The sequence below is a fragment of the Dermochelys coriacea genome, chromosome 2, assembly GCF_009764565.3.
Source record: "Dermochelys coriacea isolate rDerCor1 chromosome 2, rDerCor1.pri.v4, whole genome shotgun sequence".
NCBI lineage: Eukaryota > Metazoa > Chordata > Testudines > Dermochelyidae > Dermochelys > Dermochelys coriacea.
Window position 1 is genome coordinate 22,950,847 of NC_050069.1, and position 456,145 is coordinate 23,406,991.

A 456,145-nucleotide genomic window follows, 5' to 3' on the forward strand; every position below is an offset into this window, starting at 1 on the left:
ATATGGATTCCTATTCACTAGGACCAGGACTGAAACTGCTATTTCATCTCACACAAATCAGTGGTTCCCAATGGCCCATGCACTCCCTACTGAGGGTCTGTAGCTTCCAGTTGGTCACTTAACACTGGCTCTCCACCTGATTGCCAGCTGTAGAACTGTTTTAAAAGGAGGCAAAAATACATTAAATACTTTCATATTTAATGTGTTAATATTGTTTTTCCTGACAAGTGTAATCAACTGGTCAGTGTGTTTTTAGTGTCCCCCAATGTGCCCAGTCCACAGAGGATATGAGTCTGTTACAGCTCTCAGAGAGAGCCTAGCTGTTTAGCTCAAGCTGTAAAGACTTATGCTTTTAATTCTGCAGGTGCCTGGTTCAACCCATAGTGTCAACCAAGGTGGTAGAGGCTGCCTAGTGAGGGCTTGTCCAAGATTTAAACCATCATAGAATATCAGGGTTGGAAGGGACCTCAGAAGGTCATCTAGTCCAACCCCCTGCTCAAAGCAGGGCCAATCCCCAACTAAATCATCCCTTCCAGGGCATTGTCAAGCCTGACCTTAAAAACCTCAAAGGAAGGAGATTCCACCACCTCCCTAGGTAATGCATTCCAGTGCTTCACCACCCTCCTAGTCAAAAAGTTTTTCCTAATATCCACCCTAAACCTCCCTCACTGCAACTTGAGACCATAACTCCTTGTTCTGTCACCTGCTACCACTGAGAACAGTCTAGATCCATCCTCTTTGGAACCCCCTTTCAGGTAGTTGAAAGCAATTATCATATCCCCCCTCATTCTTCTCTTCTGCAGACTAAACAATCCCAGTTCCCTTAGCCTCTCCTCATAAGTCATGTGTTCCAGTCCCCTAATCATTTTTGTTGCCCTCCGCTGGACACTTTCCAATTTTTCCACATCCTTCTTGTAGTGTGGGGCCCAAAACTGGATACAGTACTCCAGATGAGGCCTCACCAATGTCGAATAGAGGGGAACCATCACATCCCTCGATCTGCTGGCAAAACCCCTACTTATACAGCCCAAAATGCTATTAGCCTTTTTGGCAACAAGGGCACATTGTTGACTCATATCCAGCTTCTCATCCACTGTAACCCCTATGTCCTTTTCTGCAGAACTGCTGCCTAGCCATTCAGTCCCTAGTCTTAGCAGTGCATGGGATTCTTCCATTCTAAGTGCAGAACTCTGCACTTGTCTTTGTTGAACATCATCAGATTTCTTTTGGCCCAATCCTCTAATTTGTCTAGGTCCCTCTGTATCCTATCCCTATGCTCCAGCATATCTACCACTCCTCCCAGTTTAGTCTCATCTGCAAACTTGCTGAGGGTGGATGAGATTCCTCTACACACAGGAAGCATGTATCCCACTCTATGTATCCCTCACAGTTCCTCTGTGGGTCAGGCACAGAGTCTGTTACAGCTGTCAGCTACAGATCCTGGTTCTTTAACCCTAGAGGTCCCTGGTTCAATCCCTGTTGACCAAGATGGCAACAGCACGTAGTCAACTCTGTACTTACCACAGGGATGTAATTCAATTATCAGTGGAAGTTAGGTGCAGGTGGGAGATGTCCCAGAGAAAATCACTTAGTAGATGTGGTTGACACATTTGAAACTCCAAACATAGGCCTCTGAACAGCCAGCTTCTGGCAATAGCTCTCAGTCACTAACAACAAGAGCCACATTTGAACTGGTGACACAGAGATGAATGAGTCATATTGGATGAAGGTTCACTTACTGAGCAGTTGGGTCTAACAAATATTTATTAAGGCAAAACTCAGCAAATAGTGATCAATTACTCACAAGTGGGAAGCTTATCCAAACAATCTCATCACAGTCGCCTCCAACACTGGACAATACAACTTCAACTCCCTTTGTTAAACAAAATTTATAATTTTGTTATATTTTCTTATACATATGTATTAGTTTCTCATTTTCACGTTAACTCTCCTCCCGCATCAGTACAGGTTCAAACCAATTTGTTCTAGTTTTTTTAGTTACTTGAGTTTTTCTTGTTTTTCCAGCATGAATACTCTGTGGTTTCTTATACATACACAGTTCTACTTATGCTTATGCTGTTACGTGTTATTAGAACAGACTCTTAAAATTCACAGCAGGCTTCTGTCAGGCCTAAATGTGCCTTTGCTCCCAACAGGTCACGGTTCCATTATCAATTCTCTGTGCTAACCTGGCCCACACCAATCAGCGATGTGAATACAACGGCTGGGTCAATTGGATGGCTGTCATCAGATCTATGTAAAACTAGGACTGAATATTTTTCAGAGGGGACCGATTAGCAAATAATATGTGGGGAAATGTTTTCCATTTTTCAGTAGCTCAATGCAATACATAGTTTTCGTGCATGTTAACGAATCAACAAACAAGCAAGTAGTCTTTTCTGTAGATGTGATTGTCTACTGAAATGCTGCATAATTTACATTGTGTATCTTTATGTACTTTTCAGGTTTACCACATATCCAGGAACATGTGGTTTAGAATGGAGACCAGAATGGTGAAGAATGTTTGTGCACCAGCAGTGGTGATTGGAGACCGGATCATCATTGTTGGAGGTAAGCAGTTATACTAGGTCATTCATGTCAGCTGTATAAGACTAACTCCCACGGAATTTGACATACTTACTTACCAGCGGTTTCTTTACATCTTTAATACATTCTGAGGCAACCAACTTGCTGAGGCAATTTCCTTTATGTGAAGGGATAGTAAAATGAGGCAATGTTGTCACTTACCTTTGCGGCCCACATGGGATGAAGGGGGACAAACAACGTCCCCTACTTCCCATGTGCAGGCTACTACATCATTGGTCACAGCAGGCTTGCGAGCTGCTACCATCTCCCCTCCCAGATGGGAGGTCAGCAGGCAGAGAGAGGTAGATAATGTCCAGAGCCTGAACTCTAATTCCCCATGCAACAGAGAAAGCCAGCCTATGTGGGAAGTAATCTCCATCTGGTAAAGGGCTAATGCAGATTAATTCTCTTCTAGAGCCGTGGTTCTCAAAGCCGGTCCGCCACTTGTTCAGGGAAAGCCCCTGCCAGGCCAGGCCGGGCGGGTTTGTTTACCTGCCGCGTCCGCAGGTCCGGCCGATCGCGGCTCCCACTGGCCGCAGTTCGCCGCTCCAGGCCAATGGGGGCTGCGGGAAGCAGCGCAGGCCAAGGGACGTGCTGGCCACCCTTCCAGAAATTGGAAATTGGAACAATTTACCAATGATGGATTCTCTATCACTGACCATTTTAAAATCAAGATTGGATGTTTTTCTAAAAGATCTGCTCTAGGAATTATTTTGGGGACGATCTATGGCCTGTGTTATACAGCTCAGACTAGATATCACACTGTTCCTTTCTGACCTTGGAATCTATGAATAACTATGCCAGCAGAAGTTTGTAGGCTAAGCACGGCCTAACTGACTTGCCCAAGATCAAACAGAAAGTTCGGCATGGAGTAGGGATTTGAACCAAGGACTCCCAAGTCGGCACCCTAACCACTAGACCAGTCTTCCCTTCCTTGAAGCTATTGGGACTATTCACAGAGAAAGCTACTACTCAAAGGAGGGGGGAAGGCTCCTGAGCCTGAGTAAACCCTTCAGGATTAGGTCCCGGGGAAGCAAAGTATTCTGATATCAGACCACAGCAAAGAAGTAGGTGAAAAGGATTTTCAACTCTTACCTTCAAATGTATTTATCTGATACGCTTGTGTGGACCCAAGTATACTGCTGATGAGCTTAAGGCCAAAACTGTGTTTAAAAATTATTTATTTAACAAAACCCACAAAAATCCAAGTTAACGTTAAACATATTCTATTCTTCTTTAAAGCAGAGAGATTTATGGCAGATAAGTTGTCGTTTACCAGCAATTACGCCAAACGATTGGCCCAATTTTTCTGGTTTAGCAACAGCTGAAATTACAAAACAAAATAATGTTTTTTTAAAAGCAGCATTCACCACATTTCAAGGTTTTCTTGAAAAACAACTCAGAATGAAAGAAGGGAGAACATGCTGGCTGAAGAGCAAGAGTCTTGGGGCTTATCTACACGGCGTGTTAGTCCTCACAAGAGGGATGCAAATTTTAGTGCACCCTGTTGTGTTGTGCACTAATTGGCCTTCATGGAACCTGCTGGCATACACTAAAAATCCCCTGCTGCATGTTACTGTAGTGCTGTTTGAAACAGTATTTCTAACTTTTCTGAATCAGTATTTTACAATGCACTGGAGAACTTTTCATGTGTGCCAGCAAAGCCCACAAGGCCCTGGCAGTGTGCAACATGCTAGGCCACACTAGAATTTACACCTCTCTAGCATAGACTAGTGCACCTCATAGACAAGCCCCCTTTTTAGTTAGAAGCCTACATTTTTCCCTTGCCCACCACTTTTAACTTCTATTTGCAGTATCTACTAGTGGGCCCTGGATCAGACTTTGAGACAGAATTAGGGTTAGGCTTCAGGTTCTGATCCGATAGGGCTAAAAGCTCATGAGATCAGCTCCAAATATCTGGAAACTTGTGAGATGAGCTGCTCTCGCAAAATCTGGGCCACATTGAGCTGGAACTGGAAAACAGATTTCTTGCAGTGCTAGATCTGACCCAAAACTGAAGCTGCTAGAGGTGTGATCTGATTGAGGGATCTGAGTTGGAATACAATCCCCACACCTGCCCCTCGAAATTCCAAAATGCTCATACCTGAGCTGCTGGTTTTGGGCTATCTCTAAATTTTGTGTAACACTAAAGGCAATTAGACAAAGCTGTCAGATAAAGATTTTAGGACTTTTCATCACTTCAGGTGCCTGTTCTGGGGAGGCAAACATCTCCCCCTCCTCATACGAGGGAATGATCTTGTGGGAAGTCCCCAAGTGAAAAGTTATGATGTTTCCACTCCTGTATTAATGAATAATTAATACAGGGCACAATATGGCTCTCAGAAGGGGAGACATGGCCTTATTTTGCCATTGATTCCAATGGGAGTTGTCTGTGTATTTCTGAGACCAGCACGGGGGTGAAAGTTCATATGTTCAGCTAGCAAAAATACACTGGGGTTTGAAAAATAGAGGCAGAAAACTGGAAGCACAAACTGTGCTTGACAGAACTTCAGTCTGATCTGGTACAGATCCTACATTCTATCTGCATATATCAGGGTTTTATAGCACTCCCAAGTGCTCAGATACTGTGGTGAAAGGAGAACTTGGATAGCTAGACATACATCATGAATGTGACATATTAGCACTCCCCTGGTAAATTAGATGTGCCTAGGTGTGGCCCATAGTCCTGCAAAATTAACAAACCATATAATTACGAGATTGATAAGGGTCTTGAAGACTAGCAGAAAATATGTTGTTATCCCTTCTGTTGGATTTAGACTTTAACTACCATTCACCTCTTCCATTCCCTGATTTGTGTCTAGGGTACACCCGGAGAATAATCGCCTACGATACTAAAGCCAACAAGTTTGTTAAGTGTGCAGACATGAAGGACAGACGGATGCATCACGGGGCTGCTGTGATAAAAAACAAGCTATATGTTACCGGAGGGCGCTGTCTCACTGCAGACAATACGATCCAAGACTCTGATTCATTGGACTGCTATGATCCTGAGACTGACACATGGACTTTGAAGGGGAAACTCCCACACAAACTCTTTGACCATGGATGCCTTGCTCTTCAGTGTGTCCCCTATTCCAACCTCCTGTAAAGGAATCTTGTGTTACTCTGGCCCAAAGGGCCAAAATTGCTGGGTACGTTGCATATGGAAAGTACTAGCAACTGCCCCAATCATCTGCCAGTGAAGCAACCAAAGGAGGCAGTCATCTCCAGGGTGCTGTGTGCAAAAGGTCCTGAATTCTCAGATATATATGTACATACTGCTGCAAAATGGGATGTAATTTGGTGTGAAATACCAGAGTACATACTATATTGCCCAATGGCCCCACCCTGAGGTCCTTACTCAGATTTTACTCAAGCAATTGGAGTAAAAACTGGGCAAGAGCCTCAGGATTTCGCAGAATACAATGTGTTTTGGAAGACAGATAGAAATGCTGAAGTCTCAGGGGAAACATGTCACAACAAAGTTGCTAATGTATTTATACCACTGCCCTCTACTTGACAGAAATAGGACTTCTCAACAGTGTGTTATAGCCCGGATACTAAGATAATTTCTTTTTTAGTTCAGGTGGCAGGGGCTTTAGGAATAGGAGGATCTGAGTTCTTTCTGACTCACCACGAAGTTCTGAGTAGCCATGTGGTGCTACATAGCCATGGATTTGCTACAATACTCATCTAGTAACAGGGAAAACTTTTCTGCCATCAGTTAATGCTAAAACAAGGGCTTTTAAAAATGAACAGGTATAGGAAGGTAGGGAAGAAATGACTCTACATTTAATGTTCCACATCATAAGCTAGAGAGGAACAAAACCCCAATCCTTGACTTTGAACCCTTTCAAATGTTGGTGAGATGGAGATTTGAATCCCTAGAGCTGATCACTGTCCTGGTGACTGGAGAAAAGTGGGTCAAGGTCTCTCTAAGAATTTTCTCGTCTATCCTCCCTTAAGGAACAAGAGAAGGGTTGCCAACCCTCCAGGATTGGCCTGGAGTCTCCTGAAATTAGTGCTGATCTCCTGGTAACTATTGAAAGCAATCCAGGAGATTTTAATAGGATATTTTTTAAAAATGAGATGATGCCATGTTGGGGAAAAATATCTCCCAGAATAGCTTCAGTCAGAGTTGGCAACCTTAGAAGAGAGGAAGGAAATGAAGAGAGGGGCACAGGAAGCCCAAAATTCATATACTAGTTTCTTCTTTTTGGAGAGGAGAAGGGAAAGCTTCCAGTCCTCTCTCTATATCAGGGATTACAATGAAGTCAGACATAGAGGTTGACTAGGAAGCTGCTAAACCATGGGAATTCCTGTAAAGCTGGAAAAATGGAGGTAACACATGCAGGACAGTGGATCCAGAAGAGAAGATATATTTGCAGGGAGCAAGAAATAAACCACTACTCTCCTCCCCTTGCAAAAACTAAAACAACACAATCCTGCTGGGAAACAGATGACAGAAAACCAGTAACAGAAAAGAAAAGGTAGCTCACGAAAGCTTATGCTCAAATAAATTTGTTAGTCTCTAAGGTGCCACAAGTACTCCTTTTCTTTTTGCGAATACAGACTAACACGGCTGCTACTCAGTAACAGAAAAGAAAACTTTCCAAAAGGAGCAAACTTTCACTCCATCATTTAGTTAAACAGTTCAAGTGCTGGTGGCATCTTGTGGGGATTTGCCACTGAGTTTACATTTTTGAAGGGACAGAATTACCATCTGATAGTGAAGATGTCCTGGACTCTCAGAACAGTCACCACAGACTGTTGAGACAGTGAGGGGTTTTCATGGCAATTGGAGATCAGCATCTAGGGAAAGGATGTCCAAAACGTAACACTGTTCTCATTGTATCAAAGCCTTTACAGGAGTGCAGACAAGTATGAGGAACTGATGGGCTAATGGAAAGTAGTTGAATCAGAGGGGGAAATTACATTTCAAGTGTCTAGTTTTAATCCTACAACAGAAAATTGTTCCCTATAAAGCAAACTGTGATATGATTTTGCTACTTGTGGTTTTTGCCAGCTCTTTCCTTTCGGGAATCTGAGGAAACCTACAAAAGAGGAAATGGAGATGAATACAGGCTCCACCCTTCAGCTCCTAAATTTTCCACCAAGGGCCTGCCAAGTCTGCATTTTCCCCCTGGAATTGGGCTGCTTGTGAATGCCAGTTGCGGTATTTTTTGAGCAGTCAGGGGTTGTGGAATTTCCCAAAATACTGCAACCCACAACTGCTCAAAAATATCACAACTGGCATTCACAACACAAGTAGCCCATGTACCCCCAGTCCTCCCTTCATGTTCGGGACTCCGAGCTCTCTCCATACCCTGATTGGTCCCTCCTCTGCACCTGCAGCTGACGGATCCCACCCGCCCTAGCCTGGCCTGCCAGGTAAGCAGAGCTGCCAAGTGCCTCTCACCCAGATTGCCTGCCCCACTGCTGGGCCTCAGAGCCTGGCCAGGAGGGGTGACAAGCCCAGGCCCTGGCTCCCTGCCCTGGGAAAAGAGAGAGGCCCGGAGGAAGGTGCTGACTGACAGGCTGGCGCTGCATCCCGGGCCCGTGCCACTCACCCTGCCACCGTGACAGAGTGCAACACTGCCCCCACCTCGAGTGTGAGACCACAGGCACCTTTTCCAGCACCCCCCATATACCCCTTCCGGTACATGCACACACCCATCCCTCACCCCCCAAATACTCCCTCCCAGTACACACACACCCTCATCCCACATCCCCCCAAATACCCCTCCCAGTACACCCTCCAGCACCTCCCAATACCCCCATATACCCCTCCCAGTACACACACACCCATCCCACATCCCCCCAAATACCCCTCCCAGTACACCCTCCAGCGCCTCCGAATACCCCCATATACCCCTCCCATTATGCACACACACCCATCCCACACCCTCCAAATACCCCTCCCAGTACACCCTCCAGCACCTCCAAATACCCCCCTCCATTACCCCCATATACCCCTCCCAGTAAACACACACCCCTCCAGCACCTTCCATATACCCCTCCCAGTACACACCCACCACTCCAGCACCCCCCAATACTCCCTCCAGTACACACCCACCCCTCCAGCACCCCCCAATACTCCCTCCAGTACACACCCACTGCTCCAGCACCCCCCAATACTCCCTCCAGTACACACCCACCCCTCCAGCACCCCCCAATACTCCCTCCAGTACACACCCACTCCTCCAGCACCCCCCAATACTCCCTCCCAATACACACACACTCCTCCAGCACCTCCAAATACCCCCTGCAGCATCCCCCAATACTCCCTCCCAGTAAACACATACCCCTCCAGCATCCCGCAATACTCCCCCCCAGTACACACGCACCCGTCCAGCCCCTCCAAATACACTCCCTCTTGCAATACATACACACACCCCCAGCACCTACCAGTATTGGGGATTTGATTTTGAATTTGATTGCCATCTCATAGCTTTGTTGCTGATGTGGACGAACCCCTACTGGGGCTTATAGCTTTTTTTTTTAAATCAAATCTGTACTAGGTAACTAATGAAAGTTTTCACTTGTTATTTGATGTATAGACCATTGTGTTCATTAAAAAAAAATTTGTTTCAATCAATATATTGGGTTACTTTTGGGCTAGTTTTTAAGTGATTTGGGGCTATTAATGCAGTAGAAATCTGGCAACCCTTTTCTCTACTGTCTTACAACATGTGCAGTCATCAACACCAATGCAAAGTAGGGGCCAAACATGGGACTTGCCAAACCAGATCAGACCAGAGATCCATCTAGTTCAGCATCCGGTCTCCTACAACGGCCAGCACCAGACACTTCTCAAGGCGAAAGAATCTCTGTACTGAACAATTATGGAATAATCCTCCTAACCCCCAAACAATTGGTTTATACTTTGAAGCGTGAGGATTTTTTTGAACCTACATAAAGTATCTGTCAATGATCTCATAATCCACATACGGGTCTGGCTGCGCCTAGCTCACATGCAGAGGGCAGGGGCAGAACGCATCAGGCTTAACCTTGTAGTCCACGGAGTGCAGTGAAGCCTGCTTTCTCTAGGATGCACAATGATCCCTCCTTCTCCCCTGTACCGCCAAGTGAGGACAGTGACAATCTAGCCCTTACTGACTGTGGGCCTGCCCTTGTATTCCTTCTGCACACACTCTCCAAATCTGCTACCCGTCACACAAGGAATGCAGGATTGGGCGCTATGTAGGTGCAAAACCAGACACACAACATTTTAATGTTGGGCAATACTCCAGATTCTCTGTCAAGTTAAGTCCTGCAGGGAGAGGGTATGCTCTCTGTCTAACATGGCTTTGAGTCATTCCTGTATCTCACAGTAGGGATGGAAAAAAGAAAAGGAGTACTTTTTTTTTTGTTTGTTTTTTTTTCCACCAAATGCATCCGATGAAGTGAGCTGTAGCTCACGAAAGCTTATGCTCTAATAAATTTGTTAGTCTCTAAGGTGCCACAAGTACTCCTTTTCTTTTTGCGAATACAGACTAACACGGCTGCTACTCTGAAACCTGACAGTAGGGATGGCAATCGAGCAAGAGCGATTTCAACCCAAAGGATACAAACTTTCAAAAAAATGCCTGAAAAAGGCCTACAGAACCAGAACTTGGTTTACACAACCACCCTACTAACAAGGGCCTGATTGTGCAGTCCGTACTCTTGGGTGTCAATGGGAGACTTTCTTGAATAAGGACTGCAAGGCTGGTTTTACTATTATTTACTACTATTTACTATTGGAGTCATTACCTGCATTTCTAAAGCGCCCATCACTGTAGTGTTGGGTCACTCAAACTAATACTCCTCACTTATACCATGTTTTTCATCTGAGGATTTCAAGGTGCTTTATAAATATGAAGGAAGCATCACAGCACTCTGTGGAGGTATTTCATGCTATCACTGTTTAATAGCTATGGAAACTGAGACACAGAGGGGTTAAGAAGACCTTGTGATGGAGTAAGGAGTATTAACCTGGTAATGTTGCATGGGAGTTTTACTAGTTTACTGTTATCTGCTAACACAGGGCATGCCCCATTTCCCTGAGGTACTGCACCAATACTAGATGGTGATGGGAAATAGGGTGTGACTTCACTGAGGGATGATACTTGATGGCCAGCATGTAAACGATGGCAGCTGCCCTTCATAACCTGAGCCCAGGAGGGTGTTAGGACCAGGTGACCCCTTCTGCCCCGAAACTGGACAAAGGCTCAGGAGGGGCCAGGGGTGTGACTGGGTGAGGCAACAGGAAGGGGTGTCAGTTTGGAGCTGGCTGGGGAGACCAGGGGAGGCCCAGAACTTGGGTCTCGGCTCCGCTCTTCACAGGAGGGACGTGACTGAGGGGTCCTGTTTTCTGTACCTACAAGCTCTGTTTTAGACTGTGTTCCTGTCGACTAATAAATTTTCTGTTTTACTGGCTGGCTGAGAGTCACGGTGAATTGCAGGAAGTGGGGGGTGCAGGGCCCTGACTCCCCCACAGTCCGTGACAGACCTACATTTTCAAAAGCATCCATTAATTTAAAGCTTGATTTCTTGCTGTTCCCACTGAAGTCAGTTGGGGTTGTGAGTGCTCCGCATTTCCAATGCTTCATTTTCAGGTGTCCCAAGTTGGTCACCAAATATGCACTCAGCATTCTTACCATTCTTACCAATGTAGGCCTCCATAACTTCCCCAAGGTCATAGGGGAAGTCTGTGGCAGATCCAGAAAAAGAACTCAGATCTCCCAGTCCTATGTCTTAACCACATGACTACCCTTCCTCCTCACGTACCAAGGACCTGACCCAAAGACCACTGAAGTCAATGAGTCTCTCCATAGATTTTAACAATGAGCTTTGGATCAGGCCGCAGCTGCTGAGTACTTTGTGTGGGTTGTCTCTAATCCTGCTGTTTATAATAGCAAATGTTTAGCATTTGAGTCATTTTATGGTAAGGGACAAAAAAAATCCCCTCAAAACTTTCTGTGTATCTCTCTCAAATGAGAAAGGAGATAACGTTTGCTTTTAAACTTTCTGTTCCGATCACTGCATATTTAAAACTGTGTATCGCTGCATGGACAGTGAGTGTTCTAAAGAGGTTTTACTTTGATCTTAAAGGGTTTTGTAGGTTAAGCCTGTATTTTTTCATTGTAGCCATTAATCAAACAATATAATCAGTTCTAAGGGCAGTGTTTTTCTTGTGTAGCAATGTGCTTATAATAATAATGCATTTCCTGCTCCTATTTGATTAAACACACCTGACAAATCAGGAGAGATATCAATGCATAAACTCCAAGTTCATCTTGTTGTCATCTACTTTTTTTCAAACTGCAGTGAGTTCAGTGGAAGGTGACTCCTTTATTTAAGAACTAAACAATGTCTTTTCTTTTTTTTTAGAATAAATATGAATGGCACAGAGCAAAATCTAACTTATCAATGGCATTGTTTCTTATCACCTTTGTATAGTCATTAATCATTAACAGCAGAAGCAAAACAGATTTTTTCATACACCAAAAACTTGAAAGTTCCTAAGCAAAAGTTACATAGCTCTAGCCTCAGCTGGTATAAATCAGCATCACTTCACTGACTGCAAGAGCTATGCCAACTTGTGCCAGCTGAGGATCTGACACAACTTGATTACTGGAGTATTTGTAATGTATCATCAGCTATTTTTCATTAGCAAATCAAGGATACAAATGAAGTACAATTTATGAGAAATACTGCCTCAGGTTCTGTGTAACGCTGTATAAATCCACTGAAGTCAACAGAAAGACTCAGGATTTACACCAGAGTAACTAAGAGTAGAACTGGCCCCTTTTCTTTACTGAAGTTTCCAAAACTAGAGCAAAATGATAGCAAAGAAAACAACTGCTATGTCACACTCTCAAAGTCACACGCACAGTTCAGCTGTCACTTTCCTTTGCGAGGATCTTTTCTATTCGTGGTCCTTTTTCACTGTTGTTTCTTAGTTTCTTAGAAGAACAAGGCACTGGATGTCTCAGGGGATTAGTAACGGGCTACTGAGTCTTTTAACCACTTGATCACCAGTTCAAATCCAAACTAACTCCGCAGAGGCGGGAAATCATTACCATTAGGCTTTGAAATCAGTGGGAACGCTCATGAAGTAAGGTGCTTGGGATAAGTGAAAGCGGCAGAATCTGCTCCACAGTGAATTTTGTTTATTTAAAAGCAAGACATTTGACCCTAAGGTAATAGTTTGTTCTACCTTTTAGGCCTCCCTAGTCTGATTCTCATTTAGGCTATGTCCTTCTGTGATTTGGCAAAGTTCCTACCCCATGTTTTTAACACATGACACGGAGAAGCATCAAAAAAACTCATCTCCTTCCTGGGTCTTGCCTAAATTGTCAACTTAAATGACAACACAATAAGATCAGAACTTAACTTTCTCCTGAACTTGCTTTGTTTCTAGGGTTTCTCCCTGTGGGGTCTCTCTGTTCCTACCCCCTGGTCCCTTTCTCTGCACCGTGTGCAGTCACTTACACATGTGCATAGTGGGTGTGTAATGCTGCCAGTGAGAGCTCTCCACTCACACGAGCAATAGGGTTTAACTCACCTGACCCAGGTGTCAGTGACTACACAAAGTGCAAGGCTGTAGCTGGACAGTCAACCTCTCAAACCTTTTTTAATTAAACTCCTGGGTTGGAGCGAGTATGATTCTCCTAGTCTGGTGAGTCAGCAGAAATAGTTCTACATCACCTCCCCTGTTACAGGAGATGGGGCTGGGAGTGCTAAGGAGAAAGCATGCTCAGCCATGAGGAGCAGAACACACCACACAGATGATATATTACTGCAAGGTGAGACTTAGCAAGAAGATGAGAGTTAAATGCTGTGCATCTACAGTGCCTCATACAGAAACTTCAGCATTAACCTCTATAATCAATATGGTGGACTAATCACTAATACACACAGGGCTGTGGAGAAAAAGTCCCTAGCCCAGAAGGCTTATAGCCTAAATTAGATGGCTAACACAACAAGAAGTAAGGTGTCAGAAGATGCTGGAAGACAATGGGTGACGGGATGGATCACTTGATGATTACCTGTTCTGTTCATTCCCTCTGAAGCACCTGGCATTGGCCACTGTCACAGACAGGATACTGGGCTGCATGGACATTGGTCTGACCCAATAGGGCCATTCTTATGTTCTTAAGAAAGAACTGGAAAACAAAGGGATAAGGAAGGAGACTCTGGGGAGAGCTGTATTACCATGAATTCATTCAGATAAGGTGTCTCACTGCATTAAATAGGCCCGGGCACTGGCCAGAATAAAAGCTGGGGAAATATATCTGCTTTGTGTTATTATGACATATATATTTCCCTGAAAACAACATTAAAGAGTACCACAGGCTGACATGCTGCTCTGTTTATGTGTTCCTCTGATAGGGCTCTCAATCATGAGACAGTGTAAGCACCATGGAATGTGGTCCTTGTCAAGAAAAGTCTGCCTTTATGGAGAGATGAGCTGAGTAAACATGACCCAGGAAACAGGCCCAAATGATCAGTGGATAAGTAACTACTGACCTTCAGCTGCATTGTAGGGGAAGGCCGATGCACTCCTCTGTGATGACATAGGGCCCCTGTGCAGAGGCGTATGTGCAATTCCGCTCTGCAAGGGGTTGTGATGGATGTGGAGGAGTCACACAGAGCATGGCGAACCCATTCTGCATAAGCTACACAGATGGGCTACCGCTGTTTCATGCACCTTGGGCCAGGTAATAACATGAGAGGACTCCATTTTTCTAAAACTAAACTGGCTCCTCATTGAGAGAACTATTTTCAGAGGTGCTGCAACTGCAGCTAGCCTTCCCGCCATGTGCACAGCCAACTTCCCCTGCTGACTCCTCCAAGCTCTTCCCTGTTAGAGCTTGTACTCCTCCCTCCAGGTTCCATGCAATTGGGACCCCTGAGCTGCATCTGCTTCTGTCCAATGCACCCACACCTGCTTCACTTGGGAAGAAAGATTCCTCCCTCTGCTAACTGCACATACTTCCCCTGTGCTCCTTCTATTGGAAAGTCATGCAGAATGTAAACCCTGGTTCAAAGCCTATTGGCCAATGGGAGTCTTTCTATTAAGACTCCTATTGACTTCAGTGGGCGTTAGACTGAATAGGGATTAAATCAATGGGATCTACAGCCATTATCCTAAAATTCTGTAGCACTTGATAGAAAATAATATCATTTAAAAGAAAAAATGTAGGGGGTCAGGAGATTTTGGACCCTCCAGGTTCCCCGTCAAGAGGCTATGTGTAGAGCCTACAATGGGTATCTTTTTATATATTAAAATGGAGCTTTTTCTAGTCCCTATGTGCTCTGGAGGTTTTCTCAGGTGAAATATACTGGTATTCAGTGAAATAAGTGGTGACTCAGCAAACAACACTTTTGCAGGGGGAAAAAAAGCGGAATGGGGGGAGGTACATTTTGGGATCTTTGAATTTCTAGTACACAACCATGAAATGTCATAACAGTCCAGAGTGGCTGAAAGTCCTGTGCATTTCCTTTTGATATGGGCAAGGCTAATTAAGAGATAAAAGTTACGTGTAGCTCCAACAGGCACTCCTGTCCTACACACAGACACCCCAGTTTCTGAGAACCTGTCACCATGAAAATGAGAAGACAATGGACGTGCCTACAGTTATTCTTCCACACTGAGGTTTTGTTATTACAGTAGAACTTTGAACCAAGCAGGCATATTCTTCTCATGGTTTGTGCCTGGATCATGCAAATACATCAAAGTTTATGTAAATTATAATCTACTGAGAGGTTTGGATCAGGAGATGAGACTATACACAAGTTTTAGTGAAGTTCTCCTGGTAGCTGCAGATATACTGGCAAATAAGACATGAAGGCTGCTAGGTGCAGTAGATTGTTGCATTTGCACATAAACAGTGATTCATTCAGCATGGAGTCAGGGGAGAGGTGAATACCTGAAGATTTAAATCAGACTGGTGAATCAGGAGCATCTGGCCTAAGAGTTGCTTGTGAGGTTAAACCTATTTATAGACAAATGGAGGATAATTTTCATGACTAAAGGGAGTGGATTATTTTTTCATAAATGCTTTGGAATAAATCCTGAGAGCTCTATTCAGATAAACTTCCACTTAAGCTAGCAGAAGTTTGTCCCAGTAAAGCACAGACTAAAAAACAGCAAAGACCTGAGGACTTGGGCCTTTCCTCCCCCATTTACTCCTAGGACCAAATTCTGCCCACCAATAAGGAACAAGGAACTCCTGTCAAAACAGATTTTGGTATCAGATAGTCTGGTGTAATTCTGCTAACTTCACCAGGGTTACTCTGGATTTATACCAGTGCAAATGAGATCAAAGTCTGATCCATGGACTTTAATTGGGATTTCAGATGCATACCTGTGAGTACAACATGACCTCTCTTTTTAGTGAGTTTTTTAATCTTCTCCAAATGTCTCTTGACTCCCCTTCTTCTTTGTTCCTCGTTCTGACTTGTAATAGCATTTAGGGTCAGATCCTCTGTTAGTGTAAATAGATGTAACTCTACTGAACTCCACAGAGTTACACAGAATGCCCAGTGGAAGGAGTATGGTCAGGAACTCCTGAGTTCTAATCCTAGCTCTTGCAAAGACTTGCTGGCTGACCATGGCTAAATCACTTTTCCTCTCTGTGTCTCATTTCCTCATCTGAGAAAAAAATCTGTTAAAGTTTGTAAGATTTCTAAGGACTACTATAGTTAGTATTATCTTCCATAAACTGCCATGGTCAGCCATGACAAAATTCCATTACTGCTATTCATTCAAGACACTTGTTTAAAAGAACGTATTTTCTGTTCAGCAAGCAAAAGCATCCACTGAAATACAGGGCAACCCTTTTAAATTAATACCTGATAAATACAAACATTTGTGAATGAATACATTTGCAATATTACAAAAGGTAAAATGCCATACAAATTTAACTTGGTTAAAACTGATTAGTTGGAATAATGCCTTTTCCATGCAGCGGCAGATTAGCCAATGGGTCAATGGGGCCCATGCGCAGGGACCCCGGCCAATTGAGGAGGGCACAAAAATGGGCACCCTGCCCCCAGAGACATCCACCACAGAGCGGGGAAGCCCAGAGCCCTGGCAAAAGGACCAGGTGGGGGGGCAAGGGAAGCCCCCACGCCCTGACCTTGCTCCCCGACAAAAGTGCCGAGTGGGGCAGGGAAAGCCCCCAACCCCAGTCCCTGGCAGAAACGCCAGGCTGGGCAGTGGGGGAAGCCCCAGGGCCCGGACTCCAGCTGCAGCCCTGGGACTGGAGGAGCGCTCACTCCCTGTCTCAGCCTCAGGGCTGGAGCAGCTCTCACTCCCCACTGCGGCCCTGGGGCCCTGGCGGGGGGTACAGAGCTTCTCTGGTCTTGGGGCTGCCGTGCAGGGAGACAGACTGGAGCAATGGGAAGGTTGCAGTGGTGGGGTGGAATGGGGCAGAACAGGATCAGGGCGATGGGAAAAGGGGCAGAATAGTGTGGGGCCATGGGCAGGGCAGCAGGTGGAAGGAACAGAATAGGAATGGGACCGCAAGTGGAAGGTGTGGGAAGGGGGCCCCCCTCTGGCCCGGGGCCCCCCAAACCTTAATCTGCCTCTGTTTCCATGTCCCAAATCAAAGTATTTCACAAAACAGCAAAAGCTCTTTTAAAGAAATACCAGTTAAAAGAAAAGGTCTATTAAAATAATACAATTTGGGTGCAATTAGCTTATATACCTACATGCTTTTGCTGTATTGTGTATCTAAATGATACTTTCCATGTAAAAATGGAATAAATTGATTATATGGTTATAAGTCCTATATAAATAGAATGAAACCCATACATTTAAGTACATAGGCTGCATGTAGTGTTTGCAAATGGAATACGTGCACAAAGCATGCAGCATAAGTATTTTCATTTCAGCAACAGTTCCTCCATCTGGTAGGATATTAAACAATCAACCAAACCAATACAGTTCTATCATATGTTTGGATAGAAATGTACACGAGTTGTAACACTGATGTCAACATAACACTGATGTCACCATGAAACTTAGTTTTTTTAATTAAAATTAATGATGTCGATTTAGAACTCCATACATTCATTTTATTTGTAAGTTAGCAGCTTCAGACCCTACAAAAACAGCACCCAGTATTTACATAACACATGTCAACACATATAAAGGATGCAGGATTAGTCCTATAGTTTGTTCATCACAAGTCAAGAAGCAAGCACGTTTTTTTTTCTGTTTGTTCCATGTTTTTGTGCCAGCTTTTCTGAGAACTCCTTCTCTCACCCTCTTCTTGGCATCTGGTTTATTTTAAAAGGACAAAAATGCATCAGTGTTTTTCTTGTTGCAATCAAGGTTCTCCACTTACATTATTTATGGGAATCCATTCAATTCTTCTCCTCTTGGTAGCTTGAATTTCATATAGAATGTGGTAACTGCAGAGATCTTGTGTCATAGGGTTTTTGTTTTGTTTTGTTTTTGTTTTTAATTTATTCTGTCTGTATTATGATGAAAATTGCTTATGAACTGAGGATTGCAAGGATGTTTGGATAACTGCCATCATTCCCTTAACGTTAAACTGATTCTTGGAACTGGCAGTACTTAACTACTCCATTCCAAAGCACTTGTATGTTGCAGAACTTCTTTAATCTTGTCTTCTAAGCCATTGCTTGGATCACCAGAGATACCACTTGCATTTTCTCTTTTCTTTATTAGGTCTACTAATCTTAAAGCCCATAGTTTAATACACGTTAATTTTGCCAGCCTCTAAATTGCCCGCTGGAGTTTGTTAAGAGTGGCACATAACATACAGTATGGATCAAACCCTGCAGTCCTAGCTCCAGACTGTGATCAAAATTTTGAAGTGTGACTAGTGATTTCAGGGGCCCTAGCTTAAGGCATCTTTAAGGGGCCTGATTGCAAGTTCCACTATAAGGTGTTTCAAATGGAGTACCCTAAAACTGAGGTGTCCCAAATCAACTAATTGATTTTGAAAATCTTGGCCTATGGCAGTTATCAAGTGCAGTTCTCTACTGGAATTAGAGAGCACCTCTAATTAAATACTGAAGGCCCTGAGTTTTAATTCAGTCCATACTCTTGCAAACTCTCATGGACCTTAACCTGGGCCACGTTTCAAAGGGAGTTTGACTGCAAGGAAAACTCTGACCTCAGAATTTCAAGTATCATATATTCTATCTGAGTAATTTTTTCAATCTCAGCTAAATAACATTCCTTAATATTTTAAGATAATGTTTCTCTTCACAGTTCTGTAAGTTGTTTACATAAAATATTTCTGCAGGGCTTTAGAGTTTCCTTTACATTTATGTAAAATAGGCAGGTTGGTTACCTACTGCTGTTTAGCTGAAGTGAACTGTGCTAGATCCAAGCTGGGTAAAAGGTTATCAGAGTCAATAACAATTAAGGCTAACTATGTAATCCACACTTTTTGGAAATAAACTGAGCTGTCTATATTTATAGGGTCAGAGCAATAAGGCTGTGCCACATGTCCTCCCGTGTGACTGTACAAGTTTCTACAGAGCAGAAAACAAGAGGTCACGCAGATGTACTTACAGAAATCCAAAGAGAGCGCAGGGGGCTGGAGGAGATTATGAATCCAGCCAGATTTACAGCAACAGGTGGCTGAATACTCAATCACACCCACAGAGGAATAACAAAGGCTGGGACTAACAGGGCTACTGCTACTGAGGAACCCAGCAACACAAAGTGATAAATTATTGGGTGTTTGGAGGCACTTTGGAAAGTAAAGTTTGAGAGTCAGTACTGGGACCATTAGCCCACCACCTACATTGGCCCTTCAGTAAGCTTTAAGGGAAGGATGGTTGAATGGTTAGGACTTGGGAGACCTGGGTTCAATTCCCTGCTCTGCCATAGGTTCTCTGTATGACCTCGGGAAAGTCACTTAATCTCTCTGTGCTTCAATTCCCCCATCTGTAAAATGGGGTAACAGTACTCCCCTACCTAATAGGGCTGTTGTCAGGTTAATGTAAGGACCTGGAGACTAGAATCTGGACCTCAGAGCCTGGGGTGGCATGTTCCCACAGTGTCACTGGGAGGCCATGCAGAGGCACAACCAGAGAGCACAGTGGAGAGTAGGCACTGCAGAAAGTGCCACCCAAGAGATCCAGAGTAACAGCAGCCCTCTAACTGGCCAAATGCCCCACTTAACCCCAGGGGTTACCCCAGCAAGTTATCTGGGCAACCACAGAGACTTTGGCCTACTGCAGTGCCAGACTTTGCTGTGTCTCCTAATCTCTGGTCCCTGACTCTGACCCTGATTCCTGTCAGTCAATTCTAACCTGCTATTACCTCTGATTTCCAGTCTCTGACCCTGGCCTGACTCTTGTTTACAGGACCTGGCCTTGCGACTCCTCCAACTCCTGCCAACTCCCATTCCTGGTGGGCAGACCTCAGCCCGGCTGTGACCGCTAGGCAAGACCACCTATGCCCCTGTCTCTTACAGTTTAAATACTTTAAACATTGTGAGGGGCTCAATTGCTACAGCGATGGGGCCATATAAGTGTAGTAGATGGTGAGCTGAGTACCCTCAACTCCACTGATGTTAATGGAAGCTGACGGTGTTCACCTCCTCTAAGCAAGCACTCAGCACTTTGCAGACATAGGCCCATCAAACCAACAATAGATAAGCCATTGTCAATTTTTCCATGTCATTGGGTATCATCAGAAAAGTGCATGAAGCTGCCAGATCTTTTCTGCAGTAGGTAATGAGGCAGATAACACATGGTGAGGCTTAAAGCACAAATTCCAAGGACCTACACATCCCTTATCTGCCTGCTGTAAATATAAGTGACTATGTGCAGACAAGACAAGCAAGGCTAGATTTTAGGGAAAACAAAGTAAAATCAAAAAACAAAATAAATCCAACCAAAGAGTTTTGAGCCAATCAATGGCCCCGAGTTAGCAATGTTCAGCTGAGAAGATCTCCAGGGAGCCCTCTATGAAAAGAGCTACTATCCACTGTGTGTGCAGCAATCTCCATAGTACCACAGATGCACAGTGAGCTGTCTCAGATGCCCCAGGTCTGGGCACAGTGAACCGCGCCACATCCAAACCTGTTAAGCTGGCTCCAAAGCCATGGTGTGCCAAAAGCCATGTAGCCATTCATCCAGCCTGGTGATGTCGTGAGAGTTCCTGTTAGTGGCAGCAGCTCTCTCCCATCTGACTGCCACCGTGAGCTGATTACATTATCAGCTGGATGGAAGTGTGCAGCACTGTCCAGGCAGGATTTCTACTATGCAGTCAGTGGTGGGGGTGCATCCTGAACAGTGGCAAGTGTGGTATTTACTATACCTTGATGATCAGTTTATTGGCTGCATTCAAATGCGAGATATAAGGTGAAAGAATATTGGCTAGGACTGATAACCATACAAGTTTTGTTTGCTTGAATCTGCCTGTGATAAATTTTATGGTATGATTAAGCTGTGCAGCTACTAGTCTTGTGTGGACAGGGTTTAACCAAACAGGGACACAGTGTCACCAACTAAGTGGCAGAGAGCCCTGTGAACTTTGCAGGTTGACCCTACAAGTTTGTTCAGGAGGCAGTTTCTGCTCTTGATCTTTTGAGCTACTGTAGTGAGATGGCATTTATATGTGAGTGTATTATCTAGGGTGATATTAAAGATATTAAACACACAATGGCTCTCAGCATGGTATACGTGGAAGCATGGTGATACGGTCTTTGATATGCTTGGTGTCCATCTCCATTTCTTGCATTAGTTACCCATGGCAACCATATTACTGTTCAGGTTCTCATCAATCTTTTGGAAGTCACAGTATTAAAGCCAAGCAAAAGTATAATCAATATACATTAACTCCCTAGAGATGGTGTTCAGTAGGTCATTGGTGAATACATTAAATAAAGTTGGTGCCAGATGGTACCATAAGATGCAGTAAGTCAGAAGAGACAGCTACATTCTCAATATATGTAATGAATGCGAGCAGTTGGTTACAGGTGCTTCAATGTAGTTGAAAGCCTTCCTGATCATCACTCTAAAGTTCTTCTGTCATGGGTCTGATTGTCTGTAAAATCATCTGCTCCAGGAGTTTGTAGCTACAATTTGAGTGATATTGAATGATAGCTAGCTGCTGAAGAGTCATCTTAACCTGGCTTTGGTAAAGCTATCACCTTGGCTTTTCACTATATCTTGGGTATTATGTTTTCCTCTGTAACACAGGACATGAAGATGAACAACCAGTGTTAGCTTTTCTTCCCAATATGTTGAAGTAGGTCTGGTGTTACGTTATCAAAGCAGCAGGCTTTCCCTGTTTTCACTGATTTCAGTGCCTTTTTTATTACTTCCCTAGAGAATGAATGAAAGTTTTCGTCTTGGTTGAGCTGTGGAGATTGCTTGTACTGTTGCTGCTTTGTTTGATTGACAGCTTGAAAATTCTATCTTTATCTGCTTTAGTGATGTTGGTCAGGTATGCAGCGACACTGCTGGAGAGACCTTCAGTTGCCATGTAGCTGGTGGATTTTCTACTGCGCCAAACTTCCTGATGAGTGTCCATGCTTTCCTGCTAGATCCTGACATGCCCATTTCTAAAATTGCTTTCTTCCCAACATAGTCTTCACGCTGCAATAAGGCTCTCTCTGACATGATTAGCTATTTCTGGATCACCAGAATTTTGTACTGTTTAAGGAGGTCTGAACATTTTTTATCCAGACATAGTATGTAGGTTTTTTGGCAGCCACATGGGATGGATTTGAAGGTGGCTATAAAGATTGCTTGGGTAAACCCTGAGTATTCCTCAATGAGCTTAGTGTAATTGTCCCAGTCTGCCTTCCTTTCGTTCCAATGTAGCCTTGGGCTAGTGGTCACGATCGGTATGGTAACCCCTATTTGGATTAGAATAGAGCAATGCTAGCTGTGGGGGAAATTTCCAAGCACCCTGCCGGTGGCTGGTAAAGGGGAGTCTCCAGCAGAAGTGACCCAACTGAGGTCAGAGGAGTAGCCCTGGGTCCAGCAGACTGAGTAATAAGTTAATGGTTGCTCAGTGTCATGAAAAAAGTGTTCATTGAGAAGGCCCAGTTTGCAGAGTCTATCCCACTTAGATCAGATTCTTTATAGCCCCAAGTGTGTGGTGGCTATTAAAGTCTCTGGCATAGTTGGAGGGATGCTGGAGTGATGGCAGAGCAGGATCAGGCCATAACTGATTAGGAGTCTTATAGGCATTAGTCAGTTTAAACTGATTGAACCTTATGATGTAGTCAGATGAAAACAGTCAGCTCTCCATCTCAGCTAAATTTGATCTTACATAATTTGCTCTTACATAAATGCTCTTACATTTTTCCATGTAGGCGATAGTTATGAGGTCAAAACCAGAGATGATGAACTGACTGGAAATAAGGGAATTAACCCGGGTTTCCTAAAGGTAGATGACATTGACCTTTATCAGGAGGCAATGTTTTCAAGAACAGAGCATTTTGCAGCTGATTGGCCCTCAACATTCAACTGTAGCACTTTGAGAGAATAGCCTACATTTATAGTATTTCCTGGTCCCCGTGCACAGTAACAGGGGTCCAACAGGTTCGATTCTCTGGTTGCAGCTTTAGTTTCTCTCAAAGGGTAATCACAGGGTACACAACAAGAATATAGGGTCATTGCATAGAATGGGAATCACAGCCAAAAGGGATGAGTCACATGGACACCATGTATGCTACATACATGGAGTTTGATTTTCCACTGCCATGCTCCCTGTGGAGTCATTGACATGCAAAGTGGTATTAAACACTGCCACTAAAAAGTTAGTAACGTGTTACACCCGCTCTGCACTCTCAAGTATAAATCACTGCACAAGACAATGGAGAATTGGGCCAATGTTCAAGTTTACATATTCAAGTTAAAGAATGGCACTGGGCTATATTTATGTCTGGGTATTTTACAATTTGAAAATTGCATCTAGTTAGAGCCCCACCCAATAGCCTTTCCCTCATTAGTGATTAGCATAAGGCATATACAGGGTACAGTGCAAACAAGTGCACAGTGGCAATTTTTTGGCAGAGACCTAGTCCATCTTTCAATGCCACATTTAATAGCTGTAGATGGCACCTATCAGAATAGATTTTCCAACAAGTGACACGCCAGTGCCTTGACAAAATGAGGACTTATGTCTATCACTTACTCTTTGCCAGTTCAAACACAACGTCCTTCCAGAAAGGGCAAATCAAAGAAGCCTATTGAAACACTTAAGTCAATCTCTCACAGTTAAGGCATGTTTATAGGCCCTTTATTTAAATGGGAGGGGATATTCAGTGAGTGGTCTCCAACTCTGCCCTTCCCACCTTTGGTTCAATGGAACCTGGATTCACATGCTTACAGAGTATGTTGCAAGGCAGCTGTTTTCCCAGCCTTCCATTGAAGTACAGGCTTGATTAGGGTTTGTGGTGGGTTACAAGAAGGGCGGTGCATTTGGAGATTCTTTTTTCGCTATTGTTCCTTTGCAATGTTTGTGTATTTTAAAAGGATTGTAAAGTCCTAAGAATTCCAGATACACTGAATTTATTAATTATAGGTGAAGTTGGGTAGTTACACCTATGGTTAAGGTTCACTAACACTTTCCATTATAAGACCCTGTTTTCAGTTGCTTATAACTATGATCATCTTTAATTGTTCAGACTGAAATTTTCAATGCCAAGTGTCTGCTTGCTGAGTATCTGACTTATGCTGTTTGTTTGTTTGGCTGTTTTTTTTAAGTTTCAGCTAATGCAGTCTAGCCATTTCCAAGAATGAGGTTAGAGGGAAAAACGTGGTTTTCCCCAAGTTAAAAAAATTCTTGCAACCTTTGAACTGAGAAGCTCTACCACCTCCATGCTTTGGAGCAGGGACTTGAAATTTGATAAGGGAGTCTCCACAGTGTCAGGGATGTGCCTTTTGCTGTCCCCACATAAATCCACCCACATTTTGCCAACCTCAGGGGGGAAATCTCAGTTCACACATGTTCAGTAGAGGTTTGTTAGAGTCTGGCAACTAAAGTCTCTGAAGATTCTATCTGCGCTGAGCACGCTCGATCCATGCACAGCTCCTACATGTGACTGTATTCTGTGTCGGTGTGTGTATGTGAGATTCCCAGAGACACACTGAGCTTACTCCAGCCCAGGGCTGCAGGGACTGAACAGGACTTTTCCTGCAATTCCTCTTCTAGGCTAGCTGGGGCTGCTATAGTGTCAGGCACTGGAACTGAGAGCGGGGATACCTCTCCTATGTTTCTCAATGTCCACCTCTAGTGCCCAGGTGGTGAGGAGGAGGAGGAGGAGAAGAAGAGGAAGCAGCTTTGACTAGGACACAGAGGGATGAGGAGCACAGGGGACAAGCACAGGGACAGGAGTTGAGTTAGTGGGAGGAGAACCTGGAATTGAACCCAGAGGGCTTCAGTTTCCTATGTACCTTAATTCACCCCACTTATGTGTAAGCATTATGTTACAATAATGAATTACATGATCACATCCTACTTTTTTCCACAGGTGGTCTCTGTTCCTGTCATTCACAGTGCTCCCTCTTTGTGACTCAGCCCTCCAGCTAGGTCACTATACAGTCCCCCTTTCTGGGGTACCAAAGTCTCTCCAGACCAGCTGTCTGGATTGTACCTCTAATAGTGCTGCACCACTTCCCAGTGGCTGGTAAGGGAACTCAGGCCCTCCCTCTACACTGACTTCCAATCCAGTGATCTTAGAACCAGCAGCCAAGGTCTACACCAGGGATGGCCAAACATGTGGCTCTTTTACCATTAAAGTGCAGCTCACAAGCCCATCCAGTGTCCGCCCCCCCTCCACCCCAATTCTCCACCTACCAGATTGGGGGTGGGGGGAGCTCTGGATCACTGCCTTGCAATGGGATGGTGGGGTAGGGGCATCTGTCCAGCAGGGAGAGGGGTCTCAGGGCTTCAGTCCTGTGGGACATATCTGCCAGGGCTTGGGGCTTCGGCAGGAATGGGGCTGCAGCCCCAAGCCCCAGCTCCCAGCAGGTGTTCCTCAGCTCTCAAACGTCTGAAGATTATCATATGTGGCTTAGAGGGCCAGTAAGTTTGGCCACCCTGGTGTACATAGTCCCCTTCCTTGCTGCTGTTTACCTGGGCTTCTTCCTACCCTACCCTCTCAGGCTTTTTCTACAACTCCTTGGGGGTTGACCCTTCTTCCAGGGCTAGGATCCCAGGGCTTATATTCCCACAAATTTCTTTCTCCCCACCTCTCTGCTCCCAGAAAACGACTGAAGACTCTCCCCTGCTGCTACAAATTTCCTCTCTGTCTATTCCTTAGCCAGCTTCTCCAGATGGGCTTCATCAGCAATTAGTAGTTATAAATCCCTGGGCCTCCCTCCAGGAGCAATCGTAAAGGTTAATTGCTTCTGCTGGGCCACCTTAACCCCTTCAGGGCTGGTATGGGGTGATACCACATCATGGCTGACCACTCACAATTGCCACTAACATCAATAGGAGCTGTGCTTGAACATATAAAGATAAAGGTATAAAATGATATGTACTGGAAAATGAGGGTCTTGTGTCTGAAGCTGAACATCTAAAATTAGTGGACAATTTTGATAATTTTGGCCCTATCACGCTGCCTCACCACCGCAGCTGTAAAATGGGGATAATACCACCTAATCTCATAAGGGTGTTGTGAACATAAATTCATTTATGTTTGTGAATCACTCAAATACTGTGGTGAGGATTCTATAGAAAGATCCATTAGGAAATGTATAACTCTGTATCCAGTATAGGGTTTGGATGGCATGTGGTAAATATGTGTTGGAGGCCATATATTGAATGACTATAAAAAGAAATATTGAATAATTAGCCTCTCAGCGAACACCATCCATGTACACTGTGTTTGGAGTTTGATCCTCTGTGTCCATTGGTCAGCACAGATGATTCCTGAGCCTGTGGCCAGTCGCCACACAATTTTCCCCCAGGGTCAGGCACGTTTTTTAAATCATCACTTTTTGAGGAGGAATCTTTTATGATATTTACTTGCACACTTCTGGCTCCAAAGGAAGGTCCTTCTTTGCAAAATGTTCCCAAGATGACCGTTCATATGGTAGGTCAAAATCACTGCCAGAAGAGACTAGGCAAGACGAGTCAAGGAGAGAGGCATTGGAAATCCAAACTGAGATCCAGAGTCAGGTTTTGCAGATGTCTCCTTGTCTTTATAATGAACTGAACCAAACACCTACATCCCGTGTCCAAATTTTGTGGTGTTTGCAATCCAGATTCTTAGTTTATGGTTTGCAACCATCTTTGCGAATGATGCAAGAAAACACTTCACTCTACCTCCTATGTAAGCATACATTTTCACTAATTTTTAGTCCCTTTTAGTTATTCTCAACATGGGTTAGTCTCATTTGCACCAGTCCCAGATGGCTGCAAAGTTACAAGTTCTGTACTGTTTGTGGACAGCCAGTTTCCCATCCTGGCCTTTTGTTTTTGAATGCAGCTGCAGAACAAAGGAACTTGGTATCGTTACAAGAGGCCTGCTCCTCCTCTTTGGTTTCTGGGTTAGTGCTGTACAGGCTCCAGATTCCCTGTGGGTGGGTGAGTATTGGCCACTGAGCCTAAAGCAGAAAAGAAGAAGAGGTGAGAATGATCATTCAGACTATCAGTCAGTGCAGTTGCAAGGCATAAAGTCAAGACTTACAAAAGCTTGTGATGGGTTCTCCATCACTGGCAACTTTTAAATCAAGATTGGATGTTTTCCTATAAAATATGCTCTAGTTCAAACAAGAATTAATTCAGAGAATTTCTGTGACCTACGCTATACAGGAAGTCAGAGAAGATGATCACCAGAGATCCTAGAAATCTGTTTGCCACAGAAAAACATGGAATTTGCATTTTTACAGAGAATCTTTGTCTTACATTTTGTGAAAAAAAAACCATACAGTAGAAACCCCATTTATCCAAGTCTCCATTACCCAGCTCTCTGTATTAACCAAACTGGGGCTGACAGGCTGAGCCGCACCGCCCGGGGTTGAAGTTCTCCAGATTATCCAAATTTTTGATTATCCGATCTGGCCCCATTCCCAAATTAGATCGGTAAATGGGGTTCCACTGTATTGTGGCTAGGGAAACTAAAGTTCAGCATTTCATTTTAATCATGGATTTTAATGGATTTTTTTATCTGAGATTTTTTTTTTCCACAGAAAACTAGGATCACTGATGATAACAGTATTCCCTTCTGGAATTATAATCTATAAATCCATGAAATCAGGGAAATGATTGTGAAGAGAGATGTGCGTGGCATATAATGGCCATTTCATTGCCATGTGGGATGCTCATCTTACCTCAACTGGTCTATCTTGTTTTTCACTGTGTCTCAAAAGGAAGCCTACTGCTGGTCAGTGCTAATTAATTGTCCTGTCACTCTTTCCAGAGACAGCAGTTATTCAAAACTCTGCAAAGTCATTCCTTTGTCTGGTGTTTGTGGCTTCTCTGAACTTTCATAGTCAGCATGTCTTAAAGAGTGATGCTACTCTGAAAAGTGGCTGTGTAAAATGGACATTGTAAAGGGATCCACATTTATTGCCTCCTAATGATCTGTGTCCAATGTGCTCACAAGCACAAAGATGTTTTTCGAACTGCCAGCCCTGCAAATTCTGCCTGAGATCTGGGAGTCAAGCTACATTCTTGCCTTCACACCTATCACCAATATCAAAGGTTCTGCATTCCCAGCGTTACTTGTAAAAAAAAAATGAGGAGTACTTGTGGCACCTTAGAGACTAACAAATTTATTTGGGCATAAGTTTTCATGGCAAATAAATTTGTTAGTCTCTAAGGTGCCACAAGTACTCTTTTTTTTTGCTGATACAGACTAACACAGCTACCACTCTGAGTGTTAGTTGTGTAACTCCACCGTCTTAAAATCATGCCTTCAGGGACACTTGTGAGCCCATCATCAAGGATCTACAACCTATCCTGAAGGACAATCCCTCACTCTCACAGATCTTGGGAGACAGGCCAGTCCTTGCTTACAGACAGCCCCCACTGTTCCCTCTCAGCTGTGCGCGCGCACACAGATCCTAAACCCCGCGCACATGACGAAACCACGTGCACAAAAATTTGCACAGAAGCACAAAAATTTGCACAGAAGAAATTTTGTGCACACAGCCTGTCAAAAATTAGAGGGAACATTGACAGACCCTCAACTTGAAGCAAATACTCAACAGCAACCACACACCACACAACAAAACACTAACCCAGGAACCTATCCTTGCAACAAAGCCCGTTCCCAACTCTGTCCACATATCTATTCAAAGGACACCATCATAGGACCTAATCACATTAGCTCGTTCACCTGCACATCTACCAACGTGATATGTGCCATCATGTGCCAACAATGCCCCTCTGCCATGTACATTGGCCAAACCAGACAATCTACACAAAAGAATAAATGGACACAAATCAGATATTAAGAATTATAATATCCAAAAACCAGTCTGAGAACATTTCAACCTCCCTGGTCACTCAATTTCGGACCTAAAAGTCGCAATTCTCCAACAAAAAAAACATCAAAAACAGACTCCAATGAGAAACCGCAGAATTGGAATTTATTTGCAAACTGGACACCATTAAATTAGGCTTGAATAAAGACTGGGAGTGGATGGGTCATTACACAAAGTAAAAACTATTTCCACATGCTAATTTTTTTCCCCTACTGTTACTCACATCTTCTTGTGAACTGTTTGAAATGGGCCATCCTGATTATCACTACAAAAGGTTTTTTTTTTCTCCTGCTAATAGCAGCCCAACTTAATTAATTGGTCTTGTTACAGTTGGTATGGCAACACCCATTGTTTCATGTTCTCTGTGTATATTTACCTTCCTACTGTATTTTCCACTGCATGCATCTGATGAAGTGGGTTTTAGCCCACGAAAACTTATGCCCAAATAAATGTGTTAGTCTCTAAGGTGCCACAAGGACTCCTCATTTTTTGTGTGTGATCCCATTATCTCCAAAGGTAGGGTGACCAGACGTCCTGTTTTTAACGGGACAGTGCCGTATTTAAGACCTCCAGCGCTTGTCCTGACTTTTTCTTAAAAATGAGCAAATTTTCCCATATTTTCTGTCTCCCCCCCACAATCAGTACTGGAGGATCGTGGTGCTGGCTGGATCCCTGCTCACTGGCCACCCGCCCGCAGTGAGTGGGGTCAGGGGTCTAGTGGCCAATGATGAGGTGGGTGTGCAAGGCTGGTGGCAGGGCAAAACTACAGCGCACGTGTCACGCAGACAGACCCCAGTTGTCGGTGGGCGGGATCAAACCTGGGATCTCTGGAGCTAAACACATGAGCCTCTACTGCATGAGCTAAAAGCCATGTGGCCCTTACTAGGGCCATCCCTAGCTATTCTGCAGCCCTACGCAGCCCCCTCCCCGCAGAGCAGGAGGCAGGCCTCTATGGGGGGGGCTGGCTTGGGGAACAGGGGGGAACCACCCCCCAGCACTCACCAATGGCATGGCTGGGGCCAGGCTGCTGCACTTCCCGCCCCCAGTGAATGCAGGCCCAGCCCTGCTGCACTCCTCAGGGCAGTGGGGGCAGGGCTGGGGTGGAGCAGGGGTGAGAAGAGGTGGGGCGGGGCAGAGTAGGGACTTGGGGAAGGAGTGGAGTGGGGGTGGGGCGTGGCTGGGACAAAGCAGCAGTGGGGCTGGGGTGGAGCAGGGGCTGGAGCAGCACACAGTTGCAAAGGGCACTAGGAAATTTGGTGCCCCAAATTTCCTCGTATCCTACGCAGCTGCGTACTTTGCTTATGGGTAAGGATGGCCCTGGCCCTTAGCTAAAGCTGTAGAGCAGACTCATTAATCTCTAAGTGGTCTCGGTGTCACTAGATGGGACCGAACACCACACCCAGGAGGTGTGCGGGTTACATGCAGGGCCGGCTACTCCTCCGTCAGTGCAGTGCCTGCTGTGTGCCAGCTCTCAACAAGTAGGGCCCTGCTCCACCCCGTCCTGTTTCCGGCCAGCACTGGCTGTGTGCTGAGGTGGCTGGTGCATGCGGGCAGGTGCCAGGCTGTGGCCGGTTACATGTTGCCTCCGCTGCCCACCCATTGACCCTCTAACATGCTCCCCCTCTTGCTGTCCTCGTCCTGCTTGGCCCCTTTGCCCCCCGCCAGCCCCACTGCTCCTCCATTTCCCCCCCAGCGGGGCATGTCCCATTCAATGCGTTGTGTGGAGAACCAGCCCTTGGTCAGAGCACTTAGCTCACCAGCAGCCTAGCCAGCAGGCTTCTTCCTTCCCCCACTGCCTCTGGCTGGGCCAGCGCCCCAGGAAAGCCCAAGACCCTCCAGCCTGGAGCACTGGCAAGGAGGAGCTAAGCCTGCATGTGCCAAAGCCCCGCACAGCACTGGCATGGGGAAGCCTCTCCGCCCCTCAGCTAAGCTCTGGAGTGGCAGGCAAGAAGCAGTTTCCAGTCTGTGCGTGCCCTGACCCTGCAGGCTCCACAGCAGGCCTGCAGGCAGGGGCTTAGCACCTGCCTCATCGCCCCATCTCCCTGCCCTGGAGGTCCTGCCCTGAGGGAACGTGGGGCTGCTCCATCTCCTAGGCACCCTCCCCTGCTGAGCCACCTTTCTGGCCAGGTTCGCTGAAGCCCCTGCAATCAGGTTCCCTGAGCCCTGGTGCACAATGCACCCTTAGGGCTTAACCCCATCCTGCCCGCACTGTAGCCGGGGGACAGGAGGCGGCTGGGTGATGTTGGTGGCCAGCAGCAACCTGGAAGTGTTAACTGCCTTTCGACACTGCAGGCAAGAAGGGACAAGCTTCTTCCAGCCACAAGGTTGCGGGGAAGGAAGAGATGCATTCTGCAAAGACATAGGCCTGGTCATCCCGCACCCCCTGGACAAGAACCTGCTGTCCCTTCCCTAAAGCCTTAAAGATAAAAAGGTAAATAAAAAGAATCCAACCATGCAGTATTTCTTTTTAACAGGGGCTCAGTCAACTTGATGTTAGTTTGAACGTTTTCTACTGCATAGTTCTGATTGATTGCCACTGAACTCGCTTGAATACAAGTAAGTTACCAGGTGTCCTGTACTCACCATAGGGAAATATGGTCACCCTATCCAAAGGGTCTGCACAACTGTAACCATGGAACTTGATGAACTGTTGACTTACAAAGAAGGAACTGAATCCAGGTCACTTAGCCTCTCAGATCCAACATAACTAACAGGAGTAAAAATAAGTAGAGACTTTTTTGAGAGCAGGTCTTATTCTAAATATACACAGGGAGCAGGTTTCTTGAGTCAGGGCATGTCTACACTTACCTCTGGAGCAATCGATCCAGCGGTGGTCAATTTATCGCATCTAGTGAAGATGTGATAAATCGACCGCCAAGTACTCTCCCGTCGACTCTGGTACTCCACCGGAGCAAGAAGCATAGATGGAGTTGACGGGGGAGTAGCAGCAATCGATCTACCGCAGTGAAGACACCGTGGTAAGTAGATCTAAGTACATTGACTTCAGCTACATAGATTCATAGATACTAAGGTCAGAAGGGACCATTCTGATCATCTAGTCTGACCTCCTGCACAGTGCAGGCCACAGAATCTCACCCACCCACTCCTATGAAAAACCTCACCCATGTCTGAGCTATTGAAGTCCTTAAATCATGGTTTAAAGACTTCAAGGAGCAGAGAAGCCTCCCTCAAGTCAACCATGCCCCATGCTACAGAGGAAGGCGAAAAACCTCCAGGACCTCTCCAATCTGCCCTGGAGGAAAATTCCTTCCCAACCCCAAATATGGCGATCAGCTAAACCCTGAGCATATGGGCAAGATGCATCAGCCACATACTGCAGAAAATTCTTTCCTGGGTAACTCAGATCCCATCCATCTAATATCCCATCTCAGGGTATTTGGCCTATTTACCCTGAATATTTAAAGATCAATTACTTACCAAAATCCCATTATCCCATCATACCATCTCCTCCATAAACTTATCAAGTAGAATCTTAAAACCAGATAGATATTTTGCCCCCTCTGCTTCCCTTGGAAGGCTATTCCAAAACTTCACTCCTCTGATGGTTAAAAATCTTCATCTGATTTCAAGTCTAAACTTCCTGGTGGCCAGTTTATACCCATTTGTTCTTGTGTCCACATTGGTGCTGAGCTGAAATAATTCTTCTCCCTCTCCTGTATTTATCCCTCTGATATATTTAGAGAGACCAATCATATCTCCCCTCAACCTTCTTTTAGTTAGGCTAAACAAGCCAAGCTCCTTAAGTCTCCTTTCATAAGACAAGTTTTCCATTCCTTGAATCATCCTAGTAGCCCTTCTCTGTACCTGCTCCAGCTTGAATTCATCCTTTTTAAACATGGGAGACCAGAAGTGCACACAGTATTCTAGGTGAGGTCTCACCAGTGCCTTGTATAACGGTACTAAAACCTCCTTATCCCTACTGGAAATGCCTCTCCTGATGCATCCCAAAACCGCATTAGCTTTTTTCACAGCCATATCACATTGGCAGCTCATAGTCATCCTATGATCAACCAATACTCCAAGGTCCTTCTCCTCTTCTGTTACTTCTAATTGATGCGTCCCCAATTTATAACTAAAATTCTTATTATTAATCCCTAAATGCATTACCTTATACTTCTCACTATTTAATTTCATCCTATTACTATTACTCCAGTTTACAAGGTCATCCAGATCCTCCTGTATAATATCCCGATCCTTCTCCGAATTGGCAATACCTCCCAGCTTTGTATCATCTGCAAACTTTATTAGCACACTCCCACTTTTTGTGCCAAGGTCAGTAATAAAAAGATTAAATAAGATTGGTCCCAAAACCGATCCCTGAGGAACTCCACTGGTAACCTCCCTCCAACCTGACAGTTCGCCTTTCAGTAGGACCCATTGCAGTCTCCCCTTTAACCAATTCCTTATCCACCTTTTGATGTTCATATGGATCCCCATCTTCTCCAATTTAACTAATAATTCCCCATGTGGCACGATATCAAATGCCTTATTGAAATCTAGGTAAATTAGATCCACTGCATTTCCTTTATCTAAAAAATCTGTTACTTTTTCAAAAAAGGAGATTAGGTTGGTTTGGCACGATCTACCTTTTGTAAAACCATGTTGTATTTTGTCCCATTTACCATTGACTTCAATGTCCTTAACTAATTTCTCCTTCAAAATTTTTTCCAGGACCTTGCATACGACAGATGTCAAACTAACTGGCCTGTAGTTACCCGGATCACTTTTTTTCCTTTCTTAAAAATAGGAACTATATTAGCAATTCTCCAATCATTCGGTACTACTCCTGAGTTTACAGATTCATTAAAAATTCTTTCTAATGGGCTTGCAATTTCAGGTGCCAATTCCTTTAATATTCTTGGATGAAGATTATCTGGGCCCCCCGATTTAGTCCCATTAAGCTGTTTCAGTTTTGCTTCTACCTCAGATATGGTAATATCTACCTCCATATCCTCCTTCCCATTTGTCATGCTACCATTATCCCCAAGATCCTCTTTAGCCTTATTAAAGACTGAGGCAAAGTATTTGTTTAGATATTGGGCCATGCCTAGATTATCTTTAACCTCCACTCCATCCTCAGTGTTAAGCGGCCCCACTTCTTTCTTAGTTTTCTTCTTATTTATATGGCTATAGAACCTTTTACTATTGGTTTTAATTCCCTTTGCAAGGTCCAACTCTACTCGACTTTTAGCCTGTCTCACTTTATCCCTACATGTTCTGACCTCAATTAGGTAGCTTTCCTTGCTGATCCCTCCCATCTTCCACTCCCTGTATGCTTCTGCTTCTTCTTAATCACCTCTCTAAGATGCTTGCTCATCCAGCACTGGTCCTCCAGTCTATATCTGGGAAGTTAAAGTCTCCCATGATCATGCAGTTTCCATTAGTTTTTACTTTATTAAAGACATTAAAAAGGGCTCTATCCATATCCAAATTAGATCCCGGAGGTCTATAGCACACCCCAAGCACTATCGTAGGAGAGGCTTTACTAGTTTTCTTCCCCAATGTAATTTTTGCCCACACGGACTCTGTCTTATCCATTGCATCGCTTCTTATTTCTTTACATTCTACCTCATCATTGATATACAATGCTACTCCACCCCCTTTACCTTTGTTTCTGTCTTTCCTAAAGAGCACATACCCTTCAATACCTGTAGTCCAGTCATGACTACTATTCCACCATGTTTCTGTTATCCCTATAATATCTGGTTTCACTTCCTGCACCAGTAGCTCTAGTTCCTCCATTTTGTTACCTAGGCTCCTTGCATTGGTGTATAAACATCTTAATTTTTGCTGTTTGGCCTCGCTCACATTTTGTACCCTATTAGGCACAGTCATTCTACAGCCAGTATAACCTATTAGACTAGTATCCACACCGCCCTCGCTCCTTATATACATTCTCCTACCCACGGCTGTATCCTTTCTTACTTCATCTTCTTCCCTCTCAATGCTAAAATCTGGCATGGATATTTTCTGGACATCTCCCATCCATCTCCCCCTAATTCCTAGTTTAAAGCTTAAAGCATTTTAAAGCATTTAAAGCTTAAAGCATTATTCACATACCTGAAGTTATGTAACTTAGATCGATCCTCTCCTCCCCCTGCCTCCCCAAGTGTAGACCAGGCCTAAGAAGATGCCATTTGTCACTTATAGGAGTAGACTTGGCACTTTAAGGGCCCAATTCTCCTGTACATTTCAGCCACTTTACATTCTCTAGTAGTGTAAATTATGCTTACACCCGTGTTATGACCTCATTATACTGCTAGAGTGGTGTAAATCAATAAGAGTGCGGCCCACTGGCTCCTGGTACCAGTTTTTGCATTTACAGTTCACTTTGATGAGCACAGTACCATACGTCTTTCTCTAAGATGAGGTCAGGATCCATTCTGAGTCTTTTAAATAACTGTTCCCTTTTACTCTTCTGGTTAATTTTTCAGCATTCTAAGAATATATCTCCTCAAAGAATATATATTCAAAAAATAGATCAACTGCAAAGTAGTCTTCCCAGATGTTTTTGTTTACAGTGTAAAAGTGCATGTTTCTGGTGAAATCGGTTGTTAAATATAGATTTTCAGACTGTTTCTCATAACATGCTTCTCATGACATAAATGAGGGAATTTGGAGCTGTAAGGTTCCCTTAAGAATTTATTCATGCAGAAGAACCATATCCTGACCTCAGATGCACGAGTGTCCTTCCTATTGACAACAGGAGCTGTATGTGCACGTCCGAGGGCATAATTAGGCCCTCAGTGTGTCTGATCTTCATCAAACACTTAGGTCAGGCTCAGGATTACAGGATCAGGGGAGGCATCTGGATGGGAGCCACCGTTGGTGGTTTTCTGCTGTTAGCTCCCTCTTTAAACTTTCAAGAGAAACAAAACAAGTTTGTGATTTCTCATTCTTCTTTCTATTTTGGGAAATCACCTTTGCCAGAATTACAGAGATTTATAGCACAGAGAGCCAAACTCTACCATCAGATCTGCAGGGCTGATCTCAGATAAGCACTTTAGCTGAAGTATTTTTTGGCTGAAACATGTAACTGAGGATCCATGGGATTCCTGCATGTTCCAAACATTGTTTTCCACTGGATCAATGCCATTTATGTGTTTGGGATACTTACTGTGGTTTGGCCAAAAGGGGGCAGTTTTAGCACAGTGCACTACTAAGGCAGACTCCGCGATTGTCGAATTTAGCTCTTAGTCGATACAATAGGATGCCTGATAGCTCAAGAATGAACTAACGTTACAGAGTCAATCATATTTTTATCAGTGAGAGTCATCATTTGTTAAATACTAGTAGGGTGGCCAGCACTGCACAAAACATAAGACATGGTGATGTCCTCAAGGAGCTTACAGTCTAAATAAGATTCCTATTATCCCCTCAACCCCCACCCCCAGAAGAGCATCCCTGTCATCTGCCCAGTAAAAGTAATCTCCTGCTATAATTTCACAATGAAGCAATATCTCACCCAGTGGAATGGCTACAGTATTCAGCCTTTTAGAAGAATTAAACTGTAGTTATAGATGGGCCAGAAGGCATACCTTAGATCCAAACACCCATGAACTTTGGGGAAGTTCAGTTCCAAATCTGAACTTTGATGCCTGGGCCCAGCTCCTATTGTAATGAACTACTCCTAGTCCTCTGCCATGGGAGACTGTGATGGTCTTTGCTCATGGGAAGCGTTGCCCAGTGGTGAGGGGCTTAGGACCTTCAACCTGCAGAGGGGGGATTGGTAGGGGAGCCCAGGCCATCCCACTCCACCAGGCTCTGGACCAGGGGCAACCTGTGAGGGCAACAAAAGGATCTGACAGCCAGGAGCCCCTTAAGGCTGCCCTCCCTGGGTCATTTCCTACCACCCTGCTATTGTCCAAAGTTTGCCATCTGTAACAGGAGGATTGAAGGGGGGTCAGCTCACCCATGGCACCTCTTCGCCGCCAGGCATGGCATGGTAATTCTCTCCCTCCTGCAGCAGCAGCTGCCTCCTCTCATGCCTTGGTCCTCCAACCAGGTCAGTTTCCAATCTTGCCCATTCAGGGGTAGTCCATAAACAAAACACAGGGAATCAACACAAATAAACTTAGTTAGCATGTGGGAGGGAGGGGGCAATGCCTCCCAGCAGGGTCTGTCAGAAGCAGCCCGCCTTTCCCTCAGGAAGGGGCATTCAGACACTTGTTAATGGAAGAGATCCTGCCTCCCCAGGCTCACCCCTTTCCTCAGGAGAGGCAAGATCCTCTCTCTTCCCTGGCCTGCCCTCATGTGAGCTGTTCTGCTCCCTTTTATCTCCTCCCCCAGCCTGTGCATCTCTTGCAGGTGTGGCAGGGTGGGCTGGCTGAGCCCAGAGCAGCTCCTTAACCCCTAGTTGCCCAGTGTGGGGTTGGTATACCCCATCACAGATGTATGTACTGACGCCTTTAAGGGGAGTGTAACTCACAGTTCCTGCACTTGTATCAGGAACACTATGGGAAACTGGATTAAAAGAATGGCAGTTAATGTCTAGCAGCTATAGACAGACACATCCAGGTTTCTTTTTATTGTTACCTGTGTGTTTGGGGCTGCATGATGAAAAGCTTGAGACTGGAAATTCTGAGAGCCAAGAGTTTACTAAAGGATCTTCCACCTACCAGTTAGTATACTTATCCTTTTCATATACTCCAGCAGCTAACAACGGCCTGGTCCAACCAAGTTGCCCTGATTTATCTAAAGGTGTGATGTTGTACTTATGTAGTTAAACTGGTGCAACACTGTATGTGGACACTTTTCCATTGATTTTGTTGATTTTAGCTGATCTTATCCCCTGATCCCATCTGTGCTCTGACTAATACACTGGATTTTTGTGCCCAGAGCAAACACATAGATAACAAGTGTGGGGGGGGTGTCCACTGAAATTTTTGACTTTTCAGCAAAAAATCAAAAACTGGAATATTTTGATTTGGAAATGCTTCCACCATTCCTCATGGGAGCTGTAGCTCAGATGCCTCGTGCTCATATTCCACTCCAAAGACGAGCCTCCTCAGTTAGATTGCACATCCTGTGAAGCAACGCAATCTTCCCTCTTGGTGAGGGGAGAAGGTGCATCCTGGGAGTCCCTGGCTGTGGTGCATCATGGGAGATGTAGTCTGCTGGGGAGCCTGGCCCAGAGAGGAAAATGGGACATGAGGTATTCAAACTATAACTCTGCGAGGCACTGTGGCACTAAATCAAAATATTTGAACTTTTGGGCAAAAAATAAAAAGTGTTCAGTTTTTCAATGAAAATAAAAAAATTCCACAGAAAATAGACACTTTTCGTGAAAAAATTTATTTAGTCAAAAATCCAATTTTCCATTGGAAAAACCAGTTTCAATGGAAAATTTTCAACCTGCCCTATTGTAGACCGATAAAAAAAAATGCATTTTTTAAACCTTTGCCAATCTTAAGGACACTCAAAACAATTCTGGATTACAGCTGGAAGAGGCTTTGCTATAACTAGCTGTGCCTCGCTGTCCTCCCCTGCTCTTTTCCTGCCTGGGAAACAGGAGGATATTTTTGGAAGATTATTTTAAATAGCTCAGGGTATACAGTTTCATTTCATCTGGTGATTCTGACATGCAGTGGGAGCTGAGCTGGCAAAGACTGCTCCTTGTCACACAGTAGCCCACATTTCAAAACGGGAGGCCATGCCAAGAACACAATGCCTTTACTTCTCAGATTCAGGCTGAGCCAGACCAATTTGTGTTTCACCCTCAAGACGGTACTACTGCCATGTGCTATGCCTTGACCTCCCTCTGAAGGCCATTCAGACACTATGGCTGGCCTGCACACCAGCCTACCTGCTGCTAGAGCAGCATATTACACCAATACACTGCACTAGCCTACTTTTTTAAAATCTGAGTGGGAAGGGAGATTTGTTCCTGTTCTTTAAGGGAACTGGCATAATCACAGGTTTCAGAGTAGCAGCCGTGTTAGTCTGTATTCACAAAAAGAAAAGGAGTACTTGTAGCACCTTAGAGACTAACAAATTTATTAGAGCATAAGCTTTCGTGAGCTACAGCTCACTTCATCGGATGCATGAATGCATCCGATGAAGTGAGCTGTAGCTCACGAAAGCTTATGCTCTAATAAATTTGTTAGTCTCTAAGGTGCCACAAGTACTCCTTTTCTTTTTAAGGGAACTGTTATCCTTCTAACTGTATGTAGTGATGCCCAGATTCTCCAGGCATAGGTGACTTAGGTCATGTCTACACTATAGGGACAATTGCAGCATAGCTACAGCACCATAGCTATGCCAGCATAACTCTGTAGTGTAAATGCAGCTTCCAAGAACAGAAGGGGTTTATCCATTGCTGTAGGAACACCAATGGTAGCCGTACTGGCGGAAACGTTCTTCTGTCAACCTACCTGCATCCACATAAGAGGTTAGGTCGGCATAGCTACATGGCTAAAAGGGTTGGATTTATCATACACCTGAGTACCATAGCTAGGTCAACCTATATTTTAAGTGTAGGCCAAATCCTGAAGTCCTTATTCAAGGCTGAGTCATGTTAACCCTGAGAGCCATACATCAGAGGATCCTATGTTGGCATATCTCCCTCTCCCACACAGAAGAAGAGCTCAGACTGCTTTTCAGTAGTACTAATCACTTCCCTCAGATGCCAGAGAGGACTCCCTGTGCTGTGGATGTGTGGAAAGGGAGAAAAGTGGGGAAGGGGAAATGTTCTGGGCACTGAGGGGGATAAGGGTGAAGATGGTGAACAGTGGTTGGACCAGGAGAGGGGAATGTGCATCATCCTCCCACAGACCCATGGAAATTCTGTTGGAAATGTAATCTAGCCTCTGTCTGTGTTACTTTCCCTCCACCACCACTTCCCCACACTTTACAAATCTTGCAACATTTTCACCCTAACTCCTGCTGGTGAAAGTGCTGATTTTCACACCATTTAACTGTGTGATGAACAGAGCCTAGAGACAAGACGGACTGAGAATGCAGTTTTCAGAGTAGCAGCCGTGTTAGTCTGTATTCGCAAAAAGAAAAGGAGTACTTGTGGCACCTTAGAGACTAACAAATTTATTAGAGCATAAGCTTTCGTGAGCTACAAATGCATCCAATGAAGTGAGCTGTAGCTCACGAAAGCTTATGCTCAAATAAATTTGTTAGTCTCTAAGGTGCCACAAGTACTCCTTTTCTTTTTGAGAATGCAGTGTTTACATCCAGCTAAGGTTTGAGCTGGGGGTTGGCTTTGAGGCCACCTCAGGGAAAGGGATTCAATGGTGTTGAAATCATGCTGGCTGGTCTTATGAAACTTTGGCCCAAAATGTCAGAAAACTAACCTTGCACGATTTCCTGGTGTGTCTAATGGGCTCAGCTGTTCTTACAGGGACAGCCATTCTTGCAAGATTTCAGCTGGGCTGAAGCCAGAGACAAAAACTAGGCTTCTCCTGGTTTTGGATGGTATCAAAAGCACAGGGGTGTGTTTGAATCTGGGGATTTCAATTCAAAACCTACCTTCTCTCTGACCCTCAGTCCCACAACCTACATTCAAAGCGATTTCCAATTTTTGCCTTTTCTCTGAGACCAAAGATACTTATTTGTGCATTCAAAAGAATACAATTCAATAAGAATACTCATTCCAGAAATGTTACAAAATTAGTTTTGTGGAGAAAGTGATACATTTACAATCTGGCTTCTGCTAACATAACTGTGGAGTCTGAAGGATGCATATTATTAACATTATTACAGTGATCTAATGTATTAGGAATAGAAGATCTAACATGCATACACCAGGGTTAAAATACAATGGTAAAAGCTGCTTCAGCATAGCCTATACAACTATAGTGGTTACACAAGCTAAGTTACATTGCACAGAAACAGGAGAAAATGTTTGAGTAGAACTGCAGGGTAGGACAGTTCAGTTCATGCTGGTGTTTATGATGCCTCTTTGCTGTTACTAAGGGTTTGGGGGCTTAATAATTCAGCTGTTCAATCAGCTGTGATCTATTCATGGTTTCATAATTCTCATATGTTACAAACAGTAACTTAGGCAAGAGTTATTTTCCACATACACATGTGATAGGACTTCAGTTAGGCCTCATCTGTCTGACACTGTCACCAACATGAAAGCTCAGTGATGACCTTGGCAGAATGGACTTTTTTATTTTCCAGTTATACTAATTCTGAGGTCTATTTTTCTGGCATTAATCTGCCTTGGTTACCAGTCACTTGGTCTACAAACTGCACTGACTGACTAGCTTATGCATTTATACTAGCTAGGCTGCAGGGCAACAGCGGGTCACCAACTTGGGGTTGGAAAGGTTTTCCTTCCCTGTCTTACATATTGCATATTTACAGTGGTCACCATTTAAGAGTCAGCATGTTCTGCACAGGTCTAACTGAAACACCACCATTTCCCCTCCAGGAATTAGAATAGGAAATAATTGTGGTATCTATTGGTAAATGCTGCCTCTTGAATGGCCACCACATCTGCCCACAGGTACTGCAGCACTGTCCACTTCTTGAGACAGATGGACCATTAATCTGTTCCTGTATAAGCCAGTCCCACCACAGTCTGGACTTCAGCAGTAACCCCCCACTGCTGTGGTGCTTCAAGCCACGCTGTCCCCTCTGACCACGCATTGCAAACTAGAGAACTAAGCCTGCTCCCACTGAAGTCAATGGGACTTTTGCTACTGACAGCAATGGAGACAGCACTGAGCCTTTTCAGAGCATGTGAAGGGCTCCACTGAATACTCTCACCTAGTCCACTTACAGCTCCACCAAGGTGTGACTCTGCTTGGCAAACCTCTGATAGATAAAACGGGAAGAACCTTAAAATTCCACAAATACATTTGAAGATTCTATTTCTTTTTGTGCTGAAGATATGGAGCCCTTGATCCATATTGGTTCCACTGTGACAGAATACTTTGCTCTGAAAAAGATGCAAAAGACACAGCTCCTGCCCCAAGGAACTTAGAATCTAAACAGAAAGACAAGTCAAAACACACTGAGAAGCTATGGTAGGGTGTGTGCCCTACACTAACCCTGAAGAGGTAGGCCAGAGGGGCCAATTAATCTGTTAGGCTACAAGATGGGGGAATTAAGGCTAAAAGGAAAGTCCTAATTAGGGGAAGCTCAACTGTGCAAGAATAGGCGTGTCTATAAAGCCAGGGAGCAGATAGCAGAAAAGTGCTGTAGGGGAGAAGTCTGCTTTGCTCTATGGAGGAAGGGAGGAGTGTTGGGGGCTATAGACATTAGTCTGCAGGTATTTGCTGGGAGGAGGAAGTTTGAAGTGGCAAACCCTGTGTGTGGGGAGCCAGGAGAAGTAGAAAAGACTCAGGGAAAAGGCAGTGGGGTTCAGGGTGGTGTAGACGTTAGCTGTTAAGTAGCTGGTCCCTGAGCTGATAGACTGAATAGAGGGTGGGGTTGGTTTCCCTTGGCAGCCACTGGGGAAGTAGTACCATAGGGGTAATGAATGAGAAGACTGCCTAAGACTGCTGGTGAGGAAAGACTTGGAAACCCTAGAAGAGGGGAACACACATAGTGACCTTGCCAGAGGGCCAAGTCACTGAGAGGGAGCACCCTGAGTTGCAGAGAGAGAGAGCAGCAGCAGGATATGCAGCCAGCAGCAGAAGGTGGCCTTGGGCTTGAAAGAGCTAATCCCCAGAGTGGCCAGGAGGAGGTACCATCTGCAGTGAGTGGACTCCCTGACAGAGGCCCAGAGGTTTCAAGCAGGTGTTATGGTTGTTTGGGTAAATTACAGAATGAGTGAATGGCAATATTTTCTCCTGAATGGGCTTGCATTTCACATAAAGGAGCTCACACATCTCCCCTCACACCCCAGACAGCAGGACAGGTACACTTTTCTTTTTTTCTTCATAGGAATGATTCGTGGCAGCTGGCAATTGAGCACCTGGCAACTGTTCAGAGGCTATCTCCAAAAGACAATCTGTTCCAGCCACGCAGGTGGCCTGCTTTTTGTTTCTTCTGAATTAGGATTCCATGGGGCTTGCTGAATTACTCAACTCTCCAGCCTGAAATCTCAGTTATACTAAAGGAGGGATAAGTTACATCTCCACCCACTCAAAGGCCCTTTTGCACTGCCAGAGAAGTGTAAAGGGGCCTTAGTGTAACCAAAAATTTAGGCTGTTATGCCTCAATCTCTAGGAAAGGAACTTTCGACACTGCCCAAAAAAATGTTTCTGTGGCCCAGCCAAACTGTGGGATGAACACTACTAAGTGCAGTGCTGTGTAATTGCAATAGCAGCCCACACAGAGAGACAGCAGCCGGGTACACCAAAAACAACAAAAGCATCAAGTTTTTCTTAACCACTTTAAGCATTTATTTTTAAATATACTTAAATCTTTGTTAGTAAATATATAGCTAGCTCTGGTAGTACCCTACCCTTCTAATATACATGGGGCAGATCACATCCTTGCATGGTAAAATCCCAGTGAGAGGAAACTATAGCCAGGCAGAATTCTGCTATGATCCCCTCAGAGATTCCCCATCTTATTCCATTGCTGAAACATGCTGCCCCCAAATCCTGCAGTTCCCAGCTCTGGGCCTTTGGTGCACATCCTGCCCCAAGCAGCCTCACTCCAGGGACTCTCCAGGCTGCAGCTGCCCTTTACAGGTGGGGCTTGCCAGCATGGAGGAGACCAGAAGAAATGATAATAGGGCTTCAGATCTTTCCATGGTAATCTCTGCAGGGCTGGGGTGAGGACTCCATATACATGTCACCAGCCCGGACCCCTGCAATAAATGTGACACCACAGTAAACTCTTTCCAGTTTCTTTGCAAATCCACTTGCTTCCAGGGAAACTCAGAAGCACTTAAACCACCGCCTTGTTCCTACCCAGAATGAGGGATTCAGGAGGCTTTGTTTGCTTTATGCTTGTATAGTAATTAATTTATGACTGAGACCATGTAACAACAGTACAACACACAGGAATTGGGGCATGGGTCACTTGCTGGAGGGTTCTCTACTCCTTGAAGTTTTTAAACCACGATTTGAGGACTTCAATAGCTCAGACATAGGTGAGAGGTTTTTCGCAGGAGTGGGTGGGTGAAATTCTGTGGCCTGCGTTGTGCAGGAGGTCAGACTAGATGATCATAATGGTCCCTTCTGACCTTAGTATCTATGAATTCTGGGAAGATATTGCTCTTTATTCCTGGCACCAGTCACCTCTCCTGAGTCAGGGCTTCAAAGGATAACACACCTGTGACATGGCAGAGGTCAGTAATCACTGACTCTGGCAGTTCCTACTGCAAACAAGACGGGTTCTGATAGAGGTCTGATTTTCACTGATGTTTCGCTGTAGCGTTTGGAACATTGCACATATGGTAATCATTACAGGGCAGTCAGAAAGACAAGACTGCCCACTGTGATTTTGTCCACACACAGCAAAGTGAAGACACAGAAGGCTGGAGGAAAGCTATCTTCACTGAGCCACATGGTCCTCATTACTGAGGCAAGATCTAGCAGGGCTGAGACAAAGCAAACACCACCCACACATCCGACACATCGGAAATGCATCCGATGAAGTGAGCTGTAGCTCACGAAAGCTTATGCTCTAATAAATTTGTTAGTCTCTAAGGTGCCACAAGTACTCCTTTTCTTTTTACCACCCACACAGGTCTCTATATGACCTACCATAAGAAACAGATTCAAAGTTACCACAATCTTCATCAGGAAAGTACCATTTCATTTGGGATGAAGAGGTGGATTCTCTGGTGTCCAAGACTGCAATCTAGAAGAATGTCTTGAAGATTTTGAGGTCAAGGCTGCATATGGAAAGCCACTTTCAAAGCCACAAGAAGGAACTGGAGTGAGTCTCAAGCATTGGAATGACCATTCTAGAAGAACAGGACTGAAATACTGAACTATCAAATCATTGCTAAAACCTGAAATAGAAAGGGAGGATTTAATAAGTTTTCTGGAGAACTGGATTTCTGGAGAACTGGATTCCTGGAATCCTGAAACTGGAACTTAAAGGAAGTTAAGTCATAAATCTTCCACATATTGCTGGACTCTGAGTGATGCCAACTCCAAGTGTTCAAAAACCATGAGTCAGGTCTTAAAAAATTATAGGATTGACTTAAAAATCGTGAGATATTTTAAAAATAATACATTTGGGGTTCTGGTTTATTTGCCTTCTGGATTTTGAGCCTCTAGGGTGTCCTCAGGTCATGTTTTCTAGGTTTTCTCTGCAACTATGAGGGCTACAAACTTGCACTTTTTTGTATGGGAAAGCTGAGATACCCAAACTCCATAATCCAGGAGCTGGGTTTTTAAGAATCACACCAAATATTAGTAGATTTGTGCTAAAATCACTTGAGTTGGCAACACTTATTCCCACAGAACATTCTTTGTAGCTACAAGCAACCAGCTGAATCTTAAATTTGCAGCATCAGCGTGAGAACCCATTGCCCCTGGCTACACCAAAACAAGCCTCTGCCATGTTAACCCAAGAAGAATGTCCTGTTAGCTTTAGTAGAGCTCATGCCCACAGTGGGCCAACCATTGGAGCGTGAAATAGACAAACAATTTAGCAGATCGGATGTTGCATACCATAGAGGGCATGCATAGTCCATCATATGTGAGTAATTGCTAGTACATTAAATCATGCAGAAAATAAAATGGAAAAACTAGTAATATTTCAAGTAATAGATGTGAGAGATAACGAATAAATGATAGTTGCAAAACAGCCCAGAGACCTGACCTATAACAATGCTAACAGCCCAGGCTTTGTTTCTTTCCTGAAATGAGCCTAGCCTAGCCTCTCCATCCAAATGGACATTTCTGCTCAATTAAAGATGTATTCAGGGTTATATTCCATTTGAAGCCACAATACTATTTCTGGCCAACCTCAGGTGAGCTATGCAAGCAAAGCACGTATGCTTTAGGAATGCAGTTTGGCTGAAAAGCATTCAGGAAAAGTTGAGTGTCCTACCAACAGTGGGAATCAGAATGCTTTAATAATAATGATCCTACATTAATGGTATAGTCCACATACAGCACAATCCCAGAATCATTTACAATCTGATTTACTAACTATATGAACTGCTGTTCACCAGCAAAATGCAGCCACCCAGGGAATTCAGTGGTTGAATAACACACAGCAACCCTGCACAACCCTTCCAGACAGGAAATGATGATTACTGTATCCAACAGAGCACAGGGATAATTTTAAGGTAAGCCAAATATAATGACTCATGTTGGAAATTTCCCCAGATGCCAGATCATGCATAAAAGCCACTTTCAAAGCCACAAGAAGGAATTGGACTGAGTCTCAAGCATTGGAATGACCATTCTAGAAGAACAGGACTGAAATACTGAGCTGCTCTTGTGAAAAAGTACCACGAGAGCTTTACTGGCAAGTGGTCATAGCCTTGGCTTTTATGCATGATCTGAAAGACACCAGTTCCAGCAGGATGCTGCTTCCTTATTCAATGAAAGAATAAGCTCTAATGTAAGAAGGTGGCAATGAGTTGGCTATCACTCTATAAAGCCCTAATATACAAAGAGGATTGTCTAAGCCCTGGTCTACACTAGGAGTTGTGGTCAAATTTAGCAGTGTTAAATCGATTTAACCCTGCACCCGTCCACACCACGAAGCCCTTTTTTCGATTTAAAGGGCTCTTAAAATCGATTTCCTTACTCCACCCCTGACAAGGGGCTTAGTGCTGAAATCGGCCTTGCCGGATCGAATTTGGGGAACTACAATTAGACAGTATTGGCCTCCGGGAGCTATCCCAGAGTGCTCCATTGTGACCACTCTGGACAGCACTCTCAACTCAGATGCACTGGCCAGGTAGACAGAAAAAGGCCCGCAAACTTTTGAATTTCATTTCCTGTTTGGCCAGCGTGGCAAGCTGCAGGTGAGTGCAGAGCTCATCAGCAGAGGTGACCATGATGGAGTCCCAGAATCGCAAAGGAGCTCCAGCATGGACCAAACGGGAGGTACAGGATCTGATCGCTATATGGGGAGAGGAATCCATGCTATCAGAACTATGTTCCAGTTTTCGAAATGCCAAAACATTTGTCAAAATCTCCAAGCGCATGAGGGACAGAGGCCATAACAGGGACCCGAAGCAGTGCTATGTGAAACTTAAGGAGCTGAGGCAAGCCTACCAGAAAACCAGAGAGGCAAACGGCTGCTCCGGGTCAGAGCCCCAAACATGCCGCTTCTATGATGAGCTGCGTGCCATTTTAGGAGGTTCAGCCACTATACCCCAACTGTGTTGTTTGACTCCTTCAATGGAGATGGAGGCAACATAGAAGCAGGTTTTGGGAACGAGGTAGATGATGATGATGAGGTTGTAGATAGCTCACAGCAAGCAAGGGGAGAAACTGGTTTTCCCAACAGCCAGGAACTGTTTCTCACCCTGGACCTGGAGCCAGTACCCCCCGAACCCATCCAAGGCTGCCTCCTGGACCCACCAGGCTCTAGTGAGTGTACCTTTTTAAATAGTATACATGGTTTAAAAGCAAGCATGTTTAATGATTAATTTGCCCTGGCATTCGCAGCTCTCCTGGATGTACTCCCAAAGCCTTTGCAAAAGGTTTCTGGGGAGGGCAGGCTTATTCCATCCACCATGGTAGGACACTTTACCACTCCAGGCCAGTAGCACGTACTCGGGAATCATTGTAGAACAAAGTATTGCAGTGTATGTTTGCTGGCATTCAAACAACATCCCTTCTTTATCTCTCTGTGTTATCCTCAGGAGAGTGATATCATTCATGGTCACCTGGTTGAAATAGGGTACTTTTCTTAAGGGGATATTCAGAGGTGCCCATTCCTGCTGGGCTGTTTGCCTGTGGCGGAACAGAAATGTTCCCCGCTGTTAGCCATGGGGAGGGGGAAGGAGCTAGCCACGCACTGGGGGGAGGCAAAATGCGACCTTGGAATGAAAGCACATGTGCTATGTATGTAATGTTAACAGCAAGGTTTACCATGAAAGAGTGTACCCATTGTTCTATAAAATGTGTCTTTTTAAATACCACTGTCCCTTTTTTTTCTCCACCAGCTGCATGTGTTTCAAGGATCACAGAATCTTCTCCTTCCCAGAGGCTAGTGAAGATTAGAAGGCAAAAAAAACGCACTCGCGATGAAATGTTCTCTGAACTCATGCTGTCCTCCCACACTGACAGAGCACAGATGAATGTGTGGAGGCAGACAATGTCAGAGTGCAGGAGAGGACAAAATGACCAGGAAGAGAGGTGGCGGGCTGAAGAGAGTAAGTGGCGGGCTGAAGAGAGGGCTGAAGCTGAAAGGTGGGAACAGCATGATGAGAAGACGCAGGATTCAATGCTGAGGCTGCTGGAGGATCAAACTAACATGCTCCAGCATATGGTTGAGCGGCAGGAAAGGCAGCAGGAGCACAGACCGCTGCTACAGCCCCTGTGTAACCAACCACCCTCCTCCCCAAGTTCCATAGCCTCCTCACCCAGATACCCAAGAACACGGTGGGGGGGACTCCGGCCACCCAGCCACTCCACCCCAGAGGATTGCCCAAGCAACAGAAGGCTGGCATTCAATAAGTTTTAAAGTTTTAAACTTTTAAAGTGCTGTATGGCCTTGTCCGTCCCTCCTCCACTACCCCTCCCGGTGCTTCCCTCCTCCACCACCCCTCCCTGGCTACCTTGGCAGTTATCCCCCTATTTGTGTGATGAATTAATAAAGAATGCATGAATGTGAAGCAACAATGACTTTATTGCCTCTGCAAGTGGTGATCGAAGGGAGGAGGGAAGGGTGGTTAGTTTACAGGGAAGTAGAGTGAACCCAGGTTGGCGGGGGGGGGGTTCATCAAGGAGAAACAAACAGAACTTTCACACCGTAGCCTGGCCAGTCATGAAACTGGTTTTCAAAGCTTCTCTGATGCGCACCACGCCCTCCTGTGCTCTTCTAACCGCCCTGGTGTCTGGCTGTGTGTAACCAGCAGCCAGGTGATTTGCCTCAACCTCCCACCTCACCATAAATGTCTCCCCCTTACTCTCACAGATATTGTGGAGCGCACAGCAAGCAGTAATAACAGTGGGAATATTGATTTCGCTGAGGTCTAACCGAGTCAGTAAACTGCACCAGCGTGCTTTTAAATGTCCAAATACACATTCTACCACCATTCTGCACTTGCTCAGCCTGTAGTTGAACAGCTCCTGACTACTGTCCAGGCTGCCTGTGTATGGCTTCATAAGCCATGGCATTAAGGGGTAGGCTGGGTCCCCAAGGATAACTATTGGCATTTCAACATCCCCAACAGTTATTTTCTGGTCTGGGAATAAAGTCCCTTCCTGCAGCTTTTGAAACAGACCAGAGTTCCTGAAGATGCAAGGGTCATGTACCTCTCCCGGCCATCCCACGTTGATGTTGGTGAAATGTCCCTTGTGATCCACCAGTGCTTGCAGCACTATTGAAAAGTACCCCTTGCAGTTTATGTACTCGCTGGCTTGGTGCTCCAGTGCCAAGATAGGGATATGGGTTCCGTCTATGGCCCCACCACAGTTAGAGAATCCCATTGCAGCAAAGCCAACCACTATGACCTGCACATTTCCCAGGGTTACTACCCTTGATATCAACAGATCTTTTATTGTGTTGGTTACTTGCATCACAGCAGCCCCCATAGTAGATTTGCCCACTCCAAGTTGATTCCCGACTGACCGGTAGCTGTCTGACGTTGCAAGTTTCCACAGGGCTATTGACACTCACTTCTCAACTGTGAGGGCTGCTCTCATCTTGGTATTCTTGCACCTCAGGGCAGGGGAAAGCAAGTCACAAAGTTCCATGAAAGTACCCTTACGCATGCAAAAGTTTCACAGCCACTGGGAATCGTCCCAGACCTGCAATACTATGCAGTCCCACCAGTCTGTGCTTGTTTCCTCGGCCCAGAATCTGCATTCCACCATATGAACCTGCCCCATTAACACCATGATGCCCACATTTCCAGGTCCCGTGCTTTGAGAGAAGTCTGTGTCCATGTCCTCATCACTCTTGTCACCGTGCTGATGTCGCCTACTCACCCAGTTTCGTTTTGCCTAATTTAGTTCTGGTACTGCATATACTGCTGGATAATGTGCATGGTGTTTAATGTGCTTCTAATTGCCAAAGTGATCTGAGCGGGCTCCATGCTTGCTGTGGTATGGCGTCTGCACAGAAAAAAGGCGCGAAATGATTGTCTGCCGTTGCTCTGCTGGAGGGAATGGCAATTGACAACATGGCTTACAGAGTTGGTTTACAGGGAATTAAAATCAACAAAGAGGGTGGCTTTACATCAATAAAAAAGAAAAACAACTGTCACACAGAATGGCCCCCTCAAGGATTGAACTCAAAACTGTGGGTTTAGTAGGCCAATGCTCAACCCACTGAGCCATCCCTTCCCCTGGTGTTTCAGGCAGGACTGAATTTCCATTAAACTTTTCAAGGTGCCCCGACAGACCTCACTGAAACAATTGTCGGCTGTTGATTTCATCGAGGTAGGGAGCGGGGAAGCAAATGAATACAAAACAAATCTGGTGTATTTCTTGTTTTGATCCACTCCATCTATCTTTTACATCTTTGGCTGGCAGCAGATGGTGCAGTAGGACTGCTAGCCATCCACATCACCTGGCTGCTCAGCAGAAGATGGTGCAATAGGACTACTAGCCATCCTCATCTCCTGCCTGCTCGCCATAAGATGGTACAATAGGACTGCCAGCAGGACTAAAAAGAATGACCTGGCTGAGTCACTCCTAATTTAGTTCCTGCGCCCAAGTCTGCCCAGGCGCTCTTGACTGACCTTACTGAGGCGGCCAGGAGTACCTCGGACATGATGACGATGGTTATCAGGCCTATTGCACTGTCTGCTGCCACAAGGCAATGGTTGCTGCTGCTGTGTAGCAATGCAGTACCGCATCTGCCAGCACCCAGGAGACATAGGGTGACAGTGAGCTGAGTGGGCTCCATGCTTGCTGTGGTATGGCGTCTACACAGGTAACTCGGGGAAAAGGCGCAAAACGATTGTCTGACATTGCTTTCACAGAGGGAGGGAGGGAGGGAGGGCCTGACGACATGTACCCAGAACCACCTGCTACAATGTTTTTTGCCCCATCAGGCATTGGGATCTCAACCCAGAATTCCAATGGGCGGCGGAAACTGCGGGAACTGTGGGATAGCTACCCACAGTTCAACACTCCAGAAGTCGACGCTAGCCTCGGTACTGTGGAAGCACTCTGCTGCGTTAATGCACTTAATGCACTTAGAGCATTTTGTGTGGGGACACACACAATTGACTATATAAAAACGATTTCTTAAAAAACCGACTTCTATAAATTCGACCAAATTTCATAGTGTAGACATACCCTAAGGAAATGTGTTATGAACAAATCAAATCAATAAATTAATTCTAAACCTGCTTCCTTGTAATCTGATATGTTTATAGCATTACTGTGGCTCTACCTTTGATTGACGTGTGTGAGAAGTTATTTTTCCCTGTAGAGACTGTGAAACAGTGGGTAGGTGTTGTACTTGGTTATTGGTGAGCAAGGAGTTAACTTCAATTCATCTTTCCCCCTCCCCTAGCACAGGTGCTCAGAGGAAGACACATTGCTTAGAAGACAGGGGAAGAGAATGTCTTTGGGAATTTTAAGCATGCAAATTCCATAAACCTGAGGGCACCTTCTGCGACCCCACTGGGGATAACAACCTACAGTGTGGGAGACTTCTCTACAAAGTAACAGTTTTTCACCAAATAGCCTGATTTACACAGCTGCTTTCTTCCAGTAGGTGGAGAGTGGGGAGACCTGAAGGTAGAAATTTCACACTCTGCTATCTGAGTCTGTATACTTCATTTCCCACAGGGAAAATGTATTGCAGTTGAATCCATAATATACTCTACTTATTCTATAATAAGTACCTCCTTAGTCTATGGTACCTTTCTTCCATGGACCTCAAAGTGCAACACAAACATTAATGAATGATGCCTCCAACCCCCACCGTGTGAGGAAAGCATGTGTTATACCCATTTTAGAACTAGGAAAATTAAGGCACAGAGAAGTTAAGGGCCAGGCCAGCATTTTCAATTGTGGGATCCTAAAGTTTGGCACCTTCATAAATACTTAGGAAACCCAATGAGTATCTGGATTTTCAAAGTGCTGTGGACCCATAGTTCCCATTGAATTCCATACATTTGGATGCATGGGGGGGTTTTTAGGCATCCTACTTCGACCATTTTGGCCTAAATAGCTTGTCCAATGCCATGTATCAAGTAAACAGCAGAATCAGGAACAGATTAGTTTCCAGTCCCATGCTTCCTGCTCCCATTGAAGTCTGTGGGAGTTTTGCCCTTGATATCAGGGGCAGGAATCTGTCTGCTGAGTTACTTACATCAGCACTAAACTTTTGATCTTACAAATAGTTAAACTGAAAGTGGAATTGCTGGCTGGCTGTTACCATATTTTCCATAATCCTGCACTAAACCCAACAAAAGGGAGGGGGAGATAGCCTTTAACAGTTGCTGACGTAGAAAATGTACACTTTCTATCAAACTAAATCCTTGAGTGAGCCGTCTGCAATGATGTATGAGAATTTAGTATAAACAGCAAACAGTTCCTGGGTTCTCTTCTAATTTCTTCTGCAATATGCACCAGACACGCAGTCTGCACCTCTCCACCTATTTACAATTGGCTCATATTACATTTGTTCCTAGCCTATTTTCTCCTTTAAAGCTGACTACAGCACACACAGGAGGGGTACATGAACCTGTCAGTTCCAAACAGCAGATGCTGAAATGGGCCGAAAGACAAGGTGCTTCTCCAACATCCTTTATACACAGTGGGCTGGCAATATATTAGGAATGTAACTATTTTTCTGTACAACTAAAGCTGTCAGTATTTTTATTTCAACCTGGTTGTTTGTGTTGGGAGGTGTGGTCTGGGGTTCTTTTAGGTATTTATAATGGGGATATGCAGTTGGTTCATTTTTTTTAAAAAAAAAAGTTAATCTTATTTTAACCTTTACACCCAAACTGGTTTGAAAGTGTTTACCCAGGAATATTTAATATTCTACACCAGTGTTTCTCAATATTTTTTATACCAGGGACCAGCTTGCTGCCTTCCTAAACTGTGTCAGAGAGATCTCAGGAACCAGTGCCGGTCCACGGACTGGTCATTGAGAAACATTGTTCTACACTATCTGATTTCCAAAGAGTGCCTACTTTTAACTTCTCTCATTTCACTTCTGCATTGCCTGTAGCAGAAGGAGATCAAGTAACTTGCCCAAGGTCAAAAGGTGAGTGTATGCCTGAGATAGACTTAGAGCCCAATTTCCTGCTGCAGCCTGAATCATTAGTGATTTACTACAATTGAACCCTCAGAGTTATGAGCACCAGAGTTTCAAACTGACTGGTCAACCACATGCCTCATCTGGAACCAGAAGTATACAATCAGGCAGCAGCAAAGATGGGGGCGGGGGAGCAAATACAGTACAGCACTGTGTAAAATGTAAACTACTAAAAAAAAAAAAAGTTTTTTTAAAAAGATTTGACACATTAAGGAAGCTGTTCTGTGTTTGTTCATATAAATTAAGAGAGTTAAAAGTAGCACTTTTCTTCTGCATAGTAGAGTTTCAAAGCTGTATTACGTCAATGTTCAGCTGTAAACCTTTGCAAGAACAACCATAATGTTTTGTTCAGTTATAAACATTTCAGAGTTACAACCTCCATTCCCGAGGTATTTGCAACTCTGAGGTTCTACTGTATTCGTATTTTTACTAACATTTCTATTGCCCCATCACCATAGTATCTTTGTGCCTTACAGGATCTAAATGAGCCATTTAAGAGCTTAGGCTGGGAGTTTCAAAGGAGGCAAAGAGTTAAGTACCCAAATCCTATTGAAATTCACTGGGAGCTAGGGCCAGATTCTCTAACCAATGAAAGTTAGGTGCCTAAATGCCTTTGTGGATCTGAGCCTCAGTGCCTAACGCCCTTAGCCTCCTTTGAAAATACTATCCTTAACTAATTTTCTAATTGAAAGCCTTGAACTGGAGAGAGATTGAGAGCAAGCTGACAGAGGAGGCCCTGGCAACCCACTCCACGGGCACATACTTTAAAAAGTGACTAATATTCCAGCAGTTCCACTCTGCCTGCCTGCTAGCACAAGATCTTCTTTGAAAGATTTCAGCCACTAAGCTGACTGTGACCCTAGGTCACATGAGGATTCTTACCACTTATTTGATGACTACAGGTGGGCACAGGACAGGCAGCCTGCAGCTCCTGTGCTTTAATCCCAGTTCTGACACTGACTCACCCTTGGATTAATCATTTAATCTTTCTATCCGCAGAGTGAGGATAATGATACTTACTCACCGGCCTGGAGTGGGGACTAATTAATGTTTGTGAATGCTTTGAAAATGAAAAGTATAATATGAAGTGCTAAGTGTATTATTGCTATCTGGTATAAAAAAATCCATATTATGAACACTTTATTGACGCATTTGCAGTAAAATAGCTTGGAAGTCTATGATCAGAGATATTATCTAATGACATTTATGTAGCTCCTCTCATGCCATAGGATCCCTAAGAGACTTACCGACTGGGTATATAGAGATCACTACATCCACCAGTAAAATGCAAAAAGAAAAGGAGTACTTGTGGCACCTTAGAGACTAACAAATTTATTAGAGCATAAGCTTTCGTGAGCTACAGCTCACTTCATCGGATGCATAAAGCTTATGCTCTAATAAATTTGTTAGTCTCTAAGGTGCCACAAGTACTCCTTTTCTTTTTGCGAATACAGACTAACACGGCTGCTACTATGAAACCAGTAAAATGCAGTCACTGCTGAGGTAAAAAGCAGCAGCCATTATGTGCCAATGTGAGCAACACTGAGCTAGTGAGGAAGGGGTCACTGGAGATGGAGGTGGTTTGAAGGTGGGGGATTAAAGAACACTAAATAGGGACACATTTCAGGTTGGGTGAATGTAATTGCCCAGGTGCTTATGTAACACCGACAGACCCTGGTTGTCAGCAGGCAGAATCGAACCTGGGGCCTCTGGAGCTTAGTGCATGAGTTAAAAGCCATATGGTCATTAGAGAGAGAGAAGAATTAATGAGTCTATTCTTACAGCCTTAGCTAAGTGGTCTCAGTGCCACTAGAGAGAACATCATACCCAGAAGGTGTGTGGATTATACTTAGGCCTTGTCTGTATGGGAAAGTTTTACCAGTTATTAGGATATAGTTATTCAGGTGTATTTATATCAATATAACCATTTGTGTTGAAATTCTTATTCGGGTATAAGAATAGATATGTTTTTGGTTTGGGTTTTTTGGGGGGTTTTGCTTTAGATTAAATCTCTTCCCAAGCAACATAAACTAAACTGTTTGTTTTTTTTAAAAGGCATCTTAGGCCCTTTCTACATTAGAAAGGGTTTGCCAGTATAGCTATACTTGGAAACCCTCCAAGCGGAGACACAGCTTACACTGGCAAATGAATGTTTTTGCCCGGATAGCTGAAATCAGTTCCCCAAGTGAATCAGATGTACCAGCAAAGGGACTTTTTTGCCATTGTAACTGCATTCACATTGTGGCTCTTGCTGGTACAGCTATGTCAGTTAGGGGAGTGATTTTTTTTAAAACACTCCTAGTCCTAACTGATGTAGCTACAATGGCAAAACTTTCTAGACCAGGTCTAGAATCTAGAATAAGGGGTTTTCCAGTTTAAATTCACACCTTGGAGGGGGGATTTGGTTTTCAGGAGGGATGGTTCCAGGAGACAGTTGATATGTACATGAGAGGGGGCTTGTTCTGCTGTTCAAGTACTGGCCACAACAGCTGTGAGGATCACTAACAGAAACAGCAACTTCTTCTGCGGTGGGAGGGACGGGCCAAGAGAGGTGTCAGGAGCTTCCTCCTCCCTGAGGGAGGGGATGTCAACAGGAGGTAGCCGTTGGTGGCCCCACCTCCCACAGGAGGAGCCAGCAGCTGCAGGAGGAGGGATGATAGTCTCTAGAAAACTGGGGAAAACCAGCCACCAGTAATCATAATTTGCATTTACCCAGCACTAGGCCTTCTCAAAGTGCTTGGCGGACATTAACTCATGAATCAGCACAACACCCCAGGAGGTGAATAAATGGTATTATCCTCATATTTACACATAAGAAAACAAAAATACAACAAAATTCAGTAACTGCCAGGCCACACAGTGAATCGGTGACAGCACCCATGGCAGAACGCAGGACAGGAGCCCCTGGCTCCCAGTCCCATGCTGCTTCACCAGATAGAAACCCTTCTTCGCACACTGCACGTGATCCTGTGTGGATGCGGAAAGGATGGATTTCCCCATGAGCCTCTGCACTGTTGACATAAACTGACTCAGTTGCTCTAATATGGGTGACTGGGGCATGGAGCTTACCTCAGTCTTGTCCTTCTAGGAAGATCTCTCCCAAGTGATAAGTGATTCATTTTCGGGCATGTCCACGTCTAAGGTTCAAGGTAGTGGCACAGCAGATCACACAGTTCCACAAAAGTGCTGTAGGCATTGCAGATCCCTCATAACCCAATGATGGAGCACGTTTGGGATAGCCTAAATTTGTGACATAGAAAGCTTTGTAAAATTAACAACTACCCTCACTTGAGAGGCACCAGTGGATCCAACACGATAGCTAGATGGTGAAGGGACCTACCATTTTTCTCCTGTCAGGTCACTATTCACGTTTATAGTTGCGGGAGGGCTTCTTGCAAAGAGCCCTCTCTCACATTTTGATATGAAAGAGTCAAGATGCACTTGGCATTATACACACACTAGAAATGCATTTTTGACTGAGACATGTACAACATAGCAAGGTATTTATCACTTAAATATCTCTCCATTATTACACTGGGCATTGGGGATACGGATGTGTCATGACTGGCAGCCGCATATAGCATTGCTATAAAGTGGTGTAACCCATTATTATTTGTTAACTAATGCACTGATGTAACACGCATTCTTCACAGGTGATTTTCACTATTAGAGATTTCAGATTTTCATTGCCAGTCAGAAGATATGGATACTGTAGCATAAAACTGTGTTGAGACTTCATGGCCTCTCACATAAACAGGTCAAAATTAACATATCAGTAGAACACATAGTCCTAAACAGTCGTGGTTGTAAAAATCCTGTACTGCTACTGAAGGAAAACAATCTGAGGCCACCTAGCACTTCATGGCTGTCACTATATTGCATTCCATGGTCACTCAGTAATAATGGCAACAGCGGAGCTAGAACTCAGAGCCACCAGTTCCAAAAACATGTGCCCTGACCACAGAAGCTAGAGTAGATCTGTCCTCAGTTGTACAGCTCTCATGGTGTCTGACTGTGGGCAGTGGGACACCCCACACTGACCAGTTCACATGCTCCCTCGTTAGATATAGCTCATCCTTGAGTGCCAGAGATTCATGGAATTCCAGCTTCCTGATTGTCACCATGGATATATGGAATTGATGGCAATAACAGGGCTGAATTCCTCTTTCTCCTGAGGTACAGACCCCTACAAGATGCGCTAAGAGGGAATCAGCTTTGGAAGTTAGCAGTATACAGTTAAGTAGTTCTGAGTCCATCCAGAAGAGGACAATCTACACTATTCTGTTCATTACAATACAGGGAGATGGAATTCCTAGATTTCTCAGTAACATGATATGTGAATACAGGCCCCTCTGATCTCCTCAATTCTAATAATAAGGTCCCCAAATTTACACTCCACTTGAAATCTCAAATTCAGCCATAGCACCTGAGGTGACTTGGCAGCTATGTCATCAGCATTTGCAGAGCACTAACAGGCATGTTAATTTACCCATGCGACAATATGAGGATATCTCACACATTGCACATCTCCATTTGCCCGGCTGAGATCCCGCTGCAGAAAAACTTGTTGCTACATCTCGACATCAAAGCCCCATTACAGCATGATTCACTCCATAATACGTACAGCTCTCAAATACGCACAGTGCAGATGTACGTGTGCATTAAAATCTGAGCCAGTCAGGTCCTTGCTTATGCTCTTTCAACAAGGTACAGGATGCCATTTATTTTATTTAGTTTGATTTGTTTAAAATGCACCCACCAGAGCATTGGGTGCAGGTGTGGTTCGCTGACCTAGTCTATGTGATCACATCGCCTTCTAGCAGATAACCCCAACAAAAATAAAAATCTGGGATGTAAAACTAGCTTAGGCAGTTGCTCATTCAGTTCAAGCAATTGGGCCTTCTTTTGGTGTTGAAGATCCCAGGTTCAATCCCCATTGACAACAGTGGAGCTGCATGCATTACACCTACATAAATTTTGTCACTAAAAACAATATCTTTGCATAGCTCATTTGGTAATCTCTATACTTATCTCCCCTTTGCACAGTTTTTTTTTTAACCTTTGCACATCAACATCCAGATGGAGAAGCAGAGCCCTGCAGTTTCAATAGCTATTGTATTTGAAGGCCAAAGAGTGACAGTGTTTAATAAAAGAAAATATACATTTAGGAACCAATCCTGCAAACACACAAACTTTTTTCCAGCAAATTTCAGCTAGACCAGCATGCAAACTGGCTGGCATGGATCTATACCATTGCCCTGACTTGGATGGAATCAGAGCTTTTCAGCTATGAATAGTTCTTTTTTGGCTTCAGTGGAAGGGATCATGCTTTTGGAGCAAGTGGCTCTGACTTCTATCCACACTGTTGCCACTAAGTTCTGAATGGCCATGGTGTGTAGCACAGTGCAAGCCGTGAGTTCAGTTATGCACATGGATTGAGGGCTTGATTTAACATTTTTTTCTGATCAAAACAATATTATAATAACCTTATGTTTTGAGTTCTGGTGGACCAACTATTCTCAGGGACAGGAACAGTTCTGATAATACAGCAATTCTCTTGGCATGCCTCATCTAGAACTCAGAAGCACTTGGCATACCAGCTTTCTCATTTTAATAAATGTAGTTATAATGGAGTCTTATGCTGATACTATACCTTAAATCAGACAGCATATTATCTGATCACAGCTCACGCACCACAGTTGGAAAACGGAAAACTAGCACACATTTGTTGTTTCCTTTTAATTAATTACAATGTCTTTGTATTTAGCTACTATCCCTGAATATTAAATATATTCAAAGAGTCATTTAAAAATACATTACAGATGAGCCTGAGCTTCAAAATTCAGATCTAAATGCAAAATAATTAACATGAGAATGGAATGGATCTTGTAGTATATATTGTTAGTTTCTGTCCCTATCCCATTCTACAGCACAGATCAGACTTGCATGTAAGAGTTGCCAAATGATTCTCATTAAGAGGATGAACATATTTTCAGTGACATATGTCTGACCGACTTAACTTACTTGGCTGGGCACTGCAGTCAGTGACACCAAAATAACATACAGCTGGCAGTCTTTGTTCAAATATACCTAAATTAAATTTAACACCATAGAAGATGGCCTCACCCTGGAGTAGGTTTAAGGTCATCTCCAAATCATTGCAGTGTTAATCACCCCCTTAGCCCTTACAAGAGTTGTATTCATTGTTACATATGTAGTTCCTCATTCTCCAAAGGCATGTAATTTAAAAACACACAAAGTGGCAGGTCTCCCTAAGGTTGATTTCTGTTGCACTAGATTTATTTGTAACATAGAATGGCTGATAAACATTTTCATGATTAAAAATGTACTTTGCCAACAAATTATGATGAGGGGGCTCAGAGCATCACCTCTCACATATTATCCTGCACGCACACAATCCACACAACATAGAATCATAGAATTGTAGGACTGGAAGGGACCTTGAGAGGTCATCTAGTTAAGTCCCCTGCACTCATGGCAGTACTAATATTATCTAGACCAGGGGTGGCCAAACTTACTTGCTCTCTGAGCCACACACAACAATCTTCAGAAGTTCGAGCCAGAGCACACCTGCCGGGAGCCAGGGCTCAGGGATTCAGCCAGCTCCTGTTGAAGCCCCAAGCCTTTGCACGTGTGCCCCACAGGGCTGAAGCCCCAAGACACACCCCCACCCCATTTCTGGGACACCATGTTGTTATAACTACTATTACAGTACTGCCCCTGCACAAACACATAGCAAAGCAGTCCCAGCCTTGGTGCACTTCCAATCTAAATAGAACAGACTGACAAAGAAAGTACTATTATCCCCAATTTCCAGTTGTGGACAGAGGCAGAAAGATTAAGGGAATCACCCAAGGTCACACAGGAAGTCTGTGGCAGAGCCAGCAATTGACATCCCCCTATTCTCCAAGAGCTACTGCCTTAACAGCAAGACATTCATTCCACCATGTACAACTGAGTCTCTTGCAAGGCCCCAGGATTTATTGTTGGGATGCAGAAGCAAAGCTACAGGCAGGGCCACCAAGAGCAGGGAAAAGGAGGGCTCTGAGCACAGGGTCTGTAATATCTGTGTAAATACAGTGAAATGGGAGAGGGATGGGCCCCAAATCTCTCTTGATGGGCCTGGGTTCAGGGCAGACTTACAGTTGGTGTTTGGGGTTTTAAATGAGTTGCTCAAACTAGCTGGTATTCAAGGCTTGATTTTTTTCTTAACTTCAGCATTCCAGCTTCCTCACTTGCAAACATTTCTTGTGTAACCTCTGCGTGTGTGTGAGAGAGAGAGAACACATAACATCTTCGCCAGCAAGCATCAGTTATTGGAATTCCACAAGTCAGCAGATAGCTCAGCCCCCTCAGGAAAGGTTGACAGTGTGATTTGGATTATGACAGCTAGGCCACTGTGAGGGTGTTTATCTCTCTCGCACACACTTATACAAGCAGCCTAGCTCCTTTATTTATATATTTACCATGGAGCACTGAAGTGGAGTGAAACCATTCATCAGCGAATCAGAATACTTGCCTGCTTGGTACAGTTTAACATACAACAGCAGCTGTTCCCAACCTAGGGAGAAATATGGAACACCTGATAAACAATAATGCAAGGACAGTTATTCACAATTTTTTTTTCAGTTGACACTTCAGATTCTTTTACTGGCAGAATTTCAAAGCAAACACACACAGAACCAAGACTACATCTTTTTGAAGATCAACAAGCAGCAGCTAGAAAATTATTTCAAATCCACTGTTGTTTAATTAAATTCATTCGCTAATGTATTTATTTTCACTGAGTTCAAGGATTCATCCTCCGTTCCGGGTGCTTGTTTTTTAACCAACATTCAAACAAATCATTATCTCTATAAAATAAACTCCCCTGGCAGTTCTTATTTTTTAAGAAAAAATTGTTCAAGTTCTGTCTATGATCATAGAGGTCAAGTTCTAGAGAAACAACCAGGTCAGCCACCAAATCAAAAGTTCACAAATATAGATGACATACCCAAATTACTGGTTTCAGAGTAGCAGCCCTGTTAGTCTGTATTCGCAAAAAGAAAAGCTATTACCGCTCTCCTGCTGGTAATAGCTCACCTTAAGTGATCAGTGTGTATGGTAACACCCATTGTTTCATGTTCTCTGTGTATATAAATCTCCACACTGTATTTTCCACTGAATGAATCTGATGAAGTGAGCTGTAGCTCAGGAAAGCTAATGCTCAAATAAATTTGTTAGTCTCTAAGGTGCCACAAGTACCCAAATTACTGCCATCGTCTGAAAATCCACACCGGAGCATGGGGAAATGTGTTCTAAATTATTATGCCATCCTCCCACCATCTAATATATTATCTAGCTTCCAAATCCATCCAATCTGTTGGTCTCTGTAGCATGGTTCCATAGGTATCTAATCCCCCTAGCTAGCTATCCAATCAATCTATTTAGCTTCCTGGAGCTCCAAATCTAAACAGCGTATCCATCTGTCCCACCAGTTCGTCTCTCGATCTATCTACCCAGCGTAGGAAATGAAGACCGCAAAGCCTTGCAGAAGGAGCAGAAGGGAGAAACGGTGGAATTAGATTAGATGTTTATTGACAGACATTCATTTTCATTCTTAAAAAGAAAAGGAGTACTTGTGGCACCTTAGAGACTAACAAATTTATTAGAGCATAAGCTTTCGTGAGCTACAGCTCACTTCATCGGATGCTGAATTGGAATTAATTTGCAAACTGGATACAATTAATTTAGGCTTGAATAGAGACTGGGAATGGATGAGTCATTACACAAAGTAAAACTATTTCCCCATGTTATTTCTCCCTCCCACCCCACCCCCCACTGTTCCTCAGATATTCTTGTTAACTGCTGGAATTAGCCTACCTTGCTTGTCACCATGAAAGGTTTTCCTCCTTTTCCCCCCCCTGCTGCTGGTGATGGCTTATCTTAAGTGATCACTAGCTCACGAAAGCTTATGCTCTAATAAATTTGTTAGTCTCTAAGGTGCCACAAGTACTCCTTTTCTATTTCCCCATGTTATTTCTCCCTCCCACCCCACCCCCCACTGTTCCTCAGATGTTCTTGTTAACTGCTGGAATTAGCCTACCTTGCTTGTCACCATGAAAGGTTTTCCTCCTTTCCCCCCCCTGCTGCTGGTGATGGCTTATCTTAAGTGATCACTCTCCTTACAGTGTGTATGATAAACCCATTGTTTCATGTTCTCTGTAAAAAGAAAAGGAGTACTTGTGGCACCTTAGAGACTAACAAATTTATTAGAGCATAAGCTTTCGTGAGCTACAGCTCACTTCATCGGATGCATTTTCATCTTAAGTGAGCTGTAGCTCACGAAAGCTTATGCTCTAATAAATTTGTTAGTCTCTAAGGTGCCACAAGTCCTCCTTTTCTTTTTGCGAATACAGACTAACACGGCTGCTACTCTGAAACATGTTCTCTGTGTGTGTATATAAATCTCTCCTCCGTTTTTTCCACCAAATGCATCCGATGAAGTGAGCTGTAGCTCACCAAAGCTTATGCTCTAATAAATTTGTTCGTCTCCACGGTGCCACGAGTCCTCCTTTTCTTTTGGCGGCTACAGACAAACACGGCTGCTGCTCTGCAATTTTCATTCTTGTGATTCACACGGGCTCTCGGCACATGCAGGGGCACCGGGCAGCCCAGCGATCACAGAGGCCCCGCTCTGAAGTGTCCGGCGGCGCTGGATTGTGCAACAAGCGGGAGGAGCCGAAGGCGACCGCCGCGAGCCATAAACAAAGCCACGTGTCTCCCCACGGATCCAGGGGCCGGGCTAAGGCCGCTCTTCCGGCAACAAAGAGCCCTCGGATAAATACCGCCGCGAGGACACGGCCACGGAGCTGGATCCGGAGCGGAGCGACGGTCGCACAAAATCCCCCAGCCCGGGACACCCCCGCCCCCTCCCCGGCGCGCCCCCTTCCAGGCTGCGCAGGGAGCGGGAAGGCTCCGGGGCAGCGCGCTCAGCCTCCCCGCGCCGCGATGCCTTTTCTGGGGCAGGACTGGAGGTCCCCGGGGCAGAACTGGGTGAAGACGGCGGACGGCTGGACCAGGTTCCTGGAGGAGAGACACAGCGGCTATGTCAGCGATCTCAACAGGTGCGGGGCACAAGGGGGGGTTGCACTAGAGGGAGGAGGGAGTTGGAAGCGCGGCCGTTGAGCGGGGGCTCGTTGCATTATGCTGGGGGGCGGGGGGGGGCTTAGCGGGGGCCAGGGGTCGCGGTCGTCGTCGACGTTGCGATGCCCCACAATGCATCCGATGAAGTGAGCTGTAGCCCACGAAAGCTTATGCTCTAATAAATTTGTTAGTCTCTAAGGTGCCACAAGTCCTCCTTTTCTTTCTGCAACGATTGGTGTTTTTTAATAAAAAAGCCTATTTGGCCCTTGGTGCCCCGCTGCGTGCGTGCAGTGCCTTTGTTTATGTTTGTGCGCGTCATTAGGAGAAGGAGGCTCGTTCTCCGAGCTAAAGCCCTGCAACAACATAAAGCAGAGAAGCAGAGAGGAAAGGAGCAGCTGGGCTGCATGGGTAGGGGATGACCCGATGCATCAGAAAGCTTCCTACCTCCAGATGGGGGTTACGCTTACCCGCGTGGTGTGTGAGTTCTGCTTTTTTTTTTAAAAATGGGTTGCCGTTGGAGAGACTAAACCAATACATTCCCAGACGAAGACTCAGCCTTTTGCTTTGTATTTTATCTTCTGCTTGTTAACTGGGAAAAAGAAAAGGAGTACCCGTGGCACCTCAGAGACTAACAAATTTATTAGAGCATAAGCTTTCGTGAGCTACAGCTCACTTCATTTCTTTTTGCGAATACAGACTAACAGGGCTGCTACTCTGAAACTTGTTAACTGGGGTTTCAGTAAAACTTGATTGTGTGTGTTTGATAAGCAGCGCTGTTTTTAGAAAGCTGCTGGAGTCTGTAATACCTTGTCAGGCTTCTTGAGTTCATTGCAACCGTCCCAGTGAGAGCTGGAGACCTTTTTTTTTTTTTTTTTTTTTTTTTTGAAACACCAGACTGAGATGCAAAAAGAAAAGGAGGACTTGTGGCACCTTAGAGACGAACAAATTTATTAGAGCATAAGCGTTCGTGAGCTACAGCTCACTTCATCGGATGCTGTAGCTCACGAAAGCTTAGAGATGAACAAATTTTATTAGAACATAAGCTTTCGTGAGCTACAGCTCACTTCATCGGATGCTGTAGCTTGCGAAAGCTTAGGGACGAACAAATTTATTGGAACATAAGCTTTCGTGAGCTACAGCATCCGATGAAGTGAGCTGTAGCTCACGAAAGCTTATGCTCTAATAAATTTATTAGTGTCTAAGGTGCCACAAGTCCTCCTTTTCTTTTTGCGAATACAGACTAACACGGCTGCTACTCTGAAACCAGACTGAGATGGTTTGGTTTGTTTTTTTGGTGGGTTTAGGCGCAACATCTCCTTTGGCCAGCAGGGGGAGCTCTTCAGAGAGGGGGGGAATCTAAATTATTCCACATTTGGCTGAGGAGCAGGAACTGGGTCTGGCAAAAGCTGGTCTTCCATTATGTCTGGTTAAAGTTGGCAGTGAGCCGTCAGATGTCCTAAGATGGCTTCACTCTGCGAGCCAGTCTTCCACTTTATTAGAGCCTTTGAAATGTTTTTGGATGAGTGTACTATACTAGCCTACAAGGAAAACTAGTGGAAAGTGTGGTTATTTGTGGGGTTTTAACCTCTGGAGCCCTCATCTGCTTATTGTTTGTAAGGCATCACCCCTTTATCTCTGCTTTAAAAAAAAAGGCTAGTTATTTAATCTGAGGATTAGTTATACAATCCTTTATTCTATAGTAGGCACTGTGGCAACTATGAATACAGAGTACAATTTAGAGCACTTGTACCACAGCAATTGAGTTACAAGCAATCTGTACTAATTTGAGTGGCTTCTGTAATTTCAGAACATACCATATTTAAAACCTGAAATTAAACAAAATGTGCAGATTCTAGTTTTAAACACTAGGGGCCTTTGTTTTGTTTTTGTAAGCATAACTGACGTAGGCTTGTTATGGCAGGCTCTCCTGGTTTATTGCTTTGGCATATCCTTGAACATGGGCCATTAAACAGAGATCTGCTTTTTGTTCACTAGATGCTCTGATGCATGAAGATGTCTAGTCACTTTTAACTCTAAAAGTAAAGAAACACGTTTTTATTTTATAGCCATAAATGTAAAGCTATTGAAGGGTTAGGATCTCTACTCCTTCTTAATGATCTGCTTAATGCCTATTTTCCTTCTAAATAGAGGGGAGAACTTTGGGCTCCCCACTTTAATTCTTCAAGATCTTCCTAACCTCTGATGTTTGCAGCCTTTGGCACTAGTGCCTTTTGTGCTCTGTCTGAGTGGGGAAGTTAAACTCCGTTACCACGATAGATAACACCAAGCAAAAGCAAGTAAGGATAGTGAGACACTGAGACATCTGGAGCTTATTTATCCTGGAAGGGTTGTCTCATATACAGCATCTCACTGTTTGTGAGGTCCTCTCCTAGTTGAATAATCAAGGTCCAGTTTTCAGAGTAGCAGCCGTGTTAGTCTGTATTTGCAAAAAGAAAAGGAGTACTTGTGGCACCTTAGAGACTAACAAATTTATTAGAGCATAAGCTTTCGTGAGCTACAGCTCACTTGGTCCAGCGTTATTTATAGGGTCATGTAGTCAGTCAGTGGATCATGCCACTCTAGAACCCAAGATCTGCTTGGGTCTTGGGCCTTTCCTTTAGCTACTAAATCAGGCATCCATGGATTTAAAGGAAAGGTTGATAATCCACAGCCAAATTCACTACTTAAGTAATTCCCATTCACTGGAATTGTACCTGCTCAGGGCTGAAATTGGATCCAGGGTACTTACTGGCTGGAAATTTTATCCCAGGGCTTTAAAGCCTCACCCCCTTTACAGCATAGACCTGGATCTGGAATCGTAAGACCTCTATTGTAATCAATTTTGGATTATGTGGTGCCATTCTGTGGAGCACTAGTGAGTCATCTGGTCTGCTGACGTTTCTGTGTTCCAGTAAAATAAGCATGTAAACAAAGACACAACTTCTGTTGAAAAGAGGGATTAGTAAGAGTCTGACTCTGGCTAAACACAGTGGGCCTAATTCTCTAGCTGCTACATGTGTGCACTTCCCATTCAGAGGTGCTTGTGTTCACCAGCTGCAGGACTTGGCCCAGTAAGTATATGGGCACTAGAGAGCTACTCCACTTCTCGCTGGCCACTCGTGTGTGTGGTTCTGCCTTCCTATGAGAGAGTGAACAGTAACTTGTGTCTGAGAGTGGGGTTGATCACATTTTTTTGATGTACTGTAATTTAGAACTATACATGGCAGCATCAAGAAGTAAGCCCTGATCTTGGTTCATTGAGGACTGTGTCAAAACTACCATTGACTTCAGTAGTGCAGGATTGTGCCCTTAACAAGTGCCACTTAAAATCTTCTGAATCACTGCCAAACTGCCCCTGGAGAACTTCCAGGGAACTGCCTTCCTCCCCACCCCCCCTTTTTCCAGAAGCAAACACTTCCTAAGGCTTCCCAGTTCCTGAGCTTAAGAAATATGATACCTCTGAAGCCATTAATTCTTCACAGATAATAAATATTCCTCTTGACTGGGTGGCTTGATTACGCTGCATTCAAAGAAAACATTGGAAGGCAGGCAGTTAAGCTGTTTACAGTGTTGAATAGGTTGTAGGCAGGAAGACTTTGTTGCTACTGTGGGATGATGACCAACTGGCTTTGAAACAAGTAATTGGGCAGACTCTTCTTGCAAGGCCAATTCTTGTATTTAAGGAGCACAGAGCGAGGATTGTGTAGGCCGATGACCTGGCCTGCAGATGAAACAATAACATGCATTCGCACACACTGTCGTGATGGAAACGACCAAAGATGACTTGAAGGAAACATGATCTTGCAGTGAATTGCAAAGGGAACATGATCTCTTTGCAGGGGTGGTTTTCATCATACTTTTTTTTTAACAAGCTTTTAAAAATAGTTTATAATCCAAAATTTATCAGATTGATATGTAAATAGGAAGAATGTCTGGATTGATAGACATAACTGCTGTTAACTGCAAAATAATTAGATTGGTGCTATTCTTAAATTCACTTTGAAAGAAAAGGTCTGATCCAGTTAACAACAGTTCCTCTTTAAGATTCATCTAGTCCAGTATCCTCTCTCTGATAGTGACCAGACCAGATGCTTGGCAGGAAGGTGCAAGTAAGTAGTAGATTGGCGGGGCTGTAAATCTGCCCCATGCACTAGGTCTCATCCACTAATGGTGTAATAAAGGTTTTAGATAATGGAGTCATCAGTAAGTTCACAGTCAGGGTTGTTGAGATTTAAGTTTTAAATCTGAACTGAGATCCCTCTCTCACAGTTTAATTATTTGAATTTAATCTCTGAATCTGGCACAGTAATTCATCATAGGACAATTACAGGTTCTGTGGAATTTGTTTTTAGTAAAGCTTTGACTTTTGCGCAGGAATTTTCTCAGTGTTCCCTTCTTGATATTTTATTCTAGCATTCTCTCACTTTTCTTTTAGTTCCTCTAGTTAAACAACCACAGTTACCACAAAATCCAAACTTCATACACACCTGCCTCCATCTCTAACATCAACCACTTTTAACCTTCGAAAACCAAGTGCCTAGAGAAGTATTTTCCTAATTCAGAACATCCTAATTGAGCTGCACTGGTAATACCCAGCGGAACTGCAAGTTCCGTCAGCTGTTTGTTTTCCGATGCTGCCAGCCTGACTCACTAGCTCCACTCCTTACAGAGGTAGGAAGCCAGGGAGGCAAGCTAGACAGCAGAGGACATAGAGGTGGGCTCCCAGAGAGGTGCTACTGTAGGGGGCCATATGGATTAAAGTGGTTGTGGGGAGCAAGTAGAGTGAACGGGAAGGTAGAGAAGAAAGTGAATATATGTGGGGAGCCACCAGTTATCCCTCCTTATACCCCATTAATACCTCCATGTCCCCAGGGTCTGGAGGAGGTCTTCATTCTCTCTAGCTCTAGTCCCAGTCTCGTGGACCCACTTATGCATGAGACCAGAACACGCCTCGTGTGGCTTACTACAGGAAAACGCTGCTTCAGGAGCAGAGTCATTAACTCTATACAGTATTAGTCAGATGACTAAGAACTAGACTTCAGAATGTCAGAGTAAGGATCTGTCATTGTAATTTGTCTGCACCACCCTACACTCTGTGTCACTGCAGAAAAGCTGGTTTCAGAGTAGCAGCCGTGTTAGTCTATATTCGCAAAAAGAAAAGGAGTACTTGTGGCACCTTAGAGACTAACAAATTTATTAGAGCGTAAGCATCCGATGAAGTGAGCTGTAGCTCACGAAAGCTTATGCTCTAATAAATTTGTTAGTCTCTAAGGTGCCACAAGTACTCCTTTTCTTTTTGCAGAAAAGCTGATAACTATCCTTCCGTACATTACTGGGATACGCTGTCTTTTGTTAATTATGTATTCTTTGTCTACAGTTGCTTTTGAGCAAGCTGATCTCTTTAAGTTACTTTGTTTTGCAACAGAGAGAGGGGGGAGAAAAATTCTATCTTTAGTGGGGCTTTTCCTTTTTATTTATCTAGTATCTGATATTTTAAAAACGTTATTTAAAAACTGGAACAAATAAACAGCACACAAGTGCCCAGCTAAGGTTAAAGGTGAGCTTGGTAGGAAGGGAAACAGATTAACTATTTAACATCATGCCAAAAAAGATGCTTATGTGCACACATCTCAGACAGGAAGCTCTCAATGCAGTGTACAAAGCAGTAGATTGGAGCATTTTTTTGAGCCCCAGGAGTGTACTTTACAGGCCCACATAAGTGAAACTGAAGCCAGTGATGATAAAACCGAAAACACAGAACCAGACTTTCAAGCCAGGCCCCTCCAATACAGAGCTCCTTCTACTTTCTTCCTCCAGGCTCTTAGAAAGGAGGACACTCTTTCTCCTCCCTCCCTCCCCCCCCACTTCTGTTGCCAACCCTAGAGTCCCCTGATGTGATGCTCCTTTTGCTGTCCTCTAGCCACCTGATTCCTGCCAGGATGTGTGGGTCTCTGCTACTCTCCCCATTGCCCGCAACCCTCCCATTATATAAATGGCTCCAGTGCAGTGTCCCCTCCACTGCTGCTGCTCACAGCTCTCCCTAGCAGCAAAAACATATGCTGCCTTTCCCTGCGCTCCACAGGTCTCTGAACAACAGCAGTGAAACTGACCAGAGTCTTCTCAGTTTCACTCTACAGCTTGGCAGTACTTATTTAGAGCTGGGCAAACATCACCGGGCTTTGGTTCAAGCTCTTAGAGTTAGTGAGTCTTTTTCCACTGACTTCAGTGAGTTTGGGATTATACTCTTAAAAGGAAAAAGTGCTCTAGGTCCCTTTGCCAGATATTATACATTCAAACAAAAAGAAATGCCCAGCTTTTCCAAATGCAGGAAGAGGAAAAATAAACTCTGGCCACAGATCCCAACCCTTCATACATATCACCCACTTGTCTACAGACTTGGGAAGACAGCCACCAAAACATGAATCGGGGTTGTGTTATCTTTGTAATCATAAAAGTTATGGGTTTTTTTGTTTTTGTTTGTTTTTTTTTTTAATTAAAGCTTAGTTTTCTCCCCAGCCCTTCCACTAATTGGCAGGAAACGCTTTTTACTCACACCTAGATAGTGAATTCTTCAAGCATTCTGATTATACACCTTCATAAGTGTGCATTGTGCCTTATGACAGGTTTCAGAGTAGCAGCTGTGTTAGTCTGTATTTGCAAAAAGAAAAGGAGTACTTGTGGCACCTTAGAGACTAACACATTTATTTGAGCATAAGCTTTAATGAGCTCAAATAAATGTGTTAGTCTCTAAGGTGCCATAAGTACTCCTTTTTTTTTTTTATTGTGCTTTATAAATCCAAGCATACCCCTGCCGGAAGGAGTTGCAATCTAAGTTAGATGGAGCATATGGTAGGAATTGATGACATCAGACAAGCAGGCAGAGGTAAAAGGAAGGACAAGGGTGCTCTATTATAAGGTCATGAAGTTGATTGTGTAACATGCTTTGGGCATGCTCCTATTCACTATAATTATGAATATAATCCAGCACAAGAATTAGGTGGGTGAGGTATTTGAATGTTTTATGGAAAAAGAAGTCTTCATTATTCGACTCTAAAACTGCTTATAGTTTTTTTTTTGTTTGTTTTTTGTTTTTTTTTTAAATAGAACAGCACTAGAATGAGCTGTTTAACAGCAAACAAACTTGGGTTCCTGGAATCAGATACATGGAAAGAGTAAAATTATAGTTCTCACAGTAAAAAGTTCCCCAGACCACAGAATAAACAGACTCTCTTGCCTTGTGTCATTCACAGTTACTGCAAAAAGGAGGATTACAACAAGGAGAATCTCTTCAACAGCATGAACTATGATGTTGCTGCCAAGAAGAGAAAGAAGGACCTGCTGAATAACAAGACAAAGATTCAGTGTAAGGCAGCAAATGGGGGACTTTTAAAACCAAAGTTGCTTGAGGAGGATTATAAAAAACACACACATGTCTCAAAGTGCATGAGACACTTCCAAAAGTCTCTTGAGTCTCTGCACCCATGTTTGACCTAAGTAGAGAACTTGGATACATTTTAATATGAAGATATATGCCTGTGTTAATCCCTTCTCCAAGTGTTTGTACTTGTTTTGTTCAAATTTTTGTCATTTGTATTTGGCAGAGGGAGAGTAATTTTTTCCTATGGTACATTCAAGTGAACTAGTTCCAGTTTTGTTTTGTTTTTTTCCTCCTGTAGACTTCCTTGCGTACAACAGATTGAATGTATTCTCCTTTCCTCATGCGCATTTAAAATCCATTTATGTTAATGGAGGTTCCAAGCCTGAGTGTGAATTCTGATCCTACCTCTGCTATGCAAAATGCATGCAAAATTAAATCTAGGATTCAGACTCGCTCTCAATAGAGGACGCTTTGAACTCTTTTATATGCACAGTTAAGGCCCCATCTCTGTTGGCTTTATGTGGATGGATCCATGGTATTTTGCACAGACACAAAAGTCTGTGTGGATCTGATTGCAGGATTTATACCTATTTAATGCATGTGAAGGCTACAAACATCAACATACACAGAGAGAAAGTGAAATAGGTTCTGATTCTCACTGTATTATTGGCTTACCATGCAACCCCCAGAATCTTTTCAACAGCTGATGTGAGACTTTAGTGCAGGGATTGGCAACCTTTGGCATACAGCCCGTCAGGGAAATCCCCTGGCGGGCTGGGACGGTTTGTTTACCTGCAGCGTCCATAGGTTTGGCTGATCTCAGCTCCCACTGGCCACGGTTTGCCGTTCCAGGCCAATGGGGGCTGTAGGAAGCGGCAGCCAGCACATCCCTCAACCCACGCCGTTTTCCGCAGCCCCTGTTGGCCTGGAACGGCGAATCACGGTCAGTGGGAGTTGCGATCGGCCGAACCTGCAGACACTGCAGGTGAACAAACCGTCCCGGCCCGCCAGCGGATTTCCCTGACTGGCTATGTGCCAGAGGTTGCTGATCCCTGCTTTAGTCCTTGATATGATTGTAGTCAAATGTGCAATGTGAACAAGTTGTTACTGTGACAGCCTTTGGCCAGATATGACCTTAGTCACTGACTTAAATGGAGTGATTCAGGATCTGCACTTTGTGTACATGTGTAACTTTTGTTTCCAGACTTGAGTGCATATATATTTGCATTCAGTTTCCTCTCTGTGGAAATCAAGTGTGTGTTTCTGGGAGCGGAGAGAAGTGCGGGAACTTTTCATCTCTTATAATGTTAGTTGGTAAATGGCCACTGTGTAATACACTGAATGTCCTAGTTCAGTGAGGTGAATGGGATGGGAGAGAGCTGCGTGGGTTCCTATCTCTTGGATCGGCTATTTGTATAGCGGGAGATCTTTCTGCAAGGTTGGGTTAACAATACAGCAGCGTGATATGTGTTTGGGGGGGAAGGTGGTGGTGTCACACTATGGAGGAGAGGAAAGGTGTTTATAACTCCTCTTATTCAGAAGACTGAAAGGGAAGCTTTTGGGAAGAGACCTCACACAAAACATGGAATGTTTCAGGCCCAAAGGAGATTTTTGTTTTTCTGTTTTAGAAAGGGTCATGCAAGTGATGAAAGCAGTTTCTAATGGAACTACCTATATAATTCTAACTCTAGCACTCGCTGTTATAAACACTGTAGTGACTGTTAGTCTAGTGTCTTGTGACACATTAATCCAAACTCTGTAACTGAGGTAATGAGTAATTAATGAAATCAATAACAAACTCTGGCTGTCAGCACGCTTGTTGTCAGGGAGCAAAGAAAACAAAGGGCTATAGTATATTTACAGCATATAGATTAAATATTGACAGTCTTGGACTGTGTCACTGAAACACAAACCTTTTCTAGGATCCTGGCTGTTGCCTTAAATAAATGAATGGAAACAAAGCAATTCATTGATGGTCTGATTCTGATCTTTGTTACACTGGTGTAAATCAGAAGCAACTCCACAAGGGTCAGTGGAGTAGTATCGAACTGTTGAGGGTAGAACTGGGCTTCATCTTTCTGCAAAGTTAGGTTTTTATTATATATAAAATAAGTGACAAAAATCTGTCTTTGTCCGCACAGATTTCCATCAAGAAAAATGGATTTATGTCCACAAGGGAAGCACAAAAGAAGTAAGTACCCACTGTTTTATTTCCCCCATACCATCTGTCCAAACAGTGTTATTTATGGGGCCAAATCCTCAGGTGGTGCAAATCAGCATAGCTCCATTGAAATAAATGGAGCTGTGCTAATTTATACCACCTGAGAATCCGTCCTATGATTACATATTGCAGTAGTGACTACAAGCCCCAATTAGGGCTACATTGGGCTAGACTCTGTACATATTTAAAACAAAAAGATGGCATTGTTTGTTTGCTTCTACCAAAATCTAGTGGTAAACTAAGTGGCGACACAACTGCAGGCTTTCCCACCGTTAAGTCCTAGCAGGAAAAGCACTGCAGTTCAGCACAGCAGTTCAATTGTGTGTATAGAGAGGAGCAGCTGTAAGAAACCACATTGTACGTAAGCCCTTCATGTTGAGCCCTAGGAATGTATTACTTTTCCCGTTTTGTGAAATTATTGAAAGAGATCAAATTGAACTATTTGGAGGTCATGGATAGGGCTCAGTTCTCTTCTCAGAAACAGTCATAACTCCCATTGGGCTGCATTCTCTGGGGACATAGTCACAATTCCATTGAAGTCATTGGAGATGTGCCCACTTACACAGGCAGTGAGTTTGTTCTGTAGCATGCCCCCATATGTATGTTAAGATGCTATGCTGGCCTGGACCACATACACCCAGGACTCTCTTCAGACTACTGTACAACAAAACATGATGCAGCTTTGTTCTTTTTCACTCTCAGCGTCATGGTTACTGCACCTTGGGAGAAGCTTTTAACAGACTTGACTTCTCAAATGCTATCCTAGACTCCAGACGGTTCAACTATGTTGTAAGGGTGAGTATAAGGCCATAATTTCACTATAACTTCTAGCGCGGAGACAAGTTGCTTAACTTAGCTGAGAACAAATTCTGCACTGGAAAAGATCTGCAAGACTATACTGTGGTCTCCATGAGTGCAGGAGGGAAGCTTTAAGAACTAGTTAATGAAGCATTTTCTGATGCGTGGAAAGGAGGGTCCATCTGTTAGAAATTGCGGCATGGGCAGGATAGATCACACACAGCCTTCCTTCAGATCCAGTGAAAATGGGGGCTAGCGTGGGGGCACGGAACAAGGTCTACACTTCCTCCAGATTTCCTGATCAAACTGTCTATTTTGAAACTTCTTAGGTGTTAAGTCTGTATGTGACTGGGATGGAGGCAGTGTTTGCTTAAAGTAAAGTTATTGCCATCTGTTCAGTGGCCTCTCTGAAATGAGATGGCCATCTCAGCTGTGTTGCTAATGAACAGGTCTCTGTCACAAGCTGATAAATAAGGTAGCAGTTTTCTTGGCAGTCTCAGCAGAGTGGCCAGGTGTGCAATAGTTACAGGAACTGCCTACATACTTGCTTCTGGAGGTGGTCTGTTCAGCTCATGGTTGAAGCACTCGGGCAGGGAACTGTGGAAGAACTTTGTAATGTTGATGATTGTGCTGTATCTGCTCTTGGAGAGTTTCACGGTTGCCAATCCGGCCCCTTACTGAAAACTAAATTCAGGTTCTGGTTGATGTAACTCCACCTTTTGGTGTAGGCTACAGAGTATGAGATGTTTCAGAGTAGCAGCTGTTAGTCTGAATCCACAAAAAGAACAGGAGTACTTGTGGCACCTTAGAATCCTGGGCATCGCAGAGGGCCCACGGTTCCCCTGCATGGTGCATTTGAAATGCAGGTGAAGGTTAGTTCCCTGAATGCCATGGACACTAAACCTGCAGTGACACACTATGGGATGGAAGAAGTTTGAGAGTGAGGTGTATAGGATCCTGGCTACAAACTGTGTGAGGAAGCAGAGCTGCTATTACAGCCCCATATGTTATGGCAGCTTCAGCAGACCAGCTGTTCTGTTGCCCTTGCATTGCCTCTTATTTGATCAAAGGGGGATAACTTAGCCCCAAGCTTCTGTGTAGGTTCCCCATGCCAAGCCCTCTTACTCTGGCTTTTCACAGAAGACCAAGAGTTCATCTCACATTTTCAGCATTCAAAGGGTGTCACTTTTAGTCCATAATTCTGTGTCCAGTAACCTGTTTATGCATATTATCTACAAATGGATCTGTAATTTCAGAATACGCTCACTGAGACTGAGAATTCTATCAGCTAGTTTTTAATGGCAAAAAGGCAGCTAGAAAATCTGTTTAAAAATTCAAGGTTGTCTATAAACAGCTCCTTTTCACATTTCATCAGCAGTTAATCACTGGGGGAGCACCAGCTGTTAGGTTTTAGATTCTAGTGCAGAGTTTTTGCTGGCATGTTGCTCTTCCCCAGTGAGTCAAATGTTACAAAAGAGTCGGCCAAAAAGATGATACCCATTAGGCTAGCCTTGGATCCCTCACCAGTTGTCTAGTCAGATGTAGGTCAGGCATACCAAACGTCCAATCAAAACCTTGCAGTGTAGAGCAGAGGTGTCTTTGTTACTCAAATCACCATGCAGTTAACCTCTTGCTGCCCAGTGGGGTCACTGTTAATTGCATGAAACTTAATTTAGTGCCCCCACCCCCGTTTTTTTTCCTGTCCTCTTTAACTCATTTTATAATCAACCCCTCTGTGCTACCCTTCATGTAGTATGTTACCCATCACCCACCTGTGTAATGAAGGGTTTAAGTGGCATTTCTTTTTAAACACCAATTATGGAACTAGTTAAGCTATTGTGCAAGCTACCATGAATTGGGTCAAATGCAATTTCTAGACTCATGGCAGACTTTTATGGCCACTCCTCCAACATAATCATAATCTTTCATTGCCTGGATGTTGGACATGGTAGTCTCTTGAGATTTTTAAGAGAGGATGTTCAAATAGCTTCTTAAATGTAGATTGGAATAGGGATGGGAAGTTGATCTGATGTCTTTCCCCTGCCACGCTCTTTCACTTGTGTTGATGACTGATGATGGGCAGGGGAGTAAGGGAATCGCTTCTCAGCTCCTGCTGCCCATCACGTCCCTTGTTACACACTTATGATTCATCGCTGAAAGTTCAGATATTGTCTTCTAAAGCTTCCATGCAAGTGGAAAAACTCTGGTACAGTGAGTATTCCAGGTGGTGTCTAATGCTGTATATCTCACATTACATGCAGCTTTGTACCCTTTGATTAAGGTAAGCTCCAGAGGCAATCTTGGTAGGCAGAGCTACTGATGAGCCATTCATGAAGCACCCTCAGCTTGATTTTTTTTTTTTCCCCAGAGGGGCTGAGCACCTGCCACTCCTGCTGACTTGAGTTGCCATCGTGTGTGCTCAGTAGTTCTGAAAATCAAGTCCCATATGTGGGACACAAACTTCCTAAATGATGATTGTTCCTCCTGTTTAGAAATGTCTCTCACTTCAAAGAACGCTCTACATGGTCTGAGATACCATTTGGTAAAGAGAAAAGGGCCTGACTCTCATTTACAGGCCTCTTCACAGTACAAGAGTGACATAAAGAGGGCCTTGGTGTGAATGAGAGTCAGGCCTAAAACAGTGGGAAAGCATCTTTCTGACATGAGGCTAAGCTCATTAATAGAGTTGCACCAGAAATCAGCTTGGCCCATGAAGTTTTAGATCGTGTTAATTTAATTTTGCAGGGCTCTGCTCTGTGACAGCTTAAAGCTTTGACCAGGAGATAAGTAAAATGAACTGTGGCATTTCCATAGTGGAAGTAGCAACATTGAAGACTAAAATCAGTGCATGTTCTCATTTGTCTGAATTACCTCCCACCTGAGCTTTATGAAGTTTTTCCAGTAGTCTTAACAAAGTATGAAACTTTCTGATTTAAGATGAGGTTTGTTTTTGTTTTTTTAAATCTGCCAATCTTAAATATGGGACTGTGGTTCAAATGTAAAACTGGTTTCTTCAATGAAAGCCTTCATGAGCCAAGTCTCTGGTGGATAATAGCTCATAAAATACCACATGCACTGGAGTAGCTCATGAAAGGCCCTTCCTGGAGATGGATTTCCTCTTTAGATCCACCATACGGTCTGTTGCAAGACAGGATGAGGACTTCTAGAGCACACAAATGAGCCATACGCTACCTGGAATATGCCTTGACTAACAGCAGGCTAATGTCCTCTCTTACCCCTTTCCCCAAATGTCCATGGAACTACAGGAGTCTGATTAATTCCATGGTAGCATGTGGAAGTGCTTCCCAAGTAGTAGCATTTGCATATTGGAGCTGGAAAGTAGAGGGGAGAAAAGCCACAGATGAGCTTGGAGAAGGAATGGGGAGGCAAACAGTGATAGGCCTAAAACACTTTTACTATTGTTATCTCTAAATTTTAGTCCGCAATTTTTGTAATTATCTAAAATGTATCAATTTGTTTATAGCTCAGTGGGCTCTCATCCTAACAGTCCAACATGCTCATGGACTGCCTCTAACATATTTACTTTGCATGAATTTTATGCAAAAGAGTCAGCATCAAAAACGTATACAGTCTTAAGACGTCTTACTTTCGTCTGCTCGTTCTTATTACATAAGTAGGTTACAAAAGAAGAATTGTGTTATGTAGGAGACTCCCAGACTAAAGCCTAACAGTGCATTGATTTGCTAATTTGAAGGTTTTACAGGATTATTATTATTGTTAGATTGAGGTGGAGATGGTTTGGAAATATTCAACAGTGTGCTAGGTGTTACTATTAATGCCTGAAACAAATTCTTGCAAGTGTCATGTTAAAATGACCCATGTCTTGCTATACATTATTTAGGCTCAGAGTAAACCCTGCACATTTTCAGCTAGTTGGGTCTACATAGTAATGAGAACAATTTGGGCCCAGTGTTTTAATTTTGATGTGGTCATGGTTGCAGTGCTATTAAAAATGGAAAAGGCACAAAAATATATGCCACATAAACAAGTAAAATGAGATGAGACCTTTAAACATCACAGCAGCCTCCAAAGCTGTTGACCATTTTCTGAACTGTTCGCTTATCAGATGACCGTGAGATTTTGGAGACTTTCCTTGCTTCAGAAGGATTTACCTTGCGATAGTTTCATAGCAGTATTTTGTAGGAGATGACAAGCTCTAACTGTAACTTTGTATTTCAGCACATAAAAGCTCAGGGCTTGATCCTGACCTCAGGTACATGGGTACAGATTGGTAGAATTGTATGATCTGGACAGCTCATAGATAGCTTAATGTGCACTCTTCATTTGAAGTATTTTTAAATTTCTGTTAGACTTAGTATTGGTAGTCCTGGATTTATGCCACATAGCAGCATCTGTTAGTTAAATTATTATAACTCATGGTACAGACACTGACATATCCACTGTCACATTCACTTCAAGCTGAAACTTGGCATATGAGTAAATAGAAGTGCTGGGAGTGGGGGAGATTTGTTGTAGGTTGGATGTTAAAAGCCAGATACTCAGCTGGGGGAAATTTGTGTACTTCCATTGATTAACACCAACTGAGGATCTGGCACTAGGTGTTTAATTTTGCACTCTGACTTTTTTTAGTTTGACATGTTTTCACACCTCTATAACCCCAGAAAGCTGCCCTTTAAGAACCACGTAATGCATACGTAGTTCATGAAAACTGTGCTTTTAATGAGTTCAGTTCACTTATCTGTGCAATTCAGCAGCAAAGGTTTTAGGAGGTCTAGCTAAGCAGTGTTTTACAGTATGGCACTAGTGCATATACATCACTACAGGAAACTAAAACTGCTCCAAAAGTAGCTATTCTGTTCTCGCATGTCAATTGCTGATGCTGTGGTTTGTATTCTGGCATATGCCAAATGGCTTTAATAGGAGTCCCAAAGTAAGGTTTGACTAGTCCTGGGCAGCCCTTTTTTTTCATTTGTCTGAAACCAAAAGTTGCCGGGCTTCACCCTTGGAGCACATTTCGTTCCCAGTCCCAACCCACAAGTCTCTTCACTTGTGGCCCTTCACACATTCAGCCTTTGCTGTTCCTTGTGGAAGGAGACCCTGTAGTCTTTCCACTCTTCAGGTCTTCAGGAGGCAGCAGCAAGCTGGCCTGCTCCCTTTTAAACACTCCAGTCTGGGATTTTCTGGTTGGAGCTCAGGGCTTATTGGGCTGGAGTAACTTCTTTCTCCGCCACCTAATAGCCGAGGAACGCTGAAGTATCTTGTTGTGCTGCTACAGGACAGTTACTCTCCTGCCACCTACTCAGAAAATCCTAGACTAGGGAGATTAGGGAGTGTGGAGCTACCTGCAGCTTCTCATTTACCCTTTTACCCTCCACAATCCCCTCAAGTAAAAAGGGTCAGAATGGGTCAAAGAGGCCAGAGGGCTCTCCCTGGAGACATTGGACTGGGGGAGCAGGGGAGTCACCAAGCCTCTCTTCCCCCTCCCCTATCACTAGGAGTCTGAAGTCAACAGGAATTGTAGGTGTTTAGTGTTGTCTTTTAGGATTTGGTCCTGAGAACCTGTTTTTCAGAAGTGCTGAACACTCACAACTCCAGTTAAAATCAATGGGAGCTGCAGGTACTCAGCATCGCAGAGAATCAGGCCCTAACATTGCTGTTAGTAACCTCTTTCCCCCTGCACTCCCTACCATCTGTCTTCAAACAGTGTTACTGGAGCATGGTCTGGAATTAACACTGCCACATATACAGTTACAAAATGCTAGCAGGTCTAATAACTCCTTATTCCACCAGGCATTATTCAGAGTGCTCTAGTCTCTTTGTTTGCTTTACAGTTTGCACAATCCATCACTCAAAGACATTTTAGGTGTTAGTTTTTGTTTTGTTTTTTCCAATCTGGAATAACACCATTGGCTTTGAAGGAATGACTGGAGTAACTGTGAGCAGACCTTCTACATGCACCTTTATTACTGCCCTGGTACACAAATCATTATACTGGATAAGAAAACTAGTTTTTGTTCACACATCTGGGGTTTGTTTTTGTTTGGTCTTTTTTGTGTGTTTGCTGTTCATTCTTGGCATAGCAGTTTGCTATGGAAAGCAATACCCAGAAGGTAGTCATGACATGGTATTCAGATAGAATTTCATCCTTTGTTTTTTGCTGTTGAAAAGGTGGTACACTATAGCTGTGCTAATTGACTTTCTAAATGTAATTGACCCTTGATAAACATAGTGAAAGGAATGGACTCTAATTCATCTTGATTGGTATATAGGAAATTAAATAAAAAAATTAGGCAAAGCACAAAATGTTGGTATCACAAAGAATCTAACTTTTATTTTAATTTGAAAAATCAGCCACAATTTCTTAATTTTTTTTTTATGATATTCCACCACTTGGTGCTTTTCACCTGTGCAAAGACAACTGATTTTGAACATATTTTTGAATATTGGCACAGTTTTGCTTACATATAATCTTGAGGAAACTGTCCTGTTTGGGAGTTCTAGAACATTACAAACTGGGGACATAATTTGTATATGCATAAAGAAATCCAAAGAAGCTGATCTGGGTGCTCACATTACTGTGTGGACAAATGGAGTCTGGCAAGTTGATCATGATAATTGAAGGTCACAAGGTTAAACTGTTCAGTACTAGGAGATTATTACTAAGGCTATTTTGGGGCAATGGCATTCTTGTTCGTACATCCATTGTTTTAAGAAATCTTGAGAAAACTTAAAAATATTTCCAACATCTTGCTAATTAATTTATGCTTCAGAGCATGTAACCAGACCCTCCTGTTTAGGTGAGAGCCACCATAGAATTTTGTTACAATATATGTACTAAATATTACCTCACAAGACTATTTTTGCATATTTTCTCCCCACCCCCAAATGATGAGTCATGATAGAAGGCAGACTACCCTCCATGAAAAATGTGAGACTGTGTGGAGGTTTTTTTTTTTTTTTTCTTTCCTCTTGCTTTATACCAGTCATGTGAGATTTAAGATATTAATAGAAAGTAAACTCAGAAAGCATCTGACGTTTAAAGTTGGCCTGGAAGATAAATGGAAGAGGAGACCAGTTACTTGGGGCACTTTGCAGCTTCTAGGTGACAGTCACATGCTGGTAACAGAGCTGAGTAAAATGGGCAAATGGTTGCAATCATAGCCCTATGAGCTCATGGTTTATGGCAAAGTACCAATAATTTTATGGCTACATTCTTGTCATTCTTCTAGCTAGGCAAACAATTCAACTCAAGATTTAGCAACTCTTGTCAGTAACCATCTTAGCTATTTGACATAAGGAATTGCAACTTCTCTGCACTCATCCTTTTTGCCAGCAATGAGATAGCATAATCGCTGATGATAATAGATAAATTGGCTAGCCCTGTGATGATATGTGTAGATTGATTGTAAGATAAAGGTTTTCTTACTCAGTTCTAATTTAGAAAGGAATCTAAGTAAGTGGAATGGTATGTAGAAAGTGTGTATTTTGTAAAAAGGCTTAAAGTTGGCCCACAATTTTACAAATCCTAAAGCCAACAGAAAAGCTTCCTATAAAACTATTTTTCTCCTGGAATTAGAAAAATAAAAAAATGAGGAACATCTTCAGCAATTGCAACCCAAACACTGCAGCACTGAATGAGTATATGGGAACCAGAAAGTCACACTGACTTGGAGTGCATCTTAATCAAAAGGGAAACTGAGCCAGTATCCATTGGCGAGTTAGACAGTAAACCAAACAGCATAAATAGGGAAAAGTGAACTAAATTGTTTACATTTTTTCAGATCTAGTAACAAACAATAAAAATGAAGGAACCTTGGTTTGTCTTTTTTCTTTTTTTTTTTTTTAAGCATGATTCTTAATCTTTCCTCTTAATGAAAACTCCAATATAAAACACATATAACAAAAGAGTGAATTGGATTATTATACATAAATTGTAGGATTAGTCTTATAAATAAGATTCTCTCAAACATGAGTCTCTGCTTTTTGTTCTCTTATCACCCTATCTGTTTATGTACTAGTGAAAGACATTGACTACCATTGTTCTTTCAGTATGAATAGTCATTGTCTGTCAGTCTGAACAGTAATTTGTGGCTTCCCTACACCTTTGAACCATGAAGCGATCTTTCATTTTAAAGAAAGCAGTTTAAATAACAGCCTGTTTTCCTCCACTATGTGCTTAATTTATGTCTTTTTTTTAACCCCTTGGATCAGTCTTCTTTGTGGTTCTGCATGCCCTCTTTATTCCAGCAGTAAACAAGTATCTGAACTGTTTTGCTGTGTCATGTGACTAGAAGTCAAGATTAGAAAAATATCTCTGTACTCTAGCTGGCAACTTCTATTTTTATCCACAGCTGTTGGAGCTGATAGCAAAGTCTCAGCTAACATCGCTGAGTGGAATTGCCCAGAAAAACTTCATGAACATTTTGGAAAAAGTGGTGCAGAAAGGTAAAAAACAATCATGGTTTGTATCCTGTGTGTCTAATGATCACCATGTCCATGTTGATCAGTGTGCAAGACTTTTTTGCAAGGAGGGGCATGAAGACAAACCAGTAGGCTGGTCCATTTTCCTCTGTTCTGGAAAGGGATTCTCAGGGCAGGAGGGGGTTTGAATAGAGATTTTAGCGGATCCCCCTTGTGGAAAATCTTCCGCCTCTTACTCCTGGGGGAATTCTGTGCCAAAAAATTAAAAATTCTGCAAATTCTATTTGTCAAAATAATGCCATATAATCCCACCAGTTTCAATTGTTTTGATAAGTTATTTAAACTACGATATAGAAAAAAAGTCCCAATAACTATTCAGCATTTCCTAAACACATGAAAGTTGGTAACTAATACCCTGCATTCCAGTTATAATCCTGGATTTTCATTTAAATTACATTACAGAACACCAAACAGGAAGAAATAAAAAAAAAAGTAGACTGTCATTTTAAATTACTCAGACTTTCACACATGAAAGTCATACAGTTTTGCTAATCATTGTCCTGGACCTAGCTGGGTACTTTGGGAATGCTTGGTTCTGATTGTCCTGACATTTTATTGACTGCTTGGTAAATGTTTTATTTGCCCTCAAAAGTTGTTGGTTTTTTTTAAATGGGTAAGTAAAAATCTAACCTCATTGTGCCACTTCGACATATGAAAAAAGAGACAGCGCATAGATCTTTCTAGCTGATTCCCTTGCTGTCATTTATAAGGCTTTACATCACTCTGGCAATGTAGGGGCCTTAAAACTTTTACAGGTTTTTATGCTCCTGGGGAATTGACTGAGAATGGGAACAGTTAACTAACAGTAGAACAATCAACAATGTTACTATGCAGACAGGTTGCTCCATTTCTGCCTCAGAAAATGAGATCAATTAACCATCAACTGAAACATTAACAAAATGTGTTTGTTTGGTTTTTTTTAAATACAAAAGCTATTTTCTTTAACTTAAAAACAATTTTCAATGACATGATACTGATATTTAATTAAGTTTTTTCAATTCTCAAGAAATTTACACTTTACTAGGCAGGGAGGCTGCTACACGTCTGCCTTGGGGACACAGCCTTCCTCCTGCATAATAAACCCTCCTCCACGCCCCTCAAGCCACAGTATCAAGAGAGAAGGACAGAGTCTCTCACACTTGTTGGCCAGCTCTGCCCCCTGATGGTAATCAGTGTCTCCCCGGCAGGCATGCAGGCCCAGCCCCCCACAGTGATTTGCATCTGAAGCTGCTCCAGGCATGCTGGAACAGATGGGCTGCCACGGAACAGATGTGTGTCCCCCCACAGATTTCTTTTGTGGTTTTCTGCGTGGGGGCACAGAAATATGTGGGCCATATGAATTCTGCACCCCCGCATCGGCACAGAATTCGGACTGGAGTATCCTCTCCATCATCCTATTGGGAGGAAGATCAGGGTCCCTCACACCCCTGGCTGTAGGGAAGGCTGTTTGGTCCTGCCCCCAAAGCTGGCAGACTGGAGAGGAACTGCAGGAGGCCAAGGCTGGCTGCATAAAGGCCCTATGCTTCCTTTCTAACGGTAGGCCCTAGTCACTTTCAAGGCTTCCTAGCAGCTGTACCACCACCAAGGGTTCCCACTGGCCATGGCTGCCCATCAAGGCAAAGGAGTGCTTCAGGGTCAATGCTACTTTTTTTTCCTGGGAATCTCTGGGGGGTCACAGTGTATTCAGTGTATGTGTGTTTTGGGAGTTCCCCCTTCCCTGGTCAACCCAATCTCCATCCCCTCTCCTTGTGTGGACCCTGGACCTTCAGAGCACCCTTGCAGGAATAGGAGGGTGGGGCAAGAAGAGTTATAAAGGTGGCTGAGTCCCTGTTAACACCTGCACTGGTTGGAAGCAGGACAAAGGCTGCGTATGGAAGGCCTCCTCCATGCACCAATCTAAGGGGGACAAGCTGGCCAGTGTTCCTAGTTAGAAGCACTGTAGAAAGGCCAAACATCTTTTCTCAGCGAAGTTCCCTCTAAGCTGTGGGGCTACGCAGCAAGCTATCAAGGGCCGCACAGGTAGGGAGAGGTGCCTCTCCCCTGGTCCCAGCCTTGGAGCTGCCGCAGCCAGGGGAGAGGGCTGGGCAGAGTCTTCTCTCTCTCTCTCCCTCCCTCTCCCTCTCGTGTGCCACAGACTAGGGGAAGCCTGCACCCCACACCCCCAGCCTTAGCCCTCACCCCCCCAACCCTCTGCCCTAGCCCTGAGCCCCCTCCCTCACCCCAAACTCCTCATTCCTAGCCTCACCCCCCAGCCCAAGCCCGCATCCCAACCTTCTGCCCCAGCCCTGAGCCCCCTCTCACGCTCCAAACCCCTCATTCCCAGAGCCCACACCCCCCAGCCAGAGCCCTCACCCCCTACACCCCAATTCTCTGCCACAGCCCTGAGCCCACTCCCACACTCTGAACCTGTGGGCCCCACCCCGCCACACATCGCCTCCATATGTAAAAAATTAGAGGGAACATTGGGCTGAGGGACAATCTCTGGTACAGTTATTAGGGGACATCTCTGACAAATGTTTCCTATCTGATAACCTGTCCTGTCCAGACAAAGCAGTCCTTCTCTACCCCCTCCTTCCCCCCATGGTTGGAGATTTGATACCTTTTGGCCTAAGATCTTAGAGAGCGATTCTTACAAAGCCTGCAGAAGAAAATAGCTACTGAGAATGTATTTAAACATTATAGTCCCTTTTTTTTAAAATATTTTTTCCTCTTCTCTCTGCCTCCAAAGTCCTTGAAGATCAGCAGAACATCAGGCTAATAAGGGAATTGCTGCAGTCTCTTTACACATCGCTGTGCACCCTGGTGCAAAGGGTTGGCAAGTCTGTTCTGGTTGGAAACATCAACATGTGGGTACACAGAATGGAGACTATTCTTCACTGGCAAAAGCAACTGAACAGCATCCAAATCACAAGAGTAAGCAAGAATCCAGGCCCTCACTTAGAGGCAAATGATACATTGGCTCTTTCATGCAACCTTATCATGCAGCTGCAGCTCCCGCCTGTGTAATTGGATCATAATGAGCATTCCTAGACTTCACACAGACCAGAGCCTGCTGGTGGAGAAAATTTGGATTAAGATTTGAATTCAATTGGATTAGATGAGGGGAGGCTTTTTTTAATTATTACTTTTATTCTGACGTCCAAGTGGAAAATTAAACCAAGATACAAAATGTTTTTCGGAGTTACAGGCCTAACATTGCAAGTTTCTCTAAAAACAGCTTCATTTAGAAAAGCTGACCGCCATGATGAAGCCTGGCATCTTCAAGGGCCCAGTCCTGAATTACTTGTGTACTCAAATCACCCACTGACTCCACAGTCAGGCCTGCTGTTAGTAGTACCAAAACCAGTTAGGCCTCTAAATGGTCATTAAATCCTGTGTGAGTGGAGTCTGGTCTCACTTCAATTCCTTTTGGATAGATGCTCATGTTGCAAAAATTTCCACTATACTTGCAGTCTCAACAGAGGGTCAGAGTCCGGGCTAAGGCAAAATGATGAGACTCAAATATCACTTGTACTGGTATTATCTTGTTTGTGACTCAGTACTGGACTTTAATTTCCACTGTTGCCCATAATCCCACTCTCACATTGAAGTTAATTGCAAAATTCCCATTGACCTTTGACACCGGGACATGGGCCTAAATTAATTGGAAAAACAAATTTTTCCTCAATAGGCTGCTAAAGAAGCATCGTGCTTGGCTGCCGCTAATAGGCTTGTGCTTGCCTGAGTAATTTCAAAATGTGTGCAGGGTAAGCACTATCTAGGGAACCCTGAAGGAGAGTAGCTGCAGTACAAGGACCTTGTGGTGGGAGAAGGAAGTTAAGGGACAATTGGGAAAGGAGGCTTCTCTGGACTCTGCCCTACAGCCCCAATCTTGCAATTATCTCTATGCCACCAAACACTCACTGACTTCCATAGGACCATAGGTGCCGACTCCATGGGTGCTCCAGGGCTCGGACACACACAAAAAAAAAATTAGTGGATGCTTAGCACCTGCTGTGATCAGCTCTTCCTTGGAGTGCAGGAGGCATGGAGGGGGAGAAACTGGGCAGGACGAGGCAGGGCAGAGGGCTTGGGATAAGGGGTCAGGTGGGGCCCAGGGTGGGGGGTTGAGCACCCTCGGGGCCCAGAGGAAGCTGGCACCTGTGCATGGGGCTTCTTGAGGGTGCAGGGCTCTGCTTGCACAGAGCTCACTGCAAGATCAGGATCCAGGTGCTTGACTCAATAGTTAAAACTATTTTATCTCAGCACCGGGCCAGTATAGAAAATTCTGAAGACCAGTTCAAAAATCTATCAATCCTAGTCAAGATTCTATCATAGCACCACTTGGGAACTGAAGTGTGTGTGCGTGAATGTGTTACATACATTTATTTACTTATTGGCCTAATTGTGGTTGCCTGATCTTTCTTTTACAAAATTGTTTAATGGCTCAAGCTGTAGAGCTTGTAAAAAATGTAATTTTCACACCACTGAAGATGATTTCTTGTCAAGCTTGATCAAAAGCAGCTGTGTTTAAAGGGGCGGGGGGGAGAGCATTATTACAGGCAGTTGGTCACTTACTGCAAGTGGATCAAATGCTTTTGGTATTTCAGAAGGAGAAAAAATGTCTTAACTGCCAAGGAGTCTAAAGCTTGAAAAATATATACTGAGCATGTGTAGTATTTACTAGCTTAAAAAAAAAATCCTGTCAAGAAAATGAAAGTTAACACAGGACTCGTCTGATCTAGAGTGGGTTCTTAAATGTTTGAAATGTAGCAGATAAGTCTTTGGCCCTGATTCAGCAAAACCCTGAAGAATGTGCTTGAGTCACATGGACTTCATCAGTAAGTTGCACAGGTGTTTTATTAAATTTAAGGCATTTGAGCCTAGTCCTGCACATTTTACTCCTGTTGACTTACATGGGCATTTCATTTGTAAAAAGTGCAGCTTTATTAGTGAATGGAATTTGAGGGCACTAGTAAATTATATACAAGACTTCTGTGTTATCCACAGAAAACTTGACCTAAATTCTGCAACCTGGGATAGAGATTCTGTCACTCCCCCCATGGAGCAGACTGGAGACTGTTGCACCAACTCTAGGTCAATAAAAACCTTGCTGTTTTTTAAATTTAATTGAAATCCATGAATGATGCAATCTTTACAGTATGCTTTGTGTTCTATAATTCCATATGGAATTTAGTTATGCAATGCACTTACATTTTTAATTTGTAGTGTGCTTCAGAGTTTTGTATTGAGGATGTCAAACTGCGTGGTAGAAGTTGTCGGAGGGAAGTTGAGTAAGAAACTGTTTAGGTTTGGGGGCGGTATGTGGGAGGCTGCTTGGAATTCTGGGATAAGAATATTGGCTAGATGTCCCTATTACAATGACCAGCAGCAAAATAGTTAACAGTAATTATCCTAAATTATCACCCTTAGAGTTTAGAGTCCGCTGAGATGAGTGGGATTGTTCACTCCTTTTGGAGTTATTGCTGCAGGGTACTGGCAGACGCAGTCGTGTCTGTTTATGGTGTTCTTGGAGACCAGAAGAGCTAGAAAATTAATGATTAAGGAAAGATTAGCAGAGTTTTGTCGCAATGGATGGGCTGTGCACCATACGCTGCTGCTATGAAGTTGCAGAGTAAACTGGGCCCTGTCATAGACTAATAACTGTGGCTTACTGAAGGGTTACGAAGTGGGAACTTTTGTGTTTCAATAAATATTTATATTACGTCTTTGAATTGCTCGACACCATCCAAACGCTGGAGATGGGATCGTATTTTAAAAATAGTCCCACACAATTTTCCTCAGCTGATCAGCACTTTTTATTTTGTTTTAAACAGTTAGCTGGCCTGGCAGTTGCATGGAGGGTGGTGTGACCGCAACTTAAAATAGAGGCATCACGGGGAAGGGCAACTAAAGACTTGGCACATTTATTTGAGACTCTTAACATTGTTTCACTGTTGGAGCCCAAGCCTGCAAACCTTTACTCGCATGAGTAAGGAGTGGGCACTAGTGTAGCAGTTGGAGCCCATTTTCTGGTTCTTGGGGTCTTGATGGCACTGGGGATTTTCCCTGAATTCAACAGCCTGTATCCTGTTACTAAGGTAGCTGCACAGGTGCAAACCTCTAGCGTGACCGACAGAGCCACTGTATGGAGCCCAGCAGTAAGGGCCACTGATAGAGATAGTGACTTTCATTGTCTAGACCAGTGGTTCCCAAACTTGTTCCGCCGCTTGTTCAGGGAAAGCCCCTGGCGGGCCGGGGCGGTTTGTTTACCTGCCACGTCCGCAGGTTCGGCCAATCACGGCTCCCAGTGGCTGCGGTTCGCTGCTCCAGGCTAAGGGGAGCTGCTGGAAGTGGCGCGGGCTGAGGGATGTGCTGGCCACTGCTTACTGTGCCCCGGCCCGCCAGGGGCTTTCCCCGCACAAGCGACGGAACAAGTTTGGGAACCACTGGCCTAGACCAGGGATTTGCATTGGTGTAGCTAAACTGGTTCCTAGGCAATGATGACTGTAATTGAGGCAAATCCACAATGTAGACACGGTCCTAGAAGTATTCTCTGTAGGAAACAATTTTTTTAAAAAAAAATATTCTTTAAATATTTCCTGGGTAACAGGTAGCATTGCCAGCAATGTCGTAGGAAACGATTATAGGGAAACGATTGTACTTGATTGGTACCATTACTAGTGAACATCTCTTAATTGGTTAATATAAGGATCATGCGACCCTGCAAAGTAAAACAATTGTCTTAGTAGAACATGAAATTTCCAAGGGACTTAAACTATATAGACTGGAGGTTTAACCTGCTACGGAACAGTATTGCCCCTCCAGTTATCTGAAGTGACCTACAGAGACTGTAATGCCCTGGTCCATATAGTGGAGCTTTGGCACTCTAAACCTCCCCTCCAGTGGCAAGGGGAGTAAACTGTGCAGTTAACATTTGATAGCACATCACAATTGTTGCTCTGCCACAGTAAACAGTGGATATGAGTACTTTTCACAGTGGAAATAATGGCTCAACAACACCACAATCCATCATAGGATCTCCTAGGGAAACTGATCTGTCCCCTGGATGGGAAATTATCCAGTGTCACTGTATCTTGTGTATATAAAATATTTAGCAAGTAGTACATTGCCTGCTTTTCATAACTGAGCTCTTACACACTTTTTCCAGCCTGCCTTTAAAGGAATGACCTTTACAGACCTGCCATTGTGTTTACAATTAAACATCATGCAACGGCTAACTGATGGGAGAGACCTTGTCAGCCTTGGGCAAGTGGCCCCTGAACTGCAAGTGCTCAGTGAGGACCGGCTGCTGTGGAAAAAGCTCTGCCAATACCATTTCACAGACAGACAGGTAATGGGATGAAAGTTAAACCTCAATCAGTCTCCTGTTGTAACCCATTTGTGATTGAATACACATAGACAGATCTTCCTTGTTTGACTGCTTCTTGGTTCTGAGGAGCATGCTGTGAGTCCCGAAAATGGGCTGACAAGACAATGGTGATAAAGGTTGTCCCTGAGGGGAAGTTCTGATAGTGTTGTAAATGCCACAATACTGGTGCCTGAAATAGAAGGCTGTAACATCAATAACATGCGCACACACACCTCCTCCAATCTAGGCTGCTAGTCAACCCACGTGGCCGAGGATGGTACCACTGCTACTTGTACAATAGGTTTAGGGAGTTCTGTGTCTGTGTAGTTCCCAACAGTAACTGCCCACATCAAACAACCATCATCACAACTGGCAGCATTGCTGACAGTCTCCATGGAGTGGCCAAAGATTGACTGGACCATGAACTATCCTCTCTTGCCCTTTAGTGGGAAGATCCCTCCCAATCTGAGTTGCTAACCACTGGTGGGAAGCTAACCTGTTGCTATATTGTATCTGTTTTGAGGGTAAAGGTTTTCAGTCTCTAGGGCTGCCAGTCTGGTACCATTCATAAGCACTAAATATACACACACAAACTGGGGGACCAGATCTTCAGCTGGTGTGAATTGGCATTGTTCCAGTGATGTCAGCAAACCTACACAGATTTACGTCGTCTGAAGTTCTGGCCCTGGATTCTAGGGAGATATTTTTTTCCTATATTGACTATATGTCACATGGTGTGACAAATAGATCCAAATCTGATCACCACTAATGACAATGTCCTAAAAGTGAATGTCTCGCAAGCAAATATCGCAACTCCAGGTTTAAAGATATATCTGTGCAGAAAAGAAATGCAGTTTAATTCCTGAAACCACTACATGGGATAAAGTTTGTTATCCCGACAGTCATTTTTAGAGTTTCTGAATCATGGTGAAGACCTTGCTATACAATGGCTCCAATGTGCAACAGGAAGGAATCTGTGTAAAAGATAAGATTGGTCTCTAGTATTGATATTGTGTATTGTATTTAGAATAAGGAGACTGTTAATGTGGAGAGGCTCAGAACAGATTCTCTTGCCACTACAGATGAGATCATGTGGCAATCAGCAAGAATTACATGCTGGCTACTATGTGCAGGAGGAGGAAGGTCTTGAAGTGATATTGCAAACAAAACTAAGCCCTCACGTACACTCAGTCCACTCTAACTCTGATTTTTAGATTCGTAAACGGATAATCTTATCTGAGAAGGGGTTGCTGGATTGGAAGAAGATGTACTTTAAACTTATAAGGTGTTACCCGAGGAAAGAACAGTATGGAGACACGCTGCAGCTCTGCAGACATTGTCACATCCTTTCCTGGAAGGTATGGGTATTTTGCTGGTAGAATTGATTGAGGGCCTGATTTCTCAGAAGTGCTGAATGCCCACAACTCTAATTCAAGTTAACAAGAGTTGCAAGTGCTGACCTCCTCCAAAAATCAGTCCAACACCACTTAAAGCTTGCTTGCTCTCAATTCAAGTTCCTTCACATTTTCGTTACTCTCTGGGGCCTTATCTTTTCCCCCATAGGATCTAGTGGGACTTTCTCACCCTGTTATGGGAGAAGAGGGCTCCTGAAGTGTCACAGCAAATTTGAGGCATTTACTGAAACCTGGGCCAAATTCTGCTGTCCACTGCACTGGTGTAAATCTGAAATAACTCCATTGACCTCAGAGTTACTCTGCTCTGACACAAATTTAACTGACAGCCAAATCGGATCTCTGTCCCTTGGAGATGAGTGGGAGAGTGAATTTGAATCCTTGTCACCCTTCTCCCTTGAATTGATAACTGTCCCTGAAATCTAAAGCCCAGCCTTGACCTGCTCATTGCCAAAGGAGAGTATAACATTTGTTATAGACTCCTATAAAGACTAGAACTGGAAGGAATCTGAAGAGCTCATCTAGTCCACCCCCTTGTGCTGAGGCAGGACCAAGTAAACCTAGACCATCCCTGACAGGCATTTGTCTCACCTGTTCATTGGAGGTTTTTAAGATGGGAATTCCACAACCTCTCTTGGTAGCCTATTCCAGAGCTTAACTGTCCTTATAGTTAGAAACTTCTCCCTCATATCTAACCTAAATCTCCCTTGCTGAATATTAAGCTGATTACTTCTTGTCCTTCCTTCATGGAGAACAACTGATCACAGTCCTTAACATATTTGAAGACTGTTTTCCTGTCTGTCCTTTTCCCTCCCACCTCCCAGTCGTCTTTTTTTCAAGACTAAACCTACCCAGGGTTGTGCGTTTTTTTTGTTTTTTGTTTGTTTTTTTTTTTTTTTTTTTTGTTTACTTCATAGGTCAGATTTTTTTTTTTTAAACCCATTACCATTTTTGTTGCTCTTGTCTGGACTCTCTCCAGTTTGTCCATGTCTTTCCTCGTGTGTGGCAACCAGAATTGGACACAGTACTCCAGCTGAGGCCTCACCAGTGCCAAGTGGAATAACTAACTCCCATGTCTTAGATACAGATTTTGAGCCGTTTTTGTATGAACATCACATTGATGGCTCATATTCAATTTGTGATCCACTATGACCCCCAGCAGAGGCAACGCATGGGGGGCATGCGGAGTCAACTGCCTCCCAGATGGGCCTGCTAGGGAGAGACACTATCTTCCTGCTGCACCTGCCCCCCAGCATGCTCAGCCCCAATCCCTGGCAGCTGAGTCTGGGTGGGGAGCGGAGGGGGCGGGATCAGCCACTTTGGGTCACTGCTCCATGCAGCGCAGCAGCTGCCTGAGAGAGCCCGTCTGGGGAGGCAGAGGGGGGCGACTTCCCACCCAGGCCTGGGTGCCAGGGACAGGGGCTGAGTGAGCCAGAACCTCCTCTTCCCACCCCACAGCACGTTTCTGGGTCACTCAGTCCTTGTCTTCGGAAGCCGGGCACAGGCAGGGAGTGGCCCACTGCCACCTCCCCAACCAGGCTCTCTCAGGCAGCTGCTGCACTGCACGGAGCAGTGATCCGGAGTGGCCAGCTTGAACTGCATAAGAAGTGGCTCCTTCCCACTTCCTGCCTGGGCTCGGCTGCCAGGGAGAGTGGTCAAACATGCCGGGGGGGGGAGGGTGGCACAGTGGGAGAAGGACAGAGCACCCCTCCACACATGGTAACATGGGGCAAAGAGAGCGTGGTGGCCCTGGGCTGTGGGACCCCACTAGATACATCCTCCCAGTTTGATAGTGAACCATTGATAACTACTCTTTGAGTACAGTTTTACATCCAGTTGTGCACTCACCTTAAAGTATTCTCAGCTATGCACTCTAATCTATCAGTTTGCAAATGGGATGTGCAGCATGTGGCACACAGAGCACTGTACACCAATTAAAGCTGTGACACTAGTTCTGTGGCCAGTCTCTAACCAGATTATTTTTTTCAGGGTACTGATCATCCTTGCACAGCCAACAACCCAGAGAGCTGCTCCACTTCTCTTTCACCCCAAGACTTTATCAACTTGTTCAGATTCTGAACCCTGGTTCTTCACAGCATATCATATTCTTACAAGACACTTTATAGGGCTCAGCTTGGACACTGAACTTGTAAATAGTGTAAATGTCGATGTTTGTTTGAAGCTCCTGAGTCAAGCAAACAAGAGGATCTTCGAGACGAAAGGTGAAATTGCTCGCTGTTTGATGTTTAAGAAATATGGACTTCTAACAAGACTGGCATGTATAGGCAATGTTGTAAAAAGTCACCTTTTTATTATCAGAGTACAAGATACAGGGCAGAAATTTCTTTCTGTTTAGAAGTTAAAACTGAATTTGACCCATGGCCATTTGAAAACTCTATTTTTTTCAGTTTCTAATAAAGGAAAAGAAATAAGTATGAGAGTAGGACTGTTTAACTGCTCCTCCATCTGGTTTTATTTACAACAGATATTTATAAATATGACATTTTTAAAATATTTATGGGGAAAAATTCCCTGCGACGAGTTTTAATCATACTTGTATGTTAAAAGAAAAATAAAATTGGATGCATTCAGAAATATGCAAAACATCTAGGATTTGATCCTAATTAAAACTGAAAATAACACACCATGCCATTTTCTACCTCGAATAAATAGAGTACCTTTGAAACAATAACCCACTATGCAATGTGAACTATTATACTTTGTACAATGATTTAAAGGGAAATGATGTTTATGACTGTAAGCAAACTTCTTATGTTAATGCTTACTTTTTTAATTAGTTTTCTTGCTGTACTCAGTGCTTGAATGCCCAGATGATGAGCGCCTTAGAAATACCTAAGATTTTAATCCCTCCTCTTTTTTAATTTTGTTGTCTTTAGAAAAGAGTAAGCAAAAAAAAAAAAAAAACCAAACCAAGGGTGAGGATTTGTATTTAAAGCAGGTGCATGATGGATGAATGATAAGGAGCCAGAGCTAACATCTCATTAGTGTAAATTCATAACTCCATTGATTTCAGTGGAATTACTCTGGATTTACACCTGTCTGAGATCAGCATCTGGTTCACTGGGTCTGACTCCCTCCACCCTGTGTAACTCCACTGAAATAAAGTCAAAACTGGTGTAACTGAGAGATGACTCAGCCCCATAGGACCAGGTTCCTGATAGGTCTAACTAGGTAAAGCTCCGCTGGGACCAGTGGAACTGTGCCAGTTTACATTCACTGAGGATCTGGCTCATAACATAAATACCATTTGTTTGTAACGGCTGTAAGGAACAGGAAAAGCAGCAAGGAAAGCCAGCCATAAAGTCCTAGTGTAATAAGGGTACAGTCAGTCCTTAGGGTAAATAGGATTTCTAATCACCTGACATCCCTGATAATTTCTATCTCATCCATCTCCCTGCCAGTGCCAGATTAACAGAGATACAGTGAGAATTAGTGCTTACAAATCTTGGTCCCACTGAAATTAATGGCCAAACTTCTAATCTCCTTTATTATGTATAACTTATGAATGTGACAAACTTGATCTGGCAGATTCCAGTCCATGTATAAAAGTTTGTAAAGCCTATATAGGAAAAATACTTGCAGTTGTTCTACAGCAGAGTTCACAGACAGCACTTTCCCAACACTGTACACAGAGCGCGTAAGCAAGGTGATTAAGAAAGACAAACATTAGTAGGTTGTATGGTATGGACAAAAGAGTTGTGAGGAAGAGGAATACTCAGGATAAATCAGAAGAACTACTTGAGTTTAATTATTAAATAGTCTGTTCCTTTTTTTACAGGTTTTATAATTGATCTCTAACACTTTTCTGCAGCTGTTTATATATATTTTTGCAACAGTGTTTGCATTTTTGCAAACTAAATTACTTTTTGCATGCTCTTTGAGTAATTTTGATTGAATAGTGGGGCTGGGGACTGCAGCCCTGGTGAGGGGAGATCCAGGAGAATGCTTTGACAGTAACTGCCATTTGTTGCATTCCAAAGGCAGAAGGTTTGGTTCTTCCAGAAATTTCTTTCAGAGGCAGGGCAAGAGACACTCCCATCAAAAATCATTTTGCTTTGTGCAGAGAAGGGAATAAAATGAAGACAGGGACTTTGCCCTCCCTCCATCTGCTCTCAACTCAAACACGAGTCAAAAGAGTAAATTAGATCTCAGGGAGGAGAGGAGATATGTCCATGTGAGTGGAAAGTGATTCAGAGGTAGTTAACCTGGAGAAATGAAACTTTAGTTGTGGGTGTTAGTGTCATTGAATAAGGGAGGCCAACTTCTGTTCTCATTCACACCCATGCAACCTTGTTGATGTCAGTGAGGTTGTGTGGGTATAAATGAGACTGGAATTTGACTTGGTGAGAGAAGAGTGTTAAGGGCAGTAATTTGTAAGTGACTGAAGTAGTGATGTTGTGTGTCAAGATCCATGTTGTTCCTTTCTCTAGCAGTTAAAAGTACCCTAATAACCTTTGTGCCCTCTACATGGAGGTCTGATTTCCCCCCCCCTTCCCCATCCATCTGCCCCATCTACTTCCAGTGAAACAGCCTAAATAGAAGTTGTGATTTGCAATGTCAAATTTGACATACCAGCAATTGGTGTTTCAACCTGTAAAATACTTATTTTAGGTTTCAGAGTAGCAGCCACATTAGTTTGTATCCACAAAAAGAAAAGGAGGACTTGTGGCACCTTAGACTAACAAATTTATTTGAGCATAAGCTTTCGTGAGCTACAATCCACTGAATGCATCCCGATGAAGTGAGCTGTAGCTCACGAAAGCTTATGCTCAAATAAACTTGTTAGTCTCTAAGGTGCCACAAGTCCTCCTTTTCTTTTATTTTAGATTGTATTTATTGGAGCAAGTTCCTCTTCTATGTAACTGACATCAAGTGAATTAACTCAAGTATTGACTCTGGCCCAACATGTTCACCATTCCATATATAATAGATATAGTCTGAGCACAGGGTTCTGAGTCAGGAACTTATGAATTCTAGTGCTGGCTGTGCAACCATTTCCTTCTGTGGTTTTGGGCAAAACTCCCTGCCTCCATTTCCAGTCTGTAAAATGGGGATAACTACTTACAGTGGGGCACTGCGATAAGGATCAGTTAGCTAATGTTTGGAAAAGCAGTCGAAGTTTAAAGTGCAGGTTCTGATCTGAAAGCACTACGTGGACCTTAAGTGAAACATTTGTCTACACATTGACACTTTCAGATTGTGTTTCGAGAAAACCTGCTCTTATGTGATTACCAGAGGCAGAGACCTACAGCATGAAACGAAACGTAATGCATGCTATTAAGGAGTATAACTCATTAAATGAGTCTGCTAGAGAAAGAAATAGAACTTGCCTCATATTATTGTTTATTGCTACAGTGGTTACTGATATTGATCTCCTCATGAGTCTTTCCTATTCCCAAAATGGTTAATTACTGTCAAATATTGTAGTGAGTCAAACAATTCCTTTTTAACAACCCATTTGTGCCCAGATACCTTAGCCTAACCACTTACAAAGGCATCGGTTTTATTTAAGTAGATTATTTGCATCTGCCTGACTTGGGCTGACAGGGGAATGAAAACTGAGTGGTAACTGTGGGTTTGAGGCAAGAGGGTGCAAGGCTACTCTGGCATAAAAGGGACCTCTTTATTTTCAGGGTAATTCTGGTAGAGTTATTGTAAGTTGAAAACAGGCTTTCTGTGTTTGAACATGGCATTGGTGGTGATGATCTTTCCAAACGGCCTTTTACCTTGGTTGCCATTAGGGTTTCAATACTATGAAATAAGGTCTGTGCTCTGCCTTTAGCATCATAAATGCAGAGTGATTCCATTGAAGCCAATGGAGTTGCTCCACATTTACCAGTGCAACAGAGCTGAATATGGCTCAATACAGATACTTTAAAACCACCCCATACAGTGGAGGGGGCATGGGAAGGAAGAGAGGAGAATTTTGCATTTCAGTTTCCTGGAGGAGGTGAGTATTTGAGTTTTATTTGAATGTGACCGTCACTTCAAGAGGCTGAATTTCAGTTGTACATAAGCTGAGCAGTTTATACTAATGATGGTTTGGTATTTTAATGTTTGATTATAAAATGTGTGCACCTTAGCTTATATTGTTTTTGGGGTTTTTTTTAATTATTACTTCTGTTTTGTAAAATCGTTAGGAAACTTGTACTGCTCTACAGACATGCTTCATATGTAAACGTTCAATTGCACCATGCCACGTTCTGTAAATGGGAAGATTGCTGTCCCCCTGTTTTGAACTCCTGTAGTGACTAATGTTTGTGTTCCCATTTCCGTTTGGCTATACAACCAACTCCTTCTAGAACATACACAGATAGTAAACTAGCTTTTTCTGCCCAGCCATTTCTTTGGCCATTTGTCGCTACAACTGAAATAGACCAGGAACATTTCAAATACTGTAGAGTAGCTAATAAATCTTGGATGATGTCTCATGCTTAAACCTTCTGTTCGCTACAGTAAACCATCATGTACTTTTGGGGGGCTTTTAGTAACCTGTTGCTGCTTTTCACAGATCAGCACCTTGCCAGAAAATGGTTTTATATTAAAACGCTAGTCTTGCTTGCTGGCTTGTTGGCAAAAACACACCCTCCCTGTGGATTTGATGCATAATCAGTTTAAAAGTTTTGCAACAGCATTTGGAGTTCTGCTTGTCATCTAACATAGTAATGTGTACAAACAAGCTAGCTTTTTATAAAGGCTTTCCTTCTACATGTAATGGCTCTTGTAAAAGACCCTCCTTCTGAACTGACTAGCCCCCTGCTGTCTCTGAGGTTGAGAAGTTCCTAAGTGGAGCCTAATTTACAATGTACTCAGCACCTCATTAGTATTCACCACTCCATTGACTTCATTGCTCTGGATCATTCAGCTCTCTGCAGGGTCTTGCCCCAATGACAGTACATCTTTCCTCTTCTTGACCATCTCCATTATATTAATAGCTTGAATACCTAAGTAACACCCCTGTTCTGGCACTCTGTAGAGCACACATAGCCCTTTCACCCGGGTGACCCCCGCTGCTGTAACTGAGGATAATCTGGCCCTTTTTGGCTATCACTGGCTGCATATAGTGCCAACAAGGCAGCTCCAGAGTTAACATTTTAATTAGAAATTGCAAATGCACTAATGTTTTAGGGGCTAATCTACAGTAATAATGAATACCTGCTTATATGTGAAAAGGAAGCTTGTTTTTCCTTTTTTAAATAAAGCTGTAACTAGATAAGGTATGAAGTGAAAAGCATACCTTGTGTATTAAGACTCCTATTTCATATTATTGTGTGATTAAAATCCTTCTGTATAAATTATTTGCACTTTTTTTTTTCTTTGCATGTTCAATTCTGATTTTTACAGCGGTTTGGTACAGTGATGTATTTTTGTAAATTGTCTTTGACACTGAATTGCAATAAATATTCAAACAATGTGAACCTTGGTATTTAGTTGTTTGTTGCTTTCAAGTGAGTAGGCTTCTCGCAAATGTAAACTGAAAGACTCACCTGCAAGTCTATCCAGAGCTTAAATACCATGGCAACAGGTGCTGTGGTAATACCCAGAATGGATAAATCCACTGTTATCTTGTAAATCAAAAGAAAAGGTTAATGCAATTGTCTTCAGTAAGGGCCAACGAAAGGCCAATGGTTAAATGGGACTTAAGTGATGCATAGGCCTTGCAAAGGAGCATATTTCACCCTAAATGAGTTACGATTCACATGTATCCAGCTGCTTCTAAGCTATGTAGTTTTCACATTGGTACTCAAAGTTGGAGGATTACATAAGCAATATATCTTCTGGTCCTGGGAACCTTTAAGACTTTTAATCAGAAAACTCCAATTGAAATCAAAAGGACTTTAGCCCAAGTTGCGACTGCATGATCAGAACAAAGGTGTCTGATCAGATAATGGGGATTTAAACACAAGGAATATCTTAGCCTGACATGTTAACTCTTCAGGAAGACAAATAACTGAATGACAAATGGTCATTAAGAAAGGAAGATTATATAGAAGAGGATGCCTGGCTAGGTTTCATAAAATAAACTAGGAAATGGGAGAAAGTAGAGAGTGGGTTTTGTGCACAAAAAGACTTAAGACCTAGTTAACAAGTTTCAGAGCAAGTGTATCAGAGGTTTCTGAAACCCATCTCCAGAAACTCTACAACTAACTTTGGACAGACTGGGAAAACTTTGTACTTTGTGAATGAAACATGGTGGCAGCATCTGAGTGGGGAGTTTTCTGAAGTGCAGAAGCTGGCAGTATAAGCCATAGAACTCAGTCTGAAGCCCCCAGAGCTCTAGATTTTACAGACCGAAACCTAGCCCAGAGGGTACCCGGTGGAAGAAGAAGTTGGAGCTATACAGAGACCTGGCCATGCAGGAGGACAATAGCAGGAACTTAAAACCGTTGTTTTACCATATTGGGGAACAAGGCAGAGGGATCTGCTCTGCTCTGAATCTCACCACTGCCTCATGCCTCACAGCAGTCTTCGGAGCCCTATTGTTCTCCTCCAAAGGGACCGATCATGGTTTCATACCCAGCTCGATCACAGCCAGTCCCAGCACTGAAATCTCCAATACTAGCAATGTGACGTGGCGTAGCTGACTGGATTTTTGCTGCAAGCTGATGGAAGAATGCATCCTTTCCCGCTAGTGATGCAGCACATATGCCACAACAACAGGTAAGTGTCAACAAGTTGGAGCCAAGCATGGAGAGATGGGGTTCCATGTGGCTGAAAGCTGTGCCAAAGGTTGTCTAATAACCACACCTTGAGTTTGGGGTGGAACACCAGTGTGGAGGAATATTGCTCCTTCAACAGGAACTTGATTACTTTGTGGCAGACCAGCATCTGTGATGCTGGTGATTATGCTCTTGTAATGGGTGAGTCTTTGACAAGAGCTGTCTTGTATCCAGTGCCACTCAGTGTTGACACGTTTCATGTGGTAACATGGAATGCATCTCTAAAGTCTGGTTTTGACTTCAGGAAGTTGGGATCGGGGGGGCTACTGTTTCCCCAAGTGAGGTTTAGGTCACATCTGTCCCATGCATGCAGAGCACAGTCTGCCTCCTGGAGCTGGTAATAATGGGGGCTTTAATCCTGGTGCTGCTGTCATGGTCAATTGTCCCTTGATTTCCCTGTGCCCCCTTGGGAATGGGGAGACATAGAGGCGTTTTTATTGTTGGGGACACCATCCCCCTTCCCAGGAACTCTTCTGCCAGATGCTGTTGGTTCCTGAGAGCATGGATGATCGTTACGAAAATCTAGCTTTCCTTCTACTGATGTGATTCACGCATCCATAGTCCTGGCTCCTCCACCTTCACCACCATTGGGGAACCTGGCTCTCATCCTCTGGGTCCATCATTTGGCCTTTGCTCGTTACCTTAAGCAGCAGCCCTTATTAGGGGCCTATTGGACCTGAGGCTTGCATGGGAAGATGACCACACCTTGAAGCAGAGCAGTTTACACCGCTACTACTCACTACCCCAGTATTTATTACTACTCATTATTTACCATTTCCCCCAATTTTTTTTGTCATCTGCAAACTTTATCAGTGATGATTTGATATTTTCTTCCAGGTCATTGATAAAAATGTTAAATATCATGGGGCTAAGAACCTATCCCTTGGGACCTCAATAGCAATACACCCGCTTGATGACAATTCTCCATTTACAATTACATTTTGAGACCTATCAGTTAGCCATCTTTTAATCCATGTGATGTGTACAAATGTAAATTTTATATCATTTTAGTTTTTAATCAAAATGTCATATGTTACCAAACACCTTACAGAAGTCTAGGCATATTACATCAACACTATTATCTTTATCAACCAAACTTGTAATCTATTAAAAATTGTTAGTTTAGCAGGCTCTATTTTCCATAAACCCAGATTGATTGGCATTAATTATATTACCATCTTTTAATTCTTTATTTATCAAGTCCCGTATCAGCCTGTAGTGGGGCAATTGCCCCACTTTGGCAGACAAAGGGTTAATAGCAGCCCTTGGAGCAGCTACACGGAATCCAGCCAATCAGAGAAGGCTTAGAAGGAGCTAATCAGGGCCAGGCTGGGCCCTATATAAAGCCTGACAAGCAAGCAAGGAGGACTGGCTCCCAGGGATAGTACCTTTGATAGAGCAGCCCTGGGCAGGCTCAGGGGAGCAGAGGGAAAGCTCCAGCCTGATACCTGCCAGGCTGAGGCCCCTGAAAGAAAGGACTGAGAAGGTGCAAGGTCTAAAGGGAAGTGCCCCAGGAAGCGCAAGCAGTAGAGGGGAGAAAAGGAGGACAGGACATGGCTGCTGCGAGAGGGTCCCTGGGCCAGGACCGAGAGTAGTGGGCGAGTCTGGGTCTCACTCCCCTCCCCCGCCCCCGCTACCACTCCACCTGGCCGTGGAGGAGTGTGGCCTGATACAGCCTGTGGCTTGCCCCTGAGGCAAGGGGCTAGACTTTGCAGCTGCAGTTCACCATGAGGGCAGGTGCAGACTGAGGACCGAGGATACCACCGGAAGGGGAGAGAACTGAGTGGGGCACAGCTGGAGGGCTGTGTCCAGAAGAGGACACCACAAGCCAGGGAGCAACGCGGGTCCCAGACAGCACCGCGGAGCAGAACCATGGGTGAGACACCACCTGCAGAGAGTGCTCCACAGCTGGACAGAGCTAATTCCCGGAACAACCAGCAGGAGGTGCCACGGTGAGTGTGCAACTCATTACACAGCTGCTCATTATGTTGTCTGGGACCAATGTAAGACAAATAGAACAATAACTTCTGGCCATGGTATTTGGAGTGGAGTGATTCCATCAATAAACCTATGGCCACACAGTAATAGTGCAATTAAACCACAACCCTAAAGACAATCATGGCAAAACCCCTTCTTAGTGCTCCAATCAGATAGCAGTGCATGTTGATGCCCCTTTCATAGTGCTTAAGGCTAAAGGAGACCATTAGATCCTTTAGCCTGACCCCTTATATCACCCAGTTACCCCAGGTAACACTGTACCTCAAAATAGCACCCTGGAAACTCCATATTCATCACTGTGATATAAATATATGTTTTGTACAAAGTATGCCTTGTGAGGTATCATTTGAGAAGTCATGCTCAGTTGAACATTACTACCCTGTTGAATTATGTGTTACCATTGTATCTGAAGTTATGAAGTATTGCTATGTGTGTGTTACTGAAATATGTTGTGAGGTTGGGAGACGCCCACAGCCAGTCTTTCAGTGGCAACAAAAGAACACTTTGTAAGACAGATTTACATCAGGACCAGCCAGATGTGTGTTGATGGCCCATCAAGAAGAATCCACTCTCCCAGAAACATCTCAGAAAGGGCACGTACACAATGGGGGCTGCCTAACCCCCACGTCACAGTAAGGATCTTTCTAGCAGCTGGAAGAAAATATAAAAAGAAAGAGAGAGAAAAAGAAAGAAAGAAAGAAAGAAAGAAAGTATAAAAGAGGACAGTGACATCATCACTTGGCCTCTCTCCTCCCCCATCTCAACACCTGAAAGATTGCTTGGGAGACACAGACTTTGAACTGGGAAGATTGGTCCCAGGCTGAAAGAGAATTCAGTCTGTGTATTAAGAACTGTAAGCTGCCGATAACATCTATTAGGGTGAGAAATTGTTTGATTCAAATCTTGCTTAGTCTGTAGAATGTAGATTGCAAATTTATTTTTATTTCTTATATAACCAGTTTTGATCTTTATGCCTGCTACTTATAATCACTTAAAACCTATCCTTCTGTAGTTAATAAATCTGTTTTTATATTTGATCTAAAACAGTGTGGTTTTGGTTGAAATGCTTGGGGACTCTCAGCTCAGCTTAACAAGGGCTGTTGAATAACCACTACCCTTTGTTGAAGTGGTGAACCAGTTAATGAGCTTGCACTGTTCAAGGGAGTCTTAAGCAGTGTAAGACGATGTATTTCTAGGGTGAAATGCTGGGGACTGGGTGATTGCCTGGTGCCTCTCTTTATATAATTCATGAGTGGCTTGGAGAGCCTTCACGCAATTTAGCTGGATGCGGGTCTCCACATGCTGATGGCTGAATGATTACAGCACTTCAAGAGGTTTGCTGTTTGTCACTGGCATAGCTTTGTAAGAGACAAGCCAGGTTGGAGAGTTAAGGGGCACAGCAGTCCCACAATTTCAGGTTGTACCCTGGGGTCCCATCAGACCTTGAATTGAGCCAAAGACTCGGACTGAAATTATTTGAAGCATTTGGTATTTTAGGGATTTTATTCCAGATAAATAAGTAGAGCATTAGACCACATCAGACCACTTGCTGAATCTTTTTTCCATGGAAAATTGGGTTTTCAACTAAATTAAAATTTTAATAGAAAGTGCCCTTCCTTGAACACTTTTTAAATTATTTTTAATCAGAAAACCAGAACAACCAGTTTTTTTCAACAAAAAAGCAAAAGTTTCCACTGAAATTTTTGGTAACTATTTATTATTTGTTTTTGTTTGGGCGGTTGATTAATCACCGTTAACTCATGTGATTAACTAAAAAGAATCTTGATTTAAAAAATTAATTGTGCTTACTTGCATTGTTAAACAGTAGAATACCAATTGAAATGTATTCAATATTTTTGGATATTTTTCTACATGTTAAAATATATTGATTTCTACTACAACACTGAACACAAAGTTTACACTGCTCACTTTATATTTTTATTTCAAATATTTGAACTGTAAAAATGATAAAAGAAATAGTATTTTTCAATTCACCTCATACAAGTACCGTAGTGCAATCTCTTTATCGTGAAAGTGTAACTTACAAATGTAGATTTTTTGTTTGTTGCATAACTGCACTCAAACAAAACAATGTAAAACTTTAGAGCCTACAAGTCCACTCAGGCCTCCTTCTTGTTCAGCCAATCGCAAAGACAAACAAGTTTGTTTACAATTCTGAAAGATACTGCTGCCTGCTTCTTATTTACAATATCACCTGAAAGTGAGAACAGGCATTTGCATGGCAATTTTCTAACTGGCATTGCAAGGTATTTACGTGCCAGACATGATAAATATTCGTATGCTCCTTCATGCTTCAGCCACCATTCCAGAGCACATGCTTCCATGCTGACTGAACTCCTTGGGGAGAATTGCATGTCTACTGTTCTGTTTTACCAGCATTCTGCCATATATTTCATGTTACTGTTGTCTTGGATGATGACCCAGCACATGTTCGTTTTTAAGAACACTTTCACAGAAGATTTGACAAAACACAAAGAAGGTACCAATGTGAGATTTCTAAAAATGCCTATAGCACTTGACACAAGGTTTAAGAATCTCAAGTGCCGTCCGTAATCTAAGAGGCACAAGGTGTGGAGCATGCTTTCAAAGGTCTCAAAAGAGCAACACTCCGATGCGGAAACTACAGAACACAAACCACCAAAAAAGAAAATTGGCCTTCTGCTGGTGGCATCTGACTCGGATTATGAAAATGAACATGAGTTGGTTTGCTTTGGATTGTTATCGAGCAGAACTGGTCATCAGCATGGACTCGTGTCCTCTGGAATGGTGGTTGAAATATGAAGGAACATATGAATCTTTAGCGCTTCTGGCATGCAAGTATCTCACAACGCCAGTTACAACAGTGCCATGTGAACACCTGTTCTCAGTTTCAGGCATTATCTCCTACAAATTGTAACTACATTTGTTTGTCTGAGCGATTGGCTGAAGTAGGACTGAGTGGACTTGTAGGCTCTAAAGTTTTATACTGTTTTATTTTTGAATAGTTATTTTTTGTACATAATTCTACATTTGTAAGTTCAACTTTCATGATAAAGAGATTGCACTACAGTACTTGTTTTAGGTGAATTGAAAAATACTATTTTTTTTACAGTGCAAATATTTGTAGTAATAAATATAAAGTGAGCACTGTACACTTTGTATTCTGTTTTAATTGAAATCAATATATTTGAAAATGTAGAAAACATCCAAAATATATAAATAAATGTTGTTCTATTATTATTAATTGCGATTAATTTTTTTAATCACTTGACAGCCCTAGTTTTCATCAATCATCTGCAGGGGGAAAAAAAAGGTCCATAAAGTTCCACAAGTAAATCCTGGGGGTTTAAATTCCTTCTCTAACTGGAAAGACAGAATTGCATCCATTTTGTTTCTTATAGTGTATTATTCTGTACTTGTACAATAAACAATCTGATGTTAATATGTTTTACTTGGATCATTTAAGTTGTGGTCATAACTGGCCTTGAACCGATGGCAGAAAAGCAGGGAGGAAGGAAGTGGGAGGAAAGCAGGAATTCTGAGACTGAAATGGAATGCATATTCCTCCGCATTCTTAGATACCAACTGCTCTTTAGGCCTTCATCATACTGTCTGCTTGACTCACTTCTATCTTTGCTATCCTTTGTGGGCATCAGAGCCCACGCACTGACCTGAGCAGGTCTGTCTAGACTGTTATTTTTAGCCCCATAGTGCAAGCCCGAGTCCTGGGCTGTGAGACTTGTTGCCGCAGTGTTTTTGCAGTGTACATGTACCCTTTGCTTTCTGAAAAGAAAGTAAGATAGAAAATGTACCAACTAATATGAAATTTAAACATGGGTGAATACATTACATGCCAACCACTTAGTGACAGATTATTATTATACTGAAATGATAGCAGATTATATAAAAATCTGTGTGTCTAACTCTCAATTGGTATAACTCCATCAGTCCCAGAGACTGAATTTTCTCTATTTTTTGAAGGCACAGTGAGTTTCATCCAGCTTTACAAACATTTTTAGTCTTTTTATTATTTTAATCAGCTATCGTATAGTTAATGAAAGTTGTATTCACGTGGGTTGGTCAAAAAAATGAGCATGCTATTGATAATCTTTACTATAAGCGCTGACTCTCTGGGTGCCCCAGGGATGGAGCACCCACAGGGAAAAAGGGTGGGTGCTGAGCACTCACCGGTAGCCCCCCTATCACTGCATCCCCCTCCCTGCAGTGCCTCCCGCCCACCGGTGGGCCCCACCGATCGGCACCTCCTCCTCCCTCCCAGGGCCTACCGCCTGCTGCGGATCAGCTATTTCACGGTGTCAGGAAGTGCTGGCGGGGAGGGGAGGAGTGAGGGCACAGCATGCTCAGGGGAGAGGGCAGAACTGGGTAGGGAAGAGGCAGGGTGGGAAGAGGTGCGGAAGACGTGGGGTGGGAAGAAGCAGGGTGGGGTTGGGGCATTGGGGGAAGGGGTGGAGTAGGGGTGGGGCCTGGGCAGAGTTGCCTATGATCTTTACTAGCCAATAATAAGGCTGTAGGTATAAAAATCTGAGTTCCCCCCACCACCTCCTCCTTTCTCCTCCTGGTGCCCCCACTGCTGCTTTATAAGTAGCTCACTGTTGAATGGCAAAATGGTGACATCAGCTATAGGGAGGGTTTCGTTATGTGACATTGGCCATAAATCCCTCCCTGATCTATCTATTGCATACTAGAGTCTGGTTTGTTGAAATGAGTCTGGCAAGGGTACAGTCCAAGAGCTACCTCTGTATCTGGGGTCCAGATCTGCTGATTCAGCAAACAGATGCCCAACTTTAAGAATACGAGTATTCTCATTGGCTTCAATGGGATATTCACTTGTTTAAATTTAAGCCTGTGTTCAAGTACATTGCTAAATCGGAGTCCTAGGATACCATGACTCTGTCATCTTGGCCTTGCCCTGGAAAAGCTCTCCAGGGCTGCTCTTTTAGTAATCCTGCAGAGCACCCTCTTGCGTGTATGAGGTTGGTATGGAAAACATGGGGGAAGCAAACACCTACTTTGCTCTCCCAAGGCTGAGTCTGGGAGCATTTTTTTTTTTAAATGGGTGGCCATGTGCAATGCCTCTCAGAATTTGACTATAACTCCCTTTCCTTCCCAGATTACTTGGGAGGAGGCAACTCTCGCCTGTTGCCTGGGCACCTTAGGTCATTAAGGATAATGGAGATCCTGGTGGTCCCAGCTGAGATGGGCAATTAGGTAGGAATCCTCAGGTCACCCCTCTGCAACAGGACTCTTACTCCTATTAATATTTCTAGTTGGTGGTGCCCCCACCTGGGGAGGCACTGTATATACCTGTTGGTGTACCTTGCCTCCAAGAACAAAAATATAAGTAATGGATCTTATGCAGCAAAATAAAACAACACAATTTTACTTAAGTTTCAGAGTAGCAGCCGTGTTAGTCTGTATTCGCAAAAAGAAAAGGAGTACTTGTGGCACCTTAGAGACTAACAAATTTATTAGAGCATAAGCTTTCGTGAGCTAGAGCTCACTTCATCGGATGCATTTGGTGGAAAAAACAGAGGAGAGATTTATATACACACACACAGAGAACATGAAACAATGGGTTTATCATACACACTGTAAGGAGAGTGATCACTTAAGATAAGCCATCACCAACAGCAGGGGGGGGAAGGAGGAAAACCTTTCATGGTGACAAGCAGGTAGGCTAATTCCAGCAGTTAACAAGAATATCAGAGGAACAGTGGGGGGTGGGGTGGGAGGGAGAAATACTATGGGGAAATAGTTTTACTTTGTGTAATGACTCATCCATTCCCAGTCTCTAGTCAAGCCTAAGTTAATTGTATCCAGTTTGCAAATTAATTCCAATTCAGCAGTCTCTCGTTGGAGTCTGTTTTTGAAGCTTTTTTGTTGAAGTATAGCCACTCTTAGGTCTGTGATCGAGTGACCAGAGAGATTGAAGTGTTCTCCAACTGGTTTTTGAATGTTATAATTCTTGACGTCTGATTTGTGTCCATTCATTCTTTTACGTAGAGACTGTCCAGTTTGGCCAATGTACATGGCAGAGGGGCATTGCTGGCACATGATGGCATATATCACATTGGTAGATGCGCAGGTGAACGAGCCTCTGATAGTGTGGCTGATGTGATTAGGCCCTATGATGGTATCCCCTGAATAGATATGTGGACAGAGTTGGCAACGGGCTTTGTTGCAAGGATAGGTTCCTGGGTTAATGGTTCTGTTGTGTGGTGTGTGGTTGCTGGTGAGTATTTGCTTCAGATTGGGGGGCTGTCTGTAAGCAAGGACTGGTCTGTCTCCCAAGATCTGAGAGAGCAATGGCTCGTCCTTCAGGATAGGTTGTAGATCCTTGATGATGCGTTGGAGGGGTTTTAGTTGGGGGCTGAAGGTGATGGCTAGTGGCGTTCTGTTGTTTTCTTTGTTGGGCCTGTCCTGTAGTAGGTGACTTCTGGGTACTCTTCTGGCTCTGTCAATCTGTTTCTTCACTTCAGCAGGTGGGTACTGTAGTTGTAGGAATGCATGATAGAGATCTTGTAGGTGTTTGTCTCTGTCTGAGGGGTTGGAGCAAATGCGGTTATATCGTATGTCGTATATCCTGACAGCAGGATTGTCTGGTTATGTAGACTCCCTCCTCAGGCCCTTCGTTACCAGCACTCCCAGCTATCTTCGAGACACCACCGATTTCCTGAGGAAATTACAGTCCATTGGTGATCTTCCTAAAAACACCATCCTAGCCACTATGGATGTAGAAGCCCTCTACACCAACATTCCACACAAAGATGGACTACAAGCCGTCAGGAACAGTATCCCCGATACTGTCACGGCTAACCTGGTGGCAGAACTTTGTGACTTTGTCCTGACCCATAACTATTTCACATTTGGTGACAATGTATACCTTCAAATCAGTGGCACTGCGATGGGTACCCGCATGGCCCCACAGTATGCCAACATTTTTATGGCTGACTTAGAACAACGCTTCCTCAGCTCTCGTCCCCTAATGCCCCTACTCTACTTGCGCTACATTGATGACATCTTCATCATCTGGACCCATGGAAAAGAAGCTCTTGAGGAATTCCACCATGATTTCAACAATTTCCATCCCACCATCAACCTCAGCCTGGACCAGTCCACACAAGAGATCCACTTCCTGGACACTACGGTGCTAATAAGCGATGGTCACATAAACACCACCCTATATCGGAAACCTACTGACCGCTATTCTGCTTTCATCCAGATCATACCACTCGATCCATTGTCTACAGCCAAGCGCTACGATATAACCGCATTTGCTCCAACCCCTCAGACAGAGACAAACACCTACAAGATCTCTATCATGCATTCCTACAACTACAATACCCACCTGCTGAAGTGAAGAAACAGATTGACAGAGCCAGAAGAGTACCCAGAAGTCACCTACTACAGGACAGGCCCAACAAAGAAAACAACAGAACGCCACTAGCCATCACCTTCAGCCCCCAACTAAAACCCCTCCAACGCATCATCAAGGATCTACAACCTATCCTGAAGGACGAGCCATCGCTCTCTCAGATCTTGGGAGACAGACCAGTCCTTGCTTACAGACAGCCCCCCAATCTGAAGCAAATACTCACCAGCAACCACACACCACACAACAGAACCACTAACCCAGGAACCTATCCTTGCAACAAAGCCCGTTGCCAACTCTGTCCACATATCTATTCAGGGGATACCATCATAGGGCCTAATCACATCAGCCACACTATCAGAGGCTCGTTCACCTGCGCATCTACCAATGTGATATATGCCATCATGTGCCAGCAATGCCCCTCTGCCATGTACATTGGCCAAACTGGACAGTCTCTATGTAAAAGAATGAATGGACACAAATCAGACGTCAAGAATTATAACATTCAAAAACCAGTTGGAGAACACTTCAATCTCTCTGGTCACTCGATCACAGACCTAAGAGTGGCTATACTTCAACAAAAAAGCTTCAAAAGCAGACTCCAACGAGAGACTGCTGAATTGGAATTAATTTGCAAACTGGATACAATTAACTTAGGCTTGACTAGAGACTGGGAATGGATGAGTCATTACACAAAGTAAAACTATTTCCCCATGGTATTTCTCCCTCCCACCCCACCCCCCACTGTTCCTCTGATATTCTTGTTAACTGCTGGAATTAGCCTACCTGCTTGTCACCATGAAAGGTTTTCCTCCTTCCCCCCCCCCCGCTGTTGGTGATGGCTTATCTTAAGTGATCACTCTCCTTACAGTGTGTATGATAAACCCATTGTTTCATGTTCTCTGTGTGTGTGTATATAAATCTCTCCTCTGTTTTTTCCACCAAATGCATCCGATGAAGTGAGCTGTAGCTCACGAAAGCTTATGCTCTAATAAATTTGTTAGTCTCTAAGGTGCCACAAGTACTCCTTTTCTTTTTGCCAATTTTACTTAAATTACCGTAACAACATACAATAGAAAATGCAACAAGTTAATATAGATTTCTATTATGTCTATAGTAAATATGGCAGGCTTGGCTTAACAGTGAAATCCTTGCTGATCTTAAACACAAAAAAGAAGCTTACAAGAAGTGGAAGATTGGACAAATGACCAGGGAAGAGTATAAAAATATTGCTCAGGCATGCAGGAGTGAAATCAGGAAGGCCAAATCACACCTGGAGGTGCAGCTAGCAAGAGATGTCAAGAGTAACAAGAACGGTTTCTTCAGGTATGTTAGCAAGAAGAAGAAAGCCAAGGAAAGTGTGGTCCCCTTACTGAATGAGGGAGGCAACCTAGCGACAGAGGATGTGGGAAAAGCTAATGTACTCAATGCTTTTTTTGCCTCTGTCTTCATGAACAAGGTCAGTTCCCAGACTACTGTACTGGGCAGCACAGCATGGGGAGGAGGTGACCAGCCCTCTGTGGAGAAAGAAATGGTTCAGGACTATTTAGAAAAGTTGGACGAGCACAAGTCCATAGGGCCAGATGCGCTGCATCCGAGAATGCTAAAGGAGTTGGCGGATGTAATTGCAGAGCCATTGGCCATTATCTTTGAAAACTCATGGTGATCAGGGGGAGATCCCGGAAGACTGGAAAAAAGCTAATGTAGTGCCCATCTTTTAAAAAGGGAAGAAGGAGGATCCGGGGAACTACAGGCCAGTCAACCTCACCTCAGGCCCTGGAAAAATCATGGAGCAGGTCCTCAAGGAATCAATTCTGAAGCACTTAGAGGAGAGGAAAGTGATCAGGAACAGTAAGCATGGATTCACCAAGGGCAAGTCATGCCTGACTAACCTAATTGCCTTCTATGATGAGATAACTGGCTCTGTGGATGAGGGAAAAGCAGTGGACGTGTTATTCCTTGACTTTAGCAAAGCTTTTGATACCGTCTCCCACGGTATTCTTGCCAGCAACTTAAAGAAGTATAGGCTGGATGAATGGACTATAAGGTGGATAGAAAGCTGGATAGATCATCTGGCTCAATGGGTAGTGATCAATGGCTCCATGTCTAGTTGGCAGCTGGTATCAAGTGGAGTGCCCCAAGGGTCAGTCCTCGGGCTGGTTTTGTTCAATATCTTCATTAATGATCTGAAGGATGATGTGGATTGCACCCTCAGCAAGTTTGCACATGATACTAAAATGGGAGGAGTGGTAGATACGCTGGAGGGTAGGGATAGGTTACAGAGGGACCTAGGCAAATTAGAGGATTGGGCCAAAAGAAATCTGATGAGGTTCAACAAGGACAAGTGCAGAGTCCGGCGGAAGTTAGGACAGAAGAATCCCATGAACTGCTACAGACTAGGGACCAAATGGCTAGGCAGCAGTTCTGCAGAAATGGATGTAGGGGTTACAGTGGATGAGAAGCTGGATGAATCAGCAGTGTGCCCTTGTTGCCAAAAAGGCTAACAGCATTTTGGGCTGTATAAGTAGGGGCATTGCCAGCAGATCGAGGGACGTGATCATTCCCCTCTATTTGACATTGGTGAGGCCTCATCTGGAATACTCTGCCCAGTTTTGGGCCTGTCAGGGTTTCTTCCCCACTCTGAACTCTAGGGTACAGATGTGGGGACACGCATGAAAGACCCCTACGCTTATTCTTATTCTATCCTAAGCTTAGGTTTAAAAACTTCCCCAAGGTACAAACTTTGCCTTGTCCTTGAACAGTGTGCTGCCACCACCAAGCGTTTTAAACAAAGAACAGGGAAAGAGACCACTTGGAGACATCTTCCCCAAAATATCCCCCCAAGCCCTACACACACCCTTTCCTGAGGAGGCTTGAGAATAATATGCTAACCAATTGGTTACAAAATCATCAAAGACCCAAACCCCTGGATCTTGGAACAATGGAAAAATCAGTCAAGTTCTTAAAAGAAGGACTTTTTTTTTTTAAATAATTTTTGTAAAATCAGGATGGAAAATACTTTACAGGGTATTCAGAATCAAAACATAGAGGATCCCCCTCTTGGTAAAACCTTAAAGTTACAGAAAACAGGAACAAACCTCCCTCTTAACACAGGGAAAAATCACATAAAACAAAAGATAAACTAATCCGCCTTGCCTAGCTTACCTATACTGGTTGCAATATTGGAGACTTGGATTAGGATGGGTTGGAGAAGATGGATTTCTGTCTGGCCTCTCTCAGTCCCAAGAGAGAACAACACATAAACAAACAGCACAAAACAAAAGCCTGCCCCTCCCCAAGATTTGAAAGTATCCTGTCCCCTTATTGGTCTTTTGGGTCAGTGCCAGCCAGGTTAGCTGAGCTTCTTAACCCTTTACAGGTAACAGGATGTTGCCTCTGGCCAGGAGGGATTTTATAGCACTGTATACAGAAAGGTGGTTACCCTTCCCTTTACATTTGTGACAGGTTCCACACTACAAGAAGGATGTGGAAAAATTGGAATGAGTCCAGCAGAGGGCAACAAAAATGATTAGGGGTTGGTGCATATGACTTATGAGGAGAGGCTGAGGGAACTGGGATTATTTAGTCCGCAGAAGAGAAGAATGAGGGGGGATTTGATAGCTGCTTTCAACTACCTGAAAGTGGGTTCCAAAGAGGATGGATCTAGACTGTTCTCAGTGGTAGCAGATGACAGAACAAGGACTAATGGTCTCAAGTTGCAGTGGGGGAGGTTTAGGTTGGATGTTAGGAAAAACTTTTCACTAGGAGGCTGGTGAAGCACTGGAATGGGTTACCTAAGGAGGTGGTGGAATCTCCTTCCTTAAAGGTTTTTAAGGTCAGGCTTGACATAGCCCTGGCTGGGATGATTTAGTTGGGGATTGGCCCTACTTTGAGCAGGGGGTTGGACTAGATGACCTTCTGAGGTCCCTTCCAACCCTGATATGCTATGATTCTATACCCAATCAGTAGGTGGCACTGCAATAGCTCAGCTAATGGCTGCAGCTTTCAACAGCAAGTTGCAACAAAAAACTAACCCAGTGGTTCTCCACCAGGGGTATGTATTCCTTGGGGATACACAGAGGTCTTCCAGGGGTATATCAACTCACATAGATATTTGCGTAGTTTTACAACTGGTTACATAAAAAGCAGTAGTGAAGTCAGTAAAAACTAAAATTTCATACAGACAATAACTTGTTTATATTGCTCTATATACGATATACTGAAATGTAAGTACAATATTTATATTCCAATTGATTTTTTTTATAATTCTATGATAAAAATGAGAAAATAAGCAATTTTTCAGTAATAGCGTGCTGTAACACTTTTGTATTTCTATGTCTGATTTTGTAAGCAAGAAGTTTTTAAATGAAGTGAAACTTGGGGCACGCTAGACTAAATCAGACTCCTTAAAGGGGTACTGTAGTCTGGAAAAGTTGAGTCATTGATACTCGTGGCATTATACACAGATCTATCTCAGCCCTGAGTGCACACTCTCCCTTAAGCTTGTAGTCCTGGGCCCTCTCTTGCATTGGGCTGTGCTGGGTGAGCAGGAGTTCAGGCCAGCACTCTGTACGTATGGCAAAGGCAGTCCAGGTGAAACAAGGAGTGAGGCAACTTTGTACTGTGACTAGCTGAGGTTGCACAGTACAACTGGCAATAACAGTTGTTACCCTTCGACTGTAGCTCTCTAATGTAACCCACCCTTCCCTCAACTGTCTGTAAGCCAAAGTCAGACCTGCTGCACAATTGACAGCCTCCAGCATCCGCTCTCAATGGCTAGCTGTGGAGAAGGCATCTATGAGCTAGGGATCAGTGCTAACAAGTCATCAGATGTAGTGTAGTCTTAACCCTGGTCGCGTGTCTTCAACCTCGGTAACTCAACAACAGGGCTCCGTCACAGCTTCTCCTCGGCCCAGACTCAAAGGGCAGCAGCAGCTCTCTGTTCCAGCTCCCAGCCCACAAGATGGAGGCCGCCAACCCTCTGCAACAGTCTGACACAGGAAGCTCAGTCCAGTCCCAGAGGGCACCACAACTGCATCATAGGCCTTGCAGTCCTTCAGATCTCTGCGTATTGTATGCTGGCTTTATCTACTCAGCATACCTCTGAAATAGGGTGGCCACTCACTTGTTTCCAGAGTACCGGACACTCCGGCACATCTGGGAACAGCACGGACCTACCCCTGCCTGCATAACCCTACCACTACATGCAAAGTCAGACCACACAAGGGATACTATTTTCAACAGAGTGCTCCCCTACCCCACCGACCTGACCTTGCATGCAGTGTGTGTATGAGTTCATGCTGGTGGGGGCGGAGCAGCACAGCACGCTATTCAAAATGGCATCCCTGGTCTGATACTGGACAAAACCACATCCAGTTTTGGCCCAGTACCGGATGGGGGACAGACCAGTCAAAAAAGAGATAAAACCGAGCAAGTGGTCTCCCTACTCTGAAAAGATCCAGAGGGTCTTCAAACAGGTGTGCCATTGTTTTCAGTGGTTACATCTTTTCCCAGTTTTTTCACAGATCTTGCTCCAAAATTGTAATTTATTCATTTATTTTTCATTATCTTGAAGTCTAAATCCAGATAAATATAACTCCTGCAAAGGGACAGGACTTTCCATGCAATGGGTCATCAGTTTGTTTTGTTGAAACTTCTGATGTTGAAAAGGCAGTTTTATTTGGTTCTTTTTCTAAAATAACTGGCTCATGGATCTAGGTGGAAACCTACAATGTTTCTTTCACCACACAATTTTTATAACTATACCCTCCATTTTAACCCAATGGTGGAATTAAGGGTTAATGCCTGTTAGGTCTGGCTCTAGACAGTTGTGGAAAAACAGAAAAGGAATTACATTATAGTATGAAAGGAGAATTTAACCTCTTCTCTTCTAGATGTAGCATGTGACCATTTGGAAAAAATTGGTTTACGGCAGAGAATTTTTGAAAGTTTGGGAAATAAAGAGCAATAAAAAGGCAACTTTTCCATGGGGAATTATTTCACAGAAAATGTTGAGCCAAATTGTGCCCTTAATTACACCCCTATGATGATTCCCCTCCTTCAGCCCCTGTGGAAAAGCTGCATTTTTATCATTCTCTGCTTCCACAAACTTTCAAAAATGATCACCTTCTGAAATAAAAAATTGTCTCCGATACATTTCAATCTTCCCTTTCCCCTCCTACTGGAGAGACAAGGACCTCTCCCCTGCTGCACTCCCATCAGAGAGACTGGGACTGTCCCCGCTCTGCTCCTACTGGAGAGACTGGGACCAGCCAGGACCTCTCCCAATTTCCTCCCCAACAGAAACACCAGCCAGGACCCTCCCCTCCACTCCCACCCACAATGACCTGGGGACCTCTTGTTGCCAACTGGCAGAGGGCAAGGGGTGTACATAAAATTTTACAGGGATCCACTGGACCAATTATAAGCATAATAATTCCCTAAATGGTGGCATGTGAGGAAGCTACTGAGAGCCAGTAACACAGTGGTCATCATAACCATTCTGAAATGCATGTAAGGAGAACATTTAAGGAGTTATGTACTGTGATGGGGTGAACTAGTCCCTGAGGCCATCTGCTGGAGGTCCTGCCACACCCTGCCCCAGAAAAGGTCAGTAGAGAGGTTCTCCAAGCTGCTTACAGCAGCTGTGTGGGAAGCATCCAGTCAGCGCCCAGCAGGCTAGTATAAGAAGAGCTGCAGGGCCAGAGCAAGCTCAGTTCCCTGCTAGAGCTGGAGGAGAGTGGATGGTGCTCCAGGCTGGCAGCTGGGGCTCCACCAGGACAACACCCTGAGGTAAGGGTGAAGAATGTGGTGGAGCCACGGAGAAGTGGCCCAGGGCATTTGTAGCAGCAACACCATTTATTTAAAGGGACATGGTGGATGGCTGCTATCTATAGGGTCCCTGGGCTGGGACCTGGAGTAAAAGTTGAGCCTGGGTCTGTCGTGCCTCTGCGCCCCTCCCCCCCCCGCCCTGGCCACTGGAAAAGTGGCCTGGACTTTGATACACCCAGAGGGGGAACTAAACTCTTTTAGTGGCCCAGCTGAAGAGCTGGGACCAGAAAGACCCTGAGACGGAAAAGAAATTGCATCTAGGGAGGGAGCTCTGGGGACTTCTCCATACTGGAGCAGGGACAATTTGAGAGAGGCATTACAGAGGGCACTGAGAGAGTCCCCTGTTGGACTTGTACCCCAGAAGGGGTTTCCTTTGTTTTTATTTCACATACAGACCGTGTGTGACTTGGCTGGAGGACTGAATCAGCAAAAAACCACCACAAACAGGTAGAGTGCAGGCACACGCACTCGGCCGGGGTAGGTGCTTGCGAGAGGCGAGTGCACCCCATTACATGTACCTATACTGGAAATTATGATGTTATGGCAGGTAACCAGAAGGTGACCTGTTCCCTTCAGTCCGGGGGTAACAGATGCTAATCTCCCATTTGGGTCATTGTGTGTCTCCATGGAGACCTATTTGCATATGGAGCCAGAGGCTTATTAAGAGATTGTGAAATCCACAAGAAAGGAGTATTCAGGAAGAACAACTAGCCCAGGGGCATCCTTTTTATGAATAAGGACAATGGATTGTTCTGATATATCTGGGGATGCAAACAAGTGTTTGGGATCTTCCATCGAGGATACAAGAGCGGACAGCCTGAATTGTCTCATGGACGGAAGATCATAGCCAAGCCTGTCTGTAAAACACTGGAAGAACTTCGGGTGAACATTACTCTATAAGACAGGAAAGTATCTTGTTAAGTCTAGATTTTTAGAGTGCATGTTATGATTTTATATCTAACCACTTGTTTCCAATATTTCTACATTGATATCACTTGAATCTCTGTTTCGTTAAATAAATTTTTACTTGTTCTCACTATAAACATATGTGACTGTTCTATGTTATGCAGAGTGGTGAGCCCCTGTGGTAAACTGGGGTTTACTGCTTCTTTGGAAGCAGCTAAACTGTGAATAGTGTGAGCGTCCAGTGAAACAGCAGCTGGAGCTTTCACAGAAACACCAAATGTGAGATTTGTGACAAAATCACCAGAGTTGTGAAGACCTGCAATTTTGGAACTCCTTTTCCCTATGAACACTCACTTGCACCCTAATCCTGCAAATACATGCATGTGTGGGGTAAGTTAAGCATATGGGTAGTTCCATTGACTTCAGTGGGACCACTCGTGCTTAAGTGTTTGTAGGCCCGCAGTGTATGATGCATGACTTAGCTGTATGGTCAAGCTTTTACATAAAGGGGTTTCTAGTGACAGGTGGATTTATTTGAGGGTAGGGAGATAGGGATGTCTCCTCATCTGATATGGTTTCACTTCAATTTTATATATATATATATATATATATATATATATATATATATATATGGCATAACTGCAATGCAATATAAAAGAGAGATAAATGAATGCCACATAAAAATGAGTAAAACAAAATTTACATACATAAAGTCTTTATATATTTCTATTTATACAATAAAAGTGTTTTGGGTTTTTTTTTGGTTTTTGGGTTGGGGTTTTTTGTTTTTTTGGTCAAGTCTGACTAATTTATCTGTGGCAAAAAATTGTGTGTGTGTTTTGAATGAGAGAACTGTCTGTAGGGCCAGATGAATTGTTTAAAGGCAAGCAGTCCCAACAGCATCTTTAATGTATACAAATTGCAGCATATCAATTTTCTGAACCGTATAATGACAGTGGATTGCAGCACACTGCCCCGTTCAAGAGGAAACCCTGTGTTCTGCAGCTCCACCTAGGGGGAAGGAAGCATGTTGTGCTAGGTTACATGTGAGGCATGAAGGAGTCTGGAGCTGGCTGGCAGGTAGAACAGGCCCTTGTTGGGTTGCTGCTGTACAAAGCCAGAAACCTCCCTGAATTCCAGAGACTCTGGGAAGGACTAGCTGGGACTGACAGGCTGAAGAACTTGGCTTCTGGAGGGAGAAACCTCCACAGAGTAAACATTGTGGTTGGTGGGTGCAAGAACATGGCTCCTCTGCCACAGACTCTATATCTTTCAGAACATATTGTGTTATCTCTTAGCGCCATTTTGGGAGCCCCATACTCATTCCCACTAACATCAGTATAATTATAATGAATTTGGTAGTAACTGGGGCTGGTTGATTAAAATGCAGCTCTTTGGGAGGCACTAGCCCTTCTGCTGTTAGGCAACATCACAGAAACCGTGTTTATCTTTTCATCAAACTCATCTTCTTTGTTGGAACTTTTACTAGAGTCAAATGTTTACAATCTAAGCACACAGTGTGTGCTTGGCAGCAAAGCGAATATCTCCATAATAGAGCAACAAAGCCTTCAAAATGATCTTGCTCAGCTTCACACTTAGGCTGCAATCCTGCCTTTGTTGCGCAACCCACGGGCTCCAGTATTTGATTTGAGCGTGGACGGCAAGGATTATGGCCTGACTAAGCATGTTCATTTATTTCATGTTATTTATTTTTTAAATTCTAAGGAATATGAATTTGTGGTGTACAATATGCTGGAATAATATTGTAGCTAACTGTACCTCACTTTTAGTAAGGCCATCCAAAAAAAATGGAGATAAAACAGCTCAAACCAAGGTCTTAAAGCATTATTGTATTTTGCAGATATTTGTCAATGTTTATACTGTCTGCTTATCTTCCTGCAGGAATCTAGTCTTTGATCTCCTTTAAGATAAATGAAGGGGTTTTTGTGTGTGTGTGGTTTTTTTTTATTATAACGAAATCCGTTTCAGTTCCTGAACATCTCTATCTTGTCCAAGTTCTCTTATCACCAAGACCACTACCTGTAAAACAGGATGCTAGTCTTAGCTGCCCTGACATGCACAACCCATTGATGTCACAGGACGTTTAACAGGAGTTTGAGACTGGTGGATAAAAAGTGTTATGCAAGTGCAAATTAGTTTTCCCAAATGTGACACTAAACTTGTACTATTATATAGCCTCTAAGATTAATGGTCAGATGACAGCCATGCAGGCAAGCCAAATATACACCACTTGCTTGAGAGTAAAAATTTCAGTAATTCCCCTTCTCCCTATTGAGTAATTCTCTCATCTACCTAGTGTATTTCTCCTTCAACCCCTAATCCATATTCCTGTACAAAAGGAATGACACCAGCTAGGATCTTGCATCCTGGTTAATACTTAATCAGCTTTTGTCATTATTTTCTTAAGTTAACAATGAACGAGCAGCTTGTCTGAGGAGTGTAGCAAAACAGTAGATGGAAAGCTTGAAAGGTTCACCTTGATAAAGTCCATCAGTATTGATGGCTGCACTGTTTGACCCTTATAAATCACTCTCCAAATGTTGTTAACCAAATGAGTTCTGTCCTGCCACCTAGCAAGGTTTTAGTTATCCAGTTTTGTGAAGAATAACTGAGTGCTCCAAGCCCATCATTTTGCTTACCTGCAAAAATAGTCTATTACTGTTTGTGGTAACTATGGTAGAGCCTAGGAGCCTCTGTCATGGACCAGGACCCCATTACTCTAGGTGCTGTACAAACACAGACCCGAGTTTGAAGGTTAAGGGTATCTATATATATCTATATATAATTTTTTTTTTCTCAGTACTGAACATAAGCTGAGCCACAGGAAAGATTCTAGAGCTAATTTGGACCTCCGATTTGTGCAGTGGATCCTAAAAATATAGTTGGCTACAGAGCAAGTTACATTACTGATGATAGTTGTGATTTTACTGGTTAAGTCAGTGTGTTTGCATCACCACTCCATAGCTTGTAGGGGGAGGATAACTTTCCCTTCTGTCCCTAGAGATGTATCCAGCACACAGCCTACTACGTGGGCAAGGTGCTGGGTCCCTGGATTTAGACCTCAAAGTGAAGGTCTGATGACAGGTTTCAGAGTAGCAGCCGTGTTAGTCTGTATTCACAAAAAAGAAAAGGAGTACTTGTGGCAGCAATTCAGCAACAGCATTTCCACCAGAATGGGGTTGGCAGCTGTGAGCTTGGCACAAGAAGTGATATATATAATTTGTTTTTAAGGCGGGCCTTGAAAGAAGAGAGGGAGGCTACCAGAATCACAGGGTATATAGCAATGCATTGTTCAGAGAACTAAGGCCCTAGCTTGGCTTTTAAGTTATCAAAAAAAAAAAAAGCCAAACTATTTTTTTAATCAAATCAAATAAATGAAACTAATCAGCAAAATAAGAACAAATACTAGTGCTAAAGATAGTGAGTGGAACATTGCAAATCCCCCGTGGAAAAACGGGGATCCCTTTCTCTCAACCTTTTGGTTCAGGACAGGTATAGGATCAGTTTTCTATCTAATACTGTATTTTTGGGGAAGGCTTGTATCCTGCCAGGCACTCTAATAAGCCATTCCCAGCTCTAGCTACTATGGAGCTCTATGATCATTGTAAAATTTCATACTATTAGAGATCCACTGAGTTTGCAGCAGCTATATGAAACAATGATTTTGAAAACAAATTCTGACTGGACTTGTGTGCCTTAAAAATATTAAGAGGTACTTTTAGAGACTCTGCACAGTGGGTAAATTGTTTGTATTCAGTTACTCTGTAAATCCAGAGTAACTCTATTGACTTCACTGTTATTCCTCTAGATTCTCCCTTAAGTAACTGAGATTAGAACTTCTCTCACTAACTAACTGATGCAAAGCAACTACATTTACTCTGTGCAAGAAGGGTAGGGCCAAACACAGCTCTGGTACAAGCAGATGTGGCTCTGACATCAGTCAACTTGTTTCTACTTATATCAGGGTAGAATTTGTAGTGTAAAGTTTGAATTGTGGAAGAAATAGCCTGTCATCTAAAAGAAGAATACTATTTTTAAACTTTGTGTCATTCTGTTGTGCCTACTTTATTATTCTTATTGTGAGAGTGTGGGTATAAATATTAATGTGTATATTCCATTTAGAGAGGTGCACTGAGATGAGTGCAGTATAAATATCTAAACAGATTAGATGTAAACATGTGCTGGAAAGTCCTTGCTTTGTTCCCACAAGTTAGACGTAATAGCTGCATCTAGAGCTGTAGAAGCAATAGTTAAAAGCTGTGTTGCTACACCAGAACATTTTCTTTGGATGGCTCCACACATAAACTGGTGCACTGCCATTTAAACAACAGAGCTGAGACGACGGGAAGAGTGCCACCAAAATTACATATTAAAAAGAAGGGAAGGCTGAGATAACTACTATATTCTTACTGTGTAGGCCATTTTAAAAAAATTACATATAATAACGCCTGCCTTATTGCAATGTTAACATTCCAGATATAGTCTCTTCTGAGAAGATTGGTATTACACAGAACCAACCCACGTGAGGATTTCCTGCATTTAAGTAACATAATTATAGGAGCCCAGCTCATTGGAAACTCTCTGCTCTTCTCACTCCCTGGTTAGCACAAATGTCAAATATTTTATATACACTTACAGCCCAATCCTGCAAACCCTTCCTGCGATGAGTAATACTACTCACAGGCGCTGACTTTTATTTTTCCCAGTGCGTGCTCCACCCCCACTCCCCCCGAGGCCCTACCGTTTCTACGCCTCTTCCCACTGCTGTTAGGCCCTCCCCCAGTGCCTCCTACCAGTGGCCAAACAGCTGATCAGGTGGCCCCACGAAACAGCTATGGCTGGTGGGTGCTGAGCACTCTCTATTTTTTTTTTTTTTCTGTAGATGCTTGAGCTCCGGAGCACCCATGGAGTCAGCGCCTATGATTCCACTGACTTCACATGTGAGCAAGCCCTTATGTTGAATCCTTTTATCGCTATAAAATGAATGCCCCATCCCTGGAACTCTTAGATCACAATGGTGACTCTTAGAAACTTGCCAGTTGCCTTGGATAACTAAATAAGATTTGCATTTAGCTACCTTCAATCATAGAACTGGAAGGGACCTCAAGAGGTCATCTAGTCCAGTCCTCTGAACTCAAGGCAGGACTAAGTATTATCTAGACCATCCCTGACAGGTGTTTGTCCAACCTGCTCTTAAAAATCCCCAGTGATGGAAATTCCACAACCTCCCTGGGCAATTTATTCCAGTGCTTAACCACTCTGACAGGAAGTTTTTCCTAATGTTCAACCTAAAACACCCTTGCTGCAATTTAAGCCCATTGCTTCTTGTCCTAACCTCAGAGGGTAAGAAGAACAATTTTTCTCCCTCCTCCTTTTAACAACCTTTTATGTACTTAAAATGTTCAAGGTATATCCTATTGTAAGTATAGGGAAACAATGAAGATTCTGACATAGCTGTATTTACCTTAGGTCAAAATGGAGAGCTTTTCCTGGTATCACCACTGCAGCTACACTTAATTCTGCAAAAGTCTACGTTCATCTGCAGGATTTCTTTGCTGACTTCCATGACAGTTGAAAACATCTTCACTCTCAGCTAAACTCCAACCTGAGAAGCACATCCAGCTGCTAAGCACTATGAATTCATACAAAGCTGCACATGTGTTTTCAGGAATTCCTGGATATGCTTTATTGAACTAGATCAATACTTTGGCTCAGGTCACCCCTGCTTATGGAGAAACTGACAAGAGAGGGCCAGAGGAGAATGAAAACTTCACAAGCTTGATAGAATTTCTTGTACAGAATCCCCCCAAAAGGGAGGGAATTGGGAAAGTGATGCATGGGAGGAGATATGGTCTCCCAACCCTGTAAATCCTGGACTCATTGGAAGGGCACCCCCACCGTTGCTGAAGCAGACGCAATCTGCATGGATGGTGATTAAGGCTACATTTATGTCACGGAGGTCATGGAAGTCACAGAATCCATCCCTGGCTTCCAGAGACCTCTGTGACATTCTCTGCTTCAGCCCCAGGAGCTGCAGGACTCGAGCTGACAGCCAGTGGGGCCCTGTGACAGGCAACAGCAGCAACAGGAGGTCCCCTGCAAAGTTCCAGTTACAGGTGACAGACTCCTGAGGGGGCCCTCCTCAGGGTTCCAGTGACAGGCAATAGCCTCGCACGGGGGGACAGGGGACGTCTCAGGTGAGTGGCTGGGGTGTCCCATTTTCTCTTTGGGAAATATGGTCACCCTGCAGCTCCTAGCCACTGTGGGCGGAGGAGGAACCCCACAGCTCCCAGCCACCATGCTGGTGGGGGAAACCATGGAGCCGCAGCAGCAAAAGTCACAGACAGGTCTCGGCTTCCATGAAAGTTTTTGTATTGCCCGTGACCTGTCCATGACTTTTACTAAAAATAACCATGACAAAATTTTAGCCTTAATGGTGGTAAATGAGCTGATGCTGGTCCCACCCATTGGCAGCATGGTTCTTTTAGGTCACTGGCTGGGTCACCTATGGCAGCTGAGCAACAGTTGCAGAAGGTACTTTGTGGGAGTTAACTGTGAAAACTGACTCTGACAATGGCATTCTACAGTTTCACATCTATTGTCTATCAGTGACTCCCAGATCAAGTTTTCTCAGCTGGCCATTCAGATTGCAGCTGGAATTTGCGGGAGTGACAGGTAGAAAAACCACATAGTTTTACTTGTAAAGTGAGAAAATTCAGTATGAAGTTACTAGAAGGGGAAGAGTGGGACCCCACAATGCCATTTTTACAGTCAGTGCTCAGAGTAAAGCAGCACTTGAAAACATGCATCAGGTTTGGGCTAGATTGGTAATGGGTAAAAGGGGAAGGCCAAAAAGGTTAAAATTATCAACATTGGACCCTGATCCTGGAATCTGATCCATACAGGTGGACCTCTGTGCCCATTGAACTGTGTGCAGATCAGATTGAAGGGCAGGGCTCTCCGTGCCGAGTTAGCCACCTAAATCCATATTTTGGCACCGAAGTAAATGGCCTGATTTTCAAAGGTGTGAGCACTGGTTTTAATAGGAGCTCTGAGTGCTCAACACCTCTGAAAATCAGGTCACTTACTTAAGTGCCAAACTATGGAGTTCGAAAATGTTGGTCTTACAGTCTTTGATCTCTAGAAAGAACTCTTATTGACGTTAATGGGGGTTGCACAGGCAGACAAAGGCAGTACATACCCCTTAGTGATGAAGAATGATCTTGCAAGATGCAGCTCACATCAGTACTGGTGCCAGAATTTAAAAACTTTAACTGTTGCTGGAACAAATAGGAAAAAAAACAAAAACAAAAACCTTTCTCTAGCTAAATGCCTGAACATGCATGTTTATTGAATGGCCCCTGCTCCCCCTGCTGGCCAGCTGAAAACTATATTTTACAAAATCAGAATGTTTACAAACTTGCAGAAAAGTAATGATAGGGCAAATGTACTCCAAGAAACCAGTTTTCTCCTTTTGGGCCCTGAACAGCTACAGTAAAAGCAATTCTATAAGTATTCACTAAACACCATACGTCACCAATGATTGAGAGGAAGCAAAGAAGAGAAGGCAGGAAAGACACTAGTTTTCATCCAAGCCAATGGGACTTGAGACAGGATAGTCAGCCTTTAAGGGCTGTAGGGCCTAGGGGTCAACCCATCGCATGGCATGGCCCTTTAAGGATTTTGTTAGGACTAATAGATATAGCTATATAAGGGCCTATGGGGGATATGGATAGACAGGAAGTGGTCCTGGGAATGAATGGTGCATAAGAGGCAAACCTGTCACTGTATGTTTAAGTGCCTGGAGCAAAGAACCTGGCAGGGAGGGTAGGGAACAGCCAACTGTGGAGAAGGGAACCACCATAAAGGCTGCCCCCTCCCTTGTACCAGGTCCGACACCAGGAGACATCAGCAGGGAAAGGCTGGCTTGCTGAGCACCCTGAAGCCTCAGGGCTCATGAAGGAAAAGAGCCAGGGCCAGCTGAGGAAGAAGCTGGCAAAGTTGCTTAACCCACAGCTCGGTTCCAGAGAGGAGAGCTCAGGGTTCCTGCTTAAAAAGGACCAGAGAATCTGATTAGCAGAACCCAGCTCCAGAGTAGAGGGGAGAACCCTGTTTAAGGAATGAGGGACTAATACAGTTCGGCTCCAGAGAGGAGAGCTAAGGGCTCCTGCGTAAAGAGGGACTGAAAAGGAGTAGCCCAGGGAAAGAACCGGGAAGGGATCCAGGAACAGAGGCTGTTCACAGGCACAAGAAAAAAGTGTCTCCTGCAGGAAAGAGCCAGAGATTGCTAGTGGGACTGAGCCTGAGATGATTAATGTGACCTCCATGCTATCACAGGATTACGTGTGGCATTAGATGCTAGCCAGTGCAAATATAAGGATACCAGAATCTGTTCCATAACTTCTACTGATAAAAGTATTGGAAAAATTCAAATGCACTAACATAACTTAGTCTGATTAAAACTAAACAGGATTGTGAGGCACTCACAAGGACCTTACAAAGTCAGGCAATTAAGCTTGTTAGGGAAGAGATCTTCTGTTTGTACCGCACCTACTGCAATGCGTCCTGGTCCATGAGCGAGGCTCCTAAGTGCTACATAATAATAGCAGGGCCACACAACGGCAGGTGGATTTCATTATAGAACGGGAAAGGCAATGCACACTGAAGAGTGAATAAAATCTTAAACTGTATTGACAAAACAATACAGAAAATGAGTCATGTACATTGATAGTATACCTTCTCAACAAGCTCATGGCAGAAATGAAAGATCTCTTCCCCTGCTATCCAAAAAAGGAGTAAAAATTATAAGAGAGATTAGGCAATGTGGAACCTTCTGTACAAGAAGAGATTTAAAAGCTTTAGGATGCTTAGAGTGCAATTCTACCATTTATTCATGTTGTGTAGATCCTTCTCTGTGAGTAATTTCATTGACTTCAGTGGCACTACTTATGGAGTGGTACTTAAGGTCACAGAATCTGGCCCTTGAATTTTTCTTTAGTACATACAGTAGTCCACACTGGAAAGCCTCTTGCATCTTAGATGCTCAGACACCATAGTGATGACCACTATATAAATAAATACTGATGTCCTTTGGACTATTTTCCCTTTCCTCACTTTTAGAATAACCAGTGCAGTTCTCCATTTTTACTTTAGAGACAGATATTTGTGTAGATATTTCCCAGTATCTTACTGAATGGTTCCAAACAATTTGTGGTTTTCAATCTAGCCGGTTACAGTGGCTTGCTCAAATGTGGCCATGCAAGAGAGTAAGATGCCTGGCTGTGGTCACCTACATTTCAGCTCCACATGTGGTGGAACAACAGGAATCACACAACCTTTACTCCACTGCAAACAAGCTGGTAGGGAGAGGGTGGAGATGAGCAAGGAGTGAATGAAGTGTTGACTTTGCACCACACACACCAACAGAGGGACAGTCAAAGGACTGGCATACAATACTGCATCCAGGAAACATGGGTTGAGCAGGGATGAAACTGAGAGATGCATGCAGTTCCTTCCCTGGCCTTCTCACAGGCCAGCACTGTATTTAGAACATTGAGCAAAGGCTCACTCTAGCCCTAAATGTTGGCATTCTAACAGCATACATTCTGGAAATGTTGATGAAATGCTGTCAGGCTTCAAGTGCCACAGATATAAATATTACCCTGATCTGAGTACATTCAATGCTGAGTGAAAATGTTCCTTGGCCTTTATCTCAACAGAGTGACTTTTTTTTATAAGAGCTACAGGAATAGGCCGATTATTTATTCTATAATGGTTAACAGGGATCATCTCTAATTCCATCATGCTCTATATGGAACTAAACATCTGTTCTGGACTAATTAGAGAGGAAAATCATGGTGGTGTATTTCCAAGTTGATTTATTTAACTTTGTATATTCTGAAGAAAATATTGAATGTTCTCATATCTAAGGCCTTGATCCTGCAGTTGGATCCATGCAGGAAGATCCTTACATTGCTTAGACTCTCATTGAAGTCAATGGGCTCCATACAGGCACAAGCTTCTACCTGTAACTATGTAGCTGCAGGACTGGGGTCCAGTAATCTCAGCTGACAGACTGAAGTTTAAGTGTAGTAGGGTCAATACAGATGCTAAAGAATTAGTCTGATCCATTATATAAATTTTAACTCTTGTTATATAGTCAAAATATTTTATTCAGTTCATTGCGTTTTTGTTCAATTCTTGTATTTGACAAAACAATAAATTTCATAGAAATAAACCAATTTATAAATAGAATGACAAGAGCAACTGCAACAAAACAAAAAAGGGAAGCTGATAAGCTGATGTGTCCTTTGTTTACATCACTGTCCTTTCAAGAAATCAGCTCTGTCTGCCAAACCGATCCACAAAGTCAGGTAGCAGAAATACTGAGCCCCGTCCCACCTTGGGATTCATATTGATAAAATCATCCAGGTTCATCTTGGAGTCTAGATAAGGAGCATAAATAGAGAATATTAGAGTCCTAGAGAAAGTGTCTATTTAGCACAGGAATACATGAACATTATTTGTCAATCAAATGCAGACAGAAACCTGTTTTGATGGTAGGGATTAATATACACATACATACCAGCAAAGAGCTCATATCAAGAGCTACTTCCCCGTCACGAAAAGCCATTGCATAGGGAAAATACCACTCAGAGGGAATTCTGTAAATCGTAATATACCATCAGAGTCTTCATTTCCTGTTTTAAGGATGTAGCATTTTTCTCTGATCCCTTTCTGCCCATGTCAATAATTTTGTTACCTGACCAGCATTTTCATTGATTGAAAGAAAGAGTATGTAGGAATACATTAGAGATTTGCAGCAGTCCCAGAAGGCACTTATATGCCACGGAGTTGTAGTGCAGGATAAAGGGTGACCAAAACTAGAGAATTAAAAAAAAAGGACTGCTATGGTAAAAACTATGGGTCCTACGATATCTCTCTATTCAAAAAGAGCCTGATCCTGCAAGGTCCTGTGAGACCGTGCTCCTATTTAAGGGCCTGATCCAAAGCCCATTGGAGTCAATGGAAGCTTTTTCCATTGACTTCAATGGGGCATTAGATCAGGGACATAGCAATTAATAGGAATTAGAAGGTGCTGATCAGCCTTGGGATCATGCCCCAACTAGGAAAATAATTAATGGACTTCATCAGATCCCATGGTCTCATTTGAAAGACTCCCAGTGACTTTGAGTGCTTTGGTTCAAGCTGTAAATTCTGAAACCAGAGCCATGATAACTTGGGGGAGACAGTTGGGAGATGCTCTTGTAATCTCTACGTCTGATTTTAAAATTAAGAGGAAGGAAAATCAAATAAAGAAAGAATACAGCAATGGAGAAAAGAACATCTGTGGGTAGGAGAACGGAGTTTAAGAGAAAAGATAGCTTCATTGGTATCAGCGCTATCAGTCAAGTAGGTGATACTGGCAATAGAATGACAGTACCCAATAGGGCAAGGAATGTGGGCGAAGCAAAGCAGGAACAATTAAGATGTTTGTACACCAATGCAAGGAGCCTGGGTAACAAAATGGAGGGATTAGAACTACTGGTGCATGAAGTGAAACCAGATATTATAGGGATAACAGAAACATGGTGGAATAGTAGTCATGACTGGAGTAGAGGATATGTGCTGTTCAGGACAGAAATAAAGGTGATGGTGTAGCATTGTATATCAATAATGAGGTAGACTGTAAGCAAATTAGAAGTGATGAAATGGATAAGACAGAGTCTATTTGGGCCAAAATCACTTTGGGGGAGAAAGCTACCAGAGGTTCCCCAGGGATAGTGCTTGGGGTATGCTACAGACCCCCAGGATCCAATTTAAATATGGACAGAGACCTCTTTAATGTTTTAATGAAATAAATACTACTGGTATTGTGTGATTATGGGAAACTTTAACTTCCCAGATATAGATTGGAGGACAAGTGCTACTAATAATAGTAGGGCCCAGATTTTCCGGGATGTGATAGCTGACAGATTTCTTAACCAAATAGTTGCTGAACCAACAAGAGGAGATTCCATTTTAGATTTGGTATTGGTGAGCAGTGAGGACCTCATAGAAGAACTGGTTGTAGGGGACAAGCTTGGTTTGAATGATCACGAACTAATTCAGTTTACACTAAATGGAAGAATAAACAAAAATAGAATAAACAAAATTAGCTCTGCAGCTAGGGTCCTTGATTTCAAAAATTAAGGGAATTAGGGAAGTGGACTGGACTGAAGAACTCAAGTGGAGTAGGCTTGGAATTACTTTAAGTCAAAGTTGCAGAAACTATCTGAAGCCTGTTGTTAGTCTCTAAGGTGCCACAAGTACTCCTTTTCTTTTTACGAATACAGACTAACACAGCTGCTACTCTGAAACCTGTCATTATGCAAGGCACTGAATTTAGCCGTACAGAGTGGAAATCTATCAACTTCATGAAAAAAGGAATGCATCCGATGAAGTGAGCTGTAGCTCACAAAAGCTTATGCTCAAATAAATTTGTTAGTCTCTAAGGTGCCACAAGTACTCCTTTTCTTTTTATCTGAAGTCTGCATCCTAAGCAAGGGGAAAACATATATAGGGAAGGGTTGCAGACCAACCCGGGTGAGAAAGCACCTCAAAGCAGAAAGCCTAAGAGGAATGGAAGATGGGATGGACCAGCAAGGAATGCTACCTTTTAGAGGTCAGAAAATGATAAAGGGATAAAGTGAGAACTGCCAAAAGCCAAGCAGAGTTGGACATTGCAAAGGGAATTAAAACCAATAGCAAAAGGTTCTATAGCCATATAAATAAAAAGAAAACAAGGAAAGAAGTGAGACTGCTAAACACTGAAGATGGGTTGGAGATTAAAGATAATCTAGGCAAGGCCAAACACCTAAACAAATACTTTGCCTTTGTTTTTAATAAGCCTAATGAAGAGTTTAGAGGTAGTGGCAAGGTGGCTAATGGGAACGAGGAAATTACCACATCTGAGGTGGAAGTCAAACTCAAACATCTTAATGGGATTAAATTGGGGGCTCCAGATAATCTCCATCCAAGAATACTAAAGGAACTGGCACATGAAATTGCCAGTCCAATAGCAAGGATTTTAATGAATCTGTAAACTCGGGGGTCATACCCTATGACTGGAGAATTACAAATGTAGTTCCTATTTTTAAGGAAGGGGAAATAAAAGTGATCTGGGAAATTACAGGCCTGTTAGTTTACATAATGCCTTACAACTTTAAAAAGTTACAACTTTTGCTAGGCAAAAGATACTATCATAATCCAGATAAAGTCCTTCATCTGAGGTTCTAAAGCCTAAAGTGGAACAGGAGAGTTAACACATAAGAACAGAGCGCAGATGTTATTGCTGACAAACCAGTTGGTTTTTCAAAAGGGACTGGGGTGAAAGCAAGTAGAAAGGCTCTTCCAAGCACAGGGGGTGGCTCTGAAGAAAGCAGGGGTGAGAGAAGACAAATTATGTTTACATTCTGGACCAAATCCTATTTAAGAGCAGGACCAGGCCCTAAGGATGGAAACTGTTGCTGAGACACTGATTGAATGAAATGGCTGTTTGATTTGCTTGTTTCTGTGTATCCACATAGCAACACTTCTGACAGAACCATTTTAGTAGAGCCACGCTCAATACATTTTATTACTGCAGCCATGCCGTGCATTCTGGGACTCTTAAGGCACTTGTCCATTATGCCTGACACACTTGCTATGAGTAGGGGATTATGGGTAGTTTCCAAATACTAGGTCATGCACTGTGGGATGGACTTAGTAACTGAAACAGCTGCAGTGCTTGTGGTTTCTGTCCATACTGGGTAGATTGCAATGATTCAGCTGAACCAGAACTAAAGAGCTTATTCCAGATTTAACAACCCTATGCTAAAGCTATTCCAGGCATTTACAAGCATTGGATGCAAGGTGCTGTAGATCCTTATACTAATTACAAAGACAGACTGTGATTTTCCAAGGAGCCTAGATGTAGGCTATAAAGGAGATGTTGGGTGCTTTTGTAACCCATGTGCTTCATAGGGATATCTCGTTAAGAGATTTATGGGGAGTGGGTAGGAATGAGTCATTGTTGCTAGGCAAATGTACAATTAGCACTCAACACTCAGAAGTTTCTGGAATTGGGTGTGATAGTTTTGGATATGCTCAATAGGATTGATGTAGCTGGACTCAAGACTCCCTGAAGGCAACCAGTCAGGTAGCTACTTTAAAAAAGGTCACAGGCCCTGTGTGGATTGAGAGAAGCTGAGCCACAGGAGCAGAAAGCAGGCTGTTTTACCCTAACTGTGAAGCATTTAGATTACTGATATTTTTAACCCTCCAACAGGGATGCCCTGGCAGGGTTAATTACAGAGAGGAGAAATTTGGGAGGGAAAACTAATTTCTTTCATTTTAATTGTATGCTTGGAATGTTGCTTGATTTTAGCCAAATTGTTTTTTTAGTTAAATTCTCTCAACTACTATGATGGACCTATTTTTCTCTTATTTAAATGTGATCATGGGTAAAGAGTCATTTATATTTTGCTATTCTCAGTTTAGTATTTTTCTTGTAATGGGTTTATTTTAAAATCTATATACCTACCTGATTGATTTCAGCAGAGGAAGAGTATGCATGGATTCCATTTGAAGATTTCTACAAGCAGGTAGAGGGAAGATACTGCTTTTGACTCGGCCGATTGTATAGATTTTGGTGATCAAAGATTGTAACTGAGACAGGTGAACTCAACCTAAGATTTTGGGAACTCCGAGTTTCTTCTCACTGTATTTCTATGGGGACTGACCTGTTTAGATTTAATTTTTCTTTATTTACGTATAACTGTGAAGATAATGGATGTGGATTATAAAGTAACCATGTTATGTTGTAGAAATTAAGTTATTATTAATTAGTGTCTTTATCATAAGATTTTATAAATTTGATACTTAAGAATGAAGTTCACTCCTTTTGGACTTGATTGTGGGGAGGTTGACCTTGTGCAATCCTTGTTGAAAATCCTCAATGACTGAATTCTGGGTGTCCATGAGCTTTTCTATAGCAGTTGTTTTTAGGCATTAGGAGAAGGGCAATGAAGTAAACTCTAGTCCACCCAAAGGTTACAGTTTGAAAGTGGGAAGCTTGACCATTGCAGCGTGTAGACTATGGGTAGCCAAGTATTGAGATTCAAAAGGGAGGTTCGAGAGACCTGATGAGAGCAGTGGGAGAAGAGAATTGGCAGTGAGATAACAATAATAGTGTAGAATTATTAAACAGCACATGAAATTTGACCCTGAAGTGTTCAGGTTTACTTCAGCAGGGCTTGTTCCAGGAAGTTTGCAGGTTTTTTACCACTGAACCTTTCAGTCTCCTTTAACTTATAACTGTGTAGTTTTAATAATAAGCTCTACAGCATGTAAAGAAAGTTTAATGTTATGTCCTTGGTTGCTTTTATCCTGTTTTTCTCCTTTGCTCACACAAAGCTCATATAACAATTTTTTTCCTTAGATAAAAATAACAGCAGGTTAGGCAGCGTGTAAGTGCTGCTCTTTTTCTCACTGATGCTTTCTTTGTTGGAAGAAGAAAAGGAGTACTTGTGGCACCTTAGAGACTAACAAATTTATTAGAGCATAAGCTTTCGTGAGCTACAGCTCACTTCATCGGATGCATCCGATGAAATGAGCTGTAGCTCACGAAAGCTTATGCTCTAATAAATGTGTTAGTCTCTAAGGTGCCACAAGTACTCCTTTTCTTTTTGCGAATACAGACTAACACGGCTGCTACTCTGAAACCTTTCTTTGTTGGGTTCACTATGATTCTACCACCACCTTTGTGAGAAGACAAAGGTAGAAGCTGCAGATATCTACATAGCTTCAGTCTAGCAGCCTGCATGTCTAACAGATGTGTCAGATCCAGTGCCCTCCAGCTTTTATTTCTCAGCTGTCTTATCCACCTTTTTTGAAAACAAAATGAATCATTTACGACCACCCAGCAACTATAACTAAGAAACCTGCTGCACCAATCTTGCTGGTGTGCTACCCAACACCTGGGAAGACTTCAAATTTGAACCATGGTTTGCAATGTAATATTCAACTGTTTGTAGCAGCAGTAAGTAGTAAGGTCATCTGTTCCAGGAAATTTTGAAATGCTTTTTGGAAGATATATTTTATGTTGTCCTGCAGTTAGAACTGTGATCATATCAGATCTCACAAGCTAAGCAGGATCAGGCCTTATCAATATATGTATGATAGACTCCAAAGGATAACCCAAATGCAGTATTGCCAACCCCAAGTTTTTAAAAATCATGTTATCCTTCTCCATCCACCCCAAATTAGGAAACATTCTTAAAAATCATGATTTTTAAAACCAATGCATTTTGGGTTCTTTTTATTTGCATTGGGCTTTGAGACTTTTTGGAATTTACTTTTGTTCATGTTTTCAAGCTTTTTCTGTACAACCATCAGGATTAGAAACTTTGGGGGGGGAAAAAGACCCCTCCAGAAGAACAGTTCCCTTGGAAAAAAGTGCTGAAATATTAGTTCACTAGTGACTGAGGGAATAGTGCCACCTACTGATTGACCAGTAGCAAAGGACCTCAGTTTCTTGTCCCACTTCTATCTTCCAAGTACAAACTTTGAGCTACAGTGAAACTAACAAATTATTTGTAGAATTTTAGTGATTTACAGGGTTCACACTGAGCTTATGGGTTGAATCATTGGTGACTGTGGCCTCAAGGTAGTTAGGCATGTCCCTAACTTTAAACACGTGAGTCAAGCTTAAGAACATTAGGTAGCTGTTGAGGTACAAACACACATGCATATGAATATCTCAAGTGAATGAAGGAATAAAGCTGGAGAAGAAACTGAACCTGGCTGGAAAGGAAAGTAGTATCAGGATAGCACATACCGTATATACTTGGTCATAAGCTGAATATTTTTGGTAAAAAAGTGATGCACCAAAGAGCGGGTGTCGGCTTATAAATGGATCTACACCAAAATTTGATGATTTTAAACTCTGTGAAATCATTGAATTGAATATCTAATACATTGCCATTTTGTTTACCTGGAGCAACTGCAGGCATGGAGCCCCTCAGCTCCCAGTGGCCACGGTTCGCCATTCCCAGCCAATAGGAGCTGTGGGAAGTAGCGCCACTTCCCGCAGCTCCCACTGGCTGGGAATGGCAAACTGCGGCTACTGGGAGCTGAGGTTTCAGAGTAGCAGCACGTGTTAGTCTGTATTCGCAAAAAAGAAAAGGAGTACTTGTGGCACATTAGAGACTAACATTTATTAGAGCACAAGCTTTCCATGAGCTACAGCTCACTTCATCGGATGCATTCGGTGGAAAATACAGTGGGGAGATTTATATACATATACACAGAGAGAACATGAAACAATGGGTTTTATCATATACACTGTAAGGAGAGTGATCACTTAAGATGAGCTATTACCAGCAGGAAGCGGGGGGGGGGGGGAGGAGAGGAGGAAAACCTTTTGTGGTGATAATCAAGGTGGGCCATTTCAAGCAGTTAACAAGAACGTCTGAGGAACAGTGGGGGGTAGGGTGAGGGGAGAAATAACATGGGGAAATAGTTTTACTTTATGTAATGACTCATCCACTCCCAATCTCTATTCAAGCCTAAGTTAATTGTATCCATTTTGCAAATTAATTCCAATTCAGCAGTCTCTCGTTGGAGTCTGTTTTTGAAGTTTTTTTGTTGAAGGATAGCCACTCTCAGGTCTGTAGTCGTGTGACCGGAGAGATTGAAGTGTTCTCCGACTGGGTTTTGAATGTTATAATTCTTGATGTCTGATTTGTGTCCATTTATTCTTTTATGTAGAGACTGTCCAGTTTGACCAATGTACATGGCAGAGGGGCATTGCTGGCACATGATGGCACATATCACATTGGTAGATGTGCAGGTGAACAAGCCTCTGATAGTGTGGCTGATGTGATTAGGCCCTATGATGGTGTCCCCTGAATAGATATGTGGACAGAGTTGGCAACGGGCTTTGTTGCAAGAATAGGTTCCTGGGTTAGTGGTTCTGTTGTGTGGTGTGTGGTTGCTGGCGAGTATTTGCTTCAGGTTGGGGGGCTGTCTGTAAGCAAGGACTGGCTTGTCTCCCAAGATCTGTGAGAGTGATGGGTCGTCCTTCAGGATAGGTTGTAGATCCTTGATGATGCGTTGGAGAGATTTTAGTTGGGGGCTGAAGGTGATGGCTAGTGGCGTTTTGTTGTTTTCTTTGTTGGGCCTGTCCTGTAGTAGGTGACTTCTGGGTACTTTTCTGGCTCCATCAATCTGTTTCTTCACTTCAGCAGGTGGGTACTGTGGTTGTAAGAATGCATGATAGAGATCTTGTAAGCGTTTATCTCTGTCTGAGGGGTTGGAGCAAATGCGGTTATATCGTAGAGCTTGGCTGTAGACAATGGATTGTGTGGTGTGATCTGGATGAAAGCTAGAGGCATATAGGTAGGAATAGCGGTCAGTAGGTTTCCGGTAGAGGGTGGTGTTTATGTGACCATCGCTTATTAGCACCGTAGTGTCCAGGAAGTGGATCTCTTGTGTGGACTGGTCCAGGCTGAGGTTGATGGTGGGATGGAAATTGTTGAAATCATGGTGGAATTCCTCAAGGGCTTCTTTTCCATGGTTCCAGATGATGAAGATGTCAATGTAGTGCAAGTAGAGTAGGGGCATTAGGGGACGAGAGCTGAGGGGCTCCATGTCTGCAGATGCTCCAGGTAAACAAAACGTCCCGACCTGCCAGCGGCTTACCCTGACGGGCTGGGAGCCAAAGTTTGCCAACCCCTGAAATATAGGGTCTGCTTATGAAAGGGTCATACAGTTTTTACTATTTTTATCTATCCATCTTCGGGGGGGTTGGCTTATAAACGAACTGGCTAATGATCAAGTATACACAGTACTTAAGAAGAGTGGAAGGGAATGGAAACAAAACAAAAAAAGAAAAATATCAGGCGTTTACTAGATCAGGGTCAGAATGTTCAGGACCAAACTACTTAATCATGTGCTTAACTTTAAACAGATTAATAATCCCACTGACTGCAACAGGACTACTCATGTGCTTAATGTTAAGCATGTGTGTAAGTGCTTAGCTGGAGTGGGGCCAGAGTGCTCAGCAGCCTGTAGGATCAAGCTTGGGGATATGATTCAATAAGGCATCCCTACTCAACATAAGTTTAAATGCTTAAATGCCAAGCCCCACTGAAGACAGTGGGACTTAAGCATGTGCTTAAGCACCATTCTGAATAGGGATGAACATTTGTACATGTTTAAGTGCTTTCCTGAATTGGGGCCTGAATGATCTTTTAAAAAACAAAAACAAAAAGCACAGTGGGTATTTTTTTGAGCCCCAGGACCAAATCAAAGCATAGGCACTATAGGCTTATTCACAGAGCTCCAGCTCTTGGAGTCCCATGATGAGGTCAGAACCTTGGCTTTCTTTTTAAATTATGTTTCTATCCCTCATGTATGTAAGGAAAAGCTTGATGTGAACTGAGTGTAACTGATGCCTGTCTGGTTGGCAGACAAACCTAAAACATTAGTTCTGAGAGGTGTGAACTGTCCCATTCTTCTTAACTCTGATACCCGTGACACCCCAAAGAGAGGCAGGGCCATAGCATGGGGCCAACATGTGGGATGTGCCTACAGTCCTGGGTTATCTGAACTCAGCCCGGTGGATCACATGGACATATACTTTCTCCGTGTGAAGACTGACTTGCATATGAGAGGCACAATCTGAACACAAGATTGAGACCCAGAAACTCTGAAATTCCAATCCCAAGTCTATCAGAATCACCGTGATTGTGAACAAGTCCCTTTATCCTCTCTGCTTCGGCTCCTGTAATGAGGGGACATTAATGCTTACTTGCCCACCTCACACAAGGTGTTGTGAGGATTAGCTAGTTAATTTTTGATAAATGCCAGAAACAGTGTTGAACATTATATAATCCCATAGGTACATGCAAGATGCGAGTTCATACTTTTTTCTGATGAAATAATAAAACACTTTGTCTTGAAAGGAAAGGTGGCAGTGCTTTCACAGTATATTATGGAAGCAAAAATATTGCTTATGCAATTCTTTGGTTTTATTTTGTTTCATTTTCTTGAATCAAAAGGAACAGGATTTTTTTTTGTTTTGGGTGTGGAATGCTATTTACCTGCAGTTTCAATGCAAGGGTAGGAAGGAGGAGGCTTCTGCCAGTGTCCATTGGCATCTTTCATGTGGGATCGGTCAGAAGCAAATGTCTTCAGATACAAATCTGCACGAATCAGTCTGATTTTTCTAAACATATAATTCAAGAACATACTAAGTGATGGAGTCATGTAATACTGTGTTAAACATTACTAACCCAGAGCCTGTTCCTGCCCTCATTGAGTGCTGATTCTGAGCAATTAAATCAAATTCATATAGTTTAGTTGTATATTAATAGTGTCAAGTAGCTGAAAGACTAACAGGAAGCAATGCAAGGAAATAGAAAGTTTTATTGATGGATGAACGATTGTACCTTTAAGGTCAGCATCATTAGAAGAGCAGGTGGTGTGTTTAACTTCCTGCATAGTAACAGATTATACATAGGTGACGGCAGTGGCACAGGAGCTAGCAAACAGAGGAGTTTGAGTGGGAGTTCTGTTGGAGGAGAAGGTATTTGTACTTGGTTTTGTATTTGTGCGTGTAGAGGCTTGTAGGGGCTTTGTGCTGGGAGAGAAGCTGAACCCTGATTAGGGGGCGGGGCTTCTCTGACTAGGGGTCCTATAAAGGTTGCCAGTCAGCCAGTCAGGTAGGTAGCGGCACAGACAGCTGCAATGGCCCAGGAGCTAGCAAACAGAGCTGTAAACAGGGGAGTTTGAATTGTGGTGCTTGTTTGGGGTTTGTTTTTGCTGTGGGGGGTGGTCTTTTGGTGTGGCTTGTTTCCCAGATTAACAGGATTAGGTGGGAAGGCTAGGACAGATACGGAGGCAGCAGTGGGAGTGACCCATGTAGTGGAAGACACAATGAGGATGACTGGATGTGGAAGTTGTGGTATGTACATGATCCTGGAGGGGGGACATGGTAAGAGTTTTGTCTGCATGAAATGTCGTCTGATAGAGCTGATGAAGGAGAAGATCTGAGGTTTGGAGATGCAGGTGGAAAGTCTGGTTGAGTTTAGGAAGGGGTTTGAGCAGATGATGGAGCAAAGACATGAGGTATCTGAAGGGAAAAGCTCAGACTTACAGATGGAAGCAGGGCTGGGGAATTCTAAGGGGAGACTGGGTGAGGAAAGTGGTCAGTGGAAGCATGTGACTCAAAGAACCAGGCAGAGGAAAAGACAGGCTAGTGAAGGAGAAACAGAGCTTAGGAACAGGTTTGCAGAGTTGGAAAATGAAGAAGGGGCTCAGCAGGTAGTTGCTGAAGGTGGAAGGGCAAGGAAGAAGAGAAGAGAGGCTAGTCCTATAGGAAAAGCGGAAGAGTCAATGGAGACTACACCAAATATGAGCCCCAGGAGGATACAGGATGGGTTGAAGAGGATTATAAGGGAAAATAGGAATGGAAAGAACTTGCAGCCAGAGGGAACAGGGGAGAGACTGGAGAATAGCACTGACACCAGGAAAAGGCAGGTCTATGTGATTGGGGACTCTTTACTGAGAAGAATAGACAGGCCTGTAACTAGAGCTGATCCAGAGAATAGAAGGGTGTGCTGTCTTCCAGGTGCTAAGATGTGGGATGTAGACCTGAGGGTGAAAAGGATCCTAAAGAGAGCGGGAAAGAATCCCCTAATTATCCTTCATGTGGGAACAAATGATACGGCTAGATTCTCGTTGGAAAGCATTAAGGGAGACTATGCTAGGTTGGGGAAGATGCTTAAGGAAATCGAGGCTCAGGTGATCTTTAATGGGATTTTGCCTGTTCCTAGAAAAGGGCAACAAAGTTGTGACAAGATTATGACTGTCAGATGGCTTAGGCAGTGGTGCTATAAGGAGGGCTTTGGGATGTATGGCCACTGGGAGGCATTCATGGACAGAGGACAGTTCTCTCGGGATGGACTTCATCTGAGTAGGGAAGGAAATAGACTTCTAGGATGGAGGCTGGCACAACTGATTAAGAGAGCTTTAAACTAGGAATTTGGGGGAGATGGTTGGGAGATGTCCAGGTAATCTCCACACCAGATTTTAGCATTGAGAGGGAAGAAGACGAAGTAAGAAAGGATACAGCCGTGGGTAGGAGAATGTATATAAGGAGCAAGGGCAGTGTGGATACCAGTCTAATATGTTATACTGGCTTTAGAATGACTGTGCCTAATAGGGTACAAAATGTGAGCGAGGCCAAACAGCAAAAATTAAGACGTTTGTACACCAATGCGAGGAGCTTAGGTAACAAAATGGAGGAACTAGAGCTACTGGTGCAGGAAGTGAAACCAGATATTATAGGGATAACAGAAACATGGTGGAATAGTAGTCATGACTGGACTACAGGTATTGAAGGGTATGTGCTCTTTAGGAAAGACAGAAACAAAGGTAAAGGTGGTGGAGTAGCATTGTATATCAATGATGAGGTAGAATGTAAAGAAATAAGAAGCGATGCAATGGACAAGACAGTCCGTCTGGGCAAAAATTACATTGGGGAAGAAAGCTAGTAGAGCCTCTCCTACGATAGTGCTTGGGGTGTGCTATAGACCGCCGGGATCTAATTTGGATATGGATAGAGCCCTTTTTAATGTTTTTAATAAAGTAAATACTAATGGAAACTGCGTGATCATGGGAGACTTTAACTTCCCAGATATAGACTGGAGGACCAGTGCTAGTAATAATAATAGGGCTCAGATTTTCCTAGATGTGATAGCTGATGGATTCCTTCATCAAGTAGTTGCTGAACCGACTAGAGGGGATGCCATTTTAGATTTGGTTTTGGTGAGTAGTGAGGAAGAAGAAATAGTTGTGGGGGATAATCTTGGCTCAAGTGATCATGAGGTAATTCAGTTCAAACTGAATGGAAGGATTAACAAAAATAAATCTGCAACTAGGGTTTTTGATTTCAAAGGGCTGACTTTCAAAAATTAAGGAAATTAATTTAGGGAAGTGGATTGGACTGAAGAATTTATGGATCTAAAGGTAGAGGAGGCCTGGGATTACTTTAAATCAAAGCTGCAGAAGCTTTTGGAAGCCTGTATCCCAAGAAAGGGGAAAAAATTCATAAGCAGGAGTTGTAGACCAAGCATCTTAGAGAGGTAATTAAGAAGAAGCAGAAAGCATACAGGGAGTGGAAGATGGGAGGGATCAGCAAGGAAAGCTACCTTATTGAGATCAGAACATGTAGGAATAAAGTTAGACAGGCTAAAAGTCGAACAGAGTTGGAGCTTGCAAAGGGAATTAAAACCAATAATAAAAGGTTCTATAGCCATATAAATAAGAAGAAAATAAAGAAGAAGTGGGGCTGCTAAACACTGAGGATGGAGTGGAGGCTAAAGATAATCTAGACATGGCCCAATATCTAAACAAATACTTTGCCTCAGTCTTTAATAAGGCTAACGAGGATCTTAGGGATAATGGTAGCATGACAAATGGGAATGAGGATATGGAGGTAGATATTGCCATATCTGAGGTAGAAGCAAAACTGAAACAGCTTAATGGGACTAAATCGGGGGGCCCAGATAATCTTCATCCAAGAATATTAAAGGAATTGGCACCTGAAATTGCAAGCTCATTAGCAAGAATTTTTAATGAATCTGTAAACTCAGGAGTTGTATCGTATGATTGGAGAATTGCTAATATAGTTCCTATTTTTAAGAAGGGGGGGGGGGGAAAAGTGATCGGGGTAACTACAGGCCAGTTAGACATCTGTAGTATGCAAGGTCCTGGAAAAAATTTTGAAGGAGAAATTAGTTAAGGACATTGAAGTCAATGGTAAATGGGACAAAATACAACATGGTTTTACAAAAGGTAGATCGTGCCAAACCAACCTGATCTCCTCCTTTGAGAAAGTAACAGATTTTTTAGACAAAGGAAACGCAGTGGATCTAATTTACCTAGATTTCAGTAAGGCGTTTGATACCGTGCCACATGGGGAATTATTAGTTAAATTGGAAAAGATGGGGATCAATATGAACATCGAAAGGTGGATAAGGAATTGGTTAAAGGGGAGACTACAACGGGTCCTACTGAAAGGTGAACTGTCAGGCTGGAGGGAGGTTACCCGTGGAGTTCCTCAGGGATCAGTTTTGGGACCAATCTTATTTCATCTTTTTAATCTTATTTAATCGGCACAAAAAGTGGGAGTGTGCTAATAAAGTTTGCAGATGATACAAAGCTGGGAGGTATTGCCAATTCGGAGAAGGATCAGGATATTATACAAGAGGATCTGGATGACCTTGTAAACTGAAGTAATAGTAATAGGATGAAATTTAATAGTGAGAAGTGTAAGGTTATGCATTTAGGGATTAACAACAAGAATTTTAGTTATAAGCTGGGGACGCATCAATTAGAAATAACGGAAGAGGAGAAGGACCTTAGAGTATTGGTTGATCATAGGATGACTATGAGCTGCGATATGGCTGTGAAAAAAGCTAATGCAGTTTTGGGATGCATCAGGAGAGGTATTTCCAGTAGGGATAAGGAGGTTTTAGTACTGTTATACAAGGCACTAGTGAGACCTCACCTGGAATACTGTGTGCAGTTCTGGTCTCCCATGTTTAAAAAGGATGAATTCAACCTGGAGCAGGTACAGAGAAGGGCTACTAGGATGATCCGAGGAATGGAAAACTTGTCTTATGAAAGGAGACTCAAGGAGCTTGGCTTGTTTAGCCTAACTAAAAGAAGGTTGAGGGGAGATATGATTGCTCTCTCTAAATATATCAGAGGGATAAATACCGGAGAGGAATTATTTAAGCTCAGCACCAATGTGGACACAAGAACAAATGGGTATAAACTGGCCACCCGGAAGTTTTAGATTTGAAATCAAACGAAGGTTTCTAACCATCAGAGGAGTGAAGTTTTGGAATAGCCTTCCAAGGGAAGCAGTGGGGGCAAAATATCTATCTGGTTTTAAGATTCTACTTGATAAGTTTATGGAGGAGATGGTATGATGGGATAATGTGATTTTGGTAATTAATTGATCTTTAAATATTCAGGGTAAATAGGCCTAATCCTCTGAGATGGGATATTAGACGGGTGGGATCTAAGTTAACCAGGAAAGAATTTTCTGTAGTATCTGGCTGGTGAATCTTGCCCATATGCTCAGGGTTTAGCTGTTCGCCATATTTGGGGTCGGGAAGGAATTTTCCTCCAGGGCAGATTGGAAGAGGCCCTGGAGGTTTTTCGCCTTCCTCTGTAGCACAGGGCACGGGTCACTTTCTGGAGGATTCTCTGCTCCTTGAAGTCTTTAAACCACGATTTGAGGACTTCAATAGCTCAGACATAGGTAAGGTTTTTCGTAAGAGTGGGTGGGTGAGATTCTGTGGCCTGCGTTGTGCAGGAGGTCGGACTAGATGATCAGAATGGTCCCTTCTGACCTTAGTATCTATGACTATGCATACAAAGAAAAATGTCAACTGCATCAATTGTTGGGGCTTGGCTTTTGTAAAATATTTTGTACCGCATTTGTTTTAATTTTCTCACCTTCTGAATCCTGGAAGAATAATATCATCTGATTTAAAGGCCTCCTCAGTGTAAGTGTCAAATGGACATGGAAATGGCAACACTGTGTCAAGATCATAAATGAAGTTCTGGTCTCCACTTGAAACATGAAGTAAAATAACATGGTAATCCTAGGAGTAAAGGTCATTGACAGTTAATAAGACAGTTGAAAATGGTCATAGACAAACCTCAGAGATATTAGGAAAAGGGGACAGAAATCACCCCAAAGCATACCCATATGTCGCAGAGATGAGCTGCGACTGTGATCTCTCCCCCAGTCTGTCCAGTGGATACTCTTTCCCAGTGGCATTCCACAGCTTATCCCACTTTAGCCTGGATCACCAGGGTGAAATGCTGTCTATTCCCACCATCCTGCCACAGTTACAGCGCAAACAGTGCTTTATACCCTCTAGCTGCCTCTCATGAGTGCAACTCAGGTGACAAGTTTCACTGCCTGTAAGAACACAACAGAGACAACTGCAACCAGCAAGACACTCCTCATTGGGTACCTGTGACCCAGGGCTGATTAAAGTGACTCCAAACAGCTTGTGTCCATTCACCCAAAGGTATCCAGTACACAGGGAGAAAAGGTTAAACCTACAACACTCCTGCACACCGGAGGTTTGCCTGCAAGTCATCACCTCTCTCAAGCTTAGGCAGCTGAGCTATCTCAGGCACAGCCTGAAGAGCCCCTGTCTTAGTTCCAGAGCCCTGTTGAATACACCACCAAAATTTGTCTTCCCCAAGAAGCTGCTGCCTGCTCCCCACTCCTTTTCCTCTAGGCTTGGGGTTGTAATTGCTTAGGCCCAGATCCATTGATTTCAGTGAGAATTAGGAACCTAAATACCTTTTGAGGATCTGGACCTTAGTGTTCTTTTGGTCTTGGTCTCTGACCTTGAAAAAGCAGGCCTGTCACCTTTCTGGTCACAGGCAGGTAAGGAATTTTCAATGAATAGCTCGCACATTCCTTCTGTTAAGGTCCCTTGGTATTCTCCCTAGAGATACCTTATCTTTGTCAGTTTCATTTCCTGTTTGCTGATGCCTAATGACTCCCTCCTTCCTCCCTCCACCCCCTTTGATTTAACTGTAGGCAGTCAGACAGAATCTCTCAAACAGGGAAACCAAGGCACATAGTATTCATACTAAATAATACAGATAGCTTCTTAATTTCCACACCCTAATGCAATAATATATTTGAATTGGATAACATGTCCTTTGTGTTCATCTCAATCCCAACCAAAGGCTGGCACATATAAAAGATGACAACTTGCCTCTTTGTGAAGTGATTACCAGGTAATTTTAATACTGTGTTTGACTCATTTTGTACAATTAATCACAATTAACTGTACCCCAGTAAAGTGAATACAAAATCCACTTACGGAAAGCGTTTGAGGAGCTTTCTTATAACATTTTCAGTGGTAAACAAGCCTAGCTATTTGGAGTAAGAAACTGTAAAGTTCTTAGGCAAATTATTTTGCCATACTAATACACATATTGGAAGTGAAGCTGTGTGCAACAACAAAATTTAAAAGAGACGGAATAGTGACTATGAGAACCGGGAAACCAACTGTATGGTTATGCAAGTTTGCATTTCTAATTGGATTGTCTACCAAAAAACTTGAATTCAATATATTTTGGTGGGAAACTCTTAAAATCTGTAATGGTCTTCTCTATCCCTCTTCTACCTTCCTTCTCATACTACTTAGATCTCATTCATAACTAATTATTTGTAAAGTTGGTTTGTTTTTAAACTAAGTTGTTTTTGAGTTACACTTGGGGGCAGGGTAGAGAAGGGGCCATGCAAGGATATAATTAAAATGGCTCAAACAGGTTTTTTTTTTTTTTCTGATTTTCCCAAACAATTCAGTCCCAGTCTGAGATGGCATGTGCCAGTTTTTTTTAAAAAAAACCAAAGTTATAGGTACCTGAATAGGGCATTTATACTGAAAGTGCCATCTTAACCTTCACTTACTAGAATAGAAGATTGCCGCACCAAAACTGGACTAGTGCTCCAGTACTGGACACTTCAGAGAAAAGTTCAGTGATAATTATGTCCAAAAAGGAAATTTTCCCCTAATACCATCTCACAGGGCACATGCCCTGACACATGAAGCAGTATAACTTACATTTTTCTATCCTATGTTGATATTTTCATTATCCATGTAAATATCTACACTTTTTTGGATCCAACTAGGCTCTTGGCCTCAATGATATCTTGTGGCAATAAGTTCCACAGGTTTATTATGTGTTGTGTTAGAAGTTTTAAGTGTGTTGCCTTTTGATTTCATTGGATGTTCCATTGTTCTTTTATTATATAAGTGGTCTACCCCACTTAAATGCTGCATTGGTGCAGCTGCATCGCTGAAGTGCTTAAGTGAAGACATTCCTATGCCAATTGGAGAATCCCATCAGCATAGTTAATCCACCTCTGCGAGAGGTGGTAGCTATATCAATGGGAAAAGCTCACACGCTGACATAGCGCTGTCTACGCCAGGGGTTAGATCGATATAACTATGTCACTCAGGCATGATTTTTCACACCTCTGATGTAGTTATACCAATATAAGTCTGAGGCCTGGTCTACACTGGGGGAGGGGAGAAAATTGATCTAAGATACATCGACTTCAGCTACGCTATTCTCGTAGCTGAAGTTGCGTATCTTAGATCGACTTAGAATCACTTACTTTGCGTCCTCACGGCACGGGATCAACGGCCGCCGCTCCCCCGTCGACTCCACTTCTGCCTCTTGCCGCGGTGGAGTTCTGGAGTCGACAGCAGAGCGATCGGGGATCGATTTATCACGTCTACACTAGACGCAATAAATTGATCCCCGATAGATCGATCACTACCCGCCAATCCGGGTAGTGACTTACGTGATGTAGTTATACCAATATAAATCTGTAGTGTAGACCTGACCTTACAAAGTACACATGGGATGTTGTAAAAACCTAAGAATGGCCACACTGGATCAAACCAATGGTCCATTTAACCCAGTATACAGGCTTCTGACAGTGGCTGCTACCAGATGCTTCAAATGGAGTGAACAGAACAGGACAATTTATAGAGTGATCCATCTCCTGTCATAGAGTCCCAGTTTCTGGCAGTCAGAGAGTTAAGGACACGCAGAGCATGGAGTTGCGTCCCTGACCATCTTGACTGATAGCATTGATGGACCCATCCGCAATGAATTTATCTTATTTTTTTTTAATCCCAGTTATAGTTTTGGCATTCACAACATGCCCTGGTAATGAGTTCCACAGGTTGCCTGTGTGTTGTGTGAAGAAGTACTTCTTTATGTTTCAGAGTAGCAGCCGTGTTAGTCTGTATTCGCAAAAAGAAAAGGAGTACTTGTGGCACTTTAGAGACTAACAAATTTATTAGAGCATAAGCTTTCGTGAGCTACAGCTCACTGCATCCGATGAAGTGAGCTGTAGCTCACGAAAGCTTATGCTTAATAAATTTGTTAGTCTCTAAGGTGCCACAAGTACTCCTTTTCTTCTTTGTTTGTTTTTAAACCTGCTGCCTATTAATTTCATCAAGTGACCCCGTTCATATGTTATGTGAAGGGGTAAATAACACTATCTTATTCACATTCTCTACACAGTTCATGATTTTTTTTTTTTTACCTCTATCATATCCCCCCTTAGTCATCTATCTAAGCCAAACAGTTCCAGTATTTTTACTCTCTCCTCATCTGGAAGCTGTTTCATAACCCTAATAATTTTTGTTGCCCTTCTCTGTACTTCTTCCAATTCTAATATTTTTTTTTTCAGATGGGGCAGCCAGAACCGCACACACAATATTCAAAGTGTGAGTGTATCATGGATTTATATAGTGGTACTGTGATATTTTCCGCCTTATTATCGATCTCATTTCTAATGGTTCCTATCATTCTGTTAGCTTTTTTAGACTGCTGCTGCACACTGAGTAGATGTTTTTCAGAGAACTATCCAATGATTCCAATATCTCTTTCCTGAGTGGTAATAGCTAATTTAGACCCCATAATTTAGTATTTATAGTTGGGATTCATTTTTCCAATGGCATTACTTTGCATTTATCAATGCTGAATTTCATCTGGCATTTTCTTGCCCAAACACCCAGTTTTGTGAGATCCCTTTGTAACTCTTCACAGTCAGCTTTGAACTTAACTATCTTAAGTAATTTTAGGTTTCAGAGTAGCAGCCGTGTTAGTCTGTATTCGCAAAAAGAAAAGGAGTACTTGTGGCATCTTAGAGACTAACAAATTTATTAGAGCATAAGCTTTCGTGAGCTACAGCTCACTTCATCGGATGCATTTGGTGGAAAAAACAGAGGAGAGATTTATATACACACACACAGAGAACATGAAACAATGGGTTTATCATACACACTGTAAGGAGAGTGATCACTTAAGATAAGCCATCACCAACAGCAGGGGGGGGAAGGAGGAAAACCTTTCATGGTGACAAGCAGGTAGGCTAATTCCAGCAGTTAACAAGAATATCAGAGGAACAGTGGGGGGTGGGGTGGGAGGGAGAAATACCATGGGGAAATAGTTTTACTTTGTGTAATGACTCATCCATTCCCAGTCTCTATTCAAGCCTAAGTTAATTGTATCCAGTTTGCAAATTAATTCCAATTCAGCAGTCTCTCGTTGGAGTCTGTTTTTGAAGCTTTTTTGTTGAAGTATAGCCACTCTTAGGTCTGTGATCGAGTGACCAGAGAGATTGAAGTGTTCTCCAACTGGTTTTTGAATGTTATAATTCTTGACGTCTGATTTGTGTCCATTCATTCTTTTACGTAGAGACTGTCCAGTTTGGCCAATGTACATGGCAGAGGGGCATTGCTGGCACATGATGGCATATATCACATTGGTAGATGCGCAGGTGAACGAGCCTCTGATAGTGTGGCTGATGTGATTAGGTCCTATGATGGTATCCCCTGAATAGATATGTGGACAGAGTTGGCAACGGGCTTTGTTGCAAGGATAGGTTCCTGGGTTAGTGGTTCTGTTGTGTGGTGTGTGGTTGCTGGTGAGTATTTGCTTCAGATTGGGGGGCTGTCTGTAAGCAAGGACTGGTCTGTCTCCCAAGATCTGAGAGAGCGATGGCTCGTCCTTCAGGATAGGTTGTAGATCCTTGATGATGCGTTGGAGAGGTTTTAGTTGGGGGCTGAAGGTGATGGCTAGTGGCGTTCTGTTGTTTTCTTTGTTGGGCCTGTCCTGTAGTAGGTGACTTCTGGGTAATCTTCTGGCTCTGTCAATCTGTTTCTTCACTTCAGCAGGTGGGTATTGTAGTTGTAGGAATGCATGATAGAGATCTTGTAGGTGTTTGTCTCTGTCTGAGGGGTTGGAGCAAATGCGGTTATATCGTAGCGCTTGGCTGTAGACAATGGATCGAGTGGTATGATCTGGATGAAAGCTAGAGGCATGTAGGTAGGAATAGCGGTCAGTAGGTTTCCGAAGGTGCCACAAGTACTCCTTTTCTTTTTGCGAATACAGACTAACACGGCTGCTACTCTGAAACCTGTGATTATGCAAGGCACTGAATTTAGCCGTATAGAGTGGAAATCTGTCAACTTCATGAAAAAACTCGCACAGATACAGACAGACATCATCTTCCTCTCCAAATGCAAACAGATGGACATCATACCGAAAGGACTGAAGGTAAAAAATCCATTACAATCTACATACCACACAGACTATGCTGACAGCTTGTGCCACACACTCTCAAGGAAACTGCGGAACCACCTGATCAACATCCTCTACAGCAAACAGGGAAAGATTAAGAATGAGCTCTCAAAACTGGATACTCTCATAAAGAACCAACCTTCCACACAAACTTCCTCGTGGCTGGACTTTACAAAAACTAGACAAGCCATTTACAAAACACACTTTGATTCTCTACAAAAGAAAAAGGACACTAAGCTATCTAAACTACTATATGCCACAAGGGGCCACAACAATGGTTCCCGTAACCCACCCAGCAATATTGTTAATCTATCCAACTATACTCTTAGCCCAGCGGAAGAATCTGTCCTATCTCGGGGCCTCTCCTTTTGCCCCTCCACCCCCACGAACATGATACAGTTCTGTGGTGACCTAGAATCCTATTTTCGACGTCTCAGACTCAAGGAATATTTCCAACACACCTCTGACCAACATATTAACCCACAGAGACCTTCCTGCCAACACTACAAAAAGAAGGATTCTGGGTGGACTCCTCCTGAAGGTTGAAACAGCAGCCTGGATTTCTACATAGACTGCTTCCGCCGACGTGCACGAGCTGAAATTGTGGAAAAGCAGCATCGCTTACCCCATAACCTCAGCCATGCAGAACACAGTGCCATCCACAGCCTCAGAAACAACTCTGACATCATAATCAAAAAGGCTGACAAAGGAGGTGCTGTCGTCATCATGAACAGGTCGGAGTATGAACAAGAGGCTACTAGGCAGCTCTCCAACACCACTTTCTACAAGCCATTACCCTCTGATCCCACTGAGAGTTACCAAAAGAAACTACAGCATTTGCTCAAGAAACTCCCTGAAAAAGCACAAGAACAAATCCGCACAGACACACCCCTGGAGCCCCGACCTGGGGTATTCTATCTGCTACCCAAGATCCATAAACCTGGAAATCCTGGACGCCCCATCATCTCAGGCACTGGCACCCTGACAGCAGGATTGTCTGGCTATGTAGACTCCCTCCTCAGGCCCTTCGTTACCAGCACTCCCAGCTATCTTCGAGACACCACCGATTTCCTGAGGAAACTACAGTCCATTGGTGATCTTCCTAAAAACACCATCCTAGCCACTATGGATGTAGAAGCCCTCTACACCAACATTCCACACAAAGATGGACTACAAGCCGTCAGGAACAGTATCCCCGATACTGTCACGGCTAACCTGGTGGCAGAACTTTGTGACTTTGTCCTGACCCATAACTATTTCACATTTGGTGACAATGTATACCTTCAAATCAGCGGCACTGCGATGGGTACCCGCATGGCCCCACAGTATGCCAACATTTTTATGGCTGACTTAGAACAACGCTTCCTCAGCTCTCGTCCCCTAATGCCCCTACTCTACTTGCGCTACATTGATGACATCTTCATCATCTGGACCCATGGAAAAGAAGCTCTTGAGGAATTCCACCATGATTTCAACAATTTCCATCCCACCATCAACCTCAGCCTGGACCAGTCCACACAAGAGATCCACTTCCTGGACACTACGGTGCTAATAAGCGATGGTCACATAAACACCACCCTATATCGGAAACCTACTGACCGCTATTCCTACCTACATGCCTCTAGCTTTCATCCAGATCATACCACTCGATCCATTGTCTACAGCCAAGCGCTACGATATAACCGCATTTGCTCCAACCCCTCAGACAGAGACAAACACCTACAAGATCTCTATCATGCATTCCTACAACTACAATACCCACCTGCTGAAGTGAAGAAACAGATTGACAGAGCCAGAAGAGTACCCAGAAGTCACCTACTACAGGACAGGCCCAACAAAGAAAACAACAGAACGCCACTAGCCATCACCTTCAGCCCCCAACTAAAACCTCTCCAACGCATCATCAAGGATCTACAACCTATCCTGAAGGACAAGCCATCGCTCTCTCAGATCTTGGGAGACAGACCAGTCCTTGCTTACAGACAGCCCCCCAATCTGAAGCAAATACTCACCAGCAACCACACACCACACAACAGAACCACTAACCCAGGAACCTATCCTTGCAACAAAGCCCGTTGCCAACTCTGTCCACATATCTATTCAGGGGATACCATCATAGGACCTAATCACATCAGCCACACTATCAGAGGCTCGTTCACCTGCGCATCTACCAATGTGATATATGCCATCATGTGCCAGCAATGCCCCTCTGCCATGTACATTGGCCAAACTGGACAGTCTCTACGTAAAAGAATGAATGGACACAAATCAGACGTCAAGAATTATAACATTCAAAAACCAGTTGGAGAACACTTCAATCTCTCTGGTCACTCGATCACAGACCTAAGAGTGGCTATACTTCAACAAAAAAGCTTCAAAAACAGACTCCAACGAGAGACTGCTGAATTGGAATTAATTTGCAAACTGGATACAATTAACTTAGGCTTGAATAGAGACTGGGAATGGATGAGTCATTACACAAAGTAAAACTATTTCCCCATGGTATTTCTCCCTCCCACCCCACCCCCCACTGTTCCTCTGATATTCTTGTTAACTGCTGGAATTAGCCTACCTGCTTGTCACCATGAAAGGTTTTCCTCCTTCCCCCCCCTGCTGTTGGTGATGGCTTATCTTAAGTGATCACTCTCCTTACAGTGTGTATGATAAACCCATTGTTTCATGTTCTCTGTGTGTGTGTATATAAATCTCTCCTCTGTTTTTTCCACCAAATGCATCCGATGAAGTGAGCTGTAGCTCACGAAAGCTTATGCTCTAATAAATTTGTTAGTCTCTAAGGTGCCACAAGTACTCCTTTTCTTTTTAAGTAATTTTGTATCGTCTGCAAACTTTGCCACTTCAGCGTTTACCCTTTTTTTAATATGTTGAACAGCACTGTTCCCAATAGAGGTCCTTGGGGAAACCTGCCATTTACTTCTCTCTACTTGAAAACTGACTGTTTATTCCTATCTTTTGTTTCCTATCTTTTAACCAGTTACTATTTATTTTATTTTGCGTTTGACTATTTGCCAAGCCAAGCAATAGCGTTCTTAGTGGCCAAGTTACTGATACATGAGAGGACATTCTCTCTTATCCAATTACTCCTTACTTTCCTTAAGAGCCTTTGGTGAGGAACCTTGTCAAAGACTTTCTGAAAGGTACACTATATCCACTTGACCTTCTCCATATGTTTGCTGACACCCTCAAAGAATTCTAATAGGTTGGTGAGGCCTGATTCCCCTTATTGCTTAATGTATTAGAGATACTAGGGAAATGAGCATGCTATAAGGATCTACATAGAATAGAATGTCTTACCCAAACTACAGGTTCATCTCCACATCCTGATCGCTGCTTCCAGAGCGGTATCTGCAAATTACAAGTTAGAAGCTAATTTTAAGTAAACTAAAGAAACGTCTAGGATTTCAGTCTAATACAAGATAGGTCAGTCTTCACTGAATGATAAAATTGGTCAGCTTGCGTTATATCTGCAATGCAATAATTAAGCCTTTATCAGATTGTCTTTTGGTCTTTTTTGAGTTCTTAGTTGGGAACCACACAGACCATTCAGTCTCCTCAGCTGATTGATAGCAGCAAAGGGATCCCTGCCATCCTCAGGGAGATGATACATCTCCAAAATGTCAGCTCCAAGGCCCAGACTGCCATATATGACTAAAAGACCTGCCTTTTAGGATCTTTTCCAGTATCTGTGTGACCACGGGGCCCAGCTGAGCTACCAGGCTCAGGTCACCTATATGCCTGGACCCCCATCTTTCCTTCACAGTGAATCTGTTTTGACCTTTGTTCCATATCACAACTCATCAACTTACCATCCTTCTCTCATTGGATATGAAAACAGCATAAAATTCTTCTAAAGGGTATTGATCATAACTTCTGATGTATTCACAAAGTTTCCAAACATTTTCCTCACTGTAAAATACAAGTTTTTTACAGTTCTTGTTTTATTTCTGATTTATACAATAAAAACAGGATAGATGTTATGATTTTTCCACTTTTGGATTAATTTTTCTGTTGAAGACTTTTTCCCAACTCCCCTTCACAATCTGTTTTTAATCTCTAAAATTTAGGTCTAAGCTCTTATAAAAATGTTTCCACAAATAATTCACAGACCTTTAGGCTTAACTACTGTTTAACAGACAGGAGGAAGCATCATTGGGTTTACTCTGTCATGTAATACCAAATTTGTAATACCAAATGACTGGTGTATCTAGTGTTTTGTCTTTTCCTCATTGTCTATGGCAAAGTTTTGATTCAAGTATCTACAAATTATATTAAAGACAGTAACTCCTTACTTAACATTATAGTTATGTTCCTGAAAAATGCTACTTAAGTGAAACTATGTTAAGTGAATCCAATTTCCCCATAAGAATTAATGTAAATAGGGGGATTAGGTTCCAGGGAATTTTTTTTTTTGCCAGACAAAAGACTCTGTGCGTGTGCGCGCACACACAGTTTTAAACAAACAATTTAATACTGTACATAGCAATGATGATTGTGAAGCTTGGTTGAGGTTGTGGAATCAGAGGGTGGGATATTTCCCAGGGAATGCCTTGCTGCTAAATTATGAACTAACACTCAGCTCAGCCCTCAAGGGTTAACGCAGTGTTGTTAATGAAGTCTCACACTCTACAAGGCAGCATGAATGGAGGGAGCCAGGAGGAGACACAATAGAGGCATGGTAGTGGCTGCAAACATTCCCTGCAGAAACTGAATGGGAGGATGAACCCACGCTATCCCCCTGGAGCGCACTACTCCCTCCACTTTCCAAACTGCTGGGTGGTGAATGTGTCTATGAGACAGAGACACACACTGTGTGTGTGTGAGTGAGAGAGAGAGAGACACGCATTGCCCCTTTAAGTACGCTGACCACACTCTAAGTACACTACCTTTTTAAGTATATCAGGAAGTTGAGACAGCAGCAAGCTCCCTCTGTCCTGAGACCTGTAGTGTCTGCCCTCCCACCCTCCTCTACTCTGTGAAGATCGGGTCCAGGAGCAGGGGAAGGGGGACACCCTGACATCTGCACCAGTCTCTTTCTCCCCCCCGCCCTCCCCAGCAAGCAGGAGGCTTCGGGGAACAACTCCAAGGCAGAGGGCAGGAGCAAAACATGGCAGTGCGGGGGAGGGACAGCTGAACTGCCCGGCAATTGAAAGCCTGCTGGGTGGCTGCTGCACAGGGATCCGATGAAGTGAGCTGTAGCTCACGAAAGCTTATGCTCTAATAAATTTGTTAGTCTCTAAGGTGCCACAAGTACTGCTTTTCTTTTTAGGGAACTTAGGGGAGCTGATAGGGGGGTGCTGGCCCCCCCTGGTTCCAAGCCCCCACCAGCTAGCGCCAATGGGCTGCTCTTCCTGCAAACAGTGGACAAAGCAGGCAGCTGCTAAACAACATTATAAGGGAGCACTGCGCAACTTTAAAAGACCATGTTCTCTAATAGGTCAGCGATGTAACAACATTAATCAGGACGACATTTAGGGAGGACTTACTGTAAAAATCTTAACTGTAAAGATAAATGTTATCGAGTATATGTAACAGCTTTTAAAAATATTTGTAATTTTTAAAGACTTCTATCTGATGCTAGCAGAAAATATTAACAATCCCTGTTAATTTATTTATTAATAATAAATCCCATTTGTTACCTAATATTACTATTGTAATAGTTCTGTACAATTCCAAATAAACAATGCCATTGATAACTATAACTTTGCATGACACACAATAAATACTAATGGAATCACAAATTATTTTCCAAATGATAAACTATCCAGGAGGCTACAATGATCCCGTATATTGTTATTCCCCAGTAAATCATCCTTCAATAATCCTGACTCGGACACTCTGTAAATTATAGTACTCTATAACCAATGCACCCTTTTATCCTATAATACCAAATGTTATTGTAAGAAGACTACTCTCTCTACTGGCTCTTACGATCTCATTTCTTCCACTTTGCCTTCTGCAAGAATACGTGCAGAATTTCTAAAGAGAAATGGAAACATGGGAGATTGCAATAGGGAACCCTGACCCTCGGTGTATCATCTCTTGGTGCACTTATTACTTGTCCAGTGAAGAAGAAAGCAAATGTACCCAGCACGCCACATTTCTTACATGTCTATTGCTCCTTACCAATAGCAGCTGGTGTACACACAGGCGTGCCGAGCAGGGGCAGCTGGCTGATAGCCAGCAGCTGCTGTTACCCTTGGCTGCTCCATAGGTGACCCTCATCCAGGTGTATGGGAGTACTGGCTAGGGGCGGGTTTAACAGGCTCATATACCAGAAGCCAGCACTGAAGCTTCCCCCAACGGTATAAAGCAGCAGTTTGCTCAGGAAGCGTTTGTGGGTTGTGCAGGAAATTGGTGAGTTACAAGCAATTTCTTCCCCTAGGAAATCTGGCTGTTACTGCCTGACTACTAGGAGCTCAGGAAGGTGGGAGGCGTTTTAACTTAGATATAAAGAAAGATATTTTCTATTGCTCTGTTAAGCTCCAGCATGCTGCATCAAAGGAGGGGGCAGGTTGAGCCAGAAGTGTGGGGAAAGGGAAAGTTTTGAATCCAAACCAGAAAGAAGGCAAAGTTTGAGCTAAAGTAGGCAAAACGGTTAGCTTAAGTTTAGCCCAGACAGTGGGAGGATCCTGAGCCAAAACAAGGGGTGAAGAGAGAGGGCTTGAGTGGGGAGAGAGATAAGATCAGGAGGGTGACAAGATGTCCCGATTTTATAGGGACAGTCCCTGTTTTTGGAGCTTTTTCTTATCTAGGCTCTTATTACCCCTGCCTCCTGATTTTTCACACTTGCTATCTGGTCACTGTAGGAGAGATCCTGAGCTTACAATGGAGGGGAGGGAGAGACCAGGACAGAGGCTGAGCCTTAGCAAGAGGGTAAGGTGTGCTGCCACTGATCAAGAAGGGCAGAGGAATAGAATCTGGAGCTGTTAGTGAGGGAGAGACTAGCCCTGAGCCACAGGGAAGAAGATGTTGAGGATGAAAAGGAAGCCTGTTCACGGGGTGCATGGAAAACCTCCCCAGAGAAGTGTTTTCCATCTGAACTGTACATGGGCAAACATATTTGAAGTTTAATACAATACCTTTCTTTCTGGCTGTCTTTTTGTTAAATCAGCAGGAAGAGATTCTTGAGATAGTTTTAAGCCCTGAAAACTGGCAGATGCTTGCTTGCTTGCTTGCTTAACCTGGCAAAACTAATGGCTACACAAGAGACTTTCATCTCCTGGGCCATAAAATACACAAAACAGTTTATTTTTATAAGGTGCTTACAGGTAGCACCACACAGTCACGAGGTTTAATCATGTAAAAAAAAAATTTTTTTTTGCGCACCTAACATCACAAAAATATCCTTAACTTATTTCCAGGCCATGACACTTCAGCAAAATGCTGTTGTCACATCAAAACTACAGCAGGCTCTCAATTTTTTGTGGATGAGAACACATCAGTATTTGCGGTGTTTAGATGTGACCTTTGTAGCTGACAATGGGCTTTTAACTGAAATGTGCTAAACTTTTTGAGAGAATGAAATCTTAATATTTGAAACTTTAGTTTGCTTTATTACTCAGGAGGATGGAAGCAAAATAGAGGAAGCCAGGGAGGGACTTTAATGAAAAAATTAACCTGTTTTGCTTAAACAGTCTATTTTGGAATGAAAATGTTGTTGCACTCCTTTTGTGATGGAATGTGCTGACTATTAGTGTTATGTCCCTATCTTAGCTGGGCCAATGAGAGCCAAAGGCTAATTTTCTAAAATAAGAACTTATAGATAGGCTACTAAGTAAATACAGGTTTCAGAGTAGCAGCCGTGTTAGTCTGTATTCGCAAAAAGAAAAGGAGTACTTGTGGCACCTTGGAGACTAACAAATTTATTAGAGCATAAGCTTTTGTGAGCTACAGCTTATGCTCTAATAAATTTGTTAGTCTCTAAGGTGCCACAAGTACTCATTTTCTTTTTAAGTAAATACAGTAACTCCTTGCTTAATGCTGTAGTTATGTTCCTGAAAAATACTCTAAGCAAAATGATGTTAAGCTAATCCAATTTCCCTGTAAGAATTAATGTAAAGGGGGGAGGGGTTAGGTTCCAGGGGAAACTTTTTTTTTTTGGCAGACAAGTCATTATATACACAGTATAAGTTTTAAACAAGCAACTTAATACTGTACACAGCAATGATTGTGTTGAAGCTCGGTTGAGGTGCTAGAATCCGAGGGTGGGATATTTCCCACCCTTCTTGCTGCTAAATGATGAACTGGCATTCGGCTGAGCCCTCAAGGGTTCACACATGGTGGTTAATGTAGCCTCACACTCTACAAGGCACCACAAATAGAGGGAGGAGATACCATAGATGCATGGCAGTGGCTGCAAACATTCCCTGCGGAAACTTGATGACGAATGTGCATCATTGCCTCTTTAAACATGTAGACCCCACTCTAAGTACCCTGCCTTTTTAAGTATATCAGCAAGTGGAGACACCAGCTGCTGCCAGTAAGCTGCCTCCGGCCTGAGCCCTGTCCAGCTGCAACACGTCCTCCGACGTGCCTGACTGGGATGCAGCGTGTGTGTGCGTCCCCTGGCGGGGGGGTAGGTCAGGGTGACAAGGACCCGTTGAATTATAGCCCTGCCCTTTACGGCAGGCTCCTGCAACACCTGCCCCTGCCTGGCGGGCATCTGGCTCCGCGGGGAACAGCTGGCGGAGATCTCGGGCAGTGTCCCTTTAAGGGACTGGCATTTGAATCCCCTTTCCGCGGGAAGCGACGGAGCAGGCGGGCTGAGCGCCTTTCTCTTAGCCAATCAGAGCCGGGCAAAACACTCTCCTCCCCCCCCCCCCCAACTTTGCACGCGCCAAAAATCCAGAAGGGACTCAGTAGCGGTACGTGTCCCTCCGCACCCGCTCCGGGACTAACCGACCCGGGGAAAGAGTCCCACGGGACGAGGAGGGCGGAACGATCTCCGCTGGTGCGGCCGCAGGGTCCGTGATTGAGGGTAACAGGAGCAGCAGGTACCACAGGACCTGCTGCCTCTCAGCCGTCGCACCACGGCTCTACAGAGGGGCGGAGGCGGAGAGATACGACGGCAGGGCGGTGAAGCGACGGCCCGCGCTTTGTGGCGCCAGAATTCGGAGACAAGCCGCCGCCGCGCCCCCCCCCCCCTCCCGCCAGTGAGCCGGAACAGGTCCGGCCATGGTGATGCTACGGAGCAACACGGGGAGCGGGCGCGGCCGTCCCGTCCCGTCCGCCGCCCCGAGCGGTCAGGGGTCCCTTTACGACCTGATGGACTCAAGCTCCGAGTTCCTATCCCTGAACTCCCCGGCGCCCCGGAGCCGCAGGATGGGCACCCGCTCGGCCGCAGCCGCCTCCGGCAGCAGAGGAGCCGGGAGAGCGCCGGAGGCCACGGGCAGCGTGAGTACCGGGGCAGCCTTGCGGCGGACAGCTATGCTGATGCCTTCTCCCTGGCCCGCCTGAAGAGTGCGATTCCCCCACCCCCGCCTCGGCCGTGACTGTCCCCACGGGCTGCGGCGGCGGGGAAAGGGGGGGGGGGCGAGCGGCGGTGGTGACCCCCCTCCCCGGGAAATTGGGGGTGGGGGTGGCGTTCTAAACTCTGCCCAGAAAACGGGGCCCATCCCCATAGTGTGGCGGGATCTAGGGGCTGAGGGCACTCTACATGGTGAGACACGTCCGGCTTGGCTCCCCTTTGCTGGGGTCGGCTCTGCTCTGGCTTTAGGTAACCGGATTATCCGCGAAGCTGTGTTCATTCCCCACGTGCTGGCTCCGGAGCCTCCTGCTCTCCTACCGTTTGAGGGTCAGAGCCTTAGGCCTTGTCTTCAGAGTTGTGTGTGTGCGTGTGCGAGAGAGAGAGAAACCTCATGGGCTCCACAGTGGAGATAAAGCACTTCCGTCTCACTCCGATGTAAACTTGGTGAGGTCATCACCAGCCTCCTGTGGTTGGCCCTGCTTAGTTTATCTCCTTATCGCCACTTTTTTTTTTAAACTGAAGGCTAGTTCATGAGTTAGTCACCCCAGATGAGAACTCCTCTTTTAGCAGTGAAGACAAGGCCATTGCAGTGAGATGTTACTGTAGTGGGTTGTGCAGATTAACATGTAGTCGGCAATGGAAAGTTTAAAATGTGAATTGTCATTAGCCTTCAGAGTTAACATTTTGCATAAGACATGATCTGCCCTCATTGATTTTACACAATGACTGAAGCTGCTGGAGCACAAAGTTGTAGCAGCCTAAAAAGTACCAGGTTGCTGAGCCTATCTTCATTTGATTCATCTCCATATGGGAGAGTGGGGAAGAATTCCCTGCTAGGGAGGGAACTGCTAAGAATAGACCTGAGCCTCTTATCTAAAAGAGAACTTCTGGAAACTAGGAAGGGTAAATCTTGTCAGTTCCAACTGTGTGACAAATGCACAGGCATATCCTGCTTCCTTTGAACACAAACTATATTAAAATATTCCCATCTGTCACACACTAAGTGACTTTTTCCCTCCACCCTGTCCCTGTTATGTCTCAGATCCCAGAGCTGGCCACACTCATCCTGGTTTACCTATTAAAAACAATTGACAGAGTATACGTAGAGTACAGTAACTCTTCACTTAACATGGTAGTTATGTTCCTGAAAAATGCTACTTTAAGCAAAATGATGTTAAGATAATCCAACTGAGGGCTCAGCCCAGTGTTAGTTCATCATTTAGGTGCAAGACATTCCCTGGGAAATATCCCACCCTCTGACTCTACAACCTCAACCAAACTTCACAATCATCATTGCTGTGTACAGTATTAAATTGTTTGTTTTTAAAGCTGTGTGTTTTAAACACACACACACACACACATCTGGCTAAAAAGAATTTCCTGGAACCTTAAACCCGCCCCCCATTTACATTAATTCTTATGTGGAAATTGGATTTGCTTAATATCGTTTCGCTTAAAGTAGCATTTTTCAATGCTACTACAACATTACGCAAGGAGTTACGATACTTCAGTTGTGACTTTCGCGCTCCTATATCAGCCTGTGATGGGCTTTTACAGCTGCTGCAGCAGTATGTTCTGAGTTTATTACTTAGAGACCACTTCACAGGTAATAAATTGAAAAGTTAAGGGATTATTGTGGGGAATGATGTGTAAGTGTGGTTTATCCTAAATAAAAATCTAAGCTCTTTATTGCTTATTCAGAATATAGCTGATTCTGACTAAATGACTTTCTAGGATTCGAAGTTAAACCAGGTCAAAATGTTCCACCTAGATCTGCTCCTTGTATTCCAGAGGAATTTACACTTAAATGTTGCCATATCCACAGAGAGAACATTAGGTGTCTCACTGGTACATGCCAGTATATGAAATTCAAATGTCCAAAACTACTTCACAACTAAACTCCTTTCTGGTATACATGTGGGAATGTCATGTCACTTCTGAAGTGCAAAACAAAGGGTTTTTCAGTTAATTGCAAAACAGTTGTAAAGCTTCATATTTGCATAATTTAAAGGCAGAACTAAATTTTAAACTTTCCCCAGCAAAGTATGTATGAGATCAGCCCAGAAAGAACATTTGAGAGTTTGCTGTTTAAAGGGATGTGAAGTGCCTAACTAAATTCCATGATCGCTACCAGTTAGCAAAACATCACAACAGAATGAAATTCTGACTTGCATGTCAGAACTTAGTTTGAGAAATGTTAGGCCTCTGTGGTTGAGTATCTTTTGAAAACTACGTTCTTGGTCCCCTTTGTGGCAAACAGTTTTCAGTGGGGCATTCCCTGTCTCCATAGCAGCTGGAGGCAGAACAGATCTTTGCTCTGAGCCTGGGCTTTGTCCTGTTCCTCAGGAGGAATTCTCCAGAATTCTCTGCCTCCAAGCAGCACACAAGAGATTTCAGGTTTCCCTTTGTAGCAGAGCTTTTGCAGGACTTTTAACAAACTGTCAGTTTCTTCAATGGCTTCAAGGCTTTTCTCCTCTAAACTTCCAAAAAAAAAAAAAAAAATCCCACACACAAAAAAACTTTGAGGTGGGTGAGGAAGACAGAACCTCTCCTCCCTTTAGAAATGGCAGTTGTAGACAGCCCCAGGAACCCAGTTTCCAGATGGCATGCAGCCAAGATCCATGCAGAAACAGTTGACCAGGCTCCAGCAAAACTTGGCATGGGAGCAAGATCCATGGTGTAATACTTGAGCAAGTTGCATGAAAGCTGTGCTCACTGAGACCAGGCCATTATCAGTGGCATGAAACTCAAGGTGTGGTGGGGGTGGCTTTTGTTTTTGTTTTTGTTTTTTTTTTTTTCCCCACAACCTCCCTCCCACACATGAGATCCATATTCTCTCTGTTTGCAGAGCAAGCAGGGAAGCCTCAACTGGGCCTCCTGAATCTCAGGGGAAGGCAAGGTCCCCTAGAACAACCAGGAGGAAGAAATCCCTGCTCCCAGCCATTACGTAGGCAATGTCCATGCTGAGATTATTGAGAAGGCTGCAAAGCATTTGCTGTTTCTGCAAGCTATTTTACCTACAAGTGCTCAGCTGCTGTAAAGGTGCTAGCTTCTATAAACTTTCTGATGCTAATGAGTAAGGCTACGTTTCAGTCACAGGTATTTTTAGTAAACGTACTGGACAGGTCATGGGCAGTAAACAAAAATTCACGGCCTGTGATCTGTCCATGACTGTTACTAAAAAATATCTGTGACTAAAACTTGGGAAGGGAGGGACAACTGCCAAGGACGCGTGCAGGAAGGGGGGGTTGGTGGGGCCAGTAGGTCTCTACAGGGCTCCATACCTTCCTGCCCCAAGCAGCAGCAGCAGAGTTAAGGAGGGGCAGGGGTTGGGGCACGGGATGGGGTGAGGTAGGCTCTGGGCAGTGCTTACCTGGGGGACTCCCCAGAAGTGGCGACATCCCCTTGCTCAGCTTCTGGGCGGAGGCATGGCCACCTCTGCCTGTAGGCACTACCCTCGCAGCACCATTGGCTGGGAACCACGGCCAGTGGGAACTGTGAAGCCAGCGCTCTGGGCAGAGGCAGTGCGCAGAGCTGCCTGGCCATGCCTCTGCCTAGCAGCTGAGCAAGGGGATGTTGCTGCTTCCGGGGAGTCCCCCAGGTAAGCTCCGCCCAGAGTCCACCTCACCCCAGCCTGTGCCCCATCCTCTGCCAACTCCCACACACTAACTCTGCTGCTGGGGCAGGGAGCGGTGGCCTGAGACTGCCCCAGCAGTGACTGGCGTGACTGGTGCATTGGCGGTTTGAGCTGCCCCTGAGCCAGGTGCACCGGCTGCTGCAGAAGTCACGGAACCTATGACAAACTCGCAGCCTTAATAATGAGTCACTTGTCTCCAATGGCTCTAGTTCACTCCATTCTGTGCAGTCAATCCCCACTCTGAATCACTTCACTCCATGCTCCTGATTCCCTTCCCTGTTAAATAGGCCTACCTCCTCTACCCTTCAAGTGATCCCACAGAAGGTCATGAAGTGGCTACTATTTTTGTAAGGGTGACATGTGGGATACATGCTTGCAGACTCTCTCAGCCCTGGTCAAGTTCCCCCTGCTGGACACTTGCCAGGCTGCTCTGTTTGACCCACATGTAGGGCCTAAGTCATCTTAGGCTCCCTTTTGTCTGCACAGGCTTAAGTCACCAACTCTGGTTCTAGGCTTTCTGGCACATTTCCAGCACACAGTCTGTCTCATAATCCTTTCCTAGGAATGGGAGCCCATGGTCCAGCTGCCCTTGGCCCTGAGAACCAGTGCTGATCTCTGCTCCCCCAATATCACCTCAGCACTTTAGTACACCCTTTTCCAGAGCTCCATTCTTGTGGATACTCTGGCTTCTAGTTTACCTCTTTGGGGTGACATGAAAGTTGAAGCAAACAGACACAAGCTTTTCCAAAAACAATCACTCTTTACTTTAGACAGCACAAGAGGAATACAGATCTGTGTAAAATAAGAAAATTCTATATGCAATTCCTGCCCAGTATCTTCACCACTCTTGAGCATTCTTTGACAATTGGTCAGAGTCCCTTCTCCTGAACTTGAGTCCTCCAGGATGTTTCTCTTCCTGTACTGGATCTACAGAGAGAACTGATCTTTTTATAACTTTTAGATGCCTTTGTCAGGTGATGCCTGGTGAGTCTCAAAACCATCCAAACTCTAGTATCTTGAATCTAATGTCCTGCTTTAGTGGGGGGAAAAAGCTTGGTTGCAGTTGGCCACACTACTAAGAAGTTTGGGAGGACAGCTCTAACGAACAGGAGAAATCTCTAAAGCTGGGACTTTGAGCTAGATCAGGGGTTCTCAAACTTCTTTGCACTGTGACCCCTTCTGACAACAAAAATTACTATATTACCCCATTAGGGGAGACTGAAGCCTGAGCCCTACCTCCCTGGGTGGGGGGGCCAAAGCTCTAGGGCTTCAACCCCAGCAAGGGACCTATAATCTGAGACCTGCCGCCCAGGGTTGAAACACCGGGGCTTCAGCCCCAGGTGGTGGGGCTTGGGCTTCGGCCCTGGGCCCCAGCAAGACTAAGCCAGCTCTGGTGACCCCTTTAAAATGGGGTTGTGACCCACTTTGGGGTCCCAACCCACAGTTTGAGAACTGCTGAGCTAGATACCTCAGACTTTCAACCAAGTTTCTCTGCGCTAAGCATGAAGGGGGAGGGCTAACTTTACAGATACATGTGTAGAAAATGAAACACAAACCTCAAAGGTAAAAAGCTCTGTAATTCTTCCTCAACTAGTTTGAGAATGTGATTAAGGTGGATTGGAAATTTCTTATCGAGACCTACTTCTACCTAAGGTTAAGCCTGCTGTGGCTTCCTTAGTAAAGGGCATAGTTATACCAGCTGAAGTGTTCTGCCAATCCCCCAGACAGGCGAATAAGATCTTCACTGAGAGAAAACTTTGGAGTAGTTTCAGCTCTGAGACTATTTGCAGTGATCTAATTGTAGAGGTCTGTGCTTAACTGGGATGCCCGTGAGCATGCATTTAAAATAACTTACATAAAATCTTCTTTAAACTAGATTCCCCTAGCCTACTTTTCCAATATTGATGTTTCACCAGTTTCTGATTTGCTGTGCATTTAAAACTTCCAAATACATGTCCCTGAGGAATGCCATAAGTGAAAAGGAAACGTGTTTGTTCTTGCCTGGATTACAGGGCGCAGTAGCCATTGCTAAAAGCTTTCTGAAGCGTGGCTTTGAATGAACAAGTGGAAGGGCCAGTTACAGCCCTCACAAAATTCTAACAGCTAAATTATTGGCCAAGACCATCTTTAATTCAGGAGAGAGACAGAAGATAGGAGGATATGCTAACATTCGGCAAATCAGACTAAGGGTATGTCTACACTATGAAATTGGGTCGAATTTATAGAAGTTGGTTTTGTAGAAAGCATTTTTATACAGTTGATTGTGTCCCCCCCCGCCCCCCACAAATGCCCTAAGTACATGTAGTCGGCGGAGTGTCCACAGTACCGAGGCAACCGTCGACTTCCGGAGCGTTGCACTGTGGATAGCTATCCCACAGTTCCTGCAGTCTTTGCTGCCCATTTGAATTCTGGGTAGAAATCCCAGTGCCTGATGGGGCTAAAACATTGTTGCAGGTGGTTCTGGGTACATATCGTCAGGCCCCCCTTCCCTTCCTCCTTCCGTGAAAGCAAGGGCAGACAATCATTTTGTGCCTTTTTTCTTGAGTTACGTGTGCAGATGCCATACCACGGCAAGCATGGAGCCCGCTCAGCTAACCGTCACCGTATATCTCCTGGGCACTGGCAGATGTGGTACTGCATTGCTACACAGCAGCAGTTTATTGCCTTTTGGCAGCAGACAGTGCAGTATGACTGGTAGCTGTCATCAACGTAGTCCTGGGTGCTCTTTTAACCGATCTCGATGAGGTCAGGGGTGCCTGGGCAAACATGGGAGTGACTCAGCCAGGTCAGTTCCCTTTTTAAGTTTTGTCTCATGGCGATTTGAGTTCTACCGGCAGTGCACTGTCTTTTAATCAGCAGCCAGCAGAAGACGATGGCCAGTAGTCATACTGCACCGTCTTCTGTCGAGCACCCAGGAGATGACGATGGCTAGCGGTCATAATGCGCAGTCTGCTGCCAGCAAGATGTATAAAGATAGATGAAGTGTATTAAAACAAGAAATAGACTAAATTTGTTCTGTCTTCATTTTCTCCTCCCTCCCTCAAATCAATGGCCTGCTAAACCCAGTTTTGAGTTCTATCCTTGAGGGGGCCATTTTGTTTCTCGCAAAGCTACCCCCTTTGTTGATTTTAATTCCCTGTAAGCCATGTCCTCAGTTGCCCCTCTCTCCATCAGGGCAATGGCAGACAATCGTTCCGCGCCTTTTTTCTGTGCAGACGCCATACCACGTCATACCAGCAAGCATGGAGCCCGCTCAGATCACTTTGGCAGTTAGGAGCACATTAAACACCACATGCATTATCCAGCAGTATATGCAGAACCAGAACCTGGCAAAGCGAAACCAGGCGAGTAGCCAACGTCAGTGCGGTGATGAGGGCATGGATACAGACTTCTCTCAAAGCATGGGCCATGGCAATGTGGGCATCGTGGTGCTAATGGGGCAGGTTCATGCGGTGGAATGCCAATTCTGGGCTCGGGAAACAAGCACAGACTGGTGGGACCGCATAGTGTTGCAGGTCTGGGATGATTCCCAGTGGCTGCGAAACTTTCGCATGCGTAAGGGCACTTTCATGGAACTTTGACTTGCTTTCTCCTGCCCTGAGGCGCAAGAATACCAAGATGAGAGCAGCCCTCACAGTTGAGAAGCGAGTGGCAATAGCCCTGAGGAAGCTTGCAACGCCAGACAGCTACCGGTCAGTCGGGAATCAACTTGGAGTGGGCAGATCTACTGTGGGGGCTGCTTCGATGCAAGTAGCCAACGCAATCAAAGATCTGCTTATATCAAGGGTAGTGACCCTGGGAAATGTGCAGGTCATAGTGGATGGCTTTGCTGCAATGGGATTCCCTAACTGTGATGGGGCCATAGACGGAACCCATATCCCTATCTTGGCACCGGAGCACCAAGCTGGTGAGTACATAAACCGCAAGGGGTACTTTTCAATAGTGCTGCAAGCACTGGTGGATCACAAAGGATGTTTCTCCAACATCAACGTGGGATGGCTGAGAAAAGTACATGACCCTCGCATCTTCAGGAACTCTGGTCTGTTTCAAAAGCTGCAGGAAGGGACTTTAATCCCAGACCAGAAAATAACCGTTGGGGATGTTGAAATGCCTATAGAAAAGGAGTACTTGTGGCACCTTAGAGACTAACAAATTTATTTGAGCATAAGCTTTCGTGAGCTGTAGCCACAAGTACTCCTTTTCTTTTTGCAAATATTCCCACTGTTGCTGCTTGCTGTGCGCTCCACAATATCTGTGAGAGTAAGGAGACTTTTATGGCAGGGTGGGAGGTTGAGGCAAATCGCCTGGCTGCTGGTTACGCACAGCCAGATACCAGGGCGGTTAGAAGAGCACAGGAGGGTGCGCATCAGAGAAGCTTTGAAAACCACTTTCATGACTGTCCAGGCTACAGTGTGAAAGTTCTGTTTTTTTTTTTCTCCTTGATGAAACCTCTCGCCCCTTGGTACACTCTACTTCCCTGTAAGCTAACCACCCTCCTTTCCTCCCTTCGATCACCACTTGCAGAGGCAATAAAGTCATAGTTGCTTCACATTGATGCATTCTTTATTAATTCATCATACAAATAGGGGGATAACTACCAAGGAAGCCCAGGAGGGGTGGTGGAGGAGAGAAGGACAAGGCTACACAGCACTTTAAAACTTATTGAATGCCAGCCTTCTGTTGCTTGGGCAGTCCTCTGGGGTGGAGTGGCTGAGTGGCCCAAGGTCCCCCACCGTGTTCTTGGGTGCCTGGGTGAGAAGGCTATGGAACTTGGGGAGGAGGGCGGTTGGTTACACAGGGGCTGTAGCAGCAGTCTGTGCTCCTGCTGCCTTTCCTGCAGCTCAACCATATGTTGGAGCATATTACTTTGATCCTCCAGCAGTGTCAGCCTTGAGTCCTGCCTCCTCTCATCACGCTGCCGCCACCTTTCAGCTTCAGTCCTCTTGTCAGCCCGCCACCTCTCCTCCCGGTCATTTTGTGCTTTCCTGCACTCTGACATTGTCTGTCTGCCTCCACGCATTCGTCTGTGCTCTGTCAGTGTGGGAGGACAGCATGAGCTCAGAGAACATTTCATCACGAGTGTAGGGGTTTTTTTTGTTTTTGTTTGTTTGTTTGGTTTTTTTTGCCTTCTGATCTTCACTAGCCTCTGGAAAGGAGAAGATCCTGTGTTCCTTGAAACACATGCAGCTGATGGAGGAAAAAAAGGGACAGTGTTCTGTAAAATGTGTCTTTAAATACCAATGGGTACACTCTTTCACGGTAAACCTTGCTGTTAACATTACAGACATAGCACATACGCTTTCGTTCCAAGGTCACATTTTGCCTCCCCCCAGCACGTGGCTAGCCCCTCCACCCTCCCCGTGGCTGACAGCGGGGAACATTTCTGTTCCGCCACAGGCAAACAGCCCAGCAGGAATGGGCACCTCTGAATATCCCCTTAAGAAAAGCACCCTATTTCAACAAGGTGACCATGAATGATATCACTCTCCTGAGGATAACATAGAGAGATAAAGAATGAATGTTGTTTGAATGCCCGTGAACGTACGCTGCAATGCTTTATTCTACAATGATTCCCGAGTACGTGCTACTGGCCCGGAGTGGTAAAGTGTCCTACCATGGTGGATGCAATAAGCCTGCCTTCCCCAGAAACCTTTGCAAAGGCTTTGGGAGTACATCCAGGAGAGCCACAAATGCCAGGGCAAATTAATCATTAAACACGCTTGCTTTTAAACCATGTATAGTATTTTAAAAGGTACACTCACCAGAGGTCCCTTCTCTGCCTGGTGGGTCCAGGAGGCAGCCTTGGATGGGTTCAGGGGGTACTGGCTCCAGGTCCAGGGTGAGAAACAGTCCCTGGCTGTCGGGAAAACCGATTTCTCCGCTTGCTTGCTGTGAGCTATCTATAACCTTATCCTTCTCCTCATCATCATCTTCCTCGTCCCCAAAACCTGCTTCTGTGTTGCTTGCATCTCCATTGAAGGAGTCAAACAACAGGGCTGGGGTAGTGGTGGCTGAACCCCCTAAAATGGCATGCAGCTCATCATAGAAGCGGCATGTTTGGGGCTCTGACCCGGAGCAGCCGTTTGCCTCTCTGGTTTTCTGGTAGGCTTGCCTCAGCTCCTTAAGTTTCACATAGCACTGCTTCGGGTCCCTGTTATGGCCTCTGTCCTTCATGCCGTTGGAGATTTTGACAAATGTTTTGGCATTTCGAAAACTGGAATGTGGTTCTGATAGCACGGATTCCTCTCCCCATACAGCGATCAGATCCCGTACCTCCCGTTCGGTCCATGCTGGAGCTCATTTGCGATTCTGGGACTCCATCATGGTCACCTCTGCTGATGAGCTCTGCATGGTCACCTGCAGCTTGCCACACTGGTCAAACAGGAAATTGAAATTCAAAAGTTCACGGGCCTTTTCCTGTCTACCTGGCCAGTGCATCTGAGTTGAGAGTGCTGTCCAGAGTGGTCACAATGGAGCACTTTGGGATAGCTCCTAGAGGCCAATACCGTCTAATTGTGTCCACAGTACCCTAAATTCGACCCAGCAAGGCCGATTTCAGCACTAATCCCCTTGTCGGGGGTGGAGTAAGGAAATCGATTTTAAGAGCCCTTTAAGTCGGGGGGGGGGAAAGGGCTTCGTCGTGTGGACAATTTAACGCTGCTAAATTCAACCTCAACTCCTAGTGTAGACCAGGGCTGAGATAAAAGGCTCAGATTCAACTCCAGGTTATCCTTGTGTGGATTCCCAGCACAATTCTAGCTTTGCATCTAGCCTGTAATTACAGCAAATCAGTATATTAAAAAGTTTATCAGAGGTCTAGTACTAGCAGCTTTAGTGAAGTAATTCTTAATTATTTAACAGCTACGTGATGTTGGGTCCAGATAGAAGACCTTGTGCAGGGGGAACATACCTGGATCCCATTGTGATGTGGGGCAAGGCAAGGCGGGACATGTAGCTCAAGAAGTAGATAGGGAGTATAATCTGTCTCGTACTATGAACTGTCAAGTAAACCCCTCAACTTTCAGCAGATGGCTCTTCAGGAACATGGTATGTATGTATACCATCTTTCTGAAGAGAAGCAGCCTTGTTTGATCCAGAAGTGGATGCTCTGTTCCCCAGAGTTCTACACCAAGAAAGAAAATCCAGGCCAGCTGTCTCGGCAAGAAGCACTTAGAATCAGGGGAATGCAGTCTAGATCATTTAGCCTTTTGTTGGATTACAGACAGTTTGAAAGCTGTTAATCACCTACAGCTTGGAAAAAAATCATAGGTACTACATGAGAGAGAAAAAGAAAAGGAGTACTTGTGGCACCTTAAAGACTAACAAATTTATTAGAGCATAAGCTTTCGTGAGCTACAGATGTGAGCTGTAGCTCACGAAAGCTTATGCTCTAATAAATTTGTTAGTCTCTAAGGTGCCACAAGTACTCCTTTTCTTTTTGCGAATACAGACTAACACGGCTGCTACTCTGAAATACATGAGAGAGAGAGAGAGAGAGAGGAGAGACATCTAAATCACCCTCTGATTTTGATCTCATGAAGTGGCAAAAAGGCCTCAGTCAAGGGGTATAGACCTGCTCTGCAGCATCTCCTACAGGTCGCTGGTGACAAACTGTCTTTCATAGTCTCGCCCTCTCTCTAGGCAAATACAGTTCTTCTCAGAGGTAGTCGTAGGTTGTTCAATGCTGAATATGAACTCCAAGCCTCCTCAGCTATTTCCTTAGCCCTCTTCCTGTAGAGGGATGGGAAGATTCCAGGACTCTTCTCCTGGGCCACAGTCTCTTACAGCTGCAGGCTTCTCCTTAAGGGAGCAGTTTCCTCCATTTTGGTTCAACTTAAGCACCTGGACATAAACTCCAATCTCCTTGGATATTTTCACAATAATCTTCAAGTGTAGGGGCTTCACAGCACCCTTCTCCTCATGTAGTCTCATCTAATTCCAGACTGCTCCACACGGTCCCTCTTCTAGAGCTCAGCTTTTGCTGAGTCAGCCCTGAACTGGTCCTGTCTGGATCTAGGAATACTCTCCAGCTGCTATTGAGCTCCCAGCTATGCTTATTTCTCTTCCTGTTTCATTCCTCAGAGAAGGAGTTCATTTCCCTTTCCTAGAAGGCACTCATCCTGTTATAAGATTTAGGTGCCTCCTCTAGGCTCAATCAGTTAACAAAACTGGGGTGTACTAATAAGGCACAGATGCACTTAGCCCTAGAAGTGCCAGTCACTCTGTGACCACCTCCTTTATTCTTCCCGCTCCCCGCGCCCCAATCACTGAGAGTAAAGATGGTAAAGGAGATTATGAAGGAACAGGCCACAGTGAATATAATCAACTTCTAATTAACTCTCAGGACTGGGTTCTCAGACCTGAACTAGGTGTAACTGGAACCACCTCTCAAACTCCCAGCAAACCCATGCACACACAACAGAGTGCCAACAGGAACCTATCCTGAATAGTATCCACTAACCCATCAGCTGAGAAGCTCAGAGGAAGGAGCTGTAGTTGTTCTGAGAAAGTGATTAAAAAGCCCTCCTAGCATCTCGGATGTTATTTTGTGAGCCATCTGAGGTTTAGATGTTGGCATTACAAGGACACCAATCATTTGAAATAAAGGACATTCTATGTTTGGTTTTTTTTATAAGGTGGCCTGACCCTGGGGTTCAGGGTCAACATTTTTTAGCGGGCAAGTCAGCAAGGCATATTGCATTATAAGAATCCAACCCCTCGTCACCATCACATAACATATTCTTGAAGATCACCACTCTTTTCTCAGTCTTTGGCAGTTTGCATATTTCTGTCATCATCTTGATCTGTGGCTTGTGAGTCCTAATAAAACCACGTGGTGGTAATTCTCTTTCTGACTGAAATAAGTTGCCTGCTTACCATCTCCTTGTCCAACTGGGATTTCAGAGCTTGGTATGCTCTTAATGAAACTTCAGTCAAATTTTCTGTCAAAGATAGTAGTTCTGTGAACTAACCAGGCCTCCATCACCAAGGTGTCTATAGTGTCATATAATATGAAGTGGTATTATTGCCCTTCTGACTGAATCCAAACATCCTCAGAAAGTAGAAGTGCACAAGTTAGATGTGCCTATTTATTCAACGTCTCAGGTACAACTTCACATTACTATGCGTTCACAAAACTGTTGCTTTTTTCAGAACAGAGATCGCACATCTTATGAGGAGGCCTGCAAGGCTACCACAGAGACCTCCATCCACACTTCTCTAACATGAGACATCCTCATCCCTGCAGATGCAGTGTTTTGTAGAAGGCTTTACAAAACAAGGTGTTCTAGTAATCTTAACTGCATGGGTAAATTGAATCTCCCTTCAGATGACCTACTGCATTCTACATCCCATAGTGAAGACTGTATGCCATGGAGGGGACTGAGAGAGGGGAAATTCTGTCTTACCCTTTGAATTTTCATTCTAGGACCCTCCATGTCTAACAGTCGGACCTTCAGAGGATTGCATTATGTTTAGGGTTTCTCCTGGCTGTTGCTTCCTTAAGTATTTTAAAAAGGGAGAAGGTGTTCCTCCAGGAATTCAAGTCAAGGCTCTGCTGTAAATGGTTTGAATTGTAGACTAGGCCTCAGAACTATTCATTTAAAAATTGGATTGACCTACCTATGTTGTTCATCTAACCCCCAGTGTAGATTCAGCTAGGTCGATGGAAGAATTCTTCTTTTACCTAGCTATGCTTCTCTGAGACATGGATTTTTTCTATCGATGGAGTTAATCCTTTCTGGCAATTTAAAAAGCACTTACGCCATAGTGCTACCGCGGCACAGCTGCAGAACCCATAGCTGCACTGCTGTAGCGGTGACCTACTCATAGCTTCCAAAATGGAAAAATACTATCCTTTTTAGAGGGTTCTTCCTGAGGAGCAATCTTAAACCCAGGCTCTGAATAAAGATCATGGCGATGTAGAATACTGCACCTCTGACTTACTCTGACTTGGAGTGGTCCTAGAATGAAAAATTGCAGGAAAGAAGTAATTTTCCATTTTACTAATGTACATGCTTAAACTAGAACATTTTTTTTTCGTCATCTCCTAGGAATTTTCTTCTGGCAAAGCTGAATGTTTCACTAGACATTCCTTAAGACCAATGAGAAAAAGTAACCTGCACTCTTCAGACTCTAGCTTTGACAAAAGTATGGAAATGTTAAGTGAGAATGTTAATGGAAGACACTTTACAAGGTAACTGCTCTCTTTCCATGTCTCTTAATAATTACTGTTAAATTGAAATCTAGTCACTTAAAGCAGGGGAGAAGTAAAAGTAACTTGAAATATTCCATCAGCTCCTAAATAGTCTTCCTAATTTTTGCTCTTTTACAAACGCATTTCTTTTTGGGGGCGGGGGGGGGGGAAGAAATGTGTCTTCCATTGCTGTGTTAAGAATCTCCTGCAAACAGGGAAGGTGGAACTAATTATACACAATGTTGTTATGAACATAGCAAGAGAAAATAAAGATACTCTTTTTCAAATCATCTTCTTACGGTAGTAGATAACTGTAATATGAAATAATGGTAGGTTAATTTTTCAGACATAAGAGTGGTATATACGCTGATAGTGTCCCTTTAATTTAAGGTGGCAGACTTTATTCTAACAGTCAATGTTTAACTTCCTGGGGGATAATACTTTCAATGGTGAAGTTTTTTGCCTTCTCAGTACAGTCATATTTTGTGTCCTTGTCGGTGGCTGAGAATAGACTTCCCCATTCATTAGCAGCAAGTTGACTTGGTTTATGCATTCCTGCCTAACTGGTTCTTCCATCTACTTTCTGGTCAGTTTATGCTTCATGTGAGCAGAGAATGGAGCAATATAAGGCTTGAACCATGCTTTGTTAAATTTTTACAGTTAAAACTAAAAAGGAATAGAAAAGATGAGCGTACCATGGCCAAGTGGATTTTAATGTTCACTTCAAAAATAACCTTACAATTGAATAACTTAATTTTTTTTTTTTTGCCTGTAACTACTGTGCTTGTATAAGGATGGTTGTACTACCTCTTTGCCTTATCTACCATAGTCAAGCCAGAAAACTCCACAGTTGTATATGTTTGCTTCACATATCAGTCCTTTTTTAACTTCAGAATTGGTTTTCAAACTTTAACACTTCAGTGGGGCAAAATCAATTCTATCTTTCCAAGTCTGGAATTACAAATGTTCTCTCAGACCTATGTATGTGCATATAGTACCCCGATCCTTTTTGTAGTCTTTGAGCACTATAAAAATAATAGATCTTTTGTCTGCGTAACCCTGTGTTTTAAACTAGTGAAATCTGGAACTTGATGCCCAAATAGATTAAGCAGGTGCAATAACTCTTGTATTCCCCCTTTCTTTATATAGGCAGTTGGCTAAACTGCAGGCTGACCAAAAAAATGAAGATTGTAAAGCAGGTAAAGAAAGAAAATACAAATCTTTCCAATTTTTAGTTAGTGATAAGTTTTCAAATGCCTGTGTTTTTGTTTAACTTGAATTGTTTCACTTGAAATCAGCCTGCAGTGCTGAATAAATTAAGTGTTGTTAGCTCATTTTCAGGCAACTAACTTTAATAGCAGAACTAAAATACACTGTATGCAGTGTTCCATCAGTCATTGAAAATTACTGGTTGGGCAGTATTAGGGGGTCTGAATTTTATATGCATCCATATGATGATGATAGAAGCCAAGAACAGCACTTAGAATATGTAAACCTCTAGATTTTGCAATCAACTTCTCATTGTTTACAGTAAACTGGTAATCCTGTAATTAAAACCTATGTGTTTATAATCAAGTTTAGGTTTTGTAAAGTGTTTGTTTTTGATCTAAGTGGTTGTCTTGTGCACAATTTTAACTGTGATACAGTAGTGATTATTTGTGTGTGTGTAAGTATTTTAAAAGCATACCTTTTTAGTGTGAGGTTAAGGATGCCATGTATAAATGTTTGCCAGGTTTTTCAAAAGTGACTTGAGATTTTGAGTATGTCTGTATGTGGGTGTGCAACTTGAGACAAATTAAATCTCCTGAAAGCATGAACATTGACCCTCTGTATATCTAATCCCTTTTAATCTGTGAAGTTGAGTACTCATAGATTGACCCACCCAAAATTGCTAGTTACTTGTGAGTAGCTTGCCTCCGGTATTTAAAAATATTTGTATGATACAACTTTGTATAAATCAATGAAGGAAAACATCTTAAGTAGAATATGTAGACTAAAATTGTGCACAGTTCTGTTTTGCAAGATGGGAATAATTATTCCAGTTTGCTCTTAGCTAGAATATAACCTGCATACTTAACTTGGCTGGTTACATTTTTAAAAATCTGTTTAAAATCACTCAGATACAAATTATATTTCTAAGTATAGAATATAACGTGTAGAAGTACTTACCACTTATTTTAATTGAAAGTTGCAGTCATAACAATAACTCACATAATCATGTATTTAAACAAAAGTCCAACACTGGTGGATTTTTGTAAGTTTTTTTTCTCCATATTTGAGGGAAAATAATATGTTCTTAATATTGTATATTTATAAACATAGTAATTCCAGTCACTAGATCTTTGAAAACCAGAGCTGATGTGAAAGCTGCTGAACAAGTCCATGGAGAGAGTGGGGATGTGGAGGTGCGTCGCAGTTGCAGAATCAGGCGAAGCCGTTATAGTACTACAAACCAATCTGTTTTGTTTGACAAACTTATAACGAAGTAAGTGGTTTTTCTGTCCTTCAAAGATGGTAAAACGGTCCCTAAAGGCTTACTTACAAGCATGTGCTTGAGTACCATGTGGGCTAAACTTATTAAAAATGTTTGCCAAAAATAAATTAACTATGAGAATTCTTTATCTATGTTCCTACGATACTGCTGAGTTCCAGGAGCCTTCTATAATGCAGTACCTATTGGAATGCACAACCACCTGCTCATGGTTCTACCACGTGTTCAGAACCAAGCTTATAAAAGGACAGTATGGTCCCAACCACATCGTTTCCTTCCTGTCTGTAGTCAATTGTAAATGGTAGGGCCTTTCTTCCCTGTTGGGATAACTTTTCTTGGCCTGTAGTTAGTATTTTTAGACATTTTAATTTAATATTTTATTCTTCTTCACTGTTGTGTAGCTAGGCAAGTTTGACCCTGGTTTTAGCCCCTGGAGAGTTATGATTAATCCAGTCTTCAAAGGTCTACCAAGACTGAGTTCAAAGGTGTAGTTTATGTCCTTAGAATCTGATGCATACATCTTTTGTTTAACTTGCCTTGGAGACCCTGTTCCTGATTGTTGCTTGATGTAAAGCCTGTTTACCTCTAGCCAGTGGTCCCCAAACTGTGGGGGCACACCCCTTAAGGGTCACAGAGGAACGTTTCGGGGGGCACGGCAGGCCCGGGCCAGCCTCCATGGGGGACAAGGAGAGAGTGCCACCCAGCCCCACTCTTCCCCAGCTCTCCTCTGCCCCCTTACCCTGTCCGCATGCCTTCCTTCCCACACCCCCAACCTTGGGGGATGGGGGGGTCCAGACAAGGGTAAGGAGGGGGTGCAACATAAGTTTTGGGGACCACTGTTCTAACCCTTGCTTATAAGTTGAGGTGGCTCTAGGTTTGTTTTGAGCCAGGGCCCCAGTCCACTTTGCAAACTACAACTGGTTCCACTATCCTCTTCAGCTCATAAAATGCCAGTTATGAGGAAGCCAGTCGCATGGTACCAAAACACCAAATACTGTCTCGCATTTATTCTGATTTAGGAATAAACCATTCCAAGAAAGGAGTTGGTTGATTCTGGGACCCTAGTGTTTCTGTCACCATCTTAGGCATCAAAGTAGCAGACATCCAGACAGTAATGGATTGGTGCAGCAACTTCCTTGGTGTCAGGAGTTCCTTATGTACTAAATAGATCTCATGCCACATGTGTACAAGTTGGGGGTTAAGTGATGGAGCTCCGCTTTTGGCTTAGGAAAGAATTGGTTTGCTTAGTGATCATATTAGTGCTGGAATTTTCTTCCTTTTATAGCCTGTGAATGTTTGGTGCTATAGGATAGCACTTGTGCAGCCCCAGTGGGCATTGCTCTCCTGAAGATTCTCAAAGCTCAACAGCAATAGGGTGCATGTCAGTAAATTAAACTATGGAAAAACAATACTAAGTCTAGAAGTACAGTTATGGGTGAGTAAACATTTTGTCCTGTTGTCTCTTAAAGGGACACTGTCAATTTAAAATAATGCTTCTGACTGAAACTTGTGATCGCACTAAATGAATAATCAGCACTAAAAACTACTATAACTGAGAGAAATATTTTTCTAATGTCTTAATTTGTTTTTTCCCATTTAGGTGGGTTTTTCACACAGTAGACAGAGGAAGGAAACTTTTTTTTTTTTAAATGTGATTGTAAATCTACAAAAACAGTTGGGGCAGGTGCAGCACATGCATAATCACTTTTTTAAAAAAAAGTTTTTTAAAAAAGTTTCATCAGTTTGACTGTGTCACTTTAAGCACATTATATTGAAATTTCATGCTGATACGCATTTTTTTCATACTGTCTGAACTTACATACATGTCACACTTTTTATATCAGCACTGCAGAAGCAGTATTACAAAAAATGGATGACATGAAGAAGATGCGTAGACGTCGAATGATAGACTTGGAAGACCTTGGGGTGTTCAATGATGCCGAGGAAGTAAATATGCACTCATAATGTTGTTTATTTGTATTTTATTTTTAATATAATTGAAGTGTTGCAAAGAGAATAACATTGTCCAATACCATTTTTATTTTTGCTTTCTATAATGATGGTCATAATACATGATATCTCTAGTAACCAGAGACACTTTTTTCAGCCACAGTGTCTAGCATTTCATATTCGCTATATTGAGAGGCGTAGAGAATATAATGTTATCACGGTGAGATGTTGTTAGCCATATGCCAGTATTTTATGTTCTAACTTCTAAATAGCCTTATTACCACTTTTGAATGGATATTTTGTATTTACTAACAATTGTTTCAATCTTTTAAAACTTTGATTCTTACTAAAAACTAAAAAAAAAAAAAAACTTGACTGAAATCTTTAAAAGATTTGCTAGCTGATCAGGCTTCCAGTGCATAAGCGCAACCAATATGTTTACTGGTTGTAGCATTGACCCTCAGCTGTCAGTTTCTATCCTATTTTGCTGGTTAAAGCAAACATGGACTGGAAAGTTTATAGCTTTAAAAAGCCACCTTTTTCCTGTGTGTGTGTTGCTATGGCTATGGTTTCAGTTCCTCTTTGCCAGCTACATCTTGATATGTTACCACTAAAATAGTCTCTTAAAGATAGATACATACAATTGAGGAACTTGCAACTTACGTGTGCAGCTCCATACTCTTCACTGGTGCAGGAAGAAGTTTTCAGGGTGGTGATTATCCTCCTTCCTAATTTTATTGTCCGTGAATGAAGGTGCTAGCTGAGAAGACATGAACTGACTTTAAATAGATGGGCCTTTTCTAATTCTTAGATTACTTAACATTTATTCTGCTCAATATTAGGTATTCTGATACATAGTTTTCTGATTGAGTTTAATTTGTTACATAAACTGAAATGGCATATGCTTGATGTGAATATTAAGACACAATAAACTTAGCCTTCCAAAGCCACTTTTAGTTCTTCTGCTAAGTACAACCACACTTTAATTTAGCCTTTTATGCATGTGCAATACCTTGATACATTTGCTCTATGTATAGGATGTTCATGCTGCAGGGACTGGAGCATGTGCAAATTTGTATATAATTGGGTGTTTTTTTTTGTTTTTTTTTTTTTTGGTTTGGTTTGGTTTTTTTGTTTTTTTGTTTTTTTTTTTCCCTGTCCCGTAATTAGGAAAATCTTGATATGTACGCTCGAGGAAAGCAAAAGAGAGAGCAAAGAACTGATGAAGAAACCACTGATAATCAAGATGGCAGTGCAGGTCACCATTTATCTTAATTTTCTTTGTTGTTTTGTATTTAACCTTTCTAATACGGTCTGTTGAAGGGTTCTACACTACAGAAATTTTTTCATAAAACATGTCTCTCTGTGTTTGTGTGCAATTGCAAGCTTCCATCTTTTCTTGATATCACAAGCTAATAGAGGCAAGAGATGTCCCTTGAACAAAGTAGAAATAATATTCCAAATAAAGCTTGTCATACTTCCCTTTGATCTTAAGGGAAAGTAGCAAAATGTTAGATACTGCACTGTAGAAAATGAATGGGCAAACTTTTTGGTCTGAGGACCACATTGGGGTTGCAAAACTGTATGGAAGGCCGGGTAGGGAAGGCTGTGTGCCTCCCCTAACAGCCTGGCCTGTGACCAGACCCCATCCACACCCCCTCCCCCCCGACAGGACTCCCACGCCTTTTCTCCCCGACCCCCTCCACCCTATCCAACTGCCCCCTGACGGGCCCCCTGGGACTCCCACACCTATCCAACCATCCCCTGCCTGCCCCCTGGGACCCTCCGGCTCCAGCCCCCTTACCATGTCACTCTGAGCGGCCTATCTGGTAGCCGCGCCGCCTGGCTGGAGTCAAACATGCTGCCATGCTGCCCCGCAGGAGTGCACAGCCCTCCTGCCCAGACTGCTGCCCGTGTGGCAGCGTGGCTGCGGGGAGTGGGGACAACGGGGGAGGGGCTCAAAGAGCTCAAGGGCCGGGCAGGACGGTCCCGCAGGCTGTAGTTTGCCCATTTCTGCTCTAGAAGAATATAAGCATAGTTTCAATACACATTTGAATATCCAGAATCTTTTTCATTCTGAGCCAGTGTTGTTGAAATGAACTATTGAAACTGCTGATGCTGAGAATACTGTTGTAGATGTATTTTTTTTTTTTTCTTCACAACACATTGGTAGGAGTTTCTGTCCCCTCTGCATAAGGAAGTTGCTCAGGGCATTAATCAGAAAAAGGGAACTTAGTGTCCTAAAAGTAAATTCAGCTTGCTAGTTCTAGATTCTCTGTTTACAGTTCTTGAATCGCTCCAGCCAAGTACTGAAACGCAGTGTTTTTTTTCACTTTTGTAATGTAAAATGCTTTTAAGAATGCTATTTTCAATTTGAGATCTTGCATGTGTAGACTTTAAATTTCAAATATACCCAAAACCAAAATATTTGAAATTTCATTCTTACATTTCCTATTAAGTCAAGATCCAGTTCTCTTGCAACTATGGCTATTGAACGCTTGTTGTCATACTATATTTACCCACAGTCCGTCTTAGCTGTTTTTCAACAGTACATGTTTTTATTTCTCCAGTGTACGTACATTCAGAATTTGATTTAAATGTCAGCAGTTCTTCGGTGTTTTTTAATGTAGATTTTTTTTGTGTGTTATATCTTAAGGCATATTTTACCGTGCCTTTTTGAATCACCCCACATCTAATTCTTGTTACATAAAATTTTCAGCACATAATGCTGCGGTGCTAATAAAGGCTTGAAAAAGCAATTTGAAAAGTAGGAAGCTTTCTCCAGTGAGCAGAAGGATGTAGACAATCAATTTTTGCAGAATTTAAGCTTTCACTTAAAAAAAAAATTGCAGTAACTCTCTGAATGTAAACTGATGTTGTGCTACTAGCTTTTGAGAAAACAAAGCTAGTTCTTCATTTAGAATCTCATACAACCACGAATGTAGATCTGTCAACTCTTGCGTGAATTTTATTCAAATAATTATTTTCATGGCCAGATCAAACCTTTCTTTCCATGCTGGTTTTGAGGTGGCGGTGCTATCTTTTCCTGTATATCTGGCTCTGTATATTTGGCCCTAGGGCTCTGATCTGGTGTAAGGCTCTAGGCACTACCACAGTATACATCATAGAGGTTAATCGTGTTCATGTCTTCATTGTGCTTCCTCTTCTCCCCTTATTCTTTACACAGTAGTAGTAGAAATGATCAGTTTCTTGTCCCAGATCAGCTATTTAACAAATTCCTGGAGAATGTGGGTAATATTAAAAATATTTTTTGTACTATACCTGTAAACTCTAAATAATTTGTCATCATATGTTTTAGGATTTAGAGCTGCCTAAATCTATCTTTATGTTGGTAACAGTAACTTAAAGAGCATGAGAGAAGACCTGGCATGGCATTCTTCTTCTCTCCCTTCCCGTATCATATAGGTTCCTTGCCAGCCTTTTCAGCTCAGCTCAGCCTTCCCTTTCCGTCCCAGTAAGCCCTTTGCGCATAAAAAGTTGCTCCTTGTTGTCTGGTGCCCTCTGCTGATGCACACAGATCACTGGCAGCAGCTCACTGGAGGTTTGTGTGTTACCTGTGTGCACACTGTGTTGGTCCCAAGCCCCAACTGTGTCCCACCCCAGCCAGGATCCTCAGCCCTGCTGCAGCCAGGCCTTCCTGGCCGTACCCTAGGCCCACCCATTCTGCCCCCCTTCCTTCAAGCTGGCTGCTTTCTCCCACAGCAAGCCCCTCTACCCCATGTGAGATGGCATGTCCTTAACTCTTCGTTCACTGATTTTCAGAAGTTTAATTTGATCTACTTTTAGGAGCTCCCTAGATCCCACCATGCACACAGGAGGAAGGGAGAGGGCCTCTGATCCCTTTAGAAAGGCATAGCCCTCAGAGCCCATGTAGAGGCAGGGAGAGGAGTTCCAACCCACCCATAGGGTCGGGGTCCTTCTCCCCCAGCCCCTCCCCCAATGCCAAGATCCTGGCACACACCTGGGGGGGAGACTGTGGTGTTGACTGGCCACCCACCCCATCCCTCCCTCCCAATCTGCCTGAGCCCCTAGACCTTTTCCCCTTCTTTCCTCAAATCCCCCAAACCCTTCTCCCCATACTCCAAGTTCCCAGCGTAGCATTCACATGTGTAATTTATTTTTTGTTTGAAAATTAGTTTGACTGCCTTCTGAATTATCTGCTGTACTCAGTTTGTTTTCCCCAAAATAAAAGCCCTTGACAGAGGCAGATTGATTAACATGCCTATGGTTTTCTCAGATATTTGCAAAGAAGGGGCTTCAAACTTAAGATGCCTCAGTGTAATTCAGATTTCATGGCCACAGCATGTCCCCTTGAGCCCCCCAGGTCAAGTGAAACTATCTGGCTGGAAATTCTCTTGCATAGTCTTTCTGCACATGTCCATGTAATGCATGTTTAGCACATACTAAATTAGAGAGCTAAAACCTTTCCTTAACATTTTCAGTGTTGCTTCCCCAAAGAGGGAGGTAGTACCATGCACTCTCTGGAATAACAATCAAATGATTGAGACCATTTGGGCGACGATCAGAGCCTTGTTTGACAACCAGGCATGTGCAAAAAAAAGTTGGTAGAGTCTTTCAACCTTAAGAAATACAGCTTCCCACCAAAAATTGCATCTTGGGAACCCTGTGCTCAAATGACCCCATATTTACATCGCTAACTCTACCCGGCACTCCCATGAGGCACACCAAATTTCAATGCAATCTGAATAAGCATGAGGATTTTAGAGCACTTGGAAGACTCATCTTTTAAACAGAAAGGTTTTCTGAACCTTAACATTGCAGAATATAGAGGGCGTTTCTATTATATCAGTTAGCTAGGTTTATTATGAATGTTGGTGGTATTCATGGTATATGTACCATATTGTTTTCCGTTGAACTAAGGGTAAGTGTAATTTATAATTATAGAGTCTTCTGAAGAAGAAGCTGAAGACCAGGAAGATGAGGATGGAGAAGATAATCAAAAGCGCTATGACCTTAGACAGAGGAAAACTGTTGTACGTTACCAAGCCCCATTGGAAAGTAGGTTGTATAGATCTTTCTGTTGGCCTTGTTTCTTGTCTGTGATTAGAGGCTACATAAACACCATCTTTGGCAAAACAAACTTTCATTTTCTTAGCTTTCTCTCCTTTTTTCAGAGCTATCTGGCCTCTTTTATTCTCCCCTGCATCTTCTCCACTGTTTTGCACTCAACAGGCTAGTAGCACACCACTCTGTGTCCTTTAATTTTGTGATACACCGGTATGTCCCAAAAGGATTTAAATACTGCATTATCTGTTCAGTATTAGCTTCCATGATGTTAACCTACAAAAGATCTTGTGGTTTAAGATCACTGCATAATTCAACCTATATATTTAGTTATTTCCAGTTTACAACACGATTACTCTTCAACTTTATAAAATAAACTTCTAATAAATTACAAATGAATTCTACATATGCCTGCTGTTTCCTGATCTTGATCTAAAATCTTCATTAAGAAAGTCACCCTAAATAGTCCTGAAGGAACAATAACAAATACAAATGACTTGCCAATCAGTTTTCAGTGTTGCATTTAAAAAGCAGTTGAAAACCATTAAGTTTTTCATGACTTTTCTTAAATCTAAACAAATTTGGCATGCATTGACAAAAGCAATGTAATTCCAAGTTATGACTTTCATCTGTCCGATAATATTTCACTTGTTCCCTCCTCTTTGTGTTGTTTACTCTGATTAAAAGATCTACTAGAACTATCTTAAATTAAACTTTTTGCTTTTAATAGAGCCAAGGCACCAAAGAAAGCCCAACCTATTTTATACTGGTCCATCCTCTCCTGTGAGACGCAGATATCCTTTTAGCCCTGCAGGACCACGAAGTCCCTACTGTAAAAGGATTAACAGGTTGGTATATGGGTGGTGATCGTTCTCATTTATCCATATTGGCAGTAGTCACATCATGGAATGTTGCTTACAATGACTTTCAGAAGAGTAGTAATTATGGAGGCGCTATGACTCTGTTAAGGTTGGTTTCCATTTTGCACGTAAAGCAAGGATTCAACCTCTGTTACATATGAAAGATACAGTCTATCTTCCTCAAATTTGCAGCATTGCTCTTGGGTATAGAATTAATTTTTCTGAGAATTTATAAGTAAATCTAGCCTTTAGCCGGGAATGGCAAACCGTGGCCACTGAGAGCTGTGGGGGTGCCGTGCCTGCGGATGGTCAACGTCAGCAAAATGTCTCCTAGCCCACAATCGGATTACCCTGATGGGCCGCAGGTTGCCCACCACTGTTTTAAATGTCAATTTGAGTAACCAAAATCAGTAGTTGCATTTGAAATCTTGGCCATGTAATTTCATGTGTTTATATACAAAAAAGGTTAAATGTTTACTTAAACAGTTCTGGTCCAGTGAGGATTCCTATTCTCTCTCTCTCTCTCTCTCTCTCCCTTCCTTCTCTGGGGCGGGGGAGAAATAACAAGTAGGGAATCAATCCTACATTTACAGGGAATGGACTAGATAACCTAATGGATCTTTACCCTATGTAAATTCTGAGGTGGAATTTGGAATGAACAGTTAATAACTTGACCGTTAGCTTTTCAGAGTGAGCACATATTTAAATTTGTTACTGTTTTTCTTTAAACATTTTTATTATAATACAGACGAAAGCATGCAATCCATAACAGTGATTCCACATCTTCCTCCTCTTCATCTGATGATGAGCAACGCTTTGAAAGGCATAGGAAATGCAGTCGTAACAGAGCATTAAGCCGGTAAGTGTAATTGCGTAGCTTCTCCCTTTCGCGCTTTTGGGAGAAATGGCATCTTCACATATGTAAAATGTTAGTCTCTTAATTCTTATACTGCAGATTCTCTGCATTGTGACAACTTGTAGTCAAATATATTTGGTATATTTGACTCAATTTTTGACTTTTGGAATTGACTATCGGAAACTGGATTTGTTTTTTAAAGAACCTCTTACATAGCATGTACTGAATTTAAGTTATTTTGTAGTTTATACAATGCTGCTGCTGCCCTGTTTACAAGGGTGTTTTTAGCAAGGGAGAAACAGTGATACTGTACTGTAAAATGCAAAAGTAAACCTTAAAAAAAATCAAACATTATTTTTTAAAATTATTTAAATACTGTTTCTAACCATCATAGGTACAGATTTTTCAGGCAGATCTCAGGTGCGATGTCCAAGTAGAATGGTGTTACTTTAATGAAAATTGTGTATTGTTGTGTGCATTAGATTCTTCAGTCTGCCACAGAGCTAGCATGCAACATAAATTTTGGGGGATTTGCTACAGAATTTAGGTCCATTGTTACACAACAAACTTGGGATGGTGCAGCAACTGCAGGCCTGATCCAAAGGACATGTGAATTCACAGAAAACATTGAAACAACGAACCTATCATGTTGCTGTTCCAATTCGGAGTATAGAAATAGCCAATCTGTGACAGCTTAGTTTTAAGGATGAAAATTCACAATGTCCAAAAGCGAACAAAGGGAGAAGGTTAATTATTCCAGATACCGCCAAACTTCCTTGGGGTGGGATTTTCAAAAGTGCCCAAGTATGTAGAAGCACAAATCTGTAGGCACCCCAAGGAAGTTGGTGGTATTTAGGATAACTGACCCTCTTCTTCTTTTGTTCATATTTGGACACTGGAACTTAATTCAGTTGAGGGATTTGGTAGTGCAAGGGTGCTTATCATAAATTTGTATAATTTGCCAAGAAAAATCTGGTTATATCTTACTTTAGTGTCGTGTCTGTCTCCCAATTTCCTTGACTTTCAAATCAGATGCCTTCCACTAAACTTTCGGAAAGACGAATTAAAAGGAGTTCACAAGGATCGGATGAAAATTGGAGCAAGCCTGGCTGATGTTGATCCAATGCAAATAGATTTTTCAGTAAGTATTTTGTCTCAAATACTGTCAGTTACCCACTGCTTGAAAGAGAGTTGTGGAAAAACTGTATAAAGTTAACAATCTGTTTTACCGCTACCGTTGCACATAAGCCTCCCCTTAACATGTTCCGAAATTGCCATGATTGCCAAGTACGTTTTCTTTTGTAGTTGCATATGAAGTTTTCTATATTATATGCTTAGTATAGTTGTGCTGTTGACCCTGCCCGATTTGAACCATGTTTGAAATACGTGACTTGTTTTGTTTTAATTCTCTCTGAATTAGGTACGATTTGATAGCGTGGGTGGACTATCTAGCCATATTTCAGCTTTAAAAGAGATGGTGGTTTTTCCGTTGCTTTACCCAGAAGTATTTGAGAGATTCAGAATTCAGCCTCCAAGGTAATGTGACATGTATTGCAACTTGAAAACTCATGCTCTTGTTTACAGAAGAATATTGCATTTTAAGTATCTTTTTCATGTCCTAAAGCATTTATGTGCAAACTTTATCAAAGTAACAGTAAAAGACAAAGACTTTAAACGGAGAAAACCCAGAATGTAGAGTTTCAAGATTAATATAGTGCCTAGCCAAAACCAGAGACATAGTATCTGGCCTTTAAGGTAAAGGTATACTCTGAAAAGTGACCCGGTAAAAATGGCATTTTTACTATCTGAGTTTTATATTTCATATACAATTTGATTAGTTTACAAGTGAAGAGGGACTTTCTAGCTACCAGCTCTGCAAACTTTTCTGACATCTGCAAGTCAGTGCTGAAGAAACTGCAATTGGAATACTAGCAATATTGTTTATCCATGGAACAAAATAAAAATGTTGGCTTCCCCTCTGAGAGCTGTATGCATTGCTAGCTGGTATGCAGTAAAAGGTGACTACTTTTAGATAGTAAGATATAGTAGTAAGTGTTCCATAATTCTGAAATACTGGGATATGATTTTAGACAAATTCTGTGAACAGATGTGATTTAAGAAGGAGCCACTTTTATATAGTGTTACTACTTTGTACAGGAAACAATGTCAATAAATTGAAATGGAAAAAAAAAACCCACTTGCTGAATGAAATGCATGAAAACCTACCACAATATAACTTAGTCTACAGTATCACACACAATTTTTAAAAACCTCAAATGTGTGTTTTGGGTTTTTGTTGTTTTGTTTTGTTCTTGAATGTCTCTTTAAAATGACTTAACTGCCAACTCTAAAACTTCTAAAAGTATCTAGAAATCTGTTGGGCTTTTTTGGTCACCTTCAGACCTCCTCCTCATATAACTGTCAGCAGATTCTGGAATCAGAACCTGGAAATTTAAGTCTTTTAGGGGAGGAAGAATTAAACATTTTATTACCAAGTTGTAATTCTTTGAAAACAAGGGCCTCAAACTGAATCAATCTGGATCTGATTTATGGGGTTGGACTGAATGTTCGGCATATCCTGCTCATGGTCAAGTCACTTATTCTAGGCTAATAATACTTCCTCTAACTTCACCCCCCACCCCCCCGTATCTAATGAGGTTGTAATCTCTTTGGAGCAAGAACTGTCTCTACTGTGTGTATGAACAGTGCCTTACACAATGGAGCCCTAATCTCAGGTGGGGCCTCTATTAGCTATTCTAATACACATAATATCATTTGTATTGATAGGCCATTGGGACTGTGGCCACTGGGAGCTGCGGGAGGCCATGCCTGTGGATGGTCAAAGTCTGCAAAATGTCTCGCGGCCCACAATCAGATTACCCTGATGGGCCGCATGCAGGCCGCAGGTTGCCCACCACTGCTGGAAACAAATGGCTGTTAGACTTTTTCTCAAGAAACCATGTCTATATATAATCTCTTCAGTTTCTGACCTGTCTTAAGACTTTCATTTTTTCATGATAGAAAATGTCAAATTGGAAATAAGATGGAACCTAACAGTGAGCATAATCAACCATTGGCACAGCTTACCAAGAGAAGTGGGTTAATTCGTCATCAGTTGGAGTCTTTAAATGAAGATTTGAATGCTTTTATAAAAGATATGATCTAGTTCAATCATAAGTTATTGAACTAAAAAATGTTCACTCACATATTAGGAAAGAATAATTCTTGGAGTGTGTCCTGTGGGTACTCCACTGTAGGATGTGCACATGCCCGTGCACTCTCAATCAGAGTCTGCAGAGTAGTATCTGTGGACCTGCCCTTGTGCAATGCAGCGCTTTGCTCCGAACAAGGACATATAGGAAGATGCTAGCCCACTGCCACTCAGTTCCTCCTCAATTGCATGCGGCTTCAGCAGTCTGCTGTATTCAGCTTCTTGCCTTCACTGTGTGAATTCTTTATTTTGTTTTTGTTTTAGAAATTTTTTTCATTATTTATTTTCATTCAGTACCTATTTACTTTATAGAACACTTGTGTTGGTAGAAGAGGGATTTTTTGTTTACGTCAGAGCACTATTTGTTATGATCCAGGATTTCAGACCTTTGAGACTTGCCACAGGTCTTTTCCACTCTGTAGTGGACACTCCACCTGCCTTCACTGTTTGGGAGACTCCCACAACCCTTCTGAATGCAAGGTCTGTCAGGGTTTCAAATGCAGATCTAAGAAAGACAGGGAGACTAGATTTAAGCTCTTATTAGTGGACCATGCCATAGTTCCAGAGAGGTCTTCTTCCCCTGCATCCCCTTCCCCAACAGTCTCTACAGCCCTTGCTGCCTCATCTGCAACAAACAAAACTAAAGCGGAAGAAATATACAACTTTTCTTCATTTCCTCGTTTGGAGAGGTATATCACCCTGTAAGACCCACTGTTGGGAGACCTTTTGTCCCTCTGATTGTATCGAATCAGTACAGGAAAGAAACCCCATTCAGAGACGCCTACCACCAGAGCAACTACCGCTGTTGTTGGCACCATCTAACACCTTGCAGCACTGTGAGAGACACAGGGCTACTATCTGTGCCCTAGTATCAGCATCTCACCATACCTCTGAAAGGGGAGATGACACCACAATCACTGTGGTACTGCAACTCACTCAGGGATGGCCTGATTACACCATGTCTCTGTATCCTTTATGCTTACTCACGTGTACCACTGATCCTCAAGACCCTTCTCAAGATAGCTCTCATTCCTTCTTGGCATATCTTTATATTCCATGCTTAGACAGGTATGGGAGTCAAACCTCCTGAATTTCATGGAGGCATAACCCCTCAGACATCTTATCAACAAGAACCTCCTGATACAGAACTCGGGAACCCTCACCCATCCAAACCCCTCCTCTCTGAATATGAAGGTATGGCCCCTCAGTGGCTCTCAAGCTTGGAATTAATCTGTTTGGATTGAGTTGAGTCAGTATTTTTAATTCAACAGGAAGCCCAGTACTTGCAAGACCTACCTCTAAGGGTGGAAGCGCTTCCAATCCTGGTGCTCCCTCCATCCGTCTCGAGCCTCATGAGTTCTGCTTTCTAAGATCCTGGACTGCCTATTAGAATTAAAAAACAGGGTTTCTCAGTGAACTCTCAGGATGCATGTGATCACCCTCACAGCCGCCTTCTCACCCATCCAGGGCTTCTCAGTTTTTGCCCACACTACAACAACCAGATTTCTTACGGGCCTATGCAACTTGTTTCTTCCCATTCGACACTCAGCCCACCAGTGCAACCTCAACCTTGTTCTAAACACCTTGAGGAGAAACCCCCATTCAAACCAATGGTGACCTGCAACCCTCTTCCACCATGTTCTCAAAACTTAATTCCTTACTGCTATCACCTTAGTGAGACAGATGGGGGAGCTGGGAGCACTCCTGATGGACCCACTGTACACCATCTTCTACAAAGACAATTATGCTATATCCTCTTTCCATCTGTCTGTCTTTCATGTACCCAGAGAAGAATAAAGTTTTCATGCATGGATGTCAGAAGTGCCCTTGCCTCCTATCTGTATAGGACTAAACGGTTCCGGGCATCTTCCAGGCTATTTGTATCAATTGTAGATAGGATGAAGGGCCAACAGATTTCAATGCAAAGAGTATCGAAGTGGGTTTCGTGTTGCATCTTGAGTTGTTATGAAAATGCTGGGGAGCAGTCTCCTCACAAAGTAACAGCACGTTCCACCAGAGCTCTAGTCCACATCTATAGCTCTAATGAAGGACGTTGCGACAGTAGAAATCTGCAGTTCTGGTAATTGGTCTTCTATCCATTCATTTGCTAAACATTACACTACCATAGCTGCTTCCAGAGATGATGCTGCCTTTGGCAATGTAGTCTTTCAAACTGTCCTGGACTTGCACCCTCAGCACACACCTTCTCATTAAGTTAATCCTTGGGAGTCTACTATGGTGGAGCACCCATAGGGACATATATAAGAAATAGTAGAGATTACTTAGTTTACAGTAACTTGAGTTCTTCAAGATGTTTTGTCTCTGTGGTGCTCCACTTGCCATTCTCCTTTCCTTGTGTTATGGAGTTCTGGCTTCATGGTCGAGAAGGAACTGAGTGGCGGCAAGCTCGGTCCTCCCTATATGCCCTCATTTGGAGCACAAGGTGTTGTTCTGCAAAGTTATGGTTGCGCAGATGCTACTTTGCAGTCTCCCATTGAGAGCATACAGGCGCGCACACGTCCTGTGGTCTGGACAAAACATCTCAAAGAACTCAAGCTATTATCAGGTAACTAATCTCTCCTTCTCTTCACTGGGTGAAATTCTATGGCCTTTATTATGCAGGAGGTTAGACTTAGATCATAGTAATCCCTTCAAGACTTTAAATCTGTGTATCTAACAAAATACATGAATATATTTTTGTTAAATAAAATTGTATATATGTATATCAAATTTGTACATATATTTTGATTTTTAATCTGTTATGTCCCCTTCTCTATTCTCTTCTCCCCCTCCCCCCATCAACCTTCATATATTGCTGTTTTGTTGTCTTAGACCTAAAGCTTTTTGGAATAGGTACTGTTCCTTTCTAATGTATCACAACTGAAACATGGGACCTCTTGTATTTTACAGGGGTTGTCTATTCTACGGTCCACCTGGTACTGGAAAGACCCTTGTTGCTAGGGCACTTGCTAATGAATGCAGTCAGGGTGATAGAAGAGTAGCCTTCTTTATGAGAAAAGGCGCTGATTGCCTCAGTAAATGGGTGGGAGAATCTGAACGACAGCTTCGTTTATTATTTGATCAGGTAATATTAGAATTAGACTATACACTTTTTTTTATTCTATGTGGAGTTGGTATTAATATCTGTAGTTAAGGTTGCCGAACACTTTCTATTATAAAACTCTGTTTTCACTTGCTTATAACTTTGCAAGACTTTAACTCTTGGGGCTGAAATTTTACATGATGGTGCCTTCTGAATTTTTTAGAAGTTATAGTAAAAATTGTCCAGATGTTTCAGGGAACATGATTAGGGTAAGATGGGGAGGAAATATATTTTTGCCTTTATTTTATTTTTATTTTATTTATATAAATAAAATATAATAGTCTTACAAGTGTTTCATAGAGAAGCTTTAGTGCCTCCATGCTTTGGTGAGATGCTTGAAATTTGGCAGTGCATGGGGAGGATATAAAAAGGTGCAGAGGGGGTTGCAGGAGCTGGGATGGTATGGATGTGGAGCAAAGGGAGAAGGACACAGTCTGAGAATATGGGTCTGACAGGCCTATATCTACTAGGGCATGCTCACCTCCAGGACCTGGTGCTGAACCCCTGGAGTCATGTGTGTCTACATTTTTCTCTCTTATCAGCAAATAGCTGTGAACTGACTGGCAAAGGGTGTGTCTCATCTGCTCATAGTGGCTGGTCCATATAGAAAATAACTGCCTACTATTGCTACCAGTTACTCAGTTACCTCAAGTAGTAGAGGTTGGTACTGTGGCTATAAAGGCTTGAACCTTCCTGATGACCCGTGTGGGGTAGGAGGGTCGATATGGTTGTACATGATAGAACTTGTTTTTTAAGGGTAGGGGGTTTTTTTGTTTGTTTTTTGGGGGATTTTTTGAATAGTACATTAAGTCCAGGAATCTGTGTGGCATTAATTCTGGCATTTCTTAACTTTTGAGTGCTTAATGTTCTTCTAATGTAGTTTTTTGGGTGCATTATTTTTTACATATATTATGGTTTCAATACTCCTTAGTCTGCACTTTTCCTTTTAGGCCTATCAGATGCGTCCTTCAATTATTTTCTTTGATGAGATAGATGGTTTGGCTCCTGTACGATCCAGTAGACAAGATCAAATTCACAGGTATTACACTTTTTATATTTTAAAAAATAGAAGAGAGTTAAAATCTGCTTGAGCCTTGAAAGAGGGGGAGGCTGTAGTGTTAGTAGTCTTTTATTTGTGTGTGTATATATGTGTGTTTGTGATAGATAGATAGATATATGGGCATCAGCATTAGGAGGCCTCTTTAAACTTTAGTATTAAGTTGCAAGTAATTTAGATCTTGTAGTGATACCAAGCTCAGTGTGGTGTTTTAATTTTTTGTAATTTAGTTTCTCTGACAGACTCCTATGTTTGTTTGTTTGTACAGCCCTCCAAATGAAATTATATTTCCAGTCTGTCAGTTTGCTTTCCTTGTGGATTTAACTCTTTTCAAGCAATATCATCATCAGGGCCATATATATATAAAATATATAATCAGCTGTTGTCCTTTGAACTGCAAAATTCTCTTTGAATCTGCCTTATAATTGTTAAATAAATAAATTTTGTTAGTCTCCAAGGTGCCACAAGTACTCCTTTTTTCCTTATAATTGTGTTGCAATATCCAAAACTTCATTTTAAAACAAAGGTCTTTAGCCTTTATGGTTGCAATGAGAACCTTCAAATGAGAACCAAGTGTGAACCAGTGCAGTTATGTCTGCTGTCTTGGTATGCAGCCTGAAACCATAACTCTGAGAGAAGTGTGACTTGCTTCCATTCATCCTCTTAGGGTGTCATCTTCTGAAGTCCAAAAACCATCAAGTTAATGTACTTTGCCTTGGGTGTATTTTGTGGTAGCATGAAGTTACTGTCAGAGCTTGCTGAGGTAGTTGTGAGAAGTTCAGTCCTACATCCCCCACATCTGAAGTTGTATGTCCCCCAATCCAAAGGAGGTGGTATATCTTCACCATAGCACTGAGAATCAGCTGCCTCCTGGTTGCTGCTAAAAAAAACCACCACCAGAGTCAAGTCTGCACTAGCATTCTAGTTTGGTATAGTGAAAAATCCACACGCCTGAGAGCTGTAGCTGTAACAATCTAACACCTGGTATAGATGGCACTAGGAAGAATTCTTCTGTTTACCTAGCAGCCACCTCTCTTGGAGGTGGATTACCTACACTGACGGGAGAAGCTCCTGTTAGCGTAGGTAGTGTCTACACTGAAGCGCTACAGCTTTTTAACTGTAAACAAGCCCCAGGTCTTCTGGAGTGCCAAAAGCTCCAGCTGTCAACATCTCTAGCTTTCCTGCAACAACTTTACCATTTGGCACTTTTAGTACAGAAATTGGCAATACATTGAAACTTTGGGCCAGTATGAAAATGAATAACATTAAAAAATAACAATGAATGACATACAGGCCAGCACAGCAATAAATAGAAGAGAGCTTGAAGGACATAAATCCACACCGTGTAGAGTTCAAGCACAGGAGTTTATTACGTACAGCGCTGACAGAGTGTCACCTTGCTTATTGGGCTCAGAGATGCTGTCAATTAATTGATTACAATGGAATATATGGATTTTCCATGGGCGGGGGAGAGTGACAGGGTAGGCAGTCCCACTTTCCTGGATAGGTCTAGCCGCAAGACATGATACACAGTAGCCAATGGTCAAAGGTTACATAATGTCTCCGCTCATGGTTTCAAGTTAACAATTTAACATTTAATTAGTATTTTAATAAATGTATTAGTATAAAATATATATGTTGAATTCTGATTTGGGGTCCAAAGGAATGAAGTAGCTCCTTTTGATTGTCCAACAGATACATATCTAGGGGTAAAAGCAAAGAAACAGTGAAAGTATATGGCAATAAAGATTGTCTTTCAAGTTGTTCATTTGTGTTTTAAGGCAGGCATTGGTCCCTGGGAAAGGGAGGTGGGAGGAGGCCATATCTTATACTGACATGCTTGAACCTTTCATAAACTCAAGGTTGGATGTGTGGGAAGAACATGTCCCTACAGAAAAAACTAACACAACAGAAACGGGGCTTCTTTGTTCTATTTGCAATTTTGAATAAGACATGGTTATTACCCCCAACATCTGGTATTTTGCTGACCAGGCATATCTTAGCAAAAGCAAGGTTATCTTTGGTTATTCTGCCTTCTCTTAGCTATTGCTAGGCCTCTGACCTCTTGACTAAACCTGGACTTTGGGCCTGTACACTAATCCATATACCAGGTTATTACGTCAGCAATGGATTTTAACCCTTCAGAGCTCAGAGAGCGATATTTGCATAACTTGGGATTCCCTGCTGTATAAGTTTAGGCTTAACCATAGTATGTTTATTACAAGTAATACTATTGTATTGAGTAGTGCCTAGAGGCTCTATTTGTATTGTGGTAGATTCTGTACAGACATGCCCTCTTTGGGGTAGGTATCCTCTTGTTACTTAGATTGCAAGTACAATCTTTACCTTTTGGATTCAAAAAGGCTTGTTCAAGACTTTTTGATTCAATCATGGTGTGCTTTTGGTCTTTGTTTGCTTATCTCGGGGGCGGGGGGAGAGGAAATGTTCTGCACAGAACTTCATAAAAGGCTCTTTTACTGACCAAAAAATAATTCCAGCATCAAAAGCTTTTCCTTTCTTGATTGAAACTTGGGAAGAGGGGTCACGCTCAATGTAACATAAGCTTAGTAAACTGAGTGAATAAAAGCATTTCTCTATCAGTTCTATTGTATCTACGCTACTGGCACTTATGGATGGCTTGGATAGCAGAGGAGAGATTGTGGTAATTGGAGCTACCAACAGACTGGATTCAATAGATCCTGCTTTACGAAGACCTGGACGTTTTGACAGAGAATTCCTTTTCACCTTGCCAGATAAAGAGGTAAAATCTTTGATTCAACCTTAACAATAAGGTGTCAAATTACTTCTTTATAGCATAAGCCACCATGTATTGTGGAGAAATGAAGGATGTTTGGGAATGGTGAAGTTGGGATTCTGTGCTTTACTACTTGAGTGATAAAGAGGTGAGGTAATTGTTTCTTGTGGAGTGTAGGTAGGGTACTGAAAACACCACTTGTACAAAACCCTTTCATTGATCATCAATTTTACTTGATGTAAACTTGTGGGAGCACTAGTTCCACTCTGACCACGCAGAAAAGTTGAATGTCCCCAAATAATGACACTTAATGATGCAATTACAGTAGCCTGCAATTAGCTGTAAAATATGGCAGCGTATACAGCAGAGAGAACCTGAAAATGAGAGAATGGTATACATGACAGATAACTACATTTAATTATGAGCCACCCTTGGATTAATCTTTTAAATGTGCTCCAGCTTACTTAAAACTTCTGATGTTAGCCTGGCTCAAAGTTGCCTTTGTGAAAAATTAACTTTTGTGGTGTTTACATCTGGGTGGTGGGCAACCCCACTAGACTCGTTTTAATCTGAAGTTTGTGTTTTGATATGGATGTCATTTCTGCTGTTTTGAGGGGGAGGGTGTGTATTTTAAATCCCCATCGAGTAATGTATTTAAGCACACGTTTATCTTTTAGGTGTGTGAATAGTCGCATGATAAAGTTGGGCGCCGTGCTTAAAGTGCTACGATGTATCAGTGCCTTACATTTGAATTCATCATTAACATTCTGTTTAGGCTTGGCAGCATTTTATTGTAATTGATGTATGTCAGTAAAAAATATTGACTGGTGGCAGTCAGTGGGAGTGCAACTCCCCCGACCCTCCTTGCACTGCTGCAGGGCCAGTGACACTAGATTTCTGCAGGTGCGGAGAGCCCTCTGCAGCTCCATTGTCACAGCCACACTCCCATAACAGCAGGGTTGCAGAGGGCTTCTTGCACAGCTAGTGACAGGCAGAAGGTGCAGGGAAGGCTGCAATCTTGGTGTGGCAGAGCAGAGAAACCCTGGCCAGGAGAATGAGCCTCCAGTCACATGGGGAGGCCACCCACTGCTGAATGGCTCTTGGCTGGGGACAGAGCCATTCAGCAGTGGGGTGGCTTCCCCTGAAGCCGGGGATTTATCTTCCTCCTCACAGCCCAGGCCCAGGGTCTCTGCTGTGTCTCACCAGGATCGCAGCATTTCTCACACCTGTAGGAACTAGTTGTTGCCAATCCCACAGCCATGCAAAGAACCCTCTGCAGCTCCACTGTTGTAGCCCCACTCACTCACCCACTAGCCAGTAATGTGGGAGCCATCCCCAGATGGGAATGGTTCAGTAGAATCCCACAGCTGAGTGTTCATCATCCTCCTTTCAGTCCTGGCTTGGAGTTTCTGCTTCCACACTGTACCTTGGGCTCCATGTCCATGCAGGCAGCCACCTGCAGGATCACTGGCAGTGTTTGGAGCTCCTGCAGCCATGCTGTCAGCACTGTTCTAACCCTAACCTTACCCCTCTATAATTTCTAGCTACTGTAAAATACTTAAAAATAAAAAATATCCTTAAAAATAAAATATTTAATCCTGGTACCTAGTGACGATATTCTAATCATACTAAAATTATTAAAACCTAAGAAAAGAGGTGCAGGTTAGCTCAATTCAACACAGAAACGATTAGGGACCTATTGGCATTATTGGATTAAAGTTGGCTATGTAACGTTAGTTTTGTTGGTAGATTCTCAATGCCTGTTCTCTTACATACTTAAATTGGGCTTTTGCAACATTCAAACTCAGCTGGGCTGAAGAGCTTTAAATTTTGTTCCATTTGTTGAAAATGTTTCTTGCTGTTTAATCAAAAGTAGAATTGAAATAGTAAATATGAAATAACTCAGAATAGCTAGTCCTTCTCTCCTTGATGTCAAAAACTTTTTAAGCTGAGGGTCTTCTCTGTTTAATATAAAATAAAAATTAAGGAAACGTGAGTTGCACTATAATAAATTTGGGGATAGCTTGACACTGTAGAAGTAGATGGCTAGTTCCAAAGATCTATAATCCAAATTCTTCCCTCCACATGCTATGAAAGGCCTGAAGGCCTTGTCCTAATTGTACGTCAGTCTGACCTCTACTTTCCTGATGCACGTGCCTACAGGTCTACCAACTGAGGCATGTGGAAACGCTATCTTCCTCTTACTGTATTTCTACTTCTCTCTGTGTTACCACCTTTTTAAAAAGGGACTGGTGACCCATTTATTCTATGGAGCAGAGCCGTCTGGGCCACTTAGGGTTCTATGGCATTGTGAACATTGGCATTGAATTTTGTCTTAGTAAAGCATAACTCCCAGGGAAATGGTCTGTTAAGATCTTTTAGAGCAAACATCAATATTGGTAAAAATCATTTTAAAGTAAATGACACTTGAGATTGAAACCAACTTTCACTGTATGATGGGGTTTACAGACCCCATACTAACCTAGAGCAAGGCATGGGTCAGTACTAGGCAAGGAAGACCACATTCCTTAGCAGCTGCCAGGCATGCTGCCATTGAAGGAACAGCTTAAAAGGGCATTGGGAGCCCAGAGACAAGGGGGGGAAAGAGCTGCAGGCTGTACCAGGAAGTGAGGCTGACACAGGGAACTGTTGGGAAGAGTTACTACAGCATTAGTAAGGCCACTGTGTAAGCAGTGATCCATATTCTCCATCCCATTTTGCAGTTGGGAACCCAAGAGAGGCCTCAAAGGAGGAGACATTGTTCCCTGGTGGACTGTGCTGATACTGTACTGCTAAGACTGGGACCATGTCCCAGACAGAGGAGCCACAGCCCAGTCGGAAGTGACCCGTAAGGCAGCGTAACTTCGGGAGGACCAAGAGATCCAGACACTGCACCACTCCTTTGGGGCCCTGGGTTGGGATCCCCTTGCCTTTGTCGTGTCAGAATCCCAAGGGGGGGGGGAGAGGCATACAGAAGGAACTGTAGCCCACGATATACAACCCAGCAGGGCTCCCTCCAGGATGAGCAGACTGAAGAGAACTGTGGAGCCATTGCCTGATCACTAGGCCAGCTGGCTGTTGGACTGACATACTGTACTGTTAATGTGCCCTAAAACGTATAACACAAAAGCATGCCTCACCTATTTAGAATAATCTTGACCCTTTCTGGTAGAGGGATTGTGTGGTTTGTTTTTTTTAAAATAGGTTGAATACAAGCTAAAAATCTGAACTGCTAGTACTTTTATTAATGTGTTAAGAATCTCTGTTATGAAGGAGAGAACTTCAGATCTAGATAAAGCTGACTGAATGACTACAAACTTTTAGAGGAATAAAGTGAGTAGGATGTGAGAGGCAAAGTAGTGTTTGCATACTGAAAATCATTTTGATCTAACTTGGCAGTTCCCAGACTGTTGTCATTGAAGCAGATACTGGCTCTCTGCACAGAGATGGCTAGTTATATTGTGCTGGTTGTCATCCTACTTTCCAACTGCTTCCTTAAGTGTCCAAGGTTTTCATTGTGAAGAGCATGTTGGAGGCTTGTGAAAATAACTGGAAGCAAAATTGGAGGAGCTAGCTTATCTGCTTATACTAACTGTGGTTGTGAGGAGAAGGAAATGCAGCCAACAGTAAACAAAGGCTACCAACTAGCATTGGAAGAAGAATGTCCAGGGGATGAGGGGAACCAAACTGGGAGGAAGGAAGTATGTGCAGTGGAAGACCAGGTAACAGAGAAACATGCGCCCAAAGCAAGGGCGGGGAGAAGAGAAGAAAGTGGAGAGGAAGGGATATGAAATGAAAAGCAAAAAATACACTAAAAAGAAAAGGAGTACTTGTGGCACCTTAGAGACTAACAAATTTATTAGAGCATAAGCTTTCGTGAGCTACAGCTCACTTCATCGGATGCATTTCTCACGAAAGCTTATGCTCTAATAAATTTGTTAGTCTCTAAGGTACCACAAGTACTCCTTTTCTTTTTGCGAATACAGACTAACACGGCTGCTACTCTGAAACCTGTGATTATGCAAAAAATACACTGTGACTGACAGTTTTTGAGAAGGCCAGAAAGGTTAATGGGTTAAAGACTGGTAAAAATACATCAATACTACTTTAAAATAATTGCCATAGTTCCTGCATAGATGGTGTGATTATGAATGGGAAAGGAGGTGGTCTTAAAATATAATTTCTATTTTATGTGAGCCACACTGGAAGAATTCTACCAACCCTTAATCTAATTTATTAATCTGAATGCCAGGAAATACTTCAGGAATCATTGTATTTAGCTAGAGATTCAATTTTTGAAGACCGAATGGGGACAGAGCACCCCTTGCAGGTTTCCTGGTTCAGTGACAGTTGTTTAGGCCAGATAATAGCAATTATTACCATTATTAAACTTGTCTTAACTGCTACTGTTAGTCTAAATTTAAAACATAAAGCCAAGGCCACTTTGTTTTTAAAAATAAATGTGTTTTAAAATGAAATATGAATTTAATACAAAATATATTAAGGCCTAAACTTCCTATTATCTCTTAAAACATTTTAAATAAAAAATATGCTGAATCCATGAACCACTATCCAAAACTGAATAAAAGTCTGCTTTTGCTGTACAAAAAAAAATCATGGGGGGGAAAAAAATCTAACTTTTGAGGTCAAGCCTTATAAATATGGCATAGTACTAGTAAATAGGCAATATATTGTTCATCATTTTTAGCATACTAAAAATGTACAATTAATAAACTGAAAATATTAAGCTATATAGTTCTTTAAATAAATGTATATAGTTTATAGTGTACCCTTCTAGGTAGCAAAAAGATGTACCAAATCTAGTATAATGGCTCTATTTAGCTGTAAATCAACAGGTTTAATGGTTATATCAAGCAAGAAGAATGCACCTTATTTTCCTTTTAAGAGAAGAAAAAAAACCAAAAACCCTGAAGTAAAAATTGAAAAGTTGATGAAAATTAATGATTTTAAATTAAGGCTTTCATCTTGATTAAAATCATTTATATTGCCTTGATTTTAAATCAGTCCACCGGGAAGGTAGCTGAACTAACAGGTCTCCCATCTTGAATTTGTGATTCTATAAATTAGGGAAATTTTCCTTAGGAAAATATATCGTTACCAACCTTAGCTAGAAGTGGAGAGAATTCTTCCAAGATCATTAGGCTTAAACTTAAGAAAACTCACTTTTTGTCCTGGGAGCTTTCAGTGGCTTTCCTTGTTAAAAGGAACACCTGAAAAGAAATATGTCCAATTTTAGAAGCATCTAAAATGTTAAATTTGTTGAAAAGAACATTCGCTATTTTAGGAAAGTAAATTCTAGTAATATATCAACATTTCCTTTTTAAGAAAAGAGGTGATTATATTGTCATCTATTTTTAAACTAAAGATTTTTACAGGGAAAAACAGGATGTGCTCTCTTTTTATTTCTAGGCTAGAAAAGAGATTCTCAAGATTCACACAAGAGACTGGACCCCTAAGCCATTGGACACATTTCTTGAAGAGTTAGCAGAAAAATGTGTTGGTAAGATTAAGAACCGAAAGAGTTATTAGAGAATACAAGTGACTAACTTATAGTTTAGCACATATAAAAATAACAATTCTCACCTAAAAGCTTAATACTAAGCTTATTTAATTTAAAATACTTTGATTTTTTTTTTTTCAATCCACTAATTGTTAGAGGTTGTTTTTTATATGAATATAGACATTTTTTTTAACCACACTCACACTTTCACCATTCTTCTGTCAAAGGGGGCTGGATGCAGTTCTCTTTTAGAAGTCCATCTAGGCCACTAAGAACCCAATCTTGTAATGGGTCTGCTCAGGGCCCCACTTACCTCAGTGAGGCTTTGCACAGGCAGAGAAGACCACCAGCAGAGTAGTTGGGCGATAACAGTATGAGGCATTTCGTACTTGTATCCCTTCCTTTTTCTCCCAGAAGGTTGAGCATGCTGCCTTTGTTAGGCTTCATCTCCTGCTGGGCCAGATAGTTAAATACTCTAGCTTTGCATATGGTGCTTCTAGACCTTTTTTGGTTGTCTGAGACAAAGAATTAAATTTCACTTATTTGTTTATAGGATATTGTGGTGCAGATATTAAGTCCATATGTTCTGAAGCTGCTTTGTGTGCTTTGCGCCGACGTTATCCTCAGATATACACTAGCAGTGAGAAGTTGCAGTTGGATATCTCTTCTATTAAAATAACAGCTAAGGATTTTGTTGTGGCTATGCAGAAGACTATACCAGCTTCTCAAAGAGCTGTGACTTCACCTGGCCAAGCACTCTCAGCCATTTCTAAACCACTGCTTGAAAAAACACTTCACAGAATTTTAGGAGCCCTACAAAGAGTGTTTCCACATGTGGAGCTTGGAATAAAAAAAGGACAAAAGACAGGTAAAACACTCTCTATTATTTTTTTATTTTATTTTTAATTCTTGCATATTTCTGTCAAGGTAAAAGCTTTTTTTAAATTTGTGACGTTAACACACTAAATGTATTTACATTTCCCAATTTTTGTGTGCGTGTAGACTTTTGGATAGTAGAATTTTGGTTATTTGTGAGTGCTGAGTCTTCCATGGTTCTGTGGCCATAGAATCTACCCCAGATACAGAGTTTTGTTGAAAGAAATTTAGGCTTAACTTCATACCTTACATTTACAAGAACATCCCATATGTAAAATAGTGCATACAGTTGAACCTCAGAGTTATGAACACCAGCGTTACGAGTTGACCAGTCAAACGCACACCTCATATGAAACTGATGTACGCAATCTGGCAGCAACAGAGACCAAAAAAAAAAAACCAAAAAACCCCAACCAAATACAGTACAGTACTGTGTTTAAACTTAAACTATTAAAAAAAAAAAAGAAAAAGAAAGCTGCAGAAGAAAAATGCTTAATAAAGTTTCAAAGCTGCATTAAGTCAATGTTCAGTTGTAAACTTTTGAAAGAACAACCATAACGTTTTGTTCAGAGTTATGAACAACCTCCACTCCTGAGGTGTTTATAACTGAGGTTCTACTGTAATTGTATTCCTTTGTCCTGAGATAGCATGAAATAATAGATCTGAGAGGTGTGAACTACTCATTCGTCTGTGTGCTAATGCTAAAGCCCAGAGAACATGGGAATTGCCATACTAGAGCAGACCTGTGATTCATCTACTATAGTAGCTTGTCTCCAAAAACGGCCATCACCAGATTCTTCAGAGAAGGTGCAAGAAACCCCCAGTAGGCAGATGTGGAATAATCTAGATGCCCGATAAAGTCTCCTCATACTCCCTAATGGGTAGGGATTGGTTACAAAACCTGAAGTATGAGGATTTTATGTCCTTCCCCAAACCTTTTTAACATTAACTGTTTTATAATTAAACATCCAGTCCCTCTCTGAACAACTTCAAAACTTTTGTCTTTACTGAGAATTAATAGTCCTGATTTCAGTCATGGCTAGCAATCGTGTCTTGACATGTGCAAACCTCTGCCCACCAGCGGTTAAGGGCGAGGAGATTCCTTCCTTCCAACTGCCATATATTCAGCTCCTCTTCTGCCCTTTTTTCTGAAGCTAAAACCTCCAGTTTTCCCCTGACAACATATATGCTGTACTTGAATATGAGCGTACAGAATTGTATGCTTTTTTCAAACTTTCAAATGCACTAAAGTAAACTGTAAAACTTTTCACAATTAAGATTTATATCTAATTTAATACAAAACAAATAATTACACTACAGCTTGCATTTCAGAGCTATTAAGCATCACTCTCCTGCAGAATTAGAGTTCATGTTATGCAGAGTGCACAGGTTCTACTTGTCTGCAAGTATGCATGGCTCTTTTCAGGCATAGAAACAACAGAATTTTTACCCTGGAGAATTTTATAATCCAATTTATAATTGTATTTAGTATTTGCATTATAAGTGACATTCCTCACATAGTCTATATGTGCCTCTTGAGAATAAACATGATGTTCTAACAGCTGTATATTTGCACTTTTATATATTTAGTTTGGGAACATGATGTAGTAAAATCGCATTCCTTGGGCAAATTAGTGATCGAAAAGTAAGAGAGGTGACATTTAATTTGTAAAAAGATACAAGCATCATCCTCGTGGTATGGTGGGGAGTGAGGAAGGCAGTACTCACTGCCCTCCGAGCTCCAGGTCCTCTGGTTGGTGGAAATTTTGATAATGGTATCATGGAAATCGGCCAAATTGGGTATCATTCAAAAGCTCTTTCATCCACGAACACAATAGTACCAAACATGACAAGTTTAGAACAACTATGTAGATATATATTCTAGAAAATGTTTTAAAATAAAATTTTTAAAATTATATTTTAACACAGGAGTGCATTGCTTACAATTTAAAAAAAAAAAAGATTGATACTCTTAAGGTTAGCCTTGATGTATAGGATTTAAAACATTTATTTATCAAAGTAGTCTCTGTCTAGGGCACCACTACTAGACACATTGTTACACTGATCCTCATGTGTGCTGCAGTCTTTCACTGGCCAAAAAACAAAGAAAAAGAAGAGGTAGGATCAGAGTCTAAAATAGGGAAAGAATAAGTCAAAAATTACTTAGACAAGTTAGATATCTTCAAATCACCAGGGCCTGATGAAATGCATCCTAGAATACTCAAGGAGCTGACTGAGGAGATATCTGCGCCATTAGCAATTATCTTTGAAAAGACATGGAAGACGGGAGACATTCCAGAAGACTGGAAAAGAGCAAATATAGTGCCCATCTATAAAAAGGGAAATAAGGACAACCCAGGGAATTACAGACCAGTCAGTTTAACTTCTGTACCCGGAAAGATAATGGAGCCAATAAGTAAGCAGTCAATTTGTAAACACCTAGAAGATAATAAGATGATGATAAATAACAGTCAGCATGGATTTGTCAAGGACAAATAGTGTTAAATCAACCTGATAGCTTTCTTTGACAGGGTAACAAGCCTTATGTATAGGGGGGAGGCGGTAGATGTGGTATATCTTGACTTTAGTAAGGCTTTTGATAGTGCCTTGCATGACCTTCTCATAAACAAACGAGGGAAATATTACCTAGATGGAGCTACTACAAGGTGGGTGCATAACTGGTTGGAAAATCATTCCCAGAGAATAGTTATCAGTGGTTCACAGTCATGCTGGAAGGGCATAACAAGTGGGTCCTGCAGTTCTGGGTTTGGTTCTGTTCAATTTCTCCATCAGTGATATAGATCATGTTATAGAGAGTACACTTATAAAGTTTGCAGACGATACCAAGCTAGGAGAGGATAGGATTAAAATTCAAAATGATCTGGACAAACTGGAGAAATGGTCTGAAGTAACTAGGATGAAATTCAGTAAGGACAAATGCAAAGTTCTCCACTTTGGAAGGAATAATCAGTTGTACATATACAAAATGGGAAATGACTGAACCACAAGCTAAATGAGTCAACAGTGTAACGCTGTTGCAAAAAAAGCGAACATCATTCTGGGATGTATTAGCAGGAGTATTGTAAGCAAGACATGAGAAGTAATTCTTCCACTCTACTCCACGCTGATTAGGCCTCAACTGGAGTATTGTGTCCAGTTCTGGGTACCACATTTCAGGAACGATGTGGACAAACTGGAGAAAGTCCAGAGAAGAGCAACAAAAATGATTCAAGGTCTAGAAAACATGATGTATGAGGGAAGATTGAAAAAATTGGGTTTGTTTACTCTGGAGAAGAGAAGACTGAGATGAGAGAGGACATAAGTTTTCAAGTACATAAAAGGTTGTTACAAGAAGGAAGAAGAAAAATTGTTCTTCTTAAGCTCTGAGGATAGGACAAGAAGCAATGGGCTTAACTTGCAGCAAGGGAGGTTTAGGTTGGACATTAGGAAAAACTTCCTAATCATCAGAGTGGTTAAGCACTGGAATAAATTGCCTAGGGAGGTTGTGGAATCTCCATCATTGGGGATTTTTAAGAGCAGGGACAAACGCCTGTCAGGGGTGGTCTAGATAATACTTAGTCCTGCCTTGAGTACAGGGTACTACACTAGATGACCTCTCGAGGTCCCTTCCAATTCTATGATTCTATATCTCTATACAAGGCAAGCTGCTAACTAAACATTTGCAGGGTGGTAAGCATCTGTTCTTTTCACACAAGCATTTGAGTAGCTGGAGAATTAATTCCAGGAGTATATGGTATTTCACATGCAACTGTTGTGATCAGACATATCCATGCCTGATAAAGGAGGATAGTTTTGGATGTTCTTAGTCATCCTGGAGCCATCCATTGCTTGATCATTTGCCCTTGTAACAGCAGGTATTAATGCTCCCCTTGTTGGGGCAATTTTTCTCCATTTGTCTGCTTCTTAGAAAACATCATCAATGTAGCTGTCATAATGTTGGTCTTCAAATGATAAACTCAGCATATGAACTCCTCCAGTGCATTTATGATTTCATCAGCAACAGTCTCTGCCATTTCAGGCATCTTCAGAGTGAGGAGAGTCTCTACAGAGGCTGAATCAAGTGCTTTCCAGCCCGATAATTTGGTCTTTCAGGATATGACACTACTGGAAGGCTGGCTGGAAAGAGTGGCTCTCAATGGTCCGAGTGATAGGAACACATCTCTGAAGGATACATAGCAATTCTATTCCCCAGCAGCACAAAAACAGAACCTTAGAGAGGTAGCATCTCTGAGAGCACTAGAACATCTGTCTTGTGCAAACATCCGGAGTTTAGAAGAACACCACTCTGTGGCATTGACAGCAGTCAAGAAAATTTTAGTGTCATCCTCCTCATGGGAACCAACAAAGAAACTCCACTGAACATCACAAGGCAGCAGCTTCATTATGCCATGTGACGACACAATTTTTCAAACAATTCTTCACATGTTGGAGCATTTTTCTTGCAAGGTATGTGGTTAACTCGTCCTTCATGCAAGTACGAGACACTAGCTTCTTCACTGTGACATGGGAAATTTTCATGGAGTCATTGATTTTTGTATTGGACAGATGCAATACCATGGAGTCACTTCTTTCTAGTGATATTTTTAATTGATTCCTCTGCATACATATCAAACATGAGGTGGACTTCTTCACAGTCCAGTATTTTCTCTGTAGCCTCAGAATGAAATGTTCTCACCCAGTCTGTCTCTTTTCCCCCTCTTCCCCATGTGTCCTATGCTGTCCATTCCTCCCATGTCCTGTACCTCCTTACTAGCCCCATGGACAAGATGCTATGAGGAATATAGCCTTTTCTCTTCCCTATCCATAGCTGCTCTCTGTTCTAGCGCCACAGCAACTCCTGATGGGCAAAAGGTGTAACTGTAGCATTTCTCCATAGGAACGTATTTTCTGTGGAGAGAAAAAAAATTCTGTGTGTGCACAGACATGAATTCTGTGTGTGCACAGTGGCTCAGAATTCCTCCAGGAGTAGCAGTTGTATTTGTTCATGTATTCCATCTGCATAAGGAATGTTAATTGAACTGAGTAGTCAGTGGGGTTAGCAGGTATCATTGGCAGGATACATACACAGTCCTTTGCTATGGCACCTCATGGATTCGTGAGTTAAAGGCTGACCATGGTGGAATATACCTTTCTCCTGAAATGATGCAGTATGGTATGACCTGCGTGTCTGGAACATTTGAGGGTACCTCTTCTGTCTCTTCAGCTGAAGCCATACTTAGTAATTTTTCACCTCTGGAGTGCATCCCATTTCTGCAAAATAACAAAGTTGTTGTGAATGTTAGTGGGATGCACTCCCACTAACATTTGCAATAATTTTGGGAAGGTTAACAAGGTTAGTGAATGTAGAAAGCTCTACTGTAGTTGATTTAGCTGCTGCTTCATTGAAAACTGGACTTCTTGGCTTCAGAATTTTTGGACCTTGATAGGAAAGTGAGTGAGTCATGAAGTCGGGAAGCTCCTTTGAGGAATGGTGGTTTGCTGGTTCAGAGAGAAATTGAGGGACTGATCCTCATTAATATGCTCCTGATAGCAGACCATAACAGTAGCATGAAGGGTACCTTTGCTATCTGCTGTATCTTCAAGGAAGTCTAAGTAATCGGTAGGACAAAACTACCCTTGATGAGGTCTAGAGGAATGTACAACCCTTCATTGAATTCCATACGGCAAAGAACCTCGTTTGCAATTGCAGTCTCCAGACAGAGTACTTTGGTTCCTCCACAGACTACAGCAATGCTGTGCATAAACTGCACACGGAATTTATTATAGGTTTTGGAATTAATTGTTAAACCAATGGCCACTTGTAGTGGTAGATTATGCATATGCCTTGGTGGGTGGGTGGGTGGGTGGGTGTTTGGAAACCTGTCTTTCACTGAAGCACTCGTGCATGAGGCTTTGTGATAAAATGAAACCCTTGTACTCCACTTGCTTACTGTCATGTTTTGCAGGTGCTGAAGTCACTGCAATCACCGAAGCATCATTTAAAGTAGCAGTACAGGTCACATGTATTATTTTTTTCAGGTTTGGCATTCAGTGTGGATCCCTAAAGCTCCCACGAACTGCAGGACAAAATGCTTTTCCATAAAACGTTTGGTAGCTGCAAACAGTCTTCTCTTTTCAGGAAAAAAACTATGCATTACTGGTGACATCAGCACATTCATTACCATGGTTTTTGGGGCTTTTAAGGTGTAATAAATATAAAGGGAAGTGTAAACACCTTTAAATTCCTCCTGGCCAGAGAGAAAAACCCTTTCACCTGTAAAGGGTTAAGAAGATAAGACAACCTTGCTGGCACCTGACCAAAATGACCAATGAGGAGACAAGATACTTTCAAAGCTGGACGGGGTGGGAACAAAGGGGTGTGTGTGTGTGTTTTGTTTTGTTTTTTTGTTTTGTTTGTTTTTTTTTTGCTGGGACCAGAGCAGGAATGCAGGTCAGAACTCCTCCTGTTAAAAAGTCAGTAAGCAATCTAGTTAGATATGCATTAGATTCTGTTTTGTTTAAATGGCTGATAAAATAAGTTGTGCTGAATGGAATGTATATTCCTGTTTTTGTGTCTTTTTGTAACTTAAGGTTTTGCCTAGAGGGGTTCTCTATGTTTTGAATCTGATTACTCTGTAAGGTATTTACCATCCTGATTTTACAGAGGTGATTCTTTTACTTTTTCTTCAATTAAAATTCTTCTTTTAAGAACCTGATTGCTTTTTCCTTGCTCTTAAGATCTTAAGGGTTTGGGTCTGTGTTCGCCTGTGCAAATTGATGAGGATTTTTATCAAGCCTTCCCCAGGAAAGGGGGTGTAGGGCTTGGGGGGATTTTGGAGGGGAAAGACATTTCCAAGTGCGCTCTTTCCCTATTATATTTGTTAGACGCTTGGTGGTGGCAGCAATAAAGTCCAGGGACAAAAGGAAAAATAGTTTGTACCTTGGGGAAGTTTTAACCTAAGCTAGTAAGAATAAGCTTAGGGGGGTTTTCATGCAGGTCCCCTCATTTGGAGGTCGGACTAGATGATCAGAATGGTCCCTTCTGACCTTAGTATCTATGAACTCTAGGGTACAGATTCAGAGTGGGGAAGGAACCTTGGCATAAGGTGATTCATTGTTGAAGATAGGATTACTAAAAACTACATCCGTGTCCCGCAGTTCATCTTTGATAAGTGCTTTAGGAGCATTTCTGCTAACCATTTGTTCCTCTTCAGTGCCAATCGAAGCACATATTTCTGTACTTAGCCTCTGCATTGGCCATTGCTACCACTTTCCCATCCATTTGTTATACATTTCTTTGGGATTGTAATTAATTGTTATATAATGTTATGTAACTATGTGCATACCATTTGTGGGTGGATTCCAGTAATGTCAGGCTGGATGCTGATGTCTTAACCAGTGTCTCATGAAAACTCTTCACCTAATAAAGATCATAAGCAATATTCTGAATCACTTCTTTTTTTGGCAATGATGGCAAATCACCTTGAAGTTGGGCTGTCGATTAATTGCCGTTAACTCACGTGATTAACTCAAATAAAATAATTGTGATTGATCGCAGTTTTAATCACACTGGTAAACAATAGAATACCAATTGAAATGTATTAAATATTTTTGGCTGTTTTTTCTACATTTTCAAATATATTGATTTCAATTACAACACAGAATACAAAATGTATACTGCTCGCTATATTATTTTTTATTACAAATACTTGCCCTGTGAAATTGATAAACAAAGGAAATAGTATTTTTCAGTTCACCTCATACAAGTACTGTAGTGCAATCTCTTTATCGTGAAAATGCAACTTACAAATGTAGGGGATTTTTTGGTTGTGGTTGTCACATAACTGCACTCAAAAACACAACAATGCAAAACTTCAGTCCACTCAGTCTACTTCTTGTTCAGCCAATCAGTAAGACACACAAGTTTGTTTATATTTACGGGAGATAATGCTGCCCACTTCTTATTTGCAGTGTCACCACTAAGTGAGAACAGGCATTTGCATGGGACTTTTGTAGTCAGCATTGCAAGGTATTTATGTGCCAGATGTGCTAAACATTCGTATGCCCCTTCATGCTTCAGCCACCATTTCAGAGGACGTGCTTCCATGCTGATGATGCTTGTTTAGAAAAAAATGCGTTAATTAAATTTGTGACTGAACTCCTTGGGGGAGAATTGTATGTCTCCAGCTCTGTTTTGCTCACATTCTGCCATATATTTCATGTTATAGTACTCTCAGATGATGACTCAGCTCCAGGTGTTCATTTTAAGAACACTTTCGCTACAGATTTGACAAAACGCAAAGAAGGTACCAATATGAGCTTTCTAAAGATAGCTACAGCACTCGACCCAAGATTTAAGAATCTGAAGTGCCTTCCAAAATCTGAGAGGGACGAGGTGTGGAGCATGCTTTCTTTAAAGAGCAACACTCCGATGTGGAAACTACAGAATCCAAACCACCAAAAAAGAAAATCAATCTGCTGCTGGTGGCATCTGACTCAGATTATGAAAATGAACATGCGTCGGTCCGCACTGTTTTGGATTACTATTGAGCAGAACCTGTCATCAGCATGAACGCATGTCCTCTTGAATGGTGGATGAAGCGACATATGAATCTTTAGTGTATCTGGTATGTAAATATCTGGTGACACCAGCTACAACTGTGCCATGTGAACGCCTGTTCTCACTTTCAGGTGACATTGTGAACAAGAAGCAGGCAGCGTGCTCTTCTGCAAATGTAAATGAACTTGTTGTCTGAGCGATTGATTGAACAAGAAATAGGACTGAGTGGACTTATAGGCTCTAAAGTTTTACATTTTATTTTTGAATGCAGATATTTTTTGCACATAATTCTACATTTGTAAATTCAACTTTCATGATAGATTGCACTACAGTACTTGTATTAGGTGAATTGGAAAAATACTATTTCGGTTTTTATAGTGCAAATATTTTCAATAAAAATAAATATAAAGTGAGCACTGTGCACTTTGTGTTCTGGGTTGTAATTGAAATGAACATATTTGAAAATGTAGAAAACACCCAAAAATATTTAAATAAATGGTATTCTATTATGGTTTAATTGTGCAATTAATTGCGATTAATTTTTTTAATGTTACATATTACTATAAATGTAAAAAGAGTGATTCAAGGTAGGGCAGTCAAGCAATTAAAAAAAACTCATATGTTCCAAGCATTAGCTGATAACACAGTACTGTCAGTAAAGGACCACATTTTAACTTTGTGAGGGCTAAATGTTTGACAGGCTTATATTAAAATACAATTTTAATTTTTTTTTAACATTTTCTTGAATATATATCTACACAGTTCTAGGTTTGTCATGTTTGGTACCATTGTTTTTGTGTAGAAAGGGCTTTCGCATGATACGAAACTCGACCCATTACCACCAACCAGAAGACCTGGAGCTGGCAACTAGGGGGGCAGCAAGCCCCACCTACCATGCGGCAGAGGGCGACACCATTGAAGTTGTTTGTTTCTGTAGATTTTTATTATTTTTCTTTCCATCATTAACTTGCCCACAGAATTACACGTGCTCCCAGACTAATGGCTATTTCTCTGAAGTGTTTTAAAATTGTTATTGGATTGAATAAACTACCACAGACTAGCATGTTGAATTGTAAATGAAACTTTTTTTCTTTGTAAGTGAGTGATACAAAGTTCCCAGGAGAGTTAACGAATCTTTGTTTTTTCAGATGTTGCAAGTCATATTTTAGAAAGTGACGTAATGTATAGTGATGAGGAAGTGCCTTCAGTGTTTGAAAATCCACTTTCCCAGAAAACACCTAATAAACAGACAGCAAATGTCCTTAATTTTAACAGGTACTTGTCTTTTTGTTTTTCAAATTGATTTAGGCTGCTGGATCCTTTGGTGCAAGGGAGATGTTCTGGGTTTTGTTTCCTTTTTTGGGTAGGGGAAGGGTTTTGCTTTCTTTCACCAGTCTTTGCCAGAAATAAACATAGAAACAAGCAGATAAAATTGTTAAGTATCTGATTAGAACTGACAAAATTTAGGGAAAAAGGCCATAATCCTTCAAGAAGATTCTCAAGCTTGGGACACAGAGATTTGGAGATTCCTCCCACCCACCCCTTAGAGCACTTTACAGGATTGAGATCTAAAGTATGTAGTTTGGCCTGTCTCTAAATCACATTGGTATTTTTCTTTTGGCTATTTTTGATGCCTTTATACTTTTAGTTTCAAAGTTTATATATTTGAGCATACTTGTATTCCATTGTAACTAACAGATTGTTATTCCCACCTCTACTGTTATGTAATTTGCTACTTAATTTGACAATAGCTATGTTAATCTTTTTAAAATAATAATCAATTTTACTGATTTATTATGAGAGTCCTCAAAAACTTGTTTTGAAAGTCATATTTTTATGGAGTCTTAGTTTGGGTTGGACCACCAACTATTGCAGTGAGAGATACTGCCAAATTCCTATTACTATGGTGGTTGAGGAGATGTTCTAATTTTACTGAACTTAAAGATGTACACCTATTTCACATCAAAGATTCTAGCCATTAAGTGCATTGTAATAATCTGGTTGCAAAAACCAGTACTACGCTCAGAAATATGGTTCATAAGAACAAAACAATTAAAAAACTGGAAAGACTTTGCTGACTGTATTAGATTAATGACCAAACTGTGTGGAAAGACTGAACAAGTGAAATGAATGAAATAAAGACAAATCAGTGATAGAGGTAATGTAAGTATATGTATTTACTGTAATCCTATAACCTATACTACTACAGCTTTACTGTTGTTGTTTTTTTTTGGTATATCTGATGCCTTATGTAAGAGAATAAGCAGAATTGTTGACAGTACAAATTTTATTTATTTATTTTTTTTATTTGTATTCTAAAATTATGGTAGAGTAGAGAGAGAGACAACACCTATGCATTCATACATTGATTGGAAATTATTTTTTTTTGTTTTTAGTTCTTGGGCATGTTTGTTTTTGTTTTAATTATTTAAAACTTCCTGATTTTCACAATTCTTGTTTTAGAAGTGCTTATCGTCAGCCAACATCTTATAGACCAAGGCTCTTGATAGTTGGAGAGCCTGGGTTTGGACAGGGCTCTCATTTGGCACCAGCAGTAATACATGCTTTGGAAAAGTTCACTGTGTACACGTTAGATCTCTCAGTTCTGTTTGGAATCAGTACCACATCACCTGAAGAAACATGTGCACAGGTATTTATTTATTTTTTAATCTGTTAAGAATAATAAATTCTGTTTTCCAGAGTGGTTTTGGAGCAAAATGATTCAAGTTAGATTAGCAAAACTATGACTTGTGGTTCAGTTTTAATGGGTGTCTTCTAACTTTTTTGTGTCTGTCTATGTGTCCCGTTTCATCTCTGTTGGAAAGGCCACTCCTTTCTTTGGGTAATGATCATACAGGCAAAATGGGACGTTGTCCTTTTTAGCCTTCTGCAATGAAGTTGTTTATAAAAAGAACAGTAAGAGGTTTTTGGTTTTTTTAATCTTTCATCATAGCAACTCTTTTTTCTCTCAATCCTCTCTTTTCCCTCTGTCTTTCTCTTCTCTTTCTGCCACCCCCACCCCAGTTATTGAGAACAGTTTTGAGGACACATTCTAATATACCCTTGAATTTACCAAAGAAAAAGGCTTCTTCTTCCTTAGTACACATAAAACGCCTTTGTTTTGACATGTTCTAGCCCTGTATTTGAAAGAAGCCTTGTTGTACTGATAAGTTGTTAATAAAACTCCCAAACAGACTTGATCTCCCATGACTGTTTCTGTCATCCGAATCTTGAGTCCCTTCATCTCACAGCCGGAAGCTCCAGGGCTCAACACTGCAGAGCTAGCATGCTCTGTACTGGTTCAAGAAGTGCTTTTAGGGAGCAGAAAACCATCCACTAAAGCCACTTAGCAAAGTGGAAAAGATTCTTGATCTGGTCTGTGCAGAAGTGGCCTCACCTACACAGTTGACACTACCTTTCATTTTAGATTACTTGCTCCACTTGAAACAACAAGGCCTATCATTGTCATGAATTAGGGTTCATCTGGTAGCAGTTTCAGCTTTCCATCCGTGGGTGAATGGCCGTTCTGTTTTCTCAAACTCTATCTGTAGCCCTTTCCTTAAGGGCCTGGAGATTATACCCCCAGGTACAGCAGCCACTCCCTCCCTGGGACCTCAAATTGGTGTTGGCAAGGCTAACAGGTCTTCCATTTGAAGCACTGGCAATGTGCTCTCTGTTCTAACTATCCTGGAAAGTGGCCTTCCTGGTGGCTGTTCCTTCTGCTAGAAGGAACTCGGAGATCCAAACCGTTATGTTGGAAGCACCTTATACAGTCTGCTTCAAGAACAAGGTTCCGATGTGGCCACAATTGGCCTTCCTTCCGAAGATAGTCTCACAATTCCATAGTAACCAGAATATCTTCCTACCTGTTTTTCTGTTTGAAGCCACATGCGAACAGATAGGAACAGAGACTCCACTCACTGGATGCCCGATGAGCAGTAGCCTTCTACATAGAAAGGACTAAGTCATTTTGGAAATCTACTCAGCTTTCTGTAGCCTTTGCAGACAAAATAAAAGCCTTCCAGTCTCAGCTTAGAGAATTTCTTCATGGATCATTTCCTGTATCAGCACATGCTATGACCTGGTGATGGTCCCCACTCCTCCTGCGCTGGCAGTGCATTCCACAAGGTCTCAAGCATCTCCAGCAGTGTTCGTAGTTCAGGTTCCTATACAGGACATTTGTAGAGCAGCAATGTGGTTGTCAGTCCACACCTTTGCATCTCATTACACCATCAGCCAGCAAGTGAGAGATTACATGGTTTTTGACCGAGCAGTATTACAATCAGCATGCCAATGAAATCTGAACCCTCCATCTGCACAGCTTCTTGGGAGTCACATACTTTGGAATGGTTATGCGCAAACATGTGAAGGAGGACAAAACACTTACTAACCTTCCATAACTGTAGTTCTTCAAGATGTGTTGCTTTTGTCCATCCCAAAAGTCCCTCCCGCACTTACCCCTCTGGTGGAGTTAGCCAACAAGAAGGAAGTGAGGGAGCTGTGGGTTAGTGGGACCCTTTATACTGGTGCTGAGAGTGTGCAACCCCAGGAGTATGCAACCAGAGCCAACCTGACGGATACCACTGAGGGGAAAACTTTCTGACTGGTGGTACTTGGGACAAGCACACACCTACTTCGGAATGGACATGAGTAACACATCTTGAAGAACAGCAGTTATGGAAGGCTAGTAACGGTTTTTTGTATTTTTTGTTTTTGTTTGTTTGTTTTAAACCATTCAGCAATTTTCTATCTTTTAATATCATGGTTCGGTACATACACCTCTGCCCCGATATAACGCCACCCAATATAATGCGGGTTCACATACAACGTGGTAAAGCTCCGACGCACTGCTCTGAGCAGCATGTTAAGGGTGCTGGGCTGGGGCCAAGGGGTTGGATAAGAGGCAGAGGGTCTCGGGTGGTCAAGGGCTCCCCCCTGCAAGGTATGGGAGGCAGGAGCTGTGGGGCAGGCACTTTTGGTGGTCCCGCAGTCCCAGAGTGGCCCGGGGATTAGTGGGGGGCTGGGAGCAGCCCGCTCTGCTTCCCTCGCCCCAGTCCTGTCACGCGGGGGAGGGGGCTTGGGAGAAGGGATCCTTCCCACAGTCACCGGCAGCAGCGGAAGTAGAGCAGCCTAGCCGCAGCCCACTCCACCAGTCATGGAGGTCCACTTCCTGCCGCAGGTGAGTGCGGGACCTTTCCCCAACACCCCTCACGCCCCCCCAACGACATGGCTGGGCCGGGGTAAGGAAAGAGGAGCAGGCTGGGGTCATGTCGCTTTGCTTCCCGCTGCTGGTGAGTGCAGGGGGTGTCCTTTCCCCAACCTCCCCGCACTCACCAGTGACAGGAAGCAGAGCGCTGCGGCTGGGAGGTGGCGGAGTGGGCTAGGACTGCGTTGCTTCACTTCCAGCCACTGCCGGTGAGCACCTGTTAGGGGGCAGGGGATGTGGATAGGGGTTGGAGCAGTCAGGGTACAAAGCAGGGGGGGTGGGGTCCTAGGGGTGATTAGGGACAGGGGAGGTCTCTGGAGGGAGCGGTCAGGGAACAAGGAATGGTGGGTCAAAGCAAGTTCAATATAACGCGGTCTCACCTGTAATGTGGTGAGGGGTTTTTTTTTTTGTTTTTTTTTTTTGTTTGTTTTTTTTGTCTCCTGAGGACCATTTTATATCTGGGTAGAGGTGTATGTAACATAACCTTTATTTTGCTTATGAGAGTTAGGAAAGTTATGGAAAACACCAAGCCCACCTAATGTCAGCATGTTCTTATCTTTCCCAAATGTGGGTTTTCAGGGGACTTTTTGCTCAAAATTTAGCAAGCCTTACCAGCAATTTAATTTAATTTTGCAGGCCTTATTCAGGTACTGCCGTGTTTAGCTGTTCCCCAACAATTCTATTAGTATAGTTATAAAAGTGCCGCTTTCAGAAATCTGATATCATGATTTTTGCTGACTGAATCTGTGGTCATGTCTGTTTTTTCACTTAGGTGGCCCTCCCATCATAGTAATATCTGAGTGCCTTGTAATCTTTAATCTGCTTCTGTAGGGAAGCACTATTATCTCCATTTCACAGATGGGGACTTGAGACCTAGAGAGACTAAGTTACTTGCCCAAGGTCACACAGGTTGTTTGTGACAGAGCAGGGAATTGAACTTAGGTATTCCATGGACCAAGACAGCACTTTAACCACTGAACTGGCCATCCTTCCTCCCTGTCTGATCTCTGGCAGCATAGGTTCTCATCTTAAAAAAATGCATCTTTTCTTGCTCCCAGTTTTTCATCTTTCCAGAAGGAAGGTAGGAGACAGTTTTCCAAAATACACATTGATCTTTCATTAGAATCCATGCTGTCAGGCTAACGGGGATTGTCCTCATCCCATCAAAATTAATTCTTTTCCTTACCACTTTCTTGGTTTCTGCACTGGTAAACAGTGCACAATCAGAAGGCAATTTAAAACAAATACTTTTTTCTGGAATTTTAAATTGCTTGACTAACATCAATGCACATATTTTCTTAATGTTTCTACCTTTCCTTGGAAAAGTCACTCCTATAGTAATATTCAAATAGGCTTCAGTCCTGTTTTTTGTTGTGTGTGTTTTGTTTGTTTTTTTACTCTAGGCAAGACGTTATTAATTTTAATAATAATACAAAATCGCCTGTAATAATTTATAACTGGTTTTGTTTCATAGTTGACTCAGGGTAGAAGTTTGCCTCAGTATTAAGAATTGTTCTTTCCCAGTTGTTGCTTGCTTAGTATATCAACTGTGAAATAGGAGTGACTAGTTGATATTTAATTATTTATTATTGACCTATTCACGTGTTTCTCAGTATTCCCAAATTAATACTTTTCTTTTCCTAGTTGATCCATGAAGCCAAAAGAACAGCACCAAGTATATTATACATTCCACATGTCCACTTATGGTGGGAGACTGTTGGATTCACTTTGAAAGCTACATTTACAACATTATTACAGAATATTCCATCATTTGCTCCAGTTCTGCTGCTTGCAACATCAGATGTACATCATGTAGCTCTACCAGAAGAGGTACCGTTTGTCAGTGCATTTAATATAATCCTCATCTCTTCAATTCAAATGACTTCTTAATAATAATTTAGTTCTGGTGGTTTATAAACCTGTCAAGATTGTGACCTTTTGGTCAAACATAGCAAGAAGCAGATACAAATATCCTTGCTTACAGTAGATTTCACTTGTAAAAAAAAAAACTGCTTCATGGTGGATGTCAGGGGAGAAGTTATGTAAGTGGACTTGAGTGTTTATACTTCCAATTTTTTTTTATTCCGTAATTGCAGGACTATATGATATGATTACGTAGCCACACGTTTGTGCTCCAGAATCAGTGTTTTAAAAAGCTAAAAAGAAAAACTCCTGTATGTTAACAAATGTAATGAAGTGTGCCTGAGCCTGTAGATACTCTGAAACAGTATCTCTAAGAGAAGTAAAGTCTTCCCATTCATTGCAATGTAGTGTTAAAACTGAAGTCTTACAGTTTTAAAATACCAGTGTAAACTATTCTGGTACTGGTTTTACCAGAATCATCAAACTAATGTGCTTATCCATTATTTTTGGATGTGCTGTAGTGGCATATTATTGAACAAAGTGAATTGGGAAGCTAATTGCTGTCTGGACTAGTGAGGAGGCAAAGATAACTTTTTCAGACATTCGCTAAACTTAAAGTTGCATGTGCCCTGCTCAAAGGAGAGGCAGCCCCTTCCCAGTACTAAAAAACTCAATTGTCTTCTGGATAACAAAATTCCAAATAGCCTACCAAATCTTGAATACCAAACAGGGTAGAGTGACTTTAAGTCAAGAAGTTTTAGAAAAACTATAAGCAATTTATCACCGATTTAAATCGCGTTGAGGTTTTGTGAAAACTAATTTGAAAATTTGTGCTATTGCAACTTTTGATTTCAATTTTTTAAGGAACTGAATTAAAAATGCTGCTTTAGTTTTTATGCCCCTACTGGTAGGGTATCCTACTTGAATTTTATAAAACTGCTGCTATAGGGGAGACAACCAAAATATTGAAAATTAAGGAAGGCCCTGATCTTGAAAACACTCAGACAAGCATGGAACATTATTCATATAAACAATCGTATTAACTTCAAGGGGACTACTTATGTGCTTAAAGTTAAGTGTGTGTTTCAGTGTTGTGGATATCCTGGCCAAAAATCATGTTACTTATTACAGCAAACCCTGATGGAAGACTACAGCCTTGTTGAAATATTTCAGCTTTCTTGACTTGTAGAAGGTGGTGTTGGTTGCAAATATAATGCAGGCCATTTGCTTATCAGTGTTGTCTTTTTGAGTTTGTGGTGATCTCTCAGATGATGATGAGGCCCTGGATTTGTCTTTCAGTGAAAATGTTTCACACTTAGAATTCTCTCTCTAGTAGAAGAAATATCTTTATGTAGAATCTGCATTTCTATAAATTAGGAAACTAAATAAACAAGTGCAAAATGTCAACATTAGCAATTTAAGACTGACATGGAGAGAAAATAAAAAATTAGTAACATGTTGTGATGGGTTCGGTCACAGAGACCCCCTTGGGACTGTCGCCTGATGGGCTGAGATTACCTCTCAGCCTGTTTTACCTGCCAGCTTGGGACTCCAGAACCCTGTCTTGTTGAGCCAGACACACTAGCCTGCTGCAGCACAGACCCAGGTCTGCTCCACACCCCCAAAGCTGCACACTTTAACCAAAAACTGCTCAGCAGGTCACCTATCTCCAGCACCCAGACCTCCAGTTCCCAATGGGATCCAAACCCCAAATAAATGCGTTTTACTCTGTATAAAGCTTATATAGGGTAAATTGATAAAATGTCCGCCCTCTATAACACTGATAGAGAGGGATGCACATGCCTGTTTGCTCCCCCCAGTATTAAACACTTACTCTGGGTTTATCAATAAACAAGTGATTTTCATTAAGTACAAAAAGTAGGATTTAAGTGGTTCCAAGTAATAACAGACAGAACAAAGTAAGTTACCAAGCAAAATACAACAAAACGCTCAAGTCTAAGCCTAATACATTAAGTAACTGATTACAGGTAAATCTCACCCCTAGAGATGTTCCAATAGACTTCTTTCACAGACTGGTCTGGGCCCAATCCTTTTCCCTGGTACAGTCCTTGTTAGTTCCAGCAGGCATCTTAGGTGAAAAGCAGGGGCTTTCTCATGACTGGGACCCACTTTGTTCAGTTCCACCCCCTTTTATATCTGTGGCACAAGGCAGGAATCTTTTGTGTCTCTGGGTTCCCGACCCTCCTTCTAAATGGAAAAGCACCAGTTTTAAGATGGATTCCAGTATCAGGTGACGTGTTTACTTGTCCTGTGAGACCCCCCTCCATTCTTCCAGGGCTGGCCTGCACATATACAGGAAGGCTTTCAGGTAAATAAACCATTTACAACCAATTTTCCTAGTCAGAGGGAGCTATCAAGATTCCCAACCACCATTAATGGACCACACTTTGCATAATTACAATAGGACCTCAGAGTTATATTTCATATTCCTAGTTTTAGATACAAGAATGATACATTCATACATATAGGATGAATATATTCAGTAGGTTATAACCTTTGTAATGATACCTTAAAGAGACCTTTTGCATAAAGCATATTCCGGTTACATCATATTTACACACAACATTCTGGAGTGCAATGTCACACATGTAATTAAAAAAAATCTAATTTATATATTTTTTTAAATCATAACTTTAAAAAAAAAAATCTACGTTAGTGCAGAATTCCCAGTTGTTTCCTACTTAGTTGTCAGTGTAGTGCAGTCTGCAGTTCAGTGAGGCACTTTAATACAACGGTCTTCAGTTTGGGGGGCCAAGTGAAATGAATTTATTTCATATTCCACATGTGGCTGCTTCCACAAAGGCCTAATTTTAAGTCATTAAGGAAATCTAGCTTTCTAGAGCCAAGAAGCTAATTTTTATCACTGATGCTTCTTTATAGTGCTCTTCAGTTTGTCCTTCAATTTAGTATAAAAACGCACATAAAATGCACTTTGTGTGTGTGTGTGTGTGTGTGTGATATCACAGGAATCCTGTGACTTGTATTTTATAAATAACCTTTTTCCCCCCTTTTAGGTGCAGGAATTATTTGTTGATGATTATGGGGAAGTTTTCAATGTCCAGTTGCCAAACAATGACGAAAGAAGGAAATTTTTTGAAGATTTAATTCTGAATCAAGCTGCTAAGCCTCCTGTATCAAAAAAGAAAGCAGGTTAGGATGTGCTCTAACATCACTAAAATAAATATTGGAGTGTTGTAGAATGCATTTGTTTGAAAAACTAAATCCTGTAAATTGGCTTAAATCCTCTGTTTGACTTAAGTTTTGCAGGCATTAGAAGTCCTTCCAGTAGCACCACCGCCTGAGCCACGACAGTTGACAGTAGAGGAGGTGAAACGGCTTGAGGATCAAGAGGAGGATACATTACGTGAACTTAGGATTTTTTTGAGGAATGTTACGCACAGACTTGCCATTGACAAACGTTTCAGAGCATTTACAAAACCCGTTGACCTCGATGAGGTAAAGTTAAGGTTGATCTAAACATTTAGCATTCAGTAAAAGACCCTTCCTTGCTCTTTTGAAATTCAAATTGGTTGCAACCACAGTTTGATCAGCAGAAAAAGAATATAGCTTTCTTTATTTAGAGGAGAGTTGTTAATACTGTTCTTAAATATAGTACCAACATTTAAGAAAGTGTGGGGGGGAAGTTATACAGGAAACTACAAGCGCATAAAACTCAGGTCAAACTAATGAAAGGTCTTGGAACAAATTTTAAAAGAGAAAGTAGTTAAGAACATAGAGGTAAATGGTAACTAGGATAAAATACAACATGGTTTTACAAAAGGTAGGTCATGCCAGACCACCTGGTCTTTCTTTGAGACGATAATCTATTTTCTAAACAAATAAAATGCAATAGATCTAACCTACCTGGATTTCAGTAAGGCGTTTGATACGGTTCCTACTCCTGGGGGAATTCTGTGCACAATATTTTAAAATTCTGCATGTTTTATTTGTCAAAATAACACTATAATCACACTAGTTTCAATTATTTTTGTAATTGACTTCAAAAATGCCTGTCAGCAATTGTGCCTGTAACAATATAGACACACACAAATTTCCCCAGGAGTAGAGTTAAGGAAACCCCTACGACAACCTAGTTCCTGTTTCTCTGCCCCTCCCTCTCAGAGACCAGCAGGGGAGCCAGGCACTCACACCCCCAGAGCCCAGCTGTAGGAGCCTCCCCCACCCCAGACACTGACGCGCGCGCGCACACCTACCCTATCCCTCCAGAGTCCAGTTATGGGGTGCCCTCCAGCCCAGACATCTGCACTGTCCATCCCCCAGAGCCAACTTGCCCACCCTCAGCCCAGACACCCACACCTCCTCCCCACCAGAGCTCAGGATCCAGAAGGAGAAACAGTCTGATGCTGGGTCCCAGGCTTGTAGGGAGTTTCCTGCACGCTGCCTCCTTCCTTCAGGGTGTACTTGGGGTACTGCAGCTGCAGGCAACCCTGCAGCTCCGTCCCCCTGCCGCCAGCAGTGTCATCTGTTCATGAGCTGGGCTCTGCCTGGTCTAGTGCCCCCTAGTGGCAGCCAGAAGCTCTGCAGCCTATTTCTGCAGGAGGAAAAGGAAATTCTGTACATAACATTAATTTCTACACAAATTCTGCATTGCATAATAGTACAGAATTCCCCCAGGAGTATGTTCGAGATGGGATATGCACTTAGAGACTCAAGGTTTTTACTATATGCTGGGGATGTATCAGTTGGAAGCGACAGAGGAGAAAGACATGGGTGTAATTAGTTGATTACAGAACAACTATGAACCTCTAGTATGATGCAGCTATGAAAAAGGCTGATGGAATCCTAGGATGCATCAGATGAGATATTCCAGTAGAGATAAGGAAGTGTTGTTACCATTCTATAAGGCACTGGTGATACCTCATCTGGAATACTGTGTGCAGCTCTGGTCTCCCATGTTTAAAAAAGATGAATTCAGACTTCAAACAGGTTCAGAAAAGGGTACTAGGTTGATCAGAGGAATAGAGAACCTGCCTTATAAGAGGGCAAATGAAGGCTGAGGGGGGAAGATATGATTGCTGTCTATAAATACATGAGGTGGATAAATACCAGGGAGGGAGAGGAGTTATTTAAGTTAAGGGTCAATGTTGGCACAAGAACAAATGGATATAAACTGGCCCTCAAGAAGTTTAGGCTTGAAACTAGATGAAGATTTCTAACTATCAGAAGAGTGAAGTTCTGAAATAGCCTTCCAAGGGGAGTACTGGGAGGAAAAAACAACTTGTTTCAAGACAACTTGATGAGTGTATGGAGGGGATAATATGATGAGATGCCTACAATAACATATGGCCTATCTGTGACTGCTGTTAGCAAATATCCCCAACGGCTGGAGATGGGACACTAGATGGGGACGGCTCTGAGTTAGTACAGAGTATTCTTTCCCAGGTGTATGGCTGGTAAGTCCTGCCCATATGCTCAGAGTCTAACTGATCACCATGTTTGGGGTCAGGAATGAATTTCCCCCTAGGTCAGATTGGCAGAGACCCTGGGGGGTTTCATCTTCCTCTGTGCGTGGGGCCTAGGTCATTTGCGGGCTTAAACTAGAATAAATTGTGGATTCTCGGTAACTTGAAATCTTCAAATATAGATTGAGGACTTCAGTAACTCAGCCAGAGGTTGAGTCCTCTATTACAAGAGTGGGGGGTATAGTTCTGTGCAGGAGATCAGCCTAAACGATCGTTATGGTCCTTTCTAGCCTTAGAGTTTATGAGAGAAGCTGAGGAGAATCTCATTGCTGAGCTAGGTTGTACAATGTCTAGTTTCCCTCGAGGGCCATGAAGGTAATAGATTTAGTTTTTTGGGTTTTTTTTTTTTTGCTTTATGAAATTATGGGAACCACTTGCAATCTTGACAGAAGAAAATTGAACTTAGAAATATTGTTAGAGGGAGAGAAGGGTTAAAACTTTGAATGTCTGATTAAAATCTGTCAGATTAAATATGGCATGGAATTGAGATGCAGCAACTATAGGTTATTTAGAAATAAGTTACTATGAAGCCATTATAATACAACAAGAATATATGGCAAAATAATACCGGATTTCATCTTCAATGTAAATAAGAACTTGGAAACTGTATATAACATGATATCAAAACTTCCATTTTCAAGAAACCTCATCGTAAATCTGAAGAATTTCTGTAGACAAACAACATGTATACCCAGCATTGTTTGGGGCAACTCATTTAACTGAGGGTGTATGATCCTTAATTTGTCAGCTGTGAAGAAAGTTTAATCACAAAACTTTTGAACACATTTTTATATTTCATTTGTAGGTACCTGATTATGTCACAGTTATCAAACAGCCAATGGATCTTTCAACAGTTATCTGTAAAATTGACCTGCACCAATATCTGACTGCAAGAGACTATCTGAAAGATATTGATCTAATCTGTAGCAATGCTTTAGAGTACAATCCAGATAGAGACCCAGGAGGTGAGAATTCATTTTATTCCATTATTGTAAACAACCTTTAAAAATGTATAGGGTAACAATACTGTATCTTTAATATTGTGGATTAAATAACTTAATATCCACTGGGGAACATTGCTCACTAGATTTTAAGTATTATTGTATTAAACTTTGGGCCTGAATTATCTGATGCTAATTTAAATTGATATTTAGCATTTTCTTCTGGTTTAATTATTACTATTCTTTCTATATCTCCCTATTTCATAATAAGTTATGCTAAAATTATAAACTGAAACAATCTTTTCAAAATACAAATGTAATTAATAGTGAAGAGCTGAACTTTTGTCTGTGATAAAAGCAAAGAACATTTTTGGAAAGTATTTAGTTCTGCCCATTAACTTTCAGATCGTCTCATCAGACATCGAGCCTGTACTCTGAGAGATACAGCGTATGCAATAGTCAAGGAAGAAATGGATGAAGACTTTGAACAACTGTGTGAAGAAATTCAGGAGTCTCGCAAGAAAAGAGGTGTGTGTTTAATGCCAAGGATATTAAAGTTTGTCTAAATATCTATATCAAGAAACACGGACAATCCTTTACTGTATAACTGTTTTTCATTTCAAGGTTGCAGCTCTTCAAAATATGCTCCATCTTACTATTATGTGATGCCAAAGCAGAGTTCTATATCTGAATGTAAGAAATTGGATCTTGAGTGTAGTGAAAAAATGAAGATACCTGCTATGCCTGTGGATTCCAGCTCACCTTTCCTTTCTAATGGCAAGTGGTCTCTTAATAAGACTTTGGACATGCTTGGTCAAGTTGTGAATACTTAAAACAAAATTTTCCATATTTAACAGTTTCTGAAGACTTCTCAAATCTTTCTTTCAGTTGGAGACCACCTTAAACCTTTTCTTCCCTGCCATGACCTTTCCCTCCCTTCCTCACCCAAAGCTCCCCCAAATCTGAGCCATAATACTCCTTGTAATGCAAATCCCCGCTTCTTACTGTAACTCCAAACAAGAATGACCAAACAGCTGCAAAATAAGCAAATGAATGTGGAAGCATAAGTTGTAGATATCTGAAGGGTATATATTTCATATTTACTACCTTTTCCCTTCACTGTGAAAAGGACTTGAAGCTCAAATAAGTTTAGCTTCCAGTTCAATTTAGGTGTAAACCAGATTAGACGATATATTGTGAAATCCTGGGCCCACTGAAGTCCAATGACAAAACTCCCATTCATTTCACTGGGACCAGGATTTCATCCATGTTCTTTGGTATTGCACTCAGTCAAAACAAAGGGTCCTTCCATTGTGGAAGACGTAAGCAAACTATTCCATGCAAGTTAAGTAGCTCTGGGTATAGTTTCATATGCAATCTGGAAAGTGTCTAGTAGAAGGACTCCTAAACCTTGTACAGTTGCAGTCACTTCTTCAAATCTGCCCATAAAACCACTTACTTGATAAGCTGTTCTGATTTTGGTTGTCTTGTTAACGATCTGTCTACATCTGCAATTACCTGAATAGTTGTCCCAATATTTTGTCTTCACAGTGGCATAAATGGTTTGTGCCAGAGAATGGGTCTTATTTAGTGTTCGGTAAAGTGCTTAGTTTTTTTGTCACTATATATAATTTAATAACGTAAGAATTCTCCCCACATAATTTTAAGATGATAACATTTTGTGTATGCTGTTGCATAATTAACTTTTAATGCTTTTAAAGCTAATAGCAAACCTGTGACTTGTCAAGACAAGGTCTAGCATTAAAATACTTCTTTGAGTAGTGTTCCTATGGGTGCTCCACTGTAAGTGTGGCAGCGCCTTCTGTGCCTAGGATTGGAGATCTTTGATAGCAGTGCCCGCAGGGCTACGCATGGGTTCTTCCCTGTCTTGCACCGTGGGCAGCATCAATATATAGCACTGTGCGGTCCAACCATCCTCAGTTCCTTCTCAACAGCCTTTGGTCTGGGACCAAATCAGGAGCAGAGCCCTTCTACCTCCTTAACTTTTAGAGATACTCTCATTAACTTATCTTACATTAGTAGTTTAGCCATTTCCATTAATTTTCTCCCCTTAAAAAAAAAAATAATAATAATTAAAAGATTTTTTTTCTCTTCCCTCCCCATTACCTTATGCTTCCGTGTTTCCCGTCCTCCCCAAATGAGAGCTCTCCCCCACCCATTGGGACTGTGCTGGGATCTCCAAAGTTCAAGAGGTGCCTCTCTTTTCGGGAGACCTTTCCCAGAGCGACGTTTAACTCGTGGTGCATCCACTGGCTCGGTGAGGGCCACGTCGCACAGAAGTGCACCCACCGCATCAACTTGAGCACCTGGGCCTGAAAGGACCATGAACTCAGACTGAAACTTCTCCTCATAGAAAGTTCTCTACTGCCAGCTTAGACTCCGGCCCTGATACCTTTCCGGCATGGCTCTCTCGTTTGGCTTGGTCATCAGCGGAACCCCCTTACCAGTCATCCAAGAGGAAGCCTCTTTCCTGCTTAGACGGGAAGAAACAGGCAGTACATTGCCTTCCAAGGAGCTACCTCAGAGAAAGCCATCTCTTATGAGTTCAGTAGCCTCAACATCATCAGGGGTGAAACTTCGCTCCCATGACTGTCCGGGTACGTCTGGTACTGGAGATGAACTGAAGTCCAGGGATCCTAAATGGGCAGGACCACAGATGTACATACTGTCTCTCGGGACCGAGAACCACAGTGCAAGAGCTTCCGAAATGGTACCAGGTGCCTCATCCAAGACAACCTTGGGTGCTTCAGCGCCGACCAAATCCTTGGCACCAATGAGGCTCTCGGCACCGGGCAAACTATCTGCACCATCTACTGGCCACTCAAGGGAATACACTCCATCCTTGGCACTGATAGTTCCTTCACTTTCCAAACAGCCACCGGTGCCAATGATGCTCCTGCCTGCTCCACAGGAGTACAGATATCCATGGGACCTAGTCAACTTTGATACTCCCTGAGTCTCTGCTCCTCCATAGCAAGCTCTTGATAGCTTATGCCTCTTCCCCGGAGTCACAACACAAATCCCCTTCAACACCAAAAACCGTACCACCCTTCCCCAGCGAGGATGAAGAGTACTCCGTTCTACCCACATTTCCAGAACACCCACACAAGACAATCATCTGCTCATCCATGTTATCCAGAGCCTGAAACCAAACCAGGACTCTGGTACAGTCCCCCATGGATGCAACCCCACATGCCAGTTCCTCTGCATTGGCCCTACTGGGACCCATGGGTTATGAACAGGGCGCAGTTTCCCAAAACGCCCATAGAGCAGAGCCAGAAATATGCACGATCGCCATTCTCATCCATCTCTTGACCATGTGATGTTGTTCCAGTACTGATGAAGGAACAACAGGAAGAAACGGAGGAAGAACTTGCACCACCACTCCGCTTCTCCTCTTCACTTGATGAGGCCATCACGCCACCATCTTCTACATCAGCGGATGATTTCAGACACTTTCGAGAACTATTCCGCAGAATTTCTCCAGATCCCACTGGGGAAGTCAAAAGCAAAAACGCAGGCTGTTTGATATTCTACACGCCTCCACATTGGCTAAGATAGCCCTCCCTATTAATGAGGCTCTGTTGGACCCTGCAAAGGTGCTCTGATAGACTCCAGTGTCCATCCCACCAACCTGCAAGTGAGTGGACAAAAAATATCATGTCCCCGTTAAGGATCTGAAAATGTTTTCCCTATCCTATTCTAAACTCCCTGGTCATCAGTGTGATACCCAAGAAAGGACTCCAACACCACCCCAGACAATCTCCCACAACAGGGTCTGGAAGCAACTAGACTTATTCGGTCACAAAGCATGTTCTTCTGCGATACTCCAGTTTCGTATTGCCCGTTATGAGGCTCTCTTGGCCAAATACAATAATATGAACTATTCTGAGATACAGGAATTCTGTCTACATCTGCCAGATCATATGAAGGAGCAATTGCAGGCATACGTGTCTGAAGGACATCATCTGGCCTGCATGGCACTACAAATTTCCCTGGATTCTGCATACACAGCTGCCCACTCCATCGCAACAGCCATGATAATGAGAAGAGCATCATGGCTTCACCGCTTTGGATTCCCTAAAGAGGTGCAGAGTACAGTTGAAGACCTACCCTTGAGGGTTCCAAGCTATTTGCCGAATGCAAGAATGAGTCACTACGTTCTCTAAAGGGCTCTAGAGTGACTCTCCGCGCTCTCAGCATATATACATCAGCGCTGAAGAGATGTCAGGTGAAATACCAGCATACCTCGAGATCTCGACCTCCACCTTTCACCCCTCATCATCAGTATGACATGCAACGAAGATGAGACCCTCACCGAAGCGCAGACAAATGCCGCCTCAAGGGCTACCTCTCGTGCACCTCTCTCTAAACAACAGTTTTGAAGGTTTGGTCGAGGCCCCAAGAAGCCTTCCCCTGTTCCAGTTGCTGCAGCCATCTTTAATAACCCACCAGTTTGGTGACCATTTAGCCCCTTTTTATCCATCATTGTGTCAAATCACTTGGGACAAGTGTGTCCTGGAATATTCATCAAAGGGTAATCCATTCCAATCCCTCCCACCTCTCCTCTGCATCCTTCTTCAGGTACTCCTCTCACAAACACCTTCTACAAGAAGAAATAAATCACCTTCTGTGACTGGGAGCCATAGAACCAGTCCCATCCCAACATAGAAAAGGTTTTTATTCCCACTATTTTCTGATCAAACACAAATCCAGAGGACGGAGACCGATCCTAGACTTACGAAATCTCAACAAGTTCATCAAACTGCAACGCTTTAAGATAGTTACGCTATCAACCGTTATCCCAGCACTGGATCAGGGGGACTGATTCTCGGCCCTTGACCACCAAGACGTATATTTTCACATCATCATACACCTTGCTCATATTTCCTCAGATTCATCCTGGGGACTGATCATTTCCAATACAAGGTACAGTAGAACCTCAGAGTTACGAACTGACCAGTCAACCACATGCCGCATCTGGAACCGGAAGTACACAATCAGGCAGCAGCAGAGACCAAAAAAGATAAAAGAAATACAGAATAGTATTGTGTTAAAAGTAAACTACAAAAAAAAATGGGGGGAAAGCAGCATTTTTCTTCATAGTAAAACTTCAAAGCTGTATTAAGTCAATGTTCAATTGTAAACATTTAAAAGAACAACCATAACGTTTTATTCAGAGTTACTAACAACCTCCCTTCCCGAGGTGTTTTTAACTCTGAGGTTCTACTGTATTACCCTTTGGACTCTCTACAGCCCCCCGAGTATTCTCCAAAGTCCTCACAGTGCAGCCTACCTATGCAAACAAGGCATCGTCATATTCCCATACTTAGGTGACTGTCTTCTCAAGGCTCATCCGAATCCAACGCAATTCATGAAATGTGAAAGCTAATGATAAAGATAACCTTTTCTCAAATCTCATCCTTCAAATAAACATACAAAAATCGACACTGTCACCAGTACAACATCTGGAGTTTATTGTGGCACACCAGGATGCAATACAAGCCAGAGCCTTCCTTTCAGCTCACAGATTTTCTACAATAGTCAACCTCTTCTCCGTTGTGAGAAACAGCCTGCAGATCTCAGCCAAGACAGCTGTTCAGCCATATGGCAGCAGCCATGTTCGGGGTAAAACTCACCAGGTTGTACATGCGTTGTCTCCAAGTGTGGCTATGCATAGTGTACATACCTCACAGTCTTCACAAACTCCTAACCATGCTTATCAAGACCAAGGAAACTCTACACTAGACACAACTCCAGAATGTCTGAATAGGGCTCCCTTTTCTCCAACCTGCACCATCCCTGATTCTAACAACCCATGCTTCCCTAATAGGTTGGGGAGCACACCTTCAGACCCCCACAGTGCAGGGAAGATGGTCCCCGGCAGAATCCTCCATGCATATTAACCTAGAACTGTGAGCAGGTCACAATGTGTGCCGACATTTTCTACCGCTAATCAGACATCGGGCCATAAAAGTAATGACAGAGAATATCACCTGCATGTTCTACATCCCCAGACAAGGCGGAGTGAGGTCCCACTTGCTATTCTTAGAAGCACTGAAATTGTGGAACTGGTATATCCACCACGACATCAACATTTCGGCCACGTATCTGCCTGGACACCAGAACACCACGGCAGACTCGCTGAGCAGACGATTCTCACAAGACCACAAGTGAGACCTAGATACAAGAGTTCTTCAGCACATATTCAACTGCTGGGGATTTCCCCACATAGATTTCTTTGTATAGGCGGGTCTAGGCCATGGGTCTCTGAGAGACGCCTTTCTCATTATGTGGGATGCTCTAATACTCTACACCTTTCCACACTTTTCCCCTCTTGTTCCAGGTACTTCACAAAATACAGGTGGAATGAGCTGGAGTCATACTCGTGGCCACAGCAAATTTGGTATCCTTACCTCCTACATATGTCGGTATGTTCTCCGATAACCCTGCAATTGATTCCACACATTCTCTTGCAGGACATGGGCTGAATCCTCCATCCCAGTCTATGTCTCCTTCATCTAAAGGCATGGCTCCTTCATGGTTTTGGAATTCAGATATGACCTGTTCAGCAGAGACAGTTAGAGATTATCTTAAATAGCACACGTGACATGACTCGCCCTACTTGTATCCAAAAATGGGAAAGATTCCTATCCTGGTGCATAGCCAATCATGTCTCAGTGATGAATTTCCCGTTACCTCTCATTCTAGATTATATTCTAGATCTTAAAAAGATTGTGCCTATCTACAAGCTCCGTTTGTGTGTACTTGGCCATCATCACAGCATTCACCCCAAGATAATGTCTATTCTGTATTCTCTCACACACACACACTCTGCTTATGACGAGATTCCTTAAAGGCCTTTTGAGCCTTTACCTTCACGTATGACATCCTGTTCCACCCTGGGATCCCAACCTTGTCTTGCACTGTCTCACCAGACCACTGTCTGAGCCTATGGCAACATGCACCTTCATTCATCCTTCCATGAAAACAGCATTTCTCGTAGTCATCACGACGAATAGGAGAAATAGATGCTCCCATGGTATTACCCCCGCCGTACACGCAATTTCTTAAGGACAAGGTCACATTATGCATACATCCAAAATTCCTACCTAAGGTGCTGTCGTCCTTCCATTTGAACTAACCTATCCACTTTCCCTGCTTCTTCCCGAAGCCACATACCAATCAACATGAAGCGATGCTACACACCTTGGAAGTTAGGCAAGCATTAGCCTTTTATATTGATGGAATAAATCTTTCAGACAAACACCATGCTTATTCCTCTCAACCACCAAACAATCGAAGGGAGCTGCTGTATCCCAACAACGTCTTTCTGAGGGGATTTCTCAGTACATACACCTTTTGTTATCAACTGCACAACCAGCTACCTCCACCCAGAACTCGAGCGCATTCCACTCACTCTTCACCTAGATTGCCCTTCTCAACAATGTACTGATCACTGACATTTGCAAAGTGGCCACCTGGGCATCCACAGACACTTTTAGACAACACTATGCAATTACCCATGATGCAGCATCAGATACCTCACTAAGATGCAATGTTCTCTCCTCCTTTTTGGACGCCACTGTAAAGCCTCAGCCTTCCATCTAGGGGCATTGTTCTACAGTCACCTACAGTGGAATACGCATAGGGACATTACTTGAAGACTAAGCGAAGGTTACCCACCCTGTGTAGTAACTGAAGTTCTTCAAGCTGTGTGCCCCATGGGTGCTCCACTACCTGCCCTCCTCTGCTCTGCTTCAGAGGTAAATGATTTTTGTGGTAGAGAAGGAACTGAGGGCAATTGGACTGAAGTGCTATATATAGATGCCATCCACAGCGCGAGATGGGGAGGAGCCTGTGTGCAGCCCAACAGGCATTGCTACCGAAGATCTTTGATCCCAGGCACAGGGGACGCTGCCGCACCTTCAGTGGAGCACCCATAGGGGGAGACATCTCGAAGAACCTCAATTACTGCACATGGTGAGTAACCTTCTTTCTCTGGTCATTTTTCTTGCTCATCAAGTAAGAAAGACTTGGGATGTAGATAAAAATTTTGAAAAATGATTTTGACAAATATTTTTGGGTTACTCCTGGGTTTTTTTGTAACTCTTTCGTAGTTTTATCAAAGAAAAAGCCTCGCAGAAAGAATAGGTGGTCCTTGGGTAGTATAAAAAAGAGGAGGAAGATTTTTCAGTTCAATAAAGAGAACAAAATTCCAGAAGAAGAGCAGGATGAAATTGAGAGTGATGAAGTGTTGCTGGAAAATCATGATTCTAGTGTGGATCAGACTGAAGCTGAGGTCGCACGTGATTCTTCAGTAGAAGAGGAGGAAACTGCTCTTCAGGAATGGCAGACAAATGGTTGTGAAAACAAATCTGAGGCAGAAGGTGGGAAAGAGAGAGCCATCTGTGACAATGCTAAGCATGGATCTGAAAAGGAAACCAATAAGATTCCTGTATTTTTAGAACTGAGAAGGGAAAGTGAAGGATGTAATGGAGAAATTCCTAATTCTCAAATAATGGAAAACTCTGAAGAGAGAGATTGCAATGGTAAGTGGACAATCACAGAATCTAGAGATGAAAAGACCTAATAGCTCATTGATCCCCTCTTCTTATTAATGAAATATTGTTTCCTATTGTACATTTATTAATTTTAAACTTCTCAATTTCATCCTATTTTATTTTATATTTTTATTATTCTAAATAATGCTTTTCCATTCTTAATGTTGATATCCTTCAAATATTTTTATAAATGTTCCAACTAGACCAATCTCTTGTCATCACTAAAACAAAGTTAAACTTAGTTGGCTAACTTTCAAGTCTTTCCTCTTAAGTCAGTCCTTCTAGCTGCACCTAATCATCTGTTGCTCTTCAGTCAGTTCCTTTTACTATATTAGTATTTTCCTGATAACACGGTGCCCAGAATTAAATCAAATAATCCAGGTGGAGTTATACCAGAGATAGGACTGTTATCTCTCTATCCTGCGATGTGATGCCTCTGTATTTTTTCAAACTTGCCTTGCCTTGCTTATGCTGCGATATCACCGTACAAACTCGTGTCTAACTTACCATCCACTCTTATCCTGCCTCTCCTGACATTACTATTTTCTAGACTTTTGTCTAATTTGCCTTTTTATGAGGCGTCCGATTTTATTTTTTTCTTTTTCTGTTGCTGCGACTTAATTCTTTACCATCAGATTAGCATCTTCAGATGTATTTGCATGTATTTCTTCAAGTTGGTTCAGTTTCTAATGGTTCAGTATCCATTAGAAACATTTCTGTCATCCCGATAACTGGTCATTTGTAATAGCCCTTTGTCTGTAGTCCTTCAGCCAGATTCCAATTTATGCAATATTGCTCATATCCAGGCAAGTGGTGGTAATTGAGAGGTTTCTCAGAGTTTTCAATTAAATGCTTAACTAAAATCCACATACGTTACTTCCTCCCTTATTTTTCTTATTTATCCAGCACCAACATCTTTACAAAATATGACAGGCTCAGCATGCAGTTCTCATCAGAAGTATCCTTTGAAAGTACAATGTTCAAATGATGATTGCAACAGCACTAATTTTTAGGAAGAAAGGGGGGACTGACTGTTTCCCTCCTTTTTAAATTTTTCCTTCCCTGCTTTCTTGTCCATAACTGGTTGCTATATCCCAGATGTCTGACTGGTCAAAATCCAGAGAATGATAGCAAATGGTGTCTATATTGAAGAGGCAGTAGCAGTGATCTGGGGAATTCAGACCAGTCCTAGATCTATAGGTGGTATATCGATTGAAAAAATAATTTGAAAAAAAAAGTGTCGATAAAGTGGAACCAGTTGACGTAGTTCCTTTTTATTTTCAAAGGCTTTTGACAAGGTACTGCACAAAAGTCTACTGAAGAAACTAAATAGGGAGGGGGTCGGCGGGAAAGTATGGTCCTAGATCAAAAACTGCTTAAGAGACCAGAAACAAAATAGGAATAAAGGGTCAGTTTTCATCATGGTGAAAGGTTAATTGCAGGGTGCATCCTGGTTCCATATTATTTATTTATTAATGTTTGTGAGCAATGAGGGTAGCAAAACTTTCACATAAGACAAGTTATTTAGGTTAGTCAAGTTGAGAATAGATTGAGGAACTTCAGAGGGACCATATCAAGGAAGGAGAGTAGGCAACAGGATGGCAAATGAAATTCTTCATTGTTGATAAATGCAAATTGAGGTACATCAGAGAGAAAACTTTTAACTACTCGTATATCTTACAGTTTTCTAAATTAATTATGTCAACTTGGGAAGGGACTGGGAGTCATTGTAGACAACTCAGTGAAGACCTCTTCTCAATGTATAGCTACAGTCAGAGAAGCAAATAAAATATTAGGATGCATTAGGAATGGGATGGATAATAACATGGAAAATATTATATAACTCAGCAGTGCAGTCTCCTCTAGTGTTTCTCAACAACTGGTCCGTAGACCAGCGCCGGTCCCTGAGATTTCCCTGACGCAGATTAGAAAAGCAGCAAGCAGGTCCCTGGTATCAAAAAGGTTGAGAAACACTGCTCTAGAATACTGTGTGCAGTGGCCAAATACAATAAAAAAAAATTATAAAATTGGGGGTTCTGAAAAAGGCGATGAAAATATATAAGAATTTTTCCATGCCCTTAATCAAAGAGAAATTGAAGAGACTGGGATTGTTTACCTTGAAAGAAGACTAAGAGGGGATGTAGATTGGGAGTTTCTGGTTTCATCTTTTGACCCAAAATCAAGGAGATGTTCAATAAAATCAAGAAATGGCAAATTCAAAACCAGTATAAAGAAATACTTTTTCAAACAGTATGCAATTAAACTGTAGAACCTCATTGTCACAGGATGGTGTTGAGGCCAAAAATTTAGCTAGATTCAAAAAGAGATTGGACACGTTTATGGATAATAGGAATATCCAGAGTTGTTAATGATAACAATTTTGGAAGAGATATTAAACCTTATGCTCCAGTATTTAAATCTTTTAACTGCTAGGGATTAATTGGGCGCGTGGGGGGGAGGTCTAACGTATTCCACATCTGCCTCATGTAAGGTTTTTTGCACCTTCCTCTGAAGTATCCAGTGTTAGATACTGGACTAGATGGACTGTGGATCTGATTCAAAATAGCAATTTCTGTGTGCCTATAAATGTTACCTAATTATAATTTTCTCCCCAGTCTTTCCCCCTTTGAGAAACCATTTGAATGATTTTTTTTATATTGCCTGCTTTGAAATCTATGTATATAGTTAAGTTTGTAAGATGTTACAGTTAAGAATTTATGCTTAATCAGCTAATAAGATTTTAGCATTTCATTACAGCTTTAGATGCTTTCATCTAGAGAGGGTTTTTTGGGACATGGCATGGTGAAGTCTGAACTGCCTCTTGTGTGTACTGGAAAAGAAGTACAAACCAAACATCGCAAACTGGGAAATGCCAAGAACAGGAAATCACTGGGCAATGCAATTTCCGTTTTGAAACCCTGCCTTTGGCACTCCAGAGAGAGATGATACCCTAGTCTAGTTCAACAAAACTGTTGGATCTTTGATCCATGAATTAATCCAGATAGTTTGACAGAAATCCTGATTTTAAAGTTTAATTTTTCATCCTAGATGTGTGTGTACTTCGTATGACCCGTTGTAGACGTTCTCAAGTAGAACAGCAGCAGCTCATCAGTGCTGAGAGAGCCATAGAGATCCTCACTGAGCCAGCTTCCCCTCTCATTGTGGACTATGAAGATCTTAAGGTATGTATACTTTCTATTTTCTGAAACTGAAGTAGGGTTAAATAAGCTAATTTACTGTAACTGGCATTGGTTAATTGAAGATTATGAGATAATTATAGCTCTTACTTTTTCCTTGATGAAAATGGTAGTGGCCTATTTCTGCTTTCCATTAAATTCTAGAAAAGATCAGTTTCTGCCCAGATTTTAATTTATAAAAGGGCTTGTTAAATTTTGGAACCACATATTTAAAAGCTCTTAGTAGTATTAGCTATTAATACAGTGTTTACTATGATCATGAAAGTCTTTTTAAACTTAGGTTCCTAATATAAAGATCTTGTTTCTGGTAGGAATGTATTCAAAACATAGTAAGTTAGCTTCAGGCTCCAGTTATCTGTCTCTCGCCAAGTTTGTTTGGATAAGGTGGTAATATGTACTTAACTGATTTATCTCAAACCATGATTTTACAATTTTAATTCGAGTGATGGTCCCTATGTGTATTTCACATGTGGGTATGCATGTGCACCATGCTCCTGAATCTTGAATTTTTGGCAAGCAGTGGCCATTGGTCTATACTGCGCCATAGTTATCCTCGTACTCCAAAGTGAGCGCATAAAAGGTGGGCTGATTCCTCTCCAGTTCCTTCTTACTGCTGCATGGTCTGAGCCTGAATCCTCAGTATACTTATCTCCCGTCTACTCCATCATTTCTATAAATATATTGTAAATAGTGTGTACTAGTATTTTTCTGGTATAGTGTAGTTAGTTGTTTCCCCTTTGTTCCCCACTCTGGAGAATTTCTCCCCTCTGAGAAGGCTGGGTTTATGCCCAGGGTTCCAGGATTCAAGAACTGTACTTCTTGCCCTCGCTTCTTTTCTGAGTTATCCATGTCAATGCTGCCTCTACTGCCTAGGTGAGGAGCACATTTTGGCCAAGTGCAGCGTGTGCTGCTCCTTTTCCTCCAAGAATTTGAGAGAGTCAGGAGCCAAAGCTTAATTACTTGATGGAGAAAGCAATGAGTCCCCCAGTCAGATCTGGGCCGGGGCTTCCTCTCCTCCCTCCACCCCTCTCCCCAATACATTAGTCTTATTAAGCAGTCAGTGCCCCATTAAGCACAAGTGCAGGAATGGAGACTAAGACTTTTAAGCCTAAAAAGAAGGCTTCCCATGAGATTAAGGGGCATGTTCATAGGCATAGGGATAAACAGTCTTCAAAGACTGCCCCGAAGAAAGAGGCTCCCTTCCTGGCCATGTCAAAGTCAGGAAAGCCTGCACACATGGGTACTAGGGACTTAGGCACAAGTAAATCATCTTGGCAAGAGAAAGTGGCGTTCAAGGATACAGATCTGTCAGTTCCAGTACTGGTTCCAGTGGCTAAGGACAAACAGCCTCTGGTGCTCCCTTCCATATCAAGAGTCAACATGGTGCCTATAATGTGTCCCCAGATCTGACGATCCGCCAATGGACTCTCCCTTCATCCCAGGGCAGCCTGAGACCTATGTCTCGCAGAGAACATTTTTGCTCTCCATTGGGACCATCTCTGTTCCGGGTCATTGTTACTCCAAAGGAAGAGGCTATCCCAAGGATGCAGGTCATTCTCCCACCCCACCTGTCAGCCTTGGTATGCCGACATTGCTACTGTCCGTCCCACAAGTAATCCAGGATCCGGCCTTTTCTTCTGATGAGTCGGAAGCACCTCAGGCATCTCTGTAGCAGCAGGTAGAGGCAGCCCTGCACAGAAGCCCTTAGAAGGTCTGAGCCTTGGGCCAGACATGATTGGCAAGGGACAGGTTGTACCCTGTGCTATGGGGACCTTCTCCTGTGCCAGTTGATCTCTCGTACTGGCACTGCTGAGGGCCGTGGGAGCCCTACCCTAGACACCAGGGATTGATACATGAGCCCTATTTTCTGTTGCCTGGCCAACACCAACCAGCCCGTTGGAGTTTATGGAAGATGAAGGCAAGTTAGTTCTGGGGACGATTTAATCGTTTTCACTGGATGAGGCAGTAGCAGATGCTCATGCACAGGGTGGTATCCAAGCTCCAGATTCAGTTTGTGGAAGTTCACGAGCCTCAGCACAATTGCTGGACATTGTGCAGCCTTTCAGTCCCTTTTAGCTGGATGACCCTCCTAATCAACAAGGCCATCAGGGACCCAGCAAAGCTGGTGTGGCACACTTCTGCTTCTTGTGCTTCTCACCCTTCCCCGCCCCCCAAAAAAAAGAGGGCTGAGAAGCGTCACTTTGTTCCATCCACTTCATTTTATTCTCGCACCCACCACCTAACTCTTCGGTGATATAAGCGGCTACTGAAAGAACAAGGCAGCAACACCCAAAGGCTATTCTGTCTAATAAGGGACACAAGCAGCTCAACCTCCTGGGAAGAAGTCTTCTCCTTCATCTCTTTTCAGGATCTGAAACTATCAGATTCTCCTAGCTAAATGTGATTTTAGCAATTATGCCAAATGTGACTAATTTTCTATAAATTTTGTGTCCCTCAGTTTCCCCATATTCTGCATTGTTAGCCATTAAAAGGGAGGAAAGGGCTATTTTCTCTTGGCAGGCTGAAAGACATAGATGGGGGTGTTGCTTAGCTGTCTGAGCCTTAGGCCCCGTATCAGTGGAGCATCTGAGAAGACAATGACAAATCCAGTCACTTGGACATAGACACCTAGCAACCAATGACTCAGAGGGATATAGATTTCCCCACCTTTCTGCAGAGGAGCTAAGCAACATTCACCAGCTTGAGAACAAAGGACTTGAGAGGTGGGGGATAAGAGTTGGCTGCTGGAAGGAGTTGGGGCTCTTATCTGGAATCTGGCCAAGGAGGTCAGACAGAGACAGATACACAGCTTAAATAATGAGGTTCATTATAGCTTCTCGGGCTAACCAGAGCGGTCTATGTTTTAACCTTCAGTAGTTCTTCGAGTAATTGCTCATATCCATCCCAAATAGTGGGGGGTCGGGGGGGGGGGTGTGCACGTGTGCGTGCGCGCCATGTGCACAGTTGTTGGAAGGGTTTTTCCCCTAGCGATATCACTCGGGTTGGTTTAGGTGCCCCCTGGAGTCACGCCTTTATGGCGCCGCATATGGGGCCCTACCAACCCACCACCTCCTCAGTTCTGCCAGTGATGGTCAGTGGAGCTGAGTATCTCTTCTTCTCTTGCTTTGGCAAGCATTCCCCTAGTGGTTTCTGTTCTTCAGCCTGTAAATAGTTAAATAATACTAGTTGTAGTTCAGTTAGTTTGTGTTTGGGGCCCTCCCCCCATTTGTTTCCCCCTCTTGGGGTTCAGGGCATGCATCAATCCCAGCGTTTTAAACTGTGTGTGACCTGCCAAAGGGCTATCTCCATAGCCCATGCTTGAAGTGCCTGGGGGAATCCTATCAAACAGATCCAAGATTTGCAAGGGATTCCGCCACAGAACCAAGAAGGAAAGAGACTCGGCAACTCCTCATGAAGGCAGCCCTTTGTCCCCAACCGGCCCCTGGCCAGCTGGACCCGGCACTCAGCACGTCCATGCGGAGTGGGACAGCCTTGTTTAGAGAGGCTATGGCACCAAGGAAAGACTCTTTGCATAGAAAGCCTCAACCCTCCCTAGCATCGAAGTTCGCATCTTCAGTGGCTGGCACTCACTGGTGCCTCACAAGAAGACTGATAGAGGGCGCTCGCCCACGATTAGAGCAGCTGGGACAGACAGCGCTAGTGATGTGCATCCCATGCAGGGGCACCCGGCCCTACCTCACAGGAGGCAGCACTGGTGACTTCAGGCCAGCACCAGCGTCCATTGAGTCCAGTGCCAATGGACTCCCCTGTTAGAGTGTCAGGTGGAGGAGTTGGAGCTCCCTTCCACCCCGGACACATTCAAGGCAACCAGGGACCTGATCGCCATGACTGCACAGCAGTCCCCCGCCAGGCAAGACAGACCTCTGGCACCTCAAGTGAGCACGGTGCTGTCCAGAGGCAAACTGGCAAGGATGTAGCATCACTCACCTTCCCCTCGGCACCATTCGCCGGCATTGTCCCACTGGGCACTGCTGTAGTCTCCATGCTTGGAGTCTCAGTCATTGGACTCAGAGGTGGAGTCCTACTATTGAGACACCGCCGGCACTGGTCGGAACGGTGCCGCTATAGGCAGGAGGCAGCTCAAGTGCCCCCCATGGTGCTGCAGCCGGCGCAGTGGCCATTCTGGACTGTGTGGGCGTGCCATTAGGCCCATTGTCCTTACTCTAGGGGCTCCCAGTCTGTCACCTCGAAGGGCATGCTTCACCACCACCCAGGGACTGTCTCTCACCACATGGCACCGAGGTGGGTTCAGACTTCGGCACAGAGACTGTTGCAGATGCCAGCACCGAGGCCATCAGTTCATTAAGCTGACGTGCAGTCATGGTACAGGCTTCCTTGGGCACCTCCACCACCTATGCCTTTCCCCCTCCCCCGCACCAATGGTTGTATTGGGATCCTTGGGTGACATACGGATCACATACTTTGCAGGCATCTAGTGTCTCTGAGAGTCTGCCAGACTGTCTCCTAAAGCGTTGCTGTCCAGGATCATTATCAGTACAGAGTGTTCCCATTCAGCCTCTTGTCCACACCCAGGGTATTCTCCAAGTTCTCTCTGTCATGGCGGCTTGCCTGCAAACACTGGGTATTGTTATCTACCCATATTTGGATGACTGCTTCCTTAAGGCTTCCTCATTCGAGGACACAGTACGAGCCACCCAGATGCCCTTGCACAGCCGAGCCTGCAACTCAACATACAGAAATCAACACTGATCCCTGTACAGTGACTGGAGTTTATTGGTACCAAACTCGACGCAGTACAAGTGAGAGTGTTCTTCCTGCTGCACAGGCTAACCACCCTCATGAATTTCATAGAGACGGTCCCAGCCAGCCCCCAAACATTGGCAGGAACTGCGTGCAGTGCTAGGTTATATGGCAGCATGCTCTTGATCAGTCCAAATGCTTGACTATTCTTGAGGTGTCTTCAGATGTGGCTCCATTCTGTGTATTCCCTGAACAGAGGCAGACTAACCAAACTGCTATCAATGCTCTCCACAATATGGCACTTCCTGGACTGGTGGAAAGACCCATCCAGTGTTCGAGCAGACATTCCATTCATGTAACCACCACCATTGACTCTGACTGATGCCTCCCTGATAGGCTGGGGAGCCCGCCTATATAACTGCAAGGTTCAGGGCAAGTGGTCCTCCACAGAATCAGTCCTCCATAGCAGTCTTTTGGAGCTGAGGACTGTCAAGAATGTCTGTGCACTCTTTCTACTGTTCATCAAGAATAACCACACAAAGGTCATGACACAAAATATGACCTGTCTGTTTTACATAAATCTCCACGGGGGGTGCCAGATCTCTCTCCCTCTGCACAGAAGCACTCAAACTTTGGAATTGGTGCATCCTTCATAACGTGCTCATATCAGCCAACAGTCTCAATCGGAACTTTTCTCACAACCATTAATGGGAACTGAATTCAGAGGTGCTTTGCAACATATTCACCCCTTGGGGAATCCTGACTACAGATCTCTTCGCTACTTACCAGAACAAGAAATGTCCTTGTTACTGCTCCGGATCCAGTCTGTGGAACCATTCACTGGGAGACAGTCATCCTCCTGCGGACACGTGGTACTCGTATGCCTTTTCCCCTGGTTTCCTCTTCTAGCCAAAGTCCTGTTGAAAAGTCAGTGAGACAAAGCAAGCGTTATTCTGATTGCCCTCTCCTGGCCAAGACAAGTCTGGTTCTCTTACGTGGCACAGATGGAGATGTTCCTCTTTGGCCCATTCTTCACCTACTCTCTCAAAATGACAGCCTGATCCTTCACCCCAACCTGCAGATCCTCCGCCTCCATGCTTGGCTCCTTCTTGGTTCCAAGACTTAGAGGTTGAGTGCTTTGACGAGGTGAAAAATGTGTTGCTACACAGATGAAAGGTTTCAGAGTAGTAGCCGTGTTAGTCTGTATTCGCAAAAAGAAAACTGTAGCTCACGAAAGCTTATGCTCAAATAAATTTGTTAGTCTCTAAGGTACCACAAGTACTCCTTTTCTTTTTACACAGATGAAAGTTGACCACTCAACATACTTATCTACAAAAATGGAAATGATTCCAAATTTGGTGTCATTCTAAGCATGTAGACCCAGCCTCATCCTCCCTTTCTCTGATTTTAGACTACGTTTTAGACCTCAAAAAGTCAAAACTCGCCTAGCTCCCTTATGGTATACCTCATAGCTGTGACAGCCTTCCACCATCAAGTAGCTGGATATTATGTAGTCATTCACCCATTGATAGATAGATAGATTCCTTAAGGGCACTGGGAATCTCTTCCCACATATGAGACCACATACTCCAACCTGGGATCTTAACCTAATTCTTAGAGCTTTGACTAGACCTCCCTTTGAATACTCTCTGTAGTAACAGACACCATTCTGAAGCCCAAGCCCTCCATGGGGGATACTGCTGTGAAGTCATCTACAGTGGAGCACCCATAGGGACACTACTAGAAGAAGGAGGAGAGAAAAGGAAAGAAAAGAAACTCACTGTGTGCAGTAACAATGGTTCTTTGAGATGCGTGTCCCTATGAGTGCTCCACAACCTGCCCTCCTCCCCTCTACTTCAGAGTTCTCAATATGTACTCCTGGGGGAGTTCTGCTCCAAAAAATAAAAATTTTGCACATAATATTTTGAAGTTCTGCAAAATTCTGCATATGTAGTCACAAAACACTATAATCATTCCAGTTTCAATTATTTTGGTTATTTATTTCAAAATACCTGTCAGCAAGTATGTCAACAATATACACAACAGAAAAGATTTTTAGAGAGCTAAAGAAACCCCTATGACAATCCAGTTCCAGTTGAGGGGTGCTGGAGGGGATGCATGGGCCCCCAGAGTCCAGACATCTGTACTCACCTTCCCCTAGAGCCCAGCTATGGGGTACTCCCTGGCCCCAAAGACCAGACACCGCACCCCTCTCCTCCTAGAGCCCAGCCATGGGGCACCCCCAGAGCCTTTATTCCCCCACAGCTTCTTTACTGTCTCCCCTGGGGATGTGCTGTGGTGTGGTGTAGCTATGCCCGTCTTCTCTCTTTGCCACAGCTGGGTCTCCTGAGCTCTCTCCCATCCCCCCGAGAATGAGGATCAAGCAAGGCAGTCAGAGCGTGCAGAGCCTTCATCCCCGCCGAGCTGGGCGCTCTGCTCACTGCGAGCTGGGCTCTGCAGAGTCTAGTGGCAGCCAGAAGTTCTGTGGTCCCAATTCTACATGAGAAACATGGAATTCTGTGCAAATTCTGCATTGTGCAGTGGCGCAGAATTCCCCGAGGAGTAAATATGGGACTCTGCAGTAGAGAAGGAACTGAGGGGGTTTGTCTGCGCAGTGCTAGATAGCCTCGAGGGAGGGATAGCGCATGTGCAGGATGAATGGACACTGCTATCAAAAATCTCCAATTAGAGATGCAGGGGCAGAGATACACCTACAGTGGAGCACCCATAGGGGAACACATCTCAAAGAACCATTGTTACTCACCTAGTGGTGTAACTTTCTCTTTTTACTTTCACCCTTCTACAACTTTTCCTCTATCCTGAGGCTCAGACCTAATTTGTAGAAGTAATATAACTTTTTTTTATATGAAACAGACTAAATCCCTTCAAATTTATGTTTCAGATTATTCAATACATTCAGTGAATCTCTCCAAGAAAGAGGATTTCTTTTTTTCATAGTAGGCCTAGAACCTTAAGAACCTACTAAGGAGCACAATTCATAGGTGCTTCAGGAACTATAATCATTTTTATGTGGGAATTCTGTCATAGAAACTTAAAGGAAAGTTTAATGGAGTTCTTCATAGCTTTTTCAGACATAGGCCCTTTTCTCTCACCTCAGATTATCTGCCACCGTCTCCAAAGAGTTGCAGTTCATCACTCCTCCTTTACCCCTGTCATCCCAGCTTCTAAAGCTTTTTGGGGGTGATGCAGCAGTGAGAAGAATCTTTCCTCCTCCTGCTTCTCTTTTGAGGAACCAAAATTTCTGGGGCTCTTCAGGCCTGAATGGGACCTCCTAACTGAGCTCCTTCTGTCTCAGCCCCTTTCTGCTGGAAAAGTGTCTGCTCCCAGCCCACTGACTCTCTGGGTTAGCTGGCTATATTTCCTTGGGGTGAATGAGATTTACGGGTATGTTATGGCCTGACACCCACTCCTGAAGGCCCTGCATTGCAACATCCATTCCTCTTGTCAAGTGAAGCAAGATGTAGCTACTGCTGGAATGGCTTAGTCATTTAAGAGTCACTTCCTGCTGTTCTGGGAGAAGAGTTAACTTGTAACAGTAATCCCTCACATGACAGTGTTGTGCTATTGCTGGTCTGGCTGAGAATTTTTAGGCTTCCTTTTTCTCTGAAGCATAAAAAAATTAACTATTTGCTTAACACTAACAGGCATATCTCAGTTCTTTCTGAAAACTATTCTCTTGTGTATTACTTTTTTGTTAATGATACAAAAGTCCCCAGTTATTTTGTCTTTGAAATGTCTTGTCTTTATTATATATGTTCAGATACTGAACATGTGAAAAGCCTATGCAGATTTTTAACACAATTTTAAATGTATACATTTCCCCCTCCCCCCCAGAAACTGTTAAAGATTGTCACCGAAAAAAGTAGAGACTACAATATATTTCACTTGGAAAAACTTTATGCAATACTCAGCCAATGTATTTATCGACATCGCAAAGACTATGACAAGACCAAATTAATACAGGTAAACATATTTAAATCACTCTTTTAAATGTTAGATAATAAACTGCATTCTACTTACACAACTGATATTTGAGTATTACTGATGTAAAGATTATCTTGTTTCATTTTCACTAATCTCTCTACATCTTAGTAGCCTGTCTGAAATAAATTATTGATCTCCACCTAACGGACATGAATCCATATCACAAAACCACCATCATATTTGGCACAATTGTTGGCAGATTCAGCAGACAAAAAAATTGACTGAATATGGAGACAGTCTCACCCACACAACTTTTTTCAAAACGTTAAACCACATATGTACTCTTCAGAGACAGCATTTTGGAACAAAAAGGGCCCCACTCTATTTCCTCTCTTTTAGCCTGCCAGTGCAGGCATATAATCCAATCTGCCCCTATGGAGGATTAATCTTATTATTTTTGCAAGTATAGTCATTTAAGCTTGTTTTTTGTGTAGTGCTTAGGCTTGTGTTCATGAAGGATTCATCTACAGTAACTCCTCACTTAATGTTGTAGTTATGTTTCTGAAAAATGGACTTTAAGCGAAACAGTGTTAAGTGAATCCAATTTCCCCGTAAGAGTTAATGTAAATGGGGGGGATAGGTTTCAGGGAAATTTTTTTTTTTTTTTTTTTTTTGCCAGACAAAAGGCATTATATATATTTTAAACAAGCAATTTAATACAGGTGTTAAACAGGTTGACAACCCCCCTATCAGCTCCTCCCTCTCCGCCCCCCAGTACCTCCTGCCCACCGGCGGATCAGGGCCTTCCCCCTGGTCCCTCTGCCTCCTGCCCGCGGCGATCACCTGTCCTGCGGCATTCAAGAGGCAGGGGGGAGGAGCCTGTGGCACACAGGCTCCTCCCTTCCTCCCCTGCCTCCTGCCCGTGGCAATCAGCTGGTTTGCGGCATTCGGGGGGGGGAGCCCGTGCACCACGTCCTCACTCCTCCCCGCAGCCTCCTGAATGCCGCAAACCAGCTGATTGCCACGGGCAGGAGGCGGGGGGAGCAAGGGGAAGGCGCTGATCTGCGGGGTCTGCCAGCAGGCGGGAGGCGCTGGGGGATGGGGAGCTGATGGGGGGCTGCCAGCCGAGGACAAAGCAGACAGCCAAATGATGTTATAGTGGAGCATTGCACAACTTTAAACAAGCATGTTCTGTAATGGAGCAGGGATGTAAGATCGAAACAACGTTAAGCGAGAGGACGTTAAGTGGGGAGTTACTGTACTTCATTAGATATGGAGCAGAAAGAGGTACTCCTCTTGTTCTTCGAGTGATTGCTCATGTCAATTTGAAGTAGGTGTGTGCACGCCGCACGCACGATCGTCGGAAGGTTTTTTCCTAGCAGTACCCATCAAGTTGGCTGTGGAGCCCCCTGGAGTGGTGCTTTTATGGCTGTGTATATAGGTTCCTTCCGACCCGCCACCTCTTCAGTTCCTTCTTATCACCAGTAACGGTCGTTGGAGCAGCTTCTCTCTTGCGTTAGCAAGCGATTCTCTAGTGGACTCTGTTTTTCTCCCTGTAAATAGTTTGAAAGTATAGTTAGTAATAAAGTTATAGTTATTGATAAGTACAGTAAAGTTTTAGTTGGGGGTCCTCCCGAGATGAGCTGGTAGCAGGCACCTCCACTACATCTGCCCGCTATGGACACCAGGGCCCATCAAGACCTACTCAGGAGGGTGGCCCAGAACCTGAACTTGCAGGTGGAGGTGGTCTCTGAGGACATTGATCTCATGGTGGATATTGTGTCCTCTGAAGGGCCCTCGATGGTAGCTCTGCCCCGCATCAAAATTATTCAGAATATCACCAAGATGCTGTGGCATACACCCGTCTCTAATCCGGGACCTGCCTTTTGACTGCTCTGGCCTTTAGTGGGAACAGACAGATTCAAGGCTTCATAGCCTTAAGGACTTGCTGGCGACCCTCAAGTCTTTGGGGCTGCACATGCTGGCCCCTCAAAGAAACATTTAAGCCCTAGGCCACTCCACACTTCTATTCTGCCCCTCCTAGATAGGACTACAGCAGAAAGCAGGGCAGAAGTAACAGGAGGTGCCCATCTCAGTCCTCCTCCAGCCAAGGCCAGGGCTCGGCTAAACAGCCTTCGAGCTCAAAGCCAAACTTTTGAAGGTGCGCCTGAGGATGGAACACCAGTTCAATGCCCAGATCCTTCCCCCTCCCTTTGTGAATCATCTATCCCATTTCTAGCATGCCTGGGCTCAAATAACCTCAGCATGGTAGAATTGGAATATTCCCTCCAATTCTGTTTCCTTCCACCCTCCCTCCCACCCATCCCCGTCCCTCTTCAGGGACCCTTCTCACGAGCAACTTCTGGTGCAGGAGGTGCAAACACTCCTACAGCTCGGGGCCGTAGAGGAGGTTCCTCTGGAGTTCAGGGGCAGGCAATGCTACTACCGTTACTACTTAATCTCCAAAGCCAAGGGTGGGCTCAGGCCCATTTTAGACTGCGAAACCTCCAAGAATTTCATGAAGAAATTGAAGTTCCACATGGTCTCCCTGGTTTCCATCATTCCCTCTCTGAATCTGGGTGAATGGTATGCCACCCTCGACTTGAAGGATGTGTACATCCACATCTCCATAATCCCTTCCCACAGACAGTTTCTGCGATTTGTGGTCAGCAGCACACAGTCAATTCACAGTCCTTCCCTTCGGCCTATTGGCGGCTCCTTGGGTGTTCACCAGGTGCATGGTGGCCTTTCTTCAAAAGCGTCAGGTGCAAGTCTTTCCATACATAGGTGACTGGCTCATCAAGGGCCAGTCCTGAGCCCAGGTGGAGGAACACATGAACCTGGTACGTCTTCTGTTCCTCAAACTCTGTCTCATCCTCAATGTGCTGAAGTCGACTCTAGCTCCCACTCAGAGAACAGAATTCATTGGGGGCCTCTTGGACTCCACCCAGGTCAGGGTGTTCCTGCAAGAGTCTCGTTTTCTGGCCATGAGCACCATCATACAAGGTCTCCACCAGTTCCACACCACAACAACCAGAAATTGCCTAAAATTGCTCAGACATATGGCAGCGTGTACTTCTGTAGTGCAGCACACAAGGCTGCACCTATATTCCCTTCAGGCGTGGCTGGCCCAAGTGTACAGGCCGAACTGGGACCATCTAGTCAGACTGGTCACGCACACTCCTTAGGTTCTCAAGTCCCTCCAATGGTGGCTCGATCCACAGGCAGTCTGTGTGGGAGTACCCTTCTCCAAACCTCAGCTGTTGCTAGTCACAGATGCATTGGCAATGGTGTGGGGAGCGTATCTGGGCGACCTCAGAACTCAAAGTCTATGGTCCCAAGCGGAACTATTGCTCCACATCAATGTCAGGGAGCGCATGCAGTGCGTCTAGCTTGCCAGATGTTTCATGCCCATCTTCAGAGCAAATGTGTATCGGTGTTGACAGACAACACCACAGCTATGTTCTATATAAACCGGGTGGTGCTCGCTCCTCTCCCCTATTCCAGGAAGCCCTCAGATTGTGGGACTTTTGCATTGCACACCCAATGCAGTTGGAGGCATCGTATCTGCTGGGCACACGCAACGAACTGGCTGATTGCCTCATCAAATCCTTCCACGGCCACGAATGGTCTCTAAAACTGGATGTTGTCAGCAATATCTTCCTGAGGTGAGGATCTCCCCAGGTATACCTGTTCACGACATGAAGCAATAGGAAGTGCCAGCAGTTGCTACAGTTACCTACAGCAGTTACCACAGCCCCAGCTTGATTGCAGACGCCTTTCTCCTCTCATGGACAAGGGCGCCTGATGTACGCGTTCCCACCATTTCCTCTCATCCACAAGGTCCTCCTCAAGGTCTGGGAGGACAAGGCATCACTGATTCGCATGGCCCTGCCAACACTGGTTTTCCACGCTGTTGGACCTCTCTGTGGACACACCAGTGACCTTGCCCATGATTCCAGACCTCATCACGCAGGACCATGGCTGCCTTCACACCCTAACCTGAGTCTCTTCACCTCACCACGTGGAAACTATGTGACCTACATTTGTTAGCGCTCCAATGCTCCAATTTGGTTAGGGAGGTTCTCCTTGGCAGTAGAAAGCCCTCCACTTGTGCCACTTATTTGGCCAAGTGGAAAAGGTTCTCTTTGGTCCTCACAGAAGGGCACTCCTCTGCTGCAGTCCTCAATCCCCTTTATATTGGACTACTTACTCTACTTAAAGCAGCCAGGGCTGGCAGTCTCGTCAATCAAGTTGCACCCGGCTGCTATTTCTGCTTTCCACCTGGGCACAGCAGAGCGGTCAGTATTTGCTAACCCCATGGTTGGACGCTTCCTTAAAGGGCTAGACAGGCTGTACCCACAGGTGCGGCAACCGGCCCGATAACCTGGTCCTCTCAAGGCTCATAGGCCCCCTTTTGAACCTCTAGCAACTTGTTCTCTGCTTTTTCTCTCTTGGAAAGTGGAATTTCTTGTGACTATAACTGCAGCCAGAAGAGTGTCTGAGCTCAAAGCTTTAATGTCTGAGTCCCCTTACTCAGTGTTTTTATAAACACAAGGTGCAGTTGCAGCCGCACCCAGCCTTTCTCCCTAAAGTAGTCTCACAATTTCATGCAAATCAGGACATCTTGCTACTGGTGTTCTTCCCAAAGCCACCTGCTAATGACGGGGAACGCATGTTCCATTCCCTAGACGTTAGATGGGCACTGGCTTTTTATATTGAGTGGACAGAGTTGTTTAGGAAGTCAACACAACTCTTCTTTGCCATCGCTGAAAAAATTAAAGGACTGCCAGTCTCATCCCAATGAATCTCTTCTTGGATCACAGCTTGTATCTGGACGTGCTATGACCTGGCAAAGATTCCAGCCCCAGCATTGACAGTGCACCTCATGAGAGTGCAAGCTTCATCTGCAGCGTTCCTAGTGTAGGTCCCCATTCAGGATATCTGCAGGGTGGCAACATGGTAGTCTGTTCACACCTTTACATCGCACTACGTCATCACACAGCAGGCTAGAGACAATGCCACGTTTGGTAGAGCAGTGCTGCAGTCTGCAAATTGGTCAACTCTGACCCCTCCTCCCGGGGGACTGGTTGGAAGTCACCTACTTGGAACTGACATGAGCAATTAATCGAAGAAAAAATGGCTACCTACCTTTCGTAACTGTTCTTCAAGACATGTTTCTCATGTCCTTTCCAAGACCCACCCGCCTCACCTCTGTCGGAGTATCCGGCAAGAAAGAACTGAAGAGGCAGCGGGTTGGCAGAGACCTATGTACACTGCCATGAAGGCGCCACTCCAGGGGGCTCCACAGCCGACCCAATGGGTACCACTAGGGAAAAACCTTCCAACAATCCATGCATGCGGAGTGCCCACACCTACTTGGAATGGACATGAGCAACGCATCTCAAAGAACAACTGTTACGAAAGGTAGGTAATCGTTTTTCCACTAAACTCTCTCTCAATTTTGGGCTAACGTGTCCAATGCTTGAACATCTTTAATGTCTGTCTTAAAGAATGTTTTCTGCCTGTGCAGATTTACAATAACTATGCAGAGAGCATGATTCTCAAACTCTTTTTCTCATGAAGAGGCTTTATGTTCAGCCAGACTTGAGCAGAAATCTTCAGGAGGCATCAAAGGTCCACATCAGGCAATTCCAACATTCAGACTCTTAGGTGGTCTGAAAACTAGTCTTTAGATCCAAAATGCATGGATGTTTGTCCTAGTGTTTGAGCTGTTCATCTATGAATGGCTCCAGTTGCTCTGCTGATCCTTCTACATCTTCTCTTAAAAGAAAGATTTCCTCCTCCATGCACTGGTTTTCCAGATCCAGTCTTCCACATCTGATGATCAGAAAGGAGCCTCTGTTCTGATTGTTTGGATCCAAGGAGGCCATCTGCATTCTTGCACAATGTCCTGAAATGGATGCCATTCTCGACCCAGAATCTATCTATAGTGATATGGTTCGAGCATGAGAGGGGAACTCGTTTAGAACATTGGGCTCATGGAATCCAAGGAATGCAGAATGCACAAGTCTTTTGGAGTTCTAGGGCTATCAGGTTGTTTTATGTTTTCCTCTAATCCAAAGAAGGAAAGGCAGTGCAGATTGCCCTAGTGTTGTTTGGGAAAATGTGGTGGCTGAACAGGCAAGGAGAAAGCTCTGTCTTATTCTTGTGTCCAAGAGGCAGAATGTCTGGGAATAATGATACTATCTGAATAAACTAGAGTAATTCCTTCAGCTCTTGTCTGTTCTACCTGTAACTGGTTGCTTGCATGGCCACTAAAAGTATTGCCTCTGCAGATCAACCCTTGACTCTCCATCTTTCCCTTTATTTTGGATATGTAAGGATGTGTCTGAAGCTAGAGAGGAAAGGACGGTTAGGTGGCTTTGATGCCATTGATTCTAGAATCCTGAATGTGAATGTGTCCAGAAAGGACTGTGTGTCTCATGTGGCAGGGCACATATCTCTACAGTGTAGAAATGCAAAGGCAATACATTTGGAGAAAAACTGTTACTGGTGAGTAACCTTTTTCTTATTATAGTTATTTTAGCTGAATTTGTCAAATATATACAATGGTTAGTGATATTTACAAATCTTGAAAAATTATAGAAATCATTATATAATATAAATAATAGTTTCCACTCATGCTTGTTGTTTTTTGTTCTCTTTCAGGAAATGAAAAAAGAAATTGCAGTCTTCAAGCAAACTGAAGATAATATCTAAAATTAACTGATTTCTACTTTTCTAATCTTTTACTTTAATTTTATGGTCCTTTGGTACCTGTGCATAGCTCAATATCAGAGTGCATATACATGTATAAATATATTAAACTATATTGAGACAAGATCAAGTAAAGTCTTTAAATTGCTTATTTCTAATTGTGATTTTTTTTTTAATGCTACCTTTAGTATGATAAATAGTAAAATGGAAGAGCAGGAGGGCTTTTGGTCTATTGAGAGCAGTCTGCCCAGCAGTCCCCCCTCACGTGTTCACTCAAAGAGCTGCATAAGTCAATTAAAATATACAGTACAATTATGACGACAAAAATATGAAAAAATACAAAGTAATGTATTTAAATTGTGTAAAATATCTGAGAAATAATATTTGATTATGTAACTAGAGTTGTGTAATGCACAAGCAGAAAGGGGCAGTCACAGATTTGCTTGCAAATTTACGTAGCATCTCATGATTTTGAGATCTTAATGATTCAGCCTTAATGTGTGTGAAGTTTTTTTTGTGGGGAGAGGGTTCATCCTACAGAATATAGATCAGTATTGTTTGGTGCTGTATTAGAAGTTGGATCATCTAGTTGATTTTTCTGTACTCTAACCACAGGATAAATTGATGTTACAATCTCAGTTCTTTAAGACTGAAAACATAAGCCTGTGATTCGTTCACAATTTAGAATAACTATTTAGCTCTTATACATCAATTAATACTGTGGCAAAGAGCAGACATGATCGGGGGGGCGGGAGCACTTATGTGGCGCATCCAGTTCTTCAGGATCCTTAGAGGGAGAGGGTGAGCTATGGCCTGCTGCCACAAACTGCTGACCCTTGCTCTACCAGAGTGAGGTTTTGAGTAAGATAGGCATTGCTGAGGCTTTGACATACCTCTCCCATCTGCTTGGAGCCATGACTTCACCATGGGAAGGCTCAAGCAGAAACATGCAGATTCTCTAGCACTCAAATGAGTGGCAGCCAGCTTGAATGAGTGGCAGCCTCTCTTCTGTAAACAACCAAGGGAAGTATCATATACACAGCATCCAAAAAATACCCTGCATGACTCTTCCAGGGCAGGAAGCCTGTGGTTTGCAAGGAACTCTATATTTTAATTTTTTTAAAACCTGTGTTTTTCAAGCATTATTAGACGCAAGGTTTCCTGCGCATGCATCCTTTGAGGATGTTATAAGATCTAAACAGAGATTTCTGGATAAAACCAAATATTAAAAGCGTTACATAAAACCAAAAAACATTTCTTAGGTTTTGGAAACCCAAGTTTGGTGCAGCACTAGCTGCACCAGTGAAAGACATCACACCTTCAGAAAAGGGTTTATTTCCCTAAGATCCTGTAAACTAGGGGTCTCTAAACTTTTTGAATTGCGCACCCCCAGGGCCAGCTTTGGGGAAGCAAAAAAAAAAAAGCTGCCACCGGTGTGCTGCCAAAGAATCCGAGGTTCAGGAGCACGGCTACTGCCGTGCTGGCAGCACTCCTCCTGCCACGCACCCCCATGGATGGTCTTGTGCACTCCCTGGGGGGTGCACACCCCACTTTGGAGACCACTGCTGTAGACCACACAAAGTGAAGACAACCCCCAGAAATTTCAAAGCCTAAACTATAGCCATTTCCTACGCTTAGGCCTGGTCTAAACTCTAAAGTTAGTTCAACGTAAGTCGCCTTGTATCAACCTACTTGTGCACTAAAATTTGTCTCTGGGCGGCATAAGCACCCCATGATGGTGACAAAGTAAAAGCACCTTCCCTAATGACATAGAGCTATGGTTGACCTACTGAGGTCAACTCTGTGAGTATAGCCAGTGCATGACCTGTGTTGACCTTGTAGCAGCAGTCCCACATTGCCCCCATTCCTTGCAACAGTGATCACTCTGGTCACAATTTTAAACTCTATTGCCCAGGGGCCATGGAGACTGGAAGCCATTTCCCCAAGTCCCCTGTGTATTTTTGAAATCCTTTTTCCTGATTTTTTTCCACCTTGTTGAGTGCACCTAGGAACTCTCCTTTATGTGTAACTGACCATGTACAGCAAGCACGACAATTCAGATCTTCAATAAAACAGTTTTAATATTTATAAATGCTCAATTACTAACAGCACCCAAAGCTTCAGGCCCAGAGAACAGTCTAGCACAGAACGCTAGTGATGCTGACTGTTAAAAGTGCTCTTTCAAAGCCTTTGTCAACTGCATAGCTCCACGTCAGGATCTTGCAATGGCCCTTATGTCTGGTTGCTCAAAGCCACTCCACCTCCACCCTAGCAGCAGCTTTCCCCCTTTGCATGACAGATATTACACAGAATGCAACAAGCAGCTATAACCATTGGGATGTTTTTCTCACCGAGATCCAATCTTGTGAGTAAACGTTGACAGGGTTGCTTTAGTCTTCCAAAACCTCATTCAGTGGACATTCTGCACGTGCTAAGCTGGTAGCTGATTCTTCTCTTGATGCTGTCGAGGTAGCCAGTGTACAACTTCACGAGCAAGTGGTAGGCTAGGTCCCCCAGAATCACTATTGGTATTTCAATACCAATGGTAATCTGCCTGTCAGGAAAGAATGTTCTGCTTTCAACTTTCTGAACAGCCCTTTGTTCTTAAACCTACGAGTTTCATCCATCTTTCATGCCCAGTCCACGTTGATATCAGTGAATTCCCAATTCAACAACCCTTGCATAACAATGGAAAAGTAGCCCTTTCTGTTTGTGCTCTGTGGCAAAGTGGGCTGATCCCAAAGTAGGTATATGTGTGTGTGCTGTCAATCTCCCTACCACAGTTGGGAACCCCATTGCTACAATCCATCCACTATGTTTGCACGCTGCCTGTCCTGTGTAGCAGGAGATTAATGGCCTTACACATTTGCATGACAGTGGCCCCCACTGTGGATTTTCAAACTGTGGAAGCTTGCAACTCCAGTGGGAAATCATTTAGAGTGTGATCACCACTCCTCTGTCAATGCTGCTCTTATTCTGGTGTACTTGCAGTGGAGGTCTGGTGCAAGCTCAGAACACAGATCCAGAATATGGCCTTCCATATTGGAAAGTTCGACAGCCAGTGCCTGTCATCCCAAACCTGCATTATGGTGTGATCCCACCAGTCAGTGCTCATTTCTGAAACCCACAAGTGGTGCACCGCCACCTGCAACTGCTCCATGAACACCACCAACAGCCTTGTATTGTTTTCGCTGTGTTCCTTAGCAAGCTGTCCTAGAAGAAATTGGCATGCCCCCGTTGTTGCAGTACTTCCTGCAAGTCTGTAAATACAAGAGAATTGTGCATCCTGTATTTGCAACATTCATGATGATAGTGCAGATCTCTGCTGGCTCCTCGCTTCTGTCAGAGATGGCAGAGACCAAAAAGTGCTGGGTGGATTTTGTGGATTTTTTTTTTTTTAAAAAAGGCACCGTAATTATGCTATGTGAGTGGCATTATGGGATGGAAAAAATTGCATGCTGGGAACTTAACCCCTTACTTTCTGACATCCCTGAGCAAGTCGTTTCTATCCCAAAAAGTATTGCACTATGCAGCAATGCATGGCGGACTGGGATACCTACCCATAGTGCATCGACTTTGCATCGACCCAAGCACTCCTGGTGAGTTCTTGCAGTGCTGAAGCAAGCACTTATAGAAGTGCTTATAAAAATTTCAGCAGCCATATGCTGACATAACTGGCGACCAAAGATTGTAGGGTAAACGTGGCCTTAGTAAGGAAAACCTACTTGGTGGTAAGCAAGTGGCTTAACATTTAGGAATATATCCTTGCTTTGAATATGACAGACCTCAGGTTCACATTGTGGTGAAATCTTTGATGTAATGGGCTGTGGGGGATGGCTCCTACCTCAGAGGCTACAAGAAAGCTGTGTTAAACAAATCAGTAGCAATCAGTCATAACAACCAGATATTCTGTGCATCCAAATGCACAGGTCTGAGGATGTTTGGGGAAACACCAGAGAAATTAGTAGTGGAGAATACAAAGAGGCCTCATCCCTCACTGTCAAAGCCAGCATAGCAATCTTTTGGTCTCTCTCAACAGCAATTGTATTCGAGAAGGGACTAATCCCCTAACAAAAGAAAAAATCTGGAGCTGGATCTCCAAAGAAATCCTGATGCATTTTCTTCCCAAACCAACACAATCCTCAATATGACCAGACAAAATGAGTGTCTGTCTGAGCCTACAATTCCTGTGGAAGACTGCCTGCCTCCCCCCCCCCACCCCCGGCTGCATCCAAAGTCTTAAATGGCTGTTAGCAGACAGCAAGGCTTAGGTTGCAAGTAACAAACCTAAAGCCATTCCTGGACAAGATCACACTCAGTACCTGTTGGGAGAAACAGTTCCTGGCCGAGTCCTGGAGACTCCAGCAACAATACTGGACCACCTCTGAATTCCACAGATGACCAGCATTACCCATTTGTGATGAATGAGGAAAGAAGGTGAAACAGAAAATTATCACTCACCTTGTTCTGAGAAAGACTGAACCAATTTTTCTGAAATGTTAACAAAAAAAAATCCATCTTTGTCTGACACTGGGCATGAGACATTTCTGTCCAACCTGCTGAAATGTGTTAAAGTTATAAGTAACTGAAAAACATTCTTATAATGGAAAGTGATAAGTCGCATTCACTATAGGTTTCAGAGTAGCAGCCGTGTTAGTCTGTATCTACAAAAAGAAAAGGAGTACGTGTGGCACCTTAGAGACTACAAATTTATTTGAGCATAAGCTTTGGGAGCTACGGCTCGCTTCATTGGATGCGAAAACTTATGCTCAAATAAATGTATTAGTCTCTAAGGTGCCACACGTACTCCTTTTCTTTTTACATTCACTGTAGTTGCTCCCAGCTCCACTGCTAAAGAAACAAAAGGAGAACAGATCCATTCTTTTTCCTCCTTGCAGGTCACCTTTAAGGTAGTGCCCACTCTTTTCCAACACAGAAAGAAGAAAAAAATGTTTGAAACCCAAACATTGCAGCACCCAGCTAATGTGTAAACTGGAAAATGAAACTATCTAATTGACTTGATTGCATTTATTTATTTCAGACCCTTACAAGCAGCACAAAGGGTGAAAAGAAAATCAGACTAAAAACAGTTGTAATAGTCTCCTTCCTAAGTTAACACAACTACATTGCAACTTGAGAAGAGGGAGAAACGCGCGCACACACACAGCCTTGGGACAGGATAGGCTTTGGGGTCTTAGCTGAGCAGCTCCGTGGGGGAGAGATGTGTGGAAGTCCATCCTTGTGATCACTAGCCTTCTTGCCCTGATCCCTATGGCTGGGATGAAACCTTACGGGACCAATCACAGGGCAGCCTTCTGTTGTGCCAGTTTTATAAATGGTGGCAACTACCACTCCCCAGCTTCACACGCAGGGGAGAGGAGATTGTATCACTGCTGGAGCAGCTCCTCCCCTCCCCGCTGCTCCTGCTGTCTGAATGCATGTATGACTGACACACACACACACACACACACACACTGCCTATTGCCACACTCCTTTCCCACGCCGGGATCATAGCATAGCTACAGACTTATGGGGAAAACGCAGTTTTAATTTAGGGATAAAATCAGGGTCTGTGTGCTTAGGGTGGGTGGGTTTAAAGTGCTGTGTGAGTTCAAAGTTCAGTTACCCACCCCTCCCCAAAAAAAGTGCAGTAGTTTTTTAAATGCAAGATGGCGACGAGGCAGTAAGAGGAGGAGGTACTGACAGAGGCTGAGTGGGAGAGAGGCAGAGAGCAGCACTTCAAGGTAGGGATTTTAGCATTCGTTGCTTTCTCAGCTGGTGCGGCGGGGGGGGGGGGCGTGTAGGGGCTGATTGGAGTGTGTGAAAGAAAGACTGAGCGAAATATCTCTGGTGGAAGCTGGGAGGTATTTCTCTCTCACATACACATTCACACATCTCCAGCCATTGCTTCTGTAACTGAAATGTGTGAGGGATTCTCCCCTTCAGTTCTCAATCACTTATAATATGGGAGAAGTGTGTTTGGGATCAACAAACTCCTCACACCCTGGATTAGTGTGGGGAAATGTTACAAGAAAGAGACGTCGCCTCAAGGTTTAGCCAGAAGCAAGGGGAAAGAACTCCCCTATGGTTTATTCCCTAACCGCCAAAGACAGGAAAGAGGGGATGTCTTCATGGAGATGTTTGGATACTTTTAAGGTTTTTGCAATGGGAGGGGTTGAGTGTGTATTCCTCCCCACCCTTCGCCTCCCTATTGTTTGTCTGCAGCTGATGAGACCTATGTTGTGCGTTCTCCCTATGGTGATTTAGAGGAGGCCCTAAATACTGTTGGGGGCAGCTTTTTGGGAGAGTGGGAGACTCTGTGTTGGGCGGGGAGGGAGCAGTACCTAAAAACTAATTACAGTTTTGAAATGTACAAACCTGATGATCTCTGTTCCAGTCCAATGAGATTTTTAAATCTCCTGGGAACAGGCTGTAAAATCCTTCATCATGAAGTAATGTTAGCTTTGGTTTGGTTTGGATTTTTTAAAATTGCTGATGAACCAGGGAGATTTTCTTCTTTCCCCGCTTTTCCCTCCCACCTCCAAATATGAGAGTTTGGCAGCTGTGTAGAGGGGATCTTGTGTATATATTTGTTTTTCGCAAATGGTGGAGGAAAATTGGACAAGTCAGATGAAAAGCAGCATAATGAACTTAAAATTTTCATAAATTTGAGGAACCCAATGTGTGTGTGTTTGTTTTTTAATTAACCCGTTTGGGTCTTTTATTTAACTAATTGTGGTCATGGGCTCAGATCATACAGTTCTAGTTCTAGCTTTCTTTAATAATCTTAAAATGTAAAATGAGTTTCAGTTTGAAAAGATGGAACATGTAGCAATGTTTGCAGGCAAAGTTTGTGAAATGTCATTTTTACTTTGTTTTCTGGGACATATAGATACCCAGTTCTGCATTCTGATTTTCAACTCTTCCCCAGATCAGGATGCACAGTAATAGAGATCCAAAGCAGCATCAGTAAAACACATACTTCAAAAAGGTGCTGGACCTCTGAAAGGGGTGAGAATACCTGCAGTAGTGAACACTAACTGGTAGGTACCTATGCTTTAATTCTGAGCACTTTCGTCTTTCTGGGAGGACAGTTAGTCATACCAGTTATAGAGCAGTTTACCTTTCTCTGTTTGTCATTTAAAACATAAGAAGCTGGGATGTAAATGGATTTGCAATCAGAAATAAATAGCCCTTATTTTAAAAATAATTGCACCAGTACGCAGGGAGCATGTTGGAGATATTCAGAAACATGAATTTCATGAAAAAAGCTGTGAAGTGCAATCTAAATCTTCTTTTAAAGGCTCTGTGATTAAGAGGAATTTAAACTACAGTCCATTTAGACCAAAAACTTGTTTTGTTTACAAGGATTTTACAAAATCTAATATGGCAAAAAATAAATTTTAAAATAGATTCATAGATATGACCAGAAGGGACCACTGTGATCCTCCCGTACAACATAGACCACAGGACTCCTCTGAATTAATTACTGTTTGGATGAGATCATATCTTTTTAAAAAAACAACGAAGCTTGATATAAAAATTGCTAAGGATGGAGAATCCACCATAATCCTTAGTAAATCATTCCAGTGGTTAAGTACCTTCACTGTTTTAAAAACTTAAGTCTTACTTCCAGTCTGAATTTGTCTAGTTTCAACTTCTAGCCATTGGACCTTGTTATACCTTTGTCTGTAAGGTGAAGGGTCTTTCTGTGACCAAACTTCCGTTCCCCATGTAGATACTTACAGACTGTGACCTAACTTAAATCACCCCTTAATCTTTTCTTTGATAAACTGAACACCTTGAGCCTTTCACTAGAAGGCATGTTTCCAATTCTTTAAAAATTTTCATGGATCTTTTGAATCGTCTCCAATTTATTAATATCCTTCTTTAATTGTAGAAATTCAAAGGGGATCCAGTAATCTAATAGTGATTACCCCCAGTGCCAAATACAGAAGTAAAATAACCTACTTAGCCCTACTTGATATTCCCCTATTTATAGATCACATTAGCCTTTTTTGTGAGAGCTCATTCAGCTGATTATGCATCATGATCCACCCTCAACACTTTTTCAAAGTCATTGTTTCTCAGGATAGAATCCTCCATCCTGGAAGTATGAACTACATTGTTTGTTTTTGTATGACTTCACATTTTGTTGTACTGAAACACATGTTGTTTGCTTGTACCCAGTTTATCAAGCAATTCAGATTGCTCTGTATCAGAGGCCTGTACCCTTCATTATTTATAACTCCCCCAATCTTTGTGTCATCTGCAAACTTAATCAGTAAGTATTTTATGGCTTCTTCCAGGTCATTGATAAAAATGTTAAATAATCTAGGGCCAAGAACTGATCCCTCTAGAAACACACCTGCTTGATGATGAAGAGATTCCCCATTTACAGTTACATTTTGAGACCTGTCAGTTACCCAGTTTTTAGTCTATTTAATATGTGCTGTGGTTAAGAGTAGTGATGAAGTACCACGTTAACGTTCTCCTCAAAAGAACTGAATTCAAATTTTGTTTAAGATCTTCAGTTAAAGTATTTGGATCTTAACTTGGTTTCATGTTCATATTGCAAAATTGCATCCTGCAGGATCCAGTCTTGTAATCTGCTGATCACTCTCCATATTTATTGATTTCAGTGGGAGTTGAACAAGCTGCGGATCAAGCTGACAGTTTGTAGTCACTGTTCAGGAGAGTCTTGGGGCGTGGATGACTGGAAGTAATGTCTGTCAGTACGGATGGACAGAACTGAGTGAGACAGCTTGCATAGCATTGTCTTTCTCTGGTATAGCCAGCGTTGCTCTTCAAGTGTCATGAGCACTATATTAACACAGTTTGTGGAATGGTAGAAACAGGCTTTTGAACTGGAACTTTATAATCATTACAGTAATTCAGACACCTTCCAAAATAATAGAAATAAAAATACTTGGCAGTTGCATAGCACTCTAAATCGTCAAAGCATGTTTCAAAGCATCTTACCTAGATGTTGTTAAATGTAATAAGGGTACAGTTTTTGACTAAAACCTGAAAATTAGGAACACTTTTTTTCTGTATATTTAAAAATTAACCTGAACTTGAATCCTTATGTCCTTATTTTTGCTGTTTGTGTATACCCTACCATTATTTTATTGTTAAAGTTTCCAAAAGTGCTCAGATTCACAGAACTAATAAAGACAAAGTCTGTACCCCAAAGAGCTTTCTAACTAAGGTTCTGTTCCCAGGGGCTCATGCATGGGCATAAGGGATCACCTTGCAGGAATGGAGCCTAATAATGTTCTATATAATGAGTCAGGTTTGTGGGAGAGAATAGGGGTAGGGAAGGGCCCGTAGTATAGTAATAAGATTGTACTGTTTAGGCTTGCTACAGCAGTATACATCTTCAAAGGCCTGTACAAATTACCAGTTAATCCTTAAAATACCTACAAGGTATGGAACTATTTCCTGTTCAAATAGGAGGAAAGTCTAGCAAGAGGGGCCTGATGATGCATGGTACTGAGTTGAGGGTGCTCTTCACCTCCCAAGGTGGATCAGCACACTAGTTAAATGTCTTGGCACAGATCACAGAGTGAGGTCTGGCCTACGCTACAGGGTTAGGTTGACGTAAGCTGCCTTGCATCAATCTCGCTGTGGAAGTGTCTTCACTTAAATTTGGCTTCTGCTAATGTAAGTGCCTCTCTACGCTGATGTAGTAACACCACCTGCCTGAGTGGCATCGAGTCACAGTTGATGTAATTAGGTTGATGCAGTGTCAATGTAGGAGACACTGCCTTGCTTATGTGGATTATTACTAGTTTCAGGAGCCGCCCCACACTGACAATACAATCAATACAAGTGCTCCTGGGAAGGACGCTGACACACTGAGCCAACTGTGCAGAGACACAAGCGATATAATAACTGTGGTGTCGGTATGCCAACTTAAGTTAGATCAATATAATTTTGTAGTGTAGACATGGCCTTAGTTAGGTGAAGCCAGAATCAAAACTCGGGCGTTCCTGACTCCCAACAGTGTTCTCAGCCCACTGATTACATTAGCATCCACTGATAACTTGTTAAATACTATGGGTGGGATTTTCAGAAGAACACAGCATTGGCCTAGCTCTGTGTTAAACCCAACAGTAACTGTTAGTAGGATTGGATACGTATTTAAGCCCTGATCCTGCAAATTGCTCAGTGGAACTCTGCATGGACACACACGTTCACCCACACAGAAGTCTTGCCATTCCATGTGGGTGGAGCATCTGGATCTTCACACACAGAGCAGTTTGCAGGTATGGCACCTATAACATGCATCTGCTTGGAATATATATGTAAAAACAAGTGGAAGTTAAAAATAAATATCCAGACCTTCTTTATACATCATAAACAAGTGCATTGTTTTAAGCCCTTGTAGGTCCCCTATATGTATATGTATGGGGGGGGGGAGAGAGAGAGACACACACACACCCGGAAGGGGACCTACAAAGGTGAAAATATAAAATAAAGAAGGCCTGAATATTTATATTTAACTTGTTTTTACATAGGATAACTTTGCATATCTTGTTTTTGCTAGAGGAGTCTATGGGTGACTAGAGAACTAGTGAAAATAAAGCATCACAAGAAATCAAAACCTGAGCAATTTTAATAGGGGAAGAGATTTGCAGTTCAAAACTTTAGGGATTTGTGTATTTTAGTTAACAAGCGTTAAATTCAACTCAGAATCTTGACAAACTGCTCCCCAGTCCTCTGGTTCTCAAAGTCCTCCAGCAAAAACAAGGAAGATAAGACCCGATTAATTTTTTTTAAAGGCAAAAAAATAAAATTTTAACCCATAACCTTTTTCAGACTTTTTTCACACATCAGAAGGATGTAAAATGGACTTTTTTCCCCCTTTGGCAGTCACCTGTAAAGCTTTTCAAATATTTTAATTTCTATGGATTTGATCCAGCTGAAATTATCTGTAACCTGGTGCAGAGGGGAAGTGTAGGTGCTTACCGATTTTTTTTACTCCTTGGTTGGTGAATGGAATGTACTTCTGATTTTGGGGACAGTCTGTCTCCTCAACTGTAAGCACTTAAGTCCCAATACCGCAATGAGCTTCCTGCAGACGGACCACTCCATCAGTGTTGATCTTATTGGTAGATTGGGGCTAAAGACCGCTCTAGGCTGGAGTAACTTCTCTGTGCTGTTTTGCATGGAGACGTTCAGTAATTTTGACATAAAACAAGAAAATTAAAAGCTTACTCAAACATTTCATTTAAGTACCCCCTTCAACTGTATTAAAATGAAAATGTAGGATTCATTCATACAGTATGCAATAGTTTCCACTGATGGATCTGACATTTCTCTCTAGAATCCAATAGAGCCAGGTTTTTGCAAAATTGCATTTAATTTCACAGGTGGAAGTTTTGGGAGTTAAAGTCATTTTACTACTTATTTTTATTACCCCTGTGAACGTGTGTGGGAGAACAGAGTCGATCTTAAAAGTTTACCTTTGTCCTGCATTCAGTTTTTTTATGTAATATATAAATGAGGGAAAGAGGGCACCCTTTATTTTAAATGATTCATGCTGCCTCAAAGCATTTTGTGTGTTGCCTTCCCCAATGGAGGATTCAAACTAAAGAAGAAAAATTTGAGACTTCAGTTTTTGATTTCTTCAGTTTTCCAAGAAATCCCTAGCTGTGCAGGGATATGCAAATAGCTTTGAATTTTAAAAGCAATCTTTCTGAATTGTGTATTGATTGGATATAAAATAGTAGCACTGCAATATGCTTTGAAACAAAGGTGAGGTTTTGTTCATTTGATGTTAACCTTTGTTTTTCAGGCCCCCACCCCCCAAAAGTGGTTTCTGTTCCCATAAAACCAAACTTGCGAAATCTTCATGAACGTTTTTGAGTCTGGGTACAAAATATTTTTATGCACCCTTAGCTTGATGATGGTGAAAAAACTAATATTGTACTTGGCTGTCAAAAGAAAAATTACTCACCCCAGGCAAGTGAGCCAGTAGAATTTTGCAAGGCTACCTTCAACAACAGATGCATCTTATTCCCATGAGGGTCCCACAGTCTGCCTGTTTTCTTATGGTAAACTTTTGGACAGTATCTTAAATGTTCTCTTTGAATACCACACCCCTGTTTTATCCTGAAATGATTTAACTTGGGCTGATTTAATAATGAGATTAGATTTCTCTGCCTTGCCTTTCCCTTTCCCAATCATACCACCTCTTCCCCCACCCCCCAAAATCACCTATCTAATACAGTAGTATAGAAACATGCCAAGTACATTTAACCCAGGGTGGACTGATTTAAATCAGTTGCTTAAATAATTATTTAAATCAGCAAGCAGGAAACCTTGATTTAAATAACCTATTTTAATCTTGTTTTGCATTTGTACTTTTTAATTATTTTCCCAAAGAGAGGCTGATTCTCACTGGTTGGTATAATTTGGTACTTCCTTTTTCTAACCAAAAGAATACACTATATCTAGGGACCTACCAAATTCACGGTCCATTTTGGTCAATTTCATGGTCATAGGATTTTTTAAAATATTAATTTCATGATTTCAGCTATTTAAAGCAGATATTTCATGGTGTTGTAATTGTTGGAGTCCTGACCCAGAAAGGAGTTGGGGGGAGGGGTCACAAAATTATTGGGGGTGGGGTTGGGGTAACTGCTACCCTTACATCTGCACTGCTGCTGATGGCTGCGCTTTCTTCAGAGCTGGGCAGCTGGAGAGCTGCCACCAGCAGCAGCGCAGAAGTAAGGATGGCGCTCTTACTATTGCCACTCTTCCTTCTGCGCTGCTGCTTGTGGGGCACTGCCTTCAGAGCTGGGCGCCCAGCCAACAGCCGCTGCTCTCCAGCCATCCAGCTCTGAAGGCAGCGCAGAAGTAAGGGTGGCAATACTGTGTGTCCCCCGTCCTCCCCCAAAATAACCTTGCAAGTGCCTTTTGGTCAGGACCCCCAATTTGAGAAATGTTGGTCTCCCCTCCATGAAATCTGTATAATATATGGTTAAAACACACATAAGACCAGATTTCCCATGGGACCACCAGATTTCACAGTCTGTGGCGTGGTTTTTCATGGCTGTGAGTTTGGTAGGGGCCTAACTATATCTATACAAGTTTATTTAAGCAATTATGTAGCCTAATATAAACTTATTCAGATTCTTAAGCTTTCCATTTTTTTATGATGATAGAGAATGATGAATGATCCATGTCTTGTTTACTAAGAGATTAATTTTTTTACTCATGATTTGTGTCAAGCTGCACTTGGATGGAAAGTGGAATTCAATTAAAATGCACAAACATATGCAAAAAATGCAAAAACAGCATTTTAAAATTGCTTTTATTTGTTAATTAAAAACTTAAATATGATGGATTCACAAGAGAAGTGTGTTTATCAAAATATTATTTGCTTTTAAAACTGATGTATTAAACAAATGAAATCTGTAGTTAATGAATTGAACTGATAGTTTCGTCATCGTATTCTTCAAGATTTTAGAACTAATAGATCTCCTCTCACGCTTTTTTTTTTTTAATAGATTTGAAAGAGGAAAATGAGTTTTTCTGCTTTTTCAACTCCCAGTTGGTTTCTCAACTTTGAATCACCTAATCATTGAACTGAACTACTTGAATAAACTGAAATGAAGAAAATATTCATTCTGCGCCTGCAGAAGGAGCTACTTCTGTCAAAAGCTGGTTTAGCACTTTGAACACCAGTCTCAAGTGCTTAGCCAGTGACTTCCACCAGTGCAGTGGTTTGACTTCAAAATTTCAGCAGCAAACAGGTACTGCTTGAATATTTTTTATTTAATTTACATTATTTTAATAGATTAAATTAAAGTTTAGGCCTTAACATAAATTGTTATAATCTCATTTAATTTTAAATTGGTTTACTTTTCAGGGAAAAAAATAAATTTATTTATTTAATTTTTATTTTGATCCTCCCTGATTTAAACACAGTCCCTCTACTCTGAGATTATTTACCTGTTCAATATAGGAATGATGCTTCAGCTATTCTAAAATAATCCTCAATTATGTTACTGAGAATAGTAATTTTAATTTTGACATATGGAGCAACAATGTAATATATAATTTAATGGAGTGTTTTTAGTGTGTATTCTGTTTTGAAGGCAACTATAAATATCAGCATTAACAAGGTGATTTTTATTAAAACTGATTTGATTATTTTACATCAGATATTATACGATACAATTTCAGGTTTAGACACACTCTTCTTCTTCGCCACCTCTCAGTATTATACCGTTTGGGTCTTTGAAAGAAGAGTGGATTCTGATTTCCTTGGGCAGCTTGCATTTTCCGAGTTCTTTTTCTGTTGCTTTTAAACGTGAACTGCAATGGTTTTAAAGTAAATACAGAATCTGTTTATAACATTCTAGGGGCCTGCTCCTGTTGAAGTCAATGGTGAACTCCCTTTAACTCCAGTGGGAGGAGGATTGGACCCTAAAGCATGAGCAAGCTGCACAAATAAATTAAAATTGCCAGTATATTTTAAAACAATCTTTAAAGGGACGCTATTGGGTATTTTAAATTTTTTGTTTTAAAAAAAATACAGATCTAATTTTAATAGAAATGTTTGCATAAAAAGAACAGAGATTTTTTTTCACATTACCCTTCCTGTGCAAACTTTGCAGCATTATGCTAGTGCATGAGAACCAGTCGTCATTCTATTTTCTGTATTCAGTGTAACAAAAAGTGAATTAAATGCAAAAAGTACGGTACATAACGATTAAAATAACTTTTTTTTCAGTTTTCACTATTCTGCTGTTGTGCTAGTAACTTGGGTAATATAATTTTTGAAAAACAAACTTCCTTATTTTAGAAAAATTATAGCATCAGGTTAAAAGGGATTTCCTCTTTTACTTTCCTGCCAGGACCTCAGAGCAGGGTTCTCTTGTTCTCCTACAAGAGTTGGTCATATGAACAACAGCTACTCTGTTTTAGAAAAAGGATGCAGCCCCCTGTATTGCCTGAATGTTAATGTCATCAACTCTTTCATAAAAACATGGAATCCTGAACTCAGATCTTGACAAGTACTCTGTTGCCTTCTTAAAATAGATCTATTTTATATTAAATATAGTTAAACTTAAAAATGTATTAACTGTAAATGTTTAAATTCTGATTTTTTTTCCAGATAAAAAATTTTCTTCACAGGTCTTGTTTACTGTATGGCTGTATTGGTATAACTTAAACTGATTTTTAAACTTCTTTAATTAAACTGGTGTCCTGTGTGGATACTCTCACTTCAGTTTTTAAGGCCTTGTCTGCACTTTAAAAGTTTTTCCATTTATCTGTGACAGTATAGTTGCAGCTGCAAAAACCACATTAGCTGCAGTTATAAGAGTATAAAAGTGCTTATATCGATATAATTTATTCTAATTTGTTAATTGAAATAAGATATATTGGAATAAAGCACCTTATACCAATATAACTGTTTCTACATGAAGGCTTTTATGAATATAACTACCTCAGCAAAAATCACATACCCCTTGCCAACATAGTTAAGTTGGTAAAACTTCAAATATTTAGTTTAAAGCTGTTCCCAGTTGACTTGAGCAAAACTGAAATAAGCATGTCCACACAGGGCTTTGCACTGATTGAACTAAATTGGTTTAACTAAATCAGGCAACTTTCTCATGTAGATAAGACCACAGTAGAATGCTGTGGCCTTGTCTACATTACAGCTTTCTACACTGCTATCTTAAAACAAATTTGTTACTACCAGGATTGGCTCTAAACATGGTTTATAGCCACACACAATGCAGATAATACTCAGTGTCAGATTCCGTCACATATTGAGTAGTCCGTTATTCTTCAAGAAGTCCTATTGAAATCAGTGGGAGTACTCATGGGGTAAAATGACAGAATCTGGCCCTCAGGTGTTGATGGTAACTAATTGTGTTTTGCCTAAGGTAGAGCTTAGATTGGCATGTGGTTGTCTTATAGTAACTTTTTTTTTTTTCTGAATGGAGGGAGACCCCCTACCTATGCAACCAGTTCTGGTAGACTCTTCTTCCTTCCGTCTCTCTGAGATAGGGCATCCCAGAATGCACTGCCACGTGCTCTGTTGCGTGTTCCCCTGACATTCTGTCCTATACTGAGACACTGTAATATCTGCCCAGATTTTCCTAGAGTGCATATGTAGATACTCTGTTAGAGAACTAAAGTGTGGAGAGACCAACTTAATTGACATGTGGATACATTCTGAAAAAGGCTGCTGTGTGGACCATATTTTCTTTACCAGGTCAGAGGAGTATATCCCAGACTAGATCTGAAAACACACCATTGTACCTGTAGTGTGGACAGACTCTGTCCCTTCCCAATAGATAGGGTACAGTCCTGCTCTAGCATGGAGGTGAACTAGATGATTTGCTAGCTCTTGTCCATCTCTAATTTCTGTGATTCTGTTTGTAACTTTAAGGCTACATGTGTAATCTGTTAACGGTTCAGTATAGAAAATATTTTTGTGTTGACTTCATAAAAATCAAAGATCAAATCATAATCTCTATTTTCCGCATTGTAGAAAGTAGGGAGACTAGTCTTGTGGTGAAGTAGATAGGGGTATCAGAGCGGTCTACCTTGCTCTGGCCGCTAGGATCTTGTGCAAGTCATTTAACCTCTCAGTCCATCAAAACAGGGCCAATCATGTTAGTTGGTTGTGTTTGTAGCCTGGCTAGTATGCGTTCAAACACGTTAGCTTGCATTTTAGCAAGCAGTAAGAGGGCTTTTCAATCATATTGAGCTAATTTCACGTGAGCTAACACAATTGAAAAACATCCTTTTTGCCTGTCGAGAGGGCCTAAGTGCCTATATTTTCCAACCTGTGAAAAGGGGCTGATGAATTCTCTCACAGAGGTGCTGAGACTTATAATTCAGTATCTATAATGTGTTTTGTGATTGTTGAAAAGGTCTTAAGTGGAGAATATGGGATGTGTGACATTTATACATGTGTAGCTGTAGTAGAGCATGTAGTGGTGCCTATTAAGGTTGCCTATTGCTTTCCGTTATAAACCCATTTTCAATTTATTTTAAATTTCTCATACTTGGTCTCTTCTTGAGAGGTCCCCCCCCCCCCCTGGAAATTTTGGTCCAGAAAGATTTTGTTTCAAGAGCAAAGTTAATGGAGGGGAAAAGGGGAGTTTTTGTCACTGTAAGTTTTCCCCCACCTTTTTCTGAACAGCTCTAGTGCTTGGGTTGGAAATAGGAACTAAAGTTGAAATTTGGCAGAAGAATAGCACTGAGGTCTGAGAAGTGCTTTCCAGTGTTCCTGTAAAAATATGACTGCCACATAATAGCCATACTTGCATATGTGATAGTTTATAGAACATTTAGTTGTTCTGTTTTAATCATAGTATCTCAAAATTGGAACTGTTACGTTACACAGAATATTCTTCCAGACTGCTCTAAAGCCTTCACTATTATTCCAAAGTGACGTCATGCAGCTATAGCTCTATTTGTGGTGCAGGCAAAATGGGTCCTCTTCCTTTATCTGTCTTGATTCTTATATTGGCAACTATCACTGTGGCATCTGAAATGATGCTGCTTATGTACCTGCAAATGCCATTTTTTGTAGAAGGAGGAGCACCGAGTTGGGAGCCAGGAATCCATGCGTTCTTGTCGCGCCTATTCCACTGACAGGTGCTAAGGGTTGAAAAGTCTACAAAACTGTTATTGAGCAAGGTTTCACACTACTGCTCTAGGAGAAGGCAAATATCAGTGCATAGACCAACACAGGTTGCAGAAGGTCACTGCTGTCAGCATTCATTTCCAATATAGCAGGCACATCTCATTCAGTTAGCCACACTGCCTCCAGAAAAAATGGGAAATCTGTGCTTAGCTAAGCTATTGGTAAAATGGAGCTACTTCTGTATGCCCGTCTTCTCAAACTGCATTGAGATCAACAGATGAATAAATACTGTGTAAATGTGCAAAGTATTGGTTTTTAAAAAAAAAAAAAAAACCTCAGTAGTCTTAACTCTGAATCCCTTGTTCTAGTCACTACACTGCAGTCCCTTACCAAAGCCAGGAATGGACCCAACAATCCTGATATCCACATTCTACTGCTGTCTAGAATATAGTTGCACATGAAGGACTTTCTTCTATTCATTTTTCTTTTAAAAAAAAATACAGACTGGATGATGTAATTATCCCTTCTGGCCCTAAACTCTGTGGGGAAGGAAAAAAAAAAAGAAAAGCTGCTCTTATGGGGCCTGACCCTTAAAATGAATGAGTCTTTCCATTGCCTCCAAGGGGCTTTATCTATTAGGCTCCTAGCCCCCAATCTCATCAAAGTTCAAGTGGTGGCTTGGCAATCATCCCTTACTGCTTGTGCTAAAAACATAAGAACGGCCATACCAAAGGCTCATATAGCCCAGTATCCTGGTCTTCCGACAGTGGCCAATGCCAGGTGCCCAGAGGGAATGGACAGAACAAGTAATCAAGTGATACATCCCCTGTCGCCCATTCCCGGCTTCTGGCAAACAGAAAGTAGGGACACCATCCCTGCCCATCCTGGCTAATAGCCATCAGTGGACCTATCCTCCATGAATTTATCTAGTTCTTTTTTGAACCCTTTTATAGTCTCGGCCTTCACAACATCCTCTGGCAAGGAATTCCCAGGTTGACTCTGCGTTGTGGGGAAAAAAGTACTTCCTTTTGTTTGTTTTAAACCTGCTGCCTATTAATTTCATTTGGTGGCCCTTAGTTCTTGTATTATGAGAAGGAGTAAATAACACTTCCTTATTGACTTTCTCCACACCAGTCATGATTTTATAGACCTCTATCATATCCCCCCTCAGTCATCTCTTTTCCAAGCTGAAAAGTCCAGTCTTATTAATCTCTCCTCATACAACAGCTGTTCCAGACCCCTAATCATTTTTGTTGCCCTTTTCTGAACCTTTTCCAAATCCAATATATCTTTTTTGAGATGAAGCAACCACATCTGCATGCAATATTCAAGATGTAGGTGTACATTTATATAGAGGCAATATGATATTTTCTCTCTTATTATCTATCCCTTTCTTAATGAGTGCCAACATTCTGTTCGCTTTTTTGACTGCTGCTGCACATTGAGTGGATGTTTTCGGAGAACTATCCACAATGACTCCAAGATCTCTTCCTTGAGTGGTAACAGCTAATTTAGACCCCATCATTTTATATGTATAGTTGGGATTATGTTTTCCAATGTGCATTACTTTGCATTTATCAACTGCCATTTTGTTGCCCAGTTACACAGTTTTATAAGATCCTTTTGTAGCTCTTCGCAGTCTGCCTGGAACTTAACTATCTTGAGTAGTTTTGTATCTGCAAATTTTGCCACCTCACTGTTTACCCCTTTTTCTAGATCATTTATGAATATGTTGAATTGGACTGGGCCCAATACAGACCCCTGGGGGACACCACTATTTACCTCTCTCCATTCTGAAAACTGACCATTTATTCCTACCCTTTGTTTCCTATCTTTTAACCAGTTAGCAGTCCATGAGAGGACCTTTCCTCTTATCCCATAATAGCTTACTTTGCTTAAGAGCCTTGGGTGAGGGACCTTGTCAAAGGCTCTCTGAAAAATCTAAGTACACTATATCCACTGGATTCCCCCTTGTCCACATGCTTATTGACCCCTCAAAGAATTCTAGTAGATTGGTGTGGCATGATTTCCCTTTACAAAAACCATGTTGACTTTTCCCCACAAATTATGTTCATCTATGTGTCTGACAAATTTTTTCTTTACTATAGTTTCAATCAGTTTGTCCGGTACTGAAGTCAGGTTTACTGGCTGTAATTGCCAGGGTCACCTCTGGAGCCCTTTTTAAAAATTGGCATCACATTACCTATCCTCCAGTCATTTGGTACAGAAGCTGATTTAAATGATAAATTACAGACAACAGTTAGTAGTCCTCCAGTTTCATTTGATTTCCTTCAGAACTCTTGGGTGAATACCCTCTGATCCTGGTGAGTTATTACTGTTTAGTTTTTTAATTTGTTCCAAAATCTCCTCTGACACCTCCATCTGGGACAGTTTCTCATATTTGTCACCTAAAAAGAATGGCTCAGGTTGGGAATCTCCCTCACATTCTCAACCGTGAAGACTGATGCAAAGAATTCATTTAGTTTCTCCGCAATGGTCTTATCGTCCTTGAGTTCTCCTTTAGCATCTCGATCGTCCAGTAGTGGCCCCACTGGTTGTTTAGCAGGCTTCCTGCTTCTGATGTACTTAAAAAAAAATTTTGCTATTACTTTTTGAGTCTTTGGCTAGCTGTTCTTCAAATTCTTTTTTGGCCTTCCTAATTATATTTTTATACTTCATTTGCCAGAGTTGTTTATCCTTTTTATTTTCCTTACTAGGATTTAACTTCCACTTTTGAAAGGATGCCTTTTTGCCTCTCACTGCTTCTTTTACTTTGTTTAGCCATGGTCGCTCTTTTTTGGTTCTCTTACTAAGTTTTTTAATTTGAAGTATACATTTAAGTTGGGCCTCTATTATGGTGTCTTTAAAAAGTTTCCATGCAGCTTGCAGGGATTTTACTTTTGGTGCTGTATCTTTTAATTTCTGTTTAACTAACCTCCTCATTTTTGTGTAGTTCCCCTTTCTGAAATTAAATGTTACAGTGTTGGGCCGCTGTGGTGTTTTCCCCGCCACAGGGATGTTAAATTTAATTATATAATGGTTACTATTACCAAGCGGTCCAGCTATATTCACCTCTTGGACCAGATCCTGTACTCCACTTAGGACTAAATCAAGAATTGCCTCTCTTCTTGTGGGTTCCAGGGCTAGCTGCTCCAAGAAGCAGTCATTTAAGATGTCAAGAAACTTTATCTCTGCATCCGTTCCTGAGGTGATATATACCCAGTCAGTATGGGGATAGTTGAAATCCCCCATTAATAATGAGTTTTTTATTTTAATAGCCTCTCTAATCTCCCTGAGCATTTTACAGTCACCATCACTGTCCTGGTCAGATAGTCTGTAATATATCCCTACTACTATATTCTTATTATTCAAGCATGGAATTACTATCCATAGAGATTCTATGGTACAGTTTGGTTCATTTAGGATTTTTACTTCATTTGACTCTGCTTTCCTTCACATATACTGCAACTCCCCCACTAGCACGACCTGTTCTGTCCTTCCAATATATTTTGTACCCTGGTATTACTGTGTCCCATTGATTATCCTCATTCCATCAAGTTTCTGCAATGTCTGTTATATCAATATCCTCATTTAATACGAGGCACTCTAGTTTACCCATCTTATTATTTAGACTTCTAGCATTGGTATATAAGCACTTGAAAAACTTTGTCACTTTTTAGCTGTCTGCCATTACATGATGTAATTGAATGGGATTTTTTTTCTTTTGACTGTTTCTCATCGGATCCTACCTGTATTTTATCATCTTCCATCCTCTCCTCCTTATTAGGACATAAGAAATCTCCATGTATAGATCCTCCCCTAAAGGATGTTGCTGTCCAAACTACCTGTTCCTCCGCACTTGCTGGCTTTCCCCCTGCCCTTAGTTTAAAAACTGCTCTACAACATTTTATTTTAAGCGCCAGCAAACTAGTTCCATTTTGGTTTAGATGGAGCCCATCCTTCCTGTATAGGCTCCCCCTTTTCCAAAAGTTTCCCTGGTTCCTAATAAATCTAAACCCCTCCTCCCTACACCATCATCTCATCCATGCATTGAGACCCTGCAGTTCATAGAATCATAGAATATCAGGGTTGGAAGGGACCCCAGAAGGTCATCTAGTCCAACCCCCTGCTCAAAGCAGGACCAAGTCCCAGTTAAATCATCCCAGCCAGGGCTTTGTCAAGCCTGACCTTAAAAACCTCTAAGGAAGGAGATTCTACCACCTCCCTAGGTAACGCATTCCAGTGTTTCACCACCCTCTTAGTGAAAAAGTTTTTCCTAATATCCAATCTAAACCTCCCCCATTGCAACTTGAGACCATTACTCCTCGTTCTGTCATCTGCTACCATTGAGAACAGTCTAGAGCCATCCTCTTTGAAACCCCCTTTCAGGTAGTTGAAAGCAGCTATCAAATCCCCCCTCATTCTTCTCTTCTGCAGACTAAACAATCCCAGCTCCCTCAGCCTCTCCTCATAAGTCATGTGCTCTAGACCCCTAATCATTTTCGTTGCCCTTCGTTGTACTCTTTCCAATTTATCCACATCCTTCCTGTAGTGTGGGGCCCAAAACTGGACACAGTACTCCAGATGAGGCCTCACCAGTGTCGAATAGAGGGGAACGATCACGTCCCTCGATCTGCTCGCTATGCCCCTACTTATACATCCCAAAATGCCATTGGCCTTCTTGGCAACAAGGGCACACTGCTGACTCATATCCAGCTTCTCGTCCACTGTCACCCCTAGGTCCTTTTCCGCAGAACTGCTGCCGAGCCATTCGGTCCCTAGTCTGTAGCGGTGCATTGGATTCTTCCATCCTAAGTGCAGGACCCTGCACTTATCCTTATTGAACCTCATTAGATTTCTTTTGGCCCAATCCTCCAATTTGTCTAGGTCCTTCTGTATCCTATCCCTCCCCTCCAGCGTATCTACCACTCCTCCCAGTTTAGTATCATCCGCAAATTTGCTGAGAGTGCAATCCACACCATCCTCCAGATCATTTATGAAGATATTGAACAAAACGGGCCCCAGGACCGACCCCTGGGGCACTCCACTTGACACCGGCTGCCAACTAGACATGGAGCCATTGATCACTACCCGTTGAGCCCGACAATCTAGCCAGCTTTCTACCCACCTTATAGTGCATTCATCCAGCCCATACTTCCTTAACTTGCTGACAAGAATGCTGTGGGAGACCGTGTCAAAAGCTTTGCTAAAGTCAAGAAACAATACATCCACTGCTTTCCCTTCATCCACAGAACCAGTAATCTCATCATAAAAGGCGATTAGATTAGTCAGGCATGACCTTCCCTTGGTGAATCCATGCTGACTGTTCCTGATCACTTTCCTCTCCTCTAAGTGCTTCAGGATTGATTCTTTGAGGACCTGCTCCATGATTTTTCCAGGGACTGAGGTGAGGCTGACCGGCCTGTAGTTCCCAGGATCCTCCTTCTTCCCTTTTTTAAAGATGGGCACTACATTAGCCTTTTTCCAGTCATCCGGGACTTCCCCCGTTCGCCACGAGTTTTCAAAGATAATGGCCAAGGGCTCTGCAATCACAGCCGCCAATTCCTTCAGCACTCTCGGATGCAATTCGTCCGGCCCCATGGACTTGTGCACGTCCAGCTTTTCTAAATAGTCCCTAACCACCTCTATCTCTACAGAGGGCTGGCCATCTCTTCCCCATTTTGTGTTGCCCAGCACAGCAGTCTGGGAGCTGACCTTGTTAGTGAAAACAGAGGCAAAAAAAGCATTGAGTACATTAGCTTTTCCACATCCTCTGTCACTAGCTTGCCTCCCTCATTCAGTAAGGGGCCCACACTTTCCTTGGCTTTCTTCTTGTTGCCAACATACCTGAAGAAACCCTTCTTGTTACTCTTGACATCTCTTGCTAGCTGCAGCTCCAGGTGCGATTTGGCCCTCCTGATATCTTTCCTACATGCCCGAGCAATATTTTTATACTCTTCCCTGGTCATATGTCCAACCTTCCACTTCTTGTAAGCTTCTTTTTTATGTTTAAGATCCGCTAGGATTTCACCATTAAGCCAAGCTGGTCGCCTGCCATATTTACTATTCTTTCGACTCATCGGGATGGTTGTCCCTGTAACCTCAACAGGGATTCCTTGAAATACAGCCAGCTCTCCTGGACTCCCTTCCCTTTCATGTTAGTCCCCCAGGGGATCCTGGCCATCTGTTCCCTGAGGGAGTCAAAGTCTGCTTTCCTGAAGTCCAGGGTCCGTATCCTGCTGCTTACCTTTCTTCCCTGCGTCAGGATCCTGAACTCAACCAACTCATGGTCACTGCCTCCCAGATTCCCATCCACTTTTGCTTCCCCCACTAATTCTACCCGGTTTGTGAGCAGCAGGTCAAGAAAAGCGCTCCCCCTAGTTGGCTCCCCTAGCACTTGCACCAGGAAATTGTCCCCTACGCTTTCCAAAAACTTCCTGGATTGTCTATGCACCGCTGTATTGCTCTCCCAGCAGATATCAGGAAAATTAAAGTCACCCATGAGAATCAGGGCATGCGATCTAGTAGCTTCCGTGAGTTCTGCCTGTCTAACTGGTCCTGCATGTGGAACTGGAAGCATTTGAGAGAATGCTACCATGGAGGTCCTGGACTTCAGTCTCTTACCTAAGCAGCCTAAATTTGGCCTCTAAAACCTCTTTCCTGTCCTTCCCTATGTCATTGGTACCTACATGTGCCACGACCACTGGTTCTTTCCCAGCACTACACACAAGGCTATCTAGATGTCTCGAGAGATCTGCAACCTTCGCACCAGGCAGGCAAGTCACTATGAGGTTCTCCCGGTCATTGCATACCTAGCTATCTAGGTTTCTAATGGTGTGCATAAAGGCTCTGCAGCTCTATGAATCCTGCAACCATGCTTAATTAGAGAGCACAAACATCTGTTCATTACAAAATACAGCAGTTTGTGAAATTGGGGTGTTATTGTTAGTGTAAAGAAATGAAAAAAGATGCATGACAATGATCAACAAACTGAACAGAACACTAAAAAAATAGGTCCATATATATCAGTGTGACTCTTACATACAACACTGCTTAGCTTTTTTTACTTAATTTTTTTTTCTTTGTTTTTTTGGGGGAGAAGGGGAGCGCTTTTGGGGGTTTTTTTGTTTTTGTTTTTTAAATATGGGAGTGTTGTGGTTTCTTATCCCATGTTCAAATTTGAGATTCAGGATGTCATTGGCAAGTCTTCTAAAAACAAACTCCTTGCCTGAGATGACACCATATTGGTGATTGACTAATATTGCGGCTTATGAAACAAAAGGTTATTTTCACTTCTTAATTGGTACAACTCCTCTTATATTTCATGAAGATTTCAATTTAGGTGAAGTTTCTATTAATGGTGAGTGGGGAAAATGAAAATGAAAATTGCAATAAACTTGGAAATATGCACAGAGTGCTCCACTAACTGACATTCAACACAGAAAAAAGTTCTAACTTTTAAGAATTTATGCTACAAGTGTGAAAGGTCCCTAGAGGCCTCCTAATTCATCAAGAAACTTGAGCACATGGCTAACTTCAAGCATGAGTAGTCCCATTGAAGTCAATTCATGTGCTTAAGCAGCTTGTTGAATCAGGGCCAGAGCTCTGTTGGGGGGGAATTTTGTGAAAATTTCTGGCCCTTGATTCAGTTTTCAGTTTTACTTTGCACTTCATCTTTAAGCAATAGTGTCTTCAGAGCCAGGCAGTCAGTGAACACCTGGAGGAATTGACAATATAAGAAAAAACTAAAGACAATTAACTCAGCCAATCAATAATTGATAAAATATGACCAGCCTGGTGATCATCGATACTATTAAACCATGAAAATACAGAAAGTGTAAGGAATCCTACTACTCAGGATTGACAAGTTGAAATGTTATATGCAACTTGACAGCTGGTCAGTTAAAACAAAGTGAAAAGTAGTTTCAGGTCCTTCAGCGCCTCCTGAGTCACATATTAATGTTTCTGTTTTTACAATCACATTTTGGGTTTGTTTGTTTTCTTGATTTTTTGTTTTATTTTTTTAAATTCTCTCAGCCCATGCATGCTAGGTGAAAGTTCCATATGAGCAGGGAGAAATTATTATTCACAAAGTAAACAGTATGAAGACAGGGAGGAAAAAAATCATTTCTTGCAATGTAAGCTGTTTCTTGTTGAATTACAAGATAAAAATTCAGATAGAAATGTGATTTTCCCCCCCCCCCCCTTTAAATAGATTTCCTCTGTAATTCCCATTTTCTTTCTCCCTCAATTTCTTACCTGTAGGAGGCAGCAGGCTTCTGTCTGTTTCGAAACAATTTATATGCAGCTTCACGGTTCACCCAACTTTTGACATTAACTGAGAACTTTTTGATACTTAAAATAATAGGAAAGGGTTAACTGGTAATGTGAACAATTTACTTTTTTGTTTTCAGTTTTCTTAACATCATTGTTCTCAGCAATTTCTCCTTCAGCTTTAAAAGTTAAGGTTGAAGGCTGTGAACCTGCAAAGATTTTTTTTTTGCTGTAACTTTGAAGTCAGTGGGATTATTCGTAGTGCATAAAATTAAGCGCATGTGTAAATCTTTCCAGGACTGTGGCTCAAACCTGAAAGTTCAAGGTAAAATTACAAAAGTAAGGCGTTTTTAGCAATGAGTAAAACTTAAGGGATTAAAAGACCTGATTTTTTTTAAAGGTATTTAAGCACCTAACTCCCATTTAAATCAGTGGGAGATAAGCACCCAGATACGTTTAGAAATCTGACTTTAGTAAATTTCATCTGCTCTTAGCAGTATTGTGTCAAAATAAATAAGATTTTCTAAAATTACTTTATCCTTTTAAAAAATCTTATCTAATGTGGTCAACGGTATGTAAGCACACAACTTTCTTTATTTCATAGAACTGCTTGCACAAAGAAGCATGTCGCTTTCCTGATAAGCATAGGGATGGCATAGTATATTTAAATGTAAGCACCGCAAACCAAAATAGAGACTTGGGGCTAAATGCTGCTCTCACATGTACCACTTGAGAATTGGACCGTCAGTATGTTGGTAAGACTCTTAGGGTAATGTCTACACTATGAAATTAGGTTGATTTTATAGAAGTTGATTTTTAGAAATTGATTTTATACAGTCAATTGTGTATGTCTCCACTAAGCACATTAAGTCGGCGAGTGTGTCCTCAATACCGGGGCTAGCATCAACTTGCGGAGCAGTGCATTGTGGGTAGCAATCCCACAGTTCCAGCAGTCTTCACTGCCCATTAGAATTCTGGGTTAAGCTTCCAATGCCTGATGGGGCAAAAACGTTGCCGAGGGTGGTTTTGGGTACATGTCGTCAGTCGCCCCTTCTTCCCTCCCTCCATGGAAAGCAACAGCAGACAATCGTTTTGTGCCCAGTCAGCTCACCGCTGCTGTTGTGAGCATTGTAAACACCTCGTGCATTATCCTGGAGTATATGCAGAACCGGGCTAAGAGATGCTAGCACGAGGACAATTGTGATGAGGACATGGACACAGATGTTCCTGAAAGCATGGGCTGTGGAATTGGGACATCATGGTGGCAGTGGGGCTGGTTGATGCAGTGGAACGCTGATTCTGGGCCCAGCAAACAACCACAGATTGGTGGGACCGCATAGTGTTGCAGGTATGGGATGATTCACATCGGCTGCGAAACTTTCACATGCATAAGACCACTTTCCTTGAACTTTGAGTTGCTTTCCCCTGCCCTGAAGCGCAGGAATACCAAGATGAGAGCTGCCCTGATAGTTGAGAAGTGAGTGGCGATAACCCAGTGGAAGCTTGCAATGCCCGACTTCTACCGATCAGTCGGGAATCAATTTGGAGTGGGCAAGTCTACTGTGGGGACTGCTGTGATCCAAGTAGCCAATGCAGTCACTAACGTTCTGCTATTAAGGGTAGTGACTCTGGGAAATGTGCAGATCATACTGGATGGCTTTGCTGCAATGGGGTTTCCTAACTGTGGTGGGGCAATAGATGGAACACATATCCCTATCTTGGCACCGGACCACCTTGCCAACCAGTATATAAACCGCAAGGGGTACTTCTCAATGGTGGTGCAAGCACTGGTGGATCACAAGGGACGTTTCATCCACATCGACGTGGGATGGCCGGGAAAGGTGCATGACGCTCGCATCTTTAGGAACTCAGGGCTGTTTGAGCAGTTGCAAGAAGGGACTGACTTCCCAGACCAGAAAATTACTGTTGGGGATGTTGAAATGCCAATAGTTATCTGGGGGACCCAGCCTACCCCTTGCTCCCATGGCTCATGAAGCCGTACCAAGAAAGCCTGGATAGTAGTAAGGAGCAGTTCAACTATAGGCTGAGCAAGTGCAGAGTGGTGACAGAATGTGCCTTTGGACATTTAAAAGCTCACTGGCGCTGTTTGCTGACTAGGTTAGACCTCAGCGCAACTAACATTCCCATCGTTATTGCTGCTTGCTGTGTGCTCCATAATATCTGTGAGAGTAAGGGGGAGACATTTATGGCAGGGTGGGAGGATGAGGCAAATCTCCTGGTGGCCGATTTTGAGCAGCCAGACAGTAGGGCAATTAGAAGAGCACAGCTAGGCGCGCTGCGCATCAGAGAGGCTTTGAAAACCAGTTTCATGACTGGCTAGGGTACGGTGTGACAGCTGTGTGTGTTTCTCCTTGGTGCAAGCCATCCCCCTTTGTTGATTTTAATTCCCTGTAAGCCAACCACCTTCCCCCTTCAATCACAGCTGGCAAAGGAAATAAAGTAACTATTGTTTTGAAACCATGCATTCATTCTTTCTTAATTAAAAAAGTGAGATAACTGACAAGGTAGCCTGGGTGGGGTGGGGTGCGGGAGGAGGAAAGGATAAGGCCACATTGCTTCTTGTAGCCACACTACAAATCAAAATTGTTTGAATGACAGCATTCTGTTGCTTGAGCCATCCTCTGGAGTGGAGTGGCTGGGTGCCCGGAGCCTCTCCCCCCCACACCCGCGTTCTTGGGCATCTGGTTGAGGAGGATATGGAACTTGGTGAGGAGGGCAGGCAGTTATACCATGGATGCAGCGGGGGTCTGTGCTCTTGTTGGCTTTCCTGCAGCTCCAACAGATGTTTCATCATGTCTGTTTGTTCCCCCATTAGCCTCAGCATTGTCTTCTGCCTCTGTTCTTTGCACTCACTTAATGCTTTCCTGGCCTCTGCCACTGAATGCCTCCATGCATTAAGCTATGCCCTATCAGTGCGGGAGGACTGCATGAGCTCGGAAAACATGTAATCACGAGTGCGTTTTTTTTCCGCCTTCTAATCTGCCATAACGTCAAGGACGGAGATGATAGGGGGATCATAGAAACATTTGCACATGGGGGGAGATAAAAAGGGAGAGTAAAATTTAAGATACATTTCTGAGAATAAAAGGGAGACTCTTTCACAGTGAATCAAGCAATTCACAGCACATGTGCTTTAGGTACAAGGTCGCATTTTGCCTTTTATATTAAGCCCCTGCCAGTATGGTGACACATCACACATGACTGGGCAACAGAATTCGGTTTCCAGGCAGCCATGGTAAGCCTTTTGGTACGTGGGGTTGGCTTCTTCCGCCTTCAAGAGAGGGGCCATAACAGGCAGTGCTATGCCCTGGCAAGGCTTCAGTCATTTCAACAGAGCACCCTGGGATTGAGCGAGTGCAAAGGTGGCTTAACGCTTCTGATCTCAGAATTGCACTCAGCATTTAAAGAAAAGGAAACAATTGGAAAGTTCTGATGCCATTCCATGTTTGATGTCCTTCATCTGCGTTGATATATATTAGAAATCTTTGACACTGTTAATGTAAAGAGCTTGATCTTGTCACACTTACTTCTGCTGAGTAGTATCTTACTCCTTGATTAGTCCTATTAATTTCAGTGGGGTCCACTTTGGTGGGAGTAAGAATGGCAGCATCAAGCAAATAGTGTTAAATTACTTCTAGTCACAGAATATTTTTCTGGCTAATGAATAGAAATTACTCATTTCAAACTTATATAATGTTTTCTCTCCTTTACTGCAGGTGGTGGAAATGGACTTTACGAAGCTGTGACTCAACATTTCATCCTTGAACTACAACGGTTTTTTTTTTAATCTGATTGCACTACAAAAAAGCTGCTAATGGGATAAATGCTGAGAAGTTTCAAGAATTGACTTGAAGTACTAAAAGCCATTATTGAAAATCAAGAAGAGCTTGAACCTACATCAGTATCATTCAGTCAATATTATTTCCTCACAACAACAGAATGGCAAGTAAACGAAAATCAACTACCCCGTGCATGGTCCTAGCAAGCGAGCAGGATCCAGACTTAGAAATGATATCAGATTTGGATGAAGGACCTCCTCTACTTACACCAGCAGAGAATGCTACAGCTGAGAGTATATCAAGTGATGAAGACATTCAAGAATATATGGATTCAGACAATCAGCAAAATAAAAAAGTTGAAGGTGGCTATGAATGTAAATACTGTACATTTCAGACGCCAGATCTAAATATGTTTACTTTTCATGTTGATTCAGAACACCCTAATGTAGTATTAAATTCATCCTATGTTTGTGTGGAATGCAATTTTCTTACCAAAAGGTATGATGCTCTTTCAGAGCACAATTTGAAGTACCACCCTGGAGAAGAGAATTTTAAACTGACCATGGTGAAACGTAATAATCAGACAATCTTTGAGCAAACAGTGAACGATCTCACTTTTGATGGGAGTTTTGTGAAAGAGGAGAACGTTGAACAATCCAACACCTCAGAGATCCCCTCATCAGGAATCTCAATTAGCAAAACTCCTATTATGAAAATGAAAAACAAAACCGAGACTAAACGAATTGCTGTTTTCCACAATGTAGCTGAAGACATTCCTGGTGAAGAAAAGGAAACTGAAAATGAGCCAGACTGCGAGGAAGTAGTCGAAAACCCACAATCGGCAGTTTCCGAGTCCAAAATGAACAATCCAGCTGCTTGCGGTGCAGCAGATACAACTAGCACCGTAATGACGCCAGCGCCAGTGATTCAACCTGGGGTGGCACAGGTAATAACTACTGTCACGGCTCCACAAAACTCTAACTTGATTCCAAAAGTCTTAATACCTGTAAACAGCATTCCAACCTACAACTCTTCTTTGGATAACAATCCTCTTCTGCTCAACACCTATAACAAATTTCCCTATCCAACCATGTCAGAAATCACTGTTCTCTCTGCTCAAGCTAAATATACTGAGGAACAGATTAAAATATGGTTTTCTGCCCAGCGTCTGAAACATGGTGTGAGCTGGACGCCAGAAGAAGTGGAAGAAGCAAGGAGGAAGCAATTTAATGGCACTGTGCATACGGTACCACAGACAATTACGGTTATTCCAGCACACATTTCAGCAGCTGGCAATGGTTTGCCATCCATCTTGCAGACATGCCAAATAGTTGGTCAGCCAGGTCTTGTCCTCACTCAAGTTGCTGGTACAAACACATTGCCAGTAACAGCCCCTATAGCTCTGACAGTAGCAGGAGTCCCAAATCAGACACAGTTACAGAAGAGCCAGATCCATACTGCCCAGCCTGTTGCAGAAACCAAGCAAGTAGCTGCCATTCCAGCCCCTCAGCTTATCAAACATGAAACCACATTAGTAAATCCGGATTCATTTGGCATCCGTGCAAAGAAGACGAAAGAACAGCTGGCGGAATTAAAAATCAGCTACCTTAAAAATCAGTTCCCTCATGATTCGGAGATTATTAGGCTCATGAAAATAACAGGCCTGACCAAAGGAGAAATCAAAAAGTGGTTCAGTGATACACGATACAACCAGAGAAACTCAAAAAATAATCATGGCATTCATCTCAACAACGATTCTTCCACCACCATTATTATTGATTCAAGTGATGAAACAAATGAGTCCCCAACAGTAGTCACACCACAGCATAAGCAATCGTGGAATGCGTTCCCTGATTTCACCCCACAGAAATTCAAAGAAAAGACTGCTGAACAGTTGCACAACCTCCAAGCAAGTTTTCTCAATAACCCTGTCCTGACTGACGAAGAGCTGAATAGGTTAAGGGCACAAACTAAACTGACCAGGCGAGAGATCAATGCCTGGTTTACAGAGAGAAAGAAAACAAATGCTTTAAAGGAAGAAGAAGCTGAGTTAAAAGAGAGCAGTGCAAGCAGCTCAAAAGATGAGGCTGGAGAAACCTCTCAGGGAGAGGGATCTGTATTGCTACGGTCAGGGGGTTCTTCAAGCAAGGTGGGTAAAAAGTCACCAGAGCAGTTACATATGCTTAAAAGTTCATTTGTCCGTACTCAGTGGCCATCCCCACAAGAATACAACAAACTGGCAGAAGAAACTGGCCTCCCGCGATCGGATATTGTTAGCTGGTTTGGAGATACTCGCTATGCCTGGAAAAATGGTGGTTTGAAATGGTACTATTACTACCAGGGTTCCAGTGGGAATTGTATGAATGGTCAAGGCTTTGTCAGAAGGAGAGGGAGAGGGAGACCAAAAGGAAGGGGAAGAGGAAGGCCTCGTGGGCGGCCTCGGGGAAGCAAAAGGATAAACAACTGGGACAGAGGATCGTCAGTCATCAAATTCAAAACCGGAACAGCGATCCTTAAGGATTATTATATGAAGCATAAATTCCTCAATGAGCAAGACCTTGATGAACTTGTTGCCAAATCTCACATGGGATATGAGCAGGTCAGAGAGTGGTTTGCAGAAAGGCAAAGAAGATCAGAGTTAGGCATAGAGCTGTTTGAGGAGAATGAGGATGAAGAAGAAATGCTGGATGATCAGGAAGAGGAGGAAGAAACGGATGATAGTGACACTTGGGAACCCCCCCGACATGTTAAGCGTAAATTCTCAAAATCAGATTGACATGTAAGTTTGGGGCTTGGGGCAAAAAACCCATAAATTATATCTGACATTATTTTGAAGAGCCAAATAGTTTTTAAAGGCTTTCCATTTTAGTGAACACCTGCCTAGCATGTTCCCTCCACCTGAGAGAGTGGACAAGATGCTACCTGTGCAGCCACCAAATATTTGCTTCCTGGCTAGCAGCGATGGATATGCTCAGTGCTAACTCAGGGTTTGGAACTATAAATCCAACCCAAATTCTGCTGCTGCTGCTCCTCCTCCTCCACATCACTGCTGAGGGCTCATAATTTAAGTGACTATTTATAAATATTTAATTGCCTTGTGTTTAATTCCAAAAAAACACAGCTGCATTTTTCATTGTTATAGGAGAAAATAACCTGCTCTTGGAGGAGGAAAATACAAAAACCTAATATGTCTTTTTGCAAACCTCGCTTTACCTCCTAAGGCTTCAGAGCTTTTGGTGTTTGTTTTTTAAAGGAAAGAATTCAAAAACAGAAAAGAAGGGGAAAAGTGTGACAAAGGAATCAATAACCACAGGGGTGAGGATTACTTGCTTTTAGAAAATAGGTGAAATGAGTGTCATGTTTTTCAAAGTGTTTCAGGTTTATGGAACTTGTGCTGAAAAGGTCTTTATCATGAGCTGAGTCAGTTTAAATGTAGGGCTATAAGGTGCTGTTCATTAAACTTAATCAGCATATCCAGAAATCCATTCTACATCCATTTAATTTAAATGCATGATAGACCTGATGTGATCCCTATCAGCATTCATTTTTTGCTTACGCATTTGGTTTTATGCTGGAAAATGGTAACATAAAAGTCCTTGAAATCAAATGCAGTATTCTGAAAAAGGTAAATATGCAGATGAGTTAGGAAAGTTGCTTTAAAAACTGTTCAGAATCAGCTGCTTTGTTTAGAAACAAAGACATGAAAAGACAGGGCAGAGATTAAAAACATCTGCAAAGTCACTGAATGCTAGGATAAACACTTCAGCTTTTTAAAGTAGCTATGGCAGAGCCCCACTATTTTTTAATTCCTATAGAAAATTAAAACATGACTGCTATTGCCTCTTAGTCTTTGGGTATAACAAATTATATGTGTACATGTCTCACTTTTCATCTCTAGTGGCAGCCCAACTGAACGATTTGCATGCAAGATTAAGATGGGATTCAGCCCATCACTGTGGTGATTACTTCTATGAATGTGTAGGGCAATAAAACTACACGGTCAAGTATTCTGGTTTCAACTCAAAGTTTGACCTACCTGGACTGAACTCCAGAAGTATTTGAATCTGATAGGGAATGTCTTCTGAATCTTAAATATTAGTTTCTCTAAAAATCAACCACTTGGTCCCAAGAAAAAAGAATTTCCAGTGCTTGAATGGACAGCTTTAAAACAATGGTCTGTATTCACTAAATACAGCTCAGGAAGGTGCCTCACACTAAGGATAGGCAGTCAGTATTTCTACTGCCATCTTCCCTTATTTCCTGCTGGAAGGAGAAGCAACTTTAAAATTTCACTGGGTCTTTGAATTCCACCATGGAGAAGAGATGCTGAATCAATATTCCTGGTCCCCTGGCCAGTGCTGTCTACTTTTTGGGTGGCATTAGTCCCTACAAAAACCATCCTGTTATCACACACGTTCTCCCTTTGTGTCTTCTCCCCAGTGGGCATCCTGCTTTCAGGGGCCTATAGAAGGCAGTGTAAACCTGAGTCAAATCTATCCCAGTGTTTCTACACCTTCAGTAACCAAGTTCAGAACTCCTGGGGCTCTCTTCTTCCTCGCAGAGATAAGTGGTAACAAAAGATCAATCACTTTCCCTCTGACCATGAGCTTCTGAAGCTGTGGAGACCAGTAGCTCTTACAAAGCTCTCGCTCTCTGATTATGGCTGACACCCAGATCAAACAAAAAAGAAGGGAAAAATATGCTTTCTCTAGAAAACAACTTGCAGCGGACTATTTGTGTTTAATTTGTGCTCCCTCTCCAGACATATCTGCAGCCACCTCTGTAATCTGATGTCTAAAGTGCTGGCTCAGCTGCAGGAGGATACTCTGTCTGAAATTCCAAAGCATGTGATTGAGTGTGTTCTCCTTGTCTGTTCAATATTACAGACAAATGTTAAGGCAGTATGCATTTGAGCATATGTTGCAGGATTCAACTTTGGAAGTATCGGGTGGCTTGAGGGACCAGAACAGAACACCAAAAGTCCAGCAATGTGATTGGTCTTTTGTTGGTACCTATTATTGTGAGGATAAATTATAACCCCTGCAATAAATGTAATTACCTGTTACAACTTTGGGGAAAGCATACTGATGTTTCCAGTGGAGTTCATGACACTGGATGTATGCTAGTTTGACAAGAGATCAGTATCTGGCCTATTCTTTTTGGGCTTCAACTTCTAAAACTGTCTCAATGATTAACAAATAGCCTTTTAGGCTGATGCTGATATAGATGAGGCTGTTGCATAAGATAGAAAAAAAATCTTTTTAAAAAAGTCATGTTAATTTAAAGCTCCATTGCGAATATAGGGTCAAAAATCAGTGTTTGCCAAATGGGAAACGACAAAAACAGTAGGGAGAGAAACGCTATTTTTAAGCTTCCAATAATAATAAAATAAACCCTGAAAATCCTTGGCATGGTCTCTCTATTAAGGCAAATCCAGACTTTGCTTATTATTTAGGGGTGACCAGAAGTTTAGATTTTTCTTTTAACATTGTTAAAATAAACTTTTTCCTGTTTTCTTAAGAGATTGTTTTTAGGCCAATATTGAACTGAACTTTTTAAAAAATGTGGTATGATCTAATTGGGAAGATCTCCATATCACTTTGGTTGTGGTCTCTTAAATATCACCATATACGAGATGAGAGAGACATGAACTGATAATAGATTTAAGTATTTATTCTGATACTCCTGGGATGAAAGTCTTTCAGTAAGATACTCTGAGGATTACTTTTAACATATACTGGGACAGATTCTCAACTGGTATAAATGAGATAGCTCCATTGACTCCAATGGAGTTACAGTGACTTACAAGAGCTGAGGATCTGGACCACTATCTATTTGAATTCTGGAAGATGTAAAACAAAACAAACACTAGGGGCCTGCTCATGGGAAGCATTGAGCATCCACCACCCTTATTAAAGAAAAATGAGTGTTCTGAGCCTCCCAAGACTGTGCATGATGATAAAATGCTGACTAGAATAACCAGTGACATTCCTAGGAGTTGTGTGCGCTCAGCACTGGTCATAATCTGGCCCTATTAACAGACCCTTAAAAAAAATAATTACCATTTTATAGCATTTATACATTTCTGTGGAGATGAGGGGGTTCCTTCTTATGGATGCTTTTGTCATCTCACCACAACTGACATGAAAAAGAATCACTAAAAAGTACTGTCTGTGTGGGAAGACTGCAGGATTGTCTGTTTCTGTAATTGTAGCAAAGGCAGGTAGGAAGCAAAATGTACTTTACAACAGTGGCTCCAAAGTCTTGCTGCTCAGCCCTGCGATGCGCTGCTGATGCTTGCCTCCCTCTGTGGGTTTGTGTCTGCTTGGAAATTGACTGAAATAAATTATTCTGGAATAATCATCACTTGGATTAAGCTAACTCAGAGAAAGGCACTCTTTTTCTGGAATAAGAGTGTCCATACAGAGGTTTATACTGAAATAACTATTTCCAGTAATTATTTGGGAATAGCTATTTTGGTAAATTTCCAAATGTAGAAAAGCCTTTATTTCTGTAAAGCTTGGAATGTCAAGATCAGCAGTAGCCTAGGCTCTCTGTGATGGCATTAAAGCATGTACTATTGAGTGGGAGATGTGGGGGAACTGTCTTGTAGAGCTCAAGTAGCCCTAGGTAAATGGTGGAGTTGAACAAAAAAAAAGATTAGGAACCAGTGTTTTAGAATGCACCTCTGGATGTGGCTGGCTGAGAACAAATACAGAGCCAAAATGTTCTCCTTCCTTTTCCTCTGATGTTTCTACCAAGAATATCTGATCTGATTGTTTAGTTGCTGCTGCCTTTGAATCTTAGCTGATGGAAAAATAAAGACGTTTCCATGCCAGAATGGAGAGAGACATGAGACGTGAAAGGAAACGGATGTCTGGGTGAGCTCATGGTCCAGTGTTACCATGGTGTGATGCCTCCTAGGAGAATCCCTCAAGCACTATGCAACCAGCTCATTTGGCTCTTAAGGAAGAGGGAGTGTTTGATATCTTTCAAGTGATCCTCTCCTACAGACCCAGAAGTACTGTTGGCTGGCTGTAGAGGGAGTCAAAGTCAGCCTTCCGTGGCCACATGGATGAGAACCAGCCAGATACAAGTCCTTTGAGAAGAGGGGCAAACGGAGAAGCCTGGAGAATTTTTCTTCACTTGCCCAGAAAAAAATCCACTTCTCTAAAATTTCATAAGCAAACCATGATCCATATCTTGTTTAGTCAGAATAGCAAGGGGTGTAATAAGCTAGGTTTTGTGCCCCTCTCCTCCCTCACTTTAACTATTATGAACTGCTGCATAGCATTGAACGCAAAGAAGGAGCTAATTCCTTTTCCTCCCTTTTTTCTACATAGTGATTTGAAGTTGTGATTTTTCCCAATACATGATAAAAGTTGAGCCACTCAGTGTGTGAGTTTGTCCACCAGACTATTTAAATTGCTTTTGAATAAATTTGTACGAAGCTTCCCTACCTAGCTGTAATATAATTGATCGCTGGGGATAATGTGAATGCAGTACGTGCCCCCCCCTCCCCCCGAGGAATCTTTCACATATTGCTTACAGACTTTGGGCAAAATCCTGTCCCCGTTGTGATCGCTGGGGATCTCTGATGCAGCTGAAGAGATTTCTTTTTGCTGTACAGGGTTGGGGCAGGATTTCTAAAGCCACCACAAAAGAGGTACAAAGTCCAGAGATGTAGATCCATTAGCTCTTCTCCCCCTGAAGTGGGAGCACAGCAGTAGCTAGGACAGGTGCAGTCTCAGGCCATGTAATACATGTGTTGCCACTCCTCAACTCAGGGTTGGGGAGGGGTATTGCCCCTTTTTTGCACTAATGGATGACTGTAGTTGGATGCTTAGTGTTTTCTTCTGTAATTATGACATGCTTGGCTTCAGCAACCTGACAGCACTGGAGCCAGCACCATACCTGTATATATTCATAGTACCTCCCAAAGAGAGAAGGCAAGTTTTCCAGTTGCTGTCTTGCTAATACCCAAACCCTAACCTGGAAGCTTGAAAACTGGGCATGCAGTGAAATAATATTGACTGTCAGGGCTTTAATTGCCCTTTGCTTGGCAATAGGGCTTAAAAAACATTAGCTACTAATGAAGAGATATGAATATTAGTGATCAGGAGATCAATAAATATATTGAAAATTGTTCAAACTGGTAGAATCATATAAACTACTGGTGGAAAATATCTATGAAAGAGTCCATTCCCTATTCCTCCCTATGCAATGCTGGATTGCTTCCTGCTCTGTCTAGGTTTTAAATACCTTGTGTGTCATAGTATAAATAGACTTCGCAAATAGCATGGCAGGGGCTTCAAGTTACTTTGGAGCTTTTGTACTGTATTAGTATTCTGGAGAAAATGACTCAAAATGAGGACCGTTGAAGAAAAAAATTAATAATAGTTCTTTGCACTTTATATAACATTTTTTATCCCACTATCTCAAACCACTTTACAGAGGTATTATCCCCATTCTGAAATGGGAAAACTGAGGCTTGGAAGGGTTAGGGCCTATATTCTTAAAACTTAATGGCCTGATGTTTCCCAGGTATTGAGTTCCTGTATGTGCCACTGACTTCAGTGAGCTCACTGGGTGCTCAACACCTCTGAAAACTCGGCAGTTTTTTAGCTCAACTATGAGTACTAAAGTTTGAAAAATTTGGCTTAAGCAAGATTCCCAAGGTCACAGAGTGGTCATTAATAATTCTGTGGCACTCTTCGCAGGAGTATGGATTAACTTGTGTCCTGGCCAAGTTCCAGCTTTGATCATTGCATTCGGTACCTGAATTCTCTCTGCAGTTTGTTAGATACTTGCCTTCCTTTGCTGTCCTTTACTATTGTGTGGTGTTGGGCCTTTTTTCCACGCCACCTCCACATTTCACCCCAGAGGTGGCAGCACTATAGTTGTGGATGAAATGGTGCCTGGATCTAATAGTATGTCTTATATTTCAATTTCAGTTTCTAGAGCATTTGGAGGTGAAAGGTGCTATAGACATCTTAGGTTTTATTTATCACAGCACACTAAATTAAGTTGAGATATTATTTGCCTTCTGTTGAGTAAAGTGTTCCATATGCCTCTTCGGATCAAAAAGATTCCATGATGCTTTCCCTAAATTATCCGCTAACATAACGGGAAAGCATGAGTTGCAAAGCCATCAGCTGTGTTCTGACAAGACAAACCACAGGAATTCCTGGTATGTTATGACTTCCAAGTAGCTTTCTTCCTTAGTCCCAGCTTCTGAAAATGTTTCTAGATATGTCAAGTAGTCTGATCTGGGTATATTTGCAGTTTGCATAGTACCAATATTAAAAATTAGTTGTCCTCCCTGGGAAGGCTTTATTTATAGAAAATGTTGCACTGGATTCCACTCTTCATGTGCACAGGAGAGTTAACAGGAATCAATTTGGTTTACTTAAATGATAGTGCTCTGCAGTTTTCAGTAACTGCAACATATTTGTCTTGTTTCACATATGAAATGCAATTAAGTTAATGCTTTGTAGGGTATTTGAAGTACAAGAAAAGTGATTGACTAATGACCAGCAAGGTTTTGGGAGGTGAACAGCATGTAGCAAGTTGTATGATCTATGTCTGCTGTATGTAATCATGTTAAAGGAAGCCATTGTGGCATTTTAGAAAAAAGCATTTCTCTTGAATGATTCAGTAGCTTACAGTGTCTTTCCTTTGTAGCTGCCCAAAGTGGTGAAGGGGAAGCAAGATATCTGGTTTACTGTGAATGGGCCTAATCTTTCGTGAAACCAAGAGAATTTTGGGACACACACAGGATTGAATACTCAAAAGGATTGGAACTTAGTGTTGTGCCAAAGTTAAACTACTGCAGCTGGTAGAAGTTCTGCACTGTAAATAGAAGACTGATTGATTAAAAGACTACTTGTAAAACAAATTTTAATACAGTACATTTTTATTCTGATACATGATGGAAACTTTCTGTCTTAGACCTTTTTTGAAGGGGCTTCAGTGACCACTAGATTTTTGTCCAGCTTAATACTGTACGTTCTAGTAAGATGGGCTTTATTGCCTGTGTTCTTTGATATGTGATTAAGCTTATAGCTTTGAGTGACCAACATTTACAGAGTAAAAGTTCTTAGAAAAAGTAAACGTAACTGATATTTGTGTCTTATTTATCAGGCTCTGCACAAACTTTGAAAGATGTGCATGCACTTGTACAATTTACACATACAATTGGGAATGCCTGGGATTCTTCTCAATATTACAAAACTAAGCCTTATGGCATTATGGATCATTATGGATCTTGTCTTTGGATTTCTTTTTTTGAGGTGAAGATATGAATGAGTGCCACTGTTAAAATATTTGTAATTTCCATTATTGCTTTCAGTAGAGGCCTAGTTTGCTTTAATGCCTGAAGAAAATAACAAGGGAAAGAGGAAAATAAAAAGAAGCTGTCAGAAGAATGAATACTGAGGGAACCACTGAAATAAACTTCGTACCAAAAATTTGAAAACAGAAATAATGTAATGTTCTTACTGAATGTGTGTGAGTGTGTTTATATAAGGATTATGCAGAAATTAGGAACTGTCTTTGTTCAAATATGTAGCAGTCCAGAGCTTTTCTAGCATCATTCTCTTTGTTAATTGTTAACTATGTTGCCATGTCAGGAGGCCTGGAACATTCATGTAAACTCATTCTGTTAAGGCAGATGCTCTTCATTCATATTTTTAAAATAATTTTGGGAGGATATTTTTAAAGATGACAAAGGGGATGAGGCACCTAATTCCCCCAAATGTCATTGGGAGCTGAGCACCTAAATCCCCTTTGTGCCTTTTGAAAATTTCCCCATTTGTGGCTACAGGACTATTTTTTAAATGTGCTTTTTCTTCAGAGAAATTTTTTTTGAAATAAGCATGTTCCATTTAAAGCCCCACTCACGTACAAATAACTGCAGAGAAAATCCTGCTTGCCTTCATTCACACAAACTTCCAGTTGGAGCCAGTATGTGAGCTTTGCCTGAATAAGACTAAGGGCTTGTCTACATGCACAAGTTATAATACTTTGACTATACTAGTATACTTAAAGTGGAACAACTCCCTAGCGTGAATGCACTGATATAAGGGTGGTTTACACTGGTATAGCTATTCCCATACACTAAGAAGAATACGCATACCGGTGTAAAATCAACCTGATTATTGATCGTTATACCAGTCCAAAAACTATAGACTGTTGTTAGCTCCCTACTGTTTGAGCAATCTGTTTTACACAACTCATAGAATGCAACATCATAAAGAATGTTTTTTACTGAAGCATTTGTCAACTAATGAAAGAGTTACAGAGGAGCCCTGAATATGCATGCTGCTTTCATTTTTACAAATGGTTACCTTTTTAAACTACAGCTTTATTAGTGATTCCAAAATACTGGGATTTAGTTGATATTTTTGCAACAGACCAGCTGGCTTTGTGAGTTGGTGTCTTTATTTCTTTTTCATACTGCTGTCAACTACTATTTTTTTAATAATGTAAAATATGCAGAAATTTCGTGCACTGCTTTATTTTTCTTTTTTACTCCATAGAGCACTCTGAAGTGTAATGTTAAATTGCTGTTTGGGGGGAGGGGTTTGTTTTGTTTTGTTCTTTCAGAATTGCTGATTGTGGTCTTTGATCTATTTGACAGTAGTTTCTTAACATTTTCAGCTGTTGAACAGATTTGTTGTGCTTCAGGTATTGTAAAATGAAGCCTTTGAATATATTTATATTATCTGTTTCCACTGCAATAATGTTTAACCATCTATAGTTGTAAATAATTCTTACCATTGTGTGTTTCCTTACAGGCTCAGTGCTTAATGCTGATCTGATGTTTGCTAGCTTAAAATATTTATTTGACAGAGAAGAAGAAAAAAATCTGTCTCACCCAGTTGATTCGTGTCTTTGAGTGCATAATAAAGGTCAGCATTCAGTAGTAATTTTCTTTAGTGATTTTCCATTTTCTTAAATGAAAATCAAACAGTTATAAAAAGAATTATAGTGATGCCTCTCTTAAGGGATAAACAAAAATGGGTTACTTGGCAGAGATGGTCTCTAATCCAAGTTTGGTCACGCAGTACTTGAAGCCTTTCAAGATGCTTTTAACAGAACGTTTCCTAACAAGACCCTGACCTTGCAATTTGTTGCATGCAGCAGACTGCTGTGCCCATGTGGAATCCCACTGATTTTAATGAGGTTCAACATGGGCACAGCAATCTGTCTGCACAACAACGAAGTGCAAGAACAGGCGCTATATCTATATTGTGTTTGTGCATTTGATGAAGTACTTTGGGCCCCATTTTCCACTTGCCTTGTGTAGTCACTTGCACCTGTGCAGAGTGAGTGTAAAACCCACTATCATTCTGAGTTGTTAGCAATTTACACGTGCTTTGCCTAGGAGTAAATTACTGTACAAGGCAGTGGAGAATCGGATCATACAGCTACATCATTAGTTTAACTGTTGCCTCTGTATAGTGAGTTTCCCCTGTGGTCTCTTCACACAAGAGCGGACAGAAGAAACACTTAAACAAAACAAAAGTAAGGAAAGAAAAAGACAAAGGAAAATCTGACTGTAAAAGCAAAAATATTGGGAGGGTGACTCGGGTAAGTATAATGCCTGGAACTACTTTTAAATTGTCTAGCTTGTCTGAAGGTGTCCCGTTAAGACAAGAAACTGAGACAAGGTTGTAGGAAAGCCAGCTCAGTTTAACAGATACAGTTACGACTTCTAAGCAACTAAATATGGCTACCAGAACCCAGAAAAAGGTTTTTTTATAAGAAATGGGCAAAGCTCTGAGCTGCTACCCAGGGGCACTCCTGGTCCACTTCTGGCTGCACAGGCTCACAAAAGAGTTCTGGAAGAGCTTTTTTAGCAGGATGGGAACAGACCTTTAAGGTGAAGTGCCAGTACAAAGACGGACATTCAACACAGGCTTCATCTACTGGTTTCATCTTGAGCAACATTTAGTATGTGCTATAACTGTCTGGGTCAGTGAAGCAGGTCAGAGTTCTGAATCAGAGTGATCTGGAAGTGCCAGATGCCAAACCTGTGTATGAATAATACTGTTTTAAAACTCTTCCGTCATGTTCTCACTTAGATGGTTGAACTCATTGGGGTGTATATTTTGCTGACCGTTTATCTTGTTGGACAGAAAATAGTTGCAAAGCACTTTGGTAGCTGAAAACATCTGCATTCAGTGCACCATTTGGGTAAGGATGGCTTTATTGCTTTTGTGGGGTCGGGAGGGAGGGACCTAGTAACATGGTTTAAAGTTAATCTGAAGGGGCTATAGTGTGTTAGGGTGGATCAGGAAATTTAACTGCATTTTTATATGCATCCCCTCTTCACCATTCCAGGTAAGTGTTTACTTATAAAGATTTGGGCTTCGGTCAACAGCAATAATTTCTTAATCTCTGCTTTACTGAAATTTCCTACGGGCTTCTGTTTCCCACTAGCTTCCTGCCATTGCTTTTCAGAAGCCTGGAACTAGACTGATTTGATAGATTTGTGATGAAGCTGAACTCTCAGCGAGTGCTTTTGCGCCCTCCCCTTCTGGACAGCCAGGAAAAAAGAAACAGAAGATTCCCTTCCCTGCCATGGTGCTTTTCCAGCATGCAGATCCTGGTGGAATTCTGGATTCAGGGCTGCCATAGTCTTCAGTGGTGCTGCAAGTCTAGCTGTCTTCATGCTGCCGATCAATTGTTCCTGCAGGGTCTCTTGCTTGATATCCTTCTGCCTCAAGTGTTAGCTTCTGTGTTGCCTTATTTTTCCTAGGCATCCATACATCTGTCTCATTTTACACTGCACTGGCTTTTACTTGCTCTTCTTCCCCAGTGCACTTTTTCTTTTGTGTTTTCGTTTTGCTTTTTTAGTAGCAGACATCCATTTTATTTCCCTCTCCTTTGTTCTGTACTGACCCATCTCTAGGCCAAAGCCTGCTTCAGCAATATCAATCAGCCCTTCATTACTGCATTTAACAGCACTGGATACTCAGCTGGTTGACTTCGTCTGTGGGTTCATTCAAGTTCTTGTGATGCTTTTAGAAGAACTTTCCTGGTCTTCTAAATTTAAGACAAGAGTTTCTTCACTGAAGGTCTGATCAATTGGCTTCACCAGGCTCTGGATCAGACCCCGAAGGAGCAGGTATCTAGTCACACTTGTTTAGAGGCAGATCCTTTGCCCTGTTACAGTAGTCAGCATGCTCTCAGAGGAGGGTTTCCACAGCACTCTGTGCCCTTGCCAGGTAGTCCTTATGCCATAGCAGTTCTTTGAGTATATGTCCCTACAGGTGCTTCACCATAGCATGTGTGCATGTCTGTGCACTCTGAACTGGAGATTGTAAAGCAGTGTCTGTGCACCTGCACAGAGCAGCTCCTCATTCTCCCATGTGAGGGCATATAGGGAGGCATTGACCTGCAGCTACTCAGTTCCTTCTCAACTGCCTGCGGCTCCAGATGGAGCACGTGGTATCAGCTGTTCATCTCTGATGAAAAGGGAAGGGTTACTTTGAAAGTAAGAGGCTGATATTTTGCCTCTGAAAGGAGAGAGACTTTCAAGACTTTCTCTGTTTTGCATAATCACTCAGTTGCAAAATAAATGCTTGTTTTAATTTCTTGTTCTTTCTTGTGGTTTTGATCAATAACTTTCAACTTTAGAATGAATGCTTTTAAATATAAAGGGAAGGGTAACTACGTTTCTGTATACAGTGCTATAAAATCCCTCCTGGCCAGAGGCAACATCCTGTTACCTGTAAAGGGTTAAGAAGCTCAGCTAACCTGGCTGGCACCTGACCCAAAGGACCAGTAAGGGGACAAGATGCTTTCAAATCATGGGGGGGAGGCTTTTGTGGTGCTCTTTGTTTATGTGGTGGTTCTCTCTTGGGACTGAGAGAGGCCAGACAGAAATCTATCTTCTCCAACCCATCCTAATCCAAGTCTCCAATATTGCAACCAGTATAGGTAAGCCAGGCAAGGCGGATTAGTTTATCTTTTGTTTTATGTGAATTTTCCCTGTGTTAAGAGGGAGGTTTGTTCCTGTTTTCTGTAACTTTAAGGTTTTGCCCAGAGGGGGATCCTCTGTGGTTTGAATCTGAATATCCTGTAAAGTATTTTCCATCCTGATTTTACAGGGGTGATTCTTTTACCTTTCTTTTTTTAATAAAATCCTTCTTTTAAGAACCTGACTGATTTTTCCATTGTTCCAAGATCCAGGGGTTTGGGTCTTTGATGATTTTGTAACCAGTTGGTTAGGATATTATTCTCAAGCCTCCCCAGGGAAGGGGGTGTGTAGGGCTTGGGGGGGATATCTTGGGGGAAGATGTCTCCAATCTCTTTCCCTGTTCTTTGTTTAAAACGCTTGGTGGTGGCAGCATGCTGTTCCAGAACAAGGCAAAGTTTGTATCTTGGGGAAGTTTTTAACCTAAGCTGGTAGAATAAGTTTAGGAGGTCTTTCATGTGAATCCCCACATCTGTACCCTAGAGTTCAAAGTGGGGAAGGAACCCTGACATGCTTGTTTTAATTTCTTGCTCGTTCTTGTGGTTTTGATCAATAACTTTCAACTTTAGAACGAATGCTTTTGGGTGTTTGCCAAGAAATCGAATAAGCCAAGGTCTCTTTAGGGGGGAAAAAAGCCTTGACCACTTTGTACCACGGTTTTGATGTTGGATAGAGTTTATAACCTTAACTTTTTTGGCCCTTGAAATTAATACAACCGATCCTACCTCTGTACCCTCTGATGATGTACAGGGGCTTTTCCCTGCGCTCTGGTACCATCTTCCTGCAGCTCCAAGTAGCTGCTCCATTAGCATCTCTGGTGCCATGCACACCATCTCATCCTTGGTGCCGAGCCATGTTCCCAGCTCTGGCATTGGCTCAGGCTATGACTATAGGTTTTCGCAGCCCTCCACCACCCTCCAGTTTCTTTTCCCTGGATAAGCTTCTCATTCTGGATGAACTGGAATCTCCCCCACTCAGCTCTACCAAAGCCCCTTCCCCAGCACCACTCCAACAGGTGCAACCTGAATCTCAACTGTACTTAAAACTCTCAGTACCAGCACTGATACTTAAGGCGCCCTCCTCCCTTTAGCCTAAGGGATGATACTTCTGATTCTCAGGTCTCAGTACAGGGCTCTACCTCACTTCCATACCATCACACCCCTCTGGGTAAGTCTATGCAGCAATTAAACACCCATGACTGGCCCAGGCCAGCTGACTTGGGCTAGCAGGGCTCAGGCTGCAGGGCTAAAAATTGCTGTGTAGATGTTTGGGCTTGGGCTCCAACACAGCAATTTTTAGCTCTGCAGCCTGAGCCCTGCTAGCCCAAGTCAACTGACCCAGCCCAGCTGTGGCCATGCTGTGAGTCTTTTATTCCAGTGTAGATGGACCCTGTGAGTCTGTTACAGAAGAGGATGTTCTGGAGCCTACCCAGTGCCCTAGACCTCAAGGATATGAATATCCTTGGGGACCTTTCTCCTGTCCCTCTCCTCCTCAGAGGGCTTACTGGAACCCCTGAGGACACTTTGAACAATTTTATGGGGTACCAGCTCGAAAGAAACCCCAATGCTCACTCCATACCTCCTCATTCACAGGCATCAATAGACCATCCTTCAGGACTGCATGCTGCCTTGGTACTGGGGGAGGCACTAGAGGAGCAAGAGCTACGGATTCAAGGAAGTTTTTTCCCCATCAGCCAAATCCTTCTCCTCCTCTTCTCTGAGTGAAGCAGTAATCCCATCACTGACCTCTTATGCTGATGATTTTAGGGCCTTCCAGGATCTAATGAAATGTCTGGCAGAATCCCTCCAGATCCTGCTAGAACAATGTCCAGGAGTCCTAACATTCCCTGGTAGACATTTTAAATATCACCCTTGCGGACAAATCACCCTGCCAATTAATGAGGCATTGTTATTGCCTGCACGTTCTTTATGGGAAACACCTGTTACTATTCTGCCCACCTACAAGCAGGCAGATGATAAAATATGATATTCCACCATGGGGAATAGAGTATTTCTTCCCCTAGCTTACCCCTGATTCCCACATGGTGGACACAGTTAAGGAAAGAAACCATCCCGTTTGCTCCAGATGCTCCTCTTCAGACAAGAGTACAAACAATTAGACCACCTAAGCAGCTCTTCAATTTTGAATTGGAAGCTACCAGGCCTTGATGGCTAAATACAAGTTTAACAATTATTTAAAGTTCACAAACTTTATTGAACATCTGCCACAAAACCAAAACCACCAATTTAAATCTCTTCTCTCTGAGAGCCAGTGGATTGGGAAGGGATCCCTGCAAGCCGCTCTCAGTGTCACCGACATGGCTCCTAGATCCCTCGCTGCTGCTGTGGTTCTTCGCGTGATGGTTCCTATGTGTATCCCATACGTAGGATATGCACGCGCTCCATGTGCCTAAGTCTGGAATTTTCTTGCAAGCAGAGTCTGTTGGTCTGCACATGCACCATAGCTCTTCTTGTGCTCTGAACTGATAGTATACAGGAGGGTGCAGGTTGATGCTTCTCCAGTTCCTTCTTACTGCTGCATGGGCTAAGCTGGACTCTTCAGTGTCCTCTGCGCCTATCTATTGCGTCAGGCCTGTAAAGAGTTTTAGTATTTCTGTAATGCAGTTAGATGGTTTCTCCTTTTTTCCACACCGTGGAAATTGCTGTGATGCAGTAGGGAGCGGTGTTGACCTAGGAAGGTGGCAGGGGAGTTTCACTTGGGATGGGAGACCTGAGAGCCTGTAACCTGAGCCAGGAGGGAGATGGGGGAAGTAACACCTCTGCCCGGTGTAACAGGGTCGGGTCAGATTGCTATAGGAGAGTAATAGAAGGCAGATATATTACCCCAGGCTAAGTAGATCCCTTTTCCCTGGGGTAAGGTAACAGGGAAGGTTCTAGAACAATCAGGAACCTTCTGGAGACAATTAAGGCAGCCTGATTAGAACACCTGCAGCCAATCAAGAAGCTGCTAGAATCAATTAAGGAAGGCTAATCAGGGCACCTGGGTTTTAAAAAGGAGCTCACTTAGTTTGTGGTGTGCGTGTGAGGAGCTGAGAGCAAGAGGCACTAGGAGCTGAGAGTGAGAACGTGGACAGTGCTTGTACTCCTCAGTCCTCCAACAATCAGACACCAGGAGGAAGGTCCTATAATGAGGATAAAGAAGGTGTTGGGAGGAGGCCATGGGAAGTAGCCCAGGGCATTGTAGCTGTCGCACAGCTGTTCCAGGAGGCACTCTAGACAGCTGCATTCCACAGGGCCCTGGGCTGGAACCCGGAGTAGAGGGCGGGCCCGGGTTCCCCCCAAATCCTCCCAACTCCCAGTCAGACACAGGAGGAGTCGACTGTGAATTCAGAAAAACGGCCAAGCTGAGGGCTGCCCTGAAGCTCCAAGGCAAGCAAATCTGCTAATAAGTGCAAGACCCACCAAGGTAGAGCAGGAACTTTGTCACAACTGGGTGTTGGAAGTGGGATCTGGTGTCCACAGTGCGGCGGAAGAAGGAGGGTGTTTGGAATAGGGGAAAAAAAAGGGGGGGGGGGGAGGGTCTATTTTTATTTTTTTCACCATAATGGAGGAGGTAGTGCGGGCACTGATACAGGCCGCGGCTGCCCAGCAGGAGGCTACTCTTGTCTTGCCCAACAGGAGGCAGTGCGGCTGCAGTAAGAGACTAATCGCCTGCTGATGGACCAGGCTGCTCAAGACCGGGCTACGTTGCGGGAACTGGTAAACCAGGTAAAGGCCCTTACAGAGCTGAACCACAGCTATGATGGGATGCAGATCATGCGGGCTAGCAATTGGCGGCAGAAAATGACGCGGGAGGATGATGTAGAAGCACATCATGGCCTCTGAGAGGAAAGCCCTGCGGGAGGCTTGGCTCCAAGAACAGTGGTCTGGCATCCTCGCTCCATTCCTGTGTGGGGAGGCCCAGAAGGCCTACTATGATTTGCCTGAAGAGGCTGCGGCAGACTACCCCAGCTGAAAGCAGAGATCCTGGCCAGATCTGGGGTAATGACCGCAGTGCGGGCCCAGCGATATCGTGAGTGGAGGTACCAGGAAAACAAAACCTCATAGTCCCAATTATATGACCTCATCCATCTCACACGAAAGTGGTTATGAACTGAGTCCAGGAGTCCGGAGGAGATACTAGAGGTTCTGGTCATCAACCGATACATGAGAGAACTACCGCCAGACCTTCACGCCTGGGTAAGCCAGAACAAACCCTCCACCTATGACGAGGTTGTCGCGCTGGTAGAAAGGCAAAGGACGGCGAGGGCGCTGACCCGACCAGTTAAGGAAGAAGCACCCCGGGTTAAACTAGCAGCATCAAGCCCTAGAGCTCGGGTGACTGGGCCACCAGGAGAACCCAGGTGGAAAAAGAGAAGGGCTGAAGGCCCACCAGAAGCCACAAAGAGTCGGAGCACTGAGGGGGAAGAGGATTGTGATGTTAGACTACCCAAACCAAGAGACCGGGGAATGCCTAGAGCTCCATACAGATGTTACGCCTGCGGGGAGTGGGGACGCATAGCTGCACAGTGTCCCAATGCCGAGGAGCCTATGCAGTGTAACCTAGGGAACTGGCAGACCTATGCTCCCTAATCCACCTTGTGGGGGGTCTCACTAACCCCACATATGTACACCAGACCAGTGAAGCTAAATGGGGTAGAGACCACAGCACTGGTTGATTCGGGGAGTGCTATCATGTTTGTCTTGGGGAAGCTCGTGAAGCGTAGTCAGCTGCTGTGGGCTAAGTATACGGGGATAACATGCGTCCATGGGACAGTTGGTTATTACCCCACCATCCCAGTAAAAATCGAGATTCAGGGGAACACTACTGAGGTAGCGGTAGGTGTAGTCCCTAAACTCCCATTCCCAGTGCTCATAGGGAGGGATTTCCCAGGATTTGGAGGAATTGGAGAAAGGGGGAAGCCCTGAAAGTAGTGAGGCATCCACAGTAGACTGTCAACCCTCAACCTTCTCTGAAATATCCCCAGATTTGTTTTCCACTCCCAGACAGGGTAGAAAGACGAAAAGGGAAAGAAGGGGAGCTAAGGCCTTGGGAACCCGAATACTGGCCCAAAGCCAGAGGGTCGCTCTCGTAGGGAGGCGGACCCGAGCAGCTGAAAAGGAGGCCACCCAGGAGGGAGAAGCACCTGAGTCTGACCCACACCCTAATGCCTCTGAACCAGGAGAGGCAACAGAGACTGGCCCCCTAGATCTCGGGCAGATTAGCCTCGGGAGAGGAAATTTTGGACGGGACCAGGCTGAAGACCCAAGGCACGACAACATTAGGAAAGAGGTGACCGAAATAGATGGGGTCACCGTGGAAGGGAAAACCCAGGGACCAGGACCCTACTTCATAATGAAGAAGAATCTCTTATACTGGGTTGCACCAGTACAGGGGCAAAAGGTACAGCAGATCCTAGTACCTCAAAAACACCAGAATGCTGTATTAAGTCTGGCCCATAGTCCTCTTTTTGGGGGAGACATTTGGGGGTAGAGAAGACCTTGGCACAGGTCCTGTGACAATTCTTCTGGCCCGGAGTACATGAGAAGTGCGGAGGTACTGTGCGTCCTGCCCGGAATGTCAGCTGCACAGTCCCCGTCCCCACTTGAGGGCACCTTTAGTACCCCTTCCCATCATAGAGGTCCCCTTTGAGCGAATAACCATGGATCTAGTGGGACCCCTGGAGAAGACAGCCCGGGGCCAACAATATGTACTTGTCATTCTGGATTATGCTACTCGCTACCCAGAAGCCATCCCCCTGTGAAACACAGCCTCTAAAACTGTAGCTAAAGAGTTGGTGGGGATCTTTGCCCAAGTGAGGCTACCAAAGGAGATATTAACAGACCAAGGTACCCCATTTATGTTGAAGCTAATGAAGGACCTCTGTACGCTGCTCCATATACATACCCTGAGAACTTCAGTCTATCATCCGCAGACCGATGGGCTGGTAGAAAGGTTTAACCGAACTCTCAAGGCAATGATAAGGAAAGTGGTAAGTCGAGACGGGAAGGATTGGGACACCCTACTACCCTACCTTATATTTGCAATCTGGGAGGTACCTCAGGCCTCAACTGGGTTTTCCTCCTCTGAATTATTATATGGACGACACCCCTGCGGCATACTAAATATTGCAAAAGAAATCTGGGAAGAGAAACCCAATGAGGGGCGAAATATAATTGACCATGTGTTGCAGATGTGAGAACGGATCGCCTGGGTCACCCCTATTGTACGGGAAAATTTGGAAAAGGCACAGGAGGCCCAGCGAACCCGTTACAATTGCCCGGCAAAAGTCCGACAGTTCCAACCAGGGGATCGGGCGATGGTGTTGGTACCCACAGCAGAAAGCAAGCTTTTGGCCCAATGGCAGGGGCCCTATGAGGTGGTTGAATCGGTAGGGGAAGTAACCTACAAGGTGCAGCAGCCAGGACACGGGAAACAAGAACAAATTTATCACATTAACCTCTTAAAGCCTTGGCACCAACGAGAGGCGTGTGTAGTGGCCCAAGAGACTCCGATCCAGGGAAATAATATGCAGAAGCAGATTAAGATATCCACTGATCTGACACTAAACCAGAAGAAGGCGGTCACTGAGATGATCAACTGCTACCAGGACATGTTTTCAACCAAACCAGCCCGGACCACCGAAGCATATCACCACATTATCATAGACCCTGGGGCAAACATAACTTTAAGGCCCTATCGGGTATCAGCAGCAAAAAGGGAGGAGATCAAGGCAGAGGTAAAAAAGATGTTGGAGATGGGAATCATCGAAGAGTCCCACAAGTCAGTGGTCAAGCCCGATTGTGTAGGTGCCCAAACCTGATGGCACCACTAGGTTTTGTAATGACTTTCGCCGGCTGAATGAGAGATCCAAATTCGATGCATACCCCATATCGATGAATTAGTTGACCACCTGGACAATGCCCGATTTTTGACCACCCTTGATTTAACAAAGGGATACTGGCAGATGCCAAATATGCGAAAGAAAACACGGCATTCTCTACAACAGAGGGTCTGTTTCAATATACTGTTCTTCCTTTTGGACTGCATGGGGCACCTGCCATCTTCCAGCATCTTGTGGACAAGCTCCTATGGCCCCATATCAGTTATGCAGCAGCATACCTGGATGATGTGATTATTCACACCCCCGACTGGGAAACACACTTAGGAAAGGTGGAAGCAGTTCTGGACACGCTAAGACAGGCTGGCCTCATAGCCAACCCAGCCAAGTGTGCTATAGGGCTAGCTGAGGCTAAATACCTTGGCTACATTGTAGGAAGGGGCATGGTTGAGCCCCAACTAAACAAATTAGAGGCTATCCAAAATTGGCCCCCGGCCGAATTGGAAAAAGCAAGTCCGGGCATTCCTGGGTGTGGTGGGGTACTACCGACAATTTATTCCCCATTTTGCTACCAGAGCTAGTCCCCTGACAGACCTGATAAAAGTCCAGGGTCCAGACATGGTGAAGTGGACAAATGCCGCAGAGAAAGCATTCATGGATCTACAGACAGCCCTCTACAGTAACCCCGTGCTTATAGCCCCAGACTTCAACAAAGAATTCATTTTACAAACAGATGCATCTGGAGTAGGATTGGGATCTCTCTTATCGCAGATGGTCAGAGATGAAGAACACCCAATCGTCTACCTCAGCAGGAAACTCCTCCCGAGAGAGCAGAAGTATGCCATGGTTGAAAGAGAGTGCCTAGCTGTGAAATGGGCCATGGAAACACTATGGTATTACCTTCTGGAACGATGGTTTACCCTTGTGACCGACCATGCACTCCTCCAGTGGATGCAGCAAAATAAAGAGAAGAACGCAAGGGTGACCAGATGGTTCCTGTCCCAACAACCTTTCCAATTCACCATACAACATTGGGCTGGAAGCCACCATGGCAATGCAGATGGCTTGTCACGAGTACACTGCCTGATGTCCCCAACCCCGTAGTGTTGAGCGGGGGGGGGTGGGGAAGATGGCTATAGAAGAGTAATAGAAGGCAGATATATTAGCCCCAGGCTAAGTAGGTCCCTTTTCCCTGGGTAAGGTAACAGGGAAGGTTCCAGAACAATCAGGAACCTTCTGGAGACAATTAAGACAGCCTGATTAGAACATCTGCAGCCAATCAAGAAGCTGCTAGAATCAATTAAGGAAGGCTAATCAGGGCACCTGGGTTTTAAAAAGGAGCTCACTTAGTTTGTGGTGTGCGTATGAGGAGCTGAGAGCAAGAGGCACTAGGAGCTGAGAGTGAGAATGCGGACTGTTGGAGGACTGAGGTGTACAAGCATTATCAGACACCAGGAGGAAGATCCTGTGGTGAGGATAAAGAAGGTGTTGGGAGGAAGCCATGGGGAAGTGGCCCAGGGAGTTGTAGCAGTCACACAGCTGTTCCAGGAGGCACTCTAGACAGCTGCATTCCACAGGGCCCTGGACTGGAACCCGGAGTAGAGGGCGGGCCCGGGTTCCCCCCAAATCCTCCCAACTCCTAGTCAGACACAGGAGGAGTCGACTGTGAATTCAGAAAAACGGCCAAGCTGAGGGCTGCCCTGAAGCTCCAAGGCGAGCAAATCCGCCAATAAGCACAAGACCCACCAAGGTAGAGCAGGAACTGTGTCACACCGGGAAACTGGACAAAGGCTGCAAGAGACCCCCTGCTGCAGGGTTTTTGGTTTCAGTTTTGTGCTGGGTGGTGGAATGCAGTGAACCCCAAGGCTGGGGTCTAAGCTCCCTGCCCCCCAGAAGAACTGGACTGAGGGGTTGTGGTTGTACCCACAAGCTGTTTTAGACTGTGTTCCTATTGTCCAATAAACCTTCTGTTTTACTGGCTGGCTGAGAGTCACGGTGAATCCCAGGAAGAGGAGTGCAGGGCCCGGACTCCCCCACACTCCATGACAATTGCCTTCAAGAACTGTTTTCTGGCCTTGCTGCTTTTCTGTGAGTGACTAACATTAATTCGGCCTATGCTGCCTGGGTGAGGTGCACATCTCAGCCAAGTGCAACATCTGCCACTCCTTTCCCCCCAGAACTCGAGAGAGTCGGGAACTGAGACTTAAGAAACACCTGATGGAGAAAGCAATGAGACCCCCAGATCTTTGACCTTGGTCCTGTCTCAGACATCAATGTCATCAAGCAGGCAGTACCTCCCAGAACAGGAGATCAGGAATGGAGACTAAGACGTCTAAGCCTAAAAAGGAGGCTTCCCATGAGAGTCAAGGGCACTCCAATAGACATGGACAAACCAACTTTGTCAAAGATTGCCCTGAAGAGAAAGGATCCCTCCCCAACTCTGTGAAAGCCAGGAAAGCCTGCATGTATTGGCGCTAAAGATGTAAGTCTTAATTAATCTTGGCAAGAGAAAGTGGCACTCATGCGTACGGATCTGCTGGTTCCAATACCGGTTGTTAGCTAAGGCTAAGGACAAGCATCCTCAGGTGCTCCCTTCCATATCTAGAGCCAACATTATTGTGCCTAAAACAACAGGGTCCTAAATGGATCCAACTTCCGCTGTGACCAGAGAAACGCCAGATCTGACAGCTCCCACAATGGACTCCCTGTACCTCAGGGTGGTCTGAGACCTATGTCTCCCCAGAGGACATTTTTGCCCTCCTCTGTCCTCATTCGCCCCTCCTGTAGGGATCATGTCTATTCCAGGACATTGTTACTCTAGAGGAAGAGCCTATTTTGAGGATACAGAATCCAGTTTTCCATTGCAGCTACAGCTGTGGGGACAGCAGCACTACAGTCAGCTATCATTTCTGAGTCCTCACATCCACCCCATGTTTGACCACTGCTTGTTAATCTCTTTCCTGTAGAATACACATAGGGACCATCACGCAAAGAAGAAATGGAGGTTATTTACCTGCAATTGGAGATTCTTCAAGCTGTGTGGTTCCTATCTTTATTCTACTACCTGCCCATCATCCCCTTGAGCAATAGCCAGATTTGCAATAAAAGTAGGAATTGGAGAGGCATTGGTCCATACTGTCCTTTACACCCTCAGTTTGGAGCATGAGGAGAGCTATGGTGCATGTGTCGACCAATGGATATTGCTTACAAGAAAACTCCAGACAGGGACATGGTTCGCATGTGTAACCCACATGTGGAATATGGAGAGGGACCACACATCTTGATGAACCTCTAGTTTCAGGTGATCTCCATTTATGCAGTCAGTATCTTGGCTCCAGTCTTCTGGACTACCAGTTGAGGTTAATCAGCAGAATACTGTTGAAGACCCTCCCTTTAAAGAGTCCAAACTTATCAGCATGGACACAGACACCTTCTCCACATAAAGCTTGAAAGGCAACACTATAGGCATTGAGAATTTGTGTCTGCAATAAAAATAGGTTTTAGCAGGTGCTCAAACGTTACAGACCACACACTGCCTGGACAACCACACAAGGCCTGTCTTAGACCTTCAGAGCCTTTGAGGAGGAGATCCAAACCTCACAAAAGGGGACCACTTCCCTCTACAACTACCCAATCTGCACCTCCTTCTCAGAGACAGTTTTGACTCCTTTGTTGAGGAAATCGAGCAACCGATTTCCCTAGATCCTCCACTGTACAGTTCTACCACCCACCTGCCTTTTGGAGACTGACTGTCCCACTTCCTGCCTGCCTAGAAGCACATCACCTCAGGCAATGGATACCAGAAATGGCTGACATGGGCTATTTCATCCACTTCCTCTATTGCTATCCCTCTTCAGGGCCTCATCTCACAAGGAGCTCTTAAAGCAGGAAGTTCAATCTCTTCTGCTCTTAGGGGTAATTGATCAGGTTGCCCCTGAGTTTGCCAGAAGAGGGTTCTATTCCAACTATTTCCTAATCCCCAAGAGGGGTGAAGAGTGGAGGCCAGTTCAGAAAATTAAATGCTTATTTCCTTTCACAGCACTTCAGGATGATGACTCTAGCCATCATAATTACATCCCTAGATCCAGGAGACTGGTTTGTTGCCCTTCACCTCCAAGACATGTGCTTTCACATAGCTATCCACTGCTCCCACAAGAGTTTCCTATGTTTTATAATAGGCTTTTCTTCTTCGAGTGCTTGCACATGACCATTTCAATGTAGGGGTATGTGCGTGCCCCAAGCACACCTGCTGGAATTTTTTCCCCTCGTCATCTCCGTTGGGTTAGCTCCAGCACCCTCTGATGTTGCACACTCGTAGTGCCAGTATAAAGGGCCCTGCTGACCCCACTCCCATTCAGTTCCTTCTTACCACCCCTGAGAGTTGCTGGAGCCCTTCATTCCTCAGGCAATCCTTCTCCTAGTAGTTGTTTCTCCAGTTTTTAGTGTAAATAGTTGTATTTTAGTTGTTAGTTTTGTAGTAGTTTTTAGAACTTAGGCAGTTTTGGATGCCCCTATGCTTCCTTCGTGGGGTTGTCTGCTTCTCCAGTCCCAGGGCATGCCTCGGTCGCTGGGTTTCAAGCCCTGTGCCTCCTGGGATAAGTCTAAAATTGTCAGACACGTAGATTAACATAATTTGTTGGGGAAGAGTCAACATGTTTTTTGTAAAGGGAAATATGCCTCGCTAATCTACTAGAATTCTTTGAGAGGGTCAACAAGCATGTGGACAAAGGGGATCCAGTGGACATGGTGTACTTAAATTTTTAAGAGAGCCTTTGACAAGGTCCCTCACCCACGGCTCTTAAGCAAAGTAAGCTGTTATGGGATAAGAGGAAAGGTCCTCTCATGCACTAACTGGTTAAAAGATAGGAAACAAAGGGTAGGAATAAATGGTCAGTTTTTAGAATTGAGAAAGGTAAATAGTACTGGGCCCAGTCCTAGTCAATGTATTCATAAATGATCTGGAAAAAGGAGTAAGCAGTGAGGTGGCAAAATTTGCAGATGATATAAAACTACTCAAGATAAGTCCCAGGCAGATTGCGAAGAGCTACAAAAAGAACTCTCAAAACTGGGTGACCGAGCAACACACTGGCAGATGAAATTCAGTGTTGATAAATGCAAAGTAAGGCACATTGGAAAACATAATCCCAACTATACATATAAAATGATGGGGTCTAAATTAGCTGTTTCATAGATTCATAGATACTAAGGTCAGAAGGGACCATTCTGATCATCTAGTCCGACCTCCTGCACCGCGCAGGCCACAGAATGTCACCCACCCACTCCTATGAAAAACCTCACCCAAGGTTATCACTCAAGAAAGAGATCTTGGCGTCGTTAGGGATAGTTCTCTGAAAATATCCAGTCAATTTGCAACGGCAGTCAAAAAAGTGAACAAAATGTTGGGAATCATTAAGAAAGGGATAGATGATAAGAGAAAATATCATATTGCCTCGGGACCCTGGGCTAGATCGACATTTGGTCTGACCCAGTATGGCCGTTCTTATGCCTTTGAGCAAACAGCATTCAAGCTGTCTCAAGTGCTTGGGGGAAACTCGTAGGAAAGACCAGTGCCAAATCTGCAGAGATTTTGGGCTCCAGACCAAGAAGGAATGAGCTACATGACTGAAGGTCCTCCTCATGGACTGAGCACCTCAGCCTTGGTGCAAAGTGGTCCTCCAAAGGCTCGGTACTTTAGGCACCGACTGTCTTCTCCAGTGCCTCAGAAGAAGCACCATAAGCACCAAGAGAAGAACCAGTCTCTGGTCCATCTGGCCTGCCAGGCATTTCCTCTTCACATGGCAGTCAGGACTGTTTTGATTCTAACGGACAATCCGATGGCTATATTCTACATAAACAGGCAGGGCGGCGCACATTCTTCCCCACGTGTCAGGAAGCAATCTGCCTGAGGGAGCTCTGCATTGCTCATTCCATTAATCTAGAGGCAGCTTACCTTCTGGGCACACAGAACCAGCTAGTATATCACTTCAGCAGGTCTTTCTCCTTTCACCATGAGTGATCTCTCCGACCAAACATTGTGAAGGACATCTTCCAACAGTGGGGAAACTCCCCTTATAGACCTGTTTGCCATGTGCAACAACAGGAAATGCCATCAGTTCTGCTCCCTGTAAAGTCACAGTCTGGGGTACCTCAGATGTGTTTCTGTTGCCATGGTCAAGATTTCTGTACTATACATTTCCTCCTATCCTGCTGATTCATAGAGTTCTGATAAAGATCAACCAAACCAAGCGTGAGTCATTCGGGTAGCTCTAGCATGGCCCTGACAGCATTGGTTCACCACCCTCTTAGGCATGTCCATGGAGTCACTACTGCAGCTTCCGCTGCACCTGGAACTGATCTCCTGGGACCATGGTCAGCTGCTGCACTCAAATCTGAGTTCTCTTCATCTGACAGCCTGGAAGCTCCAGGGCTGAATCCAGAGGAACAAGCTTACTCGGAGTAGGTCTGCAAGGGCCTAGTAGGCAATAGGAACCCCCTCCCGTAGGGCTACCTATCTTGCAAATGGAAGTGTAACCCTTCTGCCTGTCAGAGTTAGCAGCAACATGGGTTGGGTTCAGTATCTAGGGGTTCCTTTTCAATAACACAAGGCAAAACCAGCTTGATTCCCCCACCCAGTGACCTGGGACAATTACATTCCACCCCCCTGGCTGCCTCTAAGAGGCAATACTTCCCCTCTTGCAAGCACAGAGCCTGAGTGTAGCAAAAGCCTTTTAATAAAGGAGGGAAACAATGTGGCATTATGTGGGGAAACACCACAAACAGGATTCATAAATAAACCATGAGCAAAAAACCCACCCCCAAGTAAGTGTCCTTTTCCCCTCGGGGTCTTAAGTCCAGCAACCTAATAGGCACCCCACCGTTTGTCCTTTGATCAGTGCAGCACCCAGAGTGGTTCTTGAGTCCAGCAACCCAAAAGTCACTCTTCCCACAGTTTTCTGTCCTTGGTCAGTGCAGCCCCAGACTTCAGAAGTTCATCTGTAAAGTTCAGCCTGCGTGGAAGGGGAGGGGGGCTAGAGGCGCACCTTACATGCACCCTTGCTCCAGTCAACCAAGTGCCACACCTCTCCACCAGCCACACTGCTAAGCAACATGTCTTCAGGCATTGTCCCCCCCCCCCAACTAACACAGTTCTCAGTGATTTCAGCTGTTAGTAGGGGAGCCTCAGTACTGGCACACTCAGAACCACTAGCCCAAACTAGGTCTAATACTTAGACCTAGGAATCAATTATTTCAGCTCTGCAGCACATAAGACTCCTAACAGAGTCAGTATTAGCACTGTTATTACACTGTGGAGGCAGGAGGAGGTTAAAGTGATGTCGAGGGCCACCAGAAGCAACCCAAATACCTATACCCAGCCCCTCCTAATTCATTGGGCTTTGGAACCCATGTCCCTTGCCTAGTGAGTGCTACTTAGTTGAGGGTGAGTCCCTCCATCATAAAATGCCAAGTGCAGTTCTACTGTCCTTAATTCACATAACCAGGATAACAACACTTTATTACTCCTGCCCCAATAACAAAGAGACTGGGGATCCCACAGCAGCCAAAGTGACCATTTGGGTAAGCAGTCCCATCATGCTAGGCAGGGTGGGTGTGCCCATGCAAACTAGATCAGCCATTGAAGTCCTTTTCCACAGCTCACCACCAGATGTCAGGGAAGAGCTCATTCTGACTCTGCTTACATCACCGATTCTCCATGTGGTGCTCCCAACATAAAATTCCACCTTCACAGTCATCTCCGCAGCTCATTCTGGAGTACCTGCTACTGCTGAAACAAGATTTAGCCCTCTCTTCTGTCAAGGTCCACCTAGCAGCCATCTCTGCCTTCCATCCCAAGGTGGACAACTGTTTCGTCTTCTCACAAGGTGGTCATCAGGTTCCTCAAAGGCCTGGAGAAGGTGTACCCCCCAGTTTAGAGATCTCATCCCCTCTGGGACCTGAACCTCATTCTGTCAAAACTTAGAGCCCCCCATTGAACCATAACAACATGCTCGTTATTATTATACCTTTCAGGCTATCGCTTAGTCCAGAAGAGTTTCAGCGATCCGGGCCCTCACATCAGTGCTTCCATATAAGATCTTTTTTTTCCAGGACAAAGTCCAATTATGACCACACCCATTGTTCCTTCCAGAGATCATCTCACAATTCCATTGCAGTCAAGCAATCTTCCTGCCAGGTTTCTACCCTAAGCCACATCCAACTAGTGGAGGCGCTGTTCCTCTCTATTTGCATGTTCATGGGGCCCTGGCTTTCTACATACAAAGGACCAACCTCTTTGCAGATCTACTCAGCTCTTCATAACAATAGCAGAAAGAATGAAAAGTCTCCCCATCTCTGTGCAGAGAATCTCATTGTGGATTACTTCTTGTATCCAGTTGTGTTACAGTTCATGAACAACTCGCTCTCAGCCAATCTAATAACTCACTCCACAAGGTCTCAAGCTTCCTCCACTACTTTCCTAGTGCAAGACCCGATTCAGGACATCTGTAGGGCAGCAACCTGGTCATCGGTTCACATATTCACAACACACTATGCCATTATACAGCAGGCTAGAGACGATGCCAGCTTTGACAGCTCAGTCTTGCAATCAGTCTGTCCTTGAACTCTGAACCCACCTGAACTGCTTGTGAGTCATCTACATTGACATGGACATGCTCAAGCACTCGAAGAAATAAAAATGTTACTAACCTTTCTTTAATTGTTGTTCTTCAACATGTGTTGCATATGTCCATTCCAAAACCCACCCTTCATCCCCTCTTTCAGAGGTGGTGAGCAAGAAGAAACTGAAGGGAAGCGAGATCAGCAGGGCCCTTTCTACCGGCACTATGAGCATGCAGCACCAGAGTGCTGGAGTTGACCCAAAGGATACCACTAGGGGGAAGAAATCAGGCAGCTATGCTTGGGGCACGCACACACCTACATTGGAATGAACATGTGCAACACATCTCAAAGAACAACGGTTACAGAAAAGTTAGTAACCGTTTTATATCATTACCAGTTACTGAGTTCTCCCCTTCAGGCTCTCTACAGCCCCAAGGATCTTTACAAAGGTCCTCTCAACAGTATCTGTCAAAGCTGGAATCTCCCAAGAGCTCTTTGCTACCCCAACCAAAATGAAATGTCGTCTTTTCTGTTCCAAGGGAGTATGCAGGCCCAATTCATTGGGAATTGCCCTGATAACACCATGGCCCCATGTCCTGCTGTATGCTTACCCACTTCTACCTCTAATTCTCAAGACCTTGATCAAACAGAGACAGGAAAGAGTGAGGCTTATTCTCATAGCAATGTCATGGCTGAGGTAACTGTAGTTCTTGAACCTCCTTCGCCTCTCAGTGACAATGCACTGCTGCCTTCCCCTCAGAAAGGATTTCTTGTCACAGAACTCAGACACCGTGAACCATCCCAACCCTTTGTCTTTGAATCTGAAGGCATGGTTCTTAGACGGTTCTGGGGCACTGAGCTGACTTGTTCAGACAATATCCAGACAGTCCTCTTATCTAGTGGGAAACCCACAACTCCCAGAATTTACCTGCAGATGTGGAAACATTTCCTTCCTGGTGTTCTCCCTAGTCTTTTCCAGCCTCAGAAGTTCCGCTCTTCAAGATCTTAGTCCACTTGTTGGACTTAGACACAGGGTCGGTCAATGAGCTCAGTCAGAATACACTTGCCAGCTATCACAGCCTTCCACTCACCCACTGAGGTCTTCTCAGTTTTTGCCTGTCCTACTATGACCAGATTCCTTAAGGGCTTACCCAACTTGTTTTCCCCTGTATGGAACCCTGCTCCCCAGGGGACCTTAAGTTCATTCTCAATGCCTTAAGGAAACCTCCCTTTGACCCAATGGCTACCTGTTCTCTCCTTCACGTCTTCCTCAAGAACTCATTCCTGATCACTATTGCTTCAGCTAGACAAATAGGAGAACTCAGTATGCTTGTGGCAGACCCACTGTTCACTGCCCTCTACACAGATAAGGCCATGCTATGTCCCCATCCTTGCTTCCTCCCTAAGGTTCCTTCGGAATACCATGTTAACCAGGAAATCCATGTACCAGTGTTCTATCCAAAGCCTCATGCCTTGAGAGAGGATTCTAGCCTACACACGTTAGATGTCAGAAGGGCGCTCTCCTTCCACATAGACAGACCCAAAGCCTTTAGGACCTCTCCCAGATTCTTTGTATCCTTTGCTGAAAGGATGAAAGGGCAGCCCATTTCCAAGCCAAGACTGTTGAAGTGGGTCTCGGATTGCATCCTAACATGAGACTGCTGGAATACAAGCACCTCATAGAGGGAACACACACTCCAGCAGGTCTCAGTCCACATCTATAGCCCTCCAGAAGGATGTTCCTATAGCAGAAATCTGCAAAACTGCAACTTGGTCCTCCATCCATATATTTGCAAAGCATTATGCTATCTTACCTGCTACCACAACTGACCTATTCATGATGCAAGTCCTCCAATCTGACTTGAATTTGCCTCCTAGGCACCCATCTCCATGCTGAATTACTGCTTGGGAGGCTCCTACAGTGGAGGAGTCACAGGGGCTTATACTTAAAGGAGAGGTATTTACCTGTATCGTAACTTGAGTTCTTTGAGATGTTTTGTCTCGATGGGTGCACCACTCTCCTTCCCCTCTGCTGCAGAATCTCTGGCTTCGTAGTTGAGAAGGAACTAAGTACCCTCGTATGGAAACAAAAACAGCTGCTCTGCACAGGCACGTGGCCGTGGACATGGCTTTACAGTCTCCGGTGGAGAGTGCACAGGCATGCGCACATTCTGTGGCAGAGAATCCATAGGGACAAACATCTTAAAGAACTCATGGTACCATAAGGATAATTAACCTCACACCTCTTCTGATACCAACTCATAGGCACCTTATAAATGCGTGAGAGATCTTTAGAAGTATGTGTCTCAGTTTTAGGGTAACTGCATCTGTATTTCCCCCCCAACCCCTTCTATGGTCCAATCCAGGAGTACCCAGTCAGATCTCAGGTCTCCAGCCATCACCTGTCTCTGGGCAAGGACCCTTCTCCTACTCCCTTATGACTGGAGTTTTAAGGCTGTACAGCTCCTTGCCTTACACTGTGATATTCCCATCAACCCAGTCTGCCTAATGGCCAGAGCATGTGCATTGCATTCTCTCCAAGGGCTATGGCCAGTGTATTGCTGGTAACTACAAGCTACCACACAACTCTTTTTAAGCACATTTATTCCTCAGGTAAAAGTGTTAGAGAGAAAACCTAATAACAACAACAAACAGATTTAAATACACGCTAAACATACCTGGAGTCACCTATCCCTTTCAAGGGGCCATAGTAGGACAACGTTTTTCCAACCCTTCCACAAAGGTTGGGTGCCCCCTTCAACCGAAGGGCTTGTCTGTTTGCTGAATCAGAAAGAAGACCATGCATCAATTCAAGTTCAGCCTTTTATACCAAAAGCCCCTTCTTTGTTTTCTAGTCTCTATAAAACCCACCAATCCAGCCCAGGGCATGGAGCTTCTCTGGCAGTGTTTACAATTACAAGCTCGGGTAATCACCCCACATCGTTTTTAGTTCCTGCTGGAGCTGTGGTAACCTTCCCCCATGGAGTAGAACACAGTCATACATAAACCATTCATAAATGTAATACAATGGTTCCCAAAATACTGCAAAGGGTGCAATATCTGTCACAGTGCTGACTTCAGACACTTAACCTCATGGTATTTTTGATTGCTGGGTTTCTTTAATTATTATTATTAGTAGTAGTATTGCGGTAGTGTCTAGAAGCCCTAATCATAAACCATGGCCCCACAATGCTAGGTGGTATACAAATATTTAACAAAATAGCCCATGCCTCAAGGAGCTTACAGTCTAAGTAAAGGGGATTGGATACGGAGATTCCATCCTGAAGGATTGTTTTACTTTTTTTATAGCCCTAACTTGCAGTTAGCTAGTCATTTGGGCGTGGGGGCAGTAGACAGCCCTTAAAACAAGAGCTTTTTATGAGAATGTTATGCATGAAGATAGATTGTGGGGACCTGACCTTGCCTTAAGGTATAAAAATTCAGAGTTAATTGAAGATTCCACTTACGCAATTTGGAGGCTCCGTTCCACTGAGGAAATCTCCCTGTAGGGCTCGCACCTCTAGTCACAGCTGATACTCTACTTTGACTGGAGAAGTAGCATCTACTTTGCTTTTTCTATAGGTAGCTGCTTTCAGCAAGCTTTTCATGTTTTATGTTACATCATAATGTCTCTTTTCCCCCCTACCACCGTTGTGACTGTTCAAATGTGTCAAAAGTAAGGGAACCTTTTGGCATAGTGACAAGTCCATGAGAACTCTGTTATAAGAGGAATGGAACCTATCTATTTTATGGCCTGATTTCAGACTTGAGCTGTAGTTACTCAGCAACTCTGAAAATCAGGTTGCTACTGAAAGAAGAACCTGGCCATTAAAGGAGTAAGCTTGCTGTTGAGGCTTTTCAGTTGTTCATTTTTACCTGCTAAGGCCTTGTCAACATGGGATTTTACCCATTGATGGCCAGCCATTGGAGAAGCTGTGTAACGCTGACAGATCCCAGTTGTCAGCAGGTGGTATCAAACCTGGGACGTCTGAAGCTTAATGCATCAGTCTCTACTCCATATGGCTCTTAGCTAAGGCTGTAGAGCAGACTCATTAATCTCTTTCTCTAAGTGGTCTTGGTGCCACTAGATGGGATGGTACACCACATCCAGGAGGTATGTGGGTTACTGCTGCACCAGAACAAAGTCCCTACCGTAGACAGGCAAAGGCACTGTTTGCACTGGTACAGCTTTATCCCTGCTTGAAATCAGGGTCAGCTGCACCATCATGATGTATACCAGCTTTGCTTCCCTACAGTAGAGGGTTTGTACTGGTGCAGCTGCATTGGTGGCTGGCCACAGATGGCTGAAATTGGAGAATTCCAGTGCTGACAAGGCTTATGAACCCTCTTAAGCTGTACTTCATACTGCTGTAATTAATACTCTAGGAGCCTTTAAAATGCCTAAGGGAGGAGGGGGGAAATGCTATTCTATGTCTGATTTATGACTCCAGACTCCAACCGTCCAGGAAGCTATTAGGCCCCCTGCACGGTGCTCAGGAATTACTTCTGTACTATCATTTGCCAGACAAAGGAAACATCTATGAACTGATGGAATGTCTGCATTCCAAAATGGATATTTTGTAGCCCACACTGGTATCCTTGGAGACAGTAATGGCTGAAACCTTGAACTCTAGAGGATACTACAATCCAAGCTGTTGGCCAACTGGCTGCCCTTGGAGTGTCTCACACTTCATATTATAGTTTGGGCTACCTCCACATTCCATTTTGATTACTCACTTTCCTTCTCTTGTTTGCTCTGAATGGACTTGCTGGACCCTGGTGCTTTGCTTGTGGGTTGAGCTGCAGTGCGCCTGGCAGTCCAGAAAGTGAGTAGGAACTGACTGTGCATGTTCCATGAGATGCAAGAAGCTGCACACCCTCAAACTAATGTACTGTGGGTACAGCACCTCTGTTTTATAGCAGCCACAGGCTGATTCCAGGTATACCACTAAGTGTATTGTTTCCCAGTGCCCTCTGTCCTTTCCTGCAGTGCAGAGGCTCATTCATGCTTACATTTTTTTAAAGAGGGCAGTCTAGGATTTCAGTAGGGCTCTGCATGGACACAGGGCAAGATCAGGGCCTAAACATGACCTGAGGCTTTGCAGACAACATGAACTCACATATTCTGGAGTTTGTAACTAAAAAAAAATTCCAGTTGGGGGAGCACACCTGCTGATTCCTGTAAGGTCTGTAATGTAATTGTGCATATTCCTTGCTAACCACTAGAGGGCATCATTATGTATCAAGGTTCACTGTAGTGGAGTAAGAAACAATGCATCAGTTGAATAAAAAAGCAGGTTATTTAGCTCTCTACCTGTGTCTTAATCAGCAGGTTCCTGGGTCCAGACCTAACAGATCCAACAATGGCAACGCAGCAGTAGGGCTCATACACAGCTGCTGGTTTAACTGTCCTCCAGCACCAAGAGCCTGTAAGCAAGTGTGGCCATGCTGAGAATGAGGGTGGGAGCTGATACAGGCCTGGTGCAGAATACTGTTCCCCAGCAGTGGGGGCTGCGGGAAGTGGCACAAGCCAAGGGATGTGCTGGCTGCCGCTTTCCGCAGCCCCCATTGGCCTCTAACAGTGAACCGCGGCTAGAGGGAGCCGCAATCAGCCAAACCTGTGGACGCTGCAGGTAAACAAACCGTCCTGGCCCACCAGCGGATTTCCCTGACAGGCCCCATGCCAAAGGTTGCCAATCCCTGATCTAAATAATACTTAGTCCTGCCAGGAGTGCAGGGGACTGGACTAGATGACCTCTCAAGGTCCCTTCCCATCCTATGACTCCATGATCATTCTGACAGAAGGAGCAAACCCTCAGTTCTTCAAGGCTTGACAAGTACCACTTTCTATCAGAGATGCAGCTCACAAGGAGCTGGGATGTCTGGATGGTATGGGCATACTAACCACGACTGACTGGAATGAATGAGTGATTTCCATTGTTCCTGTCATGAAGAAAAATAGTGCAGTCAGGGTTTGTGGTGATTTTAAGGTGACCATTAATCCCATACTCTTACCTTACCGTACTTAACAATACCCCTTACCTTGCACTGAAGATATTTTCTTATTGCTGGCCAAAGTGAAGAAATTATCAAACTGGATTTAGCTCAGGCTTACCTGCAAATGGAAGTAAAGGAAGGGTTGAGAAAATTCCTCTCCATCAACATTGAAAAAGGCTTGTTCCAGTATAACCGACTAGTATTTGTAGTGGCATCCATCCTGGAAGTCTGGCAGAGGAAAATAGGTCAAGCTGTAGGTGTTCCTTAGACGACATTGTCACCAGATCCAGTGATGAGGATCATTTGAAGAATCTGGCACAAGTTTTCAAAAGGTTGGAGGAATATGGATTACAGGTGAATCCAGACAAATGTGAGGTCTTCGAGGAAGTAGTTACATATTGTGGACGCATCACAGATGCTGAAGGACTGTGCTTAAGACACTGGAGAAAGTTGAAGCCATGACAGAGGTTTGTTCAATCACTGAGTTTGTTAATTATTACCATAAATTCTTGCCAAACCTGGCAACAGTTGTACCCAGTTGCTTCAGAAAGGGAAATGCTGGAAATGGACTACAGCTGTTAATATATTCAATGTAGCACAAATTAGCATACTTCCTATTTAGTCAGGCAATACTGAAACAAGAAACAAGCAAAAACATAACTTTAGCAGAGGTATATGAAGCTACCTTAAAAGACTGGAAGACAGAACCAGTGTAGAGCTTAAAGCTATTCTTCCACTAGAGGAATGAAATCATAATTGTTCAAGGTTGTCTGATGTGGAGAATTTGTGCCATCATTCCTACAAAACTACAGGCAAGGGTCCTGGAGGAATTGCATGCAGGGCACATGGATGTAGTCAATATAAAGACATTGGCTTGAGGATCTGTCTAGTGGCCAAGTATTGATCAACAAATTGAACAGTTAGCTAAGGACTGTTTTGGCTGTCAGAGGGTGCAAAATATGCATCACTTGCATCCGATGAAGTGAGCTGTAGCTCATGAAAGCTTATGCTCAAATAAATTTGTTAGTCTCTAAGGTGCCACACATACTCCTTTTCTTTTTGTGAATACAGACTAACACAGCTGCTACTCTGAAACCTATCCTTAGTTGTGTGAACTGAGGGCAGCAAAACCGTACCTGGCATACCCCAATGGAGGGACTCATCCTCAACGGAACAGCACTTGCTAGGCAGGAGATATGGGTTTAGAGTGTCCCGATTTTATAGGGACAATCCTCATTTTGGTGTCTTTTTCTTTTATTGGTTCCTATTACCCTCCACACCCTGTCCCGATTTTGCACACTTGCTCTCTGGTCACCGTATATAGGTCCCAAAGCCCAAGTGAGTTGAAAGAGAGAGAGTGGGAACAGGCATTTGTACTGGATGGTGTGGGTCCTGGACACCATTTGCTCTTTTCTCTCTCCATGATATAATAACAGACTAACACGGCTGCTACTCTGAAACCTATAATAAGAGCTGAAATCACTGATACCTAGGTCTAAGTATTAGACCTACTTTGGGACAGTGTCTCCATTGCAGGAGCCTGTCCAGTGTACACCAGCAGTGAAGCTCCCCCACAACAGCTGAAATCATTGAGAGCTGTTAAATGTGGGGGGGGAGGCCTGAAGACATCTTGATGAGTGGGCAGCTGGCAGAGAGGTGTGACCAGCAGGGCGGCTGGTGGAGAGGCATGGCAAGCAGCCAGCAGAGAAGCTGGTGGAGAGGGCCAGAGCAGAGCCCTGGCAATCAGCCGTTGGGGCGAGGAATGAGTACCCGAGCAATGCAGCAGGTGCCTCCTTACCCCTCCTCCCACCTTCCACACAGGGTGGGAGGTGAACTCTGCAGATGAACCTCTGAACTTTGGGGCTGCACTGGCCAAGGACAGCAACTGTGAGTGGGGTACAGAGAAGGACGGACAGGTTAAAGGGACTTTTGGGTTGCTGGACTTAAGACCCTGAGGGGAAAAGAACACTGCCCAACTTACTTGGGGGTGGGTCTTTTGCTCATGGCTTGTGTTTATGAGCCCTATTGTGGTGATTTCCCAAATTAATACTGAGTTAATTCCCTCCTTTTATTAAAAGCTTTTGCTACACTCAGACTCTGTGCTTGCAAGAGGGGAAGTATTGCCTCTTAGAGGTGCCCAGGGGGTGGTGTGTAATTGTCCCAGGTCACTGTGTGGTGGCTTGTGCTGGTTTTGTGTTAGGTACTGAACTCGGCCCTAGTTGCTGCTGGCCCCACCTGGCGGATGGGTTACCTTGTGCTTGAATTTACAGAGTGACCACAAATGGGTTCCTGGTACTATCCAAGCTCAGAAAGGATCTTATTCTTATGCCATCATGCGCCTCCCCCAGCTCCCCCTTGCCTAGGGTTACCATATTTCAACAATCAAAAAAGAGGAGAGGGGGGGAAGAGCCCTGCCCCCATCCACTCCCTCCAATTTCCCACCCCCTGACTGCCCCCCTCAGAACCCCCAACCCCCCCTGCTCCTTGTCCCCTGACTGCCCCCTCCTGAGACCCCCCACAACTGCCCCCTTAGGACCCTACCCCCTACCTGTCCCCTGACTGCCCCAACCCTTATCCACACCCCCACCCCCAGACAGACCCCCAGGACTCCCACGCCCATCCAACCATTCCCCGCCCCCTGACAGGACCTCCAGAACTCCCAACCCATCTAACCCCCTCTGCTCCCTGTCCCCTCTCCACACCCCCACCCCGACAACCCCCCCCAGAATTCCTGACCCATCCAATCCCCCCTCTCCCCTGCCTGCCCCAACCCCTCTCCACACCCCTGCTCCCTGATAGCCCCCCTGACAGCCGCAGAGCACGGCAAGGGGGGAGCCCGGAGGTGCATTGGGGCCGCTGCCTGCATGCATCTGCTGCAGCCTGCAGGAGTGCCCCCTCGGGGGGGGGGAGCACCAGGCCGTAGCCTGGGCAGGAGAGGCGAGGGGCGCGGCTGCTCCCTGCCAGTGGCACTGCCGCCTTTGCAGGGCTGCTGCCCCCCTGCACCACGCAGACTCTTCCATGGCTGGGCTCGCCGCCCCCGCAAGCTGACGCTCTGGCTCTCCAGTGCCTCCAGAAGGCAGCTCCTCCCTGCTGAGCCAGGGCACTGCTTTTTGGCACCCTCAACCACTTGGCGCCCTAGGCAACCGCCTAGTTCACCTAGAGGTTGCACCGGCCCTGGCCCCATTTTTTCCTGCCCTGCACTGCCCTCGTATTGCTCCCATTCCATCCCTCCCCCAAAGTCCCCGTCCCCTTTCTACCCCCTCCCCCAAGTCCCCGCCTCTGCCCCACCTCTTCTCCACTTCCTCCCCTGAGCATGCCGCATCCCCAGTCCTCCCGGAAAGTCCTAAGCACCGCCAAACAGCTGTTTGCAGGGGGGCAGGAAATGCTTGGAGGGAGGGGAAAGAGCGGGGACACAGTGCACGCGGGAGGGAAAGGGGGGAGCTTGGCTGCCGGTGGGTGCGGAGCACCAGCTAATTTTTCACCGTAGGTGCTCCAGCCCCAGAGCATCCACAGAGTTGGCGCCTCTGCCTGTGCACTAAGACAGTGGTTCTCAATCAGGGGTCCGGGGCCCCTTGGGGGGGGCCTCAAGCAGGTTTCAGGGGATCCACTAAGCAGGACCAGGGTAGACTCACTGGGGCTCAGGGCAGAAAGCTAAAGTCCTGCTGCATGGGGCTGAACCTTGGGGATCTGAGCCCTGCCACCAGGGGCTGAAGCCAAAACAACTTAGTTTTGTGGAGTCCCCTGTGGCATGGGGCTCCAGGCAATTGCACTGCTTGCTATCCCCTAACAGTGGCCCTGGCTTCTATAAACAGAAAACCAGCTGTTGTGGCTCAGGTGGGCTGTGGAGTTTTCTGAGGGTGGGGGGGCCCTCAGAAAGAGGTTTGAGAACCCCTGCACTAAGCTAAAAGTCCCCTCCCTACCTGTGCACATGGTAATGCCTGGGCTCCTGATCATACAAGATGAGGGTTGGAAGAGACCTCAGGAGGTCGCCTAGTCTAACCCCCTGCACAAAGCAGGACCAACACCAATTAAATTATCCCAGCCAGGGCCTTAAATACCTCTAAGGATGCAGATTCCACTACCTCCATAGGTAACCCATTCCAGTGCTTCACCATCCTCCTAGTGAAATAGTGTTTCCTCATATCCAGCCTAGATTTCCCCCAGCAACTTGAGACCATTGCTCCTTGTGCTGTCAGCTGCTACCACTGAAAACAGCTGAGCTCCATCCTCTTTGGACTCCCCCTTCAGTTAGCTGAAAGTTGCTATCAAATCCCCCCCCCCACCCCCCTATTCTTCTCTTCTGCAGACTAAATAACCCCTGTTCCCGCAGCTTCTCCTCATAAGTCATGTGCTCCAGCTCCCTAATCATTTTTGTTACCCTCCGCTGGACTCTTTCCAATTTTCCCACATCCTTCTGGTAGTGTGGGGCCCAAAACTGGACGCAGTACTGCAGGTGTGGCCTCACCAATGCCGAATAGAGGGGAACCATCACTTCCCTCCATCTGCAGGCAATGCTCCTCCTGATCTTGGATACTGGTGGCTGGTGCTAATGCAAATATTAACTTTACCGGCAGGGGATAAATGAGACAGTGGCGAGAGGCCCACGTGCCTCCGAGAGCAGTTCCTACCCTGCCTCTGAGCCCTGCGTGGCCACAGGGAGCGCGCGGGCCATACACCACCCACAGGCAGCACGGGCAAAGCCTCGGACTACAGTTCCCAGCAGGCAGTGGGGCATGGAAAGGACTACAGTTCCCAGCACGCCGAGTATTGCATGCTGGGAGTTGTAGTTTCCGCGTCTGACACCCCCCGATTGGCAGAGGAAGGTGTGTTGCATGCCGGGAGCTGCAGTCACGAGGTGGCCCTGAGGCGCAGTGCCTAATCCAATTCCCTCCGACTGTTCGGTTCCCACCAGCGTCTCGGCTCTTTCCCCTCTCTGAGCGCCAGCGCCGCCGCTGGCGCGCCCAGGCCGAATCCGAGATGGCTCCCGGAAGCTCGGGGCGGCACTCTAGCTGCTGCCACTGCGTCTCTATAGCCAGGGAGGGACGCTCTAGCCGCATCCTCCTTGATTTTTGCGCAATACCCCATCACGGGAGACACTCCGGCAGCGGGTCCGAGTTTCTCTATGGTCCCCGTGGGGGCGCACGCTGGCCGCTGCGCGGCGCCTCCACCTCCTTCTGGCTAGGCTCCGCCAGGGGACGCTCTAGCCATGGCTTTATCTGTTCCCGCACGGGGGGCGCTCTAGCCGGGACTCGGTGGCCAGGGAGGCCGGTTTTGCTGAGGCGATGGAGCTGGCGCTGGGGCTGGAATTCGAGGATTCAATGTTCGCGCAGAGCAGGGACAGGGGCCGGGGCGGCGGCGGCGCGGCCTACAGCGCCAAGCGCTGCGAGCCTCAGGTGAGGGTGTCCTCTGCCCCCGGGCCGGGCCCACGAGAAGGGGGAGGCTGGGCTGGGGGCACTGTCGGGGGGCTGGGTGCGAAACACTGGGCTGGGGGGGCACGGTAGTATGGGCAGTGGGGGTTGGGCTGGGGGCACTGGGTTGGGGGTGTACCGTTGTATGGGCAGTGGGGGTTGGGCTGGGGGGCACTGTCGGCAGGCTGGGCTGGGAAACACTGGGCTGGGGGGGACGGTAGTATAGGCAGTGGGGGTTGGGCTGGGGGGGCACGGTAGTATGGGCAGTGGGGGCTGGGCTGGGGGCACTGTCGGGGGGCTGGGCTGGGGGGGCACCGTTGTATGGGCAACGGGGGCTGGACCGGTGGAGCACTGCTAGGGGGTTGGGGAACACGGCTGGGGGCACCGCTGTATGGGCAGTGGGGGCTGGGCTGGGGGGCACTGGGTTGGGGGTGTACCGTTGTATGGGCAGTGGGGGTTGGGCTGGGGGGCACTGTCGGCAGGCTGGACTGGGGGGGCACGGTAGTATGGGCAGTGGGGGTTGGGCTGGGGGCACTGGGTTGGGGGTGTACCGTTGTATGGGCAGTGGGGGTTGGGCTGGGGGGCACTGTCGGCAGGCTGGGCTGGGGGGGCACGGTAGTATGGGCAGTGGGGGTTGGGCTGGGGGGGCACGGTAGTATGGGCAGTGGGGGCTGCGCTTGGGGGCACTGTTGGGGGGCTGGGCTGGGGGGGCACGGTAGTATGGGCAGTGGGGGTTGGGCTGGGGGGCACGGTAGTATGGGCAGTGGGGGTTGGGCTGGGGGCACTGGGTTGGGGGTGTACCGTTGTATGGGCAGTGGGGGTTGGGCTGGGGGGCACTGTCGGCAGGCTGGGCTGGGAAACACTGGGCTGGGGGGGCACGGTAGTATGGGCAGTGGGGGTTGGGCTGGGGGGGCACGGTAGTATGGGCAGTGGGGGCTGGGCTGGGGGCACTGTCGGGGGGCTGGGCGGGGGGGGCACCGTTGTATGGGCAACGGGGGCTGGACCGGTGGAGCACTGCTAGGGGGTTGGGGAACACGGCTGGGGGCACCGCTGTATGGGCAGTGGGGGCTGGGCTGGGGGGCACTGGGTTGGGGGTGTACCGTTGTATGGGCAGTGGGGGTTGGGCTGGGGGGCACTGGGTTGGGGGTGTACCGTTGTATGGGCAGTGGGGGCTGGGCTGGGGGGCACTGGGTTGGGGGTGTACCGTTGTATGGGCAGTGGGGGTTGGGCTGGGGGGCACTGGGTTGGGGGTGTACCGTTGTATGGGCAGTGGGGGTTGGGCTGGGGGGCACTGTCGGCAGGCTGGGCTGGGGGGGCACGGTAGTATGGGCAGTGGGGGTTGGGCTGGGGGGCACTGTCGGCAGGCTGGGCTGGGGGGGGCACGGTAGTATGGGCAGTGGGGGTTGGGCTGGGGGGGCACGGTAGTATGGGCAGTGGGGGCTGGGCTGGGGGCACTGTCGGGGGGCTGGGCTGGGGGGGCACCGTTGTATGGGCAACGGGGGCTGGACCGGTGGAGCACTGCTAGGGGGTTGGGGAACACGGCTGGGGGCACCGCTGTATGGGCAGTGGGGGCTGGGCTGGGGGGCACTGGGTTGGGGGTGTACCGTTGTATGGGCAGTGGGGGTGGGCTGGGGGGCACTGGGTTGGGGGTGTACCGTTGTATGGGCAGTGGGGGCTGGGCTGGGGGGCACTGGGTTGGGGGTGTACCGTTGTATGGGCAGTGGGGGTTGGGCTGGGGGGCACTGGGTTGGGGGTGTACCGTTGTATGGGCAGTGGGGGTTGGGCTGGGGGGCACTGTCGGCAGGCTGGGCTGGGGGGGCACGGTAGTATGGGCAGTGGGGGTTGGGCTGGGGGGGCACGGTAGTATGGGCAGTGGGGGCTGCGCTTGGGGGCACTGTTGGGGGGCTGGGCTGGGGGGGCACCGTTGTATGGGCAACGGGGGTTGGACCGGTGGAGCACTGCTAGGGGGTTGGGGAACACGGCTGGGGGCACCGCTGTATGGGCAGTGGGGGCTGGGCTGGGGGGCACTGTTGTATGGGCAAGGGGGGCTAGGCCGGTGGAGCACTATTAGCGGGTTGGGGAACATGGCTGAGGGGCTTTGTTGGTTGGGCGGGGGGACACTGTTGTATGGGCAGTGGGGGTCCGTGTTATGGTTGCCACCTGTCTGGGGTTTATCCAGACAGTCAAGTTTTTGGCGTCTGGGTGCCATGCAGGGTTGCTAGGTATCCGGTTTTTGACCGGAAAGTCCAGTTGAAAAGGGGACCTGGCAGTGTCCAGTCAGATGTACTGAGTGGACACCAACAGTCCAGTTACTGCAGGACAGGGGGAGGCACCAGATCATTAACTTGCACCAGCTCCTACTCAGCAGAGGGAGCCCAGCTGGGGGGAGGGATGTGGAAATGTCCAATGAGCAACAGGATGGGGGTTTAGGGGAAGACGCAGAGCAGGGCCTGCAGGGTCTGGTTAACAGCAATTAGAAAGGTGGCAGTCTTAAGGACTGTTGTACAGGCAGTGGGGGCTGAGCTGGGGAGCACTGTTGGGGTGGTAAAGTGTGTGGGGGCTGGGTCAGGTGAACTGTTGGGGGGGTTGGATTGAGGGACACTGTTGTATGGGTAGTGGGGGGGGCATTGTGGGAAGGAGCTGTGCCAGGGCACTGTTGGAGGAGGTGAGGTTCTTGCAGTGCCAGAGCTGTGCCTAGTCTAAGTGAGAGCAGAATAGAGCTTGCAGTGTTCACCCATGTGCATTAGACCTGTATCCATTTCTTAGATTGTAAACTCTTTGGGGCTGGGGCTTTTTGCTCTGTGTTCATACAGCACTTAACACTATGGGGTCCTGGTCCATGACTGAGGCTTCTATGGTAATACAAATAATAATCCATACAGTTTTTCACGGTTTCCAAATGGTAAAATGAGTGCTGACAGCAGATAGTCCATCTTGGCTTTGAGAGTAGTCTTTACAGTGTTTCTGAGTTTAGGTCATTTGTCTACTCTAACATAAATATATAGCAGCATGTACATTTAAAACACACACACTCCTCCAGTCTCCACCCACACCCTACCAAACCAAAACTCTCCATTGAACACATCCTGAGGAGAGGATGAGAGAGAGAATGAACCACACATGGCAAATGTTAGTTATGGTGATTAAGGCAGTACTGGAAGATGCTCAGATATTATGGTGATGAGGCTAGTATAAGAATCTGTCAAATAGAATAGTCATGCTGCTCTGGCACTTCAGAAGGAGGAGAACTTTGTGAAAACTTTTCAGCAGCATGTCTCTAATTTTTTTTTTTTTTTAAAGAAAGGACTGTGAATGCAACATTAAGATTGAGAAAACCAAGAATGTGAATCAGGAAATTGAAAAGTTTAGATTTCTACTCTATTTGTTGACTATACACTTCAGCCTGCCAGTACTTGGGTATGCAGTAAAACAGTGGTTCTCAACAAGGAGTCTGGGGCCCCCTAGGGGGTTGCGAGCAGGTTTTGGGGGTCCGCCAAGCAGGGCCAGAATTAGACTCGCTGGGGCCTAGGTTAGAAAGGCGAAGACCCACTGCCTGGGGCTGAAGCCCCGAGGCCTGCCATCAGGGACTGAAGCCTGAGCCATGTAGTTTTATGGTGGCCCCTGTTACATAGGGCCCCAAGCAACTGCCCTGCTTGCTATTCCCTAATGCCGGCCCTGTTTTTCATATGCAGCAAAGCGGTTGTTGTGGCACTAGTGGGCCATGGAGTTTTTATTGCATGTTGGGAGGGGTCCTCGGAAAGAAATAGGTTGAGAACCGCTGCTATAAAATATATAGTCTGTGTAACATACCTGAGATAAATTGCTGTTGAAACCTTAACTTTTTAATTTCCTTATTTTTTAGATTTCTGATTCGCAATCTTAACTTTATAGTACCATAAATGTTTGCATTTAATGCAGTATTATATTTACCCATTATGGTGAACTTGTTTGTGAACTTGGTGTGATAGCTTCTAAATCAGGGATGGGCAAACTTTTTGGCCTGAGGGCCACATCTGGAAATAGAAATTGTATGGTGGGCCATGAATGCTCACAAAATTGGGGTTGGCGTGCGGGAGGAGGTGAGGGCTCTGGTTGGGGGTGCAGGCTGTGGAGTGGCGCTGGAGATGACGGGTTGGGCGTGTAGGAGGGTGCTCCGGGCTGCGATTGAGGGGTTTGGAGAGCAGGAGGGGGATCAGGGCTGGGGCAGGGAGTTGGGGTATGGGGAGAGGCTCAGGTGTGCAGGCTCCAAGTGGCGCTTACCTCAAGTGGCTCCCAGAAGCAGTGGCATGTCTCTTCTCTGGCTCCTACGCGGAGGAGTGGCCAAGCAGCTCTGCACACTGCCCCATCTGCAGGCACCGCCCCTGCAGCTCCCATTGGAGCGCCAAAGGGGGCCATTGGAGTGTGTAGGAGTAAGACAGTGCCATGCCACAGCTTCCAGGAGCCGCGTGGTGCAGCACCCGACCCAGCACCCCAGCTGGAGCGCTGGAGTAGGGCCAAGCCACGTGGTGCAGCCCCCGACCCAATGTCCTGGCTGGAGCACCAGAGCGGGGCAAGCTCGAGACCCCACTCCTCAGCAGGAGCTTGCGGCCTGGCCTAAAATGGCTCGCAGGCCATTTCCTGCCCATGGGCCATAATTTGCTCACCCCTGTTCTAAATATAATGGCTGCATTGGCCCTCATGCTGTCTCCCCACTTACAAATCTACTGCTGTGTAGTCTCATCCTGAAATACTGTACTCAGTCCTGACACTAGTAGTTTGTTGTTGTAAACTGCTTAATAGCCAAGTTAAAAATCATAACTTCAATTTCCACAATACACTTGAATATTTTTCTTTGTGTTTACAGTGGTTTTGTGGGGAAGCAAACAGCGAGGACGATGTAGAAATTCTAACTGCCAAAAAATTCAGAGCGGATTTGGCATACAGACAACAAGAGTTTCAGGTATTTTTATGGTTCTAATACTTTCTGCAAAACAGGGATATGAGTCAGATTGAAATCTTGGATTATTGACGCTTTCTGCATCAACAGCTTAAATGTTTGTCCTGTAGTTCTTAAAGGGAACCTCAAGTAGATAAAGCTCAAAACTTGAAATATAGCGGATTCCACTTAAACAGACTAGGTCCAAATGAAAAATGGTTTCTGTGATCAAATACATTTTGTAAAGCTTTATTCTATAACTCAGTTGATAAATCTATTTCTACAGATGTTTTCTGATACTCAGACCTTCCTTGCTCTCTTTTAACTTTTTATTCTTTTCCCAACTGAGTACATGATCCTTTCATGTGCTGAGCAAACCTCATTTACGTCAGTGATAGTTGAGATTTTTCATCAACCTGAAGGATTGTGTTTAACACTTTTTATATTCATCATCCTTATTAGTCTTTATACATAATAAAGAAGTTCACCATTTCTCTCCACACCCCCTCCAAAAAACCAGCTCATGCCCAATTTTTCAAAGTACTTGGCGGGTCACCTTAAACAAAATAGGTTGTTGATTTGATCTTTGAATTCTTATCCATTCAGATTATAGCTGTAATTGTGGTACATATTTAAATTATAACTTTTGATCTTTTTCTTTTAGATCTGCTTAGTCCTATATCCTGTTGCTTTTCATTTTAACTTTTATTTTTGCAAACATCCTACTAGAAAGCCCTGTATGAGTACTCAAGCTGCTTGCTGCTGTTACCTTCCAGTAACGTTGCAATGAGAAGAGATGTCCAAGAGGGCCAGGCTCGGTGTTTAGGTCACTTAGGAAGGCACAAGGAGGCTCTGGATATTGCAGAAAAACTGGTTAGTTATGCAGTCCTTTTCCCCCTGCCCCCCACAACACCTACACACCCACCCTACCATGATTAGTACTTTTTTTTTTTTTAAATACATAACTGTTTTCTGGAAGAATTTTCTTCTCCTGTAAAATAACTCCTTTATGTGAGCTCAGTGCAAAGAATGTTTGGTAAAGGGAGAGTGGTTGTCACTAATGTATGTATTTGTTCTTTACAAATTAAAACGCTTTGCCACAAAAGTGTTGGTGGTAATGCTAGAGAGGAGTAGAATCTTGGTCTTCTGGCCAGGATTAATGTAATGAAGAAAGGGAGTAAATGAATAGTCCATATCTTTTCACCATAAGTGACACCCCCAATTTGAACACCCCTCTTACTCCCAAGCATTCGCTACCAACCCCTCCCACACGCCTCCAAAAACCTTACCCCAAGCAGAGTTCTGTTCCTGTAAAAGGAGAAGTTCCAGAGACTTCATGAAGTCCCCTAGGGATTTTGCTTTTGCTGTTGTTTTATGTGGAAGACACTAAGATACTTTGTCAATGGGTGGCAGTATAAAACTATAAAAAAGATAAGTGGTGATAAAATTCAAAGATTATACTGTCAGATTGGGATAAGGCACCACTTAGGGGACTGCATTCTTTGAATCTACTGTGGCTGATTGCACATCGTTATATCAGATTATCTTTAAAATTTAACAATTTGGATAATTAATTTTGGAAATCATAAGCAGAGAGAGGGATTTGTGCATCACTGGAAAAATATCCTCCTGAATAATGATGACTCCATCCATTCTACTGTGTTTAATCTGTAATAATTTGTTTCTAGAGAAATGGGGCAACTAACACAGATCATTTAACAACTGTCCTCAACCTGCAGTTTGCCATTTACTGTCGCCTGAAAAATATGGAGAAAAAGATCACATGCCTACAGCAACTGATTTCCTTACATCCTTTTAACCCATGGAACTGGAAGCTACTTGCTGAGGCTTATATGAACTTTTTACAGACTCTGCCTCCATCATTCATTTCAGAAACGAAACTTGTTCAATGCAAAGATTGTACTGCAAATGACCAAGTTTTCCAAACCTCACTAGGACTGTTTGGAAAAGAAACGAACCTTCAATGTCACAAAACGCACCGCGGGAGAGAAGACGTTTGTTCAACATGTTCTACAAAAACAATCAGAGACAGCTCAGTATCTTACATCGATAGCCACATGGTAGAGGGTTCCCTCCATATCACAGAAGAATGTGAAACACGGGACAAAATGAAACATGCTACCTTTGAGTTCTGGGGACAGGAATCATTGAAAGATGTTTTGATAAAGGCATGTGCTTCCTTTGTTAGAACAAGGTAACTAAGCATATAACTAAAGGGAAAACTTTAACTACCCTTAGTCCAAAAAGATTTTATTTTAAAAATGTAGTATTCCTAAACCTCAATATCAAAATTTGACATTGTCAATTTAAATATTTCCCTCATTGTTGCAAATACATACACACACACACACACACATTGTACTATTGCAAGAGTAACAGAAAATAAAACTGACCAGTCTGATTTCACTCTGCAATCTGAGTTAAATGCAAAAAGCAAACCACTCTTCTGAATGGATGAAATGTAAATTAATTCAATTTTTTTTAATTCTTTGCCTTAATACCCTAAAATGGTGGTGTATATTCTCAATGGTCTTTTTAAAAATGATTTTATATGGAAAGCTTCCCATACTTACACTACTAATACTGTGCTATTTCAGTTGTTGTGCTGCTCTTAGTTTTGGAATCCATGGTACAGCAACAACTTAAGCAATGGAGAGGGATAGCTGACTTCCTTCCTGGTGATACAGCCTGTCTTATTTCCTTGCAGCTTAGATAGAATTATTTTTATAATTCACCAGTTTGCACAATGGATGAAGTTGAAAAATAAATTCTGTGACTGTTGACTGAAGAGAAAACACTGAATTGCATAACTGTTTCTCTTCTCCCTTTCTTCCCACCCAACAACCAAAACCCAACCAAAAACATAATCTTTGACAAAAATGAATTAGAAATGAGCTCTTATGAATTTCTGTCCTTGCCTCTAAGAAATCCAAGATTTTCATAAATCATTGAATATGTTAGTCATCCTGTGAAATTTTAAAATGTTTAGTGTACACCTCAGAACGGGTGAGGTATAACTGTCCCTCAAAAGGGGGGGGAGAGATGTTCCTATGAATTTCACCCCCCAGTGAATAAGGTTCTGTACTAAAACTGTTGGTGAGGTGTAATATCTTTTATTGGACTAACTTCTGCTGGTGAAAGCTTGTCTATAAATGCACTAAAAGCATTATGTCGAGGCTTGCAGCACTTCCTCTGAAATGGGTACATTTGTAAAAGACTTTAGAGCCACATCTGAGGACTGGTTTGTGTGGAGATGAGTATGAGATTCTTTAGAATCTAAGGTACCTTTTTGCCTTAAAACTGAAGTTTCTCTCTCTCTCGCTCTCCTGTTTACAATGATAGTCATCTCTATATGCAGTAAGATGCTGCTTTCTTGTTAAGTCTGAAATCAGATATTGAGCACAGGATGAACGCTGAAGCTGGGTATCTCATATCAAACCATGGTGTATCTCCTATCACGGTGCTGAGTACGATATAACCTGCATAGATGTGTACAGATTTCTCCTTTCTCCACTTCCCTGGTTAAAAATCCCCAAAAAACCAGTTTGTTTTAAAACAATTCTTAAAAAGTCTTGATTTCATGTTGTCTAATATTTTTACAGTCAGCACTTCTCTGAATTGGCTGCATATTTTCACTGAGACTTTCTACTTTCAGGCTTTTACTTCAGATTACACAGTTGCAACAGTCATCCTTTGCTCTGGAGAAGAATGTAAAGGTTCAGCAGGAAATTGAAGACAAAGTAAAAGGTTTTGGTTTAAAGGAAGAATCCTTGCTATTGATTACTGAGGTGAGTGTACCATTTCGTTGTGAAACGAGTTCATAGACACTGTCTTATATTGACAGGTTTCAGAGTAGCAGCCATGTTAGTCTGTATTCGCAAAAAGAAAAGGAGTACTTGTGGCACCTTAGAGACTAACAAATTTATTAGAGCTTATGCTCTAATACATTTGTTAGTCTCTAAGGTGCCACAAGTACTCCTTTTCTTTTTGTCTTATATTGATCCACTTAGTTTGCAGAGATTTGTCTAATCTCTGGGGCAAATGTTCTGGGGGAGGGGCATTATGTAAGCTCTGACTCTTCAGATTTATATTTGTAGGTACTCTGAAGAGGTGCCTGTTGTTTTGGGGTATTCCGTTTTTTTGCTTTGATTAGGACACTGTTTCATTTTAAGAAAAATGTGTGCACGGAGAGAAAATTATAAACGTACAACAAACTGAGAACACATGGAGTCTTATTAAACACTCCAATTTCTTATTAGTTTTTCAGAAAGACAAACTGAAACTTCCGTGCAATAATTATTTTAACAGTATTAATTTTTGTTGTCTTATTATGAGTACTAGGTTCTATACTAGTTTTAGAGGGTTCCATAAGAGTGGGAATATATTCCATATCTGAGTTCATTGAGGCTGCATGTTTGTAATCTCTAAAATGGATTTTGTGGTGTTGAGCTCATGACACATAGGCACCTATATACTTGAACTCAAGGAGAATCTCTTTTTGCTGTCACTAGTAGGGCTTTATACTTTTTATTTAATCGGCCACTAAAAGGCAAGTCCATTGCAAGCTGACATATTAGAGCAGGACTGATTCCATCCAGTAGAGGGCAGTAGTATGCAGATTATCTAGTACATTACAAAGAAATCTGGGAAAGGAAATGACTCCCTTCTCATGCATTTCTTGGTATAATGCCTGCCTTCCTGGGAAATCAAAATATTGCTGCTGCTGTCATGTGTGAATTACTTGAATTTATATTTGGCAATGAGGTTTCTCACTTTCATCCTGTGAGCAAAAACCCCAACATCAGCGCACAGCCAAGACCAACTGAGAGGAGTTTTGCAGCTATGACACATGGGCCTTCAGTGTCCCATTTTTGTTGCACAATGCAGTAGGTGAACAGTTTGAGCACGAGTTGGAACTGTTAGCTCGGTTGTATTATTAGTGTTCCTAGGTGTAAGTGTGTGTTTATTTACTGTAGACAAATGGTTCTCAAAGCTAGTCCACTGCTCGTTCAGGGAAAGCCCCTGGCTCATCGGATCAGTTTGTTTACCTGCTGCGCCCGCAGGTTTGGCCGATCGCGGCTCCAACTGGCCGCGGTTCGCCGCTCCAGGACAATGGGGGCTGCGGGAACCGGCGCAGGCCAAGGGACGTGCTGGCTGCCCTTCCCGCAGCCCCCATTGGCCTGGAGCGGCGAACCGTGGCCAGTGGGAGCCATGATTGGCCGAACCTGTGGACGTGGCAGGTAAACAAACCGGTCCGGCGCACCAGGGGCTTTCCCTGAACAAGCGGAGGACTGGCTTTGAGAACCACTGCTATAGACTGTATTATTTTCCCTGCTGGTAATTTTTTGGGTTTTTTTTCTTCCCCCTTTTTATTTCACCTGCAGGTTATGGGAGAGGATCTCATTCCAGAAAAACTGAAAGAGAATGTTCAGGGGGAGAGAAAATCTGTAGGCCCTTCAGCACTGACATCCTTGGTAACTACATCAGCTATAGAATTTGAAGGCAAATGGTTCAAAAAGCTCCAAGACAGTTTGTCACTTTAACCGACAATTCTGCCCAGATACTTTATGATGGAATATATATAACTTACAGGCTATTGTTGTATTTATTTTTTTATCCTCTCTACCTCTAATGATGATGGAATAAAGTTCATATTACTTTATTTTTAAAATAACGTGATTGTATATCTTTTAAGAACATATATTGGCTGCATTTATAATCATCAGTCTCCTTGCATACTTGTAGGCTTTTTCTTTCTGTGCTACAAATTTCCAATAGAAGTGACAGATCTGGTTTAAAACTGGGCCACGGCAAGTGACATTATCAGCCTTCAAAGGCATATTGCAACACAAACATCACAAAGTTTACTTCTTGGGCACACCTCACCTATGATTTCTTTGCAGCTCTGATGTCCTTAGGGGAATCTCACCACAATATCTAGCCTGAAATTTATTCAGTATTTGGTTTTATCTTGCTGTATTTAGAGCTGTAGAATTAGCAGTTTCTTATTTTAAAATCTGGTGGGTGTGTTTTTAAAATTAGTATTGCTTTATAAGTAGAGATATTTCTACTATTCAAATTCAGTTAGCTGGGAACCTTAATATATTAAGTTGTATTCAGAACATTTTCAAGAAGGAGCAACTCTGTGACTTTCGAAAAATGTAATGCTAAAATGTCCATTCTAGTCTGCACAGTGAGTCTCTCTTCAAGGCTAATGGGTTCTCTGTGCAAGTGTAGAACTCACTATACATCCCCACTTTTGCTTGTGCAGAGGGCTCAGAGTAATAAGTTTCTGAGGCTATACATACTGGAGAGAACTTAGTCCGATTGTACCCTTTGTGAAATTGTGCAAGAGAAAAATGCATTGTTCATCCTACTGCAAACCAGTTCTCTCATCTGTACATATTTTTCACGTTATACCTTCAATTTATAATGAATCCAGACACCTGTTTGCTGTAGGTTTTTAAAAGCAGTGAAATTACATGGTTTGGACTTGTTCTGCGCTTTGTAAAAGGCAGCGATCTTTGTTTGGTTTTCTCTGTTCAACATAGTTTGCATTCCAGGCAACCAAGGTGTGCTCTTAATTTTTAAAAAAAAATTATTCCCTACTCCTCCTCAAACATGAAATGTATTCTGTTCTCATTAATGTTTCATTAACTGTTACCAAATCAAAATATACTCTTTCAGCATGATTTTGTCTTCTTGGGGATTTTCCTTATCTTGTGCTTGCCTTTCTTTTCAATGTACTAAAGAATGCTGAAGCTCTTAAAAACAAATACACTGGACTGTAATCCCCTACTCAAAAACACGCTTCTCTGCTAATTTTAAATGGAGTTTAAAACAATTGTTCAGCATTGTTATGTAATGCTCAGTAATCATTTGTGTTCAGTAAAAGTTAAGTATTGGACTTCTTGAGGGGGAAAAAAAATTGCCTCCCTGTCGTATCAAATTATTTATGGTGGTTTTGTAACTTAATGTTAAACCACATCCTGGACAGCTTAGTTGTTTAGCAAGTATACTTAATACACTTAAATATAACCAAGTATTCCTTTTTAGTCGTGTGTTCTAAAAGTAAAGAACACTTTATTGGGCTCTTTTAAAGAGGACACTGAATAAACTGATGCTTACACACAACTATATGTACTTCCTAGACTTTCAGTTTCTACTTTTGGATAGGAAGATTTATGGAAAGCTAGTTATAATGGTTCTGAAGTGATTGTTGCATGGGAGCACACTAAATATATGCTATTTAATACTGTAAGCATTTGAATGCAGTAATTCTGGTTTTTGGCAGACATAACCAGCTGTTCACTGCCACAGTTAACAGAGTTGGAGTGGAGTCTCATGGTGGTGTTTACATGAGGCCTTTCTCCTCAAGCAAATGTAAAGTGGTGTGTCATGATCTTTCTCGGGCTTTGCTGAAAGTTGGGACACTTCTGCAGCTGCTTGTAATTACATGTGCTGTTGATCATTGGCCAGTTTAGCGTGTGGGAGCCTGTTTAGGATTTTTGGCTTAATTTTTTTCTGAAATTGTGAACTACTTTCCATCAGAACAGAAATGACATTCACTTGACATTCAAGCTCAGCTCTTATATAAATTAATGTGAGCTGCACCCATTAATGCCAGGGCTGAATTTGACCCTTATACTCTATCCAAAGTGGACCTCCCACATTATTATCCGTTTATCTCCAATCTACACTGCCTCTAAAGTTTTGGAGAACTCAGCTGCACAAAGTATCCCCCACTACCATATTGGATCAATTTCATATAGTTTAGTTTAGTTTTAATATTTGCACAGCATTGAGACTGCTTTTGGGGATTTCATTGGGCTATGAATGACTAGGTCAAATCTCAAGAGTTGGCTTTATGCTGAGGAGCTATCAGTTGCTTAGGTCTATAAAATATTAGGACCAGCAAAATGTTTTGTGATGATTTGTATAACTGGGGCTGGGAGTAGCAGTTGCTTTTTTTTTTTTTGAAAACTAGAGCTGGTACTAGGATAGCTATGCTTTTTATTACTGGCTGTCTGTTTTAGCTAGTGGGCACTATTGTTGGTGGATCATCTTGAGACATGTCTTGGGAATTTCCAGCACACCATTAAATTGGCTTGAAACTTTATGCCAGTGAATTCCTCATCAAAGAAGAAGCTATATCCCTGGTGTTCAGCTTTAAAAATTTCACTAAAGCACAGTGCAAGTCATAATGTTACTTTGCTGCAATTTGGCATGAACAGATGACTGAATAGGTAAATCGTCCACCTGGTAGTGAAACTCTGCGCTACAAAATATTTTTAAAGGACCAAAATGTGGGCCCTCTGATTAAATATACTGGCTAGTCAGCAGCTCCCTTTATCACAGTGCTCTCATTTAAAAAGGGTCTTTTATGGACTGCAACCATAAATGTTGGCTGGCAAGTTTGTGTGATATTCTAGTCCTGTGGGCATCATTAACAACAATCCACTCTCCTGGTTAGCTGTGTGCAGCCTATGATTCTGCAGTCCCCAAGCTATGATTTCACAGTAACAAGGAAAATTGTTTATCAGTTTGGTTACCAGGAAAAGCTCCCAAACCATGCTCCAGCTCCTCAGAAAATCCTGTAAATATACAGGCCTCATAAAGGGTGAAGTAAGTTCTAGAGTAGAAGGACTTCTATTATGTACCCCCTATAACTAGCCTCCTGCTGTCTCAGCCGATTTCTGCTGTACCAAAAAAGATATGCAGGACCCAAGTCAGTAAAAGATTAACTTATAAAACTTTCTACTTTGAGTTGGAAGTGGAACTAAATGTAAAGCCACTATGAGCTTTAGAGACCTACGCCTAGAGTGTACGCTTGTTGAGCTAGGGCTTGTCTTCAAGTATTTACGCAGTCCCTAGTGCTGACTGGGTCTTTTAGGTAATATAAATACTAGAACACAGGTGCAATAAGCTCTCTCTGGCAACTGCATTGACACTAACTGAATTACAAAGCTGGCACTACCAAAATATTTTATTGACCCCTTTGGCACATCTCTATTAAAAATATGAACAGAATGCGTTAGTACCCCAAGTAAGCCAATAGGCCATATGGGTTTAATAGATGTCAGTGGAAATAAAATCTAATTTTTCATTTAGTTTTGGTTATGACTATATAGAAACAAGTTATGCTATTGGAAAAGATAGTAGAAGGCGCACAAGTTAAGAGGAAAGGAATAAGCAAAACATTGCTCACAAAGGGAACTTAATGGAGGTCTCTCAAATCTGTTTTGCAAAGAGAATAGGTCATGGTTGTCCTGATGGCTATTCGTAAATAACAGAACAAGGTGTCAATGAAAATCAAATAAAAACAGATGCCACAAAATGTTTTTGCAATTTTATTCAATGGCTTATCAACACAGTTCTGTGCTCTAGTCATTATCATAGATGTTAGTGGTGGAAACGGCCAAGATGGTTGGAGACCCTCCTCCTGCTAGTGCAGGACTGTTCCCTGCAGTACATTTTCTAGTGTTTTGTCCATTTTACTAGATAATAAGGGGCTTCTCAAGGGAGATTGTTCTACAGCCTAACACAACTCATTGTCAGGGAAAATTTTCTGATCACTCCCTTTCCTTGCACCACCTCAAACAATTCCATTTTTTCCTTGGTGTTTATAATCTGCAACTGCTTGAGATCTTACTGCAAAAATCTATTGCCTAGTGTTACTTCTGGGGGAATTCTGCACTTCTGTACATGCGCAGAATTATTGTCCTCTGTAGATTTTTTTTTTTTTCTCCCCAGAAAATAGATTCTGCCAGAGACACTGCAGTTACACCTTTTGCTCACCGGTAGCTGCTGTGGCGCCAGAAGTGAGGGCAGCTGGCTCTGGGCTGGAGCAGCCAGCCTCAGAGAGGGAGAAGGAGAGGCTGTGTTCCTCACAGCACCCTGCCTACGGGGTCAGGTGAGGGGATATGGGGGGGGGAGAAATGGGCACCTGGGTCTGCTGGGGGGTTCAGAAGGGCTGGGGGGGACAGATTGGGGAAGGGGCATGGGAGCTAGTGGGGTAACAGCATTGAGCCAATGGCTGAATGGGAGTTGGGATGCAGGGCCTCATGAGAATGTGTAAGTGGGGATGCAGGGCTTTATGGGGACAGGATGGAGGGGAGTAGTTGAGAGGTGATGCAGGGGTGAGGAGGGGTGGCTGAGTGGGGATGCAGGACATATGGATTCGGGGCAGATGTGCCTGAATGGGAAAGGCTGGGGGTCAGTCAGGGTCTGCATGGGGGAGGCTCCCCAACTCCCTTAAATCTCTCCCTCCCCCTACCCCCAAAAAACAGAAAACATTCCATACTTCTCCCACCCACACTCAACAACGTTCCGGGTTCACTCCCAGGCTCCTGCCCAGCAATTACTTCCCTCTCCCTCAGCTCCTCCGTTACCCGACTCCCCACAAGCCTTTGCACTGCTTCTGAGGGATGCAGGAAAGTCTGTATTGTAGTATAAATGAATTATTACTCAAAGTCCTGTATTCATATGCCTAGTAAGGAATCTATTTGTCAAAAAACATTTCCTGAATCTTTTGTTGTCTGTATTGTTAGACATACTTGAGACAGGTATTTTAAAATAAATTACCAAAATAATTGAAACTGGCATGATTTTATTGTTATTTTGACTAATAAAATATGCAGAATTTTAAAATATTGTGTGCAGAATTTTAAAAAAAATTTTGCACAAATTTCCCCCTGGATTTACTAGTGTTCTGGAATACATAGGGAGTTAAATAGAATGTCCTTTATGTATGTTGACTGAATTTCCTTATGATTGTTTTATGCCTCCCTCACAGTTATGGAAACTTCCTCATTTCCAAGGATCCTTTCAAATATAGGATATGCCATTTTGGGGCATGATCTCTAGAGGTGCTTAACACCTGTACTGGCCATTAACTTTAATCAGAGTTACAGACACACAGCATCTCTAGGAGCAGACCCTTTTTTGTTTTGAAAACTCTGACTGCCAATTGCTGTCTATTTCATTATCTTCTCATTTAACTAAATGACCACTGGAAGGATTTCAAAAATCCATGCACTTATAACAGATTCATCCTCTAGGATGAACTGAGCCCTTTAAGCCTAATATCTGTAAGGTGTGTGATTGATAAGACTTTGCTTTCAGACTGTCCATCTCCTTTACTGCACACCATTTTCCAGACCGAATCTATGCAAATATTTTCAAGGTAAAATTGTCCTCTAGAAATGGGAGTCTCTCTCCTAAATGGGAGGCTTCAGTTTCCAGTTGTGTAACATAACTGTGATGAGAGAATAGGTGGTATTGAGCTAATGGGTTAGAAGGCTTTTCACATACAGGTTAATGGACTAAAGCTAGCTGAAGGTGATAGTAACTGAAAGTTGTTACCATCTACTGGCTTCTGGTGACCTATGTAACATAAGCTGGTGGTCTCAATCCAATTCATAGTTGACAGCTGTGACACTCTACCTCGGGGGAACACCCTGCACCCCCATGTTCATCCTTATAATATGATTGTGTGGTATCCAATGCAAAATTTGTCATGTCAGGTGTCTTCGGAAGGCTCATGATGCACTGAGCATTGTTGTTGTAGTAATGTTATAGGTTGTAATTTCACGTGTAAGGTTATGAGGCTGAAAATGTGTCCTCATGGCTTAAAACAAGCCCAGGCAAAACTCTCCAGGAGCAGAGGGGCAGTTCACATCTCATCAGGGCATGTATGGGACAAACCCAGCCCAGCCTCTCGGGAACAAAGGACACTGGTTTAGGCAGCAACAAAGGATCTGTTGGACTCTCAAATGAGTCACCCCCCCTTCCCTCGGTCAGTTTGGGACTATGGATGAGGTAATGCTCACTTGACTCTGAAGGGGGTGGGGCAAAGGCAAGAGGGAAGAAAGAACATGATAAAAGGGAGAGATATTTGCCATGCTCTTCCTCTCTCTTCCACCTCCATCTACAGACATCACCACCAAGCAACTGAAGCACTGATCAAAGGGGAGAGCCTGTCTGAAGGGCAACCAGCCAGCCCGTGGTGAGAAGCATCTAAATTTGTAAGGGCACTGAAAGTGTTAAGATCAGCTTAGAATGCGTTTTGCTTATGTGACTTGTCCTTAGATTTTAAGTGATTATAAGTCAATCTTTTGTAGCTAATAAATTTATTTGTTCTACCTGAAGCAGTTTGGTTTGTGGTGTGTCAGAAACTCCCCTTGGGATAACAAGCCTGGTACATACCAATTTCTTTGTTAAATTGATGAACTCCTGTAAGCTTGCAGCATCCAGCGGGCATAACTGAACACTGCAAGATGGATGTTCCTAGGGTTGTGTCTGTGACCGGAGATATTGGCTAGTGTCATTCGGTTGCTCAATCCGAGCAGCGATTGGCAGAAAGTGCTCACTCATGTAGCTGGGAGTAGCTTCCATGCCAGAGGCTGTGCGGGATCAGCCCGGGAGTGGGGGTTCTTACAGCAGAGCAGGGTAAGGCTGGCTCCCAGAATCGAGGATTGGAGTGACCTAGCAGATCACCGGTCAAGATAACACCAGGGGAATGTCACAACAGGTCTGTTCACAGAAAGCATGGCCACAACTGGTACCCTTGTTATCCGTCTCAGCAGAGATGTCAAAGACTGAATAGAGATGGAGGCTGTGCTACTCTCAGCTCTTCAAGTGATCCTTCCAAGTCAGGATTGAGGCATGTTGGCAGTGAATGAGAGAACTTGCACTGCTGCTGCCAGTATCTTTAGTGAATAAATAGAAGATTTCACAAGCACATAAAAATCATCATCATCAAACTGTTGTTTTATCCATTTTCATTTGGCAATGCTAATCACCTGACCACAAATACATTATGTAAGGGCAGATCGATGTACCTGACATTTTAAACAATGCTGCTACTACTATTCCTAAATGGTGGTATCATAAATGCAAGGTTTCAGTGCTAGCAGACTTAGGTTTTATTAATTTGAGGAACATTTGGTGGTGGTTGTCCTTTGTGACTGAAACATACTATCATCCCTAAGGCTTAAAACAAAATAAAGAGAGAACACAGTCTTGCAAATCTCCCCCTTTTGTATTATACATAATTTCTATGCTGAGTATTCATCATTAAACAGGCTATTGCTAAAATGAATCTTCAATACATTTGCAATACAAAACAAGGTGGTTATGTAATCAGGTTAGCTTTATAAAGGCATCTCCACACTGGGTTTAACCTTGACCTGTTTACATCATCTTGTCTAAGTTGCATAGGTTTGTAGATGTTAACGTTGTTATAAAGGACTGCTAGGGTATCAGTACCAAACTGCCACTGATGATAGCTGGTTTGGATGGCCTTCCAAGGTTGGGTTGACATGAATGAGGTGTAGCCATGGAAGGAGTTACCTCTATGAAGTGGTGACTGTGATGTTGGGTTGCTGCTGTACACGTGAGTTCTGGAGAGTTGTCTGGTTTGATATGTGCTATTAGCCAACAAGCTACTGAATGGATCTGAAGGAGTATTGGCACTTCCCTGGTTACTGCTGCTAGTGAGGCTGTCTTGGGTGGTGGTGCTCTTGTTTAGTAAGAAGGGCACTGTGTGTGTGGGAGATCTCAGTCCCATCACTGGCTTGGACAAAGCATAGAGATGTCGAAACTCTTCATCAAAGAGCTCTACAACTTGGCCAGTGAACTTGGAAAGGAAGTTTCGGTGAACTTGGCCACACAACCATGTGAAGCTGGAAGAAAAGAGAACATAAAGTCAGTGTTAACCTTGTCCATGAGGAATTGGAGAACAATGCAAAGATGATGCCAAGGGCTTGTGTATTATATTGTTGAAACCTATTGTCCAAACGTATTAACAAGATTGGTTTTCCAGGTGAGATGCAAGTAACTTAATGTCAATCCCCTGGCTTTGATATGATAAACAGTGTTATTACAACTGCCTATGAAGCCTTCAAGAACCTTGTCAAGTTGACTAACCCTCTAAAGGGAGTGGTGTGAGCCAAGTCTGTTATATAAAAGTTAATTCCAACAAGCCCAGTGATAGTTTGGGTATTTGTATAGATTGCAATGAGTCAAATCTACCACTTGAATCTTATCCAAAATCCCTCACTTATTCACACAACTCTTTCACCTTGTCAGAGTGAGGGAACGGGTCTTTTTACTATAATATCCCACTGCTATTAAAGTGCCTGCCACCAAAAACCAAAACAAACAAGAATTCTGATATGTGTGCAGTGGAAGCCCTGCAGCTAACATGTGTACCTTGTTGCATTAACTAGTATCACTAATATGGTGTTAAACAGCAAGTATGTTTGAATATTTCAACATCTGTACCTTTAATTGGGCTTTCATGTTGTATTATTCTGGTTGTATGTCACACACGCACACAAAGAGAGAACTGTCCACATTCAAAGTTGCAATACTTTAGCCAAAGGAGCGATCTTGAATCAATTTAGTTAACTAATGCAAAAGACTATGTGGATACTGAGCCAAAGGACACATGAGGCTTGTCTGTTTATCCTACAAGCAACACTGTAGTATTTGAGTATCTAATAAGCAGAAAGAGCCAGATCCAACTGGTACTAAGTTAAAGAGACTCTCCCTTGACTAATGAGAAATGGAACAGGCACTAAATAAGGCAAGCAGGAGCTGGCTGATTTTAAAGGAAGAGCCACATACCTTATGTGTAATAGTTCTGAGAATAATAAACCTATATTAACCTGTTTCCTGCAGTTGTATCCATAGCAGCATCTTCTTTCAGGAACTATCCAACTCTTCCATTGGAAACTTTTATCTCCATGTTGGGTTATTAGCATATTTTCTAGGTACAGCATTCCCACTTCTGAGGGGAAGGCTCAGGGAAGGCAGTAATTTTTACCATTAGTATAAACTCATCCAAAAAGTATCATTCAAAACACAATAGATTATTTGTGCAGTTTATGTGAAGATCTGAAAACATTGCCTAATGTACAATTTTAAGATGAATCACGTTAGGTAAGAAATACTGGGTGTGAAAAGGATCCTTCCAGCCTGAGGCTAATGCTGTTTTATTAATTCACTCCTTAGTAGATCTTTCTCTGGAGTTATTCTAGTATTTTGCCTCCCTAACCATGCAGAACAGCCTGTTCCAAGTTTATTCTTAATACGCTGAAGTCCTGTTTTTGACTGTATCCTCTCACCTCTCTCAGCAAGTTCATTTGCAAACTGTCAGTGCAATGTTGTAGACTTCACTGGCAGCTCCTGACCCTGAAATTCTTTACTTTTCCTTTGTAGCTCACATTTACAACACCACAGGTGTGCATGGTGCTTCAGAGATCAGATTTAAATCTGAACGCACCTTGTGGATGGGAGCTCAGTTTTGCTTCAGCTCTTTTCCCACTGATGTTTTTACCATTGACTTTACTGGGAGCAGAGCTGTATTTCTGAAAATCCCATCCGAGTTAAGTCTCTTTGTACTGAAGAGGATATAACTGCATGTTATAAGAAGGGAAGCTAAATATACTACTAGCTTCAGTATACCTTGTGCTCAGTTGTATACAACAGGCACTATTTTAAATGCTTTGTCTTTTTGCACTTTGAAGACACTACAGCAGAAATTATTTCCATAAAAAAGTCATACTAATTGATCTGATGAATAAAATCAGCTGAAAACCTTATGGTGTGTTTTATATTTGTTCATGTTTGCTCTTCTTTATCTTTAATGGGCTCGGATTTGGAATCATGAGATCTGGGTAATCAGCAAGATGGCGTTTGTGGTGTTGGCAGACCAGGGGAGAGCAGCGGCTGCTGCCAGTTCTGAAGGTAGCGCTGCCCACCACCAGCATGAATGGAGAGATTTGCTGCTGCTGGCAGGCAGGGATGCTTTTAAACCTGTCCCCCGGGCAGCAGCCCCCGCTCTCTGGCTGGACACTACAGGTTGTTCTTACGTCTGGGTCAACCTGGGACAACTTGCATCACAGGATAGTGAGGAGTTTACTTAAAGGATTGTGCCTCAGAGATGTATAAAGTAACCTTCCCTGAGCAGGAACCATCTCTTACCCAGTGTCCCGTTTTCAGCTGAGGGAAATATGGTCACCCTAGGTGAGGGGTTCGCTCTCCAGGCCTTTTAATTTGGCATCGTTTATGAGCACTGAGAACATGCACACAAATAAATACTTGACCTAACATTGCTAAAGACTGATTTGATTATATACGCGAGACAATTAGAAAAAGTAGAGTTTATAATACATAAAATGTTCCAACAGCCCAAAGTCAGAGGAATAGGTGATAAAACTGTATGGAAACTACCCCCTAAACCAGATTCAAACCCTTCTAATGATCCACGACAAAAAGCTAAGCTGACGTGATTTTGCGTTAGCTTTAAGGCCTACACAAATGAGACTCTTAAGGTACATCAGTTGCAAAAGTGTCTTTATTATCATCACTCATCAAAAAGGCTCGTTTGCATTGATCTTCCCCAGAAGTATAAGCTGCTGGCTAAGACTGAGGGTTAACTGGGGGTGGGATAGGGGAATGAGGGGAAAACAAGAGTGAACAAAGTAAAAGCTAGCAAGCCTATAAAAACAACACATGGTGTGCAAGCCTATGGTAAGCACGGCAGGGCCTGGTGGAGTTAAACTGTGAATAAAAGATTTGGTATTCACCGCACCCTCTGCTGGTCTGAGTATAAGGTTATGCAGTTTGACAAGGCTTTTGAGGTTAGAGCAGCTTGCAATAGCAATGATAAATGCAAGGCATGACTCTGAATATGAATGGTGGGTGGGTGTATTAGCCATTTTACAGCAAAGAGAAAATCTTTGCTAGAGAAAAAGTCTGCTTTCTCCATTCCCTCACATTTGCTTTCCTTACATACACATTCAGTACAATATGGATTTGCTGGTATGTTTTTTTGATGAAGTGAGCTGTAGCTCACGAAAGCTTATGCTCTAATAAATTTGTTAGTCTCTAAGGTACCACAAGTACTGCTTTTCTTTTTGTAGGATTCATGTGAGTCAAGTTTTCAAGATTTTCTCTGTAGCAGCCGTGTTAGTCTGTATTCGCAAAAAGAAAAGGAGTACTTGTGGCACCTTAGAGACTAACAAATTTATTAGAGCATAAGCTTTCGTGAGCTACAGCTCACTTCATCGGATGCATCCGATGAAGTGAGCTGTAGCTCACGAAAGCTTATGCTCTAATAAATTTGTTAGTCTCTAAGGTGCCACAAGTACTCCTTTTCTTTTTAAGATTTTCTCTGTAACCATGAAGATGAGAAATGTAGTTTTTTAAACATGAAAGCTCAGATTCTCATGCAATCTCCTAATTTTAGCATCTGGGGCTTTAATTAAAACTCCAAAAGTTGTGAGACTTATAATAAAATTGCAAGAATTAGCAACACGACATGTTAGAAGGGAAATTAATTAAAGTGGGCTGTTCGGTTAAAAACAATAAAACCATACCGCTAACTAGAATAGTTATACTGGTATGAAAAACGTTGCAGGCCAGATGTTACAGGCGTAATTAACAGAAAATAAAGGCTAGACGTATCAAAGGCAGATGGCAGGAATCTAGCATTTCTACTTTCCTTTCAACTAGCTAACTTGTCATATAGAGAGTGCATCTCCAAACAGAGGCTGACCTATGCCACATTAAGAGCTCCGTAAGGTGATGGAAATGTACATGTCTCCTGGTAATAATTTGCTGATAACATGAAAAAAATATGGTAAGCACAGTATTATGGGCAGCTTTCTAGTTCTGCTCCACAATCACTTTTGTGCCAGCCATAAACAGTTAAGTTAGATGCCAGTCTCTACTAGGATAGGCTATCAGCTCTAGAGCGGATCAACATTTTTTGAACTTTTTTTTTTTTAAGCAACATATATGTAAGCAGAGTCAGGATGAGCTCTACATCTGGTGGCGAGTCATGGTGGGTTGTGGAAAAGAACTTCAGGGGCTGATCTCATCTGCATAGGCACACCCACCCTGCCTAGATGGTCACTTTGGCTGCTGTAGGAGCCCCAGTTTCTCTGTTATTGGGGAGGAATAAACTGTTATTATCCTGATTATGTGGATCAAGGACAGTGGAACTGTCCTTGGCCTTTTGTTATGATGGAGGGACTCACCATCAACTAAGCAGCACTTGCTAGGCAAGAGTCATGGGTTCCAACCCCCCAATGAATGCAGAGAGGTTGGGGATAGGTATTAATACTTGATGGTATAGGTCCTCTGGTGAGGGCCTTATATGTTAGTTGCACTTTCTCTTCTCTCCATCATGGAATATCAGAGCTACTTTTAATTCTATTAGGAGTCTAGTTACAGGTGGCTGAGCTGAATTCATTTTGGGCTAATGGTGCACTAGTACTGAGGCTCCCCTACTACAAGTTGAAATTGCAAAAGAGCCCACCTTGCTTGTCACCATGAAAGGTGTTCCTCCCTTCCCTCCCCCCCTCCCCCCGCTGGTGATGGCTCATCTTAAGTGATCACTCTCCTTACAGTGTGTATGATAAAATCCATTGTTTCATGTTCTCTGTGTGTGTATATAAATCTCCCCACTGTATTTTCCACCAAATGTATCCGATGAAGTGAGCTGTAGCTCACGAAAGCTTATGCTCAAATAAATTTATTAGTCTCTAAGGTGCCATAAGTACTCCTTTTCTTTTTGCGAATACAGACTAATACGACTGCTACTCTGAACCTGAAGATATATGGTGGCGCAGTTTGCGGGATGGTGGCAGAGCAGATTGTTGGATGTCTGGAGCATCTCATGGGGGTGGCCGCAGAGTGGAGCCCCATGGAGAGGTGGGGCAATCAGCTTTGGACCATATAAGGTGCCCCTTAAACCCCCTCCTTCCCCCCCCCGCAGGTTGGGAGGTAAAACTGCAGATAAACTTTTTAACTCTGGGGCTGCCCTGACCAGGGACAGAGATTTTTGGGTCATTGGACTTTTGGGTGATTTTGGGTTGCTGGACTCAAGAACCCAAGGGAAAGGACATGCCCCAAATTGCTTGGGGTGCGTTTTTTTTGCTCATGGGTTGTGTTATGAATCCTGTTGGTGGTGTTTCCCCAACATAATGCCACATTGGTTTTGCCATAAATTTGTTAGTCTCTAAGGTGCCACAAGTATTGTTTCTCTCTGTTATTAAAAGGCTTTTTGCTACACTCAGACTCTGTGCTTGCGAGGGGGGAAGTATTGCCTCTTGGAGGTGCCCAGCAGGGGTGGTATATATTTGTCTCAGGTCACTGGGTGGGGGCTCGAGCCGGTTTTGCATTGTGTTATTGGAATGGAACCCCCTAGATACTGAACCCGGTCCTTGTTGCTGCCAACTCTGACGGGCAGAAGGGTTACATATATTTGAAATGATAGCTTTTATGAGAATGTTTTGGTTCCAGCAAAATGTTTCAGTTATTTGAAAACTTCCAGCTACAAATTTTCAATTTTTTTTAAATGTTTTATTTATTTGTGAGGGGGAAAATAGCAATTTTTAAAAAAATATTGATTTATTTTTGGTTTGCCATTGTGTAAATTCTGATTGGGTACAGGTTGTGACATGCTGTCACTTGATGTTTTCCTGACTCTTCGATTGGATGTATATACACATAAATACTTGAGATAGTCACTCCAGCTGTGTCTCATGCAAGCATCTCTTTGGTTTGGAAAGTTTTCAGAAACCACAAAAGATATTTCCTTGCAATATTCAAAACAGAAACAATTATATTTTCAAAATGTTTCATGAAAAAAGGAAAAATGTTGACCAGTTCCAATCAGCTCCAATTTTCTCTGGTAGAGACTGAACCAATTAATATTTAGATCCAAGGAACTTCAAACTTTGCAGCCTATTGCTCTTGTATGCCCTATGTCTTGAAACCATAAAAGTGGTGTTATGTGTATAAATGTTATTTATTATTTGTATTAGAGCAGTGCCTAGATGTCCCAATTGAGATCAGAGTCCTCTGTGCTAGACATTATACCCTGAATAATTTACAATCAAAACAGACAAAGGGTGTGGGAAAATAAGGGTTATCATCACATTTTATAGTTGGTAACCAAGCTACAGAAGATTAAGGGTGTGAAAGCTTAGCACCACAGAAGTCAATGGCTAACCTTACACAGGAGGTCGGGGGGGGGACGGACTAAGAATTGGACCCAGATTTCCTGAGTCCCAGATCAACACCCTAACCACATCGCCAGCCTTCCTCTCAGCAGTAGAGCTTTAGTATGAACTTGCCACAGTTCCAGACTGCATAATAACTACCAGTTATAACCATGAATGACTTGCGACATGCTATCCATGACCACTGGAGACAGGGATCTTTTTTTCTGAGAATGATGATAGCCAAACTTTGCTATGCAGGGTAAATAGTCTCTGTAGCACAATTTGACCATTGCATGGTTATAAAATGGTTCTCAGAAGGAAAAAAAAAACACCCCAAAACACTTTAAGGGGAACTATTCTTGATCCTCAGTGTGGTTAGGGCCTATGAATCATAATCCAGAGTAAACCTTTACTTTCTGCATCCGATGAAGTGAGCTGTAGCTCACGAAAGCTTATGCTCTAATAAATTTGTTAGTCTCTAAGGTGCCACAAGTACTCCTTTTCTCTTTACTTTCTGAAATACTTTTATCTGTAACCCAGCCTTTGTGTGTACAGCACTTAAGGCAATGGGGCTCTGATCCCTGAGTAGGACCCCCTAAGTGCAACTTCAATTCAAATAATAATAGAATTAACCTCAGGTAGAACATGTGATGATGGTCTCACCTGTATGATCCAGAGAGAACATATCTCCAATCAGAGATGATAAATTTTTCCTGGATTTGCCCTGAGAATTTCCTGCCTGACTTGGCACAGTAAACCTCTCCAGTAACACTTCGGATTGAAATATTCTAGAGAAGACCAAAAACAACAACCACCAGTAAACACATATTAAAATTCATCATCCTATTGCAAAATTTAGCTGGTAATCTTTCTTCTTCCCTAGCCTTTATTGCTTAATTTCCCCCTCCCTCTGCTAGGATTTCTTATTTAATTCCCCAACTGTATATTTTAATACTGTAAAGTGCAGTTGCATAGAGTTTAGACCAAATCTTTGTCAAACTTTGTCATGTGGTGCAATGCCATTGATTTTAATGGGGGCACAAACTGGACTATACATTTCGCCTTTGTACGGAAACCTGTACAAAATGGAGCTATACTGTACAGTATTGTAAATTTTTGGACATAGCTGGGCGCCCCCAGCTCTATGACTCAACACCTTGTGAAATGAATGGCAGGAGTATGTCCATAGCTGTGACTAGAATTACATCCCTAGAGTCAGATCCTCAGCTAGTGTAAATCAGTGTAACTCCACTAGTTTCCAGGGAACTATGTCTATTTGCACCAGATGAGGATCTCGTTCTTAGTGTTTTACGTTGTCTCTAGTATAAAACATCTCGGGCTAAACCCCACTCCTCTTACTGAGACCCTGAGCCTACAAAGACTTACATATATGCTGCACTTTACACCCTGTGAGTATGTATTATTATTTGTAGTACCATAGGGCTAGCATCACAAAGAAACTTACACATTGCTACACTTCACTTAGGCACCTAGAAAATCACTGGGAATCACAAAGCCTGGGTTAGGCGCCTTGGCTCCCTAGACAACGAATAGGGAAAGAAAGGTGCCCTAGAATGGGGTTCCCAAATGTCATCATGTTAAGTGGTTCCTTGGCCCACCTAAGCTAGCCAATGGGAGGAGCCAAGAGGAGGGGTGTGTGAAAGCCCCTCCCTTGTCTCAGAGATAGAGGCCTAAATCTTCTTCCCCTCTTCCTAGGATTCTCAGCGGCATTCCCTCTCTTGCAGTAAGGTGCCAGCACCATTTTGGCAAGAAGCTGGGAGTAGACGGAGAGGTGCTCCCTCACAGCTTTTAGCCCAACGGTTAGGGTACTCACCTGGGCTTTGGGAGAGACCCTCCCTCCCCCCCAAGTCCAAGTCTCTCCTCAGCTGACCTGCCCTAATCGCTGGCCTCTGGGATATTCTGACATAGCCTCCTCTGAATCTCACAGCTGTTGATGCTGTTCCACTGTGGATTAACTAATGAAAGAGTTATTGGGCCAGAGACAGACATCAAGCAAGCAAGCAAGCCCAAAAATGACTCCGTAGCCTGGTGGTTAAAGCACTCACATTGGGCAGCCAGGATCCAGTCCCTCTGCTCCAAAGACTTTTTAAAATTATTTCTTCACAGTGAAAGCATTCTCCCCTTACTCACAGCTGCTTTGTAGAAGCTCGCCTATACGGGCCCAATCTGCTACGTTGAGTTCTCAGCGTGCTTGCTGGATCGGGTCCTGTACGTGAGCTAGGTGGCAGAAAGCCTGACTTCTCAATATTCACGCAATGCTTTCGGGCTTAGGCGTCCCGGACAACTGGCATGGGCTGCAGTGCCACGCTCAGAGGCAGACACTAGGGTGCGCGTCGGGAGCTTTACTGCGAGACTTGTAGGCACTGAGTGAGTGTAGGGTTTGGTGACAGCAGAGCGAGGACTTTATGAATCCCAGTGAGGCCCAATTCTGGGATTTAGGCGTCTAAAGTGGCAGTTAGTCATCTAAATCCTTTTATGAATCTAGCCCGTAATGCCCTAGCATAGACCAGGATGCCACTTGCTTGGCACTAGTTCCACTGATTTCCACAGCACTACTTGCCAGGTATAAAGTTAAGCACATGTGCTTAAGTCTTTGTAGGATCAGGGCCCTAACAGATCAGTCGTGTTCGTTGGATGAATAAAGGGGAGCACACTTTGGCTCATAAGTTTTTAAACCCTGTGTTTCATGAAGGCATATTTTCAATAAACAAACCAGCCCGTTAGTTCTTGTGCTTCCCCGGCTTTGGGATTTAACAAAAGTTCAAACACCATCATGAAAATTTTTAATTAGCCTCAATTTACTTAGAAACTTGGAGGCCATTTATAGAAGAAAGTTTATTTCTTTATTCAGTTTTCTTTCACATAGTTGAAGACAAATTAGGCTAGCAGCCAGATACTTGTTATATCACAATTCAAATTAATACCCATGATACGGAGTTACAACAGAGGTGTATGAGTCAAAACAAGTTCAAAATTAGGAACAAAAGCTCTAAGGCTTTAAGAGTTTTGTGTAATCAGCGATACCTTGACGTGATCCTCTCCGATCTGCAGCCTTGTCACACATCTCACTGAAGAGCTTTCATATTGCTTGATCAAGCAACAGATAGAGCAAAAACACCTCGTTTGTTAGCCAGCCTCTAGCACATCACAGAATATCTCAAGTATCAGTGAAAATATCCATCATAATGGCAGAGACCTAGGGAGGAAAGAACATAGTGTAAGCAGAGCAAAGATAGATATGATTTTGGATACCAGGAAAAGTAATGCTTATTTTACAAATAAAAGTTAAACGTTGTTTTGGAGAAGGGAAAATTTATATAGATCCCTTTCCTTGTATATAGATGAGCACCCAGTTCAAAGGAATATCTTGATATTGCTTATTGCCATATTAAACCAGTCTAAAAATAGTTTTTCTTATAGGTCCTTTTACTAAGAAATCTTAGAGTGGCCAGGAATTTGTAGCCTGGGTTCAGTATTAGGGAAATAATTAACGGTAATCAGAAAACAATAGCTAAAACAGGAATATTCATACAAGATACACACCGGGTTTTAGCAGTAGTTGAATTTCTCCCACAAATCAAATTTATGCAGTATGAATTCATAGAAAGAAGCTTCTTCCAGGCTACCCTCAAGCCTGGAGCAATCCTCAATTGTACAACTTTCTGTATGTGGGTGGACTCAGGTTAGAACCAACATTTGATTTCATTTACAGAGATGAGTTCATAAAACCTAACATTAATAGAATTTTCTTCAATTATTTTTAAAGTAATTTTATTTGGGATTAAACATCCCCATCCCCCCTGCCCCTTGCACTGATTACACCAAACTGAGCTAGTGTATGAGAGTCTCAAAGTGAACTGACTAGAAAACCAAAGGAAACGAATCTTCTGGCTGCTCTTATTTTCACAAGTAGGTTAAACTGGCCTCACAACAGCTAGGATTCAAGATGGAGGTATAAAGCTACCTTTGCTCCCTATATTCCTTGAGCTGCACATTCTGTGCTCTGGAGTCATCAACAAAAAAATGAAATTTATCTGACTACAGCATAAGAGCTCTTGCAACTTTCATTGTAAGCCTTTTTAATAGTCTCCTCCAAAGTCTCACTCGACAACGCTATCACGATGACTCAGCAACATTCTGGAGGAATAGGTGCCTCCGGTTGAAGGACAACCTGTTTAGATAAGCCAAGTAGCTGCAGGCTGATACAAGTTCACATGTCCCATCCTTTAGAGAGAGTAACTTGCGGCACTAGTTGTGGGTTGTGTTATAAACTCAGAAGTTACACAGACTATGGGTACTGTGACCAAGCAAAAACAGCTTGGGGTTAAAGCGAAGTTCTGCTCTGAAAAGTGTTCTGTAAAAATGGCATTGGAGGTTCCATGTTTATTGTCTTGCAAGTTCCATTTTAGTTGTCTTGCAAAACATCTCCAGATAAAAACATCGTTCGATTTACAAATACAATGATGTATTTCTAGCTGCCAACCCGGTCAAACCCAACTTGGAGGTCTGAGCTTCTAAACTGATTTCTTTCCTTCTCCTGCACCATCACCAGTAACAAAGGTTCCACAGGCCAGATTAGAACCCTCACGGGACACCTGTTCTATATTGTCTTCAAATTATGACCTCAGTGACACCTGTCCAAACTCATGGTGGCACAGATGTACTTGGTTAGAACTTACTAAACAAACCTGTTTGCAGTGCACAAAAAGAAAGAAAACCTAGCTCCCGCTTCCTTAGCTTTGTTGGCTCTGAAGGGCTAAGGGGAGTCAAAAAGAAGAGTGAGCACTTATTTTAGTCACTGAAATAAGAAGATATTGGCTCCGAATACACACAGCGAGCATTCTTATAGTCACTTTTCAAAAGCAAAACTGCATGCTAAGGTTTTTTACAGTGACTATGCAGCTATCTGGTTCAGACAGCCTGTGCGCTGGTGTCCCAAATTACAAATGGCTGCGCAACTAGGATACATTTATTTTATTTGGGTAATTTATTTTAAAACAAGAAGAACAAGAGAATTTATGTGTGCCAGTGAATTAATGTACTAGCTTCTAATCACTGGAGGTCTGGGTTTGAATTTAGCTCAGTCTGGGACATAAGTGAAATTGTTAGCTGCTTGCTTGGTCTTACTCTGGTTTCCCTTAATGGCCAAACCAGACGGCACAGTTGTTACCTTAAGGCCTTCACATAACAAGCTCCAGTTTTTCACAAGACGGACGTGAGAGACTGTCTGCAAAAGAGATAGGGCAAGCATAGAATGACTTGTATCACCCCTGCTTAGATAGGGTTGCATTGATAAGGCACATAGCAGGGCCTGTTCTAACCAAGCACCACATTCAACAGTATTTATAAAGAGGGAGAAAACAAACCCAAAGGAAACATGGAGTTTCTCTTTACCTGACTGGTCTTGCTGATACAGCGACGTATAATGTCTCTGATGTTGCTGTTCTTTTCTGTTTGGAATACACAGTGGCACTGGATTTCTCCTTTAGATAGGGCTTCTCTGCTGTCTCCAGGTGTGAAGCAGGGCTGGTTCACTGAACCTTCAGATATAGGGAAGTATGTTCCTGACTGGAGAGAGCCAGCATCATTCTGCCTTGGTCCAGTCTCTTTTCTCTGCGTGAGATTCATTAGCATAGTAAGGCTCCTCTGGCATATTTTTTGATATACTGAACTTCACGGAAGACAGAAAATCCACTCTCCTTCTTCATTTAAGGGCTTGGAGATAAGATTCAGTCCCACCATCCAAAAGGGCATCAGTAGCTAGCCTTACGCTTTCATGGTGGCTGAAATCTGCTTTTATTGGCCTGACTGACTGATTCTTGATCTCGTCAGCCGTTCCTTATTTTGCCCACATGTCTTGATCGGCTCATTATTCTTTGGATCAGCAGTTGACTGATGCGTATGGCAAGCACTGTGCATATAGACTATACAGAAGAGACCAACACAGCTCACCGTACATGTAAACAAAGAACAAATGAGCTTCCCACATGCGGACTCCACTCTGTTGTAAAATTCCCTTTTGTTTGAAGAAATCATTTGTTAGTAAAAACAAATAAATGTTACTACTGAAGGCAAATTGGCACCACACGCTCTCGCTGATTTTGGTTGGTAGAAGTTTATCCAAAAACTGAAGAGGTCGTTTGCAGATGTCATGCTTAGCAAGGATTCTGCCCCAGATGGAACATAGTTTTAAAGCTGATTAGTTTGCTTATCTGATAGACACACACCTTGCCCAGAGGGGCACATGAAGAGTTCAACCTCACATTACCCAGTGCTGTCTGATTAATCACACTTCTTTAATCCCCTCCTTGCTGTACTCTCTGAAAGGTGGGACGCATTGAGGCAAAAGTGAGATACCTTTCCAAGCACTGTTGCACATCTCCAAAAACAGCTTGAGGCTTCTAGGAGTCCCTATAGCATTTATTGTGGAGCCAAACCAACTCAGATGTTAATCTGATGAAGACATCAGCTGTTCCATAATTTCAAACAGTTTAAAGGGGCCCTGGCCATTGGCTGCCTCTGGTGCCACCATGACTGTTTGTTTAACAAAAAGAAGAAAAGAAAACAAGTTTTAAAAATGGACCTAAATTGACAGTGTGGCCCATGCATAATATCTGACCATTATTTAGGGATTTCAGTAATTTATTTCTTTATAACTACTCACCGTTGAGCTGAAAATAAACAAGCTTATTACTGGGAGGGAACGTTGTCAGATGGTTCATGCAGGGATCAAGTCCTCACGGTGTTGCAGATTCTCATATTTGATCACATTTGTGATCTGTTTCCTTAAAACCCCCCAGCTCCTAGTGCAAGTGATTGCACAAGAATCGCAGCTTTTATTTAAAAAACATCCTGGTGGTGGAGGAAAGAAATCTTAAACCATGGTGGCAAGTGGCACCTGAAATGTCTGAGGAATACCAAAAGGAAAATATAAAGATGCCTGAAATGGTATTGCTTTTTAAGAAGTCTCATGATTTTTGGTGCCCCGACTCTTGATGTGCGATGTGTGGGTGGGTTGTGAATATTGCAGGCACAACACCTGTATTTGATTCTGGTGCTGCCACTCCTGCTGTGAAGTCTCTTATGTAAGTGCCATTGACATTGATGGGAGTTAGGCACCTAAATACCTTTGTGAATATCACTCTTTATTTCACGGTGCCTGCAGCAGCCAGGACTTGAGGAGTGGGACTAGCAGCAGAGCCCCAAACTGCAGCATCGCCCCCACTCACCTCTAGTTCCCACACCAATGCATCACTTACTGTCTTGGCCCCTGATTCTGGGATCACGTGGAGCAACTTACAAGATGGGACCTAACTTCTAGACATATGGAGCTTTCAAAGAAGGTGTTGAAGGCTCTGGCTAGAGACAATGAGACCAGTAATTCACCACCAATGCTGCTCAGAGCACAAATGCTTTCACCACAGTGTCATTTAAACATTTAAGTCCCTATTTTCAATGTAAATGTAGCCCAGCTCCTACAGTGGTGGCTACTTTATGAATTAATGTAGTTCATAATAAAAAAGGAAGAAAGTATGCTTATAATAGGTTATTGATAAATGACACACTCTTATACAATCATGAATATTTTAAATTTGAAATAAATGGGTGGAAAATGCCAACCCTAAAGTTCTGAACGAGAAGCGTATTTGGAGTCTTTCCTGCCTGCTCTATTGAACGAGTTTACTGTGTGCTGGTCAAGAAACAGCTGACTATTTGACTTTAATAAACTGTAGTCTGCCCTCAGCATTGGCGTGCAGCTGCATCAGAAGTGCCAAAAAGTAATTATTCAGTGACCTGCTAAGTGCAAGCATGTGGATGGAAAATTACCTGGCATCATTAATTAGTCATGTAAAATAGCACCTTGTCAACAACACAAATCAATCCAGTTAACACCTGAACAGATACAGGTTTCAGAGTAGCAGCCGTGTTAGTCTGTATTCGCAAAAAGAAAAGGAGGACTTGTGGCACCTTAGAGACTAAGGAATTTATTAGAGCATAAGCTTGTGCATCCGATGAAGTGAGCTGCAGCTCACGAAAGCTTATGCTCTAATAAATTTGTTCGTCTCTAAGGTGCCACAAGTCCTCCTGAACAGATACAGTCATTCAGGTGGCTTGTCGTGGCTTTTTTTAAAAAAAAAAAAAAAAATCTATCCGTCTTCCCGTTGCTCCTTCTGTCAGAGAAAATGGGAAAGGCTCCTGGAAGCAGCACAGATGAGCAGTTCCGGGACGGGGAACCCATTTTTTGCGGATGCATCCGTTACAAACGCGAAGGGCTTTTGCCGTGGCTCTCGGCAGTTTGCGTTGCACCGGCGGTGTCCAATCCAGCGGCCAAATGCTCCTGTCAGACTTGCCCAGGGTGGGGGCGCCGAGCACTAGCTAGCCCCGGAGCGGGGACCGGCACCGGAGCCCCTTCGCCAGGCCGCGGCGGGAAGCTGCACGCCCGCCTCGGGGCTCGCTCAGCGAGCAGGACGCCGCTTCTCCCGCTAACTGCTCACGGGGGGGGGGGGGGTTTGCAGCGGGGCCCCCGACCCCGCCCTTGGAGCGGCCTCCCTTCCGTTCGCTGAGGCGTGGGGGCTGCACCCAGCCCACCCTGGCAGCACCCGGCCCGCGGAGCTGCCCTAGGGCTCGGGCAAACGGCTCCCCGCCGCCCCGCCCGCGGGAGGGGCACGCGGCGGGGCTGAGCCAGGCTCCCGGGAACGGAGCTTTGGCGCGGCGCGGGGGGGGGGTCCCCGTGCGCTGCAGCCGCCGCGCGCCGGGCCCTGGGGAGCGGAGCAGCTCGCGGGGACGCGGGCGTCTCCGGGTGTTGCTGGGGCGCAGCCCCGGCTTCCCGGGGGGGTGGGGGGGAGGCTCCGTTTTCGCCGCGGTCCGCTGGAGCGGCGGCGCCGCGCTGCAAGGCGAGTGGGCCGGGCTGGAGGGGCGGCGCGGGGACTTCGCTGCCAGCCGCCTCGTTAGCGCAGTAGGTAGCGCGTCAGTCTCATAATCTGAAGGTCGTGAGTTCGATCCTCACACGGGGCAGCCGCTGCTTTTTTCTGAGCGCGGTCGCTGGGTTTCAGAAGCCGCCCGGGGCGGGGGGGGGGGGTTATTGCGAGGAAGGGGGCTACAAGGCCCAGGCACTTAGCTGAGCCCCCCCAGTGTTGGGTTACAAAATCCCGCTTCTAAACCCCTGCAGGTGGAAGGGGCCCAGGGCGGGGGGGGGGGGCGCACCCTGCTGCGGCAGCACCTTGCAGCCCTCAGTCACCCAACACGCTGAACTGAGCCCACCCTCCGCCCCCCACCGGGCTGGTCCACGCCTGCATCCGTCCCAGCCCCACATCATGCCAATGGCCGGCCAGGCCCCCGCAGGCCAGGGAGACGTTTGCCCTTCACGCAGGGGGCGGGCAGGGTGGGGCAGGGGCAGGGCGGGGGCGGGCAGGGGAGTAGTGCATGCGGTGACGTGAGTGACATGAATGGGCAGAGGCGGGGGCGGTGGGGGATTTTAGCAGCTGTTTACTGACTGGGCTGAGGGGAGCAGCAGCTAGATCGGGGGTGGGCAAACTTTTTGGCCCGAGGGCCACATCTGGATATGGCCGTGGCAGGCCATGAATGCTCACAAAATTGGGGGTTGGGGTATGGGACGGGGTGAGGGCTCCGGGATGGGACCAGAAATGAGGAGTTGAGGGTGTGGGAGGGGACTCTGGGCTGGGGAAGGGGGTTGGAGTGTGTGTGTGGGGGGGGGAGTGAGGGCTCTGGGATGGGGCTGGGGATTAGGGTTGGGGGTGCAGGAGGGTGTTTTGGGCTGAGACCAAGGGATTCAGAGAGTGGGAGGGGGTTAGGGGTTCAGGCTCCGGGCAGCGCTTGCCTCAAGCAGCTCCCAGAAGCAGCGGCATGTGCCCCCCTACAGCTCCTAAGCAGAGGCATGGCCAGGCATCTCTGCACACAGCCCTGTCCATAGGCGCCGCCCCTGCAGCTCCCATTGGCCGCAGTTCCCAGCCAATGGGAGCTGCGGGGCCAGCGCTTGGGGCGGGGGCAGTGTGCAGAGTCATCTTGCTGCCCCTATGCGTAGAAGCCGGAGGGAGAACGTCACTGCTTCCGGGAGCCGCACGGTGTGGGGCAAGCCCCGGACGCCGCTCCCCCATTGGGAACTTGAGGGCCAGATGCAGCCCTGGGCCATAGTTTGCCCACCCCTGAGTTAGATGGTAGCTGCAGGAATCAAAGGAACAGATGACCAAGCAGGGGAGTTGGAGCCTGGGGCTGGGAGAGTAAAAGCCCTTACATGGGTAGGCCATTTGGGGTATTGACAATTGTTGAAATCCTGGTTTCATTTAAATTATGGTTAGGTTTGCCTTCGCTGTCACTGGGATTAGGATTTCACCTGGTGTCTTGTGGAGTGTTTTGCCTGCAAAGTGCTATGCACAGCTATAATGCTATATTTATTATTGTTTGTATTGCCCTAGCATCACATGAACCAGGATCCCACTGTGCTAGACCCACCAACACAGAACAAAAAGCTGGTCCCAACATTAATAAAGGCATTTGATGCTGAAAAAAAATAGCTGTTTGGCTCTTCCTACCAAATTCCTGGTTGGTTTTGCTTACATCAACCTTTCGGGGGGAGGTCGAGGAGTGATGAATGTGTCAGAGAGATCCTGGACTTGGGTCTCCCCTGGAGCATAAGGTGGACAATTTTTGTTTATTTCCGTAGCAATGAGACCACGTGAAGATGATCACACCTTTGAAAAACTGTCTGAATGGTAGGCTTTTATAGTCCATGTGTGAGCTTCTCAAACTTCCTGCCTCAGCGTGATTTGTTAGCGTTCTGTAGTCTGGTAGGTGCACAGCTGTCTGGCGGGGTAACAGACGCACCAACACCAACAAGCAGATTGCTGCCTGACGGGTTGACAGTTTTTCTCCTTGTCCGTTCACTTTAGAACATCACCATGTGTTGTCTGTTGGCAGCTGCACTCTTGTGCCTTGGATGAAAGGAAGCGTATGCCTATACTTGAGCTGGGGGATGTGATTGCCAGCACGAGGAGTCACCCATGATAGCTCTGATTGAACTCGTGTGCTAAAAAATAGAGTGCATCCTGGGTGGCAAGGGCAGCTAGTTGCCCTGTGAACATGCCCAGTGTCTTGGATGGGTACGTATTCTGGGCAGCCAGCCCCTCCCACGCCTGGTGCTTATGCAACTAATTTATTTTTAGGATGCTAGCTCGATAGTTAGCAACAACGAAAGGTTCATCCTGTTAGATGAATAGGGCCATATGAGAGGGATCTTAGAGAGTAAGTAGATAAACTTCCCTATTATCTGATGCCAGTGGAAAAAAAAGGAATATTGTGGCACCTCTATTGGCAGTGGACAGCTGGAAACTCAGGAAATGCAAAACTCTTTTTCATCGGTACTGCAGACATACCCAGTGCCAAAGAAGTATCCATGGTCAGTACCATTGGAGGAATGTTTACTACCGACAGTAGCAGTAGTGACTCAAGGAAGAAGGACATTGATAGGTCTTCCAGAGATATAAATCTTGGTGTTGAGACTGTAGCATGAGCAGCCGTTCTGAGGATGGTGGTATCAGAATAAACTGTGCCAACAAGATTGGTTCCAAGGTTATGGGTACTAAAGAGAGAAGCTCTGGCACCAAGAGCTCAGCATGCGGTGCCGTAGAGGCAGTATAGAGGCTGCTGTGGGTACTCCTTAGCTAGAACCAGTATTTTCAGGTGCCAGAAAGGCCTAAGTCCGGCCTTATTCTACCCTTGAGCTTGAGAGGAGACATGAGGTGATCTATGCCTCTTCTTAATATGAAGACCTGTTCTCTGGCACTCAGAAGAGCAGTGCTGCATCCTAACTCCTTCTGCTGATGAGTGGGCTCAGAAGCGTTAGGAGCATACGAGTGCTTTTCAAGAACTGAAGCGTTAGAGTTATAGCACGCAGTCACTGGAGCACTTCTGCTGGAGGATGTGGGTAGATCTTATTTACCTAGGTCAGAAGCTGTTCTCCAATTTGCTCAGCAGATAATGCTTTAAGCCAGTTTCCCTCCCGTTTCGGATTTTTAGAAAATTGATAAATGGAGCATTTGTCAGTGATATGCCCCTCATTCAAACTAAACAGGCATATACATGCTCATCATTGAGTAGCATTCACCTAGCATGAAGGACAATATTTGAATGCTGGTGATTTTTGCTCAGCCATAATGCTAAAACCATTAAAAAAAACCATACCTGGAAAGGACACCTACAAAAACTGTCCTAAACTATCGAACTATTAACATAGAACGGCCATACTGGATCAGACCAAAGGTCCATCAAGCCCAGTATCCTGTCCTTTGACAGTGGCCAATGGCAGGTGCCCCAAAGGGAATGAACAGACAGGTGATCCATGCCCTGTCACCTAATCCCAACTTCTGGCAACAGAGGCTAGGGACACCACTCCTGCCCACCCTGGCTAATAGCCATTGATGGACCTACCTTCTATGAATCTATCTAGCTCCCTTTTGAACCCTGTTATAGTATTGGCCTTCACAACACCCTCTGGCAAGGAGTTCCAGAGGTTGACAGTGCGTTGTGTGAAAAAATACTTTCTGTGTTTGTTTTAAACCTGCTACCTATTAATTTCATTTGGTGGCCCCTTGTTCTTGTATTATGAGGAGTAAATAACACTTCCTTATTTACTTTCTCTATACCACTCATGATTTTATAGACCTCTATCATATCCCCCCTTTGTCTCCTCTTTTCCAAACTGAAACTCCCAGTCTTATTAATTTCTCCTCATACGGAAGCCGTTCTATACCGCTAATAATGTTTGTGGCCCTTTTCTGAACCTTTCCAATTCCAATATAAACTACACTATATTGTAACTATGTATGAAAATATCAGTTTTATTGCAAATATATAGAGAGACAGCCACTGCTCTCAGTTTCTGTCCCACAACCACAGGCAAGAAGGAACTGAGGGTTGGCTGGCCCCACTCTGCCCTTTATGCCATTGGGTGGGAGATATGAAAGCACTCAGGATGCAGGTGTGGCCCTAACAGACATTACTGGCCAAAAGATTCCAACTCGAGTGCACACGCACTAAAAGTAGAATATATATGAGAACAGGCACTTGAGCTACAGCATTTCTCCATTTTGAAATTTACATTGTGTTACTCAGCCTTTAGGAAATTGCTGCTTTGAGGACTTAAGACTGTTTACTCTTTGCTCCCAAACATGAAGAGAAATATTTTCGCCGAAACAAGTGGCTAGCTGAGATAGAGTAGATGGATATAGGAAACTTCAGTCTTAGTACAGAGAATGAGCAACTCAGTTTCCAGGCCCACATACTTATTATAACTAGCTAAGCTATGGATTCTAATTTGTTAAGAAGTTGATTCTGAATCACTATACATTGTCATGGCAGATTCCAGCTTTAGAGTTTTCAAAAACATCTGACATTTTACTTTCATTTCTTATTCCTCATATTACAGCTTCTACATGATGTTCAACTCCTATACTGGGCAAAATCCACATCTGGGATTAAATCATTTTAGCACTATCAAAATCAATGGAGCTACAGATGATTTGCAGGAGCTGAGGATCTGGCCACTATATCTAGTTTTTACTTTTAGATCACCTTTGCCTCATTTGGAATGCACCATAAGAAACGGCTATACTGGATTAGACCTATAGTCCATCTACCTCAGTATCTTCCAACAGTGGCTGATGCCAGATGCTTCAGAGGGAATGAACAGAACAGGGCAATTTATCGAGTGAGCCATCATCCAGTCTTAACTTCTGGCAGTCAGAGGTTTAGGGACAACCAGAGAATGGGGGTTGATCCCTGACTTTCTTGGCTAATAGCCACTGATGGACCAATTTTCCATGAATGTATCTAATTCGTTTTTTGAACCCAGTTATACTTTTGGCCTTCATGACTTCTCCTTGGCTAGGAGTTCCACGGGTTGACTGTACCAGATAAGACAGATGGAAAACGTTAAAATGATTACAAAAGAGGCATCCCATAAAACACTATTGACAATAAATCATTTTAACAGTGCTTTGATTTTTCAGGGAATGTGGTGTAATCAGAATATGCCTTGTACTCAAATATTGGACTATTCAGTGGTTCAGCAATAAAAAAGTACATTTATTTAAAAAAAATATCAAGAATGAAGTGTCATTATGGACAGAACAATCAGAAGTGTGCAACTATAACATTTCTAGTTAGTATTTATTTTTATATACAAAAGTATTTCCAAAGCCTTTTATAATAATAAATCTAAAAATCAGTCTCTCTGATCACAACATAACTGTTTAGATTCCAGTGATTAATAAGGTACTGCTAAAGTATAAAGTGTGCTTTCTTAAGTGGTTCCACTTGTGTCTGGAAAATGAGGTAGTGGATATGTAGCTCGGGCCTGTGAAGTAAGTTTTTGCCTGAGTTCTCTGACTTCTGCCATCAGTTCCCGTTCTCTGCATTCCAGATCTTCTCGTCTTCTATCTAAAGAAACTAGAAATGCAAGAGGCTCAGAATTAATATCGCAACTAACCATTAAAAAGACTCAGACTCATAGACCTGAAGGTCAGAAAGGACCATCATGATCATCTAGTCTGACCTCCTGTATGGGATTCAGTTTTTTCATGACTAAACTGGTACGAAGTTATTTCTTGTTGGAGAATAATACTGCAGGGCTTTGTCTTTAATAGATAACAAGACAATTACTGCACTTCTATTCCTTCATTCAATCCCTTGATTACCAAGAGACAGCTCTAAATACTGCAAGTGGAGAGCAACTCCGACTTCCATGAGGTTCTTTTAGGTCCTTTGCAAAATGTATCATTACTATACAGTACTTTGCGGCAAATGGAGAAGCTAAGCACTATTAAAGTTTCAAAGGTATTATAGGTTTCCTGTAGCGTCAGGAGGATTTCACCAGTAAGATGTACAACTAAAGAATAGCTTTTAAAAGCATTTCATGGCTGTAGAAGCAGAGATAGTCCAGAATAGATAATTAGAGACTAGTTATTGACCAGAACAAATGAGTCTCCCCAAGATGATTTGAATGACAGGTAATTCTACATTTTCTCCACTCCCAAAGCCACAGAGAGCTATGTAACGGTGTTTAAGCCCTAAATACAAATGCAAATCCCACACAAATATGGGGTGGAGATATAGTTGGGTCTAACACAAGAGGCATCCTCTCATAATCTGGCAGAGTTGAGTTGCCTACTGCAGTCTCAATTACTGTTTTTAAAGGAATTTTTCAGGGTGTGAAATCAATTAAAAATAAATTTGCACGTTTACGAAAGACTGATTCACCCACCTTGGTGCCTGGTAATGCTTCCAAAATTAGAAGTGAGAGAAAGACTATTCTGAAGTTTAGCAACTTACAGTGTGCTGAGGACTCTGCCGTAGATAAGTCATTTAGACAGACATATCCTGACTTAGGTTGGGCTTCCCTCGGCACCTGCTGGAACTTTAAATCTTGCTGTACACACCCAGTCTTCAAATCACGCAATCTCTCTGTGGGAAATGGAGAGAAGTTGCTTTGTAAACTGTAAGAATTTAATAGTGAATTGTTTATTAAAAGCCACATTTTCCAATCCCCTACTTAATTGGAGCTGCCTGCACAGTAAATCTAAGACCATGTCTTCACAGTGAGTTACTACATGGCAAGTAAGAGTGCAAATCTAAAGAGTGCCACCTTGCAACACAGTAATGTCCCATGTGAACACTGCAACAGTGCAGTGAGAGTCCTGGAGTGCAGCATAGTATACTACTAGAAAACATGGTAGACTAAACTGCACTATGGGACTTTCACTGAGCAAGTAGCAGTGTTCAATGGGATATTGCTGCATGGCAAGATGGCATGCTATAGATGTGCACCTGGCTTGCAGTAGTAACTCACTGTGAAGACCTGGCCTTAGATTTAGTGTGCAGGCAGCTCAATTAAGTAGGGATTGGAAAATGCATAACACAAATTGTCAGTCTGTGGGGCCAAGACCACACATTTTTACTAATTGTGATTTTCAGAAACTATAGGTCCAATAATGCAATATTTTTTAAAATACGAGTGACTAAGCTGATGACAAATGGGCCACTAAGGTAGAATATTGCATACTGGGACTGTAGTCTTAGTGGGTGGCACCTTGAGTAAGAAGACTAAGACAACTGCAGGTTTAGTTACATGATGGGCATTAGGCACTTCCAGCAAGCTACCCTTGTGACCTCACTTGGGCAAACTTTGTGCGAGTGTGTCTGTGTAGAAGATAAGGGGTGGGGCTGATCATTTCGTTGGTGTTTCTCTCTCAAGAGTTTTTAAACAGTGAAGGAAGAACAAACTTTTTACAAAAATTTCTGGAGATATTATTTAAACAGTGCATATATTATACCACTTAATTTTAGAATGCCTCTAAGGTACAGTACTTTTTTTTTTTTTTTTAAAAAAAAAAAAAAAAAAAAAAAAGCTTTTCAGCTTAATCTTGCTGAGCAAAGAGTTAGATGTGCAAATCCACCATAGGGACCAATCCTGCTTTGATTTAGGATTAGATGATTTAACAGATATTTTCCAACTCCAATTTCTAGGAATTTACGAAATCCCAGTGGCAAAGGAAAGACCACATTTGTACACACACACACCACAGTAGCGACAGCAACAAAGGCAAATGAGCAATTTGGTATTAGTTTTGTATTATCTAACTATATATAGACTATGCTATGGAGTCTGCACTATATATGCAGTAAGGTCTGTCCCCATCCACTTGCAATGGACAGTAGGAGGAGATGGCAAAGTCAAGAATTAAACTGAAACTGTATAATGGTGTGAGAAGGGAAACATTGCTGGTTCTTCTGTCTGAAACAATCTGATGCTAGGATGGAGAAGTAAAACCTGCAGAGAAAACTTCTTGTATATTATGTAAAATGTTTTTATATCACGGGAAACCACCACTGTCACCATCTCCCAGTACAGTATGATGACTAGTAGTTAATTTAAAAGTTTCTGATTCAATGAAAATTAAAGCACACTACCCATTCTCCTTCAGTTTATTCACACACCCAACAAACAGTTTTAAAACAATATAAAGCAGGGGTTGATTTTTTTTTTAAAGTTTCTTCAGTTTTGTGGGTGGAAATCAACTGTGGGTGCCAGTTGCAGAATTTAGATTCTTAACTACATACAGAAGTAAGTTAGCTTCTAAATGTTATTTGTGTTTGCAATTGATGGAGGAGAACAAATAGAGGTTCTTTTAAAGTTTGGCCCTATTGTCAGTCTTATGGACGGATATCCCGGCATGTACTAGAATTCAAAATGATCTTGACAAACTGGCGAAATGGTCTGAAATAAACAGGATGAAATTCAGTAAGGACAAATGCACAGCACTACACTTTGCAAGGAATAATCAACTGCACAAATACAAAATGGGAAAATGACTGCCCAAATAAATTTGTTAGTCTCTAAGGTGCCAAAAGACTCCTCATTATTTTTGCCTAGGAAGGAGTACTGGAGAAAAGGATCTGGAAGGTTACAGCTGATCACAAGCTAAATATGAGTCAACAATGTAATACTGTTGCATAAAAACTGGATTATCATTCTGGGATATATTAGGAGTGTTGTAAGCAAGACATGAGAAGAAATTCCTCCAATCTTCTCAGTACTGATCAGGCCCCAACCTTTAGTGCTATGTCAAGTTATGGGCACCACACTTTGGGAAAGATGTGGACAAATTGGAGAAAGGCCAGAGGAGAGTAGCAAAAATGATTAAAGGTCTAGAAAACGTGACCTACAGGGAAACTTGAAACAATTGGGTTTGTTTAGTCTGGAGAAGACCGAGAGGGGCTATGATAACAGTCTTCAAGTACATAAAAGGTTGTTATATAGAAAAGGATGATAAATTGTTCTGCTCATCACAGAGGACAAGACAAGAAGTATGGGCTTAAATTCCAGCAACAGAGGTTTAGGTTGGACATTAGGAGAAACTTCCTAACTGTAAGGGTAGTTATGCACTGGAACAAATTATCTAAGGGAGGTTGTGGGATCTCCATCATTAGAGGTTTTTTTAAGAACACGTTAGACAACCCCTGTCAGGGATGGTCTAGATAAGGGGTTCTCAAACTGGGGGTCAGGACCCCTCAGGGGGTCTGGAGGTTATTACATGGCGGGTCGCGAGCGGTCAGCCTCCGCCCCAAACCCCGCTCTGCCTCCAGCATGTATAATGGTGTTAAATATATAAACAAGTATTTTTTAATTTATATGGGCTTGCACTAGAGGCTTGCTGTGTGAAAGTGGTCACCAGTACAATAGTTTGTCTAGATAATACTTAGTCCTGCCTCAGTGAAGGGGACTGGACTAGAGGACCTACTGAGGTCCCTTCCAGTCCTACATTTTTATGATATTGGTAAATATATTTACATAGATGATTTAGTGTAATATCCACATCATGTACACGGTAGATGGAAGTACTATTGTATGCTCACCAAAATAGCCATCTTCACATTGTAGCTTTTCAGCCAGGTCTATTGCATCGTTCATTTCATCTTCTAAGAACTGCTTCCTCCTTGCGTCCCAAGCAGCGACAGCTAGCTGCTCTGCTTCCAGTTGAGCTCTTTTCTCTGTAACTTCTTCCCACTATACAACAGGACACATTTCAGTAAATTTCAAAGAAGTGCAACATGCAAAAAGCAAGCTTCACAGAAACCCTTTTGAATGATTAAAATTACATACCATCATTAATTTAACACAAAAAGTGCTGTAAGACACTGAGTTAATGTTTTCTACTTTGAGAAGAGCTTTTGCTGATGCCCACCAGGGTCCTCTTGAAGCAGCTAAAGGAGGTAGAAGATATTATTCTGGGTCTAGACTACGAAAACCCTGAGTCTAGCTTACACTGTTAATTGACCAGCAAAATCAGGGAAAGACATTAGGGGAAAAACAAATTTTGGGGGACACTTTTTTGGTAAAACCCTTCTGACTTTTCATTCGCCACCATGCCACAGCCACACACTTTCTCTTTTGCACGTCGTCTCCCCAGAAATGCAAAGACATGCTTACCCTTTTATCCTGCTCTTCCTTCATTGCTTTCAGCAACTCTGCTTCCTTTACTCTATTGTCATGAAGAAGTTTAGCTATCTCTTCGTAATGTGCCTCGCGGTCTAGACATCACATCTTTGTTTATACAAGACTTGGATTCTCCAGTCTGTGTCCGATGCACTTTGATCAGCTTTTGCTAAACTTTCTTCAGCCAGCTAAGAAAAGTGATCAGCCAAATGCACTTACTTTAACATTAGCACACTATCTGATTACAGATCAATAACAACGTTCTCCATTCAAACAAATTTATTTCACTGCCATGTAAAGATCTCTACCAGCAATAGGTTCAGAGAATTATCACTGCAGTAGAGCTCCCCTTTATGCACTACAGCAAATTGTTTCTTTACAAGTCTCTCCCTTTGCTTATCTCTCACCTCTGCTATCTTCTTATTTATACATGGGCATTTTTAAAGAAGGCTTAACTGAACCTCAAATATTTTAGGGGTGCCATTTACTAACATTTAAATATTTACCTGATTTGCAAGTACAATTAAATCAGACACTTAAATACTACCATTTCTACCCACAGTCAACTGCACCCACAAAATTGAAGGCAGATTATAAAAATTAAGACATATATGATTATTTCTGGACAAATATGGAGACAGTTGCTAAGCACTGGGACAGTGGGTAAGCTTCAACTGTCTTTCAATTGTGCTGCTAAGAGTTCTGAGCTTGGAAACCCAAACAAGCTCATAATGCCAAGCTGGACGCATCTGTTGAGTACTGTAATTTGGAAGTCAATGTCTATAGTTATATTGCCTGCTGATTCATCTAAGTCTTTAGAGAGCATCACTAGTGACCACAAAGAACCAAAACCCAGATGTTTGTGGCAATGAGATCCAATATTCTTGACAGAAAGATAACCTGGGAACCAGCAATATCTACTAGAAGGATCATGCTAATTCTCATGCGTCTTCCAGTCTCTGGGAAACAAAGGAGGGCTTTCACTCAAGCCATGCCTAGCAGGACTTCAGTATACTCCAACTGTCTGAACAGCACTTAAAGTGGGATTGTTTGCATAAGGTCAAAATGGAGTAAGTAGAGTTGTCAGGAAAAATTAGGATTCTTTTTCTTTGAAAGATTTTCATGCTTGTTTGCAGGAAGAGGCATTCCTTCCAAATATACAAATTAAATCTATTTTCTTACCACCTGAGCTTTATGGTCCTCATCCTGATTAACTTCTATCAACCTCTGAACTAGATGTTCTTCAAGATCAGCCCTTCTTCGACTGGCATCTCTCTCTCCTTTTACTTCCTGTGTCACTGTCTCTTGATCTTTGACAAGTTGCTGTAAAAACAGTTGTGCATAAAAATACAATAATTAAGCTAATGCTACACATTAAAGATAATTACGGCTTTTTCATATTGAAAACTTCAGTGCAGAAATGAACATGTCCAAGGATATCAGATACACCGCACACTAATGTATTTCATAAACAACCATAAGTATCTCCCTCCCCCACATTGCTTTATCCACTCTATATTAACATATACGCTGCACCTGAGTCACCATGGTGATTCTAAAATTTATACTGACATAACTCCATTCAATGGACTTTAGTAGAATTACCCCAATGTAAAGCTGGAATACTATCATGATGAACCAGGCCCATTGTAAATACGTTGTACATCTACAGCACCTTTTATCCAAGGATCTCAAAATAATTCAAATTTGAATCAAGTTTCACAGCACCAATATGAGATACAGAGATATCATCATACCCACTATCTCTATGGTAAACTAGGGCACAGAGAAATTAAATGATTTGCTAAAGGCCATACAAGTCAGTAGCACAGCTAGAAATCCTGACTCTCCGTACCCTTTTCTAAAATGGATCAATTAGTTAAATAAGCACTACCCCCTTATCCTGAAGGTCCTGATCATTATAAGACTAATTCCTTCAGCTGTTGACTTTACAGTTACTGAGTATAAATAGGTTTAGACTGGTTTGTGTTGAGTAGCCACAATACCCACACTGCAACTGACTGTATATTTAATAAGTGAACCCTTAAAGACAGTTAACCCCATTGAGCTCAGCACAGATTTTGAAATTTCATATGGCAAGAAGCATTTTTTAATCACATACAAGTGATGTGAAGGTGCATTTGAAAATAACTGGTCAGATTTTTCAGAAGTCCATTTGTGTGCATGCAAGTTGGGCTTTGCAGGTGTTCAAGATGGGCATAGGTGGGTTTTGAACACCTGGCTCAATCTTTGTAACTAAAGTTGGCATTTCTAAAACTACCCGCTGGCAGCAGCACTTTTCAACAGCGGAAAGCCATGCATCCGATGAAGTGAGCTGTAGCTCACGAAAGCTTATGCTCTAATAAATTTGTTAGTCTCTAAGGTGCCACAAGTACTCCTTTTCCATTTGTCATGTGAAACTGACTTTCTGTCTTTAAGCAGGAAATATTTTAAAACTCAGTAGAGTTCTTTTCTGGTTTTTATAGCAGGATTACAGAACAGAAACTGCTTTATGAACAATACTAATGAAGACATTTTGAAAGAAAAACACTCCTTTTCCATAAACCTTTCCCCATCCCTTTAAAAAATAATGCTATTTGACAATTTGATACTCAGACTGAGGCTTGAGAGCCGCAAGTGACTCTTTAATGCGTCTCCTGTGGCTTTTTTGCCGCACATGATATTAAAAGGACTCTGTAAATTTAATTAAGTGATCTAAGTTATTAACCAATCAGGATGCTTTTACTATGTTATTAACCAATTGTAATTGATAAAATAATACTTGGTCAGTCATTTCGCTGTGAGAATTATATCTATATAAAAACTAAATATTTCCCAGGTCATACAGTTTAAATATGAATATAAAACACTATAGTAAATGCAACAATGAATTCACACTACTGTGGCTCTTTTGGGTAATATTGATCACTAATTTAGCTCCTGAACCACTGAGGTCTGAGTATCACTGCATTACATGGATTGCTTCAGTAAGCATCAGGATATTGTAGACTAACACAGGAGTTGCAAAGAGGAACAGCATTACTTTTAGACTCATTTCTACTGATGGTAACTTTTTCCTCAGTAATCCTTCTCAACCAAGCGTTGCAGTTGCAACTTGTAACAACCAAGTTATATTTGTATGTACATGAAGAAGAAATGGCACAAAGAAGCAGTCCTGAGGTGCCACTGATTAAATTAATTAAAGAATTAAATTTAAAAAATTAATTAAAGAGGCCTTTCTCTCTTTCACCTCCCAGTCTGGCCAAGCAATAATATGGAATTTGGGAACTGCAAAGGAACAACCATTCAAAACAACTTTCTTCTAAATATCCCACAAACAATAGATAACTTTGGTAAATTTCTCTGGCTACAAGATAAATTGGGATAAGTCAGAAGCAATGAGGATCTCACTGGATCGAGTGGGAAGTGGCTCTCCTATAGGGACATTGAGGCTATGTCTACACTACGTGCCTTTTAGCGACACAACTGTGCTGCTACAGCCATGCCGCTAAAAGGTGCATGGTGTAGCCACAGTTTGTTGGCAGGAATGAGCTCTCCTGCAGACAAAAAACTTCCACCCCCAACGAGCGGTGTCAGCTTTGTCAGCAGGACAGCTCTTTCACCGACAAAGCGCTGTTCACATCGGCACTTTTTGTTGATAAAACTTTTGTTCAGGTGTGTGTGTTTTTTTCACTCCCCTGAACGACAAAAAGTTTTACTGACGAAAGTCTAGTGTACATTAAAGCCTTAGATGGCAACAGACAAACCTCAGATATCTTGGTACCTGTTCCTTAAGGAAATTAAAAGCATAGTTAAGGTTAATCTAGCCCCATTAATCATGCAGTTAACGAACAGTTTAAATAGATGGCAGGCACTGTCTCTCTCTCACTTTGGGGAAAAACAAAATCAAAATGAATGCTCTTCCCAAGATCCTTTTTATTCTGAATTCCATATTCTTCCCTTTTATTTTACCAAAACCAACACCATGTTCAGGTCCTTCTTGTGGGGTGTTGGTAACAAACCCAGAATCTCCTACACAGATTACAGTTCCCTGTCAAAACAGGTGGTTTTAGATTCCAGCTTTGAACTTTACCAGACAATAATTCTTAGCCAAGCAGCATAGTGGCTCATTCCCTCATGGTGTAGAACCCTGGGCTGTCTCCAGCTAGAAGCAGAATTCATTGCTCCTTTACCCCTTTCCAACACACTGCACTCAGATTACTACCGATTCCCTAAAGAGCAATTACCAAAACTATTGTGGCAGTTAAAAATAATTGGCATATTATGTGTACTAAATTTAAAAGGCACCCCCTTCTACATACCAGGGCCTCTATCTGGGGTAATGCGAAACTCTGTATAACATGCAACCCCATCATTTGGCCAGACTGGATTAGGAAAGGGATTCTGACCATCAGTCAATTTAATGCAAATGATACCTTCCTTCCTCTTACAATATCAAAGAAAAGGTTCAATCTAGAGACTAAGAAGGAGTGGCAATATATCCAACTTAAACATGCCATCTCTGATCTGTTTGGCACCGATGCCTGTGCCACCCATGACCCACCTGAACCTGCTTTCATTTCTCCAGATATTACCCAGATTGCCAAGAACTATGGCAACATCATATGCACACTTGGCCTGCAATTTGAATTAAACACAGATTCCCTAAAAAAGAAATGGGAGAAGGAACTAGGCCAATTATTCTCTGCTAACCAATGAAAACAAAATTTTAGTCAGTGCTCTGAACTGTTCCTTGGACCTCCATTTAAGATTAATCCAGCAGAAAATCACATGGAGGATGCACTGGGCCCCACTCCAACTATTCAAAACAGGTAGTGCTAAGTCAAAAAAAATGTTGCACTGCAATTCAGCAGGTGCACACTTAACCCACATGCTCCAAGAATGTTCCTATACCTGTATGTTTTGGGAAGAACTTAATTTCAGTTAATTTTTTCCTATCAATAAAATTGTATTACAAACTAAACCTAATGTATGTTGATTGGAAGCTGAATACATCTGAAAAAACACTGGCTCAGCAGAGCACTTACCGTTACCTAAAGATTCGTACTACAAAAACAGAAATCCAAAAACAACCAGCATTTGAAGACTGACATAGACATTGTAAACTTGGCCACCAAGTAAAGAATTGTATATGGTAACAAATACCGAAGAAAAATTCTCAGAAACATGGGATGCTTTCCTGGAAGTATCTGAATGATCCAGTTAAATGCATGGGGCCCACCACTTGCCTCTCCTTCCTCTCTATCTACTTCCTTCCCTCCCAGTCTCTATCCCCTTCCTCTGAACTTTGCTTCTATTCTTTATCTTATTTCAATACTTTAACTAGCTGGATTTTTATAAACAAATGTTTGTTTGTTTGTTTGTAAGTTATGTAATACAAATACTTCATTTATATTTTAAGCATTCATATTATCTATAATTCAGTATTGCAAGTATAGCTAAGGTTAGGTAGCAAATGGTTAATATATTTGAGAAGTTTATGAATAATTGTTTTTTTCTGTATACGTATTTTAAAGTTTAACAAAAAATAAATAAAAAAACCCAAGAGACTGTATGTAGTTCATTGCCATATACCTGTTCAAAAAGCTGTCTTTGGGATTCAAGTTCTATTTGCCGCACTTCTACATCTTGAACAGTAGCAGCTGTTTCTTGCTCTCTCATGGACACCTGGAGGAAAGAAATATACACATAAAAACCCCCAAATGGAAAAGTTGTTTTTCCCTTTACCACCATCTTTCCTTTCCTTTTACTGCACACACACATTTTAAAATACTCCAGTTAGTAGGTTTAGAACCTTAGGCAGCTCACTTCGTTTTTCAGCAATGCCAACATTTGGATCAATCTGGCTTTTCTCAGGAAATTTTGCTAATTTAAGTAAACTGTGTAGAAAGCAACAGGTGCCAAATTAAACTATATAAATATGAATGAATCAGACACCCACCCAACTTTGGCTAAATACATCTTGTTTCACAAAACATGCTACAATTGGTTTCATTACCTATCATAAGTTATGAATTTTTTCTTGTTTACTTCTCTTAATAAACATTGGAGGAAATACTGATTAGATGAGGAAAACAACCTTTCTTGCAATTTCATCATCCAGACGTTTTAGCTCCATTTGACGCTGATCCTGCTGATGCTTCAGGAAACGGCTTCTTGCAGCATCCAATAGCTGCAGTTCCTTTACTTTCAACTCTCTTTTCACAGCTGCTAGTCTTCAAAGCAAAATGAAATAGGAACAAATAAACTGCTACTGATGAAAAGCTGACACGGATGAGTGTGATGTTCCATAATAGCTAACCGTTACCTGTCACAAACTACTCTCTTTAACTGCTAAACTTTTGACATAATAGTTTTGTTTTGGAAATAAAAACTGCATTGTTATAAGACAAACTTAAATCCAAGAGTGGCACTCTCTCCCCATTTCCCAAAAAAGTCCCATCAACTCTATAACTATTGGTGTCAATTGAAGAAGAAGAAAAAAAAAGGGGGCACTTTAGTTTGTTGAGAGAATTTCACAATATTACACCACCTCTTGACCAGAATTGTACTCCTCATTCATTAGTAGATAAGGAAAGTCACTTAACTCCTTTAATCCGCAACTCTCAATAAAAAAAAAAAAAGTGTGTAAATTTTATGGGTCTAAAAAAAAAAATCCCCCTTTACAAAAAAATCCTCATGGGGAACTTGAATTTCTCTCACAGTTTATAATCCCAAAGTTTATAGACTCTTTCTACATTATAAATTAGGACTTGGTAGGTAATTAAAGAAAAAAATTCTTAACTCCAATAGAAATTTGAGAATATGCACTCTCATTAATATAAATAACTTCTGTCACAGTAGCAGCTAAAGGCAACAACTGAACTTGAAACTCCAATGCACAAACACATAGTGAAAGATAGTCTAAAGAGGCAGGTACGTAAGCTGTTTGGGAAGAGAAAAAGTGGGACTGGAGACATATGGACTTGCCGAAGGTCACACAGCAGGTCAGTGCAGAGCCAGGAACAGAATCCTGATTGCCAGATTCCCAGTCCAATGCCCTATCCACTAGACCACACTGCTTCCGCACATTTCAATTTGAATAAAATAGCGGCCATCTCTGTCCCTACTTGTGATAAAAGATTAATAGTAGGGAGCAGTAGCCATGCTTCATATTACTACTACTACCTCTGTCTTTGATCTGCCAATTTTTCCTCTTCTTGCAGCAGAATTTTTCTCCTCCGTTCTTCAGCCTCACAAAGCAGTTCTTGCTTCCGGTACCAGGCCTCATCTTCTACTTTTCGCTGTACTGCTTTAGCTTCTATTTCTTGAACTAACTGCCTGCATAAAATGTTTTTATATATCATCATAGAAACCAAAATAGATTTCAAGAAATTATTCAGGTAGTAAAAACTGCTGGTCATATATTGGAAAAATATTAATTAAGATTATTATAAAAGCTATGTCTATTCTCAAATTGCCCAGTGATGAAGTAGTTTGAACCATGTCTTCTAAAGTAAATTGGCTATGGCGCAAAAAGAGATCTATAATAGAAAATGAGAATTATGACAAGAGGATAAAGCTGATTGGCTTACATAGCTTCCAGCTTCATAGATGGTAAAAGCAATAGTACCCTTCAAGTGCCATAATCGACACTAGCACTTCTCAGGCTGTTGAAGACATTTAGCTACACAAACAACATTTTGCAGCTGCCTTCTATTGGCAAGAGAATTTCAAATTAGTTTAATTATAAAATGGCTTATCTGCTAAATCAAAATTTTCAAACCTGCGTGACTCAAGTCAGGCACTAAAGGTCTTATTTAGATGTTTATGTGAAACTGACCTAATTTTCAGAGGTGCTGAAAATCCACATTTCCTGCTGACTTCAATGGACAGCAGAGAATTTAGCCGTATGGAGTAGAATTCTATCAACTTCATGAAAAAACTCGTACAGATACAGACAGACATCTTCCTTTCCAAATGCAAACAGATGGACATCATACCAAAAGGACTGAAGGTAAAAAATCCATACAATCTACATACCACACAGACTATGCTGACAGCTTGTGCTCTCAAAGAAACTGCCGAACCACCTGATCAACATCCTCTACAGCAAACAGGGAAAGATTAAGAATAAGCTCTCAAAACTGGATACTCTCATAAAAAAACCCAACCTTCCACACAAACTTCCTGTGGCTGGACTTTACAAAAACTAGACAAGCCATTTACAACACACACTTTGCTTCTCTACAAAAGAAAAAGGACACTAAACTATCTAAAACTACTACATGCCACAAGGGGCCACAACAGTGGTTCCCTTAACCCACCCAGCAATATTGTTTATATCCAACTAGATATCTAGTTTATCTATCCAACTCTTAGCCCAGCAGAAGAATCTGTCTTATCTCGGGGCCTCTCCTTCTGCCCCTCCACCCCCACGAACATGATACAGTTCTGTGGTTACCTAGAATCGTATTTTCGTCTCTGTCTCAAGGAATATTTCCAACACAACTCTGAACAACATACTAATCCACAGAGACCTTCCTACCAACACTACAAAAAGAAGGATTCTGGGTGGATTCCTCCTGAAGGTCGAAACAACAGACTGGACTTCTATATAGAGTGCTTCCGCCGACGTGCACGGGCTGAAATTGGGGAAAAGCAGCATCACTTGCCCCCATAACCTCAGCCGTGCAGAACACAATGCCATCCACAGCCTCAGAAACAACTCTGACATCATAATCAAAAGGCTGACAAAGGAGGTGCTGTAGTCATCATGAATAAGTTGGAATATGAACAAGAGGCTGCTAGGCAGCTCTCCAACACCACTTTCTACAAGCCATTGCCCTCTGATCCCACTGAGGGTTACCAAAAGAAACTACACCATTTGCTCAAGAAATTCCCTGAAAAAGCATAAGAACAAATCCGCACAGACACACCCCTGGAACCCCGACCTGGAGTATTCTATCTGCTACCCAAGATCCATAAACCTGGAAATCCTGGACGCCCCATCATCTCAGGCATTGGCACCCTGACAGCAGGACTGTCTGGCTATGTAGACTCCCTCCTCAGACCCTACGCTACCAACACTCCCAGCTATCTTCGAGACACTGCTGATTTCCTGAGGAAACTACAATCCATTGGTGATCTTCCTGAAAACACCATCCTAGCCACTATGGATGTAGAAGCCCTCTACACCAACATTCCACACAAAGATGGACTACAAGCCATCAGGAACAGTATCCCCGATAATGTCACAGCAAACCTGGTGGCTGAACTTTGTGACTTTGTCCTCACCCATAACTATTTCACATTTGGGGACAATGTATACCTTCAAATCAGCGGCACTGCGATGGGTACCCGCATGGCCCCACAGTATGCCAACATTTTTATGGCTGACTTAGAACAATGCTTCCTCAGCTCTCGTCCCCTAATGCCGCTACTCTACTTGCGCTACATTGATGACATCTTCATTATCTGACCCATGGAAAAGAAGCCCTGAGGAATTCCACCATGATTTCAACAATTTCCATCCCACCATCAACCTCAGCCTGGACCAGTCCACACAAGTGGACCAGTCCAGTCCACTTCCTGGACACTACGGTGCTAATAAGCGATGGTCACAAACACCACCCTATACCGGAAACCTATGACCGCTAGTCCTACCTACATGCCTCCAGCTTTCACCCAGATCACACCACACGATCCATTGTCTACAGCCAAGCTCTACGATACAACCGCATTTGCTCCAACCCCTCAGATAGAGACAAACACCTACAAGATCTCTATCAAGCATTCTTACAACTACAATGCCCACCTGCTGAAGTGAAGAAACAGATTGACAGAGCCAGAAGAGTACCCAGAAGTCACCTACTACACGACAGGCCCACCAACGAAAAGAACAGCACGCCACTAGCCAACACCTTCAGCCCCCAACTAACACCTCTCCAATGCATCATCAAGGATCTACAACCTATCCTGAAGGACAACCCATCACTCTCACAGATCTTGGGAGACAGGCCAGTCCTTGCTTACAGACAGCCCCCCAACCTGAAGCAAATACTCACCAGCAACCACACACCATACAACAGAGCCACTAACCCAGGAACCTATCCTTGCAACAAAGCCCGTTGCCAGCTCTGTCCACATATCTATTCAGGGGACACCATCATAGGGCCTAATCACATCAGAGGCTCGTTCACCTGCGCATCTACCAATGTGATATATGCCATCATCATGTGCCAGCAATGCCACTCTGCCATGTACATTGGTCAAACTGGACAGTCTCTACGTAAAAGAATAAATGGACACAAATCAGATGTCAAGAATTATAACATTCAAAACCAGATGGAGAACACTTCAATCTCTCTGGTCACTCGATTACAGACTTAAGAGTGGCAATTCTTCAACAAAAAACTTCAAAACCAGACTCCAACGAGACACTGCTGAATTGGAATAATTTGCAAACTGGATACAATTAACTTAGGCTTGAATAGAGACTGGGAGTGGATGGGTCATTACACAAAGTAAAACTATTTCCCCATGTTATTCCCCCCCCCACTGTTTCTCAGAGGTTCTTGCCAACTGCTGAAAATGGCCCACCTTGATCATCACTACAAAAGGTTCACACACACTCTCCCCCCTGCTCTCCTGCTAGTAATAGTTCATCTTAAGTGATCACTCTGGTTACAGTGTGTATGGTAATACCCATTGTTTTATGTTCTCTGTGTATATAAATCCCCCCACTGTATTTTCCACTGAATGCATCCGATTAAGTGAGCTGTAACTCATGAAAACTTATGCTCAAATAAATTTGTTAGTCTCTAAGGTGCCACAATTACTCTTCTTTTTTTAAGAGAATTCCTAGCATCTCTGGAAATCAGATCACTTTTACTTTGCCATCTTAAGTGGATTTAGGTACCTCACTTTAGCTCTAAAGTTTGAAAATTTTGACCTAGGTGTTTTCAGAGAATTAACAAAACAGGTTGATTTTAAGCTTAACATTTCTTCAGCAATTCATGCCGGCTAATCCATCTAACTAAAAATCCAACAAGCCAAACAGAGACATCAAAAGGTAAGATGTAAATCCACTTTTTTCCTATTCCTCTAACCATTCTATCCTTTTCCAAGCACATACATTTCCCTTTTTCTAGTCTTCATTAGGGTTGCCAGGTGTCCAGTTTTCTACTGGAACACCCAGTCAAAAAGGAAGCCTGGCAGCTCTGGTCAGCACTGCTGATGGGCCGTTCAAAGTTCAGTTGGCATGGGGTTGGCAGGCTCCATGGCCAGCTCTGGACGGCTCCCGGGAACCGGCCTGCATGTCTCTCCAGCTCCTAGGTGGCCACGGGGTCTCCATGCATTGCCCCTGCTCCAGGAACCGTGGCCAATGGGGGCTCCGGAGGCAGCGCCTGCGGGTGGGGGCAGCATGCAGAGACACCTGGCCACGCCTCCACCAAGGAGTCAGAGGGACATGCCAGCTGCTTCCTGGAAGCTGCCTGAGTTAAGCGCCACCTGGAGCGCACCTCAACCCCCAGCCAGAACCTTCACCCCCCACGTGACTCCTCATTTCTGGTCCCACCCCAGAGCCTGTACCCTGTCTCGCAACCCAACCCTCTGCCCCAGCCCCGTGAAAATGAGTGCGTGAGGGTGGGAAAGAGCAAGCAACAGAGGGAAGGGGGATGGAGTCAGCGGGGGCCTCAGAGAACGGGTGGGGCCTTGGGGCAGGGTAAGGGTGTTCAGTTTTGTGCAATTTGAAAGTTGGCACTCCTAGCATCGCTCCAGTTTCCAGTAAATCCAACAGATATCTACCCCCTCTCCCAATTTTAAGGTTTTCTTCTATTTTCCCATGAATACCTTTCTCGTAAGTATTCTATTTCATCCTGTCTGATCCTCTCTCGCTCCTGAGTCTGATAATCCACAATAAACCTGGGGTATTTATTAAATACTGGGTACTGGCCCTTTGTGAGTGGTATAAAATCATCAAGCATACGTTGTGGATGGATGTCTGCTGGGGTAGCTTCCATAAGATGATAGCCTTCTTTAATCACAACATTAATATTCAGATTGTTCCGATGATGGAAGAAATACTGTAAGAAAAAGTTTTCATTTTAAATCCTACAAAAAGTTGAACAAGTCACTACACTTTCCCAATAGGTATGTAAATGTATTAGTTAATTCTAGGTTTCAGAGTAGCAGCCGTGTTAGTCTGTATTAGCAAAAGAAAAGGAGTACTTGTGGCACCTTAGAGACTCACGAAAGCTTATGCTCTAATAAATTTGTGAGTCTCTAAGGTGCCACAAGTACTCCTTTTCTTTTTAGTTAATTCTGTATGCTAAAAGCTGATTAAAAAAAATGTTATCATCCTGGCATCACTAGTTAATATAATACATAAATAAATAATGGCTCAATTGACTTAACCCAAACCACTAAATCCTGAAAGAACTTCCTCTGCTCCACTCCCTTTACTCCAAATGCTACGAATGTTAATCTGCCCTCTCTCCCGTATGTATATATCTTTTTGCCATACTGAGTGAGAGAAGGATAAGAAGTGCTTTCAACTCTGCTCATGAGTTATGGAATCAATTCTGCAACACGCATGAGAATAATTTTACCCATCTGCATAATCAATTACTCACATGTGCGTCTGCAAAATTAGGCCCTAATATTTGCAAATGGAGATTTTTCCATATAAAGAATGCTTTTCTTCCCCCAATCCTCCCGATAACTTCAGAAGTACAATAAAATATTTTCATTTTAGTTGAGAGGAAGTCAACCAAGACTGCCTCACTATACTTGCATTTTAGAAGGCAAATTAATGAAGCATCAAAATGCCAGAACCACTTTATATTGTCCTAACATTATAGATGTCAATCCTATGTCCAGAAAGAGAATCAGAAAACAAAGAATAGTTTAATAGAGAATGAATTTTCCATATTAAAAAGTGTTTTCCTTGGCATTAAATTTAAAAAACGTTTTCCTTGGCAACAAAAGAATTTCTGCAAGCTCTTAAGTTCTTTATACTCTTCTCTGTCCATACAATCAAGTGCAGTAAATTGAGTAATATTCTATTAATTCCACAGTGAATATATCAGATACTAGAGAACATTGCTCAAACAGGCACAGTATAACTAACATTCAATTGAAACGTTTCTTTTTAAACTCTCTAAAAATAAATAAATATTATACACTATACTTTTCTGAACCTACCTAATATAGGTAGCAAGACTCTGACTTACATAGCAAGATGTTTACCTCAAAGTCCTCTGTTTGATTACAGTGAAGCAAAGGAGCTCTGGAACATATGATATAGGCAGCAACCATCATGAGAAAGTATGAAGGATGGTTGGAAAAGATATTATCAAACACTTTCAGCCATTCTTCTCTTGTTAGAACCTCAGAGAACAATGTTTCTAGAAGAGGCCAGGCATATAGCTAAATTAATTGGAAAAAATAATAAAATAATCCATTAGTAGAGCTTCTCAGTTCCCATCATAGAAATATTACAAAGGAAGACAAATCTGAATGTGCAGGGGGACCTTTCTTATCTGATGTTGAGATTTCATCTATTTGTAAATACACAGCACATTGGAACTATACCAAAATATACAAAGAGAAGGTCCTTACCATATGCAACTGATGAATTAGATGTGGTTTATATAAATATATTTCTTACCTCTCTCATTCTTACTTTTTTCTTTCATTTACTCAAAACAGATGTATGATGTTTCAAATTAGAATTATTCTTAGTAACTAGATAATTAGTAATATATAAATTAACTGTATATTTTAGCTTAATTGAATATTTGTTTATGTTACTATATCTGTACTAAATTCAGTCACCACAGTTATGTGTATTTTAAAAAACAAGATAAAATTATATAAAAGTGGATTTATAAATTTTCCGTTAGATTTCTGAATCTATATGATTGCAAGAAATGGCAACTTTAAGTCGTACTAAAGCATGTATAAGGAGACACTTGATGTAATGCAACAGGATAAGCTGCAGGCAAATGATCGTACGTTCTTTATACTCCTAAAAGGACACATTTTACTCTGAATTCATTTAATGAGCATATAAAGGTTTAAACTAAAATGAGGCATTTGAACAGTCCCATTTATGAACAGTTATATATAAACTATGAAGCTAGATTGGAGTTTTACCTGTGAAGTCACATTGCAGTTTATTAAATGTTGAAGCAATTCCTTGTCATGATGTGCCAAGATATTTTCCACCATACTAAGGACATTGACTGGAGGATTAGGAAAATACTCAAACCAGTGTTGACACCAATTAACTAGAAAAGGAATAAAACAAACCACTTGTAGCTTAATCCCTCTGACACTGAGGGATGAAACACTATTGAAATCATCTTACTTTTCAAATGATGTTCCCTCCACTTTGATTCATATACTTACATTACAGCACTTACAAATTCAACGTTCTATAATCTGCAGACCCACTAAACAGAGGTTTAGTTTTATAATAGCTGTTAATATCTCTATTACACATATATCTGTTATTCAATGTATATATTTACTTCTTCACATAACGCATGGTCAACCTATGAAACTCGCTGCCATGGAATGTTGTGAAGGTCAAAAGTATAACATGGTTCCAAAAAGAATTAGATAAGTTCATGTAGGACAGGTCAATCAATGGCTATTAGCCAAGATGGTCAGGGATACCACCTCATGCCCCAGGTGTCCCTAAAACTCCAACTGCCAGAAGTTGGGACTGGATGACAGGAGATGGATCACTCAAAATTGCCTGTTCTGTTCATTCTCTCTGCAGCATCTGGCACTAGCCACTGTGAGAATAAAGGATACTGGGACCATTGGTCTGACCCAGTATGGCCATTGTTATATTCTTAATTCAAAGATGCTCTTTTTAATCCCATTGTAATGTGCTCTTATGGCTTGGACACTGAGCACCAAAGTATTTTTAACCTGTTAGGACCAAATCTGGATACTTATTTTGCAATCAAACTATGTATTTTGCGAAATGGGTTTTTATGCAAGGTAATTATATGCTATGTGTGCACTTTGCAGCAGCTGCAATGACTAATTTCAGTGCAAGATACTTTAAATTTACTATTTTTCTTCAGAAGCCAAGCTACTAAATGCTAGCTGTCCTAATCAACTGATAACTCCAATTAGTACAATAAATCTTTTAAACTGAGACAGAGTTATTTCTTTTGACTATTGTCATGCCAAGTCTCAAGCCAGAATTTAAAGGATTAACACGACAACAAAATTGTATTGGACAAGTGTTCTTTTACTGATTAGACTTAAAAGATACTGATAAGATAAATATGCCTGTTGAAAGTCAATATAAGGAAATTAAATTGTGTTTGTTAGCTATGATTTTTTTTGCAACAGCTGCATTTTATCATACTTCCTGGTGGATGCCTTTTATACATATTAAAACAGTACATGAACTCCTCAGTGACCTCTAAGAGAATCCATGCACACCACTTTGTTTCAAGCAAGGCAAATTTGGGGGAACTAAATAAGTTAAGTGTGTAGTAAAAATCCTTGCTTACCTATTACAGTAGCAACAACTTCAAAGCAGATCAGCTGGTTGTTCTGGAATAATTTTACAAATGGGAATGCTAGCAGAGGAATGTATGGTGTCTCACCAAAGATAGCAGACCAGTGAGCTAAAGCAGATAAGGTCCTGTATACAAAGGCAAACAACTACTCAGAAAAATATCTGTATGGAGGAAGAGAATCATGTACAACTTGCCATAACATATAAACAGTAATTATAAAACAGAAAGATACTGGTGTCAAACCTTTTTTTTTTTAAATTTTATTTTTAAAAGCTGCATTAAAATAACTTTGGTCTAGAGTAGACTTGCATTAGTAGGGAATTGCAGGCTTAGCTTGTCATTGTCCCGGACAGACTCTACCTTTCCTAGAAATTTTAGCACACATAAGCAATATTACACACTATTATCACAGTTCTTGTTAAACCCTGGCACAAAACAGGTTGAATTTAGCATAGGAAGATCCTTAATTTTACTTGTTTTTGCTCATGCAAGTTTAATAGACACCCTATGTTAATTTCATGCAATTTTTTTTTGTACAGAATTAACAGCCAAACTTGCACAGAACACTTTTGGTGATATTTATATGTAGATTTATAGCTGTAATGTTACACACAAGGGGAAGGCATCTTCTGACTGATCCCACTAACCAAATAAACCTTGACTCCACCTGGAATATGACAGCTCTGCCTGCTTGGTTATCATAGTACAAAAATGCAATAAGGCATCTGAAGTTTATTATATTAAATAGCACTGAAGTATAGCAAGAAACACTGTGGTTTTCTATGAACAACTAGGCAGAAGAGTAGGGGACAATTAACTCTCTTGTAGCTGTTACAGGAAATATTTTATAAGTTGAAAGCATCTATAGTCATAAAACATACCAACCAGAAAACTGCTAATTAAGAACAACTTTGGTGCAATAAAAAGGTACTACTTTATGTTGGGCTTAATTTTTGCAAAATAAACCAACCTTCCCCAGAGATGGTCCCAGTCAGAAGGGTTAACATCAATGAACGTTCACATAAATTTACCTTTGTAAGACTCTCAACAGTTTCCTACTTTTCATGGGGTATTCGTCCTTTAGGTGCACAAATGCAGAATGGATACCTTTATCTATTAGGCTACTAAATGCTAAGTGGTTTTCAGGAAGTTGCAGTAAGGCACGCCAAACGAACATCCTGAAAGTAAAACGTAGATTTAGCAAAGAGAATTCCCTTTGTTAAATCAGTACAGCAAAAGAGATTTTAAATTTGCATGCATGTGCACACCCATGCACACCCACATTCACCTGTATTTTGCTGGATATTCTCCAAATCCTTTCAGTAAGGCTTGTAAACGTTTCTTGTTTAATCCATCTGTCAACTCATTCTACAAAACAGGAAACACAGTAATTTTAAATAGTGGTTTTATCCCATTAATCTCTATTTATTATTCATAGAGTTAGTGGACATGGCTGGTCGGGGGCATGTGGTTCTGGTTTTTAAATGTGTACTTATAATGGTCAAAACCCAGGATTGGGTCTCAGGACCCTGACTTCTAATCCCAGTACTGCCACTGATTCACCATGTGGCTTTTGGCAAGAAATGTATTTATTTAGATTTGTTGAGTAATTGCCCTATACCAATCTTTAGGCACTGTGATAAAATAAATATAAACAAAAATTCACAACATACCTAATGAAAATGGATCCTCCCTGTATAAGTTTGACCTCTTTGTATATCAGTAAACCCATCTGGTGAACAGTGACCTATCCCAGGGAAACAGGGGGCTGTGAAGCTTACCTGTTTAAGTGGTTTGAGATCTTCAGTTCAAAGGTGCCAGGAAATGTTAAGTACCATTACTTGAAAGCATTAATTATTGTAAAAAATACTGAATCAATTTCCGTTAATCTTGACTTTTTTGTGTGTGTGTTGATTTAAGTTTCCCTAACGGTCAACCCAAATATAAGTTTCTAGCTTCAATGGTTTGTATAACTGAGTGTAAAATCTCTAGTCAGACCATATGGGGAAGCACTTATAATCAAGCGGTAAAGAGTCCTGTGGCACCTTATAGACTAACAGACAGTTACTGATACTTATACTGATACTTATAATCAAGTTCATTTTTAAAATGGTAGAACCTACTCTGCTCAGACTTTAAAAAATATCACTTTGGGTTGAGAAAAAGCATAGGAAATTTTAGTACAAAATGATGTTTTGAGAAAATTATAAGCAAATGAAAGAGGGAGGCTATAATCATAGAACTTGAAGGGACCTTGAGAGGTCATCTAGTCCAGTCCCCTAATGGAAACCGGAATTCAACCTTAAGTACATCCACTAGCAACACCTACTATAGCAAAGATTTTATTTATAGTAGTACCTGCCACAGTATTCTAGGCATTTTGCAACAAAATACAAATTAAATACTTGATTCAATACCTACAGAACTCAATGGAAAGACTCCCACTCATTTCAGAGGGAGTTGGATCAGATCCTAAATCAGTGGTTCTCAACCAGGGATATGTCTACCCCAGGGCGTCCATCAACTCATCCAGATATTTGCCAAGTTTTACAACAGGTTACGTAAAAAGCACTAGCAAAGTCAGTTCAAACTAAAATTTCCTACAGATAATAACTTGTGTATACTGCTCTATATACTAAATGTAAGTACAATATTTATATTCCAATTGATTTATTTTAAAATTATATGGTAAAAATGAGAATGTAAAAAATTTGTCAGTAATCGTGTGCTGTGACACTTTATTTTTATGTCTGATTTTGTAAGCAAATAGTTTTTAAGTGAGGTGAAATATGGGGGTACGCTAGACAAATCAGACTCCTGAAAGGGGTCTAGTAGTCTGGAAAGATTGAGAGCCACTGCCCTAAATGACTAAACATATATATGATTAACTTACCAGTAAAGTCAGGATATAACCATAAATTAAAAAAATCACATAATTTACACATAAATTAAAAAATCAGCAATGAATGCCTTTTGCTGTAATAAGTTATGGAGGAGATGGTACAATGGGATAATGGGATTTTGGTAAGTAATTGATCTTTAAATATTCAGGGTAAATAGGCCAAATCCCCTGAGATGAGATATTAGATGGATGGGATCTGAGTTACCCAGGAAAGAATTTTCTGTAGTATCTGGCTGGTGAATCTTGCCCGTATGCTCAGGGTTTAGCCGATCGCCATATTTGGGGTCGGGAAGGAATTTTCCTCCAGGGCAGATTGGAGAGGCCCTGGAGGTTTTTCGCCTTCCTCTGTAGCATGGGGCATGGGTGACTTGAGGGAGGCTTCTCTGCTCCTTGAAGTCTTTGAACCATGATTTAAGGACTTCAATAGCTCAGACATGGGTGAGGTTTTTCATACGAGTGGGTGGGTGAGATTCTGTGGCCTGCGCTGTGCAGGAGGTCGGACTAGATGATCAGAATGGTCCCTTCTGACCTTAGTATCTATGAATATATGAATATTATTGTAAGGAGAATACACGTGTGATTTAAGATAAGAATCGAAGAGAATTAGCAAGGTAGTTGATGAAGAAAATAAACAGTGGTATCAGAGAGTAACAATACTGAAATATATAGATAACAATAGACCAAGTGAAAGCCTTGGGAAACAGTTTAGAAGTAAAGTTAACAAATTAGAAGTAATGCTCTACAGCAAAGATATGCAAGGAAGGTAAAAGGTGCAAACAGTGCATTGGTAGATTATAGATTTAGCAAATATTTGGATGTAGAAAAGTAAGTTGTTGGGGAAATAGTCAATGGAGAGTTGTTTTGGCAATTAAAATCAAATGTTACAGATTAGAGAAGAGAAAATATTTAAAATTTGCTCTTACCTCTTTATTTTCAAGTGATGTGTTCACTTGTGGTTTTAGCACTCTGGTCTGAGTTTTACTTCCTCTCGATTTCCAAGGCCTCTCTGACCTTCTTGCTATTACTCTGACTGTAAGTTTACTTGCTCCCAAATTGCCTTTTGACAAATCTTCAACTACTTTAACCAAGGGTGGTGGTGGCTAGCATCAAATAAGAATGATACAGTTAACATCTTATGACACTGTAAGAAAGAACATTTTACAATGCCCACCTTTATAATGAGCACACTTTAGATTATATACAGTGTTCTTTAACTTGATGACCAATGTTGAAAGATGTTTGTGTTATAAAACATGACTTGATAAGACACACAGTGTAAATCAAAACCCAAACAGATGTGATAAGTGAAAGTCAAACACACTTAACGAGGTATGTTACAAGCAAATTTACGTAGGTTCTATCTTAATCATGATTTTCAAATGTTGACTCAACCAGAAACAATGCATCTTCTGAATTAGATGTACAAGGATGCACACTAGTATGTGGTTTGACCAACATATAGGTATTGTTCTGTGTTTAAAATAAATTACTTCAGTGTGTGCTTGAATGTTACTATACTACTTTGCACTTCAGAGTGCTATACAAACATTAGCTAATTCTCACAAGATCCGTGTAGAACGTGTAATGTTTCCATGTTAAATATGAGGAAAAGTGAGTAATAAAGTAGTTAAGTAAATTGCCCAAAGTCGAACACAAACTCAGCATTTAAGTTGGGAATGGAAATCAGGTCACATGACTCGAAGGCCTGTGCTCAACTCCCTTATTACACAGTAAGCCTTGTATGCTTAATTTTAGTGTGTGATGATTTATGATATACGGAATTCTGGATTTAGAAGAGTGTCTCTCCCCCCATGTCTCCCTACAGAAGTTATTTTCTTAGTAAAATAAAAGCTGGTCTTTATAATATGTATTATTTACATAAGGGACTAGCTATATGATTGTTTTAAAATCACGGCTTCCAAGGCCTGATGAATAAACAGGGAATACTTCTTGACAAACACAGCATCATACAGCTCATTTGTGTCTGCAGAGAAGGCAAGATCCGTTTCATGGTATTTCCAAGAAGGAAATGGACAAAAAGCTGTATGATCAAAACCAAGCTGATAAAAAGGTGTGCACAGACTAAATTGCTGTGAGAAGAACAGAAAAACTGGAAGATAGAACATGATTAAATATTTTTAAAACAAAATTTGCCTAACAGACTGGAGTAACCACAAAGTGAGGTCTATAATCCCTATGTTGTTTATCTTGCATCCTATATTACATAGCTACAACATATATAAGTCAATGACACAATGACAAATTGTATTTTCAGTTCTGAATTTTTGGGTGCGGGAGACTGACTTTTATTGGTATCTTAATGCTGTTTTTGTGATTTACTTATAATTCTACCTTATTTACTTCCTGCGTTAAAGCCTGGACACTGTATATGTTGAGGCTACCATTTTGCATTACTGATGCAATGTACCGTCCATTTGGGCTAACAGCTGCTGTGCTGATTCCCTCCTCATGATTCCCAATGTCAAACAGATGTTTGCACGTCTGTATATTGATAAATCTCATAATATTATCTTGACTTAGCACTCCAAGAACCTAGAAATAAAGGAGACTTCTATAAATTAGTCCTAATGCAAAACAGAAAAGAAAAGAATGAATTCAAAATTCTGAAATAAAAAATTGAAGCAGCAACAGAGCAAATATTTAATGAAGTAACTTTCCTGCATATAGTATAGAATAAGAAAAGCAAATCTCAGAAAGTATGTGATTTAGTTAAGAAACCAAGTGATTTCGTTCTTAGACTTCCTATACAACTGACCTGATTAGAACCACCATCAAAACTATCAGGAAGGAATTCCAGATGGCGAACAGCTCGTACTTTTGTAGGCATCTGGATTATTCTTAACAGCTGTTTTGACTCCAGACACCACAAGTGAAGACGATTCGATTTTCCTCCTGTTACAAGCACCCGGCCATCTCTGCATCAGAAACAGGACTAAGTTTGAATTAGACCTATCTAATCTACTGCTAGTTACAATTGTAGGGCCATATATTATCTTCCATGCTCACAAATCATCACTGCTGAAGATCATAATTTCTGTTGTATTGTGTTACAAGCATATAATGTTGAAACAGCTCTCAAATGAAGTAAAAAGCAGGTTTTGTAGTGGACATTTATAAACTTCATTTTCAGTGTAAATTAAAAAGGAACTCTTTTTTCCCCCAGTGGTCATGGATTTGCAGTACACAGTGGTGCTGCTGTTCTCAGCAAGGAATGGTGCAATGTATAGATGGGTTCAAAATGCTACCACGATCACCACAGAACTTTAAGCTGAGATTCCAAAGTTGTGGGCTTTGATTCATCTTCAGTTAAAAATCTTTAGATTGTTCATACAAAATAACATGTTCAAGTGGCAGAGAGAGATATCCTTTATGGGTCTATAAAATAGCTTAAGTAAGTTGCTGTATAAGTATGGGGAAACATTAACTCATTTAGTAAAAACTAAAAAACAAACAAGTGTTATCGATGGACTACTACTGTTGTGCACTTTTCTAAAATGTTTTTTATAAAAGACTTCCTATTGATAGTAGTAAGTTTGGATCACTGTCCAGCTACCTCACTATTCTCAGCAATAGCAATATTGCTGTAATTGCTTATCTTCATAAGTAATTTGGCAACAATATCTTTTCTTTGCAAGCATGCAAATTGAGATGGCCTAAAGCAGACATGATGACTCTCACAATTCTGAGTTCATTTTTCTTCTTTGTACTGAATACACTTAGAGCTGGTACCAAAAGTGTTTTCTGTTAACTCCTCACCTTTATTGGACTGTGCAGCCCTGCATAGAGATTGTTGGAGAGAGTGATTAGTCTGTTTTTCTTTTCTGTATGAAAACCTAAATACTTTGAGGGGGTGAAAAAAAATCTCACACTAACATTTTGACTTCTGTTAAAAATAACTTTGGTATCTAGTTTAGAGGTGAAAAACTACAGCTCAACGCTGTGTGCAAAATATTTGAGAAAAATGTGTATTGTCTGCTAAGAATTTTGTAATATTTTCTTTCCGAGTATTTAAGTAACAATTTACCTGGTAACGGCAAAGACTTTATAATGCAACGTAGAGCCTTCTATTGGAGTTGGCAACTGGTATTTACATTGAAGAGTATCACATTCCCATGCAAAGATAGAATTATCTTTGAAACAGCTGAGGATGGTGTTGCTTAGTGGAAGAAAGAAAACCTGAAAGAATTAATATGGAAAAGGAAAAAAAAATAGAATAATTTTCAGGCTAGTTGCCTTTCTTTCTCTCTCTTTTTTTTTTTAATAGTATGTAAGATTACATTTGAACTTCAGAAATGTCAGAATAATATAGCAATAAGTAGGGACCTATCAAATTCAGGGCCGTGAAAATCACATCACGGACCGTGAAATCTGGTCTCCCCTATGGTCTTTTGTGTACTTTTATTCTATACTACAATAGATTTCATGGGGGAGACAAGCATTTCTCAAACTGGAGTCCTGACCCAAAAGAGGGCCGCGGGGGTGGGGGTCACAAGGTTATTGAAGGGGGTTATAGTATTGCCACCTCTACTTCTGCGGTGTCTTCAGAGCTGGGTGGCCTGAGAGTGGTGGCTGCTGGCCCAGGGCCCAGCTCTGAAGGCAGTAGCACCGAAGTAAGGGTGGCAATACCATACCATGCCATCCTTACTTCTGCACTGATGCTGGTGGCGGCACTGCCTTCAGAGCTCGGCTCCTGGCCAGCGGATGCAGCTCTCTGGTCATCTAGCTCTAAAGGCAGCACCGTCTCCAGCAGTAGCGCAGAAGTAGGGTGGCAATACCAAAACCCCCCTACAATAACCTTGCGACGCCACCACATCCCCATTTTGGGTCAGGACCCCTACAGTTACAACATGACATTTCAGATTTAAATATCTGAAATAATGAAATTTACAATTTTTAAAATCCTATGACTGTGAAATTGACCAAAATAGACCATGAATTTGATAGGTCCTAGCAATAAGACATGGTAGTGTGCACATTAGTGTACTATTAGTGCACACATCAGAAGTCTTCCTGAAGACTTGCAATGAGCTTGAGAAGTGTACCAATTGCCTTCAGTCCCTGAAGTGGTTTATTATTTTTAGCGTATAGCTCATTAATTTCATGCATCATTATTTAAAAAAAGTATAAAGACAGCTGTCAGAGGCTATGAAAACTATTGTTCCACTGTCAAAAATAATTCCTACTATTATGATAAATGAAAAATAGGAAAAATGTAACAAACACCTTTTCTCAACTCTTTTGAATATATTTATTGTTTACATGAAGTCTTTTGTATAAAATCACATGCATTGTAAAACCATGATTGGATGTCTTTCTTAAAGATATACTTCTGTTCATCCACAAGTTATTGGCCTAGATACAATAATTATTGGATGAAATTTTATGGCCTGTGCCATGTAGGTCAGACCTTGATGATCGTAATGATCCTTTCTGGCCTTTAAAATATATGATTTTGGGCCCTTCCCTCCTCCTTGCTCCTCAGAAACCCAGCTATCCTTCCAGCAGCAGTTTCTGGCCTAAGCAAGTTGAAAGTTGCTGTTTTTTTACTTTAATAAATTGGGGTATTCTCTTTGTTTCCTGGGTTTTTGTTTTACTCTAAAAAGTGTGTTAAAAAGGGCCACAAGGTGATGTTGAAATGGCAGTTTGGCACTCTGGAAGAAGAGACAGAACAAAATGTCCCTTTTTCATCTCTTTTCTTCCCCTCCCAATTAAAACTGCCTCTCTTCACCTACCAACCTCACGAGGTGCTTTTTGTTTCATTCGTTAGCTTTTGCTCCTGCACTTTTTGAGCATAGGTGGTAGAGATCTTACTAGTTGTGTTTAACTGATAGGATCCCAGCTGTGCACTGCTGGGACTGGTGCAAAACCATCAAGATGGTTCAGGAAGTAAATCGGAATGTAACTTTACGGTCCGTGTCCCCATACTCTAATAATATCAGGACTTCTTAGCCATACCTCTTAACGCACTAAATGTGGGTAAGAATCATTATCCCTACTTTAAAAATGGGAAACTGACGCTCAGATAGACAAATCACTTAACCTAAAGACACATAGCAAATGAATGGCAGAGCCAAGAACAGAACCAAGCTCTCCTGACTCCCAATTCAGTGCCCTATCCACTGAATCACACAGCTTCCTGATGAGAAGATTCTTTACATTAGGGGCTGTATGAATTTGTCACCTTTAGAAAGGAGAGGCACTAGTTTGGGATTTTAGTAAAATAGCCTCAGCACACATAGTATTTGTTTTGTCAGTGACCAGATTCAGCCAGCTGAAGTCCAAGTTTACCTTATGTTGAAGGTGCAGTGCAACATCAATCACCCTGGCTTTTCCTTAATTTGGACCACAGACTGAAGGCAATTAACTCATTCATGGAAAGAAATGGCAGATGGTGAGGTGGGTCTGATCAGTGCCATTTCAATGAAACAATTCATGTTAATTTCTGTAATACACTCATATTACAATGGCCACTATGTAGGTAAAAATAATAGTCATCTAAAGTTTCCACAATACGTACACAGACTGCAAAGATAAATTCCTGAACTTCGGCTGAGCTGTCATTTTAAAATAGAAGCTTCATTTAGCATTCTGAAAATTTGTATATACCTAATACTACATGGTTGACAATTTGTAATAAAACAATAACAGATAATCAAATACAGGAAAATAATTCTACTGAAGTGATAGCATAACCCACAAGAGACCTAAAACCTATTCTTCAGAGAATTTCCTTATGCTGAGTCTGATTCAAGTCCTACTGAAATCAACGGGAAGGCATCCATTGACTTCAAGGGCTTTCGGCTTAGCCCCATTATCTTTGTACTGCATTGTTACATTATTTTATTATATATCTGCACCCAACATGGTAAATTTTCATTCAAAGTTTACATAATTATTTTTTATTTTGTTGGTTTAATGGTTTATTTCAACATGGAAACAAACTCGTAAGAATGGCCATACTGGATCGACCAAAAGTCCATCCAGCCCAGTATCCTGTCTACCAACAGTGGCCAATACCAGGTGCCCCAAAGGAAGTGAACCTAACAGGTAATGATCAGTGATCTCTCTCCTGCCATCCATCTCCAACCTCTGACAAACAGGGGCTAGGGACACCATACCTTGCCCATCCTGGCTAGTAGCCATTAATGGATTTAGCCGCCATGAATTTATCCAGTTGTCTTTTAAACCCTGTTATAGTCCCAGCCTTCACAACCTCCTCAGGCAAGGAGTTCCACAGGTTGACTGTGCACTGTGTGAAGAACAACTTCCTTTTGTTTGTTTTAAAAACTTGGTGCCCATTAATTTCATTTGGTGGTCCCTAATTCTTATATTATTGGAACAAGTAAATAACTTTTCCTTATTCACTTTCTCCACACCACTCATGATTTTATATACCTCTATCATATCCCTTAGTCGCCTCTTTTCCAAGCTGAAAAGTCCTAGCCTCTTTAATCTCTCCTCATATGGGACCCATTCCAAACCCCTAATCATTTTAGTTGCCTTTTTCTGAACCTTATCTAATGCCAGTATAACTCATGGATTCTACCAAATTCCAAAAGCTACTGGCAGAAAACTTTACCCACTCACATATGCTAAATATGGAATACACTACAATCACTTGCTGATTGATAAGGGATATATCGAATTCATCCCCAATGAAGTGCAGACACCTCTGGGATAAACATGACCATTATCTGAACAGTGCTCACTACACAACAGTTTTAGAACAGGAAGTGAAAGATGTATCTCTAATTGAAGCTACAGGGTGACTTCCAGAATATAATAGCGCTAGCTAGAATCCAGTAAAGAAACCGGAGTTAACAGCTCTACTCTTAGAAAAAGTGTCATGGGTTTTCAATGGCCCCAAGTGGTGAAAACCTCCGTCTTAAGGCACAGTCTTTCAAATGAATCTCCTGCAGCATAGTGCCCTCTAACATTGCTTCAATACTGATGAAACATTACTACTTTATGCAGTGCTTAGGTGTTCCCTGCAGATCTCCACAACTACTGTCCCATAACCTTATCTTGTGAGATCTGATGGCAAAGGTGAGATGGTTAGAGGACAAAGAAAAGACTGATCTATTTTTTTTTTTAAAGAATATTTTTAAAGTACTCCTGATTTTAATATGTAGTTGTATTCTCTGGTATGTTTATATACCATTTGTTTAACAATGACTCTTTACTGACCTTTTGAATATCCACAGATTGGCGGACATTCAACTTTCTTTTTCTTTGGAAGGTATCGAGATCCCAGAGTTGTGCTGTATCAGTGGATGTAGTAATGGCATATCTGCCTGAACCATGGATGGAGATTGAAGATACTGAAGAATCATGTCCCCTCATCCAACTAACCAGCTCCTTGGTGTCTATGGTGTAAATGAAATTGATTAAAAAGTTATGCAAAGTGAAGCGACAAGTGCTAGTATTTTTCAGTACAAACAATATGAAGGGTGTGGTCTCTTGAGAATGCCTAATGTACATTTATTTATCATCACTATCCAACAAATGAGGAACAAGTGAGCTGTCCTTCATGTAATTCCTATACATTATGGAAAAAAACATCCTGCTGATCAGTGGGAAGTAATGAATTTCATAAGTTATTTTTCTACAGCTATCTTGCATAGACTTGTTTAATCTGTCTTCAGTGATCAGTCTTAAAAGTTGTGAACGGGGCCCACCAAACAACCTGGATATGCCTCCTAGGCAGACTTTGCCAGTGAGAACATCAATATTAAACCACCTGCCCCCCTTCAAAAAACAATATAGTTTGCAGGCTTAAGTCAGGATTCTACACTTGTATTAACTTGTGGGTGAAATGAGTGAGTATTGAAGTTCCTATTTATACATACAAGGAAGGTTGGTTTAATGAACGGCAGGCTATGATCACAAGAACTTCTATATTCAGATGCAACATCCTAATTAATTTTTTAGGCCTGGGAGTTTAACACATTTTCATACTTCTATTTCACCATTTTGCAAGCTAGTTTTTTGATGAATATACTTCTTTATAACCTGATTAGTAGCTATTTAGTTCTACAGTTGGTTACAATTCTCAGCAATTATACTGGTGGAAGAATACCAAAGTCCAGAACTATATATGGTTGGTTTCCACTACTTAATTAAGAGTCTAACTCCAGATTGTCTGAAACAGTAGCAGTAAGAATGCACTTCTTAAATGGGGGGGGAGGGGAGAGTAACATCATCTTTGAAGATTAACTTCTGAACAATGAATTGCCAATATTGTTAGCCATTTAACTGCTAGTCAGATCAGAAATAACTGATTTTCATAGCAAATCCATATCATAATTAATTAATCACAATAATTAGATTTTTAAATACGTCTTACCTGTGTCAAAGCATTTAATGGAATAATCTGCCAAGCCACAAGGTATTCAGTCCTCCTGCGAAGATTAAACGCCCAAAGCAGTGCAAGCCTGCATCGTTCGCTGAACAAGACTGAATCTATTTAAAAGAAAAACAAAAACCAACAATAGCATCAGAAACACTTCAACTCAGTGTCCAATGAACTAAATATGCTAATCAGTTTGAACACACTTTACCTTGCGAAAGAAAATTTCATGCAATCTTCCCCTCCCCTCCCAACCAGTCCCAGTCAAAACAAACCCTGTTTAACAAACAGAAACGGGTGTCTTAAGTGGGAGGACTGTTGCAAAAAACTGACTGTTATGTATGTCAAGAAACCTAAGACAACAATATAGATTAACAAAAAGAGTAACTGAGAGCCACACAGCAAGAGAAATGTTTACCTGTTTCCAGTCAAGTCAAAAACATAGATATTCCCTTGGTGGTCTCCAGCAAGTAAAGAATCTCCAGAACTGTCAAAGGCCACATTCAGAAAACGTATAGTCTTTGAATGATATCCTGTGGCACTGTGAATAACGTTTACTATGATCTATGAGGAAAGCAAACAAATCACTTTGTTCATTACACCATCTTTAGTATACTTTTCTCTACAATCATTTAGATATATCCAATAAAAATATTCGTAGGTTATGTTTTTGCACTTCTGATTAGACATTGACTTTTGAGGAAGAACATACACTTGTAAAAGTTTTTAAAAGCATATTACACAAGAGATTATTCACTGTCTGACAAGCAGTAAATAGGCCTACTGTAAAGAAATCTAATGAAAAACTGAAAGTAGCTACGATTCATGAGAAAAATTCATTTAGATTAGGTGGAGTGAGGGGGGGGGGGAATCACTGAAGACAGCTTTTATCTATGTTCTTAAAAATCAGGGTCAGCCCAATCTCTGTCATGTCACACTAATAACTTAAGATGTTATGAGACCAAACTGGCTCTCTTCCATTTCTGTCTTTCACGGGTATCTATCCTTTGGGTTTGTATATTAGCAGGGGATGGGAGCAGTAGCAGCAGCCAAGGAGATACTGGTAGTCTAAAAAGCAGTAGCTAGTACCAAAATATTGGGGTAGGAGAGTGGGTCTGACCCTCCCTTCAAGAATCGGGGCAATTGACTGGAAGAAAATCCCTTTTGAGGGGCCCTCTGATTGACCACCAAGTGGGAAGGGGAGACAGAGTCTGTTGTGTGATTATACCGCAGAGGGCATCTCTCAAAAGGGATACACCCACTACAGTTTGAAGTGGAATCTATAGAAGGGGAAAGGAGAGGCCCCGGTTCCTCTCTTCTCCAGATAAGGTGGTCTTCAAGAGGGCAAAAGAAATGGGCCAGCTGGCAGGAGGAGGCGAGGGCTGGCTTTATTGTAAACAGCCTGCTAAATTTATTATTTATATTATTATTTTTAGAAAAGAAGTGAGGGGCAATAAGAATGAGTCCAGATGGACTTTAAGCTTATTTATTTTAGGTTTCTTATTATAATGGTAACTGGTAATATTTTCATCATGGGAGAATATCAGGAATACCATTAAAAAAGTACAATGGGAAAATTACCCCAACATCAAAAATTAAAAGCCAACTTTTCACAGGAGTGGTTTTGTCAGTCTGTGATATTTACAGAAGATTAATTCTTTAAGTCACCTCCCTACCCAAACTCTTTTCTGAAAATAAAGTAACCCAGCTACATTCTAAGTGGAATAAAAGTAAACTGATAATAAACTCAATTTATGGAGTCATAATCAGAACCTCTATACCTAACTATTATACAAAAAGTTTCTCACCTTTTGAATACAATATACATGCTAGTTATACCAGTTCATCTTTTGCACTTGTTCTCTGCCATCACATGCCTATATTTCTAATAAACTTTCCTGGGAACTTTCCAAGCAATTTTGTCTAATGCAATTTTTAAAATGAGATTATGCATATTTTTGCAATTCACATTGATGATGCCTCAAAATAATTTGCACATAAATTTACTGCAATACTATTAGAATTGTTTAATTTTCTTCAGGAAGTTTGTCATTTTTAAACACCAATCCTGTGTCATCCTGTTGAAAGCAAATCCCTGTTTGAGAGATGTCCTGTAGTGATACAGACACACAGGCCCTATCTCTCCTTGGTAGAAGATCAGAAGGCCCATAGGAGGGGATTTCTCTCCAGGCCACAGCCTTAAACAGCTCCATTCCTGAGGATTCAGGGTCTTTTCTAACTTATCCTGCCAATGGGTCTTCTTTTCTTTTTTTTCCCTAATTATTCCCATTTCACAGGGTCTTGTGCTTTTTTTCATAATCTCTACTCCACAGTCTACGAGATCACAGGATGTCTTATGTTGTTCAAACTCCTGACTGCTCAGGGCATGGTGTGATGTGCATAAGGGGTAAACAAATAGTATCCTAATGTAGTACCTGATTTCGACAAATTTCTAATTGTGGAGGTCATGTATCATTTATACAGTACTGTGCATGACAATTCTCTGCTGAAAGAGATTACAGACTAGGGGCTAGATCTTGGAAATGGCTCTGCACAGATGCAGTGCTGCCCACCTAAAAGTACTTGCAGGACCTCATCCTAAGTTTACATACAGCACAATAAGAGATAACATTGGACAATGGGATAGGAGTCAGCAGGAGAGATGTAGGAGCGAGGATAAGGGCTGCAGTAACAAGACCACAAAGAGACCATAATTAGGCAGCTATGTTGGATATTGTTATTTATTATTTGTAGGAGATATTGCTTTGGTTAGTAACAAATATCCTTGTAGGTTGGGGTTTTGAAAATATGTTTGCTTGGAAATTATAAGGGAATGCTTCTGTTCCTCTGCTGTCTCCTTGCTGATGTCCACCTTAAACTGAACATGACTGAAACAGAGCTCCTAACTTTCCTCCCCCAAACTCTCTCCACTATCTCCTTTCTTGATCACTATGGACAATACCATCATCCTGCGTGTCACTCAGGACCGTAACCTGAGTGTCAACTTCAACTGAGAACTCTCTCTTTTTGCATAACATCTCTAAAATATGGCATTTTCTATCCATCAACAGTTAAAACTCTGGTCCAGGCACTCCTCTCTCATCTTGATTACCATAACATCCTTCTCTCTAGCCCTGATAAATGCAATCTTGTCCCACTCATATCCACTCAAAATGCTACTGCTAATATTAGTTTCCTAACCCATAACTTCGATCATGTCACCCCTCTCCGAGTCCTTCCACTGGCTCCTTCTTCTCTATTGCATGAAACATAAGATAAATGCTTGTTTTCAATCTCCACCCTCGCTAACATCTGTCAAGCACTATCAAGCTATTGAGGCTCACCTCCGATCAGCCCAAAGCACCAGCCTGCAATGCATATGTTCAATTTTCAGAAAAGCACCTTTGTACTTTCTCCCACGCTGCCCCACGAGGCAGGAGGTGGTGTCCTTGTAAACATCTGCAAGTCTAGTTCATTATCTACCTGCAAATCCCGCTTTATAACTCTTCTTGGCCATGAAGCCTACAAAATACTTAGTAACAGTTAGACAGTGGTTCTCAAACTTTTGTACTGGTGACCCCTTTCACATACCAAGCCTCTGAGTGTGACCCCCACTAATAAATGAAAAACACTTTTTAATATATTTAACACCATTATAAATGCTAGAGGCAAAAGGGGGTTTGGGGCGAAGGCTGACAGCTCGTGACCCCCCTCCCACGTAAGAACCTTGCAACCCCCTGAGGGGGTCCTGACCCCCCAGTTTGAGAACCCCTGAGTTAGGACAAGGGGCGTGCTGAGACCAAGGCCTATCACGCTGACCCATACTGCCTCACTCTTTCTCCGTCCTCTCCTATCTGTCGCTGTCCGTCTGATGTCTTTGGTCTTAAGCTTAGACTAGAAACTCCCTGGGGCCGAGCCTGGCTTCGTTCGGTTTGTACAGCGCCTAGCACAAGCGGATCCAGGAGCCAGGCCGCTAAGTGCCGGCGTAAGAGGAGTAATCCAAGTATTACCGCCCTCCGGCCTGGGGAGGAATCTTTTGACGTTCAGATCTCTCACGATGGGCTATTCCTGGGCCAGCCCCCGCTCAGAGTCCTGCGCAGGGGGCTTCCTCCCCCGCCTCCTGGCGGCACCCGTACAGCCAGCGGCAGGCACAGGCCTTCCTCCTGGGCAGCTTATCAACATCTACCCCGCCCCCACGGTCTCCTCTTCCCCCCTGCCCCCTCCCTCCGAGTCCTCCCGCGTCACTTGTCCCCCCCCCCGGCCCGGCCCGGCCCGGCCCGGCCCGGCCGTTACCCCTGCTGCGCGGCCGGGGCGGGCTTGCGGTGCCAGATCTTGCCCCGCGCCCTGCTGCCCAGGTCGGAGCTCTGCATCCTCACGCAGCGAGGGGCCGGAGGCGCGTCCCTCCTTCACAGCTACACCGAGCAGCACGGACGCCGAGGCGGCTCCGCCCCAACCGCCACTTCTCCCGCCGGCCGCGGCGCGGGAAGAGGAGAGTAGGGGGTGTCCGAACCATGGTACAGTCCGTTGGACCTTATGAATGGAGCGCAGTGAGGGGAGAGTTAGCCCCCCACCCCGGGGGTAATAGAACAGGCCACGCATCCCGCAAACACTGGCGCCTGCCGGGAACTGTAGTTCCCTTTGTGAGTCGGGGGGGAGGCTGTGCCTGTTTGACAGACCAAAGGGCCAGCGGCTGCGGCCCGAGCTGAGTGGGCGGGGCAAGAGGGGAGCGTGAGCAGGTCAGGAAGGCTTCCAAGGGACTAGCGTCCCCTAGGGGAGACTCCCTCCCTGCGTTTTCTTTACTTCCCCCCCAAAATTGCTCTTTGAATACACAAAAAGAAGAGTTTCAGAGTAGCAGCCGTGTTAGTCTGTATTCGCAAAAAGAAAAGGAGTACCCGTGGCACCTTAGAGACTAACAAATTTATTAGAGCATAAGCTTTCGTGAGCTACAGCTCACTTCATCGGATGCATTTCCTTTTCTTTTTACAAAAAGAAGAGGAGGACTTGTGGCACCTTAGAGACTAACAAATTTATTTGAGCATAAGCTTTTGTGGGCTACAGCTCACTTCATCGGATGCATACAGGCCTCCAAGCATGCTGAATAATAAAACAGTAGTGCCCTGCAGAGCCCAAATCTCATCTTCCACCTATTATCTCCTATTATCCGCCTATTATCTCCCTCATTTTTCAATGAAGTTGGACTCAAGGGATTGGCTGAGGCCAAAGAGATTGGGGCCTGGATGCTCTCTTTTTTAAAAGATTGCTTCATTGTGATTTAGGGAGTTCTCCACTGGTTCTTAGTAATCACCAAGAAAGACAAAATGTTGGTTTGCAGCAACAGACTGTATTTCCGTACTGTGCCTTGTCAAATATAATCCCACAGTTACGATATGGGAACGAAATTAAGGGAGATTAAAAGAAATGTTAAGTAAAACCCTAAAATAGATATTTTTGCTAGATGGGGGCTCGGGATATACATACAAGATGGTGGATATTAGTTACAGTGTGGCTAATTTAACTATATCATGTTACAAAAGGAAATGGAAAAAGATCTTCATAATCAATTTCACACATCTTTAATGTGCCCATCACAATAATATTCAGGTATCAAAATATTATTCCTTTACATTTTCCATTGAGAGCTATTGATCTCCCTCTTCTTTACAAACATTCACAGAATCCCTTTGAGTATGTATTTTTAATATTTCCATTTTACAGATGACAAAACAGGCACGTTTTCAACAGCCCACATTTTCAAGAGTGACCAATGGTTTTGGATACCCATGCTTAGACTCCTAGGGCATAATTTTTAGAGGTGCTGAACACACAACTTCAATTGAAGTCAAGGGAATTACAAGAGGGATCAAAATGAGCTTTTTTAGTGGGACCATGCTTGCAATTTTACTTACAGAGAAATTATTTCTTCCCACAATAAATTACATACACAGAACCCTAGAGTCCTATAATCCCAGAAACATAGATAGCTAATATTTGAACTAATGGAACAGCTCTGTTAGCTGTCAGCATACAAGGTCTCCTCTTTCTTAACTGCAGCCTGCCATTAGAAAGCAATATAAACACATGCATATAATGCCTGATCTTGGATTAGAGGAGGAAGGTTGTGGCCCTCTGAGTCAGATTCATAGCGTTTAAGGCCAGAAGGAATCAGCAGATCACCTCCGATGGACTGAGGTGCACCCATACCGGAGGCCCTACAATGAGAAGGAATTGATTTGATGCAATTGCCTGTATGTTTGAAACAGTTCTGTGCAGGGCCGGATTAACCTTTTGTGGGCCCAGTGTGAAATATATTTGTGGGCCCTCATGCGGGCAAAGGAGTATGGCGTGGGGAGGTCAGTCCCCAGAGCATGGGGCCAGCAGGGGCAATGGGGCATAGCATGGTAGGGCCGGCCCCACTCCACCCAGCCCAGTGCAAGGGCACTGTACACAAAACAGCAGTTTGCCAGACGCACACTGGCCCGCCCTGCCCTGTGCTGCCAGTGTGCCCCTTCCCCTCTGGGGTGGGCCCATGCCATGCCATGCCACACAGCCCCCGACTCCCTATGCCCAGCATCCCCTGGAATTGCTATGCCCAGCAACCCCCCCAAAGACCCTCCACCACAAATGCACAGCGGCCTGCACATCACCACCCCTGCCCTGCACCCCACACACAGCCGCACCACTACTGCCCAATGTACTTCCCCACTGTACACCACAACTACACAGCACCCCACTCAGACCCCCCCACTGCCCAGCATCCCAAAATACAGACTTTCCCCACCACCCCCCAAGAGATCCCACACTGGCCAGCAGCCCCCACCCCCACAGACCCACTCCCTCACACCCTGCCCACACTCCTGGGCCCTGCTGGAAGGTGATGCTGTCTGCCAGGCCGAGCTGGCAGCGCAACTCGGGCAGGTCCAGTGCCAGGGCAGGGAATTGCTCCAGCCTCTCAGCAGTGGCACAATTAGCCAGGTCAGCGTCTGCCCCCGGCCTGGTTGAACTTCCTCAGGACCCACTGATCAGTTGGCAAGAGCAAATAAACAAATGCCCAGTTTACCAAAAAAGTCCGGTGCGTCCCCCTAGCGGGGCATTGAGGAACGTGCGTGTGGGGGAATGGTGGTGACATGAGGTGTCAGCAGCAGGACTTGTGTGGGGAGGGGTCAGCCCTAGCCCCAGGCAGAATGGAGCTTGGGGGGAGTTAGGGGCCAGCCCCAGCCCCTGGCAGCGGTGTGGGGAGAGTGTCAGCCCCAGCTCCTGACAATGGTGTGGGGAGCTGGGGCGAAGGAGAGGTCAGCCCCTGGCTGCGGCGTGGGGAGCTGTGGAGGAGGGGTCAGCCTGTGTGAAGGAGCAGAAAAGAGCTTTGGGACTGCGGTATAGCACTTGCATAGGCTTTCTTTGCCCTGTTTTGCTCTAAGAGTTAACAGTGAGAGATTGCTAGTCCCAGGTCAATGGGTGGGTTTGTGCAAATTAGGAGCATACAGGGAAACCAGCAAGAGGAAGGCGGCTGCAAGACTTGTCTGTCTTTAAACAGAATTGTGTGTTAAGGGTTCTTCCTTTGAATTCTTCCACTGGAGTCATTTTGGGGAAGGGTTCCTCACTTAGAGTTACCTAGTAATGGTGTTTGTTGCGTGTCTGGGAGCTCGTCACGGTGAGGTAGAAAGCGGTGGGCGCAGGGGTGTGCGTGCATCGCAGACTCTCAGCATAACTTCTCAGCCTTATGGCTAAGATCAAGCATAGTATCTGTTCTTATCAGTTTAATCTCTTTTTATGAACACTTGCAACACCTGCACTGAAGATGGAGTCTCCTGCTGCAATTTTTGAAAAAATTGCTGCTGCTTTGAAGGTGTATTCGGCTGCTACTACTACTTTTGAAGGAAATCCTTTTTCTGCTTCTGAGACATCCCCAGATGTACCATGTACCACCACTGCTGCTGCTCCACAGAAGGCCTCTCAGACAACAACTACAAAGAAGGTCCTAGGTGCCTCCAGGACACTGCAGACCAGCAGCACGAAGGGGAAGATCGGTGGCTGCTCGAAGGACCCCCTCCGAGATGCTGTTCTAGTAAGATCCTGCATCCTGAGGACAGCCTGTCAGAACATCACAACCAGAAGGATCATCTCCCCCCGCTTCCCAGCAGCACCAGCTGCCGAGGGTCAACCCCCCCACCTTACAGCAGCTGCTGACCGAGAGCCCCACTGCTCTCCAGCAACACCAGCCACCAACAGAGAGCCCCCCCACTCTGCAGCTGCAAGATGCTTTCAGGTGACCACCTCCCACCCCCGCAGCTGCCGAGGTCCCCGACGCTGGTGATGCTCTTGCGGCTCTACACACCATCAAGAGAGGAATCTCCATAGACAGGACCAGCATCTCTCCAGAGACCACCCAGAGGGTCACCAGCGCCTCGCCGGATGCCTGCCCAGCTTCAGAAACCACCCTGAGTGACCCCAGGTCCCTGCCGGATGCCTGCCCAGCCGGACCTCTCGACCCCAACTGCCCACATCAGGATGAACCAGCTAGCAATACCGCTGATGCTGCTGGAACCCTCCCGCTGCAAGGTAATGAGGATGCCATCTACCTGCAGTAACCCCTCACTGCGGATGTGCTCATCTGCCCCATCTGCTCTCCACCCTGAAGCTTCCACCTCCTCGGTGGTGTCACCAGGCACCTGAAGAGATGCCACAGCAAGCGGGTCGCCTTCAGCTGTGCCCTCTGCAGCCTGCCCTTCGAGACGCAGAAGCAATGCAAGACGCACCAAGTCACCTGCAGGAAATGCCTCAAGGGAACAACACAGTCTCCTGCCCCAGCTCCCAGCCCTCCTGCTGCACACCGGCCCGCTGCTCCTGAGCCTCCACAAAGAAAAGCGATCGTGCAAGCTGCTGTCAAGAAGCCTATCCCCATCGCCAGGCCAGCGCAATGGGGTGCTGCGACCGAGAAGGTACCTGCTGCCTCAGGGAACATCACCCAGGTCCTCGCCAGCAGGAGGCCCGTGTCACCCTCTCACATCGCCAAGCAAATCTCCAAACTCAGATGTCTCAGTACTACCTTGCCACCTGCCCAGCACGTCCCCAACCCCAGAAGGATCAGCGCCCCACCGTGCATAGCTGCTCAAGATCCTGTAGCCGGAAGAGCCAGCGCCGCCCCTCAGAATGCCCCGCCAAGTCCAACCGCCGGAGGAGCCAGAGCCACACCTCAGACCACCCTACGAGCTCCAGCAGCCAGAGGAGCCAGTGCCAAGCCTCAGACCGCCCTGCGAGCTCCAGCTACCAGAGGAGCCAGCACCATGCCCCAGATCGCCCTACAAACTCCAGACGTTACTGGAGGAACCAGCCCCGCAGCCACATCAAAGCACAGGGCCTTTGTCACCAGACGGCCCATCACGGCCCCCGAGTCCATTCTGCAGGACACTGCCTACGGGAGATCTCCCACTCCAGCAGCAACCGCCCAGACAGCAGCCACTCCTAGAAGGACCAGCGGTGTCCCAGCAACCCCCGAGCCAGACCGCCTCTCTCCGACCGCTAGCAACGCCAGCATCCCGCCAGAGATCCCGTCCCAGCATCCAACCGATGGGAATCCTGAGCCACGAGATAGACAGCAGGCCGACCATGCAGGCTTTGAGCCTGCACCAGACGAGGTCGAGGACCATGAGGGCCAGCAGCCGGTGGTGAGGGCTGCCACTCCGTGGCAGACTGCCTGGACTGAGGAGCTGCAAGCGACAGTTTCCTTTGACGACTTTGACCTCCTCGTAGACAGGCTCACCCAAGAATTGTCTGCTGAAACCGCTCCCAGGAGAAGTTTGAACCAGGAGAACATCCTGCCTGCCCACAGAATGCCTGCTCCAAACCTCAACACCACCACCAGGGGAGCCAGAAGTAGAGACGCCAGCCACCGCTACGATCCAGCAGCGACTTCAAGGATCCAAAAGCTGTACCGGGCAAACCGCTGCAAAGCCATGAGGGAGATCCTAGACGGGCCCTCGCCCTACTGGCACGATCTCAACTGAGCATCTCTACAGCTACTTCAAGGATGTATTCGACCTCATAGCCCAGAATGACGCGCAGCGCCCAGAGTGTCTCCGCCCCCTGCCCCGTGTTGACGAAACAGGTGTCCTGGAAATTGACTTCAGGCCCAAGGAAGTGATGGCCAGACTCTAAAAAACAAAAAACATAGCTCCTGGGAAAGATGGCATCCCCTACAGCCTCCTGAAAAAGTGAGATCCCGGCTGCCTGGTCCTCACCATGCTCTTCAACCAGTCCTGTGTGGGCTGCTATGAACACAACTTTGTCCTCCAAACCACCATCAAAATGGCCAGAAGGGCGCGGAGGCAGGGCATGGTAGCATGGCTCAACCTGGCTAATGCCTTTGGGTCCATGCCCCACCACCACATCTTTGCCACGCTCCAGGAGTTTGGGATGCCAGAGAACTTCCTCCGTGTGATCCGAGAGGTGTACGAGGGATGCAGCACAACCATTCGCTCGGTCGAAGGGGAGACCGCAGAGATCCCAATCCGAAGCGGAGTTAAGCAGGGCTGTCCCCTTAGCCCCATCATCTTTAACCTCGCCATGGAGCCGTTGCTGCGAGCGATCTCCAATGACACAGATGGCTTCAACCTTCACGGCCAGAGGGTGAGCGTCCTGGCTTATGCAGATGACCTGGTCCTGACCGCAGACGACCCAGAGAACCTCCAACATATGCTAGATGCCACCAGTCGAGCTGCCAATTGGATGGGGCTCTGCTTCAATGCAAAGAAGTGCGCATCTTTCCACATCGATGGCAGCAAAAGGGACTCGGTGCAGGCGACAGGGTTCCAGATCCAGGGAGAGCCCATCATCCCCCTGGCAGAGGGGCAGGCGTACCGGCACCTCGGCATGCTGACAGGTTTCTGTGTCCGACAGACACCCGAGGACACCATCCAGGAGATCTTACAGGATGCCGCCAAGATTGACGCCTCCCTGCTAGCACCATGGCAGAAGATAAACGCCCTGAACACCTTCCTGATTCCCCGTATCTCTTTCGTCCTAAGGGGATCCGCCGTGGCAAAGGTACCCCTCAACAAGGTAGACAAGATTTCCAGCAGCTGGTGAAGAAGTGGCTGTTCCTTCCCCAGAGAGCCACCAATGAGCTGGTCTATATCACTCACAGGCATGGCGGTGCCAATGTTCCTCGCATGGGTGACCTGTGTGACATCGTGGTGATCACCCACGCCTTCCGCCTGCTGACGTGTCCCGACGCCATGGTAAGGAACATCGCAGCAAACGCCCTCCATGATGCAACAAAGAAGCAGATCGGCAGAGCCCCCTCCAACCAAGACACCGTCAGATTCCTAAGCGGTTCTCTGGATGGCGAATTTGGACGGGACGGTGGCGACATCGCTTCGCTGTGGTCCCGCGCTCGCAATGCCACGCGTCGCCTGGGGAAGCACATCGGCTGCCACTGGCAGTGGTGCAAGGAGCACCAGGAGCTGGGAGTCCTAGTGCTGCAGATCAGGTCCGACGACAACACCATCGCCACCCCGAGCACCAGGGGCATGCTGGAGAGGACCCTGAAGGCAGCCATCCACTCTTTGTACATGGAAACCCTGAAGCATAAACCAGACCAGAGTAAAGTCTTCGAATTTACCAGCAAGTGGGACGCCAGCAACCACTTCCTCGCCGGGGGCAGCTTCACCCATTTCACCGACTGGCGGTTCATCCACCGTGCCCGGCTCAACTGCGTCCCACTCAACGGAGCCGTCCGCCACGGGAACCGAGACAAACATTGCAGGAAATGCGGCTACTCCAACGAGACCCTGCCCCACGTCCTGTGCAGCTGCAAGCCCCACTCCAGAGCCTGGCAGCTGCGTCACAATGCCATCCAGAATCGCCTGGTGAAAGCCATCGCACCGTGCCTGGGGGAGGTCGCCGTGAACTCCACTATCCCCGGGACGGACAGCAAGTTGCGACCTGACATGGTAGTCACCAATGAGGACCAGAAAAAGATCATCCTCATTGACATCATGGTCTCCTTTGAGAACAGGACCCCGGCCTTCCACGAATCCCGAGCTTGTAAGCTGGAAAAATACGGCCCCCTGGCCGACACCATGAGAGCAAAGGGCTACGAGGTGCAGATGGAAGCCCTGATTGTCGGAGCCCTGGGCGCTTGGGACCCCTGCAACGAGCGTGTGCTGCGGACCTGCAGGATCGGTAGACGGTACGCACGGCTCACGCAGCGCCTCATGGTCTCGGACACAATCCGATGGTCCAGGGACATCTACATCGAACACATCACTGGCCACCGACAGAACCAGGAGGTGTGAGCCGGTACAACATCGTGCATCAACCATGGGAAAGGGACTGATTTTTTTTTTTTTCCATTGGACCATATGAACTAGAACCATAAACTCACTAAACATTAAATCCCACAAAATGAGGGTAGATCCATCCTCATCATCGTATCCGCTCATTATACTCCACACCTGAACATAGCCATTATATGGACAACATACCCCCATATTTCAATGTCTGTACTTTGACCCCTTATACTTTTACCCCCAATCAGGGAGATTGCAGATTATGTATTCCTTACACCACCTGCTTCTTAACTGAACTTCACACCCCTTGATAATCTGTACCTTATTCCCTGAAAACCAGAAACTTCTATGCCTAAACTCTGTACCGTTTTCTTTTTACTTCAATATTATCTTAATAAAATTATTAAATCTGTTCTTATCAGTTTAATATCTGATATGTCCTTTATTTAAGGATTGTATGTTAAATTGATTTTTGTAACAGGGGGATGGAAGAGGAGCTTGCTCTGTCCACCCCATGCATTGACCTGGTATTGCAGTGCCTCCAGGAACAGTGCATCTCCTTTTGGGGAGAATGTTCTGGTTTGAAAAGCAGAAAGAGTTTTACTGCAATGATGCTTCTTTAAAGCAGATTTTTTTCAAGGAGTTGAAAAATCTGAAATCTGTACCGCTTTGGTTTCTTTATGACAAAGTATTGTTACAATTGCTTGGGAGTGTTTTGTGGGGCTATAGACGTAGAGTTTTCTGTCTTACTAGAGGATTGTTTGAGAAGCTGGGATCCTTCTTTCTGCTGTAAGTCTTTTCAACAGTATGAGGGACAAATGCTTTCCAGACTGTGGGTTTGCTGGGGAGATGGTTGGTTGTTTGTTTTGGGAGGAGCGGGGCAGGGATCAGTAATATTTGAGGTCATAACTATATCCACAACTGCATGAGTTACACAGACTTCTCCCCACCCAGCCTACGTTCCTTGTATCTTGGTTTGTAAGATCAAGACAAGGCATTAGGTGTCCTGTGCACCCGGCACACAGGGGTCCCAATCCTGATCCCCCTCCCCCAAACCTTCTGTAATGTAAGTGCTAAATAATAATCCTTAACTTCTCAGTGTTGCCACCCTCACCATTGGAAAATCATGAGTCGGACTCCCCAAAATCATGAGATTGGCTTAAAAATCATGAGGATTCTTTTTAAAAAATGTAATGTGTGTTTTCTTTATTTTCCCTCCGGTTTCTGAACCACACAAGCTAGAAACTTGCCTTCTAGTGCAACCAGGGCTCCAGAGAGCAGGAGCCCCGGACACCCAGGGCTGGCAGACAGCGGGGCTCCTCATGGTTGTGTGTTCCAGACTTCGATTTCACCAACTAAGTATCAAGTGTGAACTCCTCATGCACTAGAACAGCCTTAACATGGAGTCATAGCCCCCTTGGGCACCCTGAATCTATCTTGCCACCAGCTGAGATTGCCTTTGTGACAGATGGTTCCATAACAATATTCTAGTCTCTTGGACTAGTCACTCAGCCAGGTCAATTGCACCTCAGATCTCAAACCGAAGGCAACGTTTGTGGCCAATCCTATAATAAACTAGCTAAATCTTTACTAACTTGGAAAAGAAATAAGAAACTTTATTTACCAGGTTAAAGCAGATAAACATGCACACAAAGGAGTTACAGTCTGAGGTTTCAAAAAGTAATAGAAGCTGCTGTAACACGCAAGCTCTGTATGTCCTTTAGGGTTAACCCTAGCCAAACAGCCGGGATCCCTTGCTTCTGCTTCTGCGGCATGCCATCCCCCTGCAGTCCAAGCAGCATAGGGACAACAGTTTCTTCTTGACAGGGATTTTTATTCCATTCCCCCCAGAGCTGATGGGGCAAGTGTTTGTGCAGGTCTCCGCCTCCTCGTGGGTGTGGGTGGGTGTGTGAGGGGGAGCAATCAACCGAGTCTTTTGTCCACGGATGATCCACAGTGGCTTGTCTGATGTCTCAGGGTCTTCTCTTGTTGGAGAGGAGATGACTCCTCTTCTGGTAAACTAGCATTTCACACTTGGTAATGCTTCTCTCCTGACTGGTGGCGGCCAGGGGGTTTACAGTTTTAGTGCCAACGCTTATGTATCACCGTATAACGTGGGATCCAGATATTACAGGTTAGAAGAATGCATGCAGCAACTCACAAGCTTTTCATAAAGTCTAAACACGAAACACATTTTTATAAATCTAATACCTGTTTTAACAACACTAACAAACAGGTGATCAAGACTAGTTTCCATCCATGCATTTGCCACTTTTCAGTAAGGCCTAGGGGCCTTGGCATAAGCTGGCACCTGGTCTGCCAGTGTCAGAAGAGGATCTTCCCTCTTATCCCCAGGGGTCTGTACTGGGACCAGTACTGTTCAACTTATTCATAAATGATCTGGGGAAAGGGGTAAACAGTGAGGTGCCAAAATTTGCAGATGATACAAAACTACTCAAAATAGTTAAGGCCAAAGCAGACTGCCAAGAGCTACAAAGAGATCTCACAAAACTGGGTGACTGGGCAACAAAATGGCAGAGGAAAGTCAGTGTTGATAAATGCAAAGTAACGCAAACTGGAAAACATAATCCCAGCTATACCTATAAAACAATGGGGACGGGGGACGGGTCTAAATGATCTGTTACCACTCAAGAAAGAGACCTAGGAGTCATTGTGGACCGTTCTCTGAAAACATCCACTGAATGTGCAGTAGAGTGTTAGGAATCATTAAGACAGGGATAAATAATAAAACAGAAAATATCTGCGTGCTGATGTGATCGCCCCATCTCAAAAAGAGAGATATTGGAATTGGAAAGATTCAGAAAAGGGCAACAAAAATGATGAGGGGGTACGGAACAGCTTCTGTATAAGAAGAGATTAGTAAGATTGGGACTTTTCAGCTTGGAAAAGAGACGACTAACCGGGGATACGATGGAGGTCTATAAAATCATGACTGGCGTGGAGAAAGTAAATAAGGAAGTGTTATGTATTCCTTTTCATAACACAAGACCTAGGCATCACCAAATTAAATTAATAGGCAGCCGGTTTAAAACAAACAAAAGAAAGTATTTCTTCACACAACACACAGTCAACCTGTGGAACTCTTTGCCGGAGGACATTGCGAAGGCCAGAACCATAACAGGGTTCAAAAAAGAACTAGATAAATTCATGGAGGATAGGTCCATTGATGGCGCTTAGCCAGTGGTATCCCTAGCTCACCCCTATTTGCCAGAAGCTGGGAATGGGCGACAGGGGATGGATGATTACCTATTCTGTTCATTCCCTCTGGGGCACCTGGCATTGGCCGCTGTCAGAAGACAGGATACTGAGCTAGATGGACTTTTGGTCTGACCCAGTATGACCGTTCTTACGCTCTTATCCCATAACCACTTAAGCTTTCTTTTAGAGCCTTTGGTGAGAGACCCCGTCAAAGGCTTTCTGAAAATCCCAGTTCGCTTTATCGACTGAATCATCCTTATCCACATGCTTGAGATTCTCAAAGAATTCTAGAAGATTGGTGAGGTACGAGTTCCCTTTACAAAAGCTGTGTTCACCCTTTCCCAATACATCCTGTTTATCTGGGCGCCTGATTATTCTTTACTGTCAATTTGCCTGTTACTGAAGTTAGGCTCAGCAGCCTGCAATTGCCAGGGTCACCTCTGGAGCCCATTTTAAAAATTGGCATTACATTAGCTATCTGCCAGTCGTCTGCAACAGAGGCTTGCTTCAGTAATAGCTTGCGTACGACGGCTAGTAGTTCTGCAATTTCATATCTGAGTTCCCTCAGAACTCGTGGTCGAATGCCATCTGGTCCTGGTGACTTATTCCTGTTTAATTTAATGATTTGTTCTAAAACCTCTTATACTGGGATGGGACTTCAGATTTCTCACCCAATAAGGACAGCTCCGATGTGGGACTCTCCCTCCCGTCCTCTGCAGTGAAGACAGCTGCATGTAGCTTCTCTGCAATGGCCTTGTCTTCCTAGAGTGCTCCTTATTCAGCTAGCAGCCCCACTGCCTCTTTGGCAGGCTGCCTGCTTCTGATGCACTTTAAAACATTCTTATGGTTAGCTTTTGTGTCTTTAGCACGTTGCTTCTCAGATTCTTTCTTGGTCTGACTTGCTATACTTTGACACTTAGCCAGCCAGAGTTCATACACCTTCCTATTATCCTCACTAGGATTTGATTTCCAAATTTTGAAGGATGACTTTTTGCCTCTAACGGCCTCCATTTCTCCGCCGTTTATGGTGTCTGCCAGGCTGAGCTGGCAGCGAGGCCGGGGCCCATCCAGTGCCAGGGCGGAGAATCACTGCAGCCTCTTGGGAGTGGTGCGATTAGTCAGGTCAGGGTCTGCCCCCAGCCCTGGCCAGACTCCCTCAGAACCACTTGCCTGGAGATAGGATGACCATACGTCCCTGTTTGGCTGGAACAGTTCCCTTTTTAAGCTCTGTTCCGGCCATCCTGACTTTTTTTTTTGGACAAAAAGGGGCATTTATCCCGTTTGCTCTTGCCAACTGATCAGTTAGGGGCCAGCCCCAGCCCCTGGCAGCGGTGTAGGGAGGATGTCAGCCCCAGCTCCTGGCAGTGGTGTGGGGAACTGGGGCAAAGGAGGGGTCAGCCCCTGGCTGTGGCATGGGGAGATGTGGGGGAGGGGTCAGCCTGTGGAAAGGAGCAGAAAAGAGCTTTGGGACTGCGGTATAGCGCTTGCATAGGTTTTCTTTGCCCTGTTTTGCTCTAAGAGTTAACAGTGAGAGATTGCTAGTCCCAGGTCAATGGGTGGGTTTGTGCAAATTAGGAGCATACAGGGAAACCAGCAAGAGGAAGGCGGCTGCAAGACTTGTCTGTCTTTGAACAGAATTGTGTGTTAAGGGTTCTTGCTTTGAATTCTTCCACTGGAGTCATTTTGGGGAAGGGTTCCTCACTTAGAGTTACCTAGTTATGGCGTTTGTTGCGTGTCTGGGAGTTCGTCACAGTGAGGTAGAAAGCGGTGGGCGCAGGTGTGTGCGTGCGGTCGCAGACTCTCAGCATTGCTTCTCAGCCTTATGTATTCCTTACACCACCTGCTTCTTAACTGAACTTCACACCCCTTGATATTCTGTACCTTATTCCCTGATAACCAGAAACTTCTATGCCTAAACTCTGTACCGTTTTCTTTTTACTTCAATATTATCTTAATAAAATTATTAAATCTGTTCTTATCAGTTTAATATCTGATATGTCCTTTATTTAAGGACTGTATGTTAAATTGATTTTTGTAACAGGGGGATGGAAGAGGAGCTTGCTCTGTCCACCCCATGCATTGACCTGGTATTGCAGTGCCTCCCAGGAACAGTGCATCTCCTTTTGGGGAGAATGTTCTGGTTTGAAAAGCAGAAAGAGTTTTACTGCAATGATGCTTCTTTAAAGCAGATTTTTTTCAAGGAGTTGAAAAATCTGAAATCTGTACCGCTTTGGTTTCTTTATGACAAAGTATTGTTACAATTGCTTGGGAGTGTTTTGTAGGGCTATAGACGTAGGGTTCTCTGTCTTACTAGAGGATTGGTTGAGAAGCTGGGATCCTTCTTTCTGCTGTGACCCACTGAGAGAAGGCAAACCCGCCTTGGGACTCACATGCCTACGGACAGAACTCTGAGGTTTTTCCATTCCATGTGATGGAATGGAATTTGTCTTTGGAACAAAGAAAGACAGACCATATGGCAAGGGAATATAAAAAGCTGTTGCAGCTCCTCCATCTGGTCTTCAATCCTGCTTCTTACCTCTGGAGGAACTTTGCTACACTGAAGCATTGAACAAGGGGACTGATGACCCATCCCAGCTTTGGATGTACTCCAGAGTCTTGATTTGAACCTGCAGTTTATTCTGTCATTGCTACAAGCCTGAACCAAGAACTTTGCTATTACTGTATGTAATTGATTCCATTTAACCAATTCTAGCTCTTAGCTGTATCTTTTTCATTTTATGAATAAACCTTTAGATTCTAAAGGATTGGCAACAGCGTGATTTGTGGGTAAGATCTGATTTGTATATTGACCTGGGTTTGGGACTTGGTCCTTTGGGATCGAGAGAATTTTTTCTTTTACTGGGGTATTGGTTTTCATAACCATTTGTTCCCATAACGACAGGTTTCAGAGTAGCAGCCGTGTTAGTCTGTATTCGCAAAAAGAAAAGGAGTACTTATGGCACCTTAGAAACTAACAAATTTATCTGAGCATTTTCCACCAAATGCATCCGATAAAGTGAGCTGTAGCTCACGAAAGCTTATGCTCAAATAAATTTGTTAGTCTCTAAGGGGCCACAAGTACTCCCTTTTCTTTTTCCCATAACGAGTAGCACTGGTGGTGATACTGGGAAACTGGATTGTCTGAGGGAATTGCTTGTGTGACTTGTGGTTAGCCAGTGGGGTAAAACCAAAGTCTTCCCTGTTTGGCTGGTTTGGTTTGCCTTCTTGTGCATAGAAAACCCAGCCTTGGGCTGTAACTGCCCTGCTTTAAGCAATTTGTCCTGAATTGGCACTCTCAGTTGGGTACCAGAAGCAGAAGCAGAACCAGCATTGTTTCAGTGGCGTAGTCGTGCTTGGATCCACAGAACCAGGTCAATTAAACTTTGGATCAGAACCCCATGCTATCCAAATTTGAATTTTGGTATTGAGAGTTTGGTTAGTTAAAAAGCAGTTGTAATGAGTGAACAAAGAGCATATGAGGGCCTTGGCAAAAAAACTCTGGAAGATTTGTGTTCAGAAAAGGGGATAAGCTTTAGAAACAAAGCTACAAATCAAGAACTGAGAGACTGGTTAATGGCCAGTGATCACAAGGCAGGAACACAGCCCTTACCTTATACTACAGAAGCTGCAGAAAAAATTAGAATGCAAAAGGCAGCAAATAAACTGCAACTTGAGCAGAAACAGAAACTAGCAGTAATCTGATGGCTGGAAAAGCAGAAGGTAGCTGAGACAGAGAGAGAAGCTGATGAAAGGAAGAAGAAAGCTCACCAGATGCACAGGAGACTCCAGCTCCAAGACAAAAAAGCAATGGAAAAACAGTAGAAATTGTATCCTCTTGAAAGTCCAGTTTATAACAATGTTGGTATGTTGTATAACTCTGAGCAGTTGTTTGGGTGTAACCAAATGTACCCCAACACTGCCACCTTTTATATAAATGCTTTTTAACAAATGCAGCAGTATGCGGTGCTCGGGTGGGGGGGGGTGTCAGCCCCTGGCTGAGGCGGGGGAGCTGTGGGGGAGGGGTCAGCCGCAGTGGCGGATTTAGAGTTAGTGGGGCCCTGTGCTCAGCTTCATTTTTGTGGCCCCTCCTTGGGACCCAGCCAAGAAAAAGAACATTCTCTCTTATCTCCCTACGCAGCCCCGTTTTTCATCCTTTTTTTCTTCATCCTCCTCCTATAAGTAATAGCCAGTACATGAAAATAAAGGTACCTTGATTGTGTTAGACTACAAAAACATTTTTCCACAGACTACTTGAAAATCGCTGAGGATCTCTGCAGACCACTTAATGATCTTTCCAAATGTTATTTGTACCATTAGCTAGCTATTGTAAAGCGTTTTGGATAAGAACGCTTTATACATTTTTTTTTTTAAAATATTGCAGTGTGGGGTCTGGTCAGGACTTAGGGTGCAGGAGGGGGTTCCAGGGGTGGGGTTGCAGGGTCTGAGAGGGAGTTAGGGTGCAGGAGCAGGTTGGGGTGCAGGGTCTGGCCAGGAGTTAGGAGGGGGGGGCAGGGCTGGGGCAGGAGGGTGGGGCGTGGAGCACTTCCCTGGGGCAGCTCCTGTTTGGTGCGAAGGGTGCAGGAGCTCCCGTTTGGTGCTCAGCGCGGGGGCGAGGAAGTGGGGGGGGGGGGCGCGGGAGTCAGGGTGGGGGGGGATAGGAGTCAGGCCAGGGTGCTGGGGGTGCTCCGAGCCCCCCGTCCCACCCCCTGCCCGGAGAGGGGGCCGGGCCGGGGCCCCTTTGGAGCCCGGGCCCGGCGCCATGGTAAAGCCGGTACTGCCTTGTTCCCACTACCGTCAATGTCAGAACCCCTCCACCTGGCCCGCGTCGAGGGGACACCGCTCTGACCGGGCTGCTCTGCGCCGCGGGGAGGGGGAGGCATGACAAGGCGGGACGTGACACAATCCTGCAGCGCGCCGCCGGAAGGAGGCAAATAAGTAGCGCACATTGGGAGGGGGAGGGGGGTTGTGCGGTCCCCTCAAGAGGCGGGACTTCCGGCGCCTCCGCGGCCCTGAGAGCGGCGTCGGCGGAGGGTGGGAACGGGAACCGGAAGTAGCTGGTGGGGGCCGGATTGGCAGGAGACACGTCTGGCTCCGAGTCGATTCGGCGGCGCCTGCGCCACACGCCCGGCGGCTGCGGCAGCTTCCTCAGAGGCGGAGGCCGGCCTCGGCGCGATCTGGAGCCCCGACCTCGCGGTAGCTCGGTGGCCGGTGTGTAGCGAGGTCCCGGCGGCGGCAGAGCTCGGAGAGATGTCGGACCTGGGGGACTGGTTCCGGAGCATCCCTTTCATCACCCGCTACTGGTTCGCCAGCTCCATCGCGGTGCCGCTGATCGGCAAGCTAGGCCTCATCAGCCCCGCCTATCTCTTCTTATGGCCCGATGCCTTCATATACCGCTTCCAGGTAGGGGTGGACTCCAAGTCCCGGCATGCAGAGCGCCTCCAGCGCTATAAGGTAGCTCGGCACGGGGCTGCGCCCCGCTTGCCGGGAATTGTAGGCGGGCCACTCTGGGGAGCGCTTTGCATGTCGGGAGGTGCCGTAGGTTGATGCAGTGCTTGCTGGGATGTGTAGTCTTTTCACGCTGGAAGGGTCCTTGTGGGCGAGGAGCGGTGGACGTGGGTGTGAATCCCAGCCCTGCTCTCGAAGTCTCCGTTCTCTGGTAACAGAGGGCACTAGGTCCAGGTGCCCTGTCCTGGTTACCCAGGCCATCTGCTCAGGGGAGCTCACATTTGTAGTAAAGATGAGGGCACTCCAAGCAGTGAGAGCTGGCACTTGGGTTGGCCCCACTAGTGGGCTGCTTCTAGATGAGGGGGCCCAGGTCAAGGAGGTATTTGTTGGGATCAGTGTTCTGGCTGCTTAGGTCCCACACTGAATGATCCCTTATATTAGGAAACAATCGCTTCAGTGCTCATTCTGTGTGTATGTGATAGGAAGTGTCCTCTCCCTTTTCCCCCCAAAAAATGGGGAAGGAGGAGAAGGAGCCTTAAAGGATGTGGATCCTATATCATTGTGCTCTCGGTGTGCCTAACCGAGAAGGGCTGGACACACTTCCCTCCATAGCTTGTCCTTGTTCCAAGTATCAGCCCCAAAGTGGTTACTGTGAAGTTAGAGTCCTGTATCTCTAATGCTAATAGTCTCTGCTGATTTACGGAATCTGGGATCTGAACACATCATTCGGAAATGTTGCAGATTGGAGTGTCTCACATCAACTAAGAAGCGGCAAGATTCTGTCTGTGCCGACTACTGTTTGTAGCCTAGTTAAAGACTGTTTATGATGTCGATAGACGGGGATTTTCATAAAGCAGGTGCATAAATGCTAAAAATAGTGTGTGATATTATCTGAATGAAATTACACTGAGAAGGTTATTGTATGAGTTTCTTGCTCAGTGTTGCCTTCCGTTGGACTAAGTCAGGGATCGACAACCTTTGGCATGTGGCCTGTCAGAGAAATCCGCTGGCGGGCTGGGATGGTTTGTTTACCTGCAGCGTCCACAGGTTCGGCTGATTGCAACTCCCACTAGCCACGGTTCGCCATTCTAGGCCAATGGGTGCTGCGGGAAGCGGTGGCCAGCACATCCCTCTGCCCATGCCACAGCCCACATTGGCCTGGAATGGCGAACCGTGGCCAGTGGGAGCTGCAGTCAGCCAAACCTGTGGACGCTGCAGGTAAACAAACCATCCCGGCCCACCAGTGGATTTCCCTGATGGGCCCCATGCCAAAGGTTGCCGATCCTTGGACTAAGTAGAAAGGATTCTGTTTGGATGCCTTTAAAATAATGTAGAACAGTTGTGAGGATTTGTCTTGTTCTCTGGGTCCCTTCTTAAGCCAACAAATCTATATCTGGAAACTACTCATAAAACCCTAATAGCTTAATTGATCGTAGCACGTAAGACATAAGCTACAAGGGCTTTTGAAGTGATAACACTGAATAAAAAATTTAATACACAGGAATCTTAAATTTGTTGCTTAATCTAAAAATGGAACATCATGATTATTCATTCACCTTTCATTTATGTAACTGCACTCACTTTTTTGGTCTGGACAGATATGGAGGCCATTAACTGCAACATTCTACTTCCCAGTGGGCCCAGGAACTGGATTTCTCTATTTGGTGAACTTATATTTTTTGTATCAGTATTCATCACGACTAGAAACAGGTATGTTAATAATTGCAGTATGTGCATGCTGTAGGATTTAACATGAGTTAGCAAAGAGATTGAATATCTTTACATATATACAATTCCATTCAGAATAGCTTGTGGGAATGATCAGTGACTCTGACTCGGGCAAAGCTTTGAAAGAGAAAGATAGTTATGTGCATGCCTTTATGTTCACTTAATCAATAGAAAATGGAATTTTTGAAAAATCAATTCACTACACTTCCCTCTGTTGTCTAGAAGTGACTTTTGGGTCTCTAGTCACTTAAGACCCAGTCCTGCTGCCATTCTGTGGGACCACTCCTATGACTAAGGATTGGGACTTTTAGTTGTTGGATTTGGGGCAGTAGGAGGAGACTCTACCACTCTTTTGCATTGTTATAGGGTCACTTAAAATAAAGGAACCAGAATACATAGTCCAAACCACTGAGGGAGATAGTCCATGTTGGGCAAGTCACTTAATCTCTTTATCTGTTTCAGTTTGCCCATTTGTAAAGAGTGGAGTCTTAATGTTTATAAAGTAATTGGAAATGATCAGATTTATAGATGCTCTAGAAGAGCAAAGTAGTAGCACTGATATGCAGAAGGTGTGTATAGTAAACCTCTTCTTTGCCAAGTGGTTGTATGCAAGTACCTCATTTACATTACATCTTAAAGGGTAAAAAAAGTAAAATGCTTGGCTTGGTACCAGGCTGAACTAAATAAATAAAATAAAAAGAAATGTTTATGTATTTGTTTAAAAAAAAAAAAAAAAAACCTCCCAAAAGCAAAATATTCAAAATGACAATATCTATGATAACATTGTATAAAATAAATGTATTGCAGTTCTTGGTTGTATGTGCTCTTATAGCTCATCCATGAACAATGAGGTCTCAATGGAAAATCTAGATATTTTATATTGCACTTATTGTACTGAATGTCAAATGAAATTGTACATTTATATTAATAAGTTACATCCCACTTGTAGGAAGACAGATTATTACTATCATGATAAGATGCAATATGCATGTTCCAAAAATGTAACTTAGTGATTTTTGTAGGAGTACAAAAAAATTGACTAGTTCAGTACCCTTCCACCAACTTTTCTACCCCCTTTTAAAAACTTTTTTGGGTACTATTGGAACTTTCAATGAAACATGTGCAGGTTGTTTATTATGTAAACCCGTGCTGCTATCACTCTATGAGCACAACTCTCATTATCAGTAGGATTGAGGGAAATAAATGGCCCTTGGGGCTAGCTTGTGAATTCATAGATTCCAAGGCCAGAAGGGACCCCTGTGATTATATAGTCTGACCTATGTAACTCAGGCCATTGAACTTCCCCAAAATAGTTTTTAGAGCATCCCTTAGAAAAACAGACAACCTTGATTTCAAAATCATCAGTGATAGACAATTCAACAAAACACTTAGTAAATTGTTCTAGTGGTTAATTACTCACTGTTAAAAATCTATGCTTTATTTCCGTCCAACTCTGGCTAGTTTCAGTTTCCAGTCATTGGATTGTATTATACTTTCCTCTGCTTGACTGAAGAGCCTATTAAATATTTGTTCCCCACGTAGGTACTTGTAGACTAAGCAAGTCATCCTTAGCCGTCTCTTTGTTAAGAATTTATAGCGTACATCTGAAGGGCTGTGCATGGCTTTTGGCAGTCACTGATGTTAAAGATGAATTTCAAAGTTCATGCTAACTTTTTTTTTTTTTTTTTAACTGTGCAAAACTCTAGAAGAGGCAGGAAAGTAGATTGTATCCCTGTGTTACTGGTTAACAACAATTACCTCCCTAAATTCCTGTGGAAACCAAGATGCTGATGTCACGGTTTTTCTGTCAGAGTGACTGTCGTCACTACTACCAAGAATGAAAAAGGAACTAAAATAAGGGACTATAATGAGATGGTTCTTTCAGACCTTAGTGGTACTTATGTCACTTTGTCTGGTACAGAAATTAGGAAATCTATAACTCATTTTTTCTCAGGCATTTAAAGTGACAAAGTATAATTTATTTTTTTTTTTTGGTGTCTTATTCTTACAAGTAAACCCCAAGATTAGTACAAGTGAAAAAGGCTAGAGGAAAAAAATATCATTCTGGATTTTTTTTTTTTCAGTCTGTTCATTTTGTCATGATCAGTTTCCCCGGCATCGTCAGTCACTGTCCCCTTTTGTTTGCATGGATCTCTCTACAACAACAGTAGGGAGAAAAACATATTTAATAAGATATAAGAAAAAGGCTCAGGGAAAGGGCGTGAAACTTTCAACTAACTTTTAAAAGATGATTAGCTTTAAAGGTGATGATGTCCCATTTTAAGTAGGATGAACTGCCTCAGATGTTAATAGCTACTCTTTTTAATAGCTATATACTTTTCTTATTGTGGAAACTTAACATAGTTGTAGGAAATTTCTAGGTGCTATGGAATTCAAATGTATATAAACAGAACTCCATCCTTTCTACTTCACTTTTCATGGGCTGTGCATGAATACTGAAGTTTCTAAAAAACAAAAAAGTCAAACACTTGATTTATTAATCATTGTGGTGGTCTCTATGTGTGTGTCTCAATGAGATCCTCACCTATGTTTTGAGCCTGTCCTGGGATCTGATGATGTAGATCTATGCGAAGTTTCATAAAAGTCAGTGGGACTCTTACAAATGCCAGAGTCCATGCTAGCATATCCCAATGCAGGATTGGAGCCTAAAAAAGGCTTATCTTTACAAGTTAAAAAACTAGCCAAGCAGTCTTGCTTTTTGACTGCCAGATCTCCAAACTCAGCTTGGGATCTAAAGGTCAGGATGGTTTCTCTTTTGTTCATCATCACTAATAGCAAAGGGTCTGCTGGTCAAATTATACTGTGTAACACATGTGGAGTCTCACTCTTCTCAGAGGTTTTGGACATGTTAGAAACTGGAACTTGATCAACAACTCCAATTCACAAAAAGAAATAGACTCCAGCTCGCTCTCATTCATCGATGTTGGCTTTACAGAGCTAACAGTAATTTTAAAAATACCAAACTCCTTATCTTCTCATTTTAGTGACTAAAATGATTAAATTGACACAGGGAGGAGATTGTTGAATAAGAAGTTACCAGTTCTTATATGTCAGAGTAGAACCATACCTTAATGTTTGTACATAGGCTGCTGTTCATCTGCACTTCCTAATTAACCTCTCCCTGCCAGTAATTGATTTGCTATGAAAGACTGGGTTAAACACCTGTTAAGATTTGTAGAGTCAAAATTCCACTTAGTGGTTAAGTACAAATCTCACTGAATGTATTGGCTTTTTTAGAAATTGTCTAGATGTGCACATCATTTATGCAATATACTGAGCGTCTTCAGTATTTCAACTTGTAGATTGTTTGAATTTATATTATAGGACACTTTGTTTCATGGTTTCTTTAAATTTTGTTGTTGTTTTTTAAGTAAATTAAACCACAAAAGGCCGATAGTTTGGATAACTGCCAGAATTTGATGTTTAAGTAGGGTTACCATATTTGAACATTCAAAAAAGAGGACACTCCACAGGTTTATTTGCTCACGCCCCATTGGACCCCTTCCCCAAATATCCGCCTCCCCTGAGCGCGCCGCGTTTCCCCTTCTCCTCCCTCCCAGTCACATGAAACTGCTATTTCGCGCCACAGGCTCTGGGAGCTAGGGTGAAAAAGCGGGCACTCTCTTGTGTGATCAACATTCATTCTCTTTCTTGAATGATCAACTCTTTTTAGGGAAAAATAATAGCAAAATCCCGGATGTTTTTAGATATTTAAAAATTCCTCCCAGATGGCAATTTATTTTCCCAGACATGTCCGGCTTTTTGGTTCTTACAGACATACAGTAACCCTAGTTTAAGCTTCTTGAAAGCAAGAAAGCCAAAGGAAGATAGAGCAGAAAACTTGCGTGTTCACTTGCCATGTTTATGTCCTTTTGATATACTGTGTTCTGTTATATCCACATATGCCCCAACCTCTAATCCCATCTCTGTTTGTATCCCTTCCTACCGATGCTCCCAGAAAGAAGCCTGTATGTCGGGGAATGGAACAGGAAACCTCATTTGCAGTGAAAAATAACTGGCTTCTTTACAGTCTGTGGTGTCAAAAAAAAACAAACAAACAAACAAACCCTGACACAGTTCTGTAACTGATGCAATCTACCCTCGTTATCCAGTCTACCTGTTCCTTGAAGCATAAGGCAAGATAGCACCATCCAGCTGTACCAGCTCAGTCAGCTTTCAACTTAGGGAGGGAGGAGGAATGCTTTACTTTTTTAGAAAGGCAGAGTGTAAACTTAAATTTACAATTTGTGTACAAATAAATCAAAAAGGAATAATGATGGATTTTTAAAAATAATTTGGAGTATTTGGGGATTTGCTCACAAAATAATCATTTTAAAAGAACTTGATCACACGTTGAAAGTACCATTTTCTCAAATGTTGCAATTCTAGTACATTCAAACACAAGAGGGTTGCATTTGGCACCATGTGTTGTTTCCACTGAACAAGAACTGAGGTAGTTCTTGGGATATAGTGTGATCTGAAATCTTGACAACTGTTCTGCTAACTGCTTTATTTGTTTATAGGTGCTTTTGATGGAAGGCCAGCGGATTATATGTTCATGCTTCTGTTTAACTGGATTTGCATCGTTGTATCCTTCTGTTCATCAAGTTCTTGGCACATTTTGCTTCTTGTGTTTATGCCTAAGATAAGGCAGTTTCATAAACGAGCTTTTATCAGTCTAAAAGCACTTAAATATAATTTCCATAGACGTTTAAAGATGGCTCCTACCCTTCAGGGCAAGCCAATGGTATTATTTTTGAGGGGAAACACTATAATTGTGCTAGTTCAAAGTTCCAGTTTGTCTGACAACTTTGGAGACTCTGGTTTTGTTTACACACAAGAATATCAAAGCAGGACAGGCTTTTCCAGAGTTCACTGATAGTGTGTCTTTCTGCTGACCGTTTATGGACCACCGCTAGGGTTGGGAACAAATTTAGGGCCCATGTCTATCCAATCCTTAGCTGCCAAAAAGATTGTCAGTTGTGCTGAGGCTTGGGTGAACTCTTGTTCACTGTGAACTGTACAGAGACCACAAAGCTAATGTAATAAAGACCACCAGGTGGCAATAGCTTTCAGTACCTACCCGGGCCTGAATCAGGTCAGTGATCTTGAGGCAAAAGGCTTAATGTCCTGTTAGCAATTCCATGGATCACTTACTTCCCTGCCTTTCAGGCCATCCTTTAGAACAGAGGTTCTCAACCTTTTACTTTTTGAGGCTCCCCTCAGCCAACGTGCTGTAAAAACTTCACTGCCCACCTGTGCCACAACAACTGTGTTCTGCATATCCAATAGATTAAAAGTCAGGGTCAGCATTAGGGGCTGGCCAAGCCGGGCAATTGCCCAGTGCCCCACGCCACAGGGGGCCCCGCAAAGTTATGTTGCTTGGGCTTCAGTTTTCTGCCCTGCTCCCCAGCGGTCTGCCAACCCTGCTCTCTGGTTTATTTTGGTGGACCCCCAGAAATGTGCTCATGGCCCCCCAGAGGGTCTCAGACTCCTGGTTGCAAACTGCTGCTTTAGAAGTTGCACTGGTATATTTTAATGGCCTCCCTGGCACTACTTCTTCACTCTACCCCACTTTGTTTTCCTAAAATTGAATTAATTTCCTTTCCTATTCCTGCAATCTTTTATCCCTGTATGGTCACTTACGACAGCACCCGACCCAGAGAAGGAACAGAAGATGTGACTTTATCACAAACTGTGGTTATGGCCGGGAGACTTGCTATATAGAAATGGCACCTTCTTAATCAGTGGATATGCTCCCTGTTTTTCTTTCATATCTGCTGACTTCAGTGTATAGAGAGAATCTTTACTCCTATTAGCTCCACAGAGCCAACAGAGCAACTGGAAGATGAGCTGGATTCTGCTACACTACCAACAAAACTGTTAGTTGAATTCTGACTGTAGAATCTTGGCTAGGTGCTGATGTAAGATTCTGTCACAGCCTGACTTTCAGAGCCCCAGGTAGAGTTTGTAGTTGGAATATTTCTCTTAATTTACAAATAGAGAAAACTTAATACAGAAGTCTGTAGAAAAACCCACACGCCCACAGTGTCATATTTGTTTCCTTTTCTGACTATAACTGCATTTTGATTACTGAGGAAAGACAATTACTGAAGAAAGACACAATTATCTGTTAAAACAGCAAGCAGGTACTTCAGTTTCCTAGTCATCATAGTAGCATTGAAAGACTTCATCATTAAATTTCGAGCCAGTATTTGTTTTCTGTTTTCTTATTAGCAATATTAAATTTTCAGGTAATCTGCTTGCTGTTTGTTTCCTTGAGGTAATAAATAATACAGCATTTTTTCTTGATAACTTTAAACAAACTGAAGGACAAGTGTATGACGAAGTTCTGGTCCTTTTAAACAAGGTTTTTAAAAAGGACGGCCAGCTCCAACCTGCTTAATGTCGGTACAAAGCAAAGGGTTGAATGGGCATGAAAAGTGAGCGTGGTCTCTCAGGTCTAGATGGGGTCACTTCATGTCATAACTGAGACCCATTGGCACGGCAATGTGGGAAAACTTGGACCGAATCTGTTCTGTGGATGCTTAGAGGAGTTCATTTGCCATGGCTGTCGATCTGTCTCTTTTCAGGAGCATTAAGTTTACTTTTAAAAGTAAGATTAAAAGCTGAATCAGTTTAAAAATCACCCTGTGTCTATTACGTATTTTTATTGTATTTTCCTTAATAGTCCAATGAAAGATAACTGGCTTGGTGAGGACATGCAGGTAGCAGGATACAATTTTCCAAGGAAGGTTTATAATATTACATTTATTTCTAGGCAGAGTATTTTTTTAATGTCACTAAAGTATCTATCATTACACATCAGTATTTTGGAAAATCGCTGACTTCTCTTGCTGGGGCTATCTTAGAAGAGCAATAGACGTTAATCTTTTTGCTGTAAACTAGAGATAATTAACTCATTGTGGCATAGCAGGCTTGGGTGCATTGTGGAACTCAGTCGCACAACTAAGGAATGAAGGGGTGAAATCCTGGCCCTATTGAAGTCAATGGGAGTTTTGCCATTGACCTCAAAAGAGCCAGGATTTCATCCATTGACTTTATTTCCCCTGCTGATAGATTAACATTATGGCCATTTACTACTTTACCCTTTGTGCTAAAAACCAGTTCTTGGGTTAGAGTTCAGTAGTGAGACTCCTCAGAAGGAATGCTATTTTAGGTGAATTCACATTACTTTACAAAAGCTCTGATCATCTAAAGACCAAAATTTAAGGGTATATGAAATGGTGCATGTTTCTATGACAAACACCACTCAGGGTTAATGTCAAAAATGTAAAGTGGGAGAATATCACAGGAATGATTAAAATAGATCTTAATAAGAGAGTCTTGGATCAGGTCAGTTGTCTTAAAGTGATTTTTTGGGTGGTGGGGACGACTTATCTTTTGAGTCGCAGATATGTTGTTTCTGAGGTACGTTTGTTTTTAGTTTTGTGTGTTTCTGCTGTTCTCTTCCTGTCTTTGACCACTTCTCACATATATTCTTTACCTCTCCATCCCCACTTCCACTGTTGTTGCATTTCTAGTGTCTTGCATAAAACCTTGCTGATAATCCCTGAGACAATTCACCGTACTATCCCGGCAGATAAATCATGATTGTGCATCTAAAGTCTGAAATGAACCCTGAAACAAATGTACATCAGATTTTTTTAAAGTCTTCAAAGAAATGGGAAGTCTGTAATATTTTTTGGCAAACACATAAGTGGAAGTATATTACCAATGGGATTGCAGCCCCAGGAAGCTAGTGAGATAAACCAGTTTCCCACATTGTAAAACAGAATGACTTGTTGGTTCACTTGCTCACCACTACCCTCATGAACTTGTTAGGTCATGGGCGTATGCATGCAGCAAAGGCCTGTAGTGTAGTTGTTAGCGGATCTATGCTGATGTATCATGCTAACAAAGCATTTCTAAAGCTAGCCCTCTGTGTTCCTCAGAAGTTTTAGGTGGATGTAATAATTTTTGCTTTGTTTCTTTGTATTTCAGTTGCTGATGATTCCCCTGATCATGTCGGTGCTTTATGTCTGGGCCCAGCTGAACAGAGAAATGATTGTATCATTTTGGTTTGGGACAAGATTTAAGGTACAGCATACAGGTTGTTGGCACAGTTCTCTTCCGGGATTCCCCCCCAAAGTCTAAAAGAGTTTCATGCTACCATTGGCAGGGGCTGGATGAAATTCCTTCTGGAGTCGGTCACTTCTGGGTCAGCCACAAGCTATCGACAAATGGTAGATCCTCTCTTCAGAGAGAGGTTTTGCTGCCTTCCTAGAGCTCCTGACCCTCCTCTGGTGGGAGAAGATCAGAGTTCAGTCCCCACTGTGTCTCATATGGTGTTAGCTGTTGCAGTATAAAACTGCTATAGGTACCCCCAAAATAGAAATCAACTTGTCTGAAAAACTGACACCAAAATAAAAAGACTTGAATAAAAGCCACCTTTCTGCAATAAACAATTTCCTTCATCAGAGTTTTCACTACTGCTCAGTAAAAGGTTCATGTTTTGAGTAATTTCCTCTTCTACAAGCCAGATTCTTTTTGTTTGAGCCTGCAGTGAAGTTCCATCTTAGCTTTTTTTCTTTTTCCTGATAGTTACCTGTTACTCTGGGAACAAGTGGGATACCACAGGTTTTGTATTCTTAAGACTTCCCTTCAGACTTAAACCTGCAGTGGAGGACTGAGTGTGAAGGAGACATTTTGTTTAAACACTGATAGCTTTTATTAGGGCTGTCGATTAATCGCAGTTAACTCACCCGATCAACTCAAAAAAATTAATTGCGATTAATTGTAGTTTTAATCGTATTGTTAAACAATAGAATACCAATTGAAATTTGTTTTGGATGTTTTCCTGCGTTTTCAAATAAATTGATTTCTATTACAACACACAATACAAAATGTACAGTGCTCACTTTATATTTTTATTACAAATATTTGCAATGTAAAAATGATAAACAAAAGAAACAGTATTTTTCTATTCACCTCATACAAGTACTGTAGTGCAATCTCTTTATCGTGAAAGTGCAACTTATAAATGTAGATTGTTGGTGTTGCATAACTGCACTCAAAAACAAAACAATGCAAAACTTTAGAGCCTACAAGTCCACTCAGTCCTACTTCTCGTTTAGCCAGTCACTAAGACAAACAGGTTTGTTTACATTTACAGGAGATAATGCTGTTCTTTTCTTATCTACAGTGTCACCAGAAAGTGAGAACAGGCGTTCACGTGGGACCTTTGTAGCCGGTATTGCAAGATATCTATGTGCCAGATATGCTAAACATTTGTATGCCCCTTCATGCGTCAGCCCCGTCATGTTCTAGAGGACATGCTTCCATGCTGATGATGCTCATTAAAAAAATAGTTCATCAATTAAATTTGTAACTGAACTCCTTGGGGGGAGAATTGTATGTCCCCTGTTCTGTTTTACCCACAGTCTGCCATATATTTCATGTTATAGCAGTCTTGGATGATGACTCTGCACATGTTCATTTTAAGAACAGTTTCGCTATAGATTTGACAAAACTGAAAGAAGGTACCAATATGAGCTTTCTAAAGATAGCTACAGCACTTGACCCAAGATTTAAGAATCTGAAGTGCCTTCTAAAATCTGAGAGGGACGAGGTGTGGAGCATGCTTACAGAAGTCTTAAAAAGAGCAACACTCCAATGCGGAAACTACAGAACTCAAACCACTAAAAAAGAAAATCAACCTTCTGCTCGTGGCATCTGACTCAGATAATGAAAATGAATGTGTGTCGGTCTGCACTGCTTTGGATAGCTATTGAGCAGAACCCGTCATCAGTATAGACGCATGTCCTCTGGAATGGTGGTTGAAGCATGAAGGGACATATGAATCTTTAGTGCATCTGGCATGTAGCTGGCATCGCAAGATATTTACAACAGTGCTAGGCGAACAACTGTTCTCGCATTCGTGTGATGTGAACAAGAAGCAGGCAGTATTATCTCCTGCAAATGTAAACAAACTTGCTTGAGCAATTGGCTGAACAAGAAATAGGACTTAGTGGACTTGTAGGCTCTAAAGTTTTACATTGTTTTGTTTTTGTATGCAGTTATTTTTTGTACTTAATTCTACATTTTTAAGTTCAACTTTCATAATAGAGATTGCACTATAGTACTTGTATTAGGTGAATTGAAAAATACTATTTTATTTTTTACAGTGCAAATATTTGTAATAAAAAATATAAAGTGAGCACTGTACACTTTGTATTCTGTGCTATAATTGAAATCAATGCATCTGAAAATGTGGAAAACATCCAAAATATTTAAATAAATTGTATTCTATTATTGTTTAACAGTACAATTAATTGTGCGATTAACTTTTTTAATCACTTGACAGTCCTAAGTTTTGTATAAATGTAAAATGTTATAAAATGCTTAGACTTAATTTAAAATGTGTTGGTTGTTAACTTACCAGAATTTGTCTAGTAACTATGTTTAAAAGATGCAGTGATTACACTGATCGAGATGCAAAGGAATTCATTCAGCCTTGTTCTCTCCTTCGGCATTCATGACTTCTCTGTTTTGTGTTTTTGCTAGGCTTGTTATCTCCCGTGGGTTATTCTGGGGTTCAACTACATCATTGGAGGATCGTAAGTATTCATTATGCTTGTTTACATGAGCTATAAATGTTTTCTTTGATCTTGTAGAGTTGTATATCTTGCCCATTAGAGGATGTTGGAAACAATAATATCAAAATAAGGGGGCTTCAAGCCAACTGATAGACTAGCAATATGATTATTGTATTTTTGTAATATGAGGACTCTAAACTAAACCAGAAAATAAATGGGACCCTGAAATCTTGTCGAACCTAATCCTTCAATGTATGGATATTCTTGAAAAGGAAAATTTCAACCATCAGGATTTGCAGCTATTGCTCTTCCTAAAAGCCCAGGCTTAAATAATGCCTCTGATGGAGTAGTTTCGTCCTGCTCCCTTCCTCCCGTTAACTCTTCTCCTACTGCCTTTTCCCCTAAGCCTGTTTCTCCCCCTGCCCAGTGCATTTAATGATGAGGGGGAAAAATAGAGAACAGCAACAACCCTTCTCATCCCACCGCCCGCCCCTCCAAACTACATGACACTTTCCTACCATCCCTTTGAGCACTCTGCAGTCTGCTTCTATTTTGTTGTTCTTTTGTCTGTTTAGACCAGTGTTTCTCAAACTTTTGTCCTGGTGAGCCCTTTCACACAGCAATCCTCTGAGTGCAACCCCCCCGCACCTCGTTATAAATTAAAAACACTTTTAATATATTTAACACCACTATAAATGCTGGAGGTAAAGCAGAGTGGAGGTGGAGGCTGACAACTCGTGACCCCCCCATGTAATAACCTTGTGACCTCCTGAGGGGTCCTGACCCCCAGTTTGAGAATTCCTGGTTTAGACTGTGAGCTCTTTGGGGTAGGGATTATCTGTGTTCTTGCAGTCTCTTGTACAAGGGTGCCCTAATCTTTTGGTGGCCCTGTAATACAAATAATGTTATGTGGTCTACTAATTAGAGAAGTGGATAGGGAGTCAGGATTTTCTGTGTTAAGATTCTGGTTCTACCTCATGTTTGACTCATCCGTCACTTCAGGAAACTGCTGCTTGCTAGATATTTGCTGTTTCTACACATGGAAGAAAATACTCCAAGGCCAGCTGCTGAATCGGGGCCTAAGAAAAGTTTCATACAGCAGAAGGCAGGCAGTGTAGTGGAAATAGCAATAATTTTTCAGGAGGTGTGGACCACTGTTCTAGCCATTGATCGCTATAAAGTCTGTTTCCCAGTGCAAGTGTTAATGGGATTGTATCGTTCACGGCGGGCTGGAGAAGGCCTGGAAGGAGGGTGTTGGAATCGCTTGCTGAAATATAGATGGTGATAATGCAGTTGACCAAAGAGGTAGCCTGCAGTAAGCTGGAAAATGTGTTATTGGGGTGGGGAGTAAAGGGAAGATGAGGCTTTAATGCCTGTGACACCTGTAGTGGGTACACAAAAAGTAGCTGAAAGGTTTCATGAAATCAACAAGTTCTGAAATGGAAATCTTTCTTCTTGCCTTGCAGCATCATCAATGAGCTGATAGGAAATCTGGTTGGACACCTATACTTCTTCTTAATGTTTAAATATCCAATGGACTTGGGAGGAAGGAATTTCCTAACCACACCCCTGTTTCTGTAAGTTTTTTTTGTTTTTTAAAGAAGTCATTTCTTTGGCATAATCTTCTAGGGATACTGCAATTAATGAACTAAAAGGACTCGCGTATCCTCTCTTAAATATATTTGCTGGGATTGGGGGCATAAGATTGCTTTCCTAGACTAATCAGCCAGTGATTGGGACAACTGCCATACCTTCTCACACAGACATTAACATATCAGTTCAGACTGATCTATCTCTAATCATGGACGGCGTCAGAGGAAGGTGCAAGAAACTTGGTAGTACGTAATTGTGGAATAAAAAGGCCCATATGGGAAATGTCTTCCACTGTCAGCCAGTGATTGGTTTATGCTCTTTTCTAGGCCAAGGAAATGTGGTGTGTAGTGTAATCATGGCAATAAAGAGCCATCCCTGGAAGTAGTACAAAGGAAGTATCTATCTATCTATCTATCTTGATTATAGAATTGTCTTTATTTTACTTTCTAACTGGGTTTTTTCTCTCTCCTGTTAATTACGTTTTACCCATGTTTCTGCACCATTCCTCTAGCTAAAAGGCAAGTAAACCTACAGTAGCTACATTAGAGACCTGTTCTAGATCATATTTGGTACTGTTGGGTATAAACTGCAAATTGGTATTACTAATCTGCATTCTGTATGTCAGGCATATGAGTAAAATAACTGCAGTTCTGGGATTCAACGATCTATTAATGGTTTTAACTTTGAAAATGCTAGTCAGATAAAAGTCCAGGATCACTGCTCCAGATTCCCTTGTCTTAATGCCTCAGCTTCTGGGCGGCGCGTGCTTTTCCCCTGCCAGGCTCTTGCTGATGACTTTAAGTTGACCCCTCTTTAAAACCAGAGTTGTCAATTATAAAATGAGGTACAGGATTGAATTACATTCACATAACACTGTACAACTTTCAACAGCATGGTGGGGGGCTCAGCCTTAAAACTTCAACTGTCTTTGCTGTTTCAGGCCCTCCTGGTAAGACTAATTTTTCCATAAAGATCAGAAGACAAAATGTTGCTTAAAATAGCTTTCCAAGTAATAACTGTCCTGAAACTACTATCAGTGGTGTTGATTTATATATAATTGTCTTTTGGTTCCAGTTATATACATTTAATTTCTCTCAATATATTAAGAACCATAAGAACAGCCATACTGGGTCAGACCAGTAGGAACAGTGCAGTATTCTGACATGAACTGAAGCACTACAAACTACTTCTAAAGAGGCACCAATTCTGTTTTTGTATCATGTACAATGTAGGAATGTTCTGCAAATAGGACATGGTGATAATAAGAGACTTGTGTCAAAGTTCTTTAACTTCATGATCTGTTTGCAAAAATAGTATTGTAGAATTGGGACTTGCCATTTTTCTGTGCCTCAGATTTCAATGGCCAGATTCTCCAGAGCTGAATTTGACTCTAGATCTGTAGGACATTTTAATTTATTCAAGAGTTGCTATGCCAGAGAGGAAGAATGGTCCTGTGGTTAAAGTGCCAGCCTGAGATTTGGGAGACCTGGGTTTCATTCCCTGATATGCCTTGGACAAATCACTTACTCTCTGCCTTAATTCCCCTCCTGTAAAATGATAATCCCTACCTCACAAGGATGTTGAGGGAAATATCCACTGAAAGATTGGGAGGTCCTCAGTTACTGTGTTAAGGGAGCCAAATAGGTATATAAGAGAATTTTCTGTACACCTCTTGTTTCAGTCATGGTATAAGGCCATATAAGTTTGTGAGGTTTTTTAGGTGGACTATAAATACCTGTTTCATAGGGTGTTGAGACTTAATATTTGTAAAGCAAATTATGTGATGGTTCCCTGTGTAAATATAAAGCCATATTTTTATAATTTTTAGCAGCTAAAATGAGCTTTGAACAGTAAACAACAACTGTACTACATTCAGCTCTTGGTCTCTTTCTCCCCTCTTCTGCTTTGCTCCCCTGTGTGTTCCAGATACCGCTGGCTGCCAAACAGGAGAGGAGGGGTATCAGGATTTGGTGTTCCACCCGCTAGTGTGCGAAGGGCTGCAGAAGATCAACAGGGTGGTGGAAGACACAACTGGGGCCAAGGTTTTCGGTTAGGTGACCAATGAAAAACTGCTGCTTTTGGAAAACAGTTGCTACACATAGGAATAATCCTTCCTAGTACAGAGTGTACTTAAGAACTGAGTTTTCTCTAGTGCTTTTGGAGTTGACCCATAAATAATTTTTCTGGCACAAGACAAAATTAAGAACTCTTGAAGATAAATGTAGATTTTATCCCAGATTAGAAAGTAGTGCTAAGTTCAATACTGCCATTAAAAAAGCCACCTTAGTATTGTCCATCTGTCACAGTGAATCCATTTCACCTCTCTCCTCTCTGATGGAAGATGCTGATGGATTTTGTCTGTGTTTCTCTTCCTCTGATACACGAAGAGTTAAGAATCCAGTCCTTGGCCAAAGGATGGCTCAAAGTAACGTCTCCATCTGTACATCTAAAAGACTGATTCGTCAATATTTATGCTGGGATTCTAGTCTTCAATAACTTAACTTGTTAGGTGGCAGAAACTGTTCCGCATTCATAAAGCAAGACTAAAAGTTTTAGAAGCTTCCTTTCAGTTATCAAACTGTATTTCAGGAAAGCAGTTTTTTCTTCTCTTGCCATGCAACAGTGATGAAGAGATGCTACCTTAAGCATTGCAGCAAGAGAGAGCTTTCTTTTCAGTTTCTTATGATCATTGCCAATATTGATGGATATCTAAATCTCTCCAAACCCTCGGTGTAATGTACATGGTTTGGTGTGTTTAAACCAAGGTTACAGCTGTCATTTACTATCCTGAAATCTGAAAAAGGCTGGCTTCCAGGTTCATATTTAGTTGCAAAATTAAATAGACTCTTATTTTACAAGTAGAAAATGTCACATATTTTGGGTGTTCATGTGAAGGGTACTGACTGCAGAGTTATGTTTGTATTAATAAAATGAGACTACGGCATTCTCTTTAAAAGCTTTAAGAAATTAAATAATCAGAACTGGAAATAAACTTAGTCCAGTTACAAGATACAATAGAATTGATTTGATTTTCTAAGGCCTTTCTCATTCTCAAACAAGAAACTATATAAAGCCATTAATCAGTTCCTCTTTTTGCAATTACTCCATTTTTTTTCTTATTGTGGGGTGGGGGTGAGGGGGATGATTGAGAGACATCTACAGTCTTCTCCTAATAGAATCATGAGGCTGTGGGTTCTAGTGAGCTGAGTACATGGCTAGGAGCCAGGAAGTTAATCTTTGCTCTTTCCACTGATTCACCATGTGGCCTTGAGTAAGTTACTTAGCCTCTGCATCTCCATTTTCCTATCTGTAAAATGGGACTGGTACTTACCACACAGGCTCAGTTAGTTTTATGTAATGCTGTGAAAATGGGAAGTGCCATGAAAGTCCTAAATACTATTATTGTTATTACTGCTGTTTTATTTCCAGCAGCAAACTTGTAGGTTTCTAAATACTGCCACTCACCCTGAACAAATTGGATTTAATCCTTTTATCTGTGACTGGCTTCAAAAGGATGCATTTTCTTTAACACACCATAGTTGTGGTGGTCTTTGTGGCTCATGGATGAATGCAGAGAACTGGTGATCATGTTACATCTTCATGGCTGTGCAGGTATATAGAGGTTCGGAACTCACTTAGCCCTTCTAGTTTCAGTAATCGAGTTTTAAAGATGCTCTTGCCTTGCCTTATTTATATTTTAATAATGGTAAGTGGAAAGACTCCACTGGTGTAAATGCTACTGTACCTATTACCATTAGTAATGCTGACTTGTGGTAGTCCAGGAGCCATCATGCATACAGTAGTCATGTTGCTGCTGGTCTCCAATTAGTTGTGTATGTCATTGTCTTCAAAGCAGTTGTCTTCATTTTAGAAGCAGGATCTAACTGTTAAGCAAAGTGACAGTTTAAGTGATTATCACATAAGTTATGATTTACATGTATTCCAGTTGAAATTCATCTCTGTGCTGAGGGATAGCAGAAGGTCTTAAATGTTGGGGTTGTCCCTCTGCACAGAGGTGAATTTCACTTTCGAGTGCAGGAGAAGCTTTTGACATGAGATTCTTGATTTAAATACTTTTCAAAGACTGAGATGACTAGTCTTGCAAATTTGGAACCCTGAACTAATCTTAAATTCACTTTGAAGACTCTGCATTTCCCATTTGATGAGCTACAGCTGTACCTGTGTGTACTCGAATCTACACTGACAAGGCAGATTCCCTTGTTATAAGGAGGCACTCATTCTTCTGTACAGAGAATTTCCCTTTTTGTAACTAATTTTTTTGTTGGCAAAGTTTAAATTAAAGTTTTAATCTCTGAAGTTGTCTGTTTTTGCTAAATCACGCTTAAACTTTCCACAGGCTTTTGATTGATCTCTCAAGAGCCTCTAACAACCACCCTGTTTCATGCCATCTCTCCTCCTTCATCAAAATCCTTATGAGAATGATCCACTTTCTGGATCTCGTCCTCTTCACTGAAACTACTCTTACAAAGTCACCAGCTGCCTAGTGTCCTCTTCTTTGTCTTCATTCTGCCTCTCTGTTAAGAGTTTTCTATCGTGCCTGTCCCCCCTGTCTTTGACAGTCTGCTGCATTCCTCTCTCCTCCTTGTGCTTGTCATTTCATGGTTCTCTTTTTACCCTTCTCAGTGTCCTTCCTCCTCCTGGAATTTTCCCAAGAACAAACCCTGGAAGCCCCTCTGATCTCTCAAGCCTTCTCCTTGGGTGACTTTAGAGAACCTGTAGATGTAGCTGGTTTCAGAGTAGCAGCCGTGTTAGTCTGTATTCGCAAAAAGAAAAGGAGTACTTGTGGCACCTTAGAGACTAACAAATTTATTAGAGCATAAGCTTTCGTGAGCTACAGCTCACTTCATCGGATGCATTTGGTGGAAAAAACAGAGGAGAGATTTATATACACACACACAGAGAACATGAAACAATGGGTTTATCATACACACTGTAAGGAGAGTGATCACTTAAGATAAGCCATCACCAGCAGCAGGGGGGGAAAGGAGGAAAACCTTTCATGGTGACAAGCAAGGTAGGCTAATTCCAGCAGTTAACAAGAATATCAGAGGAACAGTGGGGGGTGGGGTGGGAGGGAGAAATACCATGGGGAAATAGTTTTACTTTGTGTAATGACTCATCCATTCCCAGTCTCTATTCAAGCCTAAGTTAATTGTATCCAGTTTTCAAATTAATTCCAATTCAGCAGTCTCTCGTTGGAGTCTGGTTTTGAAGCTTTTTTGTTGAAAGCCACTCTTAGGTCTGTGATCGAGTGACCAGAGAGATTGAAGTGTTCTCCAACTGGTTTTTGAATGTTATAGTTCTTGACGTCTGATTTGTGTCCATTCATTCTTTTACGTAGAGACTGTCTAGTTTGGCCAATGTACATGGCAGAGGGGCATTGCTGGCACATGATGGCATATATCACATTGGTAGATGCGCAGGTGAACGAGCCTCTGATAGTGTGGCTGATGTGATTAGGCCCTATGATGGTATCCCCTGAATAGATATGTGGACAGAGTTGGCAATGGGCTTTGTTGCAAGGATAGGTTCCTGGGTTAGTGGTTCTGTTGTGTGGTGTGTGGTTGCTGGTGAGCATTTGCTTCAGATTGGGGGGCTGTCTGTAAGCAAGGACTGGTCTGTCTCCCAAGATCTGTGAGAGTGATGGGTCGTCCTTCAGGATAGGTTGTAGATCCTTGATGATGCGTTAGAGAGGTTTTAGTTGGGGGCTGAAGGTGATGGCTAGTGGCGTTCTGTTGTTTTCTTTGTTGGCCTGTCCTGTAGTAGGTGACTTCTGGGTAATCTTCTGGCTCTGTCAATCTGTTTCTTCACTTCAGCAGGTGGGTATTGTAGTTGTAGGAATGCATGATAGAGATCTTGTAGGTGTTTGTCTCTGTCTGAGGGGTTGGAGCAAATGCGGTTATATCGTAGCGCTTGGCTGTAGACAATGGATCGAGTGGTATGATCTGGATGAAAGCTAGAGGCATGTAGGTAGGAATAGCGGTCAGTAGGTTTCCGATATAGGGTGGTGTTTATGTGACCATCGCTTATTAGCACCGTAGTGTCCAGGAAGTGGATCTCTTGTGTGGACTGGTCCAGGCAGAGGTTGATGGTGGGATGGAAATTGTTGAAATCATGGTGGAATTCCTCAAGAGCTTCTTTTCCATGGGTCCAGATAATGATGTCATCAATGTAGCGCAAGTAGAGTAGGGGCATTAGGGGACGAGAGCTGAGGAAGCGTTGTTCTAAGTCAGCCATAAAAATGTTGGCATAATGTGGGGTCATGCGGGTACCCATCGCAGTGCCGCTGATTTGAAGGTATACATTGTCACCAAATGTGAAATAGTTATGGGTGAGGACAAAGTCACAAAGTTCAGCCACCAGGTTAGCCGTGACAGTATCAGGGATCCTGTTCCTGACGGCTTGTAGTCCATCTTTGTGTGGAATGTTGGTGTAGAGGGCTTCTACATCCATAGTGGCTAGGATGGTGTTTTTAGGAAGCACTAACCCAGGAACCTATCCTTGCAACAAAGCCCGTTGCCAACTCTGCCCACATATCTATTCAGGGGATACCATCATAGGGCCTAATCACATCAGCCACACTATCAGAGGCTCGTTCACCTGCGCATCTACCAATGTGATATATGCCATCATGTGCCAGCAATGCCCCCTGCCATGTACATTGGCCAAACTGGACAGTCTCTACGTAAAAGAATGAATGGACACAAATCAGACGTCAAGAATTATAACATTCAAAAACCAGTTGGAGAACACTTCAATCTCTCTGGTCACTCGATTACAGACCTAAGAGTGGCTATACTTCAACAAAAAAGCTTCAAAAACAGACTCCAATGAGAGACTGCTGAATTGGAATTAATTTGAAAACTGGATACAATTAACTTAGGCTTGAATAGAGACTGGGAATGGATGAGTCATTACACAAAGTAAAACTATTTCCCCATGGTATTTCTCCATCCCACCCCACCACCCCACTGTTCCTCGGATATTCTTGTTAACTGCTGGAATTAGCCTACCTTGCTTGTCACCATGAAAGGTTTTCCTCCTTTCCCCCCCCCTGCTGCTGGTGATGGCTTATCTTAAGTGATCACTCTCCTTACAGTGTGTATGATAAACCCATTGTTTCATGTTCTCTGTGTGTGTGTATATAAATCTCTCCTCTGTTTTTTCCACCAAATGCATCCGATGAAGTGAGCTGTAGCTCACGAAAGCTTATGCTCTAATAAATTTGTTAGTCTCCAAGGTGCCACAAGTACTCCTTTTCTTTTTGTAGATTTAGCTGTGACCCTTACATTGATAACTCCCAAGCCTACTTCATGTCCTTACATAATCTCTCCAGGTAAGTGTCTGTCTCTTCCATGTCCTCTTTTGGGTGTCCAAATTCATTGTCTAAAACTGTGCCCCAACTGCCACCCTATCGCCGATGAGTGACTAGTCTGTCAGCCACATTTATAACCTCATTGTCCATCTGACTCCTTTTGTTCCTTATTTATTGAGTTAGCACCAAGGCCTCAGTTGAAATCACAACCATGTTGTGCATGGTGCTGTGCAAACACATTGTCTCTGGCCCAATGAGCGCACAGTCTCCTACTATAAAACAGGCAAGCGGGGAAACAGAAGCACGGGTCTGGGGAAGAGTCATTCTTGTGCCCTATTTGGTGGGCCACTCTGCCTTTTCCCCTTCACCATCCACACTGTCATTTATTCCATATTTATTTTGCTCTATATCATTTTTTACTACCTGTCCTTTGCCCTCATTTCCTATTGCTAAATAAGATGGTTCCTGATCTATTAGAGATGATTGGGAAAACCTTGACAAACAGGATGGAAGTTCTGGGAAAAACTTAATCCCATTTTTTGAGCAGGTCCAATGACACCCTTCTCTGTGGCCCTCATGTTCTTTCTCCTTCCACCCATCTGTTCATAATGCTACTAGACTGACTATATTCATCTTCCACTACTCTGTCACTTTTTCTTCTTTTGAGTCAAGCTCCTCATCCTCCAGGGCTCTTCAGTAATAATCCTTGCCTATGTCTCTGCTCGCAGTATAATCTATAAGTGGTATTCTCATTGTGAATGATTTACTGAGAAACTGTACTGGTCATGCTTCATATTGCTACTACCTAATCATTATAGTAATGCAAATTTGAAGCTCTCATGGGTGATATTTTTACCTTCCAGATGAGCTCGCTCTCTGCATTACAGGCTAACAGGAAGCTTGCTACATGGTGATACCATTGAGAATTTACTTCATTTTGTTATGGGATTAGGGGAGAAGAAAATGAAGGAGATTGGCCTAAGGGCTCTCCAGCAATCTGTATTAATTTCCAGCTTCTACAACAGACTTCCTGTGTTACCTTCAGCGAATAACTTAATCTCACTGTATCTCCATGCCCCATCTGTAAAATGGAGATAATACAGTTTTTCTCCAACTCTTAGTCTTGTGTAATCATAGTGTAGGGCGGGGACTGTCCCTTTCTATGTGTTTTATACAGTTCATAATATATTAGAGCCCTAATCTCAGTTGAGGTCCTTTACTCACTATCATAACAGGGAATAAATAGCTCTTTGTTTATCTGATATTATGTATGATCAACCTTTTCTCATTGTCCTAGATGTAAGTAGGCTTGGAAGGATTAGGTTTTTAATAGATAAATAAATGTCAGTTTTACCTTCACCCTGCCCCCATGAAAAATTATTTCTGTAGATAATTGAAATTTACAGAGACAAAGTAAGAAAAATGCTGCTTGAGAACTTTTGTTTGTTTAAGGATTCAGATGTATATTTTGACCAATGATATTGCCAATTTGTGTTTAACGGTTATAAAGCTTTAACTTTTTGATACTGAATGTTACTGTCATGAAATAATTGTCTGACTACCCCCCTCATGATTTCCCACAGCTGTGAAAATAATGCTTAAAAACCCAGAATTTTGTGCAACTGTGGAAATTTAAATTAATCACCCTCCCCCATTTTTATTTAATATCTATTATCCACTGAAATTACAAAAAAAATAAAATAAAAATTGAATTCTGCCAAGTCTAGATGAAGATAAACTTGAAATTCAAAACCACAGCTTTTTTTTTTTTAATTAAGCTAACTGTGTGCATATGAAGCAGAAGTACTAATGTCTAAAAAAGGAAAATGTGTTGCTTTTCCTGTGTTGAAAAACAATAAACTCATGTTGGCAGCTGTTCCTATAGACACATTAAAAGGATTTTTTCAATAGTTTGGGAAGTTTTACTAAACATACAATAGTGGCTGATCCCTATATTTTTTTGCAGAATGAATACCTCTAAACAAAAAGAAAGTTTTTTCCACCAAATGCATCCGATGAAGTGAGCTGTAGCTCACGAAAGCTTATGCTCTAATAAATTTGTTAGTCTCTAAGGTGCCACAAGTACTCCTTTTCTTTTTGCGAATACAGACTAACACGGCTGCTACTCTGATACCTCTAAATAGGGTTAGAAGCGGGGGAACCCACAATTGTAAAGTCAAAGTAGTGTAGAGACAGCCACAAAAGGCAGGATACTCACAGTAGTTTGATTATTCAACATCTCTTCATGAATAAGATTTTTGTATGGTTTGCCAAAGTGGTAACAAGGGAACCTCACTGCAAGGCTCTAACTTTGGGCAACTAACTTCTGGACATTTAGGCCCTGACTTTTCAGAGATGCAGAGAACCCACAGTTTCAATTGACTAAAGCTGTGGGTGATTTGCCCTTGTGTTAGAGCAATATTGTTTCCCTTCAATTTCAAGTAACTTACTTGTATGGTTATGAAGTTAAAAACCATTTAAAAATTAGCTTAAAGAAAGTAACTTTTTTAAAGTCCCCTTTCAAAATGTAAAAGCCCATCAGTTTCAAACTAGAAAGGTTTACAGTGATAGGATAGCTGTCTTTAACTGAAACCATATCCACTGTCTCTAGTGTGTCCATTGCCATGACTGAAAACAGCCATTGACAGTTTTCATTGTCCAAACTTTGTGCTTGTGAAAACTCTATGCCATTTTTTTCATCAGATGACCAATCAAAATGTTTCACTTTAACACAGTGGAAAAATGTGTGCTGGGTTTTCTATCACTCCTGCTGCTAGGCCTTTCCCCAAACAAAACCAAGTCAAAGTCCCTGCTCCACCAAAGTCCTTACACTCTTACCTAGTGCATGTGAATTACAGAATGTAAAAGGGCACTGGAGTCAGTCAATGTGAGGCTTCTGCAATCTGTCATTCCAAGACACATTTAAGCTCTGCATGGCTTGGAATAGGTGAAGAGGATTGTGGATCTGGGACCTTATCATGCTTTTGGATGCACCATCCAGGAAGGAGAACATGGGTAGTGAAGTGAAGGCTGTGATTCATGGGTTCCAAATTCTGTCATAAGAAATAAGCTGGGTTATATTCTCCACTTCCTGGTCAGACAACAGTGAGTGAGCCCACACTATTAGAGGCTAGAAGAGGCAACCAAATCTAATAAAGTATCAATGGAACAAGCAATCTTGTCCAACCACCAGGAGCGGATCCGTGTTTTCAAAGAATACAAAGAACTACATTTCATGCGTTGCTTTGACTGGGTTTTGAGAAGAGACAGAGTATTGCTGATGGTTTTTTCTTTGATAGATCATAGACTGATTTTAAAGGTGCGTATTTCACTAGCACACAAATGCCTTAGAGATAGCTCTATTTACTTTCTGTACCTAACTATAAGAAATGCCAGTCCTCTTCTTCATCTTAATTCCAAAAGAGGAAGGGTGGGGTCCACTCTGTGTTTGTATTTTAATTGGAATAAGATGGCAGATGCCCCCTTCTGCATGAGGCCTGAAGTTGGTAACTCTATCACACTATTCTCTGCTTTTCAAAGCAGTGATTTCGTTCACTCTATCTGCAGCATCTGCACTTATTGCTGTTATTGACTTCAGCAGTTGTGAAAAGAAAATGGAATCGGCATTATTTCTGTGTTGGCCTCCTCATTCATTTCAGGCCGTGACATAGGTTTGAATTAACTAACAAACAAATGACATGTTTCAGCCTTTTCTTTCTTCTCAGAAGCTTGTATGCCCCTGTTAACCTTTCTTAAATGTTGACTTCTAGTCCTAACTTCCCTGTTCCTCAAACTGTAGTTAGATAGAAAATTCTAATTGTATCTGATGGGAATGAAGTGTATAGAGCAAAGATAGTGTGTGGTATTAAGGAACTTGAACCTTCCAAATCCTCTATCAGCTGTTAGCACAGCCAGGGCTGAAGGGACTGTTATGCTAACATGAAAAAATGTGGTTTAACTGGGGGTGAAAGCTTGCAGGAGCAGCCATTCTCATGGAAGCCTGGAGACCTACCTGCAAGATGGCAGGAATTGTGCAAGAGCAGCTGACACTGTGTAGTGTCCAATAGTTTCTGCTGAAATCAGGTAAAAAGAGATATTGACCTTACAACGCAGTCAAAGCTGAACCTCAGATATAATCCTAGTTTACTTTGAAGCGCAGTCCTAGCTAAAATCAAATCTAAACACTGCTTCTGTTCCCCATGTCTGTTTCCTGGGACTGATTTGCACCCTACGTTGCGCTGGCTTTGGTTTCTGCCAGAGTATCCCATGTTGTGTTTCCCAGGTGGCAGCAACTCCCCCTGGAGCTGGGTCACAGGCCACCTGCAAACCTTGTTCTGCCAGAAGTTGGCTCAGCCTCAGTGTGGGTGTGGCTGGCCTGGGAAGGGATGGGGCTGGCCTTACTGTGATGCACTGCTTCAGCACCTCTGCTAGGCAACCCTTCCTAGTTGGGTTCTGTCTTTGAAGCCCTGACCAGATTTTAAAGCTGCCCTTCTCTGGCTTAGGACACCTTTTCTGGTACAGCTATCTCTGTAGGTACTTGGGAGTACAAGTTACATCCCCTTGTGCCTATGGAGATAAAGTTGACTCATGGTGTAAAATGAATGGGAAAGGACACAAATTGTTCCCAGTTGGGGGCTTGGGGGCAAATAGAAGGATCACTCAAGCAGCAAGAATCAACAATGCAAGTGATCGCTGTCCAAGTGAGTGTAATCTGGTGCAGTCTATTGTGATGCCAAAATTGAGTTTGTATGAGCAGTAAGGAGCGTGTCACCACTAGTCTGTAGACAATGGATTTAAGAGAAGTTGGCCGTGTCTGTGAGGAAGGGATGTAGCTGTTTTGCTGCTGGCCCTCCAGCCTCGCGCCTGCACCTCCTTCAGATGGGACCAACGTTCCATTGAAATCCCAATGACACTATGATGTCACTGGCCCAGGGGGCAGCACCGGAGCTGCAGTTTGCTCCATGGACCCAGCATATTAGATAGCAATTAACACACAATCTTGTAAGCAGGGCTGTTCCTTATAGTCTGTGCACCAATCTCAGCTGTATGATGAATTCACGTCTCTTTTTTTTTTTAAAGACTGAGAACAGTGAGAATGCATGGCTTTTTCTGCACCTCCTCAACCGTCCTCTCTGTACCCCAAAAGTGTTTGAATACCCTCCCAATTCCTGATCAGTATTTGTATTAGAATAGTGCCTAGAGCCCCAGCATGGAAGAGCCAATCCCTGCCTGAAGAGCTCGTCACCCATTCCATGCACGAACTGATCTCCTTGGATTACAGAACACAAGGCGACAGCCTCCAGAATCAACAAGACAACTCACTTTGATCCCTGGCTGTTCCTAGGCTTTGAGGGTGTGTAAGAAAAAGGAACTGAATTGAAACTGCCTAACTTATAGGTTGGTTAGAGCTATAGTTACACCAAGGTGGATATAAAGGCAAAGAGGTGAGTGCAGTGGATGGATGTTTTATGTCTGCATAGGGGAGGAGGTGGTATAATACCTCCACAGCCCCAGCAGAAGCACATTTGCTGGCAGCCCTTGATATAGCTGTGGAAAAGGTGCAATTTGTACTCCTCTAGTGCATCATCCTTCCAACAAAGCTTGGAGATGGGGGGTTGCAGGATTATGGCTACGCCCCCCTCAGCCCAGGCACACCCCCTTCTGGCGTCTTGAGCAAAGCTAGTCAGAGGAACTGCGATGGAAGTTTTCTGTTGAAGACTGCACTTCTGTCAAAATCATAATGCTCTGTGGAATCTTGTCTGTTTCACAAAAGTCTCTTGTCTTGGAGTTAAAAAAGCCAAAAGGGAAAGAAATTCTGACAGCGTTGAAATGTTCCATATGGACAGTTTAGGAATGAAATATTTTTATTTTTCCTTTCACTGTCTTTTTGAGCTTTTTGGTGTGGTATTACATATGATGATTTAAAATAAAGTTCAAAGTCATAAAACATTTTTGCAACTGAAATATTTTGATTCTGTCAACACAAAATGTTTTGATTGATCCCAAACAATCCTTCCCCCCCCCCACTTGCACCCCTCTCCCCAAATTCTCCTTTATTGGGGATTTAGAAATGTTTGGGTTTTGTTCCTAACTGGAAAGAAAACATTTTGAAATCTCAAAATCCTTCACAATATGGAATATCATGCTCACAAGCTCTAATGTTAAGTGCTGTTGGCAGGTTTAAATCTTCTAGCCTCCCTTTGTGCTCAGAGAGTTGTGAAGATGTAGGAGCGTGATCTCTAGTGAGCAGAAGGGGCTGCGTATTGGGGAAGAAGCTCCTCACAGCCTCTCCCGCTCACCTAGGGGCAGTGGCAATCTGACCTTTAGTTTTCTGAAATAAGATAATTATAATGAAGTGATTTTGCTCAAACTCTTCCCCAAAAAACTGCCTCTGTGGGCTGAGACCTACCCTGGATCAGTGCAGCCCAAATGGAAGTTGTTTCGGCAAGTTAGGAATAGCTGATGTGAAATGGAAATTGCTAGATTGTGCACTGCCTAGGCCCTGTTCTGTATGGCTGTTACTGGGGCTTGTGTGCTTAGGAAAGAAACAAAGGAGATGGCAATGACTGTGGTCCACCAGTGCCTCCCCTACAAAACCAGGACATTGATCATGGGGAATCATGCACAGCTGATGCTAATATATAGAATTCAAAATCCTAATTCTATTTTACAAGGCCTGAATTGGCTATATCAGAGAGGTTTTATTTGTTACCCACCAAGACAGCTGGGGTCCACAAGCTTCCACTAGGCAGGCCCAAACTAGGACTCCCACATGTAGGGAGCAGAGCATTCTCAGGACTGGGAATCCCAGCTGTGGAGTCCTTTACCAGAGTAGTCGTTGTTGTCTGGCAGCCAATGATTGGAATTGGGGCAAATCCCCAGTGTAGATAAGATCATCAACTGAGGCACAAACTCCCTCCTCCATCCCCCCCAAAAGTCCCCCAATTCTCATGTGTAATTTTGCATCCGCAAATACAAGATAGAAAATCAATAGAAATTTGAAAAGTTAGCTTTAAAATCATAACCTTAAAAATGATGCTATTCAACCTTGCTCGGCAAGGTGATAATAGCTTTGAGGGGGAAAATCCTATATATGTGGCATGATGAAATAGCATCTGAAGATCTAGTAAATCTCTGTGTACCACAGTCTAATCTTCCAAAACCAGGCAGATAACAATAGGCACTACAGTTTTATTTTTCGGTCGAGTAACTAAATGGATAGGGAGTGTTCCAGCTGGATGAAAACCCTGTAATGCAATGTCTGAAAGACAGCTCTATATCTGCCATTAGATCACAGCTCACTGGCACTGAATAATTACTGTATAATTTAATGCCAATGCAAACAAAACAAGCTAATGCATTTGTTCCCCGATAAATCATTTTGTCCTTTAAGTGTAACCCTACTAGTTCTTCAGCATCATCATGTAGCTCCTTGTGTCCTCTTGCAACGTTTAAATTATATCCAAAAGAAGATGTGGAAAAATTCAAAAATTGTCAAAAACTGTCTAAAATTATGCGATGAGTAAAGGTATAGTGTTAAAACTACTGGCCAGATTCCTCTTTCAGTTATGGTCCACGGGCCAAGATTCTACATTCAAGACTCCACATCCCCCTCCATCCACAAAAGGACGCCCTGATGAGTGGAAGGGTTGTACACAGGCCGAGGATAGAACCTGACCTTTACATAGTAATGAAAAGTTTAGCTGCTATTATTTATGAAGCACTTTAGTGTCAACTTTAGGATCATTCATTTGGAAAATATGCCCCTCCATTTTGTGCCACTGCTATTTTTGACCTTTATTACTCTTCCTTCCCCACCCTTCTTTTTCTGTTTCCACCACCTCTTTTCTGCATGTCGCTTTTGTGTACTAGGCTCAACAAAACAATTCAAAAATTTAAACACCAAACACACTGTCAATAAACTGAGTTTAGAGTGTGATCGTGTTTCAGTTCTTGAGAACTGTGCAGTAAAGAAAGATAGCCTCCTAAATCTCCATAACAACGTGCTCAGCGACAGTTTAGATGCTTAAATGCCCTTGAAAGCAAATTCCACCTAGAGGTGGTAGTTTGGAGATAAAGCTGTACAGTGTGTTGTCACAAACCGTTCTGTGATGAGGTGCTCTAATCTGCCACTGTGACAGCAGAAACGACTCTGCGCAACTACTTAATTCAATTACATAGTAGCATCTTCATGAAGCTCTGCTGATGCATCAAATTCTTTTCCCTTGCACACTGTAAAATTCATGCTTTTGAGCTTTGAAATGGATGAAGTACTGCCCAGGTTCTCATTTAACATAAGAACATAAGAATGGCTATACTGGGTCAGACCAATGATGCATCTAGCCCAGTATCCTGACGTCTGACAGTGGCCAAAGCCAGGTGCTTTGGAGGGAATGAACAGAACAGGCAGTCATCAAGTGATCCCTTCCCTTTTGTTCACTCCAAGCTTCTGGCAAACAGGGGGTAGAGGACACTCAGAGAACTTAGATCAAGTACCAAAGGCAAAAAAAAAAAAAGTTAGCGCTATTTTGGATTTAGACAGGCAAAACTCCCATGTGAGAGAAAAGCCTATGTCTCTGTATATGATTTTATTAGAAGTTGCCATAGTAGAGTGAATAGTAGGCAGTATACCTGTGTCCTGTCATGGACACAGGCCAATAGCAGATGTTTCAAAGGAAGATGTGAACTGCTTTTCACCACGTCTAAATTCAGCAGCTACTTCTGTTCAATACTAAATCATGGGTGGTTATGGAGTGATTTCTTCTTGATCAAAGTAGGTGTTTAGATTATGCCCTGAAACATCAGGATTGGTATCCCTTGTGATTTTATTGAAGTCAATGTGTGCTTTGCCTAAGTAAGGACTTCAAAATTTAAGGTCAAGTCAAATCTCCCGTCCCATTCCCCCATCCCTCAAAAACAGGTTGGTGTTTAAAGCTCTGAGCAAATGAATTTTAAAAAAAGGAAAGATAATGAGGTTACTTACTTGTAACTGGAGATTCTTCAAGATGGGTGGGCCCTATCTGTATTCCACTGAGGGTTATATGCATGTGCCATGCATCTGGAGCCAGAGGATTTGAAAGTAGTAGTATTTGTTGGTCCACATATGTGCCCTTCCTCTGCCTCACGGTTTTGTCCGAGGCAATAAAGGGCAGCGTGGACTGACTGTGCCCTCAGTTTCTTCTCCACCATAAATCGAACAGATGCACAGCAGAGGGGAAGGAGGGCGGGACTGGAATATGGATAGGGACCACACATCTCGACAAACCTCCAGTTACAGGTAAGTAACCTCTTCTTCTTTGAGTGATGGTCCTTACTGTATTCCACTGAGGGTGATTATCAAGCAGTACTGAAGTAGGTGGAGGGTGTGAGGAAGAGGACGGAACGGTTGAACGGAGGACACCTGTGTGAAACGAGGCATCTGTGGCAGAATCTTGAATGTGAAGTGAAGGTATGTACCAAACTCCACATGGCTGCCCTAATATGTCTGGAAGCAGTACACCGATGGAGTGAGCTGTAGCTCACAAAAGCCTATGCTCAAATAAATTTGTTAGTCTCTAAGGTGCCACAAGTCCTCCTTTTCTTTTTGTACTTGATGTGTGCACCCTCGTGGAATGGGCTCTCTCTCTCTCTCTAATGGGTGGGGACAGTCCCAATAACCAATAGCAAAGCATAATGCACCTTAAACCCACTTGGAGATTCTCGTGTGAAGACAGCCTATCCTTTAATTAATTCAGCTATAGTGATAAACTGTCTAGATGACTTCCTGAATGATCTTGTCCTCTGCAAGTAGAAGACCAAGGCCCTGCAGATATTGGGGAGTAAATGTGCTGCTCCTCTGCCTAGACATGAGGCTTCAGAAAGAAAGCAGATAAGTGTGTAGGTTGGTTTAGATGAAAGTGTGATAGCACCTTCAGTAGAAACTTGGGGTGCAGATGCAGGGAAACTTTGTCCCTATGGAATGTGGTAAAAGGGGAGTCCACCATCATGGCCTTCAATTCTCCTACCCTTCTCACAAAAGTAATAGGTACCAGGAAGGCGATCTTCATAGAAAGTAGAGACAGGAAGCATGAAGCCAGAGTTTTGAAGGGCGATTTCATTAATGTCAACAGGACAAGGCTGAGGTCCCATTGGGGAGCAATAGGTTGAGCGGGTGGATAAATTCTAAGGTGGCTCTTCCAAAACCTGGTAGTCAATGGGTGAGTAAACACAGAATGCTCTTCCACAGAGGGTGGGGGTGGAAAGCACTAATAGATGGAATTGAGAGTGAGCCCTGGTGTCTTCAGGGACAGAAGGTAATCTAATAGAAGGGGACTGTCCATGTCCTCAGGGGCAAGGCCCCTCTGCTGGGCCCAGGAAGTTAAACGCTTCCACTTGGCCTGATCAGAACACCTCGTTGACGTTTTCCTGCTACTTGAGAGGATGTCTTGTACTGCCGACAAACAGTCCTGTTCTAGTGAAGATGCCCATCCAAAAATCAAGCTCTGAGGTGAAGTCTCTACAGGTCGGGATGCCTGATCCTGCCGCCGTGTTGTGTGAGCAGTTCTAATAAAGTTGGCAGTGGAAATGGGGGATGTGCTGACATGCAGAGAAAATGGGGAAACCAGAACTGGTGAGGCCAAAATGTGGCAACCAGAATAACCATGGCCCTCTTCTGCCTGATTTTGTAGAGGACATGTGGCAGGTAGAAGATCTGGTTGGACCAATGTATGACGAGGGCATTGCCTTGGGAATGGGTGCCAAGGTCCCTCTGGAGCAAGTATGTGATGCATTTGCTGTTAGCATGGGAGGCAAAAAGGTCCCTGATCAGAGTCCCCCATTGGTCGAAACCATTGCTGACTACGGTGTCGTGGAGCTCACATTCGTGGTCAGACACAAATTTCCTGCTGAAAGAGTCTTCAGTCATGTTCTGAGTCCCCGGAAGATAGGTTGCCGACAATAGGATCTTGTGGGCAATGCACTAGTCTCACAACTGAAGTGCTTCTGCACAAAGTGCCGGCAACTACATGCCCCCCTTGTTTGTTGATGTAATAAATGGTGGTAGTGTTGTCCGACATAATGAGGACATGATGGGAGCAAATATTTGGGAGAAATGTGTGACGCCCTCCATACTACTTGAAGCTCCAGAATGTTGATGTGCATCCTGGATTCCCAAGTGGTCCAAGTCCCATGTGTCATGTGCTCACCAGGTGGGCACCCCATCCAGCGAGTGATACATCTGTGAATCATCATGTCTGGGGAGGATGGAAGGAAGGGTATCCTGATGCAGACCTGAACCGGATCTGTCCACCATCGGAGGGAGGAGAGTACAGCAGAGGGAACTGTCAGCAGGAGGTCCATGGTATGTCACGTGGGAGAATAGACCTTTTGGAGCCACAGATGAAGACAGCAAAGGTGCAGACAAGCACAGGTGGTGACATACATGCAGGCTGCCATGTGGCCAAGGAGGGAAAGGCAAGTCCCCATTGGAACAGAACTACTTTGGCAATCAGTTCCTGCAGGACCTGAAATCTGTCCCTTGGTGGATAGGCTAACACCAAGACCACATCAGTGGAGGTCCCAATGAATTCTAGGGACTGTGTGGGATCCAAAGTCGATTTTTCAATGTTTACACTCACCCCAGGGTGGAGGAGAATGAGCAATGTGGAGGTTGAGGCTCGAGCCTATCCCATGGATTGCACTGCTAGGAGCCAGTTGTTGAGATATGGGAATATAAAGACTCCTTGATGCTGGAGGTGGGCTGCTACTACAGAGAAAACTTTGGTGAAGACCCATGGAGCCATGATGAGTCTGAATGGTAGGATACTCTATTGGAAGTGCCGAAGGCTGACTGTGAATCTCAAGCACCTTCTGTGGGTTGGATGGATGTCAATGTTAAAACAGGCATCCTACATATTGAGAGCTGTAAACCACATGCCTTTTTCTAGTGAAGGAATGATGGCTGCTAAGGTGACCATATGACACTTCGGCTTGTGTATGAACCATTTGAGATGATGGAGTCTAAGATTGGTCTCCACGTACCCTTCTTCTTGGGTACTAGGAAATAAGTGGAATAAAATCCTGCACCCTGATAGGTTGGAGAAAAAGGTTCTGTCGCTCCCCTTTGCTCCAGAGTCCACCTCTAGTGAGAGGATACTGTCACAAGGATGGTCCTTGGGGCAGGATGTGAATGAGGTAGCATTGTGAACTCGATTGCATAGTGATGTTGAATGACATCCAGGGCCCATTTGTCCATTGTTATTGCACTCCAACCTGGTCAAAAGAGTGCTAGACACCCCCCAAAGGGCATGGATTGGTATATAGCACGAGGCATGGTGGTTGGCGGCTCTCTAGATGCACTCAGAAATATTGCTTCTGCGAAGACTGAGTATGCGATGTTGAAGACTGTGACAATGGACCTGAAGGATGGGATCTTTGAGTCTTCTGCTGTTTTCAAGGAGGATTGTAGCACCATTGATGGATGAACTGAGGAGCTGTGAACCACTGGGCAGGCGGTGGATGGAAGAACTTGCGCTTGAGTGCAGGTGTGTAGATACCCAGAGATTGTAGAGTGTCTCTAGAATCCTTTAAAGAGTGGAGAGAATCATCGGTCTTCTGATTGAAGGGGTGAGATTCATTGAAAGGGAGGTCTTCCCTGGGGAAACTAGACAAATGCAGCCATGATTTCCTTCTCATGACGATCCTCATGGCCATTGTGTGTGAAGCAGTATCATCCTCGTGATTAGTTTACCCTCCTCCAAGATAGCTTGGAAGCGGGCAGGATCCTGCTGGGGAAGCTTGTCTGTAAAGTCCGCCAGTTTACTGTAATTGAGAATGTCTGGTAGCTGTAAATCTGAAATTGAAGGCTAGCTGATGAGAAGACCTTGTGCCCCAGAAGGAATGGAATTCCCAAATTTTCTTAATTCCTAAATCAAAACAACAGTAAAACAAAAAAACAACAACTATGTACAAATCTAAAACAGTTTTTTTTTAAAGTGCATCAGAGATGAGAGAACACTAGCAGCTCCAACTCGGACCATGCAGCAGTGAGAAGGAATTGAGGGTGCGGTTGCCCTGCCCTTTATCGCCTCTGACGAAACCATGAGGCAGAGGAAGGCTGCGTATGCGAACCAACAGAATCTACTACTGTTAAAAGCTCCAGCTCTGGGTACATAGCGCATGTATTTAACCCTCAGTGGATTACAATAGGGATCATCACTCAAAGAAGAGCTTGTAGTTAAAACACTGGACTTGGACTTGTAAGATCTGGGTTCAGTTCCCAGCCCTGCCACATACTTCCTGTACAGCTCCTGTGCCTCAGTTCCCCATCTGTATAATGGGGATGAAATACCATCCTTCTCACATGTTTTGTCTATCTTGTGTATGTAAATGGCAACTTCTTCAGGGCATGCACTGTCCCTTATGTTTGTGCAGGGCCTAGGACACTGAGGCCACTCAGCTGGGCTATGTGTACAAACAGGTATGGATAACAGCAACAGAAAAAATTATTGCTGATTTATTTATTGCGACTCCAGGGCTTTGTAGGTTAAAATTTTGCCTCTCAGTTACATATGCTCAACTCCTGTTGACTTAATGGGGGTTGTATACACATATCTGAGGGGAGAATTTGACCCCTCACTAAATCAACAGAATCTGGATCAAAGAGCAAAGCTACAAACATCTCAGATGCAAGAAATGTTAAGAACTGTCTGGAGGAACCTGAAAAGAGAAAGTTGCAGACTACAGACTATTTTAAGGAGTAGTCAATAAACCTGAATTAAATTGTAGGTGTGGTCACAATTAATAGACAATAGGGAATAAGAGGTTTAACAGTCAGGCAATAAGACATAATTGTATTGTTTAAAGCACATCTTGGGAGCATATTGAGGCATAAGGCAAAGTTGATTATTTCCAGTTCCCTGGAGAACTGCATAATCATTAATCAGCACTATCCTGCTGCACTGTAAACTAAATGCTCCTATTGGGATTAGAGGATGGGGTCTTGAAAGAAAAGGAATGTATCATATTAGTGTGTGTGTGTGTGTATATATATATATATATATATATATATATATATATATATATATATATATACACACACCTACTTATAAGTAAGTCTCTTTTGACATTAGTGACAGCATATGAGTGGTGTGGACAGGACCAGAAAGGATGAGCAGCTCTGTCTCACTTGAGCTGAGGAGACAATGATGGTTTCAATACTGAGAGGGATTTAATCACATATGCTATGCATACTAATGCATTATAAAACACCCAGAGGCACTCAGCAAGTTTCAGTTTTAAAAGGGAAAGAAATTCTCCCTCAGCAGTCATAAAGGGACAGATACATTATCAGATTGAAGTGTCAGCAGGACTGAGTTTTGGGGCCAGATTCTCAGAGAGCTCAGCAGCTCCAGGTGGGCCACAAAATGCTCAGAGAGAGTCAGTCATAAATTGGAGCCAGAAAGAAGGTTTTAGGGTGAGACTGAATAGAGACTCAGTGGCTTGGAGGGAGATAGTTCAGGTTGGATAGGGCAGTAAATCTGAGAACTCATCTTCTGCCAGGGAACAGGTGATGCCAAGACAGAAGCATGGGATGGGTGTGTCTGAAATACAAATCAGGACTCTGCTCTATGCCTTAGAAGTTGATCAGCCCAGTACACTTATTTTCTGCCCCACATGCTTTCACCTCTTGGAAAGTTTCCCTTCTCTTTTAACGTGGTCTAAAGTAAGAGGCAAAACGGGGATGATGACAACAATGAGTTCTACATAGTAATACAGAAGAAAGGTCTCTTAGCCTAAGGGGGAGTGCAGGATTCAGAATGAGGAAATCCTAAACTGTTTAGTCTTAAATCTAAGACAGATTTATTGTGAAAATCATATGTATGTAAGGGGGCTGTTGGCCCTTTACTGAAAAAAGGAGGGATTTCGAGTTGGCCCTCTCCCAGTACCAAAGGAAAGGGGAAGGGCTGATGAGAAATCAAGATCCTGAGACTGACAGTCCCCAGGGCAAATGGGGAGGGGCCAATGCTCCAGATCAGGTTGACTGATGGGGCAGGCAGACCAATAAGGGAGTCAGGAGCCTGGGGTTCCGTTCTCTGTGTGAGCTGGAGCTGCCTGAGCCAGAGCAGAACAAGCTAAGGAGAGAGCAGCGGAGCCGAGCTGGGAGCAGAGCCGCAGCAGCCAGAGCCAGAGGGCCAGAAAGCAGCGGAGCCGAGCTGGGAGCAGAGCCGCAGCAGCCAGAACCAGAGGGCCAGAGAGCAGCGGAGCCGAGCTGGGAGCAGAGCCGCAGCAGCCAGAGCCAGAGGGCCAGAGATCAGCGGAGCCGAGCTGGGAGCCTACCCGCAGCAGCCAGAGCCAGAGGGCCAGAGAGCAGCGGAGCCGAGCTGGGAGCAGAGCCGCAGCATCCCAGAGAACAAAGCTGAGCTGGAGGCAGAACAGCAGCAGCCAGAGCCAGAGAGGCCAGAGGAGCACCCCATAGAGCAGAGCTGGAGGCAGAGCCACAGCAGTGCTGAGACAGTGGAGTTGTATCTGGAGAAGTCCAGAACTGAGCACAGTGAACGACTGAGGAGAGCAAAGGGGAATACTGGGCAGCGAGGTCCCAGCACAGGGAGATGCCACCAGCCAAGAGGGCTTGCAGGCCGGACTTGGAGGAGATCATAACCCCAACGGGGGTGGGGAGGGGAAGGCCGATGCTGGGAAGAAAGGTCCTGCCACCTAGAGCCAGAGCCAGTGTCCGACCTGCAGTATCACCACAGCACAGCCAAGCCAGGGCTTGGGACGTGAGGAAAAGACTGTGAACTTTCCTTACATTCCAGAGACAGCTGCTTGTGGTGTCCCCATGCCCCTGAGCGGGGTTACTTGTTTCCTTTAACCTGTCCCATTTTTTCCTTATTTTTTTAGTTGTTGCTGTTTAATACATTGTGTTTGCTTTGAACGTATGCAGTGATCAGTGGGTCAGGGAAGTGTCCGGTGAGGAGAGAGAACCTGTCACGGAGTCCCCGGGCAATGCTCTGGAACTGCTCTCTACGAAGCCAGTCAGGACTCTGGTGAAGTCTCCTCTCTGTGAGCAGACTGTCTTCACGGCAAAAAGCTCACATGGCTTCCACCCTCCTGGGTCTGACCTCGGCGCATTCAGCATCCTCTGCCCCTCCATGCACTTCCCACAGTGAGTCCTGGGGAAGCCAGAGGGTCCTGCACCCCAACTTCGCAGTCAGACGTGACTCTTAGCCAGCCAGTAAAACAAAGGTTTATTAGATGACAGGAACATGGTCTAAAACGGAGCTTGTAGGTACAGAGAACAGGACCCCTCAGCCGGGTCCATTTTGGGGGGCAGTGAGCCAGGCAACTTTGTCTGCACTTCACTCCACTTCCCCAGCCAGCCCCAAACTGACTCGCTCTCCACCGCCTCCTCCTCTGGGCTTTGTCCCTTTCCTGGGCCAGGAGGTCATCTGATTCCTTTGTTCTCCAACCCTTTAACTATCACCTTGCAGGGGGGAAGGCCCAGGCCATCAGTTGCCAGGAGACAGAGTGTCGGCCATTTATGTACACTGGCCCTTTGCTCTGCAACAATTATACCCCTTATCCCACCACCTAGAGATTTAATAAATGCATAGGGGAAACTGAGGCACCCCTAAAGTATTCAGAGGAAACATTAAGAACAGTCCCACTTCGTAACAGTACCCCTAAGCGGGGACACCCTAGCCTCTGTCCTAAGTGACCACAATAAGACTGGGGGGTTGAGCTTCCCAGGAATCCTGGGTCCAGCCTTGTCAGGGTTACAAGAACTCTGCTTCACGGGAGGGAGGAAGGGGAGTCCTTGAGGTCAGATAGGCCTCTGGGTAAAGGGAGTGGGAGAGAGGACTCAGACCCTTTCACTAGCCAATTCCACTGGGGTAGCATATAAATCAGAAAAGTTCCTCACAATAGTGGGACCATACCCCTGCTTCCATATAGCTCTCTGCCTTAATCTCTCCACCTATCTCGCACGAACACTCCTGGATTAAATCAGGTGTGTGAAAATGAAAATTATATCACACGTGGGATTATGCAGTGTTTACAGTTTAAAAAGAGAGAGAAGGACCATGTTGTGTTCTGGAGGTGTTTACAGATATCCCAGTTACATTTCCCAGTGAGTTTACTCGCCATGTGGTGATCTTGTTTAAATCTGTTTAAATAATGAGAACTATAGTACTGTGTAAGTGCTAATTTACAGCACCTTAGGTCAACTCCCTGCTCCAAACAGTGAAATTGTGAAAAAATTGCTTTCACCAACTGCACAAATAATGTACATTCTGTGACCAGAGCTGGCAATTTATTGGTCACTCAAGTCATCCCTCGTTCACCAGTGCTTGTAATAATCTAATTTAGATACGGTTCAGCTGTGTAACACCTCAGAAACATTGCCTCATCTTTTGGGTTGCTTTGTCCTCCTCTTTTCTCCTTACAAATTCTCTTTCCCTGAATTTGTTAGGTTTTTTGTTATAGTACAAGCACTTCAGAACTATGTTGCAGAACTATGCAATCCACTAATTATGAATCTGCAGTAAAGGAAAACCTAACTATAGAGACTTCTGCTCCCCCACTCCTCTGAATCTTTATTGCTCTTTCATTAGGATATGTTATAAAAACATGTGCAACCCAAACATCCGCTAGAAGGCCTTTTCTTCTCTAGAAAAAACAGGTTCTTAACCTGAGGTAAAGACTTGCTAACTCATGTTAAGAGCTGACCAGGAAATTTTTGACAAAGCAGTTTTTCATTGGAAAATGCCGATTTGTCAAATCCAAAACGTTTTAGCGGGAACGTACCCAGTTTCAACAAAGCTTTAATCAGTGATTTCTCAGGTCTAGGATGGAATTTCTGGTCAAAATGAGAGGAGAGTGTCCCCTCCCCTGATCCCAAGATAGCCTGGAAGTTATAGCCTGGATGTAGGAAAGCCAGAATCAAGTCCCTGATTCAAGAACCTGGGTCTCCCACATCCCAGGTGAGTGTTCTAACCCTTTGTGGATCTGGGCCTAGGTGCTTTACAGAACACATAAAAATCCAAAGTCTCTGAGCCAATCACCTTGCCAACTAATTTTAGATGTGATGCAGAGTATGAAGTTTTCAAAGGTCAGTGTTTCTGAGATTTAGAGTTTTGAATTTTTTGCAGGGTCTCTCCAGTAAGGTCTTTGACACTTAAAAAATACAAGGACCTACAAAATTGCTTCATGAATGCTTTTCATTGGGGTAACGTTGTTGAAAATTCTGCTTCAGTTCTGAGGGTGTCCTGAGGGCCGGGCAGTGACCTGTGTCCAAGATTTTAACAAGGCTCTCCCTCAAAAGCTTTTTGGCTCAGTGGGCAAATATATGTGAGCATGCCACTCAACCTCCGGTGTATGACACAAGCCACCAAAAGGTGTGACACTTGTGTCAGATTGCACGTCATGCCATAGTTGACAGCCTAGCATGGTTTTAAGTATAAAATCTATTTCTAATGGATTTGCTCATTCTGTGAATCAAATCAACCAGTTTTCTGTTACAGATTAATTTGGAGGGCAGGGGAAAGCCAGTAAGAGACTGAAAACTGGTTGATTTGAGTCACAATAGTGAGACAAACAGATTTTATATTTTGAAACCATTGTAAGCCATCCACTACAGTAGAACCCAACAGACAACTGCATTTTGGCCACTTGGCACCCAACTGGGGGTCCCTGCCTAGGCTGTGCCTTAAATCAACTAGTGCAGCTTTTTGCCACTCCCATGAGCATCTACATGCACAGAGCATCCCCTACACCCTCACAATGAATGCAGCTCTTCACTCCTTCCCCAATTCCTGCAGGCTAAGCCCCTCCCTACTTTGTTTCTGCAGCTCTGCTGGCTTCTTGGCCCAGGGACTCCCAGCTGCTCCTTGTCTCAGGGGGCATTGCCCAGGACAGGAGCTGAAAGATTTAAGATAGGGGAGGGGATCAGAGGAAGGGAGGGAGCTGAGCCAAGCCATACCACTTTTTCCAGGGGTGGGGGAAGAGGGAGTGGAAAGATCACAAGCGACTCAGGGCTAGCTCTGCTCCCTTCTCCCCGCTGGTGATAATGGTAATAGCGCCACCCCATCATCACCCCTCCCCCTGGAAGCTTGTCTGCTTCCATTTGCCAGCTCCCCTTCCAGGCCTCTGTGTTGCTTGGAGGGGAGCAGAATGCAGGCTGGCATCCTGTGTCCTGGGGAAAGCCATCTGAGGATGCCATGCAGTAGGATAGGGAGAATCTCTCCCACAATGCCTTACAGTTGAGAGGTCTGCGAGTCACATGCCCTGAGGAAACTATACTAACCACCCACCCCCCGCAAAAATCCATCAGCATCACACGTTCCCCCTCTTCTTCAAATCCACCAATCCCATGCTTTCTCCCCTCCTCAAATTCCACAAGCGCTCCATCCTCTAAATCCACCAATCCCTTATGCTCCCAGTCCCTCTCCTCTCCCCGAATGCCATACAGCCCAGAATTGCACCTCTCCACCCACCATCCTGCTCCCTCCCCAGCATCTCCTGTAGGCTTCTCTGCAGGGTTTGCCTGATTGGCAGGTGTTGCTCAAAGCAATAGTAGGGATGGCAACAAGTAAGTGTCTAGCAGCATCCATCCGCCTGCAGCCGTGGTGATGTCACCTTACTGGTGGGGGAAGGTGTCAGACAGTGGAACAGGCCTTCCTTGTTTGATGAAGGGGGTGAATCCGCACAAGTCCATCAGAGGGGCAGGGGGAAGATAAGCCACACAACATGATTTTCAGAGTTGTCTCTGATGTGGGAAGTACTCTTTAACTACAAGCAATATTACTGAGAGGGTTGCCAACTTTCTGACCAAACAAAACTGAACTCTCTTGCCCCATCCCTTCTCTGAGGCCCCGCCCTGCTCATGCTATCCCCACTTCCTCCGTCGCTCACTCTCCCCTGCCCTCACTTGCTCATTTTCACTGGGCTGGGGAGAGGATCCCTTTTCGACCAAGTGTGTGGCTGAAAACTGGACACCTGGCAACTCTAGCATATACAGACTTCAGAGCACTTAGGAGAGCAACAGCAACCTAAGCGGATCAGATTCAGAGGGCTGAAGGGCGGGAGAAATACTGCTACAGAAATTAAATACTCATTAAAATTGACTGGGCTGCCATGTGAACTGGCACATTAGATCTGCTGCAGCAGAGGGACATAATCAAATGGAGCTCACACCTGGCCAAGAACCAGAATGTGTGACATCCAGGAGTTGTAAGGTGTGACAAGCAGAATGAGGCACACGGACAGAGTGATGCTTGTGAAAAACAGACAAGCAACTTTTGGAGCATACAGTTTATAATATTTCCTAAATAGGGGACAAATGGAAAAGAGAATGGTGCTGACCATGGTAGAGTGCTTTGAGATGGGTAGCACAACTCACCTCAGATTACACAAAACCCTTCTTTCATAGAGGTGAGTGTTAATTGAAAGTACTGGGACAGGTGGGTCTAGGCCTGCCCAAAACTAAAGGCCCTCCCCTCAATTATGGGGAAGGAACCACTGATCCTAGGCAACAATTGATTACTGGCGACAACAAATGAAAAAAACAGGGACAGGCGTGAAGGTCACTGGGCAAGAATCAGGTGTCCAGAAGTGGACACTGAGTAGAGAACCACCAACAGTGCCTAAAGGTATCAAGGAAGTCAGTGGACACTGCCCAGAGGAACTCTGCCCAGAGGCGTGATCGGGTAAGGGACCAGAAATAGACCTCACAGTCACAGAACACCCCTCTGACAAGTTTCCTCCTCCTGGAGTGATGGATGGCCTTGCAAATTTGTGGGGCCACAGATGGGGTGAGCCAGGATCAAGAGGTGTGGAGAAAAGTGTAGACAGAACCTCAGTAAGAGGTTCTGGAGGAGCCAGAAGAGGGGCTGCAACCTGACACCTCTATGTTGATGTGTGCGAGGGTCTCCCTCTCGCTGGAAAAGGGGAAAGTGTTGGGGAAGTCTGTGAATTGTGCCAGGTACATGCTCATGGTTCCATGAAGGAGCTATCAGCTGATATCCCAGTGGGCCATTGGACCAAAGGAAAGCACAGACTGGCCCACTGGGAGTCCTCTCCCTCCTTTGGTGGCAGCAGGTCCTGCCACTTGGTGTCGAGTTGAAGGATGAGTAGGGAATCAAGCAGGGGACTGCAGGAAGAGAAAGGAGGATCACATGGTTAAGGCAGTCAAATGTCTCCATGGAGATTTTAATTCTATCCCTGCTTCTGCCACAGAGTTCCTATATGATCCTGGGCAAGTCACTTTAACCAAAACTTTTCACAGCTGGGCACTAATTGTGTGTTCCTCATTTTCTGGGTGCCCGACTTGAGATCCTGGGGTCTGCTTTGCAGAGTGCTGAGCACTCACAGCTGCAATTTATGTCAATGGGAGTTGTGCTTTGAACATTTAAGTACTATGTAATGCTAAGTACTCTTAAAAATCAGGTTCTACACCACTCAAATTGGGCACCCAAAACTCAGAAACTTTTGACCTTAATCTCTGTGTCTCAGCTCCCCACCTGTGGGATAATACCACACCCTCACCTCACAAGGGTGTTGTGAAAATAAATTCATTAATACTTCTGAAGCACCAGATCCTAAAATGATGAGTGCCAGAGAAAATCCCATGAGGAAATTAATAAATCTGCATAGTAGGGTTTGAACAGTTTGCAGCAAATAAAGTCTAGGGACACACTTTGAGCAGTTAGGGAAAAACAAAATATTGAATAGCTGCTCATTCAGTGAGCACTGTCCATCCTGTGCACTGAATGAGGTTCTATGGAAAAAAATATCATGTGATGATGTAATTAAAGACTAGATCATAATGTGTATGCACAAGAGGACAGAGTAAAGATTGTACAGGCAACCTGAATTCTGGCATTTCCTAACTTTGTAGTGCTTGACTGAGCAGCCTTAATAATGTTCTTTTAACACAGTTAAAGCAGGAGAAGTTTGAGATCCATGGTGTTCATATTCTTTCCATCCTTAAGGCCAACTTCTCAGTTAGTGTAAATCAGTGTAGCTTCAAAACTCAATGCAGCTACTTCAGTTCACACCAGCTGAGG

The 456,145-nt window shown here is 43.2% G+C and overlaps 9 protein-coding genes, 5 long non-coding RNA genes, 1 other non-coding gene and 3 pseudogenes across 43 annotated transcripts in view; 10 read left to right on the top strand and 8 right to left on the bottom strand.

The window, feature by feature from the left end:
* Positions 1-7,067, top strand: part of KLHL38 (kelch like family member 38) — a 9,039-nt gene extending 1,972 nt beyond the window's left edge. Inside the window, exons 2-3 of the mRNA XM_038392662.2 lie at positions 2,466-2,571; positions 5,409-7,067. Coding sequence (XP_038248590.1) covers positions 2,466-2,571; positions 5,409-5,695 — 393 coding nt within the window. The 3' untranslated portion in view covers positions 5,696-7,067. The remainder of the gene's footprint in view (positions 1-2,465; positions 2,572-5,408) is intronic.
* A 10,582-nt stretch (positions 7,068-17,649) lies between these two features.
* Positions 17,650-62,467, bottom strand: LOC119850440. 4 transcript variants are annotated; one of them, XR_006278658.1, is made up of 7 exons: positions 62,441-62,467; positions 60,822-60,916; positions 56,404-56,574; positions 44,673-44,923; positions 41,776-43,771; positions 36,962-37,067; positions 17,650-27,144 (listed from the first exon to the last, which is right to left on the bottom strand). It is a non-coding gene; the product is annotated as an uncharacterized LOC119850440 (long non-coding RNA). The 4 variants fall into 4 exon arrangements; XR_006278657.1 differs by lacking the exons at positions 60,822-60,916; positions 62,441-62,467 and adding an exon at positions 60,499-60,807 and having other exon boundaries at positions 44,720-44,923; XR_006278656.1 differs by lacking the exons at positions 60,822-60,916; positions 62,441-62,467 and adding an exon at positions 60,499-60,807.
* Positions 62,468-63,050: 583 nt separating this feature from the next.
* On the top strand, positions 63,051-98,542 carry FBXO32 (F-box protein 32). The gene is made up of 9 exons (XM_038388406.2): positions 63,051-63,461; positions 70,731-70,843; positions 73,000-73,049; positions 73,782-73,874; positions 82,211-82,304; positions 85,069-85,253; positions 89,491-89,673; positions 90,906-91,049; positions 93,093-98,542. Exons 1-9 carry the CDS (start codon positions 63,346-63,348, stop codon positions 93,180-93,182), a joined length of 1,068 nt encoding a protein of 355 aa, XP_038244334.1. The 5' UTR covers positions 63,051-63,345; the 3' UTR covers positions 93,183-98,542.
* A 28,605-nt stretch (positions 98,543-127,147) lies between these two features.
* On the bottom strand, positions 127,148-168,673 carry NTAQ1 (N-terminal glutamine amidase 1). Of its 11 annotated transcripts, none has more exons than XM_043507387.1 (8): positions 154,377-154,622; positions 154,182-154,229; positions 152,060-152,159; positions 151,548-151,598; positions 143,419-143,563; positions 142,551-142,701; positions 137,120-137,244; positions 127,148-127,438 (listed from the first exon to the last, which is right to left on the bottom strand). In XM_043507387.1, exons 2-8 carry the CDS (start codon positions 154,187-154,189, stop codon positions 127,332-127,334), a joined length of 687 nt encoding a protein of 228 aa, XP_043363322.1. In that variant the 5' UTR covers positions 154,190-154,229; positions 154,377-154,622; the 3' UTR covers positions 127,148-127,331. The 11 variants fall into 11 exon arrangements, 9 of the variants coding, with proteins under 9 accessions (XP_043363322.1, XP_043363319.1, XP_043363318.1 ...); XM_043507384.1 differs by lacking the exon at positions 154,182-154,229 and adding an exon at positions 127,579-127,657 and having other exon boundaries at positions 154,377-154,508; XR_006278662.1 differs by lacking the exon at positions 154,182-154,229 and adding an exon at positions 137,468-137,513 and having other exon boundaries at positions 127,424-127,438; positions 154,377-154,508.
* On the top strand, positions 154,504-248,671 carry ATAD2 (ATPase family AAA domain containing 2). Of its 5 annotated transcripts, none has more exons than XM_038390812.2 (28): positions 154,504-154,607; positions 171,409-171,551; positions 172,701-172,750; positions 173,874-174,036; positions 175,887-175,989; positions 177,163-177,250; positions 180,919-181,032; positions 181,769-181,886; positions 182,647-182,757; positions 183,787-183,895; positions 184,175-184,290; positions 188,876-189,050; positions 190,019-190,107; positions 192,727-192,886; positions 198,311-198,401; positions 198,955-199,269; positions 208,986-209,112; positions 210,301-210,487; positions 214,688-214,873; positions 217,942-218,077; positions 218,187-218,383; positions 221,216-221,375; positions 221,757-221,879; positions 221,976-222,128; positions 229,493-229,924; positions 232,985-233,118; positions 241,711-241,839; positions 248,473-248,671. In XM_038390812.2, exons 2-28 carry the CDS (start codon positions 171,460-171,462, stop codon positions 248,521-248,523), a joined length of 3,909 nt encoding a protein of 1,302 aa, XP_038246740.1. In that variant the 5' UTR covers positions 154,504-154,607; positions 171,409-171,459; the 3' UTR covers positions 248,524-248,671. The 5 variants fall into 5 exon arrangements, with proteins under 5 accessions (XP_038246740.1, XP_038246742.1, XP_038246737.1 ...); XM_038390809.2 differs by lacking the exon at positions 154,504-154,607 and adding an exon at positions 156,995-157,646; XM_038390810.2 differs by lacking the exon at positions 154,504-154,607 and adding an exon at positions 156,998-157,646 and having other exon boundaries at positions 173,883-174,036.
* On the bottom strand, positions 235,332-238,770 carry LOC122458599. The gene is made up of 3 exons (XR_006278665.1): positions 238,642-238,770; positions 237,576-237,723; positions 235,332-236,295 (listed from the first exon to the last, which is right to left on the bottom strand). It is a non-coding gene; the product is annotated as an uncharacterized LOC122458599 (long non-coding RNA).
* LOC119851262 lies at positions 241,838-253,939 on the bottom strand. Of its 2 annotated transcripts, none has more exons than XR_006278663.1 (3): positions 253,680-253,939; positions 252,843-253,011; positions 241,838-243,353 (listed from the first exon to the last, which is right to left on the bottom strand). It is a non-coding gene; the product is annotated as an uncharacterized LOC119851262 (long non-coding RNA). The 2 variants fall into 2 exon arrangements; XR_006278664.1 differs by lacking the exon at positions 253,680-253,939 and adding an exon at positions 253,424-253,662.
* On the top strand, positions 253,879-290,150 carry ZHX1 (zinc fingers and homeoboxes 1). 9 transcript variants are annotated; one of them, XM_043507382.1, is made up of 6 exons: positions 253,880-254,264; positions 255,452-255,563; positions 256,711-256,804; positions 262,041-262,286; positions 278,158-280,999; positions 287,905-290,150. In XM_043507382.1, exon 5 carries the CDS (start codon positions 278,381-278,383, stop codon positions 280,994-280,996), a length of 2,616 nt encoding a protein of 871 aa, XP_043363317.1. In that variant the 5' UTR covers positions 253,880-254,264; positions 255,452-255,563; positions 256,711-256,804; positions 262,041-262,286; positions 278,158-278,380; the 3' UTR covers positions 280,997-280,999; positions 287,905-290,150. The 9 variants fall into 9 exon arrangements, 5 of the variants coding, with proteins under 5 accessions (XP_038246745.1, XP_043363317.1, XP_038246747.1 ...); XR_005291190.2 differs by lacking the exon at positions 256,711-256,804 and adding an exon at positions 281,474-281,535 and having other exon boundaries at positions 253,882-254,264; XR_006278659.1 differs by having other exon boundaries at positions 253,899-254,264; positions 278,158-281,535.
* Positions 257,378-315,630, bottom strand: LOC122458600. The gene is made up of 3 exons (XR_006278666.1): positions 315,346-315,630; positions 314,779-314,888; positions 257,378-259,684 (listed from the first exon to the last, which is right to left on the bottom strand). It is a non-coding gene; the product is annotated as an uncharacterized LOC122458600 (long non-coding RNA).
* On the bottom strand, positions 307,636-314,256 carry LOC119851263. Its single transcript, XR_005291195.2, has 3 exons — positions 312,131-314,256; positions 311,342-311,444; positions 307,636-307,951 (listed from the first exon to the last, which is right to left on the bottom strand). It is a non-coding gene; the product is annotated as an uncharacterized LOC119851263 (long non-coding RNA).
* Positions 315,631-319,555: 3,925 nt separating the features above from the next.
* Positions 319,556-334,917, top strand: C2H8orf76 (chromosome 2 C8orf76 homolog). 3 transcript variants are annotated; one of them, XM_038390823.2, is made up of 7 exons: positions 319,775-320,053; positions 324,912-325,007; positions 325,713-325,856; positions 326,672-327,198; positions 328,660-328,792; positions 330,389-330,478; positions 334,758-334,917. In XM_038390823.2, the coding sequence occupies exons 1-7, from the start codon at positions 319,943-319,945 to the stop codon at positions 334,806-334,808; spliced, it is 1,152 nt and encodes a 383-aa protein (XP_038246751.1). In that variant the 5' UTR covers positions 319,775-319,942; the 3' UTR covers positions 334,809-334,917. The 3 variants fall into 3 exon arrangements, with proteins under 3 accessions (XP_038246750.1, XP_038246751.1, XP_038246752.1); XM_038390822.2 differs by lacking the exon at positions 334,758-334,917 and having other exon boundaries at positions 319,556-320,053; positions 330,389-331,696; XM_038390824.2 differs by lacking the exon at positions 334,758-334,917 and having other exon boundaries at positions 326,723-327,198; positions 330,389-331,696.
* Positions 334,918-337,535: 2,618 nt separating this feature from the next.
* Positions 337,536-353,010, bottom strand: FAM83A (family with sequence similarity 83 member A). The gene is given in 13 exon segments (XM_038390828.2): positions 337,536-338,689; positions 345,689-345,813; positions 348,071-348,097; positions 348,099-348,155; positions 348,157-348,177; positions 348,179-348,205; positions 348,207-348,242; positions 350,441-350,505; positions 350,508-350,555; positions 350,558-350,582; positions 350,585-350,656; positions 350,658-350,880; positions 350,882-353,010. Coding segments are annotated over 13 exon segments (1,311 nt in total). The 5' UTR covers positions 350,917-353,010; the 3' UTR covers positions 337,536-338,139.
* Positions 353,011-353,988: 978 nt separating this feature from the next.
* TRNAM-CAU lies at positions 353,989-354,061 on the top strand. The gene has a single exon. It is a non-coding gene; the product is annotated as a tRNA-Met (tRNA).
* Positions 354,062-359,155: 5,094 nt separating this feature from the next.
* TBC1D31 (TBC1 domain family member 31) lies at positions 359,156-396,248 on the bottom strand. Its single transcript, XM_038391349.2, is given in 26 exon segments — positions 359,156-359,509; positions 360,392-360,523; positions 363,476-363,626; positions 364,050-364,156; positions 364,159-364,243; positions 365,238-365,378; positions 369,651-369,743; positions 370,156-370,291; positions 371,244-371,396; positions 375,909-376,141; positions 377,307-377,486; positions 378,216-378,349; positions 379,598-379,731; positions 380,638-380,784; positions 380,895-380,974; positions 383,432-383,608; positions 384,861-385,061; positions 385,285-385,444; positions 386,554-386,705; positions 390,717-390,895; positions 391,876-391,911; positions 391,914-391,947; positions 391,949-391,991; positions 392,297-392,442; position 395,712; positions 396,172-396,248. Coding segments are annotated over 26 exon segments (3,258 nt in total). The 3' UTR covers positions 359,156-359,363.
* Positions 396,249-399,579: 3,331 nt separating this feature from the next.
* Positions 399,580-399,785, top strand: LOC119852380 (annotated as a pseudogene).
* A 4,766-nt stretch (positions 399,786-404,551) lies between these two features.
* On the top strand, positions 404,552-404,726 carry LOC119852375 (annotated as a pseudogene).
* Positions 404,727-409,330: 4,604 nt separating this feature from the next.
* Positions 409,331-409,506, top strand: LOC119852376 (annotated as a pseudogene).
* A 2,894-nt stretch (positions 409,507-412,400) lies between these two features.
* On the top strand, positions 412,401-431,086 carry DERL1 (derlin 1). Its single transcript, XM_038391690.2, has 8 exons — positions 412,401-412,784; positions 414,428-414,539; positions 419,102-419,176; positions 420,816-420,832; positions 422,583-422,678; positions 425,145-425,197; positions 426,643-426,753; positions 428,696-431,086. The coding sequence occupies exons 1-8, from the start codon at positions 412,632-412,634 to the stop codon at positions 428,832-428,834; spliced, it is 756 nt and encodes a 251-aa protein (XP_038247618.1). The 5' UTR covers positions 412,401-412,631; the 3' UTR covers positions 428,835-431,086.
* The last annotated feature ends 25,059 nt before the right edge of the window (positions 431,087-456,145 follow it).

What these genes read in the sequence shown, in the direction of transcription:
- FBXO32 (XM_038388406.2), top strand. Translation starts at nt 63,346, where the DNA reads ATGCCTTTTCTGGGGCAGGACTGGAGGTCCCCGGGGCAGAACTGGGTG. An exon ending in TATGTCAGCGATCTCAACAG is followed by an intron (nt 63,462 to 70,730) that starts GTGCGGGGCACA and finishes TGTCATTCACAG; the next exon opens with TTACTGCAAAAAGGAGGATT. An exon ending in GGAAAAAGTGGTGCAGAAAG is followed by an intron (nt 82,305 to 85,068) that starts GTAAAAAACAAT and finishes CTGCCTCCAAAG; the next exon opens with TCCTTGAAGATCAGCAGAAC.
- NTAQ1 (XM_043507383.1), bottom strand. Translation starts at nt 154,462, where the DNA reads ATGGAGCAGCCAAGGGTAACAGCAGCTGCTGGCTATCAGCCAGCTGCC. An exon ending in TATCCAATGAGAGAAGGATG is followed by an intron (nt 151,599 to 152,059) that starts GTAAGTTGATGA and finishes TGTAATTTGCAG; the next exon opens with ATACCGCTCTGGAAGCAGCG. An exon ending in CCCTTGCATTGAAACTGCAG is followed by an intron (nt 127,439 to 137,119) that starts GTAAATAGCATT and finishes CTCCTTATCTAG; the next exon opens with ACTCCAAGATGAACCTGGAT.
- ATAD2 (XM_038390809.2), top strand. Translation starts at nt 157,428, where the DNA reads ATGGTGATGCTACGGAGCAACACGGGGAGCGGGCGCGGCCGTCCCGTC. An exon ending in TTTGACAAACTTATAACGAA is followed by an intron (nt 174,037 to 175,886) that starts GTAAGTGGTTTT and finishes TTTTTATATCAG; the next exon opens with CACTGCAGAAGCAGTATTAC. An exon ending in TGTTCAATGATGCCGAGGAA is followed by an intron (nt 175,990 to 177,162) that starts GTAAATATGCAC and finishes TCCCGTAATTAG; the next exon opens with GAAAATCTTGATATGTACGC.
- ZHX1 (XM_038390817.2), top strand. Translation starts at nt 278,381, where the DNA reads ATGGCAAGTAAACGAAAATCAACTACCCCGTGCATGGTCCTAGCAAGC.
- C2H8orf76 (XM_038390822.2), top strand. Translation starts at nt 319,943, where the DNA reads ATGGAGCTGGCGCTGGGGCTGGAATTCGAGGATTCAATGTTCGCGCAG. An exon ending in CCAAGCGCTGCGAGCCTCAG is followed by an intron (nt 320,054 to 324,911) that starts GTGAGGGTGTCC and finishes TTGTGTTTACAG; the next exon opens with TGGTTTTGTGGGGAAGCAAA. An exon ending in GCTTCCTTTGTTAGAACAAG is followed by an intron (nt 327,199 to 328,659) that starts GTAACTAAGCAT and finishes TTCTACTTTCAG; the next exon opens with GCTTTTACTTCAGATTACAC.
- DERL1 (XM_038391690.2), top strand. Translation starts at nt 412,632, where the DNA reads ATGTCGGACCTGGGGGACTGGTTCCGGAGCATCCCTTTCATCACCCGC. An exon ending in AACTACATCATTGGAGGATC is followed by an intron (nt 425,198 to 426,642) that starts GTAAGTATTCAT and finishes CTTGCCTTGCAG; the next exon opens with CATCATCAATGAGCTGATAG. An exon ending in CTAACCACACCCCTGTTTCT is followed by an intron (nt 426,754 to 428,695) that starts GTAAGTTTTTTT and finishes TGTGTGTTCCAG; the next exon opens with ATACCGCTGGCTGCCAAACA.